The following is a 480,196-nucleotide window of genomic DNA, read 5'->3' as shown; positions in this document are numbered from 1 at the left end:
AGCGAGGAAGGATTTTCCACCCAGAGTCTCAGAGAAGCATAGCCCTGCTGACACCTTGGTGTCAACTCCTGGCTTCTGGAATTGACAGAAGATAAATTTCTGTAGTTTTAAGACATGTTCTATGACTTACTCCTGGTGTATGACAGGTGCTAACAGGCACTTGCTAGATGCATTCTCAAATAATTATAATGTTTAGAGCAAGACAACAGAATTGGTAAACAATGTCAAATGTGACTATCTATAGGGAAAAAAAGAAAAACCAAAGTGAGGAGGAGGGAAAAAAGGGAATTAAAAGTTACTAAAGTGGCCTTACTCTTAGTCCTGACTCCCTCCAACCACTATGGGCTCATCTACGCAAAAATTCCAATGCATTCTGTCTGATTCTGCTCTAGTGGGAAAGGCCTGCAGATCTTCTTATGTTCCCAACACACCCTTCTGACCTCCAAGTTCCTCTGTATCCTAGTCATCAACCTTCCCAACCCATGTTCTTTTTTGTCTTAAAACCCCTTCAGAAGAATCCAGTTCCCATCCACTCTGGGTACCCAGCCATTCCAATAATCCATTGCCATCCACCATGTGGGATCTGATTATCTCAGGGTACAAGCAATGTTTTCCCCAATAACCATGCAGTAAACTTTCTCCATGGAGGTGGGCTATTATCTCAGGAAACTCACCAAGTGGGTTGTAATTTCAGAGGCTTTCATTAGAAATTAAGGGCTTACCAGCGGGGCGCGGTGGCTCATGTCCGTAATCCCAGCACTTTGGGAGGCCGAGGCGGGCGGATCACGAGGTCAGGAGATCGAGACCATCCTGGCTAACACGGTGAAACCCCATCTCTACTAAAAATACAAAAAATTAGCTGGGCGTGATGGCAGGCGCCTGTAGTCCCAGCTACTCGGGAGGCTGAGGCAGGAGAATGGTGTGAACCCGGGAGGCGGAGGTTGCAGTGAGCCAAAATCGTACCACTGCACTCCAGCTCCAGTACTTGGTCCAGGCTGCTCTGGCAGGGACCCAGCCATGAACGGATGCAAAGGAACGTGGTTTTCATCTGCGTTTGTCTGATTTCGGATGAAGCTAAGCTTCTCTTCTTGTTTGGTGCTCTTTGGGGTGTCTTCTTCTGTGAATTGCCTATCTACATCTTATCCCTTTTTCCAATTTCTGTCTTTTTCTTCTTGATTTGCATGAGTTCCTTGAATTTTCTAGGCACTAGTCCCTTGTCAGCTTTGGATATTGCAAGTGTATTCTCCCATTCTGTCCTCTGTCTACAGGGATACCTCAGAGATATTGTGGGTTCAGTCCAGATTACTGCAAAAAGGCAAATATTGCAATAAAGTGAGCCACACATTTTTTTGGTTTCCCAGTGCATATAAAAGTTATGTCTCTATACTGTAGTCTATTTAGTGTGCAATAGCATCATGTATAAAATGTACCGTATTAATTAAAAATACTTTATTGCTAAAAAATGCTAACAATTATCTGAGCCTTCATGGAGTTATAATCTTCCTTTTGGTGGAGGGTTTTGCCTCGATGTTGGTGGCTGCTTACTGATCAGGGTGGTGGTTCCTGAAGGTTAGGGTGGCTGTGGCAATTTCTTAAAATAAGACAGTAACGAAGTTTGCTGTATCCATCGACTCTTCTTTTTAAATTTTTTTTCTACCCCTGCCCTTCCCCTGACTCTTCCTTTCACAAAAAGATTTTTCTGTAGCATGTGATGCTGTTTGATAGAATTTTACCCACAGTAGAACTTCTTTGAAAATTGGAGTCAATCCTTTCAGACCTTGCCACTGCTTCATCAGCTAAGCTTATATAATATTCTAAATGCTTTGTTGTCGTTTCAACAGTGTTCATAGCTTCTTCATCAAGAGTAGTTTCCATGTCAAGAAACCACGTTCTTTGCTCATACAAAAGAAGCAACTCCTCATCCTTTCAAGTTTGATCATGAAATTGCAGTTCAGTCCCATCTTCTATTTCTCTTGCATTTCCACCACGTCTGCAGTGACTTCCTCCACTAAAGTCTTCAACCCCTCAAGGTCATCCATGAAGACTGGAATAACTTCTTCCAAACTCCTCTTAATGTTATTATTTTGACCTCCTCCCATGAATCACAAATGTTTCTAACGGCATTTAGAATGGTGAATCTTTTCCAGACATTTTCAATTTACCTTGCCCAGATCCATCAGAGGAGTCACTGTCTATGGCAATTATAGCCTTATTAAATCTATTTCTTAAATAATAAGACTTGAAAGTAGAAATTTGTCCTTGATCCATGGGCAGAGAATGGTGATCACATTAGCAGGCAGGGACATGACATTCATCTCCTGGCACATCTCCCTCAGAGCTTATAGGTGACCAAGTACTTTGTCAATGAGCAGTAATATTTTGAAAGGAATCTTTTCTTCTGAGCAGTAGGTCTCAACAGTGGGCTTAAAATATTGAGTAAACCATGCTGTAAGCAGTTGTGTAGTCATTCAGGCTTTGTTGTTTCATTTCTAGAGCACAGGCAGAATAGATTCAGCATAATTCTTAAGGACCCTAGGATTTTCAGAACGGCAACTGAGCACTGGCTTCAACTTAAAGTCACCAGCTGCATCAGCCCCTAGCAAGAGAGTCAGCCTGTCCTTTGAAGCTTTGAAGCCAGACTTTGATATCTTCTCTCTAGCTATGAAAAGTCCTAGAAGGCATCTTCTTCCAATAGAAGGCTGTTTAGTCTACATTGAAAATCTGTTGTTTAGTGCTGCTGTCTTCATAAATCTTAATTAACTAGATATTCTGGAAAACTTGTTGCAGCTTCTCCATCAACACTTGTTGCTTCATCTGACGCTTTTTTATGGAGCTGGTTTCGCTCCTTAAATCTGATGAACCAACGAGGTTCAAAAGCTTCAAACTTCCTTCTGCAGCTTCCTCACCTCTCTCAGCCTTCAAAGAGTTGAAGAGAGCTAGGACCTTGCTCTGGATTCGGCTTTGGCTTAAGGGAATGCTGCGGCTGCTTTGATCTTCTATCCAGACCACTCAAACTTCCTCTGTATCAGCAATAAGGCAGTCTCACTTTCTTATCATTTGTGTGTTCCCTGGAGTAGCACTTTTAATTTCTTCAAGTACTTTTTTTTTTTGAGATGGAGTCTCACTCTGTTACCCAGGCTGGAGTGCAGTGGCACGATCTCAGTTCACTGCAGGCTCCACCTGCCAGGTTCAAGCGATTCTCCTGCCTCAGCCTCCCAAGTAGCCGGGATTACAGGTGCATACCATGCACACCACCATGCCTGGCTAATTTTTGTATTTTTAGTAGAGATGGGGTTTCACCATGTTGGCCAGGCTGGTCTTGAACTCCTGACCTCAAATGATCCACCTGCCTTGGTCTCCCAAAGTGCTGGGATTACAGGCGTGAGCCACCGTGCCTGGCCAAGAACATTTTCTTTGCACTCACAATTTGGTTAACTGTTTGGCACAAGATGCCTAGCTTGGGGCCTATCTCAGCTTTCAACATGCCTTCCTCACTTAGCTTAATTACCTCTACCTTTTTATTTAAAGTCAGAGGCCTGCGACTCTCCTTTTCACTTGAACACTTAGAGGCCATTGCAGGGTTATTAATCGTCCTAATTTCAATCCCCAAGGAACAGGGATGCACGAGAAGTGGGAGACAGACAGAGGAATGGCCAGCTGGTGGACCAATCAGAACACACACAGCATTTATCGATTAAGTTCACTGTCTTATATGGGACCCCCAAAACAACTACGATAGTAACATCAAAGACCACTGATCACAGATCATCACAATGATATAATAATGAGAAAGTTTTAGATACTGCAAGAATTACCAAAATATGACACAGAGACATAAACTGAGCATGTGCTGTTGGAAAAATGACACCAACAGACTTGCTCAACACAGGGCTGCCACAAACCTTCTGTTTGTAAGAAATGCAACATCTGTGAAGTGCAATAAAGCCAAGCATGCTGAAACGAAGCCTGAATTAACTTTGTCAGTGGGCCATTAGTTGACCAGAAATTTTTCATTCTGATGTACTAAAAATCGTCTTCCTTTTTTTCTTCCTTTTTTTTTTTGCTTACGGCTTGTGTTTTGAAATTTTAAGAGGTCTTTCCCCACCCTTGCATCGCAGGGAAGTGTGTCATCACCATATTCTGTTAACTTATCATTTTACTGTTCATATTCAGTACTGACGTCATATTGAGTAGTCCTACGTATGTGATGTTGGTTTTTTTTTTTCCCTGAAGACACTGAAATGACTTCTGACATCCACAAGTAACTCATCCTTTTCCCACTGATTCCTGGGCTGTCTTTATCGTCTAATGATTTCCATGTAAAATAGTTTCTCTCTGGGCTCCCTCTCCTGTTCCCCTGGTCTGTGTGTCTGTCCTTGGTTTTGTGTTGTATCTTAATTCCTAGTTCAGCAAGTTTGACTTACCGTTTCATGGATTTTTATTCTTCCATAAAAAATTTAAGTCAGGGCCAGGCGCAGTGGCTCATGCCTATAATCCCAGCGCTTTGCGAGGCCGAGGTGGGTGGATCACTTGAGGTCAGGAGTTCGAGACCAGCCTAGCCAACATGGCGAAACTCCGTCTCTACTAAAAATACAAAAATAAGCCGAGCGTGGTGGGACATGTTTGTAGTTCCAGTTACTTAGGAGGCTGAGGCAGGAGAATCGCTTGAACCCGGGAGGCAGAGGTTGCAGTGAGCCGAGATCACACCACTGCCCTCCAGCCTGGGTGACAGAGTGAGACTGTCTCAAAAAAACCCCAAAAAACAAAAAATAATTAAGTCAGGTTTTCAAAGTCCTTAATAGGATGGTTGAAATTCTGATGGGAAATCTGAGTAGCATAAAGGCATTCTAAGTGGGGAAATGATAGGCGTGAAGGTAGGAAAAATGAGTAAGTCAAGGTCAAGGCACGTGACCCATTTTTGATGAAGCTAAAGGTATCGAGGTATCTTAACATCAGCAAGTTCTTTCTCTTTTCACAGTTTAACAAAGATCAAGGTATCAGTTATACTTTTATTGTATAAAAGCACATAGGATGACCTATATCCTTTACTCACGCCAAGAAAACTACCTGCTTTACCCACTCTGCCCTTGATGCGCTTTTTAAAAAGCAGTTTCGCTTCCATATGAACACATTTGCTTCCTCTCCACTTCCTGCAATACTTGCTAACTTTCACTTTTGGTTTGTTTTGACTCCTCTATTTTGGAAGTCATTTCGTTTTCAAGTAAAGTAAACATGAACAACTCTAAAATACAACTTATACCTCTGTGTCTTAGTCAAAACAATACAAACACCCTAGCACTTTTTATCTTTAATTCAACTAGATGTTCACTACCAGATGGCATACTAGGCCCGTTGATTTTTGCATTACTTAGCTCCTTAAGAATAAAAGGAGAGAGGCTGGGGCCGGTGGCTTACACCTGTAATCCCAGCACTTTGGGAGGCTGAGGTGGGTGGATCACTTGAGGTCAGGAGTTCGAGACCAGCCTGGCCAATATGGCAAAACCCCATCTCTACTAAAAATACAAAAATTAGCTGGACATGGTGGCACATGCCTGTAATCCAGCTACTTGGGATGCTGAGGCATGAGAATTGTTTGAACCCGGGAAGCAGAAGTTGCAGTGAGCCGAGATCATGTCACTGAACTCCAGCCTGGGCGACAGAGCGAGACTCCATCTCAAAAACAAACACACACACACACGCACACACACACACACACATACACACAACAGGGAGAAATAAAAGCCAAGTGCTCAGGTCTGGCTCTGGTCAAACCAGGGCAAAACAGACAGCTCCCCAGGGTGCCCAGGAGGAACTCCCAGCTCCTGCGGGGCTGAGCAGAGAGACCAGCTGGAGAATACACTTCCTTTTCTCTCTTCTTGTCTTCCACCCGGCCCTTGTTTCCATTTCTGCTTTGTCTCCAGGCAGGTGCACACTCCACCTCTTCTCATTGATGCAGTGGTCCCCCCTCCTCTGTCCTGTCAGATTTAGGTCAGCTGTTCTGAGCACATGGCAAAGCAGCTTTAGACTCCTGCACTGTCGAAAAACACTCGCTGAGCCTGAGTAATTGCAAGGAAAACGGATGCATGCTAGCAGACCCTCCACTGCTATTTTCTCACACAGACGTCTATTTTTCTTAGGTATCTAGATACCTTCAATTTCCATTTCTCTCACTCCCTTCTTGCCGTCTGTTCATTTTATTATTTTTCCTTATCTATACATTAACATTAAATACACTCTTTTGAACGTATAATAATGACTTTCATAATTAAAACATTTAAATGGCTTATTCCTTCTTTCTTCGAATTATTCTTATCTATTTATTTATTTTCAGATGGAGTTTTTTTTTTTTTTTTTTTTTTGAGACGGAGTCTCGCTCTGTCGCCCAGGCTAGAGTGCAGTGGCGCGATCTCGGCTCACTGCAAGCTCCGCCTCCCGGGTTCACGCCATTCTCCTGCCTCAGCCTCTCCGAGTAGCTGGGACTACAGGCGCCCGCCACCGCGCCCGGCTAATTTTTTTTTTGTATTTTTAGTAGAGACGGGGTTTCACCGTGGTCTCGATCTCCTGACCTCGTGATCCGCCCGCCTCGGCCTCCCAAAGTGCTGGGATTACAAGCGTGAGCCACCGCGCCCGGCCCAGATGGAGTTTTACTCTGTCGCCCAGGCTGGAGTGCTATGGTGCGATCTTCGCTCACTGCAACCTCTGCATCCCGGGTTCAAGCAATTCTCATGCCTCAGCATCCCAAGTCGCGGGATTACAGGCATGTGCCACCATGCCCAGCTAATTTTTGTATTTTTAGTAGAAACAGTTTTGCCATGTTGGCCAGGATGGTCTGGAACTCCTGACTTCAGGTGATCTGCCTGCCTCGGCCTCCCAAAGTGCCAGGATTACAGGCATGAGCCACCGCACCCAGCCTCTTTCTTCTAATCTTCGTTCTCAGCTCTCACCAACCTGGCTTAGAGGCTTCACTAGGAAGATGTGTCCTCCTCCATCCCAGCATTCTACAGATGAGTCTTTCACCATCTTTATAGCCCAGTGGTCAAGTAGCGGCTCTGGGGTCAGACAGGTGAGGCTGCATCAGTTTCACTTCTGCTCTGCAGTTCATTATCTGTGTGGCCTTGGGCAGGGTCCGGGGCCTCTCTGATTTCCTGTAAACCGGGCTTGCTAATGCTGCCCCCATAAGATTGTTGTCATTTTAAAACAAGAAAATTCATGTTACCTGGTGCTTGGCACACAGTGAAGGCTCGATTAATGGTGGCTACTGCTCCTTCCACCTGGCTGCCCACTAGGAGGACAGATGACAGGAAAGGAAAGAGCTGTGCTGACGGTTGGAAGGTAATGGAGTACCACCCTCTGTGAGCAGTAAAGCTGAAGAAGCCCAGTATAATGAGCCAGCATTCCACTTTTAGGATATTCTAGAAAAGTTCCCACATACAGACAAGGCGGCAAGACCAAGTGTGTTCATTACAGCATTGTTTGTTATGAGGAAAAATGGAAATAACCTAAATGTCCCAGAATAAGAGAACTGGTAAATATGTTGTGATATTTATACAACCAATAGCATACAGAGGAGGAAAATGAATGAAACAGAAACACAAGGAAAAACTCCAAAAGTATAATATTGAGGGAGAAAAACAGACTGCAGAATAATACATGCAGTAACTTCTTATAAAATTTCAAACATATAAAATAGCAGTGTGGATTGTATTGGCACACATACATACAGAGAAGTATAAACATATGTATGGGAGTAATACAGATAAATTCAGAACCATGATTACTTTAGGGAGAGGATATATTTAGGCACCCTCAACTGTATCTATTTTACCTTTTTAAAGGATCTGAAGTAAATGTGGGGCAAAATGTTAAGATCTGATAAAGCTGGTTTGTGGGTGCATGGGTATTTTTATATTATTCTCTATATACATTTAAAAAGTCTGTAATATTTCACAATAAAAAAACTAAAGGTCTTACACGTTGAAACTCACAATACTCACAGAAATTAATTCCTTAAAACCTATAACACTCTTCATTGTTATCTATTAAAAATGATTGGTTTTGGTGGGGGGGGGCGTGGTTCACACCTGTAATCCCAGCACTTTGGGAGGCCGAGGCAGGTGGAGTTAGGAGTTTGAGACCAGCCTGACCACCATGGTGAAACCCTGTCTCTACTAAAAATACAAAAATTAGCTGGGTGTGGTGGTGGGCGCCTGTAATCTCAGCTACTCAGGAGGCTGAGGCCGGAGAATCGCTTGAACCCAGGAGGTGGAGATTGCAGTGAGCTGAGACCACGCCACTGGACTCCAGCCAGGGCAACAGAGCAAGCCTCTGTCAAAAAAAAAAAAAAAAAAAAAAATTGGTGTATTTTATTTCATAGATGGTCCACAAGAGGGAGATCTAGAACAATTACGTGTAAGGAAAACAGCCTCCTAGGGCTTGGAGTGCTGTGGAAACCAGGTGTCATCGGACACGCCCGCAGCCCTCTCTGGCACGAGAGGCGATGCCCCTACTCCTTGTTCCCAAACCCACAGAACAACTCCTTACGGCAAAGAGGACACATCACAGGGCACAGTGACAATCTCAACCGTGTTGTGTTTTCTTGTTTTGTTTTGTTTTGTTTGAGACGGAGTCTCGCTCTGTTGCCAGGCTGGAGTGCAGTGGTACGATCTTGGCTCAGTGCAACCTCTGCCTCCCGGGTTCATGCCATTCTCCTGCCCCTCAGCCTCCCGAGTAGCTGGGATTACAAGCGCACGCCACCACACCTGGCTAATTTTTATATTTTTTGTAGAGACGGGGTTTCACCATGTTAGCCAGGATGGTCTCGATCTCTTGACCTTGTGATCCGCCTGTCTCTGCCTCCCAAAGTGCTGGGATTACAGGCGTGAGCCACCACACCCGGCCTGAACAGTGTTTTAAAAAGCACAATGTAACAAATTGTTGGCAGAGTAAGTACCACCCAGCAGCTAGAGGAAGGGAGTTGAGAGTGCAGGCAACCAGGCACGACGCATGGGTGTCCCTGGCACCTATGGCGGTGCTCCCTCCATTCCTTTGGGACGCTTCCTAAGGTGCTGTTTTTCTTGTTATTCTGTACATTTGATTCTCTAGAATTCTCAGGAAAATGCTGCCAGCGGCCAATTCACCAGTAAAGAGCTTTTATTACACAATCATATAATAAATATGACCTCAGAGCTGGCTTTTATCCAGGCTAATGCCCAAAGAGAGGGGACCGTGTTCTGGCTACCTTTGGAGACTGGGCTTCCTACTGAGGGTTGGGAAACTTCTCCCAAAGACCTAATCAACCGGAAACCGGAAGTGAGTCTTAGAAAACAGCAGGCACCACCCCTCTAATGTCATCTTTGAGAGAACCAAGAAAATCTTGCCTTTCATGGATGGAGCTCTCTCCAGTGTGGCTCACAGGAAATTCAGCGCTGTGTTCCAACGAAGACGAGAGTGAGTGTAAATTCTGGTTTCACCACCTACTAATTGCATGCCCTTGGGAAGGTGAATTAGCCTTGTTAAGTCTATTTCCTTTCTTTGCAAAACTGGGAAAATATTACTTATATCATGTGCAAGTGGCTCTAAGAGTGAAATGGACACTAGTAGAGTGGCACATTTCTTGATGCATTTTTAAGAACTGACGGTATACCAGGTCAAGAATTTGCTCCGCTCACACCTGTAATCCCAGCACTTTGGGAGGCCGAGGCGGGCGGATCACGAGGTCAGGAGATCGAGACCATCCTGGCTAACACGGTGAAACCCCGTCTCTCCTAAAAAGACAAAAAAATTAGCGGGGCGTGGTGGCGGGTGCCTGTAGTCCCAGCTACGCGGGAGGCTGAGGCAGGAGAATGGTGTGAACCCGGGAGGTGGAGGTTGCACTGAGCTGAGATTGCACCACTGCACTCCAGCCTGGGTGACAGAGCGAGACTCCATCTCAAAAAAAAAAAAAAGAAAGAAAAAAGAAAACAACAACAACAACAAAAAGAATTTGCTCCATAAATGTTAGTTTGTTTTTCCTTTCCCCTAAACAAGGGAGAAAGGAATTAATTTCATGATCACTGTCCTGTAGAAGAGATGACGAAAGCCTTTTGCATTCATATTGGTGCCCCATCACTAAAATTATTTGGAGAAAGATATTTCTATGTATATATGTGTATACAAATATACAGATAAACAAATATGTATTGCATGCAAATAACACATATATAAATACATGTTAGGTGTGTGTATGTTTATTATACTATACTCTGGTTTCCAAAAGGGATTTGCATCACTTTAAGAAAAAAACAACAAAATAGTTAAAAATCATGCAGTCATTTAAATACTTTTATTCTCTGCTGGTGGGAGTGCCAATCAGCACAACATTTCTGAAATGCATTTTGTTGTATCAAGAGTCTTAAAATGTTTATTTTGGCCACTTCTAGAAATTTATTCTAAGTAAATATTAAAAGTCAAATGAAACTATGTTTTAAAATAGTTTATTACAAACATTATTTTAACAACAAAATTTGGAAACTGCCCATATGCTTAACAGTGAAGAGAAAAGATAAATAAATAATTGGAAATGCTATAATATCCAGTGAAAAATCAGGAAATACACAAAAATTGTGTATATAGCATGACTGCAAGTATGTATAGATATAGAGACACACACAGAAAAAGACTGCAAATTATCACCTATAATTTCACCATTTCTTTGTGTGATTCAGTATTTTCAAATTTTTGAAGGTTACTTTCATAAAAGAAAATATAAGCATAATCTTAAAACAACAACAAAAAATAGTTTCTGTGAGAGAGGTAAGAAAAGATCAATGCCTTCCCGGATGTTGACCCCCAGCCTGTTTCAGACGTCATCCTGTTTGAGCTAACTACGGCATCTGACGCTGCGGACCGTTCCTGCTTCCAGGAATCCTTTTCCTGTGATGTCTGCAGCCCTTGGCTGTGCGTGAAGAATGCTGTGATTGATTGACAATGCCTGACGTGGGCAACAGAGAGCAGGAGTGGGGCCACGTGCTCTACACACTTGCCACCTTTGTTCTACATTTCTCTTGATAATTGCCCTCATTCCCATGGCATCACTTCTCATGTTCATGCCAATGATTCAAGCCTACATCCCGGCATCTTTCCCTCTCTCACCTCCTTACCCATCTATTCCACTTCATCTAGTCTTGCTATCAGGCGTCTTGAACTTCACAGGTACAAACTGAACTTTCTTCCTTTTCTCCTCCTTCTCAGAACCTTCCCCCTTTTCTCTCTTCCCCCATTATGCCAGTACTCACCTGGTTTTTAAAGGTCAAAACCTTTAAAGGTAAAACCTTGCATCATTCTTATCTTTTTCCATCTTTTCCTCCCAACCCACTGAGTCATGGAGCCTGAGGTGCGACCTCAGAAATGGGCTGATATGGAGCCACCCTGGTCTGGCCTGCGTTGCTTCCATGTCCACCTATTCCAGCAGCTGCCAAACTGGCTTCTCCCTGTTTCTTTCCTCTTCCACTTTTGTTGACAGAGTTATGGTCTCATCATCAAAGTAGAGACTCATTTGCCTGCCTGAAGACCTCCGTTGCCACCCTTGGCCCGCTGCTGTTTCACCGACTGCACTTCCCCCGTGCCCCCTGCACCACCTGCTCCGTTGTCCTGCATTGCGGTGGCTCGCGTCCCTGGCTGGGTGCCTTTCTGCCTGCAGGGCCCCTTGTCCTCTTATCCCAGATTTACTTCAGAGTCCTCTTCTTGGAAATGCCGCCCCAGTGTCCACAGTTGGACGTCCTCCGTGTCCTGCCGGGTGTTCCCTGCAGTCCCCCATTACCTGGGCTGGTGACCGTGGCTCCTCCAGGAGGCACCCGTGACTCCACCACCTTGGGATCCCACGGGGCTGACAGCCTGCTCCTAAAAACATGTTGCTGAGGTCAGGTGTGGTGGCTCACGCCTGTAATCCCAGCACTTTGGGAGGCCAAGGCAGGTGGATCATGAGGTCAGGAGTTTGAGACCAGCCTGGCCAATATGGTGAAACCCCGTCTATATTAAAAATACAAAAATTAGCCAGGCGTGGTGGTACACACCTGTCATCCCAGCTACTCAGGAGGCTGAGGCAGGAGAATTGCTTGAACCCAGGAGGCGGAGGTTGCAGTGAGCGGAGATCGTGCCACTGCACTCCAGCCTGGGTGACAGAGCGAGACTCCGTCTCAAAAAACAAAAACAAAATCAAAACCCTGTTCCTTGTGTTTTAGTCCCTGTCCAGAGGATCCCTGAGATCCCAGCGTCCAAACACCTCCCTCCACCTGATGAGGCCCCAGGGTGGCACAAACGATCTCCTTGGCAGTCCTTGAAGCTTCCTGGGAGCTGCTAGGAGGTGATGGGTGGCAGGTGGCAGGTGGCGATATTGTCCCTCCCCTCTGCCATTTCCCTCCACGCCCCACCCCTCCTGTGGATGACCACATTGCCCCAGCTCAGAAATGCACCTCTGGTGTAAATTTACATTATTTTTATTGCAATAGTACTTTAAATACACAAATGCAAAGTACTTTAAGTAGGTGAAAGGTTGAACTCCTTGTACTTAACTAGGAAAACATATGTACAAACGAAACCTCAAATCCCTGTAGAGCATAATAATTTAATGTGAGGGATGATGCTGTTTGGCTGAAATACAATCTCTAAAGTTTGTTTTAATAGGGAAAAAATGATGCAGTCATAGGTCTGGTTTAATATTTAATCTGCTTTAGTATTTTTAGCTTTAATCATAACATAGATAATGTCTTTTCATATCAGTATATTGTGCAAAATGTCATGATTAACGTAAGGGCTTTGTTAGCTGGTTTAGATTCATCACCCCTTGTATTTAACCAGATTCTGCTCCAAGCAACCTGAAATGTCAATTTAAGTGAGATATTATTACACACTGTAAAACCATTGCTCACCAAGAGTTAGCCAGAGGGTGATGTTGTTATCTACATTAAAAAATATCTAGTTTAATACTGCCAGGCTCAGGAATAGAAATTAAAATTGGTTATTAATCCTGGCAGAAAGACAAAAAAAAGTCTCAGTTCAGCATAGGCTGTGGAAGGAAAGCAAATGAATGCTGGAAATGATGAATTTGTGCAATTTCAAGCGTGGTCTGACCATAGCTTAGGCTTTCTTACTGTCGTTTTCACTTTGTCTTCATGTTAAAGTATCCAAACTGCTGGGAAACCTGCGTTTGCTCAGTGATGTTAATATCACTGGACTTCACTTGCTGCAAACCTTTGTGTACGTGTTGTGCTGCTCTTCTCTCATTAGCTCTTGAAAGGTAAAACAGACCATCACTCCAACACAGTGTGTCAAAGTCTCAGCATATGGTGTTAATCATTTAAGAAAGTGATGTTTTAGCTATGAAAATAGCTGTCAAGGCCGGGCGCAGTGGCTCATGCTTGTAATCCCAGCACTTTGGGAGGCCGAGGTGGGCGGATCAGGAGGTCAGGAGATCGAGACCACGATGAAACCCCGTCTCTACTAAAAATACAAAAAAATTAGCCGGGCGTGGTGGCGGGCGCCTGTAGTCCCAGCTACTTGGAGAGGCTGAGGCAGGAGAATGGTGTGAACCCGGGAGGCGGAGCTTGCAGTGAGCCGAGATGCGCCACTGCACTCCAGCCTGGGTGACAGAGCGAGACTCCGTCTCAAAAAAAAAAAAAAAAAAAAAGAAAATAGCTGTCAATTGCAAACTATGACTGCAAAAGAAGAGTTTTATCTTTATAATTATCAAATAATTTAACATGACTACAGTATGGTTTATCGTGACTCCTGCACGTCAGGGGACAGTTCCAGGGAGGTGACACGGGCTCAGAATCAAATCTTATCCAGTGTCACCGGATGGATAGCAGTGCCCCAGCACCTTCCTGGGTGAGCCTCTGTGCCTGTCACTACTTCTGGAGTAGCCCTGGCCAAGCCAGACTGGGGTCCCAGCTCCACTTTCTCCTTACGCAGACCTCAGGTGATGCAGCAGTCGACTTCACGAATACAGGTGGAAATACTCTGTGAAGCAAAGGGGCAGGTGGAGCCTGTAGACCCTCTGCCTCACTCCTTCTACACAGGCAAGGCAAGCTGTGGGGAAGGAAGCTGGTCTCACCAGAGAGGGTCATCTTCCTAGGGACTCACAGCTGACAAGAAACTCCCTGTTACAGGTCATAGAACTGTGGAAACCCCAGCACTGATTTAGAAGGCAACAGAGATGTCAAAAGAAGGACACTGTTATGGCAGTGGGTTCAGGCCCTGATCCACCTTGAACCTCCCTGGCTGCTAGTGTAATATCTTAGAGTGGAGACTGAATGGAGAACAACCCCCTTCTGGCCATGGTACCAAGGGGAGATAGAGTGATGATTTCGAGATTACGCAAGACTTTCCTGTCCAAAGTGTGTGTTCAAGGGCCAGGCACAGTGGCTCACGCCTGTAATCCCAGCACTTTGGGAGGCCAAGGCAGGCGGATCACATGAGGTCAAGGGTTCAAGGCCAGCCTGGCCAACATGGTGAAACCCCATCTCTACTAAAAATACAAAAATTAGCCAGGCATTGTGGCAGGCGCCTGTAATCCCAGCTACTTGGGAGGCTGAGGCAGGAGAATCGCTTGAACCCGGGAGGTGGAAGTTGCAGTGAGTCAAGATCATGCCACTGCACTCCAGCCTGGGCGACAGAGCGAGCCTCTATCTCAAACAAAAACCAAACCAAACCAAAACAAAACAAAAAAACCCAAAAAACAAAGTATGTGTTCAAGGAATTAGTCTCAAAGGAGCATTCAACCCAGCACAGTTTTGACAAAGTCAAATAAGAGTAGCTCCCATCTTGTCGTGTGCCGGGCACCATGCTAAACACTATAAGCCTTGGTTTTCCTCCCATTTAACAATGTTTGGGTACCTGTTGCTGTGTACAAACCATCCCAGATCTCAGTGGCTGAAAAGAGCCATTCATTTCGCCCCAGGATTCTGAGGGTTGACTAGATTCAGTAGGACATTCTTCTGTCCCCTGTGGTGTCCACTGAGTCTGTGGCCACCTGGGGACTGGCCTGCACTGCTCACTAGGGTCTGGGGCCCTGGCAGGGACAGGTGGAAGGTCAGGCTGTGCTGGGATTTGGGGAAGGCTGGGCCTCTCTCTGTTCTACACACCTCTCCATGTAGCATTTTCACCTGGAGGTGGAGAAGCAGTGCAGACAGACTTCTTCCTCAATGGTGCAGAGCTTCCCAAAGTACAAAAGTAGAAGCCACCAGGTTTTCTTGTGGCCTAGACTGGGAGTGGCACAGCATCATTCTGCCGCTTTCTGTTGGCAAAGCGAGGCACAGGGCCAGCACAGATGCAGAGTGGGAGGAGCTGCACAGGGACATGGAGCACGGCAGGGCTGGTTGTCACCCAAGGAGGCAGAGGCTCAGGAAGATGGAGTCACTTGAGTTCACATAGCTGCTGACTGGTCTATTGCCAAGATTCATGATTCAAATTCAGGTCAGCCAAACTTCAAACCCAGATTCTCCCCTGCTACTAAACTGATCATAACCCAGGACATACAGAAAAGAGGGGCAGAGGCTAAACCGTGTCACAAAAGCTAAGAACCATCCTGAACCAAGGCTTGCAAGTCATGCTAAGTCAACTTTTAAAATAGATTTTAGTTATGCTCAGAAAAACAGGAACAAGAAAGAAAAGGCTCCCCGCTTGGGACAGATGGTGAAATTTAACAGATGAAAAAACAGAGTTGCTGAACTCTTATTTGGCTTCTATTCTATCAAGGATCATTATCTTCAAACCATGAAGGGCAGAGCAAACATCAGTCCGAGGGAGGCTGTGTTATGCATAGATTCTGAGTCAGAAGTCCTGGGGTTTGCTCAGCTCTGCCCGGCCAGCTGCTTTAATGCAGGAAACCCACACTCATCCTCCAAGATGGTGTCCGGCACTAAGAGGGGAAAATAAAAACAAGCCCACAGGCCATCTGAAGGTCGAACGAGATGATGTTGTGACAATTAATGAGATAGCTCAGACCTAGAACAGAGCTACACTCAATCAATGTTAATTTTTATTGAGGAGGTCATGCGACCATCTGATTTGAACAAATTTGATTTCAGAGGATGAAGGAAGTACTATATACAGAAGACATTGATGGATGTATGATGTGCTTTCAAGAATGCAGGAGGCCAGATGTGGTGGCTCATGCCTGTAATTCCAGCACTTTGGGAGGCCGAGGCAGGTGGATCACTTGACGTCAGGAGTTTGAGACTAGCCTGGCCAACATGGTGAAACCTGTCTCTGCTGAAAATACAAAAATCATCTGAGCACGGTGGTGCACACCTCGTAGTCCCGCTACTTGGGAGGCTGAGGCATAAGAATTGCTTGAACCCTGGAGGTGGAGGTTGTGTTGAGTGAAGATTGCGCCACTGCACTACCAGCCTGGGCAACAGAGCGAGACTCTGTCTCAAAAAAATAAAATAAAATAAAATAGAGAATGCTGGAAAACAGCAAAAGTGCCGGAAAACTAAAGACAAGCAACTGTGGTCCTGAGTTACAAAAGAGGCAGGTGTTTCAACAAAATATAGACCAATACAATGGATTTTAATCCTGGACAAGGTTCTAGATGTAAATCATGATAATAGCCATACAACAAAAACCTTGCAGTCATTAAAAATCATGTTGTAAAAGCCTATTTCATGATAAGGAAGACTGTTCTCACTATAGCGAGTTGTAAAACTGATGGCAGAATAATATGTATGCTATTATCTTAATTTGGATTAAAAAAACGTGTAAACGTGCCTCTCACAAAACAAGGGTCCAAAGGTCCAAGGCCGTGCCTTTAATCCCTCTGCAGACTGGCTTTTCCCCTTTCTTTGTTCACAGGACATCCGTCCACCAAGACTGGCCGGGCTTTCTCCAGTCTTGAGCGGGCACCTAGGAGAGGGCAGCTGGCTGGCCTGGTTGACTTTTGATCTCCACTCCAGCCCAATCCGTTACAGGCAGTTGGTGAAAACGTGGGTGCTGGGCCCACCCCTGTGATTTGGGGGACAGTTCTCAGAGGGGTCATGAGTTGGCCACATACCCCCAAAGGTGACCATTATACAAAGCTGGCAACACGCATGAGAGAACAACAAAACTGACCCACACAAACCAGGTGTCTATTCACCAGGGGTCCAGGAGGAGATAGTTGGCAGCCATAATTATGTAATGTGAGGAGAGATTAATGAAGGGACACTGTTTACGAGTGTAGGGAGCCTCAGAGGATGGTGCAGAGTCCTAGAGCTGGTGACAGTAAGGCACCTCGGCTCCCTCGGCCTGAAGAGGTGAAGGCAGCAGCTCCCAGAGCCTGCAGGACCTGCCAGCAGTGGCCAGGGGACTTAGTAGCACTGAGGCCACCGCAGGGAGGGAACGGGGAGAACACATTCCCAACTTCCATCCCCCTCCTCCCTCGGTCCAGTGGCCCAGGGGTGCCGTCCACTGGCCAAGCTCACCAGAAGTCAGAAGTCGAGGTGCCCGCTGAGGCAGCTCATGAATCTGCAAACAGAAGGTATTCAGCACATCTAATGACCTTCAGCAGAATTTTGGTTTATAAAAAATGTAGGGGGTCTCAGATTTAGATTCCATTCCACAGCCAGCCATTCTCACGGAGCATCATATTGGGACCACCTTTTTCATGTCTCCAGAAATTAAATGGCTGATTAACATTCTTCTATAGGGTCATGACAATGAGCTATTTTCTTATTTAGTGGTTGGGTCATTTCCAAGTTTCACCCTGAAGTCTTTTGGTTTGGTAATGGTCTGCTGTAGAACACCACGTCCTCCCTTTCCCCACAGAGCTGCCACTTGGCATTGTAATTGTCTGCTGTCTGTTTGTCTGCCTCCCTCCTAGACTGTCTTGCCCTTGAGTTCCTTTGTCTCTGTAGCCCAGCTCCTAACAATGCCTGGCACAGAATAGACACTTAATAAATATTTGCGGAACATAAGAAAATGAACGAATAACAAGACAGCAAGTGAAGGCTGGATCCTGGCCCAAGGGCGTGAATTTCTCTCATCTTTGATGTACACCCCAGGGTGCCGATGAAAGTGCCAGAATGTGCCACCCCAGCTTGGTGTTGATGCATCAGGCTGCAAGGGAAAGAGGTCGGGCTTCACTCCTATACTTCCCAGGTTTTCAGAGCACGTTCTTTAATATCTCTGACTCTCGGTTCCTTCTTTGCATAACAGGGGCACGGGTTCTTACAGGTTTAGCCCCGTGTTTCTAATCCTCACAGCTCTGTCCCTATTATTCTCTTCCCTTTTTCAGTAGCATTATTACCCAAGAATATGTTAGGCAATTGTGTTGAGATAGAAAAGGGAAAAATGCCAGAAAAGAAGGTCAAGCTAAGTGCTCTATTAAGAAAAGTGCAAGATTATAATGGAGGGAAACCAAAGGGCAGCGGCACCAGCAGGAGACAGGGAGCTGGAGCTGTGACCAAAGACTTCCAGAACCAAGACAGACCCACATGTCAGATTCACCTCGAATTCCTGTAGATTCTTTTTTTCTTTCTTTTTTTTTTTTTTTTCTGACACAGGGTCTTGCTCTGTTGCCCAGGCTGGAGTGCAGTGGCATGATCTCTGCTCACTGCAGCCTCCACCTCCTGGGTTCAAGCAATTCTCCTGCCTCAGCCTACCGAGTAGCTGGGATTACAGGCACCCGCCACCACGCCCAGCTAATTTTTGTATTTTTATTAGAAACAGGGTTTCACCATGTTAGCCAGGGTGATCTCCAACTCCTGACCTCATGATCTGCCCACCTCCGCCTCCCAAATTGTTGGGATTACGGGCATGAGCCACTGTGCCAGGCCGAATTCCTACAGATTTCTGATCGTTCAGTATTTAACAAATGTGCTTCTTGGAAAAGTCTTGATGCACCTGAGGAAATCTTATCCAGTGACAGGTTTTTTTATTTCAAGCTGAATAATCATAACAAAACGAGTGAAACTGCTGCCAGCTTAAGATGAAGAGTTGGCGGGGCCTCACCAATTTTCACTGGTTCTGTGATAACAATTAGTAAATTATTGGAACACCTGTTTCTTTTATTTTTATTTATTTTTTATTTTTGGAGACAAGGTGTCACTCCAGTTGCCCAGACTAGAGTGCGGTGGCGCAATCTCGGCTCACTGCAGCCTCGACCTCCCGGGCGCAGGTGATTCTCCCACCTCAGTCCCTATTTCTGTTAAACTTTTCTTTCTGTTAGTGTCTAGCTCCTTCATTCCCATTTCAAGTTGAATTTCAAACCCTCTGAGGGATGGTCTATTTTCCAGTTGGCCCTTCCTGAAAGTAAGTTTAGGTGTTTCCTGGGCCCCTCCTCCCAGGCAGGTCCAAAATTCCAGGCTCTGGTCCTCCTGGCGCTGGGAGGCTGCCGGAAGCTGTGTGTGGCCTCTTTGCAGCTGCCCTCTTCTTGGTTTCTTGGCCTCTCACCATTGTGTGCAGGAAGGACTTAGCCAGTGCCTGGGAGCCTGGATGGTGGACAGACAACAGGCCGGCTTCCCTTGCCTCAGGGATCTTGGCCCTCAAGTCCTGGCAATGAAAGTTGACTTTCTTTCCTTTGCCTTTTATTTCTTACCACTTGGAGTTGGGGGTGGAAGTCAAGCAAGCCACATGTTTTCTTGCAGGAGAACAGTTTCCCACTGGAGTCCCGTGTGCTGCCTCAGCCTTACGATTCCTATTCAGCTCCGCCAGCCTCAGCCACCTGTTCACATCGCTGACACTAGATTTTGTTATAACCAAGCCCTGTACCACCTCTGAAACCTCAGTTCCCAGCATCCACTGCCGTCGCCTTTTGTCCTCCTGGCTCACTTGCTCTGCACTCCCACGTCAACCATCCCCCCGCCTGGATGAGGTTCCTCTCCCCAGCCCACGTCTTCCCACTCCCCAGCATTGCCCACTCTCACCTCCTGCCCCCTCAAATCCCAGTTTCACTCTGACTGCTGCTTTGCAAACCCCCTAACCTCCCTTGCTTATTTCTCCCTCTGACATATAGCCTCAACGATGATTGAGCCCAGCCATTTCTCACGCTACGTTAGTTGCTGGACATGGCTGGAGAACCTTCCAAATCACTTTCGAATGGGCAATCGACCGAGCCGCACTTCCCAGCTCTCAGTTGATGACCTCACCAAAGCTGATAGATAAAATATGTGCTATCAGGCTGGGCATGGTGGCTCACACCTGTAGTCCCAACACTTTGGGAGGCTGATGCGGGCGGATCACTTGAGGTCAGGAGTTCAAGACCAGCCTGGCCAACATGGTGGAACCCCATCTCTACGAAACATACAAAAATTAGCGGGGTGTGGTGGCTTGCGTCCATAGTCCCAGCTGCTTGGGAGGCTGAGGCAGGAGAATTGCTTGAACCTGGGTGGCAGAGGCTGCAGTGAGCCGAGATTGCGCCACTGTACTCCAGTCTGGGTGACAGAGCGAGACTCTATCTCCAAAAAAAAAAAAAAAAAAAAAAAAAAAAGGCTTGCCATCTTCCAGACCTCGGTCCCCCGACATCCTACCGGTGTCACCGGGGAGCTCCTTCTCTCTCTGTCCTCTAAACATTGCGACCTCAACATCCTGTTCTTGGGCTTCATCTCTGTCTGTACCCCTTCCCTAGGTAACTGTTCAGGATTGAATAGTGTCCTTCCAAGATTCCTGTCCACCAGAACCTTATTTGGAAATAGGGTCTTTGTACATTAAGATGAGGTCATACTGGAGCAGGGTGGACCCTCATCCAATGACTGGTGTCTTCTTACAGGAGGGAGATTTGGACATAGATAGATGGAAAAGGCCATCTGATGACAGAAGCAGAGATGGAGTGATGCAACTGCAGGCTGAGGACTTCCAGTGATGCAAAAGATGGACCAGAAGTTGAAAGAGGCTGGGAAAGATTCTCTTCTAGAGCTTTTGGAGAGGGCGTGCTCCTGCTGACACCCAATCCTGGACTTCCAGCCTCCAGAATTTTGACAGCATAAGCAGCTGTTGATTCACATCACCCAATTTGTGCACTCTGCTATGACAGTCACAAGAAACCAACACAGCAATCCTTTGACTTCTACCATCTCTGCACTGATGATACTGAAAATACATAACTCCACCGCTTTCCTTGTATCTGCGTTCTAGGCAGGACTACAAACCATTTGCTCAGCATCATCCTTTGGATATCAAAAGGCGCCTCAAACTTACCATGGCCCAAGGGGAACTCCTGAATGCTCCTAAATCTGCCCCCTGCGAGCCTTCTCCCTGCTCAGTAAATAAAACTCACGCAGTTTCTCAGGCAAAACTCATCATGTTCTCTCGTACTTTAGCTCTATCATCTTTTTTTTTTTTTTTTGAGACAGTCTCGCTCTGTCACCCAGGCTGGAGTATAGTCCCCCAGTCACAGCTCACTGAAGCCTTGACCTCCCAGGCTCAAGCGATCCTTCCACCGCAGCCTTCCAAGTAACTGGAACTACAGGTGCACACCACCACACCCAGCTAATTGAGTTACTTTTTGTAGCGACGGGGTTTCACCATGTTGTCCAGGCTGGTCTTGAACTCCTGGACTCGAGCGGTTCACTTGCCTTGGCCTCCTAAAGTGCTGGGATTACAGGTGTGAGTCACCGTGCCCAGCCACTATATAAAGCTAGAACCTCAGTGCAGGTCCCCATCAGCCCTGGCCTGGACCATCGTCTCTCACCTGGACAACTTCCTGTGTCCCAGCTTCTGCTTGGACTCCTCACATGCAGGACATCCCGCATGCAGCTGCTGGGGTGGCTGCTCTGCGGGGAAATCGGAGTGGGCCTCTCCTGACCCCAGGGGTGAAAGGCACGTACTTGCCAAAGGACAGCGGCCCTGCACTGCTGCTTCCTGCTCTCCCCACTACCAGCCTGGCCTTCCCGCTGACTCTTGCCTGGGTTAAGCTGGTTCTGAGGGCCCGTGTGGGAGACTACACTGCTGTCCCATCGGGGGATAAGAGACAAAGTGCAGTTCTCCTATTTAAATAAACAGGCCAGGAGCGGTGGCTCATGCCTGTAATTCCAGCACTTTGGGAGGCTGAGGCGGACAGATCACCTGAGGTCAGGAGTTCAAGACCAGCGTGGTCAACATGGTGAAACCCCATCTCTACTAAAAATACAAAAATTAGCCAGCCATGGTGGCGTGTGCCTATAATCTCAGCTACTTGGGAGGCTGAGGCAGGAGAATCGCTTGAACCCAGGAGGCGGAGCTTGCAGTAAGACGAGATCATGCCACTGCACTCTAGCCTGGGTGACAGAGCAAGGCTCTGTCTCAAAAAAAAAAAAAAAAGCTCCTGAAGAAGTGCTGCCAATGTGTCTCGGTGGCGAGCATTCATCCAGCACCTCTTTGGACAGTAACAGCTATTCTCTTCACACTTTTATTTCTTTATTTTTATTTTTAGAGACAGAATCTCTCTCTGTCACCCAGGCTGGAGTGGCCCCAGCATAGCTCACTGCAGCCTCAACCTTTGGGGTCAAGTAATCCTCCTTCCTCAGCTTCCTGAGTAGCTGGGATCATAGGCGCACGTTGCTATGTATGCCCGGCTTTATCGTACCTTACAATTTACAGGTTATTTTCACATCTATTGTTTTCTTTTGAATCCAAAAGCAGCATTTTGTGGTATGATTCTGTTATCTCCATTGGACAGGCTGAGGGTGGGAAGAGGCGAAAGCAGCTGTGGTTCGCTAAACCCTTGCCATGCCGGCACATCAGAGGTCTCATTTCATTTGTTTTCACAGGAAGCCCTGTTGGTGTTTGTTCTGCTTCCAGTGCTTCCCCGGGCGGTTGCTGGCTGTGTCCTTGTCTCTCCGGGCTTTTCTGAGAGGCCATATTCCAGTCTGCCGCAGCTAGAGCAACCCTCTGCTCCACGCTCCCACACATCACCTCCGTAGCCCTATCCCCGTCTGACGGGCTCTGCATGTGTTTGCTTAAGTGAGTCTCACTCCTGCTTCTGGAATGCTTCTTGAAGACAGAGGCTCAACTGTGTTCCCTGCAGCACCTGCACCCGCTAGTCCAGGGCCTGGGCTCTGCAAGATAGAAGGTCCTCAATAATTTGTTTATTCACCAGTGAACAAGCCTCAGAGCCCATTGTGATCAGATGCTGTGGGTCTGGATTTAGCCCTTGAATATGCAGTTCCATCTGAGCAACGAAAAGGAAAAAAAACGATTTCCTTATACTGCGCTGCTTTCCCTGGAACTTGACTTCAAGAAGTAGTGCTTTGTCTAAGAGTCTCCCAAACAAATGCAATAAAACCCCAGCCTCTGTGCACAGCCAAGGGCGTTCCTGCCATGCCTAGGGCCAGCTGTGCCCAAGCAGTCCAGCCACACCTTCTCCACCAGCATTGGGAATGGGCGTAGAACCCCAAAAGGAGAATACTTCCCTTGTGAACAGACCATCTCTTCTAGGCTGAGCAGGGTCATTATCTAGAATTTACAAGGTGCTGGCTGTTTACACAGTACTTTGTTCTAATTTACTAAGGTAGCAAGGTCTAGAGCAAACATTCACACGCAGATACAAAAGTTGAATCAGAAAACCTTGGATTTATTCCCAGGTTTGCTGCTGACTTAGGGGATTTTTCTAAAGGTCATCTGACTTCTTGATGCCTGTAGAGCGAAGCTTGCCCTTGCTTTACTACACAGAGGTGTTGCAAAACTAAACGAGATGTTGTTGAAATGTCTCAGACACGTGGAATAATAGGGTGGACTTTATTCCCCAGTGCATTGTCACCTAAGACGTCTGTTTCACTAAATCCACTGCAAGAAGAGGAAGCTAAAGCAACCATAATGGGCCTTCAGCCCTGGGGGGCACTTGTCCCCTGGTAAGTCCAGGGCTTACCTGTGTATTCCTCGAGGCTTGTGGTAGAAAAATAGGGCCTCAGGACTCTCAGGATCTTGCTACCCACCCTAGCCACGCTGTTGGGGATTTTTCAAATCTGGAGGGAAGCCCCTATGTGTTCTCTGCTTCTGGCCGAAGCACTATGTCCCCATCCCAATTGTCCTTAGGTTTCTAGAAAACACAAAAGCCATAGGGGCTTGCTGGCTCTCCCATCCCTCCCCTGAAGCAAAAAGTAAAAGGAGAGATTGGCCGGGCGTGGTGGCTCACGCCTGTAATCCCAGCGTGATTGGGAGGCTGAGGCGGGCAGATCAGAAGGTCAGGAGATCGAGACCATCCTGGCCAACATGGTGAAACCCCATCTCTACTGAAAATACAAAAATTAGCTGGGCATGGTGGCATGTGCCTGTAATCCCAGCTACTCGGGAGGCTGAGGCACAGAGTCGGAGGGTGCAGTGAGCCAAGATCGTGCCATTGCACTGTAGCTTGGCAACAGAGTGAGACTCCATCTCAAAAAAAAAAAAAAAAAAAAAAGAGAGAGATTTCCTGCTTGAAGTGGGAGAAAGGAAAGTGGGAACGAGTGCTGTGGGTCAAAAGATACTAATATATTGCAGTCTGAATCCGCAGGACCTCAGAATGTGACCTTATTTGGAAGCAGGGCCATTGCAGGTATAATTAGTTAAGATGAGGTCATCCTGGAGGAGATGAGCCCCTGATGCATAAGGACCAGTGTCCTTATAAGAGAAGATGGCCTGGCCGGGCACAGTGCCTCACGCCTGCAATCTCAGAGCTTTGAGAGGCCGAGGCAGGAGGATCACTTTCTTCCAGGAGTTTGAGACCAGCTTGGACAACATCATCAGACCCATCTCTACTGAAAACAAAAAATTGTCTGGGCATGGCGGCGCACACCTGTAGTCCCAGCTACTGGGGAGGCTGAGGCAGGAGGATCCTTTAAGCCCAGGAGGTTGAGGCTGCAGTGAGCCGTGATCAGACACACAGAGGATCCCCATGTGAAGATGGAGGATTAGAGTGATGCACCTAAAGCCGAGGAACACGAGGGTTTGCAGCAACCACCAGGAGCCAGGAAGAATTTCCTGCAGGCTTCAGAGGGAGCACAGCCCGGCAGGGAAACTAATGTAGACAGATATTGAAAAGCACAGATTATGCCTCAAAATATTTCTCCTCATCTCCACAAATCACAAGGAAAAAATCAAAAATTACTGAAGTTACTAGTTAGTTGGTTAGCAGAGGGACAGTAGATTTGGGCTTTTTTTTTTTTAAGGCCAAATTTAGCAGTGGGGGACTATATACCAATTTTAGTGACACTAATGTTAATAAGTTCTGGTAACTCAACACCATCGGACCAGCTGATTCTGACTCCAAAGAAGAGGTAGAGGATGAGTACAGGCCATCAGGGAAGAAATGAGGACAGCTTTTTGGGACCACAGCAGGGGTATGTTTGAGGGAGTTGCAGAAATGAGGCTGGACAGGCAGCGTGAAGTGTTGAATGCCGAAGGTCTTTAAAATGATTGATTGGTTTTATTCGTGGGAAACCAATTTAAGTTTTAAAGCTGGGAATTGCTATAGCAAATGCAGTTATTTAACAAAATGTAGTAAAAAAAAAAAAAAAAAAAAGGTTCTGAAATTAGAACTAGGTCCAAAGGCTGATTTCCCCACTCACTAGCTGTGTGACTTAAATTAGTTCACCTCTCTGGGAATTAAGCTTTCTCAAGCCCTAAAAACAGATACTGGGGGAATTCTGGGGAGATGCACAGAAGTGGTAGCAGCAGTCTTTGGATTTACTCAAATCCCCAAGTAAAAACATACAGAACAACTAAGTAGGAAAAGCAAACACCCATGCACAGCATTTACAAAATAATTAGGTGTCGAGTGTCCCCATCAACCCCCAAATACATGCAGGTGGGACCAATCACTAATGCCGTAAGACCTGAACAGTGTTAGCACCTGCGTGGGAGAATGCAGGGGAGTAATGGGGCATCTAACAGCACAATAGGCAGAACCCAGCCAGGCTGGTTGGTTTGAGGACTTAGGACGGTGACTGAAACTGGGAGGGGCTTTGTCTTTGTCTATTCCAATAGAGAATATGAGGCTTCTGCTGCAAAACCTTCAAGGGCAGGATTGGTCCAACCTTCTAAACTCTTGAAACTGTTCCACAAGGGCCCCTGCCTGGATAGAGCCCCACACTAAGGAGAAATGTCTTGGAGTAAAATCAGGATTGAGCGGAAGAGGGAGAACGGAAGTGAAGAAAAGAGAACGTCCAGATAAAAGCAGGGAAACCACGCCAGTAAACCCCGGCAAGCAAGCTGCTACATGAAAACCACAGAAGGATCTCTGTTAAGTTAAAAAGAAAGAAGAAGCTATTTGAACCAAGCCTTCTTATAAAAGTCAGGAAAACCAACTTCATATAAAAAGTAGCAGCAGAAAAATATCGAGATCAAATCTCATATAAAGGTACTATTTAGAAAAAGAACAAGAGTAGAATAGCATCTTTAAAAACGTGGGGGTGCACTGGAGGACGTGCTCACTGGGCAGATCAAAGCTGTAATATTGCATCTCCATTGTTGCATAACAAATTGCCACAAACTTCATACATTTATTACCGTGTAGTTTCTGTGGGTCAGGAGCCCAGGCACAGGTTAGCTGGGTCCTCTGCTCAGGATCTCACAAGGCTGAGGCTGCAATTTCACTGGGGCTCAGGGGCCTTTTCCAAGCTCACTGGTTATTGGAAGGATTCAGTTTGTTGTGATTGTAGAACTAAGACCTTTAGCTTCTAGAGGCTGCCCACTAGTCCCTGCCACATAGCCCCTTCATGGCCCAGCAGTTGACTTCTTCAAGGCCAACAGGAGAGTGTCTCGGCTGCTTTGAATCTCTCTGACTTCTCTGTATCTGACCTCTAGGCTCTCATTAAAAGGAGTCATATGATTAGGTCAGGACCACTCTGACAATCTTGATTAACTTAAAGCCAGCTGATTTAGAGTCTTAATTACATCTGCAAGCTCCCCTCATTTTTGCCATATAATGTAACCTAATTCTGACAATAATACTCCTTCATATTCAATAGGTCGTGCCCATGCTCAAGGGAAAGGAATTATGCATGGCATGTACACAGGTGGGGGCTATATTAGAATGTATTGAAAAAAGCTAAAAGCATTAAGAAAATGACATAGATACAAAAGAACAACATAAATTAAAATTAGAAAGTGAGTTGACAGATAGAAAAAAGAACTAGGAAGAACCATCTTAGAACCAAAGATTAAACTAGAAGAAACACAAGAAAAAAATGCAACCGATAATGAGAAGGAAAATAGAAGGGAAATTTAAAAATCCAAAAAGGACAAATAAAACAGTAAGAAGGTTCAAGAGTGTGACAAATAGTGAAGATAGACAAAGAAGACCCAACACATGAATAACAAGAGTCCCTGAAGAAGAAAACCAAAGCAAGGGATCAGAACAAATAGTAAAAACTATAGTTCAAAAAACTAAAGGAAACTAAAGAAAGCATTTCTGAAATAACAAAGATTTAAAACTCTATATTGAAAGAGAACACCTGAAAATATTGACCCATACAAATCAACACCAAAACATATTCTAGTAAAATTACAGGACTTCAAAGAAAAAGAAAAAATAAACTTTGAGTATCTAGATAAAAGAGAGAAACTGACTTCCAAAGAATAGTAGGTTATCATAAGACTTTTCAACAGCAATACTTGATGCTGCAAGAGTAACAAATCTGAGTTATTCAAAGAAAGAAGATGGGAACCTGACACGGTTTGGCTCTGTGTCCCCACCCAAATCTCATCTCGAGTTGTAATCCCCATAATCCTCATGTGACAAGGGAGGAACCAGGTGGGAGGTGGTTGGATCATGGGGGCAGTTTCCCCCATGCTGTTCTCATGATAGTGAGTGAGTTCTCACGAGATCTGAGGGTTTTATAAGGCAGTTTTCCCTGCTCTTGCTTACTCTCTCTCACCTGCCACCATATAAGATGTGCCTCTTTCCCTTCCATCACAATTATGAGTTTCCTGAGGCCTTTCAGCCATGTGGAACTGTGAGTTAATTAAACCTCTTTTCTTTATTAATTTATAGGAGTTTTCACACTGCTATAAAGGCACACCCAAGACTGAGTAAATGGACTGATACAGAACCTAAGATTTTATATCAAGCATAAACCTTTTTAATTACAAAGAGCACACATCGTTATCAGCATGGAAGAACTCAGAAAATATTGTTCCTTTGACTTCTTTTGAAGGAATCTACTAGAGAATAAGTTTCAGGCAACTAAATTTCTGCAAATATCAACAGAAGGACTGGTGATGAGAAGTATGCAGTTACTTGTAAAACCAAGATGAGTGAGGAGTTAAAAGAAGAGATTGTAAAATGTGATACCTATATAATCTGATGATTATGACAAATAAAGAATGGAGATAACATATATAAACAACATTTTAAGTGTTTTAATAATGATAATGTGGTAGTATTAGTATTGTTCTGAGAATATAGTGTGTAGGGTAAAGCAAATGTATAATTATGAGATATTTTAATTCTATTATCCCACGTACCTTGGAGAAGTAGGATTCTCAGTGTGGGGGAAAGAAGATACAGGTGGAATATAGAAACGGTTAAGTAAAAACCTTGTTTTTTCTCAATCTGAATATAAAAATCTTCTATTAACCCAAGATATACAGATTGAGTAGATACATATCACATCTATCTGTCTGTCTGTCTATCTATCTATCTATCTATCTATCTATCTATCTATCTATCTTCTACCTGCCTATCTATTTATGTATCTAACTATCTATCTCTAGGTCCTATTAGGTCTGTCTCTCAAGAGAACCCTGATGGATACAGGCATACTGATTTTTATTAACCTAATTAATTCCACTTTATTAATTTAGAGGGGTGGGTAAAGGCATCTATAAATCACCATCAGTGCTGGGCTTCACCCCGTCTTGGGATGACTTTCCGAATATTATGGGGATTAGTTGGCCCAGTATAAGGTTAAACTTGAATTTTTCTGCATCAGAGTTTAGGTTTTGACATAGATTTGCTGATGTCAGTCTTCATGCCCATGTGACTCTTACTGGCTGAATTTGAGACAAGAAAATAAGACAGCGGAAGTTTCCAGTAGCCCAATCCTTGAATACAGTGTCTACGTTGAGAGATAGGGCCGTAACTGCCTATGTGATTAATTTTTAAGAACTTGGAAAATACTTAACTTTAAAAAGAACAACAACATCCTCACCTACTTATGTGGCTAGTGCCTAACTCCAGCTTAGAATTCTTCAAAGGTTTGACTCTTGTTAACAGTTTTACTCAGTGTGAAATACAGTTTCCTTACTGGCCTCAGAATAGCTAAGATACAGTCTTCCATCCTGGGCTAAACAGCCTGGTGCTCTTCCTTCAACTTGCAGTCCCTACAACACTGTGATTAGAAGGCATTTCAGGACAGCAGAGCAAAGGGCCAGGAACTGCTGTCTGTTGGTGAGTGCAACCACAAAGCAAATGAAAACTGGACGGTAGAAGGCCAGAAGTGGGAAAATGATGCACTGTGGGTTTTTTATTTTATTTAATTAACTAATTAATAATTAATTAATTTTGAGACAGGGTCTCACTCTGTCACCCAGACTGGAGTGCAGTGGCACAATCTCAGCTCACTGCAACCTCCGCCTCCCAGGGGCAAGCGATTCTCCTGCCTCAGCCTCCCGAGTAGCTGGGATTACAGGTGCACGCCACCACTGCCCAGCTAGTTTTTGTATTTTTAGTAGATACAGGGTTTCACCTCGTTGGCCAGGCTGGTCTTGAACTCCTGACCTCAAAGGATCCACCTGCCTTGGCCTCCCACAGTGCTGGGATTACAGGTATGACCCAGTATGCCTGGCCTAGTTTTTATTTTTTTATCATAATTACACAAATTAAACAAAAGTTGGTTGAAAAGTCAAATTGAAGAGATAAACATTGGACAAAGACTTCTTATTAAGACAAATAAACAAAAAGCTGTTTGCTCCTAACTCCCTCTAGGAGCAACTACTTTAAAAACATTTTTCAAATGGGTTCTTTAGATATAAACCTCCATATCACATATCTCTATGGGCTTTTCAAGGTTAAGTGGCTCTACATTTTATAACTGATCCAATTTCCAATGCTTGATATTCAATGATTTTTGAAAGAGAGAAGAACCCAGTGCCATAGTTTTGAAAGCTCTAAATATTGAGCCAAGAAATCTCCTATTGGCAAGGTACTAAACAAATGTCCAGATGATGGCAGTTCATTACTCAAAGTTATCATGGCAGGTGTATTTGTTCATTTTCTGTTGATATAACAGAATATCTGAGGCTAGGTAATTTTTTTTTAAAAAGAGATTTATGTGGCCCACGATTCTGGAGGCTGGGAAGTCCGAGATGCATGCTGCTGCTGTCTGCTCAGCTTCTGGTGCTGCTTCACCTTGTGGCAGAAAAGCAGAAAGGCAAATGGATGTGCGCAAAAGGAACGAAACATGAGGACAAGCCTCACTTTATAAAAATCCCACGCTCAGAGTAACTCATCCAGTCCTGTGAGAGCAAGAATTAACTCAACAAAGACACTAGACACAGCATTAATCTATTTATGACGAATCTGCCCTTTTAAAGGTCCCACGAGCTCTCAACACTGGCAACTACATGAGTTTTAGGCAGGGACAAACCACAGCCAAACCACAGACAAACCATAGCAGCAGGTTTGAAGGGCAGAGCTGAAATACTAGAGTCAATGTCCAGGAAATGTGTATTTTATTTTATTTTATTTTATTTTTATTTTATTTTATTATTTTATTTTATTTTATATTATTTTATTTTATTTTTGAGACAGAGTCTTACTCTGTCACCCAGGCTGGAGTGCAATGGCATGATCTCCACTCACTGCAACTTCTGTCTCCCAAGTTCAAGCGATTCTTGTGCCTCAGCCTCCCAAGTAGCTGGGATTACAAGTGTGTACCACCACACCTGGCTAAACTTTTTGTATTTTTAAGTAGAGAAAGGGTTTCACTATGTTGGCCAGGCTGGTCTCAAACCCCTGACCTCAGGTGATCTGCCTACCTTGGCCTCTCAAATTGTTGGGATTATAGGCGTGAGCCACCACATCTGGCCAGAAAAGTGTATTTTAAATTCTTTCTTAAAATGTTGCCTTTTGCAGACTTAAAATACTCTCTGTTGGAGCATTTGTAGTGTTTGGCATGAGAATATCCCTGTAAGACATTCTTTGAACTACTACGGCTGAGCAAAAAGGACGGCATGGAGCACAGGGCAAAGGGCCCACCCCAAAGGTGTCTTTTATTCCTTTGACATTGATTCTTCACCTTGAAGGTTAAGACTTATGAAAAGTCAAACCCTTCTAGGAGGGAATATGGTGGTTCCCACAGAGCTGATAATGACCTTCCAGGATCCTTTCTCCAGATCCATTTTAATGGAAGAGAAGAGCCTAAATTCCTGCCAGGAAGTCTATTTCATCTCCCTGTGCCCCCAAGATTTCCTAGTCTCTCCTTCCCTCCCAGTCCCACTTTGGAAGGGATTGGGGACACAGTGTTAGCCTATGAAAGCTGTTTAATGACAGCAGCCAGTGTTAACTTCTCAACCACAGTATAACATATATATATATAAAATACAATTTATTTATTTATTTATTTATTTATTTATTTATTTATTTATTTTGAGACAGGGTCTCACTCTGACACCCAGGCTGGAGTGCAGTGGCATAGTCACAGCTCACTGCAGCCTCCGCCTCCCAGGTTCAAGCAATTCTCTTGTCTCAGCCTCCCAAGTAGTTGGGATTACAGACGTGTGCCACCATGCCTGGCTAATTTTTGTGTTTTTAGTAGAGACAGGGTTTTGCCATGGTGGCCAGGCTGGTCTCAAACTCCTGACCTCAAGTGATTTGCCCACCTTGTCCTCCCAAGGTACAAGGATTACAGGCGTGAGCCACCGCGCCTGGCCTAAATTATACATATAATTTTAAATTGTAAGGACACTATTAGATACTTATATAAATTATACAGAACATCGCCATGATTTCAAATGTCACAGTGAAGCCTCGCTGCACAGTTCTTTGGGGTTTTGTTGGCCCGATGCTTCCCGCTCCCCACTTCACATCTTTTCGTGGCCCCGCTTTGTAATTTGGTTGCCCTACTAAAGAAAGTCCCCTCTCCTTACACACTCTTCCTCCAAGCCATAATGCCTTTTCTCTTAGATTTAGCTTTCTGGAGAAACTTTAGAGGTACACATTCAAAACTTTAAAAGCCCTCCAGGAGTGATATGGTTCACGTCTCTTCACTTTAGACAGTACTTCGGGAAGAATGGAGACTTTACAGCCTTAAGTCTCCTCGCCCAAGAATGTGACTGCCTCTCCATTTATTCCAGTTTTCTTTGAGTCTCATGCTCATTCTACATTCACCTAGGAGCTGCATGTTGCTCACTTATGCCTTGATTTCGTGAATGACATATTTCTTCCCTTTAACTTTCTAGCTGGTTATTGTTATTACAGTTTTAAAAAGCAAAAGTTTTGTGTATTTATTTTCCAGCCAGTCGCTTTATAGAATTACCTTACTGGTTATAAGAGTTTTTCAGTCGATTTTAATTTGTTTACTGGGTAGGTGATTATATTATCAAATAGAAAATCTTGACTCCTTTTTAATACTTACGATTCTTGGTTTATCCAGAACTTAATGAGAATACCTCTCTTGCTTCAATGACTCTGTTGGGTATTTTTTATTACGTTATGGAAATAACATTTGATTACTGTTTTACCATGGATTTGTTTAATTCAGGGAAGAATGCTGGTTTGGTTCGGATGAAGGCTCTGTATGAAGCCAGGTTGCACCAAGCATGCAGAACGTGGAATGCTGTGCCTTAGGAAGACAAATCTGATATCCGTGTGTGAGGGGGCCTGAAGGCTGAGATCAGAGATGGAGAAACCAGGCAGGTGGAGCCTCAGAGGAGAAGTTAATAGACAGCTACACAAATAAGAATTCCAAGGAAAAAAAGCCTGGGCGCGGTGGCTCACGCCTGTAATCCCAGCACTTTGGGAGCCTGAGGCGGGTGGATCACTTTGAGGTCAAGGGTTCGAGACCAGCCTGGCCATCATGGCGAAATCTCGTCTCTACTAAAAATACAAAAATTAGCTGGGCAGGGTGGTGGGCACCTGTAGTCCCAGCTACTTGGGAGGCTGAGGCAAGAGAATTGCTTGAACCTGAGAGGTGGAGGTTGCAGTGAGCCAAGACCCACCCTGGGTGACAGAGCCAGACTCCATCTCAAAAACAAAACAAAACAAAACAAACAAAAACAAACAAACAAACAAAAACCCAGCAACAGAGGAGAAAGAAGAGACACCAAATGAAAGAAAGAAATAGAAGGAGTATTTCCTAAACTGGAGGAAGACTATATCTTCAACTAGAAATGAACCACTAAGTGCTGATTTTAAAAAAATAATAAAGGAAATCTCATCCAGACTTATCCTGGTGAAAGTTTTTAATGTTAAGGATAAAGGAAACAAAATACATGTATTAATGAAAAACAATGTGTCTACAAAGGGAAAAAGTTAGATATACATTAGACTTTTCTACAACATGAAAGGCCAAGTGGAGCAACAGCTACAGAATTTTAGGTCAATAGATTGTGATTTCCGTAATCTACGTCCAACCAAGTTACTCAGTTGCAAGTGCAGCCAAAAGAACTCAGATCTACGAGGACTCATAAATACCTATTCCTGGAAAAGTGCTCTACCAAAAACTCCAGGTATCACTGTGTTTTTAACTGAACATTTATACAATTTTAATGTATTTTATATAAGTAATTATGTGCATGTAATAGAAGTTTTGACTGTACATAAAGTATAAAATGAAAAGTAAAAATCTTTCTCCCTATAATATATTGATAGTCTCCTTCTCTCAGAGTTAGCCCATTTTAACAAATTTTGTTTCTGTTCTTCCAGTGATTACTTTTTTTAAAAAATTTTTTCTTTCTTTCATTTATTTTTCCAACTTGTATTTTAAGTTCAGGAGTACATGTATAGGATGCACAGGTTTGTTACATAGGTAAAGGTGTGCCATGGTGGTTTGCTGCACAAACCATCCCGTCACCTAGGTATTAAGCCCAACATTCATTAGCTGTTCTTCTCGATGCTGTCCTTCCTCTTAGCCCCAGCCCTCCAACAGGCCCCAGTGTGTGTAATTCCCCCTCCACCTTGTGTCCATGTGTTCTCATCATTCAGCTCCCACTTATAAGCAAGAGCATGTAATATTTGGTTTTCTCTTCCTGTGTTAGTTTGCTCAGGATAATGGCTTCCAGCTCCACCCATGTCCCTGCAAAGGACACGATCTCATTCCTTTTTATGGTTGCATAGTACTCCATGGTGTATATGTACTACATTTTCTTTATCTGGTCTATCACTGAGGGGCATTCAGGTTGGTTCCATGCCTTTGCTATTGTGAATAGTGCTGCAATGAACATATACGTGCATGTATCTTTATAATAGAATGATTTATATTCCTTTGGACATATACCCAGTAATGGGATTGCTGGGTTTGCTAGCATTCCTACACACTAACAACAGCCAAGCAGAGAGCCAAATCATGAATGAACTCCCATTCACAATTACCACAAACAGAATAAAACACCTAAGAATACAGCTAACAAGGAAAGTGAAGGATCTCTTCAAAAGGAATTACAAACCACTGCTCAACGAAATCAGAGATGACACAAACAAATGGAAAAACATTCCATGCTCATGGATAAGAAGAATCTATATTGTGAAAATGGCCATACTGCCAAAAGCAATTTACAGATTCAATGCTGTTCCCATTAAACTACAATTGTCATTCTTCACAGAATTAGAAAAAACTTTTAACATTCATACGGAACCAAAAAAGAGCCCAAATAGCCAAGATAATTCTAAGTAAAAAGAACAAAGCTGGAGGCATCATGCTACCCAACTTCAAACTATACTACAAGGCTACAGTAACCAAAACAGCACGTTACTGGTACAAGAACAGACACATAGACCAGTGGAACAGAATAGAGAACACAGAAATAAGACCGCACACTTAAAACCATCAGATCTTCAACAAACCAGTGGTTACATTCTAACTATAAATGTGTGCTAATTAATTTTTAGACAGTATTATTGCCAGAAATGGGTTTTATCTCTCTTCCCTCCTCTTTCTCATCTTCTGCCAAGTTTTTTAAATTATGTTTTTGCTTTTGGCTCATCCATTAATTGCATCTATAGTTTTAAAAATATAAAAGAAACCAACACATCTATTCTCAATCTATGAACTAGATAGTTAAGTTGCAGGTCTGAGCACTTCCCACCTCTCTCTACCTCTTCTCACCTTCCTGTGTCTTTCAGCCTCACTAATCCTTTTGCAGTTAAGATTTATAGCTTCTATATCCTGTTCTATGACTTTAAAATATTTTTCTACAGGTTAATTCCAAATATTGAAAACCAATTTTATTGGTTCAGTTGCAGTTAATAGGAACCATGGTGGCTATTTTAAACCAAAAGAGATTTACTAGAAGGAACTAGATGCTTTCAAATGTTTTCAAAGGGCTGGCAGAAAAGGCTGTAGGTAGGACTTTCAGGAACGACCCCCACAAGTGTCTGGCCAGGCCAGCTGCCATCTCTGCCCCCACAGGAAAGTGGAGAAGTGAGACGTGCTGTGGGTTCCAGGAAGCCAGTTCGAGTGTGACACAAGAGTCAAGAAGTTGCCCCTCATGCTTTTATAGGCTCTTGAACCATGCTGCAAGAGCAACGTCCACCTCAGAAAAAAAACAGAAGCCTGATGCCCTGTCTCTGGGCATCATGGTGCTGTTAACGCTGCCGCAGAAAAAAACAGCAGACAACCCAGTGCCTTGGTGACCACGCTTGTTAACAGAAAGAGCAGACAGAGAGCGGACAAGCACACATTCGCCCCACTTCTGCCTTCCGTAAAGCACATCTGGTGGCCAAACATAAATCACAAATGCAACTCCACTGGGAGGGAGTCTGAAACCGTAGGTTTTGCTTTTTAGCCTCTGTAAAACAGGGAAGAGCACTAAGAAGACAGTGGACCTCCACTGAGGGCCATTCCATGCAACCCATCTGCCACTCCAGGTGTCTGCAATGAAGCCAGGATGCACCACTGGACCCACCAGTGAGAGAACAGACACGCCTGCTGCTGCTATGCCCAGAGCTGACGCCAATGGATTATCTCTTCTTATGCCTTTAATTGCTCCAAGTCATTCTACATTGAAGTTTGCTTCTCATTAGATCACAGGTTTCTTATAGATTTTTATTCTCCTGGAGTTCCAACAGACTTTTTGCGTGTGTGTGTTTGACAAAATAATACTCTGCACCTGATCACTAGGTCATTTGGCTTCGTAATCATCTGTCATCTGCCTATGTAATGAATTCATCTTGAAGTACTCTGAGTTTCTGCTCTAACTGGCATCATTGAAGCAATATATTTTTTTTATTTGTTTGTTTGTTTGTTTTTGAGACGGAGTCTCGCTCTGTCACCCAGGCTAGAGTGCAATGGCACGATCTCTGCTCACTGCAACCTCCGCCCCCCTGAATTCAAGTGATTCTCCTGCCTCAGCCTCCCAAGTAGTTGGGATTACAGGTGTGCACCACCATGCTGGGCTAGTTTTTGTGTTTTTAGTAGAGATGGAGTTTCTTTTTTCTTTCTTTCTTTTTTTTTTTTGAGACGAAGTTTCACTCTTGTTGCCCAGGCTGGAGTGCAATGATGCAATCTCCGGCTCACCGCAACCTCTGCCTCCTGGGTTCAAGTGATTCTCCTGCCTCAGCCTCCCGAGCAGCTGGGATTACAGGCACCACACCCAGCTAATTTTGTATTTTTAGTAGAGACGGGGTTTCTCCATTTTGGTCAGGGTGGTCTCGAACTCCCAACCTCAGATGGTCCGCCTGCCTTGGCCTCCCAAAGTGCTGGGATTACAGGCGTGAGCCACCGCGCCCGGCATGAGATGGGGTTTCACCATATTGGCCAGGCTGGTCTCAGACTCCTGACCTTAGGTGATCCGCCCACCTCGGCCTCCCAAAGTGCTGGGATTACAGGCGTGAGCCACCGAGGACTGGGCTTGTGTATCCCTGTGTCCACCAGTCCTGCCCTAGGTGGAAGAGTATAATTTCCTCAGCACGGCGGCTCTCGTAGGCTGAGCACACGTCTCTGGAGGAAATTTCAGGCGTATGGCCATTGGCCACACACTCCATTAATATTTTTAACTTCTAAGAACTTCTCTCTGATTGCTACTTTTTACAGCTTCTTGTTCTATAGACTAACACCTTGAATCTCTCCCATAATACCAGTTAGAAATATAAAAGTCTTTTATTTCCTAATGATCATGGTTTTCTCCTGGGTTCGTTGTTTTATTGGTTCATATTGATTCATGACTTCTATGCTGTTGGTTTTTCTCAAGTACCTGGTAACCCTTGTTGTCTGTTCATATTTCTAAAAACTAGGCTGATTGACAGCAATGGCTGGCGCGGGTCTCCTCTGCTGATTGACAGCAATGGCTGGCGCGGGTCTCCTCTGCTGATTGACAGCAATGGCTGGCGCGGGTCTCCTCTGCTGATTGACAGCAATGGCTGGCGCGGGTCTCCTCTGCAGTCTAGGCTTGCTGTCCCACTTCTCATCTCTCTAGAGGGAGCCCCTTACCTGGGTGGTGTGTGCCGAATGGCAGGATTCCCACAGGGCCCCGGGTCAGGGTGGCAGGATGCCCCTGCCCCCAGCAGCCGTCGGTGACGCAACCCTATCCTCTCAGCATTACCCTCTGCACACCCAAGGCTGCTGGCTTAGGTCAGTGCCCTAGTTTCCCGTGGCTGTCACAACATCTGGGGTGGGTGACTTTGTTCCATGCCTTTCTCTTAGTTTCTGGCGTTGCCAGCAGTCCCTGTCTATGAGTGCACTTGGCTCTGATCTCTACCTCCATCGTTAGCCAGCCTCTCTCTATGTGTCTGTGTCTGTGTCTCATCTCTTCTTGTAAAGACATCAATCCTGGTGGGTGAAGACCCACCCTAATGGAGTCTGGCCTCATCTTACCTTAAATGCAACTCCAAAGACCCCATTTCTAAATTAGGACACATCCCCAGGTCTTGGGGGTTAGGACTTCAACATGTCTTTCTGGGGAACACAGTTCAACCCACAGCAGCCGGGTTCCTAGAGGTGGATCCTGAGACAGCGTGCACATGCACCTGGCTCACTCAGGAAAAACATCCAAGGGAGTAAGGGGAGCAGGAGGGGCGGGTGCTGCCTCAGGCAACGTCTAATCTGGACCAGATCCTGGGAGGGAGGGTGGTCTGCAGAGCTGTCCAGCCTCAAGCCGAGACCTGGGCTTGTGTATCCCTGTGTCCACCAGTCCTGCCCTAGGTGGAGGAGTATAATTTCCTCAGCAGGGCGGCTCTCATAGGCTGAGCACACATCTCTGGAGAAGATCTGGGGCATACGGCCATTGGCCACACACTCCAAGCAGCACAAGTGAGGAAAAGGGCAGTCTCCTCTCCGGAACTCCTACCACGGTGCTCATTCTACCCTCCCTGTCTCTAAGTTCTGTTTTCTATTTGATCTCTTTTTATTTTTCTAGGCATTCTAAGTTCTTCAGCTGATAATCCCGTATGTGTGTGTGGGAGGGGGTGTGTGTGTGTGTGAATGTGTGTGTGTGGATGAGTGTGTGTGAGAGTGTGTGTGGGATGAGAGTGAGTGTGAGCCACCGTGCCCGGCCAATATTTAAACATTTTAAGACTCTTGACATAATAAGATGCATTTCAGAAACATTATACTAATTGGCACTCCCAGCAGCAGAGTATGTGTATTTAAATGACTGCACAATTTTTTAATTATCCTGTTATTTTTTCTTAAACTGATGCAAATCTGTTTTGGAAACCAGATAACATAATATAATATAAGTGTATGTATATAAACATACACAGACCTATACATCTATTTGTATATATACATATGTGTATACACACAGATACAGATAAATATCTTTCTCCAAATAATCTTAACGATCTGGGCACCAATATGAATGCTAAAGGCCTTTATTGCCTCTTCTACAGAATAGTGATAAGGAAACCAATTACAAAGGACAGAAGAGTGAAGTCTGGATACCACTCGCATCACGTAATCAACGTGAACATCAGAAACGAAACACATCACAGTTGTGCCCCACCTGTTAGGATGCAATGAAAAAAAACCACAGCATCAAACAGACTCTTCTATTATCCCCATAAACTACTGAGGTTTCCTAGAAAGTCAAATGTCTCAGCATCGAATCTACCATTAAACAGTTCAGTAAGAAAAAAAGTGTTATTTGCATAGTACTTGCAACTTTTCTATAAGCTTGACATTGTTTCAAAATAAAACGAAAAATATATGGTCAGAGGCACAGTGGGGGAGGAAGGGAGGGCGTCATCACCCCTAAACATCGTCAAAGGCCCTGCTCTTGGTTCCAGGTTCTGCTGTCCTCTTCAACTGTTAATAATTTTCAAAGGGGCGCTGTGTGTTCATTTTGCAGGGGCCCCACCGATTATGTAACCAGTGCCAGGAGCGGCTCCCCTGTTGCTAATCTCTGGCTTTCCTTTTCCTGGCACACATTTCTTTGTTGCATACGTGCGGGTGAGCATTTCTGAATCCTGACACTGGGACCTCTCCCTTCCAGATCTGCATGAGTCTGCTATGCTGGAGGACGGGAGACGCTGCTGACTCAGATTATTCTCCAAGCTCAACAAGCCCTCGTGGTTGGCCTAGGCAATAAGCAGAGCTTAGATAGGCCCATGTGCGAAATCTTTGGCCGGGGGGAGTTCTGCCACTGGCTCCACGGATCTATCTTGGTTCAAGATATTCCCTTGATGAATATTCAGATTATGTAAATTCTTCTCTTTTTTCAGCAGCTAAACCACTAGGTTGGAACCACGGACAAGTTCAGTTTTTCCTCTGGATATCAATCAGTTCTTCTACCTCAATGCCTGACATTTCTTTAGTCTTCAAGTCCTTCTTCTTCCTCTTTGTTTGGCTGAAGGAAGAATAACCATAATGGTGGTTAGGAGCTGGGGTTAAATCCAGTTCTGCCACCCACAAACTATGTGGCTTGAGCAAGTTACTTAACCTCTCTTTGCCTCAGTGTTATCATCTGTAAAATGGGATTAATAATAACATCAGCCCTTACTCAGCTTTAAATCTTTCCCTGACTACCCACCTGACAAAACCCAGATCCTTGATGAGGAGTGACAGGACCTCCCTCCTTACCCCCCTGGGGCATCCAGAGCCCCTCCTGTCTCCGTCTGTGCTAGACGCTTTCTCACACTTGGCCTCATTTAGTTCTGGCCGTGGATTTGCAGGGGGTATTATCTTCTCTATTTTACAGGTGAGGAACTCGAGCTTCTGAGGCTGAGGAACTTGCCCCACATGTCACTGGCCGGTGGGAGAGCTGGAGTCAAACCAGGACCTCAATGTCCTTCCTCTTCAGCATGTGCCCTGATGTCCCCATGTGCTCCAGCCCAAGCCAGATTTTCTGTGATTTCCAGAACATTCTGTGCTGTTTCGTTCCTCGGTTTGTCTATCTACAGCTCTCCTCCCCAGTGCATTCAGAAAGGGATGAGTACATACACTTGGCAAAAGTGGGGTGGGTGTGGGCGCGAGGGAACGGACGGTAGACAGGAGGGTGGGAGTGCTGGAGTAATAGAAGCAGTGTTTTCGGGAGGGTTTTTGAGCAGGGTGGGAATGTGCCCCCAAGCCCTCCCTTTCCTGAAGGTGGAGTTCTGGCTTTCTACGTGGGATTCTGAGACCGAAGCCTGTGGTTTCAGCATTTCAGACTGAGGTTGAAAAGTGCACAGAGCGCGTCTGCCTTTGATGAAGTTAAAAGCAGCTTCCTCTGGAGTGCAGCGGTTGTCATGGCGAGGCATAATTACCAGGGCTTGACTGGAATTGGGAGTCACTGCCCAATCATTGATGATTGATCCGCACACCTTTCCTTTCTTCCCCTGCAAGAGATTTCCCTGGAAGACAGGCATAGCCATGAGAAGGCACTTCAGGCCGACATGATTCCTAACGCTCAATGTGAATCACTTTCTTTTCTTGACCGGGGCCAAAGAAAGATATTTTGTTGCCAAAGGCAGCTTATGATAGGGACCTAATGATTTGCAGTATTCCCCGGACATCCCCGGAGTTCCATTTCAAACCCCAGTGCACCAAGAGTCCTGTTTCACCTGCCAACTTCCTGACCCCACCTTGCACTTGGCTTCTCCAGGGCTTGCCCCTTCCTCTTCCCGAGAGTGGAGCCCTGAAGAAGCAGTGCCTAGGATTTCACAAGTCTCACCCTAGTAGTTATCCCAACCGTTAACTATGATTTCACTGAACCTTACCCATCCTTCAAGGCTCAGCTCAAGCTTCCTTGGTGAAGCACTCTCAGCGGGGAACGCACGCCTTCCGGCTTCCTCCACGACGCCCCACAGCTCTTGGCCTGTGCCATATTCATTCATTCACTCACTCAACATCGATTGACCACCTACTAAGTGCCAGGCAACTGTACTGGGTTCTGGAGCCTGGACAAAACAGACAAACGTCTCTGTCCTCATGGGGCTTAAAACCTTGTGTGGAGCAGACAGTAGACGTGGTATATAGGTAAGGTAGGTAGTGCGTTAGAAGGTGACACGTGCCAAGGAGAAAAATAAGCAAAGGCGAGGTAGGAAGTGTCAGGAAAGGGGGTTTCCATTATTTATGTGTCTATTTTTTGAACACCACGAATCTGTGTGTCATCCTTGCATAGAGACTGGCTCATCTTCTCCATATTGTTCCAATTGTAGTGTATGTGCGGCCACACGAAGCACTGGGATTTCCATTTTAAAGAGGGGACCAGGAGGGATTCACAGAGAAGAGACCTGTGAGTGGAGAACGGCAGGGAAGGAGAAGGTGAGTCATCTGAGTGTTTAGATATAAGGACGTTCCAGGCAGAGAGGCCAGCCAGCACAAAGTCCCCGAGGTAGGAGGGAGCCTGGCATGTTGGAGTGACAGCTTCTGGAGTGGAGGGAAGGAGGGGATGAGCTGGGGGAGACAAGCTCAGAGAGGAGAGGAGGGCAGATCCTTAAGGCCCTGTGGGGCATTGCGGGGACACTGGCTTGTACGTGAGCGAGAAGCAGAGCCCTTGGACGGTTTCTGACAGATCACTCTGTTGCTTTGAGAATAGATCACAGTAGGGGCAGGGGTGGAAGTAGAAACCTGTTGCCACCTGACAGATGATCCAGTTTGGAGCAGGCTGGCACAGTTGGGGTGGTGACAAGTGACCTCTGGCTGTGCTTTGATGGTAGGACCACCTGTTTGGTGATGGATTGGAAGCGGGCATGAAGAAGGAATGAAGTGGGTATGAGGAATGTACCGGGGCAACTCTGCCATGGCCTGAGCCTCCGAAAGGCTGGCAAGGTCATGCAAGAGGGGAAGTGGAGGGTAAGACCAGTGGGGGTGTGATGGGAGACCTGGGTTCCAGTCCGGGATGTTTATGAGACACCCAAGGGGAGAGGTCAAGGAGGTGTTTGGAGATACGGGTCTGGAGCTCATGGAGGGGTCTAGTCCATGGACCTCTTGGGAGTCATCACTGACGAGGTGATCTATGAAGCCACAAGATGGGATGAGTGCACCAAGCGAGTGACAAGAGGTCCCAGGATGGACCCTGGAGCCACCGTCACTAATCAGTGAGGAGGAACAAGCACGCAAGCCAGTGATGGAGAAGGAAAACCACAGTGCGGCATCAGGAAACAGAGGGCTTAAAGGGCTTCAAGGAAAAGGGAGAGGCCACCCCATTGGCGCTGCTGGGAGGTGAGTAGGATGAGGGTCAAGGACCAGCCAGCAGATTTAGTGATAAGATGGTCAGAGCCTTCCAATGGAGCATTGATAAGAAAGTCCTATTGGAGGAGGGCTAGAGAAAAATCAGGAGGCCAGGCATGGTGGCTCACGCCTGTAAACCCAGAGAGGCCAAGGCAGGCATATCACTTGATGCCAGGAGTTCGAGGCCAGCCTGGCAGACTGGCCAATGTGGTGAAACCCTGTCTCTCCTAAAAATACAAAAAAAATTAGCCGGGGGTGGTCATGGACACCTGTAATCCCAGCTACTCTGGAGGCTGAGGCAGGAGAATCACTTGAACTCAGGAGGTGGAGGTTGCAGTGAGCTGAGATCGCGCCACTGCACTCCTACCTGGGTGACAGAGTGAGACTCCATTTCAAAAAAAAAAAAAAAACTCAGGAAAAAAACCCCTAGAGACTGTAAGGCTAGACAGCACTTTGTAGGAGTGTTGTCGTAAAGGGAACAGAGAAAGGGGGCAGTACCTGGAGGGGGATGGGGCCAGGATGGAGTTGTGGGGGGTGGGAGAGGAAAGCATTGTAGGGCACTATGGCTGCTGAGAAGGGTCCGGGAGGGGTCCTCCCGGATGGGGCTGCACACTGAGCAGCTTTCAATAAATTCTCTCTTCTCACCACACTCCAAATTCTCGCCTTGAATTATTTCCTGCACAAGACCCAGGAGCCCTCTCTTGTGGTCGGGATCAGGACGCCTTTTTCAGGCAGAAAGATGGCCACATGGGGGAGCAGGTCCTGGGGAGTCTACTGTGTCTTGGGCAATGTAGGGGCCACTTAGGCTTGGGGTCTGTCGTCTAAAGTGGAAGGAGTCCACCTGGCTTCCCTGCGGCTCCCCTGCCGGGCAGCTGCTTTGGGGTCCACAGAGCAGTGAGGTCTCGGTGCTGCCATTTACGGCTGTGTGATCTCTACCATGCTGTTTGATCTCTCCGAGTCTCCATTTCTTCATCTGTGAAGTAGTGACAACACCTACCACCAAAAATGCATTAAAGATCAGAGGTAGATTTTTTTAAATTATTTTTTCAGAGACAGGGTCTCACTATGTTGTCCAGTCTGGTCTCAAATTCCTGGGCTCAAGCGATCTGCCTGCTTTGGCCTCTCAAAGTGCTGCGATTACAGCTATAAGGACTAATGAGTTAGGGCTGGAGTGTTCATGTTCGATGGAAAGGAGCCGTCTTCTCCCCTCTCTGGGCATTTGGGACCAGTATTTTCTCTTTGTATCCTCCAAAAAACATGCCACTTAAGTGCTGACCACATGGAGATTATAGTCGATAAATGCCTCCCGGCTGAATAATTAACTGCATAATGAGCATTTGTCTTTGTGTGAGTGATGAGACTATCAAAACCTAGAAGAGGGTGAAAGCAAGGTGAACACACCAGCCTGTTTCACCAGCAGTGTTTTTTCTCTATAATCCTTGGCCATTTTGAACTGTCAGATTCTGATCTTAACTGCAGAGTTATAAATAAAATGCATGATTTGTACCTGTCCTACTTAGAAGAAAAATATGTGAGATCACATACAATACAAGGCACAGATATAATAGAGCCATTCAAACAAGGGTGAGAAACACGATTAGACGACTGGGCTGGAGGCGGCAGGAGAGATGCCCTATGCGTGCACATCGGACTTGCTGAGGTGGAGGGAGTGCATTGATCTGACTGAAGACAGTGCGCTGTGTTTGCAGTATCTAGATCAACCATGTTTTTTTTTCTGTGTTTGGGAATATGGCAGGTTTCAGGTACCGTTTAGGGCACAGCTTCATCCAGGAGGGAGGCCGTGATACCGTTTGGATATTTGTCCCCTCCAAATCTCCTGTTGGAATGTGATCCCCAGGGTTGGAGGTGGAGTCTGGCGGGAGGTGTCTGGATGGTGGGGACGGATCCCTCCTGGGTGGCTCAGTGCCCTTTGCAAGGGAGTGAGTGCATGCTCACTCTTAGCTCCCGTGAGAACTGACTGTGAAAAGGAGATCGCACCACCTCCCAGCTCTCTCGCTCCCTCTCCAGCCCCCCCTCCCCCCCTCACTCCCAGTCTCGCCCTGTGAGGTCTGCACACGCTGGCCTCCTTTCGCCTTTCTCCATAAGAGGAAGCAGCCTGAGGCCTCACCAGAAGCAGACGCTGGCTCCATGCTTTGGGTACAGCCTGTGGAACCATGAGCCACATAAACCTCTTTTCTCTCTAAGTCACTCAGCCTCAGGTGTTCCTTTATAGCAACACAACCACACTAAGACATTCCTTCCAAGTGGCCCTGGGAACAGCCCCTGAAACACCAGGCTTTCTCTGGGCTAGTAATGAGCAGCCTCCTGGAAAAGGGGCACCGAGCACCCCATTACCCACAGACAGGAGGGACACAGAGGCCCGCCTTCAGGGCTCCCCCAGCAAACTCAGTGGTGGGTGTGCCTGAGGTTGGGGGCTGTCCCTTCCCGAGGAGTCCCAAAGACCCCTTTGCTGCATAAAGAAGCAAAGGAACTACCTAGGGAGAAGCCACCCTGGGGCCCCACAAGTGGAGTTGTGACATCTGCTGTAGCTCCTGTGACCATGAGGATCACATGGGACCCAGACACCTGGGACTGAGCCTCCTCACTGCTCCTCCCTCACCTCCTTGTGCCCCAGCCAGACTTTCCTCCTGTGCTATGGCTCTCTAAATGCCCGTCCCGGCAGGCAGGACCAAGCCAGGCTGACATCCTCATGAAGGAACTTGGTTCCTTCCTTCTGCGGCCTCCTCCGATTTGTGAGATATGACAGTGATCATAAGGATGCTGCCTCGTGGGCCTCCTCCTTCAAGGCTTAAAATAAAGGACTGCGTGTCCTGGGTGCTGATTGTGTGGTTGAGGAAGCCGAGGCAGGTGCACAGTCATGCTGGGGCTGGTGGGTGACTGGAGCCCAGAACCCGCCTGGCTTCGGGGAGAAGCTTCATGCAGGGTGTCTGTCTAGCAGAAGCCAGCTATGTTGTGAGCAGTGGCTCAGGGTGGCTCTCTGTGGCCCTGTGACCTTGAATGAGTCACTCCTCATCTCTGGACTCAGTATCTTCCTCAATGAAAAGTGGGGGGTGGGGGGTGAGGGTGGGGATGACAGCAGAGGGCCCCCAAGTCTCCTTTGGGATTCTGTAGCAAGGATAGTGATGCTGCACCCTCAGTTTTTAAGTCACAGGTCAGAAGGAGCTCTCCGGAGCCCTCCCAGAGGCCGGGCACACAGACACCTGGCGCCGGGAGAGCACAGCTGGGCCTGGGCAGGCTCATCCCATCCCACAGCTCCCTCTAAAGCCGTTCTGCCAGCTTACACGGTGTGTCATGAGAGCCTGGTAATGCACTGGCTGTGATTGAAATGAGCTGTCTGCCTTAATTAAGCTTACAGAGACTAAATGTGGCTGCTGACACGCTGAATGTAAATTACCTCTGATTCACATTTGGAATGGCTCCTCATGTCCCCTTTCTGTACATAACTGTCATGTGGCAAGATCTGGAATTGTTTTTTCTGGAGTTTGACGCTTGAGGGGGTTTAACTCTGGGGCTCTGCCCAAATCCCACCATTCATAGCTTTTGCTTTAGTCTGTGTGACACCATGACTGGTCAAATGACGGAGTCAGTCCTGAAAGACCAAAAGTCCTTTAGGACCCGGGGGTGAGTGTTGCACAGGTGTGGTCTGACCAGTGTCAGAACATGGACAGAGGCTGCTCTCAGACAGCTGGGTTTCTGTAGGACCTGCACCCGTGAGGCCTGGGCCTTCTCCGGCAGGCCCTCAAAACATGTTGAGGCCTGTTGTGTGCGCTGAGGTCTGAGGTCTGAGACTAGTTGGCTCCAAAAATAAACAATCGAGTCAGTCTTGAAAAGTTATAACAGAAACAAACCTCTCGGCAAAGAAAAGGAGGAGTCGTTGCCTAAAAGCCTCTTACGGAGTAAGGCGAGAGAGGAAAATAAATGGGGCAAGGCAGTGTATAATTAAGCGTAACCTGAAGGGTGTGGCACGGCCCGTGAAAGTGTCGGGCACACAGCAAGGCAGAGGAGCAGGGAGGGCAGAGGAGCGGGGAGGGCAAATGAGCGGGGAGGACGCAGGAGCAGGGAGGGCAAACGAGCGGGGAGGATGGAGGAGCAAGGAGGGCAGAGGAGCGGGGAGGGTGAAGGAGCGGGGAGGATGGAGGAGCAGGGAGGGCAGAGGAGCAGGGGGGGCAGAGGAGCAGGCAGGAGAGAGGAGTGGGGAAGGCAGAGGAGCAGGGAGGATGGAGGAGCAGGGAGGATGGAGGAGCAGGGAGGGCAGAGGAGCGATGAGGGCAGAGAAGCCAGGAGGGCAGAGGAACTGGGAGGGGGGAGGAGCGGGGAGGAGGGAGGATTGGAGAGGGCGGGGGATCGGGGAGGGCTTGAGCCCTTGTTGCGGCTTCCAGGTGGGGCCCGGAGGGAGACAGATGCCGGGGGTGATGTGGAAGAGAAGAGAGGGTGTACCAGGCAGCAGGGGGCCGGGACAAAGGCACAGAGGGCAGCTAAGAAAGGCCTGGGTAACGAAGCACTACAAACCACTTGACTTAAAACAATAGAACTTTCTTTTCTCACAGTTCTAGAGGCCAAAGCCTGCAGTGAAGGTGGGAGTCGCGCCTGCTCCCTCCGAAGGCTCCATGGGAGGGTTCTCCCCGCCTCCTCCAGCAATTCGTGCTGCGGGCAGCCCCTGGCGTCCCTCGGCTTGCAGAGCATCACGCCAATCTCCACTTCTGTCGCCACACAAGCTTCTCCCCATGGGTTTCTGTCTGTGTCTGTTTTCCCTTCTTCTAAGGACTATTGGATTCGAGTCCACCCTCATCAAGTGTGACCTCCTCTTACATGATCTTATTCCAAATAAGGTCACATTCACAGGTCCTGGGGGTAGAGCTTCAACATGCTTGTTCAGGGGACACATTTTAACCCATAACATCATATACAGAGGCCGGAGAGGCCAGCCTGCCTGACCTTTGGGGGAAGTACTGCTGAGGAGCATTGGGGAATGAGGTTGGAGGAGGATGTGGGGCAGGCAGGGTTCTGGGTGGTCTCGGAGATGACGCCACAGCCATGGCAGTGGCCACCAGGGTCTCCTCCCTGAGAACCTGCCACAGCATTGGTGGGGTGGAGGTGGCGGGTGACGCAGCGGGGGGTCACGGCCAGCCCAGGGGAGAATCACAATGCAGGCACTCGGGGGTCTGGCATCCTTGACTGACAGCCCAGAACCTCCCTTGGGTCCTTCACACTCTCCCCAGCTGTCCCCAGGCAAGGACAGGGCAGGGTGGCAGCCCAGAGCCAGCCCACTCCTCCCTTTCCCAGCATCCTCTAACTGAAGAGTGTGCTTGGTGACCCCCCACCCGGTCTGGCCAAGACTTGCTCAGAACTGAGCTGCAGGCTGGAGGCCCTTCCTACCCAATCTTCCTTCCTGTGCCTTTCCCAGGTGTCAGGCTCCCCGGAGGTCTGAACCCACTCCTGCTCTTTCTCCCTTTACCCTTCACAGGCATTTCTTCCGTTAAATCTCTTGCACATCTAATCCCTTCTTGGCATGGCCTCATGACTGTACAGATAGAGTAGAAAACAGGGAGGCAAACTGTTTGTTTGTATTAAGAGAGAGCTGAACTGAGCAATCCCTGTGATGCTAGGATTTCAGTCTGAAGCAGATCTGGTTTTTCCTTGATAAGGGTCAGTTAGAGTAAAATCCACAACCGGAGAGATGTGGACAGAGACTGGAATAAAGTGAGTTCACTTTGACCTGCTGCAGGAATTTCAATGGGATCATTTATGTGCCTCTTCTATACTGGTGATTTTGCTAAGCTTCTTTGCAAATATTCCACCACAAGTTTATTGCAATGGACATTTTTGCTATTTTTCATTTCACAAAGTGGTGCTACATTTTTTTTTTAAAGAAGTTCTAAAACATTTTGAGCATTGAGAAAATCATTTGAGTCCATGTGGATCTTCCCAGTGGAAGATTATAATGCTTGTGTTGTATTCTGTGACTTTCTCCCCCTCACTCTCAGTAAAAGTAAAATGGGTAGAAGTGAACACAAGACAGGATACTTTGCAATCTCATGTAGTCCTAGGATCAACCATTCTGTTAATCTGTATTGTTTGTTCGTTTTTGAGATGGAGTCTTGCTCTGTCGCCCAGGCTGGAGTATAGCGGTGCCATCTCGGCTCACTGAAACTTCAGCCCCTCAGGTTCAAGCGATTCTCCTGCCTCACCCTCCCGCGTAGCTGGGATCACAGGCACCTGCCACCACGCCCAGCTAATTGTTGTATTTTTAGTAGAAATGGGCTTTCCCCATGTTGGCCAGGCTGGTCGTGAACTCCTGACCTCAAGTGATCTGCCCGCCTCATCCTCCCTAAGTGCTGGGATTACAGTCGTGAGCCACCGCACCCAACCCATTTTGTGAATCTGAATTTTAAAATGGAAAGAGATACTAGGGTCAAAAAAATGAGGAACAGGTAAGAGTACACCAAAAGGAAAGTAGGTTTTTTTCCTCACTCCTCAGCCCATCCCCTCGTCCCAGAGTTATCTGGTTACAGTGCTGTGGGAATTTAACCATAAATAAATTGAATCTGAATTATGCTTGTCAAAGTAAGTGACCAATATCAGCTGATGGTTCTGAGTCTTGGCTTCCGCAGTCACTATTTTTTTTTTTTTTTTTTTGAGACAGAGTCTCGCTCTGTCGCCCGGGCTGGAGTGCAGTGGCGCAATCTCGGCTCACTGCAAGCTCCGCCTCCCGGGTTCACGCCATTCTCCTGCCTCAGCCTCCCGAGTAGCTGGGACTACAGGCGCCCGCCACCGCGCTCGGCTAATTTTTTGTATTTTTTAGTAGAGACGGGGTTTCACCGTGGTCTCGATCTCCTGACCTCGTGATCCGCCCGCCTCGGCCTCCCAAAGTGCTGGGATTACAAGCGTGAGCCACCGCGCCCGGCCCGCAGTCACTATTTTTTTCTTGCTCAAGTAACTTGAAAAATTACTAATGGACATTGCTAATCCCAGTCATTAGTAAGCTTTAGTCAGGCTCTCTTCAACTATAAAGGGAAAAGTTATTTTCCTATAGGGGAAGATTAATGCACTCAAGTTCCACCAGTTATTCATCTAAATCCCCAGAGTAACAAAAAGATCCAATGCCTCTGCTTTACTTGAGCCTGGAAATGACCCTGACATCCCACAAGCACCAATTGGAGTCAGAAGGCCACCCACCCAAAGACTTGGGATTTTATGAACCACCAAGTTTGCCATCCCCACAGACACCCAGCATGGAGGCTTTGTGGTAAAACCAAAGTCGTTCCCTGTTCAACGCTGCTCCCGCCCTGATGCTGCCCGGGGCATCGCCGGTCAGGAGTGCAGGGCTACCTGACCACAGTGAAGGCTGTGGGGGCTGTGGGGCAGAGGAGAGGCTGTAGCAGCTCAGTAACAGGTACTCATGTTAGTTATAGCTCTGCTGACACAACGTGTCTTTCCTTCTTTGCTTCTCTTCTCCCTGCCACGCTTCTTTACCTCCTCCACTTGTTCTAGAAAGAATAACCTACAAATGGACAAAAATGACAACATGATTAAGTTAACTAAAAGTGACAAGTTTATTCGTTAGGACTCTTGCATCGCAGGAGACAGGAATCCCACGCTATCTTAAGAAAATATGGGAATGTTCTTGACTGACAGGGAGAAGCAGAGGAGGGACTGGTCTTAAGGACAACAGGAACCCAGGCTTTGCTGTTCCTCCCATCTCTGAGTACCGTACCCTGGCTCCCAGTCTGGCCGTCCCTGGAGCAGGGGTAGTGCCAGGCTGAAGTCTTACCACCTCGAGATAAGAATGGAAAGGGCTCTGTCAGCGCCAGAGTCACAAGGAAGGCTCTGATTGGCCACCAAGGACCAAGTCTCCTGACTGGGGGTGATTATGATAGGCTGAGCCAGGGACTAGGGAGGCAGAATACTGGCATCCCCTACCAGACCTAAATATTGTGCTGGGAGAGGTAATTTCCCCCAAAAGCAGATGTGTGTATACGTCAAGCCAGGAGCATGCACTTGCTGTGGGTGGGCCACAGCTTGGATGATCTATGTTCCAGTCAGCTCTAGGACTCACAAGATACAAACAGACCAAGAGTTCAAGAGAAAGACAACTATTCGTGGTTTAAGACCGAACAGGAATTTCTCTCTAGAGATCTTAGTGTATGTCTTTTTTTTTGTTTCAAACTATCAAATCCCCAAGTTGGCTAGCAACCATGGAGCCCTGGCCGCTGTAACGAAGTGGAGTCCTCTCCAAGAGTTCCAGGTAGAAACAGCACTCTCCACAGTGGTCTTGTGCCCTTCTCCTTGGAGCCCTGACCCAAACAGCCCGTGTCCCCTCTCCCTCCAGAGTCCCCTGTGCAAGGCCCGGCTCTGCTAAGGATCGCTCTTCTCAAATCCCACATGATCCCTCTTCTGACCGAATAAAAGTCCCTTCTTTCTGCCTGGCCCTGAGGTAGATCACATCTATGGGCATTGAGCTCATTCCGTCATTCAGTTACCGAAAAGTCCCTGGAGAAAGACTCGTATAAAATCAGCAATTCCTATAACAACCAGCACCCCCACTGTTACACCTCACATGGCAGTCTCTCTTCAGCAAAGATATGAAGATGTTTGCAAACATGTAAATAATAGTCCAAATAACAGCAAATATCACCGGCATAAAATGGAAAGGGGAAGTAGGCTGCCATCCCCTCTCTACATTCCCCTCCCTGGGAGAAGGAACTCCGCCCACGCAGTGTGGTGGGAGGCAGCCCTGCTCTGCTGCCCAGAGCCTCTGTGGCGCAGGGCGTTCTCCACGACATCCTTGACAGCCACACTCCTGTCAGGTGACAGCAGGGTGGCTCAACACAGCACCTGCAATTCTCTAGCAGGAAAGACAGATGCAAAGTGTGTGGCTGCTTTTTTTCTGGTTCCCAAAATACTTTCCAGAAGAAGGTTCAGAGAAAGGGCCAGGGCAGTGGATCTCAAACGATATGCACGCATATGTGTGCACACACATGCTCACACATTTACACACATGCACACACACACGCGCACATGCACACACATGCTCACACATGCACACACATGTACACATGCGCACATGCGAACACATGCACACATGTACACACGTTTGCACATGCACACGCACACACAAGCACACAAATGCACACACATGTGAATGCACACACAAGCACACATGCACACACATGCCCTACCCCAAATCCCCCAACCACAGCCTGGGGAAGGAGCCCAGGCGCCTCCTGGATCCCCTAAAGCAGGGACTGAGGGCCACTCAGAAACGCTGCTCCTAACTCCAAGGTGCCAGGCCCCCGGCTGCCCTGGACCCACGGGAACAGCCTTCTAGGAAACACACTCTCCTCTGCGGTGAGGGTGGCCTCTGGGGGCCAGGTGTATTAGCTTCAGGGCAACAGGGCATGTGCCCAGGAAATTGTGGACTTCTTGCAATTTTCCAGAAGATTCTGGAAAGCAAACCACATTGACGGTGCTACTGCTGTGTGTCTGGTATTTGCACTGACATCAAGGAAGAGACGGGAATGAATGTGAATGGAGCCTCTGCCAGCCCTGCTGCCTGCAAACACCTGGGCATCCTTCTCTCCTTTTTGCTCAGTGGCGACATGGCTTGCCTGCAGTCACGCCAGCAGCAAGCAGCCAGGCAGGTCTGACTCCGGAGCCCAGGCTCCTTCCTGTGCACCTCTTTAAAGTCCCAAGGCTAGCGCACGCAGAGGCAGGTCCCTGGGTGGTGTCATTAGGGAAGCAACCAAAAGGAACGGCAGCCCCGGCCCCTACTTCTTCTGCAGAGGCTGAAATTCCACCATTAGTAATTACTTTCCTGGGAGGAAAAGTATATTAGGGTTCTCCAGAAAAACAGAAGCAATAGCGTGTGTATATATATGTGTGTGTATGTATAATGTACATACATATACTTATATATGTGTATATCGCAGCCATTCTTTAAACTTACTCCCCTCCCTCCCACCGCACACACACACACACACACACACACACACACACAGAGACAGAGGAGAGAGAGATTGATAAGATTGATTCACTTTAAGGAATTAGCCTGTGATTATGGGGGCTGCCAAGCCTGAAATCTGCAGGACAGGCCAGCAGACTGGAAATTCAGGTGCTAGCTGAGGTTGTAGCTTTGAGTCAGAAGGCCGTCTGGAGGCAGAATTCCTTTTTCCCTGGGGCATCCGAGCCTTTTCTCCCGTGGCCTCCAACTGATTGGATGTGACCCACCCTGCTATGGAGGATGGAGGGTGATCTGTTTTCAGTCCACTGATTTAGATGTTCATCTCATCTGAAAAAGGCCTTCATGGAAACATGTGACTGGCGTTTGACCAAACAGCTGAGCGCCACAGCCTGGCCACGTTGACATTTAACGTTAGCCATGGCAGAGCCCATTAAATCAGCATGTGGGGCCCCGTGCAGAGCCACAACGCCCTGCCTCCGACCTGCCGCTGATGGCTGTTAGCCTGGTAATCTCCAATATGGCCCCTGTGTAAGTCACTCAGCCTTTTCAAACCTTGTATTTGTGTGTGGCGGGGTAGGGGTGGGGATATAATTCTTACTGTAAGAATGAAACGAGCTGACATCCATGAACACACCATGAAATGGAAAATCCTCTGCGCCTGTGTTTCTCCCTCTGTGGTGGGAGTGGGTTCAGCTGGTGTTTTCCTGTCTGCGTGTCCACTGGATCATCACTTCCAGCTCCTGTAGAGGAAGGGCCCTATTGATCTGCCATCAGTAGGATGGGCATGTGGCGGCTCAATCAGTGCAGATGGGTTTCTGGTGACTCATCGCACAGCATGCGATCAATAAATATTTATTGCCTGAGTGCGGGAAGACAAGGCAGCCACTTCTTGTACTTACCACACAAACTCTGGTATCCGACTCAGTTCTCCAAGAGTCCAGAGAGAAAGGGAGAGAGCATCCTCAACAGACTCCTCAACGGTCTGATGGCAAGGACCTTGGAAATCACCCCGCCCGGCGGTCTCACTTCACAGACGAAGGCGGTGGAGGCTCAGAGAGGCACGTGTCTGCCAAGTCTGACATGGGATGGTCGCCGGTCCAGGACCAGGGCCCAGGCCTCCTGCCCAGCATCAATAAATAGGACAGAAATTACTGTGAAAATCTATCTCCTCCTCCACTGCTTTGCATCTTTTCCAGAATAAATGCCATATGGAAAAAAAAAAGATTTAAATGTAACATGATTTTTTATGTTAAAAAAAAAAAAAGGAAACCGTACAAATGCAGAAGTAAATATGGGAGAGATTTTAAAAATAATTTTGAAGTAGGAAGGGCTTCTCTAAATATGACAGAAAACCCCAAATAGCCATAACAAATAAATTAATGAAATAAAACATATAAAAAGAAAAAATCCTGCATGGAAAAAAGGCATAATAAACAAAGTCAGAAGACAAATAATAACTGGGAAGAAATATTTGCCACCGACTGATGAGGAGCTAATTTCTTTATATATAAAGAGTGCCTATAAGTAGATAACAAAATGACCCACTACCCAATAGGAGAATAGGCAAAAATCACAAATAGACAAGAGACAGAAAGGGAACTCAAAAAAGACACGCGAATGTGAAGAAGATGTGCATTCTTATTTATCACAAGAAAAATACACAGTAAAAGTGCCAGATACTGTCTTCACCTAAGAGGTGGGCGAATATTAAAAAGTTAGAAATAGATTTGTGTCGATGAAGGTGTAGAGAGACAGGCGTGTTCATACACTGTGGGTGAGAGTGCAAATGGATGAACGTCCCAAGAAGAACAAATCACTGGTCTATGAAACTGAATCATGTCTTCACGCCTTGTTCTAGCAAGTCCCTGTCTAAGCATTTGTCCTTCGGCACACTCCAAAATGTGTGAAATGATTTATGCACAGCATTGCAGCATTGGAAACAGCCTACATTTTCATCAGTAGAGGACTGCACACATAAATACAACGTAATACATAAACAATGATAATAAATTATGCAATGCTTGTACCATGGAATACTAGGCAGCCATTCTCAGGAATGAAGCAGCTCTCTATAAACGGATATACACAATCTTCAAGACTTACTGTTGAGTTGGAAGAAAAGACAGAGAACATCATCAACAGCAGGCCTCCCCTGTGGGGGGAGAATGTCTGCATGGACCTCACCCTCCCACTCCCCTCCAGAGTCCGTCTCACCTTTTCCTTCCTTCAAACCTCCCATCCACTGGTGGCACTGCCTCTTATTCATGGGGAAAACAGAAGCGCGCAGGAAAGAGCCTCACAAGCTCCCTGACTGTGTCTCCCAGGCTGTGTTCGACGGGGTCCCTTCCAGTCACCTGGGTGAGCTGTCCCACCTCCCACCTATTGGCGGCTGGCCACGCCACTGGTTCAGCTCATCTCTCTTGTCTATGAGGTTTTCCCCTCTCTTTCCCGCACCAGCGACACGACTCCCTCCCCTGAATGTTACAGGGTTGTTAGCACACGAACATGCTGTAATATCCCTCATCTTTTTTTTTTTTTTTTAGACAGGGTCTCACTGTCACTCAGGCTGGAGTGCAGTAGTGTGATCTTGGCTCACTGCAGCCTCAACCTCCTGGGCTCAGGCGATCCTCCCACCTCAGCCTCCTGAGTAGCTGGGACCACAGGCGTGTGCCACCACACCTGGCTAATTTTTGAATTTTTTTGTGGAGATGGGGTTTTGCCATATTGCCCAGGCTGGTCTTGAACTCCTGACCTGAGGTGATCCACCAGCCTTGGCTTCCCAAAGTGCTGGGATTGCAAGCATGAGCCATCGTGCCTGGCCATATCCTCCATGTTAAAAAAAAAAAAAAAGAAAAGCCCTCTCTTGACCCACATTTTTCCCTGCTCACCACCTCATTTCTCTGCTCCCCCATACAGCAAAGTTCCTAGAAATAGTTCTCACTATTCACCACATCCTTCCCTCTGGATGTCCCGAGCCAGTCGCAGCAGGCTACTGCTCTCATGCTCCTCTGCTTCTTTAAGCTAACCAGTGGCCTCCAGGTCACTGTCAACTCTGCCTCCTCTTCTAACTCACTGCTTCTTCTCTCCCTTGCTCTCTGTGGGCCACTTTCTCCAGATTCCCTGATGACTCCCTGGCTGCTCTTTCCTGGTCTGTTCGTTGGCTCTTTCTTATCTCCCCAGCCTCCAGCTGTTGGAGGCTGCAAGGTACAGTCCCGACCTCTTTGCTATCTACACCCTCATCCTAGACCATCTCTTCCCACCTCACAGCTTTAAATTCCATCCCTTGGTGGACGACTTCCAAACAAGTGTCTCCTGTCACCCTGATCCCTCTCTCTCTGGACTCTTCACTTGGGTGTTCAATGTATGTCTGAAGTTTACTGTATCCAAAAGCAAACTATTTTCCCAGCCCCTCCCTGCCCCTCCCGTCCCAGTAAGTGGGATCATTCCAGGTGCTCCCATGCTGCCCTTTCCTTCTCTCAGACCCCACATCCAATCTATCAGCAAATTCTGGGGATTCTGTCTTCAGAACCTATCCAGAAATAACAACGCCTTCTTGCCACTGCTCCTTTCCCACCCTGGCCTAGCACTGTCACCTCCTGCCTGATGACATGCTGGCCTTCTCACTGTGCTCCCCTGTTCTTTCCCTGTCGCTTGCACAGACTTTTCTCTCCATAGCAGCCAGGCTGCTAAGATCCTTTAAAAACCTGAACCAGATCGTGTCATTCTTCTAGTTGATGTTCTCCAACACCATCTCATCTCACTCAGATAAAAGCCAAGGCCCTTACTGTCCATATGTTAAGTCCTGCCACTCTTTCTCTCACCAACTTCAAACACTCCGATCTCACCCTTCTGTTATGGAATCCTCTCCCCAGTGACCCACATGGCTTACCCCACCATGTCCTTCAGAGGTCTGCTCAAGTATTCCGTGACTCTAGGGCCACAGTCAAGGCTGCCCGGCAGACGCTGGGCCCGCTGAGGGAGGGTCAGGCTAGTGGGGCGACAGCCACAGAGTCAGGAAATGCTTCCCATGATGCTGCTCAAGGCAAAATAATAACAGAAGAACCCCCTGGCTTCTGTTGTCCTCCTACCCCTCCACCCCACTCTCCCACTCTCCCCTATTGGCCAAAGCTCGCTGGACACCGGTTGGTGAAAGATCCTGGGACTAGAGGCCCTGGCAGTCCATAGACGGGCAGGTCAGGGAATGAATCTAAGAGCAGAGGGAATGGGCCACACAAAAATAGACCCCCACGCGAATGAGCATAGCCCCATACTGGCCCATAAGTCAGTCTTTGGGGAAATGGTTACCATGACACAGTTCTAGAGATGTGTCGGTGAACATCGTGGTGAACAATTTGCACCAGCTTCTTAAACCTGCAAAGATAAAGAATAGGGTTGAAACCAATGGTCCTACCGAGGTGGACTCTCCTTGAAGCTCCATGAGAAACAGCTGCTCTCCTTGCGTCCCAACTACAAGAATCACAGACAAATTTGCCGGCGTCAGTGTTGACTGCAGTGAGTACCGGGGGCCTTTCGCAAATGCTGTGCTTTGGCAATGAACCCCACCCACTCCTTCACAGATATCTTTCGGATACCCAAAGAAATGTCTGCATCCGTCCCTGTAAGATATTGACAACTCCTTCAGGTCATGGGTGCACAAGCTCTACAGTGTCAGGAAAATATTCTCTCATGCAGGTCAAAGAACAATGAACTTTGTTTTGTAATTATGCTTTATTTTTTGACCTACGGGGTAAAAAGCTACAATGAGTGGGGCTAGAAAAAAAAAACAAGGCAAGACCTTTCGTACAATGGTGCTATCAGGAGCATGTGTTGCAATGATCTCAAAGAAACTTATGCAAGCCCATGGTACAGAGTTCTACTTGGAAAGTTTCTCACTGTCCCAAGATCTCAGGCAATTCTTAGGAGTTAGATTTAGGAACATTTTAAAAATTACCTTTTGACCGACATGGCACAGGGAGTGTTGTCATAAACCACTATGTCCTTGAGAACCACCTGCATAGCTAGTTTTTGAACTAACCATCTTTGAGGGCTTTGGCTTGCACCAAATGTGCATTTATTGATTATGGCATAAAGTGCTAGTGAACAGGGACAGAGATAAATTCTGGAAAGGTCATGCATGAGTCTAACTCACGGTTTGTCAGGGGCTTCTGGGAGGAACACAGCTTCCGCAGAGAGTCAGGATGATGCTGTGCCTCTCTAGCAGGGCTTGGAGGTCAGTGGGTCTCTGCCTCTGTGCACCTGGTCCTCTGGAACATGAGCTGGCGCTCTGCTCTGCAAATGCTGCCAAGTCCAAAGGCATAGCATGCAAATCTATTTTTTCTGGAGTCTTGTTGAAAAGCCATGACTGGCATTCTAGAGACCAGGTCTGGGTATCAGCTGCATATCACTGGAATGGATGGTATCAGTGGTGCAGGCAAACCAGAGCTTCAGACAGACCCTCTCATGTAAGTGAACAGTCAGATTTGCATTGCAATATAGGATCTTTGAGGCCAATACCATTGCCAAAATAATTTTATTTGCTTGGGAAATTATTACAATTAATTTGCATTACTTAATCATGTGCCCATAGATGGGTGAGAGGTCAGAAACAAATCAAGAGCCACATTCAGGTAATAGTAGTATTCAGATTTCCCAAGGTTAATCAGGATGTTTATCGCATGTTGAGAGCTCATAACTAAGTCAAGAACCAACACACACAGACCTTTAGTCAAATTCTGCAGCCCAGGGAGACCAAACCTTCCACCCCAATGGGAGGTAATGCCGGATCACTAGGATAAAAGTCACACGGGACACGCTGCAAAACAATTATAAAGGCAGCTGTTGGCAGAACCAAAGACTTTATTCCCAACTAATGCTGTTTACATGACAGCTACCCTTAGTCAGGAAGGGGGCATCATTGCTGGGGATTCCCTATTCTATTATTTAGCAAACAGACACCTCCTCACTGCACAGTGCTTGCGGATAGACATGCCCTGTTTGGTGAATCTGTCATTCTGTAGAACTGCTGAGTGTGTGCTTAGGTACAGAGCTGGCCAAGACACGAAGCTATTCTCTAGAGAGAAGATATGCACAGCAAATCTGTCGTTTGGGAGAACATCACTACAGGGTTCACCTTTACCTTAATCCAAAGTACTTCTTGGATTTCACGATGAGGACTGCCTTATGGTTGGCTGGCATCATGGATGAAGAGCTACCTGGAGCACTGACCAAGGAGGTGGCTGGCACAGGTGCCCGGGAAAATAAAAATGGACCCAGAAAGGGGCAGTCAGGCAGTTAGGAGATGCGTTGTCCCAAAGCAGTGTTCCCGCTGGTCCTGGGCCCCTGCCTCCACTTCTCTGCGTGGATTGATACTAATGACTCCATTTGTGCCAGGGAGCAAAAGCCATCACAAGGTTACACAATCATTGCCCACGCTTAAAGGAAATAAAAACTGGAATGTGACTCTTTGCCCTGTTTTTCACGATTAGATAACACCCCCTTAGCTTGGTATTCAATAAGTTATCAAAGCATTTACAGAGTCCTGAGCCCAGAACTTGCTGTTTAGTTTTTCTAAGAGTTGTAAAATTGAGCTGTTGTCTTCCTACATGTACAAACCATTGTTCTCTCCATTTGTGTCACAGGCAAATAGACCAAGGCAGCTAAGATGTTCTTAGTTGGTCTCTCTTAGACGGTCCAAGGTTATCCCAAAGGCATTTCCTAAAGAGTCTTCAGCAAAGTTCTTAAAAGCAGAGGGGGCCACATTTTTTATGTTTTCCTAGAGGGCACAGCCAATTAATACTCACGGGCAGAAATGAAATGAATGCCAGTGCAGATTCCAGCAAATAGGTTTCTGTTCCCTTCATCTGTAAAGTGGATGTGATCGTTCTCTTTGGGGATTTTAGTGGAAATTAGGGTGAGATAGTTAATATGAAGTACCTAACATGGCGCCTGACATGTCATTAGTGATCACAAAGTTCCTTTCTTCTTTGCAATGTGGAATCCACTGTCACTGAGGTTGGGAACTCATCAGACACAGATATCCATCTCCCGATCACAGAGCTTCCTTCTAACTGCAACATTCTAAGCACCCAGGGTAAGCGTGGACTTCAAAACCATGGGGACACCCCCAATTCTAAGACTGTCTATACTATATAAAGATGACTCATGGTTTCCAAAGTCATTTTTATTTATATGGAATAACAAGCCAAATTTAAAAAAGAAAAAAAAAGCATGAGTGGGCATAAGGGAACAAGTAAGTTTGGAAAACCAGGTTAAGTGAAATTAAATAGGCAGTGTCCCCTTCATAAGCTCTAATCAAGGATTTCCTTTACACTAACTCTCCTACTGTGAGTATTTCACGTCTCAGCGGGTTGTAGGCCCTGGACCTGGGTGCAGCATTTTAAATTATCACCTCTGAATGAAATGTTGCCTGGCTGGGGAAGAGGTGGCTCACCCTGGCAGGCCAATATGTTAACCAGGATCCCTGGAAACTGACAGCATTCAGAAATGGGTACTCCAAGTATTTGCAGGTGATGTTGGTCTAGGATACTAATATAGTGGGACAGCAATGACACAAACACATGTGTGGTATAAAATGTGCCAATCATATCTGCTCCCACATTCAGTGTGCTAACATGTGTAAGAGCCCTTAGTACTGTCACATAATAGAAGCTGCATGTTCTATTGGCCACAATTGCAATAGAATCCAGCCTGGGCCAAGGATGCACCCAATGGGAAGCAGCCTCAGTGATAGGGTTTGGCTGTGTCCCCACCCAAATCTCATCTTGAATTGTAGCTCCCATAATTCCCATGTGTTGTAGGAGGAATCATGGGGGTGGGTCTTTCCCATGCTGTTCTCGTGATAGTGAATAGGTCTCACGAGATCTGATGGTTTTATAAATGGGAGTTCCCCTGCACATTCTCTCTTTCCTGCTGTCATGTAAGACGTGACTTTGCTTCTCCTTGCTTTTCACCATGATTGTGAGGCCTCCCCAGCCATGTGGAACTGTGAGTCAATTAAACCTCTTTCCTTTATAAATTACCCAGTCTAAGGTATATCTTTATTAGCAGCATGCGAACAGACTGATACACTCAATATGCCCCTTTCTCCAACAAGCTATCCCAAACCATCTGTAGGAAGGGCCTTGGGTGGTTTTTTAGTTGTTTCTGTTTTTAATTTCCAACTTACTGTGGAATGATACTTTGTAAAATTCAATAAAAATAAATTACTAGAGCAATACAATTAACAAAGACATACCAAATACAATCAGGACAAAAACACAAGCTCCCTTAAAGAGGCCACAGAAATATTCTAAAACCATCCCACTTCTCTTATAGAAGGGGAACTAAGGGACCTGCCCCCATTGCATAGTTGGTCAGAGGCAGCTCCTCTGGCTGAAGCAAGCTAAGGTGCTTTGGCCCAAGCCCTAGCCCTGACCCCAGCCCCAGATCCAGCCCCAGCCCCAGCCCCTGCCCCGGCTCCAGCCCCAGCCCCAGCCCCAGCCCCAGCTCCAGGCCTGGCCAAGTTCGCCTTCTCATCCTTCCGGGAAGACGAGGGGGAGGTGAATGAGGCACTGGCCTCAGGTGCAAAATTTAAGGGGGTGCCAAAAAGTCACCAAGATAAAGAATATTTAATGCAATATATTTCTAAACATTAGAATTTTACATAAAGACAGGATCAGTAACAGTGCTGAGCCGAGCAATATTGGCACCTGAGGCAAAAGGCAGAATCAGTGACAATGTCAGAGCTTTACTTGAAGTTTTGACCTTTTGCTCAGCACAGGTTTGACTGCATTAATGTTGAGAAGGAGGTCATAGGTAGGGCATACAGAAACAGTGAATGTCAGGGGTCATTACACGGACAACGCTGCGTGGGCCCGCCACATTTAGCTCCTGGCTAGAATATCTGTGTGCACACCAACGGGAGGGGAAGACGGGAGTTTTCAGAAAACACCTCCAATCAAAACAATTACTGTGTTCCTTTCACTCTGAGACTCCACCAGTCAGAAGATATGTGATCAATTTGTTAATGTATCTTTAGAAGGAAAAAAATGGCAGGTAAGCTTCTTCTGACACCATCTATAAGCAACTCCCATAATTCAGAAATATTCACATATAGAACCCTGAAGGGAAAAATCTCAAATTGTTTTTTCCTCTGCTCTCACACTATGACAATCATCAACGCGGAAGGTTTGTGTCACCAAATGTGTGTGTTGGGGGGTTCTCCCCACCGCCAAGCAAGCAATCAGTTCTACAGGAAACACCAGGGTGTCTTCCAACTCATTTCTGACACTGTCTATCTGGAGATAGCGGCAGATCCCACAGGTTGAGGGCTCAGTCCCCAAGGCACCCCCCTCCCCATCCCACTTCACACACCAGTTGCAAGTCCAGGCATCCGGAGCTTCTGACCGACAGGCTGGGCTCTCAGTTGGGGTTCCCACAACCCCCCCTCAGGTTCATTAATTTGCTAGAGTGGTACACAGGACTCAGGGCAATGTACCTTTACAGGTTTATTATGACGCATATAACCAAGAACACAGATGATGGGATGTACAGGGAGAACAGGCAGGGAGTTTCCATGCCCTCCCCGGGCACGCCGTCTTCCAGCAGCCTACACGTGTCCAGGGATCCAGAAGCCCCCAAACCCACACCTCTTGGGCTTCTTACAGAGACTTCATTGGACAGACACGATTGACGACCATGCAGAAAGGTGATCGAACAAACAGGTATGATCTAATAGTGACTGAGGAAGTGTGGACACCCAACAAGCCCTGCCTAATCCGATCGTCATTGGCCTTTCTGTGCAGGATTTCTTCGTCTCGGGAATGGGGCAGGACCCCTTCTGAATAGAGGGTCTTAAGTCCCACAGTCAGAAAGATGAGGGAGGATTAGAGTCCTGCCTTGGGCTGGTGAGGTGGTGAAGGAGGGCAGGGGCAGTTCAGAGGAGATTGTTTCATGGGGCCTGCTTCTGAGGCCTAAAGCGCCCCAACATTATAACAAGAGACTGTGATGAGGGTGACGAGAGTGCTAAGCCAGGAACCCTGGACAAAACCCAGAATTTATATCTCGTAATATCACAAGGACCAAAAAAATTAAAAATTAAAAAAAAGGCTCTTAAAATGCTGGCAACACAGTAAAACGTTTTAATTTAGGAAGCACTAAAGTCTTTGTTCCGACAAAATTAACTCAGAGAACAAATTATTTTACATATTTATGCAGATCAATCAACAGAAGTACACATTACAACAATTGCTAAACACTGTCCGTAAATGTAAAGAAAACATTTCAGATGAGAAGCGCCATCGCGGTTTTCTCCTTCTGGGTCACCCAGTGGAATGAGGGCCCTCGCCAGGGCCTCTCCCCAGATGTCTCTTCACATCAACCGGCTTCCTTCTGATGGCCCCGTTTTCCTTTAAAACCAGTTCTCATCAAATAGGGTGGTTTGTGCACCTGGCAAATGATCATTTTGACAAGGATTAAAACTGTAAGCTAAACAGATGACACAAATGACAATTGGGAATAATTTTTAGTGGGGACAGAGGCTAAATACTACCCCCTCCCCTTTTCTACTTCTAACCAATATCTTGAGCATTCAGTGGGACAATACAGTCTCGCTGGGTCTCCTGAAATCCTCTAGCAAGAAGCCAGACAGGAGAAGACCCAGACGTCCCACACCCGTGGGGCCAGGATGGCTGCTTGGTTGCTGAACCCAGACAGGGTCCTCCCAGAGCATCTGCCCCTCTCAGGCTCTGCCTCCAGACTGGGGATCTTCCAGGCTGGCTTCATTCTGGACCAGAGAGCAGAGGAGAAGGAGAAAGAATATAAACCCACCCCTATGAGCCAGGGAACCACCCAAGCTGTAAGGATTTTGTGCAAACTGCTGGAACTTGGGTTGGAAAAGCCAGCCGGCAAGCAGCTGAAAGGAAGGGTGCTTCTCCCTGGGCGGGCGCACGCCTGCTTCCTAAGAGATGATCCTTTGGGTGGGCTGATCATGCCTCCTCCTCTGAGGAGGGAGTCCTGCGAAAGCACGCACCTCAAAAGGAGTAAAGGCCCTATGGTGTCCCCAAAGCGACCCCTGTCGCGTTCTTTCTGCGGGTGGCCTCCCTGCATTACTGATTACTTGGAGCGGCTGAGCTGACGTCAGCATTCTGGGAGCGCCAATGACCTTTGGGGTCATCACATCCTCAGAAACTAGAGCAGGAGGGGAAGCGACCCCCAAGCCAGCACTCCCCCTACTTTCCACCAGGGAGCCGAGGTCGCGCCATCCTGGGGTGCATCTGGGGGTGGGGACACACCAGGCCCCTCCCCCAACCCCTCTAGGGCCCTCGGCAGCAGGGGGTACCGGATGCCCACCCGGGGCTCTAAAGGACCTGGGCCGCACGGCGAACCCTCGCCCGGGTCTTCGAGCCCTCCCCTTCTCCCAATTCTTTCCGCAGTCTCAGGAGCCCCACGTTTCCCGCGGCGTGGGGACACGCACTTACTGCGGATCCACCGCGCAAACCTTGATGAACCTGAAAAAAGCAGGGTGGGGTGGGGTGAGGGTGGGGGTGGCGAGACACTGCTCGCACCCAGCGCCACGCACTGCTCTCTGGGCGGGTTCAAGTGGGCGCTCCGGGCGGGGCGGGACCCGGGGGCTGCGGTGTTTCGCGAAGCACGTGCTGCTCCCCGTGTAGCGCCCCCGGAGACCATGGGCTTCCTCGCTGCCGGGTCTGCTGCGGGGCGGGGGCGGGGGCGTGTTTCAAACGGTAGGGCACACAGTGAGACGCCGGGAGGCGGGATGGATCCGAAACCAGCTCGCAGCGAGTCCCGAGCGGCTGCGGCCGCCGCAGGGGTCTGGGCGCGGCGACGAGGGCGGCGTGGGGCGGCGGGGAGCGGGACGGTGGCGCTGCACGCCGCGCACTTCCTGTTCAACACGCGCCGCCTCCCACCACCCGCGCTCCCCAAGCTTGCGTCGGTGCCAGGCCCGGCCCCTCACTGTCCCCTCGCGGTCCCCTGGGGCCGCGGCGCGCCGGGGGGCGAGGAGCGGGCGCCCTGCCCTTCTTGGCCCGCGGGACTCCGGGCGCCCCCTCAGGCGAGCGCGGCCGCCAGAACTTCTGCCAGCGGCCGACCGTAGCCCAATTGCGCAGAGGGCTCGCCTTGCACCTCCTCTTCCCCCGCCGCCCTCCCTCTCGCCCAGAAAGGAGGACGGACCCAGCTGCAGGCTCCGAGCTGGTTTATTCTGCGGCCGAGGATTACATTTATGCACGAACGGTCTTACTGGCTCCAGATTCCCCACTTGGGCATAGGCATAGGAGGGTTGTTTTCCAAATTGCTGGTTTTAATTGCACCTGCCTTTCGGATTACCTCTGGGAATCTGTGGGAGGAGCCGAGGGGTGGAAAATGTTTCTTCGCTTTGCAAAAGGAAGAAAACTTTGTCACCCAGCGGGAGACCTCAGCCACGAGTAACCCGGGGAGACACCAGAACCGGGACGGGCTTTGACTGATTCTGCCTGCGAGCGTTCCGTAGGAAAGGACGCTTGAACTCGGCGCTCCGGCGGCGGCGGCGCGAGTTCCCTGCTCACCCTCCCTCCCCGCGGAAGTCCCCACGAGGTGGCTTCAGGGTGTAACAGAGCGCACGGCTCCAGTCCGAAGGCAGCGGCCAGGGGAGGGAAGGAGGGGACTGAACCCCCGAGGAGTTTCCCAGAATCAACTTCTGGTTAGAGTTATGGGAAGCGCGGTTATGGACACCAAGAAGAAAAAAGATGTTTCCAGCCCCGGCGGGAGCGGCGGCAAGAAAAATGCCAGCCAGAAGAGGCGTTCGCTGCGCGTGCACATTCCGGTGAGTCCCAGCACTCGGTCCCTTGCTCCCTAGCCCTCCTGTCGCTCCCGTCCCCGGCGCCGAAGCGGTTAACGCTGGACGCCCCGCGCGCACCGTGCGTGCCCCTCCTGTCACTTCGGGTGGCTTGGGGAAAGGGTAGAGGGACAGGGCCCGAGCTGGGCTGGCGGAGCCGGGGCTCGATCTCTCTCTCTGCCCGCGTGCAGCCCGGGCTGGGGCTCCGCCTGGGGCGGGGGCTGGGCGGCTGCAGACTAGAGGGGGCGCCTGGCGCGGCTGGTGGGCGGCTGGGCGTAGCCCGGTATCCAGCCGGGTGCGGGTGCGGGGGGCGGTGCGTTGTGTTGTTTTGCTGAAAAGGGACGGTGTGGACTGCGCTCCGGGGAGGTGGAGCCCGCGCTCGGCTGCCGGAGACGGAGGGAGGGGAGGAGAGGGGAGGGGCGGTGGGTGGGGAAAGCAGCGGGGCGGGGGGTGGGGGGAGCTGTGTAGCTGCGCCTTCCAATGCACCCCCTCCACCCCAGTTTCCCTCGGGGCGTTTCTGGGCCTGGAGCGGGGGTCTCCTCTGCCGCCGTTCCCTTCCCCCGCCCCGGGAGTGTACTTTGGGTCTGTGTGGTATTCGGGGTCTCGGAGCTCCCTAACCCATGCAGGCTGCATTGAACTTCAGCCCCGTCCGCGCCGGCCGCCCGGGAGGACATTGGCGACTCGGATCTGCCTGCGGCTTCACTTCGTCCAGCCAGAGGGGCGGCGGGCCAGGTGGTGGTTCTCTCTTCGGACGGCGCCTGGGTAGCCCGCGGCCACTGTTCCTCGCCTCCCCGTAGGGGGGTCGGGTGGTGGGAGGTGTGGCCCACTGGGTCACACCCTCCGCCTCAGCCAACCAAGTAAATGTTTGTGTTTGTGTACACACACACACACACACACACACACACACAGAGCAGAGTGCTCCGTGGAGAAAGTTATTTTGCTCTCCCGGGGCAGGGAGGGAGTGCGCAGTGAGTGGGCTGGCTGGACCCCTCATTAAAGCTAATCCTTCCCGACAGCGTCAGGCGCAGCTGGCATGGCCGAGACAGGCCACTCACTTCCCACTGTGAATCCCAGGGGGCACTGCCCCGTGTTTGCTGAGCCACCCTTCTTTTAGACGTCCCGCTAAGGTCCTCCTGTGTCAACTCCGGCCCACACGTGTCTAACGCTTGGGTGAAGAGGGTGGACTCCAGGGGCGGGGCTCCAGACACCTGACGCCAAGTAGCCCCACGGAGGCCCTGGGCCAGCCCTCCCTGGCTGGGAAGCTCTGGGGCAGGGCACTTGGACCCCTGGCTGCTGTGTGGCCCCCACGGTGGTGACTGGATTATGCAGGAATAAGTGTTCTATTTGCAGATGAAACATTCTTGTTTACATCTCTCATGTAAGACATTTAAAACCATGTTTGTGAATTAAAAGTTAGATGTTGCTGCCACAAACCTCTTAAACAGTCACCACTTCAGCTAACCGTGTAACTACTGTTTCTCCCATTTGTCAAATGCAGGAAATAATACCCGTTTTTCCTGCTTTATAGGGATATTGAAATAAAATGATTCATGGGAAAACTCTTTTTTTTTGTTTTGAGTCGAGGTCTCACTCTGTTCCCCAGGTGGGAATGCAGTGGTGCATCATGGCTCGCTGCAGCCTCAACCTCCCCAGGCTCAAGTGATCCTCCCACCTCAGCCTCCTGAGTAACTGGGACTACAGGCATGTGCCACCACACCCACCTAATTTCTGTATTTTTTTTTTGTAGAGATGAGGTTTTACCATGTTGCCCAAAGCTGGTCTACATGGGCTGGGCTCGAGCGACCTGCCCACCTTTACCTCCCAAAGCGCTGGGATTACAGGCGTGAGCCATCACACCCATCCCGGGAAAACTCTTGACAAATGTAAAGTGTCCTATAAACGTATGGCTAATACATATACATATACGTATACATATACATATACATATACATATACATATACATCAAACACCTAGTTTTTAAAAAAAATTATGTAGAGAGAAACAAGAACATGCCATTGTCCAGTGGTTGGGACATTTCGTGTGGCAGCCACATGGTGAGGCTGGTTCCAAATGCAGGGTGTGAGTGATGTGTGGGCATGTCCGTGGGGTGATGCCAGCAATAATGTGAGACAAAATCCAGAACCAGAAAAAGGATTGTGAGGCCAGGCTGTGAACGTTGAAAAACCATGTTATAGTTGGGGTGCTCGGACCACCCTTCTTGCTGACAGTGGTGACTTTGGCAGTTTTTCATGACGTTCTTGGCATGAGCCAGCCCACCGCGAAAGTAGTATTCATTCAGTGATTCCACAGTGGCTGAGGGTGACCACGTGCCCAGGCTCTGGCTAGGGTGAGATCTGGGGAAGATCGGCCCAAGTCCTCACAGGGCTTGCAGTTGCTGGGGGCACCAGGGAGGTCCCCTCATCTGCTAAATGGTCATTACCTGTTGATCATTGTGCCAGGCTAGGTGGCAGTTATAACCTTGCTGGGAAAATAAGGCTTTCAGACAAAGGCTAGCAAATGATCCAGGGTCATATGATGACCAGTGCAGACCACACCTGCTTCTAGAGGCAGGAGTGATGACAGTGGCCTGATGTGTTCCGAGAGAATTTACACCCAGAGATGGCAGGCAGGAGTCATGTAGAAGTGGGGGTGATACTCCCACCAGTGGGAGCACCCCACAGAATCAGGCGGGAGGGGATGGCTGCTTCCAGGTGAAGAGCCACGCCTCCTGGAGAAAGGGTTTGAGAGCTAGAGTCATAGGAAATGCTTTGAGACTGGATCAGGAAGGACCTGGACATAGGGTTGCCAGCTGTAGTAACTAAAAATTCTAGATGCCTGGTCGAATCTAGATTTCAGATAGACAATGAATCATTTTTTAGCATAGGTATGTGCCATGCAGTATTTGGGATGTACTAAAAAATATCCATTGTTGATGTGAAATCCCGGATTAGTGGGGGTGTCCTGTATTTGATCTGGCAATGTTGCCTTGAAGGCCAGGCCTAAGGAGTGAGGACCCCTCCTGAAGGCATGAAGAAGCTGTGGTGGATGCTGTGGATAGCCTCCTCCTGGTGCTGGGGCCCAGCCCACCCTCACCTGCAGCCTTGGTGGACAGCCTCTTACTCGTATCTCCCTCCCCACCTGAAGGAATCCTCTCAGGCCCTGGCAGCTTGCTCAGCCTAGTGCAGGAACCCCTGGAAGTGCTGGGATTATGCCCTGAGGGACAACTCTCAACCCAGGAGAGGTCCAGTCAGTGGCCAATGGCCCAGCCGTCCTGCTGCTCAGTGGAAAGTTCTGACCTGGGTTCTGCAGGGTGCCTCAGGGGATCCCTAGCAGGGCGGGGATCCACAGTGTAACCCACTCATTAATTTACCTTACTGGCCCTTCTGGCCAGTTCATGCCTCAGTTTCCCCATTCCCTTGCCCGCACTCCCTGGGATAAACTCCTGAACCTAAGTTCCTGCCTCAGTGTCTTTTCTGGGGGGACCTAAACTAAGAAGCCATTAAAGGTAAAGAAAACAGCACTCTATGGGAATCAGCCTGGAAAAGTGTGCAGAGTGGAGTGATGGGAAAAGGGCTGGTGTCAAGGAAACCAACTCAAGTACTTTGGCAAAAGCCCAGGGTAAGGGTCCGAGGGCCTGAACTGCAGTTGTGATTAGAGAATGCAGAAGGGCAGAAGCGGGACGTGAGAAGGCCAGCCTAGTGGATGGCAAGGGGTTGAGTTGGCGGGAACTGATGTGGAGGTATTTGGGATAAGGGGCCGGTTCTTGGGGGAAATGATGAGTCTGGTCATAGCCCAGGTGTATCTCAGCAGAGGGCAGTACATCCATGGGGAATCACATTTGCTTTCTCACCCCAGCCTTAGAGGATTGCGGTGTGCAGGGACTGCCATTGCCAAGGACATCTTGGATTCTGAGGAGTAATAACTCTTGAAAGACACTGTGGCCCTGGCTGTCCTGTGACTGGGGTCATTTGGTGGCTTCCAGGGACCCTTAGTGCCCAAGCAGCTTGTCTCTTCATTGAATTGGATTAGTCGTTTTGGGAACCTCAGCCTCCAGCCCATATCATAAACAGAACTGTGGCCTAGGGCGTTGGAGGCAATTGTTGCAAACCTCCTCTCTCGGGCTCTGATGATCTTTAATGTCCCCACTGCCCGCTTCCTGTCAACAGCGCGTCTAGGCCTTGGGACACCAGGAAGGAAGAATCCATTTTAGGGGACAGCCTAGGGCCAGTGGGTAGTGGCCGGTGATGGAGACCTATAACTACTAAGTCATCTATCAATTGAATTCGGTTGATGGCTGTGTACTGGGGAAGGGAACATGGCCCTTGGACCTAACAAAGATGTTGCCTTGCTTGGTTTCAGCCTTTCTTAGGCATTTTGGGTCACCTTTATGGGCACAGCTACAGGGTCTTGGAGGAGGAGCGGGGAGGATGCAAAGGAGAGGAAGGGGAAGGACTGAGGGCAGATTCTATCCTGAGGCCATGCTGGCCTTTCAAAGTAGCAAAGGGCTGTAGAGGTCAGAGTCCTGGCCTGTTGGCATCCTGCCTTGGCTCCCTGCTCTGAGCCTCCGTGCCTCTTGTAAGGCATGGCTCATCGTGAAGGTAGTGGGAATGGTTTTAGGAAATCACTCACTGAGAGCGCAGCTGTGCGTGGTGCTCTGCCGAGACTTTGGTAGCAAGCATGTTCTTTCTCCCTTATGTCGGTCTAAGAAAAAGCAGCTTCCCTATTAATGCTAAAGTCCATAGATCCCATAGACATGCTTTAATCAAGGCTGGCTGGCATGTCGTGCGTCTCTGGAACTGTTTCAAGCCAATGACAGAGCAGGAGACCCAGGGAGAGGGAAGACGTCAGAGCGATGGACCTAAGGCGGAAGTCTTTGGGGACACTGAGGCAGGCTGGAGGAGTTCAGATGGTTGCTGCTGAGTGGGGCATTTCTGTCAGAATGCACATGTCGCTGGCCCTCTGGGGAGAGGTGCTCCAGAAAGCCTGCACAGTCGCTGGAGATGAACTAAAAATAGAGCCAGGGAGCTGTGCAGTCACGACGTTTGTAGAGATGGGACTGGGCTTGGGCAGGCCTGTTGCCAGCGATGCCTCCCCACTGCCGCATGGCCTCAAGGGAAGCTCCGCGCTGCGAGAAGCCCACGCACCCTCCGTGCTGGCGATGGCCTGGGACCTTTGCACCCAGCTCCTGCCCCCGTAGCCTCTATCCGGCTGGATGAGCCAGCTCGGGAACTCCAGGATGAGGGTGGGAAGGGGAGCCGCGTCCTGCCCTGGGGCTGGAGGATCGAACCATGACAGTGCTTTGTGCCCCTCACACCACTGAAATGCTCCGGATGGAAGCCTCAGCAAAGGGAAGGGGGATGCTGTGTGGCACAGTGGACGCGTCAGCTTTGACCTTGGCCAGTTTGTGCCATCCTGAGCAAGATTTGCTGGATTAGGGTTTAGGGCAATGTTTCGCAAAGTGTGGTTCCTGGACTAGCTTATGTAGAAGCACCCAATGTTTGTTTAGAATATAAAATCCTGCTTCTTAGCCCAGACTTACTGAATCAGAATGCCTGAGGGTGGGACCCATGAATTTGCATTTTTCTTAAGTTCTCCGGTGATTCTTATACCTACTGGGGCTTAAAAACAATTGGGTACTATTAATAGCTTCCCTGGTGTAATACTGTTCCATTTCTTCTGCCCCTATGAGTTATTCCTCTGTCTGTCTGCCTGTCTGTCTGTCTGTCTATCTATCTGTCTATCTATCTATCTATCTATCTATCCATCCATCTATCTATCTATCTATCATCTGCACCTTTTCAGCTGTCATTGAGAAGAGATATCCTTGACTTCCGATTATTCAACAAAGGCAATTCAACATTTGGCTTCCAAATAAAGATGAATGCCCAAACCAGCCTGTAGCCAGGGCCGCCCATGTGGGCCAGGCCATTAGGCCACACTGCAAGCTTTCTTGACTCAGCCCTTCAGTGGCTTGATGCATCTTAGATGCCCTGCCGTAAGCTCCAATAGGACCCAGAGTATGCTATGGGAACCTTCAGTAGTCAAGCTTCTTGGTGATGGGGTCCTTAGACTGGCTTGTGGCTCCAGGGTTTTTGACGAAGCTTGGTGGCCGCTCTGCAGCACGCTGGGTGTGAGAGGGCTGATCAGCGAGGGGGCGTCCTCAGTGGGGCACAGCACATTGGCTCAATGCCGCTTGAGCACAGCCCAGTGCTGGTCCTGGAGGGAACAGGCAGCTAGACAGTGATGCGTGATCACTTCCTCCAAGACTCTACCACACGGAGGGCGCAGGGACGCCCATGGAGCAGCTCACATGCGGGAACAGTGCAGAGACTGCACAAACCCATGGGCCTGCAGAGTCACATGCTCAGTGACTTGCGGGAGTCACCCTGGAGCTGCCTCGTCCTCTTATCCCTACTTCACAAATGCCCAGCTGAGAAAAAGCCTGTTCATCATTACATGGTAGATGACAGGGTTAATTACAGTGGAGGTGAAATGTGCATCTCTGCCCTCGTCTAGCCCCCGCTGCCCTATTCGCGCTTGGTCCTGGTACCTCTTTGTGGAGGGTTCCAAGATTCTTGTATAAACAAGGCTCTGCATACTGCAGAGGAGCAGCCTACTGGTGAATGCAAAGAGTTAAGTCCTGGATCATGATTTCCCAGCTCGAGTACTGAATTAACATAAACAGAAGCAGCAGCCAGCAGAGTTGGTGGGTTCAATCAATATTGCATCTTTTCACACGTCACGAACTTGTTAGGATTCTCAGTGCATTGCTAGTGTCTTTTCCTGCCTCTTTTCTTTGAACTGCCCCCCCCCAATAAAACCTAGCAGAACAATATTGCTAGTTTGCACTCAGGGTTTGCAATTTTGACTGTGCTAAACACTAGATTGGCGAAAGAAATCATTTGGAAGCACTTTTTATTTGCCAACGCCTCTTCATCTACTCAGACTTCGCTTACGTAATTTGTAAATCAGTTTGTATCTTCTAAAACCTTTAGGCAAATACATGTGCTCTTAAATATTCCTGTTTCTTGGCTGTTTATTTTCTTTTGCTTTCCCTGTTTTCCTGTAAGAGCTGATTTTGGTGTATTCATCTCATGGCTGGTGTCTTTCCATTTCTAGGCACCTTTTTACATTTATGGGGACTGCTAAGGTTACCGAGTAGAGCCACAGACACTGACAGGAGCCGAGTGAGAAGGTGGCTCACCCGTTCTCCTCCCTCCGCCTTCCCTTCGGCCAAAATGGGACCAGTGAACACGATCACCGATGAAGCACCAGCTGTCTGCCGTTCCTGTCAAGACAGTGAACCAGCCCATTCTGATAACCCCACAGTTCTGTCAATGTCACTTAAAATGTGCAACAAACAAAGGCTGATGGACAGCTGAGCTGTGACGTTGAAACAGAGTCGTGACTTTGCTTGGTTCTTTAACCGTGACTCGCTCTGAGGTGAGCAAAGGGGCCACCTGAGAGTTAAGCTGTGTCCTTTGGGCTTAACCATACGGAGTTCTTAGAAGCCCCCTCTGTTACTTTTTGCACGGCTTATGCGCCCAGATCAGAGGAAGGGGTTAGCTATTAACTGGCTGAGCTTCCCCAGTAGAAGGAGGTGATTTGGTGGAACTGTATTTTAGCCCTGCCTTGGAATGGTTAATTGGAATCTCACTCATCTCTTTCTTCCATTACCTACTTTGAAAATAATTTAATCCCTGTCCTTTACTTCCTGTTGATAGGAAGCCCTCTCTGCCAACCCATGGCTGGTCACGGACCAATCGGATATCACCAGGCTTTGGGGTGTCTGCCAGGGCCTCTGTGTTTTGATATACTCTGACCTGGCAGTGAAGTTGCTGATGAATGTACGATAGAGACCAATTTGCTCCGTAACCCCAGGCTCCCAGCATCTTTTCCATGAGCCAAAGGCCTGGTCCTGGAGGGGGGTGCCCTGCAGCTCTGCTGGCCTTCTTCCGGGGGAGCTCATTGCTGGGGGTAGCCCTGCAGTGACCTCCACTGTGCTGGGGAGGGGAAGAGGAAGGATGCAACAGGGTGAGGGGAGAATTTGAGAAAATAGGATGCAAATTCTCAACTTGTGAATAAAGAAATAGAGAGCCCTCGCTAAGAACCACGTTTATGCAGGGTTAGTGCTGGGACCAGAAACCAGTCAACTCGTTTCTGTGTGCTTTCCAGGGACTGGGCTGGGTGTCAAGGACACAAAGATGAACAGTGCGATGGAATTGGGTTCTCCAAAAAAAAGGTCGAAGTCCCACACCCCCTGCACCCCGTACCTGTGAATGGGACCTTCTTTGAAATGGGGTTTTTGCAGATGTGATTAACATATAGATTAGGATGAGGCCATTAGGACGGGCCCTCGTCCACTATGCCTGGAGTCCTTCTAAGAAGAGGGAAATTGCATCCAGAGGCACAGGCAAGAAGGCCTGTGAGGGCAGGGGCAGAGATTGCAGAGCTGCTGCCACGAGCCATGGAATACGGGCCGCTGAAGGGTGGAAGAGGCAAGGAAGGATCCTCCCGGAGGTTTCGGAGGGAGTGTGGCTCTCACAGCACCTTGATTTCAGACCTCTGGCCTCTAGAAGTGATGAGAGAATCCGTTCTGTTTTAAAGCCCCCAGTATGTGGTGCTGCGTTATCACAGCCCAGTAACCTAATCCAACAGGGCCCTGCCCTCGAAGCACAGCGCAGCCACAGCCTCCGTCTGATAGAGCTGTAGGGCAGGGGCTTGCACTGAGGGGCCCCACGGCATGGCCTGGAGAGGGAGCCAAGGCCCCAGGATGGGGTCCCAGCGTCCCACGCCCACAGCTCTTTGACGCTCCCTTCCAAGGTCCGGGTCTTTCCTTGTGCCTCCCCCTCCCACTGCTGGAAGTTCTAGTGTGGGGGGGCTGTGAGAAAACCAACGTGATGTGACAGAGGCTGGTGTGGCAGCTCCGGGACCCAGGCCTGCTCCCTCTGTCCAGAGCACCTCCTCTTTGCCTGCGCTCCCCTCCTGGGTGGCCACCAAGACTTAGCCTCCTGGGGCCAGGGGTGCAGAGGTGTGTGCGAGGGGTGGGGGTGGGAGGACAGCTCTGTCACCTGCTCAACTTCCAGAAAACGGGCAGGCAGGCTCCACACAGCCATTTGTCTATTGGGCTAATGTGGAAACCATTTACTCAGCTCCACCATGCCAGCAGCCATGGGGTGGTGGGCTTGAAGCAAACATCACCTGGGCCCCATCCTCATCTATAGCGTATGTTGTAATAAGCACCCCAGAGAGCCTTCTTCCTCCATGCAACCTAGAGACGCTTGATGGGGAGTTGCATTCACGGTACTGATGACCGATCAATATTCTTGATTGTATCAGATACCATCTGGGGGGACACGGTTGTCATCAGATTGAGCTAATATTGCTGAAGCACTTGTTATATGCCAGATGTGTGCTTTTATATAAGCCGTCTCTCCTTATCTCTACAGTAATATGTGAAATATTAGTATTGTTATTAGTCTTATTATCCTTAATGTAGAAAAGACAGTGTAAGGTTCACAACCATTCCAGCCCAACCTGCTGAGAAAAGCCTCTGTTGTGTCTTGTCGGGTTTTTGATATCTCTGCTTGGCTATGGCCCAGATGCCCCATGAGCAGCCAAGGCCTCCTTGGGGTAGGGGACGAGGCTGGACGGTCAGGCTGAGGCTGGACGGTGGGTCCAGAGAGGGCGGTGTCTGCTGCCTCCCTGCGGTTTGCCCTGCATGGGTCAGGTCTCCATACGCTTCACTCAGCCCCTTTCTAGATGAAGGTCATTGAAGGTTATTCTTTACCCTTCTTATCTCAAAAATAAATAACCTGCCTTCTCCACTTTCTTTTCTTTTTTGAGATGGAGTCTTGCTCTGTCGCCCAGGCTGGAGTGCAGTGGCGTGATCTCCGCTCACTGCAAGCTCCGCCTCCGGGGTTCACGCCATTCTCCTGCCTCAGCCTCCTGAGTAGCTGGGACTACAGGCGCCCGCCACCACGCCCGGCTAATTTTTTGTATTTTTTAGTAGAGATGGGGTTTCACCGTGTTGGCCAGGATGGTCTCGATCTCCTGACCTCGTGATCCGCCCGCCTCGGCCTCCCAAAGTGCTGGGATTACAGGCGTGAGCCACCACGCCCGGCCTCTTCTCCACTTTCATAGGTTCCGGTCTCTGGTTCTTCTTTCTCGGTTTGTTGTTTTTGCTTCTTAAATAATGGATATTAGAATGAACACTACACTCAGAATCAGGAAGCCCCGCCTGGAGCCTCTGTCACCTGTCTAGGGGCTTCTTCTCACTGAGTCATCCAGTATTGACCGCAGCCTGTTGTGCGCCAAGCACAGGGGTCTCACTGTGACTCACATGGGCCCCTCTCTCCCCTCACAAGGCTTAACCTGGGGCATGCCGTCACCCTGTCAGTTCGTGTCTGCTGCTACCAAAACACCAAATACATAGGGACTGAAGGCCACAGAATTTATTCTTTCTCACTGTTCCCTCTGTCAGCTGGGAAGTTCTCATGGTTGGGGCTGGCTTGGCCAATCTCTGGGGTCAGCGGCCAGCTGGGGCCCAGGACAGCCTCATCCACATGTCTGCCCATCGCCCAGTCGGCTCCATGCCAGCCGAGCCACGGGGACAACGGGGCCGTGTGTCCAGCAGGCCATCCAGGCAGCAGCAAGAGGGCCAGCCTCAAGCTCAAGGGCTCCTCAGGCCCCTTGGCCATGGCAAGTCACACGACTGAGACTCAAGGGATGGAGGGACAGATTCTGCCTGTGGATGGGAAGCAAGGTCACATGGCAAGGTCATGCACACAGGGGCCGGAAGGATTTGAGCGGAACCAGTCACTTAACCTGTCTAGATCAGTTTACATATATGACATTCATATATTATATAATTAGTATTATATAAAATTGTTATCTAATCATATGCTATTTAAAGTATATCCTATATGTAATATGTATAATATGTAATATACATATATACACTTTGAAAAAGAGGGCTGGAGCCTATGTCTCCATTTGACTCAAGCACCACAGCTGTATGGAAACTGCTTTGTCCTGGGGACAAGTGGCTTTAAGGGGCTGTGGGTGAGGGGCATGCAGAGCAGTGATGGGGCCTGGGTCCTTCCAAAGCTGGGCTTTTTGAGAGTGTCACCTGAGCCCTGCCATTTGCACCACTGAAGGCGAGTGAGTGTCCGAGGAGATATTTCACCCCTGGGGAGCTGCCAGCGCCAGAACAGAGAGGTCGCTTGTCTCCTCACCACTCTGCTTTGCATGTTAGGTGTATTTTGAGATTTCTGACATGACCTTGGGGCACAAGTAATAGAATATTTTCAAAGACAGAGGGAAATGCTGGGCAGCGATACCAACCTGGTCTAGGGAAGGAACTGGGCCAGGTGACCTCCCCGCTAGGGTTGCAGGGTGCCTGCCAGGTGTGGAAGTGGCGCAGAGGATACATGGTAGCCCCTGGGAGAAGGGAAACAGGAAGCTGCACCCTGGACCGCCGTGTAATGAGGAAACAGCCCCAAGAGGTTAAGCGACCTGCCAAGTCGCATTGCTGGCCGGTGGCGAAGCAAGGATTGAACCTGGGCTTTTGCACTGGAGGCGTGTTGAGAGGAGAGGAATCCCACCCTGGCTGGCCAGCTGCTGTGGCTACAGTCGGGGAAGGGCTTCCGGGAGCCAGCATTGCCGTCTGCCGGCCCCGCGGCTTTCTGCCTGAGATGCCTGCTCTTGAGGCTGGAGGTCAGGAAGCTGGTTCACAGCAGTGCTTGTTTCATACTATTTCAAGACAAGGGCTGTGGGCTCCAGACTCCATTCTCTATCACCTCCCTCCTCTCTCCTCTCCTCTAGATGTGGCAACATCAGTTCTCAGGAAAGGCTCAAAGCGATGTTCTGTAGGCTCCGCATGCAGTCATAGAGTTTACTACTATGATAAAATACAGCATAAAGGCAGGTGGACATATTTGGTTCTTGGTTTTTTTGTTTGTTCGTTTGTTTGTTTGTTTTTGAGACAGAGTCTTGCTCTGTAGCCCAGGCTGGAGTGCGGTGGTGCGAACACTGCTGCCTGGAACTCCTGAGCTCAAGCGGTCCTCTTACCTCAGCCTGCTGAGTAGCCGGGACCACAGGTGCCACCATGCCCGGCTAATTTTTTGATTTTTCATAGAGAAGGGGCTTTATCATCTTGCCCAGCCTGCTCTTAAACTCCTGGGCTCAAGCAGTCCTCCTGCGGTGGCCTTCCAAAGTGCTGAGATTGCAGGCGTGACCCACCGCACTGGCCTCATATTTGGTTCTATTCCTTGTTAAATGATGGTCTGCCCTCCAATGGCCTTTGTCACCTTCACCTGAAGGTTATGCTCAGCTGGTGAGTTTGTGCCTCTAGCTTTGGCCGCTCAGTGGTGAAAGAGGGAAGCAAGCCGGACTGAGCAGAGGGGAAGGGCTGTGAAGCATTCACACCAAAGGCCTCAGCTGACCCCTTGGAGCATTCTGGAACTGAGATGGCCCTTCAGAGTTGTCCCAGATTGAGGCAAAGGGCTCCCACACTGTCCCTGGGAGGGGGATGTGAACTTGGGTGAGGCGGATCCCGCCTGGTGAGGGCAATTCTCAGACAGGCACTCAGCTGAGTACCAGCGGCTACCAGTGCTCCCTGTACCCAGGGATCTACCAGCGCCCCCTGCACCTGGGGACTTACCAGTGCCCCCTGTACCTGGGGATTTACCAGTGCTGCCTATACCTGGGGACCTACCAGCACCCCCTGCACCCAGGGACCTACCAGCGCCCCCTGTACCTGGGGATCTACCAGTGCCCCCTGCACCCAGGGACCTACCAGTGCCCCCTGCACCCAGGGATCTACCAGTGCCCCCTGCACCTGGGGACCTACCAGCACCCCCTGCACATGGGGGTCTACCAGTGCCCCCTGCACCCAGAAATCTACCAGTGTCCCTGCATCCAGGGACCTACCAGTGCCCCCTGAACCCGGAGATCTACCAGTGCTCCCTGCACCCGGGGACCTACCAGTGCCCTCTGAACCCGGGGATCTACAAGTGTTCCCTGCACTCAGGGACCTAACAGTGCTTCTGGTACCCAGGGACCTACCAGTGTCCCCCGCACTTGGGGACCTACCAGTGCTCCCTGCGCCTGGGAATCCAGGAGCCACACCACGGCATCCACAGCACCGCGTCCCTTTCTCATAATAAAATCTCACGATTTTTCTTTCGAAGTGTCCAGCCTGTCTCCTTAATTAAACCATAAGCTCCTTTAAAGATGGCGTGTGTCTACACTTTGTCGTGTCCCAGCCCTGAGGAAGCCATCTCTCACACAGCCGACCTGAATATTGACAATGATGATGATGATGGTGAGGAAATGCAGAAGCTTAATTAAAAGAGGGGGAAAGAAAGAAAATACGGGCCGTCTTTGAGAATGGAAATGCTTAGTTAACTCTACGACCCAATTTAGAAAAATCTGAGTGAACCCGTTATTTACAAATCTTATAGAAGCCACATATCTCAAAGAGAAAATTTTCAGACAAATCGTGTCTTGTTGGTTTCAAAAAGAGGCATTTTTTTTTCCATCCAATCTACTGGCCAGAAAAAGAAGGGCAGATTTTAGGCACATTATTGTGTTATTTGTTTTTTTCCTTCACCTCCCACTTGGGAAAGTTACTTGGGCTTTGGCTCAGGCTGATTGACTAGTAACAGCATCCTGTGTCTGGCAGGAGGCATCTGCCGTGGCGGGATGGTCCTCTGTCTGGAGACGGGCTGGGCGCCTAGACCTTCATGCAGTGCAGAGCCCGGGGGCCAGATGCCAGCGCCTCGGGCCTCATCCCTTTCAGGGACCTCTCTATTTCCTGGTGCCATTGGAGAAGGGAGCATCCATCCACCGAGGGGATGGGCATGGACCTAGCTGTCCCTCGTACTAGATTCCCAAGAACAGAGTCCTGTATGTGAGCAGGAAGATGGGATGGTTTTTATCTTGCCAACGGAAGAGTGGCTGCAGGGGAGGGAGCATGAGTTTGGGCGCCAGAGGCCAAGGTCGCAACCCCAGTGCCAGTGATTGCCCCCTGTGTCCTATTGAGCAGTTTATTGGCACAATCTAAGCCTCAGTTTCCTCGCCGGTAAAATACAGAATATAATTCCCACCTCGCAGGACTTGGGGGAGCATGACTGAAATGCCTCAGGAAAGAGCAGGATGTCTGTATCTAGAAGGGTTGCCTCCCTCTCCCTTACAAGCAACCCATGGGAGGACCCTAAGAATGTAGCTGTGGCCACCATCCCATCCCAGATTTTCTGGGGATGGCCCCAGCTTAAGATAATTTTATTATTTTCAATGGAGGTGATTCTTTTTTTTTTTTTTTTGAGAGACAGAGTCTTATTCTGTCACCCAGGCTGGAATACAGTGGCACCATCTTGGCTCACTGCAACCTCAGCCTCCTAGGTTCAAGCAATTCTTATGTCTCAGCCTCCCCAGTAGCTGGGATTACAAGCATGCCCCACCATGACTGGCCAAGTTTTGTATTTTTAGTAGAGACAAAGTTTTGCCATGTTCAGGCTGGTCTTGAACTCCTGGCCTCAAGTGATCCACCCGCCTCAGCCTCCCAAAGTGCTGGGATTACAGGCATGAGCTACCATGCCCGTCCCGCAGGTGATTCTTTAACCGTAATTTGAACGAGATTTCCTTTTTAATCCCTCATTAGGCTTTGGCTGAATAATTTGCAAATTTGTTCAACAGGTCTCCTTATTCACACTGAGACAGGCCAAGGTCCTGACCCCAGAGTGAAGCCAGCTTGAGCCCCCAGGGCAGAAGTTACTGAGCCCTTAACTGAGAGTGAGAAGCTTAGAAACGGCCTTGGCCTTGGGTGCACGCACCAGGAACTTGAAGGCAAAGTCTTGGGGTGGGGCCGCAGAGAGTTGAGGCGGTGGGCGGAAATCTAACCTGGCAAGCTCAACCTAGAAGCAGAATACCGGGACTTCAGGGTCCCTAGAGTCTTGGCTCCCTCCACCTCCCTCTACCATGAGCCTGTCGTGACCCCAGTAGGGTCATGGCACGGAAGTCAGGTGGGCAGACAAGGGGAGACAGTGTTCCGTGGGCTAGAGCAGTGCCCTCTAGGAGAGGTAGGGCACAGTGGGCATCCTTGGGAATCAGTTCATCAGGTTAATATGCTTTTTGTCCTCTTCTCCTTGGGGCATTTGCCATCTAATGGGGAACTCATGGGGACTTTGCACCTTGACTCCAGAAAATAAATATTATGGGGCTTTTAGAGAACACTCAGGCTCCCAAGTCATCTCCTTCTAGTCTGCAGTGGGCCTCGCCGGGGGTGGGTGGGCTGGGGGCCGTGCTCTGCCTGTTTGTCTTGTGGTTGGTTCATTCCCAATGGGAGACGAAACCCACACCCCCTTCCACAGGCAAGGCCTTGGACACCACAGACGGCACCCCTCAGGGCTTGCCTCTGATTGTCCACCAGTACAGGCGTGGATGCCAGGGAGGAGAGGGGGTGGGAGGGGACGAGCAATGTAGAGATGCAGGTGGCCGTGTGTGGTGTTGGAGGAGTGAGGTGTTTGCAAGAAGTTCTGGTTCTCTCTGCTGCAAAGCATGGTGGGAAACATGCCCAGCCTCTGGTCTTGTCTCTCCGTGGGCCTGTCCTGGTGCCCCCTTTCTGCCCTGCCTCCAGCAGGAGGGGCTCCACGGAGGCTGGAGAAGGGGCAGTGGCTGGGCACATCGCAGCTGCTGGTTAATGTGCTTAATGGAAGGTGGATGAAAGCATCCGATAGGCAGATGGAGCCCCGTTAGTGACTGGAAGGGCCCCTCCGGGTCCAGCATTCCAGGCTTCTGTGATATCTGGTAAAGCTCCAGGTGCCCGGCCACCTCCGTCAGCCCAGCCCACAGTCCCACCTGCAGGTGGCGGAGAGGGAATCTTGGACTACATCAGAAGATGGGCTCTCCCGTCCTGCAACCCTGCGCCCCTCCAGCAGCATGGACTCAGGTGACTCCTGTGGCCTTGGATTTCTAGCTGATACCCTGAGATGACTACGGTCTAAATGGGAGTGGGGGATGGCTGTTTATCAGATCATTCAACTGCTTGGCCCTCGACAGAGATGGAGATACATCCTCGGTGCCTTAACCTGCAGCTCTCACCTGGGACAAAAGAGGATGGCTGGCACATGGCTGACGAGAGCAGAAGGGGAGCTGAAGGTATCCAAGGCCACTCAGCTTCTGATGGCGCCAAGGGACAGCTCTGGCACTGTGGGCTGTGGCTGGCAGCAGACCCAGCCGGGCTTGGGCACACAGCCTCAGGCAGGTGCCGCCAGATCACTCACCTCCGCTGTCACAGCCCTGGCCACCGGGAAGTCTTCCCTGTTCGCTCATCCCATGGCCCTTTAAGCGTGTGTCCTTAGCTGTGTCTCAGCGAACACGGAGAGATGTGCTGGGCACTGCCCTCACTCTGAAGACCTTGATTCCTGGCCAGCACCTTTGTCTTCTTTAGAGAATCATACCTTTCCACAGGGCTGGCAGTCGCGTCCCACCCTCTCCACCCACAGGCCTCATGGAGATGGTGGGAAGGTCTTGCCGCAGCTTTCCGCCTTCACCACCGTGTGCAGCAGGGACTGGCGTGCGGGCCTCACCTCGTCCTGCCGCGTCTGACACAGAGTGTTCTCTGGTGCCACAGCTGTACAGTGCCCTCGAAGCACATTCCCTGGGCATCACAGGACAATGCATACAGATGTGGTATCGGCTCTTTGCTGGAGGCCCCAGCGACCTGTTTCTCCTGAATCTGCTCTGTGACAGACTCGAGAGACACCTGGCCCAGGTCAGGCTCCTCCTCGGGAGACGCTGGACTTTCCGAGCTTTCCTCGACCTGAGAAGTTTCTGAAAACTCCCCTTGAGTCACTGAGGCCGGGGATGGGGCTGGACCTGCTGTTGATGCCAGCCTTGCAGAGGAGCAGGAAAAGGGGCCTCCAAGGGGCGAGACAAGGCCTGGGTACCCGTCAGCTCCATCAAGAGTCCTGGGGGCAGAATTTGTGTTCCATTCATCTATATGCTCCCTCCAAGTGCTCCACACTGTGCATTCTGCATAGCAGGTGCTTGCGGAATACCTCCTAGCTACCAGCAAAGCATCTTTGGACTGGGGGCTCAAACCAAACCCAGCTCAGCACTGGAAAACCTTCAAATCACAGGAAGCCGAGAAATGGCCAAAGCGAATGGTGATGTCGCCCCTTCTTCCAGCAGCGATGGTGTCAGGCATGGCCATGGTCCAGGACCATTGAGGAGGCAGGACTTCCCTTTCCCTGTGACTCTCTTCCTGTAGTGCAGGGGTGGTGTGTGTGTGTGGGCAGGTGAATAGTGGAGGGCAATAATGGGGTGTGGGAGACATGGGTATTCGACTGTCCACTGAGGCTCACCTAGTCCAATCCCTGACACGTATCTTTATGACACCTGAATACCGAAAGTGGCACAAGGTATGCATAAACAAAAATAAAAATAATCTCTATACTGCTTAAAGCTCCAAGGAGCCAGTAGCTTCAGTCGCCTTCCCACCAAGTGGCATGGATTCGGCTCTTCAATGGGCTGGCTGGGGACAGCTGTGGCTGAGGCTGGCAGGGTGCTGATGAGTACTGGGGAGGAGAGGGGAGGGGAAGGGAGGGGAGGAGAGCGGTAGGCGCGGTGCAGGAGAGGCTGCGCTGCCCCACAGTCTCAGCCAGGGCCTTAGCCCGCCCTTCCAAGCCTTGCTAGGTAGCAGCAGGGGCTGGGGACAATCACTGGTGGATGCAGCTGTCTGTGGAAGAGGCCGGGGCCTTGGGAAGGTGGCTTCCCCAGCCTGGGCTGTCCTCACAAGGGGCTGGCAGCTGAGGGGCCACAGCACCACCAGCAGTGGGGGAAAGGAGCGCTTCTTTCCCAAAGAGAGATGGGAGAGGCAAGTCCCAGCGCCCCGTGTCCCTTAGGGAGCAGCCAAAGGAGTAAAACCCACAATTCTTTATCTCCTATGTCCCATTCCTTCCTAGTGACAGGAAATCGCCGTTCGGGGTTGTATTGAAGGTGTTAGAAATTGTGTGCTCGCCTTCTGATGCTCCAGCGAGGTGGCACCTGGTTCAGATGACTTTTCAGGTCAGACCTGAAGGGAAAGGAAGAGCAACAGTGGCCACAAGGACAGCGAGTGTTCCCAAGCCAGCAGGTCCTCAGCACGCGTGGGTGGCAGCTGACTTCATCCCCACACAGCTGTGTGCTGGTGCTGCTCTTGTCCCCATTCTACAGATGGGAAAATCGGCACAGCAGAGGCCATTGGCAGGGGGTGGCATGCCGGGCATCAAGCCGGAGCCGTCTGGCGCCTGAGCCCACACACAACCGCTGTGCTGAACAGACAGATGGTGCCGGAAGGCAGCATGCAACCCGAGAAAATGCGTGGAGAGGAGCGGGCTGTTGCTTTCCAACCATTTTTATAGGCTGACTATAGATGCATTTATATGAAGTCTTTTTTTTTTTTTTTGTACTTCAGTTGCTGATGGGTCCACCTTGGGCACAGCCACCTCTCACAGGCAGACCTGGGCATCGGCCTCATTCCTCATTTGTGCAGAGCTCTGTAGGGCTCAGTGGTCTGGGAGCTGGGAGCTGGCGGGAGCTGGGAGCTGGCAGGAGCAGAAAGGTCCTGAATGTCACCCAGCAAAAAGCACTGACCTTTTCCGGCTCTCATCTCCCACACCGTCTTCTGCAGGATGCTGCGTGTTCTGTGCCCATCCCTTACACTCCCTGTGGGCTTTCTTTTTTTTTTTTTTCAGCAATGATCAGCCCTTGCCTAATTGAAAATAGATGAGTCTTAGGATTGTTTTTTGTTTTAATGTTGCCTGCAAAAATTACACTGGTTAGTGTCTCTGGAGCCCTAAAAGATGCCACCTTTTACACAAAGCTGAAAGCAGTAGACTTTGGGCTGCAGTCCAGTAATTTCTTTTGTCACCATTTTCTGTTTCTTTCCTCCTTCTCTGCTCCGTTTTCTGTCCGTCCTTCTTGTTGTCTTCTGCCTTCTGTTCCATGCCTTCTCCTCCTTTATCTTGTCTCCTTAGAGCTGGGTTTCACCAGGCTTGAAACACCTGCCCTGCGATCCAGTTCTCTTCCCTGCGGCGGCCACAGTGGCTGACGAGGCACAGGTGACCGTGCTCCGGTGGGGACGCCGGGACCGTGTGCGTGGCTGGTCTTGTTTTTCGGATGCAGGCATTCACTGAGTTGTATTCAGTGCGGGTGCCACACTCACGTCTTTCACATATTTTGCCATTTAACTCATCAGCAACTCTGCCTGTTCCTAATATTCACCCGGTTTTTACAGTTGGAGAAACGGAGGCTCAGATAGAATAAGTCGTTTGCCTAAGGGCCACGGCAAGGCCCATGTGTGAACCCGGTGTGGCTGTCTCCAAAATCCATGCCCTTCCCTGCAGGACGGCTTTTCATTTCCCTCCACATGCTAATTCGGAGCAATGAAGAAGGCAAAGTACCTTCCTGGGAGCTGCAAGCCTCCGCGGGGGCGCGCCTCGGGGCTGTTCGGGCGTGCTCGTGGCACCTGTGCTCGCGTCCTCGGCAGGGCGGGCCTTGGAAAGATCGCCACGGGGAGCCAGGACTTTGGGGACCTGGTTTCCCTCCTGCCACACCTCTCATTGGCTGTGTGACCTTGGACAGGCTCCCTGATGGCCCTGAACCTAAGTTGCTTTGTTAGCGAAATAGCAGTAAGAATACCTGCCTGCAGGTGGCCATGAGAACTAAATGATATCCTATGAAGAGCTTGCCATGTAGCAAACTTGAATGTGCTATAATTTTTAAGACATCGTCTCTCTTCATTTGTTGGAGAAACCCCAAGGGCAGAATGTGTGGCCTGTCGGGTGAGTGTGTAGGACTTATGGGTTTTTGTGTCTTAACCTCACTCCAGAGACCGCCTTACTTTATCTTCCTGTGGCTACTGTTTTTCCCCCTTTTAAGGTATTTTATGTAACTGCATTGCAAGCGTCCTTTTGGAAATGGAGACAGGGTGCACATAGCATCATGGAGCTCAGCTTTCGCCTAAGCGAGGACACAGACTCATCTGTGAGGTCCATACGGTCGGGAGCAGGTGTGGCTCTGCACCTCTACCCAGCCCCGTGCTTCCTGCCGCCCACCCCTCTGCCCGCCCCCACCCACCCACTTTTCCCCTATGGCACAGCCCATACCTCTCTGCCTGCAGCCTCTCTGCTTGGCAAAAACATCTCAGTGTCTGCAGTGGTGTGTGTGGAGGGTGGTGTGTGTGGAGGGTGGTGTGTGTGGAGGGTGGTGTGTGTGGAGGGTGGTGTGTGTGGAAGGTGGCGTGTGTGTAAAGTGGTGTGTGTGTTTTCCTCAGCTCCAGCCCTGGAGTATGGAGCCCTCAGCCATCGTGGAGCTGGGCTGCGAGGCCATCCCTCTGCTCAGGCGTGTCCTGACTTTGATTGAGGCCTCCTTCCGTGACTCCCCCGCTGCCTCCCTCTCTTGAGGCCGTTGTGTGAGAATCACAGGAGGTGTGCCCTAAGGACCAGGCACCCTGATTCTGTGGCCGTACTCATGCCGTGAGCTCAATGACTGGGAGCCAGGAAGGCTGAGCTCCAGTCCCAGCCCAATTGTGCAAACTGAGGTGACGTCACTCAAGCCTGTGGCAGTGCTGTCCATAGCCATTAGCATTCCATGAGGCCCTCAAGTTTGGCGGCTGGATTCCCACTGCCTGGCCCTTGCCAGGGATGTCACACAGCCCTATTCCTCAGGTGCTCCAAATGCCTCCCTGTGCATGTGATGTGTCAGGGAAGGCTGCGTCCTGGCCAGAGGCTCTCGGGGGCAGGTCTCCCACAGCAGCCCCGATGGGGTGGAGGAGCCATCCACCCTCAGGCCCCACGAGCATCCAGCTGGTCCGTGGGCTGCTAAGTCCAGAAGGGTTATGTGTGCACACGTGTGTGTGCATGTGCGCGTGTGTTCGTGTGTGTGTGCATGTGTGGGGGGGAAGGGAGGTATGCATGTAGATAGAGATACACAGATACTCTGCATTTTAGAAAGTGCCAGGTTCAAGTCAAGCTCCTTGGAGGCTCATTTCAAATGTGATTTTTAGAGAAATAAACAGCAGCAGTCGGGGTGGGGACCTCTTCTCTCTGGCCCGTGTTGGGCACTGCCTGGTGGCACTGCAGAGCAAGGGCTGGGTGGGGTGACAGGAGTGGGCTTTGCCTTTGGGCTGCTGGTGAATGACCCAGCTGTCCCCAGTGGGCGTTCAGGCCTGACCTCAACATCTAGGTTATCCTTGTCTCTAAAATAAAGGGCGCCTGGATTCCATTCGTTGGTTCTTCTGTGGGAAGCAGCATGATTTGGTAGGAGGAGCCTCGGCTTGGGGTCAGAAGGTCTTATTTTGAGCCCAAATCGTCCTCTCTCAGCCCTGTGCCCAGGTTCCTCAGCAGTGAAGAGCAGGGGATAATATTAGGTTAAACTGCGTGGAATAGCCAATATTTGACTTTTTTTTTTTTTTTTTTTTTTGAGACGGAGTGTCACTGTGTTGCTCAAGCTGGAGTGCAGTGGCGTGATCTCAGCTCACTGCAGGCTCCACCTCCCGGGTTCACGCCATTCTCCTGCCTCAGCCTCCCGAGTAGCTGGGACTACAGGCGCCCGCCACCACGCCCAGCTAATTTTTTTGTATTTTTAGTAGACCTGGGGTTTCACTGTGTTAGCCAGGATGGTCTCGATCTCCTGACCTCATGATCCACCCACCTCAGCCTCCCAAATTGCTGGGATTACAGGCGTGAGCCATATTTGACTATTTTCTAACCTCAAAAAATGATAATCTTACAGAGTTCAACCTAATATCTGACCCATCAACCACATAAAATTGTCAAAATTGTCATCTGAAAAATATATACATAAATTATTTTTAAGCAGCTGAGTTTTTAGAATGTAAATTATTTTTCTGACAGACCTGTCATTTTGACTTTTTCCCCTTTTCTGAAACCGACTTTCTCCTCTCTTTTCTGGAATCTTGCTGTGTTGACCCAGCTGTAGCCCCCTCCTCCTCCTTCAGGGTGCTGCGCCTATGGGACAGCGCACTCACGCATCCAGTCCTTATTGTCACAATCGTCACCTACTTTTAAAAAGTTTAAAAGCAAATGTTGTAGCCTCAGCATCTCCTGGGTCCCGAGCTCTCCGAGGGACACAGTAAAAAGTGACCTAGGGCTGAGTCCAGAGACACGAGGTTTACCCTTGGAATCCTTGGAATCCATTCAAGGCAGCCGCCTCCACCTTTGGAGGGTGAAATTAAATTTAGTCCAAGCTGGAACAGCCAGTCCTGGGGTTGCCCGCTGAGCTGCGGCCCTGCCGGGTGGGTCACATATGAAAGAGCAGGTATTCCTCCCTCCTGACCCCTTATGGGGGCCGTGCAGACCGTGAGATGGGAGAGAGGCAAGGCCCCGGGGAGGGAGGAGGAGGCCAAGATCTAAGCTGATTGTCGTGGAGTGTAGGGCTCCGGGCAGAAGCTCCGTGCACACCCCTGGCCTCTCCAGTCTCTCTGTAGGACGGGAGCACTTCTAGGTCGTTGTGTTCCTATATGACCCTCAGGCGTGTGGGGTTGGCATCTCTGTGCTCCTGGGGCAGTTCTTCATATGGTCTCAGCCTGTCCTGTGGCTTCTCAGGGCCCCATTAACAACGGGGTGCTTACCACATGCCCCGCTACAGGTCTGTGGTCTACACTGAGGATGTAGCAGTGGAGGGCACATGAGGCTGCTGCCCTCGTAGGGTTTACTTTCTTTCTTTTTTTTTTTTTTTTTGAGATGGAGTCTCACTCTGTCGCCCAGGCTGGAGTGCAGTGGTGCGATCTTGACTCACTGCAACCTCCGCCCCCTGGATTCAAGCAATTCTCCTGCGTCAGCCTCCAGAGTAGCTAGGATTACACGCGCGTGCTACCATGCCTGGCTAATTTTTGTATTTTCAGTAAAGACGGGGTTTCGCCATGTTGGCCAGGCTGGTCTTGAACTCCTGACCTCAGGTGATCTGCCTACCTCCCAAAGTGCTGGGATTACAGGCACGAGTTGCTGTGCCCGGCCAGGGCTTACATTCTTGAGGGTTCTGTCCCCCCTAGCCCCAGGGACCCCTGACCAGTGCCTCGGTCTGAGCTGGCACCTCACGCAGGGCACAGGCTTGTGTAGGAGCCTGGGTTCCCATGCGTCCGTCCTGTCACTCAGTAAGCAGCACTGTTGAGGGTTTGCTTTGAGGCTGGCATTCTTCCAGACATGGGACGGAGCAGGCACAGCAGACAGGCAAGAGCTTGCCACCCGTTTTCAGTCTTGCCCTTCCCCTCACTGCCCCTGCCCTCCAGCTGAGAGGGAGTGGAGGGAAGCCCTTCACCAGAGCATGAAGGCCCGGCTCCCTCTCCTGTGAACTCCCCTGGGGAAGTTCAGTCTGAGGAGTGTTTTAGCAGTGATGGGAGTAAGGATGTGCACATTTCATAGACAATGATGATACAGAGTAAGGCATTTTGGACGTGAGCTGTGGAGGGGGACCCATGGGGAGGGAGGCTTCCCATCCTTCCTTCCAGAAGCATCCACTTCTAAGACATTCAAGCTCACCAGCATGCAGAGTGGGGCCCCAGGAGCGCTCTCCCCTGGGTGCCAAGAGTTAGTGGTTAATGGTTTGACAATGATAATGAAACCAAAAGCCTGTGATTTTGGCTGAACAGGGGCATATGGAAATTTCCATCTGTAGCCGACTCTGGAGAGACACGTGTGGCCAACTTCACAGGAGCCGCTCACCCACACTGGCCATTGCGACTCCACGTCTCAGATCCCCGCACCAGCCTGGGCCGGCCAGGAGCAGCTGTTGCTGGCAGAGTTGCCCACAGCGAGGCGGGGATCGGGCAGTTTCCAGAAAAAGGGAAGCTGCTTGGCAAAAGCAGAAGTGATTTTTTTTTTTTTTTGCCAGAGGCCCCAAACTCGCCAGTCTCAAACTGGGAAAACCCGTTCTTAGCAAAATGCTCCAGTGTGCTCTGATGGCAGGAAAGCTCACTCCAGTTCCGGAAAGTTGTGGTTTTGGCCTCTCCCAGCAAGAGGCACCAATGTAAGGTCAGAGCCACGCTGAACTCTGGCATGGGCGCCGTTTCTTTTTTCTTTGCTTTGTATGTGTTTGTTTTGTGATATTTCCCTACCAGGCCATTAAGAAAAGTTAGATGACAGCAAGGGTGTGAGTGGCTCGATCCCAGGTAAAGAGGGCCAGGCACAAAGACGGCAGGATCGCTGGAGGAACTTGAGAGTCCCTCAGGTCCCACCACCCATTTGCGGGTTCGGGAGCAGGTGTGCCCCTGGTGCCTTGGAGCTCGAGTGACCGGCCTAAGGTCATGTCGCGGCGGCTCATTGAGGACTTCTTATCCCGTGTTGTCAGACTCGGCTTTCAGTGACACCATCAGTGACTGTTGGGGGAGGGACTAGATCTTCAGCATCAAAGTAGACACTGAATTAAAACTCACTGAGCTGAACTGATTTGCACAACTGCAAGGCAGTGCTCAGAGCACCAGACTCTCACCTCTGACTCTTCCCTCTGGCAGAAGCCGGTGGGGCGGGTGGGGCACAAGGGCCACGTTGCTGGACACAGGATGATGGAGGTAGGGTGGGCAGGAGGGAGTGTAGAACTTGAGGATTTTGGAATTGGTCCACCCAGGTTCCAATCCAGGCTCGGGGCTCCTTGGCTGAGTGTGAGCTTGGGCTGCTTTGATGAGCGTGGCCAATGCCATCTCTGAACCTCAGTTTGCCCACCTCCACAATGGCAGAGCTGCCCACCAGATTACGTGTGCTTCGAGGCAGAGCATGGGACAAGTTGCCCTTCTGCCCCCTGTTCATTTCTTCCTTTCTAAGATGAGGAAATAGCCCATTAGCTGAGCAGGGTTACTTCGGAGCTTAAACAGGCAGATTTGATCCCTCCTTCCAGGAGAAACCTTCTGGACAGGCGTCTTTCCATTAAACACTCAAGAAGCATTCTAGGTGAGGGGACTGTACCTCCCGGTTTCTCCTGGGCCCACTCGGTTCACACCCACTGTCCCTGTGTAATCATTCGACGTGCCCACTATGGGCAATTGGTGCTGCGGTTCCCCCGCGCCCTCCTCCTGCCTCGTTCTGCAGACACTGAGCCACCTGTGTGCACGGCCCCTCGGTTTAGGGGGTGTGGGTTCTCAGCCTCCCTGGTGCGTCTCGCCCCCCGCTGCAGCCCAGCGGAGCCTCTCTGTGCCTAGCTACAGCACACTCCGGAAAATGGCAAAAGTGCTGCGGGCTGAGCAGGAGCAGCTTCCCCAGGTGGGAACACGCCCAGCGTGTACAAGTGGCACGGATTGAATTGTGTCCCCCAAAATATATAGAGAGGTTCTAACCCCCAGCACCTGTAAATGTGACCTTGTGTGGATACGGCGTCTCTGGCAGATGTACTTAGTGAAGATGAGGTCATCCTAGAGCAGGGTGGGCCCTTAGTCCAGCGTTACTGCATCCTCCCAAGAAGATGGAAGACACAGGCCCGTGGGGAGCAGGCCATGGAACAGCAGAGGCCGAGACAGGAGTGCACTGGTGGCTACTAAGGATCCCCAAGGAGAGCCAGTGACCCTCAGAACTAGGAAGAGGCACGGGAGGGTCCCCCACGGGCTTCAGAGAGGGCGCGGCCCTGCCCGTCTCTTGATCTTGGACTTCGGGCCTGGAGAACTCTGAGAGAATCCGTTTCTGTTGTTCTAAGCCCCCCATGTGTGTACGTTGTTACAGCAGCCGCGGGAAATGAATACAGCAGGATTTGGTGTTTCTTGTCACCCTCCAACCTTTGGTCTTCTGTCCATCTAGACACAGAGACTAATAGGGACATGGAGAAACTGAGGCATGGAGATTCTTGACTAACTTCCCCACCATCATCCTGATATCACTTGGACTCCTGCGGAAGGGAAGGGCCAAGTTCCAGAAAACAGAGCCTAGCTGGCATGGCCAGACCGCCCCGTGTGGGAGGGAGCACGGGCCTGCCAGAAACTTTCTCCAAAGCATCGGAGGCCCCTTTCCCCAGGCAGCCTGTGTCTCAGGGCCTGTGGCCTGCCAGGCAGAGGGTGCTGCCTCTGCGTCTTCCTTTCCCCAACACAGTTAGAATTCTTGAGGTCTCCACCACCCCCCTGTATTCCAGGATCACAAAGAACTTCCTAAAGTGGAACCGATTTTCGTTGAGAACACCCTGCAGGAGCCATTGGGAGAGGAACCGGGGAGCAGTACCCAGGCCCTGGGCCTGCCTGAGCCAACCCGTACGGCTCGGTGGCTGGCCTCCCCCAACTTTCCTCACCTGGGGGCTTTGAAGATCAAATGAGATGATGTCTGCTGACGGAAGTCCAATTTAATTTTTAAAGTTATTTATTATCCTTATTATCATTTTCTTGTTTTTAGATAGATCAAAAGACATGCAGTAGGCTGGGTGCAGTGGCTCACACCTGTAATCCCAGCACTTTGGGAGGCCGAGGCGGGAGGATCACCTGAGGTCAGGAGTTTGAGATCAGCCTGGCCAACATGGTGAAACCCTGTCTCTGCTAAGAATATAAAAATTAGCCAGGGGTGGTGGTGGGGGCCTGTAATCTCAGCTACTCAGGAGGCTGAGGCAGGAGAATCACTTGAACACGGGAGGTGGAGGTTGCAGTGAGCTGAGATCACGCCACTGCACTCCAGCCTGGGCAACAAGAGCAAAGCTCCATCTCAAAAAAAAAAAAAAAAAGAGACATGCGGTATTTTCTTCAACTGTTTGTACTGTTATAACAAAATACCTGAGACTGGGTGATTTCTGAAGAATAGAAATTTATTTCCTGTGGTTCTGGAGGCTCGAAAGTCCAAGACGATGGTGGTGCCAGGAGGTTCAGTGTCGGGCGAGGGCCTTGTCTCTGCTTCCAAGGTGGCACCTTGCACACCGTGACTTCACGTGGACAAAAGGAGGCCTCACTGGTTCCTTCCAGCTCTTTTCTAAGAGTAGTAACCCATTTCTGAGGGCCCTGTCCTCATGACCCAACCACCCCCAAGCCCACTTCTTAATACTGTTGCATGAGGGATTAAGTTTCAGCACGAATTTTGTAGGAGGCACAAACACTCAAACCGTAGCAGTATTTATCCAAAGGCTTCATCGGCTGCCTTCCTGAAAGCTGAAGTCCTCAGCTTCATCTCTGCAATCTGACTTCACAGTGCAGGAGGGAGGGGTGGCTTAAAAGCCGCTGGGTCATGGGCACTGGGGTGCTAGTAAAGGTTTAACAACTGACTCTTTAGAAGAGCAGCTCTGATTCATAGTGTTTCCTGACTGCTGTGGGGTAAATATTCCCAGCATGGAAGATTTCCACATGGCCTCAGTTAATGGAGCTGGGGAAAGACACCCCCAATCTGCTCCGGGGAGCCTGTGTGAGCTGCCAGCTTCACCTGCCTAAACGGATGCTTCTGGGCGCCAGCCTCACAGGGTGGCCTCCTTTTCTCTAGACCTGAAACCCCAGAGGACAGAAGCATTGTGTCTGGAAGAAAGAGCCAGTTAGAAAGACTCAGGTGCCCAGGCTGGGAGCAAGGGCTGGAGCAGCCCCAGCGGAGCTTGTCGGTGCTTTGCCACGTGGGTATATACCAGGTTAGCTCATCGTCATGTTGGAAGGAAAAGGGATCTGAGCCTTCAGAAGATGAGCAGTGCCCCAGGATGAGTGATGGGGCTGGGAAGGCCAGGGGGGTACAGCCTCAGTGGGGTGCTTCACAGGGTCTCAGGCATCGAGGGCCTGTGGGAAGGACGAGTTCCTAGAGAGAGAGGCTCAGGGACAAGAGCTCAAGGCCAGCATCCCGTGAGTATGTGGCTTGAGAAAAGGAACAGAGCCGATCATGGAAGGAAAAGTCAGCTAAGAGCCACCTGCCTAATTAACTCTCAGTAGGCCCCTGTCACCCCAGCCTGCTAACCCTTGGCCAGAGGAAAATTACCAGCAGCTCAGGGGCTCCCTTTGGATGCCTGGCCAAGAGGAATATTGTTAACTGTACCATCTTGACCACACAGTTAAGCTGGTATCTGCTGTGTGGACACTGCTGTGTACCCAGAATAACACTAGACATCAGGGACCCCAGCCTAAGGCTGCAGTCTTCCCACAAAGTCCGGGTGGTTTCACTGGGAGATTCCAGAACCATTTCCCTCCCAGGCATCCCCCATCAAGCACGGCCTTGCACAGGTACAAAGCTGAGAGCATTTACCTAGCAGTCCCTCACCCAGCCGCTTACCCCCATACACACTTGCATTAGAAACAGCCTTGGTGATCTTGCTGACAGTTTAAGAAGCAGATGAGGACTCACATTTGTGTCATTAAAACACAAATCCCTTTGCAAAACTGGATCTCCTTCCCAGCTGTGGGTGTTAGTGGACTGTCCTCCTCTTCAAATATGACCAAGCCTTTTAGAACAGTCATGCAAACATCCTAGAATCCAACTAGGACATGGCATTTATGAAGCTCTATGGTGGTTATAAGAGGGGGATTCATTTTACAAAGATAACCAGAACAATACTCACTTATCTACACATCCAAACACTCATCCACATGCACACGCATACATACCTACACATACAGACATACATGCACGAAGGGTCTCAGATACCACCTCCCGCCAGCGTCCTAAGTTACGGTGTCCCTCAGAAACAGAGGTGGCATTGTGGGATAGGGTAGTCCCAAATTGCAGCCATTCACACCTGCACAATTTTTACATCCAAGTGCAATTTTTAAGCTTATATTTATTTCTTTTTATTTTTAAATTGTTTTGAGACGGAGTTTCTGTTGCCCAGGCTGGAGTGCAGTGGAGCAATCTTGGCTCACTGCAACCTCTGCCTACTGGTTTCAAGGGATTCTCCTGCCTCAGCCTCCTGACTAGCTGGGATTACAGGTGTGCGCCACCACACCCAGCTAATTTTTGTATTTTTAGTAGAGACGGGGTTTCGCTATGTTGGCCAGACTGGTCTCGAACTCCTGACCTCAAGTGATCTGCCCACTCCCCAAAGTGCTGGGATTACAACTGTGAACCACCGCTCCTGGCCTTACATTTATTTTTAAAAGAAACTTTCTAAGACTAGCAGAAATGGAAAACCTCTAACATGGTTCACCATAAACTGTAAAAATAAACAGCTGCCCATCAGGGTAAATTGTGTCAGCTCACACACCGCAAGTGGGGGCGAGCACTGATCAGGCCGGGAGGTCTGGCTCTGGAAAGTCATGTCACGGGACTCATCTGTTGAGGAGGGCTCCTCCAGACCCTGCCAGACCCCGGTCTGAGGACAGCACCCGTCTGTGCTCCGGGACCATCCACGCTGTGTGTGTGAGAATCCAGCCCCCGGATGCAGGCAGAGGGACCCTGAGGGAGCAGCAGACTCTGGCGCTCATGGCGAGTAATGGCGAGAATTATTCCTGGTGGCTGCGATGAGCTGGGGTTGCCGTTGGTATTTGGGAAGAGCTCTGATCTCCTAGGTGGGGCCTTTCCCGCCCCCACTCAAGTGTTTTGGGAAATGCGTCTCCTCCTACCTGCCACCCTCAGTATTTAGGTGACTTGGCAGCCACCTCCCCCTGTGAGGATGATGGGGTTGGGGAGAGGGCCGGCATCTGGAAATGGCAGCCACCGCCTTTCCCTTCCCAGCACCTCCTCCATGAGTCAGTCCTGATGCTGCCAGGGCCCAGACTTCCAAGTGGAGCCACCACCGCTTCCTCCCTCCTCAGCAATAGTTAGGCCGGCAGTTCTCAAACTTGAGCAAGCTCTGGGATCACCTGGAGGGCTGGGCCCTACCGCTGAGTTTTCCATTCAGTAGATCTGAGGCGGGTTCATGAATGTGCTTTTCTAGCAAGTTCCTAGGTTGACAAGGACGCTGCTAGTCCGGGAACCACGCTCTGAGGACCACTGGGCCAGGAGTTGAAGAGAGCTGGAGCCCTCTTGCAGCTCAAGGTTCCGATCAGCTCATTAGCCCAAGATTCACTTTCTCCACTAACAACGTCTTCACCTGAGAAGGAAATGAGTCCCATCCCGGCTAAAGCAGGCCACAGACGAGGAGAAGAGGTTGTCGCGGTGAAGAGGGCCATTTTTGCGCTGCCGGGAGAGGGATGCCGAGCAGTGATCCTGCCAGGAAAGGGAACTGTGGGGTTGAGATGTGGGGACGGCTGGGAGGAAGGTGGGGAGGGACAGATGTCTCCCAGCGCCCTTGTGCGGGACGAAGGCTGCCTGCCGCCATCCCTGGAGCTCCGCATACACTCTTTCAACAGCACCGAGAAGAGGAGCTGTGACGTCCCCATGTCCCAGGGAGGCTTGCAGGGCTGGGGAGCACAGAGTTCATCTGCAAGACTGAGACCCAGGCAGTCCAGCCCAAGAGGGAATATATATATATATATATATATATATATATATATATATATGTGTATATATATATATATATGTGTATATATATATATATATATATGACAACAATTGCATGGAATGATACCGATTTATTCATCCAGTAAATACTTACTGAGCCTTTACTTTGTGCGGGGCACCGTTTTAGACACAGGGCTTTAATACTGAACAGAACTGTCAAAAATCCCTCAGTGAGCAACAGAAAGTTAGTGTATTTCAAACTTTTGGACCATGACTCATGATAGAAATAATAACTCGTGTTTGCACAGTGCTCGCTGTTTGCCAGGCACTGAGTTATTGTCTGTTCTACATTTCGTATCTGTTTCCATTTCGTATGACCTACCTAAAATAACTTTTTGATTCGCTCATGGGGAAGGGCCTCTCATTTGAGAACCACTGCTCCGATGGACACCCTCACCCAGGTGGGAGGGTTTTTACCCCCGTTCCTCCCCACCTCTGCCTTGCCAAACCAGCCCCTTCATGTCATGGGTCCTCTTCCACCTCTTTGAGGAAGCCGCTCTGACTTCCAGCCCCCACAACTTCGCAGAGTGATAGAAGTTGAGAGCTAGAGATGAGGTGTTAAGGATGAGGTCACCCAGTATGATCTTCCCATTTTACGGAAGAGTACACTGAGGCCCAGAGGGAGCACTGGCCTGCCTGGGGTCCCTAGTAGTGAGTGACCAGTCTCTGAGGGACACTGCCACAACTTCAGAGCCACGCTCTTTCTCCATCCCTGCAGCAGAAGAGGAGAGCTTCCCAAGGGCTTCCCCAACCCTTGGGAAAGGCCTGAAGGGTGGGAGGAAGCTGACTCATGCCTTCTTCTCCATCTCCTTCTATCTGCTCCTTCTACCTCCTTCTACCTCTCTACCTCCAGGAGTCAGGAGGCCCAGGCTGAGGCCTTGGAATCTGAATTTTTAAAAAGCTTCTGTTCCTTGGAATTCTACAGAGTGGAGCATCTGTGTGGCTTCCTGCCTCCTCCTCACCTTCCCTGGCTGGGCTCTGAGGACACTGGAGCCTTCTGCCATGACGTGTGCATGGATGTGAGATGTGAAGAGGAAGAATTTCCATCTGATCTTAACCAAATAGAGTGTAGGTTTTGGTCTAGATGTTTGAATTGGGTCCAAGTCTTCCTGATTTGAGTCAGCTGATTCCAAATGAATCTATTTTGTTAATTTGGTAATAAGTGGTCTCAAGTTCCAGCCTAAACTTCCTTGGGAGGCCTCACCCCAGTGGGGATAGAGATAAGGCTGTGTGATACCAGATCCCAGAACAAACACTCAAATACTCAGCTCTGGGAATAGAAGTGCAAGCAGAAATCCATTTATTCTCTTTGAACACACACCAACTAGATATTGCTTCAACTTTACTCCATAAATCAGTGGGTTTTTTGGTGACATAATTCATGAAACTTTTGGAAAAACAACGAAGCCACCAGATTTGAAATTCAGAACAACAGCTGTAGCCACGTGATGGTGCAGCCTATCTTCAGCTTTTCAACACCATATTCCTTAGGAATGGTTGGCCCACCAGTTCCCTGCAGAAACCACAGAACTAGAATGAGGTGTCTCATGTATATCAGCTTCAGGAAATGGCAACGTGAGACATAGCCCTGCTGCTGTGTTCCATCTGCTTTTATATGCAGCTTTGTTCCAGGTTCTAGACATGTGGACCCTTAAGTATTATCTGTGTACACTGCATGTCTGTGTGTAGGTTTATATCAAAACTTGTAGGTACACTGGGGCTTGGAACACATATATTCATGCCCAGAAATCTGTGCACATAGATATATAGACACTGTGTGTTCACATGACTAAAGGCGTGGCCTGCGTGTATGTATGTCTTTCAAATACCTGGTGTATTGGCTTGTTGGTCTGCACAGATGCACTCAGATTCTTGAATTCAGATGGAGCCTGTTCAGCAGCATCCAAAAGTAGGGACAGGGAAGAACTGGACCTTGAAGGGAATCCTGCAGTTTACTTGTTTTCTGTCCTAAAGACACGTTTCCACCTGAATTGTAAGATCAGAGTTGCTTAACAGGGAAATTTGCAGGCAAGGTGCTTATCAATGAGCTTCATGCATTTTTTAGCAGCACATGTCAGATGACTTCTGTGCTTTTTTCTTTTCCTGCCTGCAACACTGTACTCCTCAGCCTCCTCTGCTTCATGGCAGCATCCCCATGCTACCATCGCTACTTACTATCACCGCCTACCATCATTACCCATCACTACCTACCATCACTACTATCACTACCATCCCTACCTACCATCACTACCTACCATCACTACCATCACTACCTACCACCACTACCATCACTACGATCCCTACCTACCATCACTACCATCCCTACCTACTATCACTACCATCACTACCATTACCACCTACCATCACTACCATCACTACCATCACTACCATCCCTACCTACCATCACTACCACCACTACCTACCATCACTACCATCACTACCTACCATCACTACCATCACTACCACCACTACCTACCATCATTACCATCCCTACCTACCATCACTACCATCCCTACCTACCATCACTACCTACCATCACTATCACTACCATCCCTACCTACCATCACTACCATCCCTACCTACCATCACTACCATCCCTACCTACCATCACTACCATCACTACCTACCATCACTACCATCCCTACCTACCATCACTACCTACCATCACTACCATCCCTACCTACCATCACTACCATCCCTACCTACCATCACTACCATCCCTACCACCATTACCTACCATCACTACCATCACTACCACCATTACCTACCATCACTACCATCACTACCACCACTACCTACCATCACTACCATCCCTACCTACCATCACTACCATCACTACCTACCATCACTACCATCACTACCACCACTACCTACCATCACTACCATCCCTACCTACCATCACTACCATCACTACCTACCATCACTACTATCACTACCATCCCTACCTACCATCACTACCTACCATCACTACTATCACTACCATCCCTACCTACCATCACTACCATCCCTACTTACCATCACTACCATCACTACCTACCATCGCTACCACCATCACTGCCTACCATCACTGCCATTACTACCTACCATCACAACCTACCACTACTAACATCACTACCATCACAACCTACCATTACTACCACCACTACTACCATCACTACGGTGGCCCATGCCTGTAATCCCAGAACTTTGGGAGGCTGAGATGGGAGGATCGCTTAAGCCTAGCAGTCCAAGACTAGCCATGGCAACATAGGGAGACCCTGTCTCTACAAAAAATAAAAAAATTAGCTTGGTGTGGTGGCAGGCACCTGTAGTCCCAGCTACTCAGGAGGCAGGGTGGGAGAATTGCTTGAATCCAGGAGGCCAAGGGTGCAGTGAGCTGAGATCACGCCACTGCACTCCAGGCTGGGTAACAGAGTGAGATCCTGTCTCAACCAATCAATTAACCCATCAATCAATCAGTCAATCAGATGGGGTCTCACTCTGTCTCACAGGCTGGACTTGAACACCTGGGCTCCAGTGATCCTCCTGCCCCAGCCTCGCAAGTAGCTGGGACTGTAGGTGCCACCGTGCCCGGCAGCACTTTATATTCTTGAACTAACAACATCCACAGTTGATGAATGAGGAACCTGAGGCTTGGGTGGGCAGCTCCTCACTCCCCGTCAGAAGCAGGTGTACATCCCTCCATCAGAAGCAGGCTGGCTTGGGGCCGGAGCCCCTGTGCACCCTGCTGGACCACTCTGGCGACGGAGGTCCGGGGGGTTCATGTTTCAGAGAACACTGAACTTCTGTCTTGGGAGGACCTCCCATTCCTACTCTTGCCCCTGATGCAGTGAACCGACAGAAGCCACATCCACACAGCGCGGGTCCAGGGGCCAGATGCCTCTGTAGTCTCAGGACTGCAGGTTGGGGCCTCAGAACAGGTGCACAGAGGCAGGAGGCTGAGATGGGAGGATCACTTGAGGCCAGGAAGTTGAGGCTGCAGTGAGCTATCATTGCACCACCCAGCTATGATTGAGCCTGCATGACGGAGCGAGACCTCATCTAAATAAATAAATGAGTAACTGACTGGTGCATGGTGAGGGCCCTTTGCAGCCAGGCTGCTGGGCCAGCTGCTGCTTTCTCTACACAGGCAGCCTGGGGAACCTCCAAGGCACCTTGGCCAGCCAGTTGCATTCTGGGCATGCAGGACCCGTCCTCCCTCAGGGCCTGTGCTGTCCAGGCACCTTTTCAAATGCCTCCCTACTGTCACAGCTCTGGGGAGATGAATCTGCCACTCGTAACAAGTAACTTAGATGATGTCTTCTTTTGAAAGTCTACTTTTCTGATTACAAATGTAATGTAAAATATAATGCCCTCAAGGACTGGCACACACACTCAGGGTACAAATACAGTCACTCCTCTTTCAGTGTCCACATTCATGGCTTCAGCCCCCGCTGTCTTTGTTAGGGGGATATCTGGTCTCCCTCTTGAGCCCTGCCCCCAATTGTCCAAGAACCCCTGGGGCACAGGTGCGGCCTCCCAGGGAGCCGCCCTGCTCAGCTTCCTCTGCTGTGGCTCCTGGGCCACACAGTGTCCCTGGGGAAGGCGGGCCTCTGCTACGTTGGGCTGGCTGGCCCTGGATGGACCACTCCCCAAGCTCAGTGACATTGCAGGTGTGACCACTTGGGGCTCAGCACCCTCAGGCTATGGACAGAGCTAGAGCCTGGAGCACCAGATCCCAAGTCAGGACCAGGTGTCCCTGGTGTTCCTTCCCTAGTGGTTACCGAGGCCCGAGGCAGCGTCTCCATGACACCCTCATTCCCTGCTGAAGGAATTCTCGTGGGTGAAGCATTATGTAAATCATCAGACCGGATTTAAATACAAGACATGAGTAAGGTGTGGCGAAAGCATTGGAACCGTAGACACTACTATTTTCATTCCGAACAGGCACTGAGTACAAGGTTGCTGAATGAAAAATTGCAGACTCATGGACCATCATCCTTGTCTAGGTGGGGAAACTGAGGCCCAAAGAGGTCAGGGTTAGGGCTGGATGGCAGGGGCCGCGGACCGCTTTTGAGCTGCAAACCAGCACAAGAGTTCTGACCGCGGTGCCCGGCCACACTGCCTCGCCCCGGCATCACTTGACTTCCTCCTTCTACTTTCCTTTCTTCTGCAGGCCAGTCTGTAGTTGGCTGATGTCTGAGAATATCACGACTTTTCTGATTCTTAACAGAAAAGAAGTGGTTTTCTAGGTAGCTTCTGGTGCAGCGAGCCGTGGTTGGGGTGCGGCTGGGGGCAGTTAAAGCCCAACGTCCTCCTGCCTAGCAGTTCAGGAAATAGCCTGGCTGAGATGTCAGGCAGCTGCCAGTCTGCAGAGCTGGCTTCAGAGGAAGCTGCCCCTTTTCTTTTCTTTTTTTTTTTTTTTTTTTTTTTTGAGACAGTCTCACTCTTGCGCAGCCTGGAGTGCAATGGCTCAATCTCTGCTCACTACAACCTCCGCTTTCCGGGTTCAAGCGATTCTTCTGTCTAAGCCTCTCGAGTAGTTGGGATTACAGGCATGAGCCAACAGGCCCGGCTAATTTTTGTATTTTTAATAGAGACGTGGTTTCACCATGTTGGCCAGGCTGGTCTCTAACTCCTGAACTCAAGCGATCCGCCTGTCTCAGCCGCCCAAAGTGTTGGGATTACCAGTGTGAGCCACTGTGCCCGGTCTTCTTTACCTTTTTTTTTTTTTTTTTTTGAAACAGGGTCTTGCTTTATCTCCCTGGCTGGAGTGCAGTGGAGCAAACACAGCTCACTGCAGCCTCGACTTCCCCGGCTCCGGCGATCCTCCCACCTCAGCCTCCCGAGTAGCAGAGACCACAGGCATACACCACCACACCTGGCTAATTTTTGTATTTTTTGTAGAGACGGGTTTTACCACGTTGCCCAGGGTGATCTCCAACTCCTGGGCTCAAGCAATCTTCCTGCTTCAGCCTCCCAAAGTGCTGGGATTATAGATGTGAGCCACTGAACCCGGCCTGCCCCTTGTCTTGGTGATCTTGTGTCAAGTCAGGTGAGACATGCCAGGATACCCATCTGCTGGACACGAGGGTGCTGAGGGGACTGAGCAAGGCTGTGGGGCCGAGCCTGGCAGGGTCGAGGGTGTCCAAGTCCAGGGACACCAGGCCCTTCATGGAGTCGTGCAATGCCACGGCCCCGCTGACCATTGCTGAGTGCTGCGGCAGTGGGAGCTGGCCTCCCCTTCCTCTTCTGGCTCTGAATCTCCTGTGTTTCCTTCGTTGCTTCTAGAAATAAAGGCACCACTGTGGAGGGAGAGGGAACAGAGATTAAATGTGGGTCCAGCCTCTCCTGTCCTTTCCAGCCCTGCCTCTGCCGGTGCCTGTGGCCCAGGTGTGGCCTCCTCCGGGGTCCTGTGCGCGTTCCCGAGGCCCAGGTGTGGCCTCCTCTAGGGTCCTGTGCCCGTTCCCGAGGCCCAGGTGTGGCCTCCTCCGGGGTCCTGTGCCCATTCCCGAGGCCCAGGTGTGGCCTCCTCCGGGGTCCTGTGCGCGTTCCCGAGGCCCAGGTGTGGCCTCCTCTAGGGTCCTGTGCGTGTTTCCGAGGCCCAGGCACGCCTGCTCCAGTGTCCTGTCGGGCCAGCGCTGCCCACAGGAGTGACTGTCTGCTCAGACCCTGGCTTTACCCGAGAAGCTGCTGTGGGTTTTGTTGCAGGGGGCAGGAACCCTGGATTAGCTGTAGGAAGTAATTCCTCCCTAAAACAGGCCCACTCGGTAGGGGAGCTTCTGAAGGCGCCGGTGTAAAGGGAAGTCAGCCAGAAACAGTGATTAATAGATCATTAGCATCCTAAGGGGAAATTATAAAGGTGTTAGGGCTTAAGAGCCCCTGAGAAAAGCGCCTCGCGTGTGGCAGTCAGAACTCTGTAAGCCCCTCCCCTGCTCCCTGCAGTCCCCACTCGAGGCTGCCTGATTGCCCCGTTCCCAGCTCAGCTTCTAATCTTTAAAAAGGTATTGAAGGTTTCTATTAACCATGACTATACTAATATCAACCATTTCTCTCCGTTTGTGTGAAGCACCCTCTACGCCCTGCGAGCGCCGACGGTTGGATGGAGGGAGGGTCGCCTGGATTCACCCCCAGCCGCCATCCCTGTGGCCAGCACTGCCTCTTTTTCTCCCTCTTCTTCCACCTTATCTTCCTGTCCACTTTCTCCCTTTCCCTCCCCCATAATTGACCCCAATGTGGAATTGAGGGTCATTTCAAAATGTTTCTGATACTATTTGAAGAAAAAAAACTTTATCTGTTTAATGAAAAATACCAGGTCTCACCAATTGGCTTTCTCCTGTAATGATCAGGTGTGGTGGGGGGAGCTGTGGAGCCGCGAAGGGCACCCTGCCCTGGCTGTGAGTGGCAGTGGCAGGAGGTCACGCTTTATGGGATTCCGTCTGTCTCCCCACTGCTCCTGTATGGCGATGTCTTCCAGAGATGAAGACGGCTGTGCAGGGTGTGGTGTGGCTTCGTTTTCCTCGCAGCGCCCAGGGCAGGGCTGAGCTGGAGGTAACCGGGGTTCAAGTTGAATTTAAACAAATAGCCTCAAATAAACATTGGCAGTCGGGCAGGGACAGTGTCTGGGGGGTCCCCGCAGGCTGGCTGGGCCGGGCCCTTTTGCGTCTGGAGTGCCCACTCTGTTCTGCTTCTGCTGTTGTGGACGATCCAAGAACTGAATATTCTGAGTGGCTTCTTAGTCCTAAGTGAATTTGTCACAGGACCTTAATACCTAAAGCCAGAGAACCTGCCAGGAGGAGAGGGCAGGGGACCCGAGGGGCTAGGTCCTACCTCACGGTTCTCCAGCCCAGGAACTGTGACCTGAGGACCCTGGAGGAAGTGCATACATGCCCTCCTGTGCCCTGCTAAGGCTGCACCCAGACAGGAGGCCAGAGGCACAGCTGGGACAGCCTAGAGACTACCTCAGCCTCCACACCCCATCGGAGGGGAATTCACACGGGTAAGGGGGCCAAGTTCTGATCCCCTGGAGGCACAGGAGCCAGCCACGGGTCCAGCTTCCCTTTGTTGTTGTTGTTGTTGTTGTTGCTTTTGTTTCTTGTTTTGGTGACTGAGTGAAGGGACTTGACTCTTGTTCTCCCATCTTGAGCAGGAACATCACTGCAGAGGTCAGGGGAGCTGCCTGGACCAGCTGGCCTGGGGGAGCCACCACCCCATTCTCTCGCCCCTCATGAGAATCCAGCCTGTGGACCCAGATGTGTCAGCCTGCAGTCAGACCATGGTCTGTCTCGGGCTGGTGCTGGGGGTGACAGAAAGGGGGTCCCAACCCAGCCCCTACTCCCCTGAGTCTCAGTCTCCTGGGGAAGAGATGGCAGACACAACATAAAAGAGAAATCGTGCTATAGGGGAAGGAATGATCCAAAGACACGGCCAAAGACAAAACTCAGGATATGGGACGCAGTCATGAATGTTCATTTTAATCAGATCCCACTGGTTTAAAACCAAAAAATGTCGGGGTGAGTTAGACCCAGGATGTGCACTGGGTCCTGCAAGTCCCCCAAATTAGAAACATTCACAGGGAGCTCAGACATGCTGGTCCGTGGAGCAATCAATGCCTGTGGATCGGCCTCATTACAGTCCCCATCTCCGATGCCTCCCTGAGCTGCACCCCACTCTTGAATATGGAAAGGCTGCCCTTTGTGGGACAGATGCACTTTCATCACAGTGGGTCCTTCCTCCTGGCATCACCAGACCGCCCATGAGAGCCCCCAGGATTTCCAGTCCAGACCAATGGAAGCCCAGGGTGGGGCCGGGATGCTGGGTGGCTGTCCTGCAACAGGACCTGGGTCAGTCTCCTTGTGTGTCTGTCCATACAGCAACCTCTCCTTATCTGGCAAGTGATGACGATTTAAAATCACAACGAGAGTGGTTCCTAAAGGCGAGCTTACACCTTTAGGAAGGCTCCCAGGCTTAGGCCAGGGAAGATGCTGTTAGATGCCTCAGAAGGGTAAGCAGGCAGACAAGAGCAATTTTTGAAAACTTTCTAAGGGCGTCGAGTGTGGCGGTTAATGCCTGTAATCCCAGCACTTTGGGGGGCCGAGGTGGGAGGATCACTTGAGCCAAGGAGTTCGAGACCAGCCTGGGCAACATAGGGAGACCTGTCTCTACAAAAAATAAAAAATAAAAAATAAAAATATTACCTGGAGGATCGCTTGAACCCAGGAGGTCAAGGCTGCGGTGAGCCAAGATCGTGCATGTCATGGCACTCCAGCCTGGAAAACAGAGCAAGACCCTGACCCTAAAAACAAATGAACATAAAACTTTTCTAAGTGCACCCTGTTATGAGTTGAATTGTGTGTCTCCCAAAAGATGTGTCCAAATCCTAACCCTCTGTACCTGTGAATGTGACCTCATTTGGAAACAGGGTCGTTTCTGACGTGATGAGTTTTGATGAGGCCACATGGGAGCAGACTGGCCCATTTCCCCATGACTGGTATCTGCGTATGAGGGGGATTCTGGACACAGATGTGCCCCGAGAGACCTCTGGTGAGGATGAAGGTGGAGATCGGGGTCATGCTTCTACAAGCCAGGAAACCCCAAAGATGGCCAGCAGCCACCCGTAGCTGGGAGAGAGGCCTGGACAGATTCTCCCTCTCAGCCTCAGAGAGACCCGGCCCTGCCGACACCTTGATCTTGGACTTCCGGGCTCCGGAACTGGGAGATGGTGCGTTTCTGTTGTTCAAAGCCCCCCAGGAGACTCACCCACAGCGATGGGGAGGGGCGGCACCGTGCCGTAGCCCTCCACACTCCCTCCACTCCGTTCCCGGGGTGGGGGCTTCAACCTCTCTGCACCTCATCAGATGCTTTCCAGGGTCCCTTCCAACCCCAGATGGTCCACATTCCAGCAAGTAGGGGTAGTGCTGGGTGTTCCTCCTCCCACCATGTGGAGATGGGATGTTCAGCCCGGAAGACTCTCACCTGAGGGTGCGCTGTGCGGTGCAAACAGGGACACCCGTGCCTTTCTTTTAAACAGAAACACACATCAAACGAGGTGACGTACTGATTGGCTGACAAAAACGTTGTGGCCAGAGGCTCCCAGGAAGCTAACCCTGCGCCTCGCCTGAAGACAATGGCTCAGCATTTGCTAACTCAGTGTGCCTGGTGACTTTGTGGAGCAAAACCACCTTGAATAACAGGAATCACCTGTACCTGGTTACAGGACTTAATTTACCAAAAATTGTGGCTCAGGTCATCTCGGGTGTACTTTCTCATTCTCCTAGAAGTGGGAGTCAGTTTAAGACAAATCATGATCACCAAATTCTGTGACTTGAGTTGACACCTTGTTTGAATTTGACCTTAAGTTTTCAGGGTCAGCCCTGTTGGGGGCTGCTGGGCAGAAACCTTGTTCTTTTCAAGGTGCATTTAACTGCTGTTGGGGAATGATCTACCTGCTGCCAGTTTCTCTCTCTATTTTTTTTTTCCTCTAGAAACTGGCAGTAAGGTGAGTATTTGGCAAAGGTAACTTTTTAAGTAGATTCACTGTTCTATTATCCCTGCCTGGCCCCCGCCATGGGCCGGGCCTTCTCCTAGAGGAAGGAGAGACGGACGGTGAGGTGGAAATGCTGGCTGTGGCCTCAGGCTTCCGGCGGGGGCGGTGTGCTTGTGTGCCAGTGCACTGGGCACCCCACAGAACGCACTCCCCCCCCCCCCCGCCGCCATCTGGGGAAGGCACAGCGGGGAGGCTGTGAACCTTTTCCTCATTAAGGACTTATTTTTTATGCCAGTTGGATTCTGGGCTTGCCTCGTGCCAACCTCCCCTTTGCCCCTTTCTGAATGCGTTAATCACAGGGGAAGTGTCATTTCTCCAAACTGTACCCCACCTCTGCAACAACTGAAAAGCCCACTGGAGTTAGAAGGACCTTGGCTGGTGCTGGGGGTGGGGACCAGAGGGGTTTCTGGAGCATCCATTGGCTTAGGAGCCGAGACAGACACTCCTGCTGCCCCGCTTTGGCTCCCCTCTCCATAGCAGAGCGCAGGTGAGGGCGGCACCCACAGGGCTCTCTCTCACCCACACCATCCCTGCAGACTTCCCAGGGCCCTCCCTGCCGCTTCCACCCTCTCCTCTCCAGGCCCTCCTCCACTCAGCAGCTGGAACAGCCTTTGAACATCATTCGTCACATCCTGTCCTGCCCAGGGATGAGCAGAGATGAAAACCCTTCCCGCTGCACACTCCCGAGCCCTGCCTCAGGGCCTTTGCACTGGCTACCCTCCTGCCGGGGGTGCTCTGTCCCAGCTTCCAAGTGGTCAGTTCCCTTTCTCAGGTCCACCCCACAGATCTCCGTGAGGCCTTCCCTGACCATCTAATCAAAAGACTCGCACGCTCTCTGTTGCACCAATCACACCTGATTCTCTTACAGTTCTTACCAGAATGAAATTAGCTTTTTATTTTGACATGCACCTCTCCACTGGAATGCCAGCTTCGTGATGGACACTGTCTGTCTTTCTGTTCCTGAATCTTCCAGGGCTGGTGCGCCATAAACGAGTGAGTGCCAGCGATCTCGGACACCTGATCTGCCCACCTCCTCCAAGATGCCCCCCACTTTTCAGGAGACGGCATGGGTGTCCTGGGAGAAACACCAGGCTAGTCCGGAGCGGGTCCTGCAACGTGGGGTCAGGGCACGGGGCCTCCCTGGAAACGGCCACCGTCCTAACTGCTCGCCTGGGATAGGGGTCTCTGGGAGGCTGGCCATTTATTATCTAGAGAAGAAGGAGGGAAGGTCTGAGGACGGGCCTCAGAGGTGGGCTCTGAGATTTTGTCGCCTCAGTCCCAGGTAGCACCTGGAGAGTACCTGAGAGCCGGCCCCTCAGGAGTGGATGTGGATCCCACGTTCCCTTGCAGGCACGGGGGGCTCACGCTGTGGAAGGGACCCAGGGTGGGCTGTGCTGGGAGTCCCCCAGAGATGCCTCAGTGCCCAGCGGACCAGCCCCAAGGGAAGTGGGGAGCACCCCAGGCTCCTTCCTCTGAGGGAGTCTTCAGCCACACTGACCCTCCTCCCTTTCTCACAGACCTAACCTCTGACAGCCCCTGCTCCATGCCTCCCAAAGGGGCAGGTGTCTATGGAGGGTCTGCTGGCCGCCTGGGAAGGCACTGTGAACACTGCCGAGAAGTCAGAGCTTCTGCTTCGCCCCCAAGAAGCAGGTCTCCTTGGTGTGGACTGGTGTCCACAAACTCAGTGGGGCAAAGAGTGTCAGATTTATTCCCTCCCTCCTGCCTTCCTTCCCTCCTCCCTTCCCTCCCTCCTCCCTTCCTTTCCTCCTCCCTTCCCTCCCTCCTCCCTTCCTTTCCTCCTCTTCCTCCCTCTAATCCGTCACTAATGTCCACCCTGTTGGGTTGGGGGGAAATTCACTTTCAAGCATTCTGGGAGGGACCTTCCTCCCCTTTCCCTAGGCCTCAGAAGAGTCTAGGTTCCAGCCATCTGGTGGCCCCTGTACCCTTCTAGTCCAGACTCCTGAGATTCCTCCATCTTAGAGATTTCGTGCAGCAGCCAGGCCTGAGTTTGAGATTCTTTGCCGAGTGGAGGCCCCAGTGTGTGAGTTTGTTCTGGTGGATGCAGCAGCCACCCCGCTCTGAGATCTGGCCCCTCTCTCCCGTCTCGGTTCTGGGGAAGTGTCCTCTGCTCCCCATTCCGTCACCTCCCTAGCGGCCTCTGATCCTGCCAGGATGCCCCAGCCTTGGTGCAGGCAGGCCAGGGACACAGCACCTGCCTGGGACACAGCACCTGTTGGGCACACAGAACTCCCTCCAGGGGGCGAGGCCAGGACCCGAGACCAGCTTGGAGGAGGGGGCAGGGCGTGCAGGGGGGGCAAAATACAAATGAGTATCAGAACATGTTTTCCTGCCACATCAGTGACACGAGGGCGCGTGTTTGCCTAAACCTGCTGTAAGGATTGGCCCAGAACTCCACTGACCATAGCCATTAACTCACTAAGGTGTGATGACCAGAAACCACTTTAATGGGCCACCTCTTGGGAGAATTAAGTGAGGGAAACTCCTTCACCTAAAAGAAGTCTTTTATGACTTCTTTCACGTAACGAAATATTTTTAAGGTTCGCCCATGTTGTACCGTGTGTCAGTCCTTCCTTTTTATGGGCTGGATAATATTCCATTGTATGAATATACCGTGTTTTGTTCATTCATCAAAGGAAATTTGGGTTGTTTCCGCCTTTTGGCTATTATGAATAATGCTGCTATAAACATTTGTGTACAGATTTCTATATGGAAATATGTTTTTATTTCTCTTGAGAATATACCTAGGAGTGGAGTTGCTGGCTCATATCGTGACTTTATATTTAACCTCTGAGGCACTGCCAGGCAGTTTTCCAAGCTGGCAGCACCCTTTTACATTCCCACCAGCAATTCTCAGCAATATGAGGATTGCAATTTCTTTGTATCCTTGTCAACACTTGTAATTGTCTCTCTTATGTTCTAGCTGTCCTAGTGGGTGTGAAGTGGTGTCTCATTGTGGTTTTGATTTTCATTTCCCTGAGAACTAATGTTGAGCTTATCTTCATATACTTATTGATCATTTGTGAATCTTTCTTGGGAGAATTAAGTGAGGGAAACTCCTTCACCTAAAAGAAAGGATTTTTAGTGACATTGGATGACTCGAAGTCACTCCAGGTGAGAGAGCACAACACGTGTAGAATAAATACTGAAAGAAGGAACCACGCTCCTCCCTCTCATCACAACGCCCGCCCCTCCCCGCCCCACCCCGCCTCTCCCCGCCCCGCCCCGCCCCGCCCCCACACTCTCCTCCCTCTCATCACGACCCCCCTCCCCTCCCCGCCCCGCCTCTCCCCGCCCCTCCCCCACACTCTCCTCCCTCTCATCACAACGCCCCGCCCCACCCCACCCTGCCCCACCCCTCCCCTCCCTTCCCCGCCCTCCCCACCCCACCCCGCCCCCACACTCTCCTCCCTCTCATCACAACGCCCCGCCCCACCCCACCCCGCCCCTCCCCTCCCTGCCCCGCCCTCCCCGCCCCACCCTCCCGCCCCTCCCTGCCCCGCCCCGCCCCGCCCCACCCCGCCCCCACCCTAAGAAGCATAAAAGAGGGAAGTTTGGCCAGAGGGAGTTTTCCAGAACAGCCTCAGCTGTCCAACATCGAGCAGGAGGCCTCAGGTCAGGCTCTGGTTCCTCTTCCCCCGCCCCCAGGGCTCTTTGCTGCCCCTCATGAGTTCCATCGCGGGAGGGCTGGGGAGGCACAGATAGATTTCTGGAAGCTTCTCTGAGAGACCTTCTCAGGTCACACAATAGGGGCCTTTCAGGGCTCAGAGTTTCCGTCCCCCGGACCTTCCAGCTCCGTGTGTTACCTCAAAGGAGAGTGAGATGCTGACGGATGCCAGGTGCAGCCTGCTTAGACCCCAGGCTCGGCTTACTTCTCTCAGCCTCTCTCTTCTCTGCCTGCTCCCTGCACCTCAGGGCGCCCTGGAGAGGAAAGAGGTGCACCCTGGGCCACTTGGCCTTTCCGTGGCCCACACAGCGCGGTGCAGGTGGCGGGACATGGCTCTGGCCCGTGCAGGTGGCGGGAAGGGTGGTTCCCGGCCAGCCTGTGGACAGATGGGGTACTTTCGGCCTGGGCTAGGCATAGAGTTTCAAGCCTGAGAATGGGGGATGGCAAACCGCTGAACTTCTATCAGCGACCTCAGGTGTCCCCTTGTGAGCATGGTAAAAAAAAAAAAAAAAAAAAAAAAAAACAGGTGGAACAGTCCTCAACATTTGAACAGAAGGCATTCCGTTAGATTTCTCCATCTAGAATGAAATCCTCAATAACCTTGGATTCTATAACGCAGAAAGTGTGGTTCTGTCCAGGCCCCCTCACCAGCTGACATCACTAATGACCAATGGAGGCAAGCTCATTGTCAGATGGCCTCAGGGGGGTGTCTGCGCCTCGGTCTCCCCAGGAACTCTGGGAGCTGCACAGGCTGCACACGGGGCCACCGTCCCCCTCCAGGACTCTCCTGCCTGGCTTTCCCCCGTCAACCCCGTCCTCTTATGCCCTCCCCCACTGCAGGGTCCCTGGAAGGAATTATATGATATTTGGTCTTTTATGACTTCTTTCACGTAACGAAATGTTTTTAAGGTTCATCTATGTTGTACCGTGTATCGGTCCTTCCTTTTTATGGGCTGGATAATATTCCATTGTATGAATATACCGTGTTCTGTTTATTCATTCATCAGTTAAAGGAAATTTGGGTTGTTTCCGCCTTTTGACTATTATGAATAATGCTGCTATAAACATTTGTTTACAAATTTCTGTATGGAAATATGTTTTTATTTCTCTTGAGAATATACCTAGGAGTGGAGTTGCTGGCTCATATCGTGACTTTATATTTAACTTCTGAGGCACTGCCAGGCAGTTTTCCAAACTGGCAGCACCCTTTTACATTCCCACCAGCAATTCCCAGCAATATGAGGATTGCAATTTCTTTGTATCCTTGTCAACACTTGTAATTGTCTCTCTTATGTTCTAGCTGTCCTAGTGGGTGTGAAGTGGTGTCTCATTGTGGTTTTGATTTTCATTTCCCTGAGAACTAATGTTGAGCTTATCTTCATATACTTACTGATCATTCGTGAATCTTTCTTAGAGAAATGACTTTCAGATCCTTTTCCTGTGTTTAAATTGGGTTATCTTTTTACTATTGAGTTGAACAGTTCTTTGTTTGTGAATACAAGTCCCTATCAGATATATGATTCATTCTTTGGGTTGTCTTTCCATCTTCTTGATGGTGTGCTTTGAAGCACAGAAGCTTTTATTTTGATGAGGTCCAGTTGCTTTTGTTTTTTTCTTTTGTTACCTATACTTTCAGTATCCCATTTAAGAATCCTTCTAACACATTGAGAACACATCAAGTAAACACAAGTATCAGCAGTTATTTTTTATTGTTCTGTTTTGCTTTTTAGAGAAAGGTTCTGTCTTTATTGCCCAGGCTGGAGTACATTGGTGTGATCATAGCTCACTACAGCCTCAAACTCCTGAGCCTAAGTGATCCTTCCACCTCAGCCTCCTGAGTAGCCACCATGCCCCACTGACTTTTAAAGTTTTTTTTTTTGTAAAGACAGGGTCTTGCTGTGTTGTCCAGTCTGGTCTCAAACTCCTGAGCTCAAGCAATCCTCCCACTTTGGCCTTCCAAAGTGCTGAGAGTTACAGGTGTGAGCCACCATGCCAGGCCCAAGTATTGGCAGTTTTATATTGCTATCGTGGGGAGTCAAAGCCCCTTAAAAGGAGGGAAGAAGAGATGAGGCAAAGCCACGGTCCGTTTGTAGGCTTCTAAGACCATGAAAATTCCATCCTTTGTCTCCTAAGTTTGCTTTGCTAGACTTTATAGCAGTGTCACCTCTGTGAGATGGCTTTTAAGGTCATTCTTTTTCTTCATGCATTAAACTGTTCATTCTCTCTTTCAACAAATATTTGCTGAGCATGCACTGTCTATCAGGAACTGTACAGAGATGAACACAACATAGACCTGAATCTGGGGAGAGTCCTGCCGTCATCCCTTGTTGGGCTAGGATTTGATATCCATTACAGGACTCTCTCCAAACCCCCAGAATGCCACTCTGACCTATCCCCAGGCTCTGTGGAAGGAGAGGTGGCTCTTCCTCACAAAAGCATGGAGACCCCTGGAGAAGGAGTTGCGTTCATTCCAGGGCCAGCCTGGGGTCGGGGCTCCCCTGGGTAGCAGGTGTTTGCTGTGTGCTTACTGAGTGAATGGGTGGCCCAGTACACCTGGATCCACTTGGGATTCCTCCTTTGTTCCAAGGTGAGATCACACCCCAGGTTCATGTTGACCTGAATAATCACCCTGGGAGTTTTTCTGGACTGGATGAGAAGGGAGAGGAAGTGACATGATGGGGAGCCCATGGTATCTGCTGCGAAGCTGGAACCCAGGGAAGTCCCCGCATCCACTGTTACAATCTCAGGAAGAACAGCACCAAGATGGAGGCCACGTGGTCCTCCTGGGGCTGCCCTCGGAGGCACGTAGGCTCTGGCATTGGAAGTCATACCACGACAGGCTACAGCAAGGCAGTTTTTTTGTTTTGTTTTGTTTTTTACCTAAGGCCACCTCAAGAAATTCCTACTGGAATATGTGTTTGGAAAAGCTGTGCCTCTACCCAGGACCTTTTCCTGGTAAAAAGCATATTTTCTCTTTATGTAAAGTGAGCATCCTGGAACCCATTGCGTTTTCCTTTCTCTAGGTCTACCTACCTATTTTAGCTGCACGTTAGAATCATCTGAGGGACATTTGACAAACCCCAGTTCCGGCTGGGTGCAGTGGCTCACGCCTGTAATCCCAGCACTTTGGGAGCCCGAGGTGGGCAGATCCCTTGAGGTCAGGAGTTTGAGACCAGCCTGGCCAACATGGTGAAACCCTGTCTCTACTAAGAATACAAAAATTAGTGTGGTGGTGGGCACCTGTAATCCTGGCTACTCCAGAGGCTGAAGTAGGAGAATCACTTGAACCTGGGAGGCAGAGGTTGCAGTGAGCTGAGATTGTGCCACTGCACTCCAGCCTAGGCAACAGAGCGAGACCCTGTCTCAAAAATAAATGAATGAATAAATAAATGAAAATAAATAAAAATCCCAGTTCCCACTGGACCCCAGATGGATTAAATGAGAAACTCTGAGACCAGGCATTGGGGTTTTTGTGGTTGTTGTTTTGAACTCCAGAGATGATTTCTGTGTCCATCCAAGGTTGAGAGCCAATGGTCTGCAGGAAGTCTGGACCCAAATATATGACTTATCTGTAGTATTCCTTCCTACACAGCTGTGGTCTCTGGTTCCAGCCTTCCATGTTAAATTTTCTCCAAACCTGATTTTCACTGGCTTATGGAAAGGTGGCTTTTTTTTTTTTCTCAATACAGCCTTTCCTGACCACAGTGTCTGCTGTGATGTATGTGTGCAATACAGAAATACATTCTGTTGGGTGAATAAATAAGTGAATAGAGCAATTAGGAAGTAGGAGAGAAAATGGAATTGCAATGGTGTTTTATTGAACTCAGAAGTGGTATTTTGTGAAAAACAAGTTTGATCAGTGGAAGGAAAAAAATAAATGGAGAATGTTGGAAGAGGGCTCCGTATATTTGAGGATGTATCACATCTAATATTTGTTTAATTTCCCTTTAGAACATTTATTTTCACTTACAGTCATTACTTTTTCTTGATAGCATACAAATCCCTAGCTCTTTTCTTATTCAATGTTTAGGGTACATTTTTACCTCATAAAGGAAAGAGAGAGGAAGGGAAGGTGAGAGGGAATTTCCTCCTTATGAAGAGCTGGAAATGGAAAGAGGAAATGGGTGAAATTAGTGGAACTGAGCCAGGCACGGTGGCTTACATCTGTAATCCTAGCACTTTGGGAGGCCAAGGCGGGTGGATCACCTAAGGTCAGGAGTTCGAGACCAGCCTGTCCAACAAGGTGAAACCCTGTCTCTACTAAAAATGCAAAAAAATTAGCCAGGCGTGGTGGTCGGTGCCTGTAATCCCAGCTACTCGGGAGGCTGAGGTGGGAAAATCACTTGAACCTAGGAGGTGGAGGTTGCAGTGAGCCGAGATCACGCCACTGCACTCCAGCCTGGGCGACAGAGCAAGACTCCGTCAAAAGAAAAAAAAAGTGGAACTGGAAGTCAGGAGAGACAGAGAAAGAGGGAATGGATGGGTGGAGTGTTTAGGGCAGGGCGGTGGTAGGTGCACAGCTGTGCACACCAGCTGGGGAAAAGGTACTCTACCTGTTAGGGTGACAGCTGCTCTAGTTCTCTGGGATGGAGGGGTTTCTTCGGATGTGGGACTTCCTGTTTTAAACCCAGACAGTCCTGGGCAAACCGAGACTCGTTGGTCACCCTGGATGCTGGCCAAGGACCTACTGGCTGCTTGCTTGCTGATTTTTGTTTGGAGGCAAATGGGGCCAGGAAAGGGAGTGAAGAAGCCTTAGGCTGGGATGGGAAGCTTGACCCGGCTCTGAGCCACACAGCTTTATGCTCTGGTGTCTGTAATGCTGGGCATCCCTTCACTCGATGCATTTGTGCTCAGGAAAGGACTCACTGAACAAATGTCCGGCTCAGGGGGTGGGATGTGAGAGGAGACGTGGGCCTGAGGAGCGTCCCAGAGACAAACAGGGCAGGAAGTTCTCTGTCCTAACATGAAAGGGGAAAAAACAGACTTCAAATGTATTCTTCCCACTGTGCTGGGAGTTACCTGGAGGGCGGAGACTTTGTGCTTCATCTGGTACCCCTGTCACCTAGGGTGCCCGGTGCACGGGGAACGGCCAGTGCGTGTTAAATCCGGGCCAGAGGAAGCACCCATTGGGTGTCTGGCTCTATGTCAGGGTTGGGAGTATTTATTATACAAAAAGACTGCCATCCTCACATTATTTTAAGGTATCATTGAGGGTACGAATCATATACTCAAAGTCTTCATAATCAGAGAATAATATAAAGTGAATTTAATGAAGAAAAACAAAGCTTCATGTCCTATTTGGGTTTAGGACTATACTCTCAAAGGCCCTTTAATTCGAATTTGATTCAAATAGCAATGCCAGGGCAAAGAAGCCAAGTAGATGACATTCTGTTTTTTTTTTGGAGACAGAGTCTGGCTCTGTCACCCAGCCTGGAGTACAGTGGCAAGATCTTGGCTCACTGCAACCTCCACCTCCTGGGTTCAAGCCATTCTCCTGCCTCAGCCTCCTGAGTAGCTGAGATTACAGGCACCTGCCACCACACCCGGCTAATTTTTTGTATTTTTAGTAGAGACGGGGTTTCACCATATTGGCCAGGCTGATCTTGAACTCCTGACCTCAAGTGATCCGCCTACCTCAGTCTCCCGAAATGCTGGGATTACAGGCATGAGCCACCATGCCCTGCCTAGATAACCTTCTTAAGCGTTGTAAGTTACACTGAGTTTATTTAGGATTAGGGAATAGACCCAGAAGAAAGAGAGAAAAGGGGGTGGGAGAAAGATAGCACACGAGGGTCGGCTGAGTTCCGCCGGGGTAGTGAGTGGCCCCACATCCTCAGCGGCGAGCCAGGACAGAAGTGCATTTCTCGCTACTGCTGTACATGCATCGCCGACAGCTGGGGCTGTGCTTTGTGTCCTGTTAATTTTGGGAACCGCAGGCTGAAGGAGCGGTTCCTGTCTGGGTCCTTGCTGTGAGAGGAGCAGGAGAGAGGTGTCAGACACGGGACAGCTCCAAAAGCTTCCACTGGGAAGTGGCACACATCACTTCTGGGAAACGCAAGGCACACGGCCAAGTGTGGTGGGGGTAGTGGGGATGATAACCCTCCTAGAGGGAGGGGCTCCACACACAGGCTACGCGGATCTCATTACAGTCTCATCACGATTTAAAATATCAGTCGATACCATTCACCACGGCTTAGGAGTTCCGGCAACTATCTGCACTACCTTCCACAAACCTTGATGTTAACACAAGCAGCATAATCCAATCACTTATGTATCTTCTTAGAATGTGGATGTCAGGAACCAGGCAGGATGACAGGAAGTGGGGAAAAGCCGAGGGGAGCAAAACACAGGCTGAATTGGGATCTTTGACCTGAACCAGTTACGAAGCTTCCAGCTAAGAAGCTTTCCAAGTCATAGAATATTATGAATATTCTGGACCAAGGGCGATTTACGGCATGCCCTTGAGTCCCCGAAGTCCCAGGGATTGCTTCTCAGTTTAAACTTTAAATCAAAAGCTGATTCCTTCTTAAAGGGAAAGCTCAGATTTCCGGCTTCACAGTTCCCTTCTCAGAGGCTCCTCGGGTTCTGCCTCCATAAGTTATACCAAGAATAACTGGGGGCCTCCCACACGCCATTTTCTCTCTATGCCTGTTTCCCCATCTTTACAGTGAGGTGGGTGGGTGCTATCAGTGGTTCTTACTTAGCAGAATATTTCAATCACCCAGTTCTCAGCCCCAGAAATTTTGATTCAGTAGTTCTTAATTGGGATCTAGTTTTTGAAAACGCCCCAGCGATTCTAATTTTCTCTCCAGGTAGATGAATGATTTAGCCAGGGGTGGACTTTACCTCCTTTCCAGCCCCCATCCACCAGGAATGACTCTGGGCCCCACGTCCCTGGGCCCAGCCCTGGTAAAGGATCATAGGATCAGGCTGTAGAAGTTTCCAGAAACAGATGGAGGGTGTCATCTCTTCCCACCTCTCTCCCTAGCCTCTGATGTGGAGTTTGACATTTTAATCAGAGATGAGGCCCCCAGATGGCCCAGTAGGCCAGGGCTGGTTAGGCAGAGGGTGAGTGAGGTTCCATCTGCTTGGGGTCTACTTTCTTGTCCCTGGACTGACTTGGGAGAGGGGTCTGCACTCACCACGGTGCCCGGCCCATGTGACCACTCACAATTGGGGCCAAATTCAACAGCCCCTGTTTCCAAATAAGGTCACATTCTGAGGTTCTGGGGGTGAAGACTCCAATGTCTTTTCTGCGGATACAAGCACTTTAACCCGTAACAGCAGAGTATAATGCATTTTGAGATATTTCTTTTAAAATCATTAAAACATTTAAGAAGTTTCAGCTTAAGTTTTAGTGTTTATTCAATTTTTGGAAAAAAAAATGTTGATACAAAATCCCTGTAGCCAACAAAACTGGATACACATTTTTCCGGTTCTTCCTGAGCTTCATAGAGAGTGTCCCCAGGCGGCTGTGGTGAGAGGGGCCACGCCTGGCAGAGTCCGGCTGTGGCCTGCCCCTGCTGCTATGACAAGCCAGGGGTCAGGGAGCAGGTTCTGCAGTTGAGCTTGCGTTTTCCGCTGTGGGATGGGGTGGGTTGGGGTGGGGTCTGAAAACCAGGTCGCTGGGAGGAATCCTAGGAGCCCTAGATTTTCAAGTGATAGAGCCGGGCTTGGCGGCCACTCAGCTTCCCCAGGCTGATTAGTCACTGGAGGTTGTTTTCTTGTTTGTTTCATTTTTGAATCAGGGCTGAACATTCTGTGTTGTGGATTCATTGGGCACCCATTCCCCAATAACCTTTTGTGGGGAAGGAGGAGTGTGACGTGGGGGTGTGGAGACAGGTCCCTGTCACCTGACCCAGGGTGCAGGTGGCGTCCACATGGGTCTGCGCCCCTGACCCTGGCTCCACACATCCAAGGCCATTGCACTGAGTGTGTCTGTCGGAGCTTGGGAAGACGCTGTCCACCTGCCACCACTGGAAGCAGCACCATCTCACAGGCCAGCTGCCCCAGCTGCCCAAGCCTGGGCAGCGGGGCCGGCTCAGCCTTCCCCTCACCCCCTGGCCCTCGGCTTTTCACAGTCTCAGCTGTGCAGCCCAGCCCCAAGGGAGCCCCTGGACCTGGGCCGCCTGCGTGCTCTGAGACTTGTCCCAAGACTGGCTCAGAGCCTCTTCAGGGCCGCGCCTGCCCTTTGCTCCTTTTTACTCCCACAGTGCCGTCACCCAGGCAGCGCTGGGTACATGGTGGTCAGTTGATTAAAGGAGGCCTTGGGGACAGTAAAGTCACCCCCCGCCCTTCACCCTGGCCTGCTGCCCTCCTGAAGCCACCTCGTTCCTGGGCTCCAGGCTTCCTAGGGTGGTGGCAGTTGTGCTCTGGCCCCAGTCCTGGCCAGAACATCATCCCACCCAGAGGAGGCTGCAGGTGTCTGTTTCTGGAACATTCTATTATTTACTTTCTGCCATTTCCTACCTTGCCTTAAGGTTCAGAGTCTCTGTATCTATCCCCAGTGGCAGTTGTCATAGGTGAGGTCTTTCAATGGGCTTCTCTGACACCTGAGTCACGCGGCACTGGAACGCACTGCGGTGCCTCCCAGACCCTTGGCTCTCAGCAGCTCCCAGGCCCTGTTCGCCTCCGTAAAACTCATCATACAGATGTGCATATGTGTGCGTGTGTGTATGTGTGTGCGTGTACACACATACATGTGGATTTAATCCTCACAGTAACCCTGTGGGGTGGGCATAATTATTATTAACTCCACTTTACAGATGAGGAAACTGAGGCGTAGAGAGGCTAAATGACTTAGCCAAGGTCCCAGCACTGGCAAAGCAAAGCTGGAATTTGAACCTGTAGAAAAAGAGCATCCATTCCAAAGGGCGAGTGGAGGCATTTTTCTCCTTCATGGCGTGCTCAGGACGAGGAATCCAACGTGTCTTAGAGAGGACTTGCTTGGGGGCATTGTTACAGAGGGCAATTTGTAGAAAAAAATGGTTTTGTGCACCAGTGTGGTTTATGTTGATTTTAATTAAATTGGGGAGCCTTGTGCATGCTAAACGACAGCTTGGCCTTCTACCACCTGGGCAGCCCGGGGCCTTCTGCACAGCAGTGCCATTGAGGCTGTTTTAGGTCACAGACGTTCAGCCCTGGAGCACCTGCCTGAGACTAGCCGGGCTTGTGCTACAGCCTGTTGGCCTTCTGTGTGTGCCAAGCCTGGGCCCAATCCTGGTTCCCAGCTCAAAAGAAAGATCGAGTTGCCATGAGCCTTCCACAGCCTTCTAGAGCCTTCCAGAGCCTTGGCAGTGTGTCTAGGGAACAAAGGAGGAGGATGTTCTGGGGCCTTACAAAATGCAAGGACCCTTCAGTGCCTCTGATTTTTACCTGATCTTGCTTATCTTAGCCTCAGTCTTACTCCTTTCCTGAAGTTATTTTTTAAGACTTTCTTCCAAAGTAGCCCCTTCCTTCTGGAAACTTCTATGATGGTGGCTGCTGTCTGTGCCACATACGATGTTGTGTGGACTCTCGGCCTGCTTGTTCCCTGTCTCCACAGCTTTCCTTCTGGCGAGGACTGAGGTCGGTGAGGTTGGAGGCTCTCTCTTCTACTTTTCTTGGGTCCCAGCAATGTAGCATGAGGCAGGTACCTGGCTGCGGGGGTTCCTAAAAATATCCATTGACTGGGAGATGGGGTGCCGAGGGAGAGAGCGGGAGTGGTGATGGGCCACTGAGAGCTGCTAGGGCAGGGTGGGCCTCAGGGTTAGGAGAGAAGCCCGGCTTATTGTTTAAAAAATGGAAGAGGAAAGAAAATGAGGCCTCCCAAGTGCCAAGTTCTTTCTGTTGAAGGTGGCGCTCGTTCGTCTCCAGACAGTGGCTCCTGCTTATCAGGTCTGAGGAGCTCTGGCCTTGACTGGCCACTGACCCTGTGGGAGATGTGAAGTTGGAGACCTCCGAAAGCAGTGTTCGGAGTAGAGTGTGCCCTGCAGGAGCCACAGGGGCCAGGCCCCAAGCATCAAAGTGACGGGAGTCAAAGGAGCCCACGGCAGTGGGTGTGGGGGAGTAATCGTGATGGGGGTAGGAGAGAGGTCAGAGAAGTCCTTGGAAGGAGTGAAGCTCTGACAGATGCTTAAGCCTGTCCCTGTTGAATTTATGCTAAGCCCATCGGCGCTCCTTTTGGCATGCACCATTTTTTAGAAAAAGGTTCCAGCTGCCAGCGTGAACGGCGAGTCCTTCCTCCTCTCACTTCTGCTCCCTGCACACATCGGGCTTGTTCAGACTGGAGTTAGACAAGTCACTGTGGGGTCACAGGACAAAGTCTTAGCCGGTTTTCCAATGGATAGGCCTATCTCTTCCTTATCAGATGCTGGTGTAAAATCAGGAGCACCTGGTCTTAGCCTTGGCCCTCTAAGGACACAGCCATGTGACCTTGGGCACGTCACTTAAACTGATTGATCACATATGACTTAGCGTTTATAGACCTGCTGGCTTATTTGGTAGAGGTGGGTCCGTGATTGGGCAGGTGACATGCTCCAAACACAAGTCAGCCACTGCAGGAGCTGCGTGCACACTCAGTACACACGGCACTTCTTTGGACAGAGGGCTCTGGTGCCCCATCCCATATTTGAGGCTCAGGAGACCCTGTGACCCGGGAGCGGTTTTCACCCGTAAGGCTCCAGGCAGTAGCCCAAGTATCTCAAGACCTTCAGGTGGTCAGAACATGGCCTTGAAAGAGAGAAACTGTTATCCTTTGCGGGGTTGGTTTGTTTTTTTTCGACTCCATTAAAATCAGGACACAAGGTCTTAATGACTCCAAATGTCTTTGCAATCCTGCAGTTTTAGAACTACTAGTTCTACCTGGATGGAGGTACCCAGGGAGGGGCAGGGTGGCAAACTATTCTCAGCTAATCTAATCTCAGCTCAGCCGCTCAGCAAACATCTGGTTACTTTGGTAAATATTGGCAGTCTCTAGCTACTGGAGGTGGGTGAGGCTGTGTGTCCCCCTGACAGCCTTGGGACTGGTGGGACTGCTGGTCTATGACAACAAAAGGAAATCCTAGAGCAGGGTTTGCCAAATCCCTACAGGCGATTTTAGGCGGCAGGTCCAACCTGTTCTTGTAGCTCAGAGGAAGTCTCAACGCTGCCCTCTGGCAGATGCACTCTGAGCAGGACCCAGAGGTGTTAGGATGGGCAGGACTGGTTGAGCTAACAGCAGATGCAGCAGCTGGGTCCTCGGAGGTAGAAGATGCAGACCAATAGCGTCCAGGTCACCAGGGCTGCAGCTGGGTGGGCTGCGGGCCGGCCAGATTCTCTGTCTCTTTATCCAAGGGGGCTGCAGCCTGTGCCATCCTCCTGACTCACTCTGCATACCACTCATTTCGCCAGGGAGCTGATTAACAAGCCCTCTGCTGTGAATTTCAACAAGGATGTTCACGGCACAGAGCAGCCCTCTTTGGTACATTGGTTCCCAATCGGGGTATTTCAGAAGCAACCACAGGACCTGGCATATTGCACAGAGTTCATGAGTACAGGGCACTGGCCTCAAGCTGTTGTAGGAATGAGGTTCCAAAGTAAAATGCCACACCGTCTACATCCCACGAGGCCCAGTCAATCTCAAATGCTGGCCCCAGCCAGTGCCATGCCATGCCCGGAATCCCCAGCTGCCGGCTCCCAAGCAAAGTAAAAGTGTGGTCAATGAGGCTGGGCCTTGAGCCCAGGGGGTCCCCTCTTCTTTCAGCTGCCCTGGCCTCTGGCTTTCCCCTGCACAGATCTTGCAGGACGGCGAGGGCAGGGACAGCATTGGCACATAAAAGGGGGGTAGAATATGGGCTTTATTGGTCAGTGTCTCTCCCCAGGGCAGTTGCCATCAGCCCTTTTACAGATACTCCCTCTGCAAGCTGCCCTGCCGGCCTGGTGCCAAGATTGGCTCTGGACACAGGGTTCTGGGGTGCAGCGGTATAGTCCTGCACAGCAATGTCTCATCGCAAGGACGTGAGCTTGGCATGCAGCATTTGACTTTTAGGTGAAGGGCTGAGGGCGGCATGGGATTTGGCAAAGATTTGTGCTAGATTTCTGGGATGCTGAGAAATCTAACCCAGGTCTGTTATTCAGGGGTTGGGGGGTGGGGGCTGGGAGACACGCCTTTTACACATGTGTGCTCACGCATGTCTAGTTTTCCAGGCCAGTTACACAGCTCAGGCAGTACCATGCATCGTTTGAGATTTTCCTGTCACATTTGCCATTTGTAATTCTTTGAAGTCACTGTTTTGACTTGTTATGTAATATCATAAGGCCCCAATGTCTGGCTCTATCAGAACATACTTGACAATATCCCATTTCTGCACACTCAGGTGGTAACTGATCCTTTCCGTGTTGCTGCAGACTTTGTTTATTTCAGATGTTATAGGCTGGACCTGTAAAGGGGGACTCTCAACTTGCGGTGTGTGAGTGTCTTCCTCTTATTCTTAATTATGCAAGTAATAAACAAGCATGAGCCACAGAAAAACTAGATGATAAAAATAAACAAAAATGAATAAAGAGACAGTGGCCCTGTTAGGATGTGCTGTACAGAGCCAGGCTGGGGAGGGGAACATAACTATGATCGAATCCTGGCTTTGCAATTTGTGTGTTCTGTAACCTTTGTGACTCCACTTCTCTGGGCCTCAATTTCGTATCGATAAAATAGACAGTATGTTGTGCAGGTTGAGACAGGATATGTAAAATACTCAGCACTTAAAATACACTCAAAAAATGAGTTCCAGGAGAGGGCCCTTGTAATAACCTACAGGTGCCAGGGAGGGGCTTTAGGGGCAGGGCTGGGCTTTCTAGGGATGCCAAGCTCTAGGGTCAGGAGGGTGCCTGCATGCGGGGCCCAAGGGGCAATGAGGCCTGACAGCCTTGGGAAGCCTGGGGGTGTAGAAGGATGACCGTGGGCCAGGCTCCTATGGGCCTGGCAGCCCATGCTGAAGAAGCGGGGTTTTGTTCTGTAGATGGCATGGAGCTAGTGAAGGTTTTCCGGTTCTGTTTTGTTATTGCTTTGTCTGGTGAGGGTGCTAAGAGTAATGCCTGAAAAACAGAGTTTAGGAGGATGAATTAGAGCAGGTGAGTCGGAGGGGATGTGCCTCAGGAAGGCATTTCCTTTCCACTTCTGATTCTGACACCAGCCCGATGCACCAAAATGGTCTTCAGGCTTTGCTAAGTATCTGTGATCTACTAGGCTCTGTTGTTCAGGACAGCTGACTCCACCCTCCAGGGAGAGTAGGTGGAAAGCTCAGAGCCACCTGCATGCAGAGTGCAGCAGAGGTTCTGGAAGCGAGGAGAAATGCAGGTGAAGACAGTGGCCGCGTTTGTGGTGGGCAGCTTGCAAGCAGGAGTGGAGTTGATTATGTTCCTTCATCTCTAATGAGTGATCCTGGGTCCCTGAGACGTGGAATTGCTGCTGTGAGAACTGCAGTGTCATCACACCCCATAAGTCACTCTCAGACGCTGGTCTCCAAGTGTAGCAAACCTCTGAATCCTTTGGACGACGGAGCCCATTTCCCTGACATTTCCAGCTTTTCCAAGCAAAACCAATTAGGCTTTTTTCCTCAGGCTTGTATGCATGCTTTGGAATAAAGCACACAGAAAATAAAACAGGCCCAGCTCACCCAGCAAAGCTAGTTCCAGAACCAGCAGAAGAAAATACTGAGATTGGCCGGATCTCTGGTCGACCACTTGCATCGGTGCCCGGGGGGCTGGCTGCAGGCTGCAGGAGGTTTGGCCCTTCGATCTTCGTCAAATGGCGCCAGCTTTCTGCTAAACCTCAGGTTTATGCTAGCACTGCCCTCTGGTTCCAGAATAATCAATCCCGCACATCCCAAGATGATGCTTATTTCTATCCTGATGCTTGTTCATCCATCATCCCAACAACAACAGTGGGAGGTGTGCGGAGCAAGTGTTTCCACTCAGCTTGGTTTTTCAAAGGAAGAACTGAGGTTCAGAGAAATGACTGATCCAGGACTTGGACCTGGGTTGTTGACACAGAATATTAATGCTGTGGTCGGAAAGGGACCTTGAGGAACATCACATAACACATGGCTCATTCCACAGACAAAAAACAAACAAACAAACAAACAACAGTTTCTGCTTGAAATGGCTTGCTCAGGTAGGCGAGGCCAGAGCTCAGGCTTGTGAGTTTTTAGAGCTATCTGGCCACGGCACTCCAGACCTGTGATTTGTCAGGTCTCCAGGTGGACAGCTGGATTGCCTGGTACCCTCCTGGGCTGAAAGTGACCTTAAGAAAGCCGCAGACTTCCAACCCCTACAGAGGCCTCCCAAAGTCCCAGCTGACTGAGCCACCTTTTTGTCCATGGGCCTTAGTAGACAGCTATGCAACGCCCTTCTGTCCCCTCTCGGAAGCCTTCCTGAATATATCATCCACATTAATCTTTTTCCACCTTGTGCTGCCATCAACTTTACCTGAATAACACATTTGCCCACTAAATCATAGCCTTTGAGTCATAGGCTCATGGAGGAAGCCTCCTTTTCTTGAATACCTGCAGCAGCAGGTCACTCATTATCTTTGGAAGCAATTCCTCCACTGCTGAGAAGTTCAAGTCCTGAGCAAGTTTTATTTAATGAGGGACACGGTGGGGTTCTGAAATGGGGACCCTCATTTTCTCCTAACAATTCAAGTTCATTTTCTGCCCCACCAGCTTGTACATCCTTATAGCCTGTTTTCAGGGCACTTGGGATTTGTTGTAATCAGGTACAGGAAGACATGCAGACTCAGGAATGAGTGTCACGAAGGAAGGAACTGATGATACTCACAGATCCCTGGAAGCAGGAGGCGAGGCACACCACTGCCACGTGGGGAAGCACCGGGGTTGGGCAGGAGGCAGAGGGAGCAAGGGGGAGATGCAGGCAAGAGACTTTATTGTGGTTTCTGTGAATAATTTTAGGGGACTGTGGGTACAGGGGCTGTCCCTAGCTGTCTGGTACCTGCCCTGGGGTGATTAGGGTAATGGGTGGTGGCCCGGGGTGTGAGAGCCCCCAGGAGGAGGCGAGGAGGGGAAGGGTCTGTGTGGACTGGCTTGCATAGGAAAAGCAAGCTCACAGGTGAGTTGCTTACTATCTCCAGGAATTGCCCAGCCCTGGGAGGGCAGTCCCTCCAGGATCAGCAAGGCCCCAGGTGTCAAAGCATCAGAATGCAGAAAATCAGAGACATGGCTGATATAGGCAGAGACCATGTTGTCTCCAGGATGATGTTTGTAGGCAGTCTGGTTGGAGTTGGGGGAATGGAGTGTAAATGGGGATTTCACTGGCAGAGCCTTTTGGAAAGCTGTCCCCATCCTTCTGGCCAGAGGGGAAAAAAAACCCCCACATTCTTTGTACTCCAAGGACAGGAATCCCCAGGGAGTTCAGATTTCTGAAGCCTTTGCCTGAAGTTAGATGGGAACAGTGCAGGGGTCGTGCTGGCCAGAGGACCTGGCGCCCAGAGCCGTCCACTGCTGCATCATCGGCCTCTGCTCCTGCCTCCCTCCATCCTGCTGCCTGTCTTTTTAAAAGCTCCGGTCCAGCCCTCCCTCCTGCTGGCTTGCCGTGTGGTAAGGAGTTTCCTCCCCAGCAGCCCCTGACACAGGTGGGAATGACAGTTTGCTGCAGTCCCGTCAATGAGGGAATCTGCCCGAGCTCTGCCTGCATTTTGAGCAGCAAACCAGCTCCAGCCACCAAGACCGTTGCCTGCGCTGTCTTAGGCCAGCCCATGCTGTCTGCCAGCCGCTTGTTGCGCTGCCTTGGGGACTGGGAACACACCCAGCCCCGGTCCCCATCTGTTGCAGACATGCAGTGGCAGCAGCTCGGAGCACAGCCGAACCCTAGAAATTGCCTGTGCTGAAGGGGCTGGGAAACCCCTTCTCTCATGGACCTTTCGAGTGAGGCAGCAGGATTTGTCAGAGCTGGGAGTGCCGCCCGTCCCCGTCACTCGCATCCTGCCATCCAGCAGCTTACAAGCCTGAACTGCTTATTAGCATCTGGAAGAGAAGACCTCCAGGACCCCTTGGGGCTGAGTAAGCAGACCTGCGGGAGCTGGCTTTCTAAATGCGTGGTGATTGTGCGTCCCTGGGTGTGCGGTTTTCCCCCTCACGATGCTTTGTCTCCTTGGTGTGTAAGACTGATGCTGAATTGTCGCTTTGTTCTCCAAGAGCCTCTTATTAAATCAGATACCCCAAGGCTGAACAAAATGTTCCTTCTCTCCACGGGAGCTGTATGTTTTCTCCTTACATAACTTTTTCTTGGTGATTTAAAGAGCATCACTAGTGAAGGTGGTATGTGTGTGGGCGTGTTCAGCTCCATTCCTCTCTGAGTCTGTCTCTCCTCCCCTGCCAGGCTGAGCAGAGCTGCCGCACACACTGGGTCCTGGGCACAGGGTCTCCTCCCTGCCTTCCCACCCTGGCTTGAACTTGCCCTACTGTAGCTGAAATCTTAGCGAAGTTGTCATTCTTTGCCAGGCCTTGCCTTTCCTGAGTCATCACTTATTACATTTGGCCCAAACAGAAAAGACTGGGGGTGATGTGGGGGCTTTGGGGATGGCCCACAGTTTTCTGGGGACTCTCTTGACCCCATATACATTGAAGGGTATCTTGGCCTCCTGCGGAGTGTGGAGCCCAATGCTTACTTCCTTGCTGAAGTTTTGGGGAATCCAAAGAAGAAGCAGATGGGAGGGGAGTGGGGGAGAGAGGAAGGGAAGGAAGAGAAGATCGTAGATGACCTCCTCAGTGGCTGAACCGTAGGCTGTCAGCGCTGTCTGGTGGAGAGGAGGAGGGGGAGGCTGGGAACCAGAAGCCCTAACTGTTGAGTGAATGTGCAGCAACAAGTAGGGCTGCAGGCTAGAAAGTACTAGATTCGGAGCTCACCCAGCCTCCCTCTTCTCGCCCTCCACTGACATTGATGCATGGCACTTTGAGTAAGCCATGTCCTTTTTTTTTTTTTTTTTTTTTTCCTTTCAATCGCCTTCCGTAAGCCAGAGGCTGTCTGTCTGCTTCAAGTCTGTGATTCGGGGTCCTTGAGTCCTGGTGATTGGGAGTGACCTGGGGGTCACCTGACCCTCCTCCTGGGGGGAGGCTTGATTCTGTGCATCTGAATTTTCAACCCAGGTGGAGAGCAAAGGTGACAGTAAACAATTGAAGAAGGCTGGGCTAGCAGGGAATCCAGCGTTGACGGCGTTATGGATTGTAGGTGTTGGAAGATGGGGAGAGACCTAGGGATACAACCAGGATGCAGGCAGGAGGCCCCAAAACATAAATCGAGAATTCGGGGACTGCTAGGTGTGAATAGTTGAGAGTAAGTGAGAGGGAGAAGCTCCCTGGGACGCAGTCAGAGTGAGCCGGCACCCTGGGGCTCCACACACCCTGGGCAGGCTCCGACTCACCCGAGAGGCCTCACCGTGGGCCTCTTAGGTCTGGGGGCTTCTCACCTTCCAGCTGCTTCCCCATCTTGCATGGAAACTTCCAAGGACTAGATAAATCTCAGGTGTGTTTTTTTTTTTTCATCCCAGCAGTAGTAGGCCTTGAGAGGCACACACTTATAAAGAGGAAACTGAGGGTTCAGTGGTTAAATTCAGTGAACATAATTGAAAATCTAAAATATTTAATTTTCTTTGCCTAAAGTCACAAAGGGATTCAGCTGGAAAGGGAAGCCAGGTGTCCTGCGGTCCAGCCTGGTCTTTTGAAGCTGGGAGTGGGGTGGGTGGTGGAGGGGAGCGGAGGCTGGTGGACTGAGGTTGGGTGGACCCAGTCCCTGAGTCTCGTCTTCATGGTTGTTACCCAGCTCTGGCTTCTCTTCAGGTTCTGTCCCAGGGTGAAATTAAACATCAGCACTTTAGCAAAACAAACTCTTGAGTCTTGTGTCCCAGGCAGTGGCCTTTCCAACAAGAGGAAGACGCTTGGTCTTGACCTCCTCACTTGATGGTGTTGGATAACAGGGGTCCCTGGAATTGCGGGTTCTAATTTTGTGTTCTTCTTTCAGCTCAGCTGTTGACTAATGGAATCCATCTTGGATTTATCCAACTCCCTCACAGCGCTCTTTCAAACTATAGATCTTTTTCTTCCTTTAAAAGTATTCAGGTCTCTCCTCCCCAGAGATGCCCCACGGACCAGTCTCACCACGCCCCCTTCTAACAAACCCCCTTACCTCCTCTCAGACTCAGCCCAGGCCTAATGAAGGTGAATGCCTGTACTTCTGTTTTATGCATTACTTTGTATTAAGTTGTGTTCAGTTCTTGTCGGTAGATTCAATTGATGACTCCTAATGCAGTCAGGTAGGGGTCTTAATTTCTTAGAAGGATCTGTCTCCACGTTACCTCTTACACTGCTGTTAGCTGTCTGTATTGCATATTTTGGTAAATATTTATTGATTGATTATTAGGCATCTGGCACCATGTGTGGCAATTTCATGAATGTTAATTATTATAATTTTCATGATGATCCTGGGAGATTTCCCTTTTACACAAGGAAATTGAGGCTCCATGAATTTGAATAATTTACTGAGATTGCATAACCAGTAAATGGCAAACTAGAGCACAAACTCAGGCCCTCGGACAACTCCAAAGTTGTCCCTCCAACTGCACTTATGAGCCACATGGTGAATGTCCAGTAGTGAAAACTTGCCTTTAGCTCTTGTTGGGGGCTGGTGATTTAGCAGGAAACCTAGGTTGGACCTACAGGCAAGTGGCTCATTCAAGGCTCGATACCTTTTCTCCCTTCCTAGTGGGCAGCCTTGTCCTGAGGCCTCAACAGCTCGGCACCAGTGGAACAGTGCACTGACCTGTCATCAGGCCTGCACACCTGTCAGCTTTGTGCACTTTCCAGCCAAGGCTTTCATCAGCCTGAACCAAACGTCCTTCCCACAAGTGTGAGTTAAGGCCCTGGAGTCCTAAAAGGGTTTAATGTGAGACGGCAAAGCTCTAGCCTCAATTACTGAAATTTGAGTTAAATTCTATTTGAGAAAAATAGAATGGAATCACAAGCACCTGATGCCCAAGAATTGGGGGGTGTTCCCTCTTCACCCCAGAGCCCTCTTGGCCTGGGCCCCAAGAACTGGGGGTATTCCTTCTTCACCCCAGAGACCTCGTGGCCTGGGCCTGGCAGAGCATTCTGCTGTTCACCCCCTGGCTACCATGGGCAAATTATTTCCTTCTCCTGAGCCTGATTTTTCTTCTAAGAATGGAGACAGTACCTGCCTCGCAGGACTAAGGGGCAGCTGCCAGCACATAACAGATGCTTCATAAATAGTAGGTCCCTCTCTTCAGGTGAGCCTTCAGCTGCAGCGTGTCCTGGCAGAGCCCAGCAGAACACCTTCCAGAGCAGTGGGAGCAGCTGAGTTTTTGATGGAATTCTTCAGGTCTTAGCGCTTTGATTATTCATCAGGCGACTGAGGCGAGAGGGCTGTGGGTTCCGCAGAGTCCCTGTAGTTGCCTTGCTGTTCCAATCCCACCTCTCCTAGCTGGTGGTTCTGCCCCACCTGTCACACATGGACAGGGTCTGCCCTCTCTGCCGCCTGGGGTCCCATGGTGGTTCTGCTACTGCCACCTTCTGAAGGTCACTGGGCATGTCTGTATGGTCTTCCTCGATCGTAAATTTCCTCCTCGGTGCCCCGTGCACCTCTCCCCCTGTGCTCTGGCACAGGGGAGGTAGGGAGAGAGCAGAAGAAAAGCAAAGCCAGACTTAGGTGTTTGTTTTGATTTTATTTTGTGGGCAAGGTATGTGGTGGCATTTTATTGTTTAATGTCTGCTTTTAGGGAGTCTGCCATCTGCCTGGTAATAATGGATGCAGCTCCTTAGTCACCAGCAAGCTAGAGCCTGGCTGTGCAGATTCCAGTAAATAAGATAACAGACGCTCGGCGGGGCTGTGGGGACAGAGCCAGCCCATGGGCTGCAGGCGCTGCCAGGAGCTGCCCCACTACTGTGTTGCGGGGGTGGCAACTTTAGGGGCTTCCAGGCAGCCCAGGGTGGGCCCTCTGGGCCGAGTGGAGGGCTGTGGAGTTGGGGGCCCCTGTTCTTCCCTAATTTGGCTTTCCTTTTTGGTCATGGGCTCTTAGAGTCTGGGGGTTCCTAGGACAGGGTTTTGCTGGTGCTTGGAGAGAGAACCAGGGGCAGAATGAGGAGCTGAGGACAGTGAGAAGCAGCGCCAAGCCTCGGAGACCTTGTGGGCTTTCCTTTTCTCACAGCCCAAACAGCTGGTGTTTCCAACCTTAAATGAAGACGTTCTTGCTTTGCAAGCTGCGTTGGCCAAGTCACATTCAGAATCAGGTTTTAACTGGGGGTGGAATTACAGCTGACAAATGTGAGCATTTGGGGGTGCTCTAAGGCTTTTCTGGAAGGTCTAGGGTCCACTTGCCTGTTGTCAGAAGGGAGAACTGGGGTGGCTTGTGTTAAGGTGGGAAGGAAACAAAATATTATCTTCACTTGGTGTAAGGAGAACGCACAAGACTCCAGGTAACCCGGGGCCAGTGAGCAGCGTCTTCCATGGACCAGGGTGGGTGTGGGGCTCTTTCTTGGGGCCCATTGCTGTGGCTCGTACCCTGCCTGTGGCTCTGGGGTGGCTGACCTGGAGGTTCTGGCACTTTCCCGAAACCGTAGCCATCAGACAGTTAAATCCTGCCCTCCTGTTCCATTCATCAAGGCAGGGAAATGTGCAGGACACTTTTAGAAATATTCTCACCGATAAGCATCCGAAGGGTGATTACTACTTATCCAAACAAATAAGAAAGAATGATAATCCTTTAATTGCCATTCCCCAAATTCCCCAAGGTTTTCTAGCACCTAAGGCCTTCCCGCCACAACTTTGGCAGGAAATAGGTAACTCTTCAAAGGTGAGCTTTCTGGGTAACGGGGCTTCCCCCTAATAAACGGTGCTTGATTTGGGCTCAGACAGCCTGGTGACCATTGCCATGTGAGTCAAGTGAGCTGGCAGGGAACCTGGAGATATCCTTGGAGGGGGAGTGTGCATCTGAAGAGCAAGCAGGAGGGATATGCTTTTAAGCCCTGGAAGACCAATGTGAAGGCACCGTTCCTGTGCTGAGAAGACTGGTGGGAGGACCCCACGGCGAGCGCCTGCCAGAGTCCCCTCGAAGCTCGCCAGGTGGAGCGGCCACCACGACTCTGGAATGAGGCCTGCTCCGACACCTGCCGTGGAATGCGAGAGTTTCTGGATGATCCCCGCTGCTGATTCTGCACCCATCTCCCGGTAGGGGTGTGTGGGAAGGGGCCGGGCTGGCCTAGGGATTCACCTGTTTTGAAAGCAGAATTGCTCAGATTCCAGAAGCCCACTCACCCCTCTTGGGATTTGCCCTTAGTGTTAGGCCAAGACCCAAGCCAGGCATTTACTCAGGATGGCCAAAGCTGGCTGGGAGCCAGCTGCAGGCATCTGCCACCACCCCCTCCCTCTGAGTCACCCCACACTCATCCGCGCAAGGCGTAGAGCCCTGAGACGTGCTCACTGGCATCTTCCAACACGGACTCCGGGGGATGATTAGAAGGAAGGGTGGCCCTGGAGTGGGGAGGAGGGGGGCGCGAGAGAGAATTGTGCTCCCACCAGGCCTGGGCCTGGGCGTCAGGAGCTTTAAGTGCCCCACTGGGGCGTTAGGATAGCCAAGGCTTTTAGCCTTGGATGCTGGCCCAGACCCCTCGGGGGTCTCACAGGCTGTAGGACTTGCAGCTGCTCCTCCCTGGCTGCCCGGAGGCCAGGCCTCAGGCCGCACAGCCATCTGTCATGGTTCACCTCTGAGGAGAGACTTGGGAGGGAGGGGCTTTCTGAGGCCTCTATTTTTTTTTTTTCTCCTGTTCACCTTCCTTCTGAAAGCCCGACTTCATCTGTGAGAACCATCTCCCCTACTGTCTCCTGAGTGGGGAGAAAAGATGTCAGCGGATGGCCCCAAGCCCCCCACAACCTGCAGTACACGTTCCTGGGTCTCGCCCACCTGCTGAATGTGCCTCACCAGGCGCTCAGCCATGCCTTGTGTGCACTTTGGACCAGCTTTGCGGGAGAGAGGCCTCCTGTTTCCCTGCTGCTCTTTTATCTGAAGAACAAAATCATGGGCCTTCTTGCCTACAGTCCAACTGGTCATTGAGTCTAGCAGTTTCCCCCCAAATCAGTTTCACCCGTGAAGAGAGATAAGTAAATCCTTGTGCAATTGCAAAAAAAAAAAAAAAAATCCAGAGTATTTTTCAATGGTCCCAAATGCCGGGGCACTGCGGTTCAGCCAGCGACGCCTTGTCTGGAATACTGTCGACAAACTAGAGTCCTGCCAGATGCACTTGACAATGAAATCAACCAGAGCATCACCAATCTCTGGTGCTGGACTCAGTTGCCACCACTTTGACAAAGTCTGTAGTGCAGTGAGTGAGGACACTAGGTGATGGGTGGGGAGCCCAGCCCGCTGTGGCCGGGGTTCCTCACATTTAAATATCCGCCGTCTTCTTGCTGCGGGGTGGTCCCTGTACTCGCTTGGGCGGAGGGACAGGGGGTCGTTTGTAGGGAAGGGTTAGGAAACTATGCCTTTAGCCCCTGCCTTCCTCCAGGGCCTTTCCTTGAGGCCAGCGTCCCCACTACAGGCTTCCCCCGACTTTTCTTCTCCGAGCGCTTTTTCTGTTTGACCATTGTCTCCACCTCATCCAGATTTATCTCTTCTCTCCCCTAGGCCTTTTGGGTCTTCTGAGAGTAGCTAATCCAATAACCCACCAAGTCAGAGAAGGGTTCAGATGCACGAGTTCTCGCTCCTGGCTTCCTTTGAAATGCTGCCTTGACCCAAGTGAGGGGCCCCAGAATAGGCAGTGGAAACGGTTATGTAGGTTTGGGACATCGCACCCTGCTGGGACTTACCTGTTGGAGAAACTGGACTTTTGGTGGTGAACAAATCATTCTTCTTACCTCTGTGGCAACTGTGCATCTAAGCTGGTTTCTGGAAGGCGCAGTGCTGGCCATTTCAGCTCATAGGTTGGGAAGAAGGGGCAGTGTGCCCAATCTGATAGGTGTAACACGCTTGGTGCTTTGGCACCAAGAGGCCAATTGAAACTGGAGAGTTTTAGAGAATAAAGTAGGACTATCACCCACAGCACAGCTGCTTCCTGAACATTCCACTCCCGCTGCATGAAAAAACACATGGAGTATTCCAGGATTCTTAATATAGGCATTTTCCCACGTTCTGTAGATTGCTTGTTTTTCTTCTCCTACCCCATGGGTCTGCTGGTGGCTGACTGGCTACTTTTTGGTCAGCTTTATTGAGGTATGATTTACATATAATGCCCCTCGACTGACAGTATACAATGAGGTGGGTTGTCATAAATGTGCAGTCATGTGACCACTGCCACAGTGTGACCTGGAACATTTCCACCGCTCCAGAAGGTCCCTCTGACCCTTTACAGCCTCTGCTCTTCCCCACCTCACCTCCACCTTCGGACTTGAGGGTGGGTCCATGTCTTACTTTTGTGTATCCCATGTCCAGCACAATTCCGAACCCAGGGTGGACACAAGTGATGTTCAAATGAGTACATTAGGAGCCCTGGCTTTTTTTTTTTTTTCCAGGCTGGAGTGCAGTGGTGCGATCTCGGCTCACTTCAACCTCCATCTCCCAGGTTCAAGCAATTCTCGTGCCTCAGCCTCCTGAGTAGCTGGGACTACAGCATGCAACACCATGCCCAGCTAACTTTTTATAGTGTTAGTAGAGACGGGGTTTCGCCATGTTGTCCAGGCTGGTCTCGAACTCCTGAGCTCAGGTGATCTGCCCGCCTCGGCCTCAAAGTCCTCAGGTTACAGGTGTGAGCCACTATACCCAGCCAGCTCTGGCATATTTTAAAAATCCTCACAAGACTCCTTCTGTCTCCTCCCATTGATCCTAAGTTTTGAAAGATTGTCCACCCAAGCATTTGTTAATTAGTAATTTCTTCATTTAGTCACTCACTCCTGGTACCAGCCTTCCTGATCAGCCTGAGATAATCAGCGTGACCGAAGTTGATAACATTCCAGCTGAAAGCAGAGACTTGCTGTTCTCGTTTGCCTATGCAGTCACGGGTGAAATGTGCAATTTCCTTTCCACTCCTTGAGTGCCTGCGAGCACTGCGAGAGCCTCCATTGTTACTTTCTGTTATCTGTCACCCTAGACCAGAAATCGCCAGCCTTCACCACTGGCCTCTGCCTTTTTCTTTTTTCTTTTAATAATAAATGAGGAAGTTAGCCCTTGAGCAATTCAGGAGTTCACCCAAGAGCACCCCAAAAGGCTTGAAGTTTACAGGGATTTTTCTCTGTCCCAAACTCTTTGTTGTTGTAGTTGTTGAGATGGAGTCTCGCTCTGTTGCCCAGGCTGGAGTGCAGTGGTGGGATCCTGGCTCACTACAACCTCCACTTCCTGGGTTCAAGCGATTCTCCTGCTTCAGCCTCCTGAGTAGCTGGGACTACAGGCAGCCACCACCACGCCCGGCTAATTTTTGTAATTTTAGTAGAGACAGGGTTGGCCAGGCTGATCTAGAACTCCTGACCTTAGGTGATCAGCCCGCCTTGGCCTCCCAAAATGCTTGGACTATAGGCGTGAGCCACTGTGCCCAGCCAGTCCCAAACTTCGTCACCAAGGATTTGATGTGTCCCTTCATTCTGCCTTCCTGAGCTCCCTTTCACTTGTACGTTGGGGAAGGATCTTGGCAAACCTGAAGGTAAGGTGGAATCTGCCTCTTTCCTCTCATCAAAGCTCTGAGAAGGAAGAATCTGTAGTATTCCTGGGTTCAGTAATCATAGCATATTGCCCCTAAACTCAATGAAGTATTTTAAAGTGATAACTCATGTTTTCCAAATGAGTCCCAGGCATCACAGCCATGTCTTTGTTAACTCATATGTGGTTCTATATTTCTATAGGTTAACTCATTTTCCAGTAGGAACTCCCATGATTCCCAGTTTTTAGATTAAAAAACAGAAATGAAGTAACTTTCCCAGGGTTACATAGTCACAAGATCATCTATTGCTACATACAAACCACCCCAAAACTTAAAAATATGATTTGAAATCATCTTTCATGGATTTAGGGGTCGTCTGGCTCAGCTGAGTTCTCACTGGGGGTTCCTCCTATTTGAAGGTGGCGGCTGAGCCTGGCGCATCCTAGAGGCTCCTTCACTCTCACATCAGGCCCCTGGGCTGGCTGTGCCGGTCTTTCTCCATCCCCGTGGCCTCTCCATGTGGCTGGCTTGAGCTTCCTCATAACATGGTGGTCTTGGCGCAGATTCCTAACGTGGCAGCTGGTTTCACCCGCGGCAGACATTACAAGAGATCCAGGAGGAACTGCGAGGTTCCTTCTCACCTAACCCAGAAGTCAGGTGGTGTGGCTTTGCTGCATTTCTGTTGAGCACAGCTGCCCCAGCTCAAGGATGGGGGAACAGATTCACCCACTCAACAGGAGACAGCACATGTATGCAGGGAGGGACCACATTCCTAGTGGCTGTCCTGAGGGCTACTTACCCCATGGAACCCCTGTGCCCACCATGCCTTGAGCTGCTTCTGCAGCAGCTTTCAGACTGACAGTGAGCCACAGCGAGGAACTTCACATCACGACCTATTGGATATAGACATCCCAGAAAACTCCTGGAGCTCTGGTTTTGTTCTGTGAACGGCAGCCGCAACAAAACCTGTGTGTCCTGAGTGGATTTTATGACCTATGTATGTCCTACTTGCAGTTTGAGAAGCAGTTCCACACGATGCCACCTCAAGTGCCGACTCTGTGCAGCGATGAAACACCACGGACTAAAGAAAACAAATGTCAATTTGGGTTACACAGATGCCACGTCTCACCAACCCAGCAAAAGTCCAGGTGTTGAACAAAATAGTCTGTTGGTGAGTCAGTGCGGGAAATAGACTCTTCTACATCATAGTTAGGAGAGCAAACTGTCCAATGCTGAGGAGGGCTCGTGGTGATATCCGTGTCCCCACCCAAATCTCCTCTTGAATTGTAATCCCCACATGTCAAGGGAGAGAGCAGGTGGATGTAATTCAATCATGGGGGCGGTTTCCCCAGTGCTGTTCTCGTGATAGTGAGTTCTCATGAGATCTGATGGTTTTATAAGGGGCCCTTCCCCCTATATGTACATGGCAGAAATAATAAATGCACTGACCTGCAAGCAGCAGCCACACTTCTGGGAACTTATGCTGGAAATATGAAGTATGGACCAAGTTTTTATTGTATTATCTGTAATGGCCAAAGATTGAAAGCAGCCTGCATCACCTACAGGGGACTGGTTAAACTAGAGCATTCCAGACAAAAGAATATGGCATGGATACCCCCAAATCCCTATGTGCTGATATTGAAAGATCTCCCAGATAGGCAAGGCAGTAAGACATGAGCAAAACAGATAAGAGACAGGGAACAGCTTTTATATTTGTATTTGCATAAAGCAACCCTAGCTGTCTACGCAACTAAAAGTGGTTCCTCTGGGGACATGGCATGGCTGGGCGAAGGGTGAGAGTATGACTCTTCAATTATAGGTTATTATGTTTTGACTTTTGAATCCTATGAATTTACTTTGTTTTTTTTTGTTTGTTTGTTTTTTTGAGATATAGTCTCACACTGTTGCCCAGGCTGGAGTGCAGTGGCGCGATCTCAACTCAATGCAACCTCTGCCTCCCAGGTTCAAATGATTCTCCTGCCTCAGCCTCCTGAGTTGCTGGGACTATAGGCGCCCGCTACCATGCCGAGCTAATTTTTGTATATTTGGTAGAGATGGGGTTTCACCATGTTGGCCAAGCTGGATGAATTTACTTCTTAAAAAAAAAAAAAATAAGTTGGATAATATAGCCATTGCCCTCAGAGTCCTCACAATCTATACAGAGATACAATTTATATATAAATAGCAAATGGGTAACGCATGAGTGATTTTAAATTCTTAGGCATTAAAATGCAATGGAGTAGAATATAATTTTCAACTGGACTGCTCAGAAAAGTTGGTGTAAATTTGTGGGAATCAGCTAGTTTTTGAAGAATGAGTAGGATATAAATGTGTGAGAGAAAAAGGGTCAGGACACTTGAGATAGGAGGAAATGGTTTGAGCCACTGCTGCTCAAATTTTGTAACAAGCCTCACTTTGAAGGGAGAAAATTTCTTACTGATGGCTGTCCTTGAACTCCAATATGATAAAGATCGCCTTAAATTCCTATACAAAGTGTTTTAATCGCAAATTATCAGTATCAAGGAATTCCGGCTCCCCAGCTATTACCTTTAAAATCACTTATCTAGGTAAGGCACAGTGGTTCACATCCATAATCCCAGAACTTTGGGAGGCTGAAGCAGGCGGATCCCTTGAGGTCAGGAGTTCAAGACCAGCCTGGCCAACATGGTGAAACCCCATCTCTAAAAATACAAAAATTAGCTGGGCATGGTTGTACATACCTGTAATCCCAGCTACTCTGGAGGCTGAGGCAGGAGAATTACTTGAACCCAGGAGGTGAAGGTTGCAGTGAGCTGAGATTACACCACTGCACTCCAGCCTGAGCAACAGAGCGAGACCCTGTCTCAAAAAAAAGAAAATATATATATATAAAAAATAGCATATTGCTTATATGTATATCATATATATGTCTATGATAACCTTAACCTTGTGGGAGTCCTGAGCCCCCTCTTTGAGGAACACTGGCGTGGGGGGATTAAAGAGGAGTAAAGGGTGTCCCAGGACAGCATGTAGGTCAGGTGGCTGGTGCAGAAGAGTGGTGTGGGAGAAAGGAGAGGGTGAGGCCAGGGCTGTGTCCTGTGGTGCACTGAATGCCAGGCAGAGTCCGACACCTTCTGCAGGCAGGAAGCAACCACTGAAGGTTTCAGCCAGCAGGTCCCTGTTGAGTGTTCATTCCTTTCTCTAGGCTGGGCGCGCAGATAGCCTGGGGAGAACTGACCTACTGTGATCTTTTGATTCTGCCCTTTAAGCCATGAAAATAGGGCAATGCAGACTAAGAGGGGGCCAGGTGGGCCGCCGGGAGTATCCCCCAGGTAGCTTCAGTTTCCCCTTCACCTGTGGAGTTCCCCTTCTTCATGGATGTCTCCAAAGGCTGTCTCCCAGATTAGTTTGAAAACAGATCTTTGGGAAATGTTGGCACCCTCGGCCATCCTGGAAGGTCAGAATCCACTCACTTTGGGCACAAAGACCTGGGATGTGGCAGCCTCGTGTTGCACAAGCAGAGGGAGGCATCCCTGGGCCTCATGAGTGCAAAGGGCAGAGGTTCATGATCCAGGGGGCTTCCAGGATCCACTGCTGAGAACCAAGAGTGAAACCAGAAGCACTGGCAATGCTGGGGACAAACTACACAAAGGGGACGGTCCTCTGGCTCTAGGGATGTCCCACAGGGCCTGACCCAGAATCTTCTGTGCTTTCTCCATGAGAAAGAAAGATCCCAAACCCTTCTGACAGGTGTAGGTGACACACAGGGAGGCCACACTCAGGGAGGGGTTTCTCCTGCCTCTTAGCAGCCACCAGGCCCTGCAGAGAGGCCCGGGCTGCATGGGGACTCCATCCTGCACACAGGACACGAGTCGGGGGCATCTCAGTGACCAGGCCCTGCTCACGGAGGGGTCCAAACCCTGTCCCAAGAGACGACGACTTTTAACCCCATTCCTAGGACATGAGATGCAGGCTTTTTGCTTTTTCTTGTTTGAAAAAACAAAGACGCAAACAACCCCCTGTTTTTTGTACCTGACTCCCCGCTGGCGCAGCAGCTGATCTGGAAGTCTCTCCTCTTCTGGTGACTTTGGCCTCACATCTCAGCAGTTTTCTTCCCTCTCCTCCTTATATAACAAGCCCCTCTAGAACAGAATGAGTTTGTTGGCAACAAAACACCAAAAATAAGAAAACCTAGCAAATTCCCTTGTTTAGGTTCATTAGCGCCATGGTTTGCAGCCTTAAGTCCCCAACCAAGAAACTCAAGCTTTTCTGCACCACGTGGTCTCCCCGAAGAACCAGCTGCCCAGCGAGCCCTGTGGGGGGTCCCCCAGCTCCAGACATTCTGAGGCCGCCTGGTGCCTGCAGCTGGTCCCTGGCCTCCATCTGGAGCCCTCTGTACTTGGTCCTCGTTGTCCCAGCCTGGGGGGCCAAGGGCCTGGGCCTGAGAGATGGGGACCTGGGTTCTCAGACCCTTCTCCCAGCTTCCTTGCTGCCCAGTCCCAGCAAGGTGTTTAATCTCTGAGTGTCTCTGGTCTCATTTATCTTCTGGTCTGAGCACTGAGCCTCAGACTGGATCCCACCAATCTTCTGACCCGAGCCTGGGAGCATGGCATGCACCTTCCTCTGTGTTCTAGAAGGACCTGGAGCCGTGGACACAGGAAGAATTGACCTCTCCAGCTCCCATTTCCTGGTGAACCTATGACCTCCAGCATCTCTGAGGAGCTGGGTGGGTGGTCCAGGCCTGGCGTGATGGGCAGTTGTTTGGCAGATGAAATTGAGGCCATCTCTGGCCATTTGCTGCTATTGCTTTTTAAAAATCTAGTGGATTTTACTTGTGAGCAGTTTTAGGTTTACAGAACAATGAAGCGGAAAGTACAGAGGGTGCCCATCTGCCCCTCCCTGACCCTGCACCCCCCATGCCAATTTCCCCTGTTGTTTGTGTCTTGCATTACTGTGGCACGTCTGTTACCATTGAGCTTCTATTGATACCTTATTGTTACCCGAAGTCCATAGCCGACATTAGGGCTCACTCTTGGTGGTGTACATTCTGTGGGTTTTGACAAATATGTGATGTCGTGTGTGTGATGTTGTGTGTCCACTATTATACTCTCATGCAGAGCGGTTCCACCGCCCTAGAAATCCCCTGTGCGCCACCTGCCCACCCCTCCCTCCCTCACCCAAGCCCTGGCTGCCATCACATCCTTTGGTGGTTGTCCTGCCGCTGTCCTGGAACTGCTCATGCCTTGGGGCCTGAACATAGGCTGTACCCACCAGGTGGCAGTGACCAGCCCGGCCCTGGGGCCCACCTGGATGTGTTCGAAGGAGGAGTGTCATTGCGGTGCTGGGAGGAGGGATGGCCGGGAACAGAATTTGTGTTGGGAAGGCCTTGGAGGAGCTGGAGGGGTCGAGTCTAGACACCTCCTGTCTCAGAGGAGGAAACTGACGACCAGAGATGGGAGGCGACTTTCTTTTTTTTTTTTGAGACGGAGTGCCGCTCTGTCGCCCAGGTTGGAGTGCAGTGGCGCAATCTTGGCTCACTGCAAGCTCTGCCTCCCGGGTTCACTCCATTCTCCTGCCTCAGCCTCCCGAGTAGCTGGGACTACAGGCGCCCGCCACCATGCCCGGCTAATTTTTTTGTATTTTTTAGTAGAGACGGGGTTTCACCATGTTAGCCAGGATGGTCTCGATCTCCTAACCTCATGATCCGCCCGCCTCGGCCTCCCAAAGTGCTGGGATTACAGGTATGAGCCACCGCACCCGGCCCGGGAGGCGACTTTCAAATGACACAGCTGGTTAGGCAGAAATCTAGATCCAGGCCTGCCTCGCTGAGAGGGTAGAGGTTCAATTTATCTTTTTAAACAAGAGTTAAACTTATAAAAATACTAAAAAGTAAAATTTTAAAAGAGCTAGCAGTGTGGTTGTTTTGAGTGTTGTTAGCCCACCCGTGAGGGATTCTGGCCAGTGTGAGGTTCTGGAGGGGGCGGCATACCTTCCAGGCACCTTCATGTCCTATCTGGGAGCTGCCTGCAGCGTGGCCCTGGCGGTGTGGCCTGGAATGGGGAGTAGCAGACACCTTCTCCTGGCCTGGCTGGTCTTTACGCATCGCTGCTGGCTAGATGCTGGCTGGTGGCACCTGGAGCCCCTCCATGCAGAGCGTCTGTGCCCATCAGTCTGGAGGACACAACAGGTTCCATGGTTCCTGGGAAGTTCCTGGAGCGGCTGCCGCCTGCATGGCTGGGATCACAGACTGAAGGGCTCTGGGGAAGTAACAGATTCACGTACAATGAATGACACCAGAAAGGGATTTGGAGCACGGGCTTTGTCCTGTCGCTGGAGACAAGATGCAAAGGTGCCCGCAGAACCCAAGTGGCTTCATAGAATTAGAACATTTGCTATGTGCCCAGTATAGCCAGGCCTGTGCAAGGGGTGGCCAGCCCATCGCAATACTGTAAGAGTTGCTGTTACCAGCTTATGTGGTAGAAACACAAGCTAGAAAGTCAGAAGCAGCTAGAAGAGCATGGCATCAAAAGAGACATGGGTTAGAAGCTGCAAGACCAGGATTTGGTTCTGGCTGAGTCACGGCTCTACCATGTGGCTTTGAGCAACTTGCTTGAATCTCTGGACATCTGTTACCCCACCTGTAACACAAGGGCCTTGGAGAATTTCTGAGGCCATTTCCATCCTAACACCCTGTGACTGCCCAGTTCTCTGGGTTTAGGCGCTAGAGATGAGGGCACCCGAAGCAGGCCTGGGCCAGTTGGGAACAGAAGCTGACAGGCACCGCTTGGCAGGGTGCTGGGGCGGGTGGTATAATTGCTGTTCTGGGTCTAGTGGCGGCCTGGGGATGAGGCCAAGCTGCCCTGCAGGTCAAAGGGCCAGGGGAGGAGCAGATAGGGGGGTGAGAAGTGAGGAGGGAGGGAATCACCACATCCTTGTGGTAATAAAGAGATGTGATGTTCTGTGTTCTTAACTCCATGTGTATTTCTGGGCACAAAGTACAGAGAGGGGTCAGAGGGCTTCAGCCAGGAGAGGAGGACAGATGGTACCCCTTGCTCCACACTTCTGGTGACACCTCGGGGACAGAAGGTCAGCTCCTCTCTGTTCCCTGAAATCTACCTGCATGATTTCAAAGCTCATCTAATGCAGAATTTGTCAGACTTTTTCACCCACAACACAATAGGAAGTACATTTTATTCAGGCTGGGTACAGCAGCTCATGCCTGTAATCTCAACACTCTGGGAGGCCAAGGCGGGTATATCCCTTGAGCCCAGGAGCTCAAGACCAGCCTGGACAACATGGGAAAACTCCATCTCTATTAAAAATAGAAAAATTAGCCCGGCATGGTGGTGCACACCTGTAATCCCATCTACTTGGGAGGCTGAGGCATGAGACTCACTTGAACCCGGAAGGCAGAGGTCGAAGTGAGCCAAGATTGCGCTACTACACTCTAGCCTGGGCGACAGAGTGAGACTCCATCTCAAAAAACAAACAAACAAAAAAAAAACAGGCCAGGCACGGTGGCTCACACCTGTAATCCCAACACTTTGGGAGGGCAAGGTAGGTGGATCATGAGGTCAGGAGTTTGAGACCAGCCTGGCCAACATGGTGAAACCCTATCTCTACTAAAAATGCAAAAATTAGCCAGGTGTGGTGGCGCGCCTGTAATCTCTGCTACTCGGAGGCTGAGGCAGGAGAATCACTTGAACCCAGGAGGCGGAGGTTGCAGTGAGCTGAGATCACACCACTGCATTCCAGCCTGGGCGACAGAGCAAGACTCTGTCTCAGGGGAAAAAACAAACAAACAAAGTACATTTTATTCTATGTGTGTGTGTGAATCATTGAGACACAGGCTTCACGCAACCATGAGATGCATTCTTATTGTAATTCAGTTTTTGGTGGTTGTGCAATCCACTAAATTGATTTCATAATCCACTGACAAGTTGGGACTGTCGGTGTGAAGAGCCGTGGCCAGATGCTGCAGGAGCGGCCGGCTCACCCCGGGATGGAAGTGAGGAGACAAATGAAAGCTCCTCTGTTCACCACGCTGAGCGTGGGAAGCCCTGGCTTGCTTTTTAAGTCTGTGGTATTTCCTTCTTCCTCTGAACTCCCTGGACCTTTTGATCTATAATGTGCCTGGCACAGAGCAGGTGGGTGAAACAAGACGGAGTGGAAGGAACCCTTGGGCACCCATAGAAAGTGCTGGGGAAGAATCTTTTGATGTGTGGCTCTGTAAATATGGACAGCTGAGATTCTGGAAGCACTGAGGTGGAAGCCTTTGCAGGCCTCAGCTCTGGGCCAAAGCCCAAAGCCACGTCTTGGGTAGCTGTTTGGGAGCAGAAATGAGGTCTCTGAGCCCTCGTTCAGAGGTGTCCTCTCTCACACAAAGTCCTCCTACGTAGGGGAGGGTGTGTCACAGCCAGCCAGCAACTCCGTGACCTTACAAAAATGTCCCCAGGGTGCCCAATTTTATTGTAGTTCATGGTGTCCCTCCTGCAGTTTGTCTTCAAGCACTAACCAAAACCTCTGGGTGTGTACCCGGCAGGGAGCACCAGGTGGCGGCGGGTGGAGGGGGTGGCAAGAAGCTGACTGGGGGGGAAGCCTCAGATCTGACCAAGGCCATTTGGGCCTCTGCGGCAGAGGTCAGGCCGGGGCCATCTCACTTTCCCCTCGTGGCTGGCTTTTTCCTCTCTGAAGTCTGGGCGGCCGATGACTAGAGGGTGTGGCTGCAGCTGGCTGGCTGGGCCGGGTGTGGGGCCTCGGGGCCTTTCCCTTGAGTCGGTAGTGCCCACGGAGGGCTCTATGCTGGTATTGGCTGGTGGTTTGGCATTTTATTTGTGAGCCAATAAAACCTCCCCAGAACCCCAGAGCTGGCCTTTTCACGCCCTGTCTTGGTAGAATCATAATGTCAGAGCTGAAGACAGCCCTAGAAATGAAGGGCTGTCCCTCTGTACAGGGGCTGGAGGTGGTGCATCAGGACGTCATTCCCTTATCCCGAGGCCTTGGTGTTTACTGGCCCCCAGGCCGTCCTCGGTCACTTACGCCCCAGCTTATGACCACTCTCCCAGTGTCAGCTCTGCAAAGGGGAAGGACAGAGGCTCGTGGAATCCAGCCCTGGGAGGAGCCGGTGACTCAGGGGTGAATAAGATGCGGTCCTTGCCGAGCTCCAACTGGGTGTGGCAGGAGACAGGCCCTCAGTGACAGGACAGGGTGACAAGATGCCATGACAGACACTTGCGTGACTGTTACCCAGCATGTGAAGGCAAGAGGATTGGCCCACTCTGCTGCCAAGGCTCAGAGATGAGGCTAGAAGGTGATCGTGGTGCTTTTCTAAACCTGTGATTGCCCTTCACGTACTGTGAATGTTCCCTGACAGTCAAAGGAGGGCATTTGGCCGTTTCCTGTTGTTCTCTAAGCACTGCCAGGACAACGGCCCTTCACATCCGTCTTTGTCCTCTCGTCCAGCTGGGGCCTGTGGGTGTCTCACTGGGGCCTGGGCAAAGTGAGGGCTCCATGGTGTGGACAGAGAGCCATAGTGTGGGCGGAGAGCCCACCCAATAACTGAGCGGACCCCATCCATCTACGCAGCGAAGGCTGAGAGCTTCCAAACAGTGGCCTGCTTTTACCCCAGACTCTCCCCATGTCTGTCCCCACCAGCTCGGGTGAGGGGGCCTAGGGCTCTGTGTTAGGAGGGGTCTCCAGGGAAGGAGAACCAAGACGAGAGATCCAAGAATATAGAGCTCCTATTTTCCTTAATATACATATATTAAGAAAAATGTGTATATTAAGGAGATATAATCACATAATATATTAACTATATATCATATATATAACATGATTATATATACATATTATCATATATATAACATGATTATATATACATATTATCATATATATAACATGATTATATATACATATTATCATATATATATATGAGATTTTCCTGAAAGAATTGGCTCATGCGTTGGTCGAACTGGAAAGTCCCAAATCCACTGGGCAGACGGACTAGAACCTCAGGCAGTCGATGCTGCAGTCATGAAGCAGAATTTCCCCTTCCAGAACCCTCTGTTTTCCCTCTTCAGGCCTGCTGCGGACTGGGGGAGGCCCACCCACATCATTCAGCATGATCTGCTTCACTTCAAGTCACTGACTGTAGATAGTATCCACGTCTGCAAATACGCCCACGGCAGCCACCTGCTTGGTATTTGATGGAATCAGTGGGTGCTATGGCCTCGCCAGGCTGACACATCAAATTAACCGTTACCGCCTCCACGATGGGATGTGGTCAGTGGAGCCCAACGCTCCCTGTCCCATAACATCCCCTCCCCTGCCCCCTGGCTGGGGCCTGGGGTGCCACCTGTGGAGACTGCAGCTACTCCGGATGGAGGCAGCAACCTGCAGCCCAGGCCACACCCTTGGAAGGGAGCTGAGAGGCTGCCTGCTGCTGGTCCTCTGGGAGACGGCTGCACAGACCATGCAAATGCGCCCCAACACCTGCATGTCCTGGGGCCTCCCGGGTACTTGCCTCCTTCCTCATGAACTGTGAGCTGACCCAGACTCCTGTAGCCTCCACCCAACCTGCCCCTCTAGGTGCTGTCCCTACCCCCCACTCTCCCACCTTCTGGGGGATTTCAGACAGGCTGGAAGAAGACTAGTATGTGTGGTTAGCAGAGGCTGGACTCAACCTGGCCTGGGAGCAGCTGCCTGTAAGAGGCTGCCCTGGGGCCCTGAACTAGGAAGGGGCTCTCAGGAATCCCACAGCACAAGCTCCTGAGGTCAGGACGGTCAGGATGGCCACCCCCAGCTGGTCGGAAGAGGCACCGTTGGCCCCTGCAGAGCATCCTCCGCCACAACGTGAGGAGGCCAGTGGGGTCCCTCTAAGCTTCCGTGGAGCTCTGGTCAAGTAAAGGCTGCCCAGGGTGGGCAAGGAAAGGCTCGGCTGCTCTTTGCACAAGGAGAGAGCCAGAGACTCTGGCAGCAGCCACGCTGTGATCCTCTTTAGAACTGCCTTGCACAAGTCATGAATCATCTTGGCTTTCACCTTGGGAACGGGATAAAGACAGCTCTCTAATTATAAGGGGGGCAGCCAGTGTCTTTGCGGAAGCCTCTGAAACCCGATCTCAGGCCTTTGTTGAGTGTGAGCAACTGCCCTGGCTTCCTTGGGAGCCACACGAGGGGCCTGGCTTCCCCGGTGATGATGCCTTTGTCGCTCCTCATGGCCTTCATCATCAGGCCCCAGTGTGCCCTCGGCCAGCGGCCCTTGCCATCCCCAGTGCCATGGGGGCTCACACTGCGGGAATGGACTTTGATCACGTCCTCTGGTCTGGTTTCCCACCAGCCCGTGATAAGAAGGATGATGGCCTCATTTTACACACTGGAAAGTGGAAGTTTCTGGATTTGAAAGGGCGTGCTCCACATAAGGCGTGAATGCAGAACTGCGGGGAGGGTCAAGGTCTCCTGGGCACTCCGGGCCAGGGATTCTGCAGCTACTAGGTTTTGAGCAAAAAGAGTTTCATGTCTGGTGCTGATATGGAGCTAGGGAAGCCCCGGGTGGTCTCGGGCCAGACGAGGAACTGGGAATACAGTGGAGCAGGGGACTTCCTCAAAGCCAGGGGAGGCTCAGGCTGCCAGGCCAGGGTCCTTGGCCTTGGGGGGCGGGGAAGGGGAGCCATGAGGCAGCTGTGGGAACCAGGACCACCAGGTGAGGGAGCCGGGGAGGAAGCGTGGCTGCAGGAGTGAAAAACAGTTGGATTTTTCTTTTGACATCAGGAAGTTGCTCAGGCTGCAGTGAGAAACTACGGTGTCCTCTGTGGAAAGTAAATAGCTCTGGAACTTCTCTGAGCATGGAGCTTAGGCCTTCCCGGATTTGGCCACTGGCCCTCCCCTGCTGCCTAGTTCCAGTGATTCAATATTTGTTCCTTATTTTTCTGAGAGTGGTTATATAACATGAATGTTTTTCAAAGGCTCCAACTGACCTGGCTCTGGTCACCTCCTGCCACCCATCAGTACCAAGAATTGCCCGTTTGGTGGTTTTGGGGATTGTGCAAGGCCGGCCTGTCCAGAGACACCTCCCCTGTGCCTCCCAGCAGAGGGGCCTGCCAAGGCCGTCACCACTTGGGGCGAGCTCCAGGCCACAGTCACCACTCAGCCATGGTCAGAGCCTATGAGCCACTCCCCGGGCAGTGACTGAGAGCAGGCAAGGTGGGCAGGACGGGATCCAGGTGGGAACCGCGGGCCTCGGGCCTGTAGCTGGAGATGCCACATGCAGCTTTCCTGGGGTCACTGAGTGTCTGATAGAACCCGCCCAGCGCTTGATCCCACAGCCCAGGCCCTTAGGATTGAGGGAGCTGAACAATCAGTTGAGAAACCTTAAGGGTTAGAACCTAAGAAGCGTATCAAGACACATGTTAAGATGGAAAGGCAGAAATGCCGCTAGGTCCTGGCCGTCTCACCTAGATAGCGTTATGAAGGCAGAGGAAGCTCCTTCCTTCCCCCGCGTGCACGCCCCGAGACTCCGTCCAAACACCCTGTGGCTCTGAGAGCAGCGGAGAGTCTTTGGTCATTTGAGAGTAGGAGGAAATTATTTTGATGATGAAGATAGGAGATGAGAACATGCATCTTATTCAGAATCTAATGGGAATCCTTTACAATGTTCCTGATCTCGCCTATTGTTGTCCACTTCAGTGGGTAAAAACAGAGAACGTGCGAGCTAAAAGGCATCTTCACCGGTTCTCTAGTTCAACCCTCTCATTTGACAGATGAAAAGCCGAAGTCCAGACATGCCCAAGATTCCCCAGATCGCAAATCACAGAGCTGGGGCTCCTGCTCAGCCCCAGCTTCCTCCCTGCTGCAGGCTGTGTTCTTGTGGGCCTGAGGGACACAGGGGCTTGACTATGCCAGGGAGGGGCCCTGGCCTCAGTGGACACATGGCCCAGCAGCTCCAGATGGTGCTCTCTGTGCTGGGGTCCGCTCAGCAGGAGCGGAGAATGCAAATCATTCTCGATGTGTTGCTTCCTCGGTCGGAATCAAACAGGAATGTTGTATCGTGACCCTGATATTTTAAACCTCGAGTTTGCCCTGAGGTGGGGGCCATCGTGGGCCCCTGCCACTGGCAGCCTTTGTATTTGTCCTGTATTTGCACTCTTGTCTGTCTTTCTGGGGTATCCCAGCTGCATCAACAAAGGAGCTCTGTAAGACAAAACATCAGAAACGCTGGAAGTTCGGAACTGCATCTGATTGATACACACTTAGCACCTGCTGTCAGGGCTAAGATGTGAGTAAAACCGCCCCCATCCTTCAAGAATACACAAATTAGTTGATTGCAAACATTAGAAAGTCTGTTATCCTATGGGGAAATACTGGGATAAGTAGCGGGCCGGGGCAGGAGAAGCTGTATATTACTCCAAAATGTGGATACTGCAAGAACGTGAAGTGATTGCATTTGGTGGTGGGATTTTTTAGACTTTCCTGTTCCTTGCAACACCAGCTTGAGTACTTTTAGTTAAGAAGAACTTGAAGAGAAAGTTAGTATGGTAAGCTGCCTGGGGAATGAATCATAGGACTATACAAATCCTTATGTATCCTTCCTTTCCCTGAGGTCGCACTGTGCCAAGGATACTTGTTTTAGGAAGAAAAGCTCTCTTTTTATAGACTCTGATACCAAATTGTTTTTCTGTTACTGGAACTGAACCACTCCAAGGAGGTGGTAGAGTTTCATAGAAAGAGTTCTGAGCTAGGAGCAGGTGGACCTGGTTACAGGACATGCTTGCTACTGTCTGATTCTCTGGCATTGGGCAAATGACTTAACCTCTCTGACCCTCAGTATCTTCATCTATGGTCGGGGATGATACCACTTTTCTTTACTACTTGTATGGGTTGCTGTAAGGACCAAATGAGGCAACAGTTGGGAGATTTCAGAAAGACATACTAATGTCAGATTAATGATGGCTCTGTTGTTAGTACTTCATGTTTTTTATGATAGACTTTTGGCTTTTGCCTGGATTTCTAAGGCAGCGAGATGGATGAATGAGTTGCTTTTAAGGTCAGGTTACATCTCAGGGATTCTCTCAAGATTTGGGGCTTTTCTCTTTGGTCCTGATGCTTTCCTGACAGGTGACGTTATCAGTCCAAATCCTGAAAATTCACTTTTTTTATCTCCAACACATGTGGTCAAGGTCTAACTTACATTTTGTGCGGCGGATGAAAATCAGAGTGCTAAAGCTGTCTCTTGGCAGAAATCAGGACTTCAGCATCTCTTGGTGCCTCAGTGTTGCCCCCTAAATGTCCCTCCCAGTCCTGTGAGGGCCTGAGTGGCCGGCGGACAGGAAGAGGAAATGAGGGACTGGACTGGGGGTAGAGACCGGTGGTGGGGAAGGCCCAAAGCTCTGACAGGAGTTTTAAATTTAGAAATCACGGGAATGGGGCAAATCCAGGAGCCTGGGCCTTCCGGCATGTCACCTAAGACGCCAGGTCCTAAGTATTCTACAAGCCAAGACTCTAGTTGCCATAGTTGCAGTTAGAGATTTTCCCACACCGGCCCCAAGATGTGTGATGTTTCCTGGTGAGCTCTGGAGATGAGAGCCAAGATTAGAATACTGGGACTTGCTGGGAGGTGGGATTGGGGGTGGGGAGCCTTCCAGCATAGCCTGCCATCTGTGCCAGGGGACTTCCCTGTCGGGCTGCGTGACCAGGCAGGCACACACACCTGAGTCCAGCAGCCACACAGCAGGCCACAATGTCCGGCTTGACTTGATGCTTTCATACTCACTCCGGCCCAAGACACCTGCGTGGGACCTGCCTCCACCACTCCGGGCAGCCGCCTGGGGCCCACGGGCAGCCTGAGCTAGCAGCAAGCCCCGCATCTGGCCCTCAGCTCTGTTGCACCATCTTGACGTGAGTCCCTTTGAACCTCCTCGGCCTCAGTCGTTAGAGCAGGATGCTGCTTAGGGTTGCGTGAGGATTTGTGATAAAGCTTCTGTATGTGGAAACTGCTGTTGCCGAACGAATGTTAGAGGGTAATGAGAATCTGAAACCAGAGAGGAATGTGCTCATTAAAATGGGCAATAAGAGACCCACCCTGGTCCCTCGTCACTTCCTAGTGAATTGCAACTGCGTGTGGCCTGATCGTTCACTGGCCCAGCAGCACAGACTCTGCGGCCCCCATGCTTGCTGCAGGCGCAAGAGGGTGCTTGGTCGGGGAGTTAATTCAAACACATCTGGAACCTGCTGCCTGCCGGGTACAGTATGAAGCCAAGAATAGAGAGGTGGGTAGCTTTCCTCTTGCCAGGGATGGATTCAAAGTCTAGTTAGAGAAATAAACTGATAGATGAGTATTATACTGGGTTATCAGTCTGGTAATAAAGGTGTATCTAAAGTACTGTGGGACACAGTCTAGAATAATTAATAAGAGATAATTAATTCTGTCTGAGGGTGACTCTCAGCCAGAGAGTGTATTTGAATTAGGCTTTGCAGGACACATAGGAGTTTACTTTGTGAGCCAGGATTTGGAGGCACAGGGCAGGAAGAGCAAGAGGAAGGAAAGAGAGCTCAGAGGAAGGAAAGGGCTTGGGGTATTTGGTGAATGGCACCAGGGTGATTCCTGCATTGCTATGGGCTGGGCTCCATGCTGGGGGCTGGGGATGGGACCCTGGAGCTGTCCCTGAGTGGCTGAAGCGAAGTGAGAGGAATTCACAGGAGGAGTGGATGGTAGCCATGAACACAAGTGTCTGAGGAGTTAAGACAGCGTTCCAGGTGGGATGTCCATGGATGCATAGCTGTGTTTGGAAAATGACAAACCCTCTGCCCGGGCTGTTGCTGAAAGGAGGAGACCGGAACAGAGAACATCAGAAATAAGGCTGTGGAGGTCAGTTCATCTATGGGGCTTGGGTTGCAGCTTGCAGGGCCGGCTGGGAGCTCCTGACTGTGTCTGAGACTCCTGAGACTCCTCCACGGGAGGCATGCAGCTCTCCCTCTGGGCTGTGGTAGAATTTCCAAATGCCCTCGCTGTACTGCAGGCCAATGCATTCTACCCACGCTCCCCAGGTGATGTCAGTGTGCAGCCAGGGCTGAGAACTTTGGACATAAACACCACCAGAAAGGCTGAGTCTGGAATCTGCACATCTGAGATCTCACCGGCATGGAGATCTCTCAGTCAGCCAGGCCTGGAAGCCATTGCTAAGGTGATGGTAGAGTGGCTGGGGCCTTAGCAGGGGGCTGACGTGATGAGGCTCACCCTTTCAGGGGTTGCTCTTTAAGCAGAGACTTGGAGCACAGATCCAAACAGGGAAGGCTGAACAATTTGGACAATAATTAGGTGGCCCAAGAGGGAACTGGGTGAGAGTGGGTATAGGCCTGGACCCCAGGGCAAGGACGTGGAAGAAGGGAATGGGTTAAAAAAAGGTTAAGTGGGCCGGGCGCGGTGGCTCACGCCTGTAATCCCAGCACTTTGGGAGGCCGAGGCGGGCGGATCACGAGGTCAGGAGATCGAGACTATCCTGGCTAACACGGTGAAACCCCTCTCTACTAAAAATACAAAAAATTAGCCGGGCGAGGTGGCAGGCGCCTGTAGTCCCAGCTACGCGGGAGGCTGAGGCAGGAGAATGGCGTGAACCCGGCGGGGCGGAGCCTGCAGTGAGCCGAGATCACGCCACTGCACTCCAGCCTGGGTGAAAGAGCCAGACTCCGTCTCAAAAAAAAAAAAAAAAAAAAAAAAAAGGTTAAGTGCACAGAACACTACAGAAGGAAATAAAAGATGGAAATGAAAGAAGACACAAATAAATGAAAACACATCCTATGTTTATGGATTGGGAGGCAATATTGTTAAGAGGTCAGGACTACTCAACGTGCTCTACAGGTTCAGTGCAATCCCTATCAAAATCCCAATGGCATTGTTTTCCAAAAATAGAATAATTAGTCTATCCTAAAATTCACATGGAATCTTAAGGGACCCTAAATAGGCAAAATAATCTTGAAAAAAAGAAGAACAAAGTTGGAGATCTCAAATTACCCAATTTTAAACTTACTATAAGGCCACAATAATCAAAACAGTGTGATACTACCATAAAAAACAGACATATAGACCAATGGAATGGAATGGAGAGCCTAGAAATAAACTCTCAGAGGTAGAGTCAAATGACTTTCCACAGTCATGCCGTGACTATTCAACGGGAAGAGAACCATCTTTTCAACAGGTGGTGCTGGGAAAACTGACTATCTACACGTAAAAGAATGAAATTGCACCCTTATGTTTATACCATATACAAAAATCTACATAGATCAAAGACCTAAATATAAGAGCTAAAACCATAAAATGTGAAACTCTTAGAAGAAAATATAGGGGAAAAGCTTCATGACACTGAATTTGGCAGTGATTTCTTGAATACAACAGCAAAAGCACAGGCAACAAAAGGAAAATTAGATAAATCAGGCTTCTGTACATCAAAGGACACAGTCAGTAAAAAGGCAACCCACAGAATGGGGGAAAATATTTGCAAGTCATGCATCTGAAAAGGGGTTAATAACCAGACTATATAAACAATTCCTACGAGTGAACCACAATCAACCCAATTAAAAAATGGGCAAAGAAATTGAATAGACATTTCTCCAAACAAGATAGACAAATGGCCTGAATAGACATTTCTCCAAAGATGATAGACAAATGGCCGATAAGCAGATGAAAAGATATTCGACATCACTAACTATCCAAGAAATGCAAATCAAAACCACAATGAGATACCAGCTCACGCCCACTTAAGATGGCTATCATAGAAAACAAAGACCAAAGATAACAAGTGTTGGTGAGGATGTGGAGAAATTGAAACCCTGTGTACTGTGGGTGGGAAAGTAAAATGGGGTGGCTGCTGCAGGAAACAGTTTAGCAGCTCCTCAAAAAATTGACAGTAGGATGACCTGATGTCCAGCGTTTCCACTTCTGGGGATAACTGAAAAGAATTGAAAGCAGGGTCCTGAAGAGAGATTTGTACACCTATTATATTGGTTTGCTAGGCTACCATAGCAAAGCACTACAGATTAGGTGGGGTGGCTTAAACAACAGACATGTGTTTTCTCATGATTCTGGAGGCTAGAAGTCTAAGATAAAAGTGCCGGCAGGGTTGGTTTCTCTGGGGCCCCTCTCTTTGGGTTGGTGGCTGTCTTCTCCCTGTGTCTCCATGTGTGGTCTCTGTCTCGTAGGTGCCTGTGTCCTAATCTCCTCCTGGAAGGACACCAGTCATACTGGACTAGGGCCCACCTTAATGACCTCATTTTAAATTAATTGCCTCTTTAAAGACCCTATCTCCAAATACAGTCACATTCTGAAGTCCTGGGGGTCAGGACTTCAACATACAGATTTTTTTTGGTGGGAAGGGAGACACAATTCATACCATAACACTCATACTTACAGCAGCGTTATTCACAATAGTCAAAAGGTAGAAGCAACCCAAATGTCCATCAACTGATGAATGCATAAGCAGAATGTGGTCTACTCATACAATGGAATATTATTCAGCCTTCAAAAAGAAGGGAACTGTGGCACACACTACCACGTGGAGGAGCCTTGAAAACATTATGCTAAGTGGAGTCAGATAGTCACAAATACTGTCTGATTCTACTTATATGAGGTACTAGAGTGGTCAGATTCAAAGAGATAGGAAGTAGGAGGGTGGTTGCCAAGCACTAGGGGGAGGGGGAGGGGGAGTTAGTGTTTGATGGGGACAGCATTTCAGTTTGAGAAGATGGAAAGATTCTAGAGATGACGGTGGTGGCGGCTACACAGCAATGTCAATGTGCTTCATGCCACCAAACCGCACACTTAAAATGGTTGAGATGGCAAATTTTATGTTATGTGTATTTTACCACAACTAAAAACTTTAAAATAAAAAAGAAAGGTTAGGGATGCAGCTGTGCTCGATTTGAGGATGACTGGGTGGGTTTCTGCCTGGTGTGGAGGCGTTCATAAGGCAAGATTCAAGAGGAAGAAGGGGCAGGGCTGTTTCAGACATAATAAATGTGTGGTGAGCTACTTGCCCCAATCTGTTTGAGACTCTATTTTGGCCACGATATCATTAGACTCTGCTAATAGTTTTGCCTGAGCCGCCACCCCAGTGTCACCCTCCCCATCCCTGTCCCATCATCTTCCCAGGCAGACACATGTCCCTGGACCCATGTTCTGTGCTGTGGGGTAAAATCATGTCCATCAGCAGAATAGCCTGAGACAGGCTCTCCTCCCTCCACCCTTTCTGCCTGCCTTCCTGTCTCCTTTAGTCCCAGCCATTTCTTCTTTCCTCGTTCCCTGGGGTGATGGGAGGTCATGGCTGCTACTGGAAGTTTGACTGCACGTTCTGGAAGCGAATGTGCATGGTGGTCAGGGGCTTTGGGGGCTGGGTGTAGCTAACCCATCTACGTCCCTTCTTCATGGTGGATTTGGAGGATAAGGACTCGGGAAGGGGGAGGTGACACTCACGTAGAGTTCCGTGCAGCCCTTGGGCCCGAGGGCTACTGTCACTGACCACGTGCTCTCTGTCCACCCTAGGATCTGAGCTCCTTCGCCATGCCGCTCCTGGACGGAGACCTGGAGGGTTCTGGAAAGCATTCCTCTCGAAAGGTAAGGCCTCCTTTTCGGAAGTTTGAGGTGCCACGGAGGCAGGCAGCGCCTGAGCCCACTTCCACCTGTGTGTTCACCCACACGCCCACCCGCATGCCCGCTTGCACACCTGGCCGTAGCCGAGCCCATCCTGCGACAGCTCACCTCACGTGGCCAAGCCTGGCGTATCGGCTGGGCTATCCAACTGGAGAGCCTCCTGGGCTTCACTCCTTTTTCTTCTCGCATGGCACTGACTGTGGACCACTAGACCCCCCTAATGTGGACAGAGGCAGTGGAAGAAGATGAGCAATGAGCTAAGCCCAGTGGAAGGTATCAGTCACTGCCGACCATCTGTGGTCTTTGGGCTGAGTTCAACTGGCAGGACTTTGCCCTGCTGCCCACCAGCGCCTACCCCCAGTGCTGGGCTCTCTCCTTCCACCTCGTGTTGCACCCTCTCCACATGCCTTTTTCTCTCCTTCCACTTTTCCTTTCCTCTCTTTAGCTCCTCGCTGTCCCTCCCGCACTGGTGAATTTCCCTCCCATTAGGAAACTAGTGTCTCAAGGAGGTTGTTGACTGTGTAGGGTCAGGTGGCCAAGAAAGAGTGTGGGGTGGGGTGGGGGGATCTGGAGAGGGAGCCACAGCATCAGGTGAGAGTCGAGGTGGCCGTGGCAGGGCGCAGAGGTCCAGGCTGCTTGCAGGTTTCTCCTGCAGCCAGGAAGTAAGGGTGGGTGGAGGCCTGGTAGGGGACCTGCTTCCTGGCATTCTGCCACCCACAGACCTCTCCAGCAGGTGACAGTAGACAGGGCTAGTGATCTGGGGGCTGTGTAGGGGGTCTGGGCATGGGTTCTGGGTGCCAGCTAGCCTGGGATGAAGGCAGGAGTTCCCATGCTGGAAAAAGCAAATCTCCTCTTTAAGCATTTGAATGACACACAACTGAATCAAACTGGTGTCGGCCTGTGGGGCGCCACTGGTGCCAGTGTCCTCCCCGCCCTGCCCTGAACAAGCAACCTTATTAGCAGCTCTTGTGGCACATCCAGCAAAGACTGCCAGGGAATGGGCTTGAGCTTCTGGGCCAGCAGAGAGTGGAGTGGCAGGAAGGGGCCACCAACCCCGTGCAAGGCTGCGGGACCGGCCCCGTGGGCGCTGGGTCATCTTCCTCCTGTTTGACTCTGCAAAACCCTGCCTTCCAGTGAAAACCTTGCATGGAAGATCTGAGACTGCGCAAGAGACACACGGGCCACGGCCTGGCCCTGGCCCCAGCTTCCTCTCTGGCAGCTGCATGACAAATGGCCCCATAGGCAGAGCTCTGCTCCGCAGATGCCTGAGTGCCTGCTCTCCATTAGCTCTGCGGAGCCAGGCACACACTTGGGAGTCTCGTCAATACCCGGGGAATCATCCGGTTGCATTCAACAACATATCATTTGGCTATAGCTTGCCCAAGAGCAAGGGCTGAGGCCCTGTCCCTGGTGGCTTCAGCCGGCGCCGGTTATCTGCACCGCCACGCAGCCCACCCCAGAAGGCCTGTCCCTCCGCCTGGCTTTCCCACCATCTGGGAGTGTGATCTGGCCCCCGAGGTTCCCGGTGAGAGGGGTCAGGCAGGGTCCAGCATCCACCATGCTTCGGCCATTTTCCAGAGACAGGACTGGCAGGGCTGCTTCCTAGGGCTCCCTCCTCAGGCCTGATCGCTGGACGCCCGACTCCACTGGCCTGGATTCAGAGTACAGAATGGAACCCCATTCAGGATAATCCTGAGGTCCCCCTGCTCATCAAATATGGTTAAACTGGCCTTTCATGACTGCTTCTCCAGGGGCTCATGGCTCAACTTCCCCCATGACCCCCACCCTCATGGTGGACCAAGTGAACGGCCGGCCCTCTGTCTCTGTGCTTCACACCCCTTCTCCTCTGTCTCTGGGCACTGGACACCTCCCCGGCCCTGTCATTGCGTCTCTGAAGCCCAGCCAGCTGTTAGGGCCTCCTCTGGGTCAGGGCCTCTGTTGAGGGGCAGGTTTCAGCTCTGGGCCATTTATCCATGTGCATGGTGCTTATGGTGCTTCGGCCTTGCGGGCACTCTGCAAGCTGTCCTGGGGCCCCGCTCCCCTATGTGTCTCTGTTTCCCTGTAGGACTGGACGTTTGCGTTGGCTCGGCCCTCTCCCCCGGCTCCCCAGCAAGCTCGCTGTGCGGTGCACAGAGCACATCCATGCGCCAGGTCCGGGCTCACCTTTCCAGCAGCTCCAAAATCCCACCCCTCCCTCCGGTCCTCCCATGTGGCCTCGGCTCCTCTTCTGGTTCACACCCTCCAGGCTGCTGTTGTGATTGTCACAGCCCTGGGAATGAAGCTTAGAGAACCAAGTCGTTGTCCACATTGCGGGAAACTGAGCTGTGACCAAACCGGGGCCTCCACCCAGGACCAGCTTGTATCACCTTGTGATAGGACCACCCTGGTCCCTGTGTGTGTTGTTCCTACTGGTTTCTCTCAGCCCCCATCCCACCCTAGACCTGCACACACAGCACCCACCACTTGAAGAAGAACCTCTTTTTTTTTTTTTTTTTTTTTTTGAGACAGGGTCTTGCTCTGTACCCAGGCTGGCTGGAGTGCAGTAGTGTCACCTTGCTCACTGCAACCTCCACCTCCACCTCCTGGGGTCAAGTGATCCTCCTACCTCAGCCGCTTGAGTAGCTGGGACTACGGGCCGCCACACCTGGCTAATTTCTGTATTTTTTGTAGAGACAGGGTTTTGCCATGTTGCCCAGGCTGGTCTCAAACTCCTGAGCTCAAGTGATCCACCCACCTCGGCCTCCCAAAGTGCTGGGATTACAGGTGTGAGACACCACCCTCCGCCTGAAGAATCTCTTGTTTGTAAACTTATTCTCGGGATTTGTCCTGATTCCCATAGTAAGGTGGAATAGTGGCTAAATGGGATATTCTATAAACAGAGAATCTAAATGCTTTTCATATTAAATGGTCAAAAAAAAAAAAAAAATCAGCTGGGTGTGGACACCTGTAATCCCAGCTACTCAGGAGGCTGAGGCAGGAGGATTGCTTGAGCCCGGGAGGTGGAGGTTGCAATGAGCTGAGATTGCGCCAGTGCACTGCAGCCTGAGCGACACAGGGAGACCCTGTCTCAAAAACAAAAAACAAAGAACTACACAAAAAAAGAAAAACTCTAAACTTCTTTATAGCTAGGAGAGCTTGAGTTACAAGGTCCTATAGCACCACACTCTTCTTCCTGCCAGGCCCACTCACGAAGGTGTCCGCGCCAGGCCGGGCCCTACACCTCCACGTGGCGGCGCCGGCTCTTTCGGCTGGAGAGGCCGCCCGGGGAGGCTGTGCTGCGCGGGTCCACGCCACGGGCATCCTGTCCTCCCAGGGCCGCGGGCTCGGGGGCTTGGGCCGCCCTCTAGTGGCGGAAGAACGTCCCCAGGCCGTGGTCCGGACAGCGCACCCCGAAGTGGGACAGAGAGACCCCGAAGTGGCACCGAAGCTGCCTGTGGGGTGTCCTGTGTTCCTTTTTCAGCACAGCGCGGCCGCCCGAGCACAGTATTTCCCGCGTCTGCCCTGGTTCTGGCACCCGGTGAGCCCTGCAGACGAGTTACTCGCGCTTCTTCTGAACTGGGTCATCTCTTTCTGAGGTCCTTTCCACTCCGTGTTGCTTGCAAGTTTCCCGAGTGGTAGGGCAAGAGCTGTTTACCACGCACCCTGTTCTTCCTGGCCTCACGTGGCTTCATCTGACGTTCAAGCAGCCCTTGAGGTGAGGGCATGGCCGTCCTCATTTTACAGATGAGGGAGCTGAGGCTCGGTGAGACCAAGTAACATGCCCAGGTTGGCTCAGCAGGTGGCAGAGCTGGGGCCAAATACCTGGCACCCAGAGGCAGGGCAGGAGCGCCTCCACGCACCCAGCAGGAACATGGCTGCGGGCACGTGGAATATTTCTCAAAGTCTACTATGAGCTGTGTGCCTTGGCTTAAAGTTATGGGGTCTGATAATTTTTTAAGCCATGACTAGAATTTTAAATCATCGGTGAAGTGAGTCTGAGAGGTTTGGGGCTTTGTTAACTTACTTTCTTTCTTTCTTTCTTTCTTTCTTTCTTTCTTTCTTTCTTTCTTTCTTTCGTTCATTCAAAATGGAGTCTCGCTCTGTTGCCCAGTGCAATGGCGCCATCTGGGCTTACTGCAACCTCCACCTTCAGGGTTCAAGAGATTCCCCTGCCTCAGCCTCCTGAGTAGCTAGGATTACAGGCACCCACCACCACGCCCAGCTAATTTTTTTTTTTTTTTTTTTTTTTTGTATTTTTAGTAGAGATGGGGTTTCACCATGTTGGCCAGGCTGGTTTCAAACTCCTGACCTCAGGTGATCCACCCGCCTCGGCCTTCCAAAATGCTGGGATTACAGGTGTGACCCACCGTACCCGGCCGGCTTTGTTAACTTTTCTCCTGACTTCTGTCGGCAACCTCAGTCTTTCAAATGCTGAAGCAGCTTGGAAGTGAAAAATTCATCATCTCCTAGGACTGAGGTCTCAGGATGGAGCTCCAGGCCTACTCTGTTCTGGAACGTAGGGATCTCATAGGCAGGCAAGAGAGCTGCAGTCCTGTGTGGTCAGAACTTGGATGGGCGTGAGGTCTTGAGAGGCGAAGGCAGGCAGGCCCGTAATAAAGGAGGGAGACGGTCATTTTGAGCTCCGCTTCCCTTCCTCCCCTCTACCTCCTGGAAGCCCCTTCTAAGGAGTGGGACAAGATGGTCAGTGGACCTCCAGGACATGGTGCTGCCAGCCTATGAGGGGCCGTCCTTGGGGCAGGTGCTACCTGCAGACCATTCAGTGGCTACCTCTGTGGAAGAGCTTAGGGCTATTTCTCTGGGAGGGTACTATGGGGGGCCCGCATGTGAGGGGACAATGATAAGTTTCATACAGGGCAGGAGGCAGCGTGTCCAGAGCGTGGAGTGACTGCATCCATTCATCTGTTTTTCTGCAGGTGGACAGCCCCTTCGGCCCAGGCAGCCCCTCCAAAGGGTTCTTCTCCAGAGGCCCCCAGCCCCGGCCCTCCAGCCCCATGTCTGCACCTGTGAGGCCCAAGACCAGCCCTGGCTCTCCCAAAACCGTGTTCCCGTTCTCCTACCAGGAGTCCCCGCCGCGCTCCCCTCGACGCATGAGCTTCAGTGGGATCTTCCGCTCCTCCTCCAAAGAGTCTTCTCCCAACTCCAACCCTGCTACCTCGCCCGGGGGCATCAGGTTTTTCTCCCGCTCCAGAAAAAGTAAGACCTTGATGCTATTGTTTCAGGTGGGTGCTGGGGTGCTGGGGCCCTCTTCTGCAGCCACACATCCACGGTGGCACCGAAGCTGCCCCATGGCTGTAAGCGGCTTGGTGCTGAGTGCCTGTATCTGTTTCTCCCCACCCCCACTCCCCTCTAAACAAATCTCTCTCCCAGTTTCCACCTGTCACTTTCTTCCTACGCTAATCTATCAAAGCGTAATCCTTCTGGTCCAGCACAGTCCTTGCGTTAACTGTAAACATCCTGATACTCACAGTACAGCTTGTATGGACAATCAGATGACACACTTGCCTCCAGCCTTCTCTGGAAACTGCAGGCATGGAGCCAAGCTTAGGCCCTCACCTGGGGCCACGGGACCAGACTGCTTTGGTCAGCCCGATATGGCTTCCACTCTCTGTGGTTTGGTATTTGAGGGTTTGACTACACCTGTTTCTGGCAAATCCTAACTTTTTCTGTTTGGGGCTCTGGGCAGCAGGGAATGGAAGCTAGGAGGGATTTGCTGGAGAAACGGAAGGAGGAAATGTGAGTGTTTAAGAAAGAGATCCGTAGGTTCATGAGTATTTGTGATCTGAGGATAGGGTATTTTCACTTGAGCGCCGTCGATGATAATATGAAATATACCGCGAACTATAAAGTTTATGGTGCTTACTTTCTCCTTTCCTTTGTCTATTCTTTCCAGTTCTTTCTACTGACTTAGAACATTTGTATTGGGAAAGATAGTGATGTGGAAAACAAATCTGTCCTTGACCATCAGAGGCCTGGGATAGTTCACCTTTCTCTCCAGGCTGATTTGTACTCAGAGAAACCAGCAATACTGTGTTAGAGCAACGCTTTATATCTTCAAGGCCAGGCGGCAGCAAGAGGGGAATTTCGGTGTTTCTGACTTCAAACTCTTCCATCAGGCAGCGGTGGCCATAGGACGAGAAGCCAGGTCTCTGTCAGCCTCACTTCTTCATCCACCACCTTGGAGGTGGAGGGGTTGGTGCGCCGTATTCTGTGTGAGTGGAGCAGATCTATCTCTTGGACAGATTTTGCGCTTTGTCTTTCTACATAAAACAAATGAAGGTGCTCCTGCCTGTGGGTTGTGTGTGTGTTGTGGGGGGCAGGTCCTGACCATGCTCTACACACACCCCTCACTCAAGGCTGTGGGGTTGTCACAATTTCCTTTAATTTTGTGCACTTTAGCCTTAAGGTGCCCCTTTCTTCCCCCGTATCCCTGTATAAACATCGTCTAGAGATGAGGGCTCAAAGTGCTGTACAGAGGAAGGGAATCAGGCCTGGCCTGATGGGAAAGCTGCGTGAGGGCTCCACGTCACACAGGTGGGATTTGTCGAAAAGAAGGAGGATGTGTCTGCAGTTTTCCTTGTTGGGGAACTTGCGATGTTGCGTAGATTGAATGTGCTGGGATTGGTGGATGAAAAGACAGGTGCCTTCAAGTGCTCCTAGTCAGGGGCAAGCAGGCTTTAGAAGAAAGGATGAGATTGTCTCCATGGTAAGGCCTGTGCTGAGTTAGGACAGGGCAGACTTTCTGGGCAGGGTGGAAAGCAGCACAGGGAACCTGACAATCGGAAGGGTGCCAAAAGGAGTGTAGGAACTGTGAGCTGGCTCCCGTGGGAAGGTCTTGAAGCTCCGGCAGGAACCATCACCCTCTGCCTCCCTCTACATCATTCTCCTGCACAGAGCCCTCCACGGCGGTGGGAGGAGAGGGCGAGAGGGAGGAGCGGGGAGAGAAGGAGGAGGGTCCCTGCAGGCAGAGGGTCCCTTTGGGAGCCCAGCAGTGGCACCAGGAGGTGCAGGAGAAGTCGTCCGGTCCTCAGGGCCTAGGCTGCAGCTCAGTACAGCATTTGGTGGGAGGTTTGGTGCTGTCCACTGTTCAGCCTAGGAAATGAGCTGTTCTTTTAGAAACTGAGTCCAGAAAGATCTCTTCTTGAAACCATATCAATTTCTTAAAGTATTCCTCCTTTTCACTATCTTTCATTGTTATTTATGTTTAGATTTTCATTCTCTTTCAACTGTTTTCTTTCAGTAACTGACAGAATTGCAGACAGACAGATAATCAAAGCTAGAAGGGACTATAGGGAAACCATTTACGGGGAAGAAAGCATATGCATATAATAATTTGAACACAGCATATATGGGGGTGTGTGTGTGTGTTTTGGATTTGTATAGATGTATGTGTGTATGTGCATATATGTATATGTGTACACACATATATACCTTTTTTATTTTTTAAAAGGACATGCATTGGACTGCTAGTGGTAGCTTCTAAGTGAAGAATTAGGAGTGGATGGGTGGAAGGAAAATGTTGCTTTATCTGACCTTCCAATTTTTTGAGACTATCTTCACTTATTGGTAATTAAAAATGAATACATCTTGAAAAAAATGTCAAGCTCCCAGACCTGAGCTTTGGGGCAGTGGCAAGATGTGGAACAGAAGTTGCGGGTGTTGGTAACAGCAGAAGAAAGAGTTAGAGCCACCAGGAATGCCTGGGGACAGCCAAGTCCCCATGCTCAGGCTTAAGGGCTAGCTGGGGAAAGCTGGGATGTAGCAGGGCTTGGAGAAGGCATGGGGAGAACCTAAAGATGGCTGAGTGTGGAGGTCCAGGATGGGAGGTGGTGTTGCTTCATTCTGCATTGCTATAAAGGAGAACCTGAGGCTAGGTCATTTATAAAGAGAAGAGGTTAATTTGGCTCATGGTTCTGCAGGCTGCACAGAGGCATGGTGCCAGCATCTGCTTCTGGGGAGGGCGCAGCCATCCAGTGGGAGCCTCATGCCCACTGCACAGTTAAAACCAATGCACTGAGATCTTGGTATTGTAGTAAAGTGTTTAATGTGAGGCCAGCCACATGGGAGATGGAGCTATCACTCAAATCAGTCTCCCCAAAGGCTCAGAGCTTAGGGTTTTTATGGACAATTTGATGGGCAGGAGGCTAGGGAACGGGCGCTGCTGATTGGCTGGGGATGCGATCATAGTGGTATGGAAACGGTCCTCCAGCACTGAGCCGGCCTCTAGGTGAGGGCCACAGGGTCAGCTGAGTCATGAGTCATGGGTCTGGGTGGGGTCCATTGGTTGCCAGAATTCAAGTCTAAAAAATTATCTCAAAATACCAATCTTAGGTTTTAAATAGTGATGCTATCTACAGGAACAAATGGGGAAGTCACAAGTCTTATGAGCTCTGGCTCCATGACCCCAGAGCAGTACGAGATCATAGAAACTATACCTGCATATTATCAGAGTTCAGGCCCCTCCCATAATCCTAATCCTTGGTCTTTCATTCATCTCACAAAGCTGGTTTCGGTCCCTCAGCAAGGAGCGGGTTGGTTTCAGGGAGGTACTATTATCATCCTTGCTTTCAAATTAAACTATAAACTAAATTCCTCCCTTGGTTAGCTTGGCCTCTGCCCAGGTAATGAGCAAAGCCAGCCAGCCTGTGAGGCTGGATGCAGGATGGATGGGCCAGGCTGGACCTTCTCCTGCTGTCATGATCTCTGCAAAGGTGTCTGCGAGGGCTTCAGCCTGCTTCCACTCCTAGAGGAAGGCAAAGGAAAGCCGGGGTATGCAGAGCTCACATGCAAGGGAGCAAGAGAGAGGGGAGAGGTACCGGAGTCTTTAAAACACCCAGCTAAGAGAGCAGGACTCACTGCTGCAGGGAGGCAACCCAGCCATTCAAGAGGCATCTGCCCCCATGACCCAAACACCTCCCACCGGGCCCCACCTCCAACACCGGGGATCCAGTTTCAACCTGAGATTGGGGGACAAACACTCAACCTCTATCAGAGGCGGATCCAAGACTCCCAGCACCTCTGGATCTCAGCGGGTCCCAGCAGACGCTGTGCTCACAGCGAGGGAACGCAGGCACAGGCCTGGGGATGACTCTGCCGGTGTCCGCATGGGGTGCTGCAGCAGTGAAGAGCTAGACCTCGAGGCCCAAGCTGAACCTGGCCATGGCCCTTTCCATCGGGGCCTGTGGTCTGCACAGGAGGAAGCTCCCAGACTCCCCTCCACCCTTTGCTTAAAGCCAGGGGCCGAGACAGGCAGGTGGAGTCAGAGAGTGAGCCTCCCAACCCATCTCCCGTATACTGCGGGAGCTCCAGCTGCAGGCTGAGGAATGTGGGGGCTATATCTTCGGGAGGCCTCACCCCGGCAGTGTCCAGCACCCAAGGGGTCCTGAGGATGAGGCTGGGGCTCAGAAGCAGAGACCGTGAGGCCCCTGATCATCCTCAGCAATGTACCTGAAGGCCTCACTGCTGGGTGGGGGCCCACAGTCCACTCATAGCTCCACACCCCTGTGCCCCTAATCCACACACTGGGGTATATGAACCCCTCAGCTACCTCTCATTCCAGAAACCTAAAACTGCTGCTTCCTCACCAAGGGGGCCTGCACTGCCCAGGCTGGACCTGCCATCTGCACCTTCCTCCGGGCCTGAGTGCGCTCGCTCTGTGAGCTCAGTGAGCTTGTGAATTGCTTTTTTTCCTATGGCAGAAGTGCAGACAGCTGCGAAGGGAGCAGGACCTGGGGCTGCCTGCTGCGGCCCGTGTGCACCCGGGGCCTGGGCCCTCCCTTGGGATGCAGGGAGTCAGGCACTGCAGCTCTTTATTGTTGGTGGACGTGGTGGGACGTTGGCCACTGAAGATGGGCCTGACTCCTGGCTCCTTTCGGCTGCCTTTTTCTGTTGAGTATTTCCAAGGCCCTTCAATGTCCTTGGCTAGAAAATCCCCAGGTTCACCGTTCTGGCTTGTCAGGTACTGTGGAGAAGGCAGAGCCTGTTACAGCCCAGTTTCACCATCGGGATAGACAGCCAAGGGCCAGGCTCGGGAAGGCTATGGCATGGCTCACAGCTACTCACGAGGGCAAGGATTGATGAGGTTGGGGTGGGGGCATGGCTTCTTCAGAGAAGCCCCCTGGGATGGGGAGTTCAGAACAGAGCAAGCCTGGTCCCCAGGGCAATTGCTTATGTTGCTGCCCTTGAGAATCAGTGAGCCCAGCTCCTTGGCTTTCCCTGAAAGAAGCCATCCCTCCCCCAGCCCTATGGCTGATAAGGCACGAAGCTCCAGGTCTCTGTGCTCTGGTGTTACTTGGCTGGGAGGTCACCCTGAGCTCCTTCCAGATGGCCGTTCATTTGTGCTTGGCATGAGGCTGGCCTGGAGGAGGCAGAATCTGTCTGCTTTTCTCTGTACTTGAAAATCTATTCCTGGATCAAGGTTCCCAGACTATAGATTGCTCCCCCACTGCCCCAGAACTAACTTCTTGAAATTGAGCATGAGAGTAATGCCATCAGCCCGTCTGGAGGGTCTTAGGAAGAAACAGCCCCGTGAAAGCCACTGTGTCCACTGGAGGGATGTCATGAAGACTTCGTTCATTACTCAAGGCCCCTGGGAGGAACTTGCTGTCTGGTCTTGGTACCAAGAATAGCTGAACTTCTGATCAGCGGGACTGCTTTTGTCTCTAGCAGACATTAATCGTGTAATAGCGCATTTCCTCTGTCTGCACTAGCTGCTAGAAGCCTTTGAACCAAATCTGGATGGAAGGCATTAAGGGATGCATTTCCAGCCTTTCTGAATCCAGTTTTGGTCCCTCTTCTTTTATATTCACATGACCACTTTTTTAACAAGCAAACAATGTATTGGAAGGATTTGGGGGCATTTGTGGAATTCAAAAAAGAGCTGAACCCTCAGGACTCAGGAAGGGAAGGAACCAGACTGGCCCTGAGGCCTCAGCAGCCAGAATTCATGGATCTTTCCAAGAGATTCAGAGAAGTCCTAGTCTGCGTGTCTCTCCATTTACTGTCCTAAATGCCTTGTCGCGGGGTATCTGATTTGCCCAGTTAGGACCCCTGAATCAGTCAGGGTGGGGTGGGGAGCAGGATCACACAGGAGAAACAGAGTGGCCAAGAACCGGGAGGTAGGGCGGGAAGTTCCAGGATAAGAGGTCCAGTTGGTAACCCAAAGGGGACTGTGGCATCCTGCCCTCCTTGGCCAGCATGTGTGCATGCAAGGATGCCTGCATCACACGTGGCCCAACGAGCCTACATACAACTGTGTAAGCTGCTTCCCCCATGGAGGGCGATGCAGCCTCACATCCAGCCTTGACATTAAGGAGGATTGGCTATGATCCCCTGTTTTCTGTCTTCAATCTCAGGGTAATGCCCACTTCTCCTCACGTTCTATTTGCATCTCATTTTTCTGTCCTGTAATTTATGGCCTACATGACAAACGTAGAATCTAAAATGTTGACAGGCTTCTCAGCTAATACTGATGTACACCAGAGCTTGATAAGCACTGTTTTCTTTCTTTTTCTTTTTTGTTTTTTCGAAATGGAGTCTCACTCTATCACCAGGCTGGAGTGCAATGGCGAGATCTCGGATCACTGCAACCTCCGCCTCCTGGGTTCAAGCGATTCTCGTGCCTCAGCCTCCTGAGTAGCTGGGATTACAGGCGCCCACCGCCACGCCTGGCTAATTTTTGTATTTTTAGTAGAGACAGGGTTTCGCCATGTTGGCCAGGCTGGTCTCAAACTCCTCACATCAAGTGATCCATCTGCCTCAGCCTCCCAAAGTGCTGGGATTATAGGTGTGAGCCACTGCGCCTGGCCGATAAACACTGTTTTCTATTATTAAGGGGAAAGAAAGCAGGAAGATGGAAGTTAGGATCACTGTCATTGCAGAGGGAGAAATGAAAAAGGAAAAAGAGATAATTCAATCTTCAGATACTCTAAGACAGGAGGGGGAACACAGATGGAGACCACGGTTCTAGATTCCACAGCTGGTCTTGGGACTAGCAAGTACCTAGGCTCGCTGGTGTTTTTTGCCCAGGGAAGAGAACCAGACCTTTCTTCTGGAAGGATCTTACCTCTCAGAGGCTGCCTGTATGGAGCTGCCGTAGTCTTTCACTAACATTTGCCTTTGGTCAGAGGTACAGTAGCGTGAGGATTCGTAGTGTGGCTGGCGTTCTCATCATACTCCTTCTAGCCACCGTGAAGTATCAAACCTACTTCCCTTTGGTGATCAGAGTCAAACACCCCAACCAAAACAATGCCCCACTTTTCCTTCTCTCCCTCTAATGCAGCAGTCAGCAAATGACAGCCCCAGGACAAAATCTGGCCTGCCACCTCTTTTTGTAAACAAAGCTGTCATGGAGACACAGTCACGCCCATCTGTGTGTTCCTCTCCTGCCACTTCCACACTTCAACAGCAGAACTGAGCAGGTGCAACAGAGACCCCATGGCCTGCAAAGCCTGAAATGTTCACCTGGCTGACCTTGTGCCACAAGAATTATGAAGTGGCTGAGTGGCTGCAGGAGCTTCCAGAACAGTGAATCTTTAGCTTCAAAAGATTTTGCAAGTTGGTTTAGGGTGATCTTGCCTTTGGAGATGAGGAAAGGAAAGTGCATATCTGTGTGTTCATGAACTGCAAATAATAAGATTAAAGTCTTTTAAAAAGCAAAAAGAATCTTACACAGTCAGCAAGGCATGACCTCCAGAATGATTTAATCTCATGTGTTGCTAAATTTTGCTCCTTTTAAAAATCCGTGTGTTCTAAGTGCATTGTATATAATTCTTTCAATCTTCTTAGCAACTCTTCTATTTGTATAATGTTTACCAAACCAGAAATTGAGGCACAAGGGCTTAAGTTGTGGAACAAAGACCACGCAGCTATGAAATGGTAAAGCCAAAATGTGAAGTCAGGTGGTTGAACTCTCAAGTCCACTTTTAGTCCAGGTGCTGACACTCTGCTTTAATGGAATAGATCTTAGGGATCTATAAACCAATAAGGGGATAACCAGCTAGTCATTTATGAAAAAATAGATAAAAGTGGCTCCTTGGTCATTTCTTTTTCTCTCTTTCTTTCTTTCTTTTTTCTTTCTTTCTTTTTCTTTCTTTCTTTCCTTCTTTCTTTCCTTTCCTTTTCTTTCTTTCCTTCTTTCCTTCCTTCCTTTCCTTCCTTCCTTCCTTCCCTTCCTTTTCTTTCTTTCTTTCTTTCTTTCTTTCTTTCTTTCTTTCTTTCTTTCCTTCCTTCCTTCCTTCCTTCCTTCCTTCTTTCCTTTCTTTCTTTCTTTCTTTCCTTCTCTTTCTTTCTCTCTTTCTTTCTTTCTTTCTTTCTTTCTTTCTTTCTTTCTTTCTTTCTTTCTTTCTTTCTTTCTTTCTTTCTTTCATTTGCAGACAGGGTCTCTGTCATCCAGGCCAGAGCACAGTGGCAGAATCACTGCAGATCCTCGACTTCCCAGGCTCAAGCCATCCTCCCACCCTTTGCCCACAATAGGTGGGACTGCAGATGCACGCCACCATGCCTGGTTAATTTTTTAACTTTCTGTGGAAGTTGGGTCTCAGTGTATTGCCCAGGCTAGTCTCAAGCTCCTGTACTCAAGCGATGCTCCCACCTCAGCCTCCCAAAGTGCTGGAATTTAGGTGTGAGCCACCACACCTGGCTCTTGGTCACACTAAAATAATTTCCGTGTGGAACTAAACTGGAAATGTTGTAAGTAATGTGCCTCCGAAACGTTTGAATATCTAAATCTTGGGATGTCAGGCCTTTCTAGAAGGTGCAAAAAATATGTTTATGTTTGTGATATAAATATCCACAGCCTTTCTTGCCGTCTCTCGAAATTTGCAGGCTTGATTCTCGGAGCTTTGATATATTGATGAGGTAGGGGAGAGCTGGATGCATTCCTGTTAGAAAGAATGAAGAATGTCTAAGAGAGAAATGCATAACGGGGGTCCAGTGAGTGAAGGGAAGATTCTAGAAGGTGAGTTTTGGTTGGAGAAGGTTTTGGAGAGTTTTGGAGCGTCATACCAGAGATTGAAGCCCAGTTCTTGTGCTGTGTAGGCTGGTGGGAGAGGGATAGAAGAGATGACCCCCTGAAAGGGGCATTATGTGTGTTGGGAATATAAGCCCACTGCCGGCTCCCAGGCGGCCTCTACAGACACCTCTTCAGATTTCCTGAAAGGACTCACCTTAGTAGAAAGGCCTTCCTTTGACACCCCGGATAAAGTAGTAGCAATCTCCTTGCGGGCATCTACACTACTGATTCCCCATAGGATATACTGTCTATTTACTTGTTCACTTGCCTGTCTCTCCTCACCAGAGTGTAAGCTGTCTGAGGACAGGGATTCTGTTTTATTCAAAGCTTTCTCAGGGTCTAGAATGGCGCCCGAAGACACTGAGCAAATTGTTTGAAACTAATACGCCAATAACTTAACTTGTTTTTCAGTGCTTTCTAAAATGTGGGCTGATTCTTCTGAATACAAGATGATGGCTATACTGACCCAGGGATTTCAGTGGGTCATGTGTAAGCCCGACCAGGTTCAGAAACTGTGAAGGGACAGAGGCAATTATCATTGATGACATCAAGACGACCACTTCCATACAGCCTCCCACTCCAAATAGAAAATGAAACAAAACAACAATATAAACGTGAAAAACACGTGCTAGACCAGAAGTAAATGATGAATTGATACAGGACTAATATCCCTAATGTACAAAGATATTTACAAACCAGTGAAGCGAATGACTCAATGGCCTGAGTCTTAAAATTGAAAGTTTTAACAGGCTCCTCAGGTGATATTGATATATACCCCAGAGCTTGAGACTTCTAGGAAAGATGGCATTGTACGTATTGCATGCATACAAAATGATTCCTCCCCCAGTTGTTCAGATACAGTAAAAGAACACAGAGCTCTCTGGCTTTGGAACAGAGTGCAGGAGGGAGGAAGGAAGTGGAATAATCTCTAAGCACCCACCTCCCATTCCACCACCAGCTTCACTCCAATTTAATGGTGCTGAGTTTTGGACGTGGGGATTTTGAAAGCATCAGCAGACTCGGGAAAGACAAGAAACGTGGTGCTGATAGAAGTGATATAATGTTTTCTTTTAAAATACCAAAAATGTAAGGCGGAAATCGAAATTTTAGCTAAAGGAAAAGCATAAAGAATAACATAGCTGGAATGAAGACAGGCTAAAAATCATGCACGTAATGAGATTACTTTCTATGTTCTTACAGTAGTAGAAATCAGGCAGATCTTAGAGCCTGAAGTAAGGAACAGAGGGGGGCTGGTTATTTTTGTAAATATTCTATACATTTTGGGCAGATAATTTGATCATGCTTTGGCATAATTTCTGCAATGGTAAATGTGTGAGGTCATAAGCCCACAGTGCTGCTTGAATCTTAGGGATCCTGTGGTTGCATTGGAAAATGGTCAACACAAGACCCAACCGTGGCTGGAACCCCTACTTCTCGGCCTCTGCAATGCTTAGTGCTAAAGTCGGGGACGGGGAATGGGGCATGGTGGTTTGTTCACTGGGTTCTTCAGGAGGGAGGCCACTTTCTATCTCACCCCCCTGCAGCTCCAGGTGGAACTCCTGAAACCCAAGAGACAGGGCTGCTCTGAGACTGGTTGATGTGTTTTCAATACGTGTGCTATTTGTAGGTCACTCCACAAGAATTAAGCTCCCCAGAAAACCTTTGGGACCTCAGAGCCCTCACTCCTCCCAGCACACCTTGCTCAGTGACCAGCAAAGTGTCAATTGAAGAATGATAAGGTTCCTGCATTTGGAAAAGATCACTTCTTAAAAAAGGCTGCAGCCAGCAGGTCACCATTCTGACAGGCTGGGAAGCATAGCCTCCAGCCAGACGCTGGAAACAGACACTTTGAGAGTGGAAGACGGGGATTTATGCTGAACAGGGTGGCCAAATATACATATTCAACAGGTTATAGGAGGAGCTATGAATATTCACAAAGAAGAAGCATAGACATGCATAATTGGCTAATTGTGTGCAGCATGCATCCATGTTCACTCTGGGGTGGAGACTTAACCTTTAAATGGATTACAGTATGCCCTGTATGTCAGAGGGTAAAGCCGAGGATGTGAAGACCCTCTGTGTGCAGCCTCCATAGGCTGCTCAGAGCCACTCCACGGTCAGGGGTCTCTTATCAGGAAGGAATGCTGGTCGGTTGTGTCGAACCTGCAGAAGGAAGGGGCAGCATCAGACAGCTGGTTGATCTTAGGAATGGAGCAAGTCTTTCAAAAGGGCAGGTTTCCATTTAACCCTTGGGGAAGGAAGCCTAATGGTGGTTAGCAAGGGAGGGGGTGTAATGAGGCACATCCAACCTCTCATCCCATTATGGCCAGGAACTCAGTTTTAAGGTTTTTCTGGGGTCTCCGTGGCCAAGAGGGGGTTCTTTCAGTTGGTTGGGGGCTTAGGATTTTAGCTTTATTTCTCAAAAGGTACTGAACTTGGCCTCCGTGGTCCCTAGCAGTGGACACACGCACTCTGGGGCCAGCAGGTTAGGTGCCTACTCTATGGGGTGGGCGTGCACCCTCGGCCGTGTCAGCCCAGCACCCCAGCCCCGCAAGCAGTGCCACCTGCCCACCTCGTGTTTCCGCCACACCTCCCCAGATGCAGCTGCAGCATCCTTGCCTTCATGGCCCACAGGTTAGTTTCAGGGGCTGCCACACAGGCACCACAGGCTGCATGGTCTAAGCTGCCCAGATTCCTGTTCCCACAATTCTGGAGGCTGGAAGTTGGAATCAGGGTGTCGGCAGGGCCATGCTCCGTCTGAAGGCTCTGGGAGGGCTCTGTTCCAGGCCTCCCTCCTAGCTTCTGGCAGTTGCCCACAAACCCTGGGGTTCCTTGGCTCGTAGATGCGTAACTTCAGCCTCTGCCTTCATCATCCCATGGCCTTCCCCTGTATGTGTCTGTCTCTTTTCCTTTTCTTAAAGTGACAGCAGTCAAAGAAGATTAAGAGCCCACACTACTCCACTGCGACCTCAACTTAAGTGACTACATCTGCAATGACTCTGTTTCCAAATAAGGTCACCTTCTGAGGTTCCGGAAAGGAAATGAATTAGTGGGGGCACTGTCTAACCCAGCGCAGTCCACAGCCACAGCATCAACTGCATTCAACGTTCCTGGGCCATTTTCTTTGATGTTTACTCTCACTTCTCTTCTCTGCTTGACTGAGGTTTGTTCTCAGCCTTTCCGCCTGGGTTAGTTTCTTCTTGTGACTCTTAAATGCAGCAAAACACTGTGGAAAGCTGCCTGCCCAGCACAGCTGACACAGCCCTTTGGTAAAACCAGATAGCGTCATTGCTCCCTGCACTGGGGGGACACCCTCCATGGAGCTTTGGAGCATCTCAGGGGGACAGGAAGGCCACAGTGCATTAGAACTCCAAGTCTGTTGAGGTCTTTCAAGTGGGGATTGGATTAGGAGTGGGTGAGAATCATGACACAGTGGCCCAGGATGGGAAGAAAGAGCAGGGCTAGAGAGTCACTGTTTCTTCAGGCACGGGCTGTCCTTGTCCATTGACTTAGTCCTGGCACCAACTGCAGCCTTCTTGGTCTCTTTGGAAAAATCTTGAAGACTGGCCAGGTGCAGTGGCTCACGCCTACAATCTCAGCACTTTGGGAGGCTGAGGTGGGCAGATCACTTGAGCCCAGGAGTTCAAGAGCAGCCTGGCCAACATGGGGAAACCCTGTCTCTACTAAAAATATAAAAATTAGCCAGGTATGATGGCGTGTGCCTGTAATCCCAGCTACTAAGGGAGGCTGAGGCGGGAGGATCGCTTGAACTCAGGAGACAGAGGCTGCAGTGAGCCAGGATTGTTGCTACTGCACTCCAGCCTGGGCAATAGAATGAGACTCTATCTCCAAAAAAAAAAAAAGAGAAAGAGAAAAAAGGAAGAGAGATATCCTACAATTTGGGCAGGAAGCTTGGCCTCTTGAATGATGACAAGGGGCTGGATGATACAGCCTAGAAGTTTGGGGGAGTTCAGCTCTCCACAGAGTAATACTTGACCAGTAGGAACTGTGGCTTCGAGGAAGTTCTGCAGAAACCTCCTTCTCCTTGACGATGGCTTGGATCCCCCCAGATATAGTTCCTTTCTAGAACCCTCCTGGAGGAGTCCCATGAGCCAAGTGAACACACTTTCTGAGCTCCCCTGCTCTTTATTCTGATTATTATGTTATTATTTGCAGCTTGTCATGCATCAGCAGCCAGCATGACAACTCATTTCATTCTGCTTCTCCTGCCCTACCTCACCTTGATCTTAATCCTTGCCTCAGGCTCTGCTTCTAGAGGAAAATGGCTGAGAGAAAAAGGAGGCTGTGGAGAAATGAGAATCTCTGGGCAGCAGCACTTAACTGTGGCTCCATAATCAGATTAAGAAGGAACCGGAGCTTCAGCCAGTTCTTCCTTTGAGCAGATCTAAGACAGAAACATTCGGTTTCAAAAAAGTCAGTGAGTAATGACTCATATCACAAAGTGACTTGCCACAGGATTTAACAATTAGCTGGTACTCGTTCAGCCTCACTCATATGCACTGATATCTAAGTGAATGTGGATGACTACAAATCATGACAGGTGTATTCATTTGCTAGGGCCACTATAACAGCACCACAAACTGCATGCATTAAACAACAGAAGTTGGCCGGGCATGGTGGCTCACACCTGTAATCCCAGCATTTTGGAAGGCCAAGGTGGGCAAATCACTTGAAGTCAGGAGTTTGAGGCCAGCCTGGCCAACATGGTGAAACCCCATCTCTACTAAAAATACAAAAACTAGCTGCACATGGTGGCAGGTGCCTGTAATCCCAGCTACTCGGGAGGCTGAGGCAGGAGAATCGCTTGAACCTGGGAGGCAGAGATTGCAGCAAGCCAAGATCGGGCCACTGCACGCCAGCCTGGGTGACAGAATGAGACTCCATCTTTAAAAAACAAATAAAACAAAATGGAAGTTTATTATCTCAAGAGGCTGGAAAGTCTGGAATCAGGGTGTGGGCAGGGCTGGCTCCTTCTGAGGCTGTGAGGGGGTCTGTTCCATGCCTCTGTTCTTTCTCCTGGTCTGTGCTGGTCATCATTGCCATTCCTTGGCTTGGAGGCAAAGCACCCAGTCTCTGCCTTCATCTTCACAGAGGTTTTTCCATGCACATATCTCTGTATTCAGATTTCCCCTTTTTCTAAGGAGACTATCCCTATTGGACTACGGGACCCTCTGACTCCAGTATAACCCTCATCTCAGCTAACTACATCTTCAATGACCCTACTTCCACATAAGGTCACGTTTGGAGGTGCTGTGAGTTAGGATTTCAACATGTGACTTTTGGAGGGACACAATTCAACCCATGACATAGGACTATCAAGGAATGGATATGTCCTGCCTTCTCCACGATCGATGTGCTGAATGGAAAAACACAGGCCATAGGTGTGGACAGAGTTGGAGAAAGATGAGTTTGTGGTAGGCTGGACTGGCTAGGAGTGGTGTTGTGATAAATGGAAACATTTTAGCTGGGCCTTGAAGGATAAATGAGAGGGAGCCTTCCACACAGTAGCAGACCCCAGTGTCTTCAGGTGTCTGTGAACTTGGAGTCCTCTGGCATCTTTTTCTTGAAACACACTAGTGCCTGGGAATAGGTCATCCCCAGTGCCCCTTTCTAAAGTGGCCCGAGCCAGTGTTCTGAATTGGAGTGATAGCTGGTCTCAGCACCCTGCTTTTACTCTCTCCTGGGACTTATCCACGATCTGAGCTCCTCACCTTTGGTTTTCTCCTTTTTAGTGAGATGAACATGTCTGTTGTTACCGAGTACAGGTTGTTGAGTGAACTGTGTTTGAGCCTCACTTCCCACCAACCTCCCACCTACCATTGTTGACTCCAAAATGTCTCCTTTTGACAAGACTCTTCCTGTAAGTTTCTCCCCCACCTCACTTCTTCCCCCTCCCCACCATCATTTAAACGAAATGGATTTTGGTAAATGGGCTTTATTGCTGTAAGTGAAGTTGGAAGAACAAAGGTTTCAGATCTGCAGCCCAGCCAAGTCCTCGTGCAGCACATATGTGAGAAGTTACAGTGATACCTCTGTGTCCTTTGGGAGACTTTGTCATGGGCTGAGTGTTCTTTTGGTCCATTGTGTTCCCGTTCACACAGTGTCACAGATAAAGGAGATGAATTGAGTCTGAAATTGCTGTTTATTACAGTTCCTGGAGATGCTATAATACCTGAGTAGGATCTGCACACAATAGGCACTCAAAACCATTATCAGATGAATCTCCTGTCAATGTTAGGAAGGTCCCCAGTCCAGACACATGATGCCATCATCAGCATCAGGTTAGTGGGTCAGGAGTGCCAGGGGTCACACAGGAATGAAAATCAAGTTATCAGGCCAGGGCTAATTGGAGAATTAGGCAAGATGAAGAATTTATTTCGGGTGCAATTGGGTAGAGTTTTAAAATACACTGTAGGATTTCATTTAATCCTATAGTAACCGTTATGGGTTGTAGGATGTTCCCGGCAAAAATGGTTTGTGGAAGTCCTGACCCCCAGGACCTCAGAATGTGACCTGACTTGGAAATAGGGTCATGGCAGGTGTAATTATGTAAGATGAGGTCATTCACGTGGGCCCCCAGTCCAGAATGACTGGCCTTAAAAGAAGGCCCAGTGAAGACGGAGACCCAGGGAGCTGGTGGAGCTGAGATGGGGATGCCCTGGTGCCTGTGATCCCTGGAGCTGCAGGGCAGAAAGGGCTCCCCCAGGTTTCAGATGGTGATATGGTTTGGCTTCTTGTTACCACCCAAATCTCCTGTTGAATTGTAATCCCCACATGCTGGAGGAGGGGCCTGGTGGGAGGTGATTGAATCGTAGGGGCAGACTTCCCATTGCTATTCTTGCGATAGTGAATGAGTTCTCACGAGATCTGTTGTTGAAAAATGTGTAGCACTTCCCCGTCACTCTCTCCTTCCTGACGCCATGTAAGACGTGCCTGCTTCCTCTTCGCCTTCTGCCATGATTGTAAGTTTCCTGAGGCCTCCCCAGCCATGCTTCCTGTACAGCCTGGAGAACTGTGAGTCAATGAGACCTCTTTTCTTCATAAACTGCCCAGTTTCAGGTAGTTCCTTCTAGCAGTGTGAGAACGGACTAATACAGATGGACTGCGGGCCCACACACACCTTGACTTAGGCTCTCAGCCTCCAGAGCTGTGAAGGGATAAATCCCATTGCTTAAGCCCCCCTGGCCATAGACAGCAGCCAGAGAACAGACACAGCAAATGTCCAGGAAAGCTATGGCCACACAGCAGACAGGATGCTTGGCCTCTCAGCCATGATCTTCTCTTGTTTTCAGTGAGGCAGAGGGCAGGTGTGTTACCTTGGACTCCGCACTCCAGCCTCCCCATGCTTCACAGATGGGGAAGGAGTCCCTGTCTCTCTACAACCTTGAGGCCTTGCCCCCACCTGCTGGCCCTGCCCACACGTCCTGGGGCCAAACCCTGACCATCCTGACACTGCTCCCACCTCCTGGCTCTGCCCCTGACCCACTTGCTCCTGGGAGCATGGTTGGGTGGGAGGGAGGGCAGTGTGAATGGGTCATGAGGTCTCCGGGCTTCTGGTGGGACTCATGAACTAAGGAGTTGACAGCACTCGTGTAGCCATCGCAGTCCTGGGATGTCTCTGGGCACCTCCCCGCTCTCCCTGGGTCCTCTGACAGGTGGAGAGCTCTTGGCACTGGGGGTGGATGGTCAGAAAGTACTGGGCGGGGGTAGCAGGTCCCTAGACCCTCAGCTCAGGTGTCAGCAAATCAGAGCTGGAGTTGAGTGCTCGTTAGCTTAAAGGACAAATAGCAAAATGAAAAAGCATCCAAGGAAGGGCGCCACTCTGGGTCTCTGGACAGCCCTTCTCGCTCCTGGAGCGCTGGTCTTCCCATCACTCTCCTGGGCTGGGCTGCGCTCTGGCTTTGGCCCAGGGCAGTGGCCTGAAGTGTTCCCTTTGGCCATTAGAGCTGTGATTGCAGATCTGTCAAAGCGGCTGCTGCACAGATGTTTTCATCACCACTTTTATTATGTCATTCTCTTGCTAGAGACTTCAGAACACTCGAGCTGATTGCCAGATCAGGGCCAGCCTCACCCCCCAATTCACACCCTGTCCACCTGTGCAAACACTGCCTCCCTCCTCTGCCAGGCTGTCTGCCCGTCCCAGCCCTGTCGAACTTGGTTTTAACTTTATTTGTGCCCCTCTCCACCTGGAGTGTGCCTTTGTCCCTTTTAGACACCAACTCCTGTAGAGACGCACAAGGAGGAAAGCAGTGAGGCTGCATGTTCTGTCCAGAGCTTGTGGGTTTCCGGGCCTGCGAGCTCCAAGGGGAGCCTGGGCTCAGGGCACCGTCAACTGCAAATGGGTGTTAAGGCTCGTCGGGTGACGCAGGCAGCAGCCATAGCCCTGGACGGCATCAGCCAGACCGGGCACGTCAGCTGGAGACAGACAGCTGGGTATGGCTGGCACACGAGGGAGGGCAGAGGCCGAGGGTCCATGAAAGAGGCCAAGGAGGCGTGTGGGTCACAGAGGCCCAGAAGAGTCCCTCAAGAGAGGGGCGATCAGCCCTGGAGGTCCTGCCAGGCTTTGGACTTGGCAGGTCATTGGTGATTTCCAAGAGAACAGCTTCAGTAGCCAGGAGGGGAAGGAAAGCGTGTGGGGCAGTGGCTGAGGAGCCAGCGAACTTCCTTCAAGGCCCTGGGGTCAGAAGCACAGGTGGTGGCATCAGTGCCAGGAGCTTGGTGCTTGTGCAAGAGCCAGGAGCTCCTCTGCCTCTCCCAGCCCACCCCTGCGGTCAGGGTGGGACCACATGATGGGGTTTCACCAAAAGGAGAGGACAAGCATCACTTCCCACCCAAGACATCAAGAGCAACCTGTGCGCTGGATTCTGTGCCGGGATGGCTGGAGGCAGAGACACAGAGGTGAGGAGGGAGCACACGAGCAGGAGAACTGCCTCAGCGTGAGACCTGCCTTGGCTGCTTCTGACTGTGCGTGGCCTTTTTAGGGGCTTAACTTAGATTCTGGGGCTTAGTTCTTACTGTGGCACTTCCGAGCCCACCCGACAATTAATGCGAGCTGGTAGCGAGGGGATGGATTCAGGTTAATGGACGTTTTCAATTGGTTCTTTGTAAGGTGGGAGAACCACGTGCAGGCTGAGAGGGGAGGAGCCAGTAGAGGGAGCAGGGACAGAGCTGTCACAGCTCGGTAGCCCTGCCCATCTCTAGTGCTGGCTTTTGTCCCGCTCAGGCTGCTGGCTCATTTGCTTTGGGGGATGCCTCCCGTTTGTCCCCATGGTCTTGATGAGGCTGCTTGTCCTCCCAGACCTGCCCTTACCCCAGCCAGCGATCAGTCAGGGAGCCTCACTGTGGGCATGCATCTGAATGTGCCGTGTGCTCTGTAAAGGATGCTTCTTAGGGTTGCAGATGGACCTCTCTTGTGTCCCCCACCCCTCAGTGTTTAGTAGTGGGCTTCAGTGGGGTTTGAGTCCAATTCTGAACACATGGCAATCCTGCAAGGCAGCTGCTCGTCCTGGCAGAAGGCAAGTGGCTTGTTCTACATACAGCACACAGCTCAGAGGTGCTGGTCGATGTGCGTGGGCTAGTCTGCCCCAAACACAGAGGATGCTTGGCGTAGTTTGCCTCTTTTCCACCAAACCCCTGTATCTTGCTCCCATGAATAGCTGACCTGTCCATGCCAGCCTCCCTAGCCCCTGTCCTCACTGAACTAACACTGCCTTTCAGTGGTGGCTCCTTAGAGGCTCCCAGTAGGCCACCGCTAGGCTTCTTGTGCCTGCCTACCTGCTCCTTCAGCTTATGTATACGTTGTATATGTAAGAATTGACATACATGTGTGAGTACATGCGTCAATACTGTGAGAGAGCCAAGCCTCCTTCCTCCATTGGGCGCATTCTTGCAACATTTGCCTGCCTACTGCAGAAAGTCATTTCCCACCCTGGAGATGCGTGTGGGGGAACCTGCTGCCCTCGGCTACCACGCAGGGCCTTCCTCTCGTCTTCTCCCCACCTGTCCCGGGCCCTTTCTCACCCTAAGTCCATCACATTTGTCCATGTGCACAGTTTGTTCCTCACTGAGGTGCGCAGCAGACTGTGCTAACCCGTCGGACAGTGGCTGACTCTTGTTTCTTCATAGCAGAACCTGGTTTTACTCAGGGCATGGCCCCAGGCCATGAGCTGTAGTTGGTCTAGTTCAGTCGGAAGTATCCCTTTCCCACGTGCCAGTGAATGGGAGAAGTCGGCTAGGGATTTAAAAAAAAGTGCCTCCCCTAACAACAACAAAAAAGACACACGAGGATAAATTTCCTTTTCTTCCTTTGGCTGTGGCCTGGGGACATGGTTTCTAGGGCCACGAGGACAAAGGTCAAGGCACAAGGTGGCTGAGCGGAAAGTTGGGCAAGTGATTCTCCATGCAGTTGGCAGCACCGGAGTCACTGCCCAATGGGTCCTCCCACCTCTTGCACAGGGAAACTCAACCCACTGAGACCACAGCATTGCAGCAAAGAAAGAGTTAACTGACACGAGTCTGGTCATGCCATGCAGGAGACAGTTATCTATCAAATCAAGTCAGTCTACCTGAAGGCTCAGAGGTTAGCAGTTTTCATGGATAGTTTGGCGGGCAGGGACTAGGGAATGGGTGCAGCTGATTGGTTGGGGATGCCTTCAGAGGGGTGTGGAAAATGACACTGACTCCGCCTCTGGGTGGGGCCACAGGACCGGTTGGGTGGTGAGTCAGGAGTCCAGGTGAGGTCAATTGGTTGCCAGAAATGCAGAAGTCTGGAAAGACATCTCAAAAGGCCAATCTTAGGTTCTCCAATAGTGATGTTATCTACAGGAGTAATTGGGGAAGTTACAAATCTTGTGACCTCGGGACAATGGCTGGTTATCATTTAACTACACCTACATCTTAGCAGAATTCAGGCCTCTCTCATAATCCTAACCTTGCGGCCTCTCATTAGTTTTGCAATGGTGTTTTAGTTTGGGGAAGGGCTAGTATCATCCTTGCTTTAAACTATATGTAGTTTAAACTATAAACTAAATTTCTCCCAAAATTAGCTTGGCCTGTGTGTGCCCAGGAATGACCAAGGACGCTTGGAGGTCAGAAGCAATATGGAATCAACTATGTCAGATTTCTCTTAATGGTGATACTTTTGCAAAGGCAGTTTCACTAAGCTGACCTGCTTTGCAACTGCCTACCTACTACTAACTGTTCGTTATTGTAGGTGATAAGCATCCTTGTGGCTTTGCCTCCTTTCAGTTATGTTTTTCTGTACATGCCATGAAGCCATCCTAACTTTATCCTGACACATCTCCTTGCTCCAGGGGAGCTATGGACAAGATGTGCCGTTTGGCTGAATGCAATCATGGCCAAACTGGCAGAGCTGGTCTGGAATCTTCCAGACGGAGGCCTGGAGGAGAGGGGGTGGAGCACGGGAACACAGATAGACTTTAACTGCCCCCATGCTGTCAAGGAGAGGAAAGCAGAGTGAGAGAGTGGGTAGTGGGGTGGGTGCTGCTTTGGATGGAATGGCGAGGGAAGTCTTCTCTGGTAAGGAGACCACAGTGGAGCCAGAGAGAAAGCCACTCAGAGGTCTGGGGCAGAGGAAATGCTAAGTGCACATTAGCAAAAGCCTCATGCTGTAGGGCGGTCCCCAGCTTTTAAAAGACTCTCTTGGCCAGGCACAGTGGCTCATGCCTGTAATCCCAGCACTTTGGGAGGCCGAGGTGGGCGGATCACCTGAGGTCATGAGTTCAAGACCAGCCTGGCCAACATGGTGAAACCCCGTCTCTACTAAAAATACAAAAATTAGCCGGGCATGGTGGGCGCCTGTAATCCCAGCTACTCAGGAGGCTGAGGCAGGAGAATCACTTGAACTTGGGCAGCAGAGGTTGCAGTGAGCCGAGATCCTGCCATTGCACTCTAGCCTGGGAACAGAACAAGAATCTGTTTCAAAACAAACAAACAAAAACACCCAGCTCTCTCAAAGAAGAAGTCAAGAAGCAAAGCAGGCTGATGGAGACAGGCTTCTGGGAGACCTGGCTGCTCAGGTCTGGGCTCTGCCTGCTGTATATTCACTTCTCCTAGGTTCTCTCTGGCCTGCCTCCCATCTCAGCTTCCTTTTTTTAAAAAAAGAAAAGGCTAATCTTTGATAAATTCCCACATAATCTGCAATGAACGGAGAAGCTCTGTAAGAATGACTTGATGCTACCCCACCACAGCCAACATCTTGGGACAGCTGCTCAACCTGGAACCCCGTACTAGAAGGAAGAAAGTCAATGTTAAATCTCTCCCTCGTTCAAGACAATGTGGCCTCAACATTAGATGCCTTTTCACCTTTATTTTCTGAATGTCTGTTTACATCTGATTTCACTCGTAGAAAAAGTCTAGGTGAGAGAGTAGGTCTGGGTCCCCTTGGCCCTGAGAACAGCTGGCCAGGCGGAGCACATCTCTGGTTTTTCTGGCTTTGTGACAGAGTGACCACTAGGGGGTGACATAGCCTCACATGCTGAGTCTGGTGCTGGGAGCAGGTTGGTCCTGTCTGGGGGAAAGCAGCAGGGGTCGTTCCTGCCTGGGTCTTTTCCAGTGCGGTTCACCTTCAAATGTGCCTCCCAGACAGAAGAAAGCTGGTGTTAGGAGCGCACGAGGATACCTGCCTGCCCAGGCTTTTCAAAGGGGAGTTGGCATGGAGGACATTCACCTGCACCACGTTACATGAGAACCTGCTAAGTGCTGGGCCCTGGGGACGCAGGAGTGAATGAGCCCATCCCTGCCCTCGTGGGGATTCCATTCTAGGGACAGTCGGTATCATATGTGTAAAAGTGTCATGTGTCCCAAGTGCCAAGAGGAACAACAGTCAAAGGAGAGGGGCTGCAGGGGTGCTGCTCTATGTGGGCAAGTCAGCAACAGCCTCTGACATGGAGACATTTGGCCAGTGGTGAGATGGAGCCAGGGAGAGGACAGGTGGAGGCCATGGCGTGCCTGGTGGAGGGACCCACGGTGCAAATGTCCGGAGGCAGGAGCAGCTTCTGAGCCTGCAGGGAGCTGGTCAGTGTGGCCAGAACCAAGTAGGGAGGGAGCAGGTGCAGGAGCGAGGTCAGGGAGTGGGGCGGGGCCTTGCAGGAGAGGTCAGGATTCCAGGTTTTAACCGAGTGATACCATCGGTTTGTCGATCGGATGCAATGTGGAGAGATGTCTGGCTACTGTGCAGGAAAGAGAGGGCTGGGGTGAGCAGTGAGGGGTCCCTGCAGTGGATCTGGAGACACATTAGCGTGGTCTCCCGCCTCCTCAGAGACCTCCTTCAAGTCCTGCCCGCTCCAGAAAGCCTTACTGGATTCTGTTTGCCTTGAGCAATCTGCCAGAGCCCTGAAATATAGCTGTTATTTCGAGTCTCTTTGCAGTCTGTGTTCTCTCGTGATAACTTCCTATTGCCTTCTCGTCTCTTTAAAAATCACATATTGAGCTTTTCATGCACTTGCCTCTTATTTTCCCAAGCTCTTCCAGTTCATACCTCCTCATCCCCCCAGGACTAGTCAGTGCCTTTGGGGTTCGGAACCTTCGGGGTACGCTGATGGTCACCCAACATGGGAAGAACGCCCTGTCTCTGGGTAGCTTGGATCTCCCTGCTCTGTCTTCCTGTCTGTGGGCTCCCAGCTCCCAGAGCTCAACATGCCTTTATCCTCTTCCCTCCTCCCTCTGATGGAAATGGTTCTGGCAAAGATATTTAAGACGGACATTATAAAACTTAAAGGCGCCATACTTCAGGGGTAGTTGACACATTTATCTCATAACTAAGAAAGAATTCCTAGCATCAAAACCAGATGCCACAGATTCTCTTTTTGGAGCCGACTGTCTTCCCAGAACCCTAAAATCATGCAGTGGTGGCTTTTAGGGAGTGAGACAAGGTGGCCTTTGGCCAGCTGGCCCCCACGGAGCAAGAAATGGCATCTTGTCTGATGGGGGCAGCAGGGCACACCCAGTAACTGATACTGACAGAATCAGCCCTGCTGGACATTGGGACATTATCTTTGTCCTACTAGAAAAAAAAAAAGAGTTGAAAATCACTGGCCTAGACAGCCACCTACTGTGATTACACCGGAGGCTACTCTAGGTGATGACCGTGGTGTCTGGTAGGGACAAGCACAAAGCAAAAGGTGGAGAATATACTCCGACAGCCGGGGAGTTCGCAGCCACCCAGGGAAGATTTACAGCACTGAGATGGTAAAGCAGGGCCACAGGGTTTCATCGCAGCAGTGGTTTGAAAACGTTTTGACTGCAGCCCACGGTAACAAATCCATCTGATGTCATAATCCAGCACATACAACACATCAACAAAAACCCCTTTTTTTACGAAGCAATATTGACCCCAACTAGGTATTTTATTTTCGATTCTATTGTTTCGGCTGCTTTATCTGACCCACACAGTTGATTTCATGATGGGGTGGCGGGGGCAGTGGTTGCAGTTTGGAAAACACCACCCTAGATGGTCAGAGAACAGCAGAATGCGTCTGGAATGCCTTCGAGGCAAGGCTAGTTTGGGGGGTTCTTAGGGCACAGAGGATCCGCTGGATGGAAGTAAGTCCTGGGTTTCTGCCAGGGATGTGGAATGGTAGATTTTCCCCCCGTCCGTTTCCAAGACTAGCTCACAACTATGACCGAGGTCATGTGTATTTTGAACATCCAAAAGGAATTTAATTGTCTCTGTCTGTGGTTGAATCGGAATCTCCCATTCCACATGGCTGACCCCCACCCTGGAGCAGGCACTGTGTCTCATTCTGCTACATCTGGGCATCTTTTTCAGAGGATCTGTGCTGGGAGCTGTTTGAAATTCGAATGAGTCTTTCAGAGAAGTTTATTTAACTTGTAAAACTTCAGGTCCTTTCACACCATTGCAGCACTAGATCACAGACAGCTCTTCCTTTATATCCCAGCAACTTGAGTTTATTTTTCAAATAAAAGTCTGTTTTCCCATAAAATGCCAAAGGTTTTGTGCTGTGTGTGGAGAAATGAGCCCAAGCTTTTAAGACTTTAATTTAGAGCCTCTGAGTCTTGCATTTCCATGCCAAGGGCTCCCGGGGCTGAGGAGCACCCCACTCCAGCTTGCCCCGCAGAATAAACGCCAGGCAGTGGTTCAGCAAGTGACCATCAATAGGGCCATTGTCCCTAAATATAGAGCAAGACCAAAAACCGGGGGGTCAGACTCGAGTAATTTTAGGACTCCAGCATTTAGGCCTGAAGCTCACCGCTGGTTACAGTTACTCCACCGAATCGCAGCGCTGACCCCTTCTGAATCGTCTCCTGCAGATGACCCTAGCTCAGCTGTCAGCCTGGGTCCTACCTGGAAGAGGGTTACTCTACGCACTAAAAGCAGGTGGAGGTTAATACACGGACATCACAGTTCTGATTATGTGGCTGCGTGGTTATAAAGGTGAGGAAAGAGCTGAGACGCCAGACTAGAGTTTGGGAAGCGACCCAACGATGAGGAAGGAAAATCCTTTCCCACCCCAGGTGGGAGAAGGGAAGAGTGTGGCACCGGGAGCCCTGGTGGGGCTGGAACCAGGAGCTGCAGTTGGTCTGTCTGGCAGGAACGGGAGCCGAAGGGGCTATAGCTACGGTCAGATGTTGCCCAAGGTGTCTCCCTGTCCCCTGCCCAGCGGGAGCCTGGACACGTGGCAACAGGGGTCATAGGTCAACCCCTGCATCCAGGCAGAGTAGGGGTGAGGATTGAGCATGAGAACAGTGCAGGTACCTGCTCGCCTGGAGGCACCACTGAGTCATTGTGTGTGCCTGAGCCACGTGCTGAGCTGGGTGCCTGAGATGCACCCACAAATCCACCTAGGGTCCCTCCCAGCATTGCAAGGACAGGAAACCTTTGGTGGCTTGGAGGCAGAGAGGTTCCTAGGGAAGCTCTGGTGGCTCCTACATTAAAAGGAACCCACACTTCCTTCGTTGCAGTCACGTGTGTGGTGTGTGCTCCTGGGGCATTGCTCACATGACCCGAACATGGGTTATTTTACTCCTCATTTTCAGGGAGGCCACAGGGGCCTATGGGACTGTACCAATGCTGCAGAGGCGAGACCTGCTTTGGGGGCAGAGTGACCTGTGGCTGCCGGCATCCCTGGTGGTCCAGGAGGAGAGGCCTGAGAAGAGGAGGAGACCAATGGGGGATGGGAGAGGAGGCAGGAGAGGGCGGTGGAAGTATTTGTGTTTGCACACAGGTAGAGACACTGAGGACTTTTCTCCACTTCCACCGGGGAGGGCCCTGCAGCCTCCTGGAGGAACCTCATGGTGTGCACAGGTGATTTATATCATTAATACCAAAGAACACGAGCAACTGGTAAACTGAGTTGCTTTAGGCACGGGGTGGGGGGGTTGGGGTGAAACTGGGGAGCTCGTGAGGGGCTGTGGCCCCTGTGAGAGTCCCCTTGCTGCCTTGGAAATGACTCTGCCCAGCAAGGAGAGGGGTCTCTTCAAACAGCAGTTGACAAATGTTTCCTGTAAAAAGCCAGATGGTAAATGTCTTAGACTTCGAAGGCCACGTGGTCTCTTTTGCAACTACGAAGCCATAGACAAAGTATAAACTAATGGTGCAGCTGTGTTCCAATAAGTATTTATAAAAGCAGGTGGCCAGCAGGATTGGACCATTGGGTAGTAATTTGCCAACTCCTCTTTTTAAAACATAAATCTGATCATGTCATCCCCTGTTCAACCCCTTGATGCCTCCCCAGCACATTTAAATTAAAACTCCAAGCCCCACTACACGTGACCTCTGAGGTCCTCTGAGGTCACCCTGGGCTGGCTCTGACTGTGTCTTGCGCACACGCACCCCCTGTCTTCCTCTGCTCAGGCTCCCTTAGATGCTCAGCATGTCCCCTAGGCCCTCTGCCTGAAACACCCTGAGATGCTGAGCATGTCCCTAGGCCCTCTGCTAGAAAACACCCTGCAGCCAGAACACCCTTGAGGCTGTGCTGTGCCTCCCAGATTCCCGATTCCTCCAGGAATGAGGAACTCACTCCCAGCTGTGGGTGTGACAGACAGACGGCCCTCAGCTAAGGAGCGCCTCACCAGGCTTCGGCCCCTCCCAGAGCTGGCCTACGCTCAATAACCGGCTGATGTATATAAAGGACCAGCCCCCGACCCCCACTCAGGACAGCTCTGAAGGGGCATCCGAGCTCCAGAACTCTCTGTCGGGGCCTCACGGGGTCTCCATCGCCCCTCTGTCAGGCCCAAGATCACTCCCTGATGTAAATCCAGTGTGCTCATTTCCATCCCAGAGCCTGCCTCTCAGAGCCTGCAGTGACCCTTCCTGCAGATAGACACAGGTGGGGTCCCTTCCTTCAGGTCGCCGCTCCAATGTCCCAATACCACAGTGGCCTTTGGAAGGAAGGGAGGCAGGGGAACTGAGGGGGCCTCGAAGGTAGGACCTGGAGAAGTGCTGGAGAGTGAGGTACTCGAAGGTAGGGCCTGGAGAGGTGCTGGGGAGTCAGGTGCGGCGGAGAGGGGTGGGTGGGCCGGAGAACAGGGACCATATGAAGCCAGAGCCCAGCCTCCCTCAGCGCTGCGCCCTGTGAGTTGTACAAGGGGCCCTGGGTCTGTCCCCAGATATTGCCATGATCCAGAATTACTGTGAGCTTCACCCTGTACCTGAAAAAAAGATTGACTCTGGCTTGCCCAAGACTGTCCCTAAGCCCCAGTGCTGGCCCAGCCAACGCGGGCACCCTGGGCCCCCGCTCACTGGCTGCAGCTGGAGCCTTCCGGACCAGGGCAGCTGATGAGGTCTGAATACTGGGGCTGAGCAGGCTCCAGAAAAACGTGACTCATCTTGCCTGCCCACAAAGAAAGGAAAAGTATGTGCGGCATCCAAGTTTCCTGAAAAGTTCAGCCAACACATTGCAGAGTTATGTGGCCTGGCACCCCGTGTGGTCCCTGGGGACAGCGCCCTCTGGCGCCAGCCTGGCAGATGTCCCCAGCCAGGGCTGGCCTGCACATCCTGTTGTCCAGGCAGTTATTATTATTTGCGAGAAGCCAAGGAAAAATTCCCGGAAGAATCTCCTTGCCCTCAGCGAGTTACGGAGTCCTCTAGTTCTCTCAGGCCTGCTTCGGTGATGCTCCCATCTTGGGAGACAGTAAAAGGCGGCACTAACACATGTTCTTACTTAACACACAGGCCCACTGAAGCTCTTTTTCTTTTTTTCGAGATGGGGTCTTGCTCTGTCTCTCAGGCTGGAGTGCAGTGGTGCGATCACAGTTCACTGCAACTCAAGCGATTCTCCCACCCCAACCTCCTGAGTAGCTGCCACTACAGGTGTGCATCATCATGCCCGGCTAATTTTTAAATATTTTGTAGAGATGGGGTTTTGCCATGTTGCCCAGGCTGGTCTCAAACTCCTGGGCTTAAGCGATCCTCCTTCCTTGGCCTCCCAAAGTGCTGGGATCATAGGCACAAGCCACTGTGCTCAGCCTGTATTTCTTAATTCCTTTTTTAAAATAACACTTTAGGGCTGGGCGAGGTGGCTCACGCTTGTAATTCCAGCACTTTGGGAGGCCAAGATAGTGGATCACTTGAGCCCAGGAGTTCGAGACCAGCCTGAGCAACATGGTGAGACTCTGTCTCTAAAAAAAAAAATTATTAAATAATAAATAACATTTTATTTTGACAATTTCAAATATAAAGTCACAAAAATAATACAAAGAGTTCTCATATCCTTTTCACCCAGATTGCCTGATGTTAGCATTTCACCAGATCTGCCCATATCTCATTTCTCACGATCTCTCACTGTGTGTTTATATGAACTCTGAACCCCTGAGAGGAATTTGCAGACATCATATCCCTTCACCCCTAGATATTTCAGTGAATGTTTCATAAAAACAGGGTCATTCTCCTAACCACGGTATAATTGTCAAAATCAGGAAATCAACACTAATATCATGCTGTCAGCTAAGCTGCAGCCTTCATTCACATTTTGCACCTTGTCTCAGGGGTGTCATTTCTTGGAAGAGGAGACCCCCAGCCACGCGTTTTGTTTCGTTTCTTTGTCCTTTCTCTTCAGTCTCTTCATCTGGAACAGCTCCTTAGTCCTGTCTCATCTGTCATGACCTGAGCACTTTTCAGAAAGACACAGGCCAGTTTTTGTGTCGCCTGCCCTTCGACATTTCCTCACCATCAGAGCCAGCCTCCACCCTCAGGTAGGCGCCCACCTATCCGTGGGCTGCCCTGGGCTTCTGCATCCCAGCAGGGGCACCCGATGTGGCCGCGACACCTTCCTGGTGAAGTGGACGCTGGTCACTTGGTGAAGGGGGCATCTGCCACCATAAAGTTCTCTACTTTAATAAAGGGCTTACTTTCCCTCTTGTCACCGGTCAGGGCTTCAGGGGAAGCTACTTTGGGATTGTGTAAATATCTTCTTTCTCATCAAACTTTCACTTGCTAGTTTTAGGATAGATCCATATTTCTTGCCTGAGTTGTTACTATAGTAATTACCAAAAGGTGATTTTCTAAATTTATCATGAATTCAACATTGACTGGTTGGAATGCTACTTTAAAGAACAGGTTTTTCTTCTCTCCCTGTGTGTATATGTGTTTATGGACTCATGGATTTGTATCCTATTCCGTGTCACGTAATTTCTCATTATCATATATTTTAAAAATTTTTGTTCTAGGTTTGGGGGTCCGTGGGAAGGTTTGTTACATAGATAAAAATGTGTCATGGGGGTTTGTTGTACATATTATTTCATCACCACGTATTTCATCACGTATTATGCTCAGTACCCAATAGTTATCTTTTCCGTGCCTCTCCCTCCTCCCACCCTCTGCCTCTTAAGTGGACCCCAGTGTTTGTTGTTTCCTTCTTTGTGTTCATAAGTTCTTATTATTTAGCCCCCACTTAGAAGTGAGAACATGCAGCATTTGGTTTTCTGTTCCTGTGTTAGTTAGCTAAGGATGATGGCCTCCAGCTCCATCCATGTTCCCACAAAAGACATGATCTCTTTCTTTTTTATGGCTGCATAATATTCCGTGGCATATATGTACGACATTTTCTTTATCTGGTCTGTCATTGATGGGCATTTGGGTTGATTCCATGTCTTCATTATCATGTTTTTGATGCTCAAATTGTCCTAGACATGGCCAGCAGGAGCCTCTCCAGGCGGGTTACTGTGTCCTTTGACTTTCCTCATCATATCCCCATCCTGTCATCATCATGCTGTGGGCACTTCCTGGCTTTCTGGCTGATCTTGTACATCCCCCACCCCAGCCCTAGAATTAGCCATTGCTCTAAAGAGCTCTTGTTACTTTTAGTGGTAAATAGTGTTTACGTGTGCATGTTGCTCCTGGGGTGTCATTGCTTCTAGGCCTTCTCAGCAGACGTATTAGAGACAACCTAAATGCCCACATAGAAGAGAGTAGTTGGCCAGGTGAGGTGTCTCACACCTGTAATCCCAGCACTTTGGGAGTCTGAGGCAGGAGGATTCTTGAGCTCAGGAGTTCAAGACCATAGTGAGACCCTGTCTCTACCAAAAAAAAATAGCTGGGCATGGAGACAGGTGCCTATAGTCCCAGGTACTTGAGAGTCTGAGGCAGGATGATCACTTGAGCCCAGGAGTTCAAGGCTGCAGTGGCTGTGATTGCACTGCACTCCAGTCTGGGTGACAAAGCGAGACCCTGTCTCAAAAAAATAAATAAATAAAACAAAAATAAATATAAGAGGGTAGTTCAATGAAATAAAGAAGGTACAGCTACATAGCAGAGTACCATGTAGCTGTAAAAAAAAAAAAAATATGGCATCTTTGGGCTGGGCGCCTGTAGCTTACTAAGCCTGTAATCCCAGCACTTTGGGAGGCTGAGGCAGGCAGATCACGAGGTCAGGAGATCGAGACCATCCTGGCTAACACAGTGAAACCCCATCTGTACTAAAAATACGAAAAAAAAAAGGAATCTTTGAATCAGTATGGCAAAAGACATGCCTAGGCAATCTTCAAAAGACATGAAAATGGCCATTAGATAGTAGCGTGAGCATACTTAGTCATCATTAGAAACCCAGATTGTAGAATTAATGCATATTTTCCTTTAGTATTTGTAGGTTTAATTTAACTTTTTTATTGTGGTAAAATGCATATAATATGTAATTTAGCACCTTAACAATTTTTTTTTTTTTTGAGACAGCATCTTGCTCTGTCCCAGGCTGGAGTGTAGTGGTGCCATCTTGGCTCACTGTAACCTCTGCCTCCTGGGCCCAAGTGATCCTCCCACCCCAGCCTCCTTAGTAGCTGGGACGACAGGAACATACCACTGTGCCTGGCCACCTTAACAGTGTCAAAGTGTATAACTCAGTACTGACAGTGTTGTGTGACTATCATCCCTATCTAGTTCCAGAACTATTTCATCACCCCAAATGGAAACCTCACATCCCTTAGCCCTTGATCTCCATTACCCCTTTCCACAGCTCTTAGCAGATGCTAAGCTGCTGCCAGCCTTTCTGGACTTGCCTATTCTGCATATCTCATGTAAATGGAACCCTATGACCTGCGGGCTTCTGCGTGTGGCTTCTATCACTTAACAGATTGTTTTGAAAGTTGATCTACTTTGTGGCATGTATTGGAATTTCACTCCTTTTTATGCCTGAATAATATTCCACTGTAGAATAGACCCCATTCTGCTTACTCAGTCATCCACTGGTGGCCGTTTGTGTTGTTTCCACCTTTTGTGAATAGAGCCGCCATCAACGTTCATGTACAAGTTGTTGGAACACCCGTTTGCAGTTCTTTTGGGTATATACCTAGGACTGCAGGTTCTGGGTCATATGGTCATTTTTTGTTTAACTTGTTGAGGAATGTTTTCCACAGTGCAGTGTTTTACATTCCCATCAGCAATATATGAGGGTTCCAATTTCTCCATATCCTTGCCAACGGTTCAGTCCATCCAGAGATGGAGTCTTGCTCTGTCACCCAAGCTGGAATGCAGTAGCACCATCTCGGCTCACTACAACCTCTGCTTCCCAGGTTCAAGCAATTCTCCTGCCTCAGCCTCCCAAGTAGCTGGGACTGTGGGCATGTGTCACCACGCCCAGCTAATTTTTATATGTTTAGTGGAGACGGGGTTTCACCATGTTGGCCAGGCTGGTCTCAAACTCCTGACCTCACGTGATCTGCACACCTCGGCCTCCCAAAGTGCTGAGATGACAGGCATGAGCCACCATGCCCGACCCAGTTCTTTTCCTTTTTTTTTTTTTTCAGTGCGGTTGTCCTAGAGGATGTGAAGTGGTCTACCATTGCTGTTTTGATTTACAGTTCCCTGGTGAGGTTTAGCATATTTTCTTGTACCTTTTGGCCATCTATGTGTCTTCTTTGAGGAAATATTTAATCAAGGCTGCTACTCATTTTTTAAATTGGATTGTCTTTTTGTGGTAGAGTTGTAGTTCTTTATGTATTCTGGATACCAGACACTTATCAGATATATGACTTGCAAATATTTTCTCCTTTTCTGTGAGCTGCCTTTTCACTCTCTTGTTATTGTCCTCTGATGCACAAAAATGTTTAATAACAGCAGACTTTTGATGACCAAAGACACCTTCACGTGTTGCTTCTCTGTACTTGGCCCATGTAGACACTGAACACTTACTGAAATGGAGGAAGCGGAGAGAGTGAGGGAGGTGGATACCAGGGACTACAGTTCACTGATTCAAAGAAATGACTGTCGTGGGAGGGTGGGGCATCAGGATAGGCTGATGGACGGGGGACAGTCTCATTGCCCCTCCAGGTGTCTGCTTGCTACAATGTGAAAGGCTGACTCAGGGTCTAACTATCCCTTTACAGCTTCTAGTGAGGAGAGAGAAAAGATGGCAAATTCTCTGTGGCCTCCTTTTCTGAGTTTGATCTTTGGATGGATGGTTAATCCAGTTCTCTTGCTTGACCGCATCTCTTCTGTTTCGCAGTGAGCACAGTTTCTTTTGAGCATCTCCTCTCTGGAGACATCTGGCCCGTGGGCCTCTGTGAGGAGAACCCTCAGCCTCTTCCTCACCCTCAGAGGCTCCAGAACACCCAGGCCAGCTCCATGTTGCCTAAAGGCCAGAAAACTGTGTTTTAAAGTTTTGGCGAATGACTAGCAAATTCTCTCAGGCTGGGTGAAAGTGCCCAGCTCATCTCTCTGGCTGCGGGCAGGGCGGGGCGAAGGCCAGGTGGCGCAGCACGGATGTTCCTTCCTCCTTGCCGCTGCTGATGACGGAGTTTCGCAAGCTTTTTTATTTTTATTTTAGCTTTTGCCAAAGGGATTTTTTGAGAATGTACCTTGCTGATTTTTGTCTGCTATAGATACTAATCACCATTTACCGGATTTTTTTGTTCAATTTTCTCCCCTTTCCATTTTAATTTTCAGTGAAGTAGTTCAATCGCATGATTAAAAAACCAAACATTGCAAAACAATTTATATTGAAAAGCAGTAGTTCCCACCCTCCTCAACCAAACTCCAAAAGAAACCTTTAAAAATCATATGCCTCGTCAACTATTTTATGATTTATCAATGTTAAACCTTGTATGTTGACGTCCTATTAAAATGGAGGGTCAGATAATTCAATGTCCCACCCCACGCCTTCCCAGTTAATTCAATGTCCCACCCCACGCCTTACTAGTTTTCCCTCTGCTCTCTTTTAAAAAAAATCAATCTTTTGAAAATTACCCCCTAAAATGCCTTTCTGACTTTTTTTCTGATAACCTCTATGAAATTTTAATAAAACAGACATACTATCTATTGTTTACATTGTTACATATACTATCTATTGTTTACTTATACTGTAAGTATAGCTGTACCTTGTATATAAGAAGTAAGATTTTTGGCTGGTTACGGTGACTCACGCCTGTAATCCCAGCACTTACGGAGGCCAAGGTGGGCGGATCACTCGAGCCCAAGAGTTTGAGACCAGTGTGGGCAACATGGTGAAATCCCATCTCTACAAAAACTACAAAAATTAGCCAGGCGTGGTGGCATGTGCCTGTAGTACCAGCTACTAGGGAGGCTGATGTGGGAGGATTGCTTGAGCCTGGGAGGTGGCAGTTACAGTGAGCTGAGATTGTGCCACAGCACTCAACCCTGGGCAATAGAGTGAGACCTTGTCTCAAAAAAAAAAAAAGTAATTTTTTTTGCCCCCCACAAGAGGTGATTTTCACCCCCTTACCCCCATTGAGAGTCATGCTGTAAACAGAAAAGAATTTGAGGTGAGTGATGCCCGTGAGTGTAGTAACATCTGACATTTGGGATAAAGCCAATCTGAAAGAGTGAACAATCAAGTGATAGAATGGCTTTTGTTTTTTGTTTTTTGTTTTGTTTTGTTTTTGTATCTTGCCAGTCTCAAGGAATGAACCATCCACGTGAGTTAACTTTCTGGATATCTGGAACTTAAGCCATCAAGTACCAGAGCATACATCTTTTTTAAGTGTCAGATGCATTACATACTTTACAGTTTTTTTGTTTGTTTGGTTGGTTGGTTGGTTTTTTTTGAAACGGAGTCTCTCTCTATTGCCCAGGCTAGAGTGCAGTGGCACAATCTTGGCACACTACAAACCCTGCCTTCCAGGTTCAAGCTATTCTCCTGCCTCAGCCTCCTGAGTAATTGGGATTATAGGCGCTCGCCACCACGCCTGGCTAATTTTTATATTTTTAGTAGAGATGGAGTTTCACCATGTTGGCCAGGCTGGTCTCAAACTCCTGACCTCAGGTGATCCACCCACCTCGGCCTCCCAAAGTGCTGAGATTACTGGTGAGAGCCAACAGTTTTCTTACTCAAAAGATACCAAGTACTATAATTTCACTCTTCATAGATGAGTCAGGTTCTTGCTAGATCACCCTATATGTGTCAACACATCCAGCAGCCACTGAGTATGAGGACAAACTTCTGTTTGATGCAGAGCCTCTGTGCCCTCTGCCCGAGTTCTGCTCACCCTCTCTGTCTCCTTCCTTGTGCCACTACCTGCTCTGTGGCAGCCCATGTTCCTGCCTTGAATGGCACCTACCCTTTCCCCGCCCCATCACAATTTGCTGCTAATAAAGTTTTCTTAGTATGTGTGGTTAAAAAGAGTACATTGTTACTGAGAAAATCCCTTCGTTCCTCATTCAAGACATGAAATGCTGGGGCTTTGAGCACTGGGCTGATGAGCAGGGCTTTGTCCAATTCCTTCTGATTTCTCTGCTGAGATCCAGAGCAGGGTCTGCCAAGGCGTGAAGCTCCTATTGCAAGTCCAAGCGCTGCCTGGCCAGGCCAGAATCGTGGAGCCCGGCGCTCTCTCCCCAGGCTCCGGCCGCAGCCTCTGAATTCTCAGCATGGTGCCCAGCAGCCGCCCCAGGAGCGGCCACTGGAGCAGGCGGCCTTCAGTCCTCACCCAGGCTTTCTGCAGCTGTTCACGCGAGGTCCTTTCGGGCACCTTGAGCATGGGCTAGTGGAGCTCCTGAGAGGCTGCTTTCAGGGACAGAGAGTGGCCATGTCCTCTGTTTGTGAAATGCTCTGCAGCTTACAGGATATTTTTGCTATTCTGTCTCATTTAATCACCTTGAAACCCATAAAATGGTCTCTCTTATGGGAGAAATGTGGAAGAATAAACTAAATGGCTCAGAATTGCATGCCAATGGGTGAACCTATGTTGCTTTAAGTCCAGACACTGGAAATCCTGCCCCGTCGCCTGGAAGTGAGAGACCACAGGCCAACTGGCTTTCCGCTGAGCCCGGGAGTTAACCGGGTCCTTCTCCAAGGCTTCAGTGCATTCCCAGCTCACTTCAGCACTTGTAAGAGAATTAAATAAAGAGAATTAAACAGAAAACCCAAATGGCTGGCCTGCAGAGTTTCAGAATCTGGTTTTCAGAAGCCATTGCTTGGTGGCCCTCGTTGAGCCCAGGGCTCAGCTTCTGCGCCACAGAGCAGCTGGAATCAGGGCAGGTGTGCTCTTGCACACTGAGCGACTGCAGGGATGCCAGGCACCACGAGAAGGGACTGAAAAGGGTCCCTCCGAGCCCTCCATGGGGGAATACAATGCCCCTTCAAGATTTTAAGGAGATCCAGGGATTTCTTACTTTTTGGGTGCTGCATTTCGGCATGCTAAAAATAATTATTGCTATTGTTTTTCACCTTTTTAGTACTTCTCTGTGTTTTTAAAATCAAGATGCCCCTGTTGTCTCTGCCAATTCTCAGTGGCCTTAGATATCGCTGGTGTGAGTGGAGCTGTGTGAGCCGAGGTGGTTTGTCTCTGCCAAAAAAATCACCCTCTTGTCACTCAGAGACTCAGGCTCCAGTTCCTGTGGTCACCACGAGGCTGTGCGTGACGATGAGTGTGTCGGGCTGACGTGGAACAGAGGCATGGGGGCCTGAGTCAGGGCAGAGGGTGCTCCGCGGAGGTGCTGGCTCATAAACACCTCCTGGGGCAGGGCGGGGCGGCCCCAGTGAGGCGACGTGGCGATCTCAGAGTCAAGTGCAGCAGTGACCTTTAGAACTTTCCATGAAATATGACACAGTATTTTGCAACTGGCAGGAGAGCTCTAGCAAATATGTGCTAAGGCGCGTTGCTGCTCCCCGGCGCAGAGGGGACCCGTGCCCTCTTACATAATGAGGTGTGGTTTGGAACGCAGCTGTGCAGGGGACTGGGTGCTTTGCAGGTATGGCCTCGTGATCCGCAAAGGTTCAGGATAAGTGGGAAGTTTTTGAGTGACGCGTCCTCACCTGCTTCTGCAGCGGTCCACCCACAGAGCAGAGGCAGCCCGGCTCATGACGGCCCCCTGATGAGGAACCAGCAGAGCCAGCGTCGACCCCCACAATCCCACAAGCTGTCCACGGATCCTGGGCAAATCACTGAGCACCTCTAAACTTCTGGGTTTTTAAAAAATGTTATTTCTTGAACTGAATAGTCATGGCTGGCCTCCCTACCACACAGCATGGTTGAGAAGAATGTAGGAAACCGCTGTGGGCAAAGTCTCCCAGCTCTGTACAGCTGCAGGGTGTGGGTGACTAGGGTTCCCCCTGCCCTGCTCTGCTGGTGGATCTCTCGGTCGGCCGGACTGATTCCGTCTGCGCGGTGCTCCCAGGCCTCAGCAGCCCTGCCCTGGGAAGCGCCAGTCTCACGAATGAATGGAGGCGCATGGAGGGAGGGTGGTTACATGGAGTCTCAGTGACTTTTCTCTCATCTGGGTCCCCAGTGACAGCTTCAAGGAGACTATTTGCAGCTTCACATAACATGCCAAGTGGCTTCGATAAGAAGAAAAGCTTGGGGTCTTTTTGAAAATTTGGTTTTGATATAATTGGAAGTCCGGAGATAGGGTGGGCTTCAAGGGGCTTGACCCTGTGGGTATTCACAGGCTGCCTGGAGGAGGAGGCAGCTTGGCCTGATGACGCCCTCGGCTCTCAGATGCCCACTGCAGGAGTGGGGTGGGGGACAAGTGGAGGCTGGGCACCAACCATGGCGTCTACAACGGAGACCCAGAGTCCCATTCGCCAGGCGACAAGGCTGGAGTGGGCTCCAACCTGCAGCCTGGACTAGCACCAGGTTAGCGGGACAACATGTGCCACATGTCCTAGCACTTCCCCGATGCCGTGGGAACGTGTCCCCTGGGGCACCGGCGGAGAACCTCCAGCAATTAAAGGGTTTACTCACATGTTTTGGGTCACCAGAGTCTGGGGGTGGGGGTTACATATCAGAGCCACAGGAGCGCCATCGTGTCTCTCGTGGAAGGGTGGTCGCCTTCACGCCACTTATCCTCATGTGCGGGAAGCAGGGGTGACTGCACTCCGTCTACGAGCCCATCTGCAGTTCCCCTGACCTCTCCTTCCTCACCTCTCTCGCCCCCAGCTCCACTATGTAGTGCACAGTCTGGCTGTGGAATGTTTTGCAGCATCCAGATGTGGGGAGGCTGGCACACCTGGTAAAATCCAGGTATTAGAGTGAACAGGACCCAGTGCCATGGCTTCCTGCAGCCCAGCCCTGGCTGGCCAAGCCTGGAGCCCTGCCGAGGGCAGAGGAGCGGTCAGCACAGCCTCCCTGGCTCCAGAACAGCCACAAAAGCATCCTCCAGGAACAGGACATGCTGCTCCCGGGGATGCTGAGCATGGAGCAGCAGCTGGCTTGCTGTTCCCTGACCCAGGATGCCGCTCCTGAGTCACCTGGAGGACCTCTGTACTCGCTCCTTTTCTTTCTTCTGCGGGTGAGATACCTGCCATCGGGGAGCTTTTAGTCTAGCTGGGGAGAAAATTAAACCAAAAGCCAGAAAACAATGAAGCACGTCAGCAGTATGAAACACCTTGTGGTAGTATTCTTCCCCACTGTTTTATTTTTCGAGTTGTCAAAGGTAGGTTTGTAGTCAGAAATCTAAAAGAACAGCCACCAGAAGACACACGTAAAGAACGTACTTTGAATGAGCTGAGCTCTGATTTCACCCCTTCCCAGATCTTATAAACCTAGTGTCAGAATGGTGACCTGGAAGCCTTGGCCACACAGCACGGGGCACTGCTAAGAGATAAGGCATCTGCCACCCCATTTACCTGGTGCCATGCCAGGCTTTGGGTTGCAGCAGCAACCAGGGGTGTGAGTTTTAAACTGAGATCCAAAAGGGCCCTGGCCCTTTAAAAACACATTAGAAAATATGGTTCCTATTTGGGAGCCATTCTTTCCTTCCTTTTTCAGCCCCTCCCTTTAAAAACGAATTCTGAGTGTGAAAAGCATTCTGTTAGAAGGAACTCTGAGCAGAGTCACAGGTGTGGCCGGGAGTTTCCCCTCTGTTCACGTGGGACCATCGACTGGTGGAAACAGAAGAGGGGAAGGTTTGGCGTCCCCGTCTGCCTGTGAGTGGCCAACTTTCCCCCGCCCACATGTGCTGAAGAAGGGTCCTCAGCCCCTGCCCTGCAATGGGAAGTCACCACCTCTCCCAGCGCATCAGCGTTCATTTCTAATCGTGGGATCCAAAGCTTTGTCCCTCATGTAAGGAATTTCAGGCATGTGTGAGTCAAACAGAAAGACCCCAGCAGTGAGGAGTTTTTTGGGCCCCACCTCTGTGCTCAGCCACCTAGAAGTAGCCTCAGGGAGGAAGTGGCTGGCTTTGTGCTTCCAGAGCGTGGTGTACCAAGGCAGGTCAGCTTGTTGTAGCCTCCTGACTTGTCCGGTCTGTGTTGCGAGATGGCTTTAATGCAAATAAATAAGGACTTTTGTTTTATTTTATTTTATTTTATTTTATTTTATTTTATTTTATTTTATTTTATTTTATTTTTTGTGTGTATGAGATGTAATCTTGCTCTGTTGCACAGGCTGGAGTGCATTGGCATAATCTTGGCTCACTGCAACCTCCGCCTCCCGGGTTCAAGTGATTCTCCTGCCTCAGCCTCTCGAGTAGCTGGGACTACAGGTGCGCACCACCACGCCCAGCTAATTTTTGTGTTTTTGGTAGAGACGAGGTTTCACCATGTTGGCCAGGATGGTCTCGATCTCTTGACCTCTTGATCCACCCGCCTCAGCCTCCCAAAGTGCTGGGATTACAGGCGTGAGCCACAGTCAGGATTTTTAAACATGCTTCTTCTTTTGCCTTTAAATTTCCCAGCCTGAAATGAAAAATCAGGATGTAGAGAGAAATTTTTTTCCAAATCCCTTCAGTCCACAGCGGTCCTCTGGAGTCCTGTGGGATTCAGGCTAGGGGGTTGAATGGCTGCCGAATTTTCCTGTGCACATGGATGAGAAAGTATGGTATGGTGGAAGGATGTGAATTTGGGAATCAGGGGTCCACATGAGGGGACAAGTCCATCTTCTCTCAACTTACCAGCTGTGACATCCAGGTCAAACTACTTCTCTGACCCTCAGTTATTCAATTTCAATGAAATGTTGTTAATTATACCTGTCCTGCTCATGTGTGGGAAGGATGAAATAAAATAAAAACTGTAAGGTGACCAGCACCCCTGCTGGCATATGGTAGTCATTCAGTAAATGGGAGTTATTATGTTACTAATAAAATATGGTTCTTAGAGGACAGGAATGCTCCGAATTATTTGTAGCACATCATCCCTTCAATCAACAAGTGCCCTGCACACTTGCTGGAGGTTTCATAACTACCTGTTGAATGAATGACCATTTAAACTCAAGCACAGAAACATCAGGCCTGCCTAAATTGCTGGTTATTTTCCACACAAATTTAAATACATTTACCTCAGTCACTAAACTTTGAAATGTTCTTTCTTTTTTTTTTTTGAGACAGAGTTTTGCTCTTGTTGCCCAGGCTGGAGTGCAATGGCATGATCTAGGCTCATCGCAACCTCTGCCTCCCGGTTCAAGCGATTCTCCTGCCTCAGCCTCCCTAATAGCTGGGGTTACAGGCGTGCACCACCACGCCCGGCTAATTTTGTATTTTTAGTAGAGATGGGGGTTTCACCATGTTGGTCAGGCTGGTCTTGAACTCCCGACCTCAGGTGATTCACCCACCTCGGCCTCCCAAAATGCTGGGATTATAGGCGTGAGCCATTGCGCCTGGCCTTCAAATGTTCTTTCTGTTCATTGTATTATATAGTGTAAGAATAGTACACTGGCTTAAACAAAACCTTTTCATTTTCCTTTTAATCAAATCTGCCTCTTTCTTATTGGGATACTTGTTCAGGTCTTTTCCTAAAGATGTTTTGCTTTGTTACTTTATTTTATTATTTTATTTTTTGAGACAGGGTCTCGCTCTGTCACCCAGGCTGATGTGCAGTGGCAGGATCATAGCTGACTAGAGCCTGGACCTCCGGGGCTCAAGCAGTCCTCCCGCCTCAGCCTCCCAAAGTGCTGGGATTACAGGCGTGAGCCACCGCACCAGGTGTTATTTTATTTTTAAATTGAGAAAACAATTTTTGTTAGAAGCTGATTTTTAAAAAGAAAAAAAGACATCTAAACATGAAACTCCTAAACTTACCTACTTCCAGAATTTAATCACAGTAAGTTTGGGCTACCATATTTAACAACAGAAATAATCCATCAGTATGTCAGGGGACCCAGCCGGTGGTAGATTTTGTGGCTTGTTTCGGAAGGCTGGGGTCCCCTCCCAGGCATTGATTTGGCCTGACCTGGGTTCTCCCCTCTTCTTCACACCCTCCAACCCTGAAGGCCCATCTCAAGTTCCCCTTCTCCGGGCAGGGCCACACTGGCCTTCTCCTCTCTTTCCTTTGTGCTGACGACACTTGCAGCCACGGCTCACATACTCACGGCTTTTTCATGCAGTTGGCATTGTTTATCTTTGTCTCCAGCTCATTTGCAAAGTCACTGAGAGCAAGACCTATTTTGTGTGTTCATTCATGCATCCTTGCTACAAATATCTGATCCCCGTATCTATCAGTCAGTCCCAGCAGGAGAAAGGAGGCACACTGAACTTTTTGGATCATTGGAGGAGAACTGAATAAAGACACTGCTTTCAAAGGTGTGGGCAGGCTGCCAGGAACCCCCAGGGCTGGTGCGGTAACTCCGGTTTGTATCAGCAGGGCTGCTGCCACTGCTGTGCCTGAAGGATGAAGGAGAGGGTCCCTGACCCAAGACAGAGTTCTGGGGGAGGGTTTCTCTGAGAGGAGCTGAATTCTTCCCTTGGGAGATGACACAGCGAGGCCAGAGCAACCCTGCAGGGATGTAGGGAGCTATGAAAGCCTCAGCTCCTCCCTCCTTCTGGCGTCTGCTGTGCCCACTGTTGGCTGCAGCTAACCAGCAGCCCGAGAGGAGGAGCCTGGCCATGTAGCCACTCCAGTCAGCTCCATCAGGAAGCAGGGGCAGCCGGAGGGACCACAGGGGTTCAGGGTGACTGTCCAGTGCCTCCCAAAGCAGGTGCCTTGCTGCAGGCTTGGGAGATCCTCACGACGGGTGAGGCCTGGGCCCCTACCTTTTTGGGGTTCCCAGTCTTCTCTGTGGTAAGGGCAACATTCACATATAGAAGAGCTAAAAATCTTTCAAAGGAGGGAAAAGTCCCCTCTTTGGGGAGTGATGACGGAAGGCTCATTTGGGGGAAGGCACGGTCTCTGAGTTGGGCCTTAAGGGTTTCATGGGGTTTCAGCAGGCAGAGCTGAAAATCATGGGCTTAGGAGGCAGGGCAAATGGTGTAAGCAAAAGCAGGTAGGTTAGAAAATTCCAGCCAGGTGTGGTGGCTCACACCTGTAATCCCAGCACTTTGGGAGGCCGAGGCAGGTGGATCACTTGAGGCCAGGACTTTGAGACCAGCCTGGGCACCATGGCAAAACCCCATCTCTACAAAAAATACAAAAATTACCTGGGCGTGGTGGTGTGCACCTGTAGTCCCAGCCACTTGTGAGGCTGAGGTGGGAGGATCAATTGAGCCCAGGAGGCGGAGGCTGCAGTGAGCCAAGATTGCGCCATTGCACTCCAGCCTGGGCAACAAGAGCGAAACTCTGTCTCAATAAATAAAAATAAATAAACAAATAAATAAGGGCTGGGTCATGTCTTATAGGACTCCCTGACCTTACAACATTCAGCACAGCCCCAAGTAGACAGTTGTTACTCAGTCAATTTGGTAGAAATTGTGTGAGAAAAGTTGAGACCATAGTTTCTTGATCTGCTAAGCAATGGTATGACCATGAGGTCGTTCTAGACAGAGATGGGCCAGGTCCCCTAGGTGGGAAGGGCAAACTCACACATCTTTAATAGGTCAGGTCCAATCACGTGAGCAGTTGCTCTACCAGTCGATGGGATCTGAAATGCTAGAACCAGCTCCAGCCACACTGGAGCCATGCCAGGGCCGAGCAGGCTTCTTGGGAGCTGGTGTGTGTCTTCTGTGGATGGAGGCTGCCGAGACCAGCTCAGCTGGGGAGACCCAAACCCGGTTGGCTTCTGTGGATGGAGGCCCCATGGGAATGGCAGATCTGGGTATCTCTGGCTTCTATGGATGGAGGCCCCATGGGAGTGGCAGATCTGGGTATCTCTGGCTTCTGTGGGTGGAGGCCCCGTGGGAGTGGCAGATCTGGAATGGGAGCTGAGATTCCAGAGTTTCATCTCACGGGGATAGAATGGAAGACTTCCCTTGGTCTCCTTCCTGTTGCCCTAGCCTGGAGCCATCTTTATCTCATCAGGCATCTGCAGTGACTGCGCCAACAACTCCAGTGGCGCTAGAGGAATTAAAGACACACACACAGAAATATAGAGGTGTGAAGTGGGAAACCAGGGGTCTCACAGCCTTCAGAGCTGAGAGCCATGAACAGAGATTTACCCACATATTTATTAACAGCAAATCAATAATTACCATTGTTTCTATAGTTATTAAATTAACTAAAAGTATCCCTTAAGGGAAACGAAGGGATGGGCCAAATTAAAGGAATAGGTTGGGCTAGTTAACTGCAGCAGGAGCATGTCCTTAAGGCACAGATCACTCATGCTATTGTTTGTGGCTTAAGAATGCCTTCAAGCAGTTTTCTGCCCTGGGCGGGCCAGGTGTTCCTTGCCCTCATTTCCATAAACCCACAACCTTCCAGCTTGGGCGTTAGGGCCATTATGAACATGTCACAGTTCTGAGAGATTTTGTTTATGGCCAGTTTTGGGGCCAGTTTATGGCCAGATTTTGGGGGCCTTGCTCCCAACAGAGGCTCCATGGCAGTGGCAGATCTGGGCATCCCTGGCTTCTGTGGATGGTGGCCCCATGGGAGTGGCAGATCTGGAATGTGTCTGGCTTCTGTGGATCATGGCCCTGTGGGAACAGCAGATCTGGGTATCTCTGGCTTCTGTGGATGGAGGCCCTGTGGGAATGGCAGATCTGGGACATGTCTGGCTTCTGTGGATTATGGCCCTGTGGGAATGGCAGATCTGGGACGTGTCTGGCTTCTGTGGATCATGGCCCCGTGGGAATGGCAGATCTGGGACATGTCTGGCTTCTATGAATGCTGGGCCCATGGGAGTGGCAGATCTGGGACATGTCTGGCTTCTGTGGATGGAGGCCCTGTGGGAATGGCAGATCTGGGTATCTCTGGCTTCTGTGGATGGAGGCTCCATGGGAATGGCAGATCTGGGACATGTCTGGCTTCTACAAATGCTGGGCCCATGGGAGTGGCAGATCTGGGGCATCTCTAGCTTCTATGGATGGTGGCCGCATGTGAATGGCAGATCTGGGTATCTCTGGCTTCTGTGAATAGAGGCCCTGTGGGAATGGAAGATCTGGGATGTGTCTGGCTTCTGTGGATGGAGGCTCCATGGGAATGGCAGATCTGGGGTGGGAGCTGAGATTCCAGGGTTTCATCTCACGGGGATAGAATGGAAGACTTCCCTTGGCCTCCTTCCTGTTGCCCTAGCCTGGAGCCATCTTTATCTCATCAGGCATCTGCAGTGACTGGGCCAAAAACTCCAGTGGCACTGAGCTCTGCAAATGAAAGAGGCGAGAGAAAAGGCGTGAAAAGCAGCCCGTCCCAAGTTGGGAGGCTGGACCTGTGGTTGCTGAGGAGGCCTGGGCTCCAGTGGCAAGCTGCTGGGGCGCTTCCACCCCACACTCCATCCCCTTGTTTTTGGACGAGCCATAGATAATAACAATTCCACTGAAGAAACTGATGGTGTTGCAGTTTTGGGAGGTTATCCCCCCTTAATGGGTGACCAGGAGAACCCAGGCTACTAATCTTTAGCTCGGGGGTTATTTAACTGGTCTGACATAGTCTCCTCCTCATGTGCATGGTCATTTGAGAAGAATCAATTACCTTGAGAGATTCAGACTGTTGAAACTAGGCTAAATCTCTTTTTTTTTTTTTTTTAATAGAGACGGGGGTCTCGCTCGGTTGCCCTGGCTGGTCTTGAACTCCTAGGCTCAAGCCATCCTCCCACCTCAGCCTCCCAAAGTGCTGAGATTACAGGCGTGAGCCACTGTGCCTGGTCCCAGACTAAATCCTAAAACGATCTGGTCTTGTCTTAGTTCACTAAGGGGGAAACTGAGGTTCAGAAATGGGAAGTAACTTTCTGATGGTCACAAAGCTGGTTAGTAGCAACGCAGGTAGCTTTAGTGAGGCTGTCAGCCAAAAAGTCTAGGATTTTTTTTTTTCTATCTTTTGCTTCCAAAGTTTGTTTTATTAGTTGCAAAACATATACAAATTATAAATGTTTTAGGTTTTACTTGATCAGCGGTTTGGCTTAGGAGTCAAGGAGATTAGAACTCCAGTCCTGGTTCTACCATTGGCGACAGGATCTTGGGGAAGTCACCTCCCTGTCCTGAGCCTGTTTCCCCATCTGTCATAGAAGGGAGTTGGACTACATCTCTCTAAAATCTCTTCCAGCTCTGTCATGCTTCAATTCTCAGCAAGTCCAGAGCTCAAATTACGCATTTGCTGAAGACCTTCCGTTAAATTCCAGTGGGGGAGCCGTATCCCCTCCTTGAAGACGGCGTTGCTGCTTTCATTGAGTGGAACCATGAGCCAGAGTAGATTCAGCAATTTCCAGCCCAGGGACTTGTGTGGCTTCTCCACCCAGCAGCAGCCGGAGCCTTCTGACCCCGTGGGGCCCTGGAACCCATGAATCAAAATAGTTGTGTGATGTCATGTCACAATGGGAATGTGCTCTGGCCAATTGGTGCCAAGAATTGTCTGCCCAGGGTGGTTTCCTTTTACAGTCTGTTTAAAGAGACATCATGCACGGCTGCACATGACTTGCAGGCTTGTGCCTCCTTTGCCTATCTGGTCTTCCCTCCTTTTTTTAATTTTAAGGAGAAAAAAAAAAAAAAAAAGCCTTGGAGAGTATCAGTGAGCAGCTGACCTTAACTACATCAACAAATCCCCTGCGAAGTTCTGTTTGCGCTTCCGGCAGCTTCTTGCTACTTAAGGACAGCCCGGCTGACGCTCCAGCTGCTGTGGCCGGAGGTGCAGCCCCGTCAGGACGGCTCCACTCCCTGGCGCCTCACAGACTCTGGGGCTGCAGTGAGGTCGCCCTGAAGACCCCCTGGTGAGGACGCTTGAACCCAGGCTGTCACCTGAGCACAGGCTGCCACTCTGAGCTTTTGGGGTGCCCTGTGCCTGTCAGGCTGATGCTCCTCTGGCACCCTGCCACCTGGGGCTGACACCGGTTCTGTGGGTCCTGATATGTTCACCTGTCGCCACTCCTGTGGCCACAGCTACCCATGAAGCGCTTTGGGAGCCTCAGGAGCAACAGGAAACACAAAGACCAAAATCGAAGCACGGAGAGGCGCCAGTCGGAGCCTCATGGCCTTTTCGGTAGGACTCTGCCCATTCCTGAGCCCCTGGTGGTCTGTCCTTGGGAGGGAACCCCACGGCGTGTGTGCACACCCTCCTGAGCAGTAGCTGTTTCCAGCCACTCTCTTCCAACTGGGGTATGACATCAGGCGGTGGTTAGAGGATACATGGGAAGTGTTTCCTTGCTGATGGCAGTGCTGCTGTGGGGAGCCGCCTGACAATACTCTTTCTGAAGCTGTTTCCTTTCTTGCCCCACCTGGCCCAGGGAGCCTAGTGATGGATTGGATTGTCATTCATTTATGCAAAAACTGGCTCGGGGAAAAGTAAGAGTGGATTGGCACTGTTGTTTTCAGCTGTTAAAAATGAAACTTGCAGTTTAGAGGAAACTATTGGAGGTCAGGAAGAGAGAGGTCTTCTTCCCGGGTTCCGTAGCAGAGTAATCTGACAGATCATGGGCTAATGTGGGAGGGGAAACACCTGCCTAATTTGTGCCCCGTGGGGAGAAGCTTGCATTGTGGTCTCCCTGGTCTCTGGCAACTTCTGCAGCTCCTCCATGTACAGGAGGATGGGGTCAGGGCAAGTGGAACAGGTGGTGAAGCATCTGTGGTTCAGTATTTTCAAGGACCTGCAGACTTGGAGTGGGTTTTGCCCTTGTCTGTCTGCAGCCACACAGGTCGATTCCAAAGCTTTCTTAGCTCCACACCTGGTTAAGACCTGCCCACTCAAAATTAGATGTCAGATTTCATTTATTAAGAATCAGAGGCTGGGGCGGTGGCTCATGCCTATAATCCCAGCACTTTGGGAGACCAAAACAGGTGGATCACCTGAGGTCAGGAGTTCGAGACCAGCCTGGCCAACATGGTGAAACCCTGTCTCTACCAAAACTACAAAAAATTAGCTGGGTATGGTGGCGTGTGCATATAATGCCAGCTACTGGGGAGGCTGAGATAGGAGAATCGCTTGAACCCAGGAGGCAGAGGTTGCAGTGAGCCCAGGTCACACCACTGCACTTCAGCCTGGGTGACAGAGCAAGACTCTGCCTCAAAAAAAAAAAAAAAAAATCAGATTTAGACTGGGCCTATAATCCCAGGACTTTGGGAGACCAAGGAGGAAGGATCACCTGAACCCAGGAGTTTGAGACAAGCCTGGGCAACATGATGAGACCTTCTCTCTACAAAAAAAATTGAAAAATTAGCCAAGTATGGTGGCACACGCCTATAGTCCCAGCTACTCAGGAGGCTGAGATGGGAGGCTCCCTTGAGCCCAGGAGGTCGAGGCTGCAGTTAGATGTGATTGGGCCACTACACTCCTGCCTGGGTGACAAAGCTAGACCCTATCTAAAAAAAAAAAAACAAATCAGAGTCAGCCCATTCCCAGCGTTACTGCTTGCATGGCATAGGTTATTCCTGAAGAGCCCACTGCAAGATGGGACAGCCGGACCCCCACCCCCGTGCTGTTATTTATCAGCTCAGTTTCACCAGGGCTGGGGAGACACAGGGGATGAGTAAAGATGAGGAGCCTGGGGGGTACATGAAGCCATGTCCCCTGACTGGAATGTGATGTGTTAAGTGGGAAAATGTTGTCATTATGTGTAACAGGGAGGTGACTTTGGCAAAACTTCTGAAACCGTAAATGAAAACTGGAATAGCAGAAAAAGAAAAAGGTAAATCTAAAATCTGCCTGTATTTCTTGCTACATCCGCTTCAGGCAGCACTCCTGGAAGCATCTGCAGGCTCAGATCGTGCTGAGTCCTCGGCGGAGAGCAGGTGAAGGAGACAGCAGTTCTTGAACACAGAGTGTTCAATCTTGTGAAGAAGAAAACCCCATAAAGAGAACTAGAGAGCAGTGTCTAATCGAGTAGAGTCCCAGCTACTCAGGAGGCTAAGGTGGGGGGATCACTTGTAGGTGAATGTAGGCCAGGCGCGGCGGCTCAAGCCTGCATTCCCAGCACTTTGGGAGGTTGAGGTGGGAGGATTGCTTGAGCCTAGGAGTTCGAGACCAGCCTGGGCAACATCATGAGACCGCTCTCTACAAAAAAATAAAACATTAGCCAGGCACGGTGGCGCACGCCCATGGCCCCAGCTACTCAGAAAGCTGAAGTGGGAAGATCGCTTGAGCCTGGGAGGTGGAGGCTGCAGTGATCTCTAATCATATCACTGCACTCCAGCCTGGGAGTCAGAGCAAGACCCTCAAAAAAAAAAAAAAAAAAAAAGAAAGAAAAAAATGGTGACTGTGCACAGGAATAGGACGCCTAGCCCTGAGCAGGGAGAGGAGGGATGGAATCCTAGACGGGAGACTCATTGACATGGTCTTAAAAAGATGACTCTTATTTAAGTAATAAAGTAATAAACACTTATCTACTGTAGAATTAAACCAGAACCTATTATTAACTAAAAATCTGATTTTGCTAATGGAGATGGACAGGCCCATTATTAAGAGCCTATTATGTGCCAGACAGTGGCTTCCCTCCTTGTGTTTAATGGTTGGCTGTCATTCTGTCTCCTACGCTTCTGAGATCAAAAAACAATGTTTACATCTCAATCAAGTTTTGTAAGAGCCTGGATGCAGATGCAAGCTCTGACCACAGGGTCAAGAAAATCGGAGGTCCCTCCAGAGCCTTCCTCTGGAATTTGGGAAGCAGCTAGAGGCCACAGCCCCTGCTCAGGCTAAGGCTCCTCTTAGTGGGCTGGAGCCCAGGGACCTGGGTTGATAGTATGTCTGACTTTGGTTAGTGTGTCAGTGAGAAGAGCCAAGAGCTAGGCTAGGCGGGAGGCAGGAGCCCTGTGCCCCGCAGACAGTGTTGGGCGTGGATACACTGAGTGAGGAAAAACAGTCCAAGAGTGTTGACCAAGCCCTCCCTCCCAAGCCTGTGCCTGTTAAAACCTTATCCATTTCTCAAGACCCAGCTGAACGATCACTGTCTAGAAAACCACCCTGAGGGCTGGGCGCGGTGGCTCACACCTGTAATCCTAGCACTTCGGGAGGCTGAGGCAGGTGGATCACCTGAGGTCAGGAGTTTGAGACCAGCCTGGTCAACATGATGAAACTTTGTCTCTACTAAAAATACAAAAATTGGCCGGGGGTGTTGGCAGGTGCCTGTAATCCCAGCTGCTCGGGAAGCTGAGACAGGAGAATTGCTGAAACCTGGGAGGCGGAGGTTGCAGTGAGCCGAGATTGTGCCATTGCACTCCAGCCCGGGTGACAACAGTGAGACTCCGTCTCAAAAAAAACCCACGCTGGGTGCCTTTTCTGTGATCTGGCTGCTCATGAACAGGGGCGATGTCTCAGGAGCTCGGTCTGTAGCTCTAACCCTGGGCCTTGTAGCATCGTAGGTTCTCCATAAAAACCGCTGGCTCTGCAATAGCTGGAAAACATGTCAGCCCAGGGTCGTTCCCTGTTCTCCAGGAAGGATTGCTTCAGGGTTTTGCGTTTTAAATTCCCTCTCAGCAATGCCCTCTCCTTCATACAGTTATTCCCGGAGATAAAAGAAACTCAGGGCTGGGTTCGGTGGCTCATGCCTGTCATCCCAGCACTTTAGGAGGTGGAGGTACGTGGCTCGTTTGAGTCCAGGAGTTTGGGACCAGCCTGGACAATGTGGCAAAACCCCGTCTCTACAAAAAATACAACAATTAGCCAGGCATGGTGGTGCATGTCAGTAGTCCCAGCTAATTGGAAGGCTGAGTTGGGAGGATTGCTTAAGCTTGGGGAGGTCAAGGCTGCAGTGAGCCGTGATCATGCCACTGCACTCCAGCCTGGATGACAGAACTAGACCCTGTCTCAAAACAAAACAACAACAAAAAAAAAAACCAGGTGCTGTGGCTCATGCCTGTGATCCAACACTTTGGTAGGTTGAGGCAGGTAAGAGGAGCGCTTGAGCCCAGGAGTTTGAGACCAACTTGGGCAACATGGCAAAACTCCTTCTCCACAAAAAATAGTTGGGTGTGGTTGTGTGCACCTGTAGTCCCAGCTACTGGGGAGGCTAAGGTGGGAGGATCACTTGAGCCCACAAGGCAGAGGTTGAAGTGAGTCGAGATTGCACCACTGCACTCCAGCCTGGGAGACAGAGTGAGACACTGTCTCAAAAAACAAACAAACAAAAATAACTTAGATGAGACCTCTTCTCCCTGAGAAAGCTTCTGTGAGGGTCATGAAATCCCTCTTTGACTTCTCCTCCCTCCTCTCCACAGGAAACACACCTAGGCAGTTGGCACGGGTCCCTCCCATCCACTGGGTTTCCTCTGTGGCTGTGTCAGTCTTTTCCAGGAACCACGGGCTCATCTGCCTTAACTCAGCCTGGAGCTGCTTCCCCGGGGACAAGGTGCACCCTGTTTCATCTGGGGGCTTCCCTGTGGTTCCCCGGGTCAGGAGATACACACTCGCACACACGTGTCATGTACCTGTGCACACACACACAGCTCTCCCCACAGCCATCAAATCAAGGCCCCACAGCCCCCGGAATCACCAGGGCCATTCATAATTGCTGTGGATGGCGTTTCCACTGGAAAGCCCGTGGCTCTCGCTGGAAATGTTCACCCGCCGGCCTTGTGACAGAGCCCCCTGGAAGATCTGACTCAGGAGCGCTCAGCCCCTACCCCTCTCTGGCTGCAGAGCCAGGCAGGGAGGCCATGTCTGGCACAGAAGGGAAGCTCCCCGCCACTCCAGCTTTCAGGCTCCGGGTGCTAGACAAGTGACGAGCTTGGCTAAGCCTTTCTTTCGGCCTCTTTGGCAAAGAGAAATCCAGATTATGTCGACAAAGGGTATGTGGCAACAATAATAAAAATGTAGAAGGAAGATTAGGAAAGGATTATGCTAATCAGATCAAAGAGCAATGACTGTAGTAGCGATTTCACCCTCTGCAATTATAGGGCAGTAATTAAATAAAAACCATTTAGCGTCTTAAGGGCTCCCTTCTGAGGCCAGCACTGGAGCCAGGAGTCCAAGGGGTGTGTCAGGAAGCTGGTGTTTCATCCTTGTGTGCATAGGGTCCCAGTAAGACTGGAGACCACATCCTCTGAGGACGCTTGGCCCTTATACCCACCTCCCCTTCCATGAGCCCACACCACATGACTATGCAACAGCCTCTTGACCAGAATGCCAGCATCCTTCCTGACCCAGGAACATTCAGTCACCCCAATACCGCGTGCCGTGGCTCTCCCGCCTTTGGCTGAGTATGGTCCTGTGGGGACCATCTCATGCTCTTCACTTCAGCAGAGGATACGGCTGAGAGGTCAAGCCTGTGGCCTCTCCCACCCCCATCCACCCCCCCTGCTCCTGTTCACCCCTCACAATCCTCACACTGCCTCTGGTGCCCATCTGCTGGCCTGGCTGCTGGTACCTCTATTGGTTTTGCCCTGAAATTTCCCAATGTATATGTTTGCCTTTTTCCAATAGAAATGTTCTTTTTATTTTACTTTTTAAATTTATTTTTAAAAAGAGACAGGGTTTCCCTATGTTGCCCAGGGTGGTCTCGAACTCCTGGGCTCAAGTGATCCTCCACATTGGCCTCCCAAAGTGCTAGGATGACAGATGTGAGCCACCACACCTGGCCAGAAATTTTCAAAAGAATACAGAAGTAGGGATAATAGTATAAAAGCATCTGTCTTCCAGGGTTAACAATGACAGGTTCTGCCATTCTCACATGCGTCCTCAGGGTCTTTGTGCTGGCCACTGTTCCCACACTAGGGACAGCAGTGAGTGAGAGATGCGTGCACCCTCGGGGCTACATGGCCTGGTGAGGGTGGGCAGATGAATGAGGGGATTTTAACTGTGGTCAGATGTACATAATACAAATTTACCATCTTCACCATTTCACGTGTGCATTCCCATTATTGTGTAGGCATTACCACCTGCCATTTCTTCCATCACTCACAGCTGAAACTGTCTCCTCTAAGCCCTAACTCCCCACTCCCCTGACCCCAGCCCCTGGCAAGCACCATTCTACTTTCTACGAATGTGGTAACTCCAGGGACCTCATAGAAATAGAGTCATATAGTGTTTGTCCTTTTGAGTCTGCCTTGTTTCAATGGCAAACGTGTTTTAATCGCCAGGTCAGGTGGTGGTGACACCGTGGAGGCAGGGCAAGGGGTCGGTTCAGTGGGTAACGGGGAGAGGGCTGTGTGGATGCCTGTGCTCAGACCCTTCCAAGAGCTGGAGAGGCCAGGCCCCAGGAGGGAGCCTGCGGTGTGTTCTAGGGACTCCGAGAAGCCTGCGGGGCTGGATGGCAGGAGGCAGAGCCACAGGAGCCTGTCTCTGGCAGGTAGGAGATGAGGCTGAGGCCGGGCACAGCAGCCAGTGTATGCCCCTCTTGTGGACCACGGGAGGGCTCTGGATCACACCTGCTTGAGATGAAGGCCCTCAGGGGTCTTGAGCACTGATGGGCTGAGAACTGGGCCTGCCCAAGTGGAGTGCGGACAGAGCTGGGGCTGAGCCCATTATTAAGAGCCTATTATGTGCCAGACAGCTGGGGCTGAGCCTATCCCTCCCCCCACCCCTCTGGCTCCAAGGCCCTCCCCAGCCCCTACTCACCTCTCCTTTTGCCGGTTCCCACCCAAAACCATCCAGCCCTGGTGCCCATTGTTCTGCTGGATATGTCCAAACAAGACTCCTAGGGGTGCAGCATCCTTGTTTGTGAGGATGGGTCTTTGGGGGATTTCGGACACTGCAGCCAGCGAGTAGAGGTGTTTGGGATGATGGGACAGTGTTCACACAATTTGAGGACTCTCCACTCCCAGTCGTGGATTCGGTGAGGCCCGCCCACCACCCCCTGTCCGTCCCACTCTCATCCATGCCTGGAAAAGCTCATAACCCATCTGTCTGTTCTCCCTACGTCACTGTCACCAAGCGCTGCCTGGTGGAACCCTGGACCAGTGGCCCAGCTCTCCCAGAGGTGCTGCTCCCCGAGGACTCCCAGAGTCACTCAGCAGGCCAGGCAGCTGTCACCTCGCAGGGTGGCAGGGTAGCAAAGCAGCTCTGGTGCGTGTCCTTGGAGGTCACGGTCAAGTGCCCCTTTCCCTTTTCTGCCCCCATCCCAGTCATCCAGAGCTGCTGCTCTGTGTAAGTCAGGAAGACTAAATCCCCATGAACAGGTGAGCATCGCCTTTGGACAGGGCTGAGTGCTGGAGGGGCGTCAGAGAGGTGTGTGCTTTCCCAGGGGCTCTCATCAGGGCTGTGAGAGGTGAGCTGTCATGACAGTGGCGTGACTCTGGGAGCAGCCGCCCTCTGGAGAGCCCGCGTTCCGAGCAGAGAAGCTGGACACTGGACAAACGATTCCAGGACTGAAGCGTCTGAAAGTGTCTGAAGACGAAAGGGAAAGATTTCAGAGCCTGAAGGGGTAAATAATGAAGCAGGGAGAAAGATTCAAAAGGGGGTGTGTTTTAAAAATAGTGACTCTGGACGGTGACAGAGAAGCCACCACGGCTTGGTGACCTGGGGTTGGAGCCGCAGCCTGGCTGGGTGCTGGCCAGCCCCTGCTGCTCTGTCACCCCCATCCTGTGAGACAGCACCTTCCTCAGGGCATGTGCGTGGGCCCAGGGAGCCTTGGCACCCGAGGATGGTCACCCGGGCTTCCAACTTCCAGATGAGAATGAGCACTTGGTACATTCAGAGAGCAAGATGAATTCTACCCTGCGGTAATAATTTGTCTTTTAGTGATTGAGAAGAAAAAAATAGGCAAAGTCCAAGTGCTCTCAGCATAAATCAACGTGAACGTTCCCTGAGGGCCAAGGCAGTCTCTGGTGCTGCTGTGTGTTCTCAGGGCCCTGGGGACTGCTGGCCTCCGGGTGTCTCATGACAGTGGTGCTGGTTGGGGTGCAAGTCCCCAGGAGATGGCGTCTCCCCTCCCGGTCAGGCCCCTGGTCAAACACTCTGCTGGGCCTGGAGGGATCCACGGAGGACGGGCCCCTGGAGCTGAGCAGCGCAGTGGCCTCTGGAAAGCAGGCTGCTGGGGGAGTGTCCAGGCCTCCGCCCAGGGCCCCGAGGCTAGGAGCATTACTGCAGGAGAAAGAAGGTGGGGCTCAAAGCAGACCCAGGAGGAAGTTTTGATGACTCACATCACTAAGATGCTTGGCTGGGCCCCACTTTTGGCTGGAAGAGATGACAAATCAGCTAATGCTAGTGAGTTTATCAATGAACAGCAAATGAGTGATTACACAGCTGGGGCTCAGCTTCACGTATTTTCAGCCTTTCCGTAGCTTTCGTGTCCATCATCCAAATAATGTCTGGTTCCTCCCTTCCAGACATTTCCTGCTTTGTGCAGGAGACAAGCCTGAAACAGCCAGAGAACAATACCCCTGATGGCTGAATTCTGAGCTTTGGGCTCCTAGTGGCCTAGTGTTGACTGTGTCTCGGTAGCCAGCACCCGGGAAAGGGAGGCCCTGGGAAGCCGTGTCAGCAGGGCGGGCTCCATCCAGCATTTCCAAAAATCCTCTGTTAGATTTAAATGCATGTTTTCCTTGAAGCACTTATGTTGACAAGCAATTTTTTTTTAATTGAGATGGAGTCTCGCTGTGTCGCCCAGGCTGGAGTGCAATGGCGCGATCTCGGCTCACCGCAACCTCCGCCTCCCGGGTTCCAGTGATTCTCCTGCTTCAGCCTCCCGAGTAGCTGGGATTACAGTCATGCACCACCATGCCTGGCTAATTTTTGTATTTTTAGTAGAAACAGGGTTTCACCATGTTGGCCAGGCTGGTCTCAAACGCCTGACCTCAAGTGATCCGCCCACCTCAGCCCCCCAAAGTGCTGGGATTACAGGTGTGAGCCACCGTGCCCTGCCTGACAAGCAATTTATTAAGGGTGTGTGTGTGTGTGTGTGTGTGTGTGTGTGTGTATTAGAACATGTTAATGTCTGCCAGGTCAGAGCAAAGGAAGTTAGCTGCCTGGTATGGACAATGGGGAGAGGTGTTCTAAAACAGAGGTTTTATTCAGGTATGGTGAGGCCAACAGATTAGGAGACAGCTGCCATGAAAAAGATAGCTTGTTACTCACAGTTATCAAGGGACTTGTCATGCCATGGCAGGGGAGGGGCCTGGGGAATCAGCAGGGTCCATCAGGAGGCAGAGGAGTGAGGCGAGGGTGCGGCCAGAGTCTTTGTTGTGATGTCCGAAGGGACTGCAAGGCAGAGTATCCAGGCTTAGAACTGGCAAGTTTGGATCATTTTGGCGGGCTCTGGGCGTGGGCGCTGTCTTGAGTTATCTGGTCCCGGGCCCTGGGATGATCGGGCAGGGAGCATTGCCTCCCGGGTGTAAGAGCTAGATAGGTGAGTGGCAGCACAGGCTCTGGGTTGGTTGGTTTGCATATGAAAGGTGGGCTCCCAGTGAGCCCCTAGCCATCTCTAAGAACTGGCCGACCCTGGGAGCACCCATCGCTCCCCAGTCAGCAGGTCCCCAAGGTGCCAGAGCACCAAGAACGCAGAAAATAAGAAAACAGAGTTCACGCAAGATGTCGCTCCCACAGCGCTCACTTGTTTACCTTTCGTTTCTGAGTGTTTTGGGCTCCGGCTGGCTAGGGAGTCCGCCTTCCTCTGAGCCAAGCTGAGTCTCCAGGCAGGGAGGGCCTAGGGAGGGGGCTGGCGTCCTTAAGCCCAGATGCTCTGGGCTCTCCTCTGGGCCTCACGCCCCCAGCAGCTCAGCCTTCTCCTCCGGGGATGTGTTTCTCAGCCAAGAAGAGACCAGTTCCCTTTCTTTAAAGGACACCTACTGTGTGGCCTGGGGATGCCTCTGACGCCTGAGACCGAGCTAAAGGGCCATCTGCTCCTGGCTGGGCTGCCTCAGGTCCTCCCCCACCCAGCTCCAGGCTGCAGAAAACGCCAGTGCAAGCGGCAGCAGCAGGCTTGTGGGTGCCTCTGTCTCCCATTCACCGCTAATGCTGCTTCGTGGAACCCGGAGTCCACTCTGACAGTGGCTGGAGGATGGGTCAGGGATCGGGGTGGGTCAGGGATCGGGACGAGGGTGGAGGCATTCTGAAAACTACCCAGCTACCATGGGTACAAACATAACCCAGTACTGCCTAGAGTCTGGGACTCACCAAATGGTGGTCTTCTCTCTGGATGAGAGTGACAGGAAGGCGGGGCCAGGCTGAACGCAGGACCCACTGAGGATGGGGTGCCACCCTGTGAACCTGGCAAGGTGCAGAAGAGACGTTGTGATACCAAGGATCCTTCCAGCGGGCTCTCAGTTTACCACCCCGACTCCAGCTTGGTTTTGAGCTCCTCAGCCCTGCCTGGAGTTTCAGTTCTGTGCTCTTTTCCCTGGTTCTCGTCCTGATTCCACACCACATTCCTAGCACCCAGATCCATATCCAGGGTAGGTGCCTGATAGAACAAGTCTTGCTTCCCCTCTGTCCATGAACAAGAATAGAGGGTGCACCATGGAGGCAGCAGGGGGACACGCAAGCCCCAAGGCCGGTCGAGGTCTGGGCAAGAGCAGGCCCTGAGCAGTGAAGCAGCTGTGGCAGGAGGGATGGGACGGAGTAGCGGGAACACAGCCCTGGGGACATTCCTGCAGCGGGGGCGGCCTGGTAGGTGGGGGCCACTTAAAGGAGTTGCCCAGACAGCACAGGTGTGTTCTTGGCAGGTCCCTATCAAGTCACACCCCTCCCCCAGGGTGTCCTCCTCCTGACCTATGGAAATGAGTCTGGGCTTGTAAGCATGGGCTCAGCCTGACGGGCAGGGGCTGGTTAAGGGCAGCAGATAGAGGGCAAAGTGGGTTTTCTCAGTGACATCAGGCCTGCAGCTGCCCTTCCAGGGTTCCTGGGCCCAGCATGGTCCCTGCTCCACCTCCGCATTGCTCAGGTGCTAAGTGCTGGGGCCGAGATTCCAGCAGCACCCCCAAGCATCTGCAGGAGGGTCAGGAGAGCCACTGCTCGGGTCACGTGGCTGAGAGGGGTCCCTTCCAGCTCCGCCACTGGTCTAAGAAGGTCACAAAGGAGGACGGGGCCAGGTGTGCTTTCCTCTGGCCTGAAGGCCCTTCCTGCCACCCTCCTCCTCCAAGTCCACCACCCCTCCCTGTGTCTCCAGACTCTCCCAGGCACCCCAGTACCTGCCACTGTGCCGCCATTTTTGCAGTTAAATGATAACTTGCGTCAGGTCGGTCTAGCGGGGGGGCACCTCGTTAAACTCCTCAGGTGTGGTGACTGTCTCATTCTTCCCTCTGCCTGTGCCAGATTGCTGTTTGTTATTCACATTCATGTTCCCCGTCTTCTTCAATAGCAAGACCCCAGGTTTCGTTGTGTTGTGTGGCAGTGCATGTGGCCCAGTGGCCATGGGACTGAGTATTCAGTGAGCTGTTGAGACTTATGGGAAAGCCTCTCAGGAGAGAGGTGAGTCCCTCTTTGTCACTTCTTCTCCCCTTGTCTTGGGTGTAGATGTGATGGTTGGAGCTCCAGCAGCCACCTTGGACCTTAGAGTGACTGCTGAGAAGAGAAGGCACATGCCAAGGTTAGTGGAGAAAAAGATAGACGCCTGGGTTACCTCTGTGAAGTTTCCATCGTGATCCTGGACTGCCTACCTATCAGGCATCTTTTATGTGAAAGAAAAAGAAATATCTCTCTTCCTTAAGCTGTTTTAATTTTGGATTCTCCTGTTAAATGCAGACAAACTTAATCCTGACTGATACAGCCTAGCACAGAACTTGATCCATACTGGATGCTTAATAATGACTTGATGACTGAACGAGTGAGGTGGGGTGAAGTGGGGTTGGGGTGTTGAGCTTCTCCCCATGTGTAATCACAGCTCCTTTAGACTGAGGATGATGACGTGTGGGGTGAGGCTGCCAGGACTGGGATGAGGCTGGTCTCCAAGGTCACCCTGGGGACCTTTGTCCCCTTCCACATGACCTAGAGCTGTGTGTTCACTGCACTGCAAGCAGACTCACTTTCAGAAAACTCTGATATTCCAAATTTAGACTAAAATAAAATTAGACTCGTTGATGCCTTAGTGTATCTATTAGTTCTTATGTTGCTGTAAAGAAATACCCAAGACTGGGTAATTTATAAAGGAAAGAGGTTTAATTGACCCACAGTCCTGCATGGCTAGGGAGACCTCAGGAAACTTAGAATCATGGAGGAAGGGGAAGAGGCACGTCTTACGTGGTGGCTGGTGAGAGAGAGAATCTATGTGTTGGAGGAACCGTCAAATACTTATAAAACCATCAGATCTTCTGAGACACACTCATGATCACGAGAACAGCATGGGAGAAACCTCCCCCATGATCCAATCACTTCCCACCAGGTCCCGCCCTTGACACGTGGGGATTATGGAGATTACAATTCAAGATGAGATTTGGGTGGGGACATAGAGCCAGACCATATCAGTGTTCAAACAGATCATTTTCTTGAAATTGCCGTATCCCTCTCTGGGGACTTTTAAATGACTTAGTTTGAGAAGAGTTCACCCCTGGAGACATGGGTATGCCGTTTCAGCTGCAGGTGCTGGCTGAACTTCAGACTGGCCTTTTGGGTACCTGTGTCTAGCTTGGAAGTAGGCCATGAAGGATGGGCTCCTTATCAACCTAGTGCCTTCGTGACAGGTATTTGACTGCATGCATACCATCGGATAAGCCAAATGCCAACAGAGCACTCAGTCTGATAAATATATATATTATGCTTCTATGTCAGCCTGGCTCTGCAAATGAAGTGAAGACCTACAGGACATGGCTCATAGCAGTTTGCAGTTTAGCTGGGGGTTAAGGAACACCTGGCTAAAGAGAAGGCCCCAGCAACAGCTATTGATATGATGTGTTCTGGGGCTCGGTGAGACTGGGGATGACATCTCTGCTGGGCCCCGTGGGTAAGGCTGAATGGGTAGAGACCTGGGAGGGGGGCAGTCAAAGAAAAGTCCAGAAAGAGAAGACAAGGCCAGGCTCTAGAAACCCTTGATTGCCAGGCTGGGGAAGGGGTCTGAGCAGGGGTGGAGCGTCATGAGACTGTGGTGTGGGAGAGCTACAGGCTTTGCCACGCGTGGGCCGAGGGCGGTCTGTCCTGTGAGCAGTTGTCTTCCAGAGATTCTGCGGCACTTTTCCTCCACTGTCCCTGAGAGAGGGACTCCTGAAGCTGCCCTCCCTTTACCTCCTGCCGATGGCAGCCCCATCCCTGTGGGCCAGGGGCGCTGCGTCTCGTGCCTTGAGAGACAGACCTGAGGGGGAAGAGGCTATGCAGCAGCCAGGCCAGGACTGGGGGCGACATAGAGTCCCTCATTTAGGGATGCAAAGGAAGGCCATTTGGGGAAGGGAGACTGAGGCCAGAATGTGGCCAGGGTTGTGAGTGCTGGCCTGGGTCAACGCCACCGTCCGCCACTGATGGTAATATCACATGCTGCAGCTTCTACTGTGTTTTTACCTTTGATAACTCTGTTAAGGCAAGTAAAGTAGGTGGTAGAGGTGGTGCTCCCCTCTTACAGATGGGGAAACTGAGGCCCAGAGAGGCCAAGAGAAGTGTCAGTGACACCTGGCAGCAGCAGATGGGCAGAAGAGGAGGAGCCCCTCAGCCCCCCTCCCAGCAGTGGTGCCCACGGGTGATGGTCACTGTTTCCTAGGGGGCTTCCTGTGCCTCACCCACACTCTGGCTGCTGACCCGGGTGCCCTGTGCCTCCCAGGGGATACAGGGCCTGAAGGCCCCTCCTCCCTCCCTCCTTCTCACTCCTGGGCCTGGCCAGCCCTGTTTTGATCACAGAACAGCTAAGGCTGATGGAAAGGGAGTGGCTGCAGTCTGGGGTGACCTCTGAGCAGCTGTGGCGAGTGACCCTGAGGAGAGATGTCCAGTTGGCAGCACAGAAAAAAGGAGCAAACCCCTGTGTCTCCAGGTGGGCACCCATGGGCCAGGCATCCCCGAGGTGCACCAGCCTGGAGGGTGATCGGCCTCAGCTTCCTAGCCCTTCCAGAGTCCCTGCCCAGGGGCACCCCAGCTCTGGTCTCCTGCTGCCCCAGCCTGCCTTCTTCCACCACAGGGCTCCCGTGGCTGCTAGTGGCTCACCTGGGGTCCTCCCCATCTCGATGGCTGGATGCTTCTGCCCCTGCACTCATTACAGCCTGGAGGGGCGTAGGGCCCTGCCTCCTGGAGGTCCCAGTCCCCCACAGGCAGGTCTGCCTCAAAGCCCACAAACACCAAATACCTTTGAGTATCCTTTTTTTTTTTTTTTTTTTTTTTTTTTGAGGCAGAGTTTCGCTCTTGTTGCCCAGGCTGGAGTGCAATGACACGATTTTGGCTCACTGTAACCTCTTCCTGCTGGGTTCAAGCGATTCTCCTACCTCAGCTTCCTGGGTAGCTGGGATTACAGGTGCACGCCACCACACCCAGCTAATTTTGTATTTTTAGTAGAGACGGGGTTTCACCGTGTTGGTCAGACTGGTCTTGAACTCCCGACCTCAGGTGATCCGCCCGCCTTGGCCTCCCAAAGTGCTGGGATTACAGGCATGAGCCACCGCGCCCAGCCAGTATCACCTTTTTGATACTTGACTAACAATGCCATGCTAACTTCTAAAAATGTTTAAGGCAAAGTTTGCTAAAGTATAAGCATATGGAGAAGAGCACAGATCATAGATGACGAATTTGCACAAACTGAACACGCTTGCGTAGCCAGCACCCCAGAAGCTCCCCACACTCTCTCCCAGCTACTTCCCCTCAGGATTGGCATTGTCTGGTTTTGAATTTACATGTTTTTTTTTTTTTTGGTCTGGCTTCTTTCACTTGCACTTTGTGAGATGCAGCCGTGCCCGCGCGCGGCGTTGAAGTTCATCAACTCCATTTCGTTGCTGCAGAACCCTCCACTGTCTGCGCAGACCACGACTCCTGCGTCCGTCCAGTTGTTAATGGACACCATGGTTTCCAGTCGGGGCTGTGACCGAGTGCTCTCATGGGCACTCTTGTGCTTTGGTGTGCCTTTCTGTTGGACTTGTACTAAGATTGCTGGTAGTAGGGTACGCGTGCAGCCATAGTAAATAATGTGGCATCAGCTCTGTGTGTGTGTGTGTGTGTGTGTGTCCTGCCTCCCTGGTGATTCTGTAAGCAGGTGCTGTGTCTTCACTTCCCCAGGCTTCCTAACCTGGCGCCCTGAATGCCAGCCCTCTTCTGCCACCATCTGGCTCTGCACACATGCAGGTGCTTTGCCTCACCGGGTAGTTGAGGCTCAGCATGCATTTCTGCCAAAGTCCTCGGTTCCTCTGACGGGCAGTGCCCAGCGCCCCATATCCTGAGCTGCTTCCCCACTAGCAGGACTTAGATGCTGCCTGTGAAGGACACACCATGAAGATAGCAGGTGGGACCCCCGTGGAGAGGGAGCTCCGTCGCTGAGGCTGGCTTCTTCCTCGGGCTCGGGCTCGGCCTTGGGATTTGTTCATGACTGGGAACTGTAGCAGGACCTGGTTTGTAACCACCAGCTGTCGCTATAGCAACTCCTTATACCAGCCTCTACACTAAAAATAGATCACCTTCATCCCTAGGATAGAAAAATCAAAGAAAATCAAGGTGGGGGAGGGCCCAACCTGCTCAGCCACCGGGATTTAGAGGTGCAGTGACATAGCTCCTCTTGGCCTCTTTCTTCTCCCACCAGTGGCAGAAAGGGCACAGGCAGGGTGCAGACCAGCCCCTGTGCAGCCTCGGGGGCCCAGGGCGCTGAGGTCTTCCCCACACTTCAAGCCTTATCTGTCTTCTCCTGTCTGGTGTGAACTGTCTGTATACAATTGAATACAAATTATAAATAATTGCATTTTTACCTAGGTTTTATTTGGTTTCTTGATATTAGCTCTTCTGTGGAATGGCAAATTGCCACCACACCCAGCCTGGCTCTTTTTTTGTTTTTCATTGTGGTAAATATGCATGACATAAAATTTACTAAAGTACCCATCTTTAAGTATACAGCTCAGTAGTGTTAAGTACACGCACGTGGCTGTGTGGCCATCCATCCGTCTCCGGAACCCTTTTCATCCTGCAACACTTAAACTCTGGCCCATCAACCCTGACTCCCCATGCTCCTCCCCAGCCCCTGGGGGCCACCCTTCTACTTCCTGTCTGTATGCATTCGATGACTCCCGGGACCTCTCATCAGCGGAATCAGACAGCATTTGTTTGTGACTGGCCTGTTTCCCTCAAGCATCATGTCCGCACAGATGTCCTTCGTGTGTGTGTGTGTGGCAGGCGGCAGGATCCGCCTCCTTTTTAAGGCTGAGTGATATTCTGCTGTGCATGTGGAGCACATTTTGTTCATCCATCGACGGACATGTGGGTTGCTTCCCACCTGCTCTTTGTATCATCACTGGCGGTAGGGAGATCTCCTCTCTCCAGGGAGATCGCAGGCCCTTTGAGGCAGGGCGGCCCTCGCTCCTGTTGGCCCGTGAAGGGGCAGGAGTACTCACATCAGGTGCAGCGAAGGGGGTCTATGCATCCACAGGCCAGGGCTGGGAGGCCTCCCCTGGACTCACGACCGCGGTGGCACCCCCTTGGGCACTGAGGAGGAGCTGGGACACACTGAGCAGCCCCACCATGCGCCAGGTCCCCACTGTCGGAGATTCTGAAGGTAGAAGTCCAGGCTCAGGGGGTGCTTTCTGGTGCCGGTGCCACCCTCTGTTCCACTGTCACTCCTGAGGCCTCTGCAAGTCAGCACTTGGAGCCCGAGTAGGAGGGAGCGCGGCGCAGAGAGCAGCACTTGTGGGGTGGGCAAGCGGCCGCTCTGGCTAGAAAGTGTGCAAGCTCTGGAATCCCGGCACGGCCTGCGCAGGGGCTGAGAGCACAGGGTCCTTTGAAAAGAGGGAAGCAAGGGTGCCCAAAGCCCGGGAAGGGCCGGAAGGGAGCGCCTGGAGGGAGCGCCTGTGAGGGCCACGATGGGACCTGGAGACAGAAGTGAGCCAGCACCAGCTCTACTGTCCAAGGGCCTGCGCAGGAGTTCCCATCCTAGGGTTCTGAGCAGCATGGCCTGTGGGGACCTCCCTGCCTTGGGAAGTCACCAGTCACCCCCTTCCTCAGGAGGGGAGGATGGGAGCAGGTGCAACCTCTGAGGGACAGCAGGGCCGACAGACTCTCTGTGGAGACGCCCATCCCTGGGCTTGCTGAGAGGATGACGAAGGGGCTGGGGGCTGGAAGGGCCCTGCAGTCCATCCAGCTGTGTCTGTGAAAGGGCCCTGTATGCAAAGCGACCCCCAAATGCAGAAAGAGCCCAGAAACCAAAGAACAAGACAGACACATCCAGTGTGTTGTTATAGGGTGATTTTACTGGGGAACTTACGGGCAGAAGTGTAGTCTTGGGCAACCACAAGACAGGTAGGTCCCCACCAGCACCCCCCAGACCCAGGGCTTCTATACATAGGGCAAGGGTATGGTGCTCCAGAGGGAAGGTGTAGGAATATGCCTAAGGGCAGGATTTACCGTGGAGTTTATCAAGGTTGATTTGCCCTAAGGGCAGGATTTATGGCAAGTACTTGCTCTTGCACAGGAACAGTAGATCAGCTGGAACTGGGGTTGATCAGAAGCCAAGGTGGAAGATTGGCTCCCAAGATGGAGCTGCTTCAGGCTCCACGGGTGGGTTGGCTGAAACATGGACCCAAAGGTGGCCCATGCTGAACGGAGTTGAAACACCAGAACCGCCTGGGTCTGCTGCAGAGGGAGGCATTGTGGCTTAGGGAGACTGGAGAGGAATTGCCACTTGAGACCAACTCACCCGCCACTCACACACCTTTCACCAAGACTGTGGTGAGGGATCCCAGCGCCCTTGAAGAGCTCCTTGTAGGTTAGAAATCACAGGGGGACCTACTGCCACTGACCAGGGATCCTAAATGAAGTGGGAGTATCTGGGTCCCAGCATGGCAGAGGCCAAGTGGAAACAGTCGCCAAAAGGAAAGGCAGGTGCGGCCCATCGGCAAAAGCAGAGGCCAAGCAGCCATCAGGACCGTCAGACTCAACTCCTCGGGGTGGGCCCGTTCACCACTATGCTCTTAGAAGTGAAATCCATGGGAAGCCTACTACATTCTAACTCAATCTGTATAAGCAGAAGAGTAGGCCAAATGAACAAAAGTCTAGCTCGAATGCGTCATGGTCCTTCAATCAATTCTTAGGCTTGAGCCAGTTTCCAGACCCAGAACGCTTTGAGTGGAAGGGAGGCCGGGTCCCCTTGAAGAAGGACTCCACTGCACTCCCAAAAATGTATACTATTAACCTCTCTCCCGTTCTTCCCCAGAGGGACTTATGGCTTTTACCAGGGCAACTGGGCATTAGGGAAAGGGTATTGGAGATGACAGAACACCGATCCTAAACTGACATTCAGCCCAGGAGACGCACGACGTCACCGTGGTCCACCCGTCAGAGCCGGGGCTGTGGACGCAGAAAGAGGCGGTGACTAGCATAGAATTTCTCCAGTTCTCCCTCGGTGGAGGGGAGGAGTGGGCAGGCTGCGGGGGATGTCTTTCCTGTCTGCAGCCTTCCGTTTTCCACTTTTTGGGAGGCAGAGACCTAAGAAAAGAGGAGCCAAGGATGTGGTTGTGGGGCTGGGGTGCTCAGAAGCGGGGAGCAGCTAGAGGATTAAAAGGCCTCTGGGGCAGGGAGGAATGTCTTTTAATCGGGACCTGCCGGGCCTGTGCCTATCTAATCAGTTTTGCTGTGTGTTAGTAGCACATCCATAATAAGAAGTGCCCGTGACAGCCGGGACTGGGAATCGGTGTTGAGCTGTTGGCTGATGGTGGGGAGGCAGCGGTGCACACTTTCCGCTTCCCTTGCACACGAACCTCTCAGAGCACGGGGCTGCATGTCCGCGTGTCCCCACGGGAGTCTCGTTTCATTTCTGGAGAATAGACAGGATCCTACCCCCCGCCACTCGCCTGCTAAAGTCTAGCATTCCTTTATCAAAGCGGAGCCCTTCTTTCCTCAGTGAGAGATAAGCTCCACGAGGAGACCCCTGGGGAGGGAGCTGGGGTAAGCGATGGTAGTCCTTTCGCTGGAAATTTTGATGCCAAGAGTAGGAGAGGAAAGGATGCCGATGGCAAGACATCCTTGGCTGAAAGATGGCTGCTTTCACCCATCCTAATGTTTGTAAACTTACCCTTTTCCTAAGGCAAGGTTGGCAGGCAGTGCCATGTCAAGCAGATAACGAACTAACGCTCCCCTGAACATAGCTCGTCAGGAGGGAGTGTGCTAGGAAAACCAGACTGCAATGGACTGAACCCCTTTTATAAGATAGCAAAGTCTTGGTCACATCTGAGTCTACACCTGCATTGTAAAGAATGTCTCTGGGGGTAAATGAGAGAGCCAACTAATGAGAAATACGGGTTACAGGCTCACTGTGCTGTGGGCACTAGGCCTCCTGTAGGAGCTATGCCAGGAGGATTCTACAACATCCATCATATTCACATGCAGGAAACAATAGCCAGCTCACCCACAAGACAGAATGCCACAGCCACGCTTGAGGAATTCTGCAAGGTGATTGTGTGGGAAGGAGTAGTCAGGGTGGGCTGCATGGAGGAGGTGGCCTTGAACTGGGCCTCGAGGGAGTAGCAGGGTTGGGATAGGCAGATAAGGGGAAAGAATCTAGGACAAGGAGTATGTGTAGTGTTTGTACAGAGTCGCCATGGGAACTAGGGGACATGGGTCGGAGAGGAATGGTAAGGCCAGATAACGTCTATGAAAGCAAACATAACTGGCTGGTACATGCTTGATGGGACATTGGCCTGACACTGTGAATATCCGAGGCCAAAATATCTGTCTTCTCCAGACAAACTAAATCTCTACTCAGATTTAAGAGAGGCCTGCCCTGCTGCTCCCTGGCCAACAGGGTAGAATGTTCTTGACTGCCCCAGAGGACCCTAGCATATGTCCCCCACTGTCACAGGGGCAGGCCTGGAGGGGACATTAGGTGACCATGGGGCAGAGGGGTGGCACACCTCCTGTGGGAGGTGGCTGGTCACCCTCGGTTCTGCATGAGAGGCCTTGGAGGGAGGACGTGCTCTGGGGAGCCAGGCCCTCAGGCACCCGAGCTGGGCCCTATAGCACTGTGCTGGCCTCGGCCCCGGCCCCGGCCCTGTCTTCAGCCCTTTCCTGTTGGCATTAGAGCTCCAGTTGTAGACAGAAGGCAGCTCCAGAGTGACCGACGAGATGGCAGAGGAAGCAGGAAGGGGCATTTTCGAGATGCACAGAGGGGAGAGGACCACCGCTTCAGGACGTAGGATGGGTGGCTACAGGGATGGGACCGCAGAAAAGCCTGAGTGCTGGGCGGCTGGAGAGTTCTGGCTCCCGTGCCTGGGTAGGCGGCCAGGCTGCCCCATCCAGCCCTCTGACATCCTCTATCCTTCTGTCCCCCTCTGCCTTCTCTGTCCCCTCCATCCCCTCTGCCCCCTTCATCCCCCTCCACCCTGGTCTGTCCTCTTTCACCCCCCTCTGTTCTTCATTCTCCTCCATTCCCTCCATCCCCTCTGCCTGCTCCATCTCCTTCGGTACCTTCTGCCCTTATTACCCCGCTCCATCTCTCTCCATCCCCCTCCATTCCCCCCACCACTACCCTCTGTCCCCATCCATCCCCTCTGACCCCCTCCATCCCGTTCCATTCTCCTCCATCCCCTTCTGTCCCCTCCAAACCCTCCATTGCTCTCTCTCCCCTCAATCCCCTGTCCCCCTCCATCCCCTTCCATCCCTCTGCCCCCTTCATCCCCCTCCATCCCCTCCATTCTCTCTGTCCTCCTTCATCCCCCTCTGTCCCCCTCTGCCATTTCTGCTCATCTGGACGTGCTCTGGAGCCCTGCATGCACTTTCTAGAGCTTGACAGTGCTTTGTTTTCAAAACAGAGGCTGTCAGTGCTTGACTTCAGGGTGTCAAGGTCTCTTTTGAGTTATCTATTTTAAGAAAATTGTTTTCCACAAATAGCAGTAAGAACGCAGTCTGTGTTACACTCACAGAAATTTAATTGCCTATAGACCAACGTCCTTAGCTAGCAGCCTCCACCCTTTCTGGAAAGGGCCATGGTTTTGCTGTATTAGGTAGACTCTCCTATCTAGGGTGCTTTTGGGGCTGGAAGTAACAGAAACTCAAACGCGAACTGGCTTGAACAACAATATTTGTCCCAGACCAGCAAGTCCGTGTTCTTTCTCTCTGTGTCCATCTGGGCTTCCACTACCTTTCCTCGTGGTCACAAACGGCTGTCTGCAGCCGCTGGAGGAGTTTGTATGTTTATGATCTGGAGGGAGAGAAAGAAGAAAGGGCATTTCCCCCCACTGTGGAATGAGGGCCCTTCCCTCATTCTGATTGGACCATCTTGGAAGGGCTCGCCCCTGGCCAATGCTAGTGGCCAGGCCTCACCCTGACCTAAGGACATCCCCTGGGGGTGCTCACAGACCTGGAGGAGCCCAGGACTGGGCCAGAGCTGCCCCTGGGCTGGACCTGGGCAGAGCAAGCACAGCCAATCGGGAGAGTTCCATGGGAAGGTGCAGACTGAGTGTGGCGGCCTCAGTGAAATAACAGAACTACCTCAGTAGGCACAGGGGCCAGGGAAGGCGTTACTCGGAGCCCCAACTTACAGGCTGCCTGGCAAACTCGGGGGGAGGGGCAGGCTCTGTTTCTTATTGGGAACAGATCAGGATGCCAGGCCCACATAGGCTCTGGGAAGCCAGGTGGGAGTGACAGCGCCCATCGCAAGACAGTGGTGCTGTGGGCGGGACCCAGGTAGGCATGCAGGTCCCTTGAGAGGCAGGTGCCAGGACGGGACTCAACACACACCCACTCATTGGGGGAACTGCCAGGAAGGATGAGGGCAGGAGGCGGAAGACAGGGACCATCTTCTTTCTGACCCCTGTGGCCACAGTGGCCGGGAAGATTGGACAGTGAGAGTCTCAGGGTGGCCCAGCACCCGGCGCTTAGGCATTGGCTGGGAGCGGCCCAGGGCGGGGGCTGAGGGTGCAGGCAGGTTTGGGGTGGGTTGAGAGCATGGTCTCTGTGTGAAGGGGGAAGCGGAAGTTGTAGCCCAGCTCCCCCAGCAGGAGGCCTGAGCGGTGGGTTTCTGTGACCACCTCCTTCATAAAGTCCCACTTGCCCGAGAACTTGCATGGTAGGTTGGACCAGGGTTGAGCGTGCCGGGGCCGGGAAGTGTGTTGCAGAGGCCGGGAGTGGGGCAGGACCTCTCTCCCCTCTGCCATGGGCTTTCTGTCTGCACTTCCACTGCTGAGCTGGTTGCAAGATACGTCTCATCTTCTGGAGCAACACTTGGGGAACAGGGTGGCACGCGTCTCCTTCAGTGCCCTCCATTTCCCTGAGTTCGGGGCCTTGTACTTATCAGGGACTTAATGAATGTCTGTGGGTGGGTTGGAAAGTCTGAGCACATAGAGAACAGGAATCATCTGAGTCTGAGAAACCCCTTGGCAAGATGCAGGCTGGCACCTCAGGAACACAGGGAAACAGGCAGCCCTTTAGGTCTCAGAGGCCGATGCTGAAGAGAGATGAAGCCAGCTCTTGAACAGAAGGGCCATGGGAGGTGGGCAGACCTGCCTTCTGGTTTGGTGGACAAGCCCAAGAGAATCCCATTGAGCAGTCATCTTTGAACTCCGTGGAAGCGATCCCTTCAGTCAGGTGTTCTTAGCTACGGGCCCAGAGATTCACTCTGGCTAGTTGGAGTGGATCCCAAAAATGTATTAAAAGTACTGAGTAGCTCACAAAGTCCCCAGGATGCAAAAAAACCTGTTTTTGTTTGTTTGTTTGTTTGTTTTTTTGCATCTTAGGGACTTTGTGGGCTACTCAGCACTTTTACTGGGGACTTTGATGGGTTTCCCAGAGCGGGGACACGGAGGCCCACATGGCACTGGGCACAGCCACCATGACATGCATGCAGCTGGAGGACTTGTGCCATGCTGTGGACAAGACTGTGTCCCCCAAATTCATATGTTGAAGCCCTGACCTTCGATTTGGCTTATTTGGAGATAGGGCTTTGAGGAGGTAATTAAGGGTAAATGGAGTCATAAGGGTGGGGCTGTAATCTGATAAGACTGTGGCCTTACAAGAAGAGGGAGAGATATACCCCCCTCCACCCACCACCATGGGAAGGTGGCTGTCCGCAAGCCAGGAAGAGAGTCCTCACCAGAAACCAACTGTGCTGGCACCCTGACCTTGGGCTTTCCAGCCCCCAGAACCATAAGAAAATCAACTTCGATTATGTAAGCCACCCCATCTATGTGCTCTGTTCTGCCAGCCCAAGATGACTAAGATAGTGCCCGCTCTGGAAGCCAGGACCTCCTGCCTGGCATCTGCTTCTGTGTAGCAGAAGCCGAGTCTGGCCCGAGATCACCCTCACATCAGAGCCCCTTTCCCCAACTCCCAAGGCCAGGCATAGGGAAGGTGTAAAAAGATGCTGCATGGGCAGAAAGAGTGACAAGCACCCACCCACGCAGGGATAGTGAATTTGAGGCAGGTCCCCAGCAAGGTCAAGGCCACCTTGGGTCACCAAGGCTCGGGATGGCTCATCAGCTTTATAGGCTCAAAAAACCCCCTATTTTCAGCACACCAAGAACAGATTTATTACCTGGTTCACAGAAACTTAGCCAGATCCAAAGTTTTTTCATCCCAGTTGGCAGGCATAGTAGGCAAATACGTGGGTGGGCGTGGCTACTCACACATGCCAGGCCCTCCCCATCCTGTCGGCAGGGCCACACGGGAGCCAGACCAGAGCGGCTGCGTGGTCACTGTACCAGCCGGTGAGTCTGGGGTCGGGGCAGCCCTTCTCTTAAAAGGCATCTGGAGCCTCCTGTTTTCTGCCCTTTCCTTGGGACACCACCCTTCTGCCATTCACTTCACCTGATGTTTCTCCAGAAAGTTCCTGCATATGAAATTCAAGTCAAATATTATTCTTGCCTCCCTGCAAATGACCCCAGTCACCTTGAGTGGAGTTCTAGGTGTTTCCAAATTCTTTAACCATGTAATTACAGTCTCTTGCGTAACTCTCATCAATGACTGATTGCATCCTCTTTTTATGCGATTTTACAGCTTTATGAAGGCAACGTCTTTCCTTTTTTTTTTTTTTTCTTTTCGACATGGGGTCTCAGTCTGTTGCCCAGGCTGGAGTACAATGTCACGATCTCAGCTCACTGCAACCTCCACCTCCCGGGTTCAAGCAATTCTCCTGCCTCAACCTCCCGAGTAGCTGGGATTACAGGCATGTGTCACCCAACTCAACTAATTTTTGTATTTTTAGTAGAGACAGGGTTTCATCATGTTGGCCAGGCTGGTCTCGAACTCCTGACCTCAAGTGATCCACCCACTTTGGCCTCCTAAAGTGCTGGGATTACAGGCGTGAGCCACCACACCTGGCCCACCTCTTTCCTTCTTTTGTTGCCTCAAATTCTTGTGGGGCAAGTCACCGCTGCTCCCCTTCCTGCCAACACTCATTTCCCTAAAACGCTCTGGAAGCTGAAGGTGCGGGGTGTGTACCCATCTCTGCTCCACGCGGGTTTGGGGGCTGGAGCAGCTGCGTGGCTCAGGGCTACGTGCTTTCTGCAGAGCTCTGTGTTTCAGACACTGTTTCCTTACAGGAATTCAAAACGCTGACTGCTAATTTCACTGGTCCCTGTTCTTTGCAGAATGAATTTATATGAAGTCCCATTCTTAGGTTGATTATGTCTCAGCCTCAGTTTCCACATCTACAGAATGGGGCAACAGTGTCCCACATCCTCCTTCCTAAGGGATTACTGTGCACCTGTTAAGTGCAAGGCTGGGCGGAGTTCTGTGCGTGTCGAGCATGGGAACAAGTGTGTAACTGGCTGGCTGCCCTTTGAGCCTGGAGTGGTGAGGACAGGTCTTGTGGATCCAAGCCCTGCCTGATCAAGGTGGGCTTGCTCTGTTGGGAGTCCACATACGGACCCCTGCCCAGCCCCTGCTTCTTTAACAGATGCCCAGGGTCACAAAGGGGGCTTGAATACAAAGCATTTTCACCTGATGGAGGTCTCTATCCATTCACTTGGCAAACATGTGCCTGACATGTCATAATCAACACTGTCACACTCGGCCTCCTCTAATCTCTGGGTTTTCTTAAAGGCCAAGGGCACCTCAGGTTCAGCACCACATCTGACCCATGGGGCTGACATCAGCCTGTGAACTTCCTGATTTGTGTATAGTCGTAAATGTTTAAACTTCTTAAACTCGTATTAAGCAAATCTCCAGCCCATATCAAAGAGAAAAGAGCGTGCTGAAGCCCTGTGTGTCCTCTGCTCAACTCTAGACTACAAACTCAAGGGCAATCGAGCTCCATCCCTGCACACACACCCACCTCCCCTGCCCCTTGGGTTATTTTGAAGCAAATCCAAGACATATCATTTCATCTGTAAATATATAAAAGTGCCTCTCGAAAATCCTTCCTGGAATCCTAAGACGCCGTGAGATAGGACCGCCGCCCTGTGAGCGAGGAGAGTGGAGGCCTCCCACACTCCCCGCCCCGCCCTCTCTCCTGCCTTTGCCTTTCGCCTTGAGCACCTGTTTTCTGTGGTCTCGGCTTTCCTGTTCACTGCCTCCCTGGCATGATTTTTAATTCTTCAGCCTTCCCCCTAGCTTTCTCTTCTTCTACTCCATTCTCCCTTTCAAATTTCCCACAACTCAAATTGGGATTTTAAAAAAAATTGCTTTTGGCCAGGCACGGTGGCTCACGCTTGTAATCCCAGCACTTTGGGAGGCCGAGGCAGGTGGATTACCTGAGGTCAGGAGTTCGAGACCAGCCTGACCAATATGGTGAAAACCCATCTCTACTAAAAATACAAAAAAATTAGCTGGGCGTGGTAGCATGTGCCTGTAGTCCCAGCAACTTGGGAGGCTGAGACAGGAGAATTGCTGAGACAGGAGAATTGTAAGTGGAGGTTGCAGTGAGCTGAGATTGTGCCACTGCATTCCAGCCTGGGCAACAGACGGGACCTCTGTCTCAAAGAAAAAAAAAAATTTTTTTTTTTTTTGCTTTTAGGCTAGGTGCAGTGGCTCATGCCTGTAGTCCCAGCACTTTGGGAGGCTGAGGTGGGTGGCTTACCTGAGGTTAGGAGTTCGAGACCAGCCTGGCCAACGTGGTGAAACTCCGTCTCTACTAAAAATACAAAAATTGGTTGGGCATGGTGGCACGCACCTGTAATCCCAGCTACTTGGGAGGCTGAGGCAGGAGAATCACTTGAACCTAGGAGGCGGAGGTTGCAGTGAGCCCAGATCACACCAGTGCACTCCAGCCTGGGCGACAAGAGCGAAACTCCATCTCAAAAAAAAAAAATTGCTTTTAATTGGGTAGAATTTAACATCACATATTCTTATTTATTTTTTCTTATTTATTATTTTTTTGAGATGGAGTCTCGCTCTGTCGCCCGGGCTGGAGTGCAGTGGCATGATCCTGTCTCACTGCAACCTCCACCTCCTGGGTTCAAGTGATTCTCCTGCCTCAGCCTCCCGAGTAGGTGGGATTACAGGTATGTGCCATCACACCTGGCTGATTTTTGTATTTTTAGTAGAGATGAGGTTTTGCCATGTTGTCCAGGCTGGTCTCAACCTCCTGACATCAGGTGATCCACTTGCCTGAGCCTCCCAAAGTGCTGGGATTACAGGCATGAGCTACTGCGCCCGGCCCACTTATTCTTAATTTTAGAAGTAGATGTTTAACAATTTATTTCACTTTTCTTTTTTTTTTTTTTTTTTTTTTTTTTTTTTGAGACAGAGTCTCGCTCTGTCACCCAGGCTGGAGTGCAGTGGCACGATTTCGGCTCACTGCAAGCTCCGCCTCCCGGGTTCATGCCATTCTCCTGCCTCAGCCTCCCGAGTAGCTGGGACTACAGGCGCCCGCCAACACGCCCGGCTAATTTTTTGTATTTTTAGTAGAGACGGGGTTTCACCGTGTTAGCCAGGATGGTCTCGATCTCCTGACCTCGTGATCCGCCCGCCTCAGCCTCCCAAAGTGCTGGGATTACAGGCTTGAGCCACCGCGCCCGGCCCACTTTTCTTTATAATGAAAGGAAACTTGCTTTTTACTAGTGTGGCCCCTAGAGTAGTTTTTTTCCTGTTGGCCAATGGCCCTAAACAGATACACGAAGGGCACGGCCACCAGGGAGAGGCGGCAGAGTGTGGATGGGAGGATGTGGCGCATGGATGGGAGGATGGTGGCACATGGATGGGAGGATGGCGGGGCGCGGATGGGAGGACGGCGGCGCATGGGTGGGAGGACGGCTCTCCCGGAAGCCCTGCAGCCTCCCCACCTTGGCACACATTTTCCTCAAGGCTTAGTAGTAAAACGTAAGTTAGGCCGGTAAGTAACTGCCTAGGATGCTTAATGAGCGCTGACTCTGTGCTAGGTGCTCTTCTTGTGAGATCTTGTTTATTCCCCGTGACAATCCCGTAAAACCCATATTCCAATGGAGACACCTGTTCAGCTACCCAGCTAGTAAGTGGCAGGGCTGGGACCCCAGCCCGAGTTATCTAACCCCTGCCAGTGACCCTCCACACTGACTGACTGTAAGAATCCTTTGGGAGAATGTGCCGATTCTTGGACTTGAACCCCCAAATTGTGATATATTTGATCTGGGGTGGGATCCAGGAAATTTGCATTTTTCATAAGACTTGTAAGTGATTTTGATGCATACGTCATGGTAGCTACATTTAAACACTGGGGGTCAGGCGCAGTGGCTCATGCCTGTAATCCTGGCACTTTGGGAGGCCAAGGTAGGAAGATCACTTTAGGCCAGAAGTTCAAGGCCAGCCTCGGCAACATAGACCCCTTTTCTATGAAACATTTAAAAATTAACTGGGTGTGGTGGCAGTCACCTGTAATCCCAGCTACTCAGGAAGCTGAGGCAGGAGGGTCACTTGAGCCTCCTGAGGTTGTAGTGAGCTGTGTTCGCACCACTGCACTCCAGCCTGGGCAACAGAGCGAGGCTTTGTCTCAAAAAAAAAAAAAAAAATTAAAAAAGCAAAAACAAATACCATCCTCATGAGTTAATAGTTGTTGAAATGGCATGCTAGAAAAAATGGAGTTCATTTTTCTGTTCTGTCTACTTTTATATATGTGTTTAAATTTTTCCATACTAAAGTAAAAAAAGAAATACTGCATTACATACATGTGTGAGCTGTGGTACCATATCCTTTTTAAAAACTGCTGATTCACAGCCTGGCTTGCAAGCCGGGGTGTGTCCTACAACATCAGAATTAAACAAAAGGGTCTGCTTTTGTTGGGGGGAAAGATATCAGAGCAAAAGAAAGTCCACAATTCTTGCCATTCCCAGAAGGCAGTGTGAGGGATGTAGATCTGCAAACTGCATATCCATTTTCTAAGATGTCAGGCTCAGAATTCCTTCTTCCATGACCCCCTGTCCTTCTGGGAGTTTTGCCCTTGAGTCTTCCTTCTCTGTTCACCATTTCCCATCCCTCTGCCTCGATTTGACAGTGCCATACAGCAGAAATGGGAACTGCTTCAGCCCCAAGGAAGGGCCATCCACTGGGCATTTGTAGGGAAGCAGAGAGAATGCCCCAAACCAGCTCACGCCCCTCTGCTCTTGGCACATTCCGAGCACACAGGGCTCTCCATGACAATCCTGTCTTTGCTTTGCATGCTGGGAAAGTACTGAAAATATCCTGCACCCAAATGAGTGATGGAAAACGGAATGAATTTGCATGGCCAGAGCATTTTCCCCTCTGAAGCATCAGGCTTTGTGTAAATCTTCACGAGGCCTCAAGACCCCTCCCAGGAAAGACGGAGATGGAGGCCGGAGAGGATTGTGGTGTGTTCCACACCCTCCCTCAGCACAGCGTGGCCCCGGGTGACTGAATGTGGGCACGGGGCACACTTGTTTTGGTTACTCTGCATGCACTCCCTTTTTTGGCAACAGGAGCCTGATTGTGCCTGGGTCCCTCCTGGACCTGCAGCCCAGGAGCTGGTGTCCGAGATCAGGCCAGTGGGCACCTCTCACCCCTGGGCTTGGCTCTGGCCGGGTGTCAGCTCATCAGGGCCAACAACAGCAGATTTGTTTTGTTACATCAGTGGAGGAAGGGGACTTTCCCTTTCACAGTGGGCCAGAGCAAGGCCCCTGCAGGGCTGTCCCTGTGGTTACCACTAGTCTTGTGGGTCCTGAGTGTAGAGTCACTGCCAGGGAGTGGAGGAGAGGGACCCAGTCTCCCGCGGTGGCCACCCCATCTGATTCTCACTCCAGGCCACACAGGACGTCCAGGCTTTGGGTGCCGGGCCCCTTCCTGCTGAGCCAGCAGAGCGTCCCTCCCGGGTGAGTGAGCCTGAGCCCGTCCCATTGTTCACATTCCCCAGAGCTCTCAGAGGGTCGGGCGGAGGCTGGGTGCCAGGAGGGCACGTGAGGGTGGGGGCCACACTGAGCCGCCCAGTCATGTTACACCACAGGATGCACATGCCGCGGAGGAAGGCCTGGAGTCCCTGGTGGCACCTGACATTCTGCTGCCACTGCCTCTGGGCAGTCACACGCTGACATGGGATCTGTACAGCTCCTCCGTCACCCGAGACACAGCCCAGCCACCTGGGGCTCCTGGGAAACCCAGAGGAGGGCGGCTTCCGGGTGATGGTGCCAAACCCAGTCGGTGGCAGGCCACCAACACTGGACCTGTGTCCCCATGTCTAGAGTTAGCACCAGGCTGTGGCTAGGAAGAGTCCTGGGGTCCAAAGATTTCTAAATTGTAGAACTTGCGTCTGAGTTGAGACAGGCTAGCGGCTCTCAGGAACCTGCATCCGAGAGCCACCCTAACAAGTAGTTTAAACACTTCTGTGACGGACAGCCTGTTCTCTTCCTCATTCCTTCAACACATTGGATAAATATCTACAGATTGCTTAACTTTCCTGTGCCTCAGTTTCACCGTCCATAAAATGGGGATAATATTGCTGTCCTCCTTGGTGGATGGGGATTAAAGGAAGCAATAGATTTAAAGTGTTGAAATATATTAACCTATTTGAATATTAACTTTTTGACTATTTTGTGAAGTGCATACACTAAAGTGCTTAGTAATCACTGGTACTGTTATGCCTATTACTGTTACTACTAAGCCTAGCACTGTTAGTGCTCTAAGCTTAGCACCCTCAGTACTCTAGCCTAGCACTATTAGTACTCTCAGCCTAGCATCCTCAGTACTCTAAGCCTAGCACCCTCAGTACTCTAAGCCTAGCACTCAGTACTGTCAGCCTAGCACTCTTCGTACTCTCAGCCTAGTACTCTTAGCACTTTAAGCCTAGCACTGTTGATCTTCTAAGCCTGTAGCACCCTCAGTACTCTAAGCCTAGCACTCTTGGTACTCTCAGCTTAGCACTGTTTAGTACTCTCAGCCTAGCACTCAGCACTCTCAGCCTAGTACTATTGATACTCTAGGCCTAGCGCTGTTAGTACTCTAAGCCTAGCATCCTCAATACTCTGAGCCTAGCATGCTCAGTACTCTCAGCCTTGCACTCTTAGTACTCTCAGCCTAGCAATCTTCGTACTCTCAGCCTAGTACTTTTAGCATTTTAAGCCTAGCACTGTTGATCCTCTAAGCCTAGCACCCTCAGTACTCTAAGCCTAACACTCTTAGTACTCTCAGCTTAGCACTTTAGTACTCTCAGCCTAGCACTCAGCACTCTCAGCCTAGTACTGTTGATACTCTAGGCCTAGCACTGTTAGTACTCTAAGCCTAGCATCCTCAGTACTCTAAGCCTAGCACGCTCAGTACTCTAAGCCTAGCACTCTTAGTGCTCTAACCCTAGCATGTTAGTACTCTATTCCTAGCACTCACAATACTCTAGGCCTAGTACTGCTGGTACTGTATGCCTAGCACTGTTAGTATTTTGTAAGCCTAGCATTCTTAGTACTCTGGACCCAGCACTGCTGGCACTCTCTGCCTACCACTACATGAGTGCTCTGTGCCAAGCAATATTCTAGACTCTGCTGACACAGAGGTACAGAGAACAAAGTCCCTGGCTTCATGGAGCCTATTTGCTTATAGGGGCAGGCAGAGTGTGTTAGATATCATGACATCTCCATGTGTGTATCTGGGCCGGTAGTGAAAAGCGAACAGAGAAAGACGAAGCTGAATGAGCATGTGGCAAATGGGGGTGTGTGAGCGGTACCCTCTTAGATGGCATGCTTAGGGAGGCCTCACTTTGGGTGGCTGCACCCTGGAAGAGATGCAAGAGCAGGGAGAGGGCAGGGCTCCTGGGGAGGGGAGAACAACACATGCACGGGCCCTGAAGGGGCTGCCCTTTCAGTCTTCCTCTAAGTGTGATGGGGTCACAGCAGAGCTTTGAGCAGAGGAGTGATGGGGTCTTCTCTTCCCACGAAGGTTCATGTGGCCTTGATGTGGCAGTGGAGCAAAGGGGAGGGGAGTCTTTTGTGGTGGGGACACTGGTGGGTGACCATGTGGTGTGCTGCCTCGGGCAGCCAGGGGACGGGTGCCATCCACTGAGAGGGAGACAGGCTGGGCAGGGCACGGGCAGCAGAAAGTCCTGGACTTAGAGTTCTGGTTTTGATCCTGAAGTGAGAGGTGCCTCCTGAGTCCCCACCTGCCTCTGCCATCTCTCCACTGGTGCGTCCAAGCCTCAGCACAGGGGAGAGGCAGTGCCCAAAGGCCAGCCCTTCTGCTGAGGTGGCTGCTCCGACTGGGAACTGAGCTCAAGACACCAGCGCAGTTTCTACTCGCTGGGCTCCGGCCACCCTTCCAGACTCGAGAGTGCTCTGCGGGGTTCTACTGTAAATGCTTTTCCTACTGAAAGCTCTCTGGAAGGCAAAGTGGCCATTGAGTCCCCCAGGCACTCAGTGTCACACATCACTCAGTGTCACACAATATCACATGTCACTGTCACATCACTTAATGTCAGTCTCACGTCACTCGTCACTGTCACTCAATGTCACACATCACTCACAGCATCACACATCACTGTCACTGTTACGCATATCACTTCACATCACTCCATGTCACAGAGTGAGGAACATCCGATATCACGTCGCACACTTCACTCAGTGTCACGCAATGTCACTTGTCAATGTCACTCAGTGTTATGCATGTGTCACATAATGTCACACGTCATTCAATGTCACATATGTCACTGACAGTCGTGTCATTCAGTATCACATGTCACACGTCACTCAGTGTTACAGAATATCACAAATATCAAAGTCACCCAATGTCACAGTGTCACACAGGTCACTCAGTGTCAATCTCATGTCACCAACACATGTCACAGAATGTCACATCACTCAGTGTCATCACTCAACATCACCAAGTGTCATGCAGTGTCACACAGTCACAAACAGCAGTCAATATCACATCACTCAACGTCACTGTCATATAGTATACATCAATGTCACACTGCATATCAGTGTCACACGTCACTCAATGTCATACATCACTGTCACAGTGTCAATGTCATACAGTACCATACATCCCTCATCGTCACACAATGTCACACATTGATGTCACACAATGTCAGTGTCACAACACTGTCACACAATGTCATTCAGTTCATACATCATTCGGTGTCACAGTGTCACTCAATGTCATACAGTTCATACATTGTTCATTGTCACAATATCACATACCATCATAAAATGTCATATCACTCAATATCACATGTCACTCAGTGTCACACATGTCACTCAATGTCATGCAATGTGACAGTGTCACAGTGTCACCATCACCCATCACAGTGTCACACAGTGTCATGGTTTCCGGCCCCTCTGCTTCTGGTACTCTCACAAGACTGGGTAGCTGGTCTGCTGGGCTCCGACGGGAGCAGTGGCGTGCCCTGGCGGCTTCCTTTTGGCTCTGTCCATGGGTGCCCTGAGCTGAACCTGTGCTGGGGTTTAGTGTCAGGTGGCAGTACCAGGCTGTTGGCTCACATGGAACTTAAAAGGCCCTGCATCACCAAGGGCGCTCCAGAGAGGCGGTTGCCGGCCACTGCACTTACCCAGTGACTTTGCTGTGCTCAAGTTCCTGTGAATTGCTGGACATTTTACCTTTGTCGTCCCCTCTGGTCACTGCCCACATTACATGGCTAACACGGGGTACGAGAGGAAAGCCCTCCGCGTGGACAGTGCATCCTCACTTGCCTGGCCCCTACAGGCACGCCATGAGGACCCTCTGGCTCCAAATTCCCTTTACCTGGCTGGCTCGGTGGCTGAAAATTTATCATTACAAATGCATTCCTTTGCTAAACAGAGAAGGCTGTGGAGTGAAAACCATCTTTACGCTGCATAGAAGATTCTGGGTACATTTACTGTTTTTACTTTTTGTTGCTTCTACTCTCTTCAATGTCTGGCAAGTGCCAGGTTGGCATGGGGGTTTGAGGGGCCACACAGCGCCCCACTGGACGATCATTCTGAGGGCGAGGCCTGACACCAGGAGTTATTAGAGTCCTGAGTTCACTAATGCGGCCTCTCAGAGTCTAGTAAACCAAAAAAGAAAAGATAATAAGATTCCTCAGACTTTCCTTTCACGATACCTCACAGTAGGTGGCTGCATGGAGAGTTTGAGTGAGAAACAATTTGAGGTTTGGCGCCTGACAACCCTGGGTTCAGGTCCAGGTCAGCCAAATGATGCTGGGCAAGCCCCTTCGTCTTTTCCTACCTCCATTTCCCCAGCTTTCAACGGGGACAGCGCCGCCCCTGTGGACAGCGGGGGCCAGTTCACACCCAGTGGTCATGTACAGGGGCCTTTGCAGGTGGACAGTCTGCACGTTTTCTCTGTGCGTCCTCCCCCACCCCGTCTGGGCTGGGCCGAGAGTTCTCTGGGTAAGTGTCCACCGTGTTCGCTATTGGGCTTTCCTGCCTTGGGGCTGGTGCTGGCTCACGCCTGGGCTTTCTGTGGCCCTGGTGGCCCTGGGGGGAGTTGGGCACATCACAGGCTCTGTGGCTATTCTGAGCCCCCTACTGATGCGGGCCCAGCTCCCTGGCTGGCCGGTTTAACTTGGTTCTTGACCAGCCACTCAATTATTTTTAGTGTCCTTCATTTGCCACTGCCGGGGTGGCGAGGACCCAGTTCTCCCTCAGGGCTCCTTCTAGAGGTGAGGTGGTGACATCAGATGGCTGCACTTGGCTTGGAGAACTGAGTCACCTTCGGGAGCACCCCACCAGAGAGGAGAGCGGGTGATGGGTGCGAGCCAGAGAGCCTCTGGCCTTCAAATTCCCATTCCTCTCCCCCAGAGCCAACAGTGTGACCCTCCCAAGCTTTGGAGAGCTCTGGAAGCTGAAATGCAGGCTCGAGGGCAGGAAGAAACATTTCTAGGAATGTCACTGAATGGTCGTTATATAGCAGCTTCTCCGACCACCGTTTAGTAGGAGGGACCTGCTAGGAATTTGCAGCCACACCTCAGCTACCCTGTTCCATCTTCCATTCTGGGGACTGCCCTATCAGGGACTTGTCTTATTGAGGTCCCCTGCTCACCTGTTGAATGAATGGGACACTGCCCTTCATTCTCCTGCCGCCAGGCTGCCGTCCAGCCTGGACAATGGCAGCTCAAGTTTGGGCAGCATCAGAGGTAGGAGGACTGGGTTTCATGACATGGTCCAGTTGCTATCCAGGTGCTTGGACTTGTCCTCTGACCGGGTTTTAAACGTCCTGGGGACTTGTGGTCCCCTGTGAGTGTTTCCTTCTGAAACTGAGACAGCGCTGAGCTCAGTAAGGCCAGGGCACCCAGGATGCAACCGAGGGGGAAGGCCTCCTCTGCATGACCGCAGGCAGGTCCAAACATTTGAGGCTGATGCAGGGCTAGGCCAGACGCACCCTCTTCCCTCATGGTAGACACCTTTGGAGGGTGTATTTGAGTGCCCTACTCCATCTATTCCCTGGCCAGGCCAGGTGGCTCCAACTGGGCTGAGATGCGTGGGGAACCACCGTGGCCTCCGGCTCAGGTTGGAGAAGTAGAAGCCATTGCCGGAAAATATTCTAGACGCAGGCTGTGTTGAGCGTTTGCTGAAGCTGCTGTTACTGCCACAGCTAACGCCTAGTCTGGGAGACAGCCAAAATGGGTTTGCATCTTTCCTTTGAATACATTCCTTGGAAGAGAGTCAGAAGATTTCAGCTTGAAATTCTATAAAAACCATCATTTGCATTTCCAGTGCACACCTGCTCAAAGCAGCAGGCGGGTCAGGGTGCTGGTTGCTCGTACTCTGGCCTCCTGCAAGAAGCCCTGTGGTGCGAGATCTCGGTGTCTTCCTGGGACTTAACCTTTACAGCAAGGTGCTGTCCCAGGTGGGGAGACAGTCCTGACCCTTTCGGGACCATAGTTTCACAGTCTGGGAGATGAGTTGGATGTCTTGGAGAATCTGAGTTGGTAAAGGCAGGGCGAGGCAGGAGCCTGACCTCCCGGTCCTGGGCTATGAGTGGGTCTTTCTGTAGCCTTGATTGCAACTAGTCATTACCACCTATGAGGAAAGATTAATTTCTCCTTTGGTGCCACAGGGCAAAGAGGCAGGAGGAGACAGCAGTCAGGAGCTTGGACTCCAGAGCCAGACTTCAAGACTTGGCTGGAGCTCTGACTGACACCAGCCAGCTGGGTGGCCTTGGGCATGCCCCAAGGTCTTCTCTGTGCTGCATATCTGCTGTGCTGAGTCACACTGAAGTTGTATTAGTAGTTGGCACCTAACCTTTTACTCCGGGAAGCATTTTCAACATGCTTTGCAGGGTACAACGTGGTTTCACATACCTGTCGTTTCATCTTAACCCTGATGAGCAAGACTCAAGAGACCTAGGCTCCCGGCTTGAAATTCTGCCCTCAACAACAGTGAACTTGGGAGTTGCAGGTGCAGAGATGGGGGGCGGGGGGATGTGAAATCATAAAACATGTAGGAATGTCAAATAAAACACACGGGTGAGATGAGGTCGGCTAAGAAGGGCCACTGTAGAGCTGACCCTGTCCATGAGACTTCTACAAGGAAGTGCCACCAACCTGCAGAGGGCAGTGTAAGGAGGAGTCAACGCTCTTGCTCTCTGGTGGGGTCCTCTCTTGCTCTAGGGGGGGACCCCAGAGCCTGGAGAGTTAAGCAGGGAGACTGAAATTAATTTGAATAGCAGACCACCTTCCAATCGAACACCCTGCTCTAGGAGGACCTTAGTGAGCTGATCTTGGATAAATAGAATTGCTTTCTTTATGGGCCTTTGGGAAAACTGTGCTTACCTCTCACGCCTCTTTCTCTCTGAAAAGACGTAGCCCTCCCCCTGTCTGTCTCCCTAAGGAGTCTCTGTCACAGTCGGCTGTCCCCTCACCCAGCTGTGTGTGATAGACAGATGCTTGCGGCCAGATGCCGGCTGCGTGTTCGGCATACCGGGGTGATCCTGCTTGGGACTGAGTGCTCGCCAGCCAACTTTGCTGGCTGGATTAATTTCCAATCCAGGTACATCTGTGTGTGTGTTTTACAACCCGACTGAGAAAAGAGAAAAAACCCCATAATCCCTTGTTTCCTTGGTGTTGCTCAAGAGGAAGTGGGCTTATCAGTAGGAATGAAAAGGGCGCCTGATATTCTCAGCCAGCTCTGAGACCAGAGGGGTTTCCAGAGCAGCTTGATAACCTGAACATTTTATCCTGTCAGTTTCAGACACCAGGCCTCTGTGCAGAGCAGCTGGAAGTATAACTCAATTGCATTTACGTTTTATCAGAAGGTGGAAAAATTCTCGTTAACCTGCTAATCATCAAAAATGTGTTCGGCATTTGGCTGGTAATTTCAGTGGTGTCTCCTATAGAAGATAGTATCTGACACACCAAAGAAACCTCATTTCATTCGTGGCTCTTTTATTCCCGTTACTGAGGCTACCAGGGGCAGGACTTTTAAGTGCTAACATTTTGGGGACGTGCTCTGTCCACTAAATCATAGGCTTTGTGGTGGTTACACTTGGGTTCAAAACCTGCTGCACCGCTGAGCAGCCTGTCTCTCCCTGTGCCTCCCTTGGCAATACTCACTCTCTTTCTCCAGGCCATGGCGCCCCGGGAGGCAGAGAGTTGTAAATCCCCACCCAGTAGGTGCCGCATGGATTGCAGTAGATATGCAGGCCCAGCACATTGTAGATGTTCCACAAATGCTCCAACTTGGGCCCCTCCCCTCTCCTCATCTCTCTATGATGTCTTCTGTGCTGAATAAATACATCGACTAAAAGCAAGCAGCAATTCTGGGGAACATATGTATAGAATGTTCATACAGCATCATTTATAATAGCCCCAAAGTGGACGCCCCCCAGATGCCCATCAGCAGTCGAAATGGTAAACATGTGGTGATAAATTTGCATAATGGAACATCCTACGGCAATGTGGAGACACAGTCTAGAGCCACATGCAGTAGTGTGGCTGCATCTCACAACCAACACTGAGCGAGAGAAGCCTGAAGCAAAAGAATACAAAATGTGCAGCTCCGGGTCACAAAATACACAGCCAGACAAAACATATGATGCTGGAATCATGACGATTAGTTAGAAAGAATAAGACCTACTATTTGATAGCACAGTAGGGTGACTGTAGTGAATAATAACTTAATTGTGTATTTTAAAATAACTTAAGTGTAATTGGATTGTTTGTAACTCAAAAGATAAATGCTTGAGAGGATGGACACCCCAGTCCCCATGACGAGCGTATTTCACATTGCATGCCTCTTTCAAAACAGCTCATGTACCCCATCAATATATACACCTACTATGCACCCACATTTTTTTTTTTTTTTTTTTGATACAGAGTCTTGGTCTGTCACCCAGGCTGGAGTGCAATGGCGCGATCTCAGCTCACTGCAACCTCCGCCTCCTAGGTTCAAGTGATTCTCCTGCCTCAGCCGCCTAGGTAGCTGGGATTACAGGCACCTGCCACCACGCCTGGCTAATTTTTGTGTATATATATATATATATATATATATATATATATGCAAATATATATATATATGCAAATATATATATACACAAATATATATATACACATATATATATACACAAATATATATATACACATATATATATACACAAATATATATATACACATATATATACACAAATATATATATACACATATATATATACACAAATATATATATACACAAATATATATATACACACATATATATATATATATATATATATATATATATATATATATATTTTAGTAGAGACAGGGTTTTACCATGTTGGTCAGGCTGGTCTCAAACTCCTGACCTTGTGATCTGCTCACCTCGGCCTCCCAAAGTGCAGGGATTACAGGCATAAGCCACCGCGGCCAGCCAAAAAAGTTCTTTTAAATAGAAAAAGAATTATGATGATTATCTGAGGAGGCAGGTGGCGCCTGGCAGGGAGATTGAAGGGGGCTGCCATGTGGGTAGTAATATTCCTTTCCTTCTCTGGGTGCTGGTTACATGGATGCGTGAACTTTGTGCAAATTTGTCAAGCTGTACACTCTCAGTGTGTGCACTTTTCTATATTATGCTCCAATAAAACGTTTTTTAAAGCCCAAGCGGCCAGATGATGTGGGAGAAGTTCCTTGAGTTGCTTTCATCAGTAAGACAACTGAGGAGCTTGACGGAGCCATCCAGTGCTCTGGCCACAGCAGAGAGCAGAATCGCTGCTATCTGGGCAGAAGACATTGCAAGGGAAACACCAGTTTATTTGCTCGTTGGTAAAATAAACTGAAGACACATTGAAAAGCAGCTGGAGGAGCTCTGAAAAGAGATTTCCTTTCTTAGAGCAGCTGCATCCTTTTCAGGGTGCCGTTCACTGTGACGGAGAAGGCGCGCTTTTCCTCTTTCCTTCTTTGCCTCGTGCGCACTGATGAGTGAGTCAAAGAAGGCGTCATGGCCTTGAAGAAAGATGAGCTATTTGAGCAGCAGGCAACGTGAGAGGCTGAAGGGCTGGCAGAGCTGTCTTCGCCAGGTGTTCCCTTTTCTCTCTGGACAGGCAGGTTAGGGAGCCCAGCATAGAGGCTGGGTCCCTGGAGAGATGAGCAGAGGTGAGTAGTACGTGGACGGATGCTCAGAGGCAAAATTGTGCCCCTGGCAGTTTGACATTCACTCTACTTGCTCCAGTTCTCGGAACTGGAAGGCGAGAGGTATGACCCCCAGCTTCTGGCATTCCAGACCTGCAGTCCTGAACTTGGACCCTTCCCAGGAGAGACTTTTGGGCTCTGGTCCTCGCCCTCCTTGCCATCACCTCATCCCCTCAACCTTGCTATCCTAGGGGCTGCGCCCCCCCCAGGCCTTCACTCTGATCATTAATTCATGCTAGAGTCTTATTATCCAGTAACGGGACTTGGTGTTTCTCCTGAGAGTATTTTAACGTGGGATTCTTGGGACTATGAATGCCTCCATCCTAAGGAATACATTGCCAACTGGTGAGGGTGAAACTTCAAAGTTGCATTTGTGTGTGCACAGAGCGGACCTGGCAGTGCCCTGATGGGCTCCCTGGCAGATGGGGAGAGGAGATAGGGGAAGGAAGGCAAGCAGGTGGGCAGGGACCTGGCAAGACTGCCATGGGGGCTCCCTCTGGGGGTGGGACTCTCAGGATCAGTGTGGACCTGCATCCCCGTCCGTCTGCTGTCAGCACGGATGAAAGCTGTGGCCTGAATGTCTAGGTGGGCTTTCTCATGTCAGGGAGGAGAGTCAGTTTGTGCCTACTGATGTCCCTTTGATGGTGAGGCCTCCTGTCTCTTTCGGGCGACCGGCACTAGGGATGTAAAGGATGTGGAAGATGCGACTGGGCTATCCCAGCAACTTTTTCTGAAAATTAAACTTTTAACCTTTGCTTCTTTCTTAGAAAGCGTTCTGCAGAACACCACCCTCCAATTGAACTCCCTGCACAGGGGGAACTGTTCTGTATCCGTGTTGTCCATCTTGGTAGCCACCAACCGCATCTGGCTTTTGGGCATTGGAAATACGGACAGTGCAGCTGGATTCACACCCAGGGCTACCATACGCAACAGAGCACCACACACCGGGTGGCTTCAAACAGCAGAAACTGACTCCCAGTTCTGCGGGCCAGAAGGCTGAAGTCAAGGCGTGGGAAGGTTGGTTCCTACTGCAAGCCCCAAAGGGGAACCTGCTCCCCACCTGCCTCCTGGCCTCTGGCAGTTCTCAGCAATCCTTATTCTTTTTTTTCTTTCTTTCTTTTTTTTTTTTTTTTTTTTTTTGAGACAGAGTCTCGCTCTGTCACCCAGGCTGGAGTGCAGTGGCGCGATCTCGGCTCACTGCAACCTCTGCTTCACGGGTTCATGCCATTCTCCTGCCTCAGCCTCCCAAGTAGCTGGGACTACAGGTGTCCACCACCAAGCTGACTAATTTTTTGTATTTTTAGTAGAGACGGGGTTTCACTGTGTTAGCCAGGATGGTCTCGATCTCCTGACATCTTGATCCGCCCGTCTCAGCCTCCCAAAGTGCTGGGATTACAGGTGTGAGCCACCGTGCCTGGCCGGCAATCCTTATTCTTTGGCTTAAAAAGATGCACCACTCCAATCTCAGCTTCTGTCTCCCTGTGTATCTGTGTCCACGTTTCCTCCTCCTTATAAAGACACCAGCCACTGGATGAGGACCCACCCTAGTATGACCTCATCTCAACTTGATTATATCTGCAATGACCCTATGTCTAAGGTCACATGCACAGGTACCAGGGTGAGGGTTTCAGTGTATCTTTTTGGGGAGACACATTTCAACCCATAACAGCAACTAAGAAGCTGAACTTTAATTTTATAAATAAATAGCTATGTGAGGCCAGTGGCTGCCTCTTGGACAGCACAGCTAGAGACTGGAGGGAGAAGGTGGCTAATTTAGCGTTTCTGTTCAGACCCTCCCCTGGCCCAGTGACTCGGGCCCCAGGTCTGGGTCAGGTGCCTGCTCCAGTGGGGCTTCCCTGGGGGGCAGCCCCCGAGGAGTGGGAGGTGGAAGGGAGTGGACTCTTGTGCCTGACAGCTGAGGGGAGGAGAGGACAGGCGTCTGCTAGGTGCTCGTGTGTGCAGCGCATTGCATGACTCAGTTGGCACATCAAGGCTGCGTAATGCTCTGTGGTCTCGCCTGTGTGGAAATGCCTGGGACATCCTGTGTGATCCCTGCTTGGATTTGCCGGGCAGGCTGGATGGGTTCTGCATGGATGTTTGGCCTCTAAATGGGCAGGCCAAGCACTGAGGATTATTTGGGGTTCAGCACAAGGCCGGGCTCCCCCTGCGTGGAGGGGATGGGTGTGGAAGGTTAAGGGAACCATGGCCTGGCCACATAGGGGAAGCCTAGAAGCTACCGTTAGCTTCTCCTGGGCCTGGGACGTGTGGCCGAGATAGCCCCAGTCTTCACCCAGAACTCAGAGGATCTCCTACAGCAGGTGGTTCTCAGGGTGTGTGTCCCAGACTGGCAGGCCTGGCATTACCTGGAACCTCGTCAGAAAAGCAAATTTCTGGACCTCCATCCCAGTTCCCAAATCTGAATCTCTGAGGGTGGGGCTCAGAAATCCACAGATTCACAAGCCTGTGTTAAAAAGGTGGTCCTGATTCTTGCTAAAATTCGGAACCCCTGGCCTAGAGCTGCGTATCTCACCCTGACGTGTCTGTCGGTCACTGAAGAGTCTTGTCAAAGGGCAGATTCAGGCTTCGTAGGTCTGGGGGCCGGGGGGCGCCTGGAGGTCTGCATGTCTAACAAACAGGCTGCTGGTCCTCAGACCATACTCCAAGGAGCCAGATCTACAAACCTGGGCTCCACGAGGGCTGGGGCTCTTCTCTGTTGTGTTCGCTGTCCCCGGCACCCAGAACACAGCCCAGCGTATGATACGCCTCTTTTTTTTCTAGCCACTCAACTTAAAACACTGGGGTGCTGCAGAAGGAGCTGCTAAACGTCACCTATATCCCTTGTTGGGGAGGAAGCATCATTTTGCAGTGATGCAATGGCTTATTCAAAGACCCGTTTCCTATGAAATGACAAGACAAAAACCACATTGCCGAGAACTCCATCACCGGGTTTCAGTGGAGCTATTTCATTAATCTTGTGTGCAACAAAATGATGGCAGGTACACAAGGCTCCTATCGAGGCTGTTTCTGCAATGTGGGGGCACTCATCTGTGGCCGCCTGTGGCAGCAGACCACTGCCCCTCTACTCCCTTCTTCCTCCCCTATGTCCCCCAGTTTATCTTAGTGCCAGTCCTTCTTAAAGACCAGCCTATATCAAGAACCTCCCCACTGCCTCCTCTGAGGGCCTGAGCACCTTGCTGTGTCCCAGCCTCCTCGTCCTGCTTTCAGTGATTGATGTGTCCTCCATCAGACGCTTCCTGCACTGTCTTAATGGCTCATGCATTTCTTTCTGCCCCTAGGCTGGGTTCTGTTACCGCAAGCCCAGGCACTGCGTATCCCACTTCCAGTTCTTCCCTGTACAGCCAGTGCCCAGTAAATACTTCTCATCTCATTGATTCACTGATTTATTTCAAAGCAAAAGTAGTCTGAAATGCCCTTTGCCGTTTCTTAATCATAAAAATAAACATCTCCAGCAGGAAGAAGGGGCCTCCTGTGCTGGCCTTCATGATAAATTTGCTGAGATGATCTCAGCCCCAGTGAATCCATGGCTCCAGGGCCACCTTAGCGCCTCTTTCTCAGCAGGGGGGCTGAGATGTAACTGGACTGTAACCACGTGGGCATCCGGCCAGCAGTCAGCATCTCCCGGAGATCTGCTGGGACTGGGCCCGCAGGCAGCCTCACCCCAGAGAGGGAGGCAACCTTCGTGGTAGATCTTCAGAAATACTGTTCATTTGGTCTCTCAAGAGTCTCCAACTACAGTGCAGTTTAGCTTTCACAGCTTACATCCCAGGTGTCAAGGAGACACAACTTGGGGCAGGGATGGGGACAGAGGTCAGAGAAGGAAGGGTGGCCTCAGGGCATTGAGGGGCACTCCCCAGAGTTTGCAGACTGGCTCTGTAGACTTGCGGGTCATTTCCTGTACCCTGTCCTGAAACCCTCCCAAGGCCCATTTGAGCCTGTCAGTCATTTACACTGTAGTGAGAGGTGACCTGATTTCAGGACCTTCTTGCAGAGGTGGGTTTTCCTAGGGTTCCACGCCATATCTCGGGGTGGCTTGGAGCGGGCCAAAGGGCCAAGTCCTTGCATCTGGATAGGTCTGCAAGGGGCTGACACTGGTATCCGTTGCACCCATTCTCCTGCCTGTAATGTGGATTCCCTCAAAAGCAGAGCTGGTGACAAGGGTCAGGGAGTTGGTTTGGGAGATTGTGTTAGTCCATTTGTGTCACTGTAAATATCTGAGTTTGGGCAATTTATGAAGAAAGGAGGTTGATTTCAGTTCACAGTGCTGCAGGATTAGGAGAAACATGGTGCTAGCATTTGCTCCTGGCGAGGCCTCAGGAAGCTTCCAGTCATAGCAGAAGGCAAAGGGGGAGCTGGAGTGTCACATGGTGAGAGGGCAAGAGACAGGGAGGAGGTGCCAGGCTCCTTCAAACAACCAGGCCTCATGTGAACTCATAGAGCGAGAACTCATTCACTACCACGAAGACAGCACCATGACATTCGCCCCCATGACCCAGACATCTCCCACCAGGCCCACCTTCAACTCGGGGGTCACATTTCAACATGAGATTCAGAGGGGGCAAAACACCTAAACCATACCAGCGATGATCCCAGGAAGCACAGGTGAGTGGGTGGGGGATGGGACAGTGAAGGGAAAAACCAGGAGGAGGCTCAGAGGGACAGTGGGGACAGCTGAGGCCTCACAAGGGACCTGGTGAAGTACTGGCTGAATGTGCCCCCAAGGGCATTTGTCTGCCCAGGTGGCCCTGTGGGGACCAAACCCCTACTTCCCCAAGCTGGCAGCACTCCTCCTGAGGGAGCTCCTGGGCACCAGAGGAAACTTTCAGGCAGGGTCGAGGTGCGTGGGAAGCCGCAGTGCCCATGGGAACTGCCCCCCCGCAGCTGCAGGCGAACTCAGAAGTAAGACCTAGGGACAGGGCGTCAACAGTGCCTGCTTCCCAGGGGGTTGCCGTGTCCCCTGAATGCACGCGCTGGCCTGTGCACCCATGGCTGTGGGGACCACACAAGAGTCCTCTGTACCTGCACACCTCAAAGCCTGGATTCGCCTTGACCCGTTACACCCGTCCTTCTTTATCCTGGCAGCCTTGAGCCACTGGGTGGATGAGGTTGGAAGGCAGGATGGAGAGAGGCTCGATTTCTGTGGCATTTTCTGGGCTCTGATGTCTGCTCCCGGCACCTGCCTCCTCCCTGTGTCCACACCCTCTGCCTGCACCCAGCGCACCACTGTGCCCCAGCCGTGCCCATTCTCTGTGCCCCCCACAGCCAAGGGGTTATGTCAGACCCTTGCTCACCCATCGCCATCTACAGTGGATTGGAGGCACCCTGTCGTGTGTGGACCCCATGAGGGTTGGGCATCATTGTGTACCCAGCTCTCCAAGCCAAGGACCAGGGGCTCCTGGGCTTCCCCTCTCCCGTGACCCTCACTTCCGGCAGGTCCTTTCTGCTCCAAGGCCCCACAGAGTTCAGGCTCCTCCTGCTGTCCCACAGGTGGCGGTAGAGCCTCCTCAGAGGGCTTCTGGGCCTGGCCCACTCTCTACACCCCTGGGGAATGATGGTACCCCTGCTGGGCACCCAGCATGCCCACTTGCTGCGCCCCCTGATGCTCGGACACGGGTCCACCACTTCTCCCTGCCTGTCGGGACCCCAAGAGCAGGCCTGGTGGGCCACAGCTGGTGCCCATTCTACCCTGACCACCCCAGGGTGTGCAGCTCCCTACATGCCACCCCCGTTCCCCAGCAGCTGCTCTTTCTCTGCCAGTTCTCACGTGTCCTTAGGGAACTGGCTCCGGCTCTCTCCCCAGGGATGCTCCCGCCCAAGGCCCCTCCCAGGCTACACACCCCCTCCCCATGCCAGGCACCTCCATCCTGCTGACTCAGACTGGCCACCTGCCTGCCTCTCCCTGGGCCTGCGCCCTGGGGGCAGGGTCCACTTTTTCTGCCTGGCTCTCAGGGAAAGTGCGGCAGGTGAACAGGGCCTGGGCCTGCAGGTGGCAGTGCCCCATCCTAAGGAGCGGCCTTCTGTCTGTTCACAAGAGCTGCTGCTCCCAGCTCCACAGGGCCCCTCCCAGCCAGAGGAGACACTCCGGGCTGCTCCCCCCTCTCCAGCTCTTTCCCTTCAGCTGCCCCTTTTCAGGCCTCTTCTCGCGGGTGTGATAGTTTTTATCTGACTTGAAAGGAGAGGAGAGGTTTGCCCTGAGCCTGCCTTCCCATGGATCTGAAACCTACTTTTCAGACAGGGGTTTAAAATCCCAGACTCTCTGCTTTTGAAAGTTTGATGATGGTGGGTGGAAGGTTGAGGGGGGCTTCCTGAAACCTCTCGTAACTGGGGGTGATTTCCTCTTAGCCATAGGCTATTTAGGCAAGGAAAGAGGTCCTTGTTCTCAGTCAAAGGAGAGATGATGGCGTCAGGGCTGAGGCGCCGGCAGGCCTGGGCCTGCAGAGACGGCCTGGCTCTGCTCCTGAGAAGCCCTCACTTCCTCACCTGCCCCAGGCCACCAGAGCAGATGCTTTGCCACATCCACAGCAAGGTCCTGTGGCGTCGCTCTGCCCCGGAGCCCCAGTGGGGAACCCCATACTCTCCCGATGCTACCAGTTGCCGTTGGAGCTGGGAGCTGCCCAGGCGGCTGCACGATGGCCATGAGAAGGCCCCGGGCACGCCATGTTTTCCTCTGAAAGTGCTGTGAGCTGCAGCTGAAGCTTGCCAGCATCATGCGCTGAATTTTAAAGAATATGGAGAAGAAGGGAGGAGGAGGAGGTATTTGGTGGGGATGAAATAGAACAAAGGCCGGCTGAGCTCCTGGCAGCCCTGGCAGCCCTGGCAGGGGCTGCAGAGGAGGCACCGATAGGAGGCTAAGCCACTGGGCTTTCGGGGATGTGTTGGCGATTCTAGCCGGCAACATCAAACCTTATGCCGGCATCAGGCCCACCCCCTCGGACCCCTGAAGAGCTGGTGTTGTGTAAACACAGGGTGGGGTCTGCTTCCTCCGCCCGGATGAACACCAGACTGTTCTTGCTGTGCTAAGGTCTGCAGGACGCAGTGCCTACAGTTTCCGCCTGTCTACAGAGAATTCAGACCACCAAGTGGGATTGGTTCAAAGGTCTGTAGGCCAGGGACAGCTAAGAGCAAGGCCAGGGCCTAGCCTTACAGCTTCTGCTCAGACCACAAAGAAGAGAGCCGGCTTTAGGCACACCTTGGAAGCAACGCCACCCTGCTGCCCAGGGGAGGCGGCCCGTTCAAGAGTTCCTATTTGATTTGTCCCTTTCACTGATGGCTGAACTGAGGCTCTGCTCCTAAGTGAGCAACTCTAGTTAGTGATAGTGCTAGAATGTGTTCCTGAAGTCCTTGCGAAATCAGCTGAAAGAGGGCAGGGATGGCGTCTGCTCCCAGTGTGCTCCCAGCCCCCACCACAGCACCCTGCACAATGCCGGCACTTAGGGCACCCACACGAGAATGTTTGCGTGTGCAAGTGCACAGAAAGGCCATCACGAATGCCTGCTTCCGGCTGGGCTTATCCTCTCTGGACTCTCCCAAAAGAATGCACATGAGGGCATTTGGCCTTAGCCGCCTGCAGGAAGTGGATGGGTGTTTATCAAATAGCTTTCTTCAGAAGGAAGACAGAAGAGTCCCAAAGATCAAGGTGACAGGCAGTGTGATTTTATGGTCACATTAGAGGAAACAGGTTTGAGCCATGACTTAGAGAAACAGGTGACTGTTGCTTTAATTTACACAACACAGTGTCATCGGACTCTGCCGGGCTGCAGGCTCTGTGCCCAGAGACACACCCCCAACCCCCCTGTTATGTCACTGGGCAGCCCCACCAGGCATCATGTAAATGTCACATTACCCTTGGCAGGACTCCTGCAACAGCACATCGGAAACTTGGCTGCAGGAGGGCAGGAATGTCTGGCGTTGTCCCGGGCTCCCTCCCTGCCCGGGCCTGCTGACCCAAGTCCTGTGACCGTGGCCCAGAGGGAAGGGACCGGCATGGGCACAGGCTGACGGATTCTGACCCAGAGGGACTGGGGCATCCCCAGGAAACGTGTGGGTGCGGTGTTTACATCGGATGTCCTTACTCCTTGCCCTGGCCCTCGGCGTTGGGGGCACATGGGGACACCAGGCCATGCAGGCAGCAACCATAGTTGCTGTCACCACAGGAAAGGGAAGCTGCAGACCTGGGAGGGGCAGCGATCTCTTGGGAGAAACAGAGCAATAGCAAAGCAATGGCAAAGCCGGGAGGGATTGTAAGAGAAAGCCCTCCGTGCTGTGTGTAGATGTGGGGGAATAGTATTCAGCCTTCAAAAGGAAGGAGATTCTGACAGGTGCTACCTTGTGGATGAACTTTGGGGGCATTGTGCGTAGTGAGAGAATGCAGTCATGAAGGGATAGACGCTGCCGGATGTTACTCATATGAAGTCCCTGGAGTGGCCAGATTCCCAGATACAGGAAGTAGAAGATGGTTGCCAGGGGTTGCAGGTGGGGAGAAATGAGTTATTTTTTATGAGGACAGAGTTTCAGTGTTGTAATATGAAATGGTTCTGGAGATGGTGGTGGTGGGGGCTGCACAGCAGTGTGGTTAATGCTGCTGAACTGTGCACTTAAAGATGGTCAGGATGGTCAGTTTTAGGTTGTGTGCATTTTAACAAAATCAAAAATAAATGTTTAAAAAGAGTGGAGTGTTTGGATCAACAAATTAGCTAACTCAGCGTCTTCGTCTGTTTAGGCTGCTGTAACCATACCATAGGCTGGGTGGCTTATAAAGAACAGAAATTGTGGCCAGGCACCGTGGCTCACGCCTGTAATCTCAAAACTTTGGGAGGCCGAGGCGGGTAGATCACTCGAGGTCGGGAGTTCAAGACCAGCCTGGCCAACATGGTAAAACCCTGTCTCTACTAAAAATAGAAAAAATTAGCTGGGCGTGGTGGTGAGCAACTATAATCCCAGCTGCTCAGGAGGCTGAGGCAGAGACTTGCTTGAACCCCGGGGTCACAAGTTGCAGTGAGCCGAGATCACATGGCTGCATTCCAGCCTGGGCAACAGTGCGAGACTCCGTCTCAGAAAAGGAACAGAAATTTCTTTCTCACAGTTCTGGAGGCTAGAGTCCAAGACCAAGGTGCCGGTGGATTCTGTGTCTGCTGAGGACCCGCTTCAGCTCCTCCTGGCTGCATCCTCACATGGTGGAAGGAGGAGGGGTCTCTCTGGGGTCCCTCTTGTAAGGGCATGGGGGCTCCACCCTCCTCACCTCCCAAGGCCTGACCTCCTGACACCATCACCTTGCAGGTAGAATAACATAAGGACTTAGCAGGGACCCACACATTCAGACCACAGCCTTCAGAAAGTTTTACTAACATATTTCTTGGATATTTGTATTTTTATACTCAGTATGTAGATTTTAAAACACAACTTTTAAAGCTAAAAATAAAGCAAGCTCTCAAGGTGCGGCCATTGCATAGAACCCTCTCGTGGGTCTGGCGTGGCTGCTGATGGCCGGGGGAGGCAATGGGACTGGAGGAGGGACGGGTGGGGCATGTTTAGGCCTAGGGCAAACGCCTCTCTGGGATGAGCAGCCACGTGGCAAGGGCCTTGCCTTCTCACTTTTCCCTGGAACCCCTCGTGCGCCCCCTCGGAGGGCCTTGGGTCTCCTTATGGCTGCCTTGGGCCTCCTGTGCTGCGGGTCTCAGGCCTGCCCTGAGCAGCAGGACATCATCAGGCTTTCTGCATGTTCGGACCTGTGCCAAGAGCCCCTGTAGAGAAGACTCATTGCCCTGTCCGCACCTTTCAGGGATATGCAGAGATATACCAGAGACCCCTGTCCTCGGGAGCGCTGGGTGACCGAGTCGGGTGGAAGGTGAGGGCGGGTGAAGGAGTAGGATCTCCCTTTCTGCTCCCAGCCTAACCTTTCAGCTCTCTCCTGCCCCCTCCCCCTTTCCCAACAGCAGGGGAAGGCGGGGCACAGGCCGTGTGAGCACAGCTGTCTCCAGGAGGGAGGGAGGTGTCTGGGTGACAGGGTCCGGGCTGCCTGAGCCTCTGAGACCTCGCGTCTTCCCCCTTCGCCCTCCCCCAGCCCCTGGTAATGGCTCCATTCTGTCACCTTCAGGAGATGACCTTTGGGCCAGAGGGAGAGGGATTTCAGCTGCTATTTTTATGTGAGCAGGTCTTGGGCCCCAGGGCGGAGGCAAAGTTTCCACCATCATGCTGAGGCATCTCCATCCGAGCCCTGCCTGTCCCTCCTTCAAGGCCCAGGGGAAAAGCACCTGCTTTGCCCATTGCAGAGACGACCCCCCGAACTTATGTTAGAGCACTGTTTTAAAAGTCAGGATTATTTAGCTCTGAGTTACATAGAGTAAAACTCACCCTTCTTAAAAAAAAATGTGCTATTCTGAGAGTTTTGAGAAACATCTGCAGTTGTGTAATCAGCACCACCGTCAAGACATAGAACAATTCCAACACCCAAAGAAATTTCCGCATCCCTTTTTATAGTCAATTTCTCCCCTCATCCTCAGCAAACACTGACTTTTTTTTCTGTCTGCTATAATTTTGCTTTTTCCAGAATGTTGTATAAATGGAAATACATAGTATGTGTATATTTGGACCTGGCTTCTTTCACTTAGAAAAATGCATTTGAGATTAATTCATTGTGTTGCATATATCAAGAGTTCTTTCCTTTTTATTACTGAGTAGTGTTCTATTGTATAGATGCACCAGTTTTTTGGTTTGTTTTCTGTTTTTGTTTTTGTTTTTGTTTTTTTTGAGACAGGGTTTCACTTTGTCGCCCAGGCTGTAGTGCAGTGGCACAGTCGTGACTCACTGCAGCCTCGAACTCCCAGACTTAAGTAATCCTCCTACCTCAGCCTCCCAAGCAGCTGGGACAACAGGAGCGTGCCACTGCACCCAGCCAACTTTTTTTATTTTTTGTAGAGATGGGGTCCCACTATGTTGCCTAGGCTGGTCTTGAACTCCTGGCTTCAAGTGATCCTTCTGCTTCAACCTCCCAAAGTGCTGTACTAGTTTATTAATTCACCAGTTGAAGGATGTTTGAGTTGTCTCCAGTTTGGGGCAAGTATGAATAAAGCCACTGAAAACATTGCATTCAGGATTTTGTGTGAACAAGGTTTCATATCTTCTAAGAGTGGCATTGCTAGGTTGTATGGTAAATGTATAACCACAGAAGAAGCTATCAAACTATTTTCCAAAATGGCTATGTTGTTTGTATTTCCACCAGTGACATATGAGAGTTCCCGTTGTTCCAAATCCTTGTCAGCACTTAGCATTGTCAGGTTTTTGTAGATGTTAGCTGGTCTAGTAGGTATAGTGATGTTTCATTGTAGTTTTAATTTGTATATCCCTAAAGATTAATGATAGTGAACGTCATATTGTTATTTGTCATCTGTATATCTTCTTTGCTGAAGTATCTGTTTAAATCTTCTGTCCACTTTTTTTTTTTTACTGAGAAATTTTTGTTGTTGTTGTTGTTACTGAGTTTTGAGAGTTCTTTATATACTCTGCTACAAGTCCTTTATCATATATGTGTTTTGCAATACAGTCAGCCCTCCATATCCACAGGTTTCACCTCCTCAGCTTCAACCAATTGCAGATCAAAAATATTCAGGGGAAAAAATAATAAAAATAATAATACAACAATAAAAATACAGATGAAAAACCAACACAGCATAATAATTATTTGCGTAGCATTTCCATTATATTAGATATTATAAGTAATCCAGAGATAATTTAAAGGAGGGTGTATAAAAGAGATAATAGGAGGGTGTGTATAGGTCATATGCACATATTACACCATTTTATACTGGGGACTTGAGCATCCTGGACTTTGGTGCCTGAGAGGGGTTCTGGAATCAATTCCCTGCAGACACAGAGAGATAGCTGTGTTTTTGCTCTGCCATGTTTCTTCTTTCGTTTTCTTAATGGTGTATTTTAAAGAGCTTAAGATTTAAAGTTAGATTTGTCTACTTGTTGAGCACTATGTACAAAGCAAGCTGTGCAAATCTTTCTTGAGCTGGGACAGTGCGCCAGGCCCCATGGGATAGCGATAAGCAAGACTCATGGCCATTCACGCTTAGTGGAAGACCCGAGATGCATCAAGAAACAACCCAGCACTCTATCATTTGATAACGTTGGAATGTGCTAAGTGTATGAAAAGGAGGAATGATTTACTCTAGAAACCAGTGAGGGCTTCACAGAAGATGAGCTTAGCTGACAATAGATGCTGAAGCTGTGGAGTGAATCAGAAGATAAGTGGAAAAATCCCGGCTCCCCTAAGCATCGAGTTCAGATATCATTTTTCATGCACTGATTCTAGAAACCTGGCACTAAAGAGAAAATTACGTGGAGGCAACATGTGTGATGTGGTACAATTGAATCCAGGAACCCTGGCCCTGTCCTTCCCTCCCAGCCTTGCACCTTCCTAACGGCTGCTCCTCTCTTGGGTCCTTTGTGGAGTATCCGGCCTGCCTTCTGCAGATTGACCAAGAATAACAAAGCAGGAATCTTTCAGGGAAGACCAATGTGTAGGAAGGGGGGGGGCAGGGCATCTTGGAAGTTTGTCAAGTAGATGAGGTATCTGGAAGGGGGCAGGGGCCTTTCCAGACCCTCAGATCATGCAAACAGAGGGCTGAGTTCTCCCTCCCCACAATGCGAGCTCTACCAGTGGTAGTTACTGTGCGTCAGACGCAGGAAGCATTAGGAATTCCAAGCTCCCTAGCAAGAGGGCTCCTTTCCCACCTCCCTCGGGGTGAGTGGTTACCTCTCTATTAAAAACACTAGCAGCAATGCAGGTGTGATTCTGTCATTTTTTATCATGGCCCTGAACTCCCAGAATTGTTGCTGTCAAGGGGCAGAGGTAAGCCCTAGGTTTGAGATTCCAGATCGTCTTTGAAAGGATGCAACCAATACATTTGTTTCCACCACGCTTAATTCCCTTTCGTCTGCAGCTTTCCTTCCTCTTCTCTTCCTCCTCCATGGAGAATCGTACCGATTAATCACTGGAGGCAGACAACCACTAGAGCTCACGATCCCTACCTCTCCCTTCGTGATGTGAATGAGGAGAGCTCGGAGCTGGGAACGGCACCGTGGAAACGGCTCTGGGGCAGAGGCGGCAGTCTGGACACCGTCCCAGCCTCCCCAACCCGTCTCACTGGCACCTGACATCCAGAGGGCCTGCCGGGGTGGCGTCAGATGATGTGTTGAGTCAACAGAGCCCCAGGAGAGCCCTGGTTGGAGTCCCATGGCAGCCGGCTGCAGCCAGCACCCCAGGAAGGGAGTGTCTGCTACCGGCTGCAGCCGCCACCTGGCCTCCTGGGAGACCTGGCAGGAAGGGGAAAGCCGGGCAGGAATCACACTCACAGATGCTCTCCCTATCCCAGCCTCTGCCGCCTTCTCCTGCTTTGCTGTATGTGGCTCTCCAAAGTGGAGGTTTGGGAATGTGCTTCTGTGGCCCATACCCCACGTGGTCCACACCCCATCGTGCCAGGTAGAACAATGCATTCTTGTCTCCCCTGAGAGCTGTACACCTGGAAATGGCCGGGGATACACTTCCAGGAGGGAACGGTGACTCAAAGCCCTCCCTGCATCACCCACAGCCCTTCTCACCTGTGCCTCATCCAGAGCAGTGAGCCTGGGTGATCAGAGGGAGCCCTCCAGGGTGAGGATAAACAGCTCAGGAATGGGACCATTGTGGGGGGCCACTGGAGCCCCCCAGGAGGGGATCTGTTCATGAGCAGTGAGCCACCACCAAGGGTTCAGAGCAGACTCAAAGAGCTGAATTGTAGAAAGCACAGGAAAAAACTCCAGGTACTATTACAGATTTTTAAAACGATTATGCTCTGGAAGCTTTGGTGTGACAGGGTCCCAGCGAGGCGTGATCTTGATTTGGTTATCACACTGATTTTCCACTTCATTTTCGGCCACATTTTCTCCTGTTCAGGGCTCCTCAGAGACTTCTGAGTTTGGAGGTTCAGGGTGCAAAATGAGTATAGCTCCTCTCAGACGCTGGAACAGGGAGGCAGGCCACCCTGGAGGAGAGGGGAACCACGAGAACGTTTTGAGACCCCTCAGAATACAGATTCCTAAAACCTGACTTTTGGGGAGTTAGAAGTGCCCCGAAGTGATTTGAGAGAGAAATCTATGTACCCACGCTTCATTTATGAGTTTTGTCAGATGATCAAAGTGTCCTGGGGTTCAAGAAAGTTGAAGAACTACTTCCCCAGTTTTTAGGAAGTTTCCTCAAGAGCTAGAATAATAAACAAATTGTCAACAACCAGGAATTTCAAGAGGGACTGGAAACAGTCGGAAGCAAGCAGTGTCCGAATCCTGGGCACAGTGGGGGAGCCCGCTGCGGAGTTCCCTGGCCAGCACAGGGTAGGGACGTTGCAGGTGGAAGCTCTGAGGACGGAGGCCTCCCTGGAAGAGGCATGCTTCCAGGGCCTTGCAGCCACTGGACCCTTCCCACACCCTATCTCATCAGGGTAAATTCCAAGTTTACCCTCACGTGAGATCTGCTGTTTTACTTCATAGCGATACCCGTGTATACCGGCTTTGCCAGACAATTGGCATGAACGATGCTGTGTTACAAACAGCCATCTGGAAGGGATCAAGGTTAGAATGACCTTTCTGAAATCTCCGACTCTAGTCCTGATCTAAGAACATGTTGAGACATGCTCAGGCAGGATGGGCTGGGGGGCGCTCCTGCCCAGGAATATTCTGGCCCCATCCTGCGGCCAGTGCCAGGAAGCCTTTCCCCTGCTCACTGGGCAACTCGGCATCAACTGAGAGTATGAAAGTCCCTCTGGTCTCCTGTTGAATTGGTGTCCTTCCCTTATTTCCTTCTAGGAAATGACAGTAGTCACCATGCTGACTCAGTAAGGAGCCCAGGGTGGCCTCATTTCCTCTTCCTCCCCCTCCCTCCCCTTCCAAATCCAAAGTGCCACGTCTTGGCCTTCCACTACCCGCTCCACCCTATACACCCTTGGCAGCTGGCCGAGGGAGCCCTGCTGGGGAGGAGGGTGGACACGGAGAGGCAGCCCAAGGCAGACACACCTCTGACCTCAGGCACCCACCTCACCTGGTGCGACTGTGTGCTTTTTCCTGTCGCCCATACAAACAGTCTTCTCCCCAACGTTCCACAGGGATGAGGTCACCGTCGGAAACCTCCTGGAATGGAGCAAGGCTCTGGGCTGTGGCCTGAAGACCTGAGTCATGGCTGTGGACCTGCTTCTGGGGTGGGGGGTAGATCCTCAGCCACACACTTCACCTCTCAGAGCCTGCACTTCCTCCACCGAAAATGAGGTTCTGAGACGTTTGTCCCCCAAGGTCATGCCCATTCTTACCACCTATGATTCTCATGCTGGCCCATCCCAGACTATCACATTCAGCAGAGTTCATCTCCACAGTACCAAACAATGCCTGCTGCTTTTGTGATTCCACAAATACTGATAATTAGAGGGACTGAGGTTGCTAACATTTCCCTTTCATTGACAAATTCTTAGCAAATTGTTTTTCCGAAACCATTGTACATGGGAAAGTTCTGCTGCAGAATTTCTGTCTCTCACAAAGCAGCAGAGGGGCCTCCCCTGTGCCTCCCCGGGACTGCTTTCTAAGTGGCAGCATCAAGACGCACATCTGCTGTTGTCTTTTGCTCAAGCGAAGTATCTAGGGTAACGTTTTGGGTCCATGATGTAGAACTCCGATCTCCAGGCAAGCATGAAGAAGGAACGGGGCAGACAGCAGAAGCTGGGACCGCACTGTCAGAGTTGGGACTGATCTAAAATTAGCCCCTGTGAGATTCTCGTTTCCCTCCCCTCCACCACCATTTCTGTTTTGTTAGTTCCCGTGTAAATACCCATATGCTAGAGCCAACTATTTAATAACTAGGTGCAGAATGTTATTGGGTATACAAAGCCCTATAAGACTGGATATTTTCTGGATTCCTTTTAGGAGAATAACCTTGGAAAAATTCCTGAAAGTTTTTTTTAAAATAGAAATAATTTTTCACCTTCCATATTGCCATGATGCTTTGACTCCAAGATCACTCAGATATTTTCCAACATATTTTGAACAGTTTCAATGACATAAGATCATAAAACAGATTCTTAGAGCCTAGAACCAAAATCTGCAGCCTGAAACCTTACTCCAGATGAAAATATGAATTGAGAGTGAGCTCAGCTAGGGCCAGGGCCATTCAGCTATAAAGGGGCCAGAGTCCAGAAACTCCCACTGAGAGAGGGGGTCCTGCAGGGCAGGGCTGGAGTGGGGTGGGGAGGACACCAGGCGGGTGTGAAACTTGTCTTTTAGGAACATTCAGAGCAAGGTCTCAAAGCAGCTGGCTGGAAAGGAGCAGCAGAGCTCAGGAGAGCTGGCCTGGCTGGCGGCTGCATAAACGCCTGGTACTCGGGGACGAGGCATCATTCCAGGGCGTTTCTGCATGAGGCTGACCTTGGCTGCAGGGAGAGTCATTCCTATCAGAGACCAAGCAGGGGGCTGGGAACTCAGAAGGAAGGGAATTTGCTCTTCCATAGAAGGGAGCTGTGAGACAGGACGGAGGCACTGGGACCGCATGACCATAAAGAATGGGAACTAAAAATTAGACGTTTCCTATCTGTGAAACAGGGAGTTGGATTAAATAAATGGTATGGTTCCAAAACCTGTCCAACCACCCGCGTCACCTGGGGAACGTCACACAGCTCACATCCCCAGGGTCCTCCTGGCCCCGTCGGTCAGGATCTTATGGTCCTATGGGCACATGCGTTCTCAATGCTCCCAGGTGACTTTTGGCCCAGCCAGGTTTGGGAACTGAAGCCTGAGAAGCATCCTAACTGTCTCTGTGGCTCAGATGCTCTACTCAGCATGTCGGGTTAGACTCAGTGGGGGCAGGGACTGAGGACCCCCCAGACAAGAGTTTAGAGCAAAACCGTCTCACGGGGAATGAGGACGCTAGCAGATACATAAACCTAGCATCTTCGATTAAGCCAGCTATTCGACGTTTGCAAAAAGTAAAAATGCCACCCATTTTTTGTTTTAAAAAATAGAGATTGGTGAGAAGTTACTTTTTAAAAAATGAGGATCCCAAAGAGCTTTGGTTTCTGTGGGTCACATGAATCAATATTCACCATAGTAGAATTTTTTTTTTTTTTTTTTTTAGAGACAGGGTCTTTCTGTCACCCAGATTGGAGTCCAGTGGTGCAGTTTTGGCTCATTGCAGCCTCAACCTCTCAGACTTAAGCAATCCTCCCTCCTCAGCCTCCTGAGTAGCTGGGGCCAAGGGTACATGCTACCATGCCCAGCTAATTTTTTATTTTTTGTAGAAATGGGGGTCTCACTATGTTGGCCAGGCTGATCTTGAACTCCTGGGCTCCCAGCTCCTCCCTTCTCGGCCCCCCAAAGTGCTGGGATTACAGGCCTAAGCCACCAAACCCAGCCTATATTAGAAATTAAAACAGAAAATTTTAAACATTAATTCACTTATAAATGACAACCATAAACTTATTAAACACCCTATTTTTCAAGAGTGTAAAGGGGTGCTGAAGCTGAAATGTTTGTTTACCGCAGCAGTTCTCAAAGAGAAGCTGAGCATGGGATGGGGTGTTGGTGGGGCGGCCCTGAGGACAGGCTTCTTTCAGAGAAGTATTGGGCAGTTGGGGCTGTGGGAAGTAGAACAGTTCAGGTTGAATGGATCATTCTGGAATGTGTCCACCAACAGAATATGGAGAATGGTAGAATGGTCTTGAAGATGACCTCGCTACTCCCACCTTGGGCTGGGGGGAAAGAGAAGAAATGGCTGAAGGCCCAGGCAGGCCCGCTCTGTGTAGGCTATTCCTGCCTCTGTGCAAATGAAACAGCAGCCTGCAGTGGGTTATAGAGGAAGCGGACTCTTGGGCCTAAGTGGTACTGATACCTAATGTCACCCTGGGCCAGGTGCTGTTCAATGAACTGACGTGTGGCACCTGGAGCTTGTCTTGGGGTGTCCAGCTTTTTCCAATTTCTTACGTCTCCAGGTGATGAGAAACCAGGGACTGGCCTCCACGCCCTCAGGAACAGCTTCCAGAGTGCATCGTGGCTGACTGTGGCTGGGGGCGCTGGGATGGCTATGGCCAGGACTGCCTGGAGGAGACCCCAACTTGTCAGAGAGGGCTCGGCTGGGATTTCTCACCTCCACGCTGAGCCTGTGTGGAGGGGCTGCAGGGTGGAGTCAGCCAGGGGTGAGCTGCAGCTTGAACTTCAGGTGTGTCACACTCCTGTCCCCCAGGCAAGGCAGCAGCTAGAGCCGGCTCTGAGCTTCTGACCAGCAGGGTCTTCTCCCGGAGACGTCACCTGCTATCAATGGCAGCTGCCCATACTGAATACGGGCCCTATAGTTCAGTGTCCCAGGGTGCTTTGCTTCTTACCTCTTACTCATCACACAAAGCCCACGGGCAGCTCAGATGTTCAAAGAATGAACCAAGCCTCTGTGCAGACTCCTCTGAGGCCACATAGCTGGCGAGTGGTGACTTAGGGTCCAGCCCAGGTTTCTGTCCCCAGAGCTTAGCTCCTTCCACGGTGCTGGCCAGTCCTTATCCTGGTTTGGGAGTGGAGGCTGGAAACTGTATCACTGGGGGCAGGAAACGAGGGCATTCAGCTGGGGTTGTGAAGGGGCTTTTCCCAGGGGTGTGAGCAGGGTTTCAGGAGTCATTACCACCCAGGCCTGGAGGGACCAGGGGAAGAGGAGTCACTGGAGGGAAAGCAGGCAGGAGGGGCCAGCTGGGGCCCTAAGGATACTGCCCCTCTCTTCCCCGGCTCCCCCAGCCTCCTGCAGTTGCCTGCGCTGCCCAGAGCCATTCTGGAGTCAGAGGGCCAGGCACTCAGCTCCAGCAGCCCTGGAGGTAGGGCTCTGGAATGAGGGGTGGGAGAAGATAAAACCTGCAGGGGATAGGGGCCATGCGGGGAGAGGGTATAGGAGCCAGGCCAGAGGGCACGTGAGAAACAAAGAGCCAAAACATCAAAGCAGTGGGTTTGCTCCTTGAGAAAAGAGAATCCTAAGCAGACATCAGAGGCTGGGTTCTGGGGCACCTGCCTGGCCTGAACTTGTGCCACCCGGAGTCTCGTGCCGTCCAGGGTCTCCGCCTGCCTGCTGGTCGCATCCCTCTGTGTGCCACAGCTACTCAGCACAGGTACTGCTGTGCCTCTCTGGCTGTGGCACTTTCGTTGGGCACCTCCCTGGGCCACCGTTCCCCCTCAAGACACTCACCATCCTCCCTCCAAATAGGGAACAACACCCGGCCCCTCACTCTGATGAGTGGTGGGAGGTTTCAAAACCCTGTATAAGCAAAGCCTCCCTTCAGTGTCAATGGAAAGGTTGCTCTTCTCACTTCATGCCTCTTGAAACAACAGTCAGCAGAATACATTCTTTCCTTCTTGTCTTTCCAGACCTTATGCATAAAAAAGGCAGGAATGAGGCTCTAGCTCATTCCATTTATGCAGTGGAGGGGCCGGATTGCACCAGATAGGCATCTGGTCTACCTGGTTTATTTTTACCAAGGCAAGGGGTGGATTTGTCCCAGAGCCCGTGGCAACTTAGTGGTAAAACCAGACCTAGAGCTTGGGGCTTCTGAGAGCCAGGCCTCCATTTCCACCCAGCATAGCTGTTCTGCATCCAGCAGGGCTCAGTTCCCTTTGGTGGCACCTCTGTTCTCTTCCTCCTCCTCCTCTCCAGCACCTGCCAGCGGGGCCAGGCCCTGTGAAGTCACCAGCCCATGGCTCCCCGGTGTCTGGAGCCCCTTTCGTGGTGTTCTGTGTGGCTGCCAGGAGCGGTTTCTGTTCCCTCACTGGGCCTGTTCACTAGGCCTGGCTGCCACCCTGGGAGAATCAAAGGCATTGTTCACTGCAGAGACTGGCGGTGTCCTAAACAAAGTCCTTAAGGAGCAGGAGAAAGGAGGAGGTGCCTTCTCAGAAGGAACAGAAAGGGGGCACCTGTCTGTCCTTTGGCCAGAGCCTTCTTGGGTGACTGTTGCCATGGCCCAGTCCTGCCTGGGCCCTTAGGAGAGGCCCCTGGGCTGGGGCAGATCTGTGTCCTCCTCCAGGATCGGGGCCCAGCTGTTTCCTGGGGTTTCTGAGCCACCTTCCCACCTCCACCCTCAGGCCTTCTCCTCTTCCCTGAGCTCCCCCTGCTTTCCTGGTTCTCGACTTTATTGCATGGTGGTGTTGGGGTTGCTTTTTTTGGTTTTGTCCCTATGTCTCCCACAGACTACAGGGACTTGCTCTAATCCATCTTAGCACCCCCTTCCTCAACACCCCCAGCATACTTAGCCCATGGAAGCTGTCCAGGAGCTATTCATTTACTGATCAGACCCAAGGTTGAGTTCGGCAGTTGACCTTGTGATTAAGAAATACATTGGTCTATTTAAAAGTAATGGGGGGCCAGGCCTGGCAGTTCACACCTATATTCCCAGCACTTTGGGAGGCTGAGGCAGGAGGTGAGTTGATACCAGGAGTTCAAGACCAGCCCGGGCAGCATAGTAAGATGCCATCTCTACAAATAAAAAAATTAGCTGGTGTAACGGTATTTGCCTGGAGTCCCGGCTACTCAGGAGGCTGAGGTGGGAGGATTGCTTGAGCCCAGGAGTTTGAGGCTGCGGTGAGCCATGATCACACCATTGTACCCCAGCCTGGGCCACAGAGTGAGACTTTGTCTCAAAAAAAGTAATGAGGGATTGTGTCAGCATTGCCCTGTTTCCCTTTTATTTATGAATAGTGATACCAACACTGAAAAAAAAAGTTTAGGAATCATTCTTACTACCCACCTTACCTGACTTCCACAAGACAGTTGTTTCTCTACTGATTGAATAGCATAAACGTGAGTAGAAGTCACTTCTTTGTTGGTCTACCCTTCCTGGCTGGCATGGAAGAAAAACCTCTTTGGAGGAAGCCTGTCCCTCCCTACCTGGGGCTGTCCCACCTTAGGAAGCACATGGGGTCCCAAGCTCATTCCGCCTCTGTGCCCCTCTCTTCTGTGGCACCTCTTCTTTCCCTCTGCAGTCACCCAGTGTCATCCAAGCTCTCCTTCCTGTTGGCTGGTGAAGCCCCACTTCTGGGAGAGTAATTCATACAGCTGAAATGTAATTTTAAGTCTTTAGGTTCTTTCTCTCGGTGATACCCCAGTTTGATTGTGGCAGAAAGTGTCTGGGTTATAGAGTCAGGACAGTGGAGCTGAGGTGTGGTCCCTGCCGTTTATTCCCTAAAGGACCATGGATAAGTAACTGAACTTTCTCCAGCCACCAGTTTCTTCATCTGTGAGGGGCAGATGGAGCCAGAGTGTGTAAGCCCTCCGTAAACAGGGTGGCATCATGCAAAAAAAAAAAAAAAAAAAAAAAGTGTTGACACTGCAAGACTCTACCCCCTCTTAAAAACATTTCAGGTATCAGTCAACAGATAGGGCGTATGTTTGGTTCCAGGAAGGTTCACTCCCCGTGCCCCTAAACTACACACATATCCCTAATGCACACACTGTGAGTCTTAGCATTTCACCTGTCCCTTCCCCTAAAAGTTTCTCTTCCCCCTCCGTAGTCCAGAGTGTCACCTGTTTTCCCCACAGGAGTCACCAGCTCTGGAAGGAACAGGAAGGAGCAGGAAGGCCAGGTGGAAAGATGGGAGCAGCTTCTGAACTTGGAAAGATTACAATGATAGAGAATCATTCAGCCCCACCGGAAATGAGGTGTTCCCACCCCCAGATGAACAGTCCCCCTTCTCATCTTCTTGGCCCCAGAAGTTCACTCCTGCATCCCGCCACCTCTCTCACCTCCGTTGGGACTGGGTTAGGATCATTCCGGTACTCACACGGGGGTGGCCTGCAAGGGGACAGGGCCGTGGGAGGTGCAGACGCCGTGGTTTGTGTTCTTAAGAGCTCTCGGCGGGGTGTGGGGAGGGGCTTGGTCAAGTTGCATTCTCTTTAAACTATTTACTCGAAAGATGAACATTCTGTACCCAAAGAACTAGCAAGGACTTTTCATGGGCTGTGAACATCCCTTGCACAACAGTGACTAAGCTTCATCCCTGAAGAATGTTAGAAGTGGAAAAGCTTCTCGAAGAGAGCGAGGGACAGGAGAGCTCAGGAAGGCACAGCCGTGGCCCTGGCTCTAGTGGGAGACAGGACAGAGGTCCTGGTCCTGGTCCTCGTGGGAGACATCCCTGCACAGAACTGGGGGGCGCGTCGGGGCAGGCAGGGCAGGAGGCAGGTCAGTGCTTAAATACGGCCTTCGCCAGCCTCTTGGCTCAAAAGCAAAATAGTGGCTGAAAAGAAGTAATTTTCTGAATGGATAATCCATTCCCATGTTAGAAAGTCTGAAAAATCAAACAGGGGATATGATGAAAGTTCTCCCTGCCAGTTGTTCCCTTCCCGGAGACAGCCAGTGTTTCCAGATCCTGCCAAAGATAGTCTAGGCAAAATCAGACAGGCAGAATATAGATACTCTTTCCTTTTTTTGAAACTACAAATGGTATCATTCGATACAGATGGCTCTGCAGTTGGCTTTCTTCACTTACCGCTCCATCTTGGAGATGAAAGGAACGAGGATCCCTGTCATGTTCCGACAGGAATGGCGGCTGCCTGTGCCTGCAGGTGGGCCGTGATTTATCTAACCTCTTCTTGATGAGCCTCTGCGTCTCCAGGCTCTGCTTTTAAAAGCACCACGGTAATGAATAAGCCCTACACTCGACACTTAGCAATTACACAGATAAGTCTATGGAAGAAAGCCCCAGAAATGGAATTACTGGGTCCAGGAACATGCGCATTTGTGGTTTTGATAGGTGGTGCCAAGATAGGCACCACAGAGTACCTGTTTCCTCTGGGCCTTTGCCCAATGGCTGCATGGGTGCTGTTTGGGTTCATTTTGTTGTGTTGTGTTTTATTTTGTGAGACAGGGTCTTGCTGTGTCACCCAGGCGGGAGTGCAGTGGTGCGATCCTAGCTCACTGCAGCCTTGAACTCCTGGGCTCAAGCGATCTCGCCATGTAGCTGAGACTACAGGCATGTGTCACCATATCTGGCCAATTTTTTTTTTTTAATAGAGACAAGGTCTTGCCATGTTGCCCTAGATGGTCTCAAACTCCTGGGCTCAAGCAATCCTCCTCCCTCAGCCTCCCAAAGTGCTGGGGCTACAGGCATGCGCCACCGCACCTGGCCAGGGCTAGTTTTGATCATGCCCTGCTCAGGGATGGACATAGCCACTTTTCAGCATTGTCCCTGGAGGAGGCGTTAGAGCTCTCTGTGGCTGGCCCCTTCCTTTACACACGAAGACCCCAGCCCCCCAGAGGGGTTTGCCGGCAGGGCTGTCACAGGTCATGAGGATGTGGGGGGTGGCACAGATTTTTGAACCTAAAACGCCCCCCAACACATTCTATTCAGCTCTGCCCCATCGGGTCCCTGCACATGCCTACGGGAAGCAGGGGCACAGCCCCCAGAAAGTGCCACTGAAACGGCCCTGTGTCCAGTGGGGGAAGGGGCTGGGAGAGGATGAGAACATTCCCTCTTGACTCTCAGGAGAGGAGATAGCCTGTCCTAGGTGCATTGTGGGGACGAGGACGGGTCCCTCCAGGGGACTCTGCAGGAACCACTGAAGGATGTGACTCTGGGGTCTAAGGCCCCAGGCAGTGCCCTACACTACACACAAAGCAGTACACAAGGCTTCCTTGCTCTGCCCCTGCAGATCCCCCTGAGAGGCCCCAGGCAGGCCTCCCCGAGCCCTGGCTACTGTCTCCATTTCTCAGTGGCAAGCAGCTGGAGCCTGGCCCTGAGAAGGGTCTGGATGGTCCAGCAGCCCTTTCGTGGTCCTGCCTGCTGACACACCCCCATCTCTGAAGAGCTGCTGAACCACATCAGGACCTTCCCACACTTCCTCTTCCCTCTCCTTCCTCCCCGCCCCACCTCAAAGCAGGGCTTTCTTCTCCAGACCTTTGGGGAAAAAGATTCTATTTTTCTTTTTTTTACTTTTCTTTCTTTTTTTTTTTTTTTTTTTTTTTGAGACAGAGTCTCACTCTGTCACCCAGGCTGGAATGGAATGCAGTGGCACAATCTCAGCTCACTGGGTTCAAGTGATTCTCCTGCATCAGCCTCTGGAGTGACTGGGACTACAGGCACGCGCCACTACGCCTGGCTAATACTTGTATTTTTAGTAGAGATGGGGTCTTGCCATGTTGGCCAGGCTGGTCTTGAACTCCTAACCTCAGGGGGTCCACCCACTTCAGCCTCCCGAAATGCTGAGATTATAGGCATGAGCCGCTGCACATGGCCTCTATTTTTCAAAAGAGTTTGGGGCTTTGTTGTGAGGGCCTTTTACATTTTAAGTTTCGGGTGCTAACCATCTCCTCCTGCTTCCACCCAGAGCTGCCTCCCAAGTGCCAACCCCGGGGCTTCCAGAGGGCTTTCCACTCACACTGCTCAGTCTCCTGAAGGGACTCCCTGGAAAAGGGGGCTCCTTCTCTAATAGGTGACTTCCTAAACCTCCCTCGATTCGCAAATCGAGCAGCCTTCTGAGCCAGAGTAGACTCAGAGAGCCCAGCTCAGCCATGTGGTGGAAGAAGATTTATGGACAGAAAAAGGAAAGTGACCACAGAAAGCGGAAGTAAGGCACAGAAACACCTGGGTTGGTTACAGCTCAGCATTTGTCTTATTTGAACACAGTTGGAACAGTTGGCTACATGTGATTGCCAAAACTCTGGCTGGCACAAGTGTAGGCTACGATCTGTTTACACCTCCACCTGTTACAGTTCACAATGTACAGAAAACCCTTTAGGCCAAACTTAAAATATTTAAGGAGGCAGCTCTAGGCTAAATGTAATTTAATAGGCCATGTTCACTGACATCTTTCGTTTGACTTATGTAATTCAAAATTTATTTTAAAAAGTTTATTTTTCTACCTGTAAGATGTAAGATATCAGAGGGTGAGTGCGGTGGCTCATGCCTGCAATCCCAGCACTTTGGGAGGCCGAGGCAGGCGGATCACTTGAGGTCAGGAGTTCGAGAGCAGCCTGCCCAACATGGTGAAACCCCGTGTCTACTAAAAATATTTTTTAAAAATTAGTCAGGCCTGGTGGCAGGTGCCTGTAATCCCAGCTACTTGGGATGCTAAGGCAGGAGAATCGCTTGAACCCGGGAGGCAGAGGTTGCAGTGAGCTGAGATTACACCACAGCACTCCAGCCTGGGCAACAAGAGCGAAAACTCTGTCTCAAAAAAAGAAAAAAGAGAGATTTGAGATATCAGACCCAAAGCCAAATTCTGCTTCTCTTAGAACACAATCCATGCATTGCATCAGTCTCCTCAGGCTGTTATAACAAAATGCCACCGACTGAGTGGCTTAAAACAACTAAAATTTAGCCCTGTCCTGAAGGCCAGAAGTTCAAAATCGAGGTGTTGGCAGCGCCACGCTCCCTCTGAAACCTGTAGGGGAGGATTCTTCTTTGCCTCGCCCTGGCTTCTGGGTTTGCCAGCAATCCCTAGCACGCCTTGGCTGCAGCTGCATTGCTCTTGATTGCTGCCTCTGCCAGCATGAGGGCTTCCCTCTGGGTATCAGTTTCTGTGTCTCTTCTCCTCTTCTTATAAGGACACCAGTCATATTGCATTAGGGCCTACCCTAGTCCAGCAAAATCTCATCTAGACTTGGTTGATCTGAAAAGACCCTGTTTCCAAATAAGGTCACATTCACAGGTCACATTCTGCCTGTGAACTGTGCCATGATTTATTTAACCTCTTCTTGACGAGCCTCTGCATCTCCAGCTCTGCTTTCAAAAGCACCATGGTAATGAATTAGGCGTACACTCGCCACTTAGCAATTACATAAATAAGTCTATGGAAGAAATAGACTTGTTTCTGTTAGTTAGAAATAAGTCAAAGTGGACAACCTTTAACTCCCAGAAGATTCATGTCTCCAGTCTTCCTACAATCCTCCACTAACACCGTTGCCCCTCCCATTATTTGCCCCCTCCCTTTCCCTGACCATCTAAATCTGTTTCACTCTTTAGACCCCATTCCAGTCCCACCCTTTCCCTGAAGTCTTCTTGGGTATTTGTCTTTACAGTGAAGTCTTGCTACTGGGAACTTACAGTGGTGTTGTTTATGTTGCACGTTTTGGTAGGAATAGCACATCCATCCCCTCCCCTCCCCTCCCCTCCCCCTCCTCAGGTACATGGTCCCATGGCTTCTGCAGCATTGGCCTGCATCTCTGCTGCACACTTTCTGAACTTCCGCATGTTTTACCTCAATAAATAAGGCACCACTGCGTTTGCTCTTGGCACCATGCTGGGGAAAGAAGGAGAGGAGATAAAACGATATTTGGCTGAATGGAGGAAAACGGCATCTGGAGGGTGTGTGTAAAAATTCACCAGATAACTCGGGACTGTGTGAGAACCCCGTTCCCAATGAGGGGATGCTGCCCACAACTGAGGGTGGATAGTGAGGCATTTCTGGACACAGCTGATTCTAAGAGACTAGAAATTGGTTTTTAAAGCTTTTCCTCAACATTCAGAATAATTTGGCTTCTTGCCATTTGAGGTTTTGGGCACCAGGAATGGTGAGAGCCTCCCTCTGCCATGGTCGGACCTCTGACCACCTCCAATGTCCCTTCCTGGATGCCGGACCTCTGACCGCCCCCGACGTCCCTTCCTGGAGGCCGGACCTCTGACCACCCCCAATGTCCCTTCCTGGAGGCCGGACCTCTGACCGCCCCCAATGTCCCTTCCTGGAGGCCGGACATCTGACCGCCCCCAATGTCCCTTCCTGGAGGCCGGACCTCTGACCGCCCCCAATGTCCCTTCCTGGAGGCCGGACCTCTGACCGCCCCCAATGTCCCTTCCTGGAGGCCAGACCTCTGACCGCCCCCAATGTCCCTTCCTGGAGGCCGGACCTCTGACCGCCCCCAATGTCCCTTCCTGGAGGCTGGACCTCTGACCGCCCCCGACGTCCCTTCCTGGAGGCCAGACCTCTGACCGCCCCCGACGTCCCTTCCTGGAGGCCGGACCTCTGACCGCCCTTGGTGTTTCTTCTGCAGCCTCCGGCCTCTCCTCCTCTCCATCAACACCCACCCAAGTGACCAAGCAGCATACGTTTCCCCTGGAATCCTATAAGCACGAGCCTGAACGGTTAGAGAATCGCATCTATGCCTCGTCTTCCCCTCCGGACACAGGGCAGAGGTTCTGCCCGTCTTCCTTCCAGAGCCCGACCAGGCCTCCACTGGCATCACCGACACACTATGCTCCCTCCAAAGCCGTAAGTCTGGGCCCTTCTGTGGGTGGGGCTGCCGGGTGGCAGTGGGAGGGCAGAGCGGTTATTGCCCCAAGCCGCACAGTCTATCTGCAGCTGAGGCCAAGGCTGTGTGCTCCCAACGTCTTCAGGATGTTGTATCATAAATCACAGGCTGAGGGAGAAATGGTCAGGGCACAATAGCAAATGGAAATACACAAAAAATAGCTGGGTGCGGTGGCTCACACCTATAGTCCCAGCACTTTGGGAGGCCAAGATAGGCAGATCACTTGAGGCCAGGAGTTCGAGACCAGCCTGGCCAACATGGCAAAACGCTGTCTCTACCAAAACTGCAAAAATTAGCTGGGTGTGGTGGCGTGCACCTGTGTCCCAACTACTCAGGAGGCTGAGGCAGGAGAATTGCTTGGACCCAGGTGGCAGATGCTGCAGTGAGCTGAGATCGTGACACGGCACTCCAGCCCCTAAATAACGAGCAGACTCTGAAAAGAAAAAGAAGAAAAGAAACAAAATGAAAAATGATAACATCTGGGACATGACCAGAAGGAGGTTTTCTTTTCCCTCAGCTTCTTAAAAATCATTTGTTGAAAGCTTTATTTGAATTTACCTTTCTTGGGATACTACAGTATTCATAAAATATCATAGGTAAAGCAAAAAAAAAAAAGTAAAACAAACAGAAGTGTTATTCTAGAGGTTTAAGATTTCGAATCTGACATCATCAGACTTAGGATGCCCTCTTCGAAAGGGGAGCGTTTCACAGAGGAGTGGGATGGAGTGGCAGACGCGTGCAGCCTCCAGTGCTTCCTGAGACCGAGGCAGCGAATCTCCGCCGCTTCACTAAGCACTTAAGCACTCTCTATTTCAACACAATGGGCCCTACCGAGACCTCAGCTGTCACTGCTGGTTTAATTACTGCAGGTACCCAGTATTATTCCCATGCCCAGCGATGCTGTGACAGCCACATCCCTGAGTCTACCTGTATGGCTGGAACCACTCTATTCAATTGTCATATTAGTGTCACATGTCACTGGGGCATGACATAGTGCCACACACTGGATGGCTTAAAACAATAGAAATGTACTGTCTCACTGTTCTGGAGGCCAAAAGTCCAAAGTCAAGGTGTTGGCAGGGCTACACTCTCTTCAAAGCCTCTAGGGAGGGTCCTTCCTTGCCTTCTCCAGCTTCAGCTTGTGACAGTGTTACTCCAGTCTCTGTCGCGTTCTCACATAGCCATCTTCCCTTTGTCTTTCTTTGCATCCCAATTTCCTTCTTATAAGAACACAAGGCCAGGCACGGTGGCTCATGCCTGTAAACCCAGCACTTTGGAAGGCCAAGGTGGATGGATCACTTGAGGCCAGGAGTTCGAGACGAGCCTGGCCAGCATGGTGAAACCCTGTCTACTAAAAATACAAAAAATTAGCTTGGCATGGTGGTGGGCACCTGTAATCCCAGCTACTCGGGAGGCTGAGGCATGAGAACCACGGGAACCCAGAGGCAGAGGTTGCAGTGAGCCGAGATTGCACCACTGCACTCCAGCCTGGGTGACAGAGCGAGACACTGTCTCAAAAAAAAAAAAAAAAAAGCTACATTTGATGAGGGCCCACCCCTGTGATCTTAACCTGATTATATCTGCAAAGACACTATTTCCAAAAGTCACCTTCACAGGTACTGGGACTTAGAACTTCAACATCTGTTTTTAGGAGACACAGTCCAATCTGTAACAGTTGTTATCTTTTGGGAGAAGATGTGTTGCCATGCTGAGAACATACCATTCCTATTCTTGTTCATTCAGTTATTTTATTAAACACAGATGTAGCAAAGTATTAGTTTAGGTGCCAAAGGTTAAACTGCAAGTTATTGTTCCTGCCTTCTAGAGCTTACAATCTGATTGGGAACTGAACAGTACTGGGGAGAAACAGCTCAGTAAAGGGGGAAAGCGGTTTCGCAGGGATAATGAGTGGCACAGTCTGCCCTATGGGAGGGAGAAACGGAAAACCTCTGGTTTGATAAGGGCAATGACAGCTTCAAGGCACGTCACCTGCTGAGCTGAGCCTGGAGTACTGTCAGTGTTTACATTAAGGGAGAGGGAAGGGAGAACCTTCTAGAAAAGAAAATCAGGCTTTGACTAGGGATCATGGATTAGAATAACCCCATTTAAGAAGAGACAGTGGTTTGACGAGAAAACCACGATTTATTTGAGGTCATTTGAAAGGATAGTGACAGACACAGGGCTCTTCCACGGGTCCCTGATGTTTCACGGCAGCAGCTTTGTGCTGGGGACAAGCCCAGAGCCTTTCCAGTTGAAAGAAAAGAGAATCCAGGAGTGCTCTGGGTTTGCTGTCAGCTTCCTCCCCGCGAGTGTAACAGGAAAGTGATGTTCTTAACTATTTATACCTCACACAACCATGCAGCCCTTGGCCAAGGCCAACAAGTATAGGTCCTTCCAGGCTTGCCACGGGGGTCAGAGAGGGAGTGTCCTGGGGTCAGAGAGGGAGTGAGTGTGCTCAGCTGTGTCCCATACTCAGCAGCTGACCTGGAGCACGTGCCCTGGGCCCAGCACGCGGCTGGCAGCAGGAGTGTGCAGTCGAGTGAGATTTCAACAACAATCCAAATGTCGTGAATGGATAAACAAATGTGGTGTATACAGATGATGGAATAGTACCCAGCCTTAAAAAGGAAGGAAGTTCTGACACAGGCAGTGACACGGAGGGGCCCTGAGGACCTTGTGCTGAGTGAAATAAGCCAGGCACAAAAGGACACGTACTGTATAATGCCACTTATAGCAGTCCCTAGAGTCATCCAAATAGAGACGGAAGATAGAATGGTGGGTGCCAGGGGCTGGGGGGAGGGGAAAAGATGAGTTAGTGTTTGACGGATACAGAGTTTCAGTTTGGAAAAGTGAAGAAGTTCTGGCAATGAATGGTGGTGATGGCAAAACAACAATATGAATGTACTTATTGCCACTGAACTGTACACTTGAAAATAGTTCAAATGGTGGCCGGGCACAGTGGCTCACGCCTGTAATCCCAGCACTTTGGGAGGCCGAAGCGGGTGGATCACAAGATCAGGAGATCAAGACCATCCTGGCTAATACGGTGAAACCCCATCTCTACTAAAAATACAAAAAATTATCCGGGCGTGATGGCAGACACCTGTAATCCCAGCTACTTGGGAGGCTGAGGCAGGAGAATCACTTGAACCCGGGAGGCAGAGCTTGCGGTGAGCCGAGATGGCGCCACTGCGCCACTGCACTCCAGCCTGGGCGACAGAGCAAGACTCCTTCTCAAAAAAAAAAAAAAAAAAATAGTTCAAATGGTGGCCAGGAGCAGTGGCTCATGCCTGTAATCCCAGGGCAACAAGAGTGAAACTCCATCTCAAAAAAAAAAAAAAGTTCAAATGGTAACTTTTATGTATATTTACCACCATAAAAGAAAAAGAGGAATGATCTGGTCAAGACTCCAATTTTTATGTCATTGAGCTTCTGAAAATCAGGCTGATGGCCCAAGGCTCTGCACTTAACGTTTTGAAAGGATGTATTTCAAGGAGTAGAAGAGAATTCCCCATTGGTTATCTGATGGTAAGCAAGCCCCTCACCCCACTTGTAAGTTTCAGCCCTCAGGCCTTCCAGGGCTGCCTTCGCCTGCGTCATTCACAGCCTCTGTGGCCAAGGTTTGGCTCAAGCCCTTTCTGCTTTTGCATCCTGGCAGCAGGTTAACCTGATTACTCGGCAAAGACTCTGCTTCCAAATAAGGTTACAGTCACAGGTACCAGGGCTTAGAACCTCAACCTCTTTTCAGAGGACACAATTCAACCCAAAACAGTTGTTATCTTTTGGGAGAAGATGTGTTTGGCATGCAGAGAACATATCATTATGTTCTGGCAGCAGGGTGGGTGGTAGTTCCAAGTTTGTAGAAATTTGCTCCTTTATAATTGGATTTTATTGAGTATCTTTAATTTATGAGCTAAATTCCTTATGAGCTTGGCTGATTCTGTTAATTTGGCTACCAGGATAATCTCCATGGAGGAATGTGAGTTACTTAAAGACTTGATGGTCTGAAAATATTTAGATATAATTTATCTCTGCCTTTTGTAATAAAAAGATACTTTCTGTAAACATCGACCATGAAGATCATTTTTATAAAAGCTGTTCCCATGCATTTTATTCTAACATAGGGAAGGGAATGGAGAAAATTAGTCTTTAGAAGACAGCACTCCTTTTTTTTTTTTTTTTTTTTTTTGAGACAGTCTCGCTCCGTCACCCAGGCTGGAGTGCCTTGCCACGATCTCAGCTCACTGCAACCTCTGCCTCCTGGGTTCAAGCAATTCTCCTGCCTCGGCCTCTCGAGTAGCTGGGGCTACAGGCATGCACCACCACACCCAGCTAATTTTTTTTTTTTTTTTTTTTTTTTTTTTTTTGGAGACAGAGTCTTGCTGTCACCCAGGCTGGAGTGCAGTGGCGCGATCTCGGCTCACTGCAAGCTCCGCCTCCCGGGTTCACGCCATTCTCCTGCCTCAGCCTCTCCGAGTAGCTGGGACTACAGGCGCCCGCCACCACACCCGGCTAATTTTTTTTTTGTATTTTTTTTAGTAGAGACGGGGTTTCACTGTGGTCTCGATCTCCTGACCTCGTGATCCGCCCGCCTCGGCCTCCCAAAGTGCTGGGATTACAAGCGTGAGCCACCGCGCCCGGCCCACACCCAGCTAATTTTTATATTTTTAGTAGAGATGGGGTTTTGCCATGTTGGCCAGGCTGGTCTCGAACTCTTGACCTCAGGTGAATCCGCCCACCTTGGCCTCCCAAAGTGCTGGGATTATAGGCGTGAGCCACCACACGCAGCCAACAGTACTCATTTTATCATGTATTTATTCAGCAAATACCTATTAAGCAACTTATGTGCCCAAAACTGCTAGCATGGGTAATAGGATGACAAATATGTGAGCCCTGCTAATGGGAAAAGGCCAATGTTTGTTTTATTTACTATTTGATTAACAGCTCCGTGCATTATGCATAGGAAGGTGTCAGTGAATATCTACTAATTGAACAAAGGAAGGAGCTTTTGTTTCTTTGGGAAGAACAGACAGGTAATTCATTACAATGGAGTGTGATAGAACCCGTTCCGTTATTGTGGGAGGAAACCCCATCCTATCTTGATGAGTGGAAGAGCTGATCCCAGAGGAAGTCGAAATTGTTTTCAGCAGGGAAGAGCAATAATCAGCTCTGCATTTTAGGGTGATCCCCTAACTGGGTATGGACATTAGATTGGATGTGGTTAGAACAGGAGCCCAGACGAGATGCAGTGTGAAATAATCTAGGCCTAGGTAGCAGCTGAAGGTAGAAGGAAATGGAATCGTGTTTAAAAGTACAGGGCTATTTTGAAGGTAAAACTGAAAGGAATTTGGAAGGTAGTGGTTGATTAATTGAAGGGGAAGGAGACAAATCAAGGGTGATTCCAAAGGTTTTGCCATGGGAAAGTGGATGGATGATAGTTCCAGCTCTGGGGGTATGGAGCAGAGGAGGAAGAGGAGCAGGGTGTATATGTGAGTGCATGTGTGTGGGTGTGTGTAGGCATGCATGCAGGTGCGTGTGCATGCAGGTGTGTGCACAGGTGTGTGTGCATGCAGGTGTATGTGCATGCAGGTGAGTGCATGCAGGTATGTGCACGCAGGTATGTGCACAGGTGTGTGCACATGCAGGTGTGTGCACAGGTGTGTGTGCATGCAAGTGTGTGGGCAAGCAGGTGTGTATGCATGCAAGTGTGTGTGCATGCAGGTGTGTGTACAGGTTGTACCTGCAGGTGTGTGCACAGGTGTGTGTGCATGCAGGTATGTGTACATGCAGGTATGTGCATGCAGGTGTGTGTGCATGCAAGTGTGTGTGCAGGTATGTGTGCAGCAGATGTGTGCACAGGTGTGTGCCTGCAGGTATGTGTGCATGCAGGTATGTGCACAGGTGTGTGTGCATGCAGGTGTGTGTGCAGCTATATGTGTATGCAGGTGTGTGTGCAGGTATGTGTACACGCAGGTGTGTGCACAGGTGTGTGTGCAGGTGGTGGCAGTCCAGTAAGGTGCCTGTGGCACATTTAAGTCAAAGTGCCCAAAGGGCAAGTGGATATTGAGTCTGGAGCTGGAACTTCAATTTGAAAATCATTCAGCTATAAGTGGCAATTGGTGCTATAATAGTAGGTGAAATAATTCTTAGAAACGTATGGCAGATGAAAAGAGAACCAGAAAACACGTGGACATCTAAGGGACAATCGAAAGAAAAGGATTCTGAATTCCCTGGAAAGGAGGCAGAAATCCAAGTGAACACAGCATCACAGGAGCAAAGGGAATGTGTGTAATCGTGTTTCACATACTAAGAGCGTTGAGTGACATCAAATGCAGCCAACTAGTTGTGTAACATAACGTCTGAGGTCGTTGTGACTTTGGCAAGGATACTTTTAGTGTCAGGGTCGACAGCAGAAGCTATGTAATGTGAGTTGATGATTAAGGGATAAAGAAGTGGTGATCTCTAGTGTAGATAGCTCAAGTATCCTGATGTGAGAGAAAGGACAGGGGCTGTAGCTAGAAGAATGGAGGTGATGGCATCTTCCTACAAAGAGGAATAGACTCAGACCCTACTGGGGAAAGAGTGAGTGCAGGGAGAAATTAAAGATAGGAGAGAAAAGAAAGTGTCATGCCCGGTCTTACAAAGGAAAGGAGTGCGTTTCCTTCTAGGCAGTGGGAGCACATCAAGCACTTGCGATGGAGATGTTTGTCTTGGACCAATGGGAGGAGAGTCATCTTCTATTGGTTTGAAAACTTCTACTGCAAAGGTGTTAGGATGATCAGCACTTTTCCAATTTCCTTCCACAGTAGTCACTCCCATGCTCCCCATCTTTTTCTCCTAGGAATTCACTTTTGATTTATTGGAAGCAGAGCCTGAGCTGGGGTTTCAGGAGCAAGTTTGTTTGTTTATTAAGGGTGTACTCTCAGAAGGAACCTGTAAGAGGGAGAGAGAAAGGAAGAAGAAGCTGAGCAGAGATGTGGTTTCAGATGAGATCCACTCTCAGCCTGTGACAGGAGAGGAGATTGGTGCTGTAAATTGCCCCAGAATTTGCCCCACCTTTAGGCAAGACAGCTGGATTTTGTGCCCTCACACAAGACAGCCTTTAGTTATAGGATGTCCCAGGACAAAGAAGATGCATGTCCAGCTGAGATGGCTTTGATCACCCAAGAGCAATCCTGCTAAAAACGTTGCAAGTGTGCAGCAGCTGGGTGCACCAGAGCCCGTTAAAATGAATCGAGGACATCTCCTACAGTCTGAATTCTCTATGCTCTTCTTTTGCCAGCTGATTCATGTATCCAGCAGATTTGAGTTCTGTCTTAGTCTGTTTAATGTTGCTGTAACAATATACCTGAGGCTGGGTACTTTATAAAGAAAAGAGGTTTAATTGATTTATGATTCTGGGGGCTGGAAAGCTCAAGATAGAGCAGCCGCATCTGATGAAGACCTCATGCCTCTTCCACTCATGGAAAGTAGAAAGGGAGTAGACGTGTGCAAAGAGATCACCTGGCAAGAGAGAGAAACTGAGGAAGACAGGCACTTTTTAACAACCTGCTCTCAAGGGAACTAATCCATTCCTGTGAGATACCCCTGCAGTAAGGTATTAATCTATTCATGAGGGACCTGCCCCCATGGCCCAAACACCTCCCACTAGGCCCCACCTCTCAACACTGCCACATTGGGGGATCAAATTGCAACGTGGGTTTTGACGGGAACAAACCACATCCAAACCATAGCTGATACTACATCAGTTTTTCTATTGCTGCATAGCAATAACCTCCCCAAAACTTAACATAACCACCGTTTACTTAACTCACAATTCTGTGGGTCAGAAATTTGGGTGGGCATTCTTCTGGTCTTGATTGTGCTTATTCATACTACATCTTTGGTCACCTACCAGGTTACTTGGGGACTGGCTGGACCAGAGTGACCTCAGCAGGAACAGCTAGCTTGTCTCAATTCCACATGGTCTCTTTTCCAGCAGGCTAGCCCCAGCTCATTCAAATGCCTGTGACAGGGTTCCAAGAGAGACAGAAGTATATGCAAGGTCCCTTGAGGCCTAGGCCCAGAACAAGCACACGGTAGTTCCTCCTATGCAAGGTAGAATCTGTTTCCTCCTCCCCAGATCTGGGTTGGCCTTATGATTTGCTTTAGCCAACAAAATGAAGCAGAAGTGGCAGTCACATTACAAAGGGAGTGGATACAGGAAGAAGTGGAGGATTAGGCACACCTCTATCTCTACCAAGACAATCTACCTTATCACTTGGTTTCAACAGCTAGGTCTGCAGTTGAATACGTGATGTACTAGATAGAATCTGGAGGTTCATTTGGCTATATTTAGATGATTGACAGCTCTGAGAATAATCTTCCTGTAAAGTAGATTGTTGCAGTTTGCATCCCCTCAGATACAGACTCTAGGAAGAGATTGGTGTGCAAGATGTTTATCAGGGAGTGCTCTCAGGATTGACACCTGTGGGAGAAGGGAAGGCAGGAAGATTGGGCAGAGGGTGAGGTTGTGATGCAATGCAGTCTCAACGAAGGCCTCAGCTAACCCACAGGGAGGGCTAAGCTGGGGCGGCTCATCAGAGTTGTCCCAGGTTGGTGCAAAGAAACTAGGCCTTTATACTCTGACACCAGCCAGTCAGTAGATGACAGCTGTCCTGGGCATGGAGCTGACCTTGGGCAAGGCAACTCTCTTCAGCCAAGGGCAATCCTGGCTAATAGTTGAAGGTTGTCAGTTGGCAGGATTCTCAACAACTGGGGAAATACCCTTCATTTCTGAAAGGGGATCTGGGTACTGCAGCATGGAAAATACATGGGATTTTTCTCCCCTTCATTTTTAATTTTACGATACCAAAATCCTGACAGAAAATAAGGGCTGTCCTATTTCTTCTTCTTATATATTTAATATATAACTAAACTAAAGGGAAGGCTGCAGGATGGTTGGTTAGGACTGAATGAAGAGGTTTCATTAGGCCCAGGCAGGGAGGAACTAAGGCCCCTTGCCAACAGCCATCACTAGCTTGCCAGCCATGGGAAGGCATACCATGGAAGTGGATCATCCAGCCCCAGTTGAACCTTCAGATTAGGCAGCCCCAGCTATACCCAACTGAGAGACCTCATGAAAGACCATGAACCAGGACTGTCCAACTGAACTGGTCATGAATTCCTGACCCATGGAAACCATAAGAGATACTGTATTCGTTTGCTGGGACTATCATAACAATACCACAGACTGGGCGACTTAAACAACAGAAGTTGATGTGTCACAGTTCTGGAGGCTTGAAGTCCAAGATCAAGGTGTTGGCAGGTTCGGTTTCTCCTGAGGCCTCTCTCCTTGGCTTACAGAGGCATCACTGTGCTCTCATGTGGCTGTTTCTCTGTGTGCACTCATCCTTGGCATCTCCTCTCCTTCTTTTAAGGATACAAGTCCTATTGGACTAGGGCCAACCCTATGGCCTCACTTAAACTTAATTACCTCTTTAAAGGCTCTGTCTGCAAATACAGTCACATTGGAAGTTAGGGATCCAGCATATGAATTTCAGGGAAATATATAACACATAAATTCAGTCCATAACGGATAATAAATTATTGTTGTCTTAAGCCACTGAGTTTTGGGTGATTTGTTATGGATCAGTAGATAACTAATACTTGTTTCATCTGGGTGAGGGGAGGTAGCATAACTCAGTGAATTGAACCATGGATAATAAACTCAAGAGCTTTGAGTTGTTTTTAAAAATGGACTGTCTTTTGCCATTCATTCAATCTCCAAGACCCCTAGTTTTCCTATTATGAAAATTTGGGAGAAGATCACTGACCAGTCTTTCAAAGTTGTTATGTGAAATAATTACCTCTTCTTTCAAAGATAGAAAGGCACCTTAAAAATCTATAAATATCTCAAATCCCTTGACATTAAGGAACAGTTAAAGATTTTATATGCACCACTTTGTTCTTATATTCCTGTCTGCCATTTTAAATACCCTTACAACCTCATAAGGTCTTGATGTTAAAGCCGTCTGCCCAGAAATGGTAAACTAGCAGCTCCATAGTCTGTGACTCACAACAGATTAGATACTTTAAAAATAGTTTGGAAAAATTTCACATTGGGTCAAGGAGTAGGAGCTACAGAGAGAACTGATTCTCAGCGGGATTGGTTATCACGAGAGCTGGCACTTAGACAAGTGCTGCCTGTGTGCTGAAGAGACAGGCAGAGAGTGTCTATTCTCCCAGCTGTCAAAAAAATATTATAATTGGCATTCTTCCTATGTTCCTGCACTGTTGGAATCATGACTCAATGAACAGAAAGAAGGCAGAGAGAGAGACACACATGACTGGGAGCGTGGCCCTTTTTTCTGAGCAGTGGCCGGGGTCTTTGGGATTCTTATTCATTCTGTTCCCCAGGGTAGCTGAGCTCCAAAGAAAAGATGTTGGATCTTTTTAATGTGATAAACTCCCTGCCTCTGTCGTCTCCCCAGGGACCCATGAGAGGACTCACTTGTTCAGCGGTCATTTCCTATCTGCCTGGCACTGTCCTAGGCCCTGAGCACTCAGAGACCATTGAGATCATTCCTGTCTTTGAGAGTCTCCCCAGCAAAAAGAGGGTGCATCCTGTAGAAGCAGAACTCTGGAGCTAAAGCCATTGAAGGGTGCATCCTGCCTCTTCACTCACCGGGCAGCAAAACTAACAGATGAAATATCTACTCCTACAGATGCACAGATCGCATGGCCTTGGATTAACATCATTTTGGTCACGGGGATGCAAGTGTAGGGTAAAAAATGGAAATGTCCAGTAGTGTATTATTTTGCTCCCTTGGTTGATAGAGTTCTCAAGATAAAATCTGCATCCCTTAACTATGATGATGGCCACTTTAGGATTCATCTTGAATTTTTCCACCCTAGAGAGGCAACCCTGCCTTCACCTGGGTGAGGCCAGGGCTGAAATATTGGTGTTGTAGAGTTGGGATGTTCACTAGAGTGAATCACAGGTAACCTACGTATAGCACCTCTATTGGGAGGCAGAATGCACCGTGATTATCTTTTTCCCTAACTTGGGCTGGCAATGTCAATAAAGGACATCACCTAGGTATGCAGTAGACCTTAAATATGTGTATTTCTTGTCTAAGAAACCATCATGATAAAACTGTCACCAATTTAAAAGCCAGGGACAGAAGCCAGTTGCAGAGGGTTGCAAAGTGAGTGTGAGATGACAAAGTATGGGTGGAGGATGTGGACAGCTTTATCAAGAAGCTTGGTGTGAAGAGGAGATGTGAGTGAGGGCTTGGCTGGGGGAGGAGGGGGACCCAGGGAGGGAGGGCATCTCTTTTAAAAGATGAGAGTGACTCGGCATGTTCCTGTGCTAATGGGAAGTCCCTGCACCTTGGATCCCACTCTACCCGGGCCTCTGTTAAATGGGAATATCGGATTTATCTCACAGGGTTGCTGTGAGGCTCAAATGAGATAATTGTGTAAAGTTACTCCCCCAAAGGCTCAATGGCTAGCAAACGCTAAAGCCAAGATTTGAACCAAGGCAGCTGGGCTCCAGAACCTGTGTTCTCAGCATGGTTGTCTGTCACCTCTGGAGAGATCCGAGATTCTCAGCTGATCCAAGGTTGATGCATCATCTTAGCTCATATACCTGATTAGGGGTTTGGCACATGGGGTCTCATGGGCCAAGTCTGGCCCACCACCTGGTTTTGTGATTAAAGTTTTATTGGCACACAGCCACGTGCATTCATTTATGTATTGTCCTTGCCGTTTTCATGCTGCAACAGCAGAGTGCGTTGCTGCAACAGAGACTATATGGCTCACAAAGCCGAAATATTTCTATCTGGGCTTTTTTCAGAAAGTTTGTCAATCTGTGACTAATCTGTGCCAGAGCTTCCCTTTATACTGCTAGCCAATTGCTTGTTGGAACATCCAACGCAAAGGGGCAGATTGAGCCTCATTCCCAGAAAGGCAAGGGACAAGCAGTAGTGCTTTGCCTCACTAAAGACGTGGAGTGCATTCCACTGGAGAGGGCCGTGGAATTAGTCATTGGTCTTGCCCTTAAGGAGGACAAGACTGGCCACTAAGCTGGCAAAGTGGGCCAGATGTGGTGGCTTACGCCTGCAATCCCAGCAGTCTGGGAGGCTGAGGTGGGCAGATCACTTGAGCCCGGGAGTTCGAAACCAGCCTCAACATGGCAAAACCCCATCTCTATTAAAAATGCAAAAAATTAGCTGGGCTGGGGGTGCACACCTGTAGTCCCAGCTACTTGGGAGGCTGAGGTGGGAGAATCATCTGAGCCTAGGAGGTCGAGGCTGCAGTGAGCCATGATTGTGCCTGGGCGACAGGACTGAGACCCTGTTTGAAAAACAAAAACAAACAAAAAAAATGTTGGCAAAGCGGTAAATAAACCAGCAGAGTTAGGACTTGAAGATTATACTCCTTGCCTTCAGAGCACTCTGCTTTTGGGCTGATTGAGGAGATTTGGAGTAACATAAAGTTAAGGTGGAAGGGTCTTTGTTCTTTCCCTTAAGCTCCTTGAATAAGGAAGTACTGCACATTTGAAGTGGCACAGACGAACATCATAAACTTGCCCTTGCCTCCCTTGCCATGGTTTCCAGAGGAGTGACCTGTTCAGACTTGTGTCGTTTTTTTGTTTTGTTTTGTTTTGTTTTTTAAATTTTGGAAGAGACCAGGGTTTTGCCATGTTGGCCAGGCTGGTCTTGAACTTCTGACCTCAAGTGATCCACCCACCTCAGCCTCCCAAAGATTCCCAAAGTAATCCCAAATCCAGAGGGATTACAAGTGTGAGCCACTGCTCCAAGCCCAGACTTGTGTTTTATGTATTTGTTTGTTTATTTTTAGAGATAGGCTCTCCCTCTGTCACTCATGCTGGAGTACGATCATAGCTCACTGCAGCCTCAAACTCCTGGGCTCAAGCTATCCTGAGTAGCCTCCTAAGTAGCTGGGATTACCAGCACACACCACCATGCCCGACTAATTTTTCTTATGTTGTTGAAGAGATAGGTTCTCCCTATGTTGCCCAGGCTGGTCTTGAACTTCTGGGCTCAAGCCATCCTCCTTCCTTGGCCTCCCAAAGTGCTGGGAGCCACCACGCCCAGCAACAGACTTGCATTTTATGGAATGATTACTCTAGTAACAGGCTAGAGGCTGGAATTTATGGGGAAAAGACTAAACCAGAAAAGCAGTAAAGTGCTGCAGTAGCCCAGTGAGAGGTGACAAAAGGCTGAATTAAAGCCAAAGGAGTGGAGATTTAGAGGAAGGGATTCATTATAAAAGTGCAGCCTGGATATGTGGCGTGTGGGAAGAGGACTCTAGGGGGACTCTCCAGTTTCTGGCATGAAAGGAAGGATGACAGTGTCATTAAATTAGAAAAACACTGGAAGGAGAAGTAGAGCTGGGATGAAACCCAAGTTCCATTTGGTGCACATTTTCTTTCATTCCTTTGGGACATCAAATAGAAATGGCACGGACGTGGATTAGAAGTCTGGTGTGGAGAAGCAGAGGTTAGAAAAATGATTCTCTTCGTACATTTTATTTCCCATGCATTAAGTCAACCAAATCAAGACTCTGAACACTTTCTACCTATATAACAGCCGGTGCGGGGAAGAAAGAAAATGTCGTTTAATTCTAATAAGGGACACTTCTTTACCAATAGAGTTGTGTGAAAATGCATTTGGGGGGCTGAACATTAAATAGTGGAAAAATTACTGTACCTATTTATGCATCCTAGACGGGCTTGTCTTGATTTGCATTTAGATGAGAATTCCTTCAGCTCAGAACCGGGACTGTCCCCTAACTCATAAGCACTTAGAAAAGCATTAACTTTAGTTGGCAAGGTATCCTTGGTACAACTGTGACACAAAACCTAATACCAGTGTTCCCTTAATGACTCAGGAGAAAGTAGCCATTGAAATGGTGGAAAAGTTTAGAACAAGCTTCCTTTGCCATCTCTTTGAGAAGGAACGCATGCCCTGTTAATCAATGACCGCCCAGCCTCTCTCACCGTGCTTGAGTAAACCTGTTTCGAAGGGTTGTGTATTTTTTCCACTCTTTTGGAGGCTTCGTGCAGGACTCTAAAGCATTATTATTCTAAGACCTGAATAAGAATGTCAGCTGCTCATCGTGGCGTGATTACAGACAGAGGTATATTTTATTTTTTTAAAAAATGAAAATTGAAACAGGTGGTTCAATGAAAAGCTTTCTAAGGAACTACACAGATGAAATTCTTATACAATTTCTACAGCTCTGCCCGTAATTTCCTCTTCACGTGCTGAATCAAAAGCCCTTTGGGAGGCCAAGGTTGGGGGTGGATCATATGAGGTGGGGAGTTCAAGACTAGCGTGACCAATATGGTGAAACCCTGTCTCTACCAAAAACACACAAATTAGCCGGGTGCGGTGGCATGTGCCTGTAGTCCCAGCTACTCAGAAGGCTGAGGCAGGAGAATTGCTTGAACCCAGGAGGCGGAGGTTGCAGTGAGCCAAGATTGCACCACTGCACTCCAGCCTGGGCGACAGAGCAAGACTCCGTCTCAAAAAAAACAAAAACAAAAAAAGACAGTGAAAGGCCCATGGCTAGTTCTTTCACGAATTGGTCAGGCTATTCAATTATGGTGGTTCAGTCTGATTAAGCCATTACTTACTTTGCATTTGATTTTTCAAATCACATACATCTGGAGAAGTATTTGGTTCTCTCTTTTAAAAACAACATTCCTCTGAGATGAAGAAGTTCTGGAGATTGGTTACAGCACAGTGTGAACATACTTAATACTACTGACTGTCTACTGAAAAATGGTTAAGATAGCAAACTATGCTATGCGTGTTACACCACAACTCAAACTTTTTAAAAAGGACATTCCTATGATTGTAAAAGGAAAAACATAAAAAAGAAAATTAAAACTTCCTGGAATTCCGCCACTTTGAGACAAATGGATTCCGGTGTCACATTTTTGTCCAACTTTTGTTGTTCCTTTATATACAAATATAGAAATGGACAGATAACAGATGTAGACCCTGCTAGAGACTGTTCAGCAACTTAGCTTTTCACTTAATAGTATAATCAGGTACCTGTCTTCAATTTACATGGTTTCATTGTTGGAGGAATGTCATTTTTTAAAGTCTTATTTTCATAAAATCTAGTAGACACACAGTGTAAGTATTGCTTTATACAATTCAAATTATAAAGCAAACTACTGGGTCTAATATAGTAAACAACAAATGTTACATATAGCCTGGAGAGCATTTATTATATATCAAAAGCCATTGGATAGAGATTGTATTGCTATTTGGATAAAAATCGTGCAATTTCAGTAGAATGGCTCACTATAAATCAGATTATTTTAAGAAACTAAGTATATAGTACTTCAGTACCAGGGAGGCCATAAAAGTTTCTGAGTCATTTGCCTGCCCAAGACTCAGCTGCCGGTTTGAGGAGCTGGGAGATTGAAAGAAAGGAGATTTTCCTTCTTAAGATCTGTCCACGTTCCTGGACTTGAATCTGCCCTTTCACTTTTATTATGTCTAACAATTAAAGATTGATTTGGGGAATCTCTGAATACCAGTCTATGTGTTCACTACTCAGATCTAATACTAGCATTGGGATGTGGTATTAATATGGTTTATTCTTTTCCAGAATGTAGGGATGAATTGTGGAAATAATTTTTTTTTTTTTTTTTGAGACAGGGTCTCACTCTGTCACCCAGGCTGGAGTACAGTGGCATGATCATAGCTCACTGTAACCTCGAACTCCCAGCCTCAAGCAATCCTCCCGCCTCGGCCTCCTGAGTAGCTGGGAATATAGGCATGCGCTACCACACCTGGCAGAGAAATAATTTTTCATGAGCCATGGGTGATGTGTTTCAGACACAGCTAGTGGGAAAATATATACTTAATCCATTCAGAATTTTTTCTAGTGCAGCCTCCAAGAGGCCATCTATAGCGCTCCATGCTGAAATAATCAAGGACATTATCTTCAGACTAAAGCCTTTGTCTTAGCTTAAGAATGTGTGATCCTTTCTGTTCCCAAGACACGTGTCTATAGATGGGACTGTGTTTACACTCTGCCTGTCTACTTATTCAATCTTACAAATGGGCAATTAAAGGAAAATTCTATTTTCCACCAGGCATTAACTGTATATTGCGTTTAGTCTACACATTAGTTTTGCACGCATCTGTCTGCCCGGTCACCATATGCAAACCCCCGTGTTAAGATATCTGCGTGGTGTGAGAAGAAAAGCCTCAAGGTCAACACAAATACTGATCCGTGCCTTTTTATAAGGTGGTAAAGCAAATACAAAGGGCTTTTAGAACCAGTAGACTCAGAGCATCGTCAGCATTTACCCTGTTAACCTGACTTAAATGGGAGCGGTGTACATGCCATGGACTCCCCTGAACAAAGCAAAGTCAATTTTCTATTTTTCTGAGAAACAGAAGCAGGAGGCAGAGCAGTAGAGCAGGAATCTATGGCCCGGATAAAACAAACACAAATTATTTTTTTAAGTCTGTGCAAAACAAAATCATAAAGACACAGATTTTTAAATAAACCACCTAGATCCAATGTCAGAAGATGGAATTGTATTTACAAATATATTTTGTTGAGTGGCTTGGGTGCATAGAAAAAGGTCAAATTTTATTTCTGTTCAAACAGCACTGTAACAAGTTACTATGAATCGTGGTTGATTGCTCAGGCACCAGATTCCCCTCACTTCTCAAGAAAGTCAGCAAAATCTTCCTGCAGCTCAACACAGTACCAGCAATACTGTACCCATCCATTACATTTCATTCCCATCCCCTCCAGTCTTACTGAATCACATTCTGAGTTGACTCAGCAGATCATCATCATCAGTAATTAGCAAATTCTTTACCTCATTTCCATCTTAGTCCTTTAATACAAATGGGCACCAGTCAAATAATAGAAACTGGCTTTTCATTTGTCTACACCAGAAATAACCTGATAGAATGCTTACAATGTGTTCTGCTAGATGCTTAGTGATAGAGCTGTAGGTTAGTTTAAAATTATCTTTTTTTTTTTTTTTTTTGAGACGGAGTCTCGCTCTGTCGCCCAGAGGCTGGAGTGCAGTGGCGCAATCTCGGCTCACTGCAAGCTCTGCCTGCCGGGTTCACGCCATTCTCCTGCCTCAGCCTCTCCGAGTAGCTGGGACCACAGGCGCCCGCCACCACGCCTGGCTAATTTTTTTTTTTTTTTTTTTTTTGTATTTTTAGTAGAGACGGGGTTTCACCGTGGTCTCGATCTCCTGACCTCGTGATCCACCCACCTCGGCCTCCCAAAGTGCTGGGATTACAAGTGTGAGCCACCGCACCCGTCCTAAAATTATCTTATAACATGTTCTTCATTAATGTGCTTGGGATAAGCCTATTTTGTACTGTTTCAGCGTGTGTTCGCACCCCAATACTGAATTAGATCAGGCACTTTGGTGGCAAATAATTTTTGAAAATGTCATTTTCAGTCTTAATTTTCAATGGATTTGGCAAATGCATAAAACAACTCTTACTTTATAGGTGCTCTGGGATTTGTGGAATACATTTTTCCTTTTTTTTTTTTTTTTTTTTTTTTTTTTGAGACAGTCTTGCTCTGTCACCCAGGCTGGAGTGCAATGGCATGATCTTGGCTTACTGCAACCTCTGCCTCCCAGGTTCAAGCAATTCTTCTGCCTCAGCCTCCTGAGTAGCTGGGATTATAGGCACCTGCCACCACGCCCAGCTAATTTTATATTTTTAGTAGAGACGGGGGTTTCACCATATTGGTCAGGCTGGTCTCAAACTCCTGACCTCGTGATCCGCCCGCCTCGGCCTCCCAAAGTGCTGGGATTACAGGCATGAGCCACTGCGCCCAGCCCCATTGTTCTCATTTATTTATTTATTTATTTATTTATTTTTGAGACAGACTCTTGCTCTGTCGCCAGGCTGGAATACAGTGGTACAATCTCTGCTCACTGCAATCTCCGCCTACTAGGTTCACGCCATTCTCCTGCCTCAGCCTCTCCAGTAGCTGGGACTACATGTGTGCGCCACCACACCCGACTAAATTTTGTATTTTTAGATGGGGTTTCACTGTGTTAGCCAGGCTGGTCCCAAACTCCTGACCTCAAGTGATCCACCCACCTTGGCCTCCCAAAGTGCTGGGATTATCGGCATGAGCCGCTGCGCCCGGCCTCCATCATTCTTTAAACACAATATTGTGTATGTGTCTTACTTTACAAATAAAAACAAGCATTTAACTTCTCAAAGTAGATGGAGCTGCTTTTCTGTCTCATCCTCACAGCCCAATGCAGTTAGTCTCTTCTGCCTGGTGTCTAGACTATGAAGGTAGGGGCTTGGATTCAAACCCACTTGTTGATGTCTGTTATGGGCCAGCCATACACAAGTTCAGTTCATTCTCACAACAGTCACGCAAAGAAGATATTATTATCTCCATTTTGCAAGTTAAGAACCAAGGTTTAGAAAAATAAAATCTACTGGAGATTGTATGACTAGTAAATGATAGAGATAGGATTCAAATTGAGACCTACCTTTGGAATCCACGTTCTTTTCACTTTACCAAATGGCACTCCCCACCCCCAAACCAAGAACAGCATTTATTGCCACCTAGCCTGAGCCAAGACCTATACCAGGCACACAGTAGATATTGGCACGAGGCTTAGAGACTGACACACAGAACAGTCAAGCATGAGTCAGTGGCATAGCTGGGACTCAGAGCCAGAACTGTTGAGAGAGGAAAGGTACAAGCTTTGAGCCCAACCTATGTCTTCTTCCACAGGCACTGTTTGCCGTCTTCATTTTATATACACTCTGGTCACGTGATTTGACTTTGAGAATATTCTCCAAAATCTTAATTAAAATCAGTTAACAGCTGATGAATGCCCCACCACCCCCCCCCTTTTTTTTTTTGAGACGGAGTCTCACTGTGTCACCCAGGCTGGAGTGCAGTGGTGCAATCTCAGCTCACTGCAACCTCCGCCTCCCAGGTTCAAGCCATCCTCCTGTCTCAGCCTCCTGACCAACTGGGATTCCAGGTGCCTGCCACCATGCCCAGCTAATTTTTGTATTTTTAATAGAGACGGAGTTTCACCATGTTGGCCAGGCTGGTCTCGAACTCCTGACCTCAAGTGATCCACCTGCTTTGGCCTCCCAAAGTGCTGGAATTACAGGCTTGAGCCACCGAGCCTGGCCTAAATATGCTTTTGAGATTTTACCTTTGCACTTTTGAATTCCACGATGTTACTTGAATCAAACTACTGATCCAATACAATCAAGTTACCTTTCATTCTTAAATCAGGAAGCAACAACATCAAAAGAGAAAACACATTTTTGATTTATTTACACATGCTACCTAAGACATCGGCATACCTCTACCTACATCCTAATAAATGGATTCCATCCTTCAAAGGTTTGTGTTTAGCTAAATGTATTGTTGGATTAAGATATTTGCATATGGAATAAATCCTGGGGTTTGTCGTTGTTGTTGTTTTGAGATGCAGTCTTGCTCTGTTGCCCAGGCTTGAGGGCAGTGGCGCAGTCTTGGCTCACTGTAACCTCCACCCCCTGGATTCAAGCGATTCTTCTGCCTCAGCCTCCTGAGTAGCTGGGATTACAGCTGCCCACCACCATGTGCAGCTAATGTTTGTATTTTATGTTGGCCAGGCTTGTCTTGAACTCCTGACCTCAGGTGATTCGCCCAACCTCAACCTCCCAAAGTGCTGGGATCACAGGCTTGAGCCACTGTGCCCGGCCAAATTCTGGGTTCTCTTATTGTCGTGAAGCGTAGTTTGTATTGTCATCCTTTTAAAATTGTTGGTTATTTCCAGTTTTTCTTGACTCATTCATTAGGTAACAAATTTATAGTTATCAATGGCTATGATAAATGATTATGTACTTATAATTTTTAAAAACTACAATAAAGCACAATATAGTGCTACTCAGGTTTCAGATTTAAAAAAATTAGACTGAGTTTTTGTTTACTGATAAAAATTCTGGAGTTTCAAACAGCTGTATTGCTGTTAATGAAATTTATAAATTAAGTTTGCCTGTTTGACTTTTACCATGTCACAGAGAAATAACTAAATGAATTTTCACCAGATTTGGGTAGTATGTTTGAGATGGCCTGACTCAAAGTGTAGGCTATGTGGGGTGTGACAATAATTTACTGAGCTCTTACTAAGTGCTGGCACTCTTATAAGTGCTTTCTGTGTAATTAACTCACATATTCCTTACTACTCTATGAGGTAGGTGCTGCTACGATCCCATTTTACAGATGAGGAAACGGAGGCACGAGCAGCTTCACAGATGTTTCACAGCACACACAGCCCTGTGTTTAGATGAGTCCCATCCTTGATTTAATGCTGTATTGTCAGAGTCTGGAAATTCCCAATTTTTGAACAAGGGACCTCTCATTTTCTTTTTGCTCTGGATCTGGCAAATTATGTAGCCAGTCCTGGAGCAATTTAATAAATTGTTAAGTTTATTAAAAACAGTTTTAATTTATAATATGGTAAATTATTTTTCTTTCTTTTTTTGTTTTGCTAATCTTCTCTGTATCATTCCAGTTTTAGTATATGTGCTGTCAAAGCAGGCACATAATATGGTAAATATTAGTAGATGGAACCCATATCCAAAAAAGCCCATTGGGTCTCTCTTTTTTCTTTTTAACCTGAGGAGAGGGACTCAAATTATAAGTATTACTCAGGAAATATGTGAACAAGTCATTATATTTTTATTTTTTTACTTGTTCTTAACTTGGTTCTTAACTTGCAAAATGGAGATAATAATATCTTCTTTGCGTGACTGTTGTGAGAATGAACTGAACTTGTGTATGGCTGGCCCATAACTACCTGGGTTAAGCCCAGGTAGTATGTCCAGAATCCATACTCCTTACCATTGCTAAACTACCCTTGGAAACTTAGTGTTAGTCCTAGAGAGGCTGCCAAGCTACCAAGCAGCTGTGGGCTTCTTGCTCAGGGTGCTACTTTGCACACAGGTGATTCTGCGTGGGCTGTGTTAGGGTCCAGCAGCAGAGAGATTAAGGAGGGCTCACAATTCTTAGGGGCGATCACCTCGTATCTAATAGGCTATTTTGAAGAGGAAAATGGAAAAAGCAATGCCTCACAGAGTACTTTTGGGCCGAATACCTTTGAATGGCAGTGCAGGGCTGTCCAGAGATGGCGTACTCTTTCATTTCTCTGATTTGGTGTCCTTCAAGAATACAAAACTATTGCTGTTTCTTTCTGAAAGAATACCCAAGAAATAACAAGTAAAAAAATAAAAATATAATGACTTGTTCACATATTTCCTGAGTAATACTTATAACTTGAGTCCCTCTCCTCAGGTTAAATTTGCGAATATTTCATTTTCAAGAGTGAATTCAACAACAACAACATATCCCAGCTGGGCATGGTAGCTCACGCCTGTAATCCCAGAACTTTGAGAGGCCAAGGTGGGCGGATTACTTGGGGCCAGGATTTCGAGACCAGCCTGGCCAACATGGCGAAACCCCGTATCTACTAAAAATACAAAAATTAGCCAGGCGTGGTGGCACACGCCTGTAGTCCCAGTTACTTGGGAAGCTGGGGCATGAGACTAGCTTGAATCCAGGAGGTGGAGGTTGCAGCAAGCCGAGATCACACCACTGCACCCCAGCCTGAGCCATAGAGTGAGATTCTGTCTCAAAAAAAAAAAAAAAAACCCAGCATATCCTGAGCTACTTTGACATTTCTCCTCCTCCTCTACTTTGTCTCTATTTACTGTTTCTGGCACTTTCTCCAATATCAGACTGAGCGTAGTAAAAGCACAGGAGAAAAATGCCAAAAAGGAAGGTTAATTATAGTATACTATATGGTTTGGCTCAGGTGTCAGTAGTATTTTCATAGTCATAATAAGTCAAAACCTTGAATATTGACATAGCAAAAGAATTCATAACTATATGGACAGTGGGAGGAACGGTTTGGGGGCAAGGTGCATTTGAGAGTGGTAATCTTGATCGGCATAGGGAAAAAACTGAAATGACTAACATCAGCTGTATGAGTTAAGAGGGGAAGCTTGTAATGCTGTGATTGTGTCTGGGGTGCAAGAAGACTGCAGCACAGAAGGCAGGCCGAGGGATGGCTTGCTGCAAGTATTTAGGCAAAAAGCTAATGTATTTTTTTAACAAGCAAATTTAATGATAATTTTTTCACATTGAAACCACTACTAATGATGCGGTTAAGACAAAGGGAACAGGACCTCTTGGTTTATAAAAGGTAGTAGAAATTTGGATTATAGCTATACTAGGCTCTACTATGATGATTAAAGTTTTTTCTGTTAATAATCAAAGTGAGATTTCCATTTCAATAAAAATGGAAAGAAGTGCCTACCTAACACAATTCTAGGACATTAAGTTCAGAGAAAAGGAGGAAAGGGATATTTCCTTTAACTTTTATTAGCGCCTGAGTTATTTCTGAGCTTGAGGTCTTGCTGTACGGCAGTTCAGTAGTTATCAAATCAGTTGGTCTCAGGACCCCTGTGTACTCATAATTATTGAGACCCGAACAAGCCAGGTGTGGTGGCTCACATCTGTAATCCTAACACTCTGGGAGGCTGAGGCGGGTGGATCACTTGAGCCCAGGAGTTCAGGACCAGCCTGGACAACATGGCGAAACCCCACCTCTACAAAAAAAACTAGCCAGGTGTGGTGGCTCACATCTGTAGTCCCAGCCACTCATGAGGAGGACCACTTGAGCCTGGGGATGAAGAGATTTCAGTGAGCCCTGATCATGCCATTGCACTCTAGCCTGGGTGACCCCATCTCAAAAAAGAAAAAAGAGAGACCCAATGGGCTTTTTTGGATATGGGTTCCATCTACTAATATTTACCGTATTATGTGCCTGCTTTGACAGCACATATACTAAAACTGGAATGATACAGAGAAGATTAGCAAAACAAAAAAAGAAAGAAAAATAATTTACCATATTATAAATTAAAACTGTTTTTAAATATTAATTTATCTGAAAAGATCAATAATAAACTCATTACATATTAGCATAAATACATCTTTATGAAAAAGAACTCCTTTTCTATTGCTGCAAAGCTTTTTAATGTCTGGGTTAGAAGAATTTGGTGGGATTCTCAGATCTGCTTCAGCACCCAGTCTGTTGCCATATGTTGTTTTGGTTGAAGTACATGAAGAAAATCGAGCCTCACACAGGCAGTTGGAAAAAAAGAGAGGAGTGTATTGGTTACCTCTTCAGATAACTGTGGATAGCCTTCTTGACAAGTGGTAGGCTTTTTTAAATATTTAACTGCTAAATAACAATCATATATAATTATGGGGTATACTGTGATGCTATGATATGTGTATACAATACAGAATGATTAAACCAAGCTAATTAACGTATCTGTCACCTCACATACCTATCATTTCTTTGTGGTGAGAACACTTAAAATCTACACTTAGCAGTTTTTATTATTAACTGTAGTCACAGTATTGTGCAATCCATCAGAACTTATTTCTCCCATGAAACTGAAACTTTGTACACTTTGGCCAACCTCCCGCCTTTCCCCATCCACCCTCACCCCCAGTCTCTGGAACCTCCATTCTCCTCGCTGCCTTTATGAGTTTCACTGTTTATAATATACAAGTGAGCTCATGCAGTATTTGTCTTTCTGTGCTTGGCTTATTTCACTTAGCATGATGTCATCTGTGACAACATGGATGAACCCAGAGGACAAGTGGTAGTTTCTTGAAGGTTAGCTGCAATGTGTAATCTGATACCATATCATTGAACTTTTCGGAGCCTACTTACTAGAGTCTATTATGTTAGAATCTGTCCATCTATCTTGCATTTTTGGGTTTTTGTTTGTTTTTAGGTGGAGTCTCGCTCTGTTGCCTAGGCTGAAGTGCAGCGGCACAATCTCAGCTCACTGCAACCTCCACCTCCCGGGCTCAAGAGATTCTCCCACCTCAGCCTCCCGAATAGCTGGGATTACAGGCACCCGCCACCAAGCCCAGCTAATTTTTGTATTTTTAGTACAGATGGGTTTCACTGTGTTGGCCAGGCTGGTCTCAGACTGCTGACCTCAAGTGATCTGCCCACCTTGGCCTCCCAAAGTGCTGGGATTACAGACATGAGCCACCGTGCCCAGCCCTATCTTGTATTTCGAATGGATCTTTCACCCATGCGTGATTTTATAATACCATGCATTAGTCATTTGGAAACTATTGGATCACTGACTAATGCAGATCTTCCAAATAGGAACACATTTTGTTACACAATAACTAAAAAGCATTTCTTAATAACACCAGTGATCTCCCCAGAGAAATCTCTAAGTATGGGGAAATTGTCAAGCTCATTGTGGCAGACACAAGGTTTCCAAAATTCTAATTTTTGCTTGAAAACTCAAACTTTATCATTGACAACAAATATGTCGGTTGTTTTCCTTGCAGTGACAGGCTCAGTTTATTCATTTTGAAAAAAACTGTCTACCAAATACCCAGGTCCAAATAACTACAATTTTTCAGGGTTTTAAAAGCAGCTCAATTGCGCATGTTTTCCTCAAGAACATCATCATAATTTGCAATGGAAATGTTTTATGTGCACCTCTCATTTCATCACACAGAATATTAAAAAGACACATACTCAAGAGTTGAGATTTAATAAAATGAATAAATGTATGGCATTATCAAAGACCTTCTTAAGTGACATTGGCCTTCTCCCCTGGAGTAGGAGGTTGTCACAGTTTGCCACTGCCTTGTCGATATGAATTAAGGCACCAGAATTTGCCACGGTGCTGACATTGATGGGGAAAAGCAATGGTGAGTAAAAAGCAAATGACGCCTTAGTGTTGGCACAAAAAGTTTCCACCTGTAGACACCCTGAAAAGGTTCACGGACCCTCAGGAGTCCTCTGGCCAGTTTTCAAACTGCTAGTGTAGCGTGTCAGCCAGCGTATGTCACTGTTGTGAAGCATTACTGTCATCCACAGATCTTTAGGAACACAGCGACAGGAACTGCTGAGTTTGGTAGGATTTAGGGCCATAACCCCTTCCCCTGCTCTGGTTCCAATCTTAACATGCAAACCATTCCCTAGAGGTAAAGTTTGCTTAATTGCCCACTTCTCAGCAGAAAAATCAACCATTACCATTTTTCTTCTAAATTTTTTTTTTTTTTTGAGACTGGGTTTCACTATCACCAGGCCCACTTCTCAGCAGGAAAATAGTCAACCATTACCATTTTTCTTTTAAACTTTTTTTTTTTAGACAGGGTCTCACTCTATCACTCAGGCTGGAGTGCAGTGATGTGATCATGGCTCAGTGCAGCCTCCACCTCCCAGGCAATCCTCCCGCCTCAGGCTCCTGAGTAGCTAGCTGGGACTACAGGCGCGTGCCACCATGTCCGGCTAATTTTTTTTTTTAATTTTTGTTGTTTAAAAAAAAATAGAAATACCAACTAGTCATTACGCTTTGCCACTCCCCTACGGGGATGTGTGCTGGGGGGGGTGGGGAGGACATTTCCTCCAGATAGGTAGAATTAGATATCTGCATATCCCTTTAAAAAGCACTGTGTGAGTCCATTCTCTCATTGCTATAAATACCTGAGACTGGGTAATTTATAAAGAAAAGAGGTTTAATTGGCTCACAGTTCCACGGGCTGTACGGGAAGCATTATGCTGGGATCCACTTGGCTTCTCTGGAGGCTTCAGTAAAATTATAATCATGGCAGAAGGTGAAGGGGCTGCACATACCTCACGTGGCGGAGCAGGAGCAAGAAGGAGGGGAGGTGCTGCATGCTTTTGAACAACCAGCTCTCGTGAAAATTCACTCACTATCACGAGGACAGCACTGAGGGGATGGTGCTAAACCATTCATGAGAAACCGCCCTCATGACCCAATCACCTCCTACCAGCCCCACATCCAACACTGGAGATTACAACTGGGCATGAGATTTGGGTGGGGACACAGATCCAAACCATATCAAGCACAACCAACATGACAAAAGTTGGTACACACTAATTTTTCACCATATTACTTGCAACTTAAAAATGCAGTCTTGGCCAGGCACAGTGGTTCACACCTGTAATCCCAGCACTTTGGGAGGCCAAGGTGGGCAGATCACTTGAGATCAAGAGTTCGAGACCAGCCTGGACAACATGGTGAAACTCCGTCTCTGCTAAACATACACAAATTAGCCAGGTGTGGTGGTAGGCACCTGTAATCCCAGCTACTCAGGAGGCTGAGGCAGGAGAATCGTTTGAACCTGGGAGGTGGAGGTTGCAGTGAGCCAAGATGACACCACTGCACTCCAATCTGGGCAACAGAATGAGACTCTGTCTCAAAATAAAATAAAATAATCATTCCTTCCCTCAGGCCTAACTTAGTACAGACACTGGCTACTTGCTCTTCGGGTGAAGGGAAATTTGAGCACATTTAGTGGCAAGAACATTCCTTTAACTCATATCCCATAGGAATGACTATGTCTTTCAGGCAACAGGCATCAGAAGATGTACACTCTATTTCTTTATTATCTAGTCTGTGATCATAAAAAGGAAAAAGAAAAAGAAAAAATCCTGGCCCTCTCTCACATACCTGATTTTTCCCCTTTCTTTCTGTTTTTTTAAGAGACAGGGGTCTCAGTATGTTGCCCTGGGTTAAAACTCCTGGGTTCCAGCCGTCCTCCTGCCTCACCCTCCCACATAGCTGGGACCACAGACATGGACCACTGCACTCAGCCCTCTATTACATTTCATTTTAAAGTAAACTATTATTTTACAGTACTTGACTCATAATTGATTTCATGACCCATGAGTGGGTCACAGTTTACAGTTTTAAAAACACTGGTTTAGATTTTCATTCCCTAAAGCCTGGTTTCTCAGATTCCAATTATAGCAAATGTCTTTGTGTTGCGGTTACTAGGGCTGCTCGTTAAATCGATGTCTCTTCCCTTTCACCCCTTGAGAAGACACCGGCCCCTCCTAGCAATGTCTGCGTGCTTTTCCCGGGTGCCCTAGCCCTTCATGCTGACTCTGCTTGTTCTCACACACCAGTTTTCCCAAAGCAGGGGGCATGAGGACCACAGTGGGATGCAAGATGCTTTCAGGCGGTTCAAGGATGAACTTTTTCATAGCGACATTTTTGTATATCATGGAAAAATATAACTGGAACAGCAAAACCTATGATTTCATGGAATTGTTGCCTAAGAGAAGACTTGGGGGTTTAAGTCAATTTAAATAACTGTGTAGGTTGTATGGGGATATGATAGAATGACACCTGTCCAAAGTTTGGGAGGCACAGCTGATGAATCAAAAACCTCTTGTCATTCTTCCTCAGCATGATCCACACCACTCACCCCTCCTCTCCGCCAAATGACACTGGAAGCTACTCTAGTTACACACCAAAGGTACTTTTTTGGACAGCCTTGTAGTAGCTGAAGTTTAACAGATTGATTGCAGCATTCCCCCTTTATTCTTACATCACACAAGCCCATTCAATCCCTGTTCCCTGACATTCCCAATCTCTTTCCTATTTACTTCCTAATCCACAAAGTTGAAACTGTTCTTATCTCTGCAGTACCTCTGACCTGCTCGCCTAATTTTTACATTCATTGTAAAGACGTCTTCAATGTCCCCGCTGACTCCAGGCTCTCCTGCAGCCAACCCTCTCTACTGTATGCAGATATTACGATTTTTTTATATTGCCAAAAACAATTTGAGAATATCTACATTCACTTCTTAAGAAATCCAAATTCCATTCCTTTCACTCCCAGTGGTCTCCAATCTTTCTTTCACTTCTCTACAAGAATGTTCTACTCTCAGATAAAGATCATCAGCACATCCTGACCTTCAGGCTCTTCCTCTGCCACAACCACCACCTGAATGTCCACCTTTCCTTGCTCCCTTCAAAATCTGCCTCTGCACATCTCTGTAGGAAGCCTTCCTCTCAAAGATTTCCTTAGCATTTGTGCCCACTATGCAGTTGCTATAGCTTTTTGTTATTTAAATTACTTTGTAATTTTTTACAGTGTGACATATGCAGAAATCTGATTTCCCCAATTATAACTGTCACCTAATTAGAATATAACCTTCTGAGGGCCGGGCCTGTATCTCATGGAATACCCAAATGTTACCTAGGCTGTTTCTGGCTGCAAAGCAGCAGACAACACCAACTCAAACTGGCTTGAAGGATAAAGACATCTATTGTATCATCTATACAGGTACAGAAGCAGGCTAGGCCCCAGCCAAGGTGAGACACAGCCCTGCTCAATGCTGTCACCTAGGGCCCACATTCTTCTCTCTGTCTGCAATGGCTTCATCTGAAGGCTATTTCTCAATAGCAGTCGGGGCTGCATGCTTGCTTGTGGCAAGAACGGGATGGATGGGGCTGTGCACACATGCATGTGAGGCCTGGCTCTCTCCAACCCTGAGTCCTCCCTGGTAGCCCAGGGTAGCTCGAGAGAGCTTGTCACTATCATGAAAGCATATATGCTGCAACAGCATTTGGGTTATTCTAGGAAGGAAGGTAGAGGAAGAGGAATGGATGCCAAGTAGGCAGCCATGAGTACCCGCTCCAGCTGGCTCCAGTGTGCACACGTCAAATGGTGGATACCACTACTGAGGTTATGCAAGTGAGCTGAAAGCAGCAAATATCCATCTATCCATGTGTAATATGACATAGGTAATCTGTAATATTACATATATGTGTAACATATAGTACATATTTTATATGTATGAGCCAAGGAATAACTAAAATGATACATTTAGATAAGAATCAGAGTTATGTATAATACACTGAACACATAGCTAAAATTATACAGTATCAGGGAACTGCAAAATAATTTAAGAGACGCTAGATGATGTGATTACTTATGCAGAAAAATTCTAAGAAATCTACAAAATTACCACTAGAACTTACAAGTGAATTTAGCAAGGTCACAGGATACAAGGTTAATGTATAAAAATCCACCGTATTTTTATATGCTAACAGCAAACATTTGGGAAATGAAATTTTATAAGCAATTTCATTTATGAGAGCATCAAAAAATAAATACTTAGGAATAAATTTAACAAAAGATATGTAAGACCTCTATGGTGAAAACTACAAAGGATTGCTGAGAGAAATCAAAGGGCTAAACAAATGGAAAGATACACCATGGTCATGGATTGGAACACTTAATACTGTTGTCATTTCTTCCCAAATTGCTCTGTAGATCAAATGCAGTCCCAGCCAAGATTCCAGTAGGTTTTATTTTTAATTCTGGAATGTATATAGAAACATAAGGAACTTAAAGGACTCACAGCCATTTTTTAAATGAAGAACAAAGTTGGAGAATGTCCACTACCTGATTTTAATGCCTGTTATAGAGCTACAGTAATCAAAACAGTGTGGTCATGATGAAAGTATAGATATAAATCAATGAACAAAATAGAGAATCCAGAAATAGATCCCCATATATGGTCAATTGATTTTAAATAAAGGTACCAAGGGAATCCAGTGAGGCAGTAAAATCTTTTCAACAAGCAATGTGGAACAGTTGGATTTCAGTATGGAAAATATGAACCTCAACCCTTGCCACATATCATAATTTAAAAATTAAATCAAAATGGATCCTAGGCCTAATGTAAAAGGAAAATGTAAAACTTCTAGAAGGAAACATTTGAGACAATCCTCACAACCCTGGAAGGAGAGGAGGCAAAGATTTCTTAGCTAGGACAGAAAAAGCATGAGTCATAATATAATAAATAGGATCTTATCAAAATTAAAAACTTGCTCTTTGAAAGACATGATTAGGAATATGAAAAGGCAAGCCACGGAAGGGGAGAAAATATTCACTATTCACAGTACATGTATCTGACAAAGGACTTACATCCTAAATGCATTTTTTTAAAACCCATTGTATTATCTAGTTATGTAACAGATTACCACAAACTTAGTGGCTGAAATCATGCATTGATTATCTCATAGTTTCTGTAGGTCAGAAGTTCAGGTACAGCTTAGTTGAGTCCTCTGCTTCAGGCTCTTTTGTGAAGCTTGCAATCAAGATGTTGGCCAGGACCCGGGTCTCATCCAAAGGCTCAGCTGGGGAAGGATCCATTTCCAAGCTCATGTGGTTAGTGGCAGGGTTCAGTTCCTTGCAAGCTGTTGGACTGAGAGCCTTAGTTCATTGACATGGGCCTCTCCTGCATGGCAGCTTGCTTCACCAAAGCCAGCAAGATAGTGATCTGCTAGAAAGACAAGCCACAGTCTTATGTATATAGACAGAAGCTTAATAATGGAAGTGGTGTCCCATCACTTGTGCTGAATTCTGTTGGCTAGAAGTGAGTCACTAGGTCCTGCTCACACTCAAGAAGAGGGATACACAAGTACATGAATGCCAGGAGGTGGGGATCATTCACTGGGGGCCATCTCAGAGTCTGCTTGCCATATTCATACAACTCAATAAGAACAAAAACTCAAATAAATAGACAAAAGATGTGTACAGTCACTTCACAAAAAACACATTAATTACCAACAAACACAAAAAGATATCACTGTCCTCAAGGAAATGCAAATTAAACTCACAGCAAGAAACCTATACACCCACTAGAATGACTAAAATGACAAAAAATGTTAAAAGACCATACCAAGCATTGATGAGGACATGAAGCAACTGGAACTCTCAACCACTTTGGGCAGAACTGTAAAATGGTACAGCCAGTCTGTGAAATGGGTGGTTTCTCATATTAAACACACACCTACCAAATGACTCAGCCATTCTACTCCTTGGTACTTGCCCAAGAGAAATGAAAGCATGTTCCTATAAAGACTTGACCACAAATGTTCATAGCTTTATTCCCAATGGTCAAAAAGCGAAAATATCCCACATGTCCATCAACTGGTGAATGAATAGACAAAATGGGGTGTATCCATAGAATGGGATGCTACTTAGCAATAGAAATGAACAAACTACTGGTATACTGAGCGACATGAATGAATGGCAAAATAATTATGCTAAGTGAAATAATCCAGGAGCAAAAGCACATATACTGTATGATTCCATATACACAAAATTCTAGGAAATATTTATAGTGATAGTGATAAAAAGTAGATCAGTGGTTGCCTTGAAGAAGGGATGAAGCACAAAGGAGCATGAGCAAACTTTTGGAGTGATAAAAAAATTTTTTTTCCCTATATTTTATTTTTTTAATTTTCTCTTTAGTATTTATTTTTTTAATTTTATTTTTCCATAAGTTATTGGCATACAGGTGGTATTTGGTTACATGAACTTACATGAGTAAGTTATTTAGTGGAGATTTGTGAGATCCTGGTGCATCCATCACCCGAGCGGTATACTTTGCACCATATTTGTAGTCTTTTATCCCTCGCCCCCCTTCCACTCTTCCCTCCAAGTCCCCACAGTCTATTGTATCATTCTTATGCCTTTGCGTCCTCATAGCTTAGCTCCCACATATCAGTGAGAACATATAATGTTTGGTTTTCCATTCCTGAATTACTTCACTTGGAATAATAGTCTCTAGTCTCATCCAGGTCATTGCAGATGCTGTTAATTTATTGCTTTTTATGACTGAATAGTATTCCATCGTATAATTGTACTGGTGATTTCATCCTAGCTCATCAAATTGTACACTTGGAATAGAAATCGTTTATTGTCGGTAAATTACACACAATAAAAAGGAACACTACAAACGTTCTTTAAAGGATTTACATTATGAGGTATGAAGGTCCTGCTTCTCCATTTCCTTGGCTCTGTGTCTGCAGTTCACTCCAATCCACCGTAAGTAGCTATGTAACACTGTGGATAGTAAATGAAGACCACAGAAGTCTCCAGAATGTAGAAGATATGGTGGAGGCATTAGTGGGTCCCTTTAATTTCAGTTGGAATATTGTACTTCCTTTTGATCACGTTATGTAGAGCAGAACCAAAGTGGAAGTATTCTGTCTCAATCATGTTTGTAATTTTTCACCAATTTAGGAATAGAGCTTCCACCCAATATGGGACTTAAAGGGGCTGAAAAACAGTTAACAGTGATCTGTTCTGGAAAGGGTTAATGAATAGGTCAGTTGTAGGGGAGGGAGCAGAGAATAGAGAAGAGAGACTGCCTTGTGACACTGTATCATTCTGTGCGTTGCATTCTAATATAAATACAACATATTTCAAAGTTTGTGACTTGGCTGCATTAAGAATCGAAAGGTTAGTTGAACTTGGTGAGCAATAGTTATTTTTTTATTTGCGAAGTATTATAAGACAATAGTAAGAGTTATCAACCTATAAGAGAATGTAAGTATTCAGCTCCCAATAAGTCATGTTAAACACAAAGCTAATAATAAAATATTTTGATTGGCAAATAAATGGATTTATTTGTGAAAGGCAAGAGATATATGCATTTCAGACTGTAACTAATGAATGTGAAGGGTAGCAAGCCAAACATGCTGATTCTCCATGTTCGTTGAGCTCCTTCTTCATACCTTCTATGCCAATTTCTAGTCAGGCTAGGACATGTTCGTTCAACAGATATTTTATTAACCAACTGCCCTGGTTCTGGGCACATAGCCCATATTAAGTAAGTATTTGCTGAATGAATGACTGTCTTCAAAACTTACCATTGTCTCCTATTTTGGAAATTCGAAGATAATTTAACATAGAGAATCCAGACAAAGGACTTTTTGGGTTAATCAATTTTCTTCACCTTTTGTTTAATAACACTTCCTTTGAAACAGGTTTTCAGCTGACTTGAGCTATACAAATTGGTTGCCACTCTCTCTGAAAAGATACTGTGGAATAAATTATCTTTAAAGAAAATCATAAATAAATGTTAGGAACTAATTTTTATAGCATCTGAAATTGTTATTTAGAAAGGTATCAAAATGAACAAAACCTTCTCTCCAAGTATATTGATTAAAAGCAATCAGCAGAATTAATACACTTCTTTTTGGGGAGTGGGGTGGTCTCAGTTTGTTGCCCGGGCTGGAGGGCAGTGGCATGATCACAGCTCACTGCAGCCTTGAACTCCTGGACTCAAGCAGTCCTCCCACCTCAGCCTCCTATGTAGCTAGCTGGGACTACAGGCATGAGCCACTATGCCCAGCTACCTTTTGTTTTGTTTTTTTGTTTTGTTTTTTTGTTTGTTGTTTGAGACGAAGTTTCACTCCGTCACCCAGGCTGGAGTGCAGTGGTGTGATCTTGGCTCACTGCAAGCTCCGCCTCCCAGGTTCATGCCATTCTTCTGCCTCAGCCTCCTGAGTAGCTGGGACTACAGGAGCCTGCCACCACGCCTGGCTAATTTTTTTTTTTTTTTTTTTTGTATTTTTAGTAGAGACGGTGTTTCACCATGTTAGCCAGGATGGTCTCAATCTCCTGACCTCGTGATCTGCCCACCTTGGCCTCCCAAAGTGCTGGGATTACAGGCATGAGCCACCGCGCCTGGCCCCCTTTTTTAAAAAAAAAAAAAAAAAAAAAAAAAAAGATGGTGTCTCCCTATGTTGCCCAGGCTGGTCTCAAACTCCTGGGCTCAAGTGATCCTCCCACCTCAACCTCCCAACATGCTAGGATTACAGACATGAGCTACTGCATCTGGCCAAGAATTAATACTTACAGTGTTGAATATATATTGGAGATTTTTTCAAATTTCTATGCTACTTTTAAAAATCAATTGTCTTCCCTTAACAGAAACTAAAATTGGCCAGGTGACGTCACTCATGCCTATAATCCCAGTGCTTTGGGAGGCTGAGGCAAGAGGATCCCTTGAGCCCTGGAGTTTGAAAGCAGCCTGGGCAACATTAGCCGGGTATGGTGGCACGTGCCTGCATGCCCAGTTACTTGGGAGGCTGAGATGGGAAAATCACTTGAGCCCAGGAGTTCAAGGTTACAGTGAGCTATGATTATGCCACTGCACTCCAGCCTAGGCGACAGAGCAAGACCCAGTCTCTTGAAAAAGAAAGAAAGGGCCGGGTCCGGTGGCTCACACCTGTAATCCCAGCACTTTGGCAGGCTGAGGTGGGTGGATCGCTTGAGGTCAAGAGTTTGAGACCAGCCTGGCCAACATGGTGAAACCTTGTCTCTACTAAAATACAAAAAATTAGCCACGTGTGGTGGTGCGCACCTGTAGTCCCAGTTACTTGGGAGGCTGAGGCAGGGGAATCGCTTGAACCAGGGAGGCAGAGATTGCAGTGAGCCGAGATCGTGCCACTGCACTCCAGCCTGGCAACAGAGCAAGACTCCATCTTTAAAAAAAAAAAACAAACTGAAATTGTAGGGTGGTGGCAAGAGCTGGCAAAGCTCTCAGCCAGTATCCATGCCAGGATCTCATACTGCCAGTGAACTTTGGTTCTCAGATAGAATCTATTACAATAAAAACTGTCCTGCCATCATTTCTTGGCACAGTCACTTATTTTCCTTCAAAATATTAATTCCAACACTAAAGGGAAAGTGACTATAATGATTTCCAAACAGGAATGAGGTCCAAGGGAAGCAGGAGTAAACTGAGTGAAATAACTTCTAAACCCATTTATGCTACTAAAATCAACTGTTTCCCTACCAAGTTTTAATGGATGTCTGAATGAACAATTCGTTTCACCCAAATATTTTTTGAATGCCTACTATGTGTCACACACAGGCAATACAAAGATGATGAGTCATTCTTTCCCTTCAGAGAGCAATGCGGGACTCAGAGGAAACAGAAAAAGTAAATCCCAAGCCAGTGTGTTAAATGCCATATGGAAGCTTGTGGGTTCAGAGAAGTAATTAACCAGGCAAGTTGTGAGAAAAGGTCGTGAATCGGGGAAGGAAGGAAGGCGGGGGAAAGGAGGAAAGCAGAGTGAAAGAAAAGAATCAGGAAAGGCTTTCAGAGAAAGATTGATCTGAATCTTTAAAAACAGTAAGAACTGGCCAAGGAATGGAGGAAGAAACAGGGAGGCCAGAATGCTCAGAAACCCTTACAGCAGTGAGTGTATGGTCTATTCCAGGACAATGCCTTAAGGTTTAGGTGTGGGGTACACAGAGGGACATGGCAAGAGAAGGTGAATAAATGATCAGGTCCTTCCCCCCAGCTCAGGAGTTTGCCAAGAAAATCCTAAAGATTGCTGAGAACCACTGAATGGTTCTAAGTGAGAGAATAATAAGTCTGTTTTGTTTTTGTTTTTGTTGAGACAGAGTCTCACTCTATCACTTAGGCAAGAATGCAGTGGCACGATCTCAGTTTACTGCAACCTCCACCTCCCAGGTTCAAACAATTCTTGTGTCTCAGCCTCCCAAGTAGCTGGAATTACAGGTGCATGCCCCATACCCGGCTAATTTTTGTTTTTTTTTTTTGTAGAGACATGGTTTCACCATGTTGCCCAGGCTGGTCTTGAACTTCTGACCGCAGGTGATCCAGCTGTCTTGTCCTCCCAAAGTGCTGGGATTACACATGTGAGCCACTGTGCCTGCCCAAGACTGCATTTTTAAAATGTCACTCTATCAGTCAGGGTTCTTCATAGAGACAGAGCCAATAGGTGATAGATAGACAGATGATAGAAAGGTGTGGAGATAGGTAGAGAGATAATAGATGATTGATGATAGATAGACAGATGATAGAAAGGTGTGGAGATAGGTAGATAGATAATAGATGATTGATTGGTTGATTGATTGACTGATAAATGGATGAGAGGGGAGTTATTGGGGGAATCGCCTCGTGCGATTATGGAGGCTGAGAAGTCCCATGACAGGCCATCTCAAAGCTGGAGTCCCTGGGATGCAGGTAATGGTATCGTGGCTCAGTCCAAGTCTGAAAGCCTTAGAACTAGAGAAGCCAGTGGTGTCATTCTCAGTCCAAGGCCATGAAAACCAGAGGGCTGCTGCTGTTAAGTCCCAGTGTCAAGGCAGGAGAGCCTGGAGTTCTGATGCCCAAGAGCAGGAAGAGGAAAGTGTCCCAGCTCCAGGAGAAAGAGCAAGGAAATCCTCTGTCACCTTTATTGTTCTCTCCAGGCTCCCAGCTAATTAGATGGTGCCTGCCCACACTGGGGGCAGATCTTCCCCACTCAGTCCACTGACCCACATGCCAGTCTCTGGAAACTCCTGCATGGACACACCCAGAAATAATGCTTTAGTGGTTCTCTAGGTGTTCCTTAATCCAGTCAAGATGACTGGATTCAAATTTAACCGTCATAGGCACTCTGGCTACACGGAAGGAAATAGACTGGAAAGGGGGCAAGACTGGAGGAGCTCAAGCTGCCCTGCTGGCCAAGCCAGAGAAAATGGAAGCCTGAACCAGGGTAGGTGTAGTGGGGATGGAGACAAGTGGGTTGCCTCAAAAGAAACCAAGACAGCAAGACGAGAGGACTGGGGCACAGTTTTAGATGAACTGCATCTGTGTTGGTGTAGAAAACTCCAGTGGAGATAGAGTAGGGGGCAGTGTGGAGCTCAGGAGAGGGCTGGGCTGGGACTGAGACCTGGACATGTCAGGCACAGTGGTGGGTTGGCGCTGCCTGGAGAATGCTTAGTGGGAACAGGAGCAGAGTGCACGTGCAGCTCCTGTCCAGCATCCAGGGGGTTTCACGTCGTTCTTTACTCTTTGGAGGACGCCCTTGCAGAGCAGAGTGGAGCTCAAGGAAGACAGCAGAATGCACAGAAACTGAGAGTTCTGTACGCTAAATTATTCAGGAGCTCCTTACCCAGTATTTGAGGTTGATTTATTTCTTGCAGGAGCTATTTAAGACTTCTTTTAAGAGGCAGAGCAAACTCATATCCGACCTCTGTGCATAAAGGAGTGCTTTTTTGGCAGTCATTTTATGATTAAGTTTTCAGGCTGAAGTTTTCCCTTCTGATAGTCATTCAAAATACAGTGTTTTGCTGCACCTGGGCACAATTATGTAAGACACACCTTAATAATTTAGCTTTTTTTTTTTGAGACAAGAGTCTCACTCTGTCGCCAGGCTGGAGTGCATGGTGCGATCTTGGCTCACTCCAAGTTCCGCCTCCCAGGTTCAAGCGACTCTCCTGCCTCAGCCTCCCGAGTAGTTGGGACTACAGGTGCGCGCAACCATGCCCAGCTAATTTTTGTATTTTTAGTAGAGATGGGGTTTCACTATGTTGGCCAGGATGGTCTCGATCTCCTGCCCTTGTGATCCGCCCACCTCAGCCTCCCAAAGTGCTGGGATTACAGGCATGAGCCACCGTGCCCGGCCAATAATGTAGCATTTTTTACCAACCAAGAAGTCACACTTGTGATGGCTCCGTGTTTCTCAGGCATTCTCTCCATAAAGTCCAACTTGGGTCCCTCTGTTCCCTCCCACCACACTGGAGTCCAGTAACCTCAGACTGGCTGATGTTATACAGATGGAAACGTTCCCTGTGGCGGAACTGCGCCAGGCTGTTAGCAGAACCCAGTTCCTCCCTGCCATGGTAGGCCCATTTTGTTCTCTGTGGGGAGATCAGTCTGGATTATCAGGAGGGTTTGGGTGGTGGATTTGGTCTGTTTTTGCTACATCAAACATCCCTGATGCTGATGGATTGAGAGATGAGCTGGTGTCATAAGTGCAAGCCCCTTCTCTTTGCTTGCATGAGATTGCCCACACCCTTCCCCTCCCCTTCGCCTCTTCTCCCGGCTTTCCCTGCCTGCCTGAAATAGCTAAAATTAAGTCTGGCATAAGTCTGTTGAGACTTTAAGAAAACATTGCCATAAAAGGGCAACTGACGACCACCAGCTTCAAGTTCTGTATGCCTACAAATCTGTCTGTCTTTTGACCCTGTGCACATTAATGTACATACCTAAACAGTAAAAGCCCTCAAATTCCTGAAATTGACTTAGTGTGTTATAAAAAAAAAAAAAAAAAAAAACCTCATGACTTTTTCTGTTGTTCTATGAGTAGCCTCCTTTCTAAGGAAGAAAACATGAGATTTCTTACTAAGTAAAAACCTGTGGAAATAAATTCAATCCCACAAGCATATTATATAAAAACATTTTTATTTTAGGCTACACCTGTATACCCATTATTAAGTGGAGTTGCATAAAACATTAATTGTTTGAATTTCCACCCTCGACCAACTTCTATAGTGATGGTTTATAGGTCTTTTCAGTCTGTGAACCACTTTTGCGTCCTCCTGACAAACATACTGCCATTTGCTGCCCATTTCTGCCTCCCAAAAAACAACCCCTCACGATTACAGGTGAAATTGATGGTGCTTATCATAAACACCAATAAGAATTTTTTTACTTATACTAAAATTATTGCAAGAAACAAAAGCATAGACTTAAAAATAGAAGGAGAGATACTTCCTGTGTACCACCAAACTTTTTTTAAAAATTAAACTTTTTATTTTGAGATAATTGTATATTCACATATAGTTGTAAGAAATAATGCAGAGAGATCCTGTGTACCCTTTACCTAGTTCCCCCCAGTGGTAACATCTTGCAAAAATAAACAGTACAGGAGAAACTGGAATCCTCATACATTGCTGGTAAAAATGTAAAACGGCGCAGCCACCTTGAAAACAGTTCAGCAGGTCCTCAAAATATTAAATGTAGAGAGGCCAGATGTCATGGCTCATGCCTGTAATTCCAGCACTTTGGGAGGCTGAGGCGGATGGATTACCTGAGGTCAGGAGTTCGAGACCAGCTTGGCCACCATGGTGAAACCCCATCTCTACTAAAAATACGAAAATTAGCCGAGCATGGTTGTGCGCACCTGTAGTCCCAGCTACTCGGGAGGCTGAGGCAGGAGAATCACTTGAACCCAGGAGGCAGAGGTTGCAGTGAGCTGAGATCGTGCCACTGCACTCCAGCCTGGGCGACAGAGTGAGACTCCATTTCAAAACTAAACTTAAAAATATTTCTGTTAAACATAGGGTTACCCTGTGGCCCAGCAATTCCACTCCTGCGTATATGAAATGAAACACATGTCCACACAAACATTTGCACAGGAATGTCCATAGCAACATTTTCACCATAGCCAAAATGTGGAAACCACCTGAGCGCCCATCAGCTGACAAAAGGATAAACAAGGTGCGTGTGTCCACACAACAGCGTATCGCTCAGCAGTAAACAGAAATGAAGTGCTGATCCGTGTTACAATGTGAATGGGCCCTGACATTAAGCGGAAGCTAGTCACAAAAGACCACCTATTGTATGATCCCACTGATGAGAAATAGCCAGCATCGGCAAATCCATAGAGACAGGAAATAGTTGCCTGGGGATGGGTGTGGGGGTTGAGCAGGTAGTGACTGCTAATGGGTACAAGCTGTCTCTTTGGGATGATGAAAATGTAAACTTAGTTGCACAATTCTGAATATTCTGAAAATCACTGGACTGCACGCTTTAAATGGGTGAGTTATTTTATGGTACGTGAATTATATTTCAATAAAGATTTTTTGGCTGGGCACAGTGGCTCATGCCTGTAATCCCAGCACTTTGGGAGGCTGAGGAGGGTGGATCACTAGGTCAGGAGATCGAGACCATCCTGGCTAACACGGTGAAACCCCATCTCTACTAAAAAAAAAAAAAAAAATACAAAAAATTAGCCTGTAGTCCCAGCTATTCGGGAGGCTAAGGCAGGAGAATGGTGTGAACCCGGGAGGCGGAGCTGGCAGTGAGCTGAGATGGCACCACTGCACTCCAGCCTCGGGGACAGAGCGAGACTCCGTCTCAAAAAAAAAAAAAAAAAATTGATTGTCATTTCCTCCACAGAATTAAATCAGCTTGGCCTGACTCATAGGGAAAAATACAGGGTGATATCACAAGCAGCATATTGACATTGATACAGTCAAGATGTAGAACAGTTCGGTCACCACAAGGATCTCTTACATTATCCTCTTATAGCCATAGGCACCTCTGGCCCCCTACCCCAGCCCCTGATCCCCGGCATCCACTAATCTGTTCTCCATTTCGACCATTTTATTTCAAGCCTATAATATAAATGGAATCATACAGTATGTGACCTTTTAGGATTGGCCTTTTCCCCTCAGCATAATTCCCTGGAGATCTATCCAAGTTGTTGTATGTGTCAATAGTTCCTTCCTTTTTCTTGCTGAGTAGTAGTTTATGGTATAGATGGACCTACCACAGCCCGCTTCACCATTCATCCATTGAACGACATCTGTTATTTCGTTTGCACTGTTGCAAAAAAGCTGCTATGAACATTCACGTACAAGTTTTTGTGCAAATGTAAGTTTTCATTTCCCTGGGATAAATGCCCAAGAGTGCAACTGATGTGTTACACGGTAGTTGCATGTTTAGTTTTATAAAAAACTGCCAAATTGTTTTTAAGAGTGGTGGTTCCTGACTGGGCACAGTGGCCCACACCTGTAATCCCAGCACTTTGGGAGGCCAAGGCAGGTGGATCACCTGAGGTCAGGAGTTTGAGGCCAGCCTGACCAATATAGTGAAACCTCATCTCTACTAAAAATACAAAAATTAGCTGACCTGTGGTAGCACATGCCTCTAATCCTAGCTACTCAGGAGGCTGAGACAGGAAAATTACTCGAACCTGGGAGGTAGAGGTTGCAGTGAGTTGAGATTGGTCCACTGTGCTCCAGCCTGGGCCACAGAGGGAGACCCTGTCTCAAAAACAAAACAAAAAAAAAAAAGCAGCGGTTCCATTTTGCATTCCCACCAGCAGTGTAGAAGTGATCCCGTCTCTCTCCACATCCTCACCAGCATTTGATGTTGTTACTACTGAGATGTTAGCCATTTTAACAGTTGTGTAGTGGTATCTCATTGTGGTTTTAATTTGCATTTATATAATGGCTAATGACTTTGAACATCTTTTCATGCACTAATTTGCCATCTGTATGTCTTTTTTGGTGAAATAGCTCTGTGTCATTTGCCTGTGTTCTAACTGGATTATTTTCTCCTTTTTCTGTTTAATATTGATAGTGTTTATGTATTCCAGACATTTTTATTTTATTTTATTTTTGCTACTCCTTGGAGAGCATGGCTAACCCTACAGGCAGTGTGCTAGTAATTGGTTGGCTGTGTGATTTGCACATATTTTCTCCTACTGTGTAGCTTTTCTTTTCATCCTCTTAACAGGGTCTTTCACAGAGCAAAAATTCTTAATTTTAATGAGGTCCATTTATCAGTTTTTCCTTTTATGGACTGTGTTTTTGGTGTCAGGTCTAACTTTTGCCTCGCCCCAGTTCCCAAATATTTTCTCCAAAAAGTTTCATAGTTTTAAGTTCACAATCCAATGTGATCTAATTTTTGTGTAAAACGCAAGGCTTAGGTTGGGGTTTGTTTTTGTCTTTTTACCTTTTGATATCCAGTTACTCCAGTTCTGTTGCTTTTACACCTCCATCAAAAACTGGTTTGCCATGTTTGCATGGGTCTATTTCTGGGTTTTCTATTTATTTCTATTGATTATTATATCTATTCTTCTGCCAATACCATTGTCTTGATTGCCGTATCTATATAGTTTGCTTTAATATTGAGCGACTTCAAGATTAAAGAATTCTACTGTAGTCCCAGCTACTCGGGAGGCTGAGGCAGGAGAATGGCGTGAACCCAGGAGGCATAGCTTACAGTGAGCCGAGGTTGCGCCACTGCCCTCCAGCCTGGGTGACACAGCGAGACTCTGTCTCGAAAAAAATAAATAAATAAATAAATAGAATTCTAGAGCTTGCGCCTTTCCATATAAATTTTAGAATAAGCTTATTTATGTCTAAAAAAAAAACCCTAATTTGGTACCAATTGCATTAAACCAAAAGATTAATCTGGGGGAGAACTGTCATTTTTACTATGTTGGGGCTTCCAGCTCAGGAATGTCTCTCCATTTATTAGCTCGTCTTTCATCTACAGTTTGTGATTTTCAGCATACAGCTACTATACATGGTTTCTTGAGTTTATGCCTAAGTTTTAATTTTCTTTGAAGTGATTGTATTAAGTGATATTGTTTTAAATATTTTTCCACGTGTTCATTGTTAGTTTATAGAAATGTGATTGATTTTTGTGTGTTGATCTTGTATGCTGTGACCTTACCAAACTCACTAATTCCAGGCGAGTTTTTTCTTTCTTTTGTAGATTCTTTGGTATTTTGTATGTAGATATCTACATAGGTGTTTTTCTTCCTTTCCAATCTGTATGCGTTTTCTTTCCTTTTCTTGCCTTATTGCAGGGCCTAGTACTTCTAGAACCATGTTGAATAGGATTAGTGAGAGCAGACACCCTGGCCTGGTTTCTGAACTTTATAGCGAAAGCAGTCTTTCACTATGAAGTATGATATCTGCTGTAGCTTTTTACCATGAAACATCTTAGTTTTGTTTTCCTTTTCTCTCCCCACCCCCTTTTCTTTTTTTTAAGGGGTGTAAGACTTAGGGACTGGAGAAAGTAAGATGACAAAGCAAAACGAGAGGCATTTTCAGGACTTCCTCTTTCAAGTCCGGCTTCAAGAGCGCTAGGCCAAGCTCCTTTCAGCCCTAATCGGTACTGGAGCTAATCGCATTCGCGGCGCCCGTGCACTCTGCAGGGATGGGCCGTGGGGCCAGGGACCTCGGTCCCCTCTCGGCCTGTCCTGCCCTTCCAGGCGGCTAGCGGCTGCCGGCCGCGCCGCCTGCCAACCTGAGTTGGCCATAGTAGAGTCTCAGATACCCAGCTTCTCAGCAGCCAGGGCCAGATTCATGGTGTGTACGCTTTTGGCAGCGGCTCCTCAACCGAGAAGACACTCGGCTGCGAAGAGAGGACGCGAATTAAGAGTTCCATGCTGGAAAAAAAAAAAATGGATAGCGACAAAGTGCATCTACAATACGTGCAGCCCACGGAACGATTTTTGTTAAGGGGGCCGAGGATAGGCAGTTACATCTAAAATTTGGAAAGGGAAGGGGAAAGCGAGAAAGGCTCCCCTAGCTGGTGCCCCGGGGCGTCCTGCAGCCTCCAGCCCCTCTCCCCGCCCCCGCGCCGCGGAGCCCACACCTGCGCAGGTGGAGCCTGCCGAGCGCGGCCGCGGGTGCTGGGAAGGTGAGCGGCGCCGGGGGGCGGAGTGGGGGCGGGCCGCGGGCCTTTCCCAGTGGCCGCACGGCGGGGAGGACGCGGGCCGCGGCCGGAGGGGGGCGCCCCGGGCCTAGGCGCGGCCGCCCTCGGGCTCCCGCGTCCCTTCCCACGCTTCCTCCCGGGCGGGCCGTACCAAGGCGCGGGGGGGGAGCGGCGCGTCCCACTCGCGGAGGGGCACGCGGGCCGCGGCCGCGCCACCTGCAGCGGCGGCGGCCTCGGGCGGGTGGGGGCCGTGCTCCCGCTCCGCCCCCGGCCCCCGCCGCCCGCGTCCCCCGCCAGGCCCCTCCTCCCGGCGGCGCGGCAGAGCCAGGCCCGAGCGCTCGGCCGGCCGCGAGCCCGCCGGCCGGGGACGAGCGCCGCAGCTCATGCTGATCGCTGTCCTCCTCCTCCCCCTCAGGCGGCGCTGGCGGCGGCCCTGGGACCCGCGGAAGCCGGCATGCTGGAGAAGCTGGAGTTCGAGGACGAAGGTGAGTGCGCCCCGCCCGCCGCCGGCCTGGCGCTCCCACGGCCGGGCCGCCCGAGGACCGGGACCCCCAGGGACCCCGCGCCCCGTCTCCGGCGCTGCCCCACGGCGAGCTGCGTCCTGCGGAAGCCCAGGGGCCGAGGCGGGAACCGGGGCGGGGATGCGGGCGCCGGCGAGCTCGGGTTGCGGGGTACCGGGCGTCCGCGGAGGGGACGCAAGCCAGGCTGCCAGAGCACAGCCCGCAGCCCGGCATCCGCACGGATGGGCGGCCCTTTTGTCCTTACTCTCCGAACTCGAATTAGAGCAAGGTGTCAGGAAGCGCTAATTGTTTGTGCTTGTCACTATGCACTCGGAGGCAACCCTGAATCATACCCACAGTCCAGACCCTTAATCATAGACTGGTGCCCTTATCTGTGCCTGTGAAGATACCACCGATAGGGTGTGTCTTCTTTTTTAATGGGGAAAGTTAAATAGGAAAACCTGAAAAGGTTATTGAATCGGTGTTGAGTTCAGGCGACCCTCTCACTCCGTCATTTCTGTCGCCTCTCCTCTCACTTGGTTGGTTTTTTTCCCTCTCCTGTCTTCTTCTTGTATCTTACAGGTGAATAACTTGGATCTTATTTTGAGGCTGTTAACATTTGAAAGGCATGAGCTCGTTCTTTGGCAAAATTAATATTTAAAATGGAATGTGATGAGCTTTCACCAGGATCTTATTTTGAGGCTGTTAACATTTGAAGGGGATGAGCTTGCTCTTATGCAAAATTAATATGTAAAATGAAATGTGATGAGCTCAAAGTCGGGAAAGAACTTTATATAAGATGCTTGACAATTCGAGGACTTGAAAAGGCCTTCACACTGTCTTGTGTGCTTCCATTATTTATTTAGCAACTTCTCTTTTTTCCAGGAGTATTGATAGAATAAAGCTCTCGAAACAAAGAATGTGCCATGTGGATGCTGTCTCTTGTGCCAACTTTACTTTAATACCTCTGTTCATTCACAGTCAGGCAATTACTTAAATAAGCCTGCACAGCCAGCATAGACGTGTTAACCCAATAGAATTAGCCGGGTGTCTGTTATCTTTTAGATTCACTGCAGCATTTCACAAACATGTTAGCTGGAAGAGAATGCGTTCATAGTCATTGTCATTAAAAGTGTCCATATTTATTGGTAACAAATGGTGCATTTCAGAATTTTACTGGACTTCATTTGCATTTCATCCTACAGAAAAATAATCCAGGGTCTTCATTCGAACCCATCTCACTATTCCTCAGTTTCATTATATTGCAGGCCAAATCTTGGCCACTGTCCACAGGGTGGAATGGTGTGCCCGTTCCATAAGACTTTGAATGTCTAAATCACCAGGGTTTTGTCTCTTATATTAGTAAGAATGAGAGTCTTTTACATTTACAATTTTTGCAAATCAACAGGGAGGCAAGAAGAGACTAGAGAGCAGCCTCTGTTCGAGAGGAACCTCTACTACTTATTTAGCTGTGTGACCTTGGACAAGTTCCTTAACCTCTCTGTGCCTTGGTTTTCTCATTTCTAAAATAGAGCTAATATCAGGTATTTTGAGGATTAAATGAGACAATCCATATCATGGCATTTAAAAACAGTGTAAACCCATAGTGAGTACTTCATAAATGTTCGTTACTATTATTGCTTAAGTGCCATTAAGCATTGTACTGAATTCATGAGCTTTTAAAGACTTATTAATGAATCTCAACACAGAGATTCTTCTCAACACAGATTTGGTGTCCTGTCCCTTTTCTTCTTCTTACTTGAGATTTCTTAATTTAATTATGCATTTCTCTAAGCAGATATACACTCTTTTTTCTTTTGCATTGTGTCTGCCAATGTAATGAATGTAAAGTATTAAACCTAAGCATCTAAGAAAGGAATTTCCACCCTTCACCCATCTATTTTTATCTATATTGCTGTCATTCCTTTAAAGCACACTGAATCCCACGAATAACCCTGTCAAACTTTTCTAGATTCTTAAGGAGGCAGAATGTTAAACAGTGACTTTGAGGCTGAGCTGAGTTAGAAGAAAGAACAGTGTTGGCGTGGTAGTCCAAATGCAGCTTTGTTTCTTTTGAACTTTAAATTGCTTATTCATCCAAAATACAGGAAAATTGAATATCAAGCAGAATCTCACACTTATTTAGCAGGGACAAAAGTCCCAACAGTAAGACATTACACCTCTAAATATCCTACATAATAGGGAGCCCTTGACGAGATCCTCATTTCATCTTTCAGCATCCATCATACCCTGTTAATGTCTTCATGTATGCATTGATGTCTGGAGGCATTGCTTCAACCAAGATATATTCGCTGTACGCGGAAACACATGATTACTCATATTTTCATTACCAAGATTTTTCTATTTCCTAATAAGTTATACCTGATACTATCTTTGTTAGAAACATCTTGGAAGCACTGGTGAAATTAGGAAGAAAGATTGAGTTCTACCCTGCCTAGTTGGGTCATCTTTGGCCTGGGTTATGACAGGAGCTGCCATCCCTTTTCTGCTGTCAACCCTTCTTACCACGACAAGAGGGACATTGTAAGGGTGGGTTTGATGGCCTCACTGCTCTATGGGACAGTCTTGACCACGTTCCTCTGTCTGCATATCCGATAAGTGCAGACTTCTCTTACTCCGCAGGCTCAGTGCCCCTCCCTCTCTGTGCATAAGAATAGCCAGAGATCTTTTTTAAAAGGCAGATTCCGGTTCTCTAGGTCTGGGGTGGGACTTGACTAGCACAGGGGCCGCTCCTGCTGCTGGTTCACAGACCCCTCTTGGAATAAACAGGACGTGGGCCGGCCAGCTTTTTCTGTAAAGGGTCAGATAGTAAATATTTTAGCCTTTGCGGGTGTTACGGTCTCAGTTTCTGTCGCAACCACTCAATTTGCCCTTGTAGCAAGAAAGCAGAAAGCGGCTAACACAATCCAGGGGGCGGGGCTGGGCTCCAGTAAAACTTCTTTACCAAAACCCAGATTTGGCCCTCAGACATAGTGTGCCAGCCCCCTGCTCTGTGTCTCCCTCACTGTGTCTGTGCCTTAGAGGGTGGCACGTGATTAGAGCTGCATGCTTTCCATGCCACACCGATCTTAGTAAGACTTCAAGGCTCAGCTCAAGTCTCTTCTGGTCTCCGAGGCCTTCCCTGAATACCCTGTGTACTTCTCTGGCATTCACCTTTCTCTCCCCCATGACTACTACCGCAGCTGGCACATAGCAAGTTCTCAGCAGTGCTTTGAATCTCAATGATTTCATTAAGTGTTTGTAGTTACTTTGTGGGGATACTGGGGGAGGAAATGATTTTGTGTATGAGAAGCCTTGCCCATAGCAATCTGGGATTTTTTTTTTCCCTCCCTCCGTCCCTTAGGGTCTCGCTCTTACCTGGGGTGAAGTACAGTGATGCGATCTCAGCTCACTGCAGCCTCAACCTCCTGGGCTCAAGTGGTACTTCCGCCTCCCAAGTAGCTGGGACTACAGGCGCATGCCACCATGCCTGGCTAATTTGTGTACTTTAGTAGTGATAGGGTTTCACTATGATGGCCAAACTGGTCTCCAACTCCTGGGCTCAAGTGATCTGCCCGCTGCAGCCTCCCTAACTACTGGGAACTACAGGCAGGAGCCAAGGTGCCCAGCCAGCAATCCCTTTCTGTGTTTGCTTTTTACATTTGTAATTGTTACACCGACCACATCTTCGCTGTGTTTGTGTTTATCTATATTAACTGCCTTGAACTAATTTACTAGCCAAGACCAAGCACAAGGTACTTTGCAAGCACCTAAACACAACTCGCGAATGCTTTTTGAGGTAGGTAATTATTCAGCGGTTTTATCCGTGATTAATAAACCCGCTCCACACTGGCACCACTTCATGAAGTCTGCAGCCTCTTTAGAGCTGTCCGCATTCTCTCCCAGCTGCCGGAGGAGCTGGGCTATTTCAGGTTTTTGATAACTTGCTATGGCGGTTTTACCTGCTTCTTAGCAGAGTGTCTTGCCAGCCTGACTGTCTCTCCTCTTCCTCCTCATTTGCCGCTTATTTCATCCCAGTTCAGCCATTCTGTCCTATTCTTCTTCACTTGCAAAGATTTTCCAAAGTAGAATCCAGGCCGGGTGTGGCGGCTCACCATTATAATCCCAGCACTTTGGGAGGCAGAGGCAGGAAGATTGCTTAAATCCAGGAGTTCAAGACCAGCCTGGGAAACATGGTGAGACCCTCGTCTTTATAAAAAATTTTTAAAATTAGCTAGGCATGGTGGTGCACGCCTGTGGTTCCGGCTACTCGGGAGGCTGAGGTGGGAGGATCACCCGAGCGCATATGGTTGCACCACTGTACTTCAATTTCATGTCTCCAAAAAACAAAAACAAAATGACAACAACAACGAAGTAGAATCCTCTTTCCAGAATGTACCTCAATCTTGCTTTATTTTTCTCTCTGTTTTTTTTGTCTCGCTCTGTTGCCCAGGCTGGAGTGCAGTGGTACAATCTCGGTTCACTGCAACCTCTGCCTCCCAGGCTCAAGTAATGAGCTACTCATGCCTCAGCCTCCCGAGTAGCTAGGATTGCAGGCATGCGCCACCATGCCTGGCTCATTTTTGTATTTTTAGTAGAGATGGGGCTTCACCATGGTGCCCAGGCTGGTCTCGAACTCCTGGCCTCAAGCGATCTGCCTGCCTCAGCCTCCCAGAGTGTTGGGATTATAGGCGTGAGCCACTGCACCCAGCCAATCTTGCTTGTTTCTAGCAAAACTGGTCAACCTCACCTACAGTGATCAAAATAAGTAAAAGTAGGGGCCACTTTTCATAGGAGGGAAAGAAAGCATTGTTTTTTAGTAAGGCATCTCGGGATTCAGGCCCAGATCTGTGATGAAGGGACTGTATTTCCTTGGACAACCCGTGAGGTCTCTCGGGGCTTTGTCTTGTTGTTATTGCTGTCATTAAGAGTTTTCTCTATAAAACCAGGGGGCCGGCACTTAGTGATCTTTTGCTTTTCTCTCTAGCTTGAAAATCAGACCCCAAAGCAACCAATAATCACTATTTATAAATAAATAAAACAAAAATGTGTGTTCACTCAAAACTCATTCATTCTCAACTGGAGTGAGTAACACCCTGAGTAAGTGAAGATTGGTTCTTTTTGGGAGACAAAAAAATTGCAGCTGTTACAGTGGGTTTTGGCAACCCGAAGGGCCACGGTACATGAACAAATACACAGTATATCTGTGCTGTTAAAATGTCATGGGGGTAGGACAGTTAGGGGGAGAATGTATAAAAAAGACTCAGGGTGGGGGGAGGATAATGAAAACGAGGCTTAGAAGCTGCTGGAACTTGCTTAAGGGAGAATTGCCTCCCTGTGTATTTGTGGTCATCTATTGAATTATTCCCTTGTCTCTTGGGTCTCACAGCCAAGAGTCAGCTTGCAAGTTTCTTGACTCTACTGCGGGGCACTGACCTCTGCTGGTGGAGATATCAAAGTGGCAGGTGTGTGGGCACAGTCTGCTACTTGTCGATCATTACTTAGGGCACGAGAAGGCTCGGGTGATCATCTGCTTTCCAAACGCTACCCTTCCCTGCTGAGTTCACACACTCCTCGTGGATAAGAGACTTAATGTTTCTGGATTATGAGTAGTTACAATTGTATGAAATCCCTGTAATTAAAGTTGTTGCTCTGGAGTTGGCGCCATATGTAACATATTGCCCTATTCTGTAGGGTCTAGGTACACATTTCAGCTCTGTGAAGTCAGGATGTGACTTCACATTTGGTGGTGTCTCCAACTTGGTGAGGTAGGGTTGTTGTCTTGGAGTAGATAGAAGTTTTGTCACCAGAAGATCCCTGACTAGTTTAAGCAGAGGACAATGCTAGGAGGATTCGGGGTATCGGTAAGTGGGACTCGTCACCAGGCTTCGCAAGTAACTGGAACCAGCTGGAAAGTCATCAGGGCCCGGGGCACTGAGCACCTCTGGCCATTGCTCTAGGGCATGTGACCTCCCATCTCAGAACTTTCTCTGCTTCCTGGTGGATGTGTTGAAGAATGGCCTCTTGGCCCTACAGCTGTTCAGCTCCGACCCCACAGCCAGCTGAGCTGAGTCCTTACCCATGCTTCGGACCCCAGTGATATAACTCACATCCCATACGATTCCCCTTCCTCCTGGAGCACTGGATATGGACTTCTCGCTGCCCTGTCCGAGGCCTCCATCTCATCCTGTGCCCTCAGCCTGGAGGTCGTACTCTCCTCCATGGCTCAGATTCCCCTGACACTGATCTCTCTGTGCCCATCTCCTTCCTTCCCCTTCCTTCTTCGGTTTGTTTTCTTTCTTTTTGACCAGGCTGATTCCGTAAATGCCCGCATCCTCCCAGCTGTTTTAACAGGAAAGCTGTTTGACTCCAGGTCCAAGAGAACAGCTCCTTGCTGCTGCTTCCGGCTTGTTCACCTCTCTCCCTCGCTCCCGGCCAGTGTCGTCTTCCTATGGACAGTTCCAGCAGCCGAGCTCTCCCAGCGCCTCCTCTGCCCCCTCCGGTTAATTTGCCATGCTGCTGTTGGAGATATTTCCTTCAAATATGTTTCTAATCCCGTCGCTTTCATTTCTAAAGCCTCCCGTACTTTTCCTTCGCCTGTAGGAGTCTGCACTTCCCGGCACGCCCTCCTTGCCCCCTTCTCCTCCCTCCCCAGCCTCACCTGGTGCCTCTTTCCTCCCTGCATTTCCCTCCAGCTACTCTGGCCTTCATCAGCTTCCTCAAACTGCCTTGCTCCTCCAGGCCTGCCGGACTTGACACAGACAGCTCCTGCTCCTTGAATCCTTCCTTCCTCTCCTTTGGCCACCTGCTGGTTTTCTCCAAGTCTCAGGTTAGATGCCGCTTCCTCAGGGAAGCCTTCCCTGTCAGAGAAGCCCCGATGAGGACTTCCCATGCTGTCTCATGATCCCTCACAGTTGATAGGTGCCATTAGGGGGATGCACTTCTTTGTATTTCCCAGTAGCCCCTCCTATTTCTTTGCCATTACACTGTAAGCTCTGTGAGGATGGAGACTGAAATCTTAATATTTGCCAGGTCTTGAGGCAGCTGGGATGAGTGAAACTTGGCTTTCAGTAAACATTCGTCACACAAATGAACGTATGCATTTTGGAGCTTATGCTTCTACTCTGGCACCTAGGCTTGCCATACTTCAGGTGGTCAATGTTATTTCTTACAAAGACATAAGGCATTTCTATTTGAGGCATTGGAGAAATGAGAGGAAATGCATTTGCCGTGTTGATGGTGCAGTAATCAAAGAGCAGTGAGGGCGGAGCAACAGAGGAAGTGAAATGACTGAGTGAACCCTGGAGCTGTGAAAGGCTTCTCCACCCAACGGTGACATCAGGGCTTGTGAGGTTCGCAGTTGAATAACCGAAGGCAGTAGCAAGTGGGTAGAGTGGGATGGCTCGCCTGCAGAATCTGGCATCCGAGGAAAGCACCTTGACACCTTCCTTTCATGGCCGTGATTACACTTGTGCTAAGGTTAGGGGGAACAGAGTCAGGTTCATCTCGATATGAAAAGGGAAGAGCGATTTTGGGGGAAGGGGACTAGTCTGGGAACCTTTTGGCTAAATTTTAGTCACTTTTTAATCTGTTTAATATGCTGCCTTGGCCGGGTGCTGTGGCTCACCCCGTAATCCCAGCACTTTGGGAGGCCAAGGTGGATGGATCTTTTGAGTCCAGGAGTTCAAGATCGGCCTGGGCAACATGGCGAAACCCTGTCTCTATAAAAAAAAAAATACAGAAAATTAGCCAGGCATGGGAGGTGGGAAGATCACCTGAGTCCAGGAGGTTGAGGCTGCGCTGAACCATGATGGCATCACTGCATTCTAGCTGGGGCAGCAGAGCAAGACCTTGTCTGAAAAAAAAAAAAATATATATATATATATACACACACACACACGCTGCCTTCTGTCCCACTTGGAGCTGTTTCCCATGTATCTGAATTTATATAACATCAATGAGGTTTCTGAACATCATGCTAACTGATTCATTTTATTTTAGGTTGTACTTTGGTCATTTGTAACTAACAGGAAGTTGCTAGCAATAAGTTGTTATTTTATGAATCATTTTCCACATTTTCTTGGAAGTGGAATGTTTCATTGTTCCATGAAGACCTCCTCCCCAGTACGCACATGCGCATTCTAAAACGCTCATTTACCCCTTTCCTTGGCTCTCACTCTTCACGTTGACTTCTCTAGCTTTGAAGCTTATACATACAATGTACCCCCCCTTTTTTAATGCATGTGTAATTAGAGCCATAGCAATTAAGAGCATGAGTCAGATTCACCTTAGAGTCTCATTTCTTCTACTTAATAACTGTGAGACCTTTAGTAAGTTACTTAAAGCTTTGGTTTCTTCATGTGTAACTTGGAAATAATAATAGTACCTAGCCAGGAGGATTATATGTGGATTAAATAACATGGGCATGATATCCACTAGAGCAGGGGTCCCCAACCCCCTAGCCGCAGACCATTACTGTTAGGAGCTGGCCCACACGGCAGGTGAGCAGCAGGCAAGCGAGCATTACCTCCTGAGCTCAGCCGCCTGTCAGATCAACAGCAGCATTAGATTCTCATAGGAGCGCGAACCCTATTGTGAACTGCACAAGCAAGGGATCTAGGTTGCACACTCTTTATGAGCCTTTTTTTTTTTTTTTTTTTTTTTGAGACAGAGTCTTGCTCCGTTGCCCAGGCTGGAGTGCAGTGGTGCAATCTTGGCTCACTGCAACCTCTACCTCCCAGGTTCCAGCGATTCTCCTGCCTCAGCCTCCCGAGTAACTGGGATTACAGGCACTTGCCACCATGCCCAACTAATTTTTGTATTTTTGTAGAGACGGGGTTTTACCATGTTGGCCAGGCTGGTCTCGAACTGACCTCGTGATCTGCCTGCCTCAACCTCCCAAGGTGCTGGGATTACAGGCGTGAGCCACCGTGCCCGGCCTTCCTTATGAGACTCTAACTCATGCCAAATGAGCTGAGGTGGAACAATTATTTCATGCTGAAACCATCTCCCTGCTCCCCCATCCATGGAAAAATTGTCTTCCACGAAACTGGTCCCTCCCAAAAAGGTTGGGGACTGCTGCATTAGAGGGCGTGGGATGTAGTACAGTCTCCATCAGCAGTAACTGTGATGATGACTAGGAAGACAAGAAGACACCAAGCAAAAATTTAAGGTGATTCCTCTGCACTGTCAGACTTTGCCCCATGTGAACACAGGTATGTATGCCACATACAGTTGGCAGCTTTTGTGATTGGATGTTTGCACTTATCCCTGTTCCTGAGAAATGCTCTCAGGAAAGATGGTGTGTCACCATTTTACAAATGAAGAAATTCAGGCTCAAGGGCATTAATTTGTTCAAACTCACAAGAAAGGCAGTGACAGTTCTGACCTAGGGTTGGTCTAGATGCTTCTGTCTGTCTTCTCCATTGCCTCCCATTTGAACTCGGAGTACCTTGAGTAGCCCCCATTGATGAACACTGGCCTGCTACCTGACATCTTCTATTGGTGACTTACTGTAATGGCTCTGCCAACGGGTTTTTTTGTGTTTTGATTTGCGGTAGTAATTCTCGTTAGTGCTGTCACACAGTGTAAAAACAATGGCACTCCATGGTAGAAACCGCCAGAGGACGCACAACAGAAAGATCCGTTATATTGCAAAACCCCAAAGAGGTGCACACATTTATGGACATATGTGTAATCTCTGCAAAACTCCAGTGTTTCATTGTGAGTTAGGACAGCCTTTTGTCAGAGTCTCAAACTTCAGGACACTTGGGGACTTGGATGAAGTGCCCATCTTGAATTCATCAGAATGAATTCACCAAATTGCTCTGCCACTCTTTTTTTTTTTTTTTTTTTTTTTTGAGACGGAGTCTTGCTCTGTCGCCCAGGCTGGAGTGCAGTGGCGCTATGTCGGCTCACTGCAAGCTCCGCCTCCCGGGTTCACGCCATTCTCCTGCCTCAGCCTCTCCGAGTAGCTGGGACTACAGGCGCCCGCCACCACGCCCGGCTAATTTTTTGTATTTTTAGTAGAGACGGGGTTTCACCATGGTCTCGATCTCCTGACCTCGTGATCCGCCCGCCTCGGCCTCCCAAAGTGCTGGGATTACAAGCGTGAGCCACCGCGCCCGGCCTGCTCTGCCACTCTTGTGACTCAGTGGTTTGCTAAATATATTCACTTACCTCTCTTCCTGCCTAAAGTCTACTGAAATGACATAGATCAGTGAAATCAACTACAAAGGTAGTCATGCTTAATAAAAACAAAAACTTAGTTATTGGATAAGTCAGTAAAGTGGATAAACCTTTGTCAAGTCTGTTCAGGAAAAAACGGGTGAAAATGCAAAGCTTTAGAAAGAAGAGAAGCTTCTTAACTATAAATGCGGAGATCTTTAAAAGTAATGTTGATCAAAGCACACCGGCCGGGCATGGTGGTTCACGCCTGTAATCCCAGCACTTCGGGAGGCTGAAGTGGGAGGATCCCGTGAGCCCAGCAGTTCAAGACCAGCCTGGGCACCATGGCAAAACCCCGTCTCGACAAAAAAAAAATACAAAAACTATCCGGGTGTGGTGGCGCACGCCTGTGGTCCCAGCTACTTGGGAGGCTGAGATGGGAGGATTGCTTGAGCCTGGGAGGTGGAGGTGGCAGAGAGCAGGACCACTGCACTCCAGCCTGGGCGACAGAGATGGTACACTTTAAATTGGCGAACTCTATGAATGTGAATTATATCTCAAACTGTTTTTGTTGATTTTTTTTTTGTTTTGTTTTTTTGTGACAGGGTCTCACTCTGTCACCCAGGCTGGTCTCCAACTCCTAGACTCAAGCCATCCTTCCACATTGGCCTCCCAAAGTGCTGAGATTACAGGCGTGAGCTATAGCACCCAACCCCAACAAAGCTGTTTTTTAAATAAGATAATTGAAAGGTCTTATTCCTCTTCTGCTACGGAAGAGCATACTATTCTATTCAGCCTGTTTATGAATGAATTCTGTAAAACTTTTCAGGAACAGTTAATGCCTTATTTAAATTATTTTAGAGCATAGGAAAATATGGAGTGCTTCCCAGCTCCTTCCGTAAGGCTAGCTTGATCTTGAAATCAAAGCCAGAGGAAGATAGCACACAAAGAAGAAAACAAGTGATCAGTCTTACATTTAAAATGTGAGCAAAGCTCCTAAACAAACACTAGCTATGCAGTATTAAAAGCCTAATATATTGTGGTCAAGTAAGGCTTATCTTAGAAATGCAAGTGTTCTTCTGTAGATTAAGAAATCTAGGCTGGGCGAGGTAGCTCATGCCGGTAATCTCAGGCCTCTGGGAGGTCAAGGTGGGCAGCTCAGGTAATCCCAGCCCTTTGGGAGGTCAAGATGGGTCGATCGGGTAATCCCAGGCCTTTGGGAAGCCAAGGTGGGTGAATCACTTGAGCCCAGGAGTTCGAGACCAACCTGGGCAACATGACAAAACCCCATCTTTAAATTTTTTTAATCTATTAGGGAGCTGGATGTGGTGGCTAACACCTGTAATCCCAACACTTTGGGAGGCCAAGGTGGAAGGATCACTTGAAGCCAGGAGTTCAAGACCAGCCTAGACAACATAGTGAGACTCCCATCTCTACAAACAATAAAAAAAAATTAGCCGGGTATGGTAGCGGATGCCTGTAGTCCCAGCCATTCAGGAGGCTGAGGCAGGAGGATTGCTTGAGCCTGGCCGTTTGAGGTTGCAGTGAGCAGTGGTCATGCCACTGCACTCTAGCCTGGGCGGCAGTGAGACCTTGTCTCAAAAAAAAAAAAAAAAAAAAAAAAAGCCAAAGACATCTATTAAGAAATCTAGTCCCAGCTTCTTGGGAGGCCACGGTAGGAGGATCTCTTGAGCCCAGGAGTTTGAGGCCAGCCTGGGCAACATAGTGTGATCCTATCTCTAAAGAAAGAAAGAATGAGAGAGAGAAAGAAAAAGAAGAAATTGCATAAGGAATTAATGTCGTTGATAAAGGAGAGAAACTGGTAGTCATCTCAGTAGATACTGAAATAGCAATTAATAAAATTCAACATATGTTCCTTTTTAAAAATCCTTAATAAACCAGGGATATGAGGAAACTTATTTAAGTTGCTAAAAGTATACCTGATGACAGCCAGCAGGGGCAGCAGCTGTATAATTCCAGGTGCAGGTTGAGTCTTCCAAATGCTGGAACCGGAAATGTTTAGGTTTTCTGATTTATTTATTTATTTTTATTTTTATTTATTTTTATTTTTTTTTGAGACGGAGTCTCGCTCTGTCACCCAGGCTAGAGTACAGTGGCGCGATCTCGGCTCACTGCAACCTCTGCCTCCTGGGTTCAAGTGATTCTCCTGCCTCAGCCTCCCGAGTAGCTGGGATTACGGGCATGTGCCACCACACCCAGCTAATTTTTGTATTTTTAGTAGAGATGGGGTTTCGCCATGTTGGCCAGACTGGTCTTGAACTCCTGACCTCAGGTGATCCGCCCACCTCGGCCCCTCCAAAGTGCTAGGGTTTCACAGGCGTGAGCCACCGTGTCTAGCCAGTTTTAAGATTTTTTTCAGATTTTGGAATATTTGCATATACATAATGAGATATCTTGGGAATGAGGACTCCATTGTAAACACGAAATTCATGTTTCATATATACCTTATATACATAGTCTGAGGGTTATTTTATACAATTTTTAAATAATTTTGTGCATGAAACAAAGTTTGTATAGATTGAACCATCAGCAAAGGTGCCACTGTCTCAGCCATCCCTGTGGACAGTCTGGCATCACCATTGTTCCTGACTCTGAATTTATATGCTACTGATAAATACGGTGAAAAACCTATATGTTCAGGGTAACTTATGGCATCGTGTTGGCGCTCGGAAAGTTTTGCGTTTTGGAGCATTTGGGATTTTACGTTTTTGGATGATGGATGCTCCACTGTACCTGCCAAGGTGGTTCTCGCTCTCCTGTCCTGGCTTATGCTTGCTGCTTCATCCCTGTGAGCTCTCCTTGGCCATCACTGTTCTCCAGCTTCATCGTTGGATTCTCTTCCCTGAGAAAGGAATCACTGGCTGTGGTAGATGCTTTAACTATGTATTAATAGTTCCTAGAATTCTATGCAAAGCCATTTTAAAACTCTGACGGGAGCCACATACAATTTCAAGGTTATTGCTTTGTCCGTGACTTTCCTTAGGCATCCATTGCAACTCACTTAGAACTAATTGGGCAAACTCTGCCTTGATCCTGCCTGTGCTTTTTCTTCTTTCCTGATAACTCTTTTACTGCCCCCTTATTTAGAAGAGTGTGTGCATTTTCTTGCCCATGTGCACGTTTGCCCCCACACACAAAACCAAATGCAAAAAGCATGGAAAGGGGAAAAAAAATAACAGACTTCATTTACTCTGCCACCTTATAATTGTAAATCCTGTAAAATTATGTTTAAGATTTGCCTTTGTTTCTGTTCATGTTTCTAGGCACTTTAGAAAAACTTAGGGGTTTTTATTTTATTTTTTGAGATGGAATCTTGCTCTGTTGCCCAGGATAGAGTGCAATGGTACGATCTCAGCTCACTGCAAACTCTGCCTCCTGGGTTCAAGCAATTCTCCTGCCTCAGCCTCCCCGTAGCTGGGATTACAGGTGCCCACCACCATGCCTGGCTAATTTTTGTATTTTTAGTAGAGACGGGGTTTCACCATGTTGACCAGGCTGGTTTCAAACTCCCGACCTCAAATGACCTACCTGCTTCGGCCTCCCAAAGTGCTGGGATTACAGCATGGGCCACCACACCCGGCCTATTTTATTTTATTTATTTTGAGACGGAGTCGTGCTCTTATTGCCCAGCCTAGAGTGCAGTGGCATGATCTCGGCTCACTGCAACCTCCACCTCCTGGGTTCAAGCGATTCTCCTGCCTCAGGCTCCTGAGTAGCTGGAATTACAGGCACCCACCACCATGCCCAGCTAATTTTTGTACTTTTAGTAGAGATGGGGTTTTGCCATGTTGGCCAGGCTGGTCTCGAACTCCTGACCTCAGGTGATCTGCCTGCCTCGGCCTCCCAAAGTGCTGGAATTACAGGCTTGAGCCACTGCGCCCGACCTTACTTTTTAAATAGAGATGAGGTTTTACTGTGTTGCCTAGGCTGGTCTTGAACTCCTGAGCTCAAGCGGTTCTCCCACCTTGGCCTCCCAAAGTACTAGGATTACAGCCATGAGCCACTGCACCCAGCCAACTTATGAGTTTAATTTTTTCTCTTCCATATACTTCTGACTGTCACATTCTTCTTCTTTGCTTATTTCTTACTCAGATATTTTTTAACAGTTTTCTAAAAAGAGAAAACACTATATAAATATAGTAAACTTGTATTTCTAAATGCAGAATAAAGTATAAAAGATACATTTTAACACTGATAATTTTTTGTGGAATTATAATGAAATTCAGCATGTTAAGTTAAAATTGTGAATAAGGAATCAGGGTTTTTTTTTGGTTTGGGGAGTTTTTAAGTGAAATTTGGGACAGTGTAAATTTTGTTTTAAAATGCATTTCATTCTTATACACTTAGTCTTTAAGACAAGTTTTGAATCTGTTACTATGACCTGTGATTAATGAATATGAGGGTTTTTTTCTGTTAACATGATTATTTTTTAAAAACTCAACAATGCTATTAACAACAATAACAAAAATGTTCCAATATTATGTAACATCAAAGAATGTCCTTGCATAAGATGATGATTTTTTTGTTTCAAAATTGTATTATGAAAATTTCCAAACATGAAATGGTAGAGAGAATGGTTCAATGCATTCCGAATAGCCACCGTCCACCTTCAACACATCAATTCTTGGGACAGCCTTGTTTCATCAACACCCTCACCCACTTCCCCATGCTCGGATTATTTGCAGGTGAATCCCAGGTCCAGTAATGCCTTGGTGCTTCACAAAGCAGTGTGTGCTTCCTCCCTCCCTTCCTTCCCTTCCTCTCCCCACTCCCTCCCTGGCTCTTGTTGCCAGGCTGGAGTGCAATGGCATGATCTTGGTTCACTGCAACCTCCACCTCCGGGTTCAAGCGATTCTCCTACCTCAGCCTCCCCAGGTAGCTGGGATTACAGGCACCCACCACCACGCCCAGCTAATTTTGTATTTTTTTAGTAGAGACAGGGTTTCTCCACGTTGGTCAGGCTGGTCTTGTACTCCCGACCTCAGGTGATCTGCCCGCCTTGACCTCCCAAAGTGCTGGGATTCGAGGCATGAGCCACTGCGCCCGGCCTAGTAGTGTCCATTTCTAAAGGCCCTTGGCGGTCTGGTCCTGAGTAACTTTCCTGTCGCATCTCCAGCCACATCCCATGAGTGCTAGATTCCAGCTGTTTCAGACTAAGATATGGCTACATCATTCTTCAAACGTGCCGTGTTCTTTGGGACCTCTGTCTTTGTATATGCTATTGCATCTTCCTAGAATGTTTCTTCTTCTCTTCTGTCTCAAACACTTCTTCTTTCAGGATCCAGCTCACATCCTCTTGGCCGTGAAGACTTCTCTGGCTCCTCCTGTGTGTGTTCCTGTAGCATTTTGCAGTACTTCACCCAAAGTGCTTATCACAGTGCACAATCCAAACACTCATGCAGGGCGGGGACTAACCTGCCATGGGGCAGTGTTTGGTGTGTCTCCTGGGTCCCGCAGGAGCAATCCGCCTTCTTCAAGGGTCTGTGGATTCTCTCAGCTTTCCTGGTCTATTCCTGCAGTAGTTCTGGACCAAAAGTTTATGATGCAAGTTGCCACATGCTGCTCTGTCCGTCCGAGTGGGAGCTGCAATCCAGTCCTGCTTCCTATCCACTATTTTCCCTTGAATATGTGTTTTAAAATATAATAGTCAGTGGTCGTGATAAAAGAGAGGGGTTTAACTTGGTATCAGGTGTATGAGTGTGTGTGCATGTGTGTGTGTGTGTGTGCGCGCATATGTGCATGTGTGCATGCATATGCACTGCTTCCTCCCGACCTCGTTGCCCGCCTGGCCAAGCAGAGCTTCTCTCTGGTGGACAGCAGCTCCAAAAGCCCACTCTGAGGAGAAGCCACTGCGCCCTCCAAGGCACACATGCATTCCTCCTGTTCTTCACGCCCCCACCACCCACAGCACTGTTAAAGTGAACCCTCTGACCAGTGGCAAAATTTGCTTGCCAAGGAGGACGTCAGTAATTGACTAAGTCAGGGCCCCGCAACTACAGGAGCTGGTGTGGGTGAGCAGCTACTCTCTTCTGTACACAGAGGTTCTAATCATGCTTTGTGTTTATACTGCTGGTGTGCGAGTGGTAGACCGGGGCATTTGGCTTGCAACAGGCGGAGTTCCCAGTGGTGTTGAAGGTACAGCAACATCATTAGAGAATCAAGGGTTTTGATTTGCATTTCTCTAATGAGCAGTAGTGTTGAGCTTTTTTTCATATTCTTGTTAGCCATGTGTATATCTTCTTTTGAAAAATGTCCGTTCATGTCCTTTGCCCACTTTTTAATTGGGTCGTTTGAATTTTTCTTGTCAATTTATTTAAGTTCTTTATTGATCCTGGATATTGGACCTTTGTTGGATGCATCCTTTGTAAATATTTTCTCCCATTCTGTAGGTTGTCTCTTCACTCTGTTGATAGTTTATTTTGCCATGCAAAAGCTCTTAAGTTTACTTAGATCCCACTTGTCAATTTTTGCCTTTGTTGCAATTGCTTTTGGCATCTTCATCACAAAATCTGTGCCCATTTGTATGTCCAGAATGGTATTTCCTAGGTCATCTTCCAGGTTATTATAATTTTCAATTTTACATTTAAGTCTTTAATCCTACCATTTGACCTAGCAATCCCATTACTGGGTGGATACCCAAAGGAATATAAATTGTTCTACCATAAAGGCACATGCATGTGTATGTTCATTGTAGCACTACTCACAATAGCAAAGACATGGAATCAAACTAAATGCCCATCAGTGGTGGATTGGATAAAGAAAATGTGATACATATACACCATGGAATACTATGTAGGCATAAAAAAGAATGAGATCATGCCCTTTCCAGGAACATGGGTGGAGCTGGAAGCCATTGTCTTTAGCAAACTAATGTAGGAACAAAAAACAGCTCCTTTCTCGGGGTTCTCTCTGGATCTGCACAGCTCCTCTCTGGGTGTTCCCTCTGGATTCACATGGCTTCTGTCTTGGGGTTCCCTCTGGACCCACACAGCTCCTCTCTCGAGGTTCGCTCTGGATCCACATGGCCCCTTTGAGGCTCTTTTGTTCCAGTATAAAGGTGAGGAGACTGGGGCTGAGAGCCCAGTGCCAAGTGATCAGTGGTCGGCAAGGAGATTGCAGAAAAGCCACTGTGATTAGTGCCAGGTGGTCGCTGGTGATGGGAATCAGAAGGCCCAGGTGGAGTCCCATTCCGCGGTGCTGAACTGGAGCAGTCCTGGCAAAGTGGGCTCAGGGCCACAGATCATCATTGCGAGCTGTTTGCTCTGAAAGAAAGGCAGTGGAGTGGAGTGAACCGCCACAGGGTCAGGTGGAGAAGGGGAGAGAGAGCGGGAAGCAAGCTGGCGAGGGGCGGAGGTGAAGGAGAGCATGCAGGGATGGGACGGAGAGTCACGTTGGAGGGAGCAGGGTCTCAGAGTCATCCACTGACTGCTCTGCCTCTTTTCTCCTCTGACCCAGCGTCCACGCAGCCCTGATTTTTTCAGCCTCCTGTGTGAGCCCCTGCGTGGCTCCCGGTCACCTCCAGGATAAAGTACAGAGCACATGCCAAGCACCCGACATAACCAACCCCATGGCCTCCCTGCCACCCTGCTGCTGCTCCCCCATCGCCATGGGGTGCCAGCCCCTGCCCCATGTCCCCTGCGAGCTCCTGAGGACACCCTCAGATCTGAGGGGCTCAGGCCTCTGCCTGGAATCCCTTTTCCTGCCTTCGAGACACAGCTGGAGACAGCATCACCTCCCCTGACAGGCCGTGTTGGGGTGCTGGCTGGGGTGCTCGGCATAGCCGTGGGAACGGGGCACCTCCTGGTCGGCTCCAGTGAGACCAGAGAGTTGGTCACTGGAGCGGGGGTGTCTGAATTGGAGGTAAGGTGGATCACCTGAGGTCAGAAGTTCGAGACCAGCCTGACCAACATGGCAAAACCTTGTCTCTACCAAAAATATGAAACTTAGCCAGGGGTGGTGGTGTGTGCCTGTAATCCCAGCTACTTGGGAGGCTGAGGCAGGAGAATCACTTGAACTCGGGAGATAGAGGTTGCAGTGAGCCGAGATCGTGCCACTGCACCCCAGCCTGGGCAGCAGAGCGAGACTCCATCTCAAAAAAAAAAAAAAAAAAATGCTTGGGACTGCTGCCGGGCACAGTGGCTCACACCTGTAAGCACTTTGGGAGGCCAAGCTGGGCAGATCACCTGAGGTCAGGAGTTCAAGACCAGCCTGACCAACATGGCGAAATCCCATCACTACTAAAAATACAAAAATTAGCCAGGCGTGGTGGCGGGTGCCTGTAATCCCAGCTGCTCGGGAGGCTGAGTCAGGAGAATCACTTGAACCCGGAAGCCAGAGGTTGCAATGAGCCGAGATCCCACCACTGCACTCTAGCCTGGGTGACAGAACAAGACTCCATCTCAAAAATATATAAAATAAAAACCAAAATGCTTGGGACTGGGAATGTTTCAGATTTCGTATTTTTTCAGATTTTTGAGTATTTGCATCATACATACCAGTTGAGCATTCCTAATCCAAAATCCAGAATCTGAAATGCTCTGATGAGCTTTTCCCTTGAGTGTAGTATTGATGCTCAAGAAAATTCGGATTTTGGAGCATTTCAGATTTCAGGCTTTCAGATTTGGGATGCTCAAGCTGTATGTATCACCGCTGTTATTTTTGGAAAACATGTTCATGCCTCTTATTGCTATTTCGAATAGTAATTTCTGAAAACAAAGTTTAAGTTATTTCAGGCATTGTTGTAGAAGATACCGCATCAACCTCAACTGTCTTTCTTCCATCTGCCCAGTCTTAGAGTGCCCCAGGTAGCTCCTGTTTGTCCCCAGGTCCCATTTTCACCCTACCTCACCCGTCTTTCTCACCAGGGAGGCTGAGTGTGGGACACATCAGCGGGGCTCCTGTACTCTGGGGTCCTGTTGAGCTTAGCTGGTAGGGAGCCCCCAGAGGAGGCAGGTGGTTACTCCTACAGCTCCCTCATCCTGGGAGGCTGCCTCTACCTGGCTGGACTCCTCAAATGAAGGTCTCTGCCCCACCCAAGGGGACTGGCTCTACCTGATTCTCTCTCCTTCCGTGTTTTGTAACTGTTCCTCACCCCAGGTCTAGGGCTGGTAACAGCTTCAGGTTATTGCACTATTTCTTGGGGTTCCCCATGCACCTATGCCTTTGGGAATGGTCCCATAGACAGTCACTCATTGAGCATCATCTTAGAAATGAGGCTGTACACTATGAAGGTGAGCAGGCAGAGGTGGGTACGCTGGTCAGACCCCTGGACTGGTGACAACTGCCAGGCAATACACAGAGTTGGGGTGATGGGGGACAAAACCAGACCATGGCAGCAGCCCCTGCACCTGCTGATGGGACAGAACAGGTGGAAGCAGGGGGTTCCCCAGGTTGCTTCATAGTAGTAAGCAGCGGTGGCAGTGTCCTGCCTAGGCAGGGCTCTGTGCTTGGGGTCTCTGGCTCTGTCCCCTACCTGTGTGGGTCATTAGGGAAGAGGCACACTCCAGGTCTCTGCAGTGTGATTTTAGAGTTGACAAGCCTTATACCTAAAAGCTCTCTAGCAAGGCATAAACCTGCCATTTCACAAGTACAGATAAGGATTAAAGTAGGAACACCCTGCAAGAAGGGACTGTGGTAGCTGACACTCACTCTGCAGTGCACTCAGCGGCTCCCAACCCTAAGGGCAGGTTCAGCAGAGGATGGGCATCCTGGGGAGAGACATGCTGAGCATGTTACTCAACTCTCCTCTTTCTCTCTGCACATAAGTCCAAAGTCAAAAGCACTGTGTTTAATTCAGCTCCTTTAGTGATGCTGGTGTCGCTGTCCTCCCACAAAAGGGAGCACAGAAAGTGCTGAAGGGAGTAACACATTGGTACTGACAGAGTCTCACTGTGTCGTCCAGGCTAGAGTGCGGTGGCACAATCTCAGCTCACTGCATCCTCCGCCTCCCAGGTTCAAGACATTCTCAAGCCTCAGTCTCTCGAGTAGCTGGGACCACAGGTGTGCACCACCATGCCCAGCTAATTTTTGTATCTTAGCTGAGGTTTCATGTTGGCCAGACTGGTCTCGAACTCCTGACCTCAAGTGATCTGCCCGCCTCGTCCTCCCAAAGTGCTGGGATTACAGGTATGGGCCACCGTGCCTGGCCCGAGACTGCTTTTTTACCATCTTAATGTCATCTGAGATGATGAGTGTGAGATCTAGACCACCCCATGTAAGTGCGCCAACGCCTTTTCTAAGAAAGCTGTTGTGTTTCCAGCTTTCCCTGCGGTTCCTGCCACTTGTCCTGGTAGGATGGGGTGGGCTCCACTCTGCTGGATCCATGCCTCACTCATGGATCAGATCGTTCCTTTCTCAGTCTGTGCTCGCTAACCTGGCCTCCATCTCTTTACCACTTAATTGATATTTCAGTTTCCTCATCACTTACTGATCTATTTTGCTTGAATCACCAAGTCCCTAGAAGACTGATGGTTACAAAATTAAGCATGAAGCTGAGGAACGGATCCTGCAACAGGGTGGCCTCTGGCAAGCACTGCACTGCCCTGGATCTGAGCACCTTTGAAACCGCAGCAAGCATTGCTTAGTAAATGAAGGTGGTTCTGTGGACAAAATCTTCGCATAATAGGTATAGAATACAGAGAGGAAGATGCCGAGGGGTGTAACCATCGATCAGCACTCCGCTGCTCTCTGTGTGTGGGTTCCAGATGGGGAAGTCCTCTTTGGCATTCTGACCCCAGTGCACTCTGCTCCCACCCTGCAGGCATCTCTTCTCTGTTTCTTCTTTTGACTTACAAGCAGAGAATATCAAAAATGACTTACTTACAGATCCCTGTGGTCATTTTCACAACTTTGAATTGAAAATATTGGCTGGGTGTGGTGGCTCACGCCTGTAATCCCAGCACTTTGGGAGGCCAAGGTGGATGGATCACCTGAGGTCAGAGGTTCAAGACCAGCCTGGCCAACATGGTGAAACCACATCTCTACCAAAAAAAGTACAAAAATTAGTTAGGCATGGTGGCCGGCGCCTGAAATCCCAGCTACTCAGGAGGCTAAGGCAGGAGAATTGCTTGAACCCAGGAGATGGAGGTTGCAGCGAGCCAAAATCGCACCACTGCACTGCAGCCTGGGTGACACAGCAAGACTCCATCTCAAAAAAAAAAAAAAAAAAGAAAAGAAAAGAAAAGATTTATAATATGCCAACACACTAAGGCTTTGTTTTTTGTTTTTTGTTTTTTGTTTTTGAGATGGAGTCTCACTCTGTCGCCCAGGCTGGAATGCAGTGGCGTGATATGGGTTCACTGCAACCTCTGCCTCCTGGGTTCAAGCAATTCTCCTGCCTCAGCCTCCCAAGTAGCTGAGACTACAGGTGCACACCACCACACCCAGCTAATTTTTGTATTTTCAGTTGAGACAGGGTTTCACCATGTTGGTCAGGATGGTCTCGATCTTTTGACCTCGTGATCTGCCTGCCTCAGTCTCCCAAAGTGCTGGGATTACAGGTGTGAGCCACCACGCCCAGCCCACACTAAGATGTTTGTCTGTTTGTTTGTTTTGAGACAAGTCTAGCTCTGTCGCCCAGGCTGGAGTGCAGTGGCACAATCTCGGCTCGCTGCAAGCTCTGCCTCCCAGGTTCACGCCATTCTCCCGTCTCAGCCTCCCAAATAGCTGGGACTACAGGCACCCACCACCACGCCTAGCTAATTTTGTTTTTGTATTTTTAGTAGAGATGGGGTTTCACCGTGTTAGCCAGGATGGTCTCAATCTCTTGACCTCGTGATCTGCCCACCTCAGCCTCCGAAAGTACTGAGATTACAGATGTGAGCCACACTAAGGTTTTTATAGTCTGGAGAGTAAGCAGCAGTCCCTGTGTATGTAGACATATTAAAATGTGGAGCATGAGATAAAGGTGGCGTTGGCAGCCTCTGGGGTAGAGCCAGCTACACAGGTGATAGGACTAGGTCAGCAAGTTCGTGCTGCTCGTGGCAAGAGAGGTGTTTCTGCAGTCAGTCACCCGGATTGTGTGGTGAGGGAGCCTGAATGGTGAGCACGGAACCACTAAGCCTGGACTGTTTTCTCAGAAGGTCTTCTTTTCTTCTCATGTTAGAAGCTTCCCTTTCTAGTTGAGGCCAACCCCTTCTGAAATTGGAGTAACCATTCCCAGGAGTGATGGGACGGTCCTCCTTCTAGACTAAACAAGAGTTACAGGACTGGACCAAAAGAAGTGTGGAACTTGGGGGTGGGAGGTGAGTCCTTACGCTTTGCTTCTCGGGGTATCTAGTTCCCTCACTGTGTGGGTGTTTCCAGTATCAGTGGGGAGAGAACCTGGGACGGGCAGATTGATGGTAACTGTCTGGTTAGTAGTGGATTATTTTAGCAGTTGTTATTTTTATAAATAGGACGCCTTGAAATCCATTCTGAGTCATTGTCTCATCTACTATCCTGCTCTTAGTTTGATTAAGGTGCATAAGTAAAATGATTTCATACTGGTATCTGTCTAATTATCCTTTAGTATTTTTGCCTGACTAATAAATGATTAGTGATAGTCTGTCTTGTTCATTTTCATAGAATTAAGGCCAAGAAGACCGAAGAATTACACCATCTTACAACACATTTTTTTTTTTTTTTACAAATTCTTTCTAAATTAAAATTCTGTGTAAATGGGTTTCAGAAAAAGTAACTGATGACTAGTGCTTATCTCTGAAACATACTTGTCCAGTTGTTTGCTGTATTTGCAGGTGTTTTTAAAACGTGTATGGTGGAATGAACATTTGAAAGTCTTCTGCAATCTTATTCAATTGAACTGCATTTTTTTGTCTAATAGAATTAGAAAATAGCTTCAATATAAAATATACTTGCAAACATTTTAAAGCTTTGTTTAGATCAATGCTGTGTCACTTAAAAATTGCAGTGGTGTATGCCTATAGCCCCAGCTATGTGGGAGGCTGAGGTGGGAGAATCCCTTGAACCAAGGAGTTTGAGGCCAGCCTGGGCAACATAGTGTGCGACCCCATCTTGAACAAAAAAGAAAGAAAGAAAGAGAAAAAAATCACATAAGGCATTTTCGTAGGTGCATTATTTCTCTTACCAAAAAAAAAAAAATCCATGTCTAATCCTTTAATCTTATAAAGGTATATAAATAAAGGGGTTTTTTTTGTTTTGTTTTGTTTTGTTTTACTGGTTATTAAATCTAGATTCACCAGTTTTCTTTTAAACCCGCGTGCTTCATTTGCTGACATTTCCTCTCTGAGGACAGGAACGTAATAAAGTCGTCTCAGATCCGTACTTGCCCCTCTCGAATTTTATCTGTGCGTCTTTCAGTGACTTGCAAGGTACCAGGCATTAACTCATGCCTGATATCTACAAGGAACCCTCCAGGGGCCTGGGATTATAGAGAAGAGCAAGGGACAGCCACTGCCCCCAGGAGCACATGTCTAAGGGAAGAACAGACCTGTAAGTTCAGTACAAGGTGTGTGTGACTCACAAAGCATTAACAGGCATGTCAAAACTGGAGCAGTTAATTCCAACCTGAGGGGCGCAAAGGGAAGGTTTTATGGGAGGAAGTAGCCTTTGAACAGAACTTTGAAGGCCTGTTAGTTTCCCAGGCTGCCGCAACTTGGTGGCTTAGACAACAGAAGTTTATTTCCTTGTAGAACTGGAGGCCAGAAGTCTGGAGTCAGTCAGCAGGGTTGGTTCCTAAGTCCTCAGCGGGGTGGTTCCGGAGGCTGAGGGAGAATCCGCCCCACGCTGCCCTCAGCTCCTGCTGTTGCCGGCAGTCCTTGGCATCCTTGGCTCGTTGCTGCGTCGCCCCAGCCTCCACCTGTCTTCACGTGGCCCTCCCCTCCGTGCCTCTCTGCATCTTCTCTCTCTCTCTCTTATAAGGACACTTGTCATTGGATTTAGGGCCCACCCTAATCCGGGATAACCTCATCTCCAGATCCTCACCTTAGTGACGTCTGCAGAGACCCTTATTGCAAATAAGGTCTCATTCTGATGTTTCCAGTGGACCTGTCTTTTTGCGGAGGCCACTGTTCAGCCCACTGCAGAAAGGCAAGCAGGATGTCAGGAGACCGTAGGAGAACAGGGAAGGCACTGTTGAGGAAGAAAAATAGTGTGTGCAGAGGCACAGAACAGAAGCATGAGGAACGCATTCTCAAAATTGGATTTCCCAAAGTTCAAACCCTTCCTTTGAAAAGGATGTGTTGAAATGATCCTAGAGTATGAGATTCCTAGGGGATGTGATAGGAGATGAGGCTGGAAAGGTAAGTTAGAGTTCGATTTCTAGAACCTTGAATGATACAGGCTATATTGTGTAGATAGGGAGGACACGAGCAGCCAGGCACAGTGACTCATGCTTATGACCACAGTGCTTTGGAAGGCCGAGGCTTGAGGCCAAAAGTGCAAGACCAGCCTGGTCAACATAGTGAGACCCCATCACTACAGAAAAAAAAATACAGAATAAAAAAGTTAGCCAGATATAATGGCACACATCTGTAGTCTCAGCTACTAGGATTGCTTGAGCCCGAGAGTTCAAGGTTGCAGTGAGGCGTGATCGCACCACTGCACTCCATCCTTGGTGGCAGAGTGAGACCCTATCTCAAAAAAAAACAAACAAAGGTACTGAGCAAGCGTATTATGTAATCAGATTTGTTTTTAATAGGAGAAATACTTCCAATATTTCAATTTAGTGTTTATAATTGCTTGCATTTAAACTTAGGTGTTGCATTTGTAAAAGTTTATTAACCTTTATGAATTAAACACTTTAATATAAACTTGCTGCTTATTCATATTATTCTTTAGCAACTCCCTTGCATAATAATGTGGGGTTGGCATCTGCTTAAAGAGTAGTAAGATTTAATATCAGTCCGTAAACAGGTTTCTTCCTTTGGTAGAGCAGTAACTCAAGTCCCAGTGTGATACTCTGTAATTATGCTTCTATCCTATAACACTGAAAATATCAAAAGCAAGAAGGGAGCATTGTGTTATAATATCTTAACCTCAGTTAGCTTTTGAATATGGAGTTGGAACTTCTTGCCCTCTCAGGAATTTTGATAATTTATTTTATTTTATTTTATTTTATTTTTTTGAGACAGAGTCTTGCTCTGTTGCACAGACTGGAGTGCAGTGGTAGGATCTCGGCTCACTGCAGCCTCCACCTCCCGGGTTCCAGCCGTTCCCCTGCCTCAGCCTCCCAGGTAGCTGGGATTACAGGCACATGTCACCACGCCCAGCTAATTCCTGACCTCAGGTGATCCACCCAGCTCAGCCTCCCCAAATGCTGGGATTACAGGCGTGAGCCACAGTGCCCAGCCAAGGAATTTTGATGATATATTTTAAACAGCCTGTTGTTGAATAATTTGGGTGGGTTTTGTTGTTGTTGTTGTATAACTCCAAATTACACTCATTTTCACTCTGTTTCAATTTATTTCTTCCTCCAAGTACAATGTGAGACTTCACCATAATGTAACTAACACAGATGGTGCCACCTATAATCGTAAAGTTTATACTAAAAGTAGAAAAGCGACATTAAAAAGGAACATTTTACATTTTACTTTATTTTCCTAGCTTAAAAAGCTTATACTTTTGTTGTGATTGATGTTGTTTTATTACATCAGTAATAATCTGTCCTTATTCCCACTCAACAGAAATTTTATTATAATTCGTAGGTGGCTCACGCCTGTAATCTCAGAAGTTTGGGAAGCCAAGGCAGGTGGATCACTTGAGCCTGGGAGTTTGAGACCAGCTTGGGCAACATATGGAGACCTCATCTCTATTTAAAATTAATTATTTTTTTTTTTTTTTGAGGCAGAGTACCATTCTGTCCCCCAGGCTGGAGTGTAGTGGCACAATCTAAATCTCAGCTCACTGCAAGCTGCATATCTTGGGTTGAAGCAATTCTTTTTTTTTTTTTTTTTTTTTTGGAGACGGAGTCTTGCTCTGTCGCCAGGCTGGAGTGCAGTGGCACAATCTCGGTTCACTGAAACCTCCGCCTCCAGGGTTCAAGCGATTCTCCTGCCTCAGCCTCCTGTGTAGCTGGGATTACAGGTGCGTGCTACCATGCCCGGCTAATTTTTGTATTTTTAGTAGAGACAGGGTTTCACCATGTTGGCCAGGATGGTCTCGATCTCATGACCTTGTGATCCACCCGCCTCGGCCTCCCAAAGTGCTGGGATTACAGGCGTGACCCACCGCGCCTGGCCTGAAGCAATTCTTGTGCCTCAGCCTGCCAAGTAGCTGGGATTACAGGCGTGCACCACTATGCCCAGCTAATATTTGTATTTTTAGTAGAGACGGGGTTTCGCCATGTTGCCCAGGATAGTCTCAAACTCCTGGCCTCTCAAGCAATCCACCCACCTTAGCCTCCCAAACTGCTGGGATTACAGGTGTGAGCCACTGCACCCAGCCATAAAATTTAATTTAAAAAAAATTTTTTAAGAAATTTTATTATAAATTTTATTTTTATTTGTTTTTTAAATTATTTTTAACTGGTTTTACACATTCAAAGAGGATTTATTATAATTTATTTTAAATATTTAACATTTTACAGCTGGGTGTGATGGCTCACACCTTTAATCTCAGCACTTTGGGAGGCTGAGGCAGGCAGATCACTTGAGGTCAGGAGTTTGAGACCAGCCTGGCCAACATGGTGAAACCCCGTCTCTACTAAAAATACAAAGATTAGCCAGGCTTGGTTTCCCACACCTATAATCCCAGCTACTCAGGAGGCTGACGAACAAGAATTGCTTGAACCCGGGAGGTGGAGGTTGCAATGAGTTGAGATTGTGCTACTGCACTCCAGCCTGGGTGACAGAGCGAGACCCTGTTTCCAAAATAAATAAATATTTAACATTTTACTTTGTTTGGTCAGGTGCTTTATATTTTTTAAAAATGTAGATCCTCCCCCAAACCTGGAACCCAGTTACAGAGGTTCTAATCTTGAGAAAAGCATGAGACCTCTTCCAGCCAATGGGCATCCTCCAAAGTGCTTGATCAGAACTTCAAAGCTTCCAAGGCCATCACAACAAGGAGGGTCTGAGAAACCGTCGCAGCCAGGAGGAGCCCAAGGAGGAGCATTCCTGACCATCATGTGGAATCCCGGACGGGATCCTGGGACAGACACGGGACATTAAGGAAAAAATAAGGAAATCTGAATGATGTGGAGACTTTTGTTAATACATTGTTGGGGTGTGTGTGTGTGTGTGACAGAGTCTTGCTCTGTCACCCAGGCTGGAGGGCAGTGGCACAATCACAGCTCACTGCAGCCTCAACCTCCTGGCTCAAGAGACCCTCCCACCTCAGCTTTCTGAGTAGGCTGGGGCCATAGGTGTGCACCACCACACCTGGCTAATTTTTTTATGTTTTGTAGAAATGGGGTCTCACTATGTTGCCCAGGCTGATCTCAAACTCCTAGCCTCAAGGGCTCCTCCTGCCTCGGTCTCCCAAAGTGCTGGAATTGCAGGCGGGAGCCACTGTACCTAGACACATTCATTATTATTTTCTTGGTTGCTTAACTATAACCGCTGCACCATGCTAATGCAAGATGTTGATGATGGGGAAACACATTTCCAGCTGTCCTGGAGGCTGTGTGCATGCAGGACAGAGGCACGAGAGCCCGGTTCTCCACACCTCCCTGGATGATGGAGGAAGCCCACGCAGGGAGCCCCAAGCCGCACTCTCACAGCTTCTCAGCCAACTAGGGGGCTGCCTGTGTGTGAAGACAGTGCTGGAGGACCTGCCAGAAAGTCTAAGCCACGGCAGGCTTGGAAACTGTCTTAACTAGGAGAGGGCTCCACAAGCCACGCACAGATCCGTCAGCCACAGATGGGTGCCTGACTGGCTGGGGCACAGCCTCTGACCACTCCTAACCTAGGATTGGATTATTGCTCAGAGGTTGAAGTAAATGTCCATGAGTCTACACTGATATGAATAAATGATCAGATAAATGAATAACTCTCCTGTACATAATTATTTTAAACAAGGAGGTAGGGCATAACTCCTGGCCATTAAGTGAGGGGTCCTAGTGACCTTCTTAAAAAGATTACAGTACATAAAGGAGGGAAAGGATCCCTCTACTTGGAGAAACCTGACAAATACGACCTCACTCAGGTGATTAAGGTGATGAGTCATGTTGATTTTAGGTACCCTGGATAGGATGGTATGAGAAGGCATGTATACCCTCAGTATGATGATGAGGATGGAGCGTGTCCCTCCGTGTGTGATGAGGACGGAGCGTGTCCCTCTGTGTGCGATGAAGACGGAGCGTGTCCCTCCGTGTGTGATGTGTGATGAGGGTGGAGCGTGTCCCTCTGTGTGTGTGATGAGGGTGGAGCGTGTCCCTCCGTGTGTGATGAGGGTGGAGCGTGTCCCTCTGTGTGTGATGAGGGTGGAGCGTGTCCCTCTGTGTGTGTGATGAGGGTGGAGCGTGTCCCTGTGTGTGATGAGGGTGGAGCGTGTGCCTCCGTGTGTGATGAGGGTGGAGCGTGTCCCTGTGTGTGTGATGAGGGTGGAGCGTGTCCCTCTGTGTGTGATGAGGGTGGAGCGTGTGCCTCCGTGTGTGATGAGGGTGGAGCGTGTCCCTGTGTGTGTGATGAGGGTGGAGCGTGTGCCTCCGTGTGTGATGAGGGTGGAGCGTGTCCCTGTGTGTGTGATGAGGGTGGAGCGTGTCCCTCCGTGTGTGATGAGGGTGGAGCGTGTCCCTCCGTGTGTGATGAGGGTGGAGCGTGTCCCTCCGTGTGTGATGAGGGTGGAGCGTGTCCCTCCGTGTGTGATGAGGGTGGAGCGTGTCCCTCCGTGTGTGATGAGGGTGGAGCGTGTCCCTCCGTGTGTGATGAGGATGGAGCGTGTCCCTCTGTGTGTGATGAGGGTGGAGCGTGTCCCTGTGTGTGTGATGAGGGTGGAGCGTGTCCCTCTGTGTGTGATGAGGGTGGAGCGTGTCCCTGTGTGTGTGATGAGGGTGGAGCGTGTCCCTGTGTGTGTGATGAGGGTGGAGCGTGTCCCTCTGTGTGTGATGAGGGTGGAGCGTGTCCCTGTGTGTGTGATGAGGGTGGAGCGTGTCCCTCTGTGTGTGATGAGGGTGGAGCGTGTCCCTGTGTGTGTGATGAGGGTGGAGCGTGTCCCTCTGTGTGTGATGAGGGTGGAGCGTGTCCCTCTGTGTGTGATGAGGGTGGAGCGTGTCCCTCTGTGTGTGATGAGGGTGGAGCGTGTCCCTCTGTGTGTGATGAGGGTGGAGCGTGTCCCTCTGTGTGTGATGAGGGTGGAGCGTGTCCCTGTGTGTGTGATGAGGGTGGAGCGTGTCCCTCTGTGTGTGATGAGGGTGGAGCGTGTCCCTCTGTGTGTGATGAGGGTGGAGCGTGTCCCTCTGTGTGTGATGAGGGTGGAGCGTGTCCCTCTGTGTGTGATGAGGGTGGAGCGTGTCCCTCTGTGTGTGATGAGGGTGGAGCGTGTCCCTGTGTGTGTGATGAGGGTGGAGCGTGTCCCTCCGTGTGTGATGAGGGTGGAGCGTGTCCCTCTGTGTGTGATGAGGGTGGAGCGTGTCCCTCTGTGTGTGATGAGGGTGGAGCGTGTCCCTGTGTGTGTGATGTGTGATGAGGGTGGAGCGTGTCCCTCTGTGTGTGATGAGGGTGGAGCGTGTCCCTCTGTGTGTGATGAGGGTGGAGCGTGTCCCTGTGTGTGTGATGAGGGTGGAGCGTGTCCCTCTGTGTGTGATGAGGGTGGAGCGTGTCCCTGTGTGTGTGATGAGGGTGGAGCGTGTCCCTGTGTGTGTGATGAGGGTGGAGCGTGTCCCTGTGTGTGTGATGAGGGTGGAGCGTGTCCCTCTGTGTGTGATGAGGGTGGAGCGTGTCCCTGTGTGCGTGATGAGGGTGGAGCGTGTCCCTCTGTGTGTGATGAGGGTGGAGCGTGTCCCTGTGTGCGTGATGAGGGTGGAGCGTGTCCCTGTGTGTGTGATGAGGGTGGAGCGTGTCCCTGTGTGTGTGATGAGGGTGGAGCGTGTCCCTCTGTGTGTGATGAGGGTGGAGCGTGTCCCTCTGTGTGTGATGAGGGTGGAGCGTGTCCCTCTGTGTGTGATGAGGGTGGAGCGTGTGCCTCCATATGATGATGAGAATGAAACTGTAACCCAAAGACTGAGAAAAACCGTGTGTTAGTTCTCACACTGCTTTAAATAGGCTACCTGAGACTGGGTGGGTAATTTATAAAGGAAAGAGGTTTAATTGACTCACAGTTCTGCATGGCTGGAGGGGCCTCAGGAAACTTACAATCATGGTGGAACGAGAAGAGGCACGTCTTTCGTGGTAGCAGGCAACAGAGAGAGCAAGGGCAGAGAAAACTGCCTTATAAAACCATCAGATCTCCTGAAAACTCGGGCACTGTCACAAGAACAGCATGGAGGAAACGGCCCCCGTGATCCAGTCACCTCCTAGCAGGTCCTGCCCTTGGCACGTGGGGATTGTGGGAACTACAATTCAAGATGAGATTTGGGTGGGGACACAAAGACAAACCATATCAATAACATAAGATGATAAACTTGGGGGAACCTGATATGGGATATATAGGAACTGTTCTAGCTTTGCAACTTTTTTGTAAATCTGGAACATATATTTATTCAAAATACAATGTTCATTGAAATAGTTTAGAAATCAACACATTAAAGTGGTATATTAAAAATATAATCTTAACACCAAACTTACAGATTTTCAAAAATTCTGTAAGTTTGAACATTCCTGCCCTATATTATTTTCCATTTTTATTTCACATATTCATATAGTAATATTAACATGTATAATATGTCTATAATATGTGTACCTCTTTTATGAAAATTCTTGATTTAATTAATGAACAAAATATCTTCTGAGGTTTCCTTTCTGGGAGATGGTTTGTTACATTTTACTATACTTAGCCTCCCTCTTGATTTCTTGCTTTTGAATTTTAGGATGTTAGATTTGGCAGGCAATTTGTAACTTAAATACTGGCTGAATGTATGCTTGACTGCCCTGATCTTCGGCTTTTGTATTACACAAATCCCACACTCAGTGGGCATGAGGAGACTGCGCATGCGGCTGCGTGAGGAGCGTCATCCTTAGCGGCGATGGCGGACACGGACCAGAGCTCTCTGTGCCGCTCTGATGAGAGCTTGCTGTTTCAGGCCTTTCTTAAGCAGGGCCCTCACTGTCTAGTCTATCAGTGTTTTGAGAAACATGGGAGCACACCAACTTAAACTTCATCTGTCCATCCGTTCCCTCCCTGACAGCCGCTGCTGTTCATTCACGAACCCGGAGCTTGTCCTTGGTAGTGCTGGTGGCAGTGTGATGACAGTCACTGCCCCCTCCATTGGTTTGCAGTGTCTGTAAGGACAAGGGTTGTGGTTGTTGTCTTCCCTGCGGCATCCCCGCCTCTCGCACAGTGGATGCTGCGGGTGCCTCACCAGAATCCTCCTGTCTCATCCAAGTTCTCATATTTCAACATCTCTGCCCCAGGACATTCTTTGGCAGCTGGGCTTGTGGGTAGAAATGACGGGGGTGATGTCCCAGGAATTACCTGGAACCCAGGCAGGGCAGGAGTGGTCCTCCCACGAGACAGTCCTGAGGTCTGTACAGCCTCAGAGCATCCTCCCTCATAGCTTCACTCCAGGGTCACGAAGGTATAACCTGCTTACTGGGCACCCTTTCTTTTGAATTTTTCCTTCCCTAGCTTCCCGTGGTCTCAGGATCAGTTTTGGGAGGAATGCACACTAGACAATATGCAATAAATATTTATAGACTGAATTAATTTATGGATTACTTGAGTAAGATACTCAAATAAATTATCACCCAGGAAGGAAAAAAATATTAGAAATACACAGTCACTGTTAAGGAGTTAGAAGGTGATAACTGATGAGACAGAAGTAAAATGCTGCTAGCATTCAGGAGAAGAAGTTATTTTAGATTTCCTTACCCTTTCCAGGTCAGGGCTGGTGACCCACCTGTGTGTACTCAGGTGATCCAGTGCTCACCCTGGGCTGATGCATAAGCTTTGAGGGTGGAGAACCGATCATTGTGTCCCCCTGTGAGTAACCCCAGGACAGGGCCAGGACACAGGTCCTCCCCAGGTGCGCTCAGATGAGTGCACCGTTGAGTCAGGGAAGTGGGTTTAATAAGAAGCTACTGGAGCCTGGGACAGAGCTTCAAATCCTGCTTGGGTCACTTCACTGTCTGATTTGGGGCAAGCGACGCAGCTTCTTCTAGCCTCGGTTTCCTCAGAGGTAAAATGAAAAAATGAAGCCGTATTCCTCAAGGTTGTCACATCAGTTAAGTGAGGTGATTTATTGCGGTACCTGGTCCGTAATGAGCACTCAGACGTTCACTTCTTTTGTGGAAAAAGATGTCAGTTGAGGTTGGATTGAAATTGAACAAGGAAAAGTTGAGGAGAAGGACATTTAAGGTAAAGTGAGTGAACAAGGGCAAGAAGGGAGAGGTCAAAGGCTACAGGAGACTGATAGGGAGCCCATTTGCCTAGACGTGAAACCAGGAGCTGGGAAATAAGGCTGCGTAGAAGCCAGATGTGGAGATTCATGAATGAGACACGGAGGCGTCTGGACTTTATTCCACATTAGGGGGGAGACATTTGAGAGGGAAATATCCAGGAGGCAGTTGCAGTGACAAAACTCTGCATTATAAATTGTAATATCCCAAAGAGAGGTCAGAATGAAAATAGACTTGAGAGTGGTGCACATCATTTGTCATGAAATTGGCAAACCAGCTGCATGGATGTCCACAGTAGGAAATATACAGAATTGTGGGGCTCCTTTCCATAGCCAAAGAGCTTGGTTAGTATCACTTGTTTAACACTCGTTTGGCTAATTGGCTTATATGCCAAATTTTTTTCTTCTCAGATATTTCCCAAGTAGTCCAGATCTTCTAAAATGCACAGATCGGTGTGGGCTGAATGGAGCTGTCAAGGATGTCTCTTGCGGATGGCGTAATTTTGACTGACCCATGAAGATAGGGAAGGATTTCGGCAGAACGGGGAAAGCGGTCGTGGCAGGCCGAGGGAAGGAGGGGGATCAGCTTGGCTAAGAACACAGCTTTGGAATTCAGAGGCTTCAAGTTCAAATTCAGGTTCCATGACTCACCAGTCATATCCTTGAGCCAAGGTCTAATGAAGGAGTTCACTGGGCCACAAACAGACGGAGAAAGTATTTCAGGCAGAGGAAGCAGTAGTGTCAGGCCCCATGGAAGAGACAGCAGAGCACTGATGGAAAACTGGAAAAAAATAGGGGGTTGGAGAAAATACGGAGCAGGAGTGTTTAATACAAGAGGCAGGGAGGTAGGCGGGGGCCAGGCCTCCCAGGTCTTATAGGTCAGGGGTCCCCAATCCTGGGGCCATGAACCAGTACAGTTCCCTGGCCTGTTAGGAAATGGGCTGCACAGCAGGAGGCGAGGGGCGGGTGAGCCAGCATTATGGCCTGAGCTGTGCGTCCTCTCAGATCAGGGACAGCTTTAGTGTCTCACAGGAGCCCAAACCTGATGGTGAACTGTGCCCACGAGGGATCTAGGTTGTGTGCTCCTGATGAGAATCTGGTGCCTGAGGATCTGAGGTGGAACAGTTTCATCCTGAAACCACCCACTACCACCCCCAGTGGAAAAATTGTCTTCCACAAAACCAGTCCTAGGGATTGCTGTTGTAGGTGACTTCAAGGGTTTTGCCTTTATTCTAAAGCAGCTGGATTAGATTATATTTGCATCTGGCAAAATCTTCCTGGATGCAGTGTGGAAAGCTGTGGAAGATGCAGGGGGGCAGAAGGATTGGTGAGAAAGTTGAGATATCTAGGGGGGTGTCCATGGAGGCAGAGAAATGAGTGGATTTGAGGGATCTGGGGTGCAAAATCAAAGCATCGTAATAAATTGGCTAGGGTGACGAGGACATTGGCAAGGATGACTCCTAGATTTCCATGATTGGTTGGACAGTGTTGCCTTTTCCTTATCAGTGTGCTATCAACCCCACAATACATTGTCATTATTTTTGTTTAAATTGTCAGGGCCAGGCGCAGTGCCTCATGCCTGTAATCCCAGCACTTTGGGAGGCCGAGCCATGCAAGATCACCTGAGGTCAGGAGTTCAAGACCAGCCTGGCCAACATGGTTAAAACCCCGTCTCTACTAAAAATATAAATATTAGCCAAGCGTGGTGGTGTGCACCTGTAATCCCAGCTACTCGGGAGGCTGAGGCAGGAGAATCACTTGAACCTTGGAGGCAGAGGTTGCAGTGAGCCAAGATGGAGCCACTGCACTCCAGCCTGGGTGACAAGAGCTAAACTCCATCTCAAAAAAAATACATAAAATAAAAAAATTGTCAATTAGCTTTTAGAGAGATTTAAATAATTTTTGAAAGCATTTGTATATTTGTCCACATTACCATTTTCAGTGCTCTCTGTTGCCTGTGTAGGTCCATATTTCCATACAGCATTTATGTAAATAGTACCTTTAAAATTTTTTTTAATTTCTGTCTGCTAACAATGAGTTAGTAGATACAAATATAGTAGCCTTTTTTTTCTATTTGCATTTGCTTTATTGTACTTTTTTCCTTTTTTAAGTTTTATTTTTGGTTGACACATAATTGTACATATTTATGGGATACAGTTTGATGTTTTAGTACATGTATATATTGTGTACTGATAAAATCAGGATAATTAGTATATCTGTCACCTAAAACACGTGTCATTTCTTTATGGCAGGAACATTCAAAATCCTCCCTTCTAGCTATTTCGAAATATACAATACGTTATTGTTAACTATAGTCACCCCACTGTGCAATAGAACACCAGAACCATTCCTCCTGTCCAACTGTAACTGACCAACCTCTCCTCATACCTCCACCCCGTTCCCTCCCCAGCCTCTGGTAACCACTCTCTACTTTCTACTCCTGTGAGATCAACTTGTTTAGATTCCACAGATGAATGGGGTGGTATTTGTCTTTCCACGCCTGGCTTATTTCATGGAGCACAGTGTCCTCTAAGTTCGTCCTGTACTCACAGATGTCAGGATTTCATTCTTTTTTATGGTTGAATAGTACTCCATTGTTTATAGGTACCACGTTTCTTTATCCATTCATCTTTTGGCGACACTTAGGTGGATTCCATGTCTTGGCTATTGTGAATAGTGCTGCACTCAACATGGCAGTGCAGATGTGTCATTAACACTCTGATTTCATTTCCTTTGGGTATATACCCAGTAGTGGGATTGCTGGATCATAGAGTAATTCTATTTTTAATTTTTTGAGGAACCTCTGTACTGTTTTCTATAATGGCTCTACTAATTTATATTTCATTCCCACCAATAGTTCAAAAAAAGAAGGGGGGGCTCCCTTTTCTCCACATCCTCAGCAACACTCATCTTTTGTTTTGTTTATAATAGCCATTCTAACTGGAGTGAGGTGATATCTCATTATGGTTTTGATTTGCATTTCTCCAGGGACTAGCGATGGTGGACATTTTTTCTTATACCTGTTGGCCATTTGTATGTCTTCTTTGAGAAATGTGTATTCAGTTCTTTTGCCCATTTTTTAATCAGATTATTTGGGGTTTTTTTCCTGCTGTTGAGTTGAGTTCCTAATCTATTTTGGATATTAACCCTTTATCAGATGTATAGTTTGCAAATATTTTGTCTCATTCTGTAGGTTGTCTCTTCACTCTGTTGATTATTTCCTTCACAGGATAGAAGCTTTTTAGTTTGATATAATCCCATTTGTCCATTTTTGCTTTTGTTCCATGTGCTTTTGAGGTTTTATCCATAAAATATTTGCCCAGACCAAAGTCATAAAGCATTTCCCCTCTGTTTTCTTCTAGTAGTTTCGTAGTTTGGGTCCTAGATTTTCAGTCTTTAATCTATTTTCCATTGATTTTTGTATCTGATGAGAGACGGGAGTCCAGCTTCATTTTTCTGCATGTGGATATCTAGATTTCCCAGCACCATTTATGGAAGAGACCACCCTTTGCCCAGTGTGTATTCTTGGAACCTTTGTCAAAAATCATTTGGCTGTAATGTGTGGATTTATTTCTGGGCTTTCTAATTCTCTTCATCTGTGTGTCTGTTTTTATGCCAGCTTCATGCTGTTTTGGTTATTATAGCTTTGTAGTCTATTTTGAAGTCAGGTAGTGTGATATCTTCAGCTTTGTTCTTTTTGCTCAAAATTCTTTTGGCTATTTGGGGTCTTTTGTGGTTCTATACAAATGTTAGGATTTTTTTTTTCTTGTCCTGTGAAAAATTGGTGTTTTGATAGGCATTGCATTGAATCTGTAGATCACAGTGTGTAGTATGGTCATTTTAACAATATTCTTCCAATCCATGAACACAAGATATCTTCCCATTTATTTGTATCTTCTTCAATTCTTCCTTTTTTTATTTTTATTTATTTTTTTGACAGTCTCACTTTGTAACCCAAGCTGGAGTGCAGTGCCGCAATCTCAGCTCACTACAACCTCCGCCTCCCAGGTTCAAGCAATTCTTGTGCCTCAGCCTCCTGAGAAGCTGGGATTACAGGCCCGTGCCACCATGCCCAGCTAATTTTTGTATTTTTAGTAGAGACGGGGTTTCTCCATGTTGGCCAGGCTGGTCTCAAACTCCTGACCTCAGGTGATCTGCCTGCCTCGGCCTCCCAAAGTGCTAGGATTACAGGCGTGAGCCACCACACCTGGCCTGCTTCAATTCTTTCATCAGTGTTTTATAGTTTTCACTGTAGAGATCTTTCACCTCCTGAGTTAAATTAATTCCTAAGTATTTTGTTTTTTTTGTAGCTATTGTAAATGGGATTTTTTTATTATTTCTATTTCAGATAGTTGTCTATTAGTGTATAGAAATGCTACTGATTTTTTATGTTGAGTTTATATCTTGTAACTTTACTGAATTTATTAGTTTTGACAGTTTCTTGATGGAGTCATTAGGGTTTTCCATATGTAAGATTATGTCATCTGCAAACAGGGACAATTTAACTTCCTTGTTTCCATATTTGTATGCCTTTTATTTCTTTGTCTTGCCTAACTGCTCTGACAGGACTTCCAGTACTATGTTGAACAGAGTAGCAAGAGCAGGCATTCTTGTCTTGTTCCTGGTCTTTTTTTTTTTCCCCTTTATTTTTATTTTCATTTTATTATTTCTGTAGAAATTGGGTCTTGCTATGCCACCCAGGCTGGTCTCAAACTCCTGGGCTCAAGTGACCCTTCCACCTCAGCCTCCCAAAGTTCTGGAATTACAGGTGTGAGCCACCGTGCCCAGCCTTGTTCCAGATCTTGAAAGGAAAGCTTCCAACTTTTCCCCATTCGATTAGCTTTGTCTTTGTTTTATTAACCCCGTATTTAATTCTGTGACCCTGCTAAACTCATTCTTTTTAGATCTAGGAACTTTTTCTAGATTCTTTGGTATTTCCTACGTAGAAAATCATACAGTGTGCAAATAAAGACAGTTTTGCTTTTTCCTTTTCAACATGTATGCCTTTCATTTTTTTCTCTTGCCTTATTGCACCATCTGAGACCTCCAGTACAGTGTTCATAGGATTAGTGAGAGTGAGCATCCTTGCCTGGCCCTTGATCATACTGGGAAAACATTTCGTATTTTACCATTAAGTCTGTTAGTGATAGGTTTACGTATATGCGCTTAATCCGATTGAGGGAGTTCTTTATTATTACTGATGTTTTGCCTTTTTTTCTTTTAGCAGTAGAAGACTCAGAAAGTGGTGTTTACATGCGATTCATGAGGTCACACAAGTGTTATGACATCGTTCCAACCAGTTCAAAGCTTGTTGTCTTTGATACTACATTACAAGTAAGTGTACTCAATTTTCATGAATTTTTTGGTATATTTTTGGATGGCTACTACTTTATACAGTAATTTAAAACCAGCAATGCCAGCAAACGTTTATTGAGTCCTTTGCACTATCAGGCACTGTGCTGAGGTTTTATCTGAATTCTCAACATCTATGGCAACCTTATAAGAAATGTGCTATTACTGTCTTCTTCCTAAAGACAAGGAAGCTCAAATTATAGAGTTTGAGAACTTAAGTCAGAAAGCTTTGTCCAGGTGCAGTGGCTCACGTCTGTAATCCCAGCACTTTGGGAGGCCGAGGCTGCAGATTACCTGAGGTCGGGAGTTGGAGACCAGCCTGGCCAACGTGATGAAACACCATCTCTACTAAAAATACAAAATTAACCAGGCGTGGTGGCACATGCCTGTAGTCCCAGTTACTCAGGACCCTGAGGCAGGAGAATGGCGTGAACCCAGGAGGCAGAGGTTGCAGTGAGCCGAGATTGTGCCACTGCACTCCAGCCTGGCAACAGAGCGAGACTCCATCTCAAAAAAGAAAAAAAAAAAGAAAAGAAAAGAAAAAGAAAGCTTAGCCCACAAGTTGTTGTGGAATTTAAGGACCTAATCCACAGAGCTAGTACAAGATGGGGTTTTGAACACAGGCCTGTCTAATGTGTGTTAGAACCTAAGCTGTTCATTATTAAACTGTATGGCCTCATTCAGTATATCCTCATGCTCTTTCTTAGTTATTTAGTAGAACCTATGATAAATAAATTTGAAATAATATTGGTGAAAAATAAGAAAATCACTAAAATGGGCAGTCTCTTGAGAGAAGAACCTTACTGATCTCTTTTCACAGAAAATTTGAATCTTTTGGTATTAAAATTATGTTTATTGCAACTTACTTTATATCAATGTAACTTGTAATCACATACAAAAAGTCCTAAATAATACACTCAATACCGTGATCAAACTACATTCAGTGTAATCAAATGGGTGTCTACACACATATCTGTGCATATACATTTAGTGTATTGTTTCTATATAAATAGTTTCCAAGTAGGATTGTCCTCAGTCGAGTTCCTCAGAAGTAAATGCTAAACCAAGAATTCATGGGTTTATGAAGGATGCACTCCCAGGAGGAAGCATGAAGGGATCAGAGGAAGAGCAGGGCGGGGGAAGACACCCAGCAAGGGCCCAGGAAGGGCTGCCTCAGCCTGAGCCCTCGGGAGCTCCGGCTGAAAGGTGCCCTGGAGAGCATCCACCCCCTCCCATAGCCCTGCCCTAGATGATCCTCCCAGGCTCTTCCTGCTCCACCAGGCCCTTTAGACCTCCCCAGGGACCCCCAGGTGTGACCTGCTTCTGTTCCCATGCCCCACACCTGCCGTGCATCCTCAGAGGGCTCTCCGGGCTCTTGGAGCCCCTTACCTGTATTCTGTGCCTGCCACCCAGGACTTACAGGATGACCAAAAATGATTTTGCTTTCGTTTAATTTCATTTTCCAATTGTTTCTTGTTAACATACGGAAACACAATTGATTTTTGCAAATTGGCTTTATATTCTTTGTCTTTGCTGAGTTCACTTTGGACCAGGTAACCTTCAGAGTCACTTTTAAAACCCTAAGATTATTGATGATTTGGCACAAAGAAGGAAGCATCCAAATACAGTCTTATAGTAGGGAAAACGGTAGGCAGTTGTTTTAAGAGATGCAGTCTCGAGAACTGTGACTACATGTTTCAATAACAAAATAATGGGAAGTTCTGAAGTCCCAAAATAAAGGAACTACTGGCTCAACCTATTTCAGCCTCACCCCCATCCCCCAGAAGGTTTACTTTTTAAAATACCAGATCTTCTGACCACTGGCATTTCTACCAACTTAAAAATAAGTGACAGTAGGCCGGGCACAGTGGCTCACACCTGTAATCCCAGCACTTTGGGAGGCCGAGGCGGGCAGATCGCTTGAGGTTAGGAGTTCAAGACCACCCTGGCCAACATGGTGAAATCCTGTCTCTACTAAGAATACAAAAATTAAAATTAGCCGGGTGTGGTGGCAGGCGCCTGTAGTCCCAGCTACTCGGGAGGCTGATGCTGGAGGGTCGCTTCAACCCAGGAGGCAGAGGCTGCAGTGAGCCGAGATTGTGCCACTGCACTCCAGCCTGGATGACAGAGCAAGACTCCAACAAAGCAGGACTCTCAAAAAATAATAACAAGTAACAGCTGATTTGACTTTTACCCAGCTTTCCACGTATTACTCGTTTTGGCTAAACCCTAAAGAAAGTCAAATGAGTAATACATGAAAAATGCGATGCCTTATGGATATCCAAGGTGATTGATCCAGTAAATATCACTTCCGTAATTAACAGGAGCTGTGAGCGTCATCTCCGGGAAGCTGTTTATCCTGTGAGGCTCTAAGTTGAGAGGAGCTGAGATGCATTACCATGGAAATAGGGGGAGAAAGTTGTTTGGCATTGGTTAAGTCAGGGTAAAAGATGTATTTGAAAAGGGGTGATTTGAGTATTTTCTAAACACAGGCTGCAGTAATAGCCATTGACACACCCTCAAGAGCTAAGAAAGCAAACAGAAAATAGCTGCATACCCAAAACAACCGAAGAGGCCAGTTAAATAAATCCTCGCATAGGCATATAATAGAATACTGCATAATGGAGAAAATGTTTGTCAAGAGTATATTCATTGATTCATTGATTAGGAAAAGAAAAAGTAAGCTGCAGAACAGTACTCAAAATGACCACGTTACTCTGAGGATACGATGTCATCAGAGCCATAACTGCTCTAGGGACCAAGGCCAGCCACTTGCAGGGAAGCTGAAAGAGTGTGTGCAGACAGGAGTAGAACAGAGCCAATGAGAGGAGAGCAGAACGCGAGGGTGTGCCACCAGAATGAGGGGGGAAGAGCAGTCTCGGGCTTGGCTTTTCTGCTTCCATCTTCGGTCTCTTGAGAGGCCGACTGGACTCCCTGCAGTCGGGTTCCATGAGATTCCCCTTGGTTTAATACTGGAATCACGCTGGGATCCATGTAGATATGTCCTGGCCATCTCAGTCGTGATAAAGTGGAAATCAAATGTCCAACTGGGAGGTCTGCCTGCTGGGGGATGTAATCCCCACTGTCCTCAAGAGCCACACTGTGGAGTGCCAGCAGGTGCCAGCCCAGCAGGAGAAGCACCTGTAAACCAAGCCCAGCTTTTTCTCCATCAGTCAGTGGCTCGTAAGGAGCTCCCCCGAGTCTGGGTGTGGATCGAGGTAGGGGAGGCACCGGTGTCAGAGCAGCTGCATCACGTACCCGTGCAGTGTCCGTGTACTTCACAGGCCTGGGCAAGCCCCATCTCTGCCTGATGAGAGAGGGTCACTGCATGCTCAGCATCTGGCTTGGGGGTGCTGGTAGTTCCCTGTTCGTGATGGGGGGCTCAGGTTGCACGGTCTCCGCGTCTGGGGGCTAGCTTGTTCCGTCTCTACAAGGGCCTGGTGCAGTCGGCCAGGAACTGTTTCCCAGCGGGAAAGTCATTATCTACAGGAGAAGGCATGGTTGTTTTGGGGTTAATCTTCCCTCAGAACCCTCAATGTGTGCTCTGTAAATTTCCTTTTGGTGGAGGCTTCCTACAGCATCCCTGATATCAACCTTGCTGGGTCCTAAGGCCACACAGAAGAGCAGCCTGGACTTGCCACATACCTGATCTTGCCCTGGGCCTCTCTGAGAACAGCTTTTAGTGTCACTCAGTACCTGTGTCAGAGGAGCACGCACACATGTGGTGCACGTTGCCTCCAAAACACCTGCCTGGTGGTTGCAGTGGCAGGTGAAATCTGGAGCGACAACTTGAAGCTCCCATTGGAGGGGTGTCTCCAGTGATTCAGGCCGTTCTGGGGTGTGAGACCCCTGGTTCTGCAGGGTCTGTCCCTCATGCTCTGCCCTGCACGTATCTCACAGAGGCACCTAGAGCTCTGCTATTTCCTGCCTGTCCAGTCCAGCCCACACCGCCATCAGTGCATGGGCCAGTGTGGCAATGTGCAGTGTGAAGATGACCAGCTTCTCTGCAGACCATAATAAGGGAGAGAGCGGGGGTGCCACAGCCTTGAGACACACGGGTGAAAGTGTCCTGTTGCCAAGTAGAGTAGACTCCATCTAGGGGTCCTTATAGATTGGTATAGAGAAAGGAGTATGTGCCCAGACAGGGGCTGCGGATCCCCCAAGATACTACATTGGGAACAGCTGCTGCAGTGACACGTTCACTTTTCCGATTGAAGGGGCCCCTCACCTGTACGTTCTCAGGGGCTCCAGGAGGGAGTGTCCTCTGGGTATGGAATGTGCAGGTGGCACATGACAAATCCATGCCAATGTCCCTGTCTCCCGAAGCCTGTGGATTCCTCCTGTATAGTCCACTGTGCCACAGAAGCCTGGCATCTCAGCCTCATTAAACACAGACTCAGCAGTGCCCTGCACTTCAGGCAGTCAACCAAGTGAGTGGTTAGAGCCACTGCCAGCTGCGTGCACAAAACGTTAATGAACAATTTCTAGTAAGACCACTCATAGCAATCAGTCCCACCAAACTGGTGTTAAATTTCTCGTCTTTGTCCTAACATTACTAGCACCTATTTCCATACATACTTCTTTGGTTTCTGCAGCTGTGAAATGGCAAGATCTCACAGTTTGTTTTGCATATAAGTGGTTTCCTCCCCTGCAGCATTCGGAAACCTGTCCCCAGTTACAGGTCAAGGGGCGGCAAGGGCCGGCTGGGGTTTTCTTTGGGAGGGTGAGAGGCCTGCGCTAGGCGTCTGCCCCAGGAAAGCCTATCACTGGGCTTTCGAGTAAAGAAAGCTGATTCCCAGACACTGGAGAGCCAGCCGTTTCCACTGCCATGGGAGGCTCGGAGGAACTCCCGGATCTGGAATCTCAGCTTCATCTGAGTCCAGTCAGATGTCCCTCTGTCCGGTGCCAGGGTCCCACTCCTTCCAGATCCATGCCCGACTTTCCCATCAAACCCGGCGATGCCACCAATTCCACCTGTGCATCCACACCCCCCGGAGTTACGCTTTGTGTTTGATTTTGGAAACAGCCCCGTAGCTACAAGAAATAGATTCTCTGGGGACTGCCATAGAGGCTGTTGGGTTCTCTGTCTGTGGGTGCAGGTCCCCGACCTGGGCTTGTGGTTTTCTCAGAGGCCCCAGCGCGCTCACAGGATGCTGTCATACTGAGTCCTTTGGTCCTGGCTTCTGCCACAGTGGCCATGTGGGCCCTGGCACCCAGATGTCATCACAGGCACAGACGATGGCTTGTTTAGTCACAATGCCATGGCCTGCCCTGGATTACAGGAATCTGATTTCCCACTGACAAAGAGCTCACCACTGTGTTAAACCCATGGATGGGAAACCAATTCCAAGTCCTCTGTTTCTGGGAACCAGTCTTGGCAGTTTCTTTTTTCTTCTTTTTCTTTTTTTTAAAGACAGGGTCTCACTCTGTCACCCAGGCTGAAGTGTAGTGGTACGATCTTGGCTCACTGCAACCTCTGCCTCCCAGGTTCAAGCAATTCTTGTGCCTCAACCACCTGAGTAGCTGGGATTACAGGCACCCGCCACCACACCTGGCTAATTTTTTGTATTTTTAGTAGAGATAGGGTTTCACCATGTTGGCCAGGCTGGCCTCAAACTCCTGGCCTCTTGACCTGCCTGCCTCAGCCTCCCAAAGTGCTGGGACTACAGGTGTGAGCCACCGTGCCCGGCCATGGTGCCAGTTTCTTGATCAGTCAAGGTTCAGTCAGGAGACAGAAGCCACACCAGTTATTTGAACAGAAAAAGAGCATAAGCAAATGTTAACTGGATCGAAGTTAACTGGTAACTGAAAGGATAAATAAAGACCTCTAAGGCAGTGTTGTCAAAGTCTGGTTCCCAGACCAGCAGCTTCAGCATCAATTGGAACTTATAAAAATGCAGCTCATCGGACCCAATCTCAGACCCGAATCCGAAACGGGGGGATGAGGTTCAGTGACCCATGTTTTACCACGATGCTGAGTGAGTCTAGTGTACTCTACAGTGTCGTGGAGGAGAGTGGGTCCTGGCACGTGCCTTCTAGCTGGTACTTATGTCTCTGGGTGGGAGTTGGGGCTTGAGGAAGCTCATTTTGCACAAAATGGGAAAACAACAAACTGTATTCAGCTGCTGCTACAGGAGGTGCCCCGGTGCCCAGGTAAGGCAGTGCCTGGGTGGAGCTCACAGGAGCTGCAGGCAGACAGGAGCCCTACTGGCCGCTGATGGGAGGAGCAAGCCCTTCTTCCTGCTCCGGCTTTGAGTCCCTCCCTAGACTCCTTTATTGTCAGAACCTGAAATAGAGCCAGTTGGCAACACCGAAACAGGGTCTGCAAAGTCCCAGCATCACCACGCCAAGTTAGAGGGGTGAGCGTGGAGCCAAGAGACAGTAACTTAATGACTGGCACAGTAGAGAGGGGGGACATCCCCTTCCCTTCCAGATAAGCCCAGGAATTCAAAGAAAGATAGGTATTAGTGTATTGGCCTGTTTTCTTTTTTTTTTTTTTTTTTTTGAGACGGAGTCTTGCTCTGTCACCCAGGCTGGAGTGCAGTGGCGCAATCTCGGCTCACTGCAAGCTCCGCCTCCCGGGTTCACGCCATTCTCCTGCCTCAGCCTCTCCGAGTAGCTGGGACTACAGGCGCCCACCACCACGCCCGGCTAATTTTTTTGTATTTTTAGTAGAGACGGGGTTTCACCGTGGTCTCGATCTCCTGACCTCGTGATCCACCCGCCTCGGCCTCCCAAAGTGCTGGGATTACAGGCGTGAGCCACCGCACCCGGCTTGGCCTGTTTTCATGCTGCCAATAAAGACATACCTCAGACTGATATAAAGGAAAAGAGGTTTAATGGACTCACAGTTCCACGTGACTGGGGAGGCCTCACAATCATGGTGGAAGGCAAGGAGAAGCAAGTCATGTCTTACATGGATGGCTGCAAGCAGAAAAAGCTTGTGCAGGGGAACTCCTCTTTATAAAACCATCAGATTGCTGGGTGCAGTGTCTCACACCTGTAATCCCAGCACTTGGGGAGGCCGAGGCAGGTGGATCACTTGAGGCCCAGAGTTTGAGACCAGCCTGACCAACATGGCGCAACTGTCTCTACTAAAATTACGAAAATTAGCTGGGCTTGGTGGTGGGTAACTGTGGTCCCAGCTACTCGGGAGGCTGAGGCAGGAGAATCGCTTGAACACAGAAGGCAGAGGTTTCAGTGAGCCAATATTGCACCACTGCATACCAGCCTGGGCAACAGAGCAAGAATCTGTCTTTAAAAAAAAAATCAGATCTTGTGAGACTTATTCACTATCGTGAGAACAGCACGGGAAAGACTCCTCCCATGATTCAGTTACCTCCCACTGGGTCCCTCCCGTGACACGTGGGAATTATGGGAGCTTCAATTCAAGATGAGATTCAGGTGGGGACACAGCCAAACCACATCAGTTAGTGATTCCAAAAGATGACACCTCAAGAATTATGAGAGGCCCAAAAATAAATAAAATTTCGTAATGGAATTCTCACACCCTAGGATGGGGGGGGAAGCATTAGGAATGATCTAGGCTTTTCCTCACAGTGGCAATGTGACTTCTTTTAGCAACATTCTACAAATGATAGCTTTTTTTTTTAACGAGTGTTTTATTTTATAAGAGTTTTAGATTTACAGAAACATGGCAAAGCTAGTGCAGAGTTTGGATATACCCCATACCCAGTTTAATTTTGACATCTTGCATTAGTGTGGTCTGTATTTGTCCCAGTTAATGAACCAATATTGATACATGATTATTTGCTAAAGTCCATGCTTTCTTCAGATTTCCTTAGTTTTTACATAATGCCGTTTTCTGTTGGATGATCCCATCTAGGTTACCCCATCACGTCTCATCATCATGCCTCCTTAGGTAGGACAGCTTCTCAGACAGACGCTCCCTGCGTTTGACACCTTGATGGTTTTGAGGAGTGTTGGTCAGGTATTTTCCAAAATGCCCTCTACTGAGATTTGCGTGATGATTTATCGTGATTAGACTGGGAATGTGGCTTTGGAGGAGGAAGACTAGAGAGAGGTAAAGTGCCCTTTTCATCACACTGTCTCCAGGGCGCTTACTGCCTGTGTGACTTACCACTCTCCATTGCCTGGCTGAGATGTGCCGGGTTTTTCCACCATGAGATTCCTCTTCTTCTTCCTCCTTTCCATGCCATAGTCCCAAGAAGGAAGTCACCACGTACAGCCCACACTTAGCCATGGGGAGTGACGCTTCACCTCCGTGAGGGCTGAGCAGCTACGTGAGTTAGTTGGGATTTTTCTGCAAGGGAGATTTGTCTCTTCTCCATCTGTTTATTTATTCAGTCATCTATTTCAGTATGGATTTATGGATATTTATTTTATACTTTGGGTTATAATCCAGAACAACTTCGTTTTGTTGCTTACATTATTCCAGGCAATGTGATTTTGAATAATGCCAACAAAAAAACAAGCAAGTATCCAAATAAGTGGCTGTTTGCCAAGCACTATTTTTTCTTTTGAGACAGAGTCTCGCCCTGTCGCCCAGGCTGGAGTGCAGTGGCATGATCTCGGCTCACTTGAAGCAATTCTCCCACCTCAGCCTCCTGAGAAGCTAGGATTACAGGTGGGCACCACCACTCCTAGCTAATTTTTGTATTTTTAGTAAAGACTTGGTTTCACCGTGTTGGCCAGGCTGGTCTCAAACTCCTGACCTCAAGTGATCCACCCACCTCGAAGAATGAGTAGAGAATATAAAATGCAGAGCACACAATCAAAAGTAAAGTAAAAGGAGAGCTTGAATAGGAGGGAGCTGCCCAGGACAATCCTAGTTTAGTGTTAAAATTAAGAGGCACAAAGGGAAGGGGTGCTTGATTATTTTAAAAGAAAGAAGGAAAGAGAAGCCCCGGTCCTATTGTTCCAGGCTGATGCTGCTGATGTCAATAAAGAGAAAACAGAACTGTTCAGCTCAAATTGTACTTTGTTCATTATCAAGGAAAATGATCTTCAAAGTGGAAGAGGTAAAGTAATAGTGATTCGAGGAAACTAAAGCCCACAATAGTTGCGGAGAGCACCTGTCAGCACGAACCACGTCTCATTTCTGATCCAGATGAATCACATTCTAGCATTAAAGGGAACTTACAAAGGAGATTGCTAACCTGTTCGTGATATTGGAGGAATTGCAGAGAAGAGGTCTGATTTCGGAGGCCAGAGATAAAAGGAAAGAGCAGATAGATTTCTCAAAAAGCAGAGGCTGGGGAATGTGGTATCAATCCCAGCTGAGATTTATGAATGAATGGAATCAGTCATGAATTGACCAAAAAAAAATTTACAGGAGATTCACCTGCCTTTCTTTTGTGGCTGTTGCATAGATTGCCATGCCATGACAGGCACATCTGGATTCCAGCTAGACTAGGCTGGCATAGCCTGGCACGAGATCCCAGAGGATGAGACGCAGAGCTGCAGCTTGGCAGCCAAGCAAATCAATTAATATTTAAATCTCAGTCAACACCTGAAGCAAGGTTTCTAATCATGTTGGATGCCTCTCGTGGGCCATTTCCAAATCCGTTCACATCAACCCATAGTCTAGCACTCCTCACTCTGTGCAGGGGCAGTGGGACGGCTCTCGGCTCAGGACCATGCCGTGTGCCCCAGCTTCCTCCGCCAGGGGAGGATAGGAGCTAGCAGCTACATGCAGTCCTAGGAAGATCTCGCTGCATCAGCATCAGTGGGCCCTGCGGCGGCGGCTCAGGAACGCGTCCTGCGCTGACTCACCCGCCCACCCGTCTCCTTCCTCCCTTCCTGTACTTCTGCTCCCTGGCATCACATTCCCAAATACATTCTGCCTTCTGGGGAGCCCCAGCTGAGAAACTGGGGGTATGCTAGAGCATTCTTGTGCCCCACGCTCTTCAGCTTTGGAACAATGACTTGAATATTGATTTCGTTGATGCGTCATCTAATTTACAGTTGACTTGAAACCAGGTGGGATAGCTGATAATAATCGAAATGCAGACAGATTCCTCAGTAGGCAAAATTTATACATAGGATCACTTGATGTGGCATCAAGGACAGAAGAAATGAGAGCACGTGAATATTCTAGAAAAGATGAAAACGGGCTAAGAACAGGGAGGGAGAATGGCAGGCCCTGCCACACACAGGCTTGTGCTCGGCAACGTGCTGGAGCAGAGCAGACTAGTGGCTGAGAGTTTTTCAAAGCACGTATTAATAGTATATGTCAAGTGGTACCAAAAAACTGACAATAAAGACATCGTCTCTTTCTCCTGTGCCTTGCTCTTGTCATATTCCACAGAAACACCCTGTTGAGCCGTTGAACCAAACACACCGAGTCCATAAAACCTCCCAAGAAAAGATGCGTGGGAATGTGTGTTACTTGAAATTTTATATATCACTTACATTCAACCTGTTGACTGCTATGTCTAGAATTCCATAACAGAAATCATTTTTATTAAGAATTTTGAAGGTACTAATATCATTCCATTCCTTCTAGCTACCAGTGCTGATCAAGAGAAATGTGATGTTTTTTTAAAACCCCCAGCCTTTACATGTGATTTTATTTTTCCCCTCTGAAGCTTTTGTGGCTCTTGCTTTCTACCTGGTACCCTAAAATTCCATCATCATGTGTCTTGTGGGCAGTTCATGGTGCCAGGAAGGTGACGTCCCGCTGGAACCCGACACTCCTAGTATCCAGTTCTCTAGTCCTTGCATTGTTTCTTTCTTAAAATTTTTATTTATTTATTTTAGAGATAGGGTTTCACTGTGTTACCCAGGCTGAAGTATGGTAGTACAGTCACAGCCCACTGCAGCCCCCAGTTCCTGGGCTCAAGTGATCCTCCTGCCACAGCCTTCCAAGTAGCTGAGACTACAGGTGTGCACCACCACATTCAGTTAATTATTTTATTTTTTTGTAGAGGCAGGGTTTCACTATGTTGCCCAGATGGGTCTTGAACCCCAAGACTCAAGCGATCCTCAGCACTGCAGCCTCCCAGAGCCACTGCGCCTAGCCTTCCTTGCATTCTTTCCTCAATCATTTTCTTCCCAGTGCTTGCTTTTCTCCGGAACTTAAGCGAGCAGCTCTGAGATCCCCTGAGTTGATCTTTAATATTCTTTTCCCATCGTTTTTTCAATTTTTCTTTTTGTTCCACTTTTTGGAAGATTTTTTTTTCCCTCACCCTTCTAGTGAGATCTGTCTAAAACTGGGACTTGTGTGACTTCAGCATTCAAGGCCCTGTCAGATGGCTGCCCATTCGTTCATAATTAAGAGTGACTGCTAACAGTTGGCATGGACACACTGAGTTCACGGGCAGGCTTCTTGCTTGGTGGGCTTCACTGGAGAGCAGTAGGCCAGCCGTCTTTTTCACTGGAGGCCCCATGTTCCTATCTGTCTGTTTTATTTCTGGAGCAGTTCATTTCCTCCAGAAAACAGTCCTTCCATGGCGATGGTGGGCAACTGTTCCTCTGAAGTCAAAGGAGTGCTGGGGCAGGGAGGGGCATGGAAGGATGAGTTCAGGGAGGAAGGAGTCATGCAGCTGGCAAGGGAGGCCTGGTCCTGGACGGAGAAGAGTCTCAAGGACCATATTTCAGAAGCTGGACCCTTCTTGACGCAGTAGATATCAGCATTAATTTTAAAAGCCTCACAATCAACTTAATTACTGAAAATCAGAGTAAAGCTGTGTAGAAAGCAGTGAGGCATCAGAGGAACCAGCTTCCCATTCTGGGGAACACAGATGTGCTCCTTGGTATAGACTGCCAGAGTCTCTTAGAGCAGGTTGGGCCTGCGCACTATTCTAAAAACTGATCTATGAACATTTTATTTCCCATCTTTTCTTACCTAATTATCACATTTGCTTTGAAATGTGTTGAAAATCCTATTAAAATGTAAATTTTAAAATTAATCATAGTTTGAGCAAATTGCATATCAGTTAAAAGGAAAGAAATTTTCAAAGGTACTCGAGACCCCTGAGAGGTTTTTTCCTGCAAATTAAAACTAGATTGTGTTAGTCTCTTTGTATCCTGTTTATTGGTTAATTGGAACACCCTGTGCCATCTATAATTACGGAGAATTTTCCAAGTATGATTTTAAATTGCTTTATAAACAGCTCCATGCACGTGTTCTTAAGAAAGCCAAGTTTTAGAAGGCTTCGTCACTGCGAAGAAGGTCGGCAAAACCACAAAAGTGTCAGGCCCCTCCCGAGCTCACCCAGGGCACTGCTCTTTAATGCATTGTATGAGTATCATGTCCATTTGGAATATTATATGAGATCTCTGAAGGATGGAATTGAGACTTCCTCAGTGACCTGCGGACAGGTCAACAGTGTATGTGGATGAAATTAAAAGAATAAATCTTTCATCACAGCACTTTGGGAGGCTGAAGCAGGAGGATCACTTGAGGCCTAGAGTTTGAGACCAGCCGGGGCAACATGGCAAGACCCCATCTCTACAAAAAGATTTAAAAATTAGCCGAGCATGGTGGCATATGCCTGTGATCCCAGCTACTCAGGAGGCCGAGGCAGAAGGATCACTTGAGCCTACAAGGTTGAGGCTGCAGTGAGCCGTGATCACACCACTATACTCGAGCCTCAGCAACAGCAACCCTGTCTCCAAAATGAAAAAAAGAATCAATTTCTGTTGGCTTCTGGTTTGGTCAGTATAGGGTGGAAATTTTAAGCATTTGTTCTTCTTGGCTGTTAGTGCTGAGTACTATACTGAACATCTTCACATACTAGCCCGTTCAGTCCACACCCTACACCTGTGAGGAAATGTCCATTAGCCCCATGTTATAACAGAATGTTGAGGCTCACAGAGGGTTAAGTGACTGAGCAGCCACCACACAGCTGGCAGGGGCCAAGGAGCCCGTGGGAAAGCTTTGGTGCTTGAGGCCATCAGGAAAACGAAGTGAGCTGCTGTGCTTGTGATTGCAGCTTGAAAAATGAAGCAGTGTCCCTGTTCTGTAGAGATACACATTTTATGTGGAAAACGAGAAGTTGAAGTCCAGTAGGTGTAGCACCTTAGCTCGTTGACAAGAAGTGGGATGTCCTCTGTGTTGTTTTTTTTTGTTTGTTTTTGTTTTTTTTTGAGATGGAGTCTCGCTCTGTCACGCAAGCTGTAGTGCAGTAGCGCGATCTCGGCTCACTGCAAGCTCCACCTCCTGGGTTCACGCCATTTTCCTGCCTCAGCCGCGGGATGGCCTCTTAATTCACTCCACGTGCTTCCATGAGCCTTAGTTGTTTTACTTTCTGTTGCAGAAGAGATACCACTTTTCACATTAAATTCTTAACATTCTCTTTGCCATTGAACTGCCGCTTCACTGGGGCTTTTCTCTATAAACCTCGCCATTGGGCTGGGTGAGGTGGCTTACCCCTGGAATCCCAGCACTTTGGGAGGCAGAGGCAGGAGGATCACTTGAGTTCAGGAGTTCAAACCAGCCTGGGCAATATAGCCGGACCCTGTCTCTACAAAAAATAACAAAAAGCTGGCTGTGGTGGTGTGCACCTGTCGTCCCAGCTACACAGGAGGCTGAGGTGGGAGAATCACTTGAAGCCAGGAGGTTGAGACTGCAGTGAGCCATGTTCCTGCCACTGCACTCCAGCCTGGGCAACAGAGCGAGACCCTGTGATTCATACGTACATACATACATACATCGATCCCTCTACTGGACCGATACTGTCTGAAATTAATTCTTCCCCCATCCCTCCATCCCTCCTTGCCATTGACCATGAAGCATCAGTGTCTTTCATCTCAGAATTAACTTGGTTCAGCACGTGTGATCAGTTTCTAATGTCTGTATTATTACCCCGCATAGTTTCCCATACATGTATTTGCCACTTTAAGAATTGGTGTTATGCAGTTATTTCCTGTTTGTGTTGTTCACAGTGGCCTCACTGTAAACAGTATCTGCAGCATTTCGGGGGCTAAACGCTTTCGTAGCAGATTAGTCTGAGAATTTATCACGGGGAAGCAGGATGTTTTTTTCTGAGTCTGAAGTAACAGTCATCATATTTGAGTGTTAAAATTAAACCCCTGCTTTTGTTGGTATCATTCTTTTAAGCTTGAGGTGTGATGAGGCTCACTATAGTGTAAAAATGTCCATTAAATCTGTTGGATCAGTATGTGGTCATTTGCACAAGGTGTAAACATTAAATATCAAAATATTCACAAACCAAGCTAATAACAATATTTATTCTTGAGTTTTTTAAATTATTACACCATTTGACCAGGGATTTTTGTTTGTAGATGTCCACTGTGCTCAGTCATTTATGTCTTGAAGCTGGATACAATAGTCTCTTCCAGAAGCTTCTAGAAATGTGTCCACTAAAGGAAGCCCTCTTGTTTGGCTGTCACATGGTCTCATCTATGGTTTAGATCCATTGGACTCATTGGGCCTTATTAGAGAAAGGCAGTCCTTGATAGGATCGTAGGACTTAGGTCATATACAAGGTTCGTTTACTTTCTATACTGACAATTGCAATTAAACCATACAATAAATGCCTAGGATAGCATTTAATTACTGTTTAGTCCATTTTCATTTCATGCAGTTACTGCTATAGTTAGGTTTGTCTACCATTTTGCTATGCATTTTTTATTTTTTCTATTGATTTGTTCTTTTATTCCTTCTTCACTCGATTTAACAAACTATGTTTAACCCATTTTTCTCCGCTGCTAGCTTTTTAGTTATACATTTTTTCATTTTTGTGGGTACGTAGTATGTGTATATACTTATAGGGCGCATGAAATATTCTGATACAGGCATACATTGTGTAATCACATCAGGATAAATGGGGTGTCCATAACCTCAAAGATTTATCATTTCTTTACATACATCCCAATCATTGGTTATTTTTAAATGTATAATAAATTATTGTTGACTGTAGTCACCCTATTGTGCCATCAAATACTAGACCGTATTCATTCTAACTATATTTTTTTATCTATGAGCTGTCCCTACTTCCCCCCCGCAACCAACCCCACTACCCTTCCCAGCCTCTGGTAACCATCATTCTACTCTCTATCTCCATGAGTTCAGTTGTTTTAATTTTTAGCTCCCACAAATGAATGAGAACATGTGAACTTAGTTATACATTCTTTTGTTAATCTTTCAGAGGCTGTCTTACAGATTACATAGCATCTTTGACTTACTACTTTCCATCTTTTAATAATAATTTTACCAAGTCCCAAACAATGCAAAAAATGTATACAGAAGTTAAACCGTCTCCTACCCTATATGCTATTGTTATATATTTTGCTTCTATATAAGTTATGAATCCCACAGGATATCATTACTCTGGCTTTACACAGTATTGATTTATGTTTACCTACATCTCTGCCCTCTCCTGTGCTCTTTGTTCCCTCCTACAGTTCTGTGCAGGTCTAGAATCTTTCCTTCAGTGCAAAGGACTCCTTAAGTATTTCTTTTTTATTTTTTTTGAGACGGAGTCTCACTCTGTCACCCAGGCTGGAATGCAATGGCATGGTCTCAGCTCATTGCAACCTCCACCTCCTGGGTTCAAGCGATTCTCCTGCCTCAGCCTCCCAAGTAGCTGGGATCACAGGTGCGCACCACCACACCTGACTAATTTTTGTATTTTTGGTAGAGACAGGGTTTTTTTCATCACATTGGCCGGGCTGGTCTTGAACTCCTGACCTCAAGTGATCCCCCCGCCTTGGCCTCCCAAAGTGCTGGGATTACAGGCATGAGCCAGTGCACCTGGCCTCCCTTAAGTATTTCTTAACGCTGATTGTTTAGTGACAATTTTCTCTGCTTTTTTAATCCGAAAAACCTTACTTTGCCAATCCTTTTTGAAGGATATGTTCGCTGGATAGATGCTGTAACCTAGCTTGGCAGGTTTTTTATTTTAGCATCTTAAAGTTTTCTTTCTCTTGTCTCTGACTTTCATAGTTTCTGCTGGAAAGTCAGCCATCAGCCTGCTTGTTACCCTTTTGAAAGCCAATATGTCTTTTTCCCTCTGGCTGATTTTCCCTTTACCTTTGGTTTTTAGCCTCTTGTCTATGACGTGCTTAGGTGTGGTTTTCTTTGTGTTTATCTTACCTGGGATTTGTTTGATTCTTCTTGATAAATTTCAGCTTCTTGTTGAAATTCACCTGTGTGAAGATGATGTGGGAAAACCCCTCAGAAAAATTCCAGAATGAATGTGGTGCTCTATGCATAGCCTTCTTTTCTTTCAAGAATTGTAGCTCCCAGAATCCACCCTGTGTTGATGCATACAGGGCCCTCAAATAGTGTTTCCTGTCTTTTGTACAACTTGGATAGTTGTTTTCAACTATTTCATTATGGCAAACTCAGAACTTTCTGGATTAGCTTTTCAATAGCTATGGCTACTTAGGGTTTCATGAATGATCCTCATGAATGTTTTTAACATTTATTTTCTCTGCTAAATCTGTCATTTTGAAGAAAACAGTAAGCAATTTGTGCTTTTAAAAGATGTCCCTGGCCAGGCGCAGTGGCTCATGCCTGTAATCCTAACAGTTTGGGAGGCCAAGGCAGGAGGATCACTTAAGCCCAGGAGTTTGAGACCAGTCTGGGCAACATAGCAAGATCCTGCCTCTACAAGAAAAAAAATTATCCGGACATGGTGGCATGTGCCTGTGGTCCCAGCTACTTGGAAGGCTGAGGTGGAAGAATCACTTGAGCCCGGCAGGGGCAGCAGGGAGGGGTGCAGTGAGGAAACAGTGAGCCAAGGTCACACCACTGTACTTCAGCCTGGATGACAAAGTGAGACCCTGTCTCCAAAAAAAATAAATAAATACAAATAAAACATAAAAGTTGCCCCCATTCCCATTCTATTCCAACCAGTTTAGAAAAGCAAACTTACCAGATATTCAGTGTGTTTTAAAATCTATTTACATGTGACTTTCCCACTATATTCTTCTATAATATATGCTAGGACCATGATCAGAGATGCCCAGGGTACAAATAGCAAACCATTCCAATGGGCACACCTTTCCTGGATGCCATTTAGTTACAAAAACAGTGTATTTTGGTGCCTTTTTGATGAAAGTGTGATTCTGAAGCAGTTCATGAGTTTCTGGATGCCGCTCAGTTACTGTTGCTCTCCCACATCACTGGGTTGGCTCTAATCATTTCCTCGTCTTCATTCTCTTGTAGTTCATTTGACTAATGTATAGAATCCCTGCTATATTCAGGACTCAGCGCTGGGTGGGTTAAAATAAATGCATGAAATAATTGATGAGCTCCCCCGACGCACCAGTAGTCCCTATATTCTTGTGTAGGTGAACTAGGTACATGCATGAGCAGTTCCACATAAGGCAAAATGTGTCACAATAAAGGAAGAAATAGGTACTAAGTTATTAGTCCTAAAGTCATCTGCTCTAGGTTCCTGCAGTTGTTTTCATTAGTAAGTTAACAAGGATTTTGTTTGTTTTGTTTGTTCATTTGTTTGTTTGTTTATTTGAGACAGAGTCTCACTCTTCACTCAGGCTGGAGTACAGTGGCGTGTTCTCAGCTCACTACAGCCTCCGCTTCCCAGGTTCAAGTGATTCCTGTGCTTCAGCCTCCCAAGTAGCTGGGATTAAAGGTGTGCACCACCATGCCCAGCTAATTTTTGTATTTTTAGTGGAGACGAGGTTTTACCATGTTAGCCAGGCTGGTCTCAAATTCCTGGCCTCAGGTGATCTGCCCATCTCGGATGGCCTCCCAAAGTGCTAGGATTACAGGCGTGGGCCACCGTGCCGGCCAAAAAGGTTTTTTTTTTAAGTAGTGAGTGAGAAGAGAATAATTTACTTTTAGTTAAAAAAAAAAAAAAAAAAATACCATAACATAATGTAACACTTTTTTTAAAGAAACTTTTTACTATCCCAGCTTCTTAATATATCAGTTTAATTTTTTTTGCTTGTTTCTCATTGTTTCCAAACACATATTTTTATAAGTATCATAATGTATAATTTTACAGTTACATTTTTATTGTCATAGACCTTGATATAATTATGAAAACATCATAATTATGTTAATTATTATTTGATTTTTTTCTCATTGGTATGCTAGTATTTGATAAGTTTTGTTTAGGAGGTGGATTTTTTTTTCAGTTTTCAAGACTAGAAGTAATGTCACATGGAACATTGTTGATTCAGGAATCCCACTCCTAAAATAATTCAAAGAGAAAAAGCTGTTGCACAAGCAATATGAATACTTTGTGATTCTTGACACAAGCTGTGTTAGAAAAAATATTTTCTCAGTGGTTTTATAATAGCCCTTGTATTAGGAGCTACAACTTTAAAATATTGGTTTATTTAGCATCTACAAATAACACTTTCTTTTAATTTGCATTTCTTGGGTTATTAATAAGGTTGGACATTTTCCCTGTACTTATTTGCTGTCTGAATTTAGAGGATCATTTTCAGCACTGAGCTTTGGGTTATTAATCTTCAAGTATGATACCTTATGGTATCCCAAAGGATATTTGTTATGAGTGTTAAGTGAGATACAGTATGTTAGTGCCTGACCTATTTGTCTCTGGAAGGTATAAAATGCAAAAATATACTGTATCTTTCATACCTTTTTTTTTCCTCAACCTTGGGAACTGAGAAAGTATGCTTGTTTGCTTGTTTGTCTCATTGAAAATACTAAAAATAAATTATTTCAGGTAATTTGATACAACTTCAGTGTTTTCAGATGAATTAATAACCACATATAGGAGATATTAGACCCTAAAGTTTAATTCTCTTGTATGGTTTTAATTACATAAAGTATCTATGTAGACAAGAGTCTTCAGATACAATAAGAAAAAAAAATTAATTGCATTATTTCAATTTCAAAAAATAATTTTTAATCCCTGTATGCCTTTAGGTGTAATTCAAAAAGATTTTTGCTAATGTTAATAAATTCCATTATTTTTAGCTTATCAAACTTACAAAACTTATTATGGAAGACAACTGATAAGACTTGGTCAAATATGTTAGTTAAGGATATTTTTCTGGCCAGGTGCAGTGGCTCACGCCTGTAATCCCAACACTTGTGAGGCCAAGGTGGGTGGATCACTTGAGGTCAGGAGTTCGAGACGAGCCTAGCTAACATGGTGAAACCCTACCAAAAATACAAAAATTAGCCGGGCATGGTGGCGCATGACTGTCATCCCAGCTACTCGGGAGGCTGAGGTGAGAGAATCGATTGCGCCCAGGAAGCGGAGGTTGCTGTGAGCCAAGATCGTGCCACTGCACTCCAGCCTGGACAAGAGAGTGAAACCTTGTCTCAAAAAAAAAAAAAAAGGTATTTTTCTTCCTGGACTTTGAAAGTATGTTTTGTTTCTCCTCTTTTTCTTCAGGTTAAAAAGGCCTTCTTTGCTTTGGTAGCCAACGGTGTCCGAGCAGCGCCACTGTGGGAGAGTAAAAAACAAAGTTTTGTAGGTAAGCAGTGTGGGCCTGAGGAAAATCAAAAATGGAAACCTTGAAAGCAGAAAGCCTAAAGTATTTTAATAGATGCCTGTTTGGAATTCAACCTAGTAAACATGTTTGCAAGTTAAAGAACATTCTTGCTGGCAGGGTGCAGTGGCCCATGCCTGTGATCTCAGCACTTTGGGAGGCCAAGGCAGGGAGATCGCTTGAGCCCAGCAGTTCAAGGCCAGCCTAGGCAACATAGCAAGACCTCATCTCTACAAAAACATACAAAAATTAGCTACTCAGGAGGCCAAGGTGGAAGGATCACTTGAGCCCAGGAGGTCAAGGCCATGAACGCTGCACTGTACTCCAGCCTGGGTGACAGAGCGAGACCCTGTCAAAAAATAAATAAATAAATAAAATAAATCCTTGCTTTTACATACTGGGTAAGAAGGTGGAAGTGCTAGTGAAGTCCAAACACTGTTGTCCTTTTTTTCTTTCTTTTTTTTTTTTTTGCCTCCTCATTGAGAACACACACTGTTGTAACTTTTATGGAGCTTTTGTTGTTGTTGTTGTTGTTGTTGAATTTCTTTTAATTTAGCAACTTTTTGGCTCTCTGAAGAGCTTATGTGTCTTTACCAGCCCAATGAACAAACCCCACGTAGGACGCCACAGTCAGATGTGAGCCAGCTGCCCCACTTTGGGCCACACATGGCATATGGCATCCCTGGGCCCCGCACTCATCTCACTGGTGCACAGCTTTTTGACAGGGCAAATTAGATGCTGTAAACATGAGTGATGTCTCTGCCAGACCATTGTTATACTATTAAAACTGTTGTGTAACTTACAGCTATCTAAATGCCATCGTTACTTATCTTATGAATCACAGCAGACAATGCCATTGTCTCTCTTAGCATTCTTCACATTATTTTGAAATGATCATTATGTCTGCTTCTAGGTTTTAATTTCATCAGGGAAGAAGTTCGTGTCTTTTTCATCCGTGTCATCCTAGTGTCTAGCACATCAAAAGCACTCAATAAATGGCAGCTGTTCGTTAAAACCATTGTGTTTAGAATGCTTCTTGGGAAACAATCCAAGTGCCCAGAATTGTCATGTTTCTAAAGCTCACGGAATACTTTATCTTAAAGTATTTAAAATTATTTACATGTAACTGCAATTCTTTTTTCAAATTTGTATCAGTTAATGAGTTTTCTCTCATCGATTTGCCAAATTCTGTGGTTAGTTCCGTAGTACTTACTGTCAGGTTTAATTTCAGCTAAATTTGTATATCCAGTTTGGTGTACACAATTAACACATCAATAGTTTTAAATAATATATTAAACTCTGCTTGATATCTTCAAAGTATATTTTATAAGCTCTTCTAGTATATATTCTAGGCTCACTTGTCATTTGAAATTTTTAAAAATGTTTTCATAGTTTTATTTGTAACATATAATTCTTTGTTCCAGGAATGCTAACAATTACAGATTTCATAAATATACTACATAGATACTATAAATCACCTATGGTAAGTGGCACCAGTTCCTATGTCAGTAGTTGGAGCTGTACATATCTATGTATGTGTATAGGTATATGTGTGTATTTTAAGATTTTTAATGTTTTCAGTTTTTTCTTTTTTGGTATGGAGTGCTGGTGGTGGTTGATTTTCCAAATATATATAACGCACAGGGAACTTCAGTATAAAACTATCTTTACCATAAGTTATATGTATGAAACTCAAAGAAGGGATTTTCAGGAAAAATAAAAGGAAATAGATTCTTTATTCAGCTTTCGGAATTCCTTGGCTTAGCAGAATTCTACATATTTATTAGCTAGAAGTTCTGTAAGTTTTGCTTATCTCTGCGGGCCTGTTGATGTGGTAGAGCTTAATTCAGTTATCCCAGCAATTGCAGAACAAGAATTACATGTACTTTGTGATTTTAAAGAAGAAAAAAATGAGTCATTAAAATGAAATAAATTCAGTTTTGACATTTTCCTGCTAATTAGGAAAAAACAGCTACTGGCTAATTTTAGTAGCAGAACTGTCTGGTCCCTGGTACAATGGTTCTGGAAAGAAAGCAGCTTAAAAACCACTTTTGTCCTTCATCTAACTTTGTGATATCTGAGATTCGGCCTGCTTGGTTTTGTGTTTTTAGTTTCTGTTTGTTCATGAGGGTGGGGGGGAAGGACAGGATTGCGTAATCTTATTTAACTAGTCTTATTTGGGGTACTTAAAAGGTATAAGTTAATTCAATTAATACTGCTTTATGCATAATGCTCAGTATTATCCAATAATTCTTACATAAAATACAAAAATGAGTTTCTTCATAAAACATGTTCTTGCCGGGCACAGTGGCTCACGCTGTAATCCCAGCACTTTGGGAGGCCGAGGTAAGTGGATCACTTGAGGTCAGGAGTTTGAGACCAGCCTGGCCAACATAGTGAAACCCTGTCTCTACTAAAAATACAAAAATTAGCTGGGTGTGGCAGCGGGCACCTGTAATCCAGCTACTCAGGAGGCTGAGGCACAAGAATCGCTTGAACCCAGGAGGTGGAGGTTGCAGTGAGCTGAGATCGTGCCACTGCACTCCAGCCTAGGCGACAGAGGGAGACTCCGTCTCTGAAAAACAAAACAAAACCGTACTCTTAGGAAGTTTTACCAAAGATTTTGTAAATATCCTGTATTTATTTCCCATGAAGTGTATTATTTCTTAAATATTACCAATGCAAGTGAACATGGGCTTTCCTTATAATGGTCATATCTCTGCTTTTGAACTAGCAAAATCAGCACGAGTGTGAATTTTGAATAGATAGATTTCTGTGAAATGCAGCAAATCCCATATAAGAAATCTTAGCAGTAGATTATGAAATCAAAATTGCAAAAAAGCAGTTATATCTAAATATGCAGCCCAAAGTTTTTCTTAATATCTGTAGATACAGGCTGGGCACAGTGGCTCACGCCTATAGTCCCAGCACTTTGGGAAGCGGAGAAGGGTGGATCACTTGAGCCTAGGAGTTTGAAACCAGTGGGGCAACATGGTGAAACCCCATCTCTTAAAAAAAAAAAAACCCACAAAAATTAGCCAGGCATAGTGGTGTACATCTGTAGTCCAAGCTACTCAGGAGGCTGAGTTGAGAAGATTACTTAAGCCTGGGAGGTTGAGGCTGCAGTGAGTCATGATCGCACTTGTGCACTCCAGCCCGGGTGACAGAATGAGACCTTGTCTTAAAAAAGAAAAAAAAACTTGCAGATGCATTTTTACTCTATATCTCACTTCATTTTCTTTCTTTCTTTGCAGTGGTGCCATCTCGGCTCACTGCAACCTCTGCCTCCTGGGTTCAAGCAATTCTCCTGCCTCAGCCTCCCGAGTAGCTGGGACTACAGGCACCCACCACTATGCCTGGCTAATTTTTGTATTTTTAGTACAGATGAGGGCTCACCATGTTGGCCAGGCTGGTCTCGAACTCCTGACCTCAACTGATCTGCCCACCTTGGTATCTCAAAGTGCTGAGATTACAGGCATGAGCAACCGCAGCTGGCCACCTCATTTTCTAATTGTGAATAGAAAATGCTATTATGAAAGCTATGTTTTGTTTCATTTTCCAAATATTTTTTCTATGTTGTATATGTATATTTATAAATAAGAATTTTTTTATTTGCAGGTACAGATTTATGAATTAGAGGAACATAAAATTGAAACATGGAGGGGTAAGCACTATTGGATGTTTAAAATCTTTTAGTATCAGGAAAGCTATGCTTAGTATGAAAAGTACATTTTAATTTTGCAGATCCTTTTCTCTCTGCTCCATAAAATGTTATTTAAAACATTCTCTTTATTTCTATCTTAATTTTGATAGTGTGCTAACTAAAGCTGAACAACGTAAGTATTGTCCATTCTGTTTATAGACCTGTATAGGACGTCTTCAGCAGGCAAGGCCTTATCCTAGGGCCAGGAGTGTGAAGATGAATGAGCTAACCAAGCCCCACCTCGCTGCCCACAATGGGGCCACCGTTCACTACTAAGTCTAACCCCTCAGAGATTTGCCTTGGTGTTAAGAAATGCATCAGAGGCATGCCTAACTTGAACTAAAGCAAGCATCTGTTCTTATTTAAACCTAATAATTGTTTCTTTACAAATTGTGGAGAAACTTAGGACAAATGAACCTCAAACTAGATGATTTGGAGCAAATAGCATGGAAGTAATTTGAAGACCATGTTCTTTCTTTGTCACATTGACATTCACCCTGTAAAATCATGATACTCTTTGCTGCCATAGAACCATTTCTTAAATTCGCATTTTATGATTGTGAAGGTGGTGGTCTCACTGAGACTTGTCATGGTGGGTTGGTGGAGAGGACCGGGGGTGGGAATCACAGCAGACCCAGTCTGTCTGCAACAGCAGAGCCTTTGTAGGGTGCTCAAGGAAACGCTGGTAGAAATGAAGGGACCAACTAAAGGAAAATTTTGAATTCAAAATTGAATATGTTTCCCATTATACGCTTGATAGGAGAAGCAACCTTTGTAACTGGCTGTGGAATCAGAACACATTTTGGAGTGTTCTTACACCCCCAGGGGCCCTTTCAAATCCATACGATTTAGAAGTTTCACTGAGTGATGGATTTGGTCTATTATGACTTTGTCAAACCAAGCTAAACAAATTTGGCCTGGGATCTGTACGGCCTGTTGTGCAGTGATTGTGTAACACCAAGATAGATACTTCTTGTCCAGTTCTACTGTACAAGTACTGATAGACCAAGGGTTAAGTATGTTTGCATTTTGACATTACATGATATTTGGTAGTAATAATAATGCCAAAATATTCTTAAACGCCTTCTGTATAGAAACCTTGGTAAAGCAAGGCCAGATGCGGTGGCTCACACCTGTAATCCCAGCACTTTGGGAGGCCAAAGCAGGTGGATCACTTCAGATCAGGAGTTCAAGACCAGCCTGCCCAACATGGTGAAACCCTGTCTCTACTAAAAATACAAAATTAGCCGGGCGCAGTAGCTCACGCCTGTAATCTCAGCACTTTGGGAAGCCCAGTGTAATCCCAGCACTTTGGATCACCTGAGGTCAGGAGTTTGAGACCAGCCTAGCCAACATGGTGAAACCCTGTCTCTACTAAAAATACAAAAAAGTAGCCAGGCGTGGTGGTGCGCACCTGTAATCCCAGCTACTCAGGAGGCTGAGGCAGGAGACTCGCTTGGGCCTGAGAGGCAGAGGTTGCAGTGAGCCAAGATGGTGCTGCTGCACTCCAGCCTGGGCGACAGAGCAAAACTCTTTCTCAAAAAAAAAAAAAAAAAAAATGAGGCTGGGCACAGGGCCTCATGCCTGTAATCCCAGCACTTTGGGAGGCTGAAGTAGGTGGATCACTTGAGGTCAGGAGTGCGAGACCAGCCTGGCCAACATCATGAAACCCCATCTCTACTAAAAATACAAAAAAATTAGCAGGGTGTGGTGACGTGCACCTTTAGTCCCAGCTATTTGGGAGGCTGAGGTGGGAGAATTGCTTGAACCCGGGAGGCAGAGATTGCAGTGAACCCAGATCATGCCACTGCACTCCAGCCTGAGCAACAGAGCGAGACTCTGTCTCAGAAAAAAAAAGAAACCTTGGGAAAGCAAATTAATTGCAGTTGATATCTTTAGAAAAAAACAGTTTTTATATGCTGGAAAGATGCCCACAATGCAGTAGGTTTTGAGCATCAATTTGGTAAAATAATACTTAAGAATATTTAAAGAACAAAGTTTGTTATAACTGATTTTATCTTATAACTTATGGAAATTGATTTTTAAAATTTCATAATTGCTTCATTTCTCGAGAGTAATATGAACCTGGTAGCATTCTAGTGACCTCTGCTGGTATTGCCCTTTTATCAGATTTCTTTGTTTTTCCTGATTTTATAAACACTTACTGTCACATTGTTAATATTTAATTTTTCTTCAAATGCAACATCCTGAAAACAGTTTGGAAGTTGTTTAAAATAGCCATAACTGTAATCAACACAGGAGTTTTAGGTAAATTAAATTTCTTTTTATTTGAGTTTTTAATCCTTGTAACTATTAACCATAAACTGAAGGGTATTTGAATTTGTGTAATAACTGCAAACAGCAAATGTGTTACTAACTGCATATTTTCTTTCTATAAATACAGAGCTTTATTTACAAGAAACATTTAAGCCTTTAGTGAATATATCTCCAGATGCAAGGTAAACTTGTTTTTTTTTTCCTTTGAAAACATTCATTCAGATGTATGTGTTTTATCACCATGATAGAAAGAAAGAAACAAATAAACATGTTCTTCATTCCAAATAGGGCCCGCCTCCTTAATTCCAGCTACACTGTACGCATTCAGTAAATCTAGCAACACTACAAAAATCACAGCCATTGCTGGTGCTAAGGATTGATAATGGACTAGTAATAGGGTCATACTAAACCATCATGAAGATCTCGGCCAATCTGGGGGGCGTGTTGAAATTGCAGATTCCTGGGCTTTTACCCCTGACCTGCTAAATCAGGATAGGGCCCAGGAATATGCATTTAAACAACTCCCTTGGCAATTCTGCTCCACACTAGTGTTTAAACATCAGTGTATGTTAGATGTCGGTTCAGATGTGGTCAGAGCATGAGCTGCCTTCTGTGTAGTCGTCTGGCCCATCCTTTTTTATCCAAGCCTTCTGGTTTGGCTGTGATACATTTCCACATTTGTGTAAAAGCATCTTTCAAACTCAAATCCAGTACAGAGAAAGATTAAAATATTTATTTTCATTTTATTTATAAGTCCTAACAAAAAGATATAACAGCCTTCTTACTGGCAGTCCCAGGAGAGGGACCAAGTAGAACGGAAATGTTGGCCCTACAATATCTCCTAGCCAGGCCAGCCCAGGATAGAGCCAGTTTGCCCACTCACCAATGCAGAGGGCTTGCTGCTACAGCTTTTGCTCTCTTACTAATACGATGCATCTGTTTGCTTTTCTAAGGATTTAGGTTTCATTATCTTTCAAATAAAATCACTAAATACACTCTTAAAAAAAACTCCTCTTCCTGGCTGGGCATAAGGGCTCATGCCTGTAATCCCAGCACTATGGGAGGCCATGGTGGGTGGATCGCTTGAGCTCAGGAGTTCGAGAGCAGCCTGGGCAACATGGCAAAACCCCATGTCTACAAAAAAGAAAGGAGGCGCATGCCTGTAGTCCCAGCTACTCAAGAGGCTGAGGTGGGAGGATCACCTGAGCCCGGGAGGTCAAGGCTGCAGTGAGCCGTGACAGCAGGCAACAGAGCAAGAACCTGTCTCAAAAAAACAAACCAAAAAAAATCTCCTCTTCTAGAGATTTGTAGCTTGCACTTATATCTGAGATATGTTAACATAGATTGTGAAAGATGAAAAATTTGCTGAGATCTCTAATTTAAAACTCTTCCAAAACACTGTTATTATTGTAATAATAAAAACACTGGGAGACTGCGCCACTGCACTCCAGCCTGGGCGACAGAGCGAGACTCCGTCTCAAAAAAAAAAAAAAAAAAAAAAAAACACTGGAAGTGCTTTAAGACAGGGATAGTCCAAAGTGTTCTGATTTTTCTTGAAAGCCTCCTAACAACTTTAATGACTTTTCCCACAGCCTCTTCGATGCTGTATACTCCTTGATCAAAAATAAAATCCACAGATTGCCAGTTATTGACCCTATCAGTGGAAATGCACTTTATATACTTACCCACAAAAGAATCCTCAAGTTCCTCCAGCTTTTTGTAAGTAGTTTTTAGCGTTTCTAAAGACATAATTGCATTTACTTATTAAATAATGTACTTCAAGTAAATTGGCTCCTGTTACCCTCAGTAGAAGAAATTGTTAGTTTTGAGGTCTCCCTTTCTAAACTTCAGTTTCTCAACTTACTACTCTCTGTACATTCTTAAAGTTGATTCCAATTTAAAAGCAATCACCTTTTAGTGCAAGTATCAAAACAATTTTAAAAGCAAAACTCGGCATTCTCTCTTTAAATTAAAACATTTATCACCAACATATGAGGTGAAATAAGGCAATCTGCAAGTCAGTCTAATTAAGGACTGTTGTACAAGATAAACTGAACAAATATCTACAGCAAAAATTGCTTTATGTTGCTTTTATTGGTGTCACGGTTTTAGAAACGTGTTCCCAAAAATGCTGTCCTCAAGATTGTCGTACTATAAACTGCAGCAGTGATAGAAAAACCCAAAGCAAATAAAATTTTGACAAGAGAATACCATGTTGGTCCAAATAAGGCCTGTATTACCTGTAGGTTTTCTCAGCTACTTGAAATGAGCTGGCCCCATAGTCATCCAGAACTTTGAGCCTGTTTGGTTGGAAACATTAAAAGAGACTCAGGAAGAACAGAGAGTTTATGAGAGGTTTTTTATGTTTTTCTTTTAATTACATGCACGGAATTTGAGGTTATAAGTAATCAGTCAAATAGAACCAGTAGAAGGTCTTAATCATTCTGAAGAGGTAATTTGAAGAGTTGTTTTTTCAAGACTGTAACAGATATTAAAAATGTGCTTCAAATTAGCTTTCCCATTTTCCTCCCCATGGCTTCACCCTAAGGACCTAAAATAGCCTTCCGGTGCGGTGTGAAGGAGCTGAAGCTCCTGCCCTGGAGGCAGCTTGAGGAGCCCCTTTTTCTGACAGAAGCACAGAGGGCTTAGTGATTGCGAGAAATACCTTGTCAACCAACCCAGTCTTGTATTTTAATCATTTACATATATACATAACATTTATTTAACCATGCTGTGCTAAGAAAGAAGGTAGAGAAGAGTAATTTACAAAAAACTCAAGTTTGAAGTTTAATAAAGGCGATAATCAGGGAAAAAAGGATTAGGGATGCATCCGCATTGTTTATTAGACTGTACATCTGGGAATGCAGCCACTTTAGTAGTTGAAGTTTAATAGGAACAGAGGGAGCACGGGGTGGGAAGGATGTATTCAGGGCCCCCACGTGAGGCCTGCAGCTCACTTAATCCTTAGAGTCATCATTTTTAAATAATATTAATCATGAGAGCTGATTACTGTATGTCCGGCACTGTTCTAAGCACTTTACATCATCTCATCCTCGCTGCTACCCTATCAGGTAGGTATTTTTATTAATCCTATTTTATAGGGATGCAGCTAAGAAAGGTTAAGTAGCTTTGCCATGGTTGTGTGGCGAGGAAGCGGTAGAGCCAGGATCCCTTTCGAGCATTCCTCACTCCCCATGCTTTCCTCCACGCAGGGGCCATGGGAGGGAGGCGTTTGCACACCTTGCATACACAGGACACCTGGCTGGGAAACGTGCCCCAAGTCATATGGATATTAAGTGGTAGATTTCAAACCCGGGAGTCTCTCTGACTCCCAAGCCCAAACTATTTCTGCTAGTGTGCTGTTGCACAAGAGGGAGTAAAAGCGTGAGATCATTCTTTTGCAGAGCTGCTTCAGATTTTTATCTTCTATAAAAAGGAGAGGAAGTTGCCTCTGCCCAGTACTGCCTCATATTTGGGCCAATATGGTAATTAGAATCATGCTACCAGAATATTCAGCTAACTAAAGGTTTTCAGTTAGAAATATAGAACTTAAAGACATTTCAGAGCCTGATTTTTACTGAATTACGAGATCATTTTCTGAGAAAAAAAGGAGCATTACCCTTCAAGACATTTGAAAATTAGCCTAAGCATATAGTATGCAACAGGGAATTAGCTATATTGAGATGGACTAGATGACCTAATAGGTCTTTCTTTTTTTTCTCTAAATTTCTAGGAGTCTCATGATTTGAATATTGATGAACTCTTTGACTTGAACATTTTGTTTCTTCTAATTGTTCATCTTTTCCTGATAATTATAAGGTACACCAGGAGGATGGAATCAACTATACCCTTTATAAAAGGTGGATTTTTGAAACCATAGACCTTATTTTGTTATATTCAAACATGATCCTAGACTTTTCTCTCCTGCCATATCCCTCCTCCTTTAAAACAGCCCATGAAAAGTTAATTTTTAAAGATTCTTTTAATTCTGTTCAGCTGGCTTCTTTGTTCCTAGTAGACAAAAATTGGAGCTCTCCAAGGAGAATTCAGGATGTAGAGGCGGGTGGCGTGAGGACTAGCTTAGCAGTGGCTCAGACAGCTGCCGTCAAATGCTTTGGGTTTGGAAATGTGTGGGTTCTTAATAAATATTACTTAATCCTGACAGCAGGACCAGGAATTTAACATGAACAATTAAGAATAAACGATTCAATTCTTGGTGGCTTACAGGTCTTAAAATCCCAAATAGACCTGTTCTTCCCTGGTTCTATACGTGTTTTTAGTGAGTGAAGAGGAGATGGAAAAATGTTACAGTGTTAATGCTTTGCAATAGTTTGTGAGTAGTTAAATAGAAGCATAGACATACAAACTGGTTCAAACAAAAGATAAAGTTCTTTGTAATTTTCTCATGTTAATTCAGACATCCAGGTAGACTGTTAGAAAAAACTAATTTGTTGGACATACTTTTTCATTCAAATCTGGACATTTGAACGTGACAAGGGTGTGTTCTGGGTCTAGAACATTTGCGTTTATCTTCCTGTTTAGATGTCTGATATGCCAAAGCCTGCCTTCATGAAGCAGAACCTGGATGAGCTTGGAATAGGGACGTACCACAACATTGCCTTCATACATCCAGACACTCCCATCATCAAAGCCTTGAACATATTTGTGGAAAGACGAATATCAGCTCTGCCTGTTGTGGATGAGTCAGGTTTGTGTGTTTAGCGCTAACAGACAGAAATAATTGTTTATCTCGGGGTGCAATTATTGTGAGATGACCTGGCACAGGAGATACGTGGGGAAAATGGAAACTTGGATATGGTGAATAAATTCAGCATCAAGGGGCACACAGGATCATAAAAAATGTTTAATTGGTTTATTTTCATATGTCCATTAAAATATGATTTTATATCTATTTAAGTTTCCATTTAAAATAGACAAGGTTATTAGTGTTTAACTTTTAGTAATTATGTCATTAAAACCGATTTTAAAGGAGTTTCTTTGTGTTCCTTAAGACATTTTTCTAACATATATTTTTCATTTTTAGGAAAAGTTGTAGATATTTATTCCAAATTTGATGTAATTGTAAGTATTTTAATTTTGTTTAATCTGTCACCTAGAATGCATTTTAAACATTCATGTAATGTGTTTTTATGTTTTTCTCTTGTTTCTTAATTTAATAATTTCTAACCTTTTGGGGTGTGAGGATATTATCAGAATTTTATAGACCTTCTGTAGTAATTGTACTTTTAATATGCATTGGTTTAGCAATTAATTATATATTAGTAGCATTTTATAATTCTTCGTCTTTACAATACATGCATATTTTATGCACTGCCACAGCATGTGTATGTATTTTAAATGTTCTTGTTTCCATGTAGGAGGCCTGATTTATTCGCCTCTAGGCACGTGCACTGTGCACACGTGGACTCATGGCTTCTTTGTCAGGTGCATCCCATAGCTTACTGATTGGGAGCCACTGTTCTAAGGAAGAAAAGGGGACTGACACCTTAGAGCCCCAAATGTGCACGCCATTTTTTGCCACAATACTGACCCCACATTAAACATTCTTTTGCAGCTGTCTCAAACCCTTTGCTTCACACTATTGTTATGTTAAACATAATAGTCACCGAGAAATATGCTGATTGGCATTTTGGTTGAGTGGGACCCGCTAAAATGAATGAGAGCCCCATGAAGCCATTTGGATACATGGGGCTCATCAAGCCTGTTCTTCCTCTGGTTGCTTGATCCCCATGGGTCCCCCAAAGACTTCCCAGCAGAAACCTTGTTCCCCAGGGAGCTTGTTGAGAAGGTCTGTTGCTGCAGCATCTCTAGCTCTTTGGCACTCACCACCCTTTACAGATGTCAGCCCACCTTGCCAGAGATTTTATCCATTCATGGTAGAGAGCATTAGAGGGTAAAAATTGAGGGGCAGTCTTTGGCAGGATATACTATCAAAGTTTAACAATGTTGCTTCGTAAGGAAGGTAGACCATGTAACATGGTTATCTTTAATTGTGATTGATACGTTGACGAAATAACAGTAGCAATGGCATGTTGTAAACCAGAAAGAACGTCTGATGTATGCAGGTACTAAATTCAGATGAGCATTAAAGTTTTTAGAAATCAGGCTCTTTTAAGCTCACTAATTTTGGTCATTGAAGTGAACTGAAATGAAAGGATATAATTATTCTCTTGCTTCATTACAGAATCTTGCTGCTGAGAAAACATACAATAACCTAGATATCACAGTGACCCAGGCCCTTCAGCACCGTTCACAGTATTTTGAAGGTGTTGTGAAGTGCAATAAGCTGGAAATACTGGAGACCATTGTGGACAGAATAGTAAGAGCTGAGGTGAGACGGCTTTCCCAGTCCTGCTCCCCCGAAGTCCACTGCAACAAGTCCCCAGTAGTGAATGGTGCCTCCAGAAGCCTGAATCTCAGGAAGGGCCCAGCGAGGCAGCCTCCAGGTTCAGTCGGATGGGATTCTCTCCTGTCCCAGAACCCGGCACACTACTTGGCACATAGGTGATCTCTAAAGGTTTGTTGAATTGAATTGAAGGAAAAGTCCTGATATCATAGCTGAATCAAATAAACTGGTAAGATACATTCATAGTTTAAACTATGTATGTTTGACAGCCTGGACAGCATAATAAGACCTTGTCTCTACTAAAAATAAAAATAAATTAGCTGGGCATGGTGGCTTGGACCTGTAGTCATAGCTAATAGGGAAGCTGAGGAAGGAGGATCCCTTGAATCCAAGAGCTTGATATTTCAGTGAGCTGTGGTGGTGCCACTGCACTCCAGTCTCGGCAACAGAGCAAGACCCTGTCTCTAAATAGATCTATGTATCTATATCTATAGATACATTTTGTTTTGAGAAAACAAAAGTTGTCCCAGAAGCTTTAAGTTCCATGTGAATATTTATGAATTCAAAATTTAAAGTACGTAATGTATATTTTAACAAAGAGAATGATAAGTCAGTAAAACTTTTTTCTCTCTTCCCACCAGTATCTCTCTTTCCTCAATTAGGTAAATAGCAAATAATCTAGTAACTCCCAGTTTCTTGCACCTCAGCAGTCTGATTTCCTTAGACTTTACTGCTTATGGGATTTTCAAATGTACTTTGTGTAACACCTTAAATAAAAGACTCCATCTAAAAAAAAATTCTTTCACAAGATGACTCCTCACAGAAGGAGCAAAAAAATAAGTTTTTAGCTTTAGCATAGCTAGGAGAATGGTGTACAGTATCAGTGATGATTCCATTTATTTATATGACATAAATAGAACACTAACTTTTAGGTACCTCCAACAAGGGACATACATAAGTTTGACTCAGCAGCAGATGACAAGAAAATATTTGAGGAGTCATTTCAGTCTGAGAGAACTACTTAATTCTCTGGATGAGATGGTTTCCCTTAACCTTCAGAGTTCAGAAGATAACTGTTTAATATCCACTTTTTTTTTTTTTTTTTTTTTAAAGACAGGATGTTGCTGTGTCCCCTAGGCTGGAGTGCAGTGGCATGATCTCGGCTTACTGCAAGCTCCGCCTCCCAGGTTCAAGCCATTCTCCTGCCTCAGCCTCCCAAGTAGCTGGGACTACAGGCGCCCGCCACCACGCCCACCTAATTTTTTGTATTTTTAGTAAAGATGGGGTTTCACCGTGTTAGCCAGGATGGTCTCGATCTCCTGACCTCGTGATCCGCCCACCTTGGCCTCCCAAAGTGCTGGGATTACAGGCATGAGCCACTGCGCCTGGCTAATATCCACTACTGAATGTAACCAATAAAATGTCTTCAGTGTAGAAGACAAATGTGAACTATCATTTTAATGTGTGATTATAGTTAGCAAACAATTGTGCTGTGTTATATCACAGGATTACTGATGAACCTGAAAGCTTTTTTAGAGAAACATTTAAAAGAAATTTATGTTGACTGCCATGAGAAAGATGACCAAGCCATTATATTATTATTATTATTTACCTAAAGCAAGCTATGACAGAAACATCACCCACACAGCATGATTTGAGACAAAATACAACAACTGGATTTCCCCCTCTTCCTGTCTCCTTCCTATGTTCCTGTTTTCTATCAGGGGTATCACTGTTCAATACAGAGAGGGTCTCCCAGGGCGCAGCTGGCACGGAGCTGCCGCGGCCCAAGTTCTGAAGCCTTTTTTTTTTTTTTTGAGACAAAGTCTCACTCTGTTGCCCAGGCTGGAATGCAATGGCACAAGCTCAGCTCACTGTGACCTCCGCCTCCCAGGTTCAAGCGATTCTCCTGCTTCAGCCTCCCGAGTAGCTGGGATTACAGGAATGCACCACCATGCCTGGCTAATTTTTGTATTTTTGGTAGAGACGGGGTTTCACCATGTTGGTCAGGCTGGTCTCAAACACTCGATCTTGTGATCCGCCCATCTTGGCCTCCCAAAGTGCTGGGATTACAGGCATGAGCCACTGCACCTGGCCCCAAGTTCCGAAGCCTTTTTTTTTTTTTTAAGACATAGTCTCACTCTGTCGCCCAGGCTGGAGTGCAGTGACACGATGTCAGCTCATTGCAACCTCCACCTCCCAGGTTCAAGCGATTTTCCTGTCTCAGCCTCCTAAGTAGCTGGGACTACAGGTGCCCACCAGCACTCCTGGCTAATTTTTGTATTTTCAGTAGAGACAGGGTTTCACCATATTGGTCAGGCTGGTCTTGAACTGCTGACAGGTGATCCGCCCACCTTGGCCTCCCAAAGTGCTGGGATTACAGGCGTGAGCCATCACGCCTGGCCACTGTGAAGCTTTTAAGAGAATAGCGACGCCGCTCCCTTCCTGCGGGTGAAATACCTGTTACAGAAACACCTCAAAACACTCTGCAGTCACTCATCAGAAATTTCAGAGTAGAAAACTAGAGATGAACGTAGTCTATCCCACTTCGTTGTAGCTCATTTATCCTCTTGAATGCGATTCTTAATATATGAACTTCACAGAGAAAAGACATTGCAGAAAATAAAACCCTTGTGAGAGCCACGACCTTGTTTCTTCGTTTCCGTCATCATCTGGACTTCATTCCCATGTATTAATAAGACAAGTGCCTGATAGTTCTTAGAAACTGACATACAACTTTTAGAAATTAAAAGTGTTATGTTTAAGAATATATGATAGCTACATTGTGCTTCATGTTTGAGTTGTATCTTTTCTATATTAATATTTTGAAAATTGAAAACTCAGCAGGGCATAGCTAGCTCATTTTTCTTAAAAGTAAGCAAGCAAGCAAATCAGCTTGACTTAGACACAAATCAGTATCATTAGAGACAGGAGATAGATAGCTTTCCCCTCTTTCCTTCTCCTGCCTGTGTCGCTGTTGTTCCACCAGGGCTGTGACTGTTCAGTACGGAGTGGGTCTTCCAGGTAATCAGACAGTAACACATTGAACATTAGAGCCTAAGGTCGTCATATGGGTCTGTCTGAGGCTACTTTCCCTCATGTGTTCATTTATGGGATGTGTATGTGTGTGTGTTGCTTTTTTCTTTTTTTGAGACAGGGTCTCACTCTGTCACCCAGGCTAGAGTGCACTGGTGCGATCTTGGCCCACTACAACCTCCACTTCCCGGGCTCAAGCAATCCTCCCACCAAGTAACTGGGACCACAGGTGCACACCAGCACACCCAGCCACTGTCTAATGTTTTTTCAGAGATGATGTCTCACTGTTATTCCCCAGGCTGGAGGGATGTGTTGATCATATAAAAACGTGACAGGACATTTTTTCTAATGTCCATTTTAAACCTTTTTTAAATGTTAATTTTCACGTGTCCTGCTTTTCTCTTTGCAGGTCCATCGGCTGGTGGTGGTAAATGAAGCAGATAGCATTGTGGGTATTATTTCTCTGTCGGACATTCTGCAAGCCCTGATCCTCACACCAGCAGGTAAAATGCTGGTTTCTGACCTTTGCCATCGGCGTCTAGGAAAGGTGGGAGGTAGAACAGGAAGTGCAGCATTTAAACCATCATTTCTCCACCCACCTACAGATCAAGGCTTTGAGTATATTACTTTGAAACTGTTTTCGTTTTCTTTTCAGTTGGGAAGTTTAAGTGTTCTGCATGAGTGAGGAAAGTGTACGGAACGTATTCTAAGTTAAGAGCATTCTATCAAGGTCCAGTGGCCCCTAAATGACTTGGGAGCCATTGCCATGTTCATCATAACCTTTTCCACTGAAAAGACCTCTTCAGTTGTGCTTTGTGAGAGAACTAGTGACCAGAAACATAGAGGGAATGTCACTGGCTTCTACTGATACCTTCATCTTTCCTTAAAGAGAAAAAAAAAACATATTTTGAGTAGATAAAACAGAATACCTAAACACAAACTTTTATTCATTAATATTGTACAGAAATTACATTCACTTTCAAATAGAGTGTGGTTAAAGTCTTTCGGACAGATTCACTTTGAGCAAGCCCTCAGAGTCTCAGTGAGGAGCAGAGAGAACAGGAGAGGCCTTTAGACCAGAGGAGCTGGCCTTCTTCTCATTTCACACACTCAGTAGTAAGAGGTGGGCTTCAGAGTTCTTAAAACTGCCAACCCTCCCTTCCCTCCCTTCCCTCTTCCTCTTCTTCCCATCCCTCCACCTCCCCAGCCCCAGTCAAATATGAACAACCCAGCCTTAGTCAGGGCCACATGGACCCGACGTGGGAGCAAACAGCCTTGCCTTTGAACTCTCAGAATCCAGTATTAAACAGTGTGTGTGTGCTGCAGTGTTGATTTCTCTTTAGTTCAGAAATTTCAGCTAAGACTAGTTTTTACAATTAGTCTGTAACCCAAAAATACCTACCCTAAAGGAATCTTCACCTGCAAGAAACATGTCTTATTCGCTAAATGAGAACACCAAGAGAAATTCCAGTATAGCAGTGATGTTTCCGAGGTGGTCCTCAGGCCGGGCATCATCACCGCCACCTGGAATTTACTAGAAAATGAAAGGTTCATGTTGGGGCCCCGCCCCGCATCCACTGAATCAGACTCTAGAAATGGGGCCTGGTGCAGTCACTTGCAAACTTCAAGTGTTTAAAAGACCTGAATCTCACAATAGTCTTTATAATCAGGAAACATTAAGAGCTAAACAAATGTTAACGCCATAAAACTGGAAATAATCCAAGTATCTTTGAAAAGAAGAATGGATAAATTGTGTCACATTCATTCGATGGAATACGATACAGGATTGAAAACGAACAGTACAGCTGCATTCAACAGTGGAGGAATCTCACAGGCAACATTGAACAGAGGGAGCCAGACGCACCCAGACCATTGTATTGAATTCATATAAATTTCCAAGCAGGCATAACTGCACAGCACATTTGTGCTAACTAGAAAAGGCCTCTTCTCTGGGCAGATTTATCCCCACAGGTATATAGCTTAGCACCTTCAGAAAAAGATACCCCGTTTCCAGCCCTGGACCAAGGGACACAGTCTCCCCAGCGGGGTCAGGCTGAATGTCAGCTCTTGTCTGTCTCTTTGGGCATTACAAAAAGAGTAAACAAGTCAAGTGATTCATCCTCTCTGTTTCTTGATATCTCAAACCATAAGAATGAGACGGTTGTGCTGGATGAGTTCAAATTTCCATCCAGATTTGGTATTTCAAAAATTCTAAGTCATTGCAATGCCCCTCCCATCCCTGCTGGCACAGGGAGGAATCTATTTCCAGCTGGAATTTGGAATGTATGTTACCATAGAAATTGTGCCCTGAAGATGGGGGTAGCTGGATTGGAATTCCTTATGATACAGTGTATACAACACGATTCGTTGAGGAAAATATTCCATGTTACTAATAACTGGATTACAAGTGAACTTTTGGAGTGGAACTCAGGGAACGCCTGCGTCTGATCAACAGTTGCAAACGAGGAGGCCTCCGCTGTGAGGCCAAGTCCCAGCCGTCCTGCCCAAGCGCTGTCTGAATGTAGGCAAGTCACTTCACCTCCTTCAGCCCCAGTTTCCTCAGTGGAGAAGGAGCGGGCTGATACAGGCCCGTCTCCCTCCTACGATGCTATGAAAAGAGCTGAAAGCCGTGCACAAAAGCCATGCGTGTGCAATGAGGCGCGGTGCCCGGGACCAGCACTGTTAGGTGGTTGTCCGTGGAATAGTCAGTAAGAGGCAGTTTGATGAAGTGTCTGCTGTCACTCGATTAAAAGGTACTAGTGGTGATTCTTTTCACCAGGCAATGGCCACCGTTCCCCAGAGGGATACTGGTTCAACACAATAACGTTTTCTCTTTTTCAAAAAAGTTTTTAGCAACAGTTCATTGTCAAACTTAGACTGTCCAAATGAACCCATGTGTGCGTGCATCCAGTGCGTGGGCAGTCTGATGCTAGGGGCTACAATGTTTTAGCCACATACTCTAATAGATTGCTGATCTCTTTCAGGGGTCTAGCGTCTGGTGAAAAAATAGGAGAGAAACTCCTGTGATGAGAAAAATAGTAGCTCTCCCTGCCAATCCACTGTGGAATGTCCTAGCCAGATACTTGTTAGGTGCAATTATCCTTCAGAATATTTATAAAGCTTTTTTTTTTTTTTTTTTGAGACGGAGTTTCACTCTTGTCACCCAGGCTGGAGTGCAGTGGCATGATCTCTCGGCTCACTGCAACCTCCGCCTCCCGGGTTCAAGCGATTCTTCTGCCTCAGCCTCCCGAGTAGCTGGGATTACAGGTGCCCGCCACTACGCCCAGCTAATTTTTGTATTTTTAGTAGAGACGGGGTTTCACCATGTTGGCCAGGCTGGTCTTGAACTCCTGACCTCAGGTGATCCGCCCGCCTCGGCCTCCCAAAGTGCTGGGATTATAGACGTGAGCCACGGCGCCCGGCCAAAAGCTTTTTTTAATACATATTTGTAAGTGTGCACAACTGAAATACTTCACACATTCACTAAAACATACCTACGTATTTCTTAGTAAAATTTTTTAGGAGTGGAATTCTTTTTATTTTCCAAGTTAAATCTGACATATTTAGAATGACAAGATGTCACGTGGATCCAAGCTGCAGGAACGACTGGGTGGGAGATGGGAGCTTGGGCCACCTGCTGCTTCCCACGTCGCCCTCCTCCGAAGCCTCGGATCATCCTCCTAAGGCACTGCCAGGCGCAGGTAGAAACCCCTGGGGTAGAGAACCCTGCTGTTACCATGAGCTTTGAAACTTTCGTCTTCCATCCACTGACAGGTGCCAAACAAAAGGAGACGGAAACGGAGTGACCGCCTTCAATGCAGACGCCCTAGGAGGAGAACTTGAACAAAGTTTCTGGGTCACGTTTTGCCTCATGAACACACTGGCTGCAAGTGGTTAAGAATGTTTATCAGGGTTTAACGATGGGTATTTCTTCCAGTGATGTTGACATTAAGCTTAAAAAAGAAAGATTTTATGTGCTTGAAGATTCAGGCTTGCATTAAAAGACTGTTTTCAGACCTTTGTCTGAAGGATTTTAAATGCTGTATGTCATTAAAGTGCACTGTGTCCTGAAGTTTTCATTATTTTTCATTTCAAAGAATTCACTGGTATGGAACAGATGATGTGACATAAGGTGAGTGCACGGCATGTTCAGATCACAGTGCCTTATGTCCGAATACAGCAATATGTCACCGCCGCAGCCGGGGCGCACGTGTGTGAAACAACACCGAGCTTGAATGTGAAAGTCTTTGAACCTTTTACCAAATCAGTTTGTTTTCATTAGATTTGTCAAAAAGTTGTAATTTGAATATAAATAATTACTTTAAAACTTTAATGACACTTTTACACGTAAGTGTTTTGTTCTGGGCTACCATGTCAACGAGGCTGCTTTAGAACAGCTTTATTTATTTTTACTTTCATGCAGTTTTTTTACACATCTTTTGGTGGAGTAAACTTCACCACATCCATGAATAAACTCTCAGTTATTTTGAAATGGCAAACTTCTCATTATTTAAGTTTGGATCTGGAAAGGACATGACTTCTGAAATAGCCGCTGCTGGGTTTGAAAAGCTGAGGTCTCTCAAAGTGTGGCGGAGACGTTGCCGTCAGGCGGGAGCCAAGTGCCGGGAAGATGTCTATTTTTTTTCTTGTGTATTGAAATGTAAAATCATGATGTTCGTATGACTGCTGATGCGATTGTTTTTTGTAAATTTTATTGTGGCATATACAGTATTGTCATACAGTTGAAGAGAAACAATGTTTCCTAATGTAAGTGCTCTGAAAATGTTGACACTGTATATATATATATGAGGATAGTTTGGTTTTTTTTGTTTTGGGGTTTTTTTTTTCAGATTGAAAAATTAAAATAGATCCTACTATCTACCATTTTGTTAAAGAAGTTATTTAAAATGCCTTATATTTCAGCACCTATTGATTAAAATTCTACATGCAGTTTTCCACTTAGCTATTTCTCTCCAAATAAAGAAGTACATGAATTTCATCTCTTTTCCGTTATCAGGAAAAAAAGTCAGGGTTTAATTCATAAGCTATCTCTCTCCACTATTAAGTATGAATATATTTATTTATTATTTTGTTTTATTTATTTATTTTTTTGAGACAGAGTCTTGCTCTGTCGCCCAGGCTGGAGTGCAGTGGTGTGATCTCTGCTCACTGCAACCTCTGTCTCCCGGGTTCAAGCGATTCTTCTGCCTCAGACTCCCAAGCAGCTGGGATCACAGGCATGCACCACCACGCCCAGCTAATTTTTTTTTTTTTTTGTATTTTTAGTAGAAACGGGGTTTCACCATGTTGGTCAGGCTGATCTCAAACTTCTGACTTCACGCGATCCACCTGCCTCAGCCTTACCAGAGTGCTGGGATTCCAGGCGTGAGCCACCGCCGCTGGCCGTGTATGAATATATTTAATTTAAAATTGCCACACAGGTTTTTTACACGTGTGCTAAGGTATCAGTTTTTTCATTTCCTAGTAGGCCAAATATGAGAGGGAGAGCAAATGTGTATGTTTTCCCCATAGAAACAATAGTGGTTGTGATTTAAGCTGATGGTAATATTTGCGAGAAAAGAAAAAGTCACAAAGCTGCCAAAACAACACAGTTTTGAAACTCAAAGAATTTATCAATCTGCTCCTTGTTTGTGTACCCAACACATGAGTGTGTGTGCAGACTACGTATCTACATACAGGTGACATGGCACATATATAGGTACAGTCATGGGCCATGTACAGATGCTTCAGTGAAGGACAGACTACATATATGACAGTGGCCCCATAAGATTATAACACCATCTTTTTACTGTACCTTTTCTATGTTTAGATGCACAAATACCATTGTGTTACAGTTGTCTACAGTAACGTGCTGTACAGTTTGGTAGCCTAGGAGCTATAGGCCACACCATCTAACCCAGGCGTGTAGTGGGCTGCACCATCTAGGATTGTGTAAGTACACTCTATGATGTTCACACAAAGATGAAATCACTTAGGCCAGGTGCAGCAGCTCACACCTGTAATCCCAGCACTTTGGGAGGCCGAGGCAAGTGGATCATCTGAGGTCAGGAGTTCGAGACCAGCCTGGCCAACATGATGAAACCCCATCTCTACTAAAAATACAAAACTTAGCCAGGCGTGGTGGCGGGCGTCTGTAATCCCAGCTACTTGGGAGGCTGAGACAGGAGAATCACTTGAACCTAGGAGAAGGAGGTTGCAGTGAGCCAAGATCGCGCCACTGCACTCCAGCCTGGGTGACAGAGCGAGACTCCAGCTCAAAAAGATGAAATCGCCTAACAACACATTTCTCAATGCATTCTGATGGGTAAGCAACACATAACTATAGGTCACCACGTGTATAGTTATATAGATGACATGGCATATTTTTGCTTTAGAAAAGGGCTTCGGGGCCACATAGAAAGGTACTCGCAATTCCTGTTCCCACGAGGCTCATTCAGCAGAGCTTGGTCTCCCTCAGGCCTGCTTGTTCCAGGCTCCTGGGTTGTGCAGACACCAGACACAGCACAGCTCACAACAGGCCTCTCACTGAGGCTTGGCTTTGGAGCAGCCTCTTCCTGCTGTCAGGCTACAACTCACAAAGACCTGGTACCCTCTTCCAGCGAAGGGTTGGCATTTGTTCCTAGCAAATGGTGAAGGCGTGGCTGTGGTGAGCGTGCTGCTCCTGCTCAGTGCGTTTGTAGGAATAAGGGAAAGTGGCCCTGAACGAGGCCAAGTCTAGTTAAAGGCCACACATTGGTAAATATGTATTGAAGGAGAGATTTGAAGGGAATAAGTCTTAAGTGATTCTCGATACAGAAACCCTTGCTGGGTGGCCCCCAGGTGTCTGCCCTGACCTCGTCATGGTGAGGCTTGGAGGGACCCCTGGGCGCTGGCTCCCTGTACTGTCCCACCCCCGCCTTGAGGCAGAGCTGAGGGCACTTGAGAGGACTGTCCTGAATGTCACCGGGGTGGTGGATAAGGGCAAGTGCATGTCACAAATCAGGGACGTTGGTTCTGTTTCGCATTCTAATCTCTAAGAAGAGTTTATGATGTAGATGTATTGAACTGATAGAATTTCTTAGAACATTTCTTAGGAGGGTTTAGTCTTCTAAACTCTGGGAAGCAGACAGTCTTTGCGGCCAGGGGAGATTCTGTTCCCCAGGGGGGCATTTGACAATGTGGAAACATCTTCGGTTGTCACAACTCGGGGTGGGGAGAGGAGACTGCGATGGGCCAGGCCCTGTTCCTCTGCTGGCGCCCAGGCCCCCTGGCTCGCTCATTCAGGCCACCTCCTGGGCCTCACAGGCATTGGAGGGCAAAAGGCTTTGGATGGGAGCTGCCACTGGCACACAGCGGCGGGCTCTCAGCGGGCTGACACTGCTCTCAGAGCAGCTTCCTTCCTTTCCTGCTGTCCCCCTCCTCACCTGTGCCCTTTGGGCCAATGGGGAAGAAGCGGCCAGAGCCGGTCCCTGCACTTGTGGCCGACTTGCCTGAGCTGCAGAGAGCAGAGGAGACACGGAGCGTGAGATGGAGTCTGCGGGGCTCAGGGCGCGAAGGCCCAGGAAGGAGGAGCGATGCTCGATGCTCCCGCAGTGGCCTCACTCACCCGCCAGGCAAGGGGAGAGGGTGGCATCGAGGAGCCCTCACCTGTGTCTACAGCCGTGCCCCTGGGCACCGCACTCCTGTTTCCAACGGAGCCTCCTTCACCTCTGCTCTTGCACACACAAAGCAGAAAAGCTGGAAACCTCCTCGTTTTCTGTGCATTTTTAAATCCTCCTCCCCACCCCTTTGAAAAGGTCTCCTAAGAGGGCGGCATTTCCGACAGCTTTGAATGCATTCAAGTTGTGAGCCCTAAGAGGTGTCCCTTCCGAATTATGGCCACTATGCCTGGCTGCATTTTTAAACCAGAAATCGAATCACTTCAGTGCTAGGAAACCCTGGCTGTCTAGAGAATCCAGCCTTATCTCCTGAGCTGGGAGATGGAGGCCCTCACTGGCCTCTGCCCACACTGATGCACTTCCCTGCACTCCAGAAGGGTCCCCAGCTTCCACACCTGCCTGCCTGCACCATATCTCCAGATTCTCCATCTAGAGCAATTCTGCTCATCTCTCAAGGTCTGAATCAAATATGACTTCTGCTGTGACTCTCCCTCCCCAGCAAACAGATGCCCCCTCCCTCTGTGCTGCACAAGACCCGCCACACACACAGCTGTATTTATTGTAGGTCACTGTCCCTTCCCTACCCTCGCTCCCTCCTGGCCAGTGGAGAGCAGTGGTTGGAAGCAGCTGGCATCTGCTGTCACAGGAGAGTTTGCTGCCCAGCACTGCTGTCACTGCCAGGAAGCTGTTGTGCAATCCCTCACCTTGCTTAGACTGGTTTTTCTCACCTGGCAAGTTGTTTATAGGCAACAGCACTTTGCAGGCTCTAAAGGACCCTATAAATGTTAGTAGCAGTTGTTGTTGACACGGTGGTCCCCTGAGTCCTTTGAGGAGGGTGACCTGTTCATCTTGATGCTCTGAGCTCTGGCAAGGATCCGGCATGTGGCAGGTGCTCAGCTGATGTCTGTTCAGAGTGTGGACAGTGGCTGGTGAAAGCCAGCACATCTATGTGGATTGTGGCGCTGCTGGAGGCCAGCACATCTACATGGATTGTGGCGCTGGTGCAGCATCCCCATCACACAAAGCTTTTCCTCTAGATTGCCAGTTGACTTAATAAAGTTAGAGAGATGCCACATAATCTGCAGTGTTACAGACAAATCCAGAGGTGGCCAAGTGCACAGACCAACCGTGCACAAAGAATACGACGTAGTCACGTGTGGAGGGAGCTCCTCTTGCCTTTTAGGAGAACGGAGGAAAGTGTCCCAGTGCCTGCTCAGAAAGAAAAACAAGGCTGGCTCCAGGAGCCGGAAGTACAAAAGACTGCCCCTCACCTCCACTGAGGGAGAGACTTGAGCTCATTCCTTAGCCAGCCTCTTGAAATCCAGACCTACGATTCCATAATTTTTACTGTTTTAGGGGCCAGATGCTGTGACTCATACCTCTAATCTCAGCACTTTGGGAGATCAAGGGAGGAGGATCACTTGAAGCCAGGAGTTCAAGACCAGCTAGGCAACACAGTGAGACCCGTCTCTACAAAAATAAAAAATTAACTGGCGTAGTGATGTGTGCCTGTGGTCCCACGCCGGAGTCTGAAGTGGGAGGATCGGTTGAGCCCAAGAAGATCAGTACTGCAGGGAGCCGAGATGGCGCCACTACACTCCAGTCTGGGTGACAGAGCAAGATCCTGTCTTAAAAAAAAAAAAAAAAAAAAAAAAAAAAAAGCCAGGCACGGTGGCTCACGCCTGTAATTCCAACACTTTGGGAGGCCAAGGCAGGTGATCATTTGAGGTCAGAAGTTTGGGACTGGCCTAGCCAACATGGTGAAACCCTGTCTCTACTAAAAATACAAAAATTAGCCAGGCGTGGTGGCACGCACCTGTAATCCCAGCTACTAGGGAGGCTGAGGCTGATGCAGGAGAATCATTTGAACCTGGGAGGCAGAGGTTGCAGTGAGTCGAGATCTTGCCACTGCACTCCAGCCTGGGCAACAGAGCAAGACTCTGTCTCTAAATAATATAATATAATATAATATAATATAATATAATATAATAAAAAAGTACTGCTTTAGGACCAGCCTCTGGGATAAGTCCTAATCAGAAGTGTCCAGTGGAAAGAGGAGAAGGTGGTACCCCTGGTTTGGAGGAGTCTTTCAAATCCAGGCACCAGCAAACTGGCCTGCAATGATGGGGCTCTCGTGAGGCTCACGATCCACATAATCTCATGACTTTTTAGAACTTCACAAAAGAGATGTTTCATCCCCAATCCCTCTGGGCTTCAATACTGATTTATTTAACAACTGTTACACTGTGCACAGAGTGCCCTGCTCCACACCGGGCACTATTCTGGGGGCTTCGGACTCATCTAGGAGGCAGTGAACGCCCGTGCTCAGCAGCTTGCATTCTAGCGTGGGGGAAGAAAGGAAAAAGAAAAAAATCATAAAGCAGAGCAATGTAAGAAGGATCTGGAAGCTTTGTTACAGCTGTTTCCTCTCCCTGGAATATTTTCTCCAGATACCAGCTGGGCCAGCTCCCCTGCCTCCTTCAAGTCCTGCTGAAATCTCACCCTCATGATGAGGCCTGCTTAGACCACAGACTGTTAATAATTACTACTACTGCAAATAACAATAATGCAAAGAAAAATAAGGGGAGGAGACCTACCAACCACCAAGGGCTTTTTCCTGCCAGGCACTCAGCCAAGTGCTTTGTACCCATGATCTTTTTTAATCTTCACACAATATCATGAGGTAGTCTTTATTATCCCAGAAATGTTAACTAATTTGGCCAAGTTCATACCACCCCAAATTTGAGGCCTTCGAAACAGTCTAATACCAAATCCTATGCTCGTTTTTTGGTTGGTTATGTGTGTGTGTGTGGTGTGTGTGTGTGTGTGTGTGTTTTGGTTTTTTGTTGTTGTTTTTTTTTTTTGAAACAAGATTTTGCTGTCACCCAGGCTGGAGTGCAGTGATGGAATCACAGCTCACTGCAGACTTGACCTCCTGGGCTTAAGCGATCCTCCCAGCTCAGCCTCCTGAGTAGCTGGGATTACAGGCATGTGCCACCATGCCCAGCTAATTTAATGTGGTTTTTTTTTTCTTCTTTGCGGAGATGTGGTCTCCCTATGTTGCCCAAGCTGGTCTCAAATTCCTGGGCTCAAGCAGTCCTCCCGCTTTGGCCTCCCAAAGTGCTGGGACTACAGGTGTGAGCTATTGCACCTGGCCATAGCCTATGCTGTTAATCCCAGTTCCAAATGGCTGCTGTGAGCTAAACTGTGTCCCCCCAAAACATATAATGTCACTGTCACCCCTGGTTACTTATGCATGTGACCTTATTGGAAATTGTGTCTTTGCAAATATAATCAAGATGAAGCCATTAGGGTGGGCTTTAATCCACTATGACCAGTGTCCTTAAGAGGGCAGTTTGGACACAGATGCTGTTTTAGTCCATTCTGTGCTGCTATAACAGAAAAACACAGAATGCATCATCTATAAATGAGAAGTTTATTTGGCTCACGGTTCTAGAGGCTGGGAAGTCCAAAATCAAGGGGCCATGTCTGGTGAGGGCCTTCTTGCTGAGTCATAGCATGGCTGATGGCATCACAAGGCAAGAGGGAGCCCACACTTGCTTTTTTTTTTTTTTTGAGATGGAGTCTGACTCTGTCACCCAGGCTGGAGTACAGTGGCATGATCTTGGCTCACTGCAACCTCTGCCTCCTGGGTTCAAGAAATTCTCCTGCCTCAGCCTCCTGAGTAGCTGGATTACAGGCGCTCACCACCACCCCCAGCTAATTTTTTTGTATTTTTAGTAGAGACAGCGTTTTGCCATGTTGGCCAGGCTGGTCTTGAACTCCCAACCTCAGGTGATTCACCCACCTCGACCCCCCAAAGTGCTAGGATTATAGGCCTGAGCCACTGCGCCTGCCCCAAACTTGCTTTTATAAGAAACCCACTCTCACCATAAGGACATGAATCCATTACATTCTTCTTAAATGTCCTACCTCTCAGTGCTGTCACACTGGGGATTAGGCTTCCAACTCATGAACTTTAAGGGACACATTCAACCACAGCAGATCCACAAAGAGAACAACATGTGACATTGGAGGCAGAGGTTGGATTGACACATGCACAAACTAAGAAAAACCAAGGATTGGCATAACCCCGAAAGCTAAGGAAGCATGGAACAGATTCTCCCTAGAGCCTTCAGAGGGAGCGTGGCCCTGCAACACTTTGATTTCAGCCTTCTGGCCTCCAAAACTGTGAGAGAATCTATGTCCCTTGTTTTAAGCCAGCCAGTTTGTGATACTTTGCTATGGCAGCCCCAGGAAGTTAATACAAATGCCTCTCTTTGCACCCTATTTTACTGATTTTTTTTTTCTGCAATACAAGTTTTGACATTTTTACCCATTTTCGCCATTAGGTGAGATCAAAGCCGCAATCTTAATAACAGAGAAACTAGACCTAGGAAGCACAAAGGGCACCCAAGGCAGCAACTTAGGAGTCCCTCTCCTCCCAGAGGGAACCCTGAGGGAAATAAGAGATTCCTAGTTGGGAACAGAACGTAAGTGTCACTTTGAGTGCTAGTTGGGAGCAGAACGTGTCACTTTGAGTGTATCCATCTTAAATGCTTCATCAAGAAGACAAGGGGATGCATGTCAAGCTGAAAGAGTAACAGCCCCACACAGGAAAGGATGGAGGCCCTTGTTCCCTCCCAAAATGTTTCTTATGTTTGCCCTTTGGGCTGACTGCTGAAGCGGGGGGCAGCCGATCTCCAGGTGCATTCTAGAGATCAACAGAACGTGCAGTCGCCGTGACGAGCACGGGCTGCCCCTGATCCTCCCCGCTCTATGCCTCTAGCCTTAAAACTGGTTCTTCACTTCTCTGGATCTCAATTTCCAGATCTGTAAAATGGGGGTAACAGCACCTTCTTCCGAAGGCATTTGGGAGGCTTAAGTGAAATAATGTAAGTAAAACACTTGGCACATAAAACAGCATGTTAAGTGAGATCATGTAAATGAAACAGATGTACAAGCAGCAAAAGCAAAAGTAGACAAGTGGACTGCATCGAAATACAAAGCTTCTGCACAGCCAAGGACACAATCAACAGAGATGTTCCCTGCCACTCCCCAAGCTGGACGTAGCCTTGCTCTTGGGAGATGAAATGCAACAGCTTGGATCTATGTTTTCCCGCAGCAGATTCCTCCCATATGCCTTCTGTTTAATGTTTTTAAAGGAAGAAAGAAAGACCTCAGATCAAACTGGTCAAACCTATCCTGTCTTCTTACAAAAAAAAAAATCAAACTTGAATCAGATCAAGCCACTTAGGTCTAACTATTCGTGCACAGGAAATGCAGACACAGGAACCCAAACAATGAGCCTACAATGGGCAAAATCCACAAAACCCGTATCCCTCAACAGATGCACTGTAAGAAAACAAAGTGGGGGGACAGGGGACAATGAGAGCAACTACATAGGCCAAATTCAATGTGGGGACCCTTTTTAAAAATGATTTCGTAATTCAGAGATTTGAATATTGACTGAGTAGTTGACAGCACTGAGGAATTCCAGGATTTCTTTAGGTAGGATCATGGTATTATGGATATGGTTTTGTCCTTTTAAAAAATGAGTCCCCCCACCTCAGTCCTTAGCTGGACACAGTGGCTCACACCTGTAATCCCAGCACTTTGGAAGGACAAGACAGGAGGGTCGCTTGAGTCCAGGAGTTCGAGACCAGCCTGGACAACAGTGAGACCTCATCTCTACAAAGAAATCAAAAAGTTAGCCAGGGCATGGTGGCATGCGCCTATAGTCCCAGCTACGCAGGAGGCTGAGGTGGGAGGATCCCTTGAGCCCAGGAGGACGAGGCTGCAGTGAGCGGGATCACACCACTGCACTCCAGCCTGAGACCCTGTCTCAAAAAAAGAAAAAGTTCTCTTCTGCTAGAGACATACACTGCAACATTTATCCATGAACTAATACAATGTTTGGGGTTTGCTTTAGAATCATTCAGAGGAATAGAGGTGGGAGAGTGGCTTGGGGGACAGATGTAACAAGATTGGCCAGGCACTTATTAGTGTGACAGAGCTAAGTGCTGAGTATGTGTTTGAAATGTTCCATAATAAAAAGTTGTTCCTAAGAAAAGTAAACCATTTTCTTTCCTTTCAAAGTAACTGTATCTTAACTGAGACATATTAAAATTAAAATGTATCTGATAGGAAAGATACGGCTGAGAGTTAAAAACAGGCACTTGAGATTTTTCAAATGGCAACAGAGATTCATTTCCTGGTACTTTAAAATGCATTCATTAGAAACAGGGCATGCTACTATTATTGGCACATTGAGAGGAAACTCACTTAAAGTAACCATATTATAGACTTCAGGCATCTTAGCACAACACACAGTGGTGAATACTTTTGATGTGTTCAGAATACTTCCCCCCATAAAGTCCTATTTGTGCTAGAAACTAGTTGACCCAAATGCTTTTTAAAAAAATACAGTGTTTTTTAGGAAGTGTAAACATTTTTTAAAAAAGAAAACAGGGTGCACTTTCTTCTCTTATTTGCAAAGTGTCTTAGAGAAGAAATGCTCCTTCCTCTGTTTGTGAAACTAAATGATCATCTGAGGATCCCGGGAGCACATGTTGTTGGAAAGTGAAATGACAGGCACGGTGGCAGCCTCGCACCCCTGCCTGTCCACCGTTAATTTCAACTGTGTGGTCACTGAAGGAAAGAACGCGCGGATCTTGAGGGCAAACTCCTCCTTCTCCAGCCCCCTTGCTCAAGTCCCAAAGGAGAGAGCCAACCCACAACCCCTCCAAACACTCGCTGGCTTCCCTCCCTTCCTTCTAATTCAGATTCCAATGTTTGTGGCCAACATCATCAACCCGCCTGTGCTCCTCTTCACCTGAAAAGCCCCCATCCCATCCCCAGATGACCTCACCCACTGCCTTGCTCGACCTCAGCAATCACTTTTTCATTTGCTTAGTGTTCCGTTAGTGTTCTATCACTAATTCATCCCCCAAAACTCTTAGAAGAAAACATAAGGGAAAACCTCCTTGACATTGGTCTTGGCAATGATTTCTTGGATATGACACCAAAAGCACAGCCACAAGTGCAAAAATATATAAATGGGATTACATCAAACTAAAAAGCTTCTGCACATCAGAGGACAAAACCAACAGAGTGAAGAGGCAACAATACAATGCAAGAAAAGATTTGTAAGCCACACATCCGATAAAGGGTTAAGAACAAAATATATAAGGAACTCCTACAACTTCATGGCAAAAAAACTAACAACCTGATTCAAAAATGGGCTAAGGACTTGAATCAATATTTCTCCAAAGAAGACGTACAAAAGGCCCAGCATCACTCACCATGAGAGAAATGTAAGTCAAAGCCACAATGAGGCATCACCCCATTACTGTTAGGATGGCTGTTATCAATAAGACCTAAGGCAACAAGAGCTGGCAAGGGTGTGGGGGAAAAGGGAACCCCTGTACACTGCTGGTGGGAAAGCAACATGGCGCAGCTGCTATGGAAATGTCTTAGAAACCTGTTCGTCCCCTCACAGTGAGTTGCACCTCAGGTGCTTTGTGTTTCTATTCTTCTCAGAGACCTCCCTCCTGCACCTTCCCATCCTCCTGCTTCCATCTGGACGAATGACTTGTCTAGACCTGCTGCCCAGCCAGAAGCTGGCCAGTTTGATTAGTTCTTTCTGAAAACAACATGTTGCCGTCAGGTGCAGTGGCTCACGCCTGTGATCCCAGCACTTTGGGAGGCCAAGGTGGGCAGATCATTTGAGGCCAGGAGTTCGAGACCAGCCTGGCCAACATGGTGAAACTCCGTCTCTACTAAAAATACAAAAATTAGCCGGCCGTGGTGGTGGGGGCCTGTAATCTCAGCTACTCGGGAGGCTGAGGCAGGATAATCAGTTGAACCAGGGAGGCAGATTTTGCAATGAGTGGAGATTATACCACTGCACTCCAGCCTGGGAGACAGAGCGAGGCTCTGAGTCAAAACAAAAATAAAAACGAAAACAACACTTTGCCTTATGGATAATATTTAACTTCGGTTTTCTGTATCTTTGGTTTCTGCTCTTTCTTTTCTCTCCTTTCTGCCTTCCTTGAGTTTATTCTTTGTCCTAATTTTTTGTTGTGGTTTTGAGACAGGGTCTCACTCGGTTACCCAGGCTGGAGTGCAGTGGCACAATCACAGCTCACTGCAGCCTCAACCTCCTAGGCTCCGGTGATCTTCCTGCCTCAGCCTCCCGAGTGACTGAGACTTCAGGCGCACGCCACCACGCCCAGCTAATTTTTTGTAGAGACAGGGTTTTGCGATGTTGCCCAGACTGGTCTCAAACTATTGAGCTCAAGCAGTCTGCCCTCCTCAGCCTCCCAAAGTGCTGGGACTACAGGCATGAGCCGACGCGCCCAGGCCTAACTTATAAAATAGGTTACAAAGCTGTTTAACATTCAGTCTTTTTTCCCCCTAAAGTAAGCATTTCAGCTTAGTATTTTTCCTTTTATGGCATCTCATAAATTTTGACTCGTAGTGCTCATTTGTAGCATTTTTCTTATTCAGTTCTAAATATTTTCTAATTTTCTTTCTGATTTTTTGACCCATGAATTATGTAGATGTGTATTTCCTATTTTCCAGAAGTATGGAGTTCTCTTTGCTATGTTTTGTGATCGACTTCTAACTCATGTGCACTGTGGCCAGAGAACATGATCGATGTGAGAAACTCCTGGAAATGTGTCGAGACTTTTGCTTTCTGACCCATCACAGGGCCAATTTTCATAAGTGGTTTATATATGCTTGGAAAGAATGTGTATTCTCCGTTTGTTGAATGCAATGTTCTATAGATGTTTGTTAACAAGTTTAGTGAGTTTATTATCAAATCTTCCCTATCCTGACTGTCAAAAACTACTTAATCTACCAATTACTGAGAGAAAAGTATTAAAATTTCCCACATGATTTCTACTTCTCTTTTCAGTTCTGTTGAGTTTTGCTTAACTTGTTTTGCATAAATAGAATTATCTTAATCATCATATACTGCTTTGGCTATTTAAAGTTCTTTTTGGCTGAGTGCAGTGGTTCACACCTGTAACCCCAGCATATTGGGAGGCCAAGGCGGATGGATCACCTGAGGTCAGGAGCTTGAGACCAGCCTGGCCAACATGGTGAGACCCCATCTCTACTAAAAATATACAAATTAGCTGGGTCTGGTGGCACACACCTGTAGTCCCAGCTACTGGGGAGGCTGAGGTAGGAGGATCACTTGAACCCAGGAGATGGAGGTTGCAGTGAGCTAAGATTACACCACTGCACTCTAGCCTGGGCAATAGAGCAAGACCCTATCTCAAAAATAAAATAATAAAATGAAGTTCTTTTCTTTCCAGTTAACAATGCATGCTAGAGAGGGAGTTTTAAGAGACCGCAGTGGAAAAGAAGTATGTTCTGATAACTATTTTTAGTAAGTAGTTTTTAGACTAGGTGCAGTGGCTCACTGCTGTAATCCCAGCATTTTGGAAGGCCAAGGTGGGAGGATTGCTTGAGGCCAGGAGGTTGAGGCTACGGTGAGCTATGATTATGCCACTGCACTCTCGCCTGGGTGACAGAGTGAGACCCTGTCTCTGTTAAAAAAAAAAGTGGTTGTCATATACATATACATTATTTCTTTTCAGTGTTCTCTTTGTTTTGCTCTCATGAAACTCTTGTTCAAAATTGAGATTTATTGGCAACAGTCCAGGGATGGAAGAGGGGAGTCCATGAAAAGTGCTCTTCTCACCACCCCTCTCTCCCCCGCTTCTGAATTCTGAACTTCCCAACTCAGCACCACACTTGTAACATCAGGCTGCAGCCTGAAGGTAAATGTGAATGAGAAGGAAGAGCATAGGAAGCATTAGGGCTTGTGATGTTCCCGTGAATCACTAAAGGAGTGCTCCCTGATTTGGTGTCCCAGTGTTCGGTACACCAGGAACAGTGCAACCTAGTAGGACTTAGGACTGGCGAGGGCTCTACCTTTCTTTTCTGAGGTAGCAAAAGAGCCACAACAAACTCAGGTGCATTCCAGGCAGACCCATCTAGGAAAGGGCATGTCCATGTCAGTTGAAAACCTGGAAATTGATTCTCTTTCCATTGTCTGTTCCTGTGTAGCTGTTGGACAGCTTTTTTTTTTTTTTTTTTTTTTCTGCGACAGAGTCTCACTCTGTCGTCCAGGCTGGAATGCAGTGGTGTGATCTTGGCTCTCTGCAACCTCTGCCTCCCGGGTTCAAGCAATTCTCCTGCCTCAGCCTCCTGAGTAGCTGGGACTACAGGCGTGCACCACCACGACTGGCTAACTTTGTATTTTTAGTAGAGATGGGTTTTGCCATGTTGGGCAGGCTGGTGTCAAACTCCTGACCTCAAGTGATTCTCCCGCCTCAGCCTCCCAAGGTGCTGGGATTACAGGAGTGAGTCACTGCGCCCGGCTTCTTGGACAGCTTTTCATACTCCCGGGGCATGTGTGTTCCTCTCTGAAGACCTCGAATTCTGTAGATGTGTCCTGATCCCACAGGAGACTGGAATCCATCTATGCCTCTTCTAAGTACATCTCCTGGACTCTAGCCCTGCATGTAACCATATAGAAGGCTGAATGAGGTGCCAAGAGCTTCATCCTAGGAAATCCGGATTAAACTGACCATTTCTCAGAGATCATCTGAATCAAATTGGAAAATATCTGCCAACCTCACTGGGCATCACAATCTAATAAAGTTGAAAGTCAGCCCTCCATCAGCTCATGAGCTCACTCTGCTTCCAGGAGAAGTATTGACCAGTATCAGGTTCAAGTTACACCTAGCGAGCAGTTTCTAGAAATAGCGTTTGTGAGGAAAGGTACTGTGCTGCTTTCCTATTGGGGAAATATGTGCCGAGTGGGTCTTATGCAACACGTGTAGGGATGCTCTTTAATTTAATCCCCAACCTTTAGCATGGGGACAAAACATGGGGATAGGGCATGGTAGAAGTCCTAAGAACAGGACTGCAGGGAGGAGAGGCACTGTGTCCTTTCTGTCTCCAGGCTGTGGCTCCTCTCTTGGCTGGGCCTGGGGAAGAAGAGAAGCTGCCAGCAGGTGAGGAGCTCAGCCAGAGGCCTCTCGAAACCACACGGTGTCCCTGTCTGGGGCAGTTTGACCGCAGGAGAGGAATGGATGGAATGAACACAGCAATTTCATTAACGTCTCTAAGAATAGAATTAGCGTTAGGTTGTCATTTGAGTTAGTTAAATATTAGTGAGACAGGTATAAAAATGGACTGCTTTTACTTTTCAAACATATTCTGTGACATTTATCATATTATATGATTATCTGGTTTAATTTTTTAAAATGATATTTATACCAAAATAACAATTGGCACGTAGCTTTTTGGAAACCGCTTTGGGGGTTTCCAAAGCGTCCAACAATAGGAAGCACAAAAGTGATTGTCAGGGTGCGTGCCCTGGAGCCAGTGAGCCTGCCTTCCAATCGCCACGTGACGGGGGGAGCGACTGGGCAGGCCAGCAGCCCTAAACCTCAGTTTTTTGCTTGTTCAATGGAGACACTAAATCATACCTATCCTCGTAGAGTCATTGTGAGGGTTAGTCGAGGTCATGCATAGAAGGCACTTGAATCCAAGTAAAAGCGCCACAGATTGCTACTATTGTTGGCGTAGCTTATGATACATATAATGGAATACTACACAGACATTCACAATTATGCTGCAGATGGATGCATATTTGCCAAACAGATGACATGAAATGGTATGGACAGTATGATTTCATTTTTGTAGGCTCTAAGGGCGTAGAAATGTGATTAGAAAAAGTCTAGAAGTACATTGTGCCAAAGTACTAATAGGAGTTACCTCTGGATAATGGATTTTCAAGATATTTTAAAATATGATTTCTTTTATGCATTTTATTACACCTGTATACAAAATAATAATTTTTTGACCAGGCGTGGTGGCTCATGCCTGTAATCCCAGCACTTTGGGAGGCTGAGGAGGGTGGATCACTTGAAGTCAGGAGTTCAAGACCCGCCTGGCCAACATAGTGAAATCCTGTCTCTACTAAAAAAATAAAAATTAAAAAAATACAAAAATAAGCCAGGCGTGGTGGTGCGCACCTGTAATCCCGGCTACTCGGGAAGCTGAGGCAGGAGAATCGCTTGATCCTGGGAGATGGAGGTTGCAGTGAGCCAAGATGCACCACTACACTCCAGTGTAGAGGACAGAGCAAGACTTGGTCTCAAAAAAAAGTAATAATAATAATAATAATAAAATAACTTTACCAGTGAGTGCCTTAAGAAAAAGCCTGAATCTTCGGGAAGCTTTGGTTGCATGGATCTACCGGTAGCCATGAGTAGTCTTTGTTGCCTCTGCTAACACTTTACCCTATTTGAAGCAAAATTATTTAAATGCAAAAAGAGGTTTCAAGAGGAAAAAAGCCACAAAACTAAAAAGACGAAATGTTGGCCATTGTTATAATCAACAGTTCTTGTTTGATGGAAATTTATTTAAACAATCCCAAGATTTCTTAAATTTTGTTTTTAGAGACAGGGTCTCACTCTGTTGCCCAGGCTGACGTGCAGTGGTAACATCATAGCTCATTGCAGCCTTGAACTCCTGGGCTCAAGCCATCTGCCTCAGCCTCCTGAGTAGCTGGGACTGCAGATGTGTACCACCATGCCCAGCTAATTTTTTTTTTTTTTCGCTCTTTTGTAGAGACAGATTCTCCCTATGTTGCCCAGGCTGGTCTCAAACTCCTGGCCTCAAGCGATCCTTCCACCTCAGCCTCCCAAAGCACTGGGATTACAGGTATGAACCACTGTGCCCAGCTTATACAATCCCAAATTGTAAAAGAACAGTAGTTCCCCCTTATCCACAGGAAATGTGTTCCAAGACCCCCAGTGGATGCCTGAAACCATGAGTAGTACTGAACCCTATCTAGACTATGTTTTTCTTATGTGGTAACTGGGATGGCTACCAAGTCACTGAAGGGCAGGTAGTGTGTACGGTACGGGTACCTAGAGAAAGGGCTATCTGATTCACATCTGGGCTGGACAAAGCAGAATGGAGCAAGATTTCATCACGCGACTCAGGGACAGCGTGCAACTTAAAACTTACGAATTGTTTATTCATAAGTTTTAATTAAATGAAATATTAAATTTCATTTAATATTTTTGGACCAGGGTCACCCATGGGTAACTGAAACCACAGAGAGCAAAACTGCGGTTAAGGGATGACTACTGTAATAATTTACCATCAATCCTAAGACAAGTCAGGTGCAGTGGCTCATGCCTGTAACCCCAGCACTTTACGAAGCTGAGGCAGGAGAATCGCTTGAGCCCAAGAATTGAAGACCTTGTCTCTACTAAAAATAAAACCGTTAGGCAGGTGTGGTGGCCCACACCAGTAGTTCCATCTACTCGGGAAGCTGAGGCAAGAGGATCCCTCGAGCCTAGGAGTTTGGTCCCAGTGAGCTATGATCACGCCACTGCGCTCTGGCCTGGGTGACAGAGCAAGACCCTGTTTCAAAAATCAATACAGAAATACTTTCTAAGACATATCCTTCAATTTCATAGAATTTAATTATCTACTCTGTAATATTTCTCTTGGTTGCATTACTAGCCGGCCTACCCTCCTCTCCCTTTGCATGTATTCTGGCTGAATACCGACATGCAAAGACCAGCACTTACTTGGTCGAACTCACTCAGAGATTCTGAGAGCCCCTAGTGAGAACCAGTCAGTTTGATAAGCAAAGGCTTTGCTTGGTATCCTGGCTCCCTAGAAAAAGCTATAGTCTGGTTACCTTAGTGACAGGGTTGTATTAAAAAGAAACGGAGAACGGTCAGGCAGCTGCACAGCTAGCCTCCCGCACACAAACGTGCTTAGAACAGGAACCCCGTTGGGGATACAGCCCTGCTCTCCTGCTCTTTCTGCCGTCACCCCAAGAGCAGCAGTGGGCGGTGGTCGCTCCCCATCACTCCACTCCTCCGTGATCCCCGCATCCATGGTTGCTCTGTCTGCTTCGTGGCTTCTGCTGCCTCGTGGCTCCAGTCTCCCTGGGTGTCCTTCAGCCTCCACCCTGTTTCTGACTGCAGACTCTTGCATCTTACATTCAAACATCCTCTGGCTGAGCGAGCCAATCACCACACAGAATAGATGGCTCTTTTGAGCAGAGCTCTGAGTCGGCCACAGGCCAGCTTAGAAACTGGCTGCCCTAGGGTCAGGTGCCCCTCTCTGACCCAATCAGCTGTGGACCAGGATCTCAGAGTCACATTGCACAGAACATGATAATCTGTGCAGCAGGAAAACCCCAGAGGGACCCTTAGGGCACAAAAAGCTTTCTAAAATTTCCCCAGAAAAAAAGCTGTATAACTAACCAGCAAGCACGGTGCTTGATCTCAGTACCATTGGAAATAAAACGATCAATACAGACACAGTGTGCTCATTTAGTGGCCTATCTGTATCTTACATCAGCTGGCCAGTTACTAATGAACTTCTGTATCTCAGAAAACACTAAGATAAAGCTACATTCCCAAATAAGGATTGGATATTTCATTTAAGAATTTATGTACTGCTGAGCTCAGTTCTCTGAGATAATCCATTCTTCCACCAGGGCATGAAGCTTCTTTTCAAAAGTGTCCTGTCTGAATATTTTTACTGTTTAATATATGGCATACTGAATGGCAAATTTTCTTGAGCTATAGACAGTTGGCTAATTTTATGCCTGCATTAATCTTAACATTTGTAATCCTCATGGAAATTAACAGCTAAAATTTCTTATACATCAATTAAAGATGGCTTTTTTTTTTCTTGTAGTTTATCTGGGCACATCACTTTTTTTTTTTTTTTTTAAATAGTCAATTCATTTTGTGGGTTCCCTGTTTGACCCTGACCCTGGTCGTGCTGACATCTGACTAACAATAGAGACTTTAAACCAAGCCCTGGCTCTGCACAGGGCACCAGGAGACTTTTGTACGAGACGCTGAAGGCAGACTGCTTTCTTCCTCCAGCCAAGAGCTGCCTCTAATGCTTTTCACTGGTTCCTCTCCAGCTGGCTGTTCTCTCTTCTCCTAACAACTCAAGTTCTTTTTTCTTCTGGGTTACCTCTTTAAGGTCAAGTAGTAAAGACGCTGCCCAACTTCAGAGGTGCTGGGATTGGAACCCTTTTAATTCAGGGAAGCATTTGATATTCCTTTCATGTTTGTGTTGTGTTTGGTTTGCTTTAATTTCAAATGATTTATGTAGCTAATCTTTCCGCCGTCAAAATCAAAGGAAAGTTGGTCTTTGCTGGGAAATGAAAACTTGAACAAAAACCACATTAAAAAGCAAGTAACAAGAAAGGAACTACTGTTATGAAAGAATTCAGGGGAACGTAAATATCATAGGACAATTTGAAGACAAGTTGAAAGGAAACGTCATATTCAGTGTCATATCACATACTGTATGTCACGCTGAGGACAGAATCAAACACTAAATCAAGTCCCAGAAGAGACGGAGACCAGGCAAGGGAGGGGGGGAGACCGCAGGCAGAACACCCCTCCCTGTGGGTGAGTGCCGTCTGTCTCCGAGTGGCCCCGAGGCATGGCAAAGTGGAGTGTCTTGTCCAAGGCTATGTAGATTCCGAACTCAGGGGCTCTGTTTCCAAACTTAAGTCACTTCCTTGGTGAGATGCCATTTCTGGAATAAAACTGGCATATCCGTTTGCTTTGCTTTTCTCCTAATGATTTAAGGCACAAACCTCTCTTGCTAAAGTCTGGGAGTCTGAGCCAATTGTATATCTTGTCCCTGTGGTGAGTACCGTCCTCCTCCAAATTAGGCAAAGCAGCAAGATGGGCAATTAGTCATCAAATGTGCAAAAACCTTTTATAAAAAGATAGGGTTCTGGCTGGGTGCGGTGGCTCACGCCTGTAATGCCAACACTTTGGGAGGCCAAGCTGGGCGGATTGCTTGAGCCCAGGAGTTCAAGACCAATCTGGGCAACACAGCGAAACCACGTTTCTACAAAATATTTTAAAATTAGCAGGGCATGGTGGTGTGCGCGTGTAGTCTCAGCTAATGGGGGGCAGGTGCTGAGGCAGGAGGATTGCTTGAGCCTGGGAGGTCGAGGCTGCACTGAGACATGATTACACCACTGCACTCCAGCCTGGGTGACAGGGCAAGACCCTGCCTTAGAAAAAAAAAAAGATAGCGTTCGGAAGGGATGTTGTTCCTCTTCTGAAATGTTTTATACATTCAGGCATGGTTACCCCACCTTGCCATTTTTCCAGGGACAGTTACCTACTTATCAATCCAGTGAGTATCAGGATCAGATGGACCAGTACAAGCATCACACCATCGAAGAAGGCATGAAGAAGGTCAGAAACACCAACTTCTGAGACAGATATGACCATATTTGCAAAGAAATGGAAGTTCATGTTTAAGACTATTTTAGCCTCTTTGAGTGCTATAACGATGTACCATAGACTGAGTAGCTTATAAACCACAGACATTTATTTCTCGCAGTTCTGGAGGCTAGAAGGCCAGGGTGCCAGCATGGTCGATTCTGATGAGGGCCCTCTTCTGGGTTGCAGATGGCTGATTTCTCCTTGAATCCTCATATCATGGAAAGCAGGTGAGTTAGCTCTCAGACCTCTACTGAGGGCACTAATCCCATTCATGAGGCTCCACCCTCATGACCTCATCACCTCCCAAAGGGCCACCTTCAAATACCATCACACTGAGTATTTGATTTCAACATACAAATTTGGGGGGGGCATTCAGTCCATAACAAAGACCAAAGAAATGGTATTTGTTTTTATGACCATGTGACTATACTCAGTGTTAAAGTGTAACTTAGCTCTATGTTACATCCACATATGAAGTCCATTGCCTTTTCAAAGAAAAACGTTCTCTTTCTTTCTTTTTCTCTTTCTTTCTTTCCTTCTTTCCTTTTCTTTCTTTTTCTCTTTCTTTCTCTTCTTTCTTCTTTCTTTCCTCTCTTCTTTCTTTCTCTTCTTTCTCTTTCTTCTTTCTTTCCCCTCTTCTTTCTTTTCTTTTCCTCTCTTCTTTCTTCTTTCTTTCTTTCTTTCTTTCTTTCTTTCTCTCTCTCTTTCTTTCTTTCTTTCTTTTCTCTTCTCTCTCTCTCTCCTTCTTCCATACAGGGTCTTGCTCTGCCACCTAGGCTACAGTGCAGTGGCAAGATCGTAGCTCACTAAGCCTCAGCCTCCTGGGCTCCAGCGATCCTCCTCCTCCTGCCTCAGCCTCCCAAGTAGATAGGATTCTAGGTGTGCCACCACTCCTGCTGTATTAGTCTGTTTTCACACTGCTATAAAGAACTACCTGGCCAGGCGCGGTGGCTCCTGCCTGTAATCCCAGAACTTTGGGAGGCCGAGGCGGGCAGATCATGAGGTCAGGAGTTCAAGACCAACCTGGCCAATATGGTGAAACTCCATCTCTACTAAAAATACAAAGAAATTAGCTGGGCATGGTGGCACATGCCTGTGGTCCCAGCTACTCGGGAGGCTGAGGCAGAAGAATCGCTTGAACCTAGGAGGTGGAGGTTGCAGTGAGAGGAGATCGTGCCACTGCACTCCAGCCTGGGCAACAGAGTGAGACTCCATCTTAAAAAATAAATACATAAATAAAATGAAAAAAAAAAAAAAAGAACTACCTGAGACTGGGTAATTTATAAAGGAAAGAGATTTAATTGACTCACAGTTCTACAAGGGTGGGGAGGCCTCAGGAAACTTACAATCATGTTAGAAGGCTAAAGGGAAGTAAAGTACCTCTCACATGGTGGCAGAAGGGGTAGTGGGGGAAGTGCCAAACACCTTTAAACCATCAGATCTCATGAGAACTCACTCACTATCACAAGAACAGCATGCGGAAAACCACTCCCATGATCCAGTCACCTCCCACCAGGTCCCCTCTTCAACACATGGGGATTACAATTCGAGATGAGATTTGTGTGGAGACACAGAGCCAAACCATATCACCTGGCTAATTGTTTGTGTTTATTGTAGAGATGGGGTCTCCCTATGTTACCCAGGCTGGTCTCAAACAACTGGGTTCAAGTGACCTGCCCACCTCAGCCTCCCAAATTGCTGGGATTGCAGGCATGAGCCACCACACTCAGCCACCAATTGAATTTCTATATACTAACAACAAGCAATCAAATACTGAAAAAAAAGTAAATCCAGTTATAATAGCATCAAAATATGAAATATCTAGGGATAAATCTGTCTGTGCATATAAAAACCTATACAGTGAAAAGTACTAAATATTGCTGAGAGAAATTAAAGAAGAACTAAATAAATGGAGTGATATACTTCAATCATGGGTCAGAAGACTGAATAATGTTAAAATGTAAATCCTCCCAAAATTAATTTATAGATTCAAAATAATGCCAGTCAAAATCCCAGCAGGCTTTTTTTTTTTAATACAAAGTGACAGGCAGATTCCAAAATTCATATGAAAATGTAAAGGACCAGCCAGACATGGTGGCTCATGCCTGAAATCCCAGCACTTTGGGAGGCTGAGGCAGGTGGATCACCTGACATCAGGAGTTCGAGACCAGCCTGGCCAACATGGTGAAACCCCGTCTCTACTAAAAATGCAAAAAAACTAGCCGGACGTGGTGGTGGGAGCCTGTAATCCCAGCTACCTGGGAGGCTGAGGCAGGAGAATCACTTGAACCCGGGAGGCGGAGGTTGCGGTGAACTGAGATTGCACCACTGCACTCCAGCCTGGGCAACAGAGTGAGGCTCTGTCTCAAAAAAATAAAAAGAAAAAGAAAATGTAAAGGACCTAGATTAGCCAACCAAAACAACTTTGAAAAAGAAGAACAAGGTTGGAAGCATAAAATTTCAAGACTCATTTTTAAGAGACAGGTCTAGCTTCATCACCTCAGCAAGAGGTGCACAATCATGGCTCACGGCAACCTCAAACTCCTGGGCCCAAGTGACCCTCCTCCCTCCTGCCCCAGCCTCCAGAGTAGCTACGACTACAGGTGCATGCCACCATACCCAGCTATTTTTTTCTTTCTTTTTTTTTTTTTTTTTTTATAGAGACAGGGTCTCGCTATGTTGTGGTCTCAAACTTTTGGCCTCAAACTCTCCTCCTGCCTCAGCCTCCCAAAGTGCTAGGATTATATGTATGAGCCATCACACCTGGTGTGTGGTTTAGCTCTGTGTCCACACCCAAATCTCACCTTGATTTTTAATCCCCATAATCCTTATGTGTCAAGGGCAGGACTATGTGGAGGTAATTGAATCATGAGGGCAGTTTCCCCCATGCTCTTGTGATAATGAGGGAGTCTCATGAGATCTGATGGTTTTATAAGTGTCTGGCATTTCCTCTGCTTGCACTCGTTCTCTCTCCTGCTGCCCTGTGAAGAGGTGCCTTCCACCATGATTGTAAGTTTCTTGACGCTTCCCCAGCCATGGGGAACTGTGAGTCAATTAGACCTCTTTTCTTTTTAAATTACCTCGTCTCGGCTGGGCACAGTGGATCACACCTGTAATCCCAGCACTTTGGGAGGCTGAGGCGGGTGGATCACTTGTGGTTGAAAGTTCAAGACCAGCCTGACCAACATGGATAAACCCTATCTCAGCAGCCAGGAGGAGGCTGTACTCTGCAAAGCCACAGGAGCAGAGCTGCCCAAGGCCGTGGGAGTCCATCTCTTGCATCAGCGTGACCTGGATGTGAGACATGGAGTCAAAAAAGATCACTTGAGAACTTTAAGGTTTAATAACTGCTCTCTTGTATTTTGGATTTGCATAGGGCCTGCAGCCCCTTTGTTTTAACCAATTTCTCCCATTTGGAATGGGTGTATTTAACCAATGCCTGTAACCCTATCATATCTAGGAAGTAACTAACTTGATTTTGATTTTACAGGCTCCTAGGCAGAAGGGACTTGCCTTGTCTCAGAGGACACTTTGGACTTGGACTTTTGGGTTAATACTGGAATGGTTAAGTTTGTGGGGGACAGTTGGAAGGGTATGATTGTGTTTTGAAATGTGAGGACATGAAATTTGGGAGGGGCCAGAGTCTGAATGATAAGGTTCAGCTCTGCGTCCCCACCCAAATCTCACCTTGAATTGTAATGCCCATAATCCCCCATGTGTCAAGGGTGGGACCAGGTGGAGGTAACTGAACCATGGGGGCAGTTTCCGCTATGCTGTTCTCATGATAATGAGTGAGTCTCATGAGATCTGATGATTTTACTAATATAAGGGTCTGGCATTTCCCCTGCTTGCACTCATTCTCTCTTCTGCCACCCTGTGAAGAGATGCCTTCTGCCATGATTGTGAGTTTCCTGAGGCCTCCCTAGCCATGCAGAACTGAGAGTCAACTAAACTTCTTTTCTTTATAAATTACCCAGTCTCGGGTATTTCTTCATAGCAGCATGAGAATGGACTAATACACCTGGTCTAATTTCAAGATTTATTATAAAACTACAGTAATCAAGACAGTGTAGTGTTGATATAAAGACAGAAAAATACATCAATGAGACACAAGAGAGCCCAGAAACAGACCCACACATACATGGGCAACTGAATTTTGACAAAGGTGCTATGGCAATTCAGTGGAGAAATCAGAGTCTTTTCAACAAATGGTGCTGTAACAATTAGATATTCATATACAAAAAAAAAAGAACTTTGATCCATACTTTCACCACATACAAATATTAACTCAGAAGAAATCTCAACAATTGTCAGAAAATACAGAATTCAGAATTTCCACAACATATCATTCATAATGTCCATTATGCAATAAAAATTACTAGATATGTATAGTCAAGGGAAAAGCCATTCAATAAAAGCAGACCTATGATGATTCAGACATTACAATGAGCAGATAAGGGCTTTAACTATGTTATAAAATCTATACAAAATATGGGTATATTGGGTGTAGATGGGAGAATTTCAGGAGAGATATGAAAACTATTAATATAAAAGAAAACCAAATGGAAATCCCAGAATTGAATCCTAATTTTGTTAAACGTTATTGAACTTTTAAACATTGAGAAAAAGTATTGAGGAAATAAATGAACAGAGCCTCAATGGCTGGTGGAATGCTATCAAACTGTGTAACATACATGATATTGGAGTCCCCAGATGAGAAGAGAGAGAATATAAGCAGAAAAAAACACTTGAAATACTGACTGGAAAGTTTTCTAAATTGTATTAAAAACCCCAGCAACTTACAAACTTAGAAGGCCGGGAAACCTCAAACAGCATAAAAGCAAAGAAAACTACACACAGTCACATTATGGTCAGACTGCTGAACACTGAAGATAAGGAGAAAATCTTAAAACCAGTCAGAGTGGGGAGAAACACATTAAGGGAACAACAATAAGATGATAGCTGATTTCTCACTAGGAAAAACGGAGGCCAGAAGAAAATGGAACATCTTTAAAGCAAAAATTAGCCAGGCATGGTGGCATGCACCTGTAGCCCCAGCTATTCTGGAAGCTGAGGTGGGAGGGTTGCTTGAGCCGGAGAGGCCAAGGCTGCGGTCAGCCATGATTGCACCACTGCACTTCAGCCTGGGCAACACAGCAAGACCCCATATAAAAAAAAAAGTAGGCCGGGCGTGGTGGCTCACGCTTGTAATCCCAGCACTTTGGGGGGCCGAGGCGGGTGGATCACGAGGTCAGGAGATCGAGACCATGGTGAAACCCCGTCTCTACTAAAAATACAAAAAATTAGCCGGGCGTGGTGGCGGGCGCCTGTAGTCCCAGCTACTTGGAGAGGCTGAGGCAGGAGAATGGCGTGAACCCGGGAGGCGGAGCTTGCAGTGAGCCGAGATTGCGCCACTGCACTCCAGCCTGGGTGACAGAGCAAGACTCCGTCTCAAGAAAAAAAAAAAAAAAAAAAAAAACAGTAAACACACACAGACACACACAAATACTGTCTACCTATAATTCTATATCCAGCAAAAACCCTAACATAAAGAAATGATAAATGCATAAGGTTATGGATACCCCAACTGCCCTGATTTGATCATTATACATTGTATGCCTGCACCAAAACATCACATGTACCCCATAAATATATACAACTATTATATATTCATAATAATTAAAATTTTAAAAATTCTAAAAAGTTTAAAAGTGAAGAGGAATAAAAAGGTAGCATGAGGAAGATTTTGTGGTGATGGAGCAGTTCTGTGTCTTTTCTTTTCTTTTTTTTTTTGAGACAGGCTCTGCAACCTCTGCCTCTCAGGCTCAAGCAATCCTCCCACCTCAGCCTCCACAGTAGCTGGGACTACAGGCGTGCACCACTATCTCCAGCAAAATTTTCATATCTTTTGTAAAGTGGAGTTTCACCACGTTGCCCAGGCTGGTCTCGAACTTCTGGACTCAAGCAATCTGCCTGCCTCAGCCTCCCAAAGTGCTGGGTTTACAGGCATGAGCCACTGTTCCCAGCTAGAACAGCTCTGTATCTTGGTTGTGGTTTTGGTTACACAAATCTACACATGTAATAAAATTGAACAGAACTACATATACATAGGCACACAAATGAGTATGTGTAAAACTGGTGAAGTCTGAGTAAGATCAATTTCAATCTCAGTTTTGAAATTGTACTATATGTATGTAAGATGTTACCATTGGGAGTGGTTCATAGGACCTTTCTGTAATATTTTTGAAACTACCTATTAATCTATAATCTTTAAAACAAAAAGTTAAAGAAATGAAATAAAGACACTTGCAGATAAATAAATGCTGAACTTGTTTCCAGGAGACTACAAGACTAAGGGAAACTTCAAGTAGAAGGTAAAAAGGGTAAAGAAGGCATAATTCCCTTTTCTTTATGTGAGGGCTGTGTAAGACTTCCTGCCCAAGAGGACAGTATGGAAAAAGAGAAGAAAAGAGTATGTTTACAGTGGAGAAATCTGACAAACACTACCTCAGCCAGATGATCAAGGTTACTATCAACAGTAATATGGTGTGTTGACAGTGTACCCTTGAGACGGTGTGATGAAAATGGAACTTCACCTCTGTGATCTTCCCCCTCCCAAAAAATATTCCCACCCTGATCTAGACCTAAGAAAAAACATCAAACAAATCTCACTTGAGGAACATTGTACAAAACACCTGACGAGTACTCCTCAAAACTGCCAAGGTCGTCACAAACAAGAAAAGTCTGAGAAATTGGCTGAGCGCGGTGGCTCACACCTGTAATCCCAGCACTTTGGGGAGGCCGAGGCGGGCAGATCACGAGGTAAGGAGATCGAGACCATCCTGGCTAACATGGTGAGACCCTGTCCCTACCAACAATACAAAAAAATTAGCCAGGCGTGGTGGTGGGCGCCTGTACCAGCCACTTGGGAGGCTGAGGCAGGAGAATGGTGTGAACTCGGGAGGCGGAGCTTGCAGTGAGCCGAGATCGCACCACTGCACTCCAGCCTGGGGGACAGAGCGAGACTCCACCTCAAAAAAAGAAAAAGAAAAGTCTGAGAAACTATCAGTCAAGAGGAGCCTGAGGCAGGACCATTAAATGTAAAGGGGTGTTCTGGGTGGGATCCTGGGCAGATAAAGGATATCGGGGAAGATGGAGAAGATCTGAATAATGTATGAACTTTAGTAAAAATTAACATCAGTATTGGTTAATTAATTATAACAAATGTACCACACTAATGTAAGGTGTTAATAATGGGTGAAACTGGATGCAGGATATATAAGAACTCTGTGTACTAGCTTTGCAATTTTTCTGTGTATCTAGAAGTGTTCCAAAAAATAAAATTTATTAAAAATAACAAAGAAACTTAAACGACATAGCAAACAGTTGCAATATATGGATCTTATTTGGATCCTGAATTGAACAAACAAATTGTAAAGAAAACTATGAAACCTGGCCAGGCGTGGTGGCTCGCACCTGTAATCCCAGCACTTTGGGGGGCCAAGGTGGGCGGATCACCTGAGGTCAGGAGTTTGAGACCAGGCTGGCAAACATGGCGAAACCTCATCTCTACTAAAAATACAAAAATTAGCTGGGCATGGTGGTGGAAGCCTGTAGTCCCAGCTACCTGGGAGGCTGAGGCACGAGAATCGCTTGAACCCGGGCGGCAGAGGTTGCAGTGAGCCCAGATGGTGTCACTGCATTCCAGCCTGGGTGACAGAGTGAGACTCCGTCCCAATAAAAAAAAAAAAAAAGAAAGAAAGAAAAAGAGAACTATGAAATGTTAGGAGAAATTTGGCATGGCAGCTCACGCCTGTAATCTCAGCACTCTGGGAGGCTGAGGTGGGAGGATGGCTTGTGTCCAGGAGTTCAAGACCAGCCTAGGCAACATAATGAGACCCTCATCTCTATTTATATTAAAAATGTTATTAAAAGACCGGGAGTGGTGGCTCACGTCTGTAATCCCAGCACTTTGGAAGGCCGAGGAGGGCAGATCACGAGGTCAGGAGTTTGAAACCATGCTGGCTAATAACGGTGAAACCCCGTCTCTACTAAAAATACAAAAAATTAGCCGGGCGTGGTGGCATGCACTTGTAGTCCCAGCTACTCAGGAAGCTAAGGCAGGAGAATCGCTTGAACCTGGGAGGCGGAGGTTGCAGTGAGCTGAGATGGCACCACCGCACTCCAGCCTGGGCGACAGAGCGAGACTCCATCTCAAAAAATAAATAATGAATAAAATGATAATATTTAAAAAAAAACACGTTAGGAGAAATGTGAATAGTTTGGATATTTGACGGTATTTAAGGATTCCTTAGCTGGTCTTGGTGGCCCATGCCCGTAATCCCCGAACTTTCAGCAGCTGAACAGGGAGGATTGCTTGAGGTCAGGAATTTGAGACCAGCCTGGGCAACATAGTGAGACCTTGTCTCTACTAAAAATAAAATAAATTTTTCTAAAACAAGAAAAAAAAGTCCAGTGTGCCATCCATGGTGAAAAAGAAAAAAAAAGCATTCCTTACCTGGTTTTGTTTTCCATGTAAACATGGATATTATAGTTTTAAAGTCATCTTTAAGAAAATACTGAAATATTTATGAATGAAATGTATAATATTTAGGATTTGCTTCAAAACAATCTATGGCATGGGTATGGTGGCTCACACCTGTAATCCCAGCACTTTGGGAGGCCGAGGTGGGTGGATCACTTGAGGCCAGGAGTTCGAGACCAGCCTGGCCAACATGGTGAAACCCCATCTCTACTAAAAATACAAAAATTAGCTAGGCATGGTGGCACGCACCTGTAATCCCAGCTACTTGGGAGGCTGAGGCACGAGAATCACTTGAACCTGAAAAGCAGAGGTTGCAGTGAGCCAAGATCATACCACTGCCCTCCAGCCTAGGCAACAGAGTAAGACTCTATCTCCAAAATAAATAAAAAAACAATCCATGTGTGGATGCAGGAAGTGGGTAGGGTACAGATGAAGAAGAAACAGGATTGTCAGCCAGGTGCAGTGCCTCATGCCTGTAATCCCAGCACTTTGGGAGGCCAAGGTGGGCGGATCACTTAAGGTCAGGAGTTCAAGACCAGCCTGGCTAATATAGTGAAACCCCGTCTCTACTAAAAACACAAAAAATTAGCTAGGTGTAGTGGCACATGCCTGTAACTCCAGCTACCTGAGAGGCTGAGGCAGGAGAACCGCTTGAAACTGGGAGACGGAGGTTGCAGTGAGCCAAGATCGCACCACTGTACTCCAGCGTGGGTGACAGAGCGAGACTCCATCTCAAAAAAAAAAAAAACCAACCAAACAAACAAACAGGGTTGTCTGTGATTCAGTAAATATTGAAGCAGGTGATGGGTGCAGCAGCTTATTGCACTGATATAGTTTTGATATGCATTTTTTTTTTTTGAGATGGAGCCTCACTCTGTTGCCCAGGCTGGAGTGCAGTGGCGCGATCTCGGCTCACTGCAAGCTCTGCCTCCCAGGTTCACTCCATTCTCCTGCCTCAGCCTCCCGAGTAGCTGGGACTACAGGTGCCCGCCACCACACCCGGGTAATTTTTTATATTTTTAGTAGAGACGGGGTTTCACCGTGTTAGCCAGGATGGTCTCGATCTCCTTACCTCATGATCTGCCCGCCTCGGCCTCCCAAAGTGCTGGGATTACAGATGTGAGCCACCACGCCCAGCCTGATATGCACTTTTTTTTTAAAAGGTGGTAGTAAAATGTGTATATCATGTCTGTCTTCATGTTTTGGAGGCTTAGTTTGTAAACATCTTGCTATTTGTAAGGGACACTATATCATTAGCAAGTATCTCAAAGTGTAGTTACACTTAGTCATCAGAAATAGTAGATGTGAATTCATATTTTAAGTGCTCTTGTCATATTTCACTTTTTTGGTGATTTTCTTGTCAGATATGATTAGACCATCATGTTTACCTTTAATGTAGCTGCAAAGAGCTCATACAGGAAGAGGTGGCAGTTCTGCCATTTTTCTTAGTATATGCTTATATTGCATACTTATTCTCATCGTTAATTCATGGTTTCTTTGAAGGTAATATTTTAGGCCAATGGCTGTTTTGTGAGGTTTGGTTTAATTTAGCAGAAATTAAGTAATGTATTCTGTAGTTCCTCATAACCAAGCATGTGACAAGCAATATATTATAAAATTCTCAACACTAAACACTCAAGGCAATGGTGCTAATGCCTCTCTGTTGTGATATATGTATCGGTCATCACATGCCACCATCCACCATACAGACTGAGTGAGAGTGCTGTGGTCAGTCCATATATTACATATTAGCAAATCTCAAATTTTTTTTGTTTTTAAAGAAAAATGTTTAAGATAGAAGTTCTACTTTTTTTTCCCCGCAGCACAACAAAAGAAGCTCTCTGGCCGCCAATATGCTGAATAAGACAACTCTTCACATAGGAGGATGAACCAATAGTGAATACGCCCCTCAAATGTTAATTATTAACATATCTCAGTGGCTTACTAACCCTGTGACTAAATCCACATCTAAGACGCATCTGAGGATCATATGTAATCCAAGCTGTGCAGGCACGAGCCATCACCTGTTTTATTGCAAGGAGGGGGCCTCCTGGCTCTTCCTGCATGTCTCCCAGGTGCCTTTGCACAGGTTCTTAGGAACAGGTCCTATGTGTGTGTTCTGCTCCAAGCACATTGCCTGGCCACTGCTACCAGCAACCTCAGGAGACTGCTGCGCTTGGCAGCCCGCTGCTGGTGAAGGCTCCTACTAGGAACATCCTGGTCTTGGGGATGGGAGAAGCCGACTTCATTCACAGCCCAGCAGAAACCAGATTTGAACTTTTAATGAAACTTTCTTGAAAATTTGAGGACAGTTAATGTGTTAGTTTCCTATAGCTGCCATAACAGAGTGCTGCAAACTGGGTGGCTTAAAACAAGATAAATTTGTTCACAGTTCTGGAAGCCAGAAGCCTGAAATCAGTGTCAGAAGGGCCCTGCTCCCTCTGAAGGCACTAGGAAAGGACATTTCCTTGCCTCTTCCAGGTTTAGGTAACCCCAGGAGTTCTTTAGCTTAAGACATCACTCCAGTCTCCGCCTTGGTCTTCATGTTGACCATCTCTTGCATGTCTGTGTCTCTTCTTATGAAGATACTAGTCATGCTGGATTGGCCACATCTCCAATATGATCTCATCTCAACTAATTACATCTGCAATGGCCTATTTCCAAATAAGGTCACATTCTGAAAGGGTAGGACTTCAACGTATCTTTTGGCGGGGGACAAATTCAACCTGTAACAATTGAGAACAGTTGAGAACAATTTACAACTACTGTATAACCCCAGACCTGTCCTCAGAGTTCTTTGCTGAGCCGACCCTCTCTCAAACATGGCCTACCTCCATGGACTTAGGGCTGGCTTACTCCACATTCCCTCTTCTGGGAGCACTCCCTGCAACTCCACACCTCAGAGTTCAGACCAAACTGATCCCGTATGTCAGAGAGGGCAGGATTTTCCTTCCTCCCAGTGAAATTCAGGGGATTCACCTTTCCCAGGATGGCTTTCATCCTACAATGCTGCGGACAGGACAGTCAACTCCCCACCGAGGAAACCCCTCTTCCATCCACAAAGGACCTGCCCTTTTGACTCCAATAAGATGACCACATAATCGAATAACCTTTGCATGCATTGTTTGATTTTGAATGATACCAATGTGAGCCATAACAGTTCAGTCTGATTTGGCTTATGCCAAAATCAAGAGGACTCTAGTTCTTCTCCATTCTTTCCTCATCAAATATTTTTAAAAGCCAAACCACAAAACTCCTTAATGTCTACTTTCATTGGGGTCACCCTTTTCCACATAAAAGAATGTCCTTTTGGTAAAAACAATCACAGCAGTGGTTTTTTTACTCTGCTCTTGGTGTAACCCAATGGTAGGGGGAGAAAAGTTTTGTACATTAACTCTGGTACTTAAAACAAATATGTTGGAACTAGAAATCAGATACTGGGCTTGGAAATGCTCATAGAAAGTTAATACAAACCCCATAATATCAGATGTCCAAATTTCAGAGAACTTCCATAACCACCAGCCATCAGAGGTGTAGGTCAGCAGAGACCCCTCTGGACAATCTACATGCTTAGCGTGAGCTCCTCACTCAAGGGACGACGGGAATTACCAGAACCGATGATGTTCTCTCTCTGGGAACTTAACAGAAGACACATAGTTCTTAGTTCGCAGGGAAAGGGAACAGAAGTGGAAGTACACACAGAGAGAAGGCAGCAGGCTGAGGCCTCGAGGAGCAGTCCCGAACAAGCAGGACCGGCTGCCGAGAAGCTGACTGGTGGCAGCAGACCTTCCAGCTGCTGCAAAGTCAAAGGTGACGGAGTTAGCCACCAATAAGGGAGCTACTTTGAATACAAAAGCAAGTCCATTTCTTCCAACACTGTTCCTGTCTGGTTGCAGTTAGGTATTTCCATGTGAATTCAGACAATGAGTCCCTACTATTTTAGCTAATCTGAGCCATTTCTTTCTTTCTTTTTTTTTTTTTTAAGACAAGGTCTCACTTTGTCACCCAGGCTGAAGTGCAGTGGCACCATCTCAGCTCACTGCAGCCTCGACCTCCTGGGCTCAAGTGATCCTCCCACCTCAGCCCTCCAAGTAGCTGGGACTACAGGCACGTTCCACCACGCCTGGCTATTTTTTTTGTATTTTTTTGTAGAAACAGCTTTTCTCCATGTTCCCCAGGCTGGCTAAGTCATTTTTCAAACCAAACAAATTCTCCCCACTCTGGAATAAAGGAATCTTCTAAACCTTTGGATCCTACATTAAAGGGCTTGAAGACAGCAACTGGAAAACTTTTTTTTTTTTTTGAGACAACGTCTTGCTGTTTCGCCCAGGCTGGAGTGCAGTGGCGCTATCTTGGTTCACCGCAACCTCGCCTTCCAGTTTCAAGCAATTCTCCTGCCTCAGCCTCCCGAGTAGCTGCGATTACAGGCGCTTGCCACCACGCCCGGCTAATTTTTGTATTTTTAGTAGAGACGGGGTTTTACCTTGTTGGCCAGGCTGGTCTGGAACTCCTGACCTCGTGATCCACCTGCCTTGACCTCCCAAAGTGCTGGGATTACAGGTGTGAGCCACCGCACCCGGCCTGGAAAACTTCTTGAATGAGGTTGTCCTTTACAACTGTGCTTCACATCTGGATTACCAATATTCTCAGGCTAGGGTAGTGCTTTCAAACTTTTTGAAGCAACCCACTGTAAGAAACTTTACAATGAGGCTGGACGTGGTGGCTCACGCCTGTAATCCCAGCACTTTGGGAGGCCGACGGGCAGGTCATGAGGTCAAGAGGTCGAGACCATCCTGGCCAACATGGTGAAACTGTCTCTACTAAAAATACAAAAAGTAGCCGGGCGTGGTGGTGGGCGCCTGTGGTCCCAGCTACTCGGGAGGCTGAGGCAGGAGAATGGCGTGAACCCGGGAGGCGGAGCTTGCAGTGAGCCGAGATTGCGCCACTGCACTCCAGCCTGGGCGACAGTCTGACTCAAAAAAAAAACAACTTTACAGTAAATCCCAACATACAATAATACATATATAGCATATCTACAAACATATATATCTACACATGCACTTACACAAACTTACCCTTACTCATTTTTTTTTAACTCACCACTGTACTAATGAGGACACATACTTACCCTTACTATGCATAACGCAGTTTTCTATTCTGTTCTATTTTTTTTTTTTTTAAAAAAGGTAAAACTAAACTGATTTTATAATGCAAGGAATTTAGTAGCATCTGTTCAAAAACACCGTGGTGAGGGTATCCGAATCCACAGAATAAAAAGGACATATTTTACAGGAGAGTGCATTTTAAGACCTTTATTTTAAAATACTTAAAATAACTATAGCGTAAACCTCAACATTTCGTGGAAACATAGAACTTTCAGACATTGATCACTTCCGGCCGGCTGCCTGGGGTTTCCATCTGTAGATCCCGGAGGACAAGAATGCACACCCCAGCCCCTCATCGGAGTGCTTCCGTGGGAAAGCTGGAGGGAGTCGCTCTTGGGCTGGGTGTTCCAATACGACTCCAATCACCTCTAAACCTTCCTACGCTGGAATTCAAGGCCTGCCACTTAGCTTCCCCTGGCTTCATTCCTCCCCACTGATCATTGGGAAAGGGCGAAGGGCCATGCCCGGCCTCTGCAGGTCTCCACTGCCAAACAGCCTGGGCAGAATAGGGGCGGGTTCCCCGGCGGCGGGAGCCTCTGCTAACTCGGCAAGTGCCAAGCCCTCCAGCGGCCACCACGCCGGGCCTGCCTGCAGGCTGGTCCCTCAACGGCACCTGCGTTCCCGGCCCGGCTTCCCTTCCCGCGCCCCTCTGCACTGCACCCCTCTGCACTGCACCCCTGGGAAGGCTGTGCCCACACCACGGTCTCCGCCCCTCCACACCGCGGCCCGAGGCGTTCCCGGCACCCGGCTCGGGCCTGCCCGCCGCACCAGCCGCCCCGGCGCTGGAGGAGAACCGGCATCCCGCCCCGGCGCTATTCCAGGAGGAGCGCCAAGCTCCGCGCGAAGCGAAGCGGACACCAGAACTGACGAGGCTCGCCCTGTTTTTAAAGAAATTCCTAACACTTTGAATTAACGCAGACTCCATGCTTCCCACAGTCCTTCGGCCGTGGGCGACGCTTAGTCACCAGTACATCCTCAAACCCAGACACGAACGCTAACGCAGCTCAAGGAGAATTTTCAAAAAACCCCCGAGGGAGGAGCCAGCCCACCCGCCGCCCGCCCCGGCCACGCGCCTCACGCCCTTCACGGGCTCAGCGGGCGCGAACCCACCAACCGCTCAGCGTTTCGCCAATCACCGCATCTCCCACCTATTGCCCCGCCCTGCGCTCCGTTCCGGCCAATCACCAGGGAGCCACCGTTTGTCTCTCCGCCTCTCCCGCCCGCCCCAACCGGTTGGAAGTTTGAAGCCTTCAAACCTAGCCGGCGCCCAACCGCGCGGTAGCAGCGCGGTGTATTTTTAGCTCCTGGGCGGGTAGCCCCGCCCCCCACCCCGCCTCCTTGCTTCCCCCAATGGGAGATGGAGTTTCCGACACGTCATCGCGCGGCTGTGCAGGAGCTGTCCAATCGGCGCTCGGGGAGAATGGCGTAATTAAAAAGCGGCGGAAGAAGGTGGGAGGGTCATGACGCAGCGAGTTTCAGTCGTGACTTTTCTAGGGGCATCGCGGCGTCCCCTTTTTTTGCCTTTAAAGTAAAACGTCGCCCCGACGCACCCCCCGCGAATTTCGGGGGGCGGAGGCGGCGGGCCACGGCGCGAAGAGGGGCGGTGCTGACGCCGGCCGGTCACGTGGGCGTGTTGTGGGGGGGAGGGGCGCCGCCGCGCGGTCGGTTCCGGGCGGTTGGGAGCGCGCGAGCTAGCGAGCTAGAGGCAGCCGCGCCCGCCGCCGCCCCTGCTCTGTATGCCGCTCTCTCCCGGCGCGGCCGCCGCCGATCACAGCAGCAGGAGCCGCCGCCGCCGCCGCGGTTGATGTGGTTGGGCCGGGGCTGAGGAGGCCGCCAACATGCCGCAGTCCAAGTCCCGGAAGATCGCGATCCTGGGCTACCGGTCTGTAGGTGAGTGGCCGGTGGCCGGGCGGCCTCCTCGCACCGCCGGGGCCTCGCCTGGGAGCCGGGTCGCGGCCGGGCCTACGAAGTTTGGAGCCGGCGCGGCCATGTGGCGGGGCGGGCGGGGGCCGCGCGTTTCGTAACCACCATTTTGAGCGGAGGTGGTGGCGGTCGGGGCGGCGTCCTCGCCGGTCTAGGAGCTGCGGTAGCCGGGCGCCCTCCGCGGGCCGGGCGGGCAGGTGGCGGCTGGGCGGAGGGCGTGGGAGGCTTGGGGCGGGGGCCGTCGGCCGCCGAGGAGTCCGGGGCTCGTCTGAGGGAGTGAGGCGGCGCCGGGGAGCCGCGCTAGAGGCTGCCGCGAGGGAGTCACACCTGCCTCGCCGCCTTCGCCGCGGGCGCGCGTGACCGGGGCTGGCGGTCTCCCCCACCCCGCCCCCGATGCAATGAAAAGAAGGTCCGTGGGATTTTAACAAAGGAAGCAGCACCTCGGCTTCATTCCATCTGTGGTGAAGTTTACCCTTGTAAAGAAACTAGGGACTTAGAGGACGTTTGGGCACTGAACGCAAGTTTTCTGCATAGGAAACCTAGGCGATCCCCCAAAAGAGGCCCCTCTGGAGGCCCTCGAGATGCTGCTGGAGGCCTGGGTAGGAAGACAGAGAAAAAGGAATGTCTGATCTCTCGGTGCCCTATTTTTCTTCGGGAAGGAATAAGGTCAGGTACTTGCAACCAGGCTGTTGAAGTAATTCCAAAGTCTTTTTGTTTTCTTTTTCTTCCCCCAAAAGGTTGACATACATTTGAAACGGTTCCTAGCAGTCGCCTTACTGCTGAATAAGGTGGCTTAGGGTCGGGTTGGGGGGAGGACGGGGTGTCACAGAACGAGCGGTTTTCTGGCCTGTGAGAACCCAGAGCGATTGAACTTAGACACGCTTCAGGGTGAGGCTGTATTGTCTCCCGACATCCGGAAGCCTGGAGAAATTACGTTCATCTTTTCGGGCTGTTTTGAAGTAACTGTCTATAGAAGACGTGCATCGGGCCACAGTTGGGGGGATGGGGAGGTGAAAGCGAGGGTTCAGAGGCTCCGGTGATTGCGGAACGGGGTGACTATCTGTCATGGGAAGCTTGTACCTGCCTGCCGCTCACTGGATGCACTCCCCAACTGCGCTTTCCACCGCCGGTGCCAGGGTCTGTGCTCTTTGACCAAGATCAGCCACTGCATGCTTACTCATCCTTTTACCACCTCTCCGTCGAGAGCCGGGGGGAAATTAAGGGCTGAAAGAAGCTTGGCTAGAGATGCGGGGTGCCTAGAGTCGTAGGGGAACTCTTGTGCGACGCGGTGCTGAATCCGAGGGGATGAATAGGTGGCAGCTTTAATAGCTGCAGCCAGGAAGTAACCACGAATCAAATGGAGGGGTTCAAAGTTACTAACTGTTAAAATATCAACATGGAACCTGGGATCCAACCTTTATTGGCAGCCTGAATCCATGCTCTTGTCTCTGTTCTCTTGATTTCCTCCTCTGCGTTTTGAGGAGTTGGGACGCGAGGTGTCCTGGCTCTTGGGTGAGCCCTCCCTAGTCAGTCAAGTAAGTACTTAGTGGCAACTAATTGAAAATAGTAGTCCCCTGGATAATCACGTTATAGGCAACAAGTACCTCGGCTACCTGATTTCAACCCAAGAGAATGACCTAAAGATCTTGACTGATTTACCCTTTTAAAATGTTGAAATGGTAGCTCTAGTCTTTGGTGAGCAGGGCTAGTTTTATCACTTTTTTTTTTTTTTTTGCTCAAGAATTTCCTTATGTCTAGTTGAAATCCATTCTGTTTTATCTTCCCTCTATTCAGCGTCCTCCTGAGGACGGAGATGTGACAGGCCACCCCTTAGCCTTCTCCTTACAAACATTTATTTTAAACTGCTGCTTGTGAAATACTGTACTTAGTCTCCGGTGGGATACAGGGTCACTTTTAGTCCCTATTTTCTGTCTTCAGTATTTCATATTCCTGCAACCTACCCCACTTCTCCATATTTATTGTCAAGCGTAGTCATATTAAACGATTTTGGAGAGGTTAAGTTGCTCCCAATCTTGTATTTGATTTTTTTTTTTTTTTCCGAGACAGAGTTTCGCTCTTGTCACCCAGGCTGGAGTGTAATGACGCGGTCTCGGCTCACTGCGTCCTCCACGCCCCGGACTCAAGCGATTCTCTTGCCTCAGCCTCCAGAGTAGCTGGCACTACAGGCGTGCACCACTACTCCCGGCTAATTTTGTATTTTTAGTAGAGACCGGTTTCACCACGTGGCCAAACGTCAGGCTTGTCTCAAACGTCTCACCTCAGGTGGTCCGCCCACCTTGGCCTCCCAAAGTGCTGGGATTATAGGCATGAACCACCATGCCCAGCCGCATTTGATTTTAAAGTGTATTATGAGCCGGGATATTTTGTAGTTTGTGGGGTCTTTTTTAGGGGAAGGAGATTAGGTTTTGCCAGCAGGTTTCTTCTAGTAAGCCACCGTTTTGAAAATTACTCAGCATGCTCACTTCTGGGAGCTTACTGGTATGTTTGCTTGCAAATGGTGCTATACCAGAGAAATCTGAGTACATGTGTTTCTAGATTGTGGTATTTTGTGATGCTGAGCTATTTTGTCCTATATTCTGGGGGTAGAGCCACATAAAAAGGCTCCACACCTTTCTTAGAATGTTCTCTTGATTAAATACATTAAGCCAGTTTGACTAGTAGGATACTTGTCATTGTGACTTTGTCATACCACAAACTTTATTTTTAAAGTTGTCTTCAGATAAAACAACAAAGTGCTAAGTTTGTTTTACTAGTTGGCGTTCTCTTTTTTTTTTGAGACAGGGTCTCTATCACCCAGGCTGGAGTACAGTGGCGTGATCTGGGCTCACTGCAATCTCTGCCGCCCACGTTCAACCGATTCTCCTGCCTCGCCTCCCAAGTAGCTGGGATAACAGGCGCCTGCCACCCGGCCCAGCTAATTTTTGTATTTTTAAGTAGATACTGGGTTTCACCATCTTGGCCAGGGTGGTCTTGAACTCCTGACCTCGTGATCCACCTGCCTCGGCCTCCCAAATTGCTGGGATTACAGGCGTGAGTCACCATACCCGGCCCACTACTTGGCTTTCAGTTTTTTTGTTTTTTTTGTTTTTGTTTTTGTTTTTTTGAGTGTTGTCAGAACTACCAATAGGGAAGATAGAATTCTCAGGTAATCTATACAATTGTCCCTCCCAATCCCCTGTACTTTTCATGTTATTTACAGTGTTAAAGTTTTTAAGGACACATCACCTATAACTCTGGGAGTCTGGCTTTCAGGGAGTGTTTTGTATTAACTGTTCCCGTGGTGGCCAAAAGTACCAGCTCCCTGACATTCCGTTATTTCTACCACAACGGAGTAGTCCCGCGATAGAAAGTAACTCAACTTAATCAAGTTAAAATGATAGTGTTACATAAACTGTCTTCAGCCTGGTACATCTTTCACTGGGATTTTACCTGTACAGAGAGCTTTGGTAACCTAGTTTACCATTAGACCATAATCAAAAGCTGGTTGTCGTATATAAGCCTCTTACATACAGTTAATAAGAGGGATGGGATCACAGGCATGTGAAAGATCATAGGGGGAAAATGAAACAGCTTTGTGGTTTGGAAGAAGGCAATTCAGCAAAAGTACTCAAATTATTACTTTGTCAAAATGTTTTAGGTAGTATTTAGAGTCTTCGTGAGGAAAGATGTCATTAAATATTTGGTTGTTCCCAGCAGATTCCGACTTACTGTTTATTTTTTAAGTTAACCTATCATTTGTTGACACTTTTTATTGAAAAATTGAAAGGCAAAACAATATTTGCTATGTATGAAATCTACCAGTATGTGAAATTGTATATTCAGGTGCTTAATATTCTGATGTTGTATACTTGTGGGTGGGGGTAGTCCTGAAGTGGCCACTTTGTATTGAAACTTGAAATTACTGTTTTTCAGTCTCATTCATTGTTCTGCACAAGAGCATAATCAGAATTCAGATTTCTGATTATGACTTTCCAGTGCCAAATGTTATTTTGCTGTCCATATGGGTTATATCTCTCTGTACTTCATCACCCCAAAAAGAAACTCTGTACTCATTAGCAGTCACTCTCCATCCTGCTTCCCTGTCAGCCCCTGGCAACCACTAATCTTTCTGTTTCTATGAATTTACTTACTCTGGACATTTCATATAAATAAGAACATAAGTAGTCTTTTGGGGCTGGCGTCTTTTACTTAGTATAATGTTTTCAAGTTTCGTTCATGTTGTAGCATATGTCGCTTCTTCCTGTTTAGTGCTGACTAATATTCCATCATGTGAGCATACCACATTTTTTCTATGCATTTGTCAATTGGATATGTGGATGGTTTCTTTTTTTTTTTTTTTTTTTTTTTGGCAATCATTTTTTATTTGTTTACTTTTCTGAGGCAGGGTCTTGCTGTGTTGCCCAGGCTGTAGTGCAGTGGAGCTATCATGGCTTACTGCAGCGTCAACCTCCTAGACTCAAGTGATCCTCCTGCCTCAGCCTCCCGAGTAGCTAGGACTGCAGGTGTGCGCCATCACACCCAGCTAGTTTTTTTTTTATTTTTTTGTAGAGGTGGGAACCTTGCTCTGTTGCCCAAGCTGGTCTTGAACTCTTGACCTCAAGCAGTCCTCTCGCCTCAGTTTCCCAGTGTTGGGATTACAGGTGTGAGCCACCACTTGGAGCTCTACTTTCTGGCTACTATAAATAATGTTTTGAACATTCCTGTACAAGCTTTTATGTAGACATATGTTTTCATTTCTCTTGGGTACATCCCTGGGAGTGGAATTGCTGGGTCATTATGGTTAACTGTGCTTAATATTTTGAAGAACTGTCAAATTGTTTTCCAGAACAGCTGCACAATTTTATATTCCCATCAGCAATGTATGAGGGTTTAATTTTCTCCACATTCTTGTCAACACTTGTTACTGTCTTTTTCATTTTAGCCATCCTATTGGGTGTGAAGTGGTATCATAGGATTTGCAAATAATTTCTTCTGTCTATGGGTTGTCCTTTTACCTTCTCGATGGTGTCCTTCAAAACAAAAAGTTTTTAATTTGAAGGCTGATATATCTATTTTTCTCCTGCCACTTATGCTTTTGGTGTCACATCTTAGAAGCCGTTGCCTAATCCGAGGTCATATAGATTTACTACTATATTTTCTTCTAGATATTTTATCCTGTTAACTCTTAACATTAGATCTGTGATCTATTTGTAGTTAATATTTGTATATGATGGGAGGGAAGGATAGAACTTTGTTCTTTTGCATGTGGATATGAAGTTGCCCCAGCTTCTTTTGTTAAAATAATGTTCTTTCTTCATTGAATTCCCTTGTCCAAGATGAAGTGACCATAAATATAAGGACTCACTCATTCCATTGATCTGTATGTCTGTCATTATACCAGTACCATACGATCTTGATTACTGTAGTTTTGTAGCTGGTTTTTAAATAGGGGGCATATGAGTCCTCTAACTTTATTATTTCTGAAGATGTTTTTGGGTATTCTCAGTCCCTTGCATTTCCATATTGAATTTTAGGACTAGATTGCCAGTTTCTGCCAAAAAAGCAACTGCAATTTCGATAGGGTGTTTCACGGTTTTGCAGGTATCTTTTAATGTCTTAACAGCTGGATTCTCCTATCTGCTCCTGAATTCATTCCCTTAACGTTATTTTAATGAAGTAAGGAGTACTTGAATAGCTTTTTCAGGTAGTTGAATATTCTTTGATACCGAAACTTCACAAGTGATAGTTTGGAAAGAATAGTTAGTTATACTATGCAATCTGAGATCATATTGATGAATTTGCCCAACTCCGCAGGTCTGCTTTATACTTGGAATGGATCTTCTACCATGCCTGGTTTTGTAGCGTTACTGGTCATTTGGAAAATATTTGTTCATCATTACACAGATCTTCCACATGTTGACACATTTTATTATACAAGCATTTTTAAAAATCACATTTGTTAATATCACCACCAATCTCTGCAAAGTCTTAAGTTTTAGAACACTGTTCACTATGAGTGGTCCAAGTTTTCCAAAATTATAATTTCCTCCTTGAGTTCAAATAATTTTCTTGGCAACATGCTACCAGTTTTTACTTGAATTGACTGTTTTGTTTCTTTAATTTCCAAGAAAATGTCTGCCAGCTATTCACATTTGCAATAATGATAGTTTGTCATCATTTTTGCAAGTAGAAAAGGCATTCCATGATAAAAGTGGCCAGTTCAGATCACTTCTCAAATGATTGCACAAGTGCTTTTTTTGGAAACAACCATCATACTTCAGTATGTAACAGAGGTGCTTTATGTGTACATCTCATTTTGTCATGCAGAATATTAAAAAGACATGTACCAAAGGGTCAAGATTTAATATAATTTTACTGCTTTTTCAAGGACATTGTTAAGTAGAAACAGCTCTTTTCCCACTGTGAATGCATGGTAGTAAAGAATACCGTGACTTACCACTCAGTTTGTAACTGCTGTTTTTGATTCATGCCAAGGGATGCCGAGCTAGCAGTTTTCCCCACCATTGCTTTTGCATCTTTAGTACAAATGGGAACTTTGTGGAAAAGGCAAATGATAACTTAATATTGCTATGAAAATCGTTTTGACCTCATGAGCCCCCTGAAAAGATTTTGGTAAACCCCTTAGAGGTCCACAGACCACCCTTTGAGAACTATTAAACTGTTGTAAGCTAGGATCTTGCTCACTGCTGTGCAAAATTGAAGTGACAGTGACTGCATCCTAAATGCTATTCACAGCGATATGGTTCCCACAGTGTTAGAAGAGCCTCCTAGGAGAGGCCCTGTAGCATTGTGAGAGACAAAGCTGGCAAGGCAGGAAAGAACTTGGCGTGGTTAGAATGGAAGGAAGCACGAGGGAGGCCAGAGAACATCAGGAGAGTTATGGTATCTGTGTGCCTATTGGTTTGGCCTCTGATTGTGGTGCATTTTTGGATGAGTTGTGTTTGGACCTGGTGATGGCGAGGCTCCCAGAGAGTAGTGAAAATTGCAAAGAGTAGCAGGACACCAGAGACCCATATACTAATAATATAGTTTTTAAATGCAAGTATCAGGATGAAGGTGGGGAGGAGTACACAAGTAAAAATAGCAACTTCATCACAGAATGAGACACTGCCACCTCTACCTGTGATTGTAGAAGGTCGGAGATGCACAATGCTTTTCTTGGGTGAAGATTCAGAATAACAGGTTCGCAATAACAACTGTAATAGTGTCCATGGCTGGATTGTTCTTAGTTACTTGAATACATCAGAACTGAACTTGCACATGATTGTGCAAGTGAGAGCATTATGAAATCTTTAGGGATCATACTTGAAGGAACCTGTATTCTTAGTTCTAATTTATTCTGAAGTACCAAATGAAATCTTAACATTGATAGAGTACTCACGGTCTATCTTCGTCACACTGCTAAGTGTGAGAATGCAAACTGCTGAGTCCTTTTAACATGAATCGCTGGATTGATTTTTAAATATAATCAGCCATGCACAGTGGCTCTCGCCTATAATCCCAGCACTTTGGGAGGCTGAGGTGAGTGGATCACCTGAGGTCAGGAGTTCGAGACCAGCCTGGCCAACCTGGTGAAACGCTGTCTCTACTAAAAATACAAAAATTAGCTGGGTGTGGTGGCGGGCACCTGTAATCCCAGCTACTAGGGAGGCTGAGGCCTGCAGGAGAATCACTTGAACCCGGAGGGGGGAGGTTGCAGTGAGTCGAGATCGTGCCATTACATTCCAGGCTGGGCGACAGAGCAAGACTCCGTCTCAAAAAAAAAAAAAAAGAAATCTAACATTTTAAAGGTCCTGGAATACTATTTTAGTATTTTAATTTTTTTCAGTATATGTTGGGCTTCTGGTTATAAAAAAAGGAATTCCCATAGGATTGGAGCTTTAAATCTAAACTGGTATTAGTTTAGAACGGGAAGTGCTAGAAAAGCCTTCACGTTGTGCTCTTATGGGCAAGTTAAGAAAGCAGGGCAGTTTAAAGATACCGATAAAATTCACTCAGAAGGGTCGTGCTTGCTTGGTTTGTGTCTTATCTATAGTAGAATTGAGTCTTCCTCTCCCCCATTTCACTTTTTGTTGTGCTTACCTGTTTGCAGGACTCCTCATGGACATTTGAAAGTGAAGTTGGTGTTTTAGCAAGATACACAATCCCACCTTTTGCAGAATTGAGAGTTGAATGTTAATAATTACCTGGTGGCATAGTACATAATTTGCGAATGGGGATGCAAATATGGGCTTTTACAGTTAATACAGTTTTATGAGATGAAATGCTTTTCTAAGACTTCTGTAATCTTAGATATAAATGTGTCTGGCTATTTTGCTAGCTTTATTTTTATTTTATTTTTTATTTTTTGAGATGGAGTCTCTGTCACCCAGGCTGCAGTGCATTGGCGCGATCTCAGCTCACTGCAGCGTCAACCTTCCAGCCTCAATGATCCTCCCGCCTCAGCCTCCCGAGTAGCTGGGACTACAGGTGCGTGCCACCATGCCCTGGCTATTTTTTAATTTTTTTGTAGAGATGAGGTCTCACTTGTTGCCTTGGCTGGTCTCGAAGTCCTGGACTCAAGCGATGCAGCCACCTCAGCCTCCCAGAGTTCTGGGATTACAGGCATGAGCCACTGCACCTGTATTTTGCTGGCTTTAAAATCTCAATCACATTTGGCATTTGTTTGAAAGAGAACATTTGGGCCAGGCACCCAAAGATTGAATCACTGCAACTGTTGGTTGCAGAGGACAGTTTGTGAGTGTTATGTGTTATTCAAATAGGTGTTCATTAAGCATTTGAATAAATGCTCTACTTTGTACCAGTCACAAAAGCTAGGACAGTTATAATCCTTGCCCGCAAAGAGCTTCCATCTAGTTGAGAGCCACAGGAACCTGTTCCTGCTACTGAGAATAATAATTGTTGGTGCTTTTGAAGCATTTACTGTTATGGGGTACAATCTTAATGCACATGTATTAATAATAGCCTTTAAACTCGGGTAGGTACAGTTAACACCTATTTTGCAGATAAGGAAACTGAAGTAGAAAAAGTTTATGTGACTTGCCCAATGTCAAGCTGTTGTTAAGTGACAAAGCCAGGATTTGAACTCAGGCAGTGGCTCCAGAGCAGGCAGTCTTTAACCAGCTACTACATGATTGTTATTTAAATACAGCTGGGGTAAGTACTTGAGAGAAATAATCAAAGGCAGGGCTAACTTGACCATCAGGTGGGGATGGGGGTGGTGGGAGAATTGTCTTGAAAGGAAAGGCAGTGTGACTGACTGAGTGAATGAGAAGGGTGAGGTGTGAGTAATGAGAGAGGTCGGGACTCGTGTTTGCCAACTGTCCATCAAGAACAGCTTTGTCTGCTCTGTGAAAAGTTTTAGACTTTTTCCTAGAAACTGTGGGAAGTGACTGAAGGGTTTTAAGCAACAAATAAGATGATGATCTATACCAGGGGCTGGTAGACTTGTTCTGTAAAAGGCCAGATAGTAAATATCTCAAGCTTTTGCAGGGCAGGCCATGTAGCCTCTGTTGCAGCTATTCTACATTGCCTTTGTAGGACGAAAGCAGGCGCAGACAATACATCAACGAGTGGGTGTGGCTGTGTGCCAGCAAAACTTTATTTATGGATATAACACTTGAACTTCATCTGATTTTCAGTATCATGAAATACTGTTTCTTTTTCCAACCACTTAAAGATGAAAAAACCATTTTTAGCTCATAGACTGTACAAAACCAAAACAGCCTATAGGCCAAATTTGGCCCCTGGTCTGTAGTGTGCTGATCCTGGCTTCCATCCCTCCTGCTGTTCTGTGAAGTGGGAGGGGTGGTAAGGGAGTAGAAATGGGAAGACCAGCCAAGGCGCAGAGTAGATGAGATGAAGAGGACACACATCGGAGATTTCCTTAGAGGGAGAATGGACAAGACCAGTGTGGGAGCTGTGAAGTAGCCTTCAGATTTCTCATGTGAGTGCCTGAGTAGGTCATGTTGCCATTGGCTAAAATCAGAAATGATGGAACAGGAGCAAGTTTAAGGGGTGGACCAGATTTATTTACGCACCTGCCAGATCCACACACTTTCCTTGCTTTCTGGCCACAGAGGCCCTAGCAACCACCCACACAGGGCACAGTTCCCGTGGTCCCGAAGACAGGTGGCTGTGCCTACAACTGGGGTTCTGAGGGTTTGCTGCCCCTGGGTCCTTGTGTCACCCAAGGATTTGACCAAGCATACCCTCACGCCACAGGATTGTTGCCCCAGAGACAAATGAGGTTGCTGAACCCAGGTGGCCCCACACACTCACGCTGCCCACTCAGGCAGGCAGTGTCTTACTGCAAGGATGTTTGTCATTCCTGCTTGCCGGGAGGGGAGCTGGGCTCTTTCTCTAGATCTTTTCATTCTGCATAACAGTGCTACAAAAATGTGTGAATATGTTTTATAATAATAAATTGCTTTCTTAATCTAACTATGTTTCTGTATGAGCAGTGTCCTAAAAAATTGAGCTGTACACAAAATGAGCCTACCTTCCATTTTTTTTTTAGACTTCTGTGGAAGTATTTCTGGAGCATAAATTTAGGGAGCTAAATTTAAACAAATAATATGATCCTATTCCCTTTAACAAGGGTACAGAGCAGCATTGTCCAATGGAAACAATCTGGCCTGGTGCAGTGGCTCGCCTAGAATCCCAGCGCTTTGGGACCCACGGTGGGAGGATCACTTGAGCTCTGGAGCTCCAGAACAACCTGGTCAACACGGCGAAACCCTGTCTCTTCGAAAGTGGGAGGCTGAGGTCTCAAAAAGAAAAAAAAACACCAAAACATATAACCTAATGTAATTTTAGATTTTTCCAGTGGGCATATTAAGTAAAAAGAAATAAGTAAAATTAATATACTTAATTTAGCTCAGTATGTCCAAAATGTTATTTCAACACATGATGGATGTTGTTGATATTTGTACATCTTGTCATACTTACACTGTGACACATCTCAGTTGGAACTGAGCACATTTCAGGTACTTACTGTCCATGTATGGCTACTGGGCAGTATATTAGACAGCCCAGATATTGTGAGGAGTGAATTGGTGTTGTTAGTGAGGTCAGTGCAGATTTTAAGAACTTTTGAAGAAAATATCTTTATAAAATATGAATGGTTTTAACCATTCAGGCTGACGGATGAGTATACTCTATTTCATATCTCATTTTCCTCATCCTCTGTTATTACTAGTTGTGATCATTCTTAAATTTCATGTTCTTTAATACGTTAAGAATTAGAGAATTTTTGTCTTTGCTTTTCTCTAGCTCTTTCCGACCCTCACCTGTATCCCGGGTCTTCTCTCCAGATTGGCCACAATTCTAGGAAAACTCATTCTTCATTGTTGCTAAACATTTAATTTCCTGCAGTTTATCAGGGCTATTATTGTTGCCTTCCACCTCAGCTTTATCTTTAAACCATCCTATAGAGATGAATATCCTATTTTTAAAGTCTTCAGGGAAACAGTTTTATGGCCTTTCTGGGTAGCACTTTATTTTTCTTTAGTTTAAAAATCCTGTTAATAAAATTCTTCATTTATGAAACTGAGTCCTTCATGTTATATAATTAAACATATTTCTTATTTTCCTCAGTGGTATATATCTGGTAGCATAATAATTGGCAGTAGGGTTACCTATAAGTATTTGAAAGGGTAATTTTATGAACTAGTTTTACTTTTTCTGCCTTGTCTTTGTCATAATAATAATAATTGCAGTTTAATTTTTTCATTTATTAAAAATCTCCCGGCATCTATTTTTAAAATTGGGGAAGGGGTGTGAGAAAGAACAACATGATGTCAACCCTGCTTAGCTCACAGGAACAAGCGAGATAATTCATGTGAGAATGTTCCGTAAACTCTAACAGTGTCTCACTTTTTAGGTTCTGTTCAGTAATTAAGATGTGTATGTTCTGCATCACACACTCTCATCTGACTCTGTATGACGGACATGTGGGGATTGGTATTCCGACTAGAATTGGAAACATCTTTTCAAAACACTTCCTTAGTGACACTAATATATATATGTGTGTGTAATATACATAGACACACACAACACAACACATATCACCCCTCCGTCTCGAAAAAGCAACAACCACAATCCTACCATAGGGGGAGCTACACATTTCTTACTAGAGTGGGTGCATACGATTGTTAAGCATATGATTGGCATTGTGTGTCGTGTAAGGAACACATAGAAACCTTTATGCAGTTCATTATTATTCCAGCCTTTTAACAATGGTGATTCAGGTTCCATTCCATTTATAACCCAGGTGAGTCTGCAGTCTTTTTTCTGCCGTTTACAAACCAAGTCTGCTTTACTGGTGTCTGTTCTATTGTTAGTCCCCAACGAGGCACTCTCCTGGTATTCCCGTGCTTGCCCTGTGACTGTCTTGAGCCTGCAGAATGCAGCAGAGATGGTGATGTGCCATTTCCAGGCTTTAAGCCCTAAGAAGTTGGCAGCTTCTGCTTTTGTGTTCTTGGGAGCCTCAAGTAAGGTGCAGTAGATGTTAGGAGGAGACACAGAGAAAGGGAGAATGCCCCGCCTTCCCAGCTATGTAGCACCACCAGCCCAAAGAGTAAACTAAAAGTGAGCCCAGCATTGACTGTAGAACCGTGAGCACATGAAGTGGGTGGCGTCAGTCACTCAGCTGTGGGTAAATTAAACAGTAATTTTCTGCTTTAGGAGTATATGTATGTGTTTGTTATTTTTCTCGTGTTATTTTGAGGCTTTAGTTGAAATAGTTACTGTATGTCATTTTTCAGTTTAATTTATTAGGTATAACTCTGAAAATACTTTTTTTATCCTAAGCGGATTATTTCTGCCTAAGAGCAGTTACTAATAGTGTTACTAGTATTAATAATAATGAGATTTGCTGAGCACTTGCTACATGCCAGATGTTTGGTATGTATTTTCATTTAATCCTCACAAAGCACCTTATAGGATAGGTACTATTATTATGTCCATTTACAGATAAGGAAAAGGACTCCGGAGAACTGCCCAAAGGCACATAGCTGATAGCCACCATCTCATACTGTTTAGTAAAAAGTAGTAAATGGGCTGGGCATGGTGGCACACACCTGTAATCCCAGTGCTTTGAGAGACCAAGGTGGGAGGATCATTTGAGACCAGCAGTTTGAATACAGTGAGCTATGATCCTGCCACTGTACTCCAGCCTGGGCAACAGATCGAGACCCTGTCTCCAAAAAAAAGTAAATGCATTATCTTTTTTTTTAAAAAGTCTTTTTTTCCTAAATCAAGTTTATTGAGATGTAATTTACATATAATAAAGTATCCATTTTAAGTGTAGAGTTGGATGAGTTTTGACAGATTTATGCACCTATGTAGCCTCTGCCTCTATCAAAATACGAAACATTCCGTCATCCCCACAAGTTCCCTCATGTCCCAGACGCCCTACCCCGGCTCCCCAGGAAGCACTGATCTGCTCTCCATCACTCTGGGTTAGTTTTTCTTATCCTAAAATTTCACATACATTGAATCATACAGTATATACTCATTTTTGTGTGTCAGCGTAATGTTTTTGAGATTCATCCATGGTGTTGCATGTATAATTTCTTTTTATTGCAGAGTAGTATTCTGTTGAATGGATATACCTTAATTTGTTTATCCGATCACCCATTGGTGGATATTTGGGTTATCCCAGTATTTAACTATTAGGAATAAAGCTATTATGAGCATTTTGAGTAAATGTCTTTGTGGACAGTCATTTCTCTTTGGTAAATACCTAGGAGTGGGATTGCTGAGTCACATATATGTTAAGTGTATACTTAGGAGAAACTACCAAACTGTTCTTCCAAAACATTTTGACCATTTTATGCTTCTGCTAGCAGCACGTGAGAGCTTTGGTTGCTGCCTGCCCATCCTCCCTGATACTTGGTATTGGCGGCCTTTCTAACTTTCTAGCTATTCTCAGATGGTAGGTTGTGGTTTTATTTGAATTTTCCCACTAAGAATGTTGGACATCTTTTCATATACCTACTGGAAATTTGGGTATCTTGGTTTGTGAAGTGTCTGTTCAAGTCTTTTGCCTAGATTATCAGATTCTTCTTACTGAATTGTATATTCTGAATAAAAGTCCTTTTTCAGATGTATATATAATGAATATTTTCTCCTAGTGTGACTTTTTTGTTGTTCCTGTGTTTCAGAGAACAGAAGAAGTTTAAGTTTGTAAGTTTGGTGAAACTCGCTTCATCATTTTTTTTGTTTTTTTTGTTTATTTTGTATTGTATCAGGAATCTGTCTACCTGAAGATCACAAAGTTGTTTTTTTGTTTTGTTTTGTTTTCACCTTTAAGCTCTGTTGGACTTGAGAAAGTTGTTTTTTTTTTTTTTCATGTTCTAGAAGTTTTCTAGTTTTAGCTTTTATGTTTAGGTCTCTGATCCATTTCTAGTTAGTTTTTATGTATGAGGTAAGGGTGAAGATTTAAAAAAAAACTTGAGGTCCCACACCTGTAAAAAGAAAGGAAAAATAAAATTTAAAACTGAGAAAATTTCTTCTTTTTGATGTAGCATTCAACAGGTTTTGGCAAGTCTGCAGTCATCTACATCCACAATCAGGCTGTAGAACAATCCATCAATCCAAAAAGCGCCCTGTGCCTGTTTCTAGTTAGCCCGTAGTGTTTTCTGTCCTATAGTTTTGTCTTTATCAGAATGCCCAATAAATGGAACCATATATTATGCAGCTTTTTGCGTCTGGCTACTTAGCGCAACACATTTGAGATTTATTCATGTGTACATATACCAGTATTTAATTCCTTTGTATTGCTTAGTAGGACAGTTGACCCTTAATCAACACAGTTTGAACTGTGTGGGTCCACTTATAGGCAGGATTTTTTTTTTTTCCTCAACCAAATGCAAATGGAAAATACAGTATTCCTTGGATGCAAAGCCCACATGTGTGGAGGGTCAACTTTTCACATATGCAGGTTCTGCAGGTGAAAAGCAGGGCTTCATCACACTCAGATTTTGCTATACTCAAGCATCCTGGAACCAGTACCCCTTTGTATATACCAAGGGATGCCTGTATCCCTTTGGGTGGATTTTTTCCCCCCACTTAAATTGCATGTTTTATTTCCCCTAATCCCAGCAATAGCATAGAAGCCCCATCATATCCAACCCAAACTGGTTTCGAGTAGGTTAAGGTTATAGGGATGCTTGTCAGAACGTTGATACAAAGGGCTCCCAAACGCTGGGCACAAATGTGTCAGCAGACAGATGGCAGTAAACAGTGCACTGGCCCAAATGCTTCATGAGTCAGTTTGATTTTGCAATGAGTTTGCATCCTTGAAACTGCCAGTCTGGAGGGAGACAGGGTAGCTTGAGGGAGTGAAGTTGAAATTGCCTCCTATTAGCTCACCCTTTCAACATTAAACAGACCAAGAGAGAAATGGTTCCAACATTTCACCACATATATTTCTTATGCAGTCTAAGCTGGGAATGCCATGTAAATGGGTCACTGCGAAATGCAGCAATTTAATTTTTCTCCAATCAAAATAAGAAACAAACCAGTATGATCTCACTTCTATTAACTTTTGAAGGTTTACAGCAGTTAAAATATTTTTACTTCTGTACATGAAGGTTTAAAAGATTTTTTTTTTTTTTTCATAAAATACAAGAGCAACCAATTTCACCATCAAGTAAAAGTAAAAACTGGGATTCTTGTTTAAATTAGTCCAAAGTGGCATTTAGGAACTTAGTTGTAGGCTGCTGCGTTGACACCATGACAAACCAAAGTGTAGGGTTGGGTCTGGTTTTGTTTCGGTTGTCTTTTCAATAACAAGTGCTCATGGATAAAGTTCTGGAAGTGTTTCAATTGTAAGGCAGCGATCTGTTTGGATTCCACCATGGGTATGCTCCTTAGGTTGGATGCTGGAGGGTGAGGCACGTTTTGCCGGACCCATGTCTAGTCATCAAGGTCAAAAAATTCATTGTCGTCTCCTTGGTATTCCATTCCCTGGAGATCTGCTTGGTACTGCAGGATACCTCCATTTCCACCAAATCCTTTCACAAACCAAGACCCTTCTTGCATTTTATCTGTGACAATTTCCAGCGTAGCTCCAAATTTTTTTTTTTTCTTTTTTTTTTTCAGACGGGGTCTCGCTCTGTCGCCCAGGCTGGAGTGCAGTGGCACAATCTCAGCTCACTGCAAGCTCCGCCTCCCGGGTTCACGCCATTCTCCTGCCTCAGCCTCTCCGAGTAGCTGGGACTACAGGCGCCCGCCACCACGCCCGGCTAATTTTTTGTATTTTTAGTAGAGACGGGGTTTCACTGTGGTCTCCATCTCCTGATCTCATGATCCGCCCGCCTTGGCCTCCCAAAGTGCTGGAATTATAGGCGTGAGCCACCGCGCCTGGCCTATATCAACTAATTTTAAAACTTTGGATTGTAACCTCTGATCAAACATATCAGATTGACTTAGTTCAAAGTCAGCAGATCCAGCTAAAACTAGACCAGCCACATTCACTTTGTCCCCAGAAGTAAACAGCTACACAGCAGTCTCTGCTACTTTCTGAACATAGTTATTTCGCTTTTCCATTTTTAAACGGGCAAAACACCTCTACCGTGTTTCTTTAGGAGATCCACAGTGAATTTGTGCAGGGCTTCTCTTGTGTTTCCTTGGAGTGTGCCAAAAAGTGCACCACTACCATCTATTACAATGAATCCAAACTTGCTATCATCTGAAAGTAGTGCTGTAAGAGCCCCTGTATGGAATTTGTTGTCACACAAATACAATGACGTATGAACTGGTTTGAATGATTCAAAGTCAATGTTGACTTTCTTTTCCTTTCCTTCACAGTTGTTCCACAGTAAACAACCAGACCATCTGGAGGTACTTTGTTATAAAGTTTGAGCCTTCGTTGTATAGATGTAATGGCTCCCAGGACTGAATGGCGGTTTACTCCTGCCTTAATGTTAGATGCAGTTCCAAACTCATCTAATAACATTTTTGCCACTGGTGAAATCTGGTCTTTGGGAGGAATGATCAGTGATATCATGTTGGTGCCATTGCTGCAGGCTGCCTCCAAGCTTTTTTTTTTTTTTTTTTTGAGACAGCTCTGTCACCCAGGCTGGAGTACAGTGGCGTGATCTCGCCTCACTGCCACATAAGCCTCCCGGGTTCACGAGAGTCTTCTGCCTCAGCCTCCCAAGTAGCTGGGACTACAGGCATGTGCCACCACACCCAGCTAATTTTGTATTTTTAGTAGAGACAGGGTTTCACCATATTGGCCAGGCGGGTCTTGAACTCCTGACCTCAGGTGATCGCCCGCCTCGGCCTCTCAAAGTGCTGGGATTACAGGCGTGAGCCACCGCGCCCAGCCCACCTCCAAGCTCTTAATGAGCTTCTTGATCTTCCAGAACTCCACATTCCTGTCCACAGCACTGGGGTCGTCCACCATCTTCTTGCCTCCTCCTCCCTGAGGGCCCAGTTCTGGGCAGCAGCGGCTGGTAGGACACCGGCTCCTTCTCACCAGGCAGCTGCATGTGTTGCAGTGTGCTCACATGGGCCCTGTGATGTCACTTCCTCCGCCAGGGGCGGAGCACAAGGCTGCGGGGTGGGTTTAACATAATTTAGGATATTTGGTTTGTTTCCACTTTGGGGCAATTATGAGTAAAACCAGTATAAACATGCAAATACAGGTTTTTGTGTTGACCGTAAATTTTTGTTTGTTTTCCATAAATACCTAGGAATGAGATTGCCGGGGCATATGTTAAGTGTAGGTTAAGCTTTTCAGAAGCTGCTGAACTTGCCAAATTGACTGCACCGTTTTGCATTCCCACAGGCAATGGGTGAGCGTATAGGTTGCTCCATGTCCTAGCAAGCACTGGGATGGCCAGTAGTTTTTATGTTAACCATTTTAATTAGGTGTGTAGCATCTCATTGTAATTTTTAATTTACATTTCCCTAATGGATAATGATGTTAAAAGCATCTTTAATGTGCTTTGCCATTTGAATATTTTCTTGGTTGAAGTGTTCAGATCTTTTGCTCACTTTCTTAATTGGATTGTTTCATGTTGTTGAGTTATGAGATTGAAGCATATTCTGGATATGGGTCCTTTGCACATATTTTCTCCCAGTCTGTTGTGGCCTGTCTTTTCATTCCCTTAAAAAGGCTCTTAGTACAGTTTTTAATTTTGATGAAGTCCAAGATGTTATTTTTTTCTTTTATGGATTGTACTTTGGATTTTATACCTCAGAAGCTTCACCCAACTCAAGGTTGCAAACATTTTTTTCCAATGCTTCTTCTAGAAGTTTCATAGTTTTTACATTTAGGTCTATGATTTTTTTGATTTTGGAGACAGGGTCTTGTTCCGTCACCCAGGCTGGAGTGCAGTGGCACAATCACAGCTTGCTGCAGCCTCGACCTCCCAGGCTGAAATGATCCTTCCACCTCATCCTCCCCAGTAACTGGTACCACAGGAGCACACCACCACACCTGGCTCATTTTTTGATTTTCTGTAGAGATGAGATTTCGTTATGTGACCCAGGCAGGTCTTGAATCCTGGGCTCAAGCAATATGATCTATTTTGGATCCTATACATTTTTGTAGGATACAAACCAAGCTTCTCTCTCTTCTATTTTTATTTTAAAAATTTTTTGTAGAGACTGGTCTTGCTGTGTTGCCCAGGCTTGTCTCAAACTCCTGACCTCAAGCGATCTTCGCACCTCGGCGCCAAAGTGTGGAGATTATAGCCATGAGCTACTGCCACAGCCTCTCTTTTATTTTTTCTGATATTGACATCCAGTTGTTTCAGCACCATTTGTTGAAAAAGACCGTTCTTTGTTGAAAATCAATTCATCATACATATGTATAGATCTATTTTGGGAGTGTGCATTTTCATCCATTAATCTGTCTGTCCTTATGCCAGTACCACACTGTCTTAATTACCTTAGACTCCTAGTAAGTCTTGAAACCAGGTACATACTTTGTTTCTTCTTAAGATTTTCTTATTTTTTTCTTAGAGATTAATTTTTCCCTTTTTTCATTGGTTTGTAATAATACCTATATTGAAGTGGACTAAAAAAAGTCCAGTTTTTATTTCTAGTCCATTGTTCAGAATCGCATTCTCATCTTCCTCATGTTTCATCTTCTCATGTCACTCTTCTGACTGGAAAACCCTTAGTGGCTTTTGAAAGAAAATCGTCAGCATGTTTTTTAAAGACATTTTCAGGCCAGCCACAGTGTTCGCACCCATAATCTCAGCACTTTGGGAGGACAGAATGGGCGGACCGCTTGAGACCAGCATGGGCAGCATGGTGAGACTCTGTCTCTACAAAAAAAACTCACTGGGTGTGGTGGGGACACCCTGTAGTCCCAGCTACTTGGGAGGCTGAGACAAGAGGATCCCTTCAGCCCAGGAGTTGGAGGCTGCAGTGAGCTCTGATTGCTCTACTGCACTCCATCCTGGGCAACCGAGGGAGACCCTGTCTGCGAAAAAAAGACACTTCCAAAGTAGAGGAGGGTGATATTTGACTTTTCACAATTAGTAGTACCTTTCTCCCCGTTGAGACTACAGGTTCCTTGTAGGTTTCAATCAGGTATTTTATACTGACTCTTCCACAGTTACACGTGGAGTAGGACTTAAGTTGGTGTTTGTGGATTCAAGGTGTTGATCATAATTTGGGAAAAGCTTGATTGAATATGGGATTGTGGTACAGAATTGAATAACTGTTTATTGAATATGTATGTGATGGGTGCCAGGTACTGTGCTTTATATCTGTGATTTCATTTAATCATTATGATGCAGAGAGATTTTGAGGCCCAGAGCGCTTAACTTCAAGACACCGCTAGGATTCACACCACAATCTTGAGTTTAAATCCTAAACCTTTACCCACTCTTTACCTACTCTCCTGTTTCTTCCTTTCTTTTCCTGTCCTGTCCTGTCCTGTCCTGTCCTGTCCTGTCCTTTTCGTTTTTTACAGAGTTTCACTCTTGTTGCCCAGGCTGGAGTGCAGTGGCACGATCTCGGCTCACTGCAACCTCCACCTCCCAGGTTCAAGTGATTCTTGTGCCTCAGCCTCCCCAGTAGTTGGGATTACAGGCTCGTGCTACCAGTCCCAGCTAATTTTTTGTATTTTTAGTAGAGACGGCGTTTCACCAGCTGGTCTCAAGCTCCTGAGCTCAGTCAATCCGCCTGCCTCGGCCTCCCAAAGTGCTAGGATTACAGGCGTGAGCCACTCTGTCTGGCCTATTGTGTTTATTTTTAATGTGTTTCTCCCCATTAGAATTTATGTACTGAGGAAGGGGTTTGTGTCTATTCATCAATGTATTCCCATGCTTAGAATTGTGCCTTGCACTTAATAGCCGTTTAACAGATAGATACTTGAGTAAATGAATGAATTAATCCATAGTCAGAGCTTTGAAAACTTGGGATTCAGAATGGAATGGAATGTTGCCATGCGTGGAACTGTAAAAATACAGCTGATAGGAGGTAGAGCTGGGAGAAAGGACGACTGGAGAGTTAATCTTCTTATTCTATAAAAGGGATTCTGTCTGTAACTGATGAAACTAGGTAGAGTTTTAAGTAAATGTGTAACCGAGCTGGAGGGAAGAAACCTAATAGCTGTTCTGCAGGAATGTCATCATTTACTCAGTAGGGAGGTAGGCATCCAGAAGTCACAGCTTGCCTCTTGCCTCTTGCCTCTGGCCAGTAACTTTTCAGTTGTATCTTTTTAAGAGAGGGTCTCACTCTGTCACCCAGGCCGGAGCGCAGCCTTGACCTCCTGGGCTCAAATTGTCCTCCCATCTCAGCCTCCCAAGTACCTGGGAGCATAGGTGTGCACTACCACGCCCTGCTAATTTTTTTTTGTATTTTTTTATAGAGACTGGCGGTCTCACTATGTTGCCTGGGCTGGTCTTGAATTCCTAGGCCCAAGCAATCCGACAGCCTCAGCCCAGTCTCCAGAATTGCTGGGATTACAGTTACTGTATCCTTTCAATTCAGTGGTACTCATTGAGTTCTATTCTGCAGGTTTCATTGATGTTTGATTTCTTTCATTGATGTTTCCCCTAAAGTTAGAGAGCTGCTTCTCTTCCTCTTCCTTAATTGCCTCCAGTACTTTAAACTCTATTTACCTGACCTTTTCCTTGAAGGTTCCTCAAGCCAGGACCTACACATTTTTTGTCAGGGGTGTTATAGTTCTGCAGGGCGCACAGGTGCATCCCCATGGGCACATTTAATTTAGGTGAGGAAAATGGAGCTGTAAGTGGCCGAGATCATTTTCTGTAAGGTGCATTCATCTTCATGGTCAAGTGTGTGGCACCCGACTACTGCAGCATCCAGAGAGAGTTCCCTGTAACACTGAGAGCAAAGGGGAGCCTAATCAATATATGCCCCCTTGGATTTTTAAATATATTTAAATATTTCAGAGATACCATTATAACAAGCCACATGGAATGAAGTCAACTAAAAATGTGTTTATAACTAATTCAGGAGGAGGAAGGTTCAGAGGAGACCAGGAGGGAGTGTGGAATCTAGAGAACAAGGGGATAGAACAGCTTTTGTGGAAGGGGAGGGTGGCTGACTCTTCCTCCAGTGAAAACGTCAGACCGTGTAAGGCAGACAGGGCTACATGCCCAGCTCAGGGGCTCCAGTCACTGTGTTTGATGCGTATGCACCAAGGCTGGGACACTGGGCGAATAGAGGATAGCAGCGATCGGGACATTGAGAGTGCCTTCCTCATAGCTCAGAAGTCATAGCTTATCTTAATCATGGCCATATCCTCAGTGCCTGGCCCATAGTAGGTGTCCTTTAAGTGATTATGAACTGAGTTGCTGGTAGGAGCTGGAGGATTAGGGAACACTCTGGAGGCGATAGGTGATAATAGTTGAACTTGTTGCCTGAGGGCAGTGGTTCCTAAACATTGAACTGTGCAGCTGAATCACCTAGGGGGCTTGTTCATACTTCCATTCTGGAATTGCCCATCCAGTAGGCTTGAGTGGGGCTCAATAAATTGCATTTGTTACAGGTTACCCTGTAGTACTAAGCTGCTGGGCCCACACTTTGAGAAAGAATTACTACTGTTGGAGGCAAGGAAGAAGCCACTCAGGATTCTAAAGCAATGGGACATGGAGGGATAGACCTTAGCTTGCTAAGGGTCACCAACCCACATGGTTGTGGAATTTTCTGTAGCTGAGCTCAATAGGCTCACAAAGGCAGTTGATTAGATGAAGATCATAGAGGTTTGTGGCTGGGTGCGGTGGCTCACACCTGTAATCCCAGCACTTTTGGAGGCTGAGGCGGGCAGATCACGAGGCCAGGGATCGAGACCATCCTGGCTAATGCAGTGAAACCCCATCTCTACTAAAAATACAAAAAAAAAAAAAAAAAAAAATAGCCGAGCGTGGTGGTGGGCACCTGTAGTCCCAGCTACTTGGGAGGCTGAGGCAGGAGAATGGTGTGAACCTGGGAGGCGGAGCTTACAGTGAGCCAAAATTGCGTCACTGCACTCCAGCCTGGGCGACAGAGCAAGACTCCGTCTCAAAAAAACAAAAACAAAAAAAAAACAAAAATCATAGAGGTTTGTTGAAGGGCCCTACAGAAGGGAAATTGGAGACTTCTTACAAAAGAGTAGTAAAAGATTTGTCTTGGGGCTTATACTGTATAGGGAAGAAAGAAACCTTGTGGAGATTGGAGATTCAAGGTCATGGTTTAGTATATTTCTAACCTTTTTGTCTGTAGCCACCTTAGTAAGAAACACATTTTACATTGTGACCCAGTAATAAATGTATGTATAACTGAGATAGAAGGTTCATAACACCTTTCTTGTTTGCAGTCCATGCTGGCATTCCTATTTCTTAAAAAAAAAAAATAGTGTGGGTCATGGCTGAGTATATTGACTTCATGAATAGTTAGGCCACACCACTGATTTGAAAACATTGCTTGTAGAGATGGTTTGGATTAGATGATGAGAATCAGAAAGGGAGACCACTGGGGAATACTGTGTATTGATTGATAGGTGGGAAGAAGGGCAGGTGCCAGAGGAACAGCAGTCTGGGTGGTGACCAGGCACTTCTTGGTGTGCTCAGGAGGTGGGTTGCTGAAGTTTCATGGAGAGGATTACTGGTGCAAAGGCCAGTGGGCTTTCAGGCCCACTGTTAGCTTGTGTCCGTGGTAATCAAAGCCCCTTAAAGTTATGTTGTGAATTTGAGGTGGTGAAAGCAGCCCTGGAATGGGTTGTGTCCTAGATACATTACATCGGTTCTAATGGACTCCCCCTTCTGCAGAATGCCTTGATAGACTAGTTAATAGATTGAAAATCTAGTCTTCCCAATCATATCCCAATGAACAAGCAATGTATAAAATGTTTGGGAAAATGCTGGGCTTGTAGGGAGTCCGTGGGAGAGGGGACAGACCGTGGCTGGAGTGCAGTGGCACACTCGGCGCACACTGCAGCCTCAGCCCTTCGGCTCAAGCGATACTCCTACATCAGCTTCTTGAGTAACTGAGACTATATGCACACATCACCACACTCAGCTAATTTTTATATTTTTTTGTAGAGATAGGGTTTTATCACGTTGTCCAGGCTGGTCTCAAACTCCTGGGGTCAAGCAATCCACAGGCCTCAGCCTCCCAAAGTGCTGGGATTACAGGCATGAGCCACCACACCTGGCTAATAAGTTATTCTTCAGGAGAATAAGCATGATAACAAAGTCAATGTTAATCTGAAAACTTAAAATAATTCTGTAAACAGTGCCTATTTTGCAATAATCATGAGATGTAAGATTGAGTCAACACCCCTGAAAGTACACCCTCTGTAGTGAAAATACCAGGTGAGAAACTCACTGTGCCATTTTATCATTGGAAAAAATAATACAATGCTATTCCCCGATAAAAGCTCAGAAGAATTTTTTTAAATAATTTTTATTTTTAAAAGTTAAGATAGGTTTTGGTTTGGAGGAAGAGTATTTGACAGTTAATTGTAGGAATTGAGATACTGCCTTTTAAACCATTTATAGTAATTTATGTCATTAAATGAGTGATTTGTGTTTGAGGATGATAAGCACACATCTGAGTATGGGCTACTTTTCCATTTATTTGAGATCACTCCTGTGTAGTTTTCATGTAACATTTTTCCAAAGAGTTGATCTGGAGTGTGAGATTATCTTCAGCAAGTAACAGTGTTTCCAGACCTGAATTTGCTAAGGACAAAAGCCAAAGTAAATATATGAAGTTATTGAGAGAAAAGGGTTAAAGCTGATCACAGTAGAGATCACCAATGCCTTTTTGTGGCTGCAAACAAACTAGAGAAACCTAACCAAAAGATCTGAACTACGTCTCCAGAAGACACTCCTTAAAGCCAGAAATTATAACTGGAACTGAGAACACTTGAAAATGAGCGGTGGGGTTTATTTATGAAGATTCATTAGCATTTAATGCTGACTTGTCAAGATTTCAACACTAGTTAATAATAGCACTTTTTAATGGAAATGGCAGAAAACAGCATGTTAGCAAATATAGCCTTCCTATCCCTTCTGGATTATTTAAATAATTAATGACCTCACCTTAGCGGGAGAGCCCCAGGGAGGAGAGACCCAAGGGAAACATAGTTTTTCTCCAGTGCCACTTCTGCTAATGAATAACACCTTTCTCCTAGGGCCAGTCTGATTGAGAATCTAGTTTCCACCCTGGAGGAATAAGTTTTAAATTCTGGTATCCCAGTTTACTATTCATGAAAACAACAGTTGGCTGTCAACCTGCGATGTGATTTTGGTTAGACTACATTGTCTGTTACCAGAATGATTACTTATGTTTTCAAGTGGAATGTTAATTTAGCCTGTCAAATAGTATATGCCCATTGTGATACAAATAAGGAGCTCTTCTGTCACTCCATTTTTGCACTTGATCTCATGCTATCTTGTTTAATATGTGTAACTTTCTTTTCTGTTCAAACGTGGCTTCCTAAATTTCACAGGAAACTCCTGAGGCTCTTCTCCCCATCCCTTCACTCCCGCAAGTCAGGCTGTTGAGACTTGGCCAGTGCCAGTTCAGAGAACTGTCTGATCCAGGGGCTCCCGGTTGCCCAATGCTTGGGGAGCTTATCCCATGTATCATACTTAGCCCCCCTTTCACTCTTTTTAGTCCAGTTCTACTACACAAAATGTTGCAAAAATCTTTTTAATTATATTATTTCCTTTTTTCTTTATAACTCTTGTCCATATCTTTAGGGAGAAAATGATCTGCTTTCTTTCCTTTCTTTCTATTTGTAAGCAAAACAAAAACCCCACAAACCCTTATCCTACCCACATAAGGGTATAAAATATAAAAAGCCCACCGGAGTCCTTAGAAGTACCCTGCAAAAGCCCTTAAGAAGTTTGTTCCCTTCTTTCTTTCTAATTAAATTTCATTTATTTAAGCAGTAGCATTCAGTGTAAATAACAGTTTTTTTTTACTCCTTCTAATTTTTCAGTTTCAATAACATAAGAGAGGAGTTTTCTTCTTGCTATTTTTATTACCTGAAGTAGTTCTGCTGTATTTTGAGTTAAATTCTCCTTTACCGGCTAGCATATATAACATGGTTTCTTTTCAACACAATTCATTTTAAATTTGTGGAATTCTTAAACTATTGTATTCCTATATCACAGGCAGGCCTGTGATTAGGTGCCAATAAATACTAGTTGAATTGTTTCTTAATTTCTGTTGAACTGTGTTTTCTATTTCATTTGTATAAAATTGAGATCTTTTGTAGTATCTAAATGGCTAAGAGTGACCTTTGGAGATCTACGCTTTAATTTCATTCATTTGTTCAGAAATCTCAATGTTTACAGTGTGTCGGCTGGCCCTGTGCTGGCTTCAGTGGAGTGTTCACTAAATGAATATCATTTCAAGTAACTTAATAAAACAGTAGCTATGAGAATGACTTTTAAGGAATGGGTACTACCTTAGGGTGGTCTTGAAGGTTTCTCTGTGGAACTAACATTTGAGCTCAGATCAGAATGACAAAGATGAGTCATATATTCAGAGATGGGGGCAGTGGGGGTTGCTAGAATAAAGGGGCCAAGGCAGGCAGGAACTCCAGGAGCAGAAGGGATGTGACTGCAGCCTCGGGACGGGTTGTCGAGGACTGTTGGCAGATGAGGTGAGAGTGGCAGCCAGAGCAGGGATGGCCTGGTATTTGTGGGCCATGTTTAGAAGCTGGGAATTTAGGCCGGGCGCGGTGGCTCACACCTGTAATCCCAGCACTTTGGGAGGCCGAGGCGGGTGGATCATGAGGTCAGGAGTTCGAGACCAGCCTGACCAATGTGGTGAAACCCCGTCTCTACTAAAAATACAAAAAAAATTAGTTGGGCATAGTGGCGCGTGCCTGTAATCCCAGCTACTCAGGAGGGCTGAGGCAGGAGAATCACTTCAACCTGGGAGGCAGAGGTTGCAGTGAGCCAAGATTGCACCACTGCACTCCAGCCTGGGTGACAGAGCAAGACTCCGTCTCAAAAAAAAAAAAAAAGAAGTTAAGAATTTATTCTAATTGCAGTGAGGATTGGAAGCAGAGAAGTAGCGTTTAATTTTCAAATGCTCATGTAGGTTGCTTTGTAGAGAATAATTTCAGGTATTAGTAATTCTAGAGACATTCCGAACTGTATTGGGCTGCTGATAAGGAGTAAATAGGTCTGCCAACTTGTGGCCTTTCCTTCTCAGCAACCCCTACTTTTTTTTTTTTTTTTTTTTTTTTATGTGACAGAGTCTCACTCTGTTGCCCAGAGTGGAGTGCAGTGGCGCCATCTCTGCTCACTGCAACCTCCGCCTCCTGGGTTCAAACTGTCCTCCTGCCTCAGCTTCCTGGGTAGCTGGGATCGCAGGTGCCCATCACCACGCTTGGGTAACTTTTTTTGTATTTTTAGTAGAGACAGGACCAACCATGTTGGCCAGGCTGGTCTCGAACTCCTGACCTCAAGTGATCCACCCGCCTCAGCCTCCCAAAGTGCTGGAATTACAAGCATGAGCCACCACATCCTGCCAGCAACCGCTATTTTTAAGCCAACTTTTTAATAACTTAAATTTTGAGGAATGCCTTTGGTGTGAAAACATTGTGCAACTATACCTGTCCATAGTTTGGAGGAGGAACAAGTGTAAATTAAACCCAGGAATGTAAGATGGGTGTTACCATGCCTCTCCTTCACTCTCACTGCACGTCCTGTTGTGATGGAGTTAAGTATGCCAGGCATATACACCATGTGTGTAATAATGCTCCGAGGATGTAAGAGAGAAGGAAGGGTTTGGAGGTGAAATTAGGGAGAGACCACTTCCTCATTCCTGGTGATAAAGTCATCTGAACTATGCCTTTCATGAGATTTCTTCACAGGGCATGTACCCTGTTCTAAAGTCCTCCGGTAGACATTTTAGGTAGCAGAAGAGTGAGAAGCTAAGGCTCTAGTTGTTGATTTATTAACATACAAGTTCAATTATTGGCGATTTTGTGAAATCCGTAACATTTCTTAATTGTCTAGATACTGCTAGGCCTTTCATACTGAATGAGATAGGATTTCTAGCTTCAAAGGAGTTTTTAAGATAAAGACTTATGTTACGTATTTTCAGATTACCCCTTTTTTTTTTTTTTTTGAGACAGGGTCTTGCTCTGTCGTCCAGGCTGGAGTGCAGTGGTGCGATCTCGGCTCACTGCAGCCTCTGCCTCCCAGGTTCCAGCGATTGTCTTATCTCAGCCTCCCAAGTAGCTGGGATTACAGGCGCCCGCCACCACACCCAGCTAATTTTTGTTATTTTTAGTAGAGACGGGGTTTCGCCATGTTGGCCAGGCTGGTCTTGAACTCCTGACCTCAGATGATCCGTCCACCTCAGCCTCCCAAAGTGATGGGATTACAGGCGTGAGCCATGGTGCCTGGCCGGATTACTCTTTTTAAAAGCTGTACTTGGTAACACTTCTAACCGTCATATATGAAAGAATACAACGAAACTAATCATTTTAATTTTCATATTAAAATTAAATGGCAAGATTCCAAGGATACTAGAGGAAATTAGCTTACTTTAAACCTTTTAGTTTATCTTTAACAGAATATCTGATGTGCTTGTTGGTCAGTAATATTTGTTAATGTCACAGATATGTTTGTGATAGCTTAATTGCATAATATCCTCATATAAAGCAAATTAATGAAATTTATTTCATTTTTTGAAATTGCCCAAATGCTAATTAAAGGAATGTTTTCTGACCCTGATACCTTCAGTTTCTTCATCTATTAATGGTTTTTTAATAAAACAGCAAAATTAAAAATTTTTACCTTCATATGCCAACACACACTAAGCTCTTGTTCTCTTTTATAGGGAAATCCTCATTGACGATTCAATTTGTTGAAGGCCAATTTGTGGACTCCTACGATCCAACCATAGAAAACAGTAAGTATTGTTTTCAAGTACTTAAAAACTGAGAAGCCGCCTTTTGTGTAAAATAGCCATTGTGTATTCATGGAGGCTTTGAGTGCAGGAGGTAAATTCTGTATGTCTCCCAACTGGGGTCAAAGAAAACTTGCAAAAGATTTACCTACTTTACCCTGAAAGATTTTTCCTTCCATGTCGGCATCCCCTGCCATCTAGAAATTGTTAATTCAAGTCAGTAGGAATCTGGCCCATTACTGGAATCTTCATATTCCAGAATCTGCTCCAAAACAGGAATGGAGAACACAGTCTTCTCCCCCACACCCCCTTCCTCCCAGCCATTGCAGTTTCCAGGGATTCCAAGCTTGAAAGAATGAAAAACACTCCAGATCCCTGTTCCTTATTCTTACAGAAGCCATACTCCCACCCCCATTTCTCTGTATCCTTCTTTCCAGCCGTAAAGATTTGAAAGAGAAATGAACTATTCTGGGATTGGATAGAGCAGTTGCAGCATTAAAAAGAAGTTGGCTCAAAAAGCCTGTTGACATTTTAGGCCATGTGCAGAAAAAAGCAGGGAAGACAGAACCAGCTATGACCTTTACTTTGTTCAATTTTAATCCATGGTTTCAGAATATTCCTGATGGATTCTAGGACCATGAGACAATTTTTTTTTTTTTTTTAAAGAGACATGGGTCTCACAGTGTTACCCAGGCTGGACTCAATATCCTGGACTCAAGTGATCCTCTTACCTCAGCCTCCCAGGTGGCTGGAACTACAGGCATACAACACTGTGCCCAGCTTTGAGACAGATCTTGATTCTAGGGATCGCTAAGGAGAATCTGAAACAGGGAAGTTGGTCTTTTCAGGCTTAGAACCCCAGGTGGGCCCTGGAACTAGGTTTCTCAGATTCTTGAGACCAGGACTTATCTAGGATTTGTTACCAGGAACATGTAGATTTAAACATGGGATTCATCAACACCTGATTGGCATATTAGACATGAAGCAGATTTCACCTGCTGGAGGCTTGCAAGAGAATCACTTGAATGCTTTGGCTTACAGTAAAGAGCTTGGCAAACGACAGTCTGCAGGCCAGAAAGGCCCATTGCCTGTCTTTATACAGACCAAGAGCTAAGAAAGGTTTTTACATTTAAGCATAATATATAAAAGTCCAAAGAAGAATAATGTCTGACATGTGAAAATGATACGAAATTCAAATGTTAACCTCTATAAAGTTTTATTGATACACAGCCATGCTTCTTCCTTTACATGTTGTCCTTTACATGCTGTACAATGGCAGAGTTGTTGAATAGTTACAGCAGAGACCAGGTGGCCTACAAAGCCTAAAATATTTACTAGTACTGTCTGGCCCTTTACAGAAAAAGTTTGCTCACCCCTCGCTTAAAATATTTGGCTGTCCTTTGTGTCCCAGTGTGCTGGTAGCAGAGAAGGAAACCTATTGGTTGATACACTAACTCTGGGAATATTTTTGAAAGTAACCTTTCAAGATGTTATATTTGAAAGTAACCTCTGGGTATCTGCAGGGAGGAGTCCTGATTACATCCTATGATTTGTCTAGCTGGTCATTATATAATAGTAAGCAAGTGTGAGGAGCAGATTAATGTGAGTGCTAGATGCACAAGCTCGGTTTTCTGTCCACTGGAATAAGAACATAAGAAGATCATCATCTTGGACTTTAATATTTGCTATACATGGCAATTTAGGATTTTAGATCCTTGAAATAATAAGGTTCATTTTGGAGTTGTATTAATAGAACAATAGAAGATTGTTTTCTTCGTAAGCTCTGCCTCTAAAAGTGGATAATTGTGGATGTATCCTCATGCCATTTCATACTGAGTTGGAATTAGCTGGGTGTGATGGTGTGTGCCTGTAGTCTCAGCTGAGACAGGCGGATCACTTGAACCTAGGAGTTTGAGGCTGCATGATCTGTAATCATGCCACTGCACTCCAGCCTCGGCAACAGAGCAAGATGTGGTCTCAAAAGTAAAAACTGAGTTGGAAGGAAAGTCATGGAGTTGTGTATCATGGAGCTATATATACATACATTTTTTTAGTAAGTAATGGATCAGAAGAAAGTCCAACCACAGAAACAGAGTAATATGACCCTACTTTTTTGAGGCTATCAGCATCATCTTTGGTCGTATTTTAAATTTTTTCTCATCTTACAGTTCAATAATGAAGACTTTTCTTTACCTCAAAAATGAATTCAGAGTACTTGTTTATTAAAGTCTGTAGGCAGGAGCAGAAATAAATATGAATATGTATCCATTAAAAGTTCGTGAGGCATGTTCAGACCTTATATTCTACTTACCACACTTCTGATAACCTAACACAGGGCAGGAGCCCTTAGTCCACCCTTTCCTCCACTATTTGGTAGAAAAACATTGTTCAGTGATAGCAATGAATTAGAAAGAAAAGAAAAGGTTATCATGAACTTGTTGCTAGCAAGATAAATAAGTGGGTGGTTTTATGATTTTTAAAAACTGCTCTGTAGATCTGGAAATAATTTAGTAGTTATTTTACACTTTATAATATTAGAACAAGCTGTTATAGCAAACAGTGGTGACACATTTCAATGAAGTGTCATGGTGAGCAAAAATTGTGGGACTGTGTCATCTTTAACAGTAGGGGTGTAGGAGAATAATATCAATAAATCCACATATTTTCTAGTTTGGGGAAATTTTAAAGCAGAAGTACTACTTATGCAAGTGTACTTCATTATCTACTGTAGTGTTAATCTAACAACTCAATACAAACTAAATTGATAGGCTGAAATTACCCTAGTAGTAGTTTATAACTAAAAAGCAAGTATAGCAGCAATTTCCGACTTCTGCCATCTCAAGGTAGCACTGTTGGTGAATGACAAAGCGCCTTCCAGAAAGTTGGGAGATTGCAGTTAGGTGTTGCAGCATTCTCAAGGCACTGTGTCCTGGGTGTGGACTTCTCAGTAGGGTATGAATGAAGAGTCCTTACCACACTTTAGTAACAGAAATCTTGCTTTGTGAACACCAAATTTTAGAAACCTCTATGACCGTGGTTAGTAGCATTTACTAGTAAATAGCTATTAGTCTACTTAGGAGAATTTCAGAGGTTTAGGTTGGAAATGGATTCTCTAGTAATTCAAAGAGGCAGGGAGAAAAGGGCTCAAGGAAAGTGATGTCAGAAGAAAGCCAGCTTTCCCCTTTGACATGAGGTTAAAATGAGAGACAGTAGAATTATTTCCTAGTCTATCCTATCTCTTATTATACCTCCCTTTTTTCTGTAGTAACAAAAACTGGCAGTTTTCCTATGACAGCAAGATGGAAGGTCTTTTTCATTTTACTGCTACAAGTAGGACAAGTTACATTCTTTTTACATGCAAAGATAGATGCAAATGTTTGTTAATGATTTTTTCTTTTATACACTATGTACAATGACATCTCAGTCTTCTTGGCTGAATCTTCCGCATTTTTTTGACTTGGCAACATGGGGTGCCCTGGTTCAGGCCTTTCCTCTGCACGTGCTCTCAAGTAATCTTCCCCTCTCTTCAATTTGCTATTGAGTCACCAGTGTGTATTCTCAGCCCCAACCTCTCCCCCCAGCTCTGGGCTTTATTTTATAATTTATTTTATTTTACATGACAAGGTCTTTCACTCTGTCCTTCAGGCAGGAGTGCAGTGGCATGATCATAGCTCACTGTAACCTTGAATTCCTGGGCTTAAAATTATCTTTCCTCAGCTTCACAAGTAGCTAGGACTACAGGCGTGAGCCACCACGCTGGAGCAGTTTTTCTTTTTTTGTGGAGATTGGGTCTCCCTGTGTTGCCCAGCGTGGTCTTGAACTCCAGGCCTCAAGCAGTCGTCCTGCCTGGGCCTCCCAAAGTGGGATTGCAGGCGTAAGCCACTACATCCTGGGCTTTTTTATTTAACTGCCTGCATTTCCCCTGGGTATTTAATAGGCATCCCAAAACATCCCTAAAACCCAACTCTCATTTCCCTTCCTCTCCCATCCCTAGTATTCTTCCCCTAGTCTTTCCTGTAAGTGGCAACTTAACAGAAGCTTTGCAATCATCCTGACTCTTCATTTTCTTACATCCCACTTCCAGTCAATCAGAAAAACCAAAATTCCAGTCAATCAGAAAATCCTTTTGGTTCTGCCTCTGAAATACTTCCAGAATATCTCCACCTCTAATCCAGGCCAGTGTCACGTTCTATAGATTGTGATAGTCTGTACAGTCATGACACTGGTCACTATATCATGGGCTCCTGCCTAATATCCCTGGGACCATTTTTGTTATTTACAGCATAGCCAGAGTGATCTTTCCTTGGTTTCTGCTCACATGCAGAGTAAAAATCCCGAGTTCTGTGGGACCTCCTGCCTCCTGCCCACCCTAGTTAGCTACCTACCATTCTCTCCGAGCTTTAGCTGCATTGACTTTTCTGCTTTTTTCACTTGCTGTTTGACCTCTGCCTGGATGTTTTACTCCCAGGGAAGATACCTGACAGGGTGGGAGGGTACATGTGTGTATCTGTATCTTCTTTCCTTCCCTAGGATCTAAGCTCACTGAGTATCAGAGACTACAGCATCCCAAGCACCCACAACAGTGCTACTGGTGATAATAGGCACTCAAGAAATTGTTCTTGAATGAATGAATGAATGAATGATGTTTCCTTTCAGTAACCTTGTCATCATAATTATACTTGATAACTGCAGTTACTTAGTTCTAATTGACGGTCACTGGTTTTATTGCTCACCAGTGTTTCTTACATACTTCTCATCAAATCTGAAATACACTTCAGTCTTACCTGACCGAAGTTTTCACACAGCTATGTAGTGACTGCACCCTGGCTGACAAGGACTGAAACCTCCAGCGGTGCAGGATGCATCCCAAGTTCAGAGAGAATACGGTGTGAAAACAAATCTGAATTCTTTCTTAGAATTGATGAAATAGGTTATATTGGGTATCCCCCCAGCTTGAAATATTCCGATTCAGTTTCCATCTGATTTAACTGTTTCCTAAAAGTGATAACTTCCAGAACAGGTACAAGCATAATATAGTGTGGCCATTGATTTCATGGTGTGGTCTGTAGTCTTTACTCACCTGACTTTTGGCACCCCTGCTTGTATTAGAAAAGTGTGACGCTAATATGGTTCTCTGTGACGATTGCTTGTCTTTCAGCCATCTTTTCTTTCCCTATGGAACTCATGTAATTCAGATAAGATCTCCAATCAGTCCTCCTTATTACTTAGAGTTTTCTCACGTAATTTCCATTTGTCTGTGTCAGCTTTGCCTTTCTGCTGTGGGCAGAGTGGGACCTCTCTCAGTTGTATGAGGGATAGATTCTGCTGCCTGGCTCTAGTCATATAGGACGGCCAGTCAGGAGATTGGAGGACTCATGGTGAGTCAAGACGGCTGGGGCGGGTATGCAAGAGAAATCTGCTCCACTTCCTTGTCAGGGTTCCAGGTGGTTATTTTTACATTGTTTCTGTTAGTAGTTCTTTCCTCTTTTGTCTATATTTGCCTGAAGTCTGTCTCCCTCGAATTCTGAATTGACTTTTCCGGAAGTTATTCAAGTCTGATTTTCTTTCCTCCCTTGTCAGGGAAAAGAAGTTGTGACAAATTGCTTGGATCCTTAAGCTTAAGTGGGAAGGATGGCTTCAACACAGAACATCTGTTTCATTGCTGTTTTATCCGTCAGTAAAACTGTACTTCTTTTATGTACTAAAAATTCTTAGCACTTAACTAATATTAGCTCTTTGTGCTCTGATGCCAGACTTCCTATAAATTAATGGAAAATTTTTGTGGTTTTGGTTTATTCTAGACCTCAGACTTTACGTAGTATATTTCACTTTTTCACAAGAGGAAGGATTTGCCACAGAGCATTCAAATTACTATTATAGGATATGAATTGTTGCCTACTTTGTCTCTTTGAAAAAGAATCAAGGTTTACCAAGCTTGATTTTAGCCAGTCACCGTATTTCCTAGCTAAATAATGGAAGCAGGGGAGAATCTATACAAGTCAGAGAGTTGTTCTTTTTTGTTTCATGGGGCCTTTCTCTGAGACTGCTAGGGACTCTGTGCTTGATTGGTTGTCATTGTTCAAACTTCAAGTGGTTTCGAGTTAATTTTTTTCAACTAATGTTTAATTCCCTTTTTCCCTGTAGCTTTTACAAAGTTGATCACAGTAAATGGACAAGAATATCATCTTCAACTTGTAGACACAGCCGGGCAAGTAAGTGACCTCTGGTATCTTAGAATCTCATACAGCATATCTGACAGTCTCGGTCCTAGCACTGATTTTTACAAGTACCAGCTATGCCAGGAAAACCCCTCATGTTGTGTGCAGACAGTCCCTGACTCCCAATGGTTTGGCTTGCAGTGGCTCGACTTAACAATTTCTCATCTTTATGATGGGTCTATTGAGGTATTTGATACGTTTTCAACTCATGATATTTTTGGTTTACAGTAGGTTTATCAGGATGTAACCCCGTCATAAGTCAAGGAGCTTACACAGATAACTAAATGTTAATATGCTGTCTACTTGGTCTTTTCTAAGACATTTCTGGCAGTTTTCTCTTAATAACTTGTTTTTCTGCTTTAGAATTGCTTTAAATATATTAACATTGTAAGGGTTAATACTTATTACAGGATAGTGGTTTTCTATTTTCTAAACTTTAATTCTATATCAGAGAGTCATATTAGTTGCTTTCTTTCTCTTTGTGATATGTGTTCTCCTACAGTAGGGCAGAAGTACATCTTTTCTAGAGGAAAGGCATAAGAGGGGCATAGGGCAGAAATTAGCTGATTTAATCTTGTGAGGACGTGGGCCATAAAATACCAGTTTGATTGGCGTCCAGGCTCTGGTTTGAGTGTTGGCTTTAGTTTATATAGTAGAGTCTCTGGGTGGGTGGATTGGAGAGTGATTACTAGATTAGGGAGTTTCAATTTATTTGATAGACAGTAGGTAATGGCCAAAAGTCAAATAATCCCCCGAGAAAGGATATTCACGTATCGGTTAATGTAGCAGGGATGTGTGGAATGGATTACCAGGGAATTGACTGGAAGCAAGGGGGAAAGGAGTACATGGAACAAAGAAAAGCCCTTTTGACAGCTTAGCTGTCCCATTACCATGACATCCAGGCCTGCTTTTACTAGAAACCATTCTGTAAGACTGAATTTACCCTTCTTCACTGGAGGGTGAGGAATGTAAAGAAGCTGGGATTTCAGCTCCTAACTCCTGCCCTTGCAACATTTTTTTGAGACAGAGTCTTTCTCTGTCACCCAGGCTGGAAGGCAGTGGTGCTGTCCCACTACAGCCTGTGCCTCCTGAGTTAAAGCAATTCTCCTGGCACATCCTCCCAAGTAGCCGGGATTACAGGCACGCCACCACACCCGGCTAATTTTGTATTTTTAGTAGAGGCGGGGTTTCGCCATGTTGGCCTGGCTGATCTCGAACTCCTGACCTCAGGTGATTCACCTGCCTCGGCCTCCAAAAGTGCTAGGATGACAGGCATGAGCCACCATGCCTGGCCCGCCCTTGCAATTTATAATCAAAGGATAAGAGTAGCAGGAGGGTGAGTGTAGTGTGATCTGGTTTGCTGTGTTAAATGGGGGCTATTTTTCTGGAATCTGGGGAAATTGGAGTAGACCCAGAATAATATGACCTGCCCTGTGGGTTTGGAATGAATTCCCTCCGCTTTGCGTTTTGAAGTAAACATAGAAGGAAAGTGTGATGCCTCAGTGAAGCAAGAAGATAGCTGTATTGAGCGATGTTAGTGTTGGAGGAACCCTGAGGTTTCCATTTTGGAAGCTTGGAAGAAAATAAATGTGTTTGGCTCTTTGAGCTTGTACACAGAGCTATAGCATGTGCCTCCTTCACTCACCCTACACACTCCCTGCTGGTGGTGAATGTAATGTGCTTTAGCAGTCAGATTCTTGATGCTTTCATTAGAGCAGAGCCATCCTAGGCTTTCACTCCCTGATACCTGTCCTCTTGACAGAAGAATAGGAGTTGGGGCTTATATGGACCAGGGGAGCAGTAGAAGTCTCCGTTAGGGGGGCGGGGGCATGGCACAGATGACAAGGCTCATTAGAAATTAGTAGGGAAGGGAGGAGCCGCTTGAGTAGGAAATTGTGTTGGATTGTTGGGTTTTGTATCTTTCTTTTGTAGTTAAGTTGACTATATAATTTATTGCCTAAACCAAGACACTTTCAGAGTTGTGGGCTGGAGGTGCTAATAATAATTATGTTGGGACAACAGTGTAACTTAGAATGTCCTGGGCAGAGAAATACAGTGTTCTGTTTATTGTGGGACTCTGACACTGTCAAGACTTCAGTTTGCTTTTGTATCGTTATTTGGAACCTCCTTTAAGCTCCTGAAAACTGGTGATGAGAAGGTAAATTGATAAATCACTTTCATGTAATGTTACTGTGGAAACATGTTTTATATCAGGCAATTCAGGGAACCAGTATTTCATAACTGTTTGGAGTGTGGGCCCTGGAGTCACACTTGCCTGGATTTGAATCTTGGCTTTTGTTGCTAACCCAGTAACCTTAAGGAAGCGAATGAGGGCTGGGCATGGTGGCTCATGCCCTTAATCCCAACACTGTGGGAGGTGGAAGGATCACTTGAGCCCAGGAGTTCAAGGTTGCAGTGAGCTGTGATAGCACCACTGCAGTCCAGCCTGGGCAACACAGTGAGATCCCATCTCTTTAAAGAAAAGGATGAAGAAGTCTTTCTGTGCCTCAGAGCTTTATGTATAAATAGTGATAACTGGCATTGTTGCAGGATTGTCACACTGGGGTTGAAGAGGATGTGCTCTTTCTTTGTAGACCTTTAATGCTGCTGAGGCAAGTGTGACGCCAGCATACTAACTGTGTTGACAGGCTGCATGGTGGAAGTGCACATGTTCTTAATACTTGGAGAGCTGTCTTTGAAAAGATTTCTCTAAAGAATAAATTTCTTTATATTGACTACTTATCAAGTTGGAATATGTGTTCCTCTGCAGTACTGTTTTGCCCTGGAACATAAATGTACACTCAGGTATCAAACAATTTAAAATATTTTAGTGATGTAGTAATACAAATAGTGAAACCAAAGGCACCAGTGTTTAGGAAGAGTATATGATATAAGATAAGACAAGAGCAGTGGTCGTATTAGCAGCCTGTTGTCTTGCCTCTTCGGGTTATATTACAACTGGGTAAGAGTATTTGGAGAATTTTTGCACAAAATATATCCAAATTTGGCTACTTTAAATTATTTGTAGTCATTGCAACTAGTAGTTCTTGAAGGTTATATTTACAGTTGAGAGACAATAAATTAAAGATATGCTCTTTATTTACAGCTCAGGATGGTGACACAACAGGCATGTCCTGCCATGGTTTTACCTTTCATTCTATTGAAAACTGGATGATAACAAACTCAGGTGTTTACTGCTCCAAGAGCTGCTTTATAAATTGGATGCATACTGGGGCTAGTTCTGGGATTAAGACTGGTAGTAGGGTAAGATGATTAAGGGGCAAATTCTTTTAAAAGTAATCTGTAGTAAATTTGTTCACTAGCTTCCACGTTTCAGGAGTGAAATTGTACGCAGTGAATTGCTGCATAGCGGTATTTGTTAGCAAGTTCTATTTACTACTTAGTAGTTTATGTCGGTACATCCATACCACTATGGTTTAATAGTGGTTTAATTGCCCACCCAGGAATGATGATGAACATGGTTAAATACAGATTATTTTTAGATTGCATGAAATATTTTGGTTTTGCCCAATTTTAGGGTGAGAATATATACCCTAAATGAATTTTGGGGTAAGAATGTGAAGTATCAAAAAAAAAAAGTAGCCTCTTTTATATTAACCTGTTTATGCCTAGTGTTCCATTATTGGAACATGAAGCTTGTGGGAGTTATTTATATCCTACTGCTCAAGGTCACCAAGGTCTGATTTTTCATTAAAAAAAAAATTTTGCAACCTCCGGCATAAATGGGTTAATAACTTAGATTCACGCCTGTAATCCCAGCACTTTGGGAGGCCAAGGCGGGTGGATCACTTTAGGTCAGGAGTTTGAAACCAGCCTGACCAACATGGTGAAACTCTGTCTCTACTAAAACTACAAAATTAGCCAGACATGGTGGTACATGCCTGTAATCCCAGCCACTTGGGAGGCCAAGGCAGGAGAATTGCTTGAACCCAGGAGGCGGAGGTTTTAGTGACCCAAGATTGCACCATTGCACTCTAGCCTGGGCAACAAGAGCGAAACTCCATCTCAAAAAAAAATAATAATAATAATAATTAAAATTGATTCAATAATAATCCATCTTACAATGTAACCAAATTTGCTTTTTTGAAAATTAAGTTTGATTTTTAAAAAATAGGTGTAATGCACATGGTACAAAAATAAATAGTGCAAAAAGGTGTAAATAGTAAAATTTAAGACGTTCCTACCCTAGCTATCTAACCCCCCACCCCCACCAGCAGCCACATTTACCAGTTTCTAGTATATGCCTCTAGGATACTTGATACATGAATATGCAAATAATAGTTTTAAGCTTGGGTTTTGTTTTATTTTGTTTTGTTTTCCTTTTTACACAAAAAGTAATACATCTCCATCTTGGAGATTATTCCATATCAATACCTATGGCCTCCTTTTTCCCCAAGGCCGCATAATATCCAGTTGTTGGGATATATATCGTAAGTTAACTGCTGATCAACAGTTAGACTGTTGCCGGTCTTGCTACCATCAGCAGTCCCTTAGTGAACATCTCGGACGTTGTTTTAGACATAGGGTAATAATGCACGTAGGAAAACTTCCTGGATGTGGGCTATCATAGGGTTACAGTTCATGTTCTTGCCAGCAGTGAATGAGAGTGTCTATTTCCCTACACCCTCACCAGCACTATGTGTTACCAAACGTTTTGGTACTTGCCAATCTGATAGGTAAAAAAAAGCATCCCAGTGTACTTTTAATAATGCAGCGTACTTTTAATAATGCATTTTTCTTCTTAGGAGGGGCTTTGATTTTTCCTATGTTAGAAGATGTTTGTATTTTTTCCCCCTATGAATTATCCTGTGTACTTTGCCATTTTTTTTCTATTGGGTGGTTGGTCTTTGCGTGTTGATGTGAGATTCCCCTTGATATGTGAAGAAAATTAGCATTTTGTATATGATCTGAGATGCACGGTTTTGTTTTCAGTTTGTCTTTTATTTATGATTTTTGTTTGAGAGGTTTGCAGCCATGAAGAACTTTTTCATTTTCACATAGTTGAATTTATTTATTAATCTTTTTTTTTTTTTTTTTTGAGACAAGAGTCTCACTCTGTCGCCGAGGCTGGAGTGCAGTGGTGCCATCTCAGCTCACTGCAAGCTCCGCCTCCTGGGTTCACACCATTCTCCTGCCTCTTAAGTAGCTGGGACTACAGGCGCCCGCCACCACACCCAGCTAGTTTTTTTGTATTTTGAGTAGAGATGGGGTTTCACTGTGTTAGCCAGGATGGTCTCGATCTCCTGACCTTGTGATCTGCCCACCTTGGCCTCCCAAAGTGCTGGGATTACAGGCGTGAGCCATTGTGCCCGGCCTTATTAATCTTTTTTTAACTGATAATCTATCATACACGTCGTTTTCATCTTTAAATCTTTGCTTCTTCTGGCATATGTTTTTGCTGAAGTGTGAATTGGAGATCCAGCTTAGCCGTTCATCCCCAGGTGGCTCTGGGCTTGTCCGTCTACGCTCAGTTGAGGGTTACTTTTGGTCCTCACTGATTGAAATGCCAATATTATCATTTACCTCATTCTCGTATCTATCAGGTATTTCTAGATTTTTAAGTCTTCTATTTGTGAGCCAGTACAGTATTACTTTATGAGAGCTTTATGATTTCTACTCAGCTGCCCTCCCAGTTGCTATTATATTGCTATTATTCTTTCTCAGAAAGCAGACTTTAAAGGCCAGGCACAGTGGCTCCTGCCACTCCACCCCAGGCTGGGTGACAGAACGAGACTGTCTCAAAAAAAAAAAAAAAAATCAGACTGGGTGCAGTGGCTCACACCTGTAGTCCCAGCACTTTGGGAGGCCAAGGCAAGCGGATCACCTGAGGTCAGGGGTTCGAGACCAGCCTGGCCAACATAGTAAAATCCCATCTCTACTGAAAATGCAAAACTGAACCAGGTGTGATGGTGTAGCCTACAGTCCCAGCTACTCAGGAGGCTGAGGTAGGAGAATCGCTTGAACCTGAGAAGTGGAGGTTGCAGTGAGCTGAGATAGTGCCATTGCATTCCAGCCTGGGCAACAAAAGTGAAACTACGTCTCAAAAAAAAAAAAAAAAATCAGAATTATATCAGCTGGGGGCGCTTTCCTCCATTATACCTTCTAACTGGTGGTTTTTTCTCAGTGCTTCTTAGACATAACGTCTTTTTTCTGTGTTTCCACAGTTTCCCTTTAGGGAAAACAGAATTTTAACTTTGAACCTACTCTAGCTGAGCTAGTGATTAAAATCATTTGGAATTTTGTTTTTAATCTTATTTATTATATCAAAGAATTTATAGTAAAACTTAATTTTTCTTTTCTCTTTTTTTTTTTCTTTAAAGAACTTTACCATAGGGCAGTAATTCTGGGCTGTCATAAACAATGATTATAACCATACTATAAGTTTACAAAAATAATAGACTGCTGCTTAATCTACTGGTACCATGATGTGATTTTTCCGTAATAGTGCTTAGGACATGTATTATGTTGACAATTTAGTTTCAACTAAGAATGAGATGTTTGTACCAGAGAGTGGCGCATGCTGTTGAAAACTGCCCTGACATCAGAACTTTCTGTATGCTTTAATACGTATATAAAGCAAAGTGTCATAACGCTGCTTTATAAAACTGAAGACTACTATGCTGTTGCGGAATAGGTACCTTTCTCTTTAATTCCTAGAGTTGCTCAGTAAATAACTCTCTTGGTCCCCAAAAGTCTGAATACCTCAATTGAACCTGATGTTTTGATCCTCTTTTCTCTCTCTCTCTCTCTCTCCCCCCCTCCCTCCCTCGCTCTCTCCTTCAGATGCTGATGGCACCCGTCTAGCAACCTGTAGATTGAAGCTCAGGTCATTGTGACTGACATGCAGAGAATAAATCAAATAATATGACAGTTTCAAATATAAAAATACAGATTTATGGAATAAATCAGCAGGATTTATAAATGTCCTGAGGTCTAGAAGATTCTGGACTTAGTCATGCTCATCCCTTGTTTTGAGATCACAGAGCCAATCATCTTTGTGTTCCATCCATCCTCTTCTCCCAGAAATTATGGAGGTCATCAGACTTTCCCCTAAAGTTCTAGAACAGCCAGTCATTTTTAAATACTGGCTTGAACCACATTATCACCTCCAAGCCATCCTTAAAGCTTCAGTTTGTAGGCTGTTTCTGGCATAATATTGTAATCCACTCTGTGTCTACTTTGATTTCTTCAGGTAATACATGAAAAACTTTGGGTAAAGGTTGTTTGTGACGCTATATGAAGACTACTCAAATATAATTTTTTTCTCCCACAGGATGAATATTCTATCTTTCCTCAGACATACTCCATAGATATTAATGGCTATATTCTTGTGTATTCTGTTACATCAATCAAAAGGTAAGGCTCCTGCTGCCTGCTTGAGTTGATTTGCTACTCATAGATAGCATTGATCCTTTTAAGGGACTGTGCTGGAATTATTAATAGTGACAATTAGACAGAATTATTAGGCTACATGTTTTTTAGTGATTTTCTCGTGGAGCAACTGGGTTGTTGGGGGGAAACATGGCCCACTAGATGTTGTTAGTTACACCAATAGGATAAAAGGCTCTTTCTTACCTCAAGCTGCCTAGAAAAATAGTGGTTCAGCATGATATAAGCTTTTCTGCTAATTGAAATGGGAAATGCCTAAGTTAATTTTACTTTGTGTGTGTTTTTACCATATTAAGGTGAAACAGACTTTCTAATAAAATGTGGAAGTTTGGGTTTGTTCAGTATCTTATCCTTTGAATTTATGAAATAAGACCTTTTGGTAATAGAGTCTGACTTTCCTACATAAAAACAGAGCCACTATTTTTATTAATAAGAATGGATGTCGGTTCCTCTAGCTACGTATTTCATGTCGTCTCTTGTCGGGGGATGGCGTGTATTATCAGGAGGAGCAGTGGTCTGTGTCTGTTAACAGAACAGCTGGCTGTATACAGCAGCGGAGCTCTGGGCATTGGTGAAAGCTTATGTTTGAAGACTTTATGAAAATATCAGTGCCAGTGGAGGGTGTTTCGTGGCTACCTAGCATCTGTTGAGTGTATGCGACATGTTAGGGAGTTTGCTATGCTCTTTGCCTACATATGATACATTACTTATTTCATCATTACCTTAATCCTTCATCAGAGATGTTTTATATCCCACTTTACATAGAAAGAAACTGAGTGACAGAGAGCTAAAGCAACTTGCCCAGGGCTACATAATGACATTGCTGGGATTCATAGCCATCTCTCCAGTTCCACAGTTAAGGCTGACACTGTCCAATAGAACTTACTGCGGTGATAGAAGTGTTTGCTATCTGTGCTGCAGGTGGCTGTTTAACTAAAAATGAAAAATTAAGCCTCCCTCGGTTACAGTAGCCCCATTTCAGGTGCTCAGCAGCCACATGGGGCTGGAGGCTGCCATGTTGGCCAGTGTCTGGGTTCCTTACCCCCACATACTCCACTGCCAGTGAAAATTCAGTCTGCTGCTCTGTGAGCGTGTTGTTTAACATTTTTCTCCATGGCAGAGAAACATACTTTAGGGTGTTGAGTTCTAGCTATAAAATGTTTGAGTACCATTCTCGGCCATTCTTATAAACAGACCCCATACTGTCAATCCCTGAGAAAGTTTACACCTGAATCAAAACCAAGTACCAGGATTATGTGTTCCTTAAGGAAAACTGGTGAACTGTGAAAAATAGAAAGTGGGGGTAGTCATTCTTAATCGAATTACCTAAGCATAGATGCTCGTAATATCTTGGTATATGTTTTTTCTGGTCTTTGTTTTAGTCTGCATGGATTGTTTTAACATCCTTTTATTTGCTCTCTGAATACTGTTTTATGGTTTATATTTTCCATGTTTTTATAATTTTACTTACCATGTAATATATGTTTTTCCATATTACCTAGTATTTGAAATAGTAAATGGCTTTATAATATTTCATGTTCAACGATAGATGGATATCTCTCTTCCTGTTTAATGTATTTATATTCTTGTCACTAAAAGCAGTGCTTGGATTGGATTTTATGCTTAAAACCACTGTGTACTTAGTATTTGGAAACATGATCATTTTCTTACTGACTTATAAGAGCACTTTAAATAGTAAAACTATTGGCCGTTTTTGTACAAAGATTTTCTTAATTTCAATTGTATATTTTTAAAATGTATTTACTGCCACATGTAAGGCCTTGTCCAGAACAAATTTAATGTACCAATAATCTAATGAATGTTGGAAGTTCATGTTTGTTTATGAATTTCCCTTATTTTACTAATTTACTTGAAAAACATGATTCAAAGATTGTTTTGTTGTTGGTAAGTATAATTTTATCCTAGCTGATTTTTAGAAAACAATGTTGGTGTTACTTTACAAATTGTTACTTTGAGGCATTAAAATAGTAGATAGAAAATTTTCTTAGTGCATCCACTGATTTTTTTTAATCTCTTTTTTGGTGGGCACAAATTAGATGACATTATAGAATCAAGTTGAAAACATAGCATGTGTCACTGGGGAAACTGAAAAATACATTGAGCTGGATTAAAAATATGAAAATGGGCCGGGCGCAGTGGCTCACGCTTGTAATCCCAGCACTTTGGGAGGCCGAGGCGGGCGGATCACGAGGTCAGGAGATCGAGACCACGGTGAAACCCCGTCTCGACTAAAAATACAAAAAATTAGCCGGGCGTGGTGGTGGGTGCCTGTAGTCCCAGCTACTCGGAGAGGCTGAGGCAGGAGAATGGCGTGAACCCGGGAGGCGGAGCTTGCAGTGAGCCGAGATTGCGCCACTGCACTCCAGCCTGGGTGACAGAGCGAGACTCCATCTCAAAAAAAAAATAAAAATAAAAATATGAAAATGTGTTCACCAAGGACCTTATGTATTTGAGAAAACATTGGCCTAGGGCAAAGCAAAGGACAAAAACTTGGTTCTGTGTCTTCTCACTGCCACTGTTACAAGTTTTGACCAAGTTTCTCCTTACTAAAATGGGTGTGTTTTGTTTTGTTATATGCCTTTTACCTTAGTAGCTCATAGTTTAATGAGCATTCTCAAATCTTAAACATGAGTGTGAAAAGAGTGGTGTTTTGTTTTTCAGAAACCTATATGCTGAATACACAAATATTTATGAATATACAAGAAATATGTCAGTAAAACTTTCTGAATCAACCAGTTTGTTGATCAGAATTGTCTAATCCTTTTTATTGAATTTAACCTCTATCTAAATGATAACCATTTTCATTATTTGTGAAATAAAACAGAAGTCTCAGATTATTCCTTTATATCATAAAACCCCTGTAGAATTGCTCTGAGTAAATAAAGCGAAAATACATCCTATTTCATAATTTCTAGAAATGTAAAAAAGAAACCTGCATTTGAGAGATGTGAGATTTGGGTTTTCATTTATCCCCACTAACAACTTTGGACAAGTTACTTCACAGTACCTTTGTCACCTGTAAATTGGGTATATTGATATAGGAGAAGACCTCTCTTATCTGAGGCAGCCAGATTAGTTAAGGGCCAGGCGCAGTGGCCCACACCGGTAATCCCAATACTTTGGGAGGCCAAAGTGGGCAGATCATCTGAGGTCAGGAGTTCGAGACCAGCCTGGCCAACATGGTGAAACCTCATCTCTACTAAAAATACAAAAATTACCCGGGTGTGGTGGTGGGTACCTGTAATCCCAGCTGCACAGGAGGCTGAGGCTGGAGAATCTCTTGAACCTGGGAGGCGAAGGGTATATCATGAGCTGAAATCATGCCATTGCACTTCAGCCTGAGTGACAAAGCAAGGCTCTGTCTCAAAACAACCAAAAACATTCCGAGATTAGAAAAATAAATTTTGCTTTTAGCATATGTAAGCATACCAAAAAAAAAAAAAAACAACCAAAAACAACATTGGTTAAGGGAAAAAAATCGGAAAGGTGATGTCAATCTCCAGTGTTTTGTTTTAAAGCATAAATATACATTCAGTCACACATCTAGTGAAATTTTCAAATTGTCATCTTTGAATATGAGCTCACTCACTGCTGTTCAGTATGACTACATCCGCAATTTGTCCATTATGACTTCTGGTTCGGTTTCTTACTAGTGAGATACTTGGGAAACAGTCTACACTTCAACTATTTAGATTGCTGTGATTTTCGCCACCAGTCTTTTTCAGTTGGTTTGGCACACCTTATTAAGGAGCACCGTTTTTAGTAGATCAACCCACAGTATTCAACTTCTAGTTTTCAGACAAACAAAAACTCTGTCTACACATATTTCAAAAGTTTGCAACATAAATTATGACTATGATGAATTTAACTGGCATAAGCGGGTTTGGGAACAAATGGGGCTGTTTTAAATAATGCCTTTTTTTCCTAGTAGCTCGTAGTTTAATGAGCATTCTCAAATTTCAGACATGAGGGAGTATGAGAAGAGTGGTGTTTTGTTTTTTAGAAACCTATATGCTGAATACACAAATATTTATGGAATATCCGAGAAATACATCAGTAAAACTTTCCGAATCAACCAGTTTGATTCAGAAAATCAGTGATCTCAAGAAATTTAGCCACTTAGAACAGTACACATTTATGATCTCACAATTTTTGTGGGTCAGAAATCTGGGTGTGGCCTAGCTGTGTCCTCTGCTTTAGTCTCTCACAGCCACAGTGTGGGTATCAGCAGGGGCTGCAGTCCCATCTGAAGGCTTGGCTGGGGAAAGGTGTTTCCCAGCATGTTCGTGTGGCTCTTGACAGGATTGAGTTTCTTGCAAGTTGTTGGACTGAGCTTCTCAGTTCCTTGCTGGCCGCTGGCCTGAGGCTGCCCTCTGTTCCTTGCCAGGTGCTTCACTTCATCAGAGCAGGTGCACAAGAGAGCCAGAGAATTTCCTGCATGACAGAAGCCACTATCTTTTATAACCTAACCACAAAAGGGACATTCCGTCACCTTTGCCATATTCTGTTCATTAGATGCACATCACTAGGTCCATGCACGGAGATGACACACAGTGTGGCCACTAGGAGAGCAGGAGATCTGGGAGCCGGCTCCAAGCTACCTGCCACACAGTCCCAGTTCTTTCAGCTGTTTCTCACGTGACAGGGTACTGTATTTTTGCCCAAGTGGCGACACTTTTAAATGTAGGCAAATACAGCATGTGGAGGAAACCGTGGTTCTGTAATGCAACCGCAGGTCCTTAGGACACACATATCCCATTTGTTGACCCACAGCGAGCTTGTAGGGGGGTTAAATTTCATTTTTGTTTTTATCAAATGACAGCACACATCGTTTAAAATAGCACAGCGTGTAATTCATTCAACAAGCTAACTTGTTCCGAAGCTTGTGATGCAACCATGAACAAAGCAGACAAGTCCCTGCCCTTGCGAACTTATTATTTCTGGTGTGGAAGACAAACAGTAAAACGACACACGTGCGAGATAGGATGTCTGTGACCATGCTGCCAAGAAAAATAAAGCATGGAAGGGTAAGAAATAGAAAGGGAATTTATAATTTAGGGTAAACAGAAGAGGTGTAAGAAATGACATTTGAGGCTGGGAGGCTAGGTGTGGTGGCTCACGCCTGTAATCCCAGCACTTTGGGAGGCCGAGGCAGGCAGATCACGAGGTCAGAAGTTTGAGGCTTGAGAGTCACTGGGGCCGAGTAGAGATGGCCACCCATCAGAGGACGTTGAACGAGGCACCATCCATCTGCTGCAGCAGAGTCCTCTGGTTGCTGTGCCGAGCAGGGGTGGCGGGGAAGGGTTGGGGCTGTGGCACTGATGCAGGCAGACTTGGGCCAGGAATTCACACCTCGGTGGCAGCAGTGAAGGGGAGTGAGAAGCTGTCAGATTCTAGGTAGGATTTGAAAGTAGAGCAAGTGATGTGCTGGCAAATGTTCGCATGGGTTTTTTGGGGGAGAGTGGAAAGTGATTTGTGGCCATTTGCCAGCAGTCAGTGGTATAAATAATCCTGCTGTGGCAGATTTCAAGTGATCATTGTGACATCTCAGATGCCCTTCCCGGTGAGAGCCACCTCCAACCTAGAGTCATCAGCTTATTGATCTGATTGAAAGCCAAGAGATACTGGCATCACCCAGAGAATGTATGTACCTAGGAAAGAAAACAGGAGCAGGCTGAGTGTACTAGGGCACTCTAGGAAAAGCTGTTCACGTTGTAATGTAAACAGTTGGTCCTTTGCTGAATGAGTTGGGTGATTAAAATGTGCATTTATGTGGTTTGTCAGCCCAGTGGTAGGCTTTCCATTTGAATGCCTTACCTGTTTCACTTTGAATATCCTCAGTCAGCGTTGCTGAGTGTCAGATGTATGCACATGTGAGCGGATTGCTAGGAAAAAACAAGAGTTCTTTGTGTTCAGTTTATGTTAAAATGGTGAGTCTGTGACATTTTACATTTTTCCAGCTGGCAACATAACATACATTTAAAAACTTCAACATTAAAATGGATGTCTAATTTATACTTTTTGTTTTATAGTTTTGAAGTGATTAAAGTTATCCATGGCAAATTGTTGGATATGGTGGGGAAAGTACAGTAAGTAGTACCATTTTATCTGTTTGTTAGAGAAACTTCTTTTCATAGTATCTTCTGAGCAATACAATCTGGCACTGACTAGTTTGTCTTTTTTTTTCTTATAAATAGAATACCTATTATGTTGGTTGGGAATAAGAAAGACCTGCATATGGAAAGGTATGTAGCTTTTAAATCATTAGTGATTTATAAAGTCAAATCTAAGATGATTTAGTCACTGAAGTATCATTTTAATTATTGTTCTGATGTCAAGAATATTTTTAGCTGTAGCATTTTTATCTGTTCAGAGGTGTTACGGTCGTGTGCAGCAGAAGCAAAAGTGGAATAGAAATGTCACATTCCTCTAGAAAAGAGAGAGCAAACTTTACAGGAAACCACCTTTAGGTTATCTACCACTTTGCATAAAGCAAATTCTAAAAAGACATAGTGCTCATTTATGCAGCAAGTGGTTTTTGAGTACCAGGGTTTGGGATTGCAATGGAGAGCAAAGGAGGCAGATGTCCCATGCCCAGGCAGCTTCATGTCAGAGAGGAAGAGACTCTACAGCCTGCATGCAAGGGAATTGAGCTTTCAGGCTCTTTCACAATTTCCCCTGGCCTTGGGTGCTTAAAACCTAGCTGTAAAATAGTCAATTGTTACAGATACGGGAGTACTGGAAAATAGGATCATGTTCTCTGAGCTGGAAGGTTTGCTGGAGCATGGATAATCCCATAAGGCAATGTCTATTCTGTTCCCCAGCTCAGGCGTAATTAAAACACTCCTGTGTTACATTCTTGATGCTAATGTTAGGCCAGGGCATGGTTCTGCTTCATGAGAAAGAAATTGACCAAAATGGAGCCTGTTTCATAATCAATTATACATGTTTCATCTAATGAAAAGCAAAGTACTTTAACTAGAATTTTATTTTTCCTTTAGGGTGATCAGTTATGAAGAAGGGAAAGCTTTGGCAGAATCTTGGAATGCAGCTTTTTTGGAATCTTCTGCTAAAGAAAATCAGGTAACAGATTCTATAAACCGCATTTTGCATTGTGTTGTCATCAGTCGCAGGGATGTGTTCTTGCAGTTGGCAATTGACCTCTGTCTTGATCACTCCTGTGTAACATTTGGCCTTCCACCATTTCTAATACTAAGCTTTGTGTTGCTTTAGGAAGGTACTACTTAGGTGTTTATAAATTCGGTCAGTATTCTACTTACAGTGGAACCTAGGATATTTGTAGGATAAACAGAAACTATTAGTAAAGGAAATACTACCTTTTGTAAACATGTATTTTTGTTTTGTATTAAAGCTGGTACAGAAATAAGTCCATACAGGGGAAAAAAAAAGAATTATATCACTTTAGTACTAATTTTGTAACTGTACCCACCCCCTGGCTTTTTTTCTGTTAGATGAAACTAGGTCAGACGTACATGTTAATTTTTAACATAGAAATGATTAAGAACCATCTTATAAGCATTTAGTACCAACTTCACCCTGCAGATGTACCTTTAAAGGCATGTTCCGGGAAGGATGTAGATTCTGCTTCAGGGAGGCTTCACAATCCTGTATGAACCTTTTTCTTCCGTTGCTTTAATTTATACTCCCGGCACCAAGCTTGTCTCCCACCCGCAGTGCATTTTTCACCTATATATTTTTCTTTGCTGCCCTTGACTTTCTAAAGATACACATCTGATGGTACCATCCTCTACTCAGAAACTGTCAGTGAACTGCCCCTTCTCTATAGAACCCTTCTCCTGGTCCTGAGTGCAGTCAGTAATTTGTTCTTTTCTAGTGTCTTCTCTCGCCACGTTCTTGTACTTTCAGTCACATCAAACTGCTCCCTTCCTTAAACACACCATCTCCTGTCCACCCCACTTTCAAAATGTCTCACCTTTCCTCATGCTCCCCTCCGGTTTAAAATAGCCCTTCTCTAAGTAGCTACTTATGTTCATGTGGAGTTTTATATTTTGAATGTGTTTTCAACATGTGGTGGTGTTTGATACTCAGGTAAGATGACTTGGTTTTCATTTCTCTGAGGAAACTAGTGTAGTAGGGTGGTGCCTCCTCCCTGGGAGGGCTGGGCGCCAGCAGCCTTAGCACTCTTCCTTCCCTGCTCCGCATGACAGAGGTTTGTAGTCCTCAAGGCCCCACCTAGATTTCACCTTCTTGTTGACCCCCTCTGGATCCATCCAGCTGAAAGAAAATTGTGGTTTCTTCTCTTAGCCCTCTTAATTTGTTCTGAGATCTGAGTCGGTATCATTTATATAAATATCCTTCATAATGTTCAGCACAGTGGGTTATCCGTCAGCCTAAGTATCCTGTGATGGTCAAATTGGCTTTGTCCTGTGTTGGGATATGGAGGGATAGTGAGTCCGTGTGGTTATGTCCTCTTATGTGTGGATGAAAAGAAATGAATAAACAGATCCGTGTAATTGGTTCCCAAGTTCCAGATAGCAAGGGATTTATCGAAGTCAGCTCAGTTTCTGAGTATACACAGAATTCAAATAAGAACTGAGATAGTTAAGAGATACCTATATTTTAAAAATCGAATTAAATCAATCATCCATTGAGTGCCTACGGACTATATCCTTCAGATCATGTAGTTAAATCGCCTCGTTTTAGAAGTGAGGAAATTAAGTTTCAGAGAAGTTAAATGACTTTTCTAAGATCACCCACTACCTTATGTGGTATAAGAACTAGGACTGAATTGTAAATCTCATCCACATCTAGTCCTTTTTTCTCTACACACTGCTTCCTGTCAATCAGGTGATCCGAAGCCGGTGACCTAGATTAGACAAGCGGGGTGGGACCTGGGGTTGGCTTCGGTTAACTAGGAGGACAGACACCTCATTCATACCAACAGGACAGAAGGCTGAGGATGGGAGCCCGCATTCAACTGGGTGGGTCAGCTTGGTGGACGGAGGATGTGGAGTTCTTTCATGAATGTGGCTTCTGTTTTCCAGTGAAGTGTGTAAAACAAGGTTTTCAGCTGAGCGTAAGGATGGGGAACATTTGAGGAGAAGGGACAAGGCGTGGATCTTTCTCTGGGGAGTGCCCAGATCCAGGGATGCAGGCGGGTGGCTAGGCAGCACCAGGCGTCTGCGCCAGGTTCCTGGTCATGGGTGTGAGGTCAGCAGTGAGCGGTGTGTGTTTTCCCTGGGCAGCGTTTACTGTGTGGCTGCGGGCACCATGCCAGCAACAGTTGGTAGGGAAGGGAGTTGAAGTACAGTGGCGCCATGGTGGCCTGCTGAATCTGAGCTGACCGAGAGGGAAAGGAGCAGCAAGAAGTGGTTAAGGGGACAGGGGAGATGTAATAATAGGGTCAAGAAATCAGGCCCCTTGTGGGGCTAAGAATTGTTGCTTCAGGATAGCTAGAGAAAGAGAGCTGGGAGGGTGGTGTGGTGGGACACTGGCAGTTGGTGTGTTGTGGTTTCGTGGGATACTGGAAGTCACTGGAGTGATGGAGGAGGGGGATTCTTGGTGATTAGGAGAACTGGGCACTTCCTGTGGGGCTTCTGAGAGCAGGGGCAGTTTTTCATGACCACAGGACTGCATTTAAAGGACAGGGTCTGGGAGTCACGGTGGCTCAGGCCTGTTGTCCTGGTGCAAAAGGAGGCGAGGCTAGGCGTTCGAGGCCAGCCTGGGCAACACAGAAACCTCCAATCTGTATAACAAAAGACAAATAAAGGACAGGGTCTGACAGTTCTCCCCACGCAGTGTAGGAAGAGTTCCTGCTCCACGTGGCCGTGATTGCTGTCTGTGGTGAAGGACTGGGGGGTTGACCCTGGGCTGAGGCTGAGGGCAGGAAGACAGTCAGGAGAGAGGCCAGGAGATAGGGCGGGCAGTTTGTGGATTGAAATGACCGAGAATTACGCCACAGAGGTTGTTGGAGGCTGGCATCGTGGCATCTCAGGAGCACGGAGGGTGCCTCCCCCACTTGAGGCCTCTTGGTGTCAAGGATGTGAGAGGCAAGGGCTGCTGGGAGAGCATGTCCCGTGGGAAAGGAGGAAAGATAGTGCCAGAAGTGAAGAGGGACTCTGAGGTCTAGAGGACACTGGGGTGTGGGGGTCATGGGGTGGAGTGGGACAGGAGATGGTGGTGAGTCTGGGAGTGAGGACTCTTCGGGCGTCTCCTGGTGCCTGAAGAAAACAGGGTCAAAAGCACAATCGGAGGCTGGTTATGGTCTGGGTCAGGAGGGATGGACAGTGGCCTTACTGGGTGTCGGGGTCCCTGAAGTTCTGGGGCTCACCAGAACCCCTCCTCCCCACCAGTAGGAGGGCAGGGCAGGCGGCATGCCCTCCTCAGTCCGTGAAGTACTCGGAGTTCGGCTTCACACTAACACTGTGATTGGGTTTCTTTCTCTTTTCAGACTGCTGTTGATGTTTTCCGAAGGATAATTTTGGAGGCAGAAAAAATGGACGGGGCAGCTTCACAAGGCAAGTCTTCATGCTCGGTGATGTGATTCTGCTGCAAAGCCCGAGGACACTGGGAATATGTTCTACCTGAAGAAGCAAACTGCCCGTTCTCCTGGAAGATAAACTCTGCTTCTTTTTTCTTCTGTTAACCTGAAAGATACCATTGGGTCAGAGCTCCCCTCCCTTCAGATTATGTTAACTCTGAGTCTGTCCAAATGAGTTCACTTCCATTTTCAAATTTTAAGCAATCATATTTTCAATTTATATATTGTATTTCTTAATATTATGACCAAGAATTTTATCGGCATTAATTTTTCAGTGTAGTTTGTTGTTTAAAATAATGTAATCATCAAAATGATGCATATTGTTACACTACTATTAACTAGGCTTCAATATATCAGTGTTTATTTCATTGTGTTAAATGTATACTTGTAAATAAAATAGCTGCAAACCTCAGTCCTTTGTGCTACTTGATGTGGCTTTCAAAGAAGAGAAGGCTTGTCCTGAGTTTCTCACTTGGCTTCAGGAAGGCCCCAGGTTGGATTCCAGAAACCAGTGAAGATGTGGCCACAGGAGGAGGTGTGCTGAGGTGGCTGCTGACCGTGGACTCCCTGCGCAGGGGCCGGCAGATGTTGGGGCTGGGTTACAGCTGATTGATGCTGAGTGGCCCTGGGGGGTCTGTGAGGGGAGTTCCCCCCCAGTGATGAGATTCCCTCCTTCCACCCTCAAATCCCTAAACCTTGACTGAAATGCTCCGTGGTCGGGAGCCTGGTCAAGGAGGAAGAGCTGCTGAGAGGCATTGTTCGTCCTTGCTCATAGCTTAGCTTGATGTCCGTGTCAGACGGGAGATGACTGAGAAAACAGCCTTGCTGTCCTAGAACACCCTGGAGTTTAGTGTTCTGTGTCAGGGTCTCGGGAGCCTCCTTCAGACCCAGACAATGGGCCTCCCTCTGTCCAAGGAGCAGCTGTAAAGGAGAAGAGGGATTTCATTTGCTTGGTGGCTGTTACCTTGTCTGTAAGTCAAACTTGGAGTAGAGCAGTGCTTTTTAAATGATTCCCTTTTGCAGCTAAAATTTCACAGGGCTATTTCTAATACGTAAGCAAATGTTACCATTGACTTTATTAATAAAATATAGTTTTGCTCTGCAGTTGATTGTTAATGAAAACTTACGTTCTTAAAACACATGCCGTTAATTTGGATCTTTTAAATATTTTTGCCTCATTTGTCATTC

The 480,196-nt window shown here is 47.6% G+C and overlaps 2 protein-coding genes, 2 long non-coding RNA genes, 1 other non-coding gene and 1 pseudogene across 23 annotated transcripts; 2 read left to right on the top strand and 4 right to left on the bottom strand.

The window, feature by feature from the left end:
* Positions 1 to 41,559: 41,559 nt before the first annotated feature.
* On the bottom strand, positions 41,560 to 41,665 carry LOC129485535 (U6 spliceosomal RNA). The gene has a single exon (XR_008658680.1). It is a non-coding gene; the product is annotated as a U6 spliceosomal RNA (small nuclear RNA).
* Positions 41,666 to 62,754: 21,089 nt separating this feature from the next.
* Positions 62,755 to 64,682, bottom strand: LOC129485227 (uncharacterized). The gene is made up of 2 exons (XR_010121428.1): positions 64,116 to 64,682; positions 62,755 to 63,084 (listed from the first exon to the last, which is right to left on the bottom strand). It is a non-coding gene; the product is annotated as an uncharacterized lncRNA (long non-coding RNA).
* On the top strand, positions 64,611 to 391,710 carry PRKAG2 (protein kinase AMP-activated non-catalytic subunit gamma 2). 18 transcript variants are annotated; one of them, XM_055284601.2, is made up of 18 exons: positions 64,705 to 65,452; positions 154,210 to 154,281; positions 159,231 to 159,510; positions 270,385 to 270,602; positions 295,924 to 295,932; positions 321,381 to 321,416; positions 342,442 to 342,451; positions 351,927 to 352,036; positions 371,350 to 371,431; positions 372,871 to 372,929; positions 375,065 to 375,110; positions 377,554 to 377,608; positions 379,019 to 379,145; positions 381,969 to 382,134; positions 382,471 to 382,508; positions 383,632 to 383,778; positions 387,239 to 387,332; positions 390,604 to 391,710. In XM_055284601.2, exons 1-18 carry the CDS (start codon positions 65,339 to 65,341, stop codon positions 390,633 to 390,635), a joined length of 1,695 nt encoding a protein of 564 aa, XP_055140576.1. In that variant the 5' UTR covers positions 64,705 to 65,338; the 3' UTR covers positions 390,636 to 391,710. The 18 variants fall into 18 exon arrangements, with proteins under 18 accessions (XP_055140573.1, XP_055140576.1, XP_055140575.1 ...); XM_055284598.2 differs by lacking the exons at positions 295,924 to 295,932; positions 321,381 to 321,416; positions 342,442 to 342,451 and adding an exon at positions 313,980 to 314,049 and having other exon boundaries at positions 64,611 to 65,452; XM_055284600.2 differs by lacking the exons at positions 295,924 to 295,932; positions 321,381 to 321,416; positions 342,442 to 342,451 and adding an exon at positions 313,980 to 314,049 and having other exon boundaries at positions 351,933 to 352,036.
* On the bottom strand, positions 129,515 to 134,267 carry LOC129485228 (uncharacterized). Its single transcript, XR_008658644.2, has 3 exons — positions 133,487 to 134,267; positions 132,886 to 133,148; positions 129,515 to 131,293 (listed from the first exon to the last, which is right to left on the bottom strand). It is a non-coding gene; the product is annotated as an uncharacterized lncRNA (long non-coding RNA).
* A 34,245-nt stretch (positions 391,711 to 425,955) lies between the features above and the next one.
* On the top strand, positions 425,956 to 479,420 carry RHEB (Ras homolog, mTORC1 binding). 2 transcript variants are annotated; one of them, XM_055284619.2, is made up of 8 exons: positions 425,956 to 426,418; positions 454,769 to 454,840; positions 460,982 to 461,049; positions 468,350 to 468,432; positions 474,519 to 474,575; positions 474,684 to 474,731; positions 475,488 to 475,569; positions 478,919 to 479,420. In XM_055284619.2, exons 1-8 carry the CDS (start codon positions 426,367 to 426,369, stop codon positions 479,009 to 479,011), a joined length of 555 nt encoding a protein of 184 aa, XP_055140594.1. In that variant the 5' UTR covers positions 425,956 to 426,366; the 3' UTR covers positions 479,012 to 479,420. The 2 variants fall into 2 exon arrangements, with proteins under 2 accessions (XP_055140594.1, XP_063497794.1); XM_063641724.1 differs by having other exon boundaries at positions 425,989 to 426,418; positions 475,488 to 479,420.
* On the bottom strand, positions 442,117 to 443,946 carry LOC129484115 (eukaryotic peptide chain release factor subunit 1-like; annotated as a pseudogene).
* Positions 479,421 to 480,196: the final 776 nt, after the last annotated feature.

This window comes from Symphalangus syndactylus, chromosome 6 (genome assembly GCF_028878055.3).
Source record: "Symphalangus syndactylus isolate Jambi chromosome 6, NHGRI_mSymSyn1-v2.1_pri, whole genome shotgun sequence".
In the NCBI taxonomy this organism is placed as follows: Eukaryota; Metazoa; Chordata; class Mammalia; order Primates; family Hylobatidae; genus Symphalangus; species Symphalangus syndactylus.
This window is presented reverse-complemented; position numbering and strand designations above follow the sequence as displayed.

What these genes read in the sequence shown, in the direction of transcription:
- PRKAG2 (XM_055284595.2), top strand. Translation starts at nt 65,339, where the DNA reads ATGGGAAGCGCGGTTATGGACACCAAGAAGAAAAAAGATGTTTCCAGC. An exon ending in ACTATGCTCCCTCCAAAGCC is followed by an intron (nt 270,603 to 313,979) that starts GTAAGTCTGGGC and finishes CCTCCCCCTCAG; the next exon opens with GCGGCGCTGGCGGCGGCCCT. An exon ending in AATATATCTCCAGATGCAAG is followed by an intron (nt 377,609 to 379,018) that starts GTAAACTTGTTT and finishes CTTTTCCCACAG; the next exon opens with CCTCTTCGATGCTGTATACT.
- RHEB (XM_063641724.1), top strand. Translation starts at nt 426,367, where the DNA reads ATGCCGCAGTCCAAGTCCCGGAAGATCGCGATCCTGGGCTACCGGTCT. An exon ending in TTGTAGACACAGCCGGGCAA is followed by an intron (nt 461,050 to 468,349) that starts GTAAGTGACCTC and finishes TTTCTCCCACAG; the next exon opens with GATGAATATTCTATCTTTCC. An exon ending in GATATGGTGGGGAAAGTACA is followed by an intron (nt 474,576 to 474,683) that starts GTAAGTAGTACC and finishes TCTTATAAATAG; the next exon opens with AATACCTATTATGTTGGTTG.